Here is a 576716-nt window from a genome sequence, read left to right on the forward strand (position 1 = left end):
ACGTGTTTGTGTCAGAGTATTTCTGGCCTCAGCTTATGCAGGCTGGCTAGCTTGTGTGTGGAGCGCACTTTGGGGGTTACACCACCCTTTAACAGACAAGCCAGCCGGCCCTTTACTTATGACACAGGTGCACGCTTGGCGCTGCTCCTTTGTTGATGCACGTGCGGCGACAGCTATTGTTGAAAGCAAAATGCCAGGTGCCACGGTCCCTCAATCTGCATATAGTCATTTCCTTTACATGTAGTTACTCTCAATAGGGAGACTGTATAGTTTCTTGTGACTCCCTCTGCTGTAAACCTGATTATACGGGATCTGTCATGGTTACGTCTATATTTGCCTGTCCTAGATTGGCATAGCTCTCCACTTCTATGCTGGGAATCACGGTGTCACAAACAGTGCCTGCACCCTTGTGCCCAACTAAGCAGCCATAAGCTATTGATACCTGCTCTTTGGCTGCTCAGTGCAGGGGCAGAACTATGGGAGACAATGGAGGCACCTGCCGCCAGGTGCTAGCACCAAAGGGGCACCTTCTCCGTTGCCCACAATATATTCTGCCCACTTAGGGCTGTAAATATGTACACGGAGTATACCGTCACGGCCGCCCAATACATTGCACCTCTTTCCGGCACATGAGAAGCCACCATACAATATACTAGTGGAGGGCTCCGTGTCAGACCATCAGCTGCCGCTTCCGTCTATCTATAGCCTGTCCCCGCTCATTGGTGTCACTGCCCCTCAGCAGCTTCTTATGCCAGTGTGACACATACGGCGCCCCCCTCACCCACAACTGCCGGTCCCACGTTCCCCTGGCGGCAGTCCTAGCCATGAACCTGTGCAACAGTCCCAGCACCCCCCTCACCCACAACTCCTTGTCCCACTCCTCCCTGGTGGCAGCTCTAGCCACAGACCTGTGCGGAGGGCCCGAGCATAAGCGCGGCTGCAGATCTTCCAGGACCTGGATGTTAAGAAGGATGCACCAGATAGAGCTGCGAGTAAGAGGGCATGGAAGGCGGGGGCCTGGGGCACCAGTGAGTGAATATGGGGGCAGATCTTTGGTGAAGTAATCTTCCCGGCATGTGAAGTAGGCGGCAGTAGACTGGGAATTTTGTGATTTGTAGTCCCACCACAGTGGCAGTCTTATGGTGCATACACACGGTCAGACGAACAACAAACGATGAACGATGAACTACGAACGATAAACGACGAACGATTTGGACGATTTTACCAACGATTTCATGAACTACGAACGATTTTTGACAGTATTAAAATGAATGAAAATCGGCCAAATCTGACTGAAAACATATCAGATGTCAGATATCGTTATCTGACAAACGGGAACGCACATCGTTCATCGTTGCAGGGACACATGTCAGATGTTGATCGACAGCTCACCCCGTTTTGTAGGCGGGTAGGAGGGGTGGCTGCACAAACGGAGGTGTTCCCGAAGGAACGCCTGCCGATTGGGGGTGGCCTGTTGACATCACACATGATATCAGTAGTGGACTTCCTGCTCTATTAGAGCAGGAAGTCCACTTGGGCTTGCGGGAGCTGATACCCTACCACAGGGTCTCGTCGCAAGCCCGATGGTCATGATAATCGCGACCATCGCCAGGCCGCTCGCACAAGCTGTGGGTGGTCAATCACAGCTTTACGAGCGGCGTGGAGGCGGATTTAAAAAATATATAAATCTGCCCTGATTCAGAGCGAGTGCTCGCAAATAGTGAGCACCTCTGAATCAGGCCCTCAGTTATTTAGGTAATCTAATGCTAGTGAAAAGAGGGCCTGAGTCAGTAAGGAATGCACATGAGAATTCGCACACTGATTTTTGCATCCTGCACATGTGTGTGCATCGCAGTGCACATGTGCGAACCAGTCGCTGCGATGAGCAAGCAATCGCAGTAAGCGCACAGTCTCAGCATAAAGTGATTGGCAGGAAGTGGCCATTTGGGGATGGTGAAACGCAGGTGTGCCAGTACGTTTCAATGCCGTTACAGGGGCATGCAGAAAATTAGCCAATGTGATGGCATACGCAACCTGAGCTCTCACTGCGTGCAGGAAGTTTAGCTGTTTGTGAGTGAGGTCAGGTCATCCACAACTATGCGTATATGTCCGATGGTTCTCGATGTTACCGATGTTTTTGCTGTATTGTGGCTGTGAGTAAAGGTAAGGGGGCGGCTTTGTGTAGTGCTGGTCATCTGCATCTTGTGCTGTGGCAGCAGTGCAATCGCATTAATTTACATAATTGCGCAGCGGCCGGGTGCGTGCGTGTGCAAGCTTGTGATCCGCGCTGAATCAGGCCCAGAGCCTTGAAGAATCCATAATCAGCTCTAGAATGTAGCAACTAATAAGCTGTAAAGTAGCGCAGAACATAATGGGCCTGATTCCGTATAAATTGCTAATGCGATCGCAGCTCCGTAATCACATGCAGTGCTGCTGCGATAATATGCTAATGTTTGCAATCGCACAGCCGGCATAGAGACGCCCACTACCGCTTTCTCACATCTACAATACCTCGCAGCCCTGCGCACACATCAGTAACATCGAGTAACATCGCCCCTCATGCACAATTACAGCAGCTCTGACCAAGAAATTACAAGTCTCAGTAAGTACACAAACTGCGTATGCCATCGCAGTGGCTAATTTATGCACGGCCATGTAACGGCGTTCATACAAACTGGCACACCTGCGTTTCTCTGACCACTCCCCCGTCACCACCCCGAAACGCTGACATCCCGTCACTAACTCTGCGATGGCGTTCTTTCTGTGTGTGTGATCGCAGTGTGACCGCAATGCTATCATGCGCACTGTGGTGCATATGCATGCGCAGTACGCACCATAGACCGATATGTGTACGCGGTTACATTTGCGATCCATGCTGGATCAGGCCCAATAGTCAGTAGCTGATATAAGTAACCACACATTCAAGTATGTGCAATTAGAATATTCATAAATGCATGAGGACTATGGGGCCTATTCATCACACAATAAATGGCCAGTAACCATGAGGAAACACTATTATTCCGCATATTTAGGTTACCGGGCCATTCATCATCAGGGGCCCGAATAGGAACACCTGATATTCAGCAATCTTCCAATACTGAAAGTTTTCGGAGTTTGCTTGCAGGAAAAAGCGCCAACTCCAGGGATGCGAAGAGAGATCCGAGCAGATCCCTCTGCCCCCCCCCTCGCTACCTCCCCAGTGGCACCATTATCATACGCAGCGAGTTTTGTCACTCATTGTGAATGATAAAACTCATTGATAAATAAGGTCCTTTATCTTTCCATAATATAGCAGACAATGTAATCACAGAGATCCGGGTCACTATCACTAATACGCTTCTGTGGAACATTGCATTTATGTGCCTATCGCCTAATTTGGAGATAGTATTCGCTTATACCCCCTTCCCCCTAGATGCCAATTCGGACATCACTGGTAATGCATTTGGATCCATTGCTCTACTCCTTTAGCATTGCCTGGGCCTCTCACCTCTGGGCCCCATAGCAGCCAAACCATTTGCTGATGTGTCAGGGGCCTAAGACAGGCTAACTGCAAGTTTTCTCAGTAGACCTAAAAACAAGAAAACTGATATGCATATGACAAAGTCTTCCACCACTATTACTGCCTCATGTAATTGTAAATGTTACTATTAGTTCCTTTATGTAATGCAGCATTTTAGCCTCAGTGGCCCTTTAAGTCATGTTGTATCCATGACAACAGCACTAAAACATTAGTCATCAAAGGTTGTCATTGTGACATCACTTGTGATTGTTCAACCTGGCTGAGAGCTCTGGAGTCTTATGACATAACAGCCAGACCACTGAGGAGCATAAGACTTTAGTTGCATTACTTTATTTCTTTATTGATTTAATTAGTTAGTTATTTATACTTATATTTATATTATTTTATATTATACTTAGCATTAGATATAGGCATTAGGATAAGTTGTATTTATATTTCTTTATATTTATATATATTTCATTTCATTTATTATATTATACTTAGAATTAGATATAGGCAGTAGGATAAGTTTTATTTATAGTTTGTTATATTTTATATTTTTATATTTATATTATTTTCTACTTAGAATTAGTTAGTATTAGTTAGTATTTTATTATATTTTCTATATTTTTTACTTTCTAGATAGATTTTAGTTTTATTTAGTTTATTTAGGACTTATACTCTTCAGTCTTTGTTGGTTTAGAGTGACAAGCAGAACTATGGACAGTGGGTAAGTACCATAAGCAAGTCACCACAATAATAACCTATAGGGTGATTAGTAATGGGGGTCACGCTGGTAAGGGGATATAAATAATGTATATGTGACTGTGCACATAGTAGAGTCAGATATTATGCAGACATACAATACCACTGATGTCTGCAGGCCAGTATAGAGGGTACAGATTTGTAACTAAGGGGTCTGTTTACTAAGCCTTGGGTGGAGATAAAGTGTATGGAGATAAAGTACCAGCCAACAAGCTCCTAACTGTCATTTTTCAAACAGAGCCTGTGACATGGCAGTTAGGAGCTGATTGCTGGTACTTTATCTCCGTCCACTTTATCCCCATCCAAGGCTTAGTAACTAACTTTGTTATAGTTTTAGATCTAATATTCTCTTTAAAAAAATAAATATAACAAATGTACTCAGTCAAGGAGCCAATATGATCCTCACAATTATTCCACATGCAAATCGTCATCTTCTGGGACAAAGTATATAAATAAGATTAAAGCACATTTACAGAGGAATTACCTGCTTTGTGGGGGGCTGCAGAGTTTCTTTCCACCTGCAAAACTATTTGGATTACTATTGGCACTTAGGAGAGGCCACTAATTGGGGATTGCTATTATACTATCAGTAGGATGACATTATAACCTCACATTATAACAGTTATCACTATGCACATATTAGCCAGAACTACAAACCTGCAAAAGTAGCTGCATCCCAATTTTATGGCATTTTCCAAAAGCGGTATGTTACCCTCATGTGCTGGGCGCATACAAAATACAGCAAACAATGAAGTGCAGAGGTGCATTTAAGGATGCTACACAGTATCCATTATCTTTCATTTGAAAATACTGTAATTGATCATTATTATCATATATAATAGAGAAAACTTTCTAATCACAGGACACCAGCCGAGTTACATCCTGCTAAGAGGAGGAGAGTAGACAGCAGCCAAAATTCCCTGTCTACTTTCCTCGGACAGGAGAGAGAGGCTTTCTGTGAATTACTGGGTAAGGCTTATTCTCTTATTATTTATTATCACTTACATATAATGTCGCAGGGTGCAATTCACTATTGATGCTAAATGATCAGTATTTACTGATAAACTCTACTTAGACCTAATAGTTTGTAGAATCCAATCTTTCCATTTTTGGGTGATGGATGAATTTTACCAACTATTGGTTCTTCCAAGTGGAGTTTATCAGTGACTACTGGGCCTGATACAGGGAAGGACAGAAGTGCAGAGCGGCCCACAAGCGGCTGTGCACATCCCTCCATCTCTGATACATGTGTCAGGCAGAGTAAGCTCAATGGGTGCAAAGCACTCAGCAAACCCCTATAAAGCATGGTGACAGAGTAAGCTCATCCCAGCACAATGGGTACAAAGCATTCAGCAAACCCCTATAAAGCATGGTTGTAGAGTAATCTCCTCCCAGCACAATGGGTGCAAAACATTCAGCAAACCCCTATAAAGCATGGTGGCAGAGTAAGCTCATCCCAGCACAATGTGTACAAAGCATTCAGCATACCCCTATAAAGCATGGTGGCAGAGGAAGCTCATCCCAGCACAATGGGTACAAAGCATTCAGCAAACCCCTATAAAGCATGCTGGCAGAGTAATCTCCTCCCAGCACAATGGGTGCAAAACATTCAGCAAACCCCTATAAAGCATGGTGGCAGAGTAAGCTCATCCCAGCACAATGTGTGCAAAGCATTCAGCATACCCCTATAAAGCATGGTGGCAGAGTAATCTCCTCCCAGCACAATGGGCACAAAGCATTCAGCAAACCCCTATAAAGCATGGTGGCAGAGTAAGCTCATCCCAGCACAATGGGTACAAAGCACTCGTCCAAACCACAATAAAGCATGGTGGCAGAGTAATATCCTCCCAGCACAATGGGCACAAAGAATTCAGCAAACCCCTATAAAGCATGGTGGCAGAGTAAGCTCCTCCCAGCACAATGCGTACAAAGCATTCAGCAAAACCCCCATAAAGCATGGTGACAGAGTAAGCTCATCCCAGCACAATGGGTACAAAGCATTCAGCAAACCCCTATAAAGCATGGTGGCAGAGTAATCTCCTCCCAGCACAATGGGTGCAAAACATTCAGCAAACCCCTATAAAGCATGGTGGCAGAGTAAGCTCATCCCAGCACAATGTGTACAAAGCATTCAGCATACCCCTATAAAGCATGGTGGCAGAGGAAGCTCATCCCAGCACAATGGGTATAAAGCATTCAGCAAACCCCTATAAAGCATGCTGGCAGAGTAATCTCCTCCCAGCACAATGGGTGCAAAACATTCAGCAAACCCCTATAAAGCATGGTGGCAGAGTAAGCTCATCCCAGCACAATGTGTGCAAAGCATTCAGTATACCCCTATAAAGCATGGTGGCAGAGTAATCTCCTCCCAGCACAATGGGCACAAAGCATTCAGCAAACCCCTATAAAGCATGGTGGCAGAGTAAGCTCATCCCAGCACAATGGGTACAAAGCACTCGTCCAAACCACAATAAAGCATGGTGGCAGAGTAAGCTCCTCCCAGCACAATGCGTACAAAGCATTCAGCAAAACCCCCATAAAGCATGGAGGCAGAGTAAGCTCATCCCAGCACAATGGGTGCAAAGCATTCAGCGAAACCCCTATAAAGCATGGTGGCAGAGTAAGCTTATCCCAGCACAATGCGTACAAAGCATTCAGCAAACCCCTATAAAGCATAGTGGCAGAGTATGCTCCTCCCAGCACAATGCATAAAAGCATTCAGCAAACCCCTATAAAACATGGTGGCATAGTAAGCTCATCCCAGCACAATTGGTGCAAAGCATCAGCAAACCCCTATAAAGCATGGAGGCAGAGTAAGCTTATCCCAGCACAATGGGTACAAAGCACTCACCAAACCCCAATAAAGCATGGTGGCAGAGTAATCTCCTCCCAGCACAATGGGCACAAAGCATTCAGCAAACCCCTATAAAGCATGGTGGCAGAGTAAGCTCCTCCCAGCACAATGCGTACAAAACATTCAGCAAAACCCCCATAAAGCATGGAGGCAGAGTAAGCTCATCCCAGCACAATGGGTGCAAAGCATTCAGTGAAAGCCCTATAAAGCATGGAGGCAGAGTAAGCTTATCCCAGCACAATGGGTACAAAGCATTCAGCAAACCCCTATAAAGCATGGTAGCAGAGTAAGCTCCTCCCAGCACAATGGGTGAAAAGCATTCAGCAAACCCCTATAAAGCATGGTAGCAGAGTAAGCTCATCCCAGCATAATGGGTGCAAAGCATTCAGCAAACCCCTATAAAGCATGGTGGCAGAGTAAGATCATCCCAGCACAATGGGTGCAAAGCATTCAGCAAACCCATATAAAGCATGGTGGCAGAGTAAGATCATCCCAGCACAATGTGTGCAAAGCATTCAGCAAACCCCTATAAAGCATGGCGACAGAGTAAGCTCATCCCAGCACAATGGGTACAAAGCATTCAGCAAACCCATAAAAAAGCATGGTGGCAGAGTAAGCTCCTCCCAGCACAATGGGTATAATGTAAAGCACTCAGCAAACCCCTATGAAGCATGGTGGCAGAGTAAGCTCCTCCCAGCACAATGTGTGCAAAGCATTCAGCAAACCCCTATAAAGCATGGTGGCAGAGTAAGATCATCCCAGCACAATGGGTACAAAGCACTCACCAAACGCCTATAAAGCATGGTGGCAGAGTAATCTCCTCCCAGCACAATGGGTGCAAAGCATTCAGCAAATCTATATGAAGCATGGTGGCAGAGTAAGCTCCTCCCAGCACAATGCGTACAAAGCATTCAGCAAAACCCCCATAAAGCATGGAGGCAGAGTAAGCTCATCCCAGCACAATGGGTGCAAAGCATTCAGCAAACTCCTTTAAAGCATGGTGGCAGAGTAAGCTTATCCCAGCATAATGCGTACAAAGCATTCAGCAAACCCCTATAAAGCATGGTGGCAGAGTAAGCTTATCCCAGCACAATGGGTACAAAGTAGGGGTGTGCACCGGCCACTTTTCGTGTTTTGTGTTTTGGATCTGGATCTGTCTTCGTATTTTGGATCTGGATTGGTTTTGCCAAAACCACCCTTCCGTGTTTTGGGTTCTGGGTTTTGTGTTTTGGATTTGTATTTTTTTGAAAAAAAGCATAAAAACAGCTAAAATCACAGAATTTGTAGGTTTTTCTGCCCCTATGCTATTATTAACCTCAATAACCTTAATTTCCACTCATTTCCAGTCTATTCTGAACACCTCACACCTCACAATAGTGTTTTTATGTCCAAAAGGTTGCACCACGGTAGCTGGATGACTATGCTAAGCGACACGAGTGGGCGGCACAAACACGTGACCCATCTAGGCGTGATACTGCAGTGGCAGACAGGATGGCAGTTTGAAAAACTAGGCCCCAAACTGTACATAATGCAAAGAAAAAAAAGAGGTGCAAGATGGAATTGTCCTTGGGCCCTCCCACCCACCCTTATGTTGTATAAACAGGACATGCACACTTTAACAAACCAATCATTTCAGCGCCAGGGTCTGCCACATGACTGTGGCTGAAATGATTGGTTCGTTTGGGCCCCCACAAAACAAGCTGGCAATTAATCTGTCCCTGCACAAACTGGCTCTACGGAGGCAAGATGTCATCCTCATCCTCCTCATCCACCGATTCCTCACCCTCTTCAGTGTTTACATCCTCATCCTCACAAAGTATTAACTCGTCCCCACTTGAATCCACCACCACAGGTCCCTCTGTACGTTCTGGAGGCTGGTCTCCCTGGAAGAGCTGATAATTCATTTTGATGAACATCATCTTCTCCACATTCTGTGGAAGCAACCTCCTATGCCTTTCGCTGACAAGGTTCCCGGCTGCACTAAACACTCTTTCAGAGTACACACTGGAGGGGGGGCAACTCAGGTAAAATAGAGCCAGTTTGTACAGGGGCCTCCAAATTGCCTCTTTTTCCTGCCAGTACAGGTATGGACTGTCTGACATGCCTACTTGGATGCTGTCACCGATGTAATCCTCCACCATTCTGTCAATGGTGACAGTATCATATGCAGTGACAGTAGACATGTCAGAAATTGTTGCCAGGTCCTTCAGTCCGGACCAGATGTCCAAACTTGGTCCTGCCTGCCCTGCATCACCGCCAGCGGGTTGCTTAGGATACCTAAGTTTTTTCCTGGCAGCCCCAGTTGCGGGAGAAAATGAAGAAGGAGCTGTTGACGTGTCACGTTCCGCTTCAGCTGACAGTGTGTTCACCAGCAGGTCTTTGCACCTCTGCAGGCTTGTGTCGGCCGGAAAGAGAGACACCACATAAGCTTTAAACCTAGGATCGAGCACGGTGGCCAAAATGTAGTGGTCTGATTTCAACAGATTGACCACCCTGGAATCCTGGCAAAGCGAATGAAGGGCTTCATCCACAAGACCCGCATGCCGAGCGGAATCGCTCCGTCTTAGCTCCTCCTTCACTTTCTCCAGCTGCTTCCGCAAGTGCATACCCCCTCCTTTGCCTATGTCATAGGTGGATGTATAGGCTTGAATGGCCTTTTGCTGCTCCTCCATCCTCTGAAGCATATAGAGGGTTGAGTTCCACCGCGTCACAACCTCTTGCTTCAGGTGATGGCGGGGCAGGTTCAAGAGTGTTTGCTGGCGCTCCAGTCTTCGGCACGCAGTCGCTGAATGGCGAAAGTGGCCAGAAATTTTTCGGGCCACCCAAAGCGTCTCCAGCACGCCCCTGTCGCTTTTCAGAAAATTCTGCACCACCAAGTTTATTGTGTGAGCAAAACATGGGACGTGCTGGAATTTGCCCAGATGTAATGCCCGCACAATATTGGTGGCGTTGTCAGATATCACAAATCCCCAGGAGAGTCTAAGTGGGGTAAGCCACTGGGCGATGATTTCCCTCAGTTTCTCTAAGAGGTTGTCAGCGGTGTGCCTCTTACTGAAACCGGTGATACACAGCGTAGCCTGCCTTGGAACGAGCTGGCGTTTCTGAGATGCTGCGACTGGTGACGCTGCTGCTGTTGCTGCGTAAGGTGATACATCTACCCAGTGGGCTGTCACAGTCATATAGTCCTTAGTCTGCCCTGTTCCACTTGTCCACATGTCCGTGGTTAAGTGGACATTGGGTACAACGGCATTTTTCAGGACACTGAGGACACTTTTTCTGACGTTTCTGTACAGTCTCGGTATCGCCTGCCTAGTGAAGTGGAATCTAGACGGGATTTGGAACCGGGGACACACTACCTCCATCAATTGTCTAAATCCCACTGCACTAATGGCGGATACCGGACGCACGTCTAACACCAACATAGCAGTCAAGGCCTCAGTTATACGTTTTGCTTCAGGATGACTGCTGTCGTACTTCATCCTCCTCGCTAAGGACTGTTGGAGGGTCAATTGTTTAGTAAAAGTAGTGGTGTTCCTACTTCCTCTCTGGGATGATGAACGACTCCCAGCAGCAGCAACAGCAGCAGCGGCAGCAGGAGGCGTAGCAATGCAGGATCCTCCGGAGGAATCCGGGATAGGAGAGTCAGTCATGCCAGTGACATGGCCTGCAGGACTACTTCCGATCCTGACTAAGGAGGAAATTGACGAGGAGGGAGTTGACGGTGTGGTTTGCAGGCGCTTGGATACAACAGGACAATGGGATTTAGGTGTCCCTGGACTGCTTACGGTCTTAGCCAAAGTTTCTGAACTTGACAGTAACTTATTATGAACGTGCTGCAGGTGCCATATAAGGGAGGATGTTCCTAGGTGGTTAACGTCCCTACCCCTACTTATTCCACCTTTACATAAGGTACATATGGCAAGACAGTTGTTGTCCGGATTTGGATAGAAATATTGCCAGACCAAAGAGGTGGAATGTTTGGTCTTCTGCCCAGGCATGACCGTGATGGGCTTTTTCATCCCACGGACAACAACTGTCTCCCCCGGAGCCTGATTTAAACTAACCACATCACCATCAGAATCCTCCTCGCCAACTTCCTCCTCAGCGCCAGTTACACCAGTATCCTCATCCTGTTGTACTTCAACAGTGACATCTTCAATTTGCATATCAGCAAGTGGACTGTGGGTGCTCCTTTCAGCACTTGCAGGGGGCGTGCAAATGGTGGAAAGAGCCACCTCTTCCCGTCCAGTGCTGGGAAGGTCAGGCATCGCAACCACCACCACACTTGGACTCTCCTTGGGGATTTGTGATATCTTCTTAGAAAGCACAGTTCTTCGCTGTGCTTTTGCCAGCTTAACTCTTTTGATTTTTTTAGTGGGAGGAGGGCTTCCATCGTCATGTGAAGCTGAACCACTAGTCATGAACATACTAGGGATCGACCTTAGCCGTTCCTTGCCACTCCATGTCGTAAATGGCATATTGGCAAGTTTACGTTTCTCTTCAGCTGATTTAAATGTTTTTTTCAAGGTCATTTTCCTGAACTTTGTCATTTGGGATTGTATGTGCCCTCTATTATGACATTGGGCATCGGCCTTGGCAGACGACGTTGATGGCATGTTATCGTCTATGTCATGACTAGTGGCAGCAGCTTCAGCACTAGGAGGAAGTGGTTCTTGATCTTTCTCTATTTTATTTTTATCGGAGAAAGTTTGGTCCTCCATTTATGTTATATCGATTTGATATATACGTGCGGCTAAACACAGAAAATATTTTTTTATTTTTGCTGGAGAGTAGAGCACTTTATGGGTTACACCAGCCTTTAAGAAATGAGCCAGCCGGCTCTTTACTTATGGGACACAGGCGCACGCTTGGCGCTGCTCCTTTGTTGATGCACGTGCAGCTACTGCGCACACAATTCACAAACACAGAAAATATATATTTTTTTGGTTTGGAGTGTATTTTGGGGGTTACAGCACCCTTTAACGGTCAAGCCAGCTGGCCCTTTACTTATGACACAGGCGCACGCTTGGCACTACTTTGTTGATGCACGTGCGGCTACTGCGCACACAATTCACAAACACAGAAAATAATTTTTTTTTTGGTTTGGACTGGAGTGTACTTTGGGGGTTACAGCACCCTTTAACGGTCAAGCCAGCCGGCCCTTTACTTATGACACAGGCGCACGCTTGGCACTACTTTGTTGATGCACGTGCGGCTACTGCGCACACAATTCACAAACACAGAATATAATTTTTTTTTTGGTTTGGACTGGAGTGTACTTTGGGGGTTACAGCACCCTTTAACGGTCAAGCCAGCCGGCCCTTTACTTATGACACAGGCGCACGCCTGGCACTACTTTGTTGATGCACGTGCGGCTACTGCGCACACAATTCACAACAGAAAATAATTTTTTTTTTGGTTTGGACTGGAGTGTACTTTGGGGGTTACAGCACCCTTTAACGGTCAAGCCAGCCGGCCCTTTACTTATGACACAGGCGCACGCTTGGCACTACTTTGTTGATGCACGTGCGGCTACTGTGCACACAATTCACAAACACAGAAAATAATTTTTTTTTTGGTTTGGACTGGAGTGTACTTTGGGGGTTACAGCACCCTTTAACGGTCAAGCCAGCCAGCCCTTTACTTATGACACAGGCGCACGCTTGGCACTACTTTGTTGATGCACGTGCGGCTACTGCGCACACAATTCACAAACACAGAAAATATATTTTTTTTTGGTTTGGACTGGAGTGTACTTTGGGGGTTACAGCACCCTTTAACGGTCAAGCCAGCCGGCCCTTTACTTATGACACAGGCGCACGCTTGGCACTACTTTGTTGATGCACGTGCGGCTACTGCGCACACAATTCACAAACACACAAAAAATATTATTTTTTTAGCACTTGGGGGGAGCACCCCTGATGGACAGAGCACTCCCTGGACAGAGCACCCCATTAGGACTGGGACACTGCACAGGACTTTGGAGTGGACACAGCCCCTATGGAGAACTGACTGCACAACACAGTCCAGCCAGCCCCTATGGACTTTGAAGTAGTGGACACAGCCCCTATTAACAACTGCAGCACAGCACAACACAGCCAGCCCCTATGGACTTTGAAGTAGTGGACAACAGCAGCACAGCGCAGCACAGCACAGCACAGCACAGCACAGCACAACACTACTCTGCACTACACTACACAGCCCAGCCAGCCCTAACTCCCACCCTCCCTCTTCACTGTCCACAGCCGAGTGAGAAAATGGCACCGACGCGGGTACCTTATATAGGTTCCAAAACCCGCGAGACTCGGAAGGCGGGATGATGACGTTTTGCCTCGATTTCAGATCCGAGTCAGGCGGGAAAAGTCGAACCTGACTCGGATCTGCCTCGGATCGGGGGGGCTCGGGGGGGTTTGGATTTCAGAAATCCAAACCCGGTCACCCCTAGTACAAAGCATTCAGCAAACCCCTATAAAGCATGGTGGCATAGTAAGCTCATCCCAACACAATGCGTACAAAGCATTCAGCAAACCCCTATAAAGCATGGTGGCAGAGTAAGCTCATCCCAGCACAATAGTTGCAAAGCATCAGCAAACCCCTATAAAGCATGGAGGCAGAGTAAGCTTATCCCAGCACAATGGGTACAAAGCATTCAGCAAACCCCTATAAAGCATGGTGACAGAGTAAGCTCATCCCAGCACAATGGGTGCAAAGCGTTCAGCAAACCCCTATAAAGCATGGTGGCAGAGTAAGCTCATCCCAGCACAATAGTTGCAAAGCATCAGCAAACCCCTATAAAGCATGGAGGCAGAGTAAGCTTATCCCAGCACAATGGGTACAAAGCATTCAGCAAACCGCTATAAAGCATGGTGGCAGAGTAAGCTCATCCCAGCACAATGGGTGCAAAGCGTTCAGCAAACCCCTATAAAGCATGGTGGCAGAGTAAGATCATCCCAGCACAATGGGTACAAAGCACTCACCAAACGCCTATAAAGCATGGTGGCAGAGTAAGCTCATCCCAGCACAATGGGTACAAAGCATTCAGCAAACCCATATAAAGCATGGTGGCAGAGTAAGCTCATCCCAGCACAATGGGTGCAAAGCATTCAGCAAACCCCTATAAAGCATGGTGGCAGAGTAAGCTCATCCCAGCACAATGGGTGCAAAGCATTCAGCAAACCCATATAAAGCATGGTGGCAGAGTAAGCTCATCCCAGCGCAATGGGTACAAAGCATTCAGCAAACCCCTATAAAGCATGGTGGCAGAGTAATCTCCTCCCAGCACAATGGGTGCAAAGCATTCAGCAAACCCATATAAAGCATGGTGGCAGAGTAAGCTCATCCCAGCACAATGTGTACAAAGCATTCAGCAAACCCCTATAAAGCATGGTGGCAGAGTAAGCTCATCCCAGCACAATGGGTACAAAGCATTCAGCAAACCCCTATAAAGCATGGTGGCAGAGTAATCTCCTCCCAGCACAATGGGTGCAAAACATTCAGCAAACCCCTATAACGCATGGTGGCAGAGTAAGCTCATCCCAGCACAATGTGTGCAAAGCATTCAGCATACCCCTATAAAGCATGGTGGCAGAGTAAGCTCATCCCAGCACAATGGGTACAAAGCACTCACCAAACCCCTATAAAGCATGGTGGCAGAGTAATCTCCTCCCAGCACAATGGGCACAGAGCATTCAGCAAACCCCTATAAAGCATGGTGGCAGAGTAAGCTCATCCCAGCACAATGGGTACAAAGCACTCACCAAACCCCTATAAAGCATGGTGGCAGAGTAATCTCCTCCCAGCACAATCGGCACAAAGCATTCAGCAAAGCCGTATAAAGCATGGTGGCAAAGTAAGCTCATCCCAGCACAATGGGTTTAAAGCATTCAGCAAACCCCTATAAGGCATGGTGGCAGAGTAAGCTACTCCCAGCACAATGGGTATAATGTAAAGCACTCAGCAAACCCATATAAAGCATGGTGGCAGAGTAATCTCCTCCCAGCACAATGGGTACAAAGCATTCAGCAAACCCCTATGAAGCATGGTAGCAGAGTAATCTCCTCCCATCACAATGGGTACAAAACATTCAGCAAACCCCTATAAAGCAAGGTGGCAGAGTAATCTCCTCCCAACACAATGGGTACAAAGCATTCAGCAAACCCCTATAAAGCATGGTGGAAAAATAAGCTCCTCCCAGCACAATGGGTACAAAGCATTCAGCAAACCCATATAAAGCATGGTGGCAGAGTAAGCTCATCCCAGCACAATGGGTGCAAAGCATTCAGCAAACCCCTATAAAGCATGGTGGCAGAGTAAGCTCATCCCAGCACAATGGGTGCAAAGCATTCAGCAAACCCATATAAAGCATGGTGGCAGAGTAAGCTCATCCCAGCGCAATGGGTACAAAGCATTCAGCAAACCCCTATAAAGCATGGTGGCAGAGTAATCTCCTCCCAGCACAATGGGTGCAAAGCATTCAGCAAACCCATATAAAGCATGGTGGCAGAGTAAGCTCATCCCAGCACAATGTGTACAAAGCATTCAGCAAACCCCTATAAAGCATGGTGGCAGAGTAAGCTCATCCCAGCACAATGGGTACAAAGCATTCAGCAAACCCCTATAAAGCATGGTGGCAGAGTAATCTCCTCCCAGCACAATGGGTGCAAAACATTCAGCAAACCCCTATAACGCATGGTGGCAGAGTAAGCTCATCCCAGCACAATGTGTGCAAAGCATTCAGCATACCCCTATAAAGCATGGTGGCAGAGTAAGCTCATCCCAGCACAATGGGTACAAAGCACTCACCAAACCCCTATAAAGCATGGTGGCAGAGTAATCTCCTCCCAGCACAATGGGCACAGAGCATTCAGCAAACCCCTATAAAGCATGGTGGCAGAGTAAGCTCATCCCAGCACAATGGGTACAAAGCACTCACCAAACCCCTATAAAGCATGGTGGTAGAGTAATCTCCTCCCAGCACAATGGGCACAAAGCATTCAGCAAAGCCGTATAAAGCATGGTGGCAAAGTAAGCTCATCCCAGCACAATGGGTTTAAAGCATTCAGCAAACCCCTATAAGGCATGGTGGCAGAGTAAGCTACTCCCAGCACAATGGGTATAATGTAAAGCACTCAGCAAACCCATATAAAGCATGGTGGCAGAGTAATCTCCTCCCAGCACAATGGGTACAAAGCATTCAGCAAACCCCTATGAAGCATGGTAGCAGAGTAATCTCCTCCCATCACAATGGGTACAAAACATTCAGCAAACCCCTATAAAGCAAGGTGGCAGAGTAATCTCCTCCCAACACAATGGGTACAAAGCATTCAGCAAACCCCTATAAAGCATGGTGGAAAAATAAGCTCCTCCCAGCACAATGGGTACAAAGCATTCAGCAAACCCCTATAAAGCATGGTGCCAGAGTAAGCTCATCCCAGCACAATGGGTACAAAGCATTCAGCAAATCCCTATAAAGCATGGTGGCAGAGTAAGCTCCTCCCAGCACAATGGGTATAATGTAAAGCACTCAGCAAACCCATATAAAGCATGGTGGAAGAGTAATCTCCTCCCAGCACAATGGGTACAAAGCATTCAGCAAACCCCTATGAAGCATGGTAGCAGAGTAAGCTCCTCCCATCACAATGGGTACAAAGCATTCAGGAAACCCCTATAAAGCATGGTGGCAGAGTAAGCTCCTCCCATCACAAAAAGATTTAAACTGTAATAAGACAAGAATCACTTGCAAAGTTTTGTTTAGTATGCTACATTACTTTATGTATTACATTTATAGCATAATGAATACTATTATATGGGTAGTTATGCAGAGGCATCACTTACCTTGGTTACACTTGATGCGGGTGGTCTGAGTCATCGATCCCGAAAGGGTGCGTGGCTTTGCAGAAAGGGGCGTGGTCTCACCCATGAAGCCACACCCCTCATGTGTGCCGATCTAGGGGGCGTTACTGTCTCTGCTATTTTGGTATCACCCCCTTCGGATGGTGTCACTGTCACCAAGTGCGGCCCGCACCCCTTTGTGACGCCAGTGTAGCTATGTAGAAAGGCAGTTACCTATAAACCAATAAAATTCTGTAATTTTCCCCACTAGATCCTGCAACATTATTACATTTCATGCTTTTCATTTCAGAATTACCTACAATCCAGCATTTTCTCAGGAGGAATAAAAAAATGTGGATGTCCGACAAGGTATTTCCTTATTATTATGAGCCAGTACTTTTCTCACTATACAAATAGTTTATAGGGGATTCAAACTTCATATGTTTTTTAGTGTTTGCTTTATTTCTCATTATGGAAGTTCCCCATGTCGCTTCCAGTAATGTACCTCTCAACATATACCAATGACTGTCTCTTCTGACATAAGGATCATTGTGTCTAAGGTAATCTCAGAGGCATGCGAAGAGATGAGGTGCCCTCATAGTAAAGCACCCCCCATACCAGTGCTGGCTGTGCTTGTGCCCATGTAGTGCCCCTCCCCATACTTGCTCCTCGGCTGTACGGCCATCTTTTCAGCAATGTATCTGGCACAGTGGCCGAGTCTTTGCTATCTGTTGTGAGTGCTCCTTCTTTCCTGATATGTTGCAGGAAAGATACTTCTATTGGATGACCTGTACCCATTATAGACCCGCCAATGATGTTTCTGCATCATGCTCATACACTTACTTACCCTACATTACTTCATTTGAAAGTCGTGAGTATTAATAAATGCGGATTGTGATAAAAATGCCCCATATTATGAATTGGTGGGGGCACTATTGTGTGGCATATTATGAATTGGTGGGGGCACTATTGAGTGGCATATTATGAATTGGTGGGGGCACTATTGTGTGGCATAGTATGAATTGGTGAGGGCACTATTGTGTGGTATATTATGAATTGGTGAGGGCACTATTGTGTGGCATATTATGAATTGGTGAGGGCACTATTGTGTGGCATATTATGAATTGGTGGGTGCACTATTGTGTGGCATATTATGAATTACTGAATTGAATTCAAAAGGGTATAAATAATAATCAGTGATTCTATGTACATATTTAAATGCATCTCAATAACTATGTTTCAGATTTAGCAATGCATCGCACCCAAAATGTTGCCCTTCAAAATTATAATGTGCCCTCCTTGGTGGTCAGCACCCTGCCAAACAAATCCTAGAGTGGGTACTACTAGACCACATTTAGATCCTCCAAAACTACGCTTCCAAATCCCATAGCCATGTTATAAATTTTATTCCCAACAGTGGACAATGGTACCACTGATGTATATATACACGCATTTCTCCATCTAATAATGAATCTGCTATTTCTATTCTAGTACTTACTGGCGATGGCCCTTATTTATTTCATGAGGGCCGGTCTCACTGAGGATGAATACACCGTCGGCAACTTTTACTGCGCACTGTAAGTATTTTACCTCATTGATTTATGAAATGAGACCAGAATGCAAAATGTTCCAGAAGAACTGACTAACCAAGTCAGGGGTTATTTACTCATCTAAAAATAATTTACTGTACTTCCAGACAATAAAGTTTCCTGAGTTCAAACTAAACATCCCAAATTATACCGTAGCTATCAGTGTAAGGACGTAATAATGTACTGGCCAGTCTAAAATGTTATCACTGATTATCGTGGCAATATAAATGTACGTATCACAGTGATTCAACAGCAGCACAGATGGTGTAATGGTTAGCATTACTGCCTCACAGCACTGAGGTTGTGGGTTCAATTCCCACCACGGCCCTGTGTGGAGTTTGTATATTCTCCCTGTGCTTGCGTGGGGTTTCCTCCGGGTACTCCGGTTTCCTCCCACACTCCAAAAATATACTGGTAGGTTAATTGGCTACCAACAAAATTAACCCCTAGTGTGTATGTGTGTGAGCGTGTGATAGGGAATATAGAGTGTAAGCTCCACTGGGGCAGGGACTGATGTGAATGGCCAAATACTCTCTGTAAAGCGCTGCGGAATATGTGTACGCTATATAAATAACTGGTAATAATAATAATAATAACAACAGTGATTTATCACCTTGGCAGGTGAGCAAGAATACTCAGCTGCCATGGAGAAAACAATCCAGAGCTGTAAAAGTTAGTTATCACTCTAGAGACCTCCAGGTCATCAGTATACCTGAAAGCATAATGTAAAAATACAACATTATCCCCAAAAAATACTATTTATTTCTGGGGGAGGAACGATATGCCCATTCTTTTAAAAAGATCAAGGTGATTCTTTCTGTTACTGCCATCCTGAGATGGCGCTAACAAAATAGGAATAATTTTGGATAGTTGATAAATGATAGCTGAAGAAGAAATGATCTATGGAAATCTCATTACTAAATTGTGTTCAGTAAAGAAAGGCCCTTTACACCATTATGCCCAGAAAGGCTCTACCCTTCCACACCACAGTCTATCCATAGTCTTGTACTTGGCATAAAAGGACGTGTGGAAAACATGGTAGGTCCTGTGTAATACTGGTAATTTAAACATGTTTGCAGATGTGATGCTTATTATTACTGTATTCTTCTGTTTCTGTAGCTTTCTGGCCAATCAAACCGAAGAAGATGAACTGTTTTACAAAAGAATGTACGATGACATCGCTAAGGTGTATCCACGAAGGTTCTTCCTGAAGAAAAAAGATGCATTTTGGGCCAGGATCCAGCGCCGCACATACGTGGCTCCAGAACAGCTGTAAGAGGTGTGTAATGTAGTAGATTAAGTTCATGGGTGAGAATGTCATGGACCACACTGGGAGTAATGTTACCTACACACTATACAATACATTGGGGCGATTTGTCAATAATCGGGTGATCGTCCTGATTTATGATATAGTGTGTATGAACGATCGTTTTAGCGTTTTACAGATAAAATAGTTAGAAAACATCCAGAAACGCATTCCTTCCATTATCCGATCTGTCAGTCAAGAACGAAAATCTCAGCCTCATTTTCCCAATATTACCACCATTGATAATTATGTAATGATGACTAAACCCCTATGTCCCTGACAAGTTGAATTATAATTTTATTTTTGTATGTTTTTAGGTGACGAGAGGGGACGATCACTGGGCATGGAAAAGGGAAAGAAATATCCACCTAGAAGGGGCCATAAGGTACTATCTGCCCCGGAACGCCATACCTGAGGTCCCCAGGAATAGTATCACAGGACCACCTCCTGTGAGAGCAGAGGGACGCCCAGCTGCCAGCGTCCGCCTTGCCGAGGTGCCACAGAGGAGGTGGAGTGGAGGCTGCCACTGCGCATAAAGGACCACACTGGCGAGCAGAGGCGGATTTAAACATCATGGGGCCCTAAGCAAGACACCGATTTGGGGCCCCACTTCCTCAAACAATCCGTCTTGCAAAGGATCCGGTGTGGTCTGAAACGCGTTAAGCCTGGCGTATTATTTATCTGACTCCGGGGGACAATTGCTGGTACCGCACATCATCGCAGGTGGCAGGGACAGAGTCCAGAACTACACCCACACCACCATTCCCTATTATCAGCTGCGGGACTGTAAGATGGGGACTGACGTGCTCCTGTGTTACCACTAAGGAGTATTTTATACTGTACAAAACGTCTTTATATTGTAAGTGCACTGTGTGAGTAAATGTGATATTTATGTCTCTGCACTGTGGTTTGTTTCTGTTCTTTTTTTTTCCATCAATACATTTTTATTGAATATATTGCAAAATATTATGGGGGTACAAAAAAGAGAAAAGGGAAAACATACATAAAATAAATTATAAAGTGGGGGTGGGGTTACAGTACATCCATAGACATTAGACAAAAACTTAAAACCATAAATACAAACAATAAGTATTATGGTCCGTCTGTGGGGGCTCATTCAAACCAAAAGGAGGACTCCGAGGATTTAGAGAAGGCCAGGATAGGGGTGCACCTCTTCCATCTGTAACATGCCAGGGGTGCCTTTTCACAGTGGGAGATGAAGTGGCAGGGGTAGAACTATGGGAGACAATGGAGGCGCCTGCTGCCGGGCTCCAGCTTTGAAGGGGGCACCTCCTCCATTGTCCACAAAATAGTCACCCCACTTAGGGCTGTAACTATGTACCCAGAGTGTACCGTCACGGCTGCCCAATACATGGCACCTCTTCCCAGCACCCGAGAAGCCACCATACACTAGTGGAGAGCTCTATGTCAGACCATCAGCTGCTGCCTTCATCTATCTATAGCCTGTCTGCATGCAAATTGCTACATTACAGTGTCAGCGGCTGTGACGGGGGGGGGCACCACATTATAACTTGCCCCCGGACGTCTGGGATGAACTTACGCCACTGTGAAGTGGCTATAGAATAATCAACCTCTCTCGTTTCCATTTCAAAATGGAATTGTGTTTTTGTTACAACTTTGGCAAATGGGGGAGGAGAAGGGGATTTCCAGGGCTGAGCTATAGTAGCCTTAGCAGATATCACAATATGACCGAGAACATAACGGTCAGATTTAGGGACAGAGGCAGAATACCAGTGGAGAAGAGCGAGGGAGGGGTTCAGAGTTAGGGTTAGACCCAGAACATCTTTAATAAGAGTAAAAACGGGCATTCTCCAACTAAACACCGCGCACAATTGAATAGCTCCGGGAGCTATCTCCCGGCGCTATTCACATCGCATAGAATAGAATCGTGCCCTATAAAAGGTTGTGTTCAGCATTGTGAATTAGTTACAACTAAATACATATATGCTTTAATGGACTTTATGCAAATTCAACTGCTTTGCTTTCCCGACTTTGTTACACAGGCTTGTCTTTAAAATCCAGCATGTACGTTCCTACTTCATTCAGCAATCCCACAAAAACAATATACAATTTCCACACAAGCGCATTTACCAGAATGGAAAAGGACATTTACTTGGCACATCATCCAAAATAAACAAAAAAAAACCATTCTACTGCTACTACCAATATTGTTTAATCAAATTCGTTTTTGCAACAGATTTCCATAACAGTGCAGCCTTTCAATTCACTAGGAACTAGCATCATTGATGAGAGCCATAAAAATAAGCTTGCTTAAACAGCAATGATATGTGGTTATATATTCAAGTACCTCAGCTATGCCACTGTCCGCTCTTGAATGTATAGCACCAGAGAGAATATACAGGAGACATTATTATAACACAATGTCAGCTAGCTCTTGTACTCAATAGCCAGCACTTGCACAAAGACTATAAAATAGATTACGTAGATCTGTCCGGGAATATACTGTTGTTGGGTCACACAAGATTCAGCTGTACAGCAAGCATCCTCCATCAATAGATTAATTGGTGATACTATGGCTAATTCTCAGAAATACAGTACAGGGTATTTAAAATCCTGAAGCTTAAATTGCTAATTCATTGAAAACGGTTAGTAAGTGCACAAAATGCTGGAGTACCTCCAGCAGCTGGCTGGAGGCTGACCACAAAAGTGCTGTAGTCACAGCAGTTCCGCCTTTGCTTGTCTGTGTCTCGCCCCCGGCAGCCTGCGTACACACCTCAGGGCCGGATTAATTGGGTGGGTGGAGCTGTATACAGGAAAAAAAAATGCCTGTCAGTTGTCTACTGAGGCCCCGCCCCTAACCATAGGCTTCACTCCTCCCGTGGGACGCGACCCCCCCTCCGCTTTCTTCTTCCCCCACAGGGATCATTGGCAAGTTAGGAGCCTTAGGTCCCCCTGTCACCTGCATGTCCATCTTCTCAGATCCCCCACCAGAGAAGCTCTGCCTCTACAGCTTCTCGCCCCCAGGCTCCAGCTCTCCTCTCCTGCTCCCATTGGCCGGGCTGCGTGCAACTGTGACTGTACTGCACAGAAGATTACAAGCAATGTGAGTGAGACAGCGCTGCCCTACTCAGGTGCCTCAGCCCTTCCTCCTGTAATTTGTCCCACCGTCCTCTTTACCATCTTTCCTATACCCCCTTTCCCATATATGTGCCTCTACCCCTTCCTATATGTTGCTGTGCTCTTTGCCATCTTTCCTGTGCCCCTTCCCCATATATGTGCCTCTGCTGCCTCCCAATATCTGTGCCTCGCTTAGACTAATATTTTTGCCCCCTCTTTATATGTCCTCCTGCCTTTTCCCATATTTCCTATGTCTGTGGAAATAACTGGGCATTTGCCCTTTCCCCACATTTGTGCCTCTGATCCCCTCATATATGTGCCTCTGTCCCCTCCCTATCTATGCTCCTGTCCTCTTATACCCTGTGTGCCTCTCCCCACATTTGTGCCTCTGCCCCCTCCCTCCATATCTATACTCCTGTCCTCTTATACCTCTCCCCATTTGAGCCTCTGCCCCCTCCCTCCATATCTATACTCCTGTCCTCTTATACCCTGTGTGCCTCTCCCCATTTGTGCCTCTGCCCCCTCCCTCCATATCTATACTCCTGTCCTCTTATACCCTGTGTTCCTCTCCCCATTTGTGCCTCTGCCCTCTCCCTATCTATACTCCTGTCCTCTTTTACCATGTGTGCCTCTCCCCATTTGTGTCTATGCCCCCTCCCTCCATATCTATACTCCTGTCCTCTTATACCCTGTGTGCCTCTCCCCATATGAGCCTCTGCCCCCTTTATCCACGTGTGCCTCTGCTCCCTCATTCAATGGCTGCTGATCAGAAGAGACTGAACGGAGGAGCGACCATCAGGTAAGCACAGCTTTCATTTATTAAGCCATTATGGATTTTTCTCCAATTATTCAAAATTTTCAAATATTTTTTTTTAACCACTTGCCTGGATTGGTCACATCAGATGCAACCACACCAGCTTGACTTTCCCTGAGATGGTCACATCTAATGTGACCATTCAGAAATGCTCACTGGGCACTGTTGGATGTTAATGTTCCAGCAGCTGCCAATCTCAGAGGGACTTCCCGGCCCCTCTGCACCCACAGCTCAACCCCAAATTTATCCAGATCACTACTGACCACAGTAATCGGGCAATTCAAACACACTCCCCACCTGGTGCTGGGGCTGATTCAGACCCGCTTGCGAGCGCAGGACGCTTGCAAGCGGGTCGATGGTGCCGAATTGCGCATGCGCACGATGGAGGGAGTTCCGTCGTGCGCATGCGTGAGACCCGAATAACGACGGCCAAGCCGTCGTTATGGGTCTCGCACCAAAGGGGGCGTGCTGTCGATGGTGAGTGACAGCACGCCCCCTTTGGTGGGCGTGCCGGGGGCGTGGCTGCCAGACGGAGGCATTCCCATGGGAACGCCTACCGTCTGAGTCCGGCCCCACTGACATCACTAGTGATGTCAGTGGGAGTGATTTGGCTCTGATAGAGCCAAAATCACTCCAGGGCTTGCGGTCACCGAGACCCTACCGCAGGGTCTCGTCGCAAGCTTGATGGTCGCGATGGTCTTGACCATCGCGACCATCATCATGGACGCTCGCTATAGCTGTGGGTGGTAACCCACAGCTATGCGAGCGTCCATGAGGCCGCTCCGAGTTGAGGGAGGAGGGCCCTGATTCAGAGCGAGCGCTCTGGTCAGAGCGTTCGGCTCTGAATCAGGCCCACTGGCCACAGTGATCAAGCAGGGTTGGCTGTATTTCCCCTTCGTGCTAGGGACCTGGAAGTGACGTGAGTGAGGGCGGAAGTGCAGTTCCTGCCCATGACAGCCAGCTAAAGAAGTACTTTGTTCCCACTTACACAAGTTTGTTGTCCCCTCGCAGGCTCGCTGCGCTCGCCACATGGTTATATTCCCCCTCTGTGCCCACTTGGATGGCAGGGAATGACGCTGGACACTGGCTGATGACGTCAGGGTCCTCTCCGTGAAGCTGATTTAGACATTACTGATCAAGCAGCCCAGCATCTCCCAGCAGCTGCAGTGTAGCCGCAGCTCCACTCTGCCCCCAGTGTCCCAATGTGACCATGCAGCTAGCCCAGTGTAACTCTCACCAAGCAGCTCCTCTCCCATATGTGTGTGTGTACTGTATACAGTATATGTGTATGCAGACTGCTGCCCTCCAGCCCCCACACACACATACTTGGGCTGACAGTGACGGGCTGTTGTGTTATGTGTGACGGTCAGTCCGCACATGTGCATTACACTTTCACCTGCCCGGTGCACAGAAATGCCTGCAAGGCTTAACTGAAGCTGGAAAGACTGTTGCTAGGTCCTCAATGCCTGCTATGGGGACCGCATCACTATTGCCATGTATAGATGGCTCAGGCGATGCAGCGATACGCTAAGCTTACCGCTGTTTGTTAAATACTAAAAAGAGACCATAACCCTGTTAGTAAATGCTAAAGGGATTATGTTTTGTTGTTAAATGGGGCCCTATAATGTCTCTTTTTCTGAGAAATGTCCAACATTTTATTTTCCTCTTATAATGTTTTGTTTATTTTAGTGTATGTACTGAGACTGACATCCCTATTAGGACACTAATTGTTCATCTGTGCTGGTCGGTCTGTGCGCGAGATCTCGCAATCTCTATTTAAGGATAAGCCGTAGCTTATGGGCCAGTGCTCTGGACTTGCCCCCCATACTAACAGTTGCCAGCCAGCCCCTGCTCCAGCTTATTGCATTATGGGCCGGATGCACTGTACTCAAAAATGCTGTGGAACCACCAAAAATGCCACTTTCGGAGGTTTGACCACATTCCCCATATGTACCAAGCTCCGGAAAGCAAACCTCTCCAAAGCTTGTACCCGATAGGGAATGATATCTATAGATGGCGTAGCCTAATGGAAGCCTATGGGATTCTTACCGGAGACTTCCCCGAGTGCGATCCAATAGGATCCTTCCCAGTGTCCCCCATGGCTCACGCATGCGCTGGCCAATGGGCCCACATGCGCAGCAGGACTCCTGGGTCAAAAACCTGCATATCCCCACACCGCAAAGGACAGCTGTGCTTTGCGGTTTTAATCTCAAATCTTCATGCATACCATACGTCGGTAATAGAGATATGAGGGTCCGGTTCTCGGAGAACCGACAACAACCAAATTTAGAGGTTTCTAGTCAAACTGAGTCCGAGTTCAGAATCACTTTGCGGTACCGATCCGAACCGAGTCCCGATTCAGATCTTCCAGCGGCTCAGAACTCAGATTTAGAAACGGAACTCTGGTTTTGGATTGCTTGCTAACAGGTCAAAATTACGTCATTTTAGTTTTTTTTTTATATTTTTTATTTAAAAAAAAAAATACAGATCCAAAACTAAAACACGTGAGGGCTGTTTTGCACAACCAAAACACAATGATCTGGATCCAAATCCAAAACACGGGGTTGGCGCACATCTCTAGCCGTTAATAAACGCCACTATGCATGCGATTAGTGGTGAGATGCTTGATGCATCCCATCCTATATAATAAATAGGCCCCCTAAGACTGAACAGGCTTATCTGTAATACTACCTCAAATTAATCCTCCCTCTTATGTATGTTTCCATGCTAGCTACTCAACGGCAGTCTCCCCACAGCCTCTACAGAAGAACAAATATTAATATTTAAAGTGTGCTGTGAAGATTTGTGCAGGAAAATGGATGACTGAAAGCTGTTTCCCTGACAGCAAGGGGGAGCCTGGGAGCGACACCGTTGATCAACAGCCCCTGCACAATGCAATTATGTATTTTGCATATTTTTCATACGGACGGGCCAAATTGCTCTGCGCTGTTAATGCACGAACATATATTATGCCGTCAATGAAGCAAATCAAGATGACAAACCTCGCTTGTTTTATATCTATGCAGCTAGAGAAACCCATGGCATAGTGATATACTGATATTTCATGGGATTTCTTTACACTAACCTCAGGCATTATCCCAAAACATATCACAGAGGGTTTATGTTCCCGTCACATTAGCTAGGCCATTTTAGTGGAAAATTAAATTGATTTGTATTTTCCTCAACATCAGTAGTGAAAAAATTTATAAATTGTCAAGTTGATTTACATTTTTTACTCAGGGCCTTCGGTGGAGCCAATTTCACTGGGTTCACATCCTAAATTAAAATGGCTTCATTTGAAAAAAGAAAACTTTATATCGTCATGATTTGAACAACACAAAGCACAGTGCTACTCTCTGCAGTTTGCATATCACCTTAGGCACCTCACGATAATTATAGCACCGTGTGCTTTAAAAGCACGTAAAAAATAATAGTGTTATAAATAACAATAAACAGGTGCTGGCTGAATGGGTATAATTAAATATATCTTGTACATGCCAATATATTAATTAGTTCACCTATTACTATGTAGAATAAAATGCTTCAGAGTTCAGTAACGTCCCTGCAATCCTCTCTCTGGTACTGAAATTCCCCAGCGTAATTTAACAATGCAATATTCTTAGCATTTTTGTGCACTTATGTGAGGATGCAAGAAAATTAAACCCAAGTTCTTACAAAGACATCAGAGCTTGGGAATACTGGAAATCAATTAACTGTAATCCCCTGTTGGTGAAACTGTCTTTCCATCCAAGATTGAAAAGGTACTTTATTTAGTATATGAGAATAAGGGAGACAGATGAAGAGAGATGAGAGATGGCAAATGGAGGATTAAATCATGGATGGCCAGAAAAGGTATTCTGTGTAAAAAAAAAATTAAAAAGTACCTTAGGACACCCGAAAAAAGTACTAGTTTTGGGGGCGAAAAAAAAAACATAGTTGGGGGACAAACTTCTAAACTAGTGAAATAGACTCAGGGGGGTCCCCAAGTATGCCCCAGGTGTTTTTTTTGATTGCAGGTAGTTGACGCAGGTGGATTTTTCAAGTTTTTTAAAACTTCATATTAGGAACTTTAAAATATGCTAGTACCCATTTTCATGTACCCCAAATTTGATGGGACACCTTATTTTTCCCCAAAATAGTTGCTAAATGCTATTCTTCACCACTTACCAAAGAAGCTATATAGCACCTATTGAGACCGTTTAAAGACCCCACATACCTTTTGCAGGGTTATTCGGGGGTACCCATAGTGATCCCCCATGTCAGTGCATCTTTTGGGGGTGTCAGGCTGATTTCCCCAAAACTGAGAGAACTTTTTGCCGGTTTCAGATTCGCCGGGTCCCATTTTCTCCAATTTGGAATCGAATACGGGATAAGCGGAGACGAGCGCGATACTTTTTCACACCCAAAACCGGCAACGGACTTTTCGCTTCTAATTGAATATGGCCCTTAATCTTTAAAGCTTCATATTATACATTTTCCCATTACTGTTTATAGAGAAAACCATTTAAGTACACTACCCACTTCAGGTTATCAGGCCATAGGTTACATGACCCCTCTGACAATGCGATAGATAGATAGATGTGCGTTTTAAGAGAGGAAGGGGCCCGTGTGCAGACTCAGTGCTGGCCCCCTCCTCTCTCCGGCAGTCCCACGGTGCACTATAGATTCTGGTTTAGTGCGAGGTCTCCGGGAAAATGTCGCCCACGCCGTGTTCCTGGGGACAGTAGCACTGCACATGCGCAGGTCACTGGGAAAATGGCCGCCGCCAGCTCGGCACTGCAAAGCAGCACTACGGAGAGGTACGTATAAGACTATGGGTGCAGGGTGTGCGGTTTGGGTCCCCTGGACCCAGGGGCCCGTGTGCACCCATTATAGATACACCCCTGGATAGATAGTGAAATGAATAGATTTATAGGTAGATAATAGATAATAAGATATGTACTAGCATACTAGCTGACATTTTACCTGGGCGATGCCAAAATTGGAGGGGTCATAGTGTCATAAATTGCATCATCACCACACTGCCCCCACTATGATCACACAATTCATCAAGAATTATGTCACCCGTATCTCCTGCTTACAGCGGATCCTGGAGGCTGTTCTACTCTCTCTAGAATCCGGGAGAGTTTCCAGAAATTAGATAGATAGATAGATAGATAGATAGATGGATCGATCATGAGTTGCGACTTATGGGAGTGTGGAATGTTGTGGACGTGTCGCTACAAGCGGTTGCAGCAGGGCGCTGTTGGATTGCTGTGTAGTGTGGACCGCACATAAGTGCAGTCCGCACTACACTAGTAGTATAACAAATACACAGGCGCCGGCAGCTGTGTGTTTGTTTTAGTAGCCGATGAGAGTCTGGCAGACTCTCATCGGCTGCTGCACCAACTGCCGGAGCCGGGCTGGAGCTCACTCATGAGCTCCATCTTCCGGCTCCCGTAGTGGGTGATGGGAGAGATGTCATGATGTCTCTCCCATAATGCAGAACGGCCCGGCGCAGGAGGTCGCTGGATGGAGGAGCAGATGCCGCAGCGGGGATCAAGGTAAGTGGAGTTTGATTTTTTTGTGTGTGTGTATCTGGGCGGGGGGGACTACTACTGGGGGCACTGTTGGGGGGGACTACTACTGGGGCCATGGGCTACATGACCCCCATGACAATGCGATAGATAGACAGACAGATAGATAGATAGGTAGGTAGTCATGACGTCTCTCCCATCATGGAGAGCGGGCCAGCCCGGGAGGACGCCGGACGGAGGAGCAGATGCCGGCGAGGGGATTAAGGTAAGTGGAGGTTGTTTTTTTTGTGTGTGTGTCTGGCCGGGGGGGGGGGGCTACTACTGGGGGTACTGCTTGGGGGACTACTCTATTGGGGGCACTGCACACTGGTGGGACCACTACTGGGGGACACTGCAGAGAGGGGGAACTACTAGGGGTACTGCTTGTGGGACTGCTGCTGGGGGGGGACTGCTACTGGGGGCACTGCTGGGGGGGACTGCTACTGAGGGCACTACATAGGGGGAGGGATTACTGCTAGGGGCACTGCTAGGGGGGCTACTACTAGGGCCACTGCTGGGGGGACTACTAATGGGGCACTACATAGAGGGGGGATTACTGCTGGGGGGCTACTACTAGGGGCACTACATAGGGGGGATTACTACTGGGGGCACTGTATAAGTGGGACCACTACTGCTGGCACTACTGCAGACACTGCATAGGGGGCCACTACTGGGGGCACTGAATAAGGGCTCGTGTAGCTAACGAGGGTGGGGGGGGGACGTAAGGCTGAAAAAATGCCTAGGGTACCAAGAAACCTTGCACCGGCCCTGGGTTGCAGTGTAGAGATGCTGAACCACTCACATAGGAGTCTATGGTCAGACAGAGAAACTGCTCCTGCCATAGAGCTGGTGCAAGTTTCAATTGTGTGATCAATGGTGAAGCCTAAAGACACACCAAGCGGTATTTCAGGGTCTTCTGTCAATGACAGTGGGTGTCTCAGTCCTTGCAAATTCAGATGCACTGATGTACACCGGGGAGGGACATAGTAGTGACATTAGCGTAATGATGCAGACGTGTGACTGGCAAGAAAAGATACATGTGACTCAGAACCAGCCCCTTGGTGTATTGCACTGTATATTGTGTTTCATGTTAATGTGCATGTGAGGATCGTCATACAGTAGATGGATGAAGTTGGGAGGTAGGGATTCTCTGTAGAGTAATATACAGTAACTTGGTGCAGAACCCTAACAAATACAAGGATCAAAATAGAGATACTACTGACCTAGGGCCTGATTCAGCAGCGTACGCAACTGCAACTACTTACGCATATCGGCCGATTGTTCAGTACTGCGCATGCATATGCACCACACTGCGTGTGCACTGCGATTACGCACGCACATTGTAATCCATCGCAAAGTGAGTGACAGATTGTGAGCATTTGGGGGTGGTGACAGGGGAGTGCTTGGAGTAACGCAGGCCTGTCTGTCCATTTGCATGGGCGTGCATAAATGAGCTACTGCGATTGCATATGCAGCTTGTGTACTCACTGCGTGCGATGAGACTTGCAGTTTCTGCTGCTGCAAAAAAAGACAGATCACAGGGGCACAACTCCACATGACTATATATAAATACATTTTGCAATGAAATTTTGCAATGAATAGAGGTTTTTAGCATAATCTTGGACAAGGTTATGGGCCTACCCACCATATCCAGGTAACCTCTGTAGAGTAGGTCCCTAACATACTGGGGTTCAAATCCAGAGCGCAGGACACCCCCAAACCAGCTCAGCCGAGCCACCCCAGGCATCACTCTAATGAGAAAGGTGAGGTGTACAGTAAGATAGATAAGAGCAGCTACGGCTGCATATATAGAGTAGAAAAGTGAAAATACATATATAATAAACAAACAGTAAAAGTGTTTCAAATGTGTAAAAAAGGAAAAAAGTGTTATAATACGATGCCCTGAAGCAGACCAACCAAAGCAATCCATGGTACCCACGCCCCAAAAATCAACCCAAAGCTGCACTACACTTTATAATTTAAAGGACTTACCTATATTGTGCCTTGTACTAGTGTGCAAAACAATGCCAGACTCCATGCTTTAAACTAGAGATGAGCGGTTCGGATTCTGTGGAATCCGAACTGCTCCGAATATTGGGGATCCGAGTCCACCCGAACCCTGTTCGGGTGTTCCCCGCCTGACTCGGATCCCCGTTCGGGGCCGAACGGCGGCCGCCTGATGTCGGATTCTCACTAGAGAATCCGACATCAGGGCTCCTATTGTGTAGGGCAGAGCGCTGTGATAGCGCTCTGCCCTACACAGATACAAACACACAGCCGCCAGCAGCAGCTGTGTGTTTGTTACAGCAGCCAATGAGAGTCACACAGACTCTCATTGGCTGCTGCACGGAGGGAGCAGGCTGGAGCTCACACATGAGCTCCGTCTTCCGGCTCCCTCCTCAGCGTGTGACAGAGCGGACGGCGCGGGAGCGGGGATACAGGTAAGTTTTTTTTTTTGTTTTTTTTACTTGTGCAAGGGCCGGGGGCGCTACTGCTGCTACTGGGGGTCCATAATACTGGGGGGCTATACTACTGGGGGGGTCTGGTACTGGGGGTGGCTATACTACTGGAGGGGGCTATACTACTGGGGGGGGTCTGCTACTAGGGGGGGTCTGCTACTGGGGGTCCATACTACTGAGGGGCTATACTACTGGGGGGGGCTTACTACTGGGGGGTGGTCTGCTACTGGGGGGGCCATACTACTGAGGGGCCATACTACTGGGGGGGCCATACTGGGGGGGCATACTACTGGGGGGGCTTAGTACTACTGGGGGGGCATACTACTGGGGGGGCTTACTACTACAGGGGGGGGCATACTACAGGGGGGGCTAATACTGGGGCAGCCTACTACTGGGGGGGGCCTGCTACTGGGGCAGCCTACTACTGGGGGGGCCATACTACTTGGGGGCATACTACTGGGGGGGCCTGCTAATGGGGGGCATACTACTGGGTGGCATGCTAATGGGGGGCCTGCTAATGGGGGGCATACTACTGGGTGGCATGCTAATGGGGGGCATACTACTGGGGGGGCCTGCTAATGGGCATACTACTGGGGGCACTGCATAGGGGACCCTACTACTAAGGGGACTGCATAGGGGGCACCACTGCTGGGGGCATTGTGTAAGGGACACCGCTACTGTGGGCATTGTGTAAAAGGGGCACTACTGTGGGCATTGTGTAAAAGGGGCACTACTGTGGGCATTGTGTAAAAGGGGCACTACTGTGTGTCGTAACATAAATAAGAGACACTACTTTATGGTGTAATGTGAATCAGGCCCTATGTGCGGTGTAATGTGAATAAGATTGTGCACTGTGACTCCTTGGGCCGTAGCCCACTATGTAAACAAGTACTGTGACTCTGCTGGCCGTTCCCACTGGGTGGGTGCACTACTTTTCATTTCTGCCACTGCTGTGTGGCAATGTGTCATAGATGTGCTTTATACTGTGGTGTCTGTGTCGTTGTGCCGCTGCTTTGTCGCTTAGTATCCAGTCAGCTCACTGCAACCTTTGGCCAATAATGTTGAAAACAATATTATAAGCTGTGATATGGTCTAAATTGACTGGAAATTAATGTTATTGAGGTTAATAATACTCTAGGAAGAAAAAAAAGACCAATTTATGTGATTTTAGCTTTTTTGTCAATTTTTGTAAAAAAATCCAAATCCAAATCCAAAGCCAGTCACCGCAGTTTGGCAAATCCAAATCCAAAGCCGGACAACGAATTAGAACCAAATCCAAATCCGGCAAAAATGGTCCAGCGCACATCCCTACTTTAAACCATTGGGGCAGGGGTGCTATCCAGGGAAGCAATCGGGAAGCCAACTGCCTATATACCGGCAGCCGGCTTCCCAACTGCCTTATTCTGGCATGGGTGAAATGCCGGGCGTCTAGATGTAGACGCCCGCATTTGCCGGGAGACCGGCGCCCGGCATCACGATCGTAGTGATGCCAGGCGCCGCGAGCGGACAGCCGCGGGGGGGAGGGTTAGGTTTAGGGCTCCCGGGGGGGACTTAGGGTTAGGCACCCCCCCGGGAGGGTTAGGGTCAGGCTAGGGGGAGGGAGGGTTAGGGTTAGGCACCCCTGGGAGGGACTTAGGTTTAGGTAGCGGGGAAGGGGGTGGTTAGGCACTTAGAGGGGGGATTAGGGTTAGGCACTTGGGGGGGAAGTTAGGGTTAGGCACCCCTAAGGAGGGTTAGGGTCAGGGGGGTTAGGTTAGGTTAGTGGATACTTACCTATCCATGATCGGGATTTCCAGCGCTGTCGGGCTTCCGCTGCGTCGCACTCTGCTCCTGTCGGGCTGCCGCTGACGGGAATCGAATGGCCATGCGGCCGGCGGTATTTCATACCCATTCCGCTATCCAGGCTGAAGGTGTCTCATGCCTTCAGGAGTGCAAAGAAGCACACTGATTAGAGTATATGGGAATAAGTCCTACACTGCACACCCTGAATATATATAATAGGAGGTACTACCTGTTGAGACTACTAATGCAGACACAAAAAAGACAGATCACAGGTGCACAACTCCAAATTACTAATTATATATAAATACATTTTGCAATAAAATTTGCAATCAGTAGAGGTTTTTAGCATAATCATGGCCAAGGTTATGGGTCTACAAAACCATATCCAGGTAACCTCTGTAGGGTAGGTCCCTAACATACTAGGGTTCAAATCCAGGGCGCAGGACACTCCCAAACCAGCTTAGCCAAGCCACCCCAGGGCATCGGTCTAATGAGAAATGAATTTATATATAATTAGTAATTGGAGTTGAGCACCTGTGATCTGTCTGTTTTTGTGTCTGCATTAATAGTCTCAACAGGTAGCACCTCCTATTATATATATTCAGGGTGTGCAGTCTAGGTCTTTTTCCCATAGTTTCTGCGACATGTCAGACCTGCTGTAATTGTGGGTGCGGGCCAATGTGCTTTGATGTTACCGTTGTATACGCAGGACTGTGAGGTGTTACGAATGTGAGAAAGCAGCATAGGGGGTCTCTATGCTGACTGAGCAGTAGCAGTCATTGCATATTTTTGCAGCTTCATTGCGTGCAATTATGCAGCTGTGATCGCATTTGCGATCCATTCTGAATCAGGCCCCTAGTCCATTTAAATCTTTGAAGTTTAGGGTAGACCATGGTGCTGCAGGTCTGAGCTTTTATGAGAGATGGATTCATGACCAGTTACCACCCACAGCTTAACGACCGACCAGGTTGATGGTCGTGATGGTGATCACCATCGCGACCATCGGGGCTTACGACCAGACCCTAGGGTCTGGGCACTCGTAAGCCCCAGAGAGCTTTCTGCTCTGATGGAGCAGGAAGCTCCCCACTAACATCACTGATGATGTCAGTGCGGCCGCCCACAAAACGGTAGGTGTTCGTAAAGGAACGCCTCTGTTTTAGAAACCACCCCCCCGGCCCGCCTACCAAACGGTGGCAGATGTCGATCAACATCGACAGCCGCCCCTTTGGTCACGAGCTCCGGAGCGACAGAGTTTCTCTGTCGCTCCGGGGCTTGCGCACGCGCAGTGCGGCCGCTGCGCTTGCGCAGGCCAAACCATCGAGTCGGTTACGAGCGCATTACATTACACGAGTTACATAGCATGTACATATGATGGCGCGGGCCCATGGGTTGTTCAATGCATCATCCCATCTGCTATGCAATGACCGACGCCATGTTGCTAAATGAAGCGTGAAACGAGACATCGCACCATTGTCCACCGCATCATGCCGTGTGTATGGACTGCATAATGGCTGGGTACACAATGGCATAGTGTGTACCCAGCTTTAGGCTTATGAGTAGGGGTGAGCGGGTTCAGATTTCTGAAATCCGAACCCCCCCAAGCCCCCCCGATCCGAGGCAGATCCGAGTCAGGCTCGACTTTTCCCGCCTGACTCGTATCTGAAATCGAAGCAAAACGTCATCATCCCGCCTTCCGAGTCTCGCGGGTTTTGGAACCTATATAAGGTACCCGCGTCGGCGCCATTTTCTCACTCGGCTGTGGACAGTGAAGAGGGAGGGTGGGAGTTAGGGCTGGCTGGGCTGTGTAGTGTAGTGCAGAGTAGTGTTGTGCTGTGCTGCGCTGTGCTGCTGTTGTCCACTACTTCAAAGTCCATAGGGGCTGGCTGTGTTGTGCTGTGCTGCTGTTGTTAATAGGGGCTGTGTCCACTACTTCAAAGTCCATAGGGGCTGGCTGGACTGTGTTGTGCAGTCAGTTCTCCATAGGGGCTGTGTCCACTCCAAAGTCCTGTGCAGTGTCCCAGTCCTAAAGGGGTGCTGTAGTGTTGTCCAGGGGGTGCTCTGTCCATCAGGGGTGCTCCCCCCAAGTGCTAAAAAAATTATATTTTTTGTGTGTTTGTGAATTGTGTGCGCAGTAGCCGCACGTGCATCAACAAAGTAGTGCCAAGCGTGCGCCTGTGTCATAAGTAAAGGGCCGGCTGGCTTGACCGTTAAAGGGTGCTGTAACCCCCAAAGTACACTCCAGTCCAAACCAAAAAAAAAATTATTTTCTGTGTTTGTGAATTGTGTGCGCAGTAGCCGCACGTGCATCAACAGAGTAGTGCCAAGCGTGCGCCTGTGTCATAAGTAAAGGGCCGGCTGGCTTGACCGTTAAAGGGTGCTGTAACCCCCAAAGTACACTCCAGTCCAAACCAAAAAAAAAAATATTTTCTGTGTTTGTGAATTGTGTGCGCAGTAGCCGCACGTGCATCAACAAAGTAGTGCCAAGCGTGCGCCTGTGTCATAAGTAAAGGGCCGGCTGGCTTGACCGTTAAAGGGTGCTGTAACCCCCAAAGTACACTCCAGTCCAAACCAAAAAAAAATTATTTTCTGTGTTTGTGAATTGTGTGCGCAGTAGCCGCACGTGCATCATCAAAGGAGCAGCGCCAAGCGTGCGCCTGTGTCCCATAAGTAAAGAGCCGGCTGGCTCATTTCTTAAAGGCTGGTGTAACCCACAAAGTGCACTACTCTCCAGCAAAAATAAAAAAAAAATTCTGTGCTTAGCCGCGCGTATATATCAAATCGATATAACATAAATGGAGGACCAAACTTTCTCCGATAAAAATAAAATAGAGAAAGATCAAGAACCACTTCCTCCTAGTGCTGAAGCTGCTGCCACTAGTCATGACATAGACGATAACATGCCATCAACGTCGTCTGCCAAGGCCGATGCCCAATGTCATAATAGAGGGCACATGCAATCCCAAATGACAAAGTTCAGGAAAATGACCTTGAAAAAAACATTTAAATCAGCTGAAGAGAAACGTAAACTTGCCAATATGCCATTTACGACACGGAGTGGCAAGGAACGGCTAAGGTCGATCCCTAGTATGTTCATGACTAGTGGTTCAGCTTCACATGACGATGGAAGCCCTCCTCCCTCTAAAAAAATCAAAAGAGTTAAGCTGGCAAAAGCACAGAGAAGAACTGTGCTTTCTAAGAAGATATCACAAATCCCCAAGGAGAGTCCAAGTGTGGTGGTGGTTGCGATGCCTGACCTTCCCAGCACTGGACGGGAAGAGGTGGCTCTTTCCACCATTTGCACGCCCCCTGCAAGTGCTGAAAGGAGCACCCACAGTCCACTTGCTGATATGCAAATTGAAGATGTCACTGTTGAAGTACAACAGGATGAGAATACTGGTGTGGCTGGCGCTGAGGAGGAAGTTGGCGAGGAGGATTCTGATGGTGATGTGGTTTGTTTAAATCAGGCTCCGGGGGAGACAGTTGTTGTCCGTGGGATGAAAAAGCCCATCACGGTCATGCCTGGGCAGAAGACCAAACATTCCACCTCTTTGGTCTGGCAATATTTCTATCCAAATCCGGACAACAACTGTCTTGCCATATGTACCTTATGTAAAGGTGGAATAAGTAGGGGTAGGGACGTTAACCACCTAGGAACATCCTCCCTTATACGGCACCTGCAGCGCGTTCATAATAAGTTACTGTCAAGTTCAGAAACTTTGGCTAAGACCGTAAGCAGTCCAGGGACACCTAAATCCCGTTGTCCTGTTGTATCCACGCGCCTGCAAACCACACCGTCAACTCCCTCCTCGTCAATTTCCTCCTTAGTCAGGATCGGAAGTAGTCCTGCAGGCCATGTCACTGGCATGACTGACTCTCCTATCGGGGATTCCTCCGGAGGATCCTGCATTGCTACGCCTCCTGCTGCCGCTGCTGCTGTTGCTGCTGCTGGGAGTCGTTCATCATCCCAGAGAGGAAGTAGGAACACCACTACTTTTACTAAACAAATGACCCTCCAACAGTCCTTAGCGAGGAGGATGAAGTACGACAGCAGTCATCCTGAAGCAAAACGTGTAACTGAGGCCTTGACTGCTATGTTGGTGTTAGATGTGCGTCCGGTATCCGCCATTAGTGCAGTGGGATTTAGACAATTGATGGAGGTAGTGTGTCCCCGGTTCCAAATCCCGCCTAGATTCCACTTCACTAGGCAGGCGATACCGAGACTGTACAGAAACGTCAGAAAAAGTGTCCTCAGTGTCCTGAAAAATGCCGTTGTACCCAATGTCCACTTAACCACGGACATGTGGACAAGTGGAACAGGGCAGACTAAGGACTATATGACTGTGACAGCCCACTGGGTAGATGTATCATCTTACGCAGCAACAGCAGCAGCGTCACCAGTAGCAGCATCTCAGAAACGCCAGCTTGTTCCAAGGCAGGCTACGCTGTGTATCACCGGTTTCAGTAAGAGGCACACCGCCGACAACCTCTTAGAGAAACTGAGGGAAATCATCGCCCAGTGGCTTACCCCACTTAGACTCTCCTGGGGATTTGTGATATCTGACAACGCCACCAATATTGTGCGGGCATTACATCTGGGCAAATTCCAGCACGTCCCATGTTTTGCTCACACAATAAACTTGGTGGTGCAGAATTTTCTGAAAAGCGACAGGGGCGTGCTGGAGACGCTTTGGGTGGGCCGAAAAATTTCTGGCCACTTTCGCCATTCAGCGACTGCGTGCCGAAGACTGGAGCGCCAGCAAACACTCTTGAACCTGCCCCACCATCACCTGAAGCAAGAGGTTGTGACGCAGTGGAACTCAACCCTCTATATGCTTCAGAGGATGGAGGAGCAGCAAAAGGCCATTCAAGCCTATACATCCACCTATGACATAGGCAAAGGAGGGGGTATGCACTTGCAGAAGCAGCTGGAGAAAGTGAAGGAGGAGCTAAGACGGAGCGATTCCGCTCGGCATGCGGGTCTTGTGGATGAAGCCCTTCATTCGCTTTGCCAGGATTCCAGGGTGGTCAATCTGTTGAAATCAGATCTCTACATTTTGGCCACCGTGCTCGATCCTAGGTTTAAAGCCTATGTGGTGTCTCTCTTTCCGGCCGACACAAGCCTGCAGAGGTGCAAAGACCTGCTGGTGAACACACTGTCAGCTGAAGCGGAACGTGACACGTCAACAGCTCCTTCTTCATTTTCTCCCGCAACTGGGGCTGCCAGGAAAAAACTTAGGTATCCTAAGCAACCCGCTGGCGATGATGCAGGGCAGGCAGGACCAAGTTTGGACATCTGGTCCTGACTGAAGGACTTGGCAACAATTTCTGACATGTCTACTGTCACTGCATATGATACTGTCACCATTGACAGAATGATGGAGGATTACATCGGTGACAGCATCCAAGTAGGCATGTCAGACAGTCCATACCTGTACTGGCAGGAAAAAGAGGCAATTTGGAGGCCCCTGTACAAACTGGCTCTATTTTACCTGAGTTGCCCCCCCTCCAGTGTGTACTCCGAAAGAGTGTTTAGTGCAGCCGGGAACCTTGTCAGCGAAAGGCGTAGGAGGTTGCTTCCACAGAATGTGGAGAAGATGATGTTCATCAAAATTAATTATCAGCTCTTCCAGGGAGACCAGCCTCCAGAACGTACAGAGGGACCTGTGGTGGTGGATTCAAGTGGGGACGAGTTAATACTTTGTGAGGATGAGGATGTACACACTGAAGAGGGTGAGGAATCGGTGGATGAGGAGGATGAGGATGACATCTTGCCTCCGTAGAGCCAGTTTGTGCAGGGACAGATTAATTGCCAGCTTGTTTTGAGGGGGCCCAAACGAACCAATCATTTCAGCCACAGTCGTGTGGCAGACCCTGGCGCTGAAATGATTGGTTTGTTAAAGTGTGCATGTCCTGTTTATACAACATAAGGGTGGGTGGGAGGGCCCAAGGACAATTCCATCTTGCACCTCTTATTTTCTTTGCATTATGTACAGTTTGGGGCCTAGTTTTTCAAACTGCCATCCTGTCTGTCACTGCAGTGTCACTCCTAGATGGGTCACGTGTTTGTGCCGCCCACTCGTGTCGCTTAGCATAGTCATCCAGCTACCTCGGTGCAACCTTTTGGACATAAAAACACTATTGTGAGGTGTTCAGAATAGACTGGAAATTAGTGGAAATTAAGGTTATTGAGGTTAATAATAGCATAGGAGCCGAAAAACCAACACATTCTGTGATTTTAGCTGTTTTTATGCTTTTTTTAAAATAAATACAGATCCAAAACACAAAACCCAGAACCCAAAACACGGAAGGGTGGTTTTGGCAAAACCAATCCAGATCCAAAACACGAAGAAAGATCCAAAACCAAAACACAAAACACGAAAAGGGGCCGGTGCACACCCCTACTTATGAGTAAAGTTGACAACACCCCCTTGAGGGGAATAAGGCACGCCCACTGGGCAGGGCAATATACACTCCTTTTGGCAAGGTAGACACACCTTTCTGGGTTGGTTAAGCATCTCCCTGAAATGATTTTGTCAAAAATTGGTACATTTGAGGATCTCTCTACACATAAAACCAGCGATCTCCCTTTATACATAAGTCTTGGAGAAGGGGCAGAGTGTGTGAGTGCAGTAAGGAACGTAGCCTGTCCTTGGGCCACAACCACTAGTAGCTTTGCTGCTGTCAGTGTTATCAAGCTTGCTGCCTTACACCACTAACACCCAGTGGGAACCCTCTCATTTTCTCAGTAGGCTGTGTGCTGCAAAATCAGAATGCTAGAAATGAATTATATACTCTTCACTTACAGACAATATTAAGGTATATTTTTAAAATAGTATTTGCCTTGCAACACTTGCCCCAAGGCATCCTACAGTGTTTGCATGAGGTTTCTATGCTTACTTAACTGTAATTGAATGGGGAACATGAAGTCATAATTTGCTGCCTGCAGTCAAATGTCATTTCACCTGTCACTGTTCTCCTGTCACAAGCACACAGCTCCGGCACTGTTTCTGACAGTAAACTGCATGATCCCCAGGTCTATTTTAGGAAATGTTACACAGTGGGTTAACATAAAGGGGAAGCGTCAGATTATATTCATTTTCATTATAATCATCAAAGATACGTATCAGGTATCTTGAGTCTACATATGAAACTTGAGTGGAATTTTTACTTACGGTTTGCAATTTCTTTCTGAGAGGTCAGGGATTTGAAATACATCCATTCTTGTGTTTGATGTAGCTACAATTGTGCAGCATTGTAAAAATGGTAGGGCCCACTCCAAATGCTGGGCCGGCACCCTCTGCCCTTGGCACACATGATGTCATGGCATCAGATGACTGGTGCCACTTTAGGTAAGAGGGTACCTCTCCAGGTAACAGCAAGCAACAAAAGGGTACCATTAGGGCAGTGACTGTGCTGTCCCTTTGGCCTTGCGCCTCGGGCACCGGCAACAGTTGAACACCCTTTATTACGGGTTGGGTACGTGATTCCGACATTGATAATGCAGGTCAGAATCCCAACATCTTAATCCCGTTGGTGGAAATCCAGATGCATAACCCTAATCCACCTTTCCCGCAGCCTAACCCTAACCGTCCTCCCCCGCAGCCTAATCCTCTGCTCCTGCAGCCTAACCCTCCCCCTAGTGCCTATCCCTAACTCTCCCCTCCTGCAGCCTAACCCTCTCCCTAGTACCTAACCCTCCCTCCCGTAGCCTAACCCGAACCGTCCTCCCCCGCAGCCTAACCCTCCCCCTAGTGCCTATCCCTAACTCCCCTCCTGCAGCCTAACCCTCCCCCTAGTACCTAACCCTCCTGCAGCTTAATCCTCCCTCCCGCAGCCTAACCCTAACTGTCCTCCCCGCAGCCTAACTCTTCCCCTAGTGTCTATCCCTAACCCTCCCCTCCGCAGCCTAATCCTCCCCCTAGTACCTAACCCTCCCATAGCCTAACCCTCCCCCTAGTGCCTAACCCTCCCCTCCCGCAGCCTTCCCCTAGTGCCTTACCCTAAACCTAACCGTAAGGATCGCAGCCGTCAGGATTCTGGAGCCGGGATTCTGACTGCTGTTGGAATTCCAGCACCGTTATTCTGTCCGCCAGCATTGTCTGCTCCGGGATGGTGACTACATCCCGTCATTACAGCCCTGGCTGTATATCACTTACATATCCTGCTCACAGGTACACTTAATCATTTCCAAAGGGTAACTTGCAAATGTAATTGAGAAGTAGACTATGGGGACCATTTATCAAATGGTTTCTATCTTTAAAACATGCGGCTGTTTCTGCACATTTAAGTAAAAAGTAAGAACCTCCCCTGTTTAAGAATACAGTTTCTCCTGTCTTCACTGCAAATATGCTGTAGACCCTGGTCCCATTTACACTGCAGCATTGCAGAACAGGGTAACTGTGCTCCCTGCCACTCAGTCCCGACTACCGGCAATGGCGCAGCAAGTTCCCCCCACTCAACTCCACTGCACACGACTCCTGCCCATGTTACGGGCGGATGTGACCATGCCCAGCTGCTGGGTGCTGCTACATGTGTGGGAGCAAAATAAAAACACTTATAGGAGTCATTATATTATTACCCTGACAGCATGATGAATTTGTAGTATATGTACAGTAAATGAAGAAATATGACTTTTTTGGCTAAACACATAGTTGTCACCCCATCAAAATTCCACACTTGTGGGTTTGGCTGCCGATAGCTTCACCATACAAAGCAAAACATCTCTAAACACCAGCCTTATAGAAACTTCTTCAACATTGAGACTGGGAAAATTTGAATAATACACATGGGGATGGCAGATGCACAAGTGTTTTCTACAAACACTTTCTGCTGCATTGGCATTTTAGATGGACAGAGGGCCTGATTGAGCAAGGATCACAACTGTTAATACGCACGCTATTGGGCGATTGTTGCGTACTGCGCATGCGTATGCATGGGCGTGCATAAATTATCCACTGCGATGCCATACCCAGCATGAGGCCTCATTGCGTGCGATGAAGTTAGCAATTCCTGAGTAAGATCAGAGCTTGTGCAAGTGTGTGTGAGGCTGCGTGCGATGGTACTCGATTGTAACGATGGTTTCGTAGTCTTGCTAAACATTACAGATGTGTGTAAGGTAAAGGGGCCGTCCTTATGTAGTGCAGCGGCGACATAGTAATCGCAATGAATAAGCATACTATCACAGTGAGACTGCGTGCATAATCGCTATTGCAATCGCAGTTGCGATCGCTAGTGAATCAGGCCCACAACTGCAGAGCCGCTGTGTGCAGCTCTGCAATTCATCCACCTCTGAATCTGGCCACAAATCCATATTGTTTCTCCCCTCCTTAATAGGTATTCAGCTAACAGAATATCAGGTGATTCCCTGGGTGTCTGCTGCTACGTCTTGCAATGTACTTTCTTTCAAATTTAAAAGCTACATGCAGGTCTTAACCCGGATAAAAGCATAGGTAAATAATCATGCTAATACAGTATAACATAGAGAAGTGTGTTTATACCCTGCATTGGAGCGGACAGAAAGAGAGGACTATGGGACAGTTTCAGAGGGGGACACGTTTTTGAATTGGTAGCAATTGACTGATGATGTTTGATGCGCGCATACGAGTGGCTCTGATTTGTTTTTGTTAATACAATGTGTTCACAGCATCTTGTATCCCAGTTTTTCAGTTCTTTACATCAGTAGACTGCCATTCTCTTTGTCTATGTCTCACAACCCCCCTGTCTTTTCCCAGGGCGTCTTCCTAGCCCTCTTGCCCATAGCCCCACTATTTTGAAGTTTTTGTTCAGTTCTGGACTGATCAGTACATAAAACAAAGGCTATTACACTTTATTTCACATATTCTTTTTATTACTTTTTTTTGTATTTTATATTGTTTGGTATGGCTTTACAGTCAACGACTGTTCAGAAATGAACATTTTCTCACACACTATAAACAGACAAATGTTATTTTTTTTTTTTCGTCAACAAAATACACACGTGCATTTGGTTTTATTTTTATTTTTTATTGAATGGTTTGTTTTGTATGAGTCAAGGTTATTTTCTTCTGTTTCATTTTTTTTTTCCTCTTTAAAACAAAAAGAAAATGGATGGGCCTCTCAAATAGCGGCTGTGTTCCTCTTGTAACTGTTAAAATTTTTTGAGCATGCTATGAAGTCCATGCAATCCTTAATAAATCCAATTGAAGTACAGAATTTTGGTGGAAGAGTGCCAACACTGAAAGCAGGGCCACCACCCATGAGGAATTTATAATATAGGTCAAGCTTTTTTTTATTATTATTATTCCCCTGCAAGTAGTCAAAATTGAAAGCACATAATCATGGACTATAGCTCATACAAAGAGAATCTCATAATGAAATTCAAAATTTTCACATCTTTATTTGTTCATATCAAGATGATATGACATGTACACGTAACCCTTCAACTTCCTTAATGCTTGTGAGCTCAGGTTGTGAGGTATCTAATCTATACCTCTATATTTGCTTTCAGAAGCCATTGAATAGACAAAGGGCAAAGGGCATTGGTCTTTTTTAAGCGAGATGATGGGTAGAATTCACTCCAAATTCAAACATCTGGAAGCACTCAACAAGTTGGAAATGATGAAGACATCAAGATAATTTTCATTGACTTGTGGATATTGCACACCCTCCCTTAAACAATGGTCACGTTAATGCATTAGTAGGAAATATACCTTTGGATGTGTCTACACATAATCTGGTGCATGATTACTAAACTATGGTCATCTTTACACACATTTGTGGATTTTGCCTATCCACATTTGTTTCCCAGGGATCTTGAATGACTATGTGTATTCTACTTGAATACGCACATCTACAGTTTTGGGAATAAGTACATTTTGTCATTGTAGTTTGAGAATAACAATAATCAGTTTCTAACAAGAAATGGTAATAATAGACCTGCTTCTATCATCAAAGCCATTAGGCCACAATGTTTCTTATTAGGCCACAAAGTTTATGAAAAGGCCCGAAGGCGTTTAGCTGGCATTTCTGTTCTGTTTTTGTTGAATGCGTTTTATATTTTGCCGAAATATCTTGTTGGCCTTTGTACCATAGCATTTGTTCAAACTGTAACGATACACTGGAAATAGTATAACCCACCTTTGTTCAGGGATGGAAGACAAAACCTTCGCAAAAACTGTGATCACCACCACAAACATAGGACAGTCGACCAAAATCAGGAGTCTCGCTCACCATAATAACAGGAGTTGCCGCTTTTTATAGAAAGGAAAAAGCCACCAAATACCACTCAACTTGACATTGTTATCAGTCTCATACACACATAATGCACATTATTACACGGATCAATAGAAAGACAGTCAACAGAAAAGTGCTTACATCTCACAACAAGAGTCCGAGAAGTTCTCCTGATGCCTCATTGTCACCACCATTTCGGAGTAAGAACTCTTCACCATTACAACCGCTCTCACCATAATGATGGTGAAATAAATGAGGGCTGCACACAATGATCTTCCGGGAATCTTTCTCCAGTTCTCATGAGAGGATCCAGAAGTTTTGTGGTGTCCGCGTGAGAGATACTCAAGGGATGACGAGGCAAGCGTTGTAACCAAGACGATAGCTTTAAAACCAGGAAACAAGTCAAAAGACCATAGTGGCATTGCTTTGGAAGTCAAGCACTGTATCCTCCACTCGGGGAGGCAAAATGAGGCCGAGAGGAGAGGCTTTTCCTTTACATGCAGATCACTCTGACTTAATGCTACTGAATGTTGCTTGATGTAAAAGATTGATCACTGTTCTGTATATCCTTCTTCATTATCACCCATGCTGTATGTAGTGCATTGCTGGAGTTGGAAATGGGGAGTAAGAGTCAGGCAACGTCCTCTGTCATAGTCCTACTGACCTTGACATCAGATAGGCCTTTCAAAGTTCACCATGGCTCGGCGTACCTTCAACCAAAATGATTACTCTATGGCTTTAAGGAAATCTACATTGTAATTTTCTGGTGCATGTTTGACAGCCTTTTGTCTTCCTTTTGTCCTTCCCAGGAGTCTTGTGCCCTCCTCATTAAAACAGGTGTGATGAAGAGGAAACAGACAGAGCGAAGCCTATGGCTCAGATACCTGAGGAACAATACATTCATGTCAATAGTCTTGTTATATAGAAGTTGCAACATTACAGCATCTGACAATCAGAATGGGTCTAGTGGCTATAACTTATAAGGTAGCAGACAGTCATTTTAAACTGATCCAATTTTACCCAATAATAGTGTAATTATTATATATTCATATTATCTTTTATTTTTAAGCACTAACATTTTCTGCTGCGCTGTACAGTAGGGAGATAGTCTGGTTATTTTACATGAACATGACGTAAAATAAAACAGCTTACAATCTAGTACAGTATGCTGCAGAAATGATCTGGTGACTCTATAGTAATACTAAAAGCATAGGTTATATAAATATCAATTATTTATTGCTTGCTTTTAAGTTGCCCCTTCCTCTTATTTGCTGTCAGACTAATGAATCTAGCATTGTTTCCAAATTAAAAAAATTAAGCAGATACAACAACAATATAAAGTAGCTGTGGGGAAAAGGAACTCATCGGTAACTAGTATTTTTGACCCGTCACCAGCTATAATGTCCGGCGTTGCGGGGATTTTTCCCACCTCATCTCTTCCTTGTCCTCACTTCCCCCTTCCTGGGTTTGGAAGATCAGTTTGAAGGCTCTAGACAGAGTCATCAAGACATATTGTGCACCCCGATAATACAGGGGAGCGTGGCCAAATCTGGGAAGTATGGCTATGCCTGTTCTGTAAAGAATAAATTAAAAACTATGCATGCATATATCTGCTAACAAACTCAGGGAACAATCCTGTGTATCAAAACAGTGCTAGGGGAAGAAGAGAGTACGTGTTTGGAGTCACAACAAGCAGCCAGTGAGAGCTTTGAACAAAGGGGCGGGAGAGGGGCGTCCCTTCAGCTCTCACTGCAATTGTGCAAGACAGACATTTAGCAGGAATATATGATAGATTACATATATTCTACTGACTAATGTGCAATTAGTGTAACTTTGCTAATTATAGCCTGATCATCTATTACTCAACCTAAACTCCCACCTCGGGCTCTAAAGGGCTCAGAGTGGGAAGGGGTCCCAAGCATACTGTAGTTTGTTGAGTCTAAGGGGGTCCAGCTCTGTTGCCGATAGTGCAGGATGTCATTTATTAGTCTGCTGTCATGTATTCACTCATAAAGGTGGTTATTCAAAGATCTTTATTTACAACACCCCACAACAACATAAGCTTAATAGCAATGGCTTCACTTGTGGAAAGTGATAGCTCCATGGTTAAAGTTCATGATTTTTTGAGCATCGCAAAATACATTGTTACTACTCTAGGCGCTAAGCCAATTTGTGTTAGAGCTCTGCCCCACACATGTTATAACAAGCAGAGCCTGGTGCAGTGGCGTATCTATAATGGGTGCAGTGTGTGCGGGGCACACGGGACCCCAGGTCCAGGGGGGCCCCGCACCGCACACCCTGCACCCATATTATTTGAAACTTACCTGTCCGTGGTCCCGCAGCGGGTGTCAGCACTGCTAAGAACACCGGAAAACGGCCGCCGCGGCCATTATCCCAGTGTTCTGCGCATGCGCAGTAGACTCCGGGCACACTCTAGTGCCCGGAGTCTACTAATGCTCCGGTGGCTGCCAGCCGCATCGGCTGCCGGCCACCGAGAAGAGAGGAGGGGGCCCCGCACGGGGAATGCACACGGGTCCCTTCCTCCCTTAAGACGCCCCTTGCCTGGTGGTAAGTCGTTTTTACCACTTTGGATATGCACAGACCACCCATCATGGCCATACCCCATTGCCATTGCATATGTCATCAGTTATGTCTGTGGCCTATGCAGCTGTTTAGTAATAGCCAAAATGCTAAACATAAAACCCATAACAGCAAAAATACATCCTTTTCAGTTATAGTGATTTTGTGCTACATAATAAATTTCCATTTATTTAGTTCATAATGTAATGGAATTCTACTATATTAAGCTGTGCATGCATTTTCTGCTGTGGTTGCCATAACAACTAGGGTAATGCAAAGTATTTATTACTTAAGTACCATAATATATGTGCATTGTTATTCTGTTTATTGTTTCTTGTATATTTTCTGTAAAAAAAAAAAAAGCTAATGGATTTTCATCAACAGCTCCCATATATGTGGTATATATCCTACATAGCATTTCTGAAGATATATACCATTTGATTTAACCTCTGACCCTACCTGTTTATTGAGGCACACATTTATCATTGTTTATTATGTCTCATACTTAAAGCAGTTTATTGCATTATGGTCCTTCCAGCGTTTGCAGAGACAGCCATGGATATAGTTACAATGATCTATTGACTTGCCAATTGCTGGTGCTAAAGGGCCAATGGGACTGTTTACTGCATTTTAGGTGTCACCATTGTACATTTTAATGTTTTTATGATTTAAAAAATGTGCTCTCCTGTATAAAGTGTCCCAGAAAGGTGATGCGTCAATCATCGCAGCTAACGCTGATCAGTGTGTTGGATGTAAATGGGTGTTATGTCACACTGTGGAGCTTAGACGTCCACCTCCAACCCTCTAAAAACTAGAGATGAGCGGTTCGGTTTTGCTTAAACCGAACACACCTAAACTTTGGGGCTTCAAATTCGAACAGAGTCTTAGGTCAGGTCGAGTCCTAACTTCTCACCAAGTTTGGAACCTGGATTTAAAAAACGGATCTTACATATTTTCGATTGTTTTTAAGTCCCTCCTTCGTGATTTCAGGTGCTGTGAGGTGGTCAAAATTGACGGGAAATGAAAGTTATTGGTGTTAATAATACTATAGGAACAAAAACAGGTCCAAGTTATACGATTTTAGCTGCATTTATCAATTTTTAAAGAAATCCGAAAACCGAACCAAAACACTTCCGATTTCCTGCCATGGCAGAGGAGTTCCGGCGGCCATTCTGAGTAAGCTTAAACTTACTCAGATGGGCGATGACATGATGGCGGTCCGATGATGCGTCTTTGGGTGCAGCAATCGCATCTGCAATGCCGGCAGTGAGCGTCTTTTGCCTTCAGACGCCTCCTGCGGCATTACCATATTTTCGCATATTGCTGCATCCAATGACGAAGCAGCGATGCAAACCATGTATGACTCTGAATCAGGCCCTAAGTTCACAGGCAGGTGGGGGAAATAATGATTGGGGATCTGTTTTAAGAAAATTATCCTGTAATGTGAACATTTCCTACATAGGTCATAGGTCGTCATAGGTAGTGTCCAGAATTTAAGGGATAGGGGCAGTAACGTGTGTATTGATGGAAATGCTTTAAATGTTTTCTTCTCTGCCTTGGTGGATGGAAGACACCTGTATCATTGGTGACTTGTTATTAAGTTGCGGTCAAGAAAATGTTTCACCTCATTTTGTAGAGATCCGAAAACAAAAGTTATAAAAAAAACAAAACTACAAATAATTACTTTACATAGATTTAAACCCCCAGTGGAAATCATTCAACGCAATAAATGTAAATTGAAAACTGGGGACCAATTATTCATACCATGTATAAAGGCAAATCAATCAGTAGCTGATCAGCTGGATGGCTTCTAATTATTGGGCAAAGAAAATCCATACTTTCGCAAAAGGCCTGTAAATTAAACTGTAGATTTTCTATAATACCTTTTGCAATTGAGTAAAGTAATTCTCCTCTCAGTGCATCTGATATTAAATGATTTATGCCCCATCACAAACACCCAACCTAACAATGGTCTTTTTATTTTCCATGACAAGGCTTTGTGGCTAGTAGCTACTACTGGAACAGGAGACTATGCGCTCCACCAGATGTGTCCTTACCTAACTATATACAAATGTGGTGGCGGGGTAATATTCTTCATATACTGGTAGGTTAATTGGTTCCCAACAAAAATGAACCCTAGTGTGTAAGTATGTGCGTGTACATGATGTAGGGAGTATAGATTGTAAGTTCCATTAGGGGCAGGAACTGATGTGAATGGACAAATATTCTCTGTACAGCGCTGTGAAATATGTGTGCACTATATAAATAACTGGTAATAATAATAAATAAATAGTTGTGGTAACACCGAGTATTTTTCCAAAATGTTTTTTTTCCAACAGTTAACATAAAATATGGTCAACCACACTACAATTATGCACATATCCCCATCCCCATGAACTGCAAAGAAATCAATGTTCTTTTGTTATTTGTATCACTAAAAATAACAAAAGTTAATCATGCCAAATAATAACATTAGTGTTACGTTCTGGGTTATTTGTGGACCCGGGGTGGTAGGAGGAGCGATCACAGAAGCAGATTTGTAAATAAAACTAGGATTTTTAATAAGTGCTCGAGTGGACATATAATGTGGCAGTAAATAAAAGTCCAGGAAAATATAAATGTGCACAAGAGTTCTGTGGTGGGAGCAAAAGGGTTAATGTCCAGGTAGAAACAATTAGAGCAGTCCAGGTGTGCAGGTAGTGAAACTGAAAATAAACAAGCCAGGTTTGCAGATAGTGAACTGAAGTGCAGGATGTCAGCAGGCTCAGGCACTCAGGTATGGGCAAGGGTGATGGAGGTAGCGGGGTAGTCCAGTGGGAACTAGGAGCTGACAGGCAGACTGGCAGACAGCGAATTCACAGGAACAGGAAAGCACAGAGAACTCCCTCTCAGCTAGGCTGAGATACACGTTGCACTGGCAAAGAAGGAAGGCACTGACCCTTCCTAAATACCCCATGCCGTGCTGTTACTGGCCGGAGGGAACATGTGACTCACCAGGATTGGCCAGCTGCATCACATGGCCAGAAGGCAAGATGGCAGCGCCCATGCCAAACGGAATGGAGACGCCGCCAGGCCTTACCAGCGCAGAGTGACAACAGGCCCGCACAACAACGCGTGCAGCCAAAGCCCCCCGCCAGACACCAGCTCCGCCACCAGACAGCCCGCGCCACAATGACCTCACAGGTAACACTCGCCTAGTGCCATGCTGAAATACCCTGGCCATACCCTGGCCGTGACAGTACCCCCCCCTTTTGGGGTGGCCTCAGGACACTCACCAGGCTTCTCCGGATGGGCAGAATGGAATCTCCTGATGAGCGTGGACATCACGAGCATCGGTCCAGCAACGTTCCTCTGGACCGTAACCTTTCCAGTCCAGCAAATACTGTAGATGACCTCTGCGTAGACGAGAGTCCAAGATCTGGGCGACCTCAAACTCAACTCCTCTCTCCGTCTGGACTCGAGGAGAAGCAGGTAGAGCACTATGGAATTTATTCAGGACCAGGGGCTTCAATAAGGAAATATGGAAGGAATTAGGGATTTTTAGGTATGGGGGTAACTGTAGACGATAGGCCACTGGATTAATGACTTCTGTTATGGAGAAGGGACCCTCAGACGAAGATTCCGGGTGGATAGCCGGACCTGGCTTCCAACTTGCATGCGTGGAACTATTCTACGCTTCTTATCGGCCTGGGTCTTATAGCGAGAGGATGCCTTCAACAAATCAGACCGTACTTGAGTCCAGATGGCAGCAAAATTCCGCACCGTGTCCTCCACGGCCGGAACATCGAAAACAGGCAGGCTTCGGAATTCGGGAACACGAGGATGAAGGCCATATACAACCTGAAATGGCGTTTGGTTAGTTGACGAGTGGTAGGAAGCATTATGTGCAAACTCAGCCCACGGCAGCAAGGCAGCCCAATTGTCCTGGGAAGATGACATAAAAATTCTTAAGAAAGTCTCTAGATCTTGATTAACTCTCTCGGTGGAGCCGTTGCATTGCGGATGGTAGGCCGTGGAAAAGTTTAACTTCACTTGAAGAACAGAACACAAAGCCCTCCAGAATTTTGCAGTAAACTGCACACCACAGTCAGAGACAATTTCAGCAGGAAGGCCGTGTAGACGAAATATGTGTTGGACAAACAACTGTGCCAGGTCAGGGGCAGAAGGTAACTTCTTCAACGGTATATAGTGGACCATCTTAGAAAATCGGTCTATTACAACCCAGATAGTGTTGAAACCTTGAGAGACTGGCAGGTCTGTGACGAAATCCATGGAGAGATGCGTCCATGGACGTGATGGAGTAGGTAATGGAAGCAATTCCCCAGCTGGAGCTTGTCGTGATGATTTATGCTGGGCACAGGAGGAGCAGGAAGAGATAAACTCCATTATGTCTGCCTTCATAGAAGGCCACCAATAGTGTCTTTTCAGGAACTCCAAGGTCTTCCGAGTGCCTGAGTGCCCTGCGAAGCGAGAGGAATGTGCCCAAGTGAGAAGCTGCTTCCTTAATTCTGGGGCCACAAATGATTTTCCCGTCGGAGGCTGAAGTTGTAATGCGGCGAAAACTCTTGATTCCAAGACAGGGGTATTGCTTTGATTTTCAGATTGATCATCACAGAGGAGAGATCTCGATAGGGCATCAGCCTTCTGATTAAGTGCTCCAGACCGAAAGGTCAGGGTGAACTGAAACCTGGCAAAGAATATTGCCCAGCGGGCCAAACGAGGACTCACACATTGGAGGTTTTTGAGAAATAGGAGATTTCTATGGTCCGTAAATACAGTAAATGGAAACTTGGCGCCTTCTAGCAAATATCTCCATTCTTTCAACGCCAACTTTACAGCTAGTAGTTCTTGCTCACCTATGGCGTAGTTCCTTTCGGCAGGAGAGAATTTTTTAGAAAAGAACCCACACGGATGGACTCGGTTATCCTCATAACGTTGAGACAAGACTGCTCCCACAGCTTCAGATGATGCATCTACTTCCAACAAAAAAAGCCTGTCCAGATCTGGTTGTCGAAGGACTGGTGCTGAGATGAAGGCCTGTTTTAGAAGATGAAAGGCAGACTCTGCCTCAGGTGACCATTGGGCAGGATTAGCACCTTTGCGGGTCAAGGCTGTAATGGGAGCCAGCAGTGTAGAAAATCCCTTAATGAAGCGTCTATAATAATTGGCGAAACCCAACAATCTCTGAATGGCCTTCAGTGTCTGAGGTCGGGTCCAATCCAGAATTGCTTGTACCTTCTTGGGGTCCATTTCTAAACTGGAGCCAGATATTACATAACCGAGAAAAGGTACACTGGGCACTCCAAAGACGCACTTCTCCAGTTTGCAGTAAAGGTGGTTTTCTCTCAAACGGGTCAGGACCTCCTTAACATGTTCTTGATGTTTAGCCACAGAGGGTGAAAAAATCAGTATGTCATCCAGATAGACAACAACCGAAACATATAACAGATCCCGGAAAATCTCATTAACGAAACTTTGAAAGACAGCAGGGGCGTTACATAATCCAAAAGGCATTACTAAATACTCTAAATGTCCATCTCTAGTATTAAAAGCGGTCTTCCATTCATCGCCAGCTCGGATACGAATGAGGTTGTAAGCCCCTCTTAGATCTAATTTAGAAAAAATGACAGAGCCCTTGACCCTATCAAACAACTCAGTAATTAGGGGAAGAGGGTATCGATTTTTTACAGTAATGTCATTAAGGCCTCGATAATCGATACATGGTCTTAGACCACCGTCCTTCTTGCCAACGAAGAAAAACCCAGCTCCCGCAGGTGAAGTGGAGGGGCGGATGAACCCCTTTGCCAGGTTGTCCCGGATGTACTCGGTCATGGCTTGAGTCTCAGGCAAGGACAGCGGATAGGTACGACCACGAGGTGGCATCTTATCAGGTATCAATTCAATTGGACAGTCCCATTCCCTATGAGGAGGTAAGATATTTGCTTGTTGTTCAGAAAAAAACGTCGGCAAACATCTGATATTCCTTGGGAATGGCAGAAGAAACTAATGAAACTGTCTCACAGGTCGAATTTTTGGAAGACAGGATTTCTGACAGTCCATACCCCATGACAGAATCTGCATAGAACTCCAATCAATCCTGGGATTATGTTTACGTAACCAGGGTAGACCAAGAACAATTTCTTGAGAGGCCTCTGATATCACCAGGAATTTTAAGGACTCAGAATGAAGTGCCCCAATTCGGACCAATACAGGTTGAGTCTCTTTGGTGACTATCCCGTTAGTCAGAGGGCGTCCGTCTATCGAGGTCAGAGAGATAGCATGGTTGAGAGTCAAACAAGGTATCTGAAATTTATCAATGAAACTAGACGTTATGAAATTTCCGGCTGCTCCTGAGTCGAGTAGAGCAGTAGCAAAGACAGGTTTGGGTTTAAGATCCAAGGCTAGGGTAATCGTGAAATCTTTAATTTTTGGAGACGGGTTCATAACTCCTAACTTGATGTCTCCAGGATCAGTTAGGATTTGGCATTTCCCGGTTTACGGAAACATTAGATCAGCAGGTGACCAGACTCTCCGCAGTACAGACAGAGGTTCTTTTGCATTCTTCTCTGACGTTCTTCTTTGGAGAGGTGTGTATGATTCACCTGCATAGGCTCCTCTTCAGTGGGAGAAGGAATGGGACGGGTAGAAATGGAGGGGGTAAATGACCTTTGCCGGTCAGTTCTGTTTTTTTCAGCCTGACGTTCCCTGAAGCGTAGGTCAACTTTGATACACAATGAAATCATGTCGTTCAGATTAGTAGGAAGCTCTCGAGTGACTAGATCATCCTTTAGTCGGTCTGACAACCCATGCCAGAAGACCGAGGTGAGGGCTTCCTCATTCCATTTGAGCTCTGATGCTAAAATTTTAAATTGCACGGCATATTGACTGACAGGACGGACCCCTTGCCTCAGTGTCATGATGTTTGATGATGCTGATACAGTACACCCAGGTTCATCGAAAATCCTCCTGAAGGATGACACAAAGCCTGCGTAATTATCCAGTAGAGGATCTGAGCGCTCCCAGAGTGGGGAAGCCCATTCCAAGGCCTGGCCGGATAACAGAGAGACTATATAAGCCACTTTAGTTCTTGCAGTTGGAAAGTTGTCAGGCTGTATGTCACACTGATTTAGGATATGTCACACAGAGTTTAGGATTGCCGTCAAATTTATTAGGTAAAGGAAGACGTAAGCGGGAAGATGATCTGCCTCCTGTATTCCCAGACGCTGATGCGGATGTAGTTGCTGGTACTTCAGGGGTAGAAAAGGAAGTTTGCAAACTATCCTGTCGCTTGGACATCTCTTGCAGAAATTTAGCCATCTGATGCTGCATGTTTTCCAGATTTTCTAATCGACCAGAAATGCACCTGAACAAATCCACTCCTGACTCCTGATCCGTGGCCGGCTCCATGTGGCCAGTGCAAACTGTTACGTTCTGGGTTATTTGTGGACCCGGGGTGGTAGCAGGAGCGATCACAGAAGCAGATTTGTAAATAAAACTAGGATTTTTAATAAGTGCTCGAGTGGACATATAATGTGGCAGTAAATAAAAGTCCAGGAAAATATAAATGTGCACAAGAGTTCTGTGGTGGGAGCAAAAGGGTTAATGTCCAGGTAGAAACAATTAGAGCAGTCCAGGTGTGCAGGTAGTGAAACTGAAAATAAACAAGCCAGGTTTGCAGATAGTGAACTGAAGTGCAGGATGTCAGCAGGCTCAGGCACTCAGGTATGGGCAAGGGTGATGGAGGTAGCGGGGTAGTCCAGTGGGAACTAGGAGCTGACAGGCAGACTAGCAGACAGCGAATTCACAGGAACAGGAAAGCACAGAGAACTCCCTCTCAGCTAGGCTGAGATACACGTTGCACTGGCAAAGAAGGAAGGCACTGACCCTTCCTAAATACCCCATGCCGTGCTGTTACTGGCCGGAGGGAACATGTGACTCACCAGGATTGGCCAGCTGCATCACATGGCCAGAAGGCAAGATGGCAGCACCCATGCCAAACGGAATGGAGACGCCGCCAGGCCTTACTAGCGCAGAGTGACAACAGGCCCGCACAACAACGCGTGCAGCCAAAGCCCCCCGCCAGACACCAGCCCCGCCACCAGACAGCCCGCGCCACAATGACCTCACAGGTAACACTCGCCTAGCGCCATGCTGAAATACCCTGGCCGTGACAATTAGATGTTATGTAATGTGTATTGACTTCTTCCTACAACAAATGCACTTTGATCATTTTCCTTCTGCAATGCCTTTTCCTTACATCCAGGCGTGCAAGGAGATGTACCGACCCAACCTGAACTTATAAAGTCATACTCGGGTCAGATTCAGAATTTGGCACGATAGGCTTATGCCTATAGGTGACAGGGGGTAAGTGGCAAGGAGGGACAGTTGGGGGCATGGCCTATAAACAAGGGGCGTGGCCTCACGGGAAATGCTAGGGAGTTTAATGTTTAATTATTATATTTCCATTGAGAATGAGATGAACTATGCAGGGCAATGAAACTATATTATACTTGCTGACTTCTGCACTGTTCCCTTTTGGAAATCCTGGAGGTGTTAAATCGCAGCCTCGCCCCTCTGGTGCACAGTGCAGTGACATTGTGCATTGACGGGGGCAGGGCCCCGTTGACGCGACTCACCATGAATCATGTCATCACCTCCTGGACCTTACACTTCACTTGGGAAGTGGACCGGATCCGAACGGCTGGTATACTCTCACAGGGAGTCCAGCAGAGCTCCTTGAAAATCGGGAGTCTCCCATGAGTGGGCAGATGTGAGCTATACCATTATCAGTACCAGTGCCAGCAATACGCGAAGGAATGCTCTAACCAAAAAACAGCTATAGCTACCTGTAGTGGATAAGGTGGGGCATAGGATACCAAAGATAATCTGGCTGCAATTATGTAAGTCTGGCCCTGCTTATGAAATAGAGACTCTCGTTTTGTAGAAAGTCATTTTACTTCATATATACGGGCCTGATTCAGAGTTGTACACTATGCCGATGTTTTTGAGCGCTTCATTTGCCACAGAGCATGCGTCTGAGTCGCACTGTGCATGCATCAAGGTACATTACCATAACCGCACGCTGCGAGTATTTAATCACAGTGTGACTGACAGTCAGGGGGCATTTGGGGGAGGCAACGGGAATGTTGCCTAAAAACACAGATGTGTGTTCACCATTTCTCGTCTGCGATCCTGTATGCAGTAAACATAACTCCGGCGTCTTAGTTACGGCGCCCATTCTGAGTGACCATAGGACTCACTCAGGAAGTCAGTGTTTGCCGGATCTGCGTCTGATGGTGCGTATTGTACACAGCTGCGATGGCTGAGGTGGGCGTCTCAGTAAAAGTCCCGACCACTGGAGCATTAGCATATCGCAGCAGTAATAGAGTACAACTCTGAATCAGGCCCATTGTATCGGATATAGTAATTGTATTCTACAGAGGCCATCAAATTCAAAAAAATAAAACTGCCCAATCACCTGGAAAACTGTGTACAGACAGCAAGGTCATGATACCATAGGGGGAGTCAGATAGGACCTCAGAGTGCACAGGATGTGCCTGAGAATTGCTTTGGTTTATCACGAGTGTCCACTAAGGGCCTGATTCAGAGATGGACGGAAATGCAGAGCGCACACAAGTGGCTGTGCAATTCCTCCATTTAAAATGGTGTCAGCCTGGGATCACCATAGGAGCAATCGCGACCATCAGTAGCGATTGTTGTACCTGTGGCCAGGCTGCGGTAGCTGAAGCTTACCGCAGCCTGACTGAATCCTGATGGCTTGCGAGGCCAGGAAGTCTGCGTCCACTGACTCAGACCATGGCCTCATCCCTCCCAGAAAATGGGGACGACACGCTCCCTTTTCCGTGGAAACGCTGCACAGGAACGCCCCCGAGCCGCCTCCCAAACGCTGCAGCCTTTCAGTCAGGCTGCGGCTGGGAGGCACTGCAAGCAAACTTGCAGATGGAGGGCAGCACATGCGCCATACACATCCTGTCCATGCACCATCCTCCCACCATCAGAGATGTGCGCTAACCATCGTCTTAGCGTACATCTATGAATCAGGCCCTAAGATCCCTCTTCAGCTTTTGATGATATCTCTGCTAACTAGGCTTGTGAGGAGGTGGGGGGCCTGATATTGCCTCAATGGCCTCCCTAATGGTGCGTACACACTGGGCGATTAAAGTGGACGACTGAACGATAACGATATCGTTATCGTTCAGTCGTCCACTTTATCGTCCATTTTTAACACAAAAAAGATGAACGATGACGACGACGCGCGTTCCCGCGGGTCGTTCGTCATCCTCGTTCATCGGGCTGACATGCAGGCCAACCTGACGACCTCGTCAGGTTGCTGCATGTCAGGGAATGGGTGAGAGAGCCCGGCGCTGAACGATATCGCTAATGATATCGTTCAGCGGCTGTGCTCAATGTCATGAACGACATTGAGCACAGCCTGCCGGGGACATACTAGACGATATCGCTCAGGGAGCATATCGTCTAGTGTGTATGTACCTTAACTGTGGAAGGTAGTTCTGCCACTATGCATTCTGGAAGATAACATCTCCACAAAGGGTTCTGCACTGCACCTCCACTGTAGATTACCTTTCTAGGGCTTGGTGCTGCTATTGGATACATGCATGTAATGAATGGTAAGAGTTGCAGTTTAATGCCGCTATCATTGTACAGAGCAGTGGTATCACTGCAGACTTCACTTCTCTCACTAGACCGGCATTTTGAAATGAAACAATATAACTGTTACTGTGATTCACAGGAGGTATTTCTGGGGGACACAATAATAAAACAACCATAACAGTCCTTGAGCAAATATTATTTTGCTGTATCTATTATTTAAGGATGGAACTATCCCTTAAGGCCACCTAGTTTCTCTCTGATGAACTGCTTGCATGGATGACCTCACCCCACCTTCTCTATCAAAACAGCCGTCCTGCTCTAGTCTAGTCTCCTTTCTCTGCAGTACAGCTTGGATAGCTAGGCATAATACAGACACACACACAATCTTTCACTTAATTCAGAAATATTTATAATCTGACTAGATCAGCCTACGCTGCACATTTCATAGTACTAATCATACAGAATATATCTGATTCTGCAACAAATTAGCTTGACTTTAATTATACAGTACATTTCAATTAATCATTGACATATAGCAGCAGATCCTGTGGTGGGATTAGCATGATCTTCCACAGAAGATAACAGTCATAGCCATGTGGACAATACTATACATGCTTCTAGACTGTAAGCTCTTACGGGCAATGATGTAGCAATGACCCATGACACCCGGAGTGCCCCATCCATCACTGCTGACAGACACATACATACATACATAAACACATCAAATCAACCCCACATGATGTTGCTGTACCTTGAAATGGGCTGCGGAGCGAGGCGCTGGAGACAGAGTCCGCCCCTGTACCTGATGCTGCATTTCCCGGTCACTGAGAGGCTGTGATCGCAGTGACCTCAGCACAGTACTTCCTGCCTGGGAGCTGCGTGCATGTAGCAGGGGAGTGAAGGGTCAGTGCGCAAATGAGTGCGCTGAGTGCCACTGCTACAGTATATCTGCTCAGCTGTGATTCACAGCTGAGCGGTAACTAGGGGGCCTCTTCATGTAGCAGTGGAAAAGCCCTTTATTAGTGATAACAGGGCATTTCACTTCGTCCTATTCAAAGAATACCGTGGAGATATCTCAGAATCCTCTAGCAGTGCCCCTAACTAGTGTACATATTGCATCCCCATACATCAGCTTCGCTTCTCAAAAAGATTTTGCCATCTCAGGATGGCGTACTGAGCCTCCTGTTCTTCCCACCCCCTTCACTAACAGCTGGCCGATCAGAGGTGCCCAGACTACTCGGCACAAAGAAGCAGTGAAGATGTACAGTATATGCTTCTGGGACCTGGGTCACCACAGACCACCGTTTGCCCACCCCTGCCGACTTGCTCTGCCCCCATGCTAATCAAGACTACACACTGCACCCCACCCCCTTGCCGACCTGCTTGCCCCCAAGCTCATCTAGACCGGCGATGCACCCCTCCCCACACGCAGTGTCCTAGTCTGCCCGTCTGCTGACCCAGAATGCCAACTACTTCACCCTCCTACCTCTGCTGACCAGGTCTGCTCAGACGCTGATCCAGACTGCGGACTGCTGCACCCACTGACCCAGTCTACCCCCACTGCTAATCCAGACTGCCCTCCGACTGAGTTATTAACTGCTCCTCTGATCATGGCACTGCCGGTGCAGGTGCAGTAAGATGACGACATATCGGACATTGATATGATGTGATATATAGGGGTCTATTTACTAAGCAGTGTTAGGAGACAGTGAAAGGAGATAAGGTATCAGCCAATAAGCTCCTAACTCTAACTTTTCAAACAGCCTGTGAGATGTCAGTTGGGAGCTGATTGGCTGGCACCTTATCACTTTTCACTCTGTCTCCTAACACTGGGCCTGATTCAGAGCCGGACGCTCTGACAAGAGCGCTCGCTCTGAATCAGGGCCCTCCTACCTAAAATTGGAGCGGCCTCCTGGCCGCTCGCATAGCTGTGGGTGACCACCCACAGCTTATGCGAGCGGCCAAAAAGATGGTCGCGATGGTCAAGACCATCGCGACCATTGGGCTTGCGACGAGACCATGCGGTAGGGTCTCGCTGCCGCAAGCCCAGGAGTGCTTTTGGCTCTATCAGAGCCAAAAGCACTCCCACTGACATCACTAGTGATGTCAGTGGGGCAGGCCCCAGACGGTAGGCGTTCCCATGGGAACGCCTCGGTCTGGGCAGCAACGCCCCCAGCACGCCCACCAAAGGGGGTGTGCTGTCACTCACCATCGACAGCACGCCCCCTTTGGTGCAAGACCCATAGTGATGGCTTGGCCGTCGCTATGCGGGTCTCGCGCATGCGCACGACGGAGCTCCCTCCGTCGTGTGCATGCGCACTAGGGCACCATCGACCCACTTGCGAGTGCTCAGGGCTCGCGAGCGGGTCTGAATCAGGCCCTCTGCTTAGTAAATAGACCCCTTAGTTCAAATTACTGGTAGCCATTTCAGTTTCTACATGAATAGACCCCTATGCCTTTCCCCTACCCTATGTCTCATGTGTGTCCACTTGCTGCAGTCCTTGTTTGTCACTGTCAAGTTTTAAGCTGAATTTTTTCTGTCTTCGTTACAAATTATTTTGTAAATTGCGTCCATGCATTTCTTAATCTTCTCTGTAACTGTGCATACAGTACCTGGTATTATGTTTAGGGCTGTATTCATTATGTTAATTATCGGGGTCTGGACAAATCTTTTCACTGCTCCTTTCAGAGCAGTGAGCCAAGTGCGCATGCGTGACCTATAGGCCACGCATGCCCACAAGAGCCCCGACGTCCAGCGGAAGGAGCCGAACAGGGGCGGAGGAATCTGTAAGGATCCTTCTTCGCAACCCGGGAAGTGGCGAGTACGGGAGCATTCGCCATCTGGCGAATGCTCCTGCAGTCAAGGTCCAAAAATATTGAATTCTGTCCCCATATTAGTGTATGGGGACAGCGGGCAATTCTGGGAGAGGAAAGTAAGCAGGAGATATCTGTGATACTAGTGTATGAGGACAGCGGGCCATTCTGGGAGAGGAAAGTAAGCAGGAGAAATCTGTGATAATAGTGTATGGGGACAGCGGGCCATTCCACCAGAGGAAGGTAAGCAGGAGATATCTGTGATACTAGTGTATGAGGACAGCGGGCCATTCCTCCAGGGAAAGGTAAGCAGGAGATATCTGTGATACTAGTGTATGAGGACAGCGGGCCTTTCCGCCAGGGGAAGGTAAGCAGGAGATATCTGTGATACTAGTGTATGAGGACAGCGGGCCATTCCGCCAGAGGAAGGTAAGCAGGAGATATCTGTGATACTAGTGTATGGGGACAGCGGGCTATTCTGCCAGAGGAAGGTAAGCAGGAGATATCTGTGATACTAGTGTATGGGGACAGCGGGCCATTCCGCCAGAGGAAGGTAAGCAGAAGATATCTGTGATAGTAGTTTTTGGGGACAGCGGGCCATTCCGCCAGAGGAAGGTAAGCAGGAGATATCTGTGATACTAGTGTATGAGGACAGCGGGTTATTCCGCCAGGGGAAGGTAAGCAGGAGATATCTGTGATACTAGTGTATGAGAACAGCGGGTTATTCCGCCAGAGGAAGGTGAGCAGGAGATATCTGTGATACTAGTGTATGGGGACAGCGGGCCATTCTGGCAGAGGAAGGTAAGTAGGAGCTATCTGTGATAATAGTGTATGGGGACAGCGTGCCATTCCGTCAGAGGAAGCTAAGCAGGAGATATCTGTGATATATCCTGCTTTACCTGATGAATGGCATTTTCACCTGCATTTGTAGAAATTAAGTGATGATGAATAGATCCATTAGTGTTTTCATGTATGACTCTCGGGCACTACAGAATCTATGGCACCATACAAAGAAACGGCTGCAGGGGAGAAAGTGTGCTGCCTGGCCACGCCTCTACACTAGACTGGAGTCAATTTTTTTTTGCCGGCTGGTGGTGCCGGGCACCCAGCACAGCAATTCAATTGTTGATAATTTGGGCACGAACAGCCTGAGGAGGTGAGCAGAAATGTGTGACAAGTCCTGGTTTTGGGAGCCCTAACCTGGACTTTATACAGGTTTAGCTGATGTACACAGCTAAGCCCAGTCTAATTTCCCACGAAGAGCATGATAATTAATGTGCACCAAAAACAATTGCATTACACCCATTAACTACTGCAACATAAAAAAACAATCGAATCGCCCCCTGTGAGCGCAGATTGGTGGAGCAGTAAGGCATATGATAAGGAGGAAAAGGGTAGACATCGCAAAATATACATCGGTAGTGAGGAAACATTGCAAGCTCACTATCAATGGCATAAACATTGATATCAGAACCAACAAATTGATGGTTCCAATATTTTAGCTTTCAATTCCAATCCTTATCGGGCACTGTCCCGAAGGAGAGAAAGTAAAAGTTGGCAAGTATGAATAAAGTCAGTCCTAATACCATTCTTCTATATCAAAAACAGAAAAGTTGACTGTAATGACGACAGTAGTCTCATAACATACTGAAATTTCCAATCGTTTTTGGAGGACCTACAAATGATTGCGCTGAACAGATAGATACACTAAAATTTGGATATGACCCTCGTAATCCTTGAAATCTGCTGAAAATTTGGTTCATAAAGCCACCAATATTTGATGGCCCTGGTAATCCCAGCATAACCATGGCATGTCTATATTGGGCGCAGGGAGTGTGCTGCACCCATTCCATATACTTTCCTGCTGCAATGGCTGTTTCTGCCTCAGAAGAAACCTCTGGGAAAATGGTGGTGGCACCATTTTGCCAGAGATATGTGCTGCACATGCGTGAAGAAGGAGGACCTGATCTGACACTGCACACAGGCCACCTCCCCTCATAAGACACGCCTGTTTCCAGGTTCAATCACCCACCCAATAAAACACATCTGTGTTGCATGTCGGGATTCTTTTTGGGTATATATTGATAGATAAATCATAGCAGCAAATATAAAGTGTCGAAGCTGAATAATTGGCTAAGACAAGTTCAGGTAAAAATTTTATCGCAACGACGTCATCTCACGACTGGCGGCAAGACGCCATCTTGAAAATGAGATCGCAAGACGCCATTTTGCGAATGGCAGCCTAAGTGCCATTTTAGATAAACTCACATTTTAGTACATGTGGCGATAATACTAATAGCACCATGCGTTTGCATCTATCACCATTTCTCATACACACATTAATACACACAATTGCGCTGTTAACTAGTCGCATATTAGCGAATGCATAGGACTTTGTATGAAACCGCTGTTTTATTAGCTTTATGCGCACACATCTGCCCCAAGTTAACTAGCGTCCTTATTTCAAACCCTGAATACCCACACATTACATATTCACACATAACGTTCAATAAGCTCTAAAGTATATGATTTAAGTTGGTTCAGTTAGTTTAAATGCTGAGAAATAAAGATATTTGATAACTAAGGTATTATACATGCTAAACAAGTCATGTTTGGAGTTGTACTGATGCGTATCCTTTTTACAGTATTCCGGTGGGGAGATCGCATCATGCATTCCCGAGTTATGGATCACAGAGCCTAAAAGCAACAAAATGTATATTTTAGAAACAACTGTTAGGATGCTACGAGAGGCGTGAAGAGGAAGACCCCCAGCTGTTAGAGGCAGGGAGAGTCTGTTTGAACCAGCCTATTAAATGTGCTGTAACAGATGCTTCACCCCTGAGAACCAATGATATCAGCAACAGACTTCCCTATTGTCCTGTTTATTCTGGGGGGGTATAAATATGAGTGCACGAACGCTGGTTCTGAGTCTTCGTGCTGAATGATGAGGGGTCTCTTGCTGATGCCTATCTCTGGGTCCGGAAGCACCTGCGTATGTATACTGTACTTGGGTCTGTATAATTTCCTTTTGCGCCTAAATTGTGTCTTGATCAATTGCGTGTAACTGTCTGAACTTTTACCTGAATATAACTTGTGCTTTGAAACCACAGATTCCACATCTAAGTCTTTATTTATGGTGTGACTGCGTACGCAATTAGCGTCATCCTTAGAAGGTATAGGCAGGACATTAGAAGGTATAGGAAGGACATTAGAAGGTATAGGAAGGTGTGTATAGAGGTTCTGATCCAGTATCGTTAAAAGGTTTCTCCTATTGGTAAATCCATCTCATCCTGCATCATGCAGTATGTAACACTGTTTAAATAGAATTTTATTTCAAAGAGACAAAAATACACCATTACCTGTATAGATAAACATATAAAATAATCCTGTATTTTGATTCTCAGGAGGTGTATTAGTGTATAATACTAAATAAAGGCAGCTGACAAGTGAATAGTAAATACTGTATGAAACCAGAGATATACAAGCTGCACATTGCAGGGCCCGATGTGAACGTAAGCTGTGTTTATTCATACATGAAAACTAATCAAGGCATTTGCAGCAGCAGAATTTGTAATTAGCAGTGCTCATTAGAGGAGACAGACAGGGCCATTAATAAAGCTTTGAACAGATTTTTGAAAGCATCAGTATGTTAGGGAAGATGAAAAAAGTGGTATTTGCGGTGATACACATTGTACAAGTGTCACTGAACAGCAGATAAATGTTCCTAATTTGTTTATGGCTCCCTTACTGCCATCATCTGTAACAGGGACCTCAGTCTGCTGAATGCTCATAGAGGGCCTGATTAGGTGCAGGCTATCACAGTCGCCACTGTGTCTTTTGTTGCAGAGCGACTGCGTCTTTATGCTAATTCTGTAGCTAATAGGATTTGTACAGAGACGCCCCCGCGGCTGCGGCTCTAATCCATCGCTATGCGCATTAAGACAATCACGTCAGTCGCACCATGAGAAATTGCACCAGCCCATCGGAGGAGCAGATTCTCTGTCTTAACATGGCTCTAGAATTAGTGCAACGGCAGCAAACGAGGCAGTCACTGACCGTGACACGAAGACATCTGACTAGCCACCCACAGAAGCCCACTGACATTGTCTCTCTCTGCGTCCAAATGCGTTCTGTGACTCCCAGTGGTACCCATCAGGATGCATGAGCAGAGCGATTCAGACACATGTGCAGACGGAAAACATTGGGCGCTGGCATGCAGCATCGACACTTCATGCACCTCTAAACCAGGCCCAAAATGTTCTGTTTTAAGATAGAGTGGCAATACGTTGCCACTGGCCAACTGGTGCTCTGGGCAAGATTGTAGCTGGAGTCCATCTCACTGGTGCTGGCATGGGGGAGAGATGCACAGAGGAGCCGTCACCAGACATGACCTCTGCCAGCACCGGCCTTACAGTCAGTCCTTTTTCTGCATTGTGACAATAAGTGATAGCGTCTGCTGGCGGCTCCTGCTGTCAACTTGCGGGTAGGTCCCCTTATTTACTTGGCACCCCAGTGGAGTGATGGCACCCTAGGTATTTGCCCATATGTCCTATGCCCAAGTTCACTCTGGTGCAATCAGGACTAGAAATGAAACTCATTTGGACTGTGAAGAATATTGTACAGAGATATTCCTAGTTCATTCGGCACAAATAACAGAGACGTTTTGGATGGACTGAACCCATCAGGATACTGGTGATTTTTTATGATCTGGGCAATGACATAATACAATGTACAGAGTGGTCCAAAAGTCTCCATACATAGAGGAGCCGGATCCTTATCTTGGCATAATGCTAAGTCCATAAAGAGGTGGTAGGGCTGAGATGACTCGATTCCCAGAGAAGACAAGTATGCATGTACTGTAGTATAGAAACAACTCAAATCTATAAAAGTCCAAAAAAGCAGCCCCAGAACACATACTGATGTAAAGGCTGCATATTTTATGCAAAGCTCATAGAGTTTACATTACAAAATGGCAGCAGTTGGGATATATTGTAGTGGAGGTAGACAAGTAAACGCGTTTTACAAAATAAAATGTGCTGCACCTTCACAGATTTTCTTGTTCAATTAGCTCCCCTATTGCTTGAGAGACTAGGCCAGAGTTTCCCAGATGTGGTCCTCAGGGCTTCCCAACAGTTCAGGTTTTAGAACAAGCCATGGTTGAGCACAGGTGACTTAATTAATACCTTAGTCAATTTGATTTAACCACCTGTGCTTAACTGTGTATATATGAACTGTTGGGGAGCCTTAAAGATCGTGTTTGGGAACCTCTGGTCTAGGCTGTTATAAATGTATAGCTTATTGGTTGCTATGGGTTGCAGCACATAATTTCTGTACAATATACCGTAAATACCAGCAATGTAAATATTTTAATTTTGTAACCCATAAAGCCTTTCAAAATAAGCCTACATTATATGAAAGAGTCAATAATTAATTCCCATATCTACAATGTTGTATTTAATTTACAGTATAGGGAGCAATTTATGTCACTTGCATTTTTATTTGACAGCTTTGTATTTAACATCCACCTACTCTCCCCAACAAATATAATAGAGGTAGCAGGTGTTGGATAGTTCACAGTTGGATTTCTTCCCATCCTCATGTGGCCATTATCCAAGAACTTACACACACTTAACCCCTTTCTAATGAAGGAAACCTTACAAAACTGTACAAACATAGCTTAGCCCGTAATCTAGCTCAGATGGAGAAAAAGTAAAATATGCCCTCAAAATAGTGCATTCACCACCCTTAGGTCTCTAGGTAGGCCTAGCTACTTTGTATTGGGCCTAATGCATCACTGTTTGAAATACAGAGATTCCCTTCTTTCGAGGGTGCCTCTATGTCTGTATGAGCAAGGATGAGGAAGTTTGAGGCTAGTATATTTGGGAATGCTGTCACTTACTCTGACTACTTCCTTCGTCATCAGTCTGGTGTTTTGTGATCAGCGAGTATTTTCTTTCTCCCCTGTGTATTGCTGAGGACAAGTGAAGCTGGCCCTTAGCAATGAAGTGTTTTAACATAGCATTACAAATTAAATCTTATCATATTAAAATTATGTGTCTACTTTGGGACATCCAATCATCCTTAATGCCCTATCCCCCTCCCCCCTCCTGTAACAAACAACAGAGAGAGGAGGGACCTTGTCCTGTCGCAAGGCGGCTCACAACACAATAAAACTCAACTCATCCAGTCCTTTTTAGTAGATTAAACTAGACATTACTGTGTACGCTTCCTGGTTTGCAGGGTGCTCACTTAAAGTGATAAAGGTTGACAAGTATTTTACTAGGCTGCTATAGAGAACAGGTAATTTAACCAAACTACCTTCCATTTAATTACATTTCAGACTCAAGACACCTTGTGGCAAACTCCAATGGACTGTGCTGACTATTTTAATAAAGAGCTCAGCAACAGATAGATCTGATGGGTTTGATATTAATCACGTATTAAAGCATATACTCAATCTACATCCATCCTATCTAGTTCCCACAGCCCTCAATAGCCTCACTCCTTGGTGGTGCCCAGACACGTTCATTATCATAGGTCTACAGGCCACCAGTGCTAAACATTAATGCCCTCTGACCAATGTGTTATTATTTAACCCTAAATTTGATATTTCTGAACAAATTCAGATAATTAGACTTTGTGATTTACCTACAAGGAATATTCAGTCACTTCTACTGCTAGTAACATGAATTCCCAAAACTCTGTACATCATGCCTTAATGAGTTCCCTCTATAAAATGTACTATAACAGGCAATTTCCACAGCTTGAAATTAGTTTACAGCACATTCAATCACAGGAATAGACCAGAAGCTGTATAACCAAGGTGTGGAAAGACAAATGTGTTTCTCAGTGCTGTAACAGCGATCACCATTGCCCAGACAGTGCTGGGCCTGCTAAGGATATATGTGATAGCTAAAGTACTTAGGATGTCATGTTAGACCGATTTGGGTCATATGTTAACATAATTGCTCCATACTTTATAAAGGGTTTGTGTTTATTAACATTTACTTAGCAGGAAACCTGTCCATCCTACAGGCTCTTTGCCTTAGAATAAATTAATTACCCAGAGTCCTTTAGGGATTTCATTAAGGAAAAAACCTATATCTCATTCACGTATCACTATGTTATAAAGCTCATTGCTGTGGGAAATAAGTGTCAGCTTAGTGTTTTTCTGACATAATGATTACTGATAACATTTAGGGGTAAATTTACTAAAGTGAGAGTTTTTAGAAGTGAGTTTTAAAAGTGATGTTTCCCATAGCAACCAATCAGATTCTAGTTATTATCTTCTAGGAGGTGCTAGTTAAATGTTAAGTAGAATCTGATTGGTTGCTATGGGCAACATCACTTCTACAACTCACTTCTAAAAACTCTCACTTTAGAAAATTTACCCCTAAGAATGTAGTACTACAGTATGTATTTATAGGGTTTAATAACTTTTAGAAAAATCCTCCTTACATTGACAAGCCTCCTCCCCTCCTAATTTCCTGAAGCCAGGAGCTGGACAGTACTGAATTGAGCAGTTCTTCCATTCAGATCAGCATTTGACTATATACGAGGGTTGATTGGAAAGTAACGAGACTGATTTTTTCATTCGGAATCAGATGACTCCACAGGATCTGAACATTTTTATTTTTCAAAGTAGCATCCTTCACATTCAATACGTTTTTTGCAGCGTTTCAACAATGATTCAAAGACAATAAAAAAGATGGGGGAAGGGTTACCCGAATGGCGCTAAAACATAGCAGGCATACACAAAAAATTTAATGAACTTATACATCCCTTAGCCTCGATGAGAGCCCTTTTTGAATTTTTCTTTTATATTTTGTCCACGGTGTCACTATCTTTTCTCTCGTCACAATGATAGACATATTCTCTGTCTATCAGTTATCCATAATATAGCTTTGTGCATCCAGAAATTCTGATTACAACCAACACCACATCTCTGAGTGTACCCCACTCACAGGATATAAACCGTGTGTTTTCGTGTAAAGGTATCTTTAAACTACAATCCCCACCAAATGTGAAGTAGTGGCTTAATTTCTATAAATTTAAATTTTCACCTGCTTTTATAGAAATTAAGTGATGATGAATAGACCCCAATGTGAGAAGATGATGAAACAAGGTCCAAGGTCACACTCCTACTGTTCACCTCTTCCCCATACTGGGCCTCATTCAGAGGCGGTCGGAGGATGCAAGCGGTCGCTCAGAAACTGGGCGGCCACTTGTATCCTGACCGCCCGCTTCTGTTGCGGTCGTTAGGCTGTGGGTTAACATCTCTAACGACCGCTCGGGTGATGGTCGCGATGGTCAGAGACCATCGGGGCTTACGACGAGACCCTAGGGTAGGGTCTCACTTGTCGTAAGCCCCGGAGAGCTTCTGGCTCTCAGAGCCGGAAGCTCTCCACTGACATCACTAGTGATGTCAGTGGGGCCTCCCCCAAACGGCAGCCGTTCCCATAGGAAAGCCTCCGTTTGGGCTGCCACCCCCCCGGCCCGCCTTCCAAACCTTTGGAAAGAGACCCGCTACGACCAGCGCGTGCGCACTGGCAAAACATCGAGGCGGCCGTGCGGTCGTAGACCGTACGGCCGCCTCTGAATAAGGTCCCCTATGTAAGCTTTCGGGGCAGGGCCCTCCTCTCTCCTGTTCTTCCCTTGCATGATCCTTGTCACTAGTGCTCCTCTCCTCTTCAGTGACACTATTTGCTTGCCCATATATTGAAATACAGGGTCATTGAGTCATTCTTACTCTCCCGTAACCTGCAGGAGGCTCCCGATTTTTAGGGTAGTCTCCCAGCATCCATCCTGAAACCTGCAGGAGGCTCACGATTTTTATGGTAGTCTCCCAGCATCCATCCTGAAACCTGCAGGAGGCTCCCAATTTTTTGGGTACTCCTCCAGCATCCCGCCCACTTCCTAGTGAATTGGGTAGAATGGAGAGAATAATACCGGGAATCTAATACCGGGATCCGCGGTCTGTGAGGTGGGGTGGCGGGGACTAGTGATGCGACTCTATGCTAATTTAAATATGCACGATTTGTGACACTTTACAGTGAGGGGAGGGGCCTAATGAATCATTAGTAATGATGCAAATAGCCCAGCCACGCCCCCGTCACCACCCATCTGCATCTCCTCTCCGGGCTTCTCCTGTAGAGGATACTACAGAAGTAGACAAGTATGCATTGAGTGCTGTATTGATTCCCACCAGAAATTTGTTACGGCTTGCTCCTGACTTCGGGTACATACCGCGGTTCATACATAAAAAGGTGCACCTCTTAGAAGAAGGTCTTTATTATATAGCAATTTGTACCCCTTCCATAGCGCTTCTGTAGTGTCACCTGGTGTCATGTGATACAAAATTTCACTGTTATGAGCATTTGCTCTTATACTTTAAAGGCAGTGGTGATACACAGACACTAAAAGTTGGTTTGAAGTCATATGTACATTCTAAATTGCCACCTATAATATATTTATATTTCATCTTGATGAGTACTTGCTCTAAAACCTTAAAGACAGTGGTGATACATAGACATCACTAAATTGGTTTGAGGGTATATGTATATTAGAGATGTGCAGTTCGGTTTTCCTGAAATACAAACAAACCCAAACGTAGGGGTTCCTTGTCGAATCGAGTCCCAGTTCAGAATCACTTTGGGGACCGAGTAGTACTGAGTCCTGGCTCGGGTCTGCTGTCAGTTCAGACCTCGGATTTAAAAAAACGTAACTCAGGTTTTGGATTACATGTAAACTGGTCGAAATTACATGATTTTAGCCATTTTTATTGATTTTTATGTAATCCAAAACCGAATCTGAACCAAAACACATGAGGGTACTTTTGCCAAAATTAAAACCAAAACACGATGATGAATTAAATTTAAAACTAAAACCAAAACACATCCGGGGAGTCCGCACACATCTCTAATGTACATACAGAATTGCCACTTATAAAATAAACAAAATCATAAGCGAAAATATTTGAAGCAGAACATAGCATCATACATATACTGAGTACATTTCTGAATTGCACATGCTATAAGTGATGCTAATACTACACAGTCACTGGGAGCAGCTCTTACAGAAGATTATAGGAGTTTAGTAGTAGCACGTTTTGGACATCATCTCAGTCATTGCAATGGGCCTGATTCAGACCCGCTCTCGAGCGCTGAGCGCTCGCAAGCAGGTCGATGTTGTCCAAGTGCGCATGCGCACGACGTAGGCGGCTCCGTCGTGCGCATGCGCGAGACCCGAATAACGACGGCCAAGCCGTCATTATGGGTCTCGCACCAAAGGGGGCGTGCTGTCGATGGTGATTGACAGCACGCCCCTGTTGGTGGGCATGCCGGGGGCGTGGCTGCCCAGACGGAGGCGTTCCCATGGGAATACCTACCGTCTGGGGCCGGCCCCACTGACATCACTAGTGATGTCAGTGGGAGTGCTTTTGGCTCTGATAGAGCCAAAAGCACTCCAGGGCTTGCGGCAACGAGACCCTACCACAAGGGTCTCGTCGCAAGCCCGATGGTCGTGATGGTCTTGACCATCGCGACCATCATGGCCGCTCACTATAGCTGTGGGTGGTCACTCACAGCTATGCGAGCGGCCAGGAGGCAGCTCCAAACACTAAGGGACGGCCCTGATTCAGAGCGAGCTCTCTGTCAGAGCGTCAGGCTCTGAATCAGGGCCAATGTGTCCTAAAATCCAATGCGATTATAGCACAGTTCACAACAGGAATAAATTAAGCCAGTATATCCATAAGACACAAGTGCCTCTCAATGTTCCAGGTCTGGTGAAGTGAAAGGGAAGATACAATTGGAATTGGAGACACGTGATACTTACAGCTCTCCTGATCTGCTTCTCCTTTCCTAGGTAGTGGAAGCAACTAGTCAGACTGTGAATTGTCCACTACTATGTTCGGCTTCTCCCGAGGAGGGGAAGATTTTGTCACAAAACTGGTCAGTGCCTTCTCCTGTGAAGATCAGAAACAGTTGATTACTTAACATCCATGAATTAGGCTCAAATGTGACAAGTTAGAAAGTCCTGTGCAAAAATTGGGCTCAGTGTAAAGCAAGTAAATAAAGAGCTATGGTATTGTGTGGCTGCCTGCTCGAACTTACTTCTGTTCAAAAGGTACTGTATGTTTTAACACTTCATTGCTCCAAATTCTACTAAGCCATCTCATAATCTATGACTCAATGTCCTCTCATGGTGGCACTGTGATTGGAAGCAGATTCCACATATAAAGGTGGACGGCCTGTTGTAGTCATGTTCTAAACAGGGTGCATTTACCTCAACCAACTGATGCCAATGTTCAATTGGTTTTCTAGGGTTTGCCAGCATTTCATTCCAGTGTTCTCTGCCAGGCATGTCCGCATCACTGCCAACTCGGCACATTCCAATGACTTCATTGTGACCTATACTGTACAAACACAATTACAATTGTATTACTGCAAAATTGTGACCAATAAGCTCTTTTGGCTTCATTTTGCGTCTTTGTCCTCTGTGACCATACAGATGTGCACACCCCCATTCCAAGACTGAAAGAGCAATGATGGACCGCTCTGATGGACCATATTAAGGATGTGGTTGCAGCGAACATTAAAATGACACTCCAAAAACATTGGTTGTACCTTACTCTTTTACAGCCTCCTCCCCTTTGACCAAATGATTTAGTTGGCATGAATTTACTACAGATGGGGACAACGCTCCTTCTCGATACCTCTAAATTTCCTAATAAGGTTGATCTTCCGTAATACTACTGTGCTGATATTTTTGTTATTATCTGTATTTATGACATGTAATCTATTTGTCTCTTTTTCTGTTTCTTTAAGTGCATTGATGGAATTATTGTGATTGTCTTTGATTCCCTCCATACCCTTCCTTTTTTGTCCTTTCTGTATCCCTTCCCGTACATGGTTCACGGACTAAGGGCCTGATTCAGAGCTGAACGCTCTGACCAGAGCGCTCGCTCTGAATCAGGGCCCTCCTCCATGAAAATGGAGCGGCCTCCTGGCCGCTCGTATAGCTGTGGGTGACCATCGGACTTGCGACGGAGACCCTGCGGTAGGGTCTCCCTGCCACAAGCCCTGGAGTGATTTTGGCTCTATCAGAGCCAAAATCACTCCCACTGACATCACTAGTGATGTCAGTGGGGCCGGCTTCAGACGGTAGGCGTTCCCATGGGAACGTCTCCGTCTGGCAGGCACACCCACCAAAGGGGGTGTGCTGTCAATCAACATCGACAGCACGCCCCCTTTGGTGCATGACCCGGAGCGATGGAAAGCCCGACGCTCCCCGGGTCTCGCGCATGCGCACGATGGAGCTCCCTCCGTCGTGCGCATGCGCAGTGGGGAACATCGACCCGCTTGCGAGCGTCCTGACGCTCACGAGCGGGTCTGAATGACCCCCACAGGCCCTCACTCAGAGGCGGTCGGAGGATGCAAGCGGTCGCTCAGAAACTGGGCGGCCGCTTGCATCCTGACCGGCCGCCTCTGTTTCGGTCGTTAGGCTGTGGGTTTACACCCACAGCTCTAATGACCGCTAGGGTGATGGTCACGATGGTCATAGAGTAGGGTCTCATTTGTCGTAAGCCCCGTAGAGCTTCTGGCTCTGTCAGAGCTGGAAGCTCTCCACTGACATCACTAGTGATGTCAGTGGGGCCTCCCCCAAATGGCAGGCGTTCCCATGGGAACGCCTCCGTTTGGGCTGCCACCCCCCCCCGGCCCGCCTTCCAAACGGGGCGAGCTGTCAATCAACATCAACAGCTCAACCCCTTTGGAAAGAGACCTGCTACAACCGGCGCTGTCGGTCATAGCGGGTCTCACGCATGCGCACGAAGGAGCCGGCTCCCTCGTGCGCATGCGCACTGGACAAACATCGAGGCGGTCGTAGACCGTACGGCCGCCTCTGAATGAAGCCCTAAATCTCTAATAAACATTATTGATAAAAAAATAAATAAATAAATGACACTCCAAAATAAGTTCCTGTCGTTGGGCACACAATCTGCCATTTTGTCTTCAGCTGGCTGCGAGAGGGGTGGATTATGGCCAGGTGAGGGTTACAATTCTAACCTAAGTCTGTCTGGATTTTGAATGTTGGAATGCCGCTGTCGGTATTCTGAACGTTTGCAAGCTGACCTTTCATTAGCATTCCATACTCAACCCTCAGAGAGTGTGAGTCTTCCCTGGCATTGGCTTGTTATTAGAAGTGCTTTCTGTTAATCAAACGCCAGACAGGCAATAACAGGGAGAGGTGCTTTCTCCTGCTGTGACTGCCAGTCCAGTCCGCGTATAGCAGAATGAGCTCTTCCAAAGGGAAGCTCCCCTGCCTTTCAGTCAGCCCTACCTGGTATCTAAGGGCTGCAGCTGATGCAGTCCCTAGAAGACGGTATTTGTGTTGGTTCACGGTGCCTGCCAGACCCATGGCGCATGCACAATGCACCTGGATGGCGCCATAACCAAACAGTCCGGACCACTGGTACCGACCAGACTGCAACACGGGCAGCCCCCTTACCCAAAAGGGTAGGAGCCAACTCTGCCAGTTAGCAATGTAGACCTTATGCTGGTATTTTAAACATTGTAGATTCAGATACACCCTTGAAACTGAAAATACGTCCCACTTTAAAATCTAAGCAGGAGCTGCAATATGAAGAGTAGATTGAGTCGGGGTGCCCCAGGGGAGGAAATTACAAGTGGGCTGCAATTCTTCTTGTGATTGCAGTACTGTCAGTGTCTGAAGCTGCCTTGCACAGTGAGGGCAATGCTCTACTGGCTTATCACTGCCCAACTTTTCATGGGCTGCCACCCCCAGCATGTCATGGCAGGTAGAACTTGTCAGAGATTGCTAAGATACTTATCTCCAACTCTGTTTATCTGCACAAATAATTTATAAGAAGAAACACATTGAAACCTTACCAATCATAATCCATGACCGCGATCGTGAGGCTCACATGGTCGATGTTTTCATTAGGAATGTCAAACACAAGGGCCTCGTTATAGGTTGGGTTCAGCGTGTTCTTTTTTATAGATGTTTTCCTCTTTTTCAGCCTCCGACCCTCACAGATGAGAGATGCCTTCACGTATGGGTCTTGTAGAGAGAGAAAACAGTTAAAGAGCCTTAAAATGAAGAGTGTGCTAAAGTTGAAAGTCAATGATTTCAAGCATACTGTATCTGGTCTGCAGTCATCAACACAACCACCATGTTTCATTGTAAGGGGCCTGGCAACGGGAGCCAAGAAACATTTACCATTTGGGAAAAGTGCGAGTGAATCGATTTTCTAAATATCAAATTTATAAAAATTGGTGGCAGAGTAACAACAAATATCATAATCACTTATCTGCAAAAGTTTATAAAAGGTGAAGGTACAGGGAATTAAGTTGGGATAAGTATTCCTTTGTTGTGTTTTTTTTGGAACAGGATATGGTCTAAAATTGTAAATGTATACTAACTACTGCTGGATGATAAGTGCTCGGCGCTGCCTCTATTCATAAAGCAGGTCTCTAGGACCTGCCGCGACTCTGTCAGGAGGCCTAACATCCGCAATGAGCTACTGCGCATGTGCGGCTCCTCTGCGCGTCCTTTTTAGCTGGACGTGTCCTGAGACCCTCCCCGGCATTTCTGCCATACAAGGCCACACTGGTGCCCCAGACACCCTGTACCGCCACTGTTTGTCTGGTGAAGCACAGCTCCACACACCACTAGGGTGTATGCTCCGATTGCACCTGGAGCACTACAATGCCCAGTTTACCCAACCACTCCAGGCTGCATTCAATACCCAGTTATGTTGCACCTGCTTTGTCCCTGAGTCTACAGCACCTGGTTAATAAACCTAAGAACTGGTTAAAGTTTCAACAGAGAGATACCAGTTGTGTACACGACCCGGCTTGGGTGAAGCTATGGTGATAATGGAAGGACACTGTTATCACTGGGAGCATTCTAACAATGACCTTCACCATTACACACATAGCCGCCCTCCACTATAATATGATTATAAGACAATCACAGAAGATGGAGAAGAGGACCCTGCAGACCCTCTTGCATCTCCAACAAAAGGATGACATTGAAGGGATATTGATTCATTTCCAACTTATCCAAAAAGACCAGTTTATTTCCAAAGATTCCAAAGATACATTATGTGCTTAATTAATTGGTTTCACTACAAATATGTAGCTTTTAATCTGACAAATAACTCTTTGGAGTCCTGGAAAGAGGCCAGAAGCAGCCCACAATTCACTTGCATAATTCTTAGTTCTCCTTATTGCAATAACAATGAAGCTCGCCATCCCTTCTGTTCTGCTGTCTAGATCACCGCAGAGCACATCCCAACACCCACTTTTCCGTTATCAGATTTGCCTTTGAATCCACACAATTTGCTTATATCTTACTGAGTGATGGTGCAAATTTCACCTGAAAACACAAGGATTGCGTAGAATGTACAGCAAGGTAAAACAGGGAATAAATAGTAGCTATACAATCCACACCCGTTTCTCCGGAACACCTCTGGGGCCTGAGGAAGAGTGCAGCATAGGGGTGTACGTATTTCAAGTGCATCGGAAAAGGTGTAACGGTGTGATCCGGGCAGATGGTCAACAGTAACCATGTTAACATCCATAATGTCGACAACACAATGTAGACATGCACCATAAATATAATAATTATTGTGGGGGAGATGAACTAAGCCTTAGGGCCTGATTCAATTAGAGAGTTGAAAATTGCCATTTGGAGATAAGTTTCCGCGGATTTGGACTTTCCACCTGTTTTAAAAGTATCTCCATATTTAATTCCAGGAAAGTCAATGCATTGTAATAGGCGGAAAAGTATCTCCTATGAATAGCAGGTGAAAAAAAGTGCAAAATCGTTATTTTGGGGTGCAAACTGGGGGAAACGACTCAGAACTCTTGGGACAGCCCCCCCAAAGGACAAATCAACAACAACAAATTACCTCAGAACACCCCAAAAAAAGTACTTTCGTTTTGGGGGCGAAAAAGTAAAAAGTGGGGTGATAACTTAAAAAACTAGCAAAATAGACTTCTTGGGGTGCTGTAAGGAGGGGCCAAGTGTTTTAGGGATTGCAGGTGCATGTATGAGGGTGGTTTTTCATGTTTTTTAAAAGTTCACTTTACAGACATGAAAATATGCTAGCACCCATTTTCATGTACCCCAAATTTGACCGGACTACTTATTTTCACCAATAAATACTGCTTTATGCCATTCTTCACCACTTTTGCAAAGACGCTAATAAGAAGTAATTTAAGCTACTTAAGTACCCCAAACACTTTTATTAGGGCTATTAGTACACATCTACATTGATTCCCTATGTTAGTGCATCTTTTTTGGGGGTACAGACTGATTTCCCCACTTCTGACAGTACTTTCCGCCTGTTCCGCATTCGCTGTTTTCCGTTTTTGCCTGTTTAGGAATAGAATATGGAGAGAAGCGGGGAGGCACGCGTAAACTTTCCGCCTCTGAAACAGGCGAAGGAGGCGGAAAGTCCGACTGTCTAAACTTTTCCGACTTTTCACCTCTAATTGAATACGGGCTTAGAGATAGATAAAGTACTAACACATCAGCTTCTATCTGTTAGGAGCTGATGTGTTACTTCTTTATCTTTCTCCACTTTATCTCTCCCCAAGGCCTGATAAATACCCCTTGTATGTTTTACTATGATTGTGTACTTTTTTTATATTCTCCTTTTTTATAGTCTCCTATATATACATTGTGGGTGTCTGTTTCATTAGGATCCCCCTGCCGTACAAGTCCAGCTGACCATGCACTGGAATGGAAGCAGCCTGTCTGGATGGAATACAAGTGCTGTGGGGGCCAGGCAATGGTGCCTGTGAGATCCAGAAGTGCAGCCATGCCTACACCGTGGAACACAGACAGTTGGCCCTGGAGGAATTGAAGCCAGTGGTCTCCTGGCACCGGTAGCCGCGGGACCCGGAAGTACAGCGGCATGTGGCATCCAGTGGACGGGGCCTGATGAAACAGTGGGGAGGGGAGTTTGGGTAGTGGATATATCCCCTGCAGTTTTTGTACCCTGACGTCATCAGTTACTGTCCAATGTCATTTCCTACTATCCACATAGAGGGGAAATATAAACCTGTGGCGAGCGAGCAAGATTCTTTTTTCGGTGGACTTTATGGGCCTGGAAACGCACTTCCTCCCTCACTGTACGTCACTTCCAGGTACTAATAATGAAGGGGAAATATACCTTTACGAGGAGTTTGTGGCGGCATATGGGGGTATTTAAATGTGGTGATAAGTGATTTTCCTTATTGTTTATGCTGTACTTGTGATCCTGAAGAACGGGCTGTTGCCCTGAAACATTGACTACGCTAATACATGTTATTTTGCTCATCCATATGGACCCTGAGTGCCGTTTCTTTATGCAATTGGAATGTGTCTGTATCCTAATTCGGGCCATTGGGGCAAGATGTATTTTAAGTTTACAGATTGCCGGCATGGACTGATTATATTATCTATCTATCTATCTATCTATCTATCTATCTATCTATCTATCTATCTATCTATCTCTCTCTCTCTCTCTCTCATATCTATCTATCTATCTATCTATCTATCTATCTATCTATCTATCTATCTATCTATCTATCTATCTATCTAGTAGACCAGAGCCTGCACTCTTTCCCAAACAGCATCTAATTGCCTGGGTGTCTTCGGCAAAGAATAGTATAATGTCTCAAAAGTAGCCGCAGCACTCATATGACTTGTATATGCAGCAATAACTTCAGGTGGGAAACACTTTAATTATTGTCAATGTTTCAGTTTGCAGGTGTACAGGAGGTGGTGGAGCCAAAATGACACTTGTGAATCATAGCAATACACCATGAGGGGGCAGGGCTCCGATTGTGCTCAAACAAGGGCAGGAGGTTCGATGGTACTCAGAAACCCCCCCCCTGCGTGCACCACTGGGAGCATATACAGTCGATTTGCATGCAGCTCTGCGTCAGGACCCAGTTGTATAAGACTGACATCAGGTTGGAGAGATCTGCCACAGCAATCCATTTAATCACTATATGCTCTTAGAATCCTGACTTATTTTCCAGTTGTAACAACACTGGCAGAATTTGGTTACAGGTTTAAGGAAGTAAAACTATTTAACCTACTGTATACAGCCAAATTCTTGCAAATGCAAAATTGGTTAAAAACAGGAAAAGTGTATTAATCAACACCAAAAATCCGGACAGTAAATATGCAAAGTATCAATCTCTGAATCCGATGTAATAACAGAAGTAATATTTTTCTTCAGTGAGGGAAATAAATTATTTATCACAACAGTCTGAACCTATGGTAGAGTCCACAAAGGTTCTTCCCGATTCCTACACTGCTTGCTCAAATTATTTTGGACATTAAATATTAAGCATGGGTAAATAAAAATAACCTGAAAAAATACCATTCTGCTTCATACTGTATTTTATCACGGAACAGTTATAGAGATGTTCATATATTTTATTTTTTAAAAGATCAATGTTACAGAAGAATTAGCAGGAGAATACAATGTGCTTAATATTATTAGTTCTCAAATTGCCCTCTGTGATGTCACTGGCTCCCAGACTGGCGCCCCCTCAGACAATGCCACGCCCACTTTTTTATCGGCACACACTACTAGCTACCCAGGAGGAGTCCGCACCGGGTGTCCCACAGGTAAGTGATGCAACTGGTCACTACTGGGACATATGGGACATTACTGTGGGAGCATTTTGAGCACTATTGTGAGGGCATATGGAGCACTATTGTGGAGGCATATGGGGCCCTAGTGTAGGAGCTTATGGGGCACTACTAGTGGCATATAGTGATCTATTGTTGGGACATAGGGCTTGATTCAGAGCCGAACGCTCTGACCAGAGCGCTCGCTCTGAATCAGGGCCCTCCTCCATGAAAATGGAGCGGCCCCCTGGCCGCTCGCATAGCTGTGGGTGACCACCCACAGCATATGCGAGCGTCCATAATGATGGTCGCGATGGTCTTGACCATCGCGACCAGCGGGCTTGCGACGGAGACCCTGCGGTAGGGTCTCTCTGCCGCAAGCCCTGGAGTGATTTTGGCTCTATCAGAGCCAAAATCACTCCCACTGACATCACTAGTGATATCAGTGGGGCCGGCTTCAGACGGTGGGGCCGGCTGGCAGCCACGTCCCCGGCACACCCACCAAAGGGGGCGTGCTGTCAATCAACATCGACAGCACGCCCCCTTCGGTGCGAGACCCGGAGCGATGGAGAGCCCGTCGCTCGCCGGGTCTCGCGCATGCGCACGACGGAGCTCCCTCCGTCATGCGCATGCGCAGTGGGGGAACATCGACCCGCTTGCGAGCGTCCTGCGCTCGCGAGCGGATCTGAATGACCCCCATAGAGCACAACTGTTGGACATTTGGAGCACTATTATTAGCTCTGCTCTGGGGCACTGGTGTTGGTGCATGTTATTAACTGGAGCACTATTGTTGGGGTGGAGGCACCCCAACAATTGTGAGGTAATAGTAACCGGGGCACTGCTGTAATATTTAGTTTATACTTGAGAGGCCTTCATATTTCTTGTTTCTCTTATGTAAAACATTTATTTCTCCTGATTGGGCTGGAAAGTTGGGAGGTGTCCTACTTACCACTGCTCCACATGGCTGCTCTGCTGAGTTGGATAGCTTGTGCGCAGTTTTCATAAGGTGTTTTTACAGGAGGAAAATGAGTCAGGGTTTGGTCCAACTTGGCCACTCCCCCTTCTCATGTATGCACCATGCGCACAAGGTTATGCCCGGATCAGGGCCGGCTCCAGGGGTCGGAGCACCCTGTGCCGACTGAGTGCACCCCAACATCGCGCACGGCTTCGCCAGAAAATGGGGGCGTGACCTAATTACCATAGGCCACGCCCCCTATGTGGCTGTACTGTCCTGCTGAAATCGGGATGTTGGCGAGGGGTGCGCTCTCTACGGGTGACGCCCCTGTTCGACCGCACTGGTCGAACACCCCTAGAGCCGGCCCTGGCCCGGATTAACCACCCTAAAAAGTTGAACAGTATAGCCAGCACTCTTCACAATTTAGATTTGGGCTTATTCTGCACTTTGACCAGCAGGCAAACATAACAGAATAATAATCAGGTTTTAGCTGTTTCGCTCTGGAGGAAGAACACTACAATAACCAAAGGATGCATTACTAGTATTTACATTTGCAATGATTACATGTTAATAATATTCACAATTTTCTCTCTAACTAGCAATTACACTTTCACAGAATGATAGAGTTTTGAAAGGACAGCACAAAAGGAAAATATGATGAGCAGTTAGTGATTGAAATGATAAATTATGCATTTCATGGAGCTAAAACACTCTCAGCCCACACATAAAGTAATAAGCTTGTGAAAAAAAATATATTTTTTTGTTTACTTCAGTCATAAATGATAATTCTGAAAGTCTACTTGAAAATTTCCATCACAATGCATCTGAATGGTAGCAAGGCGTTATGTCACTTTAGATATCACTACTCTACCTGGAGGTGGGATGTTTGGAGGCAAAACACAAGGAGCAAACACTTTTGTGTGTAAACACCTACCAGAAGCAGCTATGGCCGATAGCAGTAAAGCAACAGTACAGAAATTTGCTATGTACCCAATATATCATGGTTGTTTTAAGAAATTGCTATGTGAAGGCATATTGTTGTTGATACACTTTGAGCAGACTCTCAGGGTGTGCAGCTTAGTACATTTTCATACTTCTTGCTGTTTTCTATAGACATTAAGAGGCCTATGTATCAAAGCTTGATGAGAGATAAAATTGTGTGAGAAAAAGTATTTACCAATGAGCTCCTAACCACGGGCGTATCTATAATGGGTGCAGGGTGTGCGGGGAACACAGGCTCCTGGGTCCAGGGGGGCCCCGCACCGCACACCCTGCAGCCATAATATTACTTACCTCTGCGGAGTCCCACGTTGGCACGGGGGTCCAGCGCTGTAAAATGACTGGGAAATGGCCACGGCGGCCATTTTCCCGTCGTTTGCACATGCGCAGTACAGGGAAAATGGCCGCCGCGGCCAATTTCCCGGTAACCTGTGCATACACTATAGACTCTGGGCACACTCTAGTGCCCAGAGTCTATAACTCCGGCGCTGGCCACACACAGCTCAGTGCGCTGCCGGCCGCCGAGGATGGGGCCTGTGTCGGAGACTGCACACAGGCCCCCTCCTCTATAGAAACGCCCCTGCTCCTAACTGTTATTTTTTTAAACACAGCCTATAAAATATAAGTTAGGAGCTGATTGTTTGGTGATTTATCTCTCACAATTTTATCTCTCATCAAGCTTTGATACATAGGCCCCTAAGGGCAGTAAAAGGCTGTCCTGGCGAGGAGATAGCAAAACATCTTTCGCATTTGCGACGATCAGCATTGGTAATGTCAGTCTGACACTGATCGGGAAGCCAGCTGGGGAGAGCGGCAGCGGAAAATGTGGAGCCGGCCAGGGCAGCGGAGGAAAGCAGGGAATGAAAGCCTTTCTGCAGGTAAGAAGTCACATATCGCCATCTAGAGGTGTTTCTGCATAGCCCCCATTATATCCATTGGGGGCTGCAGGAATGATTAAGGAGAAATGAAAAGGTGGATCAGTGATTTCTCCGCACTTTTCATGTAACTAAATAGAGAGAAAACGTATGGTGTTCTCCATCTAAAGTGCTGGAGAAAAACAATTTTTTGTTTAGTAAATAGACCCCTAAACCTGCTGCCACAAATATAGTTGTCTCACTTCTCTGACATGAGATTTAAGCATGAGAAGGTCTTTAACCCCTCTGGTATAAAAGCAAGACTGCTCTCTATAACAAATAATACAAAAAGTTTAAAGTATTTTGCAGCACACTGTTTGAGTCTGTTTCCTCCAACCTGCAGAATGGCCATTCCTGCTCTGCAGTTATAATTTCTCTGTTTCACAGACTATAGGGTCTATTTACTAAGCTGTGTTAGGATACAGAGTGAACAGTGATAAGGCACCAGCCAATCAGCTCCTAACTGACATTTTTCAAACACAGCCTGTGACATGGCAGTTAGGAGCTGATTGGCTGGTACCTTATCACCGTTCACTCTATCTCCTAACACAGCTTAGTAAATATACCCCTTTATAGTCACTACATACTGTAGTGCTGGGATGAAAACGCTGTCAATTCGTTCTTCTCCGTGGTGTTGTTAGGTAGCAGAAGGCTCCCGGCATATCCGCATACAGTAGGATGCCGCCAAAAAGGGGTACAATGTTGGACCTGATCGGAAACGGTAAGTAATCTTAAATACCAGTGTCATATTTGTTAGTACCACAGTAATACTATACTAAATATGCCGCAATAGTTCCGTTCATAAATGGAGCCCTAAGTATGTGCTGAAAGCTCTGTGACTGCTATCAACTGAATTTGGAAAGAAACTGGTCTGTGTTTGGACATCCGCCCCCATTTCCCTTTTCCTATTTGCTACAATGGACCTGGGCAGATACAGTACCATTGAGACCTGCCGATAGCTGGTGCACGTAAGGAACATCAATAACTGTGTGGAATCCCCTTTAAGAAAACGAACTGAGAACCACATGCAGACACATTGCTCCCTCCCTTTCATTCATCCCATCCATTTTATTTCGGTGTTAATAGGAAAATCTACACATTTTCTATTTATAATTCATATTGAGATAATTTGTCAACCATAATTATTTTCCTCCTCCGACGTGTGGAAAAGGAATAATATGTAAATCTTTTAGCAAACCGATCTACTTGTGAGCTGGAGATTGCAGCTGAAAATATAACAGAGGTTTGGGCTAGAACCGAGGGCACATAAACTTCTAGTCAGGGATAGAAGGGGTTAATAAAGTTAAAGATGTTTGTGCTTGTTTAACAGTGGGTCGGCAGATTTGATAGGGCGAGAGGTTAGGGGGCGTGTTATGTGAGAGGGTGTGGGGAATCTGCTGTGGTAAATCTGCCTCTTTGAATTTGATCTCCCTCCCTCCTCTATTGTGTCTTGTGTCGGCTTTATTTCATAGCAGGGAAAGTCCGGCAATATTGAAGCGTCCATCTTGCGGCAGTATGAGCGGTGCGCACCCCTTCATTGCACTGATTAGGCTGATGTCACCCTATTGGGGTCAGCGGCAGCTCTCGACCGAGCAGGATAAATGGTGCATTGGCATGGGTGTCGGAGGCCGCATCACTTGCTTTGAAAGGGATAGTTGGCCCTTGCAAGTTTTAAGATCACACTGGCCCTTGTCTGGGATAGTTGGCCCTCACAAGTTGTGATATCCTTTTGGCCTAAGACAAGTGGACGCTGGTTGTTTGCCGTTCTTTCTTCTGTCACCATACCTACCATTGTAACTAAATAAAGCTGACCACTTATTTTTAATTTATAACTTGGTCTCATGTGTATATTTTAGTTAAGTTTAAGTTTATGGGTCACATCTATCATCTGACGATAGAAAGTTTATGCATCCAATCAGTTAAAAAGGATGTCAGCCTGAGCCCTCACCTACCCTTTGCACCAGCTCCCTAAAACAGAACTTGGCTGACAGTCGGGAACACTTTTTCATTTGTCATTGTTGTGACAATGTTACAGCTCCTTAAAAAACAACAGTTAAAGGTGAATGGAGCAGGGAAGCTATCTTTGAAATGTTGTTTTCTCATGATTGGGCAGCAGAATAATGAATAAATAATTAAGTTGCCGATACATCTCATCAGTTGGTTAAGAAGTAGCAATGATTGTTTAACTCACCTGAGAAGCCAGTCAAATCCATCGCCTTCAGGTTGGATGCTTTAATGATGGTGACAGTAAGGCGGCCGGCAGTCGGGAGGTAACACAGCGAGAAGTTAATTTCACCCAAGTCGGCTTTCTCCTTAAAATGCAAAACAGTTTATGAGTGTTTCCTGTTTTTGCAGCAATATTACCATCAGAAGCTAGTCAATTAGGACATGCTAAGATTCTGCAATTACACCAATTAAAGGGAGAACCACTACATAAGGTGAAGGCACTTCACCAGGCGATTCAGATGTTTAATCAACACAAGAGAGCAACTCCTACAGTGAGTGGGTGTTTCCCAGTGTTTGGTGTGAGAGAGAGCTACATTGCATTAATACCAAAAAAAAAGAGGAAATTACATGACCTTCAAGGGCAAATAGGCCAAATATCACAAACATCGGCACCTTGATCCACTGACCGAAACACACAGGTGTTTATAAAGAGCAAACATTGATTGGTTGAAGAGTATGTTACTCAAGCTGTGAGATATGTACAATCCAACAAGCAATAATTTCCTGTAAGATAAATTGATGTAAGATCAGTACAGGGCTCGTAACATTGGACTGGGCAAATAGCCCATTCTACAGCAGAACCACCACCTCACAGCTTACATTAAAATGCTATTGCAGCAGTACGGAGGCTGAGCCAGAGGCCTTGTCTACCTGGAAAATAATAAAAATAGATTCACCAATTCCATATCATAAGGCTTGGGAAAATCTGTGGTATGAAACCATTTCTATGTTAGAAGACCCTGTAGACATCTGCTTGGTGCAATGATTCTCAACTACAGTCCTCAAGTACCACAACAGGTCAGGTTTTGTGGCTTTCTTTAATCACGCACAGGTGAGTTCACCTATCTTGCTGGGTCAGTAGTTATCCACCTGCTTCCACAAACAGAAATCCTGAAAACATGATCTTTTGGGGATACTTGAGGGCTGAGGTCAAGAACCACTGGCTTAATGCATTAATTGCAGTACCAGAAGAAGCTCTCAGCCGACCCACATCTATAAGAACACACGTAGTCTGGTTGGGAATTGTCCTCTGTTGATCATACATCTTTATTTAAATGCTGGTTCTTTATCTTGTATCGGTCTATGGGAACACAAACAAAGTACCTGCTACCATAACAGGTGTTTATAAATACTTAAACACTGAATTTAGATATTTAACCACATACCGTTTTGGTTCCCAGTATACTGGGCAGTTATTTGCCTCTCTACTGTGTTTTACATAAGTACTCTCAGCTGGTTTAGAGGGTACTGTAGCAGAGCCGAATGAGGATGGGGATTAGAGACCCTTCCTAGTGCAGCGACTGGACCAGCTCTTAGCATGCTAGTGATTCTATATACTGGACCATCCTTTGGGCAAACAGTTGAAAAAAAGAGAAAGAACCCCCAAAAAATTAATTGTCATGGAGATAAATCTCTTTAATGGTTCTAGGCTACGTCAGTTTAGCAAACCAGCTAGTCATTCCTTGGCATGGAAGATGTACTGTTGTCACTGCTGCAGAAGAACATGCATTGAATCTTTTTGTTTTCCCTGTCTGTTTTCTGTATCTGTAGCCAGTGTTTTTGTCTGCATTCAGCCATGTACCAATTCCAACCTGATAAATATGTATGGCTTGTCAGAGCCAGTGATCTGTGGCGCTACAAATCCATTTGTAATGAGAAACAAAAGCCGCAGAAACAGTCTAGTCTCACTAGGCACATGCTCGCAACAAAACTTACCGACACATAAAAAGAAACACAAACCCACAAAAACATCTAAGGCTGCACTGGAACACTCACACACATGCACTTATGCCTTCGGGAACCTGAGAGAGACGAACTTCCAGGCCAATTTTCTTTTAATGAAAGAGCTTATCAATTTTACTTTATAACACCGGGAGGAGAAGAGGGGAAAGAGTGAAATGAAAAGCGGAAAATACAAATTGAAAGAGGTTAAGGTCAAAAGATATAATTGTACAGCAGCCAAGGAAACGAAAGCAATTGACTAATTTACTACTGTAGGGAACAAAAGTAATTACACTATAAACTCTCTGAGTAAAAGCTTTAGCACAACAGGCTGCGTCTTCTATTTGATTATTTTGATACCAAAGCACTGGTTTGGAAACTGAAACTTATACTGATGTTTATGGTAAAAGCTACAACTAACCAAGGGCCTGATTCAACAAGGATCGCTATTGCGATTACATACGCAATCGGCCGATTGTTGCTTTCTGCGCATGCATCACAGTGCACAAAGATTCCACTGCGATCGGGACTGCAATCGCAATGACTTTGCAGACCCATTGCAGAGTGATTGACAGGAAGTACCTTTTGGGGATGGTGATGGGGGGTGGTCAGCAAAACGCAGGCGTGCCAGTGCGTTTACTTTGAACACCATTGCTGGGACGTGCATAAATTAGCCCACTGCGATGCCATACACAGCTTGGCCTTTCACTGCATGCAATGAGGTTAGCAATTCCTGAGTAAGGTCAGACCTTGTGCAAGTGTGCGTGAGGCTGCGATGGTACTCGATGTTACCGATGGTTTCGCAGTCTTGCTAAGTGTTACGGATGTGTGGTAAAGTGAGCGTTATTATGTTATGCTGCATATGGCATTACATATCTTCGCAGTGAGACTGCGTGCATAATCGCTATTGCGATCGCAATAATGATCCTTACTGAATCAGGCCCCAAGTGTTTTGTATATACGTATCAAATTTTTTACATTTCTCCTCTCAGGACTGGGTTAACTAGGCTAATTGGGACGCAAGGGGGCCTATTCATCATCACTTAATTTTTACAAAAGCAGGTAAAAATGAACATTTTCACCTGCAATTGTATAAATTAAGTATTCGGGCCATTCATCACAAAGGTAAAGCAGGAGATATCACAGATACTAGGGGGTTTATTTAGTAAGCAGTGTTAGGAGACAGAGTGAAAAGTGATAAGAAAGTGATAAGGTGCCAGCCAGTCAGCTCCCAACTGTCATCTCACAGCCTGTGTTTGAAAAATGACAGTTGCGAGCTGATTGGCTGGCACGTTATCACTTTCTTATCACTTTTCACTCTGTCTCCTAACACTGCTTAGTAAATAGACCCCTGTATCTCCTACTTGCCTTCCTCTGGCGGAATGGCCCGCTGTTCCCATACACTAGTATCACAGATATCTCCTGCTTACCTTCCTCTGGCGGAATGGCCCACTGTACCCATACACTAGTATCACAGATATCTCCTGCTTACCTTCCTCTGGCAGAATGGCCCACTGTCCCCATACACTAGTATCACAGATATCTCCTACTTACCTTCCTCTGGCGGAATGGCCCGCTATCCCCATACACTAGTATCACAGATATCTCCTGCATACCTTCCTCTGGCAGAATGGCCCACTGTCCCCATACACTAGTATCACAGATATCTCCTACTTACCTTCCTCTGGCGGAATGGCCCGCTGTCCCCATACACTAGTATCACAGATATCTTCTACTTACCTTCCTCTGACGGAATGGCCCGCTGTCCCCATACACTAGTATGGGGTCAGAATTCATCAAGCTCCAAAAATATAATATTTTCGGAACTTGAGTGCAGGAGCATTCGCCATATTCAGATGGCGAATGCACCCGATACTCACTCCCTCTCTTTGGGAAGGAGTCCGGGGTAGCGAAGAGGGATTCTTTCAGCGGACGTCGGGGCTCTTGTGCGAAAAGGAGCAGTGAAGCCGCTTGCGGGACAGCTGATTTTCGCATCAGCTGTCACCTCGCCGGAGCAATGATGAATTGCTCCAGAATCTGCGCCGAGTTAGAATGCTAATTATCGGGGTTTGGACCCTGATAATTAACATTACGAATAGGCTCCTAAAGATCTTAAAGCCATGACAACATCAAAAAACGGTTTGGGTACGGGATGCCGGTGCTCGGATCCCAGCGGTCAGAGGGCCTGATTCAGACCCAGTCGCAAGTGCTGAGCGCTCGCAACCGGGTCGATGGTGGCCCAGAGCACATGCGTACGATGGAGCCGGCTCCGCATGCGCATGCGCGAGACCCGGGCACTCCATCGCTCCGGGTCTCGTACCAAAGGGGGCGTGCTGTCGATGTTGAGTGACAGCACGCTCCCTTTGGTGGGCGGGCCGGGGGGGTGGCTGCCCAAAGGGAGGCATTCCCATGTGAACGCCTCCGTTTGGGGCCGGCCCCACTGACATCACGAGTGATGTCAGTGGGAGAAATTTCGGCTCTGTTAGAGCCTAAATCTCTCTGGGGCTTGCGGCAATGAGACCCAACCACAAGAGTCTCGTCAGAGGCCCGATGATCGCGATGGTCTTGACCATCGCGACCATCTTCCTGGCCGCTCGCTATAGCTGTGGGTGGTCAAAAAAAGAACGGCCCTGATTCAGAGCGAACGCTCTGTCAGAGCGTCTGGCTTTGAATCAGGGCCAGAATCCCAACGCCGGTATCCTGACAGTGTTAGGATACCAGCACCTGTCGGTCGGTATCCTAACCCTCCCCCTCCTCCTACCCCTAACCCTCCCTTCTGGTGACTGCATTCTGAGCGCCAGAATCCCCGTGGTCGGTATTATGACCGCATCTCCAAAAAACATACTTTGCCTAAGTGTGCCTAGTACAGAGCAATTTATATAACAACATACTTTTATCTCTCTGATAAAACTTAAGCTTGGTACACACTATAGCACGGCTCGACAAATTTTGGAAAATCTAGGAACCATCTTATAAATTTAGGAGCCAGACCATCGTCCATTACCAAGATATATGAACGCTTTTATAGACCATCACACATGCCCTGTCAGTGTCCCTCAACCTCCCCGCATGCCATCAAATCACCACACATGTCTCTTTAATGGTCATCAGATTCTGCAACATGCCCATACCAGCCCCTGTAATAGTGCCCCCAAAAGTAATGCTGCCTGTATTAGTGCCCCCAGTAGTAGTGCCCCTGTAAAATTTCCCCAGTAGTAAGGCCCCTTTAATAGACCCCCAGTAGTAGTGCCCCTTGTAAAAATGCCCCCAGTAGTAAGCCCCCTGTAAAATTGACCCTTGTAAAAGTGCCCCCAGTAGTAAGTCCCCTGTAAAAGTGACCCCAGTAGTAAGCCCCCTTTAAAAATGCACCCTTGTAAAAGTGACCCCAGTAGTAAGCCCCCTGTAAAAATGCACCCTTGTAAAAGTGACCCAGTAAGCCCCCTGTAAAAATGCACCCTTGTAAAAGTGCCCCCAGTAGTAAGCCCCCTGTAAAAGTGACCCCAGTAGTAAGCCCCCTTTAAAAATGCACCCTTGTAAAAGTGACCCCAGTAGTAAGCCCCCTGTAAAAATGCACCCTTGTAAAAGTGACCCCAGTAGTAAGCCCCCTGTAAAAATGCACCCTTGTAAAAGTGACCCCAGTAGTAAGCCCCCTGTAAAAATGCACCCTTTTAAAAGTGCCCCCAGTAGTAAGCCCCCTGTAAAATTGCCCCTAGTAGTAAGCTCCCTGTAAAAGTGCCCCCAGTGGTAAGCCTCTTGTAAAATTGCCCCCAAGTTGTAAGCCCCATGTAAAATTGCCCCCAGTAGTAAGCCCCCGTAAAAGTACCCCCAGTAGTAAGCCTCCTGTAAAAGTGCCCCCAGTAGTAAGCCCCTTGTAAAAGTGTCCCTTGTAAAACAAAACAAAACAACAGACTACTTACCTTAAGCCCCGATCCTGCGTCCGCTGCCGTCCACTGCTCCTCGTAACTATGGGAGAGATGTCATGACGTCTCTCCAATAATTCCCGTGGGGGGAGCCGGATGCCGGAGCTCAGGAGTGAGCTCCGGCTGCCACTGCGGTGAGTCGGGCGCCCGCTGGTAAAATCTCAGCGGGCGCCCGGCAACTAGAGTTTCCCTGCGGCGGGCGGGGAAGGAGTGTGGTGGCAGAGGCGACCCTTGGAAAACTTGGTCGCCAGGACTAAGATGTTAGTCGCCATGGTGACCTAGCGACCGGGATTTCTTGAGCCCTGCACTATAGGATGTGTGTACTAAATGACGTTGCAGTGCGATATTTCGATACACTATGTGCACCGAACACACTGCACGATCTGGTATATGACGGTGCAATGTGTCGTTACATGTTGCATGTAACGGCACCACGTTGTTCATTGCATCGTCCCATATGACGTGAAGAACAGCCTGGGGCGATGCGATGAACGATCTTCGTGAACAAAGGATCGGGCATACACAAGATATATTATTCTGATCTGCGTCAGGATGATATATCGTACGATCTATCATATAGTGTTTACCTAAATGTAGAGAGTCATGTCTGCCTAGTTGACATCAGTCACCGCCCCAGTGGACTTTACCATCTATATTCCTCACCACATGGACACGCACTAGGTTTAATCACAGGGAGACATACAAACTCCACAAACAGAGAGGCCTGATTGGAATTAAGCCCATGACCCCAGCACAGTGGCACTGACACAGGACGCCATGTGCAGACAGAGAAATTGCATGTGCCGTAGGTCTGGTTGAAGTTTCTATGTTGCAACCGATGCTGCACAGATGATGCATTTAAAAGCAAGCCACAACAGATTAGCGCTGCTGCTGCTGGGTGTCTCAGTAGGACGATTATCGGTCATGGCAATAGCATGAAGACGCAGGCCATTCAGTCTCCTGAGAGTTGGGAGACTTTCTACAGTTTAAATATGTGACAAAGTTTCTCAGAAGCTCAGTGGGTATGCTCATGTCAGCATATGGGCTGTACACGCTCTCATTATACTCATCATTAATACCTGCCTGATGGCTAACTACTGTATTCCGCTGTAACTCATGAGACATGTTTATTTACAAGTTTTGATCCCACTATTTTTTGATATTGCTTAGGCTCTTTTTTTTTAATCTATTTGAGAAGCCTCCACCCTAACTGGATTCCCGGGAGCAGCGAGGTGAGTAGAGGGTTTTCTTCTTTTTCCATCCTTTTGAGCCTTAAGGAATAGAGTTGAACACACCCTATCAGACCTACAGGAGTTACTTTGGAGTACTATTCTATACCAGTTTATATATTTTTAATCCTTTTTTGTACTGGTTTTTATGTGGGACAAATTTGTGTGTGGATTTCTTTTCTTGTGAGAATAAATGTTTTTTTATGAACTATTTGGAGACTCCAGAATCCTGTCTTGAATCGTGGTGATCTTAAAGGCATATCTGTTACGGAGGTGTTATTGGGGCCCATTTATCAATGATCGCTTTTGCAACGCGATCAGAGCATGCCAATAACGCCCATGATGTTCAGATGGCATTAGCTGCGGGGGCCAATATCTGGAATGCATCCCATTCCAGATATTGGTAAATTTGGCAGCTTCGCATCCCCCATAGAAGGTAATGGAGGGATCACAGCAGGTATAAGTACCTGTTGCGGTCCCTCCTTAATATATACGGGGGATACTAAATATTTGAGGTAAGCCCCCCCACTGGGAAGGAAAAACAAGGGGAATGAAAGAAACCTTTACGTGAATGCATTTCGCTTAGTTGAGGTGAGTCCGGAGGTTCCTTCCATCGTAGTAAAGAAATGATGCATACTACTGGATAATACAATCCCCTTGTTGTTCTTCATTTTGTTCAAAGTATACAGGACGTGTAATCGAGACATCCACATCGAATCTAGCTGCGCTGGTGGTCTACTTTTATTGTTATATGTATATGTTTATTTACAGGTCATCTGTATTGCGTCATCGTGGCCCCGCCCCTGGCTACACAATGCCTGTAATCTTCGCGTTGTGTAGCGGGGGCAGGGCAGCAATGACGCGGCCGCGCCCCCTGTCTCACCCTCGAAATAGAGTCACGTCCCCTTCTCCCCCCACCGATGTGCCGAGCTGGCTGCCTCCTCCCGGGAGAGGCAGCCAGATTGTCGGCAAGGTAGGTAGGTAGGTGTGTGTGTGTCCTGCAGGTGATACGCAGCTTGGGGCTTATTGGACCTATACTGTGCTAAAGTGGGTTGGCCCCGCAGGTGAAGCTTCCTGGAGGCTGGCCCCTCTCCCCAGGGCTTGCCACCAATGCATCTGCTGAGAATTAAAGACACTGTACAAAACTGGCCCACAACACTCCCATGACAATCCCACAAAACAGAACAGCTCCATGCTATAGCATTGACTCGAGACAGTTTTTGTCCCAAAACACCTATTTCACGTAAAGAGGCGAACGGCATGGAAGAGAGCACAGAGGACAACCAGGAACCACTTACTGCTGACTGCTATGTGTAAACAAACTCACTCTCTTCCACAGGGATGTCTTAGCCCAAAGACAGATAATAGAAACAGGCATTTTCCCATTTGTGCCGTTGTGCACATTCTGTTTATTTAAAGGGAACATAAATGCTACTAAATTTCCTGTTTAGACTTTTTGAAATCTTCATATGCATTGTACAGCCCCGTACTCTTAACAGACATGTTCCAACTGAGAGTAACAAAACAGAAACCCAGGTTAAGTGATTTATTATACATGACTATACTATAAATATTTCAACACTCGCTAACCTTAGATAGATGAACATAATGAATTAAAATAGAACCGAAGATAAATGGGCGATAGTACGCACCACACGTGTCTGGCAGCCTGATTCGTTTTCTAGTCGGACACATATTGATTATCTACAGTCTATATTATATTTTTATTGGTTGTGTGCAATGTTCGGATGGATTTTATATTCCTGTTCTTTCAATCTTATTTTTCTTCCTAATGAGAGATCCAGCTGAAAGGCTCATTTCAGAAGTAGATCCACACACAGCCTTTAGGGAAATCACCACTATATATCTCATGTAAACATCAAAGACATGAAATACAGACCCATGTGTTCAAATATTAAACGCCTCCCTAACAAAACAAAGATGCAATGCGGCACAGTAAAATAAGCAGACTCGCCAGAAGACATCATCTCGTCTTTATAATTGTAAGATATGTTTATTCTTCTCTGCTTTTGTCTACGGGGCTGATATGGAGGCAGCAAATCTCCTTGAGCACGATAACGCAGACATGTACCAACAGTGAAACTCCCTACGACAGTCGCAGAGATAAAAAAGTTTTCGTCCTTTGCAAAAAAAATCGCAGCATACTAATTAGTTACTGAGTAACCAAGCATTTTGCTGCTTCTTCCACAGGAACAAGTATTCCCACTGAGATAGCGGGTGAAAAAAGCCTTGAAGCAAAGTAAAGCTCTATTAACCCTTGAACCTTCCAATCCAAAGTATGCATTTCCTAGTATTAAAGGTAATATCCCATTCCATTTTTGTTTGTTAGCAATAGCAACTTTGGTACTTTTGTAAGACGGAGCTCACTTTTCCAGGATGATCAGCAAAACTCAGTTGTAAGATTGCAAAAACGATCTGAACGGCAGATTTTGACGGTTTCCAAAGCAAAAAATCTGTATCACACATGGAAGCATTGGTTTCTGATTCTTCCTAGAATGTAACCTGATCTCTGAGTGAGTGAGGGGTCTATGTACTAAGCCTTGGAGAAAGGTGGATGAAGATAAAGTACCAACCAATCAGCTCCTAACCAGGGGCGTACCTATAATGGGTGCAGGGTGTGTGGGGCGCAGGGGCCCCTGGATCCAGGTGGGCCCACACTGCACACCCTGCACCCATACTTCCAAATACTTACCTCTCCGTCCCACGTCAGCTGGAGAGGCACGACACAGAACGCCGGGAAAGTGGCCACTGGAAAGTGGCCGCAGTGGGCACTTTCCCCGCATTCTGCGCATGCGCACTAGGGAAATCACCAAGAAAATGGCTGCCGCACCATTTCCTCGGTGTTCTGCACATGCGCAGTAGACTGCGGGTACAGACTAGTGCCCGGAGTCTACTGAATGTGTCAGTACGCCGCGGCCACCGGATAGAGAGGAGGGGGCCCCTGTTGGTGAGTGAGCACGGGCCCCCTCCTCTTTAAATATGCACCTGTTTCTAACTGTCACGTTCTAGGCTGTGTTTGAATAATGACAGTTAGGAGCTGATTGGTTGGTACTTTATTTCTCTCCACTTTATCTCTATCCAAGGCTTAGTACATAGACACCTCAGTCAGTGAAAGTCAGTCGTGGTCCTCAGTAGTCATGACAGCAGATGAAGAGGAAGGGGAATGCCCAGAAGCATGGCTGAATAGTAGATAATTTGTATACTACATAGCTGTGGTTTCCATGGTAATTGCATGACACTGAACAAACTGTAAATCGACAATAGCAACTTAAATGACTACTCTAATTACAAATAAACACAATGTTAGAAGAATATGTGTCTTCCTACAGGTAAAGAAACACCAATTTTTTAATGGATTGTGCTTTTAAAGTGGTTTCACATGTTCTACACATATTTACATTAGGGGTGAGCGGGTTCGGATTTCTGAAATCCTAACCCCCCCGAGCCCCCCCGATCCGAGTCAGGCTCGACTTTTCCCGCCTGACTCGGATCTGAAATCGAGGCAAAACGTCATCATTCCGCCTTCCGGGTCTCGCGGGTTTTGGATCCTATATAAGGTACCCGCGTCTGCGCCATTTTCTCACTCGGCTGTGGACAGTGAAGAGGGAGGGTGGGAGTTAGGGCTGGCTGGGCTGTGTAGTGTAGTGTAGTGTAGTGCAGACTAGTGTTGTGCTGTGCTGTGCTGCGCTGTGCTGCTGTTGTCCACTACTTCAAAGTCCATAGGGACTGGCTGTGTTGTGCTGTGCTGCTGTTGTTAATAGGGGCTGTGTCCACTACTTCAAAGTCCATAGGGGCTGGCTGGACTGTGTTGTGCAGTCAGTTCTCCATAGGGGCTGTGTCCACTCCAAAGTCCTGTGCAGTGTCCCAGTCCTAAAGGGGTGCTGTAGTGTTGTCCACAGGGTGCTCTGTCCATCAGGGGTGCTCCCCCCAAGTGCTAAAAAAATAATATTTTTTCTGTGTTTGTGAATTGTGTGCGCAGTAGCCGCACGTGCATCAACAAAGTAGTGCCAAGCATGCGCCTGTGTCATAAGTAAAGGGCCGGCTGGCTTGACCGTTAAAGGGTGATGTAACCCCCAAAGTACACTCCAGTCCAAACCAAAAAAAAAAATATTTTCTGTGTTTGTGAATTGTGTGCGCAGTAGCCGCACGTGCATCAACAAAGTAGTGCCAAGCGTGCGCCTGTGTCATAAGTAAAGGGCTGGCTGGCTTGACCGTTAAGGGTGCTGTAACCCCCGAAAGTACACTCCAGTCCAAACCAAAAAAAAAATTATTTTCTGTGTTTGTGAATTGTGTGCGCAGTAGCCGCACGTGCATCAACAAAGTAGTGCCAAGCGTGCGCCTGTGTCATAAGTAAAGGGCCGGCTGGCTTGACCGTTAAAGGGTGCTGTAACCCCCAAAGTACACTCCAGTCCAAACCAAAAAAATATATATTTTCTGTGTTTGTGAATTGTGTGCGCAGTAGCTGCACGTGCATCAACAAAGTAGTGCCAAGCGTGCGCCTGTGTCATAAGTAAAGGGCCGGCTGGCTTGACCGTTAAAGGGTGCTGTAACCCCAAAGTACACTCTAAACCAAATAACAAAATATTTTCTGTGTTTGTGAATTGTGTGCGCAGTAGCCGCACGTGCATCAACAAAGTAGTGCCAAGCGTGCGCCTGTGTCATAAGTAAAGGGCCGGCTGGCTTGACCGTTAAAGGGTGCTGTAACCCCCAAAGTACACTCCAGTCCAAACCAAAAAAAAAATTATTTTCTGTGTTTGTGAATTGTGTGCACTGTGGCTGCACGTGCATCAACAAAGGAGCAGCGCCAAGCGTGCGCCTGTGTCCCATAAGTAAAGAGCCGGCTGGCTCATTTCTTAAAGGGTGGTGTAACCCACAAAGTGCACTACTCTCCAGCAAAAATAAAAAAATATTTTCTGTGTTTGTGTGCGCTTTAGCCGCACGTATATATCAATATAACATAAATGGAGGACCAAACTTTCTCCGATAAAAATAAAATAGGGAAAGATCAAGAACCACTTCCTCCTAGTGCTGTTGCTGCTGCTGAGAGTTGTTCATCGTCCCAGAGAGGAAGTAGGAACACCACCACTTTTACTAAACAATTGACCCTCCAACAGTCCCTAGCGATGAGGATGAAGTACGACAGCAGTCACCCTGAAGCAAAACGTATAACTGAGGCCTTGACTGCTATGTTGGTGTTAGACGTGGGTCCGGTATCCGCCATTAGTGCAGTGGGATTTAGATAATTGATGGAGGTAGTGTGTCCCCGGTTCCAAATCCCATCTAGATTCCACCTGCATCCTCAAAGCAGCAGCGACAAGCGTGCCTCTGTTTGTTAAAGGGTGGTGTAACCCTCAAAGTGCGCTCCACAAACAATAAAAAAATTCTTCTTTTTTTTTCTGTCTTTGTGAATTGTGTGGGCTGTAGCCGCACTTGCATCCTCAAAGCAGCAGCGACAAGCATGCGTCTGTCTGTTAAAGGGTGGTGTAACCCTCAAAGTTCTCCAAAAAATAAAAAATATTTTTTTTATGTGCTTGTGACTTGTGTGCGATGTAGCCGCACGTGCAGCAACACAGTAGCAGCGCCAAGCGTGCGCCTGTGTCATAAGTCAAGGGCCGGTTTGGACATCTGGTCCGGACTGAAGGACGTGCCAACAATTTCTGACAAGTCTACTGTCACTGCATATGATACTGTCCTCAAAGCAGCAGCGACAAGCGTGCGTCTGTCTGTTAAAGGGTGGCGTAACACTCAAAGTGCGCTCCACAAACAATTAAAAAATTCTTTTTTTTTTTCTGTCTTTGTGAAATGTGTGGGCTGTAGCCGCACCTGCATCCTTAAAGCAGCAGCGACAAGCGTGCGTCTATCTGTTAAAGGGTGGTGTAACCCTCAAAGTGCGCTCCACTAACAATAAAAATATTCTTTTTTTTTCTGTCTTTGTGAATTGTGTGGGCTGTAGCCGCACTTGCATCCTCAAAGCAGCAGCCACAAGCATGCGTCTGTCTGTTAAAGGGTGGTGTAACCCTCAAAGTGTGCTCCACAAACAATAAAAAAATTCTTATTTTTTTTTCTGTCTTTGTGAAATGTGTGGGCTGTAGCCGCACCTGCATCCTTAAAGCAGCAGCGACAAGCATGCGTCTGTCTGTTAAAGGGTGGTGTAACCCTCAAAGTGCGCTCCACAAACAATAAAAAAATTCTTATTTTTTTTTCTGTCTTTGTGAAATGTGTGGGCTGTAGCCGCACCTGCATCCTTAAAGCAGCAGCGACAAGCGTGCGTCTGTCTGTTAAAGGGTGGTGTAACCCTCAAAGTGCGCTCCACAAACAATAAAAAAATTCTTTTTTTTTTTTCTGTCTTTGTGAAATGTGTGGGCTGTAGCCGCACGTGCATCCTTAAAGCAGCAGCGACAAGCGTGCGTCTGTCTGTTAAAGGATTACATCGGTGACAGCATCCAAGTAGTCATGTCAGATAGTCCGTACCTGTACTGGCAGGAAAAAGAAGCAATTTGGAGGTCCCTGTACAAACTGGCTCTATTTTACCTGAGTTGCCCCCCCCTCCAGTGTGTACTCCGAAAGAGTGTTTAGTGCAGCCGGGAACCTTGTCAGCAAAAGGCGTAGGAGGTTGCTTCCACAAAATGTGGAGAAGATGATGTTCATAAAATGAATTATCAACTCTTCCAGGGAGACCAGCCTCCAGAACGTACAGAGGGACCTGTGGTTGTGGATTCCAGCGGGGACGAATTAATACTCTGTGAGGATGAGGATGTACACAACACTGAAGAGGGTGAGGAATCGGAGGATGAGGACAACATCTTGCCTCCGTAGAGCCAGTTTGTGCAGGGACAGATTAATTGCCAGCTTGTTTTGTGCGGGCCCAAACGAACTGATCATTGCAGCCACAGTCGTGTGGCAGACCCTGGCGCTGAAATGTTTGGTTTGTTAAAGTGTGCATGTCCTGTTTATACAACATAAGGGTGGGTGGGAGGACAATTCCATCTTGCACCTCTTTTTTTTCTTTGAATTATGTACTGTTTGGGCCTAGTTTTTCAAACTGCCATCCTGTCTGCCACTGCAGTGTCACTCCTAGATGGACCACGTGTTTGTGCCGCCCACTCGTATCTCTTAGCATAGTCATCCAGCTACCTCGGTGCAACCTTTTGGATATAAAAACACTTGTGAGGTGTGAGGTGTTCAGAATAGACTGGAAATGAGTGGAAATTAAGGTTATTGAGGTTAATAATAGCATAGGAGCAGAAAAACACACAAATTCTGTGATTTTAGCTGTTTTTATGCTTTTTAAAAAAAAAATACAGATCCAAAACACAAAACCCAGAACCCAAAACACGGAAGGGTGGTTTTGGCAAAACCAATCCAGATCCAAAACACGAAGAAAGATCCAGATCCAAAACCAAAACACAAAACACGAAAAGTGGCCGGTGCACACCCCTAATTTACATGTTCAAAATTTTGAAACAAAACAGAAAAGAAATATACCCACGCTCGGTTCTACCCATATCATACATGGTACCAGCAGCGTGGCAATATTAAAGCCATAAATATATACAAAACGGAAATTAAACCAAGGGGACTTTGTCATGATTTGATCAAAGCATATACAGTAAGCCTGCAGCCCAGCATCAAGGGACCCCTTCATTTTCTACTAATATACTGCAAATCTATATGTGTGACAAAATCCCCTTTGTTTTATTTGCTGAACACATATAGATTTGCAGTATATTATTGTTAGTGCCGATAGTAAAAGTTTTCCTGTTTTGTATACATTTATGGCATTAATATTGCCTCGCTGCTGGTACCATACTGTATTTCTTTTCTGTTTTCTCATCACAAGAGTTGACCAAAAAATATTGCAAAATACTAGGATACAACAGAAATGACAGCTACTTAGAAAACAGATTTTTCCCCAGAACAGGGGAGAAAACTCCATAGAAGGTTTTGCATGGTGAGTAACCTACGGTAAAACAAATCAGATTTTGTGGGTGCAAAGTATTAGAGAAATGAGGCCTGCTACAAAACTGAGCAGTGGCAATGATTCTTGTTGGATACAATGAGATTGCCTTAGACAGGGCCGGCTCCAGGGGTCGGAGCACCCTGTGCCGGCTCAGTTAATAGCGCCCAATACTCGCGGGTGGTTGAAAATGGGGCTGTGGCCTAATCACCATAGACCACGCCCCTAAGTGACGTTATTTGGAGGCGTGCTCACATGACACGCCTCCAATTAACGTCAGGCTGGGGTTAAACCCAGCACTCCGTCACTAGCTGGGCTTCACCCAGCCCTCTATCGGCACTGAACGGATGCCGCACGCATGCGCGCAGCATCCATTCAGCTACTCCGGGGTCCAGCACCGTCGCACAGCTGCGTCAGTGGGAGTCCCCAAACTCCCGATTTCACCACCCGCGGGCCACTTCGGCCCAAAGGTGGAACTGTCCCACTGAAATCGGGATGTTAGGGAGGGGTGTGCCCTCTTTGGGGTGGTGCCCCTGTTCGACCGCACTGGTCGAACACTCCAAGAGCTGGCCCTGGCCATAGAGTACAGGACCTTCAAACCAAAAACAGGCATGGTGACTATCACCGACAGCGTGAGTTTTATTGAAGTCCTAAAGATGATGAGGTGAGATTTAAATACCAAGAGGTATGTTTACTAAAGTGCGGGTTTATAGAAGTGGAGATGTTGCCCATAGCAACTAATCAGGTTTTGGCTATTATCTTCTAGAACAGGGGTAGGCAACAAGCGGCCCTCCAGCTGTTGTTGAACTACAAATCCCAGCATGCCTTGCAACAGTTTTAGCATGGCCAAATAGCAAAACTGTTGCAGGGCATGCTGGGATGCTGGTGGGGCGCTTACTGCCCACCCCTATTCTAGAAGGTGTTAGATAAATGATAAGTAGAATCTGATTGGTTGCTATGGGCAACACCACTTCTGTAAAACCACACTTTGGTAAATATACCCCCGAGGCGTAAGACATCGCCAAAATCGCAGAACCAGGAAAGTCACCGCTAGGCCACCAGAGACATTTTATCAACATTGTATCATGTCAACATTTCATCAGTGTCAATATGATGAATCTCGGCCTGGTCCATGTTGGTATTGCAAACATGTCAACACGCTCATGTCGGCGTTATGAATGGCGACATGATGAAAGTCAACAACATACTGTATATCACCAATACATCTTTTGAACAAATGATGAATACAGTGTACGGTCGAGAACCATGGATGAGAGTCCACAGTCAGAAACAAGAGGACAAAGCAAGATGTCCAGCAAGGGGAAACTAGGGTAAACTACCCATACACTTCTCATACTAATCAAGTGCAATGAGCAAACGCGAACCCTTCTACCAAGCCTTGTGCTGACCATGAGTTTGCTGCAATCCTTGTCTGTGCCTTGCATGCAGATATACGTAACCCATGTTCCAAACGCAGCTGCTGGCCACAGCTCACTACTATCCTTGTCTGTACTTAGCCAGGAGATCAACTGAGAAGCAATCCTGCTGCCGACAATGTGACTCAGCTAGATTCTGTCTGTTTGAACCGCTCAGGTACCGTCCATAGGAATCCAAACCCTGACAACTAGCAAGAACTTCCAAATCTTTGTGACAGTCGCTGTCACCAGAAATAATATGACAACAGCAATGGGAATCAGTTTCAAAGCTGAGTCAAATGGATTGGAATACTGCAAAAAGGTTTATACATGATTTAAAAGGAACTATGGTAGACGAAATCTGTATAGGATTGAGGATAGATAAGATTGATGGTTTCTGCAAGGTGTTTTTGTATATGACAGCCTGGTTGGCTGAGTGAAGGGTTTGTGTCAGGTGGCCAGATCATCCTATAGGCAGAGGGATAGGAGGAGTTAAATGGAGGATATATAAGGAAGGGTTAGAGGGCAGCTCAGCCTCTTTTGCAGTGGAATTTCGGAAAGGCTGAGTATCTCTGGCATATTTATCCTATTTACTTTGTTACCACTGTCTTTTTTCACCATGTCTCGTCCTCGTCGCGTTGCCCCCCCTCCCCGCCGGCTGGCTGAATTTTCGTGCCCTCTGCGCTCTGTCCCCGCCCGCTTATCTCCCCCAACCTCCCCTTCCCAGTTTCAATCATCCACCCCGAGCGGCTCTGCCCCCCTTGTCATCGGCCCCCCAGCGGCTGCTGGGTCCGCTCCCTCCTCTGCCTGCACTCTTTCCCCGCGTGCTTCTGCAGCTTGCGCGCCTACATCCCCACCTCGCCCCGGCGCCAGCTCTTCTGGCAGCATCGCGGCCCCTGCTTCTCCAGCGCGCGACGGGTCTGCGCATCCCTGTCCGCTCACCCTCTCTCCGGTCAGCGTCGCGTCTCCTTTGGCGCCGCTGGGGTCCCCTTGCACACCTGCTTTGCCTGCGGCTCCGGCGGGGGCTCTCGGCGGCGTCAGTGACGTGCGCGCCGCATTTTCCGCGGGTCTCCCCCATTCAAGCAGCGGAGGTCACCTGACCTCAGCCCCGTCCTGGCCTCATGTTGGGTCCGGTGGTGTCGTGGCCACCGCGGCTGCGACCTCTGCCGCTTGATTTCCGGTGGCCCAGCCGGCCTGGCCCATGCGGCGGGCCCGGCGGCCATCTTGCCTCAGGCGGCCATTTTAGGTGCGGGGTCTCCCTATTTCCCAGGCACCTTTCCACATTTTTCGGGGGGTTTGGCGCAGCGTTTAAGCTCCCCAACTTTGCCCGCTACTCCATTTGCTGGAGTATCATTTGGGCACGTAGTGCCGGTTTCTATTCAACCCCCATGGTACACCCCAGCCGGCAGCCAGGCACCCTCCTTTAATGCACCACCCCCCCTTTCTATGGCAGGCCCTTCTTGGGGTCGGACTTCTTGGAGCTCAGGCGTAGCTCCTCCGATTTTGTCATCTTCTGTTGCCGTTCCTCCTGCCCACTTTTATTCTCCCCATTTCGCGGCCCCTCCTTCGGCATATCCTCCTGCTTTTCAGCATGCGCAGTTTCAGTACCCGTACCTGCCAGCTTGGCAAGTTTACCCACCTGCAGCGGCTGCGCCACCGCCTTTGCCCCCAGTTTCCTCTTTCAGCACACACTCCGGCCAAACTGCCTCTGTTTTTCCCCCGCCCAGTTTGTCGCCTCCTCCGCGGGCGCCAGCCATTCCGCCTCCTAAGCCGGTCACCCTGTCCCTTCCCACCCCGGAGGTTTCCGGGTCCGTTTCTGTGGTGGCTCACACGTCTTCCTTAGTTCCAGGCCTTGAAGTATCTGATGGTCCAAGTGGTGAGGTGTCCGCAGTTCTTTCATTGCCTGCTTCGGGACAGGAAGATTCGGCACCGGTATCTGAAGCTGTGGCGCCGTCAAGGGAGAAGTCTGCTGAAGCGGGTCCGCTTCCATCTGGTTCTGGTGAGTATGAAACTCCTTTGTCTTCTTCTGACTCTTCTTCTTCTTCATCTCACTCTTCTGGTTCCCCCGCTCGCCCCCGTAAAATTGCTAGACTGGTTGCGCGGCGGCTGGCGAAAAAGTCAGGTGGCGAGACTAGGAAGTCTGGTGAGTCAGGGGCAAAAGCGCAGGAAGCAGGGGCAGATACAGTGCATTGCGCGAATACTGCGGTGCTACGAGGCTTACGGAAAAGTGTAAAAGGCAAAATTCGTAAAGGGAAATTTGTAGACCTGTTTTCACTCACAGATGACATGAGGAAAGGTTTGGTGCAGGCTAAAAAATCGTGAGGCATAGGAGAAGATGCTTTTTGCAACTTTAATACGTGGTTGAAAGGCATGCTCATATTTGCGACATGTTATTTGGAGACCAGGGCGCAGGAGCACGTTAACATTCTCAGGTATCTATTTTTAGTGCTCGACATGTTCGTCAGGTCTCGTAACTTGGCATGGCGTGAATATGATTCACAATTTAGGAAAAAACATGACGGTTCTTTAGTTATTCCTTTCGGGGTTAAGGATGTTGAAGTCTGGTTAGAGGTCTCTCAACAGCGTCGGCCTCCGTTGGACGGTGCGCCTCCTCGGAAAAGCTATGCTGCCAACAGACAGGGGTCGACAGGAGTGGGGAGAGGGAAATGCTTTGCCTACAACGACTCCAAATGTACTAGGGGGTCGGGGTGTCGCTTTCGCCACTCCTGTCGTCTCTGCGGAGGTGAGCATCCGGCCAAGGACTGTCGACGTGGGGCAGGAGGTATTTCCCAGGACCGTGCTGAGGGCCCCAAGAGTGCTAGTTAAGGCTTGTTCTCCAGTCCGTTTAGATTCTCTTATTAGATGGTTACATTTATACCCATGTAGAGAGGATGCACTTTTTCTTTACGAAGGTTTTTCAGTAGGTTTTCGTTTACCCATTGACAGGCAGTTGATTGTTAGGGCATCCCAGAATTTGCGCTCTGCCAGGGATTTTCCCGGGGAATTGAGGGTTAAGGTGTGTGCGGAGGTTTTGCTGGGGAGGATGGAGGGTCCATTTCCTTGTCCTCCCTTGCATAATCTCTGTATTTCTCCAGTTGGCGTAGTTCCTAAAAAAGTGCCGGGCAAGTTTTGGTTGATTCAGCATCTTTCATATCCGCAGGGAGGTTCTGTTAATGATGCCATACCAGAGAATTGTCGTAGGGTCGTTTACCAATCATTTGATGATACCTTGAATTTAGTTCGTAGTTTTGGACATGGCGCCTTGTTGGCTAAATTAGATATAGAATCAGCTTTTCGTTTATTACCAATGCATCCTGAGGCCATGAGATTTCTGGGTTTTAGGTTAGATTCGGGCTATTTTGTAGATAAGTGTTTACCTATGGGCTGCGCGGTTTCCTGTGCCTATTTTGAGAAATTCAGCTCCTTTCTTCAGTGGTGTCTCCATGCCGGGACCGGACAAACGGGCATAGCACACTATTTAGATGATTTTCTCTTTATGGGTCCAGGAAGAAGTGACGTTTGTGCTGACCTCCTTTTTTCTGCGCAGTCCTTATTTAGAGTTTTAGGTGTTCCCGTTGCTAACGAGAAGACAGAGGGTCCGTCTGTTTGTTTATCTTATTTGGGAATTGAGATAGATACGATAGAGGGCTGTTGTAGACTTCCCATTGATAAGGTTGAGAAGCTGCGTGGTCTTATTGAGGTCTGCTTAGCAGAGGATTCAGTAAGGTTACGTAGAGTTCAGTCTCTCCTCGGCTCTTTAAATTTTGCTTGCCGTATTATTCCTGTGGGTAGGGTCTTTTATAGAATATTGGAGAGGGCAACAGCTGGCGTGGTTCGGCCGCATCACTACATTCGCCTGTCCGCGGAGATAAAGGAGGATCTTCGCATGTGGAATAGATTTTTGATACACTTTAATGGTGAACGCATTTGGCCTTCGCCTCCATTAGCGAACAGTTCGTCGCAACTTTTTACGGATGCGGCCGGATCATCCAGTTTTGGGGCCTTTTTCAATGGGGAATGGTGCGCGGCTCCGTGGCCGATAGCTTGGCGTAAAGAGGGTTTGACGGATAACTTGTTGCTGCTGGAACTTTTTCCAATTGTCGTATCAGTTGAACTTTGGTCCGTGCGACTGAGCAACTGTCATGTAGTATTTTGGTGCGACAATTTGGGTGTGGTTCATGCCATCAACAATCAGCGTTCGTCTTCGCATTTTGTTTTGCGTTTGCTCCGACATTTAGTTTTGCGCTGCTTGGAGTTTAATATTAGATTCAGGGCGAAGCATGTGCCAGGGGTGTGTAATGACATTGCAGACGCGCTGTCCCGATTTCAATTTGATCGCTTCCGGGCGCTTGTGCCGTCGGCTTCTAACGTTGGTTTGGTCTGCCCCTCGTTTGTGTGGCAGATTATCAGGCCGGCTTAGAAGGTTTGGCGTTAAAGTCGCTTGCTCCATCGACTTTACGGGCTTACTCAGCCGCTTGGCGGGATTGGTGCACGCATTGTGCTCTCCCAGACGTGGAGGGTAAGTCTCCGGAACAGTTGATTTCATCTTTTGTTTGGTTTCGTTATCAGCAGGGCAGATCTAGAGCGTTTATAGGTTCCGCGCTTGCTGGTATCTCCTTTTTCTGCAAATTAAAAGGTTTGCATGACCCCACCAAGGCTTTCGTGTTAGTGAAGGCTTTGAGGGGTTGGGCTAAGGGGTCGCCAGCTCGTTCAGACTCTCGCCGGCCAGTCGATTTGCAGCTTTTGTCTGGCTTGTTGACTTCAATGGGAAAGATAGCGGTTAATTTGTATGAAACTTTTCTTTTTAGGCTTGCTTTTGCGGTAGCATTTTTTGGGGCGTTTCGTGTTAGCGAGGTAGTGTCTACCAATAAAACTTCCACAGTTTCTGGTCTTTTGTTAAAAGACATTGTTTTTCGTGACTCAGCGATACTTTGCAAGCTGCGTTTCTCCAAAACAGATCAAACAGGCAGGGGGAAATGGGTTACTCTGCATAAGAATAGGGATTTAGACATCTGTCCAGTTCAGTTAGCTGCCAGGTTTATGGAGTTACGTCCTAGTGGGGGTGTGCAGTGGCTAATTCATGCGGATGGCACTCCTCTGACCAAGTTTCAATTTGCAGCGGTTTTTAAGAAATGTTTGTTAGAATTGGGTTTGAATCCTTCAGAGTATGGCACGCATTCTTTTCGTATTGGCGCTGCTACTTGTGCGGCCCTCTCAGGGGCGTCTGTGCATGACATTCAGAAGGTGGGGCGCTGGAAGTCAGCTGCATATAAAAAGTACGTGCGCTGCGATAAGGTATAGGGGCGCACCCTGCGTTAACCCGAAAACGTTGCTTACCCGCCAATTGGTCAACGGTTAGTGTTGAGCAATTGGGGGTGTGAAGGGATTTTTAATTTTTCCTCCCGTTAGCCATGATTTGACCCATTTGGTTCACGGGCAGGTTTTTTGGTTTTTCTTCTTCACTCGGGTTCCTGTTTTCCCCAGTTCTGCATCCCTGCTAGTCAGTTGCTATGTGTTACTAAAGTTGTGTCCGTTGGAATTGGGTTTGGTGCGGTTCTCACGGTTAGGTTCTCTCTTTTTCCACAGCAATGACGGAAGAAGAGGGGCAGGTGTGGCTTCTTGGTCACTCATATATTTTTTGGGCGGAAAAATATGTGTTGTCCCAAAAACAGGTTTTGTGGCCTCGCAGGTTTAGAGTGCGTTGGATTGGTGTAAGGGGCTTGCATGTGGCATCTGTTTTGGTACTGATAGTTTCATCGGTGGTTAAGTGGGGAGTTCCGAATATATTGGTTTTACATGTTGGTGGCAATGATGTGGGCCAGTTGAAAGGTGTGGAGCTGATTGTCAGGATTCGTGAAGTGATGGACGAGATACGTTTGCAGTGGCCCAATATTCGGATTGTATGGTCTGAAATGATGCCTCGTTTGACATGGAGGGGAGTGCGCAAGTATGGTGCTTTGGAGAGAGCACGTAAGAAAGCGAATGTTGCGATTGCCAAGCATGTGGAAAAAATTGGAGGAATTTTGGTGAGTCATGGCTTTTTGGTTGGTGATATTGGGAAGTTCCTTCGTCATGATGGTGTGCATTTGAATGCTGTGGGGACCAGTTTGTTTGTGAAGGATTTATTCTCATTTTTGGTGTAGTTTTTGGGTGGCGGGCCAGTCTTTCCTTAGGGCCTGGCTTTGGCGGGAGTTCGCTGCAACTCAGTGGCTTTAGGTGGCGTAAGACAACTTTGTGGGGGCACTGTCCCTCATTGCCCCTGGCGAATTTGTCCTTCTCTTTGCGGGGGGACCCGGGTGCTGTTTTAGTGCGAAAGCACCTCGGATTGGCCCAGGAGGGAAGTGAGACTCTCGCATCGTTAGTACGTCTTGAAGGGGGGTCGTTTAGTCGTCCTCCGAGTATTGAGCAAGGTGAAAGCTAGAACTGAGTTGCAGCGTCTCTTGGCCACTCTGGTTAGGTTGATTGAATTTAATTTATAAATAAAAAGCTGTGACCTTTTTTAGCCAAGCTCTGGTGTCCGTGTCTTTATTTATTTGTAACTTAAGTTAAGTAAGCTAATCAGGTGTTAAAGTATTGTAAAGCAGTAAACCAATACAGATCTTATGGTAGACGAAATCTGTATAGGATTGAGGATAGATAAGATTGATGGTTTCTGCAAGGTGTTTTTGTATATGACAGCCTGGTTGGCTGAGTGAAGGGTTTGTGTCAGGTGGCCAGATCATCCTATAGGCAGAGGGATAGGAGGAGTTAAATGGAGGATATATAAGGAAGGGTTAGAGGGCAGCTCAGCCTCTTTTGCAGTGGAATTTCGGAACCCACCATCCCACCCACATTTAAGTTGTGTTCACTAATCTGCTTTTTTCCAATTTAGGTGAGGCACAGCATGGCGGGAGTTCGCTGCAACTCAGTGGCTTTAGGTGGCGTAAGACAACTTTGTGGGGGCACTGTCCCTCATTGCCCCTGGCGAATTTGTCCTTCTCTTTGCGGGGGGACCCGGGTGCTGTTTTAGTGCGAAAGCACCTCGGATTGGCCCAGGAGGGAAGTGAGACTCTCGCATCGTTAGTACGTCTTGAAGGGGGGTCGTTTAGTCGTCCTCCGAGTATTGAGCAAGGTGAAAGCTAGAACTGAGTTGCAGCGTCTCTTGGCCACTCTGGTTAGGTTGATTGAATTTAATTTATAAATAAAAAGTTGTGACCTTTTTTAGCCAAGCTCTGGTGTCCGTGTCTTTATTTATTTGTAACTTAAGTTAAGTAAGCTAATCAGGTGTTAAAGTATTGTAAAGCAGTAAACCAATACAGATCTTATGAACTTTCTATTAGGACTTCCAACAATTGACAAATGCAATATGACTGTATATGTGGGAGCTATCAAAAGATGTAGGTAACAGTTGGAGATGGATTCTAGTGGCAGGAGGCAGACATATTTGGGAATAGAGAACTCATGGTCAGAGGAATGGTACACAATAGGGGTACACCAGGAATAACAACACACCAGGGAAATCTGGGGAAACTGGTCTAGGTTACATCGAAGGTGAGAACACAGGAGGTCAGAATCAGTCATCTAAATTCTTGCGGCTCAAGAAACAATTTATAATAAGGAATTGCTCACAGCAACAGTGTGACCTCAGGTTCTCTATTTTGCAGTGTTGATGGAAGGATAGAGCCACTTCTATACCTGCCTGCAGTATGGGGATATATACTTCACAGGAGATACTGTTTAATCATATCCGGATTATAGTGTACATAAAGTGAAGGTAGTCTATAACCAAAGTACATGAAAATGTACAGTAAACTAAGAAGTCATATGGAAGAAGTTACACATATGAGGTACGAGGTTATTTGTGCCTCATACCTCACAACTGTTCCAATTTTGGTGGGACAGCCATTTATTGCAATTATCGTGAAACTCTTGTCAGGACAAAACATCGGATAAGACAATGGGCCTGATTCAGACCCGCTCCCTAAGATGCATACTCTCACTGCTGCCGATGGTATGCAGTGTGTATGCAGTGTGTATGCATTGTGTATGCATTGTGCGTATGCATCGCAGTGCGCATGTGCATACCTTAGCGAAAGTTCACAATGCGTTCTCTCGCTGCGCATAGACAGCCCAGCAGAGTGAGTGACAGGAGAAGCCGTTCGTAGGTGGTAACGGGATGGCCATTAAAAACGGGGGGAGTGGAGGTGCAAACGCAGGCGTGCCTGAGCATCTCAACAGCGTTTTAGAGGTGTGCATAATTATAAGACAGCATCATAGTACACGTCACCTGGCTTGTTCTTACACTGAAGTGCTCGCAGTGCTTGCGGAAGGGTATGGTCAACCTCAAGCGCTACAATAGCATCCGATGTTACCCGACGTACCGATGGTTGCATACACTTCCTGGACATGACGTGCACAAGTGGGCATCTTAAAACAGGCTGGTGAGTGTCTGCATACACTATGTGATCGCTCTCTGAAGCTGCATACACACACAACGATTTTTTTTGACCGATTATCGTTAAACTATATCGTTTAACGATAATCGTTTGAAAAAATCGTTCCCTTTCTGAGTCAAATGATGAACGATTATCGTTCATTCACGTTTGTAGTTTGTAGTTCAGTCAGACTTGTCAACTGAACGATTTTCATTAAGGGAATATGCAAAAATCGTTTGTAGTTCATAAAAATCATTCATTACACTACAAAATATCTGACAGATAATCTGACACAAAATCGTTCATAAAAATCGTTCATAAAATCGTTGGTAACAAAATCGTTGTGTGTGTACGCAGCTTGAGAAATACTGGGCTTGCTAATGCATTGCTGGGCGGTAGCACTGTCTACGTAATTTGCATACACATCATGCGAGCGATTGCACCTAGCGAGCGGCTCTGAATCAGGCCCACTGTCCCAGCGAAGAGATAATGATCGCATACTAAGAGGCCCATTTATCAACGAATTTTACCATACACAGCGAGTTTTATCATACACAACAAGTTTTATCATACACAACAAGTTTTATCATACACAGCGAGTTTTATCATACACAGCGAGTTTTATCATACACAACAAGTTTTATCATACACAACAAGTTTTATCATACACAGCGAGTTTTATCATACACAGCGAGTTTTATCATACACAGCGAGTTTTATCATACACAACAAGTTTTATCATACACAACAAGTTTTATCATACACAGCGAGTTTTATCATACACAGCGAGTTTTATCATACACAGCGAGTTTTAAAACTTGTTGTGTATGATAATGATGCTCCAGCCAATCAGCTCCCAAATGTCATCCGCTAAACCCTACACCATCCCTAATACCCCAACTCAAACACCTAACGTGACCCTAATACCCTAACCCAAACTGATACACCAACCCTAATACCTTATCCCTAATGCCATAACCCAAACTAAACCTAATACCCTAAGGTTTTACTCCTCATTATCCATTAAATACATCACATAAGCCTGAGAAGTGCTAAAGCTGCATACACACACAACGATTTTTTTAATGAACGATTTTAGTAAACGATTTTTTCCCTTGAAAAAATGAACTAAAATCATTTACTAAAGTTGTTCATTTACTAAATGTAATGAACGATTTTTATGAACTACAAACGATTTTTGCATATTAACTTAATGAAAATCGTTGAGTTGACTAGTCTGACTAAACTACAAACTACAAACGTGAACGCGCATGAACAATAATCGTTCATCGTTTGACTCAGAAAGTGAACGATTTTTTCAAACAATTATCGTTAAACGATATCGTTTAACGATAATCAATCAAAAAATTGTTGTGTGTGTATGCACCTTAAGGATTAGAAGGTAGCTGCAAGGTGGCATCTGCAGCGGGGGTTGTGGTGTGGCCATGCCCAGTATTGTGTGTGACTGTGCTCAGCTGAGTACAATGATGGGGATGAGTCATCACCATTACACCCCCCCCCCCTCTTTTTTTTTTTAAGTGCACTATAGGATTTATTTTTGTAATGGTAGGTGGGGAGTGGACAGGACTGCATTATAGTATAGTATATTACAAGTACCTAACATGAAAATACCATCATCCTGGATCGATGTACTAATAATACTAATAATATCATGATCATCATAATGTATATTACTATATGCTTGTAATATAAGGCAGTCCTGTCCACTTCCCAGACCCCATCTGCCATAAAAAATAAATCCTACATAATTCAATCTATATTAGAGTAGTTGAGAATAGCACAGTACTTGACCCTACCTGCCTGGCTGCTGTGATTCCCTGAGATCTGGATCCTTGGTCACTGTCTCAGTCAGCCAGACTCTGCCTTGGTGTGTCCCTGTGCTCCTCGCTGGGTGCCACCGATGTGTGCTGCTGGCGGCAAGCTGCAAGCCTGGCAGTCAGTGGCAGAGGCTGCTGTGCCGGAGGTGGGCTGGAGCTAGATGGGGCTGGTCGGAGGACCCTCCTCCTCCCTCTTATGCACAGTCACTCTGTGACAATACAGACAGCGGTGCTGCAGCGGGACTCTATAAGCGGGTCCTCGTGACATCATGATGTCACACGGTACTCGTACAGTGCTCCTCTGGGAGCATTTTGACTGGCCAGATTCCTTGGGAAAAAGGGTCCCGTCTAGGGCCCCGCGAGTCAAAAGGGTCCCATCCACGGGCCCCTTGGGACTCGCGGGGCCCTAGGCGAGCGCCTAGGTTGCATTGTGGGAAATCCGGGCCTGCTTGCTCAGACTGTGAGGTTAAAATTATACTTTTGTAGGTTTCTCACAGGTTTTTGGGGGATGTAGTCTGGAACCCGATGGTTTAAATGCCGACTGCCGGCTTCCAGACTGCTTTATCCCGACTAGGGACGAATGACAGGCATCTAAATGCAGACGCCTGTAATTTGTCCAACGTCGCGAGACCGGCGCCCGGCAAACCGATCGAGCGGATGCCGGGTGCCGCAGCGGACAGCCGCGGGGGGGTGGGGTGGGTTAGGTTTAGGGCTCCCGGGGGGGACTTAGGGTTAGGCACCCCCCCGGGAGGTTAGGGTTAGGCTAGGGGGAGGGAGGGTTAGGGTTAGGCACCCCCGGGGGGGAGGTTAGGCTTAGGCACCCCCCCCAGGGGACTTAGGTTTAGGCAGTGGGAAAGGGGGGGGTTAGGTTTAGTCACTTAGAGGGGGGTTAGGGTTAGGCACAGGTGGGAGGTTAGGGTTAGGCACCCCTAAGGAGGGTTAGGGGGGTTAGGTTAGGTTAGTAAATACTTACCTTTAGGACGATCAGGATTTCCTCCATTGTTGGGCAGCCCATGCGGCCGGCGGTAATACATATCACACCTATTTTTGGCAGACTGACACTTTCCACTTGAGCCAGCCCCGGAACCTGTGTAATTTAAGAGTGTCCCCATTTTTAGGAACTTCGTGACAGTTTGTGGCCCTGACGAAGAGCAAACCTTGACAAAAACCTAATCCTGGTAAAACTACACCACTGTGCCAAATTTGGTGGAGGTAGGTCCAAAACTCTGACTGTGCATAAAGGACAAACAGACAGACAGACGCGCTTTCTCGCTTATTATATAAATAAATAGCTGTGATACTTAAATATGCAAAAATGTCATTTATGTCTTAATAAATAGGGACCTAAGTCCTAGTGAAGTGATAGAATGCACTCTTATTATTAATTATTGTTTGTTCAGCCTACAAAACAGCTGCTTTTACTGTGTAGGCTGGAGGTCTATTTAATATACAGTGTGTAAACTACAGTCTAGAGTAGATTGTCTCATTTGTCTCAGGATAAGGAAGTTGCTTAAACGTATAATTTAGTAGCATCAGACATTTCTCTTCCTCTTTCCAGCTTTCAATGATTAGAGAGATGTGTTTGACACTTTAAAATCCTTACAAAGTTTTCTGAATCGTTGAGTGATTTTCAGAAGTAATTGAATTGAAAGTGTTACGAGTGTACAGAAAATAATTTGCACATGAATTATCTCTTGTAATTTATGTGCAACCTGATATTTTAAAGTCAGAGATTGATAGCAGAATGTCTGCACATTCACTGTACTGTTTAGATGTAGGTAATGAGGAGACAAAAAGGTCCTCTGTGTCTGTCTGGGTGAAAGAATACTTTGGCTAAGAGCATTTGTATTGATTTGCATACCATTTGCATTTAATTATTGTTGTTTGTATTCTGCATTATTAAAGTTTACCATGACAGTAAGATCAGGTTAATTCATACTTGCTGACTCTCCCAGAATTTCCAGAAGACTCCTGAATTTCGGTGAGCTCTCCAGGACTACCGAGAGTGTAGATCAGCTTTCCTGGTCAGCCCCCGTTCCCAGAGAATTGTGTGGTGGTCAGGAGGTTCTATGACACAATTCTTGGTGAATTGAGTTATAGTGGTTCCACTGCGGAATGCCACAAATTGTCGGGCCGCAATTGGTGGCACCATGCTCCTTGTACCTCGCACATTGGGCCTCCCCGTCAGCATCTCCCATTATACGTGGGTAAAAGGTCAGCAAGTATGGTTTACTTCACCTTCACACAGTGAGAAAACTAAAACTTTTGTTATCTAAAACAATTAAAAATATTATTTGCCCTCAATCCAAAATCCACACAGCTAGGCAAGAAAAGGAAACCGATAACACAGGAGCAACGAGTGTGGTATATAGGGTCAACATTCACAATATCGACATGGTCTAAATGCCGATGTGCTTAGCATGTCGACTTTAACCATGTCGATATTCGTCATGTGGACACTGCAGAAATGTCAACATTATAGAATGCTGACAGACTGTCCCTGGTGGGCTAGTGGTGACTTACCTGCTCCCGGTAGCAGTGGTGTATCCAGCTGCGGCTTCCAGGTTCCAGCGGTAGTGGAGTAACTAAGGGGGGATCGAGCAGGGCGTGTGCCCTGGGCGCCATAGGACCGGCAGCATGGGGGCCATGGTACCAGCCCACCCTAGTTAGGCAGTGTAGCACCGACCGCAATGAGTGCGGTCAGCGCTACACATTTACACAGAACCGGCGCTAGGCTTCCAAGCGCCAGTCCTGTGCTGCACAGCCAAGCCCCTTCCCTCCCCCTGAGCGCTTACCCAATAGCACCAGGAGGAGGGTGGGAGGCGGGCTCAGGCTGTGCTAACACACAAATTGCCGCCAGCGCGGCAGCGATGTGTTTGTTTACCAGCAGCCAATGAGAGTCAGACAGACTCTCATTGGCTGCAGCTGCTGCACACACATCACCGCCGAGCGGCGGCGATGTGTGTGTGAATCAGCAGCCAATGAGAGTCAGACAGACTCTCATTGGCTGCAGCGCCCACTGCACGAGCCGGGCTGGAGCTCACTCATGAGCTCCACCTTCCGGCTCATGCAGTGGGTAATGGGAGAGACGTCATGACGTATGTCCCATAATGCTGAGCGCACCAGACCAGGAGGACTGACGTGCGGCGGCTGCGGGAGGGAGGAACGGTGTCCAGAGCCGGAGTGTGGATTCAGGTAAGTGAATTTTTTATTTTATTTTATTTAACGTGTCTGTACTACTGGGGGCACAACGGGGGAGGGGGTGGCTACTACTGGCAGCACCATTACTGGGGGGGACCTCTACTGGAGGTGGGGCCCTACTGATGTCTACTACTGGGGGGGCTACTACTGGGGGCACTTCATCAGGAGGGGGAACCTCTACTGGGGACTACTACTGGGGGGGAACTACTACTGGGGGCACTATATAAGGGGCTTACTACTAGGGGCACTGCACTGGGGGGACCACTACTGGGGGCAATATTAGGAAGGACCACTACAGGGGTCACTGTATAGGCGGGATCACTACTGGGGGTCTGCATAAGGGGGACCACTACTGGGGGCACTGCATGGGGGGGAACTACTGCTGGGAGCACCACTATATAAGGGGCTTACTGCTAGGGGCACTGCACTGGGGGACCACTACAGGGGGCACTGTATAAGGGGCACTGGATAGGGGGTATCACTACTGGGGGCCTGCATAAGGGGGGGACTACTACTGGGGGCACTATATAAAGGGCACTGCATAAGGGGGTACCACTACTGGGGGCACTGCATTGTGGGGACTGCTACTGGGGGCAATATATAAGGGGCACTGCATAAGGGGGAACACTAATGGGGGCACTGCATAGGGGAGACCACTACATGGGGCACTGCATTGGGGGGGACCACTACTGGAGGCACTAAATAGGGAGGACCACTACAGGGGGCACTGGATAGGGGGGTCACTACTGGGGCACTGCATAGGGGGGGGATTACTGCGGGGGGCACTGCATGGGGGGACTACTGCTGGAGGCACCAATATATAATGGGCTTAATGCTAGGGGCACTGCACTGAGGGGACCACTACTGGGGGCACTAAATAGAAAGGACCACTACAGGGGCCACTGGATAGGGGGGATCACTACTGTGGGCTTGCATAAGGGGAACTACTGCTGGGGGCACCACTATATAAGGGGTTTTCTGCTAGGGGCACTGCACTGGGGGGACCACTACTGGGGGCACTAAATAGGGAGGACCAATACAGTGGGCACTGGATAGGGGGGATCACTACTGGGGTCTTGCATAAGGAGGACCACTACTGGGGGCACTGCATAGGGGGGCTACTACTGGGGGTCCTATATAAAGGGCACTGCATAAGGGGGTACCTCTACAGGGGGCACAGCATTGTAGGGACTGCTACTGGGGGCACTATATAAGGGGCACTGCATAAGAGGGAACACTACTGGGGACACTTCATAGGGGGGACCACTACATGGGGCACTGCATTGGGGGGGACCACTACTGGAGGCACTAAATAGGGAGGACCACTACAGGGGACACTGGATAGGGAGGATCACTACTGGGGGCACTTCATGGGGGGACTGCTGCTGGGGGCACTGCATGGGGGGGACTACTGCTGGGGGCACCACTATATAAGGGGCTTACTGCTGGGGCACTGCTCTGGGGGGACCACTACTGGGAGGACCACTACAAGGGGCACTGGATAGGGGGGATCACTACTGGGGGCTTACATAAGGGGGACCACTACTGGGGGCACTGCATAGGGGGAAACTACCACTGGGGGCACTATATAAAAGGCACTGCATAAGGAGGGTACCACTACTGGGGGCACTGCATTGTAGGGACTGCTACTGGGGGCACTATATAAGGGGCACTGCATAAGGGGGAACACTACTGGGGGCACTTCATAGGAGGGACCACTACATGAGGCACTGCATTGGGGGGGATCACTACTGGGGGCACTGAATATGGGGAACTAATGGGGGGCTGTATAAGGGGGACCACTACTGGAGGTACTGTATAAGGGGCACTACTATGGGCCTGCATAAGATGGACCACAACTGGGGACATTGCATACTGGGGGTACTGTATAAGGGGCACTACTGGGGTTAAGGTGCATATGGATAGGAATGTTCTGAGTGACGATAAAGGGGTGTGTCATGTTGACACACCTCATTTTTAAGTGACCACGCCCATCTTTCGCTGTGCCTTCGAAGCGCGCACACGGGGGGGGCTCCATTTTCAAATTTGCCCTGGGCTCCAAATACCCTAGTTACGCCACTGTCCAGCGGTCACGATAGAGCAGTTCTAGCACAGACATCTGATGGAATGGCTGTACCGGTAAGTATTCTTCCCCAACCCTTTCCCTAGTGCTTAAGGCTGGGAACACATTAAGCGATCCATAGCACGATATATATAGTGCTATGGATTGCAGAAGTCTACCTTTTATCAGGTGTTCCATTGTTGCATATAGTAATAAAGTCCAATCGAGTATACTTAAGAATTTGTAATTTTATTAATTAATTAAATAAATAAATAGATCAAGCCCTCTTAACTGGGAGAATATGTCTCTCAGGGTTGATGCAGCAAAACCCACACCCATTGACATTGTTAAATAGTACTTATACCCTCTATTACAGTTTTCAGGTAATACGCCCCCTGTACACCCACTGACATTATCAGATAGACAAAGGCCCTGATTCAGACCCACTCGCAAGCGGCTGTCCGCTCGCAAGTGGGTCGATGTTGTGCACCGCATGCGCACGACGGCGGGAGCTCCGTCGTGCGCATGCGCCAGACGCAACGAGCGAAGGAATTTCCTTCGCTCGTTGTGTCTGATGAAAGGGGGCGTGCTGTCGATGTTGATTGACAGCACGCCCCCTTTGGTGGGCGTGCCGGGGGCGTGCCTCCCTGACGGAGGCGTTCCCAAGGGAACGCCTACCGTCAGAAGCCAGCCCACTGACATCACTAGTGATGTCAGTGGGAGTGATTTTGGCTCTGATAGAGCCAAAATCACTCCGGGCCTTGCGGTTGAAAACCTCAACCGCAGGCTCCGGCTCGCAGTGGCGATGGTCGCGATGATCAAGACCATCGCGGCCATCAAACTGCACGCTCGTATAGGCTGTGGGTGGTGACCCACAGCTATACGAGCGTCCAGGAGGACGCTCCATAATTATGGAGGGCGGCCCTCATTCAGAGCGTGCGCTCTGCTCAGAGCGTACGGCTCTGAATGAGGGCCAAAGTTTGCTCTTATGGTCTTATTTCCTTCGGCAATGAAAATGAAACTAAATTTCTTTAAGAGATGCTCATGTTGTGCTGCATCCCTATATTTGGTCAGAGTGTTTCTATTATACATAAATGGACAAGCTCTTGTACACTTAGATAAACAGTTTCCCATGGGAGCGGCTTTAAAGGCACCTTACCTAATGTCTCCATTTAAATGTGAGTTTAAAATGGATGTGCAAAGGCATATTGAATTTCATGACCTGTTTCATTATAAAGCATACAGCATATGTAAATATGTTTCTTGCAAATTAGTCTTCAACAGGATCGTCGTGGATAAGAATGATATATTGTGCAGATTGCATAGGGTGCAGATTGCATGTGCCCACGAGTCCTTCATTGCATCGACCCATCTGCTGTACTGCATGGAATGACACATTGCGCCGTCCTCCACTGCATCGTGCAATGTGTACAGTTGTCATTATGAATCGCTCCATTCTGTCATCCCGTCACTGAGTACACACATCGTGTAGTGTGTAGCCAGCCTAACTCTAACCCCCACCTTCTCAGATACCTAACCTTACCGGAATTGGTATGAAATACTGTCGGCCGCATGGCCGGCGGTTCGATTCCCGTCAGCGGCAGCCCGACAGAAGCAGAGTTCGACGCAGCGGAAGCCCGACAGCGCTGGAAATCCCGATCGTGTCTAGGTAAGTATCCACTAACCTAACCTAACCCCCCTAACCCTAACCCTCCTTAGGGGTGCCTAACCCTAACTTCCCCCCCAAGTGCCTAACCCTAATCCCCCCTCTAAATGCCTAACCCTAACCACCCCCTTCCCCGCTGCCTAAACCTAAGTCCCCCGGGGGGTGCCTAACTTTAAGTCCCCCCCGGGGGTGCCTAACCCTAACCCTCCCTCCCCCTAGCCTAACCCTAACCCTCCCGGGGGTGTGCCTAACCCTAAGTCCCCCCCAGGAGCCCTAAACCTAACCCTCCCCCCCCGCGGCTGTCCGCTCGCGGCGCCCGGCATCACTACGATCGTGATGCCGGGCGCCGGTCTCCCGGCGTCGGGGAAATGCGGGCGTCTACATCTAGACGCCCGGCATTTCACCCTTGCCGGGATAAGACAGTCGGGAAGCCGGCTGCCGGTATTTAGGCAGTCGGCTTCCCGATTGCCTCCCACCTTACCCTCCCCCTAGTCCCTAACCCTCCCGTCCCACAGCCTAACCCTAAAGTCACCACTGTGACCATATCGACATTCTGAGGATGCTCTACATTATTACTGCCGACATTGTGAATGTTTTCCTTATGACTGCATTCCAGAGAAACCAGTCTATGACGCTAACACAATATGTGCTGCACTGTATATTATCAATTTGTGATAGCAAAAATATAGAAGTCATTTTTGGCATTCGACATGGCGGCTGGAGGGATTTCGGCATCGGGGCTAAAGATAGGCATTGGGGCTAAAGATAGGTGTTGAGATTTAAACGCCTATCTTTAGTCCCAAGCCAGGCTTTCCACGTCGGAATTATGGCGGCCAGCATTCCAGACGCCGGTAACTTAACTACATCCCAGTCAAAAGGTCACCAATTACAATGTCGACAATCAGAATGTCAACACCTGAATGCCCACAGTTATGGTTCTGACATTATTGAAATGTCGACAGGCAACATGTTTACATTCTCAGAAGGACAGCGTAAGGCATGTGCAATCTGACTGAGCCAGTTTAAACCCCGTGGTTGTGGTAGCAGTATACCTTTAAGAACTTTGATGTTGGTGTCAATCATTAGTGTTAGCCTATAAGGTTCCTTGGAGGTTTGGCCTTGCTGGTATATTAGATCTGTTATCCAAAGACTCCGCCTCTTTGTTTTTGGAAGTCCCACTCTCCCTCCCTGTTTGTGGTGTGTTATTTGCTAGGTGTGTTGTGGTGGAAAGAACGGTAATGTGTTTTTAGTTATACAAATTAGATGGGTGCGCTCTCCTTGATCAATGATAGGCCAGAAACGTCACTACCGGGAAATGACACAGCCTGTCCGGGCGTGCTTTTTGCTGGAAAGTTGAACACCAACGGTGATGTGTTTGATCTGCGTGTGTTTTGTGGGTGTGTCCGTTCTTTGTTGTCCGCCACCAGGGCCGTAGCTAGGGTAGTGCGGCCGGTGCCATCGCACAGGGCACCACAGGTCAGGGGTAGCTGTCAAATTTCTGTTTATTATAATTCTTGCTTGTAGCTTCCTCTTATTTCATCCCCAGCATGTCCTGGCCTCTCCTATCTCTTCCCTGGCCCTTCCCCATGAAGCCATGGCCCTTTTTTGGGTGCATTATGTCCCTTTGAAAAATGAGGGGGCGCCAATGCTCTTTCTCGCACAGGGCACCAAAAAGTCTAGTTACGGCTCTGTCCGCCACCATACTAACTTTAAGCTCACAATCAATTTCAATTGACAACTTCTAATTATTTAATTAGCCCAAATTCAATATTATATTAATTATTAATAATCTAATGTCAAATACATTTGACCTTTAATTTTAAATCAATCTTCTGTTGTCCGTGTGTTAATTTTTAGATAAGTTTTTAGTTGTGTTGTCTGAAAGGTATAGTGCACCTATCAACCATAGGGAGTTTATGTGGACATGTGAAATGTTGACATTGTCAGAATGTCGACATTGAGGTTAGGCTGTGGGCAGATGGGGGGTTAGGCAGCGGGTAAGGTAAGTCACTGCTGGGCCACCATGAATGATATGTTGACATTCTAACATGTCAACACTTCATCACTGTCTTCATGAAGAATATTGACATGGTCAACATCGACATCATGACCATTTCGGCATTCTTGTGTTGACATGGTAAATGTCAACATTATGACTGTGGAGTGTCGACATACTGTATCATACCACACCTCAGAAATGGGATGGGTATGGGATGCCGGCGCTCGGAATCCCAGCGGTCAGAATCCCGACACCGGCATCTCAACAGGGTTAGAATACAGACACTTGTCAGTCAGTATTCTAAACCTCCCCCTCTCCCTACCCCTATCCCTAACCCTCCCTCCCTGATGTCTGACCCTAACCTCCCCCCCAGTACCTAAACCTAACCTCCCCGTGCCCTAAACCTAACCCTCCCCCTAGTGCCCAACCCTATCCCTGTACGTGTTTTTGTTTAAATATTTTAAATTTGTTATGTAAAATGCATCTATCTCTCCATGAGACCCTGAGAGAGTGCAGGTTCTGGACACAACCTACTGCCTGGACGGAGACATCTGCAGCCTGTTATCTATGCCATCTGCTCAAAACACGGATGTACAGTAGGCGTCTGCTATTCTGTACCAGGGACCTTCCTAGATAATACAACAACAATTTCAAGGAGCTTGCATAGGACAGAAACATATTTTGAAAGAGATATTTCTTCCTTGCAGCACTTTATCAGCTCAATGATAAACAGAACCCTGCAGAGGTCATAGTACCTGTTGGTGTTTATGAGACTGGTTACATCTACAGCATGTACTGTAGATAGAAACATTGTTTTCCTGCCAAATCTTGTCATGTTTGTATTTATAGATTGAATGATTAATTTTTCTGGCTATTGTACCTCATTTATAGAATGTTTAGCCAAAGGTAAGGACGGAGTTCATCACTGACATAGTACAAAGAAAATCTTTCCGTCATCATAGTTAACATGAAAACAAACAATAGGTTGAATCCTCTATGTCTTTCAATCCATATTGCATAGGTTAATGTCACAAGACTTTTAGCAGTCACTGGAGTTACACTAATTGGTACATTGAGCAATAGCTACAGTTAATGGTGGAAACAGGCTTACGACAGGGTTGCCAACATTCAGGCTACCCCTTCCAGAAGGGGGCAGTCAGATAGGCATAGCAGAGGGGCGTGTCTGGCATTAAAGGGCGGAGCTAGGGTGTGACTATGTGATTGCGTCATTTTGGCCTCGACCTTGATAGACAATGCCGAGATTACTTGTGAAGCAGGGGACGGGGCCAATATGATGCGATTCAGCCCCCCCTCCCACTGCAGGGGATTTTCCTGTAACCGCAGGAAAGGGGGACTGCAGGGGTCGGCTGCTTACCTGCTTTTTTGGGGGGGCTGGGAGTGGCACACGATTTTCGGAAGGGTAGGCAAATATGGCTTAGGACCTGATTCAGAGATGGGCCAATGCAGATGTTTACGCAGGTGAGCGCTTGTTGGTAATGTGCACATGTGTCTGAGGCACTCTGCGCAGGCGTCAAGTTTAATTTTTGGTGTCGCTTGCAGTGAGGATTTATCCGCAAAATGATTGACAGGCAGGGACAGTTTGTGGGCGGCAGAAACGCAAGCATGTCATGACCATTTTCGGGGCATGTCTCAGCCTGCAACTGCGATCCTGTACATAGTAAAAATGGCTCTATCGTCTCAGGGCCTGATTCAGCAGTTGGTTATACACACGCAATCGGTTGATTGTTGCATACTGCGCATGCGTATGTAGCGCAGTGCGCGTGCGCGAACTAGCCACTGCAACCAGAACATTGATCGCAGAGGATATGCAGACCCATAACAGAGTGATTGACAGGAAGTGCCGTGGGTGGTGATGGGGGGGGTGGGAGGGAGAATGCAGGAGTGCCAGTGCGTTTCAATGCCGTTGCAGGGGCGTGCATAAATTAGCCACTGCGATACCAGACGCTGCCTGAGGCCTCATAATGTGCACTGAAGTAAGCAATTCATTCCTGAGTAAGGTCAGGGCTTCATCAACTGTCCGATGTTACTCGATGTTACCGATTGTTTCACTATGTTGCCCTAGTATACGGATGAGAGTAAGGGGAAGTGGATATCCTAATGTCAGGCTGCGATTGCAATGCGAATGCAGATATATACATATCACCGCTGATTTTTGGAACTGCAGTGTGTGCATATAAGCAGAATAGCGATCCGTAGTGAATCAGGCATTGTGTCCACCCATTCTTTACAACCATAGAGTTACTCAGAAGGCCGATAATTGATTGATCTGCAACAGATGCTGCGTCTTTCTACGCAGCCACTTATACACGTATTTGCGGAGCCGCCTGTGGCCGCTTCAATACAAATTCAGACGGCTGTGACATTTGCATATTTTCGCACTGCTGCGTACAAATTAGCAGCGACATCAGTGTGCATCTCTGAATCAGGTCCTTTGTTGGGAAACGCATTTAATGATACTGCCATGGAACTTTCACAGCAGGAGTAGTACAGGTCTTGTTACTGAGAGGGTGTGGCCAAAGCTGGGTATGGCCATGTGACCTAAAAAAAAAAGTAAACATAGTAGTAGTTTCCGCTGTTTCACTGTCCGATGTGCTGCTGCGGTTATGCTGCTATACAGGCGGGGCCAGCAGTGATGGGCAAAGCTGTGGGGGCAGTCGCTGACCCAGGCTCCTTCAACCGACACAGACCCGGCTAAGTAGTACACGCTCCCTCTACCTCTCAGCGCCCCTGGCCACTATACAGCAGCATAGAGGCACAAAAGTCAGGGAGAGAGCAGCCTCTCACATATAACTTGTAGATCCGTCTGCTGTTCATAAATAAAAGAATGTTATCTGGCTACATACCAAATGAGAAATTATATAAATACTTGGTGTGGGGTGTCCCGTGCTGCCACTGCCGACGTGCATTTCACCTGGAGACTTGCTCACGGTGGATCAGCTAAAAAATTCTGAATTCAGGATTGCACTAATTGTCGTTGAGAGACAGCCACGGTGAGCACCACCTGAAAAGTGGGCACTCCCACCGGATCGAAGCCCTGACGTCAGTAACATAACTATAAATTTAGCTCCACCCTGCCAAAAAAGTTTCAGGCGCCCCTTCCCCCGTCCAAAAAACAAACACACCCAAAGACGACATTTAAGGTGTGTGGTTTCATGATACAGTAATGTCCCTTACACATTATGACACACCAAGTAATGCCCCTTATAACTCATGCCACACCATAATGCCCTTATAATAAATTATGCCACAGCTTAATGCCCCTATACCACATTATGCCACACCCAAAATGCCCTTATAACAAATCATGCCACACAGTAATGCCCCTTGCACATTATGACACACTAAGTAATGCCCCATACACATTATGACACACTAAGTAATGCACCTTACACATTATGCCACACAGTAATGCCCCTTACACATTATGACACACTAAATAATGCCCCTTATAACACATTATGCCACACCGTAATGCCCCTATAACACATTACACCACACCATAATTCCTTTTATAACACATTATGCCACACTGTAATGCCCCTTATACATTATGCCACACCTCAATGCCCTTATAACACATTATGCTGTACTGTAATGCCCTATAACAAATTATGCCACACCTTAATGCCCCTATAACACATGCCACACCGTAATGCCCTTATAACAAATTATGCCACACCGTAATACCCCTAAACCACATTATGCCACACCTTAATGCACCTATAATACATTATGCCACACAGTAATGCACCTTACACATTATGCCACACCTTAATGCCCCTTACACATTATACCATACGATAATGCCATGTATAGCACACTATGCCACACTAAGTGATACCCCTAATAGCACATTATGCCACACAGTAATGCCCCTTACACATTATGCCACACAATAATACCATGTATAACACATTATGCCACACTAATACCCCTAACAGCACATTCTGCCACACAGTAATGCCCCTTACACATTATGCCACACAGTAATGCCCATTACATCCCACCCTGACAGATCTACTTCATCAACCCTCCTCTCCGCTCCTGACAGTTTGCACCTCAGCTCAAGACAGGTTGCACAGATTCTATGTCCATGTACAACCCGATTATTGAGAACATAGCTTATAACCTGTAAACTGCGTGTATCAAGTTAGTGCCCCTTAAACAGTGCTCTCTTAGAAGTCCCCCTGTAGATGTGCCCCTTATGCAATGCCCCCTGTAGTAGTGCCCCTTATGCAATGCCCCCTGTAGCTGTGCCCCTTATGGAATTCCCCCTGTAACAGTGCCCCTTATGCAGTGCCCCTTATGCAATGCTCCCTGTAGCAGTACCCCTTATGCAATACCCCCTGTAGCAGTGCCCCTTATGCAATGTCCCCTGTAGCAGCGCCCCTTATGCAATGCCCCCTGTAGTAGTGCCTATTATCCAGGGCCTTCTGCAGCTGTGCCCATATGCAGTGCCCCTGTAACTGCCCATATGCAGTGCCCCCTGTAGTTGTGCCCATATGCAGTGCCCCCTGTAGTTGTGCCCATATGCAGTGCTCCTGTAGTTGTGCCCATATGCAGTGCTCCTGTAGTTGTGCCCATATGCCAAACCCCCACTTTTAAAAACCTGCACTTTAGTAAATATACCCCTCATACTCAATGCATTCAGATGATCACAAGGGATAGTTTTGGTTACAGCAAGTTGTAGAATTCATGAGGACAACTATATTTTAGGTAGCGTTAGCCTATAGTCAGTATGTTAACTGTCAGTAAACAGTAGTACATTTTCTTTTCAGTTGTCAGTAAGAAAAAGGTAGTGGTCACTAATAGTTGACATCATTCCTAATGCTCCAAAAACATACACAGAAGGATGTCAGTGATGTGTACAGTATAGAGCCATCAGTAAATCCATTACAAAATCAGAAAAAATACTCTAAGCGTTATCAACCCTGGTTGCTGCTGATGCTGAATAAAATGAGAGAGCTCAAGCTTACTTCCGACCTTTCCCTCTGAAAAAGCACTGATGCTTTGTATAATGGGTGCTATATTCTCTCCTGTATGACATACTGTACTTCTGTCTGGCTTGAGAATTTTATTATTATTATACTCTATAGTCTATACACAATTGCACAAAGAGTGACGGCTGTACAGCAACAAAGTGCCATTACTGAATGTGTTTACACAGAAGATGCAAAACAGATCGTCCTGCCTTCCAATAAAGGTTATTTTGATTAGAGAATTGATTGGACTGCAGCCACTCAAGAAGATGAAGTTAGTAGAAAAAAAAGGCAAATAAACAAATTAATGGTTTGGGAATGGGTGATCATTGAACCCAGAAAGACTCATTTATGTATTAGTTTAGAAGGAAAGAGATTATCTGCTAAACAAAGGAGCTCAGGATTAACTGAGATATAGATATTCCAGGGGTATCCGGTCATTAGGTCTACATTGTCTCGATAGACAATGTTTGGGTAAGATAGACAGGCAATACGTCGACAGGTACTGAAGGTCGACAGGGTCTGAAGGTCGACACACTAAAGGTCAACTAGTAACAAGGTTGACAGTTAGTGAAGGGCGACATGGTCATTAGGTCGACAGTCATATGGTCGACATGCAAATAGTCCTTGGTTTAATCATTCATATACATTGTGTATACAATACACGTTATAGTGGCTTACGCTCGCTAACTCCACAATCAAGATTCTGCTCACAGTCTATGGAGGTGTGACCAGAATCTACCATAACTGGCAGATAAATGCGCAATGATAAGTCGTACATATCACAGAATATTTATAGATTATGCCCCTATATAAGAAATAACACCATACTGCACATAACTATGCAAAAAAAGAAAACGTTTTATTATACGCAATAAGTGATAGAACTTATGCGTATGATAATGGTGCTCTAGCCAATCAGCTCCCAACTGTCATTTTTCAAAGAGTTGGCAGTTGGGAGCTGATTGGCTCATTGTGAATGATAAAACTCGTTGATAAATGAGGCCCACAGTGAGGAACATCTGAGTTTATACCACCTCTGGGGGAAAGGGTATAAAAATCTTGCCTGTTTGCATTTTGTAAAATTTCTAGCTCCTCAGCAAATTACATCTGTTTTAGTTCAGCCAACACTCTTATTTTTAAATAACAAGTTTGCAAAGCCTTCATCATCACTTCTTATGATGTACTAGTCACAATGTACAGTATGCAAAACTATGTCTCCTCAGGGGTTGGGTATGAAATTCCGGCTGTCTGGATGCCGCTGGTCAGAACACAGACAGCGGCATCTCGACAGCCAGAATCCCGATACCCATACTGTAGGAAGTAACGGTGAGTATTTTTCTAACCCCTACCCTGACCCTAAACCTAACCTTCCCCTCCCCGCACCCTAATCCTAACACTCCCTACCTGGTGCCTATCCAGTGCCAGATTAAGGTCTGCATGGGCCTGGAGCTGAACTTCATGAAGGGCCTATTGTGTGCCGCTGCAGGTATGACCAGCATTGGCAACTGTCTAGAACCACTTTATAGTGGAGCTCCTAAATAAATTGATGGAGGTTTTTTTGTAAAATGGTGAAAACTGTATGGTATGCTTTTTCTTAACCCCCTAGAATAGTTTAGATCAGGGCTCGACAAATCCCGGGGGCCAGGTCGCCATGGCTACCAGATTTTGCTGCCTGGCTACTAGATTTTGCAGTGAGGGAGAAAGCAGATCCTCATCAACTCTGGCGGAGATTAGTATTGCGGTGTTCATATCATGCACAGGAGTGCATGTGCTGAGTGTCGCCTGCGGTGACTGCTGTGCCTCTGTCCGTCCCGGCCTGCGCTGATGACTCCTCTCCATCTTGGCCTGCTCTGATCCCTGCTGTCTGTCCCAGTCTATGCTGATCTTCCTGTACGTCCCGGCTGTCTACTGTCTCCTTTCTCCGGCTGCATAGAGCTCTCCGGTAGTAGGGTCTACGGTGTGACCACGATGGGAAGGGGGTTTTGTTGTACTTTCTGGCACCATTATTTTATGTGAAATGTGGTGTGTTATTACTGGAGGGTGGGGGGGGTGGAGCAGGGGAGCTGTGCAGAGCAATGAGGGGGCCTCCATTTTACTGCATCCATTCAACTGTGACCATTTTGTGGACTAGTATAGAGTGTATAACAATTGCATAGCACACAGAGCTGTGCTCCTCACTCGTGTAATTTTTTTTGAGGGGACTGTGGTCTGGCTCCTACACTTTCATACTGGCTCCTAGATTTTAGAAAAATTTGTCAAGCCCTGCTTTAGATTAATAAGAAAAGAACAAAAAAATCTTAAAATTGTTCACTGCAAATTGCCATATTTATGTACGTTTTCATCCCACATTCGTAACCACTGTAGTAAAATAATTATTGAACTGCCTTCTTAGGTGTTGCCTTTTAATAAAAAAAAACAATGGCAATACTGGACCAGGACAGTAAGGGTTAACTTTGACAGAGGACGATTTGGTGCATCCCCACTCTGGCAAGAAACTTAAATCAATTACATCCTTATCTGCAGTAGTAGTTACATGATCTATTTTATTAGCTATCCAAAAGGATTCCTCTACATCGGTGTGTGTAAATATACAGAGAATATATATATATATATATATATATATATATATATATATATAGTTAGATAGATAATGCAAATAACAGTGCAGTGACTGCCATATAATATAGAGAGCATCGCAGTGGTCACAGATAATACTGAGAACATCTCAGTTACTGACATATAAAACAGAGAACATTGCAGAGGGCCATATAGTACAGAGGACATCACATTGACCTCCATATAATGCAGAGGACACGACAGTGACTCTCATAGAGTACAGAGAACATCACAGTGACCTCCATATAATGCAGAGAACATCACATTGACTGCCATATAATATAGAAAGCATTGCAGTGACCAACATAATATGTAGAAAACATTGTCGTGACTGCCATATAATACATAGAGCATTGCAGTAACTGACATATAAGATCGTGACTGCCATACAATACAGAGCATCGGTGCCTGCCATAATACACCAAGCATTCAAGTGACCACTACAAAGAACATAGCAGTGACCACAATATAACATAAAGAGCATTGCAGTGAGTGCCATATAATACAGCGAACATTGCAGTGAGTGCCATATAATACAGAGAACATTGCAGTGAGTGCCATATAATACAGAGAACATTGCAGTGAGTTCCATATAATACAGAGAACATTGCAGTGACTGCCATATAATACAGAGAACATTGCAAAGAGTGCCATATGAAACAGAGAGCGTCTCAGTGACCAACAGATAATACAGAGATCATTACAGTGACGTCATATTATACAGAGAGCACCACAGTAAGTGCCATATAATACAGGGGGATGTCTCAACCCTAACACTGTAATCCCGGTAAGGGATTTAACATAGGGCGTCAAATTACCAACGCCTATGTTAGTCCCAATGCCGGAACGCCGAGAGGACGCTGGACCGATCGTTCTCTGCCGGGGGTAAGTATACACGTAGCCGGGGATGGGGGGGTTAGGTTTAGGGACTCCCGGGGGAACTTAGGGCTAGGCACGCCCCCCCCGGAGAAGGCTAGGGTTAGGGGCCAGGGGAAGGGAGGGTCAGGTTTAGGCACTGGGGGAAGGTTAGGGTTAGACACCCCCAAGTGAGGGTTAGGGTGCGGGGAGGGGGGCTAGGTTTAGGCACTGGGAGGGAGGTTAGGGTTAGGCACCCCTAAGGGAGGGTTAGGGGAGGGAGAGGGGTAGAGATAGTATACTTACCTGCGCTGTTGGAATCTTCACCCATCGGGCTGCCGGTGTTGGGATTTGAACCGCCGGGCTCATACTTGTTCCAATACAGGGCATCATGATAGATATACTACACTAAGCATAAGTGACCGCCATACACTTTACAAAAAAAAACATTGCAGTGAGTGCCATATAATACAGAGAACTCCAACGGCCACCACAAAATACAGAGGACACCACAGCCACAGACTATGGCCCCTGAAATATGGGATAAACCAGATAACAAGTTGTTGGCAGATAGAGGTCTATAATACAGCACAGCCCCACAGCTGCCTAACGCCTCCATCCGTCACTACTGCCGCCCTCTATACTGTGTGCACCGCAGCTAGTGTGTCAACACAGACACACTGAGCCTGCGGCTGTGCTGTAGTAAAGCAGAGCCAAGGCAGGAGGCCGACATAGATACACATACAAACACACATATATATATTATATATATATATATATATCAGAGCCGTAACTAGACATTTTGGAGCCCTGTGCCAAAAGGAGCAGTGCCGCCCACATCCCCTAATTTTTCAAATAGGGACGTAAGATAATGTCCCTGAAAAAGGGCCATGGCCTCATGGGGAAAGGCCAGGGAAGAGATAGGGGAGGCCAGCAGATGCTGGGGGTAAAAGAAGAGGAGGCTAAAAGTAAGAATTATAATAAACAGGAAAATTGATAGGCCCAAACAGCACCCCCTGCCCTGCAGTGCCCTGTACCCTGCGTTGTACTACCCTAGTTACGGCCCCGAGAGAATATATATATAAATATATGTATCTATATAAACACACACACAAACCACTCGGACCAGCACTCAATACTTCTCAATTGTGACAATGACATGGGTGCTCACACTTTTGTTATCCTGACGAAGGGGCCGCAGGGGCCTTGAAATATTGAAACAGAAATATTACTTTGTACCAAATCCTGGAGTGACGCACTGTGTTCTGCCACATACCGTGGCTCTGCATACTAACCGAATATATATTATATATATATATATATTAGGGGTGAGCGGGTTCGGATTTCTGAAATCCGAACCCCCCCGAGCCCCCCCGATCCGAGTCCGATCCGAGTCAGGCTCGACTTTTCCCGCCTGACTCGGATCTGAAATCGAGGCAAAACGTCATCATCCCGCCTTCCGAGTCTCGCGGGTTTTGGATCCTATATAAGGTACCCGCGTCGGCGCCATTTTCTCACTCGGCTGTGGACAGTGAAGAGGGAGGGTGGGAGTTAGGGCTGTGTAGTGTAGTGTAGTGTAGTGTAGTGCTGCTGTTGTCCACTACTTCAAAGTCCATAGGGGCTGGCTGTGTTGTGCTGTGCTGCTGTTGTTAATAGGGGCTGTGTCCACTCCTTCAAAGTCCATAGGGGCTGGCTGGACTGTGTTGTGCAGTCAGTTCTCCATAGGGGCTGTGTCCACTCCAAAGTCCTGTGCAGTGTCCCAGTCCTAAAGGAGTGCTGTAGTGTTGTCCAGGGGGTGCTCTGTCCATCAGGGGTGCTCCCCCCAAGTGCTAAAAAAATAATATATTTTCTGTGTTTGTGAATTGTGTGCGCAGTAGCCGCACGTGCATCAACAAAGTAGTGCCAAGCGTGCGCCTGTGTCATAAGTAAAGGGCCGGCTGGCTTGACCGTTAAAGGGTGCTGTAACCCCCGAAAAAGTACACTCCAGTCCAAACCCAAAAAAAATTATTTTCTGTGTTTGTGAATTGTGTGCGCAGTAGCCGCACGTGCATCAACAAAGTAGTGCCAAGCGTGCGCCTGTGTCATAAGTAAAGGGCCGGCTGGCTTGACCGTTAAGGGTGCTGTAACCCCCGAAAGTACACTCCAGTCCAAACCAAAAAAAAAATTATTTTCTGTGTTTGTGAATTGTGTGCGCAGTAGCCGCACGTGCATCAACAAAGTAGTGCCAAGCGTGCGCCTGTGTCATAAGTAAAGGGCCGACTGGCTTGACCGTTAAGGGTGCTGTAACCCCCGAAAGTACACTCCAGTCCAAACCAAAAAAAAAATTATTTTCTGTGTTTGTGAATTGTGTGCGCAGTAGCCGCACGTGCATCAACAAAGTAGTGCCAAGCGTGCACCTGTGTCATAAGTAAAGGGCCGGCTGGCTTGACCGTTAAGGGTGCTGTAACCCCCGAAAGTACACTCCAGTCCAAACCAAAAAAATAATTATTTTCTGTGTTTGTGAATTGTGTGCGCAGTAGCCGCACGTGCATCAACAAAGTAGTGCCAAGCGTGCGCCTGTGTCATAAGTAAAGGGCCGGCTGGCTTGACCGTTAAGGGTGCTGTAACCCCCGAAAGTACACTCCAGTCCAAACCAAAAAAAAATTATTTTCTGTGTTTGTGAATTGTGTGCGCAGTAGCCGCACGTGCATCAACAAAGTAGTGCCAAGCGTGCGCCTGTGTCATAAGTAAAGGGCCGGCTGGCTTGACCGTTAAGGGTGCTGTAACCCCCGAAAGTACACTCCAGTCCAAACCAAAAAAAAAATTATTTTCTGTGTTTGTGAATTGTGTGCGCAGTAGCCGCACGTGCATCAACAAAGTAGTGCCAAGCGTGCACCTGTGTCATAAGTAAAGGGCCGGCTGGCTTGACCGTTAAGGGTGCTGTAACCCCCGAAAGTACACTCCAGTCCAAACCAAAAAAAAAATTATTTTCTGTGTTTGTGAATTGTGTGCGCAGTAGCCGCACGTGCATCAACAAAGTAGTGCCAAGCGTGCGCCTGTGTCATAAGTAAAGGGCCGGCTGGCTTGACCGTTAAAGGGTGCTGTAACCCCCAAAGTACACTCCAGTCCAAACCAAAAAAAAAATTATTTTCTGTGTTTGTGAATTGTGTGCGCAGTAGCCGCACGTGCATCAACAAAGTAGTGCCAAGCGTGCGCCTGTGTCATAAGTAAAGGGCCGGCTGGCTTGACCGTTAAAGGGTGCTGTAACCCCCGAAAGTACACTCCAGTCCAAACCAAAAAAAAATTATTTTCTGTGTTTGTGAATTGTGTGCGCAGTAGCCGCACGTGCATCAACAAAGTAGTGCCAAGCGTGCGCCTGTGTCATAAGTAAAGGGCCGGCTGGCTTGACCGTTAAGGGTGCTGTAACCCCCGAAAGTACACTCCAGTCCAAACCCCAAAAAAAATTATTTTCTGTGTTTAGCCGCACGTATATATCAAATCGATATAACATAAATGGAGGACCAAACTTTCTCCGATAAAAATAAAATAGAGAAAGATCAAGAACCACTTCCTCCTAGTGCTGAAGCTGCTGCCACTAGTCATGACATAGACGATAACATGCCATCAACGTCGTCTGCCAAGGCCGATGCCCAATGTCATAGTAGAGGGCACATACAATCCCAAATGGCAAAGTTCAGGAAAATGACCTTGAAAAAGACATTTAAATCAGCTGAAGAGAAACGTAAACTTGCCAATATGCCATTTACGACACGGAGTGGCAAGGAACGGCTAAGGTCGATCCCTAGTATGTTCATGACTAGTGGTTCAGCTTCACATGACGATGGAAGCCCTCCTCCCACTAAAAAAATCAAAAGAGTTAAGCTGGCAAAAGCACAGCGAAGAACTGTGCTTTCTAAGAAGATATCACAAATCCCCAAGGAGAGTCCAAGTGTGGTGGTGGTTGCGATGCCTGACCTTCCCAGCACTGGACGGGAAGAGGTGGCTCTTTCCACCATTTGCACGCCCCCTGCAAGTGCTGAAAGGAGCACCCACAGTCCACTTGCTGATATGCAAATTGAAGATGTCACTGTTGAAGTACAACAGGATGAGGATACTGGTGTAGCTGGCGCTGAGGAGGAAGTTGGCGAGGAGGATTCTGATGGTGATGTGGTTTGTTTAAATCAGGCTCCGGGGGAGACAGTTGTTGTCCGTGGGATGAAAAAGCCCATCACGGTCATGCCTGGGCAGAAGACCAAACATTCCACCTCTTTGGTCTGGCAATATTTCTATCCAAATCCGGACAACAACTGTCTTGCCATATGTACCATATGTAAAGGTGAAATAAGTAGGGGTAGGGACGTCAACCACCTAGGAACATCCTCCCTTATACGGCACCTGCAGCGCGTTCATAAAAAGTTACTGTCAAGTTCAGAAACTTTGGCTAAGACCGTAAGCAGTCCAGGGACACCTAAATCCCGTTGTCCTGTTGTATCCAAGCGCCTGCAAACCACACCGTCAACTCCCTCCTCGTCAATTTCCTCCTTAGTTAGGATCGGAAGTAGTCCTGCAGGCCATGTCACTGGCATGACTGACTCTCCTATCCGGGATTCCTCCGGAGGATCCTGCATTGCTACGCCTACTGCTGCCGCTGCTGCTGTTGCTGCTGCTGGGAGTCGTTCATCATCCCAGAGAGGAAGTAGGAACACCACTACTTTTACTAAACAATTGACCCTCCAACAGTCCTTAGCGAGGAGGATGAAGTACGACAGCAGTCATCCTGAAGCAAAACGTATAACTGAGGCCTTGACTGCTATGTTGGTGTTAGACGTGCGTCCGGTATCCGCCATTAGTGCAGTGGGATTTAGACAATTGATGGAGGTAGTGTGTCCCCGGTTCCAAATCCCGTCTAGATTCCACTTCACTAGGCAGGCGATACCGAGACTGTACAGAAACGTCAGAAAAAGTGTCCTCAGTGTCCTGAAAAATGCCGTTGTACACAATGTCCACTTAACCACGGACATGTGGACAAGTGGAACAGGGCAGACTAAGGACTATATGACTGTGACAGCCCACTGGGTAGATGTATCACCTTACGCAGCAACAGCAGCAGCGTCACCAGTAGCAGCATCTCAGAAATGCCAGCTCGTTACAAGGCAGGCTACGCTGTGTATCACCGGTTTCAGTAAGAGGCACACCGCCGACAACCTCTTAGAGAAACTGAGGGAAATCATCGCCCAGTGGCTTACCCCACTTAGACTCTCCTGGGGATTTGTGATATCTGACAACGCCACCAATATTGTGCGGGCATTACATCTGGGCAAATTCCAGCACGTCCCATGTTTTGCTCACACAATAAACTTGGTGGTGCAGAATTTTCTGAAAAGCGACAGGGGCGTGCAGGAGACGCTTTGGGTGGCCCGAAAAATTTCTGGCCACTTTCGCCATTCAGCGACTGCGTGCCGAAGACTGGAGCGCCAGCAAACACTCTTGAACCTGCCCCGCCATCACCTGAAGCAAGAGGTTGTGACGCGGTGGAACTCAACCCTCTATATGCTTCAGAGGATGGAGGAGCAGCAAAAGGCCATACAAGCCTATACATCCACCTATGACATAGGCAAAGGAGGGGGTATGCACCTGACTCAAGCGCAGTGGACAATGATTTCCGTGTTGTGCAAGGTTCTCCAGCCCTTCGAACTTGCCACACGTGAAGTCAGTTCAGACACTGCCAGCTTGAGTCAGGTCATTCCCCTCATCAGGCTTTTGCAGAAGCAGCTGGAGAAAGTGAAGGAGGAGCTAAGACGGAGCGATTCCGCTCGGCATGTGGGACTTGTGGATGAAGCCCTTCATTCGCTTTGCCAGGATTCCAGGGTGGTCAATCTGTTGAAATCAGACCACTACGTTTTGGCCACCGTGCTCGATCCTAGGTTTAAAGCCTATGTGGTGTCTCTCTTTCCGGCCGACACAAGCCTGCAGAGGTGCAAAGACCTGCTGGTGAACACACTGTCAGCTGAAGCGGAACGTGACACGTCAACGGCTCCTTCTTCATTTTCTCCTGCAACTGGGGCTGCCAGGAAAAAACTTAGGTATCCTAAGCAACCCGCTGGCGGTGATGCAGGGCAGGCAGGACCAAGTTTGGACATCTGGTCCGGACTGAAGGACCTGGCAACAATTTCTGACATGTCTACTGTCACTGCATATGATACTGTCACCATTGACAGAATGGTGGAGGATTACATCGGTGACAGCATCCAAGTAGGCATGGCAGACAGTCCATACCTGTACTGGCAGGAAAAAGAGGCAATTTGGAGGCCCCTGTACAAACTGGCTCTATTTTACCTGAGTTGCCCCCCCTCCAGTGTGTACTCCGAAAGAGTGTTTAGTGCAGCCGGGAACCTTGTCAGCGAAAGGCGTAGGAGGTTGCTTCCACAGAATGTGGAGAAGATGATGTTCATCAAAATGAATTATCAGCTCTTCCAGGGAGACCAGCCTCCAGAAGGTACAGAGGGACCTGTGGTGGTGGATTCAAGTGGGGACGAGTTAATACTTTGTGAGGATGAGGATGTACACACTGAAGAGGGTGAGGAATCGGTGGATGAGGAGGATGAGGATGACATCTTGCCTCCATAGAGCCAGTTTGTGCAGGGACACATTAATTGCCAGCTTGTTTTGTGGGGGCCCAAACGAACCAATCATTTCAGCCACAGTTGTGTGGCAGACCCTGGCGCTGAAATGATTGGTTTGTTAAAGTGTGCATGTCCTGTTTATACAACATAAGGGTGGGTGGGAGGGCCCAAGGACAATTCCATCTTGCACCTCTTTTTTTTCTTTGCATTATGTACAGTTTGGGGCCTAGTTTTTCAAACTGCCATCCTGTCTGCCACTGCAGTTTCACGCCTAGATGGGTCACGTGTTTGTGCCGCCCACTCGTGTCGCTTAGCATAGTCATCCAGCTACCTCGGTGCAACGTTTTGGACATAAAAACACTATTGTGAGGTGTGAGGTGTTCAGAATAGACTGGAAATGTGTGGAAATTAAATTAATTGAGGTTAATAATAGCATAGGAGCAGAAAAACCTACAAATTCTGTGATTTTAGCTGTTTTTATGCTTTTTTAAAAAAAAATACAGATCCAAAACACAAAACCCAGAACCCAAAACACGGAAGGGTGGTTTTGGCAAAACCAATCCAGATCCAAAACACGAAGAAAGATCCAGATCCAAAACCAAAACACAAAACACGAAAAGTGGCCGGTGCACACCCCTAATATATATATATATACAGAGAGAGAGAGAGGCATATAATTACTCTATATATACACATTATCTCTCTTTCTCTCTCTATACAGAGCAGAGGTGTGGCACTCTTAAGGTGCCCATACACGGTGCGATATAGCAGCCGACCCGAATGATTGGTTTGATATCGCTGCTATATCGTACCATGTGTGGGTATGATATCGGCCAGAGCGCGCTCTCGTGGGGTCGTACATCGCACCCCCAGATCTTACTGCAAGTTCAATTGATCTGGAGATGCGATGTACGATCCCACACAGCGCTATGCGGGTGGGGGAGGGGGGTGCTGGAATATGGGGCGGTCAGCAACCCGATCACAGCGTGTGTGGGGACCATCCAATATGTCGGACGTCGGATCCCCCATCGCATCGCAAGGTGCATATTGCACCGTTTATGGGGGCCTTTAGCTTAAACATTTTCTGAGACTGGATGCAGTATCAGTGTGACTCAATGACTGAAATGTTGATAATGCATTCAGTCTCAGAAAATGTTTATTTAAGCTAAAGGCTGGTACACACTAGACGATGCCAGGAGCATTCGACAGCATGGGCCCCGCTAACAATATTGACAAGCAATGTCGCTGACAACGCACGGGAGCGCACGTCATCAACGACATAGCTGGTACACGCTGGTTGATGCGGACGATATGTTGGCCCGATCCGCCGGATCGGGCAAAATATCGTCTAGTGTGCACCAGGCATTAGAGTGCCCCAACTCTGCTATGTAGATTTTTCTGACTGTGAGGACTAGGGGGGGCATTCAGACCCACTCGCAAGCGGCAGTACGCTCGCAAGTGGGTCGATGTTCCCCACTGCGCATGCGCACGACGGAGGGAGCTCCGTCGTGCGCATGCGCGAGACCCGGACTGCGACAGCCAAGCTGTCGCTCTGGGTCTCGCACCAAAGGGGGCGTGCTGTCGATGGTGACTGACAGCACGCCCCCTTTGGTGGGCATGCCTGCCAGACGGAGGCGTTCCCATGGGAACGCCTACAGTCTGAAGCCGGCCCCACTGACATCACTAGTGATGTCAGTGGGAGTGATTTTGGCTCTGATAGAGCCAAAATCACTCCAGGGCTTGTGGCTGGGAAACCCTACCGCAGAGTTTCCGTCGCAAGTCCGATGGTCGCGATGGTCAAGACCATCGCGACCATCTTTTTGAACACTCGTATATGCTGTGGGCGGTGACCCACAGCTATACAAGCGTCCTGGAGGACGCTCCATTTTAATGGAGGAGGGCCCTGATTCAGAGCGAGCGCTCTGGTCAGAGCGTCCGGCTCTGAATCAGGGCCTAGGTTCTTTATTGTTGGTAGTGCCAGACAATGGGAAAAAAATAAAAAAATATTATATATATATATATATATAAATAATTATATATACACATAATTATATATACACACATACATAGGTGCCAGCCAGTATACCTACCTGTGGGTTGCTTGCTCCTAATGGCTGGCGACAGCTCCCTCCCTCCTGTGCAGGGCTGACATCTCATAATTTCTATGCCAGCAGTCAGCTCAATCAATGGAGGTGGGTGGGGATGAATGGACCGTGTTTCATATGAAAGGGGACATAACTGCAGATGCAGATGGGACCCCTAGCACGAATTGGGGGCGGAGCTTCGGACAGTATGGGGGCGGAGCTTCGGCTGGTATGGGGGCGGAGCTTAACACTGCAAGGAGACCCTGCAAGGAGAGGATACTCGGATAACATAGGGGCGGGGCTTCAGACAGTCTGGGGGTGGAGCCTCGAATGACGGAGCTTCGGATTGCCGATGTGGGGTGGGTAGAGAGGGGGCGACTGGCCGGGGGTAGAGAGGGGGTGACTGGCCGGGGCCTGAGGCTTCCCTCCACTGCAGTGCAGACAGCGGTGACAGGGATTTTTTTTTTTAATTCCCTTTCAAAAATGCCTGCACTGCAATGGATCCTGTGGGCCTATTTTCAAGGTGGGCCTGGAGCTGTAGCTCCACCCGCCCCATTAGTAATCCGGCCCTGTGCCTATCCCTCCCCCTAGTGCCTAACCCTAATCCCGCTACCCAACCCTAACCTCCCCCTAACACCTCGATACTTACCTTCGGGATGTCGGTGGTCGAGATACTGGTGCCGGGATCCTGGCCTGTCAGGATTTTGCGCTGGTATTCAGACCGTCGGCATCCCATACACCGGGATGCCGACTACATCCTCTTCTCAGATATGCAGACCTTTCTCCTCAATAATTAAATGTCTACAAGTATTCAAATAAAAAGGTTAACTACGTTAAAGTGCTTGTCTCATGATGGAGTCTCAAAATGATATAAAATCTAATATTGCCTAGCATCAGTGCGAGAATTATCATTTCTTATCACCACAAAAAATGTACTTATGGATTTGTCAAATATTAGGCTTGACTCTGAGTCACACCCAATATGTCCACGATGCCTATGGTGATGTAGCTGAGCGATTATTTACAACTGCGCATGCGTGAACATATCTGAAAGCCCTTGCGGTGCATGCGGTACACAGAGTGTACACACATAGGTGCTGTTTTGATCAAGTCAGACGGTATCAGAAAGGTGGAGGAACAGTGATAGGAGTTCCAGGGTGGTGTCTGGGAGGTGACTAGTAGATCACGCAAAAATGTTCCGTTCAGTGGGCATGTTATGGGAGTGTAGGATGTGTGTCAATGCAAGAGGCTGCGTTCCCAGACGCCCAGACGCAAGCATAGGAGGCCATGGTCAGATGAAGAAACTGCACCTGCGAGCGATGGTGGAGTATAAGGGTGCACCAATCAGTATTACAGTATTACAGTGGGCGTATCAGTCCTTACACATTCGGCCACACAGATGTACACAAGGGAAGGAGTTTGTAAGCCATTTAGACAAGCTTGCAGACAAGTGACCGCCAATACACACTGCTCAGTGCTCTTTTGCGTTTGACTCAGAACCAGGCCCATTGAGAGGAAATACCAGCAAGAATTGTAAGTACCTAAGTACATGCATAGGCAAATGCAGGGGGGGTTTCCGTCTGCCTGGAAACCCCCCTCCCTAGCCCACACCATGACCACAATAGAAATAGTAATATAATAGATTGTTACTAGTGCTGCATGTCCTTCTCAGTATCACAAATGAAATAATTAGCACCACCTGTGGATCTTTTAACATGTATCAGCCAGTAATAAATAACCTGTGTACCAACTAGGAGATCTGGAAAAGATACACTGTTAGAGATGCACTGCTATAGAGCCCAATATGTACATATACAGTATGTCCAGGGCAGTGCTAGGTTCTTCTGCTGCTCCTCCAGGCTCCCGGACTTGCTTGGAATGTGCCCACATCTAAAATAAATACGTTCAGCTCAGGCAGGATGGCCTACTGGCGCATCTAATAGCTTACTGTGATCACTGGTCCTGTATATGCTGGAATTATGACACACAATACACTTTGACGCTTACCAGGGGCAGAAGTATGGGAGACAATGGAGGCGCCTGCCGCCAGCACTGAAGGGGCACCTCCTCCATCACCCACAATATATTCACCCCATTTAGGGCTGTAAATATGGGGGAAAGGGGGGCAATAAATGATAACTTGCCTCCGGGCGTCTGGGATGAACTTACGCCACTGACGCTTATTAAAGCTGGTTAAGTACTAATTCTACCCTCTTCATTGACAGGCCACAATCGCTCTAAAATTAAGCCTTTGGAAACCCCCCTCTGGAAATCCTGCGTTTGCCACTGACCTGTCTCCTGACCAGTCTCTGTAAGCATCAACTACAGTAGCACACACACACATAGACAATATTACATAACTTACATACATAATATTGTTTTTAATACATTTTTAAATATTATTTCATTTATTGTAATAATTTAATGAATAATATTTAAACCTTACTTTACTGAAAGAATAAAATATATTTTTAATGCTTTTGTTCTGTTAATGTCAGCCCTTGTGCCCATTAATGTGCATGCTTCCTCTCCGCACCCCGTTTCTATATTTTGTTAGTAACAAACAGCACATACTTACTGTATGTACAGATTATCCTTCTCATTTTACACTGGAAGAATTATAATTAGAGAAATAAATGCATGACAAAAATGTAAAAATAAAAAAGTACATAAAGTAAATAAAATACATTAAACTTGCAAAACAAAAAATATTATAATATATATATATATATATATAATATATATAATTATATATATATACAATAATATGAAAATAGTATTGTAACATATTCCTGTTGGACACTTACAGAGCTAGCTTCCAGGATGTCTCTCCAGATGGGACTCTCTTCCGCAGGATTAGAGAACTCCAGCAGATTATCCAACACCACCTGCCCAATGAGGTCATGTCGGGAAAATCGGTCAAAGTCATAGATACTGAAGTGCAATTTGCGGTTTTGGAGCTCATTAAAGGGCACATTAAAATGGAATGTCTCATTAAAGATTGGGTTAAGAGTCTTGCGGTGTACTTTAGTTTGGAACTTTTTCTTACGGTCAGGTAGAAGATACATCTTCACGTACGGGTCTGAGAACCCATTCGCATCCTTTGCTGGTAGGTCTAGAGCCTTCAGTATCTTTACCACCAGTTGCTCTGTGTTATAGGCGTAGCGTAGGATGAAGCTAATGCGCCCACAGCTGGTGGCTTCCAGCTTCTTCATCTCAGCATCAGCCGATCGTTGCTTATACAGCTCTGGCTTAATCTGACCGATGCTGGTGGCCTGCTCTGGTTTCTCATCCACATGACCTGAAAAATCAGGACTGGACAACTGCTGTGTCATGGGTCTGGGCAATGTGTTGTATCTGGAAGATAAAAGAAAATAATGGCAAATATTAATTTCTATTATCATTTTATGTATTTTTTTTAATATATATTTTAGGTTTTAAGGCTAATGGTTAAATTCTACAAAACAATGACAAAGATAACTCAAACCTCCTCTAAATTGCTCTTGATTTTTTAGCTATATTGCCTTAAAATTAATTTACGGAAACAACAGGACAGTCTAAAGTTGGGGTTGTTACAGTCCCAAGCTTGTAAGAATTGGAGCTCAGTCTGTCAATAAGGGCAGTTAACCTTTGGCGTTAATCATCAGGTATTTACCAGCACTCTGTAAGGCTAGTAACTAAAAACATCTAAATAGGTGAGGATGGAAGTATCCAAAAAAAACAGTTCCGTTTGTGCCTGCAGTCAGGATGATATGTAGACTAAAGCTGGGTACACACCTTATGATGGTACGATCCAGTAATGCAGCAAGCGATGTAACGATACATCTCTCACACCGTACACACTACACGATCCGCCGAATGACGGTGCAATGTATTGTTATATGCTTGAAGTAACAACGCCACGTCATTCATTGACTTGTCCTATACCAGGGGTCTTCAACCTTGGCCCTCCAGCTGCTGTGGAACTACACATCCCAGCATGCACTGCCATAGTTTTAGCATGCTGTTATATCAAAAAGGTGGCAGTGCATGCTGAGATGTGTAGTTCCACAGCAGCTGCAGGGTCAAGGTTGAAGACCCCTGTCCTATACAATGGGACATTTCACTGAATGACGGGTGGGGACGACGGATCGGGCATACACAGTATACCATGTGTACGATAAATTGTTCTGATCCGCGTCGTGCTGATATATCCAACAATATATTGTATGATGTACACCCATCTTAACAGATAAAGTGCACCAGCCAGTTAGGGCATGGGGTTAATCTGCATCCCTCTGATGGTCTGGCTAGCTTCCCTCCTGCTCTTTCCTTCACCCTCCCCTCTGTTTCTTAACTTCCCTCCACTCTTCTGCCCTTCCCTTCTTCTTCCCTCTTCGAGTCGAACCAAGTCCTGGCTTGGTTTGCCAAACTCGGGTTTTGGATTGCATGTAAACAGGTCCAAAATACATGATTTTAACAGTTTTTTCTATATTTAAAAAATAAATAAAATTAGGGGTGAGCGGGTTCGGATTTCTGAAATCCGAACCCCCCCGAGCCCCCCCGATCCGAGTCCGATCCGAGTCAGGCTCGACTTTTCCCACCTGACTCGGATCTGAAATCGAGGCAAAACGTCATCATCCCGCCTTCCGAGTCTCGCGGGTTTTGGATCCTATATAAGGTACCCGCGTCGGCGCCATTTTCTCACTCGGCTGTGGACAGTGAAGAGGGAGGGTGGGAGTTTGGGCTGTGTAGTGTAGTGTAGTGTAGTGCTGCTGTTGTCCACTACTTCAAAGTCCATAGGGGCTGGCTGGACTGTGTTGTGCAGTCAGTTCTCCATAGGGGCTGTGTCCACTCCAAAGTTCTGTGCAGTGTCCCAGTCCTAAAGGGGTGCTGTAGTGTTGTCCAGGGGGTGCTCTGTCCATCAGGGGTGCTCCCCCCAAGTGCTAAAAAAATAATATATTTTCTGTGTTTGTGAATTGTGTGCGCAGTAGCCGCACGTGCATCAACAAAGTAGTGCCAAGCGTGCACCTGTGTCATAAGTAAAGGGCCGGCTGGCTTGACCGTTAAAGGGTGCTGTAACCCCCAAAGTACACTCCTGTCCAAACCAAAAAAAAATTATTTTCTGTGTTTGTGAATTGTGTGCGCAGTAGCCGCACGTGCATCAACAAAGTAGTGCCAAGCGTGCGCCTGTGTCATAAGTAAAGGGCCGGCTGGCTTGACCGTTAAGGGTGCTGTAACCCCCGAAAGTACACTCCAGTCCAAACCAAAAAAAAAATAACTTTCTGTGTTTGTGAATTGTGTGCGCAGTAGCCGCACGTGCATCAACAAAGTAGTGCCAAGCGTGCGCCTGTGTCATAAGTAAAGGGCCGGCTGGCTTGACCGTTAAAGGGTGCTGTAACCCCCAAAGTACACTCCAGTCCAAACCAAAAAAAAAATTATTTTCTGTGTTTGTGAATTGTGTGCGCAGTAGCCGCACGTGCATCAACAAAGTAGTGCCAAGCGTGCGCCTGTGTCATAAGTAAAGGGCCGGCTGGCTTGACCGTTAAAGGGTGCTGTAACCCCCAAAGTACACTCCAGTCCAAACCCAAAAAAAAATAATTTTCTGTGTTTGTGAATTGTGTGCGCAGTAGCCGCACATGCATCAACAAAGTAGTGCCAAGCGTGCGCCTGTGTCATAAGTAAAGGGCCGGCTGGCTTGACCGTTAAGGGTGCTGTAACCCCCGAAAGTACACTCCAGTCCAAACCAAAAAAAAAATAATTTTCTGTGTTTGTGAATTGTGTGCGCAGTAGCCGCACGTGCATCAACAAAGTAGTGCCAAGCGTGCGCCTGTGTCATAAGTAAAGGGCCGGCTGGCTTGACCGTTAAGGGTGCTGTAACCCCCGAAAGTACACTCCAGTCCAAACCAAAAAAAAAATTATTTTCTGTGTTTGTGAATTGTGTGCGCAGTAGCCGCACGTGCATCAACAAAGTAGTGCCAAGCGTGCGCCTGTGTCATAAGTAAAGGGCCGGCTGGCTTGACCGTTAAGGGTGCTGTAACCCTCGAAAGTACACTCCAGTCCAAACCAAAAAAAAAATTATTTTCTGTGTTTGTGAATTGTGTGCGCAGTAGCCGCACGTGCATCAACAAAGTAGTGCCAAGCGTGCGCCTGTGTCATAAGTAAAGGGCCGGCTGGCTTGACCGTTAAGGGTGCTGTAACCCCCGAAAGTACACTCCAGTCCAAACCAAAAAAAAAATTATTTTCTGTGTTTGTGAATTGTGTGCGCAGTAGCCGCACGTGCATCAACAAAGTAGTGCCAAGCGTGCGCCTGTGTCATAAGTAAAGGGCCGGCTGGCTTGACCACACACTCCAAAACAAAAAAATATATATTTTCTGTGTTTGTGACTTGTGTGCACTGTGGCTGCACGTCCATCAACAAAGGAGCAGCGCCAAGCGTGCATCTGTCTGTTAAAGGGTGGTGACACCCTCAAAGTGTGCTACACAAACAATAAAAATATTCTTCTTCTTTCTGTCTTTGTGAATTGTGTGGGCTGTAGCCGCACTTGCATCCTCAAAGCAGCAGCGACAAGCGTGCGTCTGTCTGTTAGAGGGTGTTGTAACTCTCAAAGTGCTCCAAAAAATAAAAATTTTTTTTGAATGTGTTTGTGACTTGTGTGCGATGTAGCCGCACTTGCATCCTCAAAGCAGCAGCGACAAGCGTGCGTCTGTCTGTTAAAGGGTGGTGACACCCTCAAAGTGTGCTACACAAACAATAAAAATATTCTTCTTCTTTCTGTCTTTGTGAATTGTCTGGGCTGTAGCCGCACCTGCATCCTTAAAGCAGCAGTGACAAGCGTGCGTCTGTCTGTTAAAGGGTGGTGTCACCCTCAAAGTGTGCTACACAAACAATAAAAATATTCTTCTTTTTTCTGTCTTTGTGAATTGTGTGGGCTGTAGCCGCACCTGCATCCTTAAAGCAGCAGCGACAAGCGTGCGTCTGTCTGTTAAAGGGTGGTGACACCCTCAAAGTGTGCTACACAAACAATTAAAATATTGTTCTTTTTTTTTCGGTCTTTGTGAAATGTGTGGGCTGTAGCCGCACCTGCATCCTTAAAGCAGCAGCGACAAGCGTGCGTCTGTCTGTTAAAGGGTGGTGACACCCTCAAAGTGTGCTACACAAACAATAAAAATATTCTTCTTCTTTTTTCTGTCTTTGTGAATTGTGTGGGCTGTAGCCGCACTTGCATCCTCAAAGCAGCAGCGACAAGCGTGCGTCTGTCTGTTAAAGGATTACATCGGTGACAGCATCCAAGTAGGCATGTCAGACAGTCCGTACCTGTACTGGCAGGAAAAAGAAGCAATTTGGAGGTCCCTGTACAAACTGGCTCTATTTTACCAGAGTTGCCCCCCCTCTAGTGTGTACTCCGAAAGAGTGTTTAGTGCAGCCGGGAACCTTGTCAGCGAAAGGCGTAGGAGGTTGCTTCCACAAAATGTGGAGAAGATGATGTTCATAAAATGAATTATCAACTCTTCCAGGGAGACCAGCCTCCAGAAGGTACAGAGGGACCTGTGGTTCCAGCAGGGACAAATTAATACTCTGTGAGGATGAGGATGTACACACTGAAGAGGGTGAGGAGTCGGTGGATGAGGAGGATGAGGATGACATCTTGCCTCCGTAGAGCCAGTTTGTGCAGGGACAGATTAATTGCCAGCTTGTTTTGTGGGGGCCCAAACGAACCAATCATTTCAGCCACAGTTGTGGGGCAGACCCTGGCGCTGAAATGATTGGTTTGTTAAAGTGTGCATGTCCTGTTTATACAACATAAGGGTGGGTGGGAGAGCCCAAGGACAATTCCATCTTGCACCTCTTTTTTTTCTTTGCATTATGTACAGTTTGGGGCCTAGTTTTTCTAACTGCCATCCTGTCTGCCACTGCAGTTTCACGCCTAGATGGGTCACGTGTTTGTGCCGCCCACTCGTGTCGCTTGGCATAGTCATCCAGCTACCTCGGTGCAACCTTTTGGACATAAAAACACTATTATGAGGTGTGAGGTGTTCAGAATAGACTGGAAATGAGTGGAAATTAAGGTTATTGAGGTTAATAATAGCATAGGAGCAGAAAAACCTACAAATTCTGTGATTTTAGCTGTTTTTATGCTTTTTTTCAAAAAAATACAGACCCAAAACACAAAACCCAGAACCCAAAACACGGAAGGGTGGTTTTGGCAAAACCAATCCAGATCCAAAACACGAAGAAAGATCCAGATCCAAAACCAAAACACAAAACACGAAAGTGGCCGGTGCACACCCCTAAATAAAATACAGATCCCAAACCAAAACACATAGGGGTTGTTTTGCAAAACCAAAACAAGAAAATGAATCCGGATCCAAAACCAAAACACGAGGTCCCGCGCACATCTCTAATTATAAATAATAGTCCCAGTCTTAATGTAAATAGCCTCTGGCGGCGATTCAAATGTTTTTAATGACGTGATAATTAATTAACAATTCAATTGTTCAGGGCACTCATTAATTATCGCTCTCTTTGGCCCCTTTGAGACCGGGTTTAGCCGTTTTACACGGCTAAACCCGTCTAAAGTTCTGGTTAGGGCGCGCTAATTGCAGTTAGCGCGCCCTAACCAGGGGGTTTCTCACTCATTCTGCTCGCACCCTCCTGAGGGCGCGTGCAGAAATGCCGGCGCCTGCGGCTATCACGCCCTGACACAGCAACAATTAAATTAACTGCGGTATGCATGCCATAAGGGGCGGGATTTATCACATCCAAAATGCAATGCTTGATACATCCCGCCTAATATCTTTTTATAAGTAACAGAATTTTTTTTTTCTATTTACAAGTTTCCCACACACTATTCCCACACACTATTCAATATTGGAGCTAAAAGTCCGTGCTGGACTTTTCGCTCTACATCGGAGGTTTTGCAGGGATAAAGTATTCAATTTAAAAGCTGCGAAAAAGGGACCCGGCGGAACGGTATCGGAAAAAATTTGTGAATTTTCGGGAAAGCATCCAGGGACCCCCCAAATGATGTCCTGACATGGGGGATCATTATATGGGTACCCCTGTTTTGGCCCGCGGAAGGCAAGTATGGTTTTTAAATAGCAGCGGCTGGTGTTTTTTTTCCGATAGGGAAGAAGTGGTGGAGAAGAGCACTTAGCTTTTAGCTTTTTTTTTTTACAAAAAAAAACTAGGTGCATCAAATTTGGGGTACATGAAAATGGGTGCAAGCATATTTTTAAGTCCCTAAGGTGCATTTTTAAAATTCTTCAAAAATGCACCTGCCACTACTACCCCGTATGAAGAAAATACCTGCCGCATACTTGGGAACCCCCCCCCCCCTGAATTAATTTCATTAGTTTCAAACTTGTTCCCCATATTTATTTTATTTTTCACCCCAAATTTAAACTTTCTTTTCTGGGGTGTCCCGATTTTTTTTAAAACTTTTTTTTTGGCACAGATCCTATTTAGGGGACTCTCCGAGTGGTGCAGGCTTTTTTTTTTAAACCTGCACCCTTAAACCCCAAAGTTATCCTCGTTATTTTTCAAAGACTTTTCGCACCAGCGAAAAATCTTTGAAATTGAGAACGGGGATAATGAAAATAGGCGAAAATTACATCATCGGCGATAAATTATCGCCGATAACGGCCCTTTCGCTTCAAATTGAATATGGCTCTAAAATGTCATCTGAATGAAAAAAAAAATCCTTCAAAATACATTTTTTCTCATGGAATAGACTCATTATCCCGACCATTACAGGGAATCCACTATAAGAACAGCAATTATTTCTTACAAGTAAGAAAAAAAAAACAAACGTCAATAGAAAGCAATGATATTTTTAGCCCAGGGAGTCTGGTGGCTGCACCTCAACTCAATTCTTACATAAGATGGCTGGAACAGGCAGCCTAGCCGATAAGCACAGGTGACAGCTGTGATCTGAGGTAATCCTTCCTGACAGCATCTTCCCTCACAGTGACAGATAAGTAGGAAAATCTCACAGGGAGAACTCACTGGTTCAATAAGAGACAACAGATAAAAGCCTAGCATCAGTTTGCTGCCTGTACATGTTAAATGTTTTGCCGTTCTGAGCCCATGAATTCTTATTGTAAAATAAAAAAAATTAAAAACACAGCAAAAATACTTAATTATTTAATGATCAACAGTTCTCATCTCACGGGCATTGATTGGGGAATATTTTAGAGGTAATTTGTTGAGATTTAACAGCCTGTTTTTAGTCACACTAATTTAATGTACCGAAATATACCAGTGGTCAAAGAGAATTGATTAATTGCATTTTTCTAATAACTAACAAGGGCTCGCTTTACTAAAGGGCAGATTTAATTGTATGTTTTATATGCACAGTGTGAAATGTTCTGTTTAGCCAAAAGCGGTTCCCTTCTGGAATCGTAATGATTAATGAACAGTATTTTTTTTTTAGCCAGTGTAATACATGGGAAAAGGTTATGCAAGTGTGAGAATAACATTATTACTAATTTTTAAGAGCATGACCTAGAATTTCAGAGTTAAAGAGCACCAGTTGCCTAGATGTTGTACAGTGGGAGCAGCCATTTTGTGGGCAGAACAAACAGCCTATCATTGCATTAGGAACTAGTGATATAACTGAGACAGGGACAATTGCCTGTTACTATTGGTAAAAGGATTATAGCGTCACCCCCAATTAACTCTTGCTCTTCTAGCTCTCTCTCAACTAAATACGTGGGCCTTATTATTCCCTGTACAAAGTATGAAACAGGTGCAAAAAAGTCAGTCATAGCAAGTGGAACTTTCTCATGTCTGCAGCATATTTGCCAACTTTATGTTTCACCTCCTTGAGAGAAGCCTGGAGAGGAGATGGGGCTGACCACTTCGTGAGTCGTTGAGAAGGGGCGGGGCTAAATGTCACCATTTTAACTCTGCCCCCTCCATATGGACCAGCGATTCCTGGTATTATCGCCCTATCCTGCCCATTTCATTATGAAGTGGGCAGGATGGGGGAGATCCACCCACTCTTTTGGGGTTTCTAGGGGTTACCAGAAAAATCAGTTGTCTCCTGCACCTTCCCAGAGCGTAGTTACAGTAAGTATGGTCTGCAGTGATTTTTTTTGATTGATGGCGTATAGCAACAGCTACAAGCTAAGTATTCATTGAGAACAATACTAGAGGGACAGTAGGTGTTTTTCTATCTTAAGTTGCCTCTTCTAAAATCTTCTTGGTACTCCATGTTATAAAGTTTACATGTACTGGTCACAGTCAAGTTAATCCAACAATCTTTTTCAGAGTGTTTGCTGCTTGAACAGAGAATCATATTCTGCAAAGGTGGAGAAATCTCCATATGAACTTTGACACCGGGTGAAACCTAACATAAAAAAATCAGTTTTTGGTTTGAAAGCATCTGTCTAGTTTCATGAAGAAACTGTGGAAAATGGGATGTAGTGTGCATGTCCGCAATCATTATGGGACCCCAAAGGCAGGCATCGCGCTGTCGGCAAGTGGAAAATGCTACTTACAGCAAATTACACCAGCCGGCAGTACAGCTGTAAACATAGTCAATTACCATCATGTTCACAGTTGTACTGCAGTGTGCATACAATGCTGTAATTAGCCTGTTACACTTACAACACAGTGCCTGCCTTCCATGGTACCCATAACGCTTGTCACCATTCTGATTGCTGACAAGCTGTACTGTAAGTATCCCATGGCAAACTACAAATCTGTGGAAGGGATTCTTGTTGGATATAGTGGGAGTTCCAAAGAATGCAGAAAGTAGATCTAAATAAGAAAAAACAAATTGACTTTCAGCAACAGATTTTGTTGACGACCTAAAGGGTGATTTAATCACCTCACTAGACTTAGGTACTAGGAAAATTTCAACACTAAACAGATCAACAATACATCTTCTGAACAAATAATTGAGTTCAGTGTAGGGTCGGGAAGCATGGATGAGAGCACACAGTTAAGAACAGAGGAGATGAAGTAAGGAATTCAACAAGGGAAAACAAGGGTAAAGCACCAATACACCTCTCATACAAAGTAAGTGAAATTCGTATAAGTGACCCCACAACCAGGAAAGTCATATCTCATCTTTTAGAAGAAGTAACTGACAAAGGGGTTTATTTACTAAACCTTGGATGAAGATGATGTGAACGTAGATAAAATGCCATCCAACCAGCTCCTAGCTGTAATTTTTCAAACACAGGCTGTGACATGGCAGTTAGGAGCTGATTGGCTGGTACTTTATCTCCAAGGCTTAGTAAATAGACCACCTACTAAGTTGAAGAGGAAATCAAGTCTATGCACGATGATGCATAAAGCCATGATGTTGAAAATATAATCATGTGATATGTATCTACATCATTTGTGGTATAGAAGCTTGTGTGACAATCTTAGGTTGTGGGAGTCATCCCTGCATGCATTAATTTGTATCTGCAGATCATCTAAATATAAACTTTACTTTTGCACTTCAACAAGATATTTGTGGATATTTATAATTGGATCAAAAGATGTTTCTGTATCAAGTTAGCCAAGCCTGGATAATCACGAGATGCTAGCAAGAAGAAAAGCCATAGGCTATAAAAAAGAGACAGTCAAAGTGAAGAGTTAAACACATGCCAAAGTTAAAATGTACAAAGCAGGACTAGTGGCCAAAGGTTATTCCCAAATAACAATAATAGTTAGGGATCAATTCAACATCAACATTTTCACCTATTTTTGTATTAATTAAGTGTCAGGGCCAGTGGTGGCTCCAGAGGTGAGGCTGCAGCGCAGGCCAAAATTCAAATAGGGGAACCACTGCCATTTCAAACTCTGCCAAACATCACCGGCCGGGACTCACAGGCAGTTGGTGTGACTCCCCTATTTGAATCTTGGACTGTACTGCAGCCCCACCTCTGGAGCCCCCACTGGTCAGGGCTATTTATCATTAGGTAATGCAGTTGATATTACAGATATCTACTGCTTACCTTTCAGCCCCAGTCTTTCCTGCTGTCCCCATAAACTAGTATGTTGACCTAAATTCATCAAACTCCAAAAATACAACATTTATGGAGCTTGACTGCGGGAGCATTCGCCATCCTCAGATGGCGTTTGTTCCCACACCCCCAATGCTTGCCTATTGGAAGGAGGCCCGGTCCCCTCTGCCACTGCTCGTCTCCTTCCGCCGGAAGCCGCGCATGAATGAACACAAGTTCATGGATGCGCAGTAGCACTGTTGAGTCAGACTTGGTGGTGTTAAGTTTCACCGATAAGGTGAAAGGATTCGCGTGGACAGCTGATCTTCGAATCGGCTGTCTCTGCGCCAGAGCAGTAATGAATTGCTCCGGCGCTCGCAGTGAGTTGGAATGTTAATTACCAGGGCCTGCCTAGCCACCATTTAACATAATGAATAGGCCCCATACTCTAGAGCAGTGGCTTAACGTGGGGGGGTCGAGCAGGGCATGTCCCTGGGTGCCGCGGTTCAGGACACTGGTTTCAAGTTAGTGCAATGCCGTGCGGTCCGCACTACACAGTAACAAACACCGCCACCGGACCCGGGTAGTACACTCGTGTGTTTGTTTTAGCAGCCAATGAGAGTCAGACAAACTCTCATTGGCTGCTGTGCCCACTGCCAGTGCCGGGCTGGAGCTCACTCATGAGCTCCGCCTTCCGGGTCCTGCAGTGGGTGATGGGAGAGATGTCATGACGTCTCCCCCATAGTGCCGAGTGGGAGGACGGAGAAGGGGACGGCAGGGGGCACAGGAGCAGGGATTCTGGTAAGTGTTGTGGGGTTTTTGTGTGTGTGGCTTTCTTCTATATATGTAAGGGGCACTGCATAGGGGGGACCACTACTGGGGGCACTGTATAATGGACATTGCATAGGGGGGACCACTACTGGGGGCACTGTATAAGGGGCACTACTAGGGGCACTGCATAGGGGGGACCACTACTGGGGGCCCTGTATAAGGGGCACTGCTGGGGGCACTGCAGAGGGGGGACCACTACTGGGTGAACTGTATAAGTGGCAGTACTGGGGGCTCTGTATAAGGGGCACTACTACAAGGGTCACTGCATAAGGGGCACTGCTACTGGGGACATTGTATAAGGGGCACTACTACAGTGGGCATTGCAAGAGGGGCACTACTTCTGGGGGCATTAAGGTGCATATGGAATGGAAAGGAATGTTCCCAGAGTGACAAGAAATGGTGGTGTGTCATGTCGACACGCCCCCATTTTCGCTGGTCACGTCCCTTTGTGACATGTAACCACATCCACTTTTTGGGTGCACGCACATACTTGGGGGGGGCTCAATTTTTTTACTTGCCCTGGGCTCCAAATACCCTAGTTACGCCACTGCGCTAGAGTCTAATAGATAAGCACGCTACACTTTACTTACAGTGGCAGCTGAAAGAAAATACATATTAAACATTTTGATGCAATTTTAATGTTCCTGCATGGTGAGCTGCAGGGGCGGATTGGGCCGTCGGGACACCGGGCTGGTCCCTGTGTGGCCGCCCTTCATTCACTCCTACTCGTTACTGCCCAGTGCCTGTAGTTAGAGAAAAATGGCTGACTGGGGAGCTGCTGCGCATGCAGCTCCTCCCATAAGCCTTTGCGGAGCCATCAGTCACCAGCGACGGCTGCGCCTCCAACCCTTCCGCAGCCCGCCTTAATCACCCTCTACGTCTGTAGCCTTCACAATGTGCACGCTAGCGCCGTTTCATATACTAGAGGCGCACTTAAGGCTGCCGCTAACTGCACCCTTGACTAGAGGAGCCCCAGTTCGGATCTGCTGGAGATTGCTGCTGAGGGCTATACCCCCCCCCCGGTTCTCCAACTTCCCAGTTCCCTGCAAGTAACTGTAGCCCCCCTCCCACCACCGGAGACTCCTTCCCCGCCTCGACTTCTCCCTGGGGATGCTGCCTTGGAGACAACCACTGCAGCAGCCGTGGTGAATATGTCCTCTGTTAGTAATGGTCAGCGGGGGGGGGGGGAGAGGGAGTGGATAGTAGTTCTAGGATGAATGGTTGGGTGGGGGGAGGTCCTCTGCCCGGTATAGCTAGGGGTACATACATTATGCATAGCTGGGGGCACATATAGCTGAGGGTGGGATGTGTATAGTGCATGGGCATTGCTGTGGGTACATGGGACAGCTGATATGTGTGATCAGTGAAATGCTTGGGTATAGCTGAGGGCACATTCATAGGTATCTGATGTGTTTATCTCCAGTCCTTGCACCATGTATCCACTTACCACCCCTCACCCAATCCCATTGCTACCCCAGATGCTGCCTTCAGACTGCTTTATTGCCCTTCATGGGAGCATGGCCCTGATTCTGAAACCGCTCGCTGACCCGGAGGCAGCTCGCAGGTCTGAAGGGCATTTTTTTTTTTTTAGAGACCGGCCTCTGGGCGAGCGGCAAGGTGATGGTCGCAATGGTCGCGACCATCGGGGCTTGCGATGAGACCCTTGTGGTAGGGTCTCGTCTGCCGCAAGTCCCAGTGAGCTTCCGGCTCTAATAGAGCCGGAAGCTCACCACTGACATCACTCGTGATGTCAGTGGGGCCGCCCCCAATCGGCAGGCGTTCCTTCGGGATCGCCTCCGTTTGGCCAGCACCCCCCCGGCCCACCTACCAAACGGGGCGAGCTGTCGATCAACATCAACAGCTGCCCCTTTTTTCATGTGTAGGCCAATGTGTGTGCATTTCCCCTGTAGGGGCTGTGTGTTTTTTTTTCCCGTGTGGGACAACTTTTTTCCTGTCGGGAGCCAATGTGTTTTATTTGTTCCTGTCGGGAGCCAATGTGTTTTATTTTTTCCTGTGGGGGCCATTGTGTTGGTTTACATATTCTGTGTGTGTTTGTGTTCCTGTAGGGGCCAGAGGGCCCGATTCAATTCAGCGCAATGCAGAATAGCGCCGGCAGGGAGCTCACAGCGATGTTTGGTCCGACAGTTGCCAGTTGTCTGAGAATGTCATCTCCTGTGACTTAATTTGGGTGTTTAGTCGTGAGAACCAGATTCTCCGACTAAAGTGATGGCCGTGAGACTATTAGCGCCACGCTAAGCCAGAAAACACAATTTTGGCCAGCACTTTTGTCATATTTCTCCTCGCACCCCCAATGTTGTTTGTACAGAGTTGCTGTACTGATTCAGATGCACGCACCAAGTAGTGTATTCTTAATGTGCTGAGCATTCTTAGGAGACTGGACACTGGATGCGTGATAGTTAATGACCACCCAGTGTTGAAATTCAATTGTTTTGAGGCTCATTCATTATCGCCCTCTTCGCCACGGGTTTAGCCGTTTAAAATGGCTAAACCCGTCTAAAGTTCTGGTTAGGGCCCGTTAACTGCGGTTAAACAATTGAATTCCCCCCACTGTATTGGTCACATCGGAGGCCATACACAGGTGGATGATCTGCACCTAGCATAGGGCTGGTGAAAGTTTCTAAAGACACACAAAGCATGATTGCAGCATCTGTAGACACTGACTGTGATCGTCTCAGTCCTTACATATTTGAATGCACGGGTGTATACTAGGGGTGAGCAGGTTCGGATTTCTGAAATCCGAACCCCCCCGAGCCCCCCCGATCCGAGTCCGATCCGAGTCAGGCTCGACTTTTCCCGCCTGACTCGGATCTGAAATCGAGGCAAAACGTCATCATCCCGCCTTCCGAGTCACGCGGGTTTTGGATCCTATATAAGGTACCCGCGTCGGCGCCATTTTCTCACTCGGCTGTGGACAGTGAAGAGGGAGGGTGGGAGTTAGGGCTGTGTAGTGTAGTGTAGTGTAGTGCTGCTGTTGTCCACTACTTCAAAGTCCATAGGGGCTGGCTGTGTTGTGCTGTGCTGCTGTTGTTAATAGGGGCTGTGTCCACTACTTCAAAGTCCATAGGGGCTGGCTGGACTGTGTTGTGCAGTCAGTTCTCCATAGGGGCTGTGTCCACTCCAAAGTCCTGTGCAGTGTCCCAGTCCTAAAGGGGTGCTGTAGTGTTGTCCAGGGGGTGCACTGTCCATCAGGGGTGCTCCCCCCAAGTGCTAAAAAAATAATATATTTTCTGTGTTTGTGAATTGTGTGCGCAGTAGCCGCACGTGCATCAACAAAGTAGTGACAAGCGTGCGCCTGTGTCATAAGTAAAGGGCCGGCTGGCTTGACCGTTAAAGGGTGCTGTAACCCCCGAAAGTACACTCCAGTCCAAACCAAAAAAAAAATTATATTCTGTGTTTGTGAATTGTGTGCGCAGTAGCCGCACGTGCATCAACAAAGTAGTGCCAAGCGTGCACCTGTGTCATAAGTAAAGGGCCGACTGGCTTGACCGTTAAGGGTGCTGTAACCCCCGAAAGTACACTCCAGTCCAAACCAAAAAAAAAAAAAATTTCTGTGTTTGTGAATTGTGTGCGCAGTAGCCGCACGTGCATCAACAAAGTAGTGCCAAGCGTGCGCCTGTGTCATAAGTAAAGGGCCGGCTGGCTTGACTGTTAAAGGGTGCTGTAACCCCCGAAAGTACACTCCAGTCCAAACCAAAAAAAAAATTATTTTCTGTGTTTGTGAATTGTGTGCGCAGTAGCCGCACGTGCATCAACAAAGTAGTGCCAAGCGTGCGCCTGTGTCATAAGTAAAGGGCCGGCTGGCTTGACCGTTAAGGGTGCTGTAACCCCCGAAAGTACACTCCAGTCCAAACCAAAAAAAAAATTATTTTCTGTGTTTGTAAATTGTGTGCGCAGTAGCCGCACGTGCATCAACAAAGTAGTGCCAAGCGTGCGCCTGTGTCATAAGTAAAGGGCCGGCTGGCTTGACCGTTAAAGGGTGCTGTAACCCCCAAAGTACACTCCAGTCCAAACCAGAAAAAAAATTATTTTCTGTGTTTGTGAATTGTGTGCGCAGTAGCCGCACGTGCATCAACAAAGTAGTGCCAAGCGTGCGCCTGTGTCATAAGTAAAGGGCCGGCTGGCTTGACCGTTAAAAGGTGCTGTAACCCCCAAAGTACACTCCAGTCCAAACCAAAAAAAAAATTATTTTCTGTGTTTGTGAATTGTGTGCGCAGTAGCCGCACGTGCATCAACAAAGTAGTGCCAAGCGTGCGCCTGTGTCATAAGTAAAGGGCCGGCTGGCTTGACCGTTAAGGGTGCTGTAACCCCCGAAAGTACACTCCAGTCCAAACCAAAAAAAAAATTATTTTCTGTGTTTGTGAATTGTGTGCGCAGTAGCCGCACGTGCATCAACAAAGTAGTGCCAAGCGTGCACCTGTGTCATAAGTAAAGGGCCGGCTGGCTTGACCATTAAGGGTGCTGTAACCCCCGAAAGTACACTCCAGTCCAAACCAAAAAAAAAATTATTTTCTGTGTTTGTGAATTGTGTGCGCAGTAGCCGCACGTGCATCAACAAAGTAGTGCCAAGCGTGCGCCTGTGTGATAAGTAAAGGGCCGGCTGGCTTGACCGTTAAAGGGTGCTGTAACCCCCAAAGTACACTCCAGTCCAAACCAAAAAAAAATTATTTTCTGTGTTTGTGAATTGTGTGCGCAGTAGCCGCACGTGCATCAACAAAGTAGTGCCAAGCGTGTGCCTGTGTCATAAGTAAAGGGCCGGCTGGCTTGACCGTTAAAGGGTGCTGTAACTTCCAAAGTACACTCCAGTCCAAACCAAAAAAAAAATTATTTTCTGTGTTTGTGAATTGTGTGCGCAGTAGCCGCACGTGCATCAACAAAGTAGTGCCAAGCGTGCGCCTGTGTCATAAGTAAAGGGCCGGCTGGCTTGACCGTTAAGGGTACTGTAACCCCCGAAAGTACACTCCAGTCCAAACCAAAAAAAAAATTATTTTCTGTGTTTGTGAATTGTGTGCGCAGTAGCCGCACGTGCATCAACAAAGTAGTGCCAAGCGTGCGCCTGTGTCATAAGTAAAGGTCCGGCTGGCTTGACCGTTAAGGGTGCTGTAACCCCCGAAAGTACACTCCAGTCCAAACCAAAAAAAAAATTATTTTCTGTGTTTGTGAATTGTGTGCGCAGTAGCCGCACGTGCATCAACAAAGTAGTGCCAAGCGTGCGCCTGTGTCATAAGTAAAGGGCCGGCTGGCTTGACCGTTAAAGGGTGCTGTAACCCCCAAAGTACACTCCAGTCCAAACCAAAAAAAAAATTATTTTCTGTGTTTGTGAATTGTGTGCGCAGTAGCCGCACGTGCATCAACAAAGTAGTGCCAAGCGTGCGCCTGTGTCATAAGTAAAGGGCCGGCTGGCTTGACCGTTAAAGGGTGCTGTAACCCCCGAAAGTACACTCCAGTCCAAACCAAAAAAAAAATTATTTTCTGTGTTTGTGAATTGTGTGCGCAGTAGCCGCACGTGCATCAACAAAGTAGTGCCAAGCGTGCGCCTGTGTCATAAGTAAAGGGCCGGCTGGCTTGACCGTTAAAGGGTGCTGTAACCCCCAAAGTACACTCCAGTCCAAACCAAAAAAAAAATTATTTTCTGTGTTTGTGAATTGTGTGCGCAGTAGCCGCACGTGCATCAACAAAGTAGTGCCAAGCGTGCGCCTGTGTCATAAGTAAAGGGCCGGCTGGCTTGACCGTTAAAGGGTGCTGTAACCCCCGAAAGTACACTCCAGTCCAAACCAAAAAAAAAATTATTTTCTGTGTTTGTGAATTGTGTGCGCAGTAGCCGCACGTGCATCAACAAAGTAGTGCCAAGCGTGCGCCTGTGTCATAAGTAAAGGGCCGGCTGGCTTGACCGTTAAGGGTGCTGTAACCCCCGAAAGTACACTCCAGTCCAAACCAAAAAAAAAATTATTTTCTGTGTTTAGCCGCACGTATATATCAAATTGATATAACATAAATGGAGGACCAAACTTTCTCCGATAAAAATAAAATAGAGAAAGATCAAGAACCACTTCCTCCTAGTGCTGAAGCTGCTGCCACTAGTCATGACATAGACAATAACATGCCATCAACGTCGTCTGCCAAGGCCGATGCCCAATGTCATAGTAGAGGGCACATACAATCCCAAATGACAAAGTTCAGGAAAATGACCTTGAAAAAGACATTTAAATCAGCTGAAGAGAAACGTAAACTTGCCAATATGCCATTTACGACACGGAGTGGCAAGGAACGGCTAAGGTCAATCCCTAGTATGTTCATGACTAGTGGTTCAGCTTCACATGACGATGGAAGCCCTCCTCCCACTAAAAAAATCAAAAGAGTTAAGCTGGCAAAAGCACAGCGAAGAACTGTGCTTTCTAAGAAGATATCACAAATCCCCAAGGAGAGTCCAAGTGTGGTGGTGGTTGCGATGCCTGACCTTCCCAGCACTGGACGGGAAGAGGTGGCTCTTTCCACCATTTGCATGCCCCCTGCAAGTGCTGAAAGGAGCAAACACAGTCCACTTGCTGATATGCAAATTGAAGATGTCACTGTTGAAGTACAACAGGATGAGGATACTGGTGTAGCTGGCGCTGAGGAGGAAGTTGGCGAGGAGGATTCTGATGGTGATGTGGTTTGTTTAAATCAGGCTCCGGGGGAGACAGTTGTTGTCCGTGGGATGAAAAAGCCCATCACGGTCATGCCTGGGCAGAAGACCAAACATTCCACCTCTTTGGTCTGGCAATATTTCTATCCAAATCCGGACAACAACTGTCTTGCCATATGTACCATATGTAAAGGTGAAATAAGTAGGGGTAGGGACGTCAACCACCTAGGAACATCCTCCCTTATACGGCACCTTCAGCGCGTTCATAAAAAGTTACTGTCAAGTTCAGAAACTTTGGCTAAGACCGTAAGCAGTCCAGGGACACCTAAATCCCGTTGTCCTGTTGTATCCAAGCGCCTGCAAACCACACTGTCAACTCCCTCCTCGTCAATTTCCTCCTTAGTCAGGATCGGAAGTAGTCCTGCAGGCCATGTCACTGGCATGACTGACTCTCCTATCCGGGATTCCTCCGGAGGATCCTGTATTGCTACGCCTACTGCTGCCGCTGCTGCTGTTGCTGCTGCTGGGAGTCGTTCATCATCCCAGAGAGGAAGTAGGAACACCACTACTTTTACTAAACAATTGACCCTCCAACAGTCCTTAGCGAGGAGGATGAAGTACGACAGCAGTCATCCTGAAGCAAAACGTATAACTGAGGCCTTGACTGCTATGTTGGTGTAAGACGTGCGTCCGGTATCCGCCATTAGTGCAGTGGGATTTAGACAATTGATGGAGGTAGTGTGTCCCCGGTTCCAAATCCCGTCTAGATTCCACTTCACTAGGCAGGCGATACCGAGACTGTACAGAAACGTCAGAAAAAGTGTCCTCAGTGTCCTGAAAAATGCCGTTGTACACAATGTCCACTTAACCACGGACATGTGGACAAGTGGAACAGGGCAGACTAAGGACTATATGACTGTGACAGCCCACTGGGTAGATGTATCACCTTACGCAGCAACAGCAGCAGCGTCACCAGTAGCAGCATCTCAGAAACGCCAGCTCGTTACAAGGCAGGCTACGCTGTGTATCACCGGTTTCAGTAAGAGGCACACCGCCGACAACCTCTTAGAGAAACTGAGGGAAATCATCGCCCAGTGGCTTACCCCACTTAGACTCTCCTGGGGATTTGTGATATCTGACAACGCCACCAATATTGTGCGGGCATTACATCTGGGCAAATTCCAGCACGTCCCATGTTTTGCTCACACAATAAACTTGGTGGTGCAGAATTTTCTGAAAAGCGACAGGGGCATTCAGGAGACGCTTTGGGTGGCCCGAAAAATTTCTGGCCACTTTCGCCATTCAGCGACTGCGTGCCGAAGACTGGAGCGCCAGCAAACACTCTTGAACCTGCCCCGCCATCACCTGAAGCAAGAGGTTGTGACACGGTGGAACTCAACCCTCTATATGCTTCAGAGGATGGAGGAGCAGCAAAAGGCCATACAAGCCTATACATCCACCTATGACATAGGCAAAGGAGGGGGTATGCACCTGACTCAAGCGCAGTGGAGAATGATTTCCGTGTTGTGCAAGGTTCTCCAGCCCTTCGAACTTGCCACACGTGAAGTCAGTTCAGACACTGCCAACTTGAGTCAGGTCATTCCCCTCATCAGGCTTTTGCAGAAGCAGCTGGAGAAAGTGAAGGAGGAGCTAAGACGGAGCGATTCCGCTCGGCATGTGGGACTTGTGGATGAAGCCCTTCATTCGCTTTGCCAGGATTCCAGGGTGGTCAATCTGTTGAAATCAGACCACTACATTTTGGCCACCGTGCTCCATCCTAGGTTTAAAGCCTATGTGGTGTCTCTCTTTCCGGCCGACACAAGCCTGCAGAGGTGCAAAGACCTGCTGGTGAACACACTGTCAGCTGAAGCGGAACGTGACACGTCAACGGCTCCTTCTTCATTTTCTCCCGCAACTGGGGCTGCCAGGAAAAAACTTAGGTACCCTAAGCAACCCGCTGGCGGTGATGCAGGGCAGGCAGGACCAAGTTTGGACATCTGGTCCGGACTGAAGGACCTGGCAACAATTTCTGACATGTCTACTGTCACTGCATATGATACTGTCACCATTGACAGAATGGTGGAGGATTACATCGGTGACAGCATCCAAGTAGGCATGTCCATGCCTGTACTGGCAGGAAAAAGAGGCAATTTGGAGGCCCCTGTACAAACTGGCTCTATTTTACCTGAGTTGCCCCCCCTCCAGTGTGTACTCCGAAAGAGTGTTTAGTGCAGCCGGGAACCTTGTCAGCGAAAGGCGTAGGAGGTTGCTTCCACAGAATGTGGAGAAGATGATGTTCATCAAAATGAATTATCAGCTCTTCCAGGAAGACCAGCCTCCAGAAGGTACAGAGGGACCTGTGGTGGTGGATTCAAGTGGGGACGAGTTAATACTTTGTGAGGATGAGGATGTACACACTGAAGAGGGTGAGGAATCGGTGGATGAGGAGGATGACATCTTGCCTCCGTAGAGCCAGTTTGTGCAGGGACACATTAATTGCCAGCTTGTTTTGTGGGGGCCCAAACGAACCAATCATTTCAGCCACAGTTGTGTGGCAGACCCTGGCGCTGAAATGATTGATTTGTTAAAGTGTGCATGTCCTGTTTATACAACATAAGGGTGGGTGGGAGGGCCCAAGGACAATTCCATCTTGCACCTCTTTTTTTTCTTTGCATTATGTACAGTTTGGGGCCTAGTTTTTCTAACTGCCATCCTGTCTGCCACTGCAGTGTCACTCCTAGATGGGTCACGTGTTTGTGCCGCCCACTCGTGTCGCTTAGTATAGTCATCCAGCTACCTCAGTGCAACCTTTTGGACATAAAAACACTATTGTGAGGTGTGAGGTGTTCAGAATAGACTGGAAATGAGTGGAAATTAAGGTTATTGAGGTTAATAATAGCATAGGAGCAGAAAAACCTACAAATTCTGTGATTTTAGCTGTTTTTATGCTTTTTTTCAAAAAAATACAGATCCAAAACACAAAACCCAGAACCCAAAACACGGAAGGGTGGTTTTGGCAAAACCAATCCAGATCCAAAACACGAAGAAAGATCCAGATCCAAAACCAAAACACAAAACACGAAAAGTGGCCGGTGCACACCCCTAGTGTATACCAGAGAAGGGCACTGTAGCTGCATTAGCATAAAGTCACAGACGCAACTGCATCAAAAGGAGCAAAGAAGGCCGCGACTGCCTCCGACTCAGAATCAGGCCCTATGAGGAGGAAGTATTCCGCCCCTCTTGACAGACCCCACCCCCATTAGGTCTGCTTCCATAAACTTCACGGGCTGATTTTCCATCCCAATCTGCCCCTGGTGAGCTGGCAGAGGATATTTACATGAAACAATTGCTAGAACTTATAGACTTGCAAAGGCCAAACCCTGGGGCTCATTATGAATGCATCTGCAACTTTATGCTAATGGTAGACGAAATCTGTATAGGATTGAGGATAGATAAGATTGATGATTTCTGCAAGGTGTTTTGATATATGACAGCCTGTTGGCTGAGTTAAGGGTTTGTGTCAGGTGGTCAGTTCATCCTATAGGCAGAGGGATAGGAGGAGTTAAATGGAGGATATATAAGGCAGGGTTTGAGGGCAGCTCAGCCTCTTTTGCAGTGGAATTTCGGAAAGGCTGAGTATCAATTGCATATTTATCCTATCTATTTATTACCAACTGTCTCTTTCACCATGTCCCGTCCTCGTCGCGATGCCCCCCCTCCCCGCAGGCTGGCTGATTTTGCGTGTCCTCTGCGCTCTGTGCCAGCCCGCTTATCTCCCCCATCCTCCCCTTCCCAGTTGCATATATCTTCCCCGAGCGGCTCTGCCCCGCTTGCCGTCGGCTCCCCAGTGGCTGCTGGGTCCGCTCCCTCCTCTGCCTGCACCCTTTCCCCGGGCGCGTCAGTATCTGGCCCGGCTGCATCCCCACCACGCCCCGGTGCCAGCTCTTCTGGCAGCGTCACGGCCCCTGCTTCTCCGCCGCGCATCGCGCCCGGACATCCCCTTCCACTCACCCTCACTCCGGTCGGCGTCGCGTCTCCTTTGGCGCCGCTGGGGTCCCCTACCATTCCGGCTTTAGCCGCGGCTCCTGCGGGGGCTCTCGGCGGCGTCGGGGACGTGCGCGCGGCGTTTGCCGCGGGTCTGCCCCATGCAGTCAGCGGGGGTCACCTGACCTCAGCCCCGTCCTGGCCTTATGTTGGGTCCGGTGGGGGTGTATACACCCCGGCTGCGACCTCCGCCACTTTGATTTCCAGTGGCCCAGCCGGCCTGGCCCATGCGGCGGGCCCGGCGACCATCTTGCCTCAGGCGGCCATTTTAGGTGCGGGGTCTCCCTATTTCCCAGGCACCTTTTCACATTTTTCGGGGGGTTCAGTGCAGCGTTTAAGCTCCCCAACTTTGCCCGCGACTCCATTCGCTGGAGTATCATTTGGGCACATGGTGCCAGTTTCGATTCAACCCCCATGGTACACTCAGGCCGGCAGCCAGGCACCCTCCTTTAATGTGCCGCCCCCCCTTTCTATGGCAGGCCCTTCTTGGGGTCAGACTTCTTGGAGCTCAGGCGGAGCTCCTCCGATCTTTACATCTTCTGTTGCTGTTCCTCCTGCCCCCTTTTATTCTCCCCATTTCGCGGCCACTCCTTCGGCATATCCTCCTGCTTTTCAGCATGCGCAATTTCAGTACCCTTACATGCCAGCTTGGCATGTTTACCCACCTGCCTCGGCCGCGCCCCCGCCTTTGCCTTCAGTTTCATCTTTCAGCACGCACTCTGGCCAAACCACCTTTTCTTTGCCCACGCCCAGTTTGTCGCCTCTACCACGGGCTACAGCCATTCCTCCTCCTAAGCCGGTCACCATGTCTCTCCCCACGTCGGAGGTTTCCAGGTCTGTTTCTGCGGTGGCTCACACATCTTCCTTAGTTCCAGGCCTAGAAGTATCTGATGGTCCAGGTGGTGAGGTGTCCGCGGTTCTTTCGTTGCCTGCTTCGGGACAGGAAGATTCGGCACCGGTATCCGAAGCTGTGGCTTCGTCAAGGGAGAAGTCTGCTGAAGCGGATCCGCTTCCATCTGGTTCCGGTGAGTATGAAACTCCTTTGTCTTCTTCTGGCTCTTCTTCTTCTTCATCTCACTCTTCTGGTTCCCCCGCTCGCCCCCGTAAAATTGCTAGACTGGTTGCGCGACGGCTGGCGAAAAAGTCAGGTAGCGAGACTAAGAAGTCTGATGAGTCAGGGGCAAAAGCGCAGGAGGCAGGGGCTGATACAGTGTATTGCGCGAATACCGCGGTGCTACGAGGCTTGCGGAAAAGTGTAAAAGGCAAAATTCGTAAAGGGAAATTTGTAGACCATTTTGCGCTCACAGATGACATGAAGAAAGGCTTGGCGCAGGCTAAAAAATCGGGAGGCATAGGGGAAGATGCTTTTTGCAGCTTTAATACGTGGTTGAAAGGCATGCTCATATTTGCGACATGTTATTTGGAGACCAGGGCGCAGGAGCACGTTAACATTCTCAGGTATCTATTTTTAGTGCTCGACATGTTCGTCAGGTCTCGTAACTTGGCATGGCGTGAATATGATTCACAATTTAGGAAAAAACATGACGGTTCTTCAGTCATTCCTTTCGGGGTTAAGGATGTTGAGGTATGGTTAGAGGTCTCTCAACAGCGTCGGCCTCCCTTGGACGGGGCGCCTCCTCGGAAAAGCTATGCTGCCAACAGATAGGGGTCGACAGGAGGGGGGAGAGGGAAATGCTTCGCCTATAACGACTCCAAATGTACTAGGGGGTCGGGGTGTCGCTTTCGCCACTCCTGTCGTCTCTGCGGAGGTGAGCATCCGGCCAAGGACTGTCGACGTGGGGCAGGAGGTATTTCCCAGGACCGTGCCGAGGGGAACAAGAGTGCTAGTTAAGGCTTGTTCTCCAGTTCATTTAGATTCTCTTATTAGATGGTTACATTTATACCCATGTAGAGAGGATGCACTTTTTCTTTACGAAGGTTTTTCAGTAGGTTTTCGTTTGCCCATAGACAGGCAGTTGATAGTTAGGGCATCCCAGAATTTGCGCTCTGCCAGGGATTTTCCCGAGGAATTGAGGGTTAAGGTGCGTGCGGAGGTTTTGCTGGAGAGGATGGAGGGTCCTTTTCCTTTTCCTCCCTTGCATAATCTCTGTATTTCTCCAGTGGGAGTAGTTCCTAAAAAAGTGCCGGGCAAGTTTCGTTTGATTCAACATCTCTCATATCCGCAGGGAGGTTCTGTTAATGATGGCATACCAGAGAATTGTCGTAGGGTCGTTTACCAATCATTTGACGATACCTTGAACTTAGTTCGTAGTTTTGGGCATGGCGCTTTGTTGGCAAAATTAGATATAGAATCAGCGTTTCGTTTATTACCAATGCATCCTGAGGCCATGAGATTTCTGGGTTTTAGGTTAGATTCGGGTTATTTTGTAGATAAGTGTTTACCTATGGGCTGCGCGGTTTCCTGTGCCTATTTTTAGAAATTCAGCTCCTTTCTGCAGTGGTGTCTACATGCCGGGACCGGACAAACGGGCATAGCACACTATTTAGATGATTTTCTCTTTATTGGTCCAGGAAGAAGTGACGTTTGTTCTGACCTCCTTTTTTCTGCGCAGTCCTTATTTAGAGTTTTAGGTGTTCCCGTTGCTAATGAGAAGACAGAGGGTCCGTCTGTTTGTTTATCTTATTTGGGAATTGAGATAGATACGTTGGAGGGCTGTTGTAGACTTCCCATTGATAAGGTTGAGAAACTGCGGGGTCTTATTGAGGTCTGCTTAGCAGAGGATTCGGTTAGGTTACGTAGAGTTCAGTCTCTCCTCGGCTCCTTAAATTTTGCTTGCCGTATTATTCCAGTGGGTAGGGTTTTTTGTAGAATATTGGAGAGGGCAACAGCTGGCGTGGTTCGGCCGCATCACTACATTCGCCTGTCCGCGGAGATAAAGGAGGATCTTCGTATGTGGAATAGGTTTTTGATACACTTTAATGGCGAACGCATTTGGCCTTCGCCTCCGTTAGCGAACAGTTCGTTGCAACTTTTTACGGAAGCGGCCAGATCGTCCGGTTTAGGGGCCTTTTTCAATGGGGAATGGTGCTCGGCTCCGTGGCCGATAGCTTGGCGCGAGGAGGGTTTGACGGACAACTTGTTGCTGCTGGAACTTTTTCCAATTGTCGCATCAGTTGAACTTTGGTCCGTGCGACTGAGCAACTGTCATGTAGTATTTTGGTGCGACAATTTGGGTGTGGTTCATGCCATCAACAACCAGCGTTCGTCTTCACATTTTGTTTTGCGTTTGCTTCGGCATTTAGTTTTGCGCTGCTTGGAGTTTAATATTAGATTCAGGGCGAAGCATGTACCAGGGGTGTGTAATGACATTGCAGACGCGCTGTCCCGTTTTCAATTTGATCGCTTCCGGGCGCTTGTGCCGTCGGCTTCTAACGTTGGTTTGGTATGCCCCTCGTTTGTGTGGCAGATTATCAGGCCGGCTTAGAAGGTTTGGCATTAAAGTCGCTTGCTCCATCGACTTTCCGGGCTTACTCAGCCGCTTGGCGGGATTGGTGCACGCATTGTGCTCTCCCAGACGTGGAGGGTAAGTCTCCGGAACAGTTGATTTCATCTTTTGTTTGGTTTAGATATCAGCAGGGCAGATCTAGAGCGTTTATAGGTTCTGCGCTTGCTGGTATCTCCTTTTTCTGCAAATTAAAAGGTTTACATGATCCCACCAAGGCTTTCGTGTTAGTAAAGGCTTTGAGGGGTTGGGCTAAGGGGTCGCCAGCACGTTCAGACTCTCGCCGGCCAATTGATTTGCAGCTTTTGTCTGGCTTGTTGACTTCAATGGGAAAGATAGCGGTTGATTCTTATGAAATTTTTCTTTTTAGGCTTGCTTTTGCGGTAGCATTTTTTGGGGCGTTTCGTGTTAGCGAGGTAGTGTCTAGCAATAGAACTTCCACAGTTTCTGGTCTTTTGTTAAAAGACATTGTTTTTCGTGACTGAGCGATACTTTGCAAGCTGCGTTTCTCCAAAACAGATCAAACAGGCAGGGGGAAATGGGTTACTCTTCATAAGAATAGGGATTTAGACATCTGTCCAGTTCAGTTAGCTGCAAGGTTTATGGAGTTACGTCCTAGTGGGGGTGCGCAGTGGCTAATTCATGCGGATGGCACTCCTCTGACCAAGTTTCAATTTGCAGCGGTTTTTAAAAAAGGTTTGTTAGAGTTGGGTTTGAATCCTTCAGAGTATGGCACGCATTTTTTTCGTATTGGCGCTGCTACTTGTGCGGCCCTTTCAGGGGCATCTGTGCAGGACATTCAGAAGGTGGGGCGCTGGAAGTCAGCTGCATATAAAAAGTACGTGCGTTGCGATAAGGTATAGGGGCGCACCCTGCGTTAGCCCGAAAACGTTGCTTACCCGCCAATTGGTCAACGGTTAGCGTTGAGCAATTGGGGGTGTGAAGGGATTTTTAATTTTTCCTCCCGTTAGCCATGATTTGACCCATTTGGTTCACGGGCAGGTTTTTTGGTTTTTCTTCTTCACTCGGGTTCCTGTTTTCCCCAGTTCTGCATCCCTGCTAGTCAGTGGCTATGTGTTACTAAAGTTGTGTCCGTTGAAATTGGGTTTGGTGCGGTTCTCACGGTTAGGTTCTCTCTTTTTCCACAGCATTGGCGGAGGAAGAGGGGCAGGTGTGGCTTCTTGGTCACTCATATATTTTTTGGGCGGAAAAATATGTGTTGTCCCAAAAACAGGTTTTGTGGCCTCGCAGGTTTAGAGTGCGTTGGATTGGTGTAAGGGGCTTGCATGTGGCATCTGTTTTGGCACTGATAGTTTCATCGGTGGCTAAGTGGGGAGTTCCAAAAATATTGGTTTTACATGTTGGTGGCAATGATGTGGGCCAGTTGAAAGGTGTGGAGTTGATTGTCAGGATTCGTGAAGTGATGGACGAGATACGTTTGCGGTGGCCCACTATTCGGATTGTATGGTCTGAAATGATGCCTCGTTTGACATGGAGGGGAGTGCGCAAGTATGGTGCTTTGGAGAGAGCGCGTAAGAAAGCCAATGTTGCGATTGCCAAGCATGTGGAAAAAATTGGAGGAATTTTGGTGAGTTATGGCTTTTTGGTTGGTGATATTGGGAAGTTCCTTCGTCATGATGATGTGCATTTGAATGCTTTGGGGACCAGTTTGTTTGTGAAGGATTTATTCTCATTTTTGGTGTAGTTTTTGGGTGGCGGGCCAGTCTTTCCTTAGGGCCTGGCTTTGGCGGGAGTTCGCTGCAACTCAGTGGCTTTAGGTGGCGTAAGACAACTTTGTGGGGGCACTGTCCCTCATTGCCCCTGGCGAATTTGTCCTTCTCTTTGCGGGGGGACCCGGGTGCTGTTTTAGTGCGAAAGCACCTCGGATTGGCCCAGGAGGGAAGTGAGACTCTTGCATCGTTAGTATGTCTTGAAGGGGGGTCGTTTAGTCGTCCTCCGAGTATTGATCAAGGTGAAAGCTAGAACTGAGTTGCAGCGTCTCTTGGCCACCCTGGTTAGGTTGATTGAATTTAATTTATAAATAAAAAGCTGTGACCTTTTTTAGCCAAGCTCTGGTGTCCGTGTCTTTATTTATTTGTAACTTAAGTTAAGTAAGCTAATCAGGTGTTAAGGTATTGTGAAGCAGTAAACCAATACAGATCTTATGCTAGTATCAGCTATTACCCTGATGTACAATCTGCAAGGACAGGGATGTCCACTTTGGGTTGCTGCAGTAGGCTTGATGCAAGAATGTCCATCAGAGTATGGACCTCAATGTATGCGATTAAGCATCTGAGTCCAAAACCACTCCTGCGACGCGTCTGCTACACTCCAATCAGAAGGAATACCTTTGTGCACTTGTATAGCCACATCCCAGTCACCACCCAGGAACGCCAATGCATTCCAGAGTCAGTGTGGTTCAACCGGCCCTCTGACTCTGTGCGCAGACACAGAACATCTCCAACTTACGTGATCATGGGCATTGTGTCAAATGCAGAATAAGCCCCCTAGTATGCAAGCTCTAGAAAAGTATTTATGGTCTGAAGCCGGCTAGGGGAGCATGGAATATCAAAATAAGTGACGTTGTATTTGGTGAGGAGCCCCCAGTTTATATATGTATAGAATAATTGACAGATGGATCTATCTTGGCATTTATGGAATCGTCAGGTCGTCTATTTTAAGTGAGAAGCAGTGAAATTGAAAAACTGCAATTATTACATCAGGATTTCGAGACAAAAGACCGTGGAACAGAAAACATTACCTGGGAGAGAGGAGAGGGCGGTAGTTTTCTTCTTAATCAAAGACTTTTTTTTGGAATGCAAGATGCAAAACTAACCAGTAAGCACCCCCACGGAAACTTACTACACAAAGAATATAAATAGCCAATGTATGTCACTACCATATAATCATCAAGCAGTAGGAAACTGTCTCTACATTGCCAATGTCAGCAGACCTGACATTACAACAGCAGTGGAACACTTATGTACAAAGAGCCAAGCCAAGTGGGTTGGATTTTAGTGAGAAGGCTGATGCTCTACGTAAAGGGAACCATGAAATTTCAAAAAAGACTTTCAGCAGCTGACAACACACAATCTGACTGGATATGTAAAAGCGGATTAAGCTGGAGATTCTAATTCAGGTATATGGAACCTCAGGCCCGGGGGCCGTATAAGGCCCCCGGAATCATTTGGTCTGGCTCTCTGAGCTTTTTTCTGCTACCCTCATCTTGATAGCAGGATGCCTAGAATGGCACCATGCAGCCAGAATCTATGCAGCAGTGATGCCTGGAGCTTCCTTAGGACGCTTCAGACGATCACACTGCTGCCCTTACAGCTCCCCGAAGCATCCTCAGGATGCTCTGGGCATTGCTGTAATCACCGGCGACTGTGGCCCCACCCCCGTGTAACAATGCAGAGGGGGCGTGGCCTGCACCAGGCCCGCAAATAATGTTATTTATATCAAAATGGCCCTAGGCAGAAAAAACGTTCCCCACCCCAGTTCTACTTGATAGAAAGTATACAAGTGGCTACTTGATTTAATTTAGTGGAGGACCAGTGTGTTGGACTAGCAGAAATCAATAATCTGTAATGCTTTATTCAACAGAGGCAGAATATGTTACAGCAGCACATGCAAGCTAAGAGGCGGTATGGTGAAGACAGGTGTTAGCCGATTTGGGACAACAGCAGGCAGAACTTACAGCCAACGATGTCTTGCTCTGGCACCGACAGAAACATTGAGTTAAACCGAGAACCAAGCACATTGATGTGAAGTATGATTTTTTTTGAGATACAGTATCTACAAGAACAAGGTCTTTTTAATTTCCATTATTATTTAACAGAGGTCACAATCTTAGACATCTTTAGTGGACTAAGGGGTATATTGGTTTGTTTTGGGTATTTGGACATTTTTATGTTGGTGTTTCAAAACCAACCATTTACTAAAGTCAAAACCGACGGCAAAACTATTAAAACCCGACATTAGAACACTTTAGACCAGTGATTTTCAACCTTTTTCAACTTGAGACACAGTACGCAAGATTTTAAAATTGCCAAGGCACACCATCTGGCGATACGGCATGCACGACCTATGAAAAAACATACATATTGGCTCCCACATAAAAAAAAACACACCCATTGACCTCCACAGGAATAAAACACACTACATTGGCCTCCACAGGAACAAAACACACTACACAACACTCCCCACAAAAAATAAAATCATTGCTGGCCCCCAAAGAAAAAACCCCCACATTGATCCCCCCAAAATAATTTTTCTGCCCCTACCTGTTCCTCATCGGCCGGGGGTGCACACAGTGCAGAGCTGTCAGTAGCGTCCAGGCGGACGGGAGGGCTGGCACGCTGACTGGCAGGGCGGCCAGGCTGGCAACGCGGCGTGCGTGACCTATGATATCATGCCACAGCGTCTAAGAGATCAGTGGCAGCGCTACCCGGTCTGCAGCACACTAATCTGACCAGCGGCTCTGACCCTGAGTCACATATGACAACCGCTCGCGGCACACCAGTGTGCTGCGGCACAGCAGTTCAAAAACTATGCTTTAGAACATCGGACCAACAATCGATTTTTCCACATAGAGACCAAAAACCACCTGCAAAACAATGGGAAACTCACCCAAACATTAGACCTGCCTGTGGCCAGTTACTATTAACCCTGCATTCTGCCACCATGGAGGAGGGACCACATTTTTTTTCTAGGGTCCACACTTTGTGAGGAATTCCAGCTGTGGGCTAACCAGTTTGGGGCTGGTTAATGTGATGCAGGGGGACCCCATGCCCCCCCTTCCTATGGCATTACCACCCTGGCTGGTTCAGCACAGTGTTAGTTATTGGAAAATCGGAGGAACCCCATATTGTTTTCACCCTATTTTTCCCCCTATTTTTCAATACCAGCCAGACTGAGAGGTCCTGGTTAATCAGTAACTGGGCTGGTTACTGATTTTGTGAAGGGGGGCACTTTAGAACATCAGACCAACTATCAATTTTTCCATGTAGAGAAGAATAGGATCCAAAGATTTTGAAATGAAAATTCAAAACCAACAGACTAAAGTTCAAAACCAACGGACTTTAGAGCTGCAACAAACGACTGACATTGACATCAGGTTTCAGAAGCTAAAACCTGATGGATGATAAAATAGTTGTTTTTCTAAACACATCAATACCCATTGGTTTTGGTTTAGAACCAAAATGGATCTTAGTAAATATACCCCTAAGCCTCAGTTGTTGAGAACCTGTGTTGGAATATAGTAACAGCCTCAGAGACTATACTAGAAGAACAGAAAGTGATGCTGGATCTTAAACTGTCTGAGTAGTCTGTCTTTGTTGTGATAGTTTATTCTCTTCTAGATTTTTCTTGTTTATCCTGCATGTGATGATGTTTATATGTAGTGATTACACATGAACAAGTAGGAAATGAAGTGGATGGGGCTAGTTAAAATTAAGTATATATTTAGCATGCATCGTTTGTCTCCTAGCAATAATTTTCTCCTTTTCAAAATCTCTCTGGAAGGGAGTCCAGTATGGTTGCCAGTCACAGAAGCCCCTGTGACTGGCAAGTCCCAATAGTGCTACCAGGTCCGACTGACAGTGGCATCCCTTGTCCCTGCACATTCAGATGCATGGCTGTACACCAGAGGAAGAGCTAATAACAGCATTATCATAAAGTCATAGATGTGACTATAGCGAAATGATGTAAACATGGTTGATCCATAAATATTGGGTCTAAAACCCGATAATTGATAAATATGCCCCTTAATTTTATAATATTATGACTTGTCAGTGATTATAGGTCATTCTTGTCCATTCCATTTCATCTCCTGCTTGTCCGCATACAACCAGTATTAAGAATGAATGTTAAATTTGTGTTGACCATAATTAAAGTACACATTAATAGGAAAAACAACAACATTCTTTCTTCATAGAGAACGAGAGAGAGAGAGATTTTTGACAAGTACACGAAAGGAGTAAATGCCACATGTTCATGTAGCCAGAAGAACCACTGTGGTTTTCAAAAGAAATCAAGACATTGTTCTGCCAGAGGTTGCTGTCTATCCTGTGCCTGACAGTGAATGGGAGAAAAATAAACATATTAAAACAACTGTCACACGTGGTTGTTTGGGGTAAGGTCCTTGCTAGCAGTGAACCGTTACAGACGCAGCAAGACAGATGAGGCGTGGAGATTGCGGTGCAGCCAGGTGTATGCGTGTGGGCGGCTTTCTGACACTCACCATAATATTTATAGCACAATGTCATTTCTCTAATTGAATGGGATTTTATTCTAAAGGCTTTAACTGGAGACACTTCTCACATAGGGGTCTATTTACTAAGCAGTGTTAGGAGACAGAGTGAAAAGTGATAAGGTACCAGCCAATCAGCTCCTAACTGCCATCTCACAGGCTGTGTTTGAAAAGTGACAGTTGGGAGCTGATTGGCTGGCACCTTATCACTTTTCACTCTGTCTCCTAACACTGCTTAGTAAATAAACCCCATTGTATTTAAATAATCCAACTTTTATGGAGGCTATTTGTTCCTATCCTAGGATGGATGTTTCATATATTTGTCCCACAATGGTTATTAATATTGCCGTTTATTACTTTTCCCACAGAAGGTGATGCTCAAATTTGTTTTTCATCAGATAACTGTAATAAAATGAATGTGTATCTTCTCTGCTTCATATGAGGAAGAGGTGACGTGCGTTTCCTACAATTTAATCTGAAGAGTGAGCGGGCAGTCAACCCCTGTATCTAATGTCAGACTGGTAAATTCATCATTCTCTTTTTTTTTAATTTCAACTACATACACTATACAATACAGATCTGAGTCTCAGGGACATTTCCCCTTTTTGTTGTGTCTTTTAAAAATTGCACCCCCCACTTGCTCTATCTGTGTAGTAGGGCATCGGAGCTTGAGCACCCCCTATGTTTGTACTGCTTCTGACATTAGCCATCTCTAAAGTCAGCAAGTATGAGCATAGGCATATGTGTCCATTGTAGTTCTGTGTGATGCTGCCACTAAGGTTTCCTTGCACCTGGCTAGGCAGGAAGGATATAGGGCCGAGTATAGGGAGTGCCCTATATCCTTAGGGCACTAAGGATATAAGGATAGGAAAGGCAAACACATGCACACAAATCATTATTATTATCAATATTATAATTTGCACGTGGTCAAGTGGTGGTGTAAATAGCTGATGAGGACATCAGCAGCATGAGTGAACTGCTTGTGATTGGCTGTTTGTGAATATTCCGTTCACATTGATTGACGATTTTTGTTACTCGAGCATATATTATGCTTTTGTGTGCATGCTTTAAGGCTACACAGCCTTAAACAGGAGGATGGAGGGTCCGATAAACAAAGGCTACTTCCAATAATCTACAGAAGCGAGGGCAAGTACATGGCTTATGCCGACGTGGATGGACAGCTTGTTTTTCTAAAACTGCGGTTGCTTCATTGGAAGTGGGTGTACACACCAGGCTTTCAACAGTGGACGGGACATTTTATATATATATATATATATATATATATATATATATATATATACAGATTGAGTCTCCCATATCCAAATATTCCGAAATATGGAATATTTTTAGCATGACTGAGATAGTGAAACTTTTGATTTTTGCTGGTTCAATGTACACAAACTTTATTAAGGCACACAATTATTACAAATAAAGTATAAAATTACCTATAGGCTGTGTGTATAAGGTGTATATGAAACATAAATTAATTTAATGCATATACACAACCTTTGTTTGAGCTACAAATTTATTGAAAATATTGTATAAAATTACCTTCAGGCTGTGTGTATAATATGTATATGAATCATAAATGCATTCTGTGTTTAGATTTGGGCCCTATTCCTAATACATTTCAATATGGTATGCAATTATTCCAAACTACGGAATATTCTGATATTCAAAATACCCTTGGTCCCAAGCATTTTGGATATGGGAGACTCAACCGGTACATATGTTGGAGTATACTGTACATATCCAACTATAAAATCCACTTCCTACTAAACCTGTTGGATTATCCCTTATTGTAACTTAAGACCTCAGAAGTCTTCCTCATTCATATTCCGTTTTCTATTTCATTGCATGTTTTCAGGATTACCTTGGCCACTTTCTGTGATATTTTATTATTGTTGTAGCGTATGTGTGGTGCTACAGTGAACTCTCTCTATGGTATTATATATCTGTATGTATTAGAAGGATCTTCAGTCTGGAACTCTGCTTCTACATATTGCAACATTGTTGTTATATTGTGTTTTACGTTCCTCTCTTCCACTATTGGAATAATAATACCGATGTAATTGTGCACACAATCAAACATATCCTTTTTTATTAAAGTATTAATGTGATATTAGTATATATGTTTATGCAATTTATTTTTGTTTTGCTACAATTGTTCTGTTATTTCTAAAGACCTTCAGCGCAGTTCATATATAGTCAAATGTTTTAGGGATGGACACCAACCATTGATTAATCTGTTAATTGTCTACAAACGATGGCAAGTGTTTCTTTTGCAATCAGTTATGGAGGCCGATGTCCGATGGCATGCGCATCACTCAACCATTGATGGCTAAACAATCGATTTAAAACCATCGACCATCAATGTGACAACCTTTAATGGCCATCACAAACACGTTTTAGCAATCCTTTTTTGTGTGTGTTTGTGATGGGGAGCTGTTTTTGCTGTATTACAGATTTTTTGGTTAAAGTAAATATATTTGTTGCCCGTAATTGTCTGTAATACTGCATATGTCAGGCATAAATCAGGTACATAAGCTATAGTTGCCGACTGATAGCTATCTTAAGAAAGTATATGATAGTATAGACTTTATTAGTGCAATTTGCTATTTGTGATTTGGAGCATAATTGTAGAACTCTCCATCGACTCCTTTAAGGCAATCTTTTGGACTCAAATGCGTTCACGGTCAGCACCAGCCCATTAGCGTCTACTATATTTTATTGCTGGTGTGACCGTCATCTTCCATCTCAATATCATTGGAGATATCCATCCAGAACTGCACATACAGGACCTCATTCAGAGCCGGTCGCACAGAGCGTGCGGTCGGACTGAATGAGGGGAGGACGTCTTGACACCCACAGCCTTACAATCGCCTAAGGTGATGGTCGCGATGGTCAAGACCATCGCGGCTTACGACGAGACCCTAGGGTAGGGTCTCCCTTGTCGTAAGCCCCGAAGAGCTTTCGGCTCTGTCTGAGCCGGAAGCTCTCCACTGACATCACTAGTGATGTCAGTGGGGCCGCCCCCAATTGGTAGGCTTTCCCATGGGAACACCCACATTTGGGCTGCCACCCCCCCGGCCCGCCTTCCAAACGGGGCGAGCTGTCAATCAACATTGACAGCTCGCCCCCTTTGGATCGAGACCCGCTACAACCGGCGCTGTCGGTCATAGTGGGTCTCACGCATGCGCACGACGGCGCTGGCGCCGTTGTGCGCATGCTCTGTGGGGGGCAATCGACCCGGTTCGAGCGCATCGGCGCTAACGACCGGGTCTGAATGACCCCCACAGAGCCTGTACTTCCATCAATATGGAGATAGGGAATAATGCTTTTCTTCAGTCAGATAAAACCCCAAGTGGATTTCTATTTGTATGTGTTCATTTGACTGGCATGAAACTAATTGTGTATGATATTTATGATTTGCATATTTAAACTTTTTGAGTGCTCAGGGGGCATATCTCAGTCCTACCATTTAGGCTATCAGTGTACTGTGGCTAAAAGCAAATGATATCTCCAGAGCCACAGTCCTGGTGATGACTAAATCATAGCTCTGTCGTGTATTAAGTGCTTCCTAACAATTAAGAACAACCGATGCGCGATACGTTACTTAATCCTCAAGTATTTAGTAGACAAACAAAACTGCAGTCTGGTAATCAGGATAGCTTGTTAATGGTTTATTTACTATATATGATGAGTGTAGAAGGATGATGCAAAGTTCAATGCAAGTCAGCTGTAATTGCTTCTACAGAACTAAATGTGAATATTCACCAGTATGCAGAGCTGCACTCAGTTATGTGGTCGGACCGCCCATATCTCCTAAGGTTGCTTTCATATCTCTTACCATTATCAGTCGGACCCTGGTGCATAAAATCCTTCTGAACACGGGTATATTTACGGGTTATGCACAACGCTACCTGCAGATCCGTCAATAGGCCCCAACTGAGCTTAGCCTGTATGCAAGTTGCCCTCTTACAGCATTGTTAAGCCCTTCCAGTCGCAAATGGACATAAGTTTAGCTTGCCCATAACTCTGTATCAATCATATGTATGGTTCCAGAGCATGTGCAGAGCGAACACACGCATGACAATCTCAATATATGGATTTGCGTTCAAATCTGCGTCAGCCCGTGTGTCTGAGAAAGTGTAGAAAGTCCACTTTAAAAAGATGCATAGATATGACTAGAGACGTGCGGTTTGGTTCTCCAGAAATCCGAATCCACCTGAATTTTGTGAATCTGGAGTTGCAGTTGCGGATCTTCCAGCAGTTCGGAATTCGGATTTGAAATCTGAATTTCGGGTTTTGGATTGCAAAAATTGCATGATTTAAAAAACTTTTTACAATTTTTTTTTTTTTTTTTTTAAACCCAGATCCAAAGCCAAAACCAAAACACTTGAGGGTGGTTTTGCAAAAACAAAAAAAAACACGAAGATGAATCCAGTTCCAGAACCAAAACAAGAAGATGAATCCAGATCCAAAACAAAACCAAAACACTTGAGGGTGCATTTGCAAAACAAAAACCAAACCATGATGATGAATCCAGATCCAAAACCAAAACAAAGGGGTCAGCGCACATCTCTAGAATTGACCCCTATTACAGTATGTTTGTCTGGAGGGCAGGAGTCAATCTTGCCTCAATTTGTACTAAGCTGCTACCAGGTTATCCTCTGTCCCTTTATTGTTTTACTACATGAGGACTCTCCAGTGGCCCTGTTTGCCAGATGTGGAGCATTTAATTTAATGTGCTCTCTATGCAAGATTACACTGTCTCTCCTCCAACAGTTCAGCAGTGATGTGAGGTTTCTATCAAACTATTGCAACCCAGGGCCTGGTAAGTCTCCCATATATTTCAGGAGTCTCCTGCATTTTAACTTCTGTCTCCTGGTCTCATGATTTTATCTTTAAATCACCAGAAATTCAGGAATGCCAGAGACAGGATGAAGCAGTTTCCACTGTGTCAAGAAGCTGCCACACACAGATTTCACTGCACACCTGAATAGTAAATGGCCAGCAATATCGACCAATCAGAATGCTGGATGCTATCTAATGGGTATGAGAGTTTTCATGCAACCTTCTACTAAGAGTCAGTGTAGGACTGCATAACTAATATTGGGGTATTTATTGTATTAACACCAGCGATCTGGGACCTGTATTTGTTTGCCATCAGAGATTTGAGGGTCTGGATTTTAAACTAACCACAGATTTGGGCCATCAAATTATAAAAACCACAATGAATGGTCATTGGAGGGTTAACCATCGATGGTCCCTAGTAGGAGAATCGTGGATTAGTGGCGTGTCGAGGCTAAGCTCCGTGCCCCCTGCAATGGTTAATAAAAATTCCATTGTTTCTGCCATTGATGGAGGAAAACCATCACATCACTACCTTCAATGGGAAAACTATCAACCATCGGTGGCAAACAATTTCTGGTTGCTAACCATCAATGGTCGTTGGCCATGCCTAAAAGCCAGAGATGTGGGGAAGTCTGTATTGTTAAGCCACTAGAGATTTGGCTGAGGCCCACGCTGTAAAGCCACTGAAAATTTGGAGCTCTACATCTATGCACAAAGAGGGTCTAAAGAGTATTCATTGGTATTGGCAGAACACAGGTATAAATGGGTGATGGCACTGTGATGCTTTCACACCTGGGCACAACTATTGCTTCACTGCATGGCCGTTGGAAAGTAGGGGTGGGAGCTTGCCCCCTCTCCCCCAAACATTTGACAGGCAGGGTGGCTGTGCTATATAGCCATAGGCTGCATGACCCCTGCACTTCACAGAGGAGGAGATGTAATATGCGGTCTTTGAGTAAAATGACTGCATAGTACAACTCCTCCTCCAAACAATGCAATGGCCGTGCAGTCTATTGCTATTATACACAGTCCCTGACCATCTGCGGCCGCCGTTCCAGTCCCAGCATGCCCAGCAACAGGTAAGTTGGAGGGAGGGGGGCCTCATTGCATGAAGTCAGGGGCATCAAAACAATTTTATGTTGCCCTACCCAACAAAAAATCGTTCCAACGTCCCTGCTTCCCTGGATGTACAATAGGGATATTAGGAGTGGCTGCTTTGATAAGTTTTAGAGTGACCACAATAAATACTTAGCACATCCATTTTGTAATCAAGCAACAAAAAGGTCAATAAGTGTAATACAAGCATCAGAAAATTTGTGGCATGTAAGTTTGAGGCCTGGCCTAGCTGTTAGGGGGCATGGCTAGTATATATGGGGTGTTGCCTAAAAAGTGCAGTATTTAAAATCAGGAACTTTGAGATATACTAACAACTACAGATGTTGCGGACCCCCGTGTCTTGGTTCAGGTTCCAATTCATCATCGTATTTTAGTTTTGGTTTTGGCAAAACCACCCTCAAGTGTTTTGCTTCGGATTCAATTTTGGCTCAGTTTTAGAATACTTAAAAATCGATAAAAGAAAATTGCTAAAAACCCCTAAAACCATGTAATTTGGACCTGTTTACATACTATCCAGAACCCGAGTTTAGTTTTATATCAGTGTTCTGAACTGACAGCAAAGCCGAGCCGGGACTCTGGGCCTGATTCAGACCCGCTCGCGAGGATATGCACTCGCAAGCGGGTTGATGGTGGCCCAGTGCACATGACGGAGCCGGCTCTGTCGTGTGCATGCGCGAGACCTGGATAGCGACGGGCAAACCGTCAGTCCGGGTCTCGTACTAAAGGGGGCGTGCTGTCGATGTTGAGTGACAGCACACCCCCTTTGGTGGGCGGGCCAGAGGCGTGGCTGCCCAGACAGAGGCGTTCCCATGGGAACGCCTACCGTCTGGGGCTGGCCCCACTGACATCACAAGTGATGTCAGTGGGAGTGCTGTCGGCTCTGTTAGAGCCAAAAGCACTATGGGGCTTGCGGCAACGAGACACTACCACAAGGGTCTCGTCGCAAGCCCGATGGTCGCGATGGTTTTGACCATCGCGACCATCATCCTGGCCGCTCGCTATAGCTGTGGGTGGTCACCCACAGCTCTGCGAGCGGCCAGGAGGCCCGCTCTAAAAAAACAGAAGGACGGCCATGATTCAGAGCGAGCGCTCTGTCAGAGCGTCCGGCTCTGAATCAGACCCTCTGTTCCACTTGGAACCGCAAAGTGATTATGATCTGCGACTTAATTTGCCCCGGAACCCCTAAGTTCAGGTGTATTCGTATTTCAGGAAAACCGAACTGTACATCTTTACAAACAATTGACTGATATGTATATTGTTTTCATAGTGATGATGTAAAAATAATAACATGTTAAGTGACATTTACACTCCCCTTCCCTGGATGCAGTCCGGCAAGTTACCCCCCTAGGACTAAGGTTATCTCTAGCTATTCTGTTGCATGAGGCAGTAACAGAAATGTTGTACTCTTCATCCCTTATACATATTTCCATATATATTCCTATATGATTTACTGTCATTGCTAAGCATCACTAGATCGTACAAGAAGGAAAATATCACTAACTAGCTGAAGTACCTGGTGTTGTCCGGGTTTAAATCTTCAAGTTATTAAGTTTTATTATGTGTTATCGTCCAAATCCATCCAGTGGAAGGCCCAAAACAGGGTCCCTGGGTCAAAGTTCTGCCTTGGTGCACTCTGCAGTGAGGTCCTGTTACAAGTCCAGTCCAGGACTTGTACATGTCTCAAGATTCTCCTGCTCCTGATCCTGTTCCCACTGGACCTGCCCCCAGGCGATCCGGACGTCTGAGACCTGGGCTGGGTTCCTCTCATGTCACCTGATGAGTCCTTCCTCTATTTAAACTTACTGAACTTTTGCTGCCTCGCCGGCTATAGCGTTTACTTCAGAGCTCGGCTCTGCTGCATGGTCAGCATTACTTACTTGCTACTAGTCCTCTGTGTCGCTCCAATGGCTAAAAAATAAACGTACAAGATGTATGACAAAAAAAGGCTTATCTGTCCATAAAAGGTACTCAGGTACTGTAGACCCAACGCATTTCGTCTATCATCTATCAGACTTCATCATCCCTTTTTTTGTCATACATCTTGTACATTTGTTTTTTAGCCATTGTCTGTTTTCTGTGTAATTAAATGTCTTTTCATCTTCATATATTGTGAAGTGGATGTTCTTTTGGGACTGATATGTTCCTAATGAAGCTGTGTCCAGCAATATTTATGAATTACTGAAAACAGTATACACTATGTTGCATTTTTTCTTTCTTCTACATATTATTTATTCCCATGGTGGTCATGCGACCGAAGCTTTCACTACCAGGTAAGTAGTGTCGATCTTTTCTCTAATACTGCAAGTGTTACCACATCACTAATTAATTTGATACAGTTAGGCGCTTATGTTACACTCCACGTTGTCTATATATATATATATATATATATATATATATATATTTATTTATTTTTTAAACTTTACTGTGTTCTGCCGGGAGAACAACAGTTGGAGCAGCAGCTGGAGCTGGAGGAGGGACCAGAGAGCGCCGGATGGAGCCGAGGACGACCTGCCTAGCTGACAGTATCACCCGCTACACGCCACCTGAGAGTGGTGTATAGTAACACCGTCAAATTCCGAAAATACATAATTTTCGGAATTTTGATGAATATCCTAATTTCTACATCCCCATAATAATGTATGGTGAGTGTGAAAATTAATGAAGGCGGACTTAACCAGGAAATATCAGTGATATCTCCTGTGGTAAGTGTGTTCATGAATACTAAAATAACGGTAATTAAGGAAAATGTCCTTAAAACCGTTATTTTAGTGTTGATGAATAGGCCCCTTGGAACCTTCCTATTTAAATGATATATTTGTCTTTGGAAATTAAACTAACATATTTTCAGGATTGTAGGGTGAATTACAGTTACAAGAGATTTGAACTCCATTATAACTGCAAAAATGGTAATTAAATGTAATATCAATTTCATTAACACTGAATGATGATTAATTTTTATTTTTTTTGCTTTCTAAATGTAACACATTTAACAATCATAGAGTGAAATGTACCCGAGCTGGCTAAAATTATACCTTGGGAAGAGAGTGTTTTTATATTTAGTAGGTCTTAATGAGCAATGGATGAATAGTTAATGTCTATCAGCAAGCTACACACTTGTAATAACAATGCCCGCTGCACATTCAGAGAAGTACACTTATGTGTATAATTATATAACATATATTCTTCCTTTGAATGAGTTAATATTTTATGAAAACACACTGTTCAACAAAAGTTAACATTGTATTCAGAAGACGGATAACGCTAATGAAAATTAATAAGATGCAGTCGGTGGACAGATAATTATCCAGTCGTGGAATTACATCTAACGTTTTATGAAAGAAGAGTCAATGGAACTCTTGAAATTAAGAGAGACGTTCTAAAGTCTCCCAGAGGTATAGTAATGAGAGTGCTGTATATTTCATCTTATATGTGTGCGGTAAACTTTAAATAGTGCCAAAGTGGTGGAGCAGCCAAAAGGTCTAACAAACACAATGAGAAAACAAGTCCTGATGTATACAATCCAAGAATATACTGCTCCACTGGGATAAATATCAGTACATATTATAGAAAAAGATGTGCGGTAGCTGCAAATAAATGAAATCCTCTTTATTTTCCTTTTATTAAATTGTTCAACTACAACCACATACATCAGTGACTTGTACCAAAAGTCTGTACATGCCATTTAATTCTTAGGGGTATATTTACTAAAGGTTGATTTTAATCAATTTAAAATTGATAAAAATCGTTCAATATCGATGTTGTGTATCTGAGGCTAAATTACGCCTTTACTAATACTTTAAAAAAAAAAATCAAAAATTGTCTGTTAGTATAGGAGTGATTTAGCCCCAGAAACACAACATCGCTTTTAATCAATTTTTATATCAATCAAAATTGATTGAAATCGATATTTAGTAAATGTGCCCCTTACACTCAACTGATTACAGCACCGAGATCCCTGAATGATGCTGAGGGTCAGGTAAATGAAAGTGGGAAGTGGAGCTCTAGTGGATATTTGCATGTGCATTTAGTCTACTAAATGCACATGCAAATGTGAGTGGGAATTGTTGCAGAATATGAGTGGGAATTGTTGCAGAATATGCTTCTTTGATTAAGCATTAAGGGGCATATGTATCAAACTTGATGTGAGATAAAATTGTGAGATATATATCACCAACCAATCAGCTTCTAACTTACATTTTGAAGGCTGTGTTTCAGAAATGATAGTTTGGAGCTGATTGGCTGGTGATATTTCTTTCACAATTTTATCTCACATCAAGCTTTATTTATAAATCTTACAGTAACTAATCTATATAAACTACATAATGTGGAGGATCAACAAGAAGCTTTTACAAGATAGTATAGCAATAATCACAGAGAGACTACACAGTGATAGATGAAGACACAGTGCCGCCTACTGTTTCTCCAGTATAGGTTCTAAACAACATTTATACCCCTTTTACACCAAAATCCCGGGTCCGACCCTGGAACTTGAACACTGGTCAATCCCGGGTCGAACTCGGCTTCAGACCCTGTTTACACTGCAACTCGACCCGAGTTATTCCCGGGTTTGCCCCGTTTACACTGAACCCGGGTAATCCCTGCTTTTCCCTATAGATGTCATTAAAAATGGTCTTTTTTGAGGGCTGACAAAGAAGAGGTCACAAAAGGCAACAAAAGAGGGGTAGGAACAGGCTGTGGGTCAGGCTGCTGTTATGGCTGTGTGCAGGCTGTGTATCAGCCTGCGTTTGTAGCTGCTGGTCAGGCTGTGGTGTAGGCTGCAGTTCTGACTGTGGCAGGCTGTGTATCAGCCTGCGTTTTGTGGCTGCTGGTCAGGCTGCTGTGGTGCAGGAGGTTAGGCAGGCAATTGATGGCTGCGTGTGCGTCTTTCTGCAGGGCACTGACAAATGACATCATCTGCCAGCGCCCCAGAAGCTCCAATCAGCTAATAGCAGAATGTAGCCAGGTCAAATAATCCGGGTAGCACCCGTTCACACTGCCGCATGACCCGGGAACAACCCGTTTTCAACCCTGCTCTCAAACCGAGTAAGATTGCCGGGTAAATCGTCTCGGGTTATTTTTCTGGGAGCCGTTCACACAGAGCCTCGACCCGGATCGACCCGGCATTAACCCAGGTTATTCGGTTGGTGTAAAAGGGGTATTAGCCTGTAGCCCAACAGCCCTGATTTGTATAGTAAGCCCTGTTTGCATAGAGCTCCTGCCTGAAGAGGAAACTGCTTTGGCTGATGTTAAGACATACCCCTTTTACACCAGAGCAAAAACCTGGGTTTTTGCTGGGTCTACCCGGGTCGCAGCTCAGTGTAAAAGGGTCCCTGAAAAATAACACAGGTCAAGTGAACCAGCAATCCAACCCAGGTAGCTACCAGGGTTGGACCCAGGATGGACCCGGGTAATGTTGCAGTGTAAATAGTGCAACCCGGGTTATCTGACCTGGGTCATACCTAAAATGAGCTGATTGGTGGTTGTGGGGCATTCACCTCCCACTTTTTATGATCTCACAGGTTTAGCAGGGCAGACCTGAGTTCAGTGTGAACAGGGCTGACCTGGGAGTAACCCAGATCGAAGGTGCAGTGTAAATGGGTCTGACCTGGGTCTGACCAGGGTTGGGACCATGTCCAAAAACCCAGGTCAGACCTGGGTTTTTGGTGGAAAAAAGGTATAAGTAATGTGAAGCAGAGACAGAAATGACCACACTTTGTTCTGCTTCTGGGTTACAACAAACAATACTGAGGGATGCATTTGACACCTTACCAGCAGGGCAGAGCAGACCCTGGTTTGGTTACCACGGAATTTCTAAGCTACATACTGTACGTGGGAAAAGGCTACATGTGTATGTGTGAAGCCAGAGGGGGTATATGAAACTTGCCATCTTTGAATTGAGTGCCAAAACAACTTGCCACATAGATACATTTATTTTGGCAATAAAACATAATGGTTATTGTCAGGGCATGGTTTATCCATTCGGGAGTGGTAGTGGGCAGATTATGGGCCCAGTCTAGGTGTATCTAGAGTTTTTCCTTAAATGTTGAGAGGTATGGCAGGATTTGGGCAATAGGTGTAGATGTATGGATGGCAGAATATCTGCATATGATACCACAATCCCACCAGACCAGGTTGACAAATGGCTAACGTTCATGCTCTGTGCTGCTGGGGAAACCCTGCTCCTTCCACTATCTATTTTTATTCTGTGGCTTTTTCCATTTGCTTACGAACATAATCACACGTGAACAGGCTACAGCCTCCCACATCAGCGCCCTCATCTCTTGCTGCTGTGACCATTCTGATGTGACTGGCCACAATACCTTTACCAGGCATCATTAAAGTAATGGACACAGCTTTAAGAAAGGAGCAACGCAATTATATGCACTGCTGTCAATGTGCCATCAGATCGGTGAGGGAAGGCTCATAACTGTGGTGAGCTTGCCCACACATTGCATCCTGACATTGCATTTATTTGAATATGCCCTAAAAATGATAACAAAATCTTATACCCTTTTTTAAATGAATATAAATAGATACATAAATAAATATATAAATCAAAAAATAATTTATCTTGCAACAGGGTGACCTAGGTGACATTTATGGCATATGGTTCATGGCGCAGCCTTTGCAGGACATCTGGAAACACCATACTGGAAATACCACGAAATTTTGTTGTATCCACCAACAGTAAGTTTATATAGTAATAGTAACAGTTATTCAATATAAACCAATCAAAATTGTTCTCTATCTTTTAGATTTATTTACTAAGTTGTAGATACTCTTCAGCTCAGGGCTGTAACTAAGGGTGTAAGACGTGCTCATGGCTCCTGCATCTGGCTGGTAGGGTGCCTGGAACACCACCCTGCAGCCAGTATTTCTACTATAAAGCTGCACTTACCGTTGTTGGTGGCCCCACCCACACTGGGTTATGATGTCATGTGCTCAGGGGGGTGGAGCCAGCACAGGGTGCCTGACCAGCTTGTTATGCCGCTGCTTCAACTATTGTTACTCAATACATTATTTTGTCTTCCAGAGTGTCCTGTGCTTTTCTGTTATTTCTTTATATAACGAGGCAGAGTTGTTCATTTCTTCTGCCTTAGTCATTATTATTACTATCTTTAATTTATAAGATGCCACACAGTGTATACAGCGCTGCACTGGGAGTCAACAAATTTATGTCATACAGTAGCTCTAAAAGCTGCATCATAATGATCAGATACATTACCTGGTGCACCCAATACATGTCCTTTCTGATTAAAAAATAGCAGTTATCTGATTAGTTAATTAATATTGTTCAGTTTGCTGCAATAGGAAATGGGCATTGTAATGGGTTTTATTGGCGGGTCAGTCATATTTACGGAGCAAATTTGTATTGCATTGCTTCCTTGGGCAGGGAAAAAAAAAAACTCTCATACAAAGACTGACACAATAGCAGAACAAATAAATCAATATAATTCGTAAAAATTGCAGGATGGCGAGTACAAGCCAGCAAACAAGATGTCTGATGGTGGCAAAATGGAAATTGATTAGACTATATTATATAGATTACATTAGATCTAGAAATAAGCATTTGTAAATTGCAGACCATTATATTGAGAATTGAATCAACACAAGTACTATACAGTATGTCTAATGTTGGGTACACACTAGAGATTAACGACTTGCCCGATTCCGACAGATCGGAACGACAAATTGTCAAAATTGTCAAGTGTGTACCCAAAATGTTGTCAGTCGCATTGTCAGGTCAGCCCTACATGCAGCTCAATCTGACAATGCGACTGACCTTATGCAGCGGGATGTGGCAGGGCCGACATACCGGGCGGTCGGGCAACAGATCGTCTAATGTGTGCCAGCCACCCGATGTGTCAGCCCGTAAACAGGGAGGTCGTCAGTCACATTTCTGGCTACACACATCTCTTAGTGTGTACCCAGCTTAACAGAGCACAAGAGTCACCTACTGTAATGTTACGGTAGTGGCTGGAATCTTACCTTGTGGTAGGAGCGATATTTGCCACTTGCTGATGTGACTGTGCATAAGGTATCTGGGACTCCTTGGCCACAGCCTGGCTGTCCACTGGTATATCAGGGGATGTCTGACTAATTTTAATGTTGACTTCAGGGTAAGAGTCCATATCTAAATAAGAACGTTCAGGCATCTCAGGTCCAAGCTCCACACGATCCACCAACAAGTCCCCATAGTGGGAATGGTGGAGATGGCCATGATGTCCATGATCTTTCCGCTGAGTTTGAGAAGAACCTTTGTCCCTCCATGGAATCCAACACAACTTCCAGGAGACGAAAAGTAAGACTCCAAGGAGAACAATTCCGCAGAAGGTGACAATGACGGATAGCAGGCTTACCGAGATATCTAGAAGGGAAATATAAATACAGTAATAGGCATTAGCAGGGAAGATGTACACTATTGACTCTATCAAGTGTTGGAAGGGCATAGGCCACATTAATGATCCTTGTCATATCAGTTTCACTTCACTAGCTTATGTGAGTAGACTTTTATATGATGAGGAGTACAGAGAATGCAATGGATGTTAACCCTACACTTATGCTCTCATGTAGGATAATTATGGCTGTACTGTATTTGGTAGTTTAGGGATTCTTCTCTTAAAGACCTAAACTTCCAAGACTGTATGTACTATATTATACAGTAGGGTTCATTTTTGAAAAAACATCTTGGACACACTACATCTGTGTATGTACAATTGCATTTATTTATATGGACAAGAGTATACATAAGTGCTTGTCCACAAACAGAATTATGTTCAGATGCTTTGCATAACGTGTGTAATTTAATGTCTACTGTCCCCGCCATCATTCCCATAAGACACCATGTAAATTTCAGACGAATGTGTGTGACTAACAAGCTGTGTTGAGTACTTCTTTAGGAGTGCATTAAGCCCTTCCTCTTCATTTTAATTTTTCATGGGCTATGAAACCATTTTTTATTTTTTTACATGTATATATTTTTTGAATAAAAAAAGTTTTGGAATTGCTCATAAATCGGGATGCAGTCAGAAAGCCGATGGTCGAAATGCCGACTGCCGGCTTCCCGACTGTCAAATCCCAGTAGGGTACTAATGGCAGGCGTCGAAATTCCGACGCCTGTCATTATACCTAAGGCTAGGGAAAGGGGGGGTTAGGGTTAGGCACCCCCGGGGGGAGGTTAGAGTAAGGCACGCCCCTGGGAGACCAAGGTTTAGGCTGCAGGGATGGGGGGTTAGGCACTTAGGGGGGTTTAGGGTTAGGCACTAGGGGGGGAGGTTAGGGTTAGGCACCCCTTCAGGAGGGTTAGGGTTAGGAAGACCAGCAGCAGTGAAGATCCTGACAGCTAAAAAGGTATAAACTAACCCTACTCCCCCCCCCTAACCATAACCCTCCTTTAGGGGTGCCTAACCCTAACCTCCCCTATTTCATACCGATCCCCATAAATCATATTATCATTGTAATGTATATAGCCTACAATCATATGAAGACAGTGCAATTTCCTGGTGCTTGCACATCTTTGCTTCAGTCGTGCCAAACAGCCCCTCTCTGCGCACCAGTTCCCACGAGACTCTGCCAGTGTCGGGCTTCTTTTTTTGATTCTTTTTTTGCCAAAAATGCGTTAATTCGATATGCTACACTTGTATATCTGTGTGCGCAACTGAGTCTCTGAATCAGCATGCGAAGTGCTACGATGCAGCGGCGCGGCTTTTTTCCATGCCAAGTACCAATTACAGACTCAGTGGCACACAGATATACAAGTGTCACGTACCAAATTAATCAGCACAGACTCTTGATGCGTCCTAGTCACATCCCATTGCAACTAAGATGCATATTTGGCAAAAATAGAAGCCAGACGCTAGCATAGTTGCAAGGGACCTGGTGGCTCATTCACGCCAGGCATGTCGCGCTGTGTCGCCTATTGAGGGTAGATGTAGGAGGACACATCTGTAGATCTTTCCACACTTATTGGTGTGCAATTCCTAAAACAGGACAACAGCAAGCTCTGTGGACTTGTGAGCCTTATACAATGCTGCAACACTAATTTATTAATGACCTCCAGTAACTTCTCTGTACATTAACAAAGAGGCCCTTGCCAGCCCTCCAGTACCTGCACAGACGACGCTGTATCATTGTGCTTTACAGAATGACCCTCACATTGATGATCAACCCTAAGAAACCATGATCACAAAAAAGCACATATTTTTAGACAATCCCTAACACTTTTCTGATTGCAAATTCAAGTACCCTCCGCTGAGAGCAGAAAAAATATCATATCAATAATACAAAGGAACAAAAAAAATATTAACATTTATACAGCTCATAAAAATCTTTCATTACTCGGATTTCATTTAAAAGTCGCTCTTCAGACTGCAGTCCTAGGTGGAAACTATTGTTTTCATCTGAATGGAATATTAAACCCTGTCTATTTACCAGGAGCTTGTGATATGGACCAGCAGAATACCTCGTATCTGATTAAAAACATGTTAGCACTAACCAATGTTCAGGTACAATGTCTGTCTTATATATTGTATTTCAGCAACATCAAAGTTCTGTATGCTAGCAAAACACAGGTACTTTTCATAATAATTCAGGAATTATGTCACTCCTTTAAAAAATACTTCAGTTGTAGGCCTATTTTTTTTTACCCAGAAAGCCCAGGAGATGTCAGAGGATGAGGTACTGGTGGGAGGTGTGTGTGTGTAAGTGGGGAGTTGTTATGACGGTTCTGGCCCCCAAATTGCATTGAGAGGGCAGGGTCGAATTCAATACAAAGAAGTGAGTGGATCCGGATCTCTTGGGAGTCAGGACAGCTCTCCAAATTTTGTCATTCTCCTGTACATTGCAGGAGAATAGGCAAATATGTGTGATACCCCTGAACACTGCTTGCCATTGAAATCGATAGACTCTGTAGTACTGGAGGCCTGCCTGTGATGGCGCTGTGGAGCTCAGGAGAGACATTCAGGCAATGAAATAAAGCACTGGTGTTGTGACATGCTTAGTTGGAGGAGACCAAGGAGCGGAGCTGGCAGGTGTGTGCAAGAGAGGAGTGCTGGTGGTCTGCGTGAGACTGGAGCGAGCGACATCGCTGAGGTGGTGCCACTGAGTAACCACTGTGTGTGAAGCACTGAGGGCCCAGCTGAGTCTCAGCAGTGTAAATGGTTGAGACAGTTCAGCGTTCCAGTTCAAGGTCTTGCATCAGAGCAGTACCAGAGTTGCAGCTTCCTCAAGTTGTACTCTAACTACATAAGACTCCGATTCCTGTGTTGAGTTCTGAGTTCCTATCTACCTTTACTATATTGTTCTGAACCCTGGAGTGTATCCCTGGTCTTCCTGGCCTTCACAGGTCACTAGATGAGGGGTCGCCCAGTGAACCTGGTCTGTTCACTCCAGTTCCAGTTCAGTATCCATGCATATCACAAGTCTGTGGTTCCTACACTGTCACTAGTGTACCTACAGGATACTCCTGGTTATACTCATGCGCAAGAGTTACATTAAGCCTCCTCGTATCATCTGCACCTCCGTTCAGTCCAAGGGTCCCATACCGGATCTACAGAATACCCAGACCGTGACATAACCACTAGGTGAGGAGCTGAAGATTCATGTGCCTACAGGATGAAATTATATAATTGTTAGAGAGCTTAAGATTCAGTCTTCTAGCTGCAGTGAGCTGGCTGGCTAAACTAAGTGACAGAGCAGCGGCACAAACACGTGGCAGTTTAATAAGAATATAGCACATCTTTGAAAAACAATTGTAAGAGTAGCTCCCTTCAAGTTCACGTCTAACAAACATACACAAGAGACTATTTGCACTGGATTGCAGGTGCTACTCGTTACCCCAAAGTTCAGGTGTGTTCGACATTTCAGCATAAACTAATCTCTACTCTCTATGGGGTCTATTTACTAAGCAGTGTTAGGAGATAGAGTGAAAAGTGATAACAAAGTGGTAAGATGCCAGCCAATCAGCTCCCAACTGTCATTTTTCAAACACAGCCTGTGAGATTACAGTTGGGAGCTGATTGGCTGGCATCTTATCACTTTCTTATCACTTGTCACTATATCTCTTAACACTGCTTAGTAAATAGACCCCTATGTCATATACTGTACAAGTATCCTGTATATTGGGAGTCATAAGCGACAATGAAAGGGAAGGTGGAGGTCATATGAGATGTGGGAGTGAGGGCATATGCATACTTGCCGAGAATCAGCTCCCTTCTTCTGTGAGGGAGCTGATTGTCGGCTAACAGCGGGGGGCGTGCCCGTTCATTGATGTCACGTCGGGGGCAGAGCCGTGGGTGGGCCCTTGTGATTGCGTGATCGTGGCCCCACCCCCTCTTCACAATGCCGTTATTTTCAGCATTGTGAAGTAGGGGGCGGGGTCACAATGCCGCGATTCAGCGCAAATCGTGTCACCGCCCCCCCCCCGATGCGGAGGTATGTAGTTTATTCTGGAGGGAGATTGGGAGGGTTGCTGGCTGACGGAAGGCTAGCCTGCCTTTCCGGGAGGCCGGGAGCGGCACCTGATAATCGGGAGGCTCACAGCCAAATCGGGAGGGTAAGCAAGCCTGGGCATATGTAATAAGAGAATAGTGTGAGGCACATTTGATAAGGTGATAGAGAGTTGGGAGTGATAAAGTGTAATAAACAGATCTATTTAGCTCATATCTCCAGCAAAAGCATCCAGCCGAGCAGAGGTGAAAGGATGCCGTGAGCATAGTGTTGTAACAAGACTGCATATCGCCCTGTGCCAGCCTCACACCCTGAGTGCATGACAACATGACGTAGCGCAGAGGGGGTGAGGCCGACATTACCAGGAAGTTCAGCACTGCCCAGAGCGTCCTGAGGACGCTGCATACGGATGCCCATCTGCAGGGTGCCTGCCTGAAGTGTTCCACGCACTCTGCTAGCCAGAAGCAAGGGCCGCAAGGCAGCAACAGAGCCCTGCGCTCGTTGACGGCACCGCTCCCAAGCCCCTAGTTACGGCCTTGCGTGTGTGCACAGTTTCCATACACCATTGATAGGGACTGGGGGCAGCCCAGCAGCTTGGAAAGCGCTGTGCATGCCCCTTACGTGATAAAAAATGTGGCATGCCGCACGGCCATACCCCCAGACCGCGAGGCCATTCACAATATCCTGATCTCAACCTCCGCAATGTTAGGAGGTATGCATGTCACCCATGCACAAGACTGGCATGGCAAAGCAGTAAATTAAGCTCTACCCCTCTGGGCGAGTATCACTCAGCTGAACCAGCTACCATATATTTTATTGATAAATTATGCGATGGGTGTGATTTTTATTTATCACCACCAGGATAAGCAACATTTTTTAAAAAAAGAGCCACATACATAGATCCCGCAGCCTGTATAGGGAGGGCTAACATGTGACTTCTGATATGTATGAAGGGTACAACAGCCAGGCACATGGATGACATGAGGATAACAGGAAGTGTTTACTGTGAGTGATAACCTATTGATTACCAACAAATTGCACAGAGGAACACAATGCATGCATCACATAGCCCAGGGGACGCTCATAAGTGGCCAGCTGGAAGTAAAGGATCATCGCTTTGTATGTGAACAAGGAACATACTTTTTTTGTGTCTCCTGAGAATTTACAAGTGATAGCTAAAACAATTACCTAAAGTACTTTTTCTTACTGTCTAAAAATAATGTGGATTTTAAGAGCTCTTAATGTGAGCTCTAGTTATCTTGTGACTGAGAATGGTTTTCTGGGGCAATTAAACAAAAAATGTGATTGCCCCACGTAAACTATCATTTCTTATAGCCAAATATCAAAGATAAATAATCTTAAGTGTGTATTTAATGAAAACCTCTTGCGGCTCCGATAGGAGGAGAGATCTGCATTCCCGGCGAAAAGGTCTGCAGTAGAGTAATTGCCATTGCTGCCAGATCGGACCATGGCAAGGAATAAAATTGTGATAACTGGGAGGAGGTGTGAATGGAGGCCGCCATGTAGGGAACAGATCCCTCTTCGGTGATGATCTCCTCAATTGGATACAGCTTTAGTATCCGCATGGTGTTAGATAAAATAGAACCCAATACTTTAGAACAGGGTACACTTACTGATGGCCTCAATTTGGCATACGAGGACCCATGTGATACAAGCATGAATGATAGATAATAAGCTTATGCTCTCAGTTTACTACTAGTATACACCACCATACATATTTATTTCAAGGACGTCCTATATATCCAACTGTCCATGATTCCTTCAACCTGAGTTAGGTGGATGGTTTGTTTTAACCTGACGTGAACTCTGATCTGGGAGCCTGGTCTGAGAATCTGCTGTTCGTTCTCTAACCCATACACATTTATATTTAACAATGTCATTTTGGCAGAAATTAGGAGTCTATTTATTAAACTGCAATGATAAGGCCAAGTTTCTATTGCAGGCAGCAGAATAATCACCTAGGGGTATACAGTATATACTAGAGATAAGCGGGTTCGGATCTCAGAGAACCGAACCCATCCGAACTTAGGGAATACAAGTCAGATCCGAGTCGGCTCGGGTTTTCCCGCCTGATTCGGATCTCAAAACGAGGCAAAACGTCATCATCCCTCTGTCGGATTCTTGCAGGTTTTGGATTCTATAAAGGTCCCGCGATCTTCACCATTTTTAATTCCAGCTGTGGAGAGTGAAGAGGGAGGGAGCTGGGAGCTGTGCAGCTGTTGTGCATTATCACTTGTGAGGTTGTGCTGGGAGCTGTGCTGCACTGCTGTTGTGCATAATTGAGGTTGTCCTGTTCATAGGGGCTGGCTGTTATCCATAGGGGCTGGCTGTTATCCATAGTGGCTGGCTGGCTGGTGCTAGCTGTTGTCCTGTCCATAGGGGCTGGCTGGCTGTAGTCCATATGGGGCAGGCTGACTGTTGTCCATAGGGGCTGGCTGTTCTGCTGTCCACGGGGTGCTCTGTCCATCATGGGTGCTCTACACCCCCAGTGTAAAAAAAATAAAAACATTTTTTTTGTGTGTGTGTTAGCCTGCTACACCACCAGTGTGAAAATAAAAACTATTTTTTTGTGTGTGCGTGTTAGCCTGCCACACCACCAGTGTGAAAAGAAAAACAACTTTTTGTTGTGTGCATGTTAGCCTGCCACACCACCAGTGTGAAAAGAAAAACATTTTTTTGTGTGTACGCGTTAGCCACATTTATCAGCAGGGGTGTCGTTTATCAAGAGGCTGCTGCCTTGGTCGGATGCTCTCCCTCCCAGGTGCCCCAAAAAATTAATTAATTCAATCAATCAACCTTTTTTTGTGTGTGTATCAGGGGTGCTGCCGCTGCCTGTGTCGTTTATCAAGAGGCTGCTGCCTCGTTCAGGTGCTCTCCCTCCCAAGTGCCCCCCAAAAATTAATTAAATCAATCTTTTTTTGTGTGTGTCAGGGGTGCTGCCTGTGTCGTTTATCAAGAGGCTGCTGCCTCGTTCGGGTGCTCTCCCTCCCAAGTGCCCCACAAAAATGAATTCAATCAATCAATCAATCTTTTTTTGTGTGTGTGCATCAGGGGTGCTGCCTGTATTGTTTATCAAGAGGCTGCTGCCTCATTCGGGTGCTCTCCCTCCCAAGTGCCCCACCAAAATTAATTAAATCAATCAACCTTTTTCTTGTGTGTGTTTCAGGGGTGCTGCCTGTGTCATTTATCAAGAGGCTGCTGCTTCGTTCGGGTGCTCTCCCTCCCAAGTGCCCCCCAAAAATAATTTCAATCAATCAATCAATCAATCTGATTTGTGTGTGTGTACGCGTTAGCCATGACATCACAAAATGCCTCTGCTGATATTTGCATAAACATTTTCAAAGGTGAAATTAGAGGATATGGTTTAAAAAATGGAATAAAGCAGCTAAAACTGCAGTCTCTGATTATAGTGTCCCTACTCCCAGTCCCTACCCATTGTCCCTCTACCTGAATTTCAGTGAGGCAGAGGGACAACTTCATGCAACCGTATTCCAGAGTGCAACTGCTCCTCCTGTAGCCCAGGTCAGAAGATGTGTAAGGGGTGTGGTGATGATATGGACTAAAATGGAGCTCACATCCACTAAAGTGGACAATGAATCATCAATCTAACAAGGAGCGCAGCTGTAATTTATACACAACACAGGATGGGATAACGATATAGGCTTGGGTGAAGGTATAATCTGGGGCGATGTATACATCATCCTCTTCACACAATATTAATTTGTCCCCTCTGGAATCCACCATTACAGGTGCCTCTGTTATTTTTGCACGTAATTGACGGTAAATGTCTTCCTCGTAGAATTTGTATTTAATTTTTATGGGCATCATCTTTTCCACATTTTGGGGAAGTAGTCTCAGGCCGATCACTGACAAGGTTCCCGGCTGTGCTGAAAACTCTATCTGGGTACACACTGGAAGGTGGGCAGCTCAAGTAAAGCAAAGGCAGTTTGTGTAAGGGCCTCCATATTGCCTCTTTTTCCTGCCAGTAGTTCTTTACATCTCTTCAGATCTGTGTCCGTTGGGAAGAACAAACAATGTCTTCATCCCTTCTGGGATGAAAATCAACTCCCAGCAGTAGGCATGGTGCTCAAGACACAACGTAAGACTTTAACCATGAATCTTAAATGTTGCATTTGCTACTCTGTTCCACTTGTCCACAATATCTGCTCCGGTTAAGTGGACAGTGGGTACACCGGCAGTTTGAACTGAAGGCCACTGACTAACTATGTTTTTTTTAATGTCCCTCTACAGGTTGGGAAATGCTTTTTCGGAAGGTTTGCAAAGGATTATTTAACAGTCAATTGTTTTTGGAAAGCAGTCTTCCTGGTCCCCTTCTGGGATGAAAATCCACTCCTAGCCGCAGAAGCAGGCGCAGGATTCTCAAGAAAGACACAACGCAAGGCCTTAAATCAGGGGTAGCCAACCTCGGTCCTCGAGAGCTACTAACAGTTTACGTTTTACAGACCATCTAGCTGGTGCACAGGTGTATTCATTACTCAGTACCACATTTGAAAAGATCCACAAGTGGAGTTAATTATTACAGTTGTGATTCTGTGAGATCTGGAAAACATGCACTATTGGTAGCTCTCGAGGAATAGTGTTGGCTACCCCTGCCTTATCATAGATCTTACGCTTGTCCACATATCTGTGCTGGTTAAGTGGCACTTTGAGGCCACTAACTAACTATGGGCCTCATTCAGACCCACTCGCAAGCGGCTCCGCTCGCAAGTGGGTCGATGGTGTGCACTGCTCATGCGCACGACGGAGGGAGCTCCGTCGTTCGCATGCGCCAGACGCGACGAGCGAAGGACTTTCCTTCGCTCGTTGTGTCTGATCAAAGGGGGCGTGCTGTCGATGTTGATTGACAGCACGCCCCCTTTGGTGGGCGTGCCGGGGGCGTGCCTCCCAGACGGAGGCGTTCCCAAGGGAACGCCTACCGTCAGAAGCCGGCCCCACTGACATCACTAGTGATGTCAGTGGGAGTGATTTTGGCTCTGATAGAGCCAAAATCACTCCAGGGCTTGTGGTCGAAAACCCCGACCACAGGCTTCTGGTCGCACTGGCGATGGTCGCGATGGTCAAGACCATCGCGACCATCATCCTGCACGCTCGTATGTGCTGTGGGTGGTGACCCACAGCTATGCGAGCGTCCAGGAGGATGCTCCATTTTTATGGAGGACGGCCCTCATTCAGAGCGAGCGCTCTGCTCAGAGCGTCCGGCTCTGAATGAGGGCCTATGTTTTTTTTTAATATTCCTGTACAGATTGGGAAATGTTCAATGTGGAAGCTTTGCAAAGGATTATATTACAGTCAATTGTTTTGGAAAGCAGTCTTCCTGGTCCCCTTCTGGGATGAAAATCCACTCCTAGCCGCAGAAGCTAGCGCAGGATTCTCAAGAAAGACACAATGTAAGACTTTAAAGGGTAAATTTAATTTACTAAAGTGAGAGTTTTTAGAAGTGAGTTTTAGAAGTGATGTTGCTTGCCCATAGAAAATAATCAGATTCTAGCTATTATCTTCTACAAAGTGATGTTAAGTAGAATCTGATTGGTTGTTATGGGCAACATCACTTCTAAAACACACTATGTTTTTTTTAATGTCCCTGTACAGGTTGGGAAATGCTTTTTCATGTGGAAAGCACTACTAGAAGTCTTCCTGGTCCCCTTCTGGGATGAGAAAATCCACTCTGAGCAGCAGGCATGGCGCTCAAGGATTCTTCTGGGGCAAGAACTGATGTGAATGAGTAAAATATTTTTTAGTAAATGCCTCCTCCCCTCCCCTTCTCCCTTATGAATTTACTTCAGAATAAAAAAATTAAATTTACTACCAAATCCTTCCTGTCCCTGCCTTCAACTACATATATACTCCAACTCTGTCAGGCCTCTCTTGAATAATAAAAACATTTGTTTCCTGATGTGCCATGTTGGCAGTTGAACTGCCACATTTTTGTGCCGCCCACTGCTGCCACATAGCTTAGTCAGCCAGCTAGCTTGGTGCAAATATTGGGCCTAAACTGGATGAAAATAATATAGTGAGCTGTGAGGTGATCAAAATTGACTGAAAACAAGTGGAAATAAATGTTATTGAGGTTAATAATACTGTAGGAACAAAAACAGGCCTATTTTATGTGATTTTAGCTGTTTTTATATTTTAAGAAAAATCCAGATCCAAAACCAAAATCGAAAAACAAAACACGGAGCTGAGGTTTTGGCAAAACCAATCCACATCCAAAACCAGGGGAGATCCAGATCCAAAACAAAAACACGGGGGTCGGTGCACATCTCTAATATATACTAAAGTGCAGGTTTTTAGAAGTGGAGTTATTGCCCATAGCAACCAAACAGATTCTAGCTATTATCTTCTAGAAGGTGCTAGATAAATAATAAGTAGAATATGATTGGTTGCTAAGTAGAATATGAAAGGTTGCTATGGGCAACAACAGGGCCGAAACTAGGATATCTGTCACCTGGTGCAAGTCAGTAATTTTGCGCCCCCTCCCTTCCCGTACCTGGATTTTGTCCTTGCTCCTCCATAAGGCAGTGCACTACTCAGACGTCCCTGGTATAGTGACTTACATTATTCCACACACCATAATCCCCATTACACATTATGCCACACACTGTAATGCCTATTACCAAAGTGCCACTTACATATTAACCCGACACCAGTCCAGTAAGGACCTCTAGCATCTGTCTCCTCCTTGGCGGGGGCTAATTTTGGATGGCCATTTTCTGAATCTGTAGCCCCCAAGCCACCGCGAGTCAGCCCTTTTTCACCCCCTGCATTCCGGCACCTGGTGCATGTGCACCTCTAGCCCCCCCCCCCCTAGTTGCGGCCCTGGCAACAACTCCACTTCTAAAAACCCACACTTTAGTAAATATACCCTGATACTATCAATGCAATTTACCATTAAAATTTCATAGAGGCAGCTGAGCAGTACGAATCTGTCTCGACAAAACTGGCACAGAGAAGTATGGGCTAACTTACCTGTGTGGTGGGCGAGTCTAAAGGGGTGAGTGCACATTTCCTCGTCAAAGCATGGAACCCGGCTAATCTTATGGCCAGCAGGGATTGATGGACATGGCTTTTACTTGTATATTAAATACAGCCCGTGGGCACCAATTAACTCACCTGAGGATCTGGAAAACATGAACCGCCAGCAGCTATTGAGGACCGGAATTCAGAATCCATTATATAGACAGCCTGACAAATAGGTAAATAGGTCTTTATGTGTTTATTTATTAATTTAATTTCAACTGATTAAAACATGTCTTCGTAACCTCTCTCTCTCTCTCTCTCTCTCTCCTCAATGTCTGTTTATTAGCTTGATGTACGAAATCAGCTTGCGAGTTAGGAGAGAATCCGGTTATCTCTGCTCTCTTGCTTGAGATCATTAATGAAGGTTCATGACCCCTTTCTGCTTCCTGCACTTAAAACTGAACTATTATTTACCCTTTCATCTTAACTACCCTTTGGCTAATTTCTGATATAGATATATTTCTATTAAAAGATACAGACATAGCACGCTACATCTGAATATACCCCGGGAATGTCATTTTTATTATTTCTGTTACAATGTTTTAGGAGATTTTAAAGGACATTTTCTAAAACCCAAAACTGAAACATTCAGATGAGAGCTATAAAGGTAAACTAACATTGTCAAGGGTATGGTATGATAAGTCGACAGTCATGTCGACATTCATCATCTCAACATGAGAATGTTGACATGGTCATAATATCGAGGTTGACCAGATCAACATTCAACATGTAGAGTTGTAGACAGTGTTGAAATGTCGATATGGTAGGACAGGGGCAAACGCAGGAATTTTAAAGAGGGGTTTCCAAACAGTTGATTTAAAAAAATAAAATAAATAAATAAATAAAAGCAACTACATATATATATATATATATAAGGAGTTTTTTAGGGGTGCACTCGCCAGACTTCAAGTAAAGATTTGACTCCCCATCGCAGTACCAGAGAGTAACATCGCCCCTGCATACACAAATATCTATATGGATGAGTACGAGAAGCGATATATCTACCCGAGGTTTGGAGGTAGCATCGTATACTATAAACGCTACATAGATGATATATTCATCCTGTGGCGTGGTGATATATGTTCTGTGCAAGAAATGCTTAATTACTTAAACAGCTTAGAGACACCTATTCACTTTACCATGTTATACGATAAATGTCAGATTAATTATTTGGATGTGACTGTGTTCGCTACCAACTCAGGTTATGGGCACCGATTGTTTAGGAAGGCCACTGATCGTAATACTCTTTTAGATTATAATAGTTATCATCCAAAGCCCCTTAAGGAAAGTTTGCCTATATCACAATTTATCAGAGTTATGAGGAATAATTCAGACCCCAAAACAATGGAGGTACAGCTTTCTGAAATGCAGAAAAGATTTTTTGATAGAGGCTACCATCCGAATGTCATCAATAGATGCCTCCTAAGAGCTCGCAACCTCTTTAAAGATGGTAATTTACGTAAGACCGTTAAAAAAATCCAGTATCGACTTTCGATACTGGAAGCTATGCCACTAGGACAGCGATTCAGAAAAATTGGGAACTGGTTAAGACTGATCCTACCTTGAATAAAGTTTTGCCAAAAAGACCTTTCATTGCATATAGGAGGGGACCCAACCTGAGGGATATGTAATGCGTTCCAACATGTTGATGGACAAGACTAAGGAAAGTTGGCTGAATGCCACTAAAGTCAGATGTTTTCGATGCTTGAATTGTATCACATGTAGGAGCATGAATGCTGGTGCATATTTTACACATCCCCATAATGGACAGAAAATCATGATCAAACATCGATTGTCATTTACATCGGATTTCGTGATATATCTACTGATTTGCCCATGCTCCTTGGTGTATGTTGGCAAAACTATCCGTCCGTTCAGAGAACGATTTGCAAACCATCGGTCCACTATAAGATTGGCATTGGACTCCGATAAACCAGTTGCCCGTCATTTTTCCCAATGTAAACATCAACTTTCCTCCCTACGATGTATGGTTATCGATAGAATACCACCGTTACAAAGGGGAGGTGATAGAGCAAAGTTACTTCTACGTAAAGAAGCTATGTGGATATTTAAACTTGATACCATCTGGCCCAGAGGGTTGAATGAATCAATTCATTATAACATCTTTCTATAAGGGGTGCACTCTGAAAATCATCATGTGTAGTGCTATTGATTTCAAATAATTAGAGAGAGTGGAATGAACATCGATACTCAAATAATTAAAGAGAGTGGATTGAACATCGATATTTTGATAATATGGATATTTTTCAATATTTTAAATTTTTATATGTTTTATTATTTTTTGTATTTTCTATATTCTTCAGTGGCTCTTCGATAGTTGGTGCCCATGATAAACAATATTGATAAGTGCTGAGGTCTATGCATGTATGTATATGTATCTGTATTGCTATAGGATCTGGCTTGTTGCAGTTATGGTTTGAAAAAATATGGTGATCGACAGCTAGACATACCCTGTGTATACTCTGTTTTATTAGGTCTGCTTTATGTATCCACGAGAAGGTGGGATTGTTTAATGACACGGTGGGTTGCTAGGTTACATGATCTCTATATGGATCCACACACTGTGCTGGGTGATATGCTGCGTATGTTGTTGTGATTGCCAGTGGGTGTCACATGCTCGGAGTCGCGGGATGTGACGTCAGCGCTATGCGCAAACCACGTGGGCTATGTAGATGTCGCCCGCAGCTGTCAGCTGCCGGCTATGGCTAATTGGGCTGGTCTCGGAGAGACACAAGCTACGGTGTTATATGCCGTGGATAAGTAGACAATTAGTATGGTGATGCTGCTGGATGTTATGTGTTAAATGTGTCCATGTCTTGTTTTATGTATATGTTTGTGTATTGCTCTTGGGGGAGGGTTTAGGGGTATTTAAGGATGCTGTATGTAATTGATTATTACTCCTTGACAAAGGTCCTAAGAGGACCGAAACGTTGGATTAGCGTTGGTTGGAATAAAGCTGATTTTTTTCAAATCTTTACTTGAAGTCTGGTGAGTGCACCCCTAAAAAACTCCTTATCTATTGGTGGCTACTTGGATTTTCCGGAACCACGATTTGAAGTTGCACCCCAGCAGTTGTCTGCTTTAAGTGAGTGCGGAATTGACAAATAATATATATATATATATATATATATATTAAACCTTCTATCGGATGAGGTGTTGTCATGTGTGCAAACCACTTATCATACTAACATAAAATAAAGACACTGAGACGTGGATTTGGCAGATAACTTGATGGCGATTTATTGGAGCAATAATAATTATTATTTATTTAAGGATGTATGGTGGCAAAGAAAGGACGGCCAGAAATCAGCCAGATCTGCTATGCCCACACACAAACAACAAAAGGCATAGCAGGCGTAGATCGCCCAGAGTGCATACACATAACCATGTAACTCATATCATCAACAAAAGGTAACGCTCACCCCCATCTTGACTTCCCACCCGTTTAGGTGGTGATACTGCCCCCCGTTAGGTTGGTACAGCCAACTACCAGTCAACGAAGGGAGCGCCCTTAAATCATAATTGCACCCGGACTGGCGACCTGCCGTTCTTTCCCGCCACCCAAAACCAAACCCACAACATACCAAAATTTATAGGGGAGGGAGGGTGGGGAATCTGGAACAAAGAGGCTTTGGCCCACACTTTTATCCCACTATATAATGTTCCTGTTACAAACCCGCCCCTGCTTGCCATAGGCTAACTCCCACAAGTAATTTGCATACATGCCTGCCCCCATCCTAGAGGTTTAAAACACCTCTTTTCTTATGCAATCTTTCGGTTTCTCTAAACCTTCTATCGAATGAGGTGTTGTCATGTGTGCAAACCACTTATCATACTAACATAAAATAAAGACACTGAGACGTGGATTTGGCAGATAACTTGATGGCGATTTATTGGAGCAATAATAATTATTATTTATTTAAGGATGTATGGTGGCAAAGAAAGGACGGCCAGAAATCAGCCAGATCTGCTATGCCCACACACAAACAACAAAAGGCATAGCAGGCGTAGATCGCCCAGAGTGCATACACATAACCATGTAACTCATATCATCAACAAAAGGTAACGCTCACCCCCATCTTGACTTCCCACCCGTTTAGGTGGTGATACTGCCCCCCGTTAGGTTGGTACAGCCAACTACCAGTCAACGAAGGGAGCGCCCTTAAATCATAATTGCACCCGGACTGGCGACCTGCCGTTCTTTCCCGCCACAGCAAGGTTCAGCTTATAGAACCGCCGCACCGCCACCATACCAAGTACTACCCCAATAACGCCAACTCCTCAAAAAGATCCCCAATAAACAATGACACACCCTCCTCTGTTAAATGAACTCCATCAGGTCTATACATATAACTAAATCGAAATTGAATGTTATTATGGTAAATGAAACGGCCATAATTGGCCATCACAAATTTGGCAACTGCGAAATTAAGTTTCTTCCTAGCTTCGTCATTAGCAGGAAAACTCCTAACCCCACGCCAGACCTGTCGAGGTACAATGCAAGACCAAATTAATTTACACAAGGGCCAGGCCGATAGCACCCTCGCCAAATCGTTGACAATATCAACTCGTAATTCTACAGTGGACCTCTGCCCTAAGTCGTTGCCTCCTAAATAAGCCACCAAAATACGTGGCCTACCAAAAAGCCTTGCATACTCTAACAGTTTAGGACAAAAGGAATGCCATCTCATACCTCTGGAACCTATCCAACGGACCCTAGCTGAATATTCAAAAATTGGAGCTTGATCTGAACTCAAACCTAGCAGCCCAGAAAATATATGAGTGGCCTATAACCCAAATGTCCTGCGTGTCAAAGAGCAATCCTAAAGGTGGAGGAAAGCAGTAAATAAAAAATTAGTAATTGTCATAAAACAATAAAATTTTATGGTGTATTAGTGGGATCTGATAGAACATAAGTGAGTATCTGCCAAAAAGAAAAATTTTCTATTGGTCGCCGACTTTACTATTTGAAGTGGCTGAGACAAACAGAAGACACAAAGGGGAAGAATGGGTGGGGGGGAATTGGGAAAAAACAGGTGAACTCGGCAAGAGGTAAAATAAAAACCTGCTGAGGGATGGACTATGGCCTAATTAAATGATTGAGAATAGCCGAATTGAATCCGTCAGTTCAGGTAAAAATTGTAAAATCCCTCAAGACTCCCATTGCCAGCAATGGCGAGTAGCTAATCCCGAGTAGGACGGACAGGGGTAACAGACAAGACAGGACAGTACATGAGACAAGACAAAAACCAGGCAAGCATAAAATATAAACGTAACCGGAACAGACTGTGAAATGACTTTAAACAAAGGGCCTTCATGCCTAGGTCGAATGTAACCTTTATAACTATCCGATTTCCAATGTCCTAGGGCCTTAATTTCTGATGCCGAAAAACCCGCAGCTGCCGCCGAAGTTGCGGCTCCGATCAGAAACGAGTGTGTACCAAAATCTTGAGGCGGGAGGCCTAAAACTGATACACACCTCTTCAAAAACCAACCAAACTGGTATTTGGTAAGCGGAGTCCTGTCCATATGCATGAGTCATGAACCAGGAACATCCGGCCGCAATAACTCATACCGCATAGCTAGTGCCACGGGGCAGATCTGTTCATCCCTAGATGGACCCAACGAGATCCACCTACCCCTACCAGTCTGGTCGGTCTTCGACTGCCGAATCCTACAGAGAACAGACCTCTCACTGACCAGGATATCCGAGAGGAGCATGGCGGCATCAACCCATTTGGATGATGCCACCAGCTCCGATACCCTCAAGGTGCCGTGAAAAGCCTCCGAAAACACCACTTGAATCAGGACCGCCTCATACGCAGTAAGAGCCACTCCGAGAACCGCCCCTAATACTGCCGGAAGCAGATGAGCGTCCACAGGTCTCCTACGGTCAGCTACTGGCCGGGAGACCCGTGCCAAACCCTTTAAAGCCTTCACTATCAGAAAACTTTTAGTAAAGTCAGGTTGGCCCTTCAATTTACAATAAAATGCAATGCCCCCCAAAGAGCGCGCAACAGAAGCCCTGGATCTGCCAGCCAAACGGAGACTCCAAATAAAAGAAAGCATCGAACGATGCTGACTCTTACCTGCCTGTTTGCTGCTACGGGAATAATCTTCCCATTCATTCCATGCCTGCCAATATGCTCGCAACGTGGAGGGGGCTAAAGACTGTTCTGCTTAGCCCTCCATGCCGGCTCGATCACCTGCCAAACATAAGAGGGGCAAAGCACAACGTCAGCACCAGGGGCCACAGATCGGGACCTAGCCCACTGGAAACGTGATAACGCATCGTCTATCTCATTCTCCACCCCAGGAATGTGTCTTGCCTTAAACATGATGTTACAGCGCAAACATGTGAGCACAGCTGCGCTAGCAAGCGCAAAACCAGCAGGGAAGCCGCATGTTGCTGATTGTATCGCATGGACCATGCCCAGGTTGTCACACCTGATAATGATGCTGCGATTGCGTAACCATTCCCCCCAGATTTCCAAGGAAACCATTATGGGAAAGAGTTTGAGAAGGAGTAAGTCCTTAGTCAAACCCTTTCCCACCCATTCTTCCAGCCAACGGCCAACGCACCAGGAGCCATCAAGGTAACATCCGAACCCCGTGGTGCCTGCTGCGTCGGTGAACAGCTGCAGCTGCAAATTGTCAGCGGCTGGAGACATCCACAACCGAACGCCATTAAAATCCCGAAGAAACGAGACCCAGACAGAGAGGTCCTGCTTAATCTCTGAGGATAAACGTAGCAAATGTCTCGGTTAGTGACACCAGCCGTGGCCCTTTCCAATTTACGTGAAAAAGCTCTGCCCATTGGAATTACTTTACAGGCCCAGGAGGGATTGCGCCTGCCGCAGGGTAATTCTACTGGAAGCCGTGCATTCCGCTATGGCATTACTTGACAGGCTTATCGAGAGGAATGCGACAAGAACCCACCGAGGTACAGATCTCGATACCCAGGAATGACAAGGGGAAGGGCCCTCCGTTTTGTCCACAGCAACGGGAACTCCAAATGAAAAAACAGCGCTCGTAAAGAAAACAAAAGATAACTGCATCTGCCTGAACCGGAAGGGCCGACACACAGAAAGTCATCGAGATAGTGGGCTATTCCATGACTACCGCAAAAATTAAATAAATAAATTCCGCGCACCAGTGTAGGAAGGTGCTAAAATGCTCGAAAAACGCACAGGACACAGAACACCCCATAGGCAAGCATTTGTCTATGCAATATCCGTTGTCCAAGCTAAAAACTAGGGGTGAGCGGGTTCGGATTTCTGAAATCCGAACCCCCCCGAGCCCCCCCGATCCGAGTCCGATCCGAGTCAGGCTCGACTTTTCCCGCCTGACTCGGATCTGAAATCGAGGCAAAACGTCATCTTCCCGCCTTCCGAGTCTCGCGGGTTTTGGATCCTATATAAGGTACACACGTCGGCGCCATTTTCTCACTCGGCTGTGGACAGTGAAGAGGGAGGGTGGGAGTTAGGGCTGTGTAGTGTAGTGTAGTGTAGTGCTGCTGTTGTCCACTACTTCAAAGTCCATAGGGGCTGGCTGTGTTGTGCTGTGCTGCTGTTGTTAATAGGGGCTGTGTCCACTACTTCAAAGTCCATAGGGGCTGGCTGGACTGTGTTGTGCAGTCAGTTCTCCATAGGGGCTGTGTCCACTCCAAAGTCCTGTGCAGTGTCCCAGTCCTAAAGGAGTGCTGTAGTGTTGTCCAGGGGGTGCTCTGTCCATCAGGGGTGCTCCCCCCAAGTGCTAAAAAAATAATATATTTTCTGTGTTTGTGAATTGTGTGCGCAGTAGCCGCACGTGCATCAACAAAGTAGTGCCAAGCGTGCGCCTGTGTCATAAGTAAAGGGCCGGCTGGCTTGACCGTTAAGGGTGCTGTAACCCCCGAAAGTACACTCCAGTCCAAACCAAAAAAAAAATTATTTTCTGTGTTTGTGAATTGTGTGCGCAGTAGCCGCACGTGCATCAACAAAGTAGTGCCAAGCGTGCGCCTGTGTCATAAGTAAAGGGCCGGCTGGCTTGACCGTTAAGGGTGCTGTAACCCCCGAAAGTACACTCCAGTCCAAACCAAAAAAAAAATTATTTTCTGTGTTTGTGAATTGTGTGCGCAGTAGCCGCACGTGCATCAACAAAGTAGTGCCAAGCGTGCGCCTGTGTCATAAGTAAAGGGCCGGCTGGCTTGACCGTTAAGGGTGCTGTAACCCCCGAAAGTACACTCCAGTCCAAACCAAAAAAAATATTATTTTCTGTGTTTGTGAATTGTGTGCGCAGTAGTCGCACGTGCATCAACAAAGTAGTGCCAAGCGTGCGCCTGTGTCATAAGTAAAGGGCCGGCTGGCTTGACCGTTAAGGGTGCTGTAACCCCCGAAAGTACACTCCAGTCCAAACCAAAAAAAAAATTATTTTCTGTGTTTGTGAATTGTGTGCGCAGTAGCCGCACGTGCATCAACAAAGTAGTGCCAAGCGTGCGCCTGTGTCATAAGTAAAGGGCCGGCTGGCTTGACCGTTAAGGGTGCTGTAACCCCCGAAAGTACACTCCAGTCCAAACCAAAAAAAATATTATTTTCTGTGTTTGTGAATTGTGTGCGCAGTAGCCACACGTGCATCAACAAAGTAGTGCCAAGCGTGCGCCTGTGTCATAAGTAAAGGGCCGGCTGGCTTGACCGTTAAGGGTGCTGTAACCCCCGAAAGTACACTCCAGTCCAAACCAAAAAAAAAATTATTTTCTGTGTTTGTGAATTGTGTGCGCAGTAGCCACACGTGCATCAACAAAGTAGTGCCAAGCGTGCGCCTGTGTCATAAGTAAAGGGCCGGCTGGCTTGACCGTTAAGGGTGCTGTAACCCCCGAAAGTACACTCCAGTCCTAACCAAAAAAAAATTATTTTCTGTGTTTGTGAATTGTGTGCGCAGTAGCCGCACGTGCATCAACAAAGTAGTGCCAAGAGTGCGCCTGTGTCATAAGTAAAGGGCCGGCTGGCTTGACCGTTAAGGGTGCTGTAACCCCCGAAAGTACACTCCAGTCCAAACCAAAAAAAAAAATATTTTCTGTGTTTGTGAATTGTGTGCGCAGTAGCCACACGTGCATCAACAAAGTAGTGCCAAGCGTGCGCCTGTGTCATAAGTAAAGGGCCGGCTGGCTTGACCGTTAAGGGTGCTGTAACCCCCGAAAGTACACTCCAGTCCAAACCAAAAAAAAATTATTTTCTGTGTTTGTGAATTGTGTGCGCAGTAGCCGCACGTGCATCAACAAAGTAGTGCCAAGCGTGCGCCTGTGTCATAAGTAAAGGGCCGGCTGGCTTGACCGTTAAAGGGTGCTGTAACCCCCGAAAGTACACTCCAGTCCAAACCAAAAAAAAATTATTTTCTGTGTTTGTGAATTGTGTGCGCAGTAGCCGCACGTGCATCAACAAAGTAGTGCCAAGAGTGCGCCTGTGTCATAAGTAAAGGGCCGGCTGGCTTGACCGTTAAAGGGTGCTGTAACCCACAAAGTACACTCCAGTCCAAACCAAAAAAAAAATTATTTTCTGTGTTTAGCCGCACGTATATATCAAATCGATATAACATAAATGGAGGACCAAACTTTCTCCGATAAAAATAAAATAGAGAAAGATCAAGAACCACTTCCTCCTAGTGCTGAAGCTGCTGCCACTAGTCATGACATAGACGATAACATGCCATCAACGTCGTCTGCCAAGGCCGATGCCCAATGTCATAGTAGAGGGCACATACAATCCCAAATGGCAAAGTTCAGGAAAATGACCTTGAAAAAGACATTTAAATCAGCTGAAGAGAAACGTAAACTTGCCAATATGCCATTTACGACACGGAGTGGCAAGGAACGGCTAAGGTCGATCCCTAGTATGTTCATGACTAGTGGTTCAGCTTCACATGACGATGGAAGCCCTCCTCCCACTAAAAAAATCAAAAGAGTTAAGCTGGCAAAAGCACAGCGAAGAACTGTGCTTTCTAAGAAGATATCACAAATCCCCAAGGAGAGTCCAAGTGTGGTGGTGGTTGCGATGCCTGACCTTCCCAGCACTGGACGGGAAGAGGTGGCTCTTTCCACCATTTGCATGCCCCCTGCAAGTGCTGAAAGGAGCACCCACAGTCCACTTGCTGATATGCAAATTGAAGATGTCACTGTTGAAGTACAACAGGATGAGGATACTGGTGTAGCTGGCGCTGAGGAGGAAGTTGGCGAGGAGGATTCTGATGGTGATGTGGTTTGTTTAAATCAGGCTCCGGGGGAGACAGTTGTTGTCCGTGGGATGAAAAAGCCCATCACGGTCATGCCTGGGCAGAAGACCAAACATTCCACCTCTTTGGTCTGGCAATATTTCTATCCAAATCCGGACAACAACTGTCTTGCCATATGTACCATATGTAAAGGTGAAATAAGTAGGGGTAGGGACGTCAACCACCTAGGAACATCCTCCCTTATACGGCACCTGCAGCGCGTTCATAAAAAGTTACTGTCAAGTTCAGAAACTTTGGCTAAGACCGTAAGCAGTCCAGGGACACCTAAATCCCGTTGTCCTGTTGTATCCAAGCGCCTGCAAACCACACCGTCAACTCCCTCCTCGTCAATTTCCTCCTTAGTCAGGATCGGAAGTAGTCCTGCAGGCCATGTCACTGGCATGACTGACTCTCCTATCCGGGATTCCTCTGGAGGATCCTGCATTGCTACGCCTACTGCTGCCGCTGCTGCTGTTGCTGCTGCTGGGAGTCGTTCATCATCCCAGAGAGGAAGTAGGAACACCACTACTTTTACTAAACAATTGACCCTCCAACAGTCCTTAGCGAGGAGGATGAAGTACGACAGCAGTCATCCTGAAGCAAAACGTATAACTGAGGCCTTGACTGCTATGTTGGTGTTAGACGTGCGTCCGGTATCCGCCATTAGTGCAGTGGGATTTAGACAATTGATGGAGGTAGTGTGTCCCCGGTTCCAAATACCGTCTAGATTCCACTTCACTAGGCAGGCGATACCGAGACTGTACAGAAACGTCAGAAAAAGTGTCCTCAGTGTCCTGAAAAATGCCGTTGTACACAATGTCCACTTAACCACGGACATGTGGACAAGTGGAACAGGGCAGACTAAGGACTATATGACTGTGACAGCCCACTGGGTAGATGTATCACCTTACGCAGCAACAGCAGCAGCGTCACCAGTAGCAGCATCTCAGAAACGCCAGCTCGTTACAAGGCAGGCTACGCTGTGTATCACCGGTTTCAGTAAGAGGCACACCGCCGACAACCTCTTAGAGAAACTGAGGGAAATCATCGCCCAGTGGCTTACCCCACTTAGACTCTCCTGGGGATTTGTGATATCTGACAACGCCACCAATATTGTGCGGGCATTACATCTGGGCAAATTCCAGCACGTCCCATGTTTTGCTCACACAATAAACTTGGTGGTGCAGAATTTTCTGAAAAGCGACAGGGGCGTGCAGGAGACGCTTTGGGTGGCCCGAAAAATTTCTGGCCACTTTCGCCATTCAGCGACTGCGTGCCGAAGACTGGAGCGCCAGCAAACACTCTTGAACCTGCCCCGCCATCACCTGAAGCAAGAGGTTGTGACACGGTGGAACTCAACCCTCTATATGCTTCAGAGGATGGAGGAGCAGCAAAAGGCCATACAAGCCTATACATCCACCTATGACATAGGCAAAGGAGGGGGTATGCACCTGACTCAAGCGCAGTGGAGAATGATTTCCGTGTTGTGCAAGGTTCTCCAGCCCTTCGAACTTGCCACACGTGAAGTCAGTTCAGACACTGCCAGCTTGAGTCAGGTCATTCCCCTCATCAGGCTTTTGCAGAAGCAGCTGGAGAAAGTGAAGGAGGAGCTAAGACGGAGCGATTCCGCTCGGCATGTGGGACTTGTGGATGAAGCCCTTCATTCGCTTTGCCAGGATTCCAGGGTGGTCAATCTGTTGAAATCAGACCACTACATTTTGGCCACCGTGCTCGATCCTAGGTTTAAAGCCTATGTGGTGTCTCTCTTTCCGGCCGACACAAGCCTGCAGAGGTGCAAAGACCTGCTGGTGAACACACTGTCAGCTGAAGCGGAACGTGACACGTCAACAGCTCCTTCTTCATTTTCTCCTGCAACTGGGGCTGCCAGGAAAAAACTTAGGTATCCTAAGCAACCCGCTGGCGGTGATGCAGGACAGGCAGGACCAAGTTTGGACATCTGGTCCGGACTGAAGGACCTGGCAACAATTTCTGACATGTCTACTGTCACTGCATATGATACTGTCACCATTGACAGAATGGTGGAGGATTACATCGGTGACAGCATCCAAGTAGGCATGGCAGACAGTCCATACCTGTACTGGCAGGAAAAAGAGGCAATTTGGAGGCCCCTGTACAAACTGGCTCTATTTTACCTGAGTTGCCCCCCCTCCAGTGTGTACTCCGAAAGAGTGTTTAGTGCAGCCGGGAACCTTGTCAGCGAAAGGCGTAGGAGGTTGCTTCCACAGAATGTGGAGAAGATGATGTTCATCAAAATGAATTATCAGCTCTTCCAGGGAGACCAGCCTCCAGAAGGTACAGAGGGACCTGTGGTGGTGGATTCAAGTGGGGACGAGTTAATACTTTGTGAGGATGAGGATGTACACACTGAAGAGGGTGAGGAATCGGTGGATGAGGAGGATGAGGATGACATCTTGCCTCCATAGAGCCAGTTTGTGCAGGGACACATTAATTGCCAGCTTGTTTTGTGGGGGCCCAAACGAACCAATCATTTCAGCCACAGTTGTGTGGCAGACCCTGGCGCTGAAATGATTGGTTTGTTAAAGTGTGCATGTCCTGTTTATACAACATAAGGGTGGGTGGGAGGGCCCAAGGACAATTCCATCTTGCACCTCTTTTTTTTCTTTGCATTATGTACAGTTTGGGGCCTAGTTTTTCAAACTGCCATCCTGTCTGCCACTGCAGTTTCACGCCTAGATGGGTCACGTGTTTGTGCCGCCCACTCGTGTCGCTTAGCATAGTCATCCAGCTACCTCGGTGCAACGTTTTGGACATAAAAACACTATTGTGAGGTGTGAGGTGTTCAGAATAGACTGGAAATGAGTGGAAATTAAGGTTATTGAGGTTAATAATAGCATAGGAGCAGAAAAACCTACAAATTCTGTGATTTTAGCTGTTTTTATGCTTTTTTAAAAAAAAATACAGATCCAAAACACAAAACCCAGAACCCAAAACACGGAAGGGTGGTTTTGGCAAAACCAATCCAGATCCAAAACACGAAGAAAGATCCAGATCCAAAACCAAAACACAAAACACGAAAAGTGGCCGGTGCACACCCCTACTAAAAACCCATAAACTGGAATGACTCTGGGTGCAAAGGAAGTAGACGAAAAGCTGACTCAACATCTATCTTAGCCATCAGTGCGCCCGGACCATAACACCTAATGACGTCCAAAGCATCGTCAAAAGACTGGTACACCACCGAGGAAACCTCAACTGGTATGGCATAATTTACTGACGAGCCTGGCGGATAAGACAGATGTTGCATGAGCCCTTATTTTCCTGGAATTTTCTTGGGAACCACTCCCACCGGGGAATTCACAAGATCCCTAATGGGGGTTCTGCAAAAGGCCCAGCAATGCGCCTGCGCTAACCTCGCCAGCCACTTTTTCCCTAAGAATGTGAGGCAATTCAAAGGCAGACTTCAAATTTCTAGGCGGATATGTGTCGACATCCCTGCAAATAGGTAAACGAAAACCAAAACTGAAGCCTTTTAACGAAAATTCTGCGTCCTGCAGAACCGGGTACCAACTCAACCATTTTGCTATCGCTGTGACACGGACAGGGGATGGAACTTTACTTAACACTTGTGCCTTTTGCTGGCTGTGCAGGCTGCTGCTGGGCACCCCCCTTGAAACACTTGGCAACTGGGTGATTGCCACCACATCGCAAGCAGAGGTGACGAAAACGACATTTTAATGTGGAATTATTAAAGGCGAAGCATTTTCCCCAGACGCCTGCTGTTAGCCCTGACGAACTGAACTAGCTGCTTTGCATGCGTTGTACCCCTCATAGGCAGGACGCGAAGGCTGCGTGACCTCCAGCAATGTATATTTGTCGAAGTAGGAGCATAGCTGAGAATGGAGCTTCCCGGTGATAGCTGCTTGGGGCAGTGATTGCAATAATAAGCTGTGCACCCTGTAGAAATTCACTGTAGCACATGTATTCTGTCTATTTTGTAAGTTAAATGCTCAGAATACAGTATATAATACAATCTCCTCTATTGGCTGATAATAATGATTCAAAGGAGATAAAAGCTAGATCTTAGGTGCTATAGATAAATAAAGCAGAGTCAAAGCCATTACCCCTTACTGTCATATAACGCATCACTAAAGCATTCTATTCCCCCAATGATACCTCAATGCCCAGCATAATACTGACACTGTTTGCTGCAACTGTTTTCTACCATTAAGAGGGCATAATCAGCACTTAGACCATCTATAAAATACATCATACGAATGTACTGAATGATATAATTCTGGCATATACAGGACCAGCAAACACAGTAAGTAATTATATGTAGAAGTAGGGCCATCCTGTCTGAGCTGAATCTTTTTATTTCATGTGCCGGCTCCTTTACAGATCATATGAGCAAGTTGGGGAATCTGGGAGAGGGCAGAAAAAGAAACCATGCACTGTCCTGGACACAGATGCACAGACTGGTCCCCCTATGTACTGGATGGTGTATTATCCAGTATTAATAATTGATCCAATAGGTGATCCATATCAGTGCACCCCGTACAGTGCATGTTTTCCAGATCTAGTTGGTGCACAACAATATTCATTACTGGCTTTTTAACTTTTTCTACTGGCTGACACATTTAAAAGATCAACAGGGACTGTAGTGCTAGTTATTTCATTTGTGACACTGAGGGGATCCTAAAAAACATGCAACTTTAGTATTATATGCTATTTCTATTGTAGTCATCATGGTGTGGGCTGAGGGGGGGTTCAGGTAAGGCACTCATAAACCCCTCCTGCATTTGCCTATGGTGCTGGCCATTGCAGCCACAAAGATAATATTGACCAGGGGCATTAAGGACTAAAGGGAAGCACCCCTCCCCCGCACTGGCACACCTTCCACAAAGCTGCTGCAGCCTGAGGGGGGATAGAACTATCAATAGGGGAACCACACCTGCAGCTCCTAATAACATGGGGACACTGTGGAGCCAGGGACCAGGGTCTGGGGAGGCTCATTACTAGGCAGGACATAGCTACACCCACCCCCAGCAGAACAAGAAATCAGAAAAGACACTGATTGAGGACAGAAAGGAAAAGTAAAAGCAATGATATGAAGTAAATGAAAAGAGACTAAATACAATAAGGAAAAGGAGGAGAGAAGAAGAGAAGAAGGAGAAGCACTAAGAGAGTTTTATTAAGGAAAATGACAACTGACAAAATGCACTTCCCTGTCCTGGAGGAATCTGGAACAAAGAGGCTTTGGCCCACACTTTTATCCCACTATATAATGTTCCTGTTACAAACCCGCCCCTGCTTGCCATAGGCTAACTCCCACAAGTAATTTGCATACATGCCTGCCCCCATCCTAGAGGTTTAAAACACCTCTTTTCTTATGCAATCTTTCGGTTTCTCATACATACACATATTAGTGATGAGCGGTTCGGATTCTGAGGAATCCGAACCGCTCCGAACAGGTGGAATCCGAGTCCACCCGAACGCAAGTTCGGGTGTTCCCGCCTGACTCGGATTCCACCTCGAGGCCGAACGTCACCCGTCCGGCGTCGGATTCTCGCGAGAGCCGAGTGACGTTCGGCCTCTATAAAAAGGCGCGGCGCCCGGCAGTCGGCGCCATTTCTCGCGTGACGCTTAGTAAGGTAGTTAGCTAGTGCGCTGTCTGTTCTAGTGTTAGATAGATTAGAGTAGGCAGTGTTCTGTGACTTTACTGGGCATAAGCCCTTGTGTGTGCTCCGTGACTGGGCATAATAAGCCCACTGTGTATGTGTACTCTACTACTCACTGTATTATACAAGCTCCGTGACAACTGACAGGGCATAGCCCACTGAGTGTATTATACAAGCTCCGTGACTGGGCTTAGCCCACTGAGTGTATACAAGCTCCGTGACAGGGCATAGCCCACTGAGTGTTTTGTACAAGCTCCGTGACAGGGCATAAGCCCACTGTGTCTATTATACAAGCTCTGTGACAGGGCATAAGCCCACTGTGTCTGTTATACAAGCTCCGTGACAGGGCATAGCCCACTGAGACTATTATACAAGCTCCGTGACAGGGCATAAGCCCACTTAGTATTATACAAGCTTCGTGACAGGGCATAGCCCACTGAGTGTATTATGCAAGCTCCGTGACAGGGCATAGCCCACTGTGTCTATTATACAAGCTCCGTGACAGGGCATAAGCCCACTGAGTATTATACAAGCTCCGTGACAGGGCATAGCCCACTGAGTGTATTATACAAGCTCCGTGACAGGGCATAGCCCACTGTGTCTATTATACAAGCTCCGTGACAGGGCATAAGCCCACTGAGTATTATACAAGCTCCGTGACAGGGCATAGCCTACTGTGTCTATTATACAAGCTCCGTGACAGGGCACAGCCCACTGTGTCTATTATACAAGCTCCGTGACAGGGCATAGCCCACTGTGTCTATTATACAAGCTCCGTGACAGGGCATAGCCCACTGAGTGTATTATACAAGCTCCGTGACAGGGCATAGCCCACTGTGTCTATTATACAAGCTCCGTGACAGGGCATAGCCCACTGAGTGTATTATACAAGCTCCGTGACAGGGCATAAGCCCACTGAGTATTATACAAGCTCCGTGACAGGGCATAAGCCCACTGTGTCTATTATACAAGCTCTGTGACAGGGCATAAGCCCACTGTGTCTATTATACAAGCTCCGTGACAGGGCACAGCCCACTGTGTCTATTATACAAGCTCCGTGACAGGGCATAGCCCACTGTGTCTATTATACAAGCTCCGTGACAGGGCATAGCCCACTGAGTGTATTATACAAGCTCCGTGACAGGGCATAAGCCCACTGAGTATTATACAAGCTCCGTGACAGGGCATAGCCCACTGAGTGTATTATACAAGCTACGTGACAGGGCATAGCCCACTGAGTATTATACAAGCTCCGTGACAGGGCATAAGCCCACTGAGTATTATACAAGCTCCGTGACAGGGCATAGCCTACTGTGTCTATTATACAAGCTCCGTGACAGGGCATAGCCCACTGAGTCTATTATACAAGCTCCGTGACAGGGCATAAGCCCACTGAGTATTATACAAGCTCCGTGACAGGGCATAAGCCCACTGAGTATTATACAAGCTCCATGACAGGGCATAAGCCCACTGAGTATTATACAAGCTTCGTGACAGGGCATAGCCCACTGAGTGTATTATACAAGCTCTGTGACAGGGCATAGCCCACTGTGTCTATTATACAAGCTCCGTGACAGGGCATAAGCCCACTGAGTATTATACAAGCTCCGTGACAGGGCATGGCCCACTGAGTGTATTATACAAGCTCCGTGACAGGGCATAGCCCACTGAGTGTATTATACAAGCTCCATGACAGGGCATAGCCCACTGAGTATTATACAAGCTCCGTGACAGGGCATAAGCCCACTGTGTCTATTATACAAGCTCTGTGACAGGGCATAAGCCCACTGTGTCTATTATACAAGCTCCGTGACAGGGCATAGCCCACTGAGGCTATTATACAAGCTCCGTGACAGGGCATAGCCCACTGTGTCTATTATACAAGCTCCGTGACAGGGCATAGCCCACTGAGTGTATTATACAAGCTCCGTGACAGGGCATAAGCCCACTGAGTATTATACAAGCTCCGTGACAGGGCATAAGCCCACTGAGTATTATACAAGCTCCGTGACAGGGCATAGCCCACTGAGTGTATTATACAAGCTCCGTGACAGGGCATAAGCCCACTGAGTATTATACAAGCTCCGTGACAGGGCATAGCCTACTGTGTCTATTATACAAGCTCCGTGACAGGGCATAGCCCACTGAGTCTATTATACAAGCTCCGTGACAGGGCATAAGCCCACTGAGTATTATACAAGCTCCGTGACAGGGCATAAGCCCACTGAGTATTATACAAGCTCCGTGACAGGGCATTGCCCACTGAGTATTATACAAGCTCGTGACAGGGCATAGCCCACTGAGTGTATTATACAAGCTCCGTGACAGGGCATAGCCCACTGTGTCTATTATACAAGCTCCGTGACAGGGCACAGCCCACTGTGTCTATTATACAAGCTCCGTGACAGGGCATAGCCCACTGTGTCTATTATACAAGCTCCGTGACAGGGCATAGCCCACTGAGTGTATTATACAAGCTCCGTGACAGGGCATAGCCTACTGTGTCTATTATACAAGCTCCGTGACAGGGCATAGCCCACTGAGTGTATTATACAAGCTCCGTGACAGGGCATAAGCCCACTGAGTATTATACAAGCTCCGTGACAGGGCATAAGCCCACTGTGTCTATTATACAAGCTCTGTGACAGGGCATAAGCCCACTGTGTCTATTATACAAGCTCCGTGACAGGGCATAGCCCACTGAGTCTATTATACAAGCTCCGTGACAGGGCATAGCCCACTGTGTCTATTATACAAGCTCCGTGACAGGGCATAGCCCACTGAGTGTATTATACAAGCTCCGTGACAGGGCATAAGCCCACTGAGTATTATACAAGCTCCGTGACAGGGCATAAGCCCACTGAGTATTATACAAGCTCCGTGACAGGGCATAGCCCACTGAGTGTATTATACAAGCTACGTGACAGGGCATAAGCCCACTGAGTATTATACAAGCTCCGTGACAGGGCATAAGCCCACTGAGTATTATACAAGCTCCGTGACAGGGCATAGCCTACTGTGTCTATTATACAAGCTCCGTGACAGGGCATAGCCCACTGAGTCTATTATACAAGCTCCGTGACAGGGCATAAGCCCACTGAGTATTATACAAGCTCCGTGACAGGGCATAAGCCCACTGAGTGTATTATACAAGCTCCGTGACAGGGCATAGCCCACTGAGTATTATACAAGCTCCGTGACAGGGCATAAGCCCACTGAGTATTATACAAGCTCCGTGACAGGGCATAGCCCACTGAGTGTATTATACAAGCTCCGTGACAGGGCATAAGCCCACTGAGTATTATACAAGCTCCGTGACAGGGCATAGCCTACTGTGTCTATTATACAAGCTCCGTGACAGGGCATAGCCCACTGAGTCTATTATACAAGCTCCGTGACAGGGCATAAGCCCACTGAGTATTATACAAGCTCCGTGACAGGGCATAAGCCCACTGAGTATTATACAAGCTCCGTGACAGGGCATAAGCCCACTGAGTATTATACAAGCTTCGTGACAGGGCATAGCCCACTGAGTGTATTATACAAGCTCCGTGACAGGGCATAGCCCACTGTGTCTATTATACAAGCTCCGTGACATGGCATAAGCCCACTGAGTATTATACAAGCTCCGTGACAGGGCATAGCCCACTGAGTGTATTATACAAGCTCCATGACAGGGCATAGCCCACTGAGTATTATACAAGCTCCGTGACAGGGCATAGCCCACTGTGTCTATTATACAAGCTCCGTGAAAGGGCATTGCCCACTGTGTGTATACAAGCTCTGTGACTCCAGGTTCATAGTGATAAAGTAATATGGATCACGAGAATGAACTGAGAGGAGAGCAGAAACAACATGTAAATGCTAGCATTGCAGCGGCTGGAAGTCCATCACTTTTATCTAAAGCTGATGCTCAAGGGCGTAGAGGCTTTAAAACCTTAGGGAACCTGAAATCAAAAAATGTTGATTTTACAGGGGTAAAGACAAAAAAAAAACCTCTAAAGACTACTACTATTGCAGAGAAACAGAAAATTGGCAACATACCATTCACCACACGCAGCGGCAAGGAAAGACTCAGGCTTTGCCCTTTATTTCTGAGTGGTGGTTCTGCAGCTGTCAGTGAGGCATCTTGTGCCTCTCGTGATGATAAAAGACCTTTTCAATCAGACTATAGAAGTGTGAAAAAATTTAAAACCAATAAGGCAGTCGAACAAACTGTGTTTTTTGAAAAAACAAATGTCAGAAATCCCTGAGGAGAGTCTAAGTGGGTCCACAAGTGGCATTTCTATGTGTAAGCCTGACCTTTCAGAGAAGCCGCCCTCCACAGTTTCTTTTCCATCTGTAGTTGTGGGGATGAGCAGTATTGCCGAGGACATAGAAATTGAGGATGCCACCGTGGAATTGCAAGAGGATGAGAGGAATATATGTGCAGCTGACGCTGGCACTAATGAGGATGTTGAGGATGAGGATATTATTTGTATAAGTCAGGCATCAGTGGAAGCAGCTCTTGGCCAAGATAAGAGGGCCATTGCCATGCCTGGGCATAGAACCAACAAATCCACATCTTTTGTGTGGAATTACTTTTACCCAAACCCTGACAACGTTTGTCAAGCCATTTGTAGCCTCTGTGAGACCACAGTTAGTAGAGGTAGGGACGTTAAACATCTAGGAACCTCTACGCTATTACGTCATCTGCAGCGAGCTCATGACAGGTGTTTGATAACAGAAACTACTGCAAAAAACATAACAAGAAGCAGTCCAGCATTAGCTAGATGCCTTCTCTCTACTAAATCCCAGCACCTGCAATCTCCGCCGACAACACCTTCCTCCTCAATATCCTCAGGAATGATCAGTGGTAGTACAACATCCAATTTGTTAGTGCTAAGTCACGGTGACTCCTCCAATTTCCAGGACACCTCAGAAGAAACTGAATCTTTGAGCGCTAGGCCTGCTGCTGCTGCTGCTGGTGGATCTTCATCCCAGAAGTGGACCAAGAAGACTACTAGTAGTATACCAAAAAAACAATTGACTGTTAAAGAATCTCTTGCAAGGGGAAGCAAGTATGACAGCTCTCACCCTGTCGCACAGCGGATCACTGACGCCATGACAGCTATGCTAATATTAGATCTGCGTCCAATATCCTCAATTAATGCAGTGGGATTTACACAGCAAGTTGAGGTCATGTGTCCCCAGTACCAAATTCCATCTCGGTTTCATTTTACCCGAAAAGCCATTCCTCGGCTGTACCAGGACGTTAAACAGAACCTAATTATTGGTCTGCAAAATGCTATTGTACCCACTGTCCACTTAACCACAGATATGTGGACAAGCGGTAGTGGACAAACTAAAGATTACATGACTGTGACGGCCCACTGGGTGGGTGAATCGCCTTCAGCAGCAGCAGTATCTAACAAACAACACCAGCTCATTCAGAGGCAGGCAACTCTGTGCATCACCGGATTCAATAAGAGGCATACCGCTGACAACCTCTTAGAAAAACTAAGAGATGTCATAGAAACATGGCTTACCCCACTTGGACTCTCCTCAGGATTTGTGATTTCTGACAATGCTACAAATATAGTGAAAGCATTACAGCTGGGTGAATTCCAACACATCCCCTGTTTTGCTCACACAATAAACTTAGTGGTCCAGGGTTTTTTAAAAAACGACAGGGGCGTGCAGGAGATGCTGTCTGTGGCCCGAAAAATTTCGGGACATTTTCGGCATTCAGCAACAGCGTGCAGGAGATTGCAGCACCTGCAAGAGCAGTTTAATTTGCCCTGCCATCAACTGAAGCAAGAAGTGGTAACGAGGTGGAACTCAACCCTGTATATGCTTCAGCGGATGGAGGAGCAGCAAAAAGCCATCCATAGCTATACGACAAGCCATGACATTGGGAGAGGAGGGGGAATGTACCTTACCCCAGCACAGTGGAGAGTACTTTCTGTCTTGTGCAAGGTGCTCAAACCATTTGAAGTTGCCACTTGTGAAGTGAGTGCTGACACTGCTAGCTTGAGTAAGGTGATTCCCCTGATTTCGCTTTTGGAAAAGCAGCTGGAGAAATTGAAGGATGATATTAAACAAAGTGATTCCGCAAAGTATGCTGGACTGATAGATCAAGTCCTTTGTTCGCTTCGCCAGGATCCACGGGTGGCCAAGATCTTGAAATCTGATCATTATATTTTAGCAACCATTCTTGATCCTAGGTTCAAGTCATATGCTGTGTCTTTCTTTACAACTGACCCAGATCTTAAAAAAACCAAAGCGTTCCTGGTGAGCAAGTTGGCAGCTGAAGTGACACATGGCACTACGATGACGTCTCCTCCTTCGGTTTCTCCAGCAGCAGCCAGAAAAAAATGCACCTTTTCCAAAAGACCCAGTGGTGATGCAGATAAGTCAAGTCAACATTTTGACATCTGGTCGGGTCTAAAAGATTTGCCCAACACCAGTGACACCTCTACCGCAACTCCATCTAATACGATTACCATCCAAAGAATGGTGGAGGATTATTTTCAGGACACCGTACACGTAGACATGTCACAGAGTCCCTTCAAATATTGGAAGAAAAAAAAGGCAATTTGGAGACCCTTGTATAAACTGGCTTTGCATTATTTAAGCTGCCCACCCTCCAGTGTGTACTCGGAGAGAGTTTTCAGTACAGCCGGGAACCTTGTGAGTGAACGACGAAGGAGGCTACTTCCACAAAATGTAGAAAAAATGATGTTCATTAAAATGAACTAGAAATTTCACGAGGAAAACCTTTCCCACCAATCACGTCACAGTACAGATACTTCTGTAATGGTAGATTCCAGCGGGGATGAACTGATATTGTGTGAGGAATCGGATGATGTACACACTGATGAGGGTGAGGATGGCAATGATGGTGACATCATGCCACTGTAGACCTGTTGCCTTTAGTAGATTGGAAGATTTTTTTGTGGGGGCCCATACAAACCAAGCACTTCAGCCACAAAGTGGCAGTACCTGTCGCTGAAATGCTTTGTTTGTTAAAGTGTGCATGTCCTTTTTAAGATCCAACATAAAGGGTGGGTGGGAGGGCCCAAGGACAATTCCATCTAGCACTACCTTTCATTTCTGCCACTGCTGTGTGGCATAGTTTCATAGATGTGCTTTAAACTGTGGTGTCTGTGCCACTGCGCCGCTGCTCTGACGCTTGGTCACCAGTCAGCTCACTGCAACCTTTGGCCAATAATGGTGAAAACAATCATTTAAGCTGTGAGGTGGTCTAAATTGACTGTAAATGACTGGAAATTAATGTTATTGAGGTAAATAACACTCTAGGAAGAAAAAAAAGCCCAATTTATGTAAGTTTAGCTTTTTTTGCCAATTTTGGCAAAAAATCCAAATCCAAATCCAAATCCAAAGCCAGTCACCGCAGTTTGGCAAATCCAAATCCAAATCCAAAGCCGGACGACGAATTAGAACCAAATCCAAATCAGGCAAAAATGGTCCGGCGCACATCCCTAACACATATATATGTATACATACAGCAGCACACACACCCGTCACATAGAGCAGCATCACACACACCCTGTCACACACAGCAGCAGCACACACACCCTGTCACACACAGCAGCAGCACACACACCCTGTCACACAGCAGCAGCACACACACCCTGTCACACACAGCAGCAGCACACACCCTGTCACGCACAGCAGCAGCACACACACCCTGTCACACACAGCATGCAGCACAAACCCTGTCACACACAGCACACACCCTGTCACACACCTCTCTGTAAAAATGACTTACTTCCTGCATCCAAGGAGTTAATCATCACGAGTCAGCTTGCCGGGCTGAACGGGACTGCCGGGCAGTGACAGTGTAGAGGTGAGGAATGCAGGCTGCCTGTGTTACTGAATCAGTCACATCACAGGAACACATACTCTACTTTTTGAATTTGCCACGTTTAGCTTCCCCAGCAGTGAATTCTCTGGCACCACACGCATGGACCCGATTACACTTATTATAAAGAGCGGTGCCAGGATTTTTAATCTGTCAGTGTTCCCCCTCAAGCCCCAAAACACCCCTGTACCTTTTGTTGGCACTTAGCTGCTGTCATCCCTTTACACCTTTCCGGCTATATATGCTGCCTGTCACTCTGCCATTTTAGACCACCCCTTTTGGAAGGTGATGCTCTGGTTCAGAAAATCATTAAGTGCCTATGACATCCGAGGTGAAGTGCACCTTCCTCGAGGCTACTCCACTGCATCCCCGGAGGTGGCACAGTTCTCAATCAGAGTGTCCACCTCTACTCTGCTGTGGACCTCCTTCTAGGTGCCGGACTGCTGGGTAATTCTCCTTCTCCCACACTCCCTCTGGGAGCACTGTAAGGCAGTGCCCGTGCAGCTCCAATCGTGAGGGGGTTGCATGCAAAGGTGCAGAGACGGAGACAAGGATGTCTCCGTCTCTGTAAAAAAAAATTTGGTGCGTCAGGGGGGGTTTCTAGGTACTCAGAAACCCCCCCTGCGTGCGCTACTGTAGGATGCCGACATATCATCCCTGGTGCAGCGAGTCCAGCGTGGCTGCGATGTCCCGACAGTCATGTGACAGTGACTTCCGGGTCAGAGATCCGATCCTCAGGCGTTTGGCTGAGTATTTGTTCCCTATCTTTAACCCTAATCCCTAACACTAATCCTCCCTCTAGTGCCTAACTCACCTCTCCACACAGCTTAACCATACACTGTAACTACCATTGCAACCAAACCCTAACCCTCCCTCTGCAGTCTAACCTTAACCCTCATACCTGCAACCTATACCTAACCATGCCACCCACAGCCTAACCATGCATGCCTACTCTCCCGATTCGGCCTCTCCTGCCCCCTCGGAAATGCAGGCAAGCCTCCTGGCAGCTCTCCCCCCGCAGTTATAAGAAAATCCCCCGCAGCAGGTGGGGGAGCAGTGACGCAATTCTCGCCGAATAGTGCCATTTTGGCCCCGCCCCCTGCCGGTAATCTCACGCCCCCTTGATTTGCCCATCTGACTGCCACCTCCCAGAAGGGGCAGCCAGAATGTCGGCAACCCTGAGCCTAACCCTAACCCTTCCACCCGCAGCCTAACCCTAACCCTCCCACCCACAGCCTATCCCTAACCCTTCCACCTGCAGTCTATCCCTAACCCTCCCACCTGCAGCCTAACCCTCCCACCCGCAGTCTATACCTAACCCTTCCACCCGCAGCCTAACCCTAACCATCCCACCCGTAGTCTATCCCTAACCCTCCCACCTGCAGCCTAACCCTCCCACCCGCAGCCTATCCCTAACCCTTCCAACCACAGCCTAACCCTAAACCTCCCACCCGCAGCGTAACCCTAACCCTCCCACCTGCAGCCTATCCTGAGAAAGTTGACACATTGCCTGTTAAAATTGTAAAAATATTGACATAATAACTGTTGACATTGTGGTGTCGACATTATAAATATCCACATTGTCAACCTTTTGACTATATCCCATTTGCAGTACATTTCACAGTACAGTAGCTATGTTAAAATGTAAAGTAGGATCTCCACACATTATAGACAGGTAAATCATGATAACCAACTGTCCCATCATAGGTGACGCAGTCCTGAAATGAGGGAACTGTACCACCATTCCAACAGGCAGAACCTATGTTCCGATTGATTGCACTTCCTGGAGGTAGCAGGTGTCACGTGCACACCTGCCACTACTGCGTGTTACCGTGTAGGACTGGGGTCAGGGAACTTTTTTACCTTTTACTCCAAAATATATTTAGATACGCCGACGTTACCCCCTTGATTTGAAAGGAAGAAAATCATATAGTAGTGCCCCCATATAATGCCCCTGTAGTAGTGCCCCCATAGTTATGCCCCTGTAGTAGTGCCCCCATATAGTGCCCCTGTAGTAGTGCCCCCATATAATGCCCCTGTAGTAGTGCCCCCATATAGTGCCCCTGTAGTGCCGCTTGTACAAAAAAAAAACTTACCTTAATCCCCGCTCCTGCATCCTCCGCCATCCTGTCCGCATGGCTGCTCCTCGGAACTATGGGAGAGACGTCATGATGTCTCTTCCATAGTGCGCATGGAGAGAGACGGAAGCTGGAGTTCAGAAGAGAACTCCAGCCTCCGGCTAACGCGGCGCTGCAGGGAAGGAGCCGGGTACCCGCTGGTAATAACATCTTAGCGGGCTTCCAGCTTAGAGACTCCCTAGGCACAGCCGGGCATGCATATGAATCATTCTATATTATAGAATGATTCATATGCATGCCCGGATGTCCGTCGATTACCCCAGGAATTTCATTTTTACCCCATGTGGGGTAATTTACCCCTGTTCCCTGACCACTGGTATAGGAGCAGGGAGGGGGTTGCACTGAGACAATGTTGGGAGCTGTGCTTGAGGATAGTGTACTAATGTGATTAGATTTAAGTCCAAATACATTTGTGGACATGTACTGACAAGTCAAAACTTAAAAATTTATTTTTTTTCCCATGGCAACATTCATTGTGCTGCCTAAATCATCACCGCCGAGTAGCCCTAATTTTAACTATATCTCACAGTATAAAAGAAAGCAATGCCTTTTCAACTCGAGACACACTACACACGATTTCAACATCTATAAAGCACACCATACGGCGATGCGGTGTCCGTGACCAATGAAAAAAACATACACATTGGCTTCCATAGGAATAAAACACACTACATTGTCCTCCACAGGAATAAAACACTACTTTGGCCTCCACAGGAATTATATTCACTACATTGTCCTCCACAGGAATAAAACACACTACTTTGGCCTCCACAGGAATTATATTCACTACATTGTCCTCCACAGATATTATATTCACTACATTGTCCTCCACAGGAATTATATTCACTACATTGTCCTCCACAGATATTATATTCACTACATTGGCCTCCACAGGAATAAAACACACTACTTTGGCCTCCACAGGAATTATATTCACTACATTGTCCTCCACAGGAATTATATTCACTACATTGTCCTCCACAGATATTATGGCCCTCATTCAGAGCCACTCGCTAGCGGCAGTACGCTCGTTCCGAGCGATGTTCGCACATCTGCGCATGCGTACGGTTTTTAGTACGCATGCGCGAACCAGTCAGTGCGGCCGAAAATCATTTGTACGCAATATAGCGAGTGCCTGCTATTTTGAGTGACAGAATGAGGCGTATGTGGGTGGTAACAGGGGAAGGTGCTTGAAAACGGGGAGTGGAAATCAGAACGCAGGCGTGCTTAAAGGTCAAAACGGGCGTTTTATGGGTGTGCATATTTAAAACAGCAGCGTCATTGACCACGTCACTGGGGTTTTTTTAAGCCAGAACTGTTCGCAAAATTGTGGTAGCAAAAACCAACCACAAGAATAGCGAGCAGTTCATACGCTGGTCGATGTACTCGATTAATCTAATAAATAGCGGACATGACGTATGGTGCGAGCGGCCAGGGGGCGTTTTTAACAAATAAACGAGCGTATGTTTTGCTCGCTCGTTCAGACTTAGAGGTGTGAACAGACTGCAATTTGCGAACGGATCATTTGAATAGCCACCCCTTGTTTTTGAACGAACGACCGCAAATAGCGAACGGCTCTGAATCAGGCCCTATATTCACTACATTGGCCTCCACAGGAATAAAACACACTACATTGTCCTCCACAGGAATTATATTCACTACATTGTCCTCCACAGGAATTAAACACACTACATTGTCCTCCACAGGAATAAAACACTACTTTGGCCTCCACAGGAATTATATTCACTACATTGTCCTCCACAGGAATTATATTCACTACATTGTCCTCCACAGATATTATATTCACTACATTGGCCTCCACAGGAATAAAACACACTACTTTGGCCTCCACAGGAATTATATTCACTACATTGTCCTCCACAGGAATTATATTCACTACATTGTCCTCCACAGATATTATATTCACTACATTGGCCTCCACAGGAATAAAACACACTACATTGTCCTCCACAGGAATTATATTCACTACATTGTCCTCCACAGGAATTATATTCACTACATTGTCCTCCACAGATATTATATTCACTACATTGGCCTCCACAGGAATAAAACACACTACATTGGCCTCCACAGATATTATATTCATTATATTGGCCTCCACAAATTTTATATTTACCACATTGGCCTCCACAGGAATTATATTCACTACATTGTCCTCCACAGCTATTATATTCACTACATTGGCCTCCACAGGAATAACACACACTACATTGGTCTCCACAGGAATTATATTCACTACATTGTCCCCCACAGAAATTATATTCACTACATTGGCCTCCACAGGAATAAAACACACTACATTGGCTTCCACAGGAATTATGGGCCTGATTCAGACCCAGTCGCAAGCGCTGAGCGCTCGCAACCGGGTCGATGGTGGCCCAGAGCACATGCGCACGACGGAACCGGCTTCGTTGTGCGCATGCGCGAGACTCGGATAGCGACGGGTCTCACCAGAGGGGGCGTGCTGTCGCTGTTGAGTGACAGCACGCCCCCTTTGGTGGGTGGGCCGGGGGGGTGGCTGCCCAGACGGAGATGTTCCCATGAAAACGCCTACCGTCTGGGGGCGGCCCCACTGGCATCACAAGTGATATCAGTGGGAGAGCTTTCGGCTCTGTTTGAGCCGAAAGCTCTCCTGGGCTTGCGGCCGTGAGACTCTAACACAAGGGTCTCGTCGCAAGCCCGATGGTCGCGATGGTCTTGACCATCGCGACCATCATCCTGGCGAGCGCTCTGTCAGAGTGTCCGGTTCTGAATCAGGGCCTATATTCACTACATTGGCCTCCACAGGAATTATATTCACTACATTGGCCTCCACAGGAATAAAGTACACTACATTGGCTTCCATAGGAATAAAACACACTACATTGGCCTCCACAGGAATTATATTCACTACATTGGCCTCCACAGGAATAAAATACACTACATTGGCTTCCTTAGGAATAAAACACACTACATTGCCTCCACAGGAATAAAATACACTACATTGGCCCCCTCAGGAACAAAACACAAACAGTTTGCGTCACAGTGGTTGAAAAACGCTGCTGTACAGTATGAACAACCTGCCACCCTTGGAAATCTGTCAGGTCAAGTCAGTACAAAAACCCCCAATAAATCTGAAGAGCTCCAACTGACCTGATTCCCAAAATAAATTGAGCATTATTAATGTTCTTTTACTACACTTAACAACCGAGATGTGCTCTAAGATGACAGTGGGTCCACAAATAGAGTATAACATTGAGTGACACACATATATTTAATTATTACTACATAAATACAATATAATTAATATCTTATATGTAAGACTCTAAGGAACTGTTCTCGTGGTTGGCACCTTACTGGCATTTACTTATTTGTACACTGCATTATTGAGAGGGAATTTGACTTTTAATGTAATTGCAATACTTTGACGTAATGTCTTCTAGCTGGGGATTTACGCCTCCAGCAGGAATGGTACCCATCTAAATTCATTAATTTATTACTAACATTTCACTGCGGCTGCCACTCTAAGCCAACTGTACTTTGTGCTACACGTTTCCGTAAATGCCGTAACAAGTGTGTATTATTTCATCTCCAATCTTAAAGGATAACACCACTCAAAACTACATTTTGTTATAGGTGATATAAAATAAAGACTACCTGCGCTACTATGATCCTTCTATCCAGAGGGTCCCACAATACCTGTAACTAGAGATGTGCGGTTCGGTTGTCCAGAAATCCGAATCCACCTGAATTTCGTGAATCCGAGTGGCGGTTCTAATCTCCTGAGGAGATCCGGACAGATCCGAGTCAGGGTTCTGATCTTCCCGCAGTTTGGAATTCTGAATTTGAAACTGAATTTCGGGTTTTAGATTGCAAAATTACATGATTTTAGCTGTTTTTATAAACTTTTTATCATTTGATAAAAAAAAAAACTAGATCCAAAACCAAAACACAAAGATGAATCCAGATTCAAAACCAAAACAAGGGGGCTAGTGCACATCTCTATGTGTAACGGTGCAAATAGTACATCCTTTTACCAGCTTGGGGCTTTCTGTTTTTTTTTTTTTTTTTTTAAAGTGGTTGCTATGGGCAACTTTTACGCTTGTGCTCTGTAGAAGGTTTGATATTGTATATCCTCCCCATAATTCTTTTAATCATTATTATTATTCAGTACTTTATAAAATGACAACATGTAGCATTGTAAAATAGGAACACATACAGTCCATACTAAAACAAAGTAAAACAAAAGGATGAAGACGGTACTGTGCCAGATCTAACAATTAAAAAGGAAAACGGAACAGGGAAACAGCTTGGCTTTTTCTCAACATCACAGACAAAGGGATAATGAAATGTTCCTCGAACTGCACCATTAATTTGCACATCATAGCTGGGGAGGCACTGGCTAGTATCAGCCAGATTTAGACATACATAAATGAACCCGAGGACTCATGTGGGCCTTATATAAAATAAATGTGCAGCAGTATATAGTGCTGGAAATTGGGTGTGTTTTGATCAGGGATGTGTGGAAAAGGGAGACAGGGGAGGCAGTGCCTCAGCTGCCATAAACATTTTACTCCAGATTTGAACTCTAAAAATGATTCGAATATTACAAAGAAGATATTTATAACATTTTCTTTACATTTTTCTTATAATTTTTTATAGTAAAAACTGTGGAGTATACCTAAGTATGACAGGAGAGGCTCTGCCTCACCTGATCGCACATCTCTGCCTCACCAGACCACACATCACTGCTGTCTACCATAAATTGGACGAGATTTGTAGCCTAGATCATTTGACAGTGGCAGGTGGGGAGTTGGCTGGGGCGATACACCTGTCAAACCGTAAGGCAGATGTCGTAAGGCGAGCTCAGGGAGGACAGAAACCTCCAGAGAAGCAGAAGGTCGAAAGTTCTACGGTTGCTCTGATTATGGGCCTCATTTATCAACATGTTTTACCATTCACAATGAGTGATAAAACTTGTTGCGTATGGTAACGGTGCTCCAGCCAATCAGCTCCTAACTGTCATCTGGTTGAAAAATGACAGTTGGGAGCTGATTGGCTGCAGCACCATTTATCATACACAACAAGTTTTATCACTCGTTGCGTATGATAAAACTCATTGATAAATGAGGCTCTATGGGGCCTATTCATTAAAACTAAAAATTCTCTGGAGATAATTAGCTTTAGAACTCTCATGGAGTTCTAGCTAATTATTGGTGGAATTCATCATTCCACCTCTCCATAAGTATCTATTCCGAAAAGCTGTCATTTTTGTGATGACAGCTTTTCGGGAAATAGATACTTTTCCCTGCCTACACTACCTTATCGCATCTGGAAACAGTGCTGCGCATGTGCTGTTACATCTGTAAAACCAGCGCATGCGCAGCACTGCATAGAGATGCGTTAAGTTTCGTACCCCCCCCGATCCCCCCCACCCCCCTCCTCCCTCCGCTCACCTTCCCCCCCCCCGACTTACCTGTCCGCGCAGCAGCCTTCGGCTCTGTCCTGCTGGTCTGTCATGTGGTTTCCCAGCAGACCACATGACAGATTAGAAAAAAAAAAACAACGTATTTTTTTTGTCTAAACTTTCTTGTGCTCTGCTGGGGAGCACACATGTCCGACCAGCCTCCGGAGCCTGAGGACGGAGCAGAGCGCCGGAGGGACTCGTCAGGGGACCTGCACCCGTGGATACAGGTAAGTCGATTCTGCTATTCGCCACCTCACAGTGGAGAATAGTAACTGCATCAAATTCCGAAAATTTATAATTTTCAGGAATTTGATGAATACCATAATTTCCACATCCCCATACTAATGTATGGGGAGTGTGGAAATTAACGCAGGGGAACTTAGCAAGGAGATATCTGTGATATCTCCTGTACTAAGTGGCTACATGAATACCAAAATAACGTTATTTAAGGAAAATGTCCTTAAAAACTTTATTTTAGTGTTGATGAATAGGCCCCTATGTTTGCTAAGATTCCTGCAACATCGTTCTGCATCTTGCACTAAAGAGCTCTAATAAGATAGGGACAGCTACAGTACATGACATGCAATTTGCTACAGTATATGGATCTGCCTAGTATTTTTAGATTTTTTTTCCTGTCTCCTGAGCTGATCTATGATCAGATGTTTCAGTAACATATCCAAACAACATACATGGGAGGGACGATACACTGGGTGCTTGTGCTGTTGCTTACACTTAGTGCATCATTAAGCAGAGACATCTTCAAAGAGAAATAATTCATACCCCAAGAATGCACAGTTTTATAAACAATTTTATCACAAAAGAATGAGTGATTTATTGTTCCCCTGAGGAGGCATCACAGGGAATGAGCTCATCCCAGCTAAATCAGTTGAACAAATGGAACTCTCTATAGCATTTATGATACCACTTAAAAACGCAACAGCACGGTACAAACAACAAAGGCTGGGAAAATTACTGTCTTAATGCTATGGATGAAAAATACTAATGACTTCTTAAAAACACATTTAACTATGAAGATATTTTGTAATTATAGTAATATTATTAATGGGGCTCTCCACCTTTAGCAAATCTTAAAGTAACTAGTCACGGCTTTGCTGCACATCAGTATGGTTACAAGCCGATCGCCTCTCCATGGTGAGCCACCTGAATCATATAGAGAAGTCATGGGCAACAGGCAGCACTATTGAAGGGCAACAGGCAGCACTAGTGATGGGCAACAGGCGGCACTAGGGCAACATATGGCCCTCCAAACCTCCCGATTATCATTTGCTCCCATACATTACCAGGTTTTTCAATCCAACCAGCCAGACTGGACAGATGTCTGACAGATAATTGTATAGTACATGCCCAGCATTAACATTGCAGAGATCCGGCACAGTCCTGTCATTTAAGTATTTTAGATTGTATATTTTTCTGGGATGCTCAGTATTGTATCCTCATCATATTAATAGTCATTGTTTTCTACTATACTGTGCAGCATTCAGACTTGCCTAGGTCACTATTGCTCCAGAGGGAGGCACTCACCATTCCCACCGGCCCATTAGAATGTAATCTAAGGAGCACCAGGTAAAGTTGTGCCTAGGACGGCAAATTGGGCAGGGACGACTTTGGCATCAGGAAAGATTATTTGACTCTACCAATGTATGTAACAGAGCTGTAACTAGAGGTGTTGGAGCACTGCAGTGCCGTCACACAAGTCGCAGGGCCCTGGGGGCGGCACCATCCCTGCCCTATGACCCCTGCATCTGGCTAGCAGGGTGCCTGGAGTGGCACCCTGCAGCCAGTATCGCTGCTCCAGTGCCACCAGGGCCAGATTAACAATGGGGTGGATGGAGCTCCAGCTCCAGGCCTCCACATAAAAATAGGCCCATTGTCATGACAACACGATGTTGACTGGCCATCTGCTCTCCACACGGTTAGCCATAAATCATAAGTAGTAAAATTGTATCTCTATTTGCCTCACAAAATGAAGCATTTTTTTTCTTTTAGATATTTAGGGAGACATTAGAGCTAAGAGTATAGGGATGTACACACCCACATGGCACTGGCCACACCCACACAGCACTGATCACACCTCCTCTGCTTTTCATAATAGGCCCTTAGTCATTTTCAGCTCCAGGCCCATGTGGTCCTCAAACCGGCTCTGAGTGCCGCCCAAAGCTTAGTTTGAATGATCTGGGCACACACCCTGCAGTCTATGCAGTTGCTCTTCTCAATGCTCGTGGCCCTGCCCCCTCGGGGCAACATTATGATGTAATGCGCTCAGGAGACGAGACCAGCACAGGGTACACTGCAGCCCTGTTACGACGCTGGTTTGTAAGACACAGAAACACTTAAGAGATATTTGCAAGTGGTTACAACAATCCTCTTCTTTTTTAAAGGAAGCATATAACATCTAAAAGTATAAAAATAAATATTATAGAGCATTCTGGCCCAGTCACGTCTTCTAGATACTGTAGCTCCACTCAGTACATCATTTTCAGTATCAGACAATGACAGTAAATTGCTGATTTAAGCATGCTCAGATATAGAATACACTTTAGGTTAGCAAAACAGTACAATTGATATCTTTTAAGATAATGACAGGAACATTTATAATTAAAACAATGGGCCTGATTCAGAATTGTACGTCATGCTAATATTATCGCAATTGCGCATGTGTCTGCAGTAGAGCACGCAGGGGGGGTTTCTGAGTATCCAGAAACCCCCCTGACAGGCTCGAGAGCAGGCACCATGTTTTTAAGACCCATCCACCTCACAGCAAAATGCCGTGATTTGCGGGCCAATCGAGCGGAGATGGAACCAAAACGACTTGATTCCATTCGAATTGCGTAATTTGGCTCTGCCCCCCTGATTGACCCACGAATCGTGGCATTTTGCCGCTAGGGGGAGGAGCCTAATGACATGGTGCAAGGGAAGTGTGTGTGTGTGTGTGTGTGCAATGCATGTGTGACATGTGTGTGTATATATTAGGGGTGTGCACCGGCCACTTTTTGTGTTTTGGTTTTGGATCTGGATCTTTCTTCGTGCTTTGGATCTGGATTGGTTTTGCCAAAACCACCCTTCCGTGTTTTGGGTTCTGGGTTTTGTGTTTTGGATCTGTATTTTTTTTTTTAAAAGCATAAAAACAGCTAAAATCACAGAATGTGTTGGTTTTTCTGCTCCTATGCTATTATTAACCTCAATAACCTTAATTTCCACTAATTTCCAGTCTATTCTGAACACCTCACACCTCACAATAGTGTTTTTATGTCCAAAAGGCTGCACCGAGGTAGCTGGATGACTATGCTAAGCGACACGAGTGGGCGGCACAAACACGTGACCCATCTAGGAGTGACACTGCAGTGGCAGACAGGATGGCAGTTTGAAAAACTAGGCCCCAAACTGTACATAATGCAAAGAAAAAAAAGAGGTGCAAGATGGAATTGTCCTTGGGCCCTCCCACCCACCCTTATGTTGTATAAACAGGACATGCACACTTTAACAAACCAATCATTTCAGCGCCAGGGTCTGCCACACAACTGTGGCTGAAATGATTGGTTCGTTTGGGCCCCCACAAAACAAGCTGGCAATTAATCTGTCCCTGCACAAACTGGCTCTACGGAGGCAAGATGTCGTCCTCATCCTCCTCATCCACCGATTCCTCACCCTCTTCAGTGTTGTGTACATCCTCATCCTCACAGAGTATTAACTCGTCCCCACTGGAATCCACCACCACAGGTCCCTCTGTACGTTCTGTAGGCTGGTCTCCCTGGAAGAGTTGATAATTCATTTTGATGAACATCATCTTCTCCACATTTTGTGGAAGCAACCTCCTACGCCTTTCGCTGACAAGGTTCCCGGCTGCACTAAACACTCTTTCGGAGTACACACTAGAGGGGGGCAACTCAGGTAAAATAGAGCCAGTTTGTACAGGGGCCTCCAAATTGCATCTTTTTCCTGCCAGTACAGGTATGGACTGTCTGACATGCCTACTTGGATGCTGTCACCGATGTAATCCTCCACCATTCTGTCAATGGTGACAGTATCATATGTAGTGACAGTAGACATGTCAGAAATTGTTGCCAGGTCCTTCAGTCCGGACCAGATGTCCAAACAGATGTCCTGCCTGCCCTGCATCACCGCCAGCGGGTTGCTTAGGATACCTAAGTTTTTTCCTGGCAGCCCCAGTTGCGGGAGAAAATGAATAAGGAGCTGTTGACATGTCACGTTCCGCTTCAGCTGACAGTGTGTTCACCAGCAGGTCTTTGCACCTCTGCAGGCTTGTGTCGGCCGGAAAGAGAGACACCACATAGGCTTTAAACCTAGGATCGAGCACGGCGGCCAAAATGTAGTGGTCTGATTTCAACAGATTGACCACCCTGGAATCCTGACAAAGCGAATGAAGGGCTTCATCCACAAGTCCCACATGCCAAGCGGAATCGCTCCGTCTTAGCTCCTCCTTCACTTTCTCCAGCTGCTTCTGCAAAAGCCTGATGAGGGGAATGACCTGACTCAAGCTGGCAGTGTCTGAACTGACTTCACGTGTGGCAAGTTCGAAGGGCTGGAGAACCTTGCACAACACGGAAATCATTCTCCACTGCGCTTGAGTCAGGTGCATACCCCCTCCTTTGCCTATGTCATAGGTGGATGTATAGGCTTGTATGGCCTTTTGCTGCTCCTCCATCCTCTGAAGCATATAGAGGGTTGAGTTCCACCGCGTCACAACCTCTTGCTTCAGGTGATGGCGGGGCAGGTTCAAGAGTGTTTGCTGGCGCTCCAGTCTTCGGCACGCAGTCGCTGAATGGCGAAAGTGGCCAGAAATTTTTCGGCCCACCCAAAGCGTCTCCTGCACGCCCCTGTCGCTTTTCAGAAAATTCTGCACCACCAAGTTTATTGTGTGAGCAAAACATGGGACGTGCTGGAATTTGCCCAGATGTAATGCCCGCACAATATTGGTGGCGTTGTCAGATATCACAAATCCCCAGGAGAGTCTAAGTGGGGTAAGCCACTGGGCGATGATTTCCCTCAGTTTCACTAAGAGGTTGTCAGCGGTGTGCCTCTTACTGAAACCGGTGATACACAGCGTAGCCTGCCTTGGAACGAGCTGGCGTTTCTGAGATGCTGCTACTGGTGACGCTGCTGCTGTTGCTGTGTAAGGTGATACATCTACCCAGTGGGCTGTCACAGTCATATAGTCCTTAGTCTGCCCTGTTCCACTTGTCCACATGTCCGTGGTTAAGTGGACATTGGGTACAACGGCATTTTTCAGGACACTGAGGACACTTTTTCTGACGTTTCTGTACAGTCTCGGTATCACCTGCCTAGTGAAGTGGAATCTAGACGGGATTTGGAACCGGGGACACACTACCTCCATCAATTGTCTAAATCCCACTGCACTAATGGCGGATACCGGACGCACGTCTAACACCAACATAGCAGTCAAGGCCTCAGTTACACGTTTTGCTTCAGGATGACTGCTGTCGTACTTCATCCTCCTCGCTAAGGACTGTTGGAGGGTCAATTGTTTAGTAAAAGTAGTGGTGTTCCTACTTCCTCTCTGGGATGATGAACGACTCCCAGCAGCAGCAACAGCAGCAGCAGCAGCAGTAGGCGTAGCAATGCAGGATCCTCCGGAGGAATCCCGGATAGGAGAGTCAGTCAAGCCAGTGACATGGCCTGCAGGACTACTTCCGATCCTGACTAAGGAGGATATTGACGAGGAGGGAGTTGACGGTGTGGTTTGCAGGCGCTTGGATACAACAGGACAACGGGATTTAGGTGTCCCTGGACTGCTTACGGTCTTAGCCAAAGTTTCTGAACTTGACAGTAACTTTTTATGAACGCGCTGCAGGTGCCGTATAAGGGAGGATGTTCCTAGGTGGTTGACGTCCCTACCCCTACTTATTTCACCTTTACATATGGTACATATGGCAAGAAAGTTGTTGTCTGGATTTGGATAGAAATATTGCCAGACCAAAGAGGTGGAATGTTTGGTCTTCTGCCCAGGCATGACCGTGATGGGCTTTTTCATCCCACGGACAACAACTGTCTCCCCTGGAGCCTGATTTAAACAAACCACATCACCATCAGAATCCTCCTCGCCAACTTCCTCCTCAGCACCAGCTACACCAGTATCCTCATCCTGTTGTACTTCAACAGTGACATCTTCAATTTGCATATCAGCAAGTGCACTGTGGGTGCTCCTTTCAGCACTTGCAGGGGGCGTGCAAATGGTGGAAAGAGCCACCTCTTCCCTTCCAGTGCTGGGAAGGTCAGGCATCGCAACCACCACCACACTTGGACTCTCCTTGGGGATTTGTGATATCTTCTTAGAACGCACAGTTCTTCGCTGTGCTTTTGCCAGCTTAACTCGTTTGATTTTTTTAGTGGGAGGAGGGCTTCCATCGTCATGTGAAGCTGAACCACTAGTCATGAACATAAGGAAAGACCTTAGCCATTCCTTGCCACTCCGTGTCGTAAATGGCATATTGGCAAGTTTATGTTTCTCTTCAGATGATTTAAATGTTTTTTTCAAGGTCATTTTCCTGAACTTTGCCATTTGGGATTGTATGTGCCCTCTACTATGACATTGGGCATCGGCCTTGGCAGACGACGTTGATGGCATGTTATCGTCTATGTCATGACTAGTGGCAGCAGCTTCAGCACTAGGAGGAAGTGGTTCTTGATCTTTCTCTATTTTATTTTTATCGGAGAAAGTTTGGTCCTCCATTTATGTTATATCGATTTGATATATACGTGCGGCTAAGGCGCACACAAACAGAAAATATTTTTTTATTTTTGCTGGAGAGTAGTGCACTTTGTGGGTTACACCACCCTTTAAGAAATGAGCCAGCCGGCTCTTTACTTATGGGACACAGGCGCACGCTTGGCGCTGCTCCTTTGTTGATGCACGTGTGGCTGCTGCGTACACAATTCACAAACACAGAAAAAAATTTTTTATTTGGTTTGGAGTGCACTTTGGGGGTTACAGCACCCTTTAACGGTCAAGCCAGCCGGCGCTTTACTTATGACACAGGCGCACGCTTGGCACTACTTTGTTGATGCACGTGCGGCTACTGCGCACACAATTCACAAACACAGAAAAAATATTATTTTTTAGCACTTGGGGGGAGCACCCCTGATGGACAGAGCACCCCCTGGACAACACTACAGCACCCCTTTAGGACTGGGACACTGCACAGGACTTTGGAGTGGACACAGCCCCTATGGAGAACTGACTGCACAACACAGTCCAGCCAGCCCCTATGGACTTTGAAGTAGTGGACACAGCCCCTATTAACAACAGCAGCACAGCACAACACAGCCAGCCCCTATGGACTTTGAAGTAGTGGACACAGCCCCTATGGACAACAGCAGCACAGCGCAGCACAGCACAGCACAACACTACTCTGCACTACACTACACAGCCCAGCCAGCCCTAACTCCCACCCTCCCTCTTCACTGTCCACAGCCGAGTGAGAAAATGGCGCCGACGCGGGTACCTTATATAGGATCCAAAACGCGCGAGACCCGGAAGGTGGGATGATGACGTTTTGCCTCGATTTCAGATCCGAGTCAGACGGGCTAAACAGGAAACATCAATGTATTTATTAACACCAATGCGATTGATAGCAGAAGGCCCCTGTAAAGGAATAGTGGATGGGCCACCATTTACCAATGATGAACTGGGAGGTGACTTATCTCAGCACTTAGAAACACAGGGCCTGATTCAGAGTCGCTCGCAAAAAGCGAGCACTCGCTCTGAATCAGGGTGGCCGCATATTTTTTTTAGTTCGGCCTCCTGGCTGCTCGCTAAGCTGTGGGTGACCACCCACAGCTTTAGCAAGTGGCCAGATGATGGTCGCGATGGTGGCAACCATCGGGCTTGCGACAGGACCCTTGTGGTAGGGTCTCGTCCATCACAAACCCCAGTGAGCTTCTGGCTCTACCAAACGCCTACCAAACGAGGTGAGCTATCGATCAACATCGACAGCCGCCATTTTGGTTGCGAGCGCCGGAGCAAGTGATTTCTCGTTCGCTCCGGGGCTCGCGCGCGCACACTGCCCGGCCATCGACCCGCTTGTGAGCACATAACGCTTGCAAGCTGGTCTGAATCAGGCCCACGGTGCATTGCTATTGCAGAGTTAGATTATAAGGGGGTACACTGGGCACGTGTCCTTGGCCTTGTCCTAGTAACAAAACTGCTGCACCATTTGCATAATTGCTTATCTAGGGGCCGCTGCTTTCTGTGCACAATGCACATGCCCTGACCTCTACTGCTCTGCTGGGTACCCCTGTTTCTGGTCAGCTTTCCTCCACCCCCTGCTTCCTTCATTGTTCTTCTGTCTGCAGTGCACCCCCCTCAGCAGCCACAGTGTGTGCCTGTTTGATTCTGCCATCACTTCCTGCCTCTGTCTCCTCTGTACAGTATTTGACTACCCATCTCCAGTTATCTGTGTGGGCTGCGCTGTCCCATCATCGTTTATATGTCTAGGCATTTTTGAAAAAAAAATCAAGATCATTGCATTCCAACATGTCCACAATGAGCGCAGCCGCCATCAAAGCACGTGGAGACGCTGATGCTGCAAAAGCACGTGCCGCTTATGCAAAAATGGAGATCACATTAAAATTAGAAAAAGTGCCTCTGGAAACCAGTTTAGATGCACTGCGTCAAAAAAGAAGCAGCTGCTGCTGTGGCACAGGCTGACCCTCTAGAAGCAGCCATAAACCGAGATAGCAGAGATGATCTAAGTAGCCAAATTATGTCAGAAGACCCTGATAAATGCACCCGAGAATATGTACTAAGTCATACCAACTTACCCTGCTCTGACAATGAGGAACCATTTGTAAATGCTGAACCTTTAAATATACAATCCGACAGGCACATTGGCAGTCTCCACAGTGATTTACAAACCTTCTCACATGCAAATTCAATTCATCAGACTCACATACCAAGTGTAGATCAGCTGAAGGACAGGGGCACCGAGAGGGGGGGGGAGTGGGTACAGATTGCCCGGGCTTTCTAAGGGGCCCGGGTCCGGCGCCGCCCCCCCCCCTCACAGCAGCCCAGCAAACAGCGTGTGCTGAGCTGCAGTTGGAGACTGCTCGTGGCTGCTGAGCAGCAGCCACAGCAGTCTCCTATGCCTGTGCGGGGAAGCGATCACACTGATCGCGCCCCCCCTGGCTTTGCGCCGGGCAGAGGGGGCTTCGCGGCGCTGCAAATCTTTTTTTTTTATATCGGCAAGGGGGCGTGGCCACGCCTCCCACTATTAGGCCACGCCCCCCTATTACAGGGGCCCGCCACGGCTCTTGGTGGGCCTGCTGAAGGATACACTATTTTGCTTTCCAGAACTAAAACCTTCATACAGACTACAAATGCCTGATCAGCAGAAACTTGCCCCCCTCATCAGACAAAATAAACAGTGTGATACATTGAATCACAACATCCTAAATACACCTCATCAAATCAGAGAGGACAGACTTTGTTAAATTCATGGTTCGCCGTGAGCTAGTTAACACAGGACTTACAAAGTTTGATGACCATCCAGAAAACTACAGATCGTGGAGATCCAGATTTAAGAACTCAATCAATGACCTAAACATCACTGCTAGTGAAGAACTTGATCTCTTAGCAAAATGGTTGGGGAGCAAGTCTTCAGAATACATGAGGACACTCAGGTCAGTCAATGTGAATAACCCCTCAATAGGACTCAAACTAGTATGGAAACGACTTGAAGAGTTTTACGGTAACCCATCAGTTATTGTAGAAGCCCTTCTCAACAAAGTTAAAAACTTTCCCAAAATGTCAAACACAGATAATCAGATATTACGAGAAATTGGAGATCTGTTGTTAGAATTAGAGTCAGCAAAAACTGATCCATTTTTACCAGGACTAAGCTATCTATATACTGCTCAAGGGGTGAAATCCATTGTTGAGAAACTTTAATTTTGCATACAAGAAAAATTGACTTTCCAAGGTTCAAGGTACAAGGAAGAAAATAAAGTGGCATTTCCTCCATTTTTTTTCTTTTCTAAATTCATTCGGAACTTAACTCCTTAACAACAGCTAGCCTAGGTTATCCAAAATGTGAAAACTACAAAAAGGTACGATAACTCCAAAATACCTATTTCAGTACACAAGACAGAGGTGAAAACACTTGCGACTTCTCCTTTCACAAAGGATAAAAAAGTAGAGGATCCAGATAGACAATGCCCTCTGCACAAGAAGCCACACCCTCTTAAGAAATGTCGTACTTTCAGAGAAAAACCTTTAGAGGAGAGAAAGAATTTACTTATAAACTTTGGCATCTGTTTCCGATGCTGTTCTTCTACAAATCACCTCTCTAGAGACTGCAAATCTACAATTAAATGTTTGGAGAGTGACAGTGAGAAACATGTAACTGCTTTACACCCAGACACCTTTAACCCAAATTCTGTCAACACCCTCGGCCCTGTGTCAAAGGACGGTGGCGAGAAGGAGGGTGAAAAGATGGAAACCATTAGTCACATCTACATGTACTGAGGTCTGCAAAGAAGGTGATAGCAGTCCTGTTCAAAAATATGCCTGGTATCTCAAAGGACATTCAAAAAGATCCGTCAGAATGTATTTTATTATGGATGAGCAAAGTAATAGATCTTTAGCTGAGTCAGATTTCTTTGACCTATTCAACATAGGGGAGAACCCTACTCCAGACACACTAAACACATGTGCCAGGACGAAAGATACATTAGGAAGAAGAGCAGGTGGATACAAAATAGAGACTGTGGGTGGAAGCCTAAAACTTCCTCTTCCTACAGTTATAGAGTGTGATCAATTGCCAAACAACAGGAGTGAGATCCCTACCCATGACATTGCACATTGCACTATTGCTAATCACATCCCACCATTGGATAATGCCGCAAAAATTCTACTTCTGCTTGGCAGAGACATACTGAAGGTACACAAAGTTTGTCAACAACGCAACAGCCCTCACAATGCCACCCTATGCCCAAAGACTTGACTTAGGATGGGTTATAGTGGGTGACGTTTGCATTAACAAGGTGCGCAGAACAGACAACGTCAATGCCTTCTAAACAAACGTGCTGGAAAATGGTTGTGTAACCCTATTTGAACCATGTCCTAATTACTTCTTTAGAAAAGAGTCTCACCAGAACAAGGAATTTCTAAAAATTATAGATAAAGAATTCTTCAAAGATTAATCAAATAGTTGGGTTGCTCCACTCCCTTTTTGTACAGCTAGATGTTGTCTTCCCAACAATACAGGGCAAGTTCTTGCAAGATTCAACTCACTGAGGCGTAACTTATAAAAGAATTCAGAAATGAAAGAGCATTTTGTAGCCTTTATGAAAAACATATTTGACAACGGCCATGCAGAACAAGCTCCTCCACTTGAAAAGAGTGAAGAATGTTGGTATCTTCTAATCTTTGGAGTGTACCAACCATGAAAGTCAGGTCAAATTAGGATGGAATTCAACTCAAGTGCTACATTTCAAGGTACAGTACTTCATTGAACAATGTCCTCCTCACTGGACCAGATCTTACAAACAACCTCCTGGGAGTGTTAATTAGCTTCAGAAAAGATCATGTCGCTATAACAGCAGATATCCAACAGATGTTTTTTCTGCTTTGTTGTTAGAGAAGAAAATAGAAACTATTTAAGGTTCCTGTGATACCTCAACAATGATGTGCATGATGAAATCTTTGAATACTGAATGAAAGTGCATGTGTTTGGTAATAGTCCTTCACCTACAGTGGCTACCTGTGGACTTGGAAAACTTAAATATGGCAATGATACAAGGCAATTCATTGAAATGGACTTTTATGTGGATGATGGACTTAAATCCCTGCCTACTGAAGATGAAGCTATACATCTACTCAAAAAAGCTCAAGCGATGTTAAATATTGCTATTTTGAGACTTCACAAGATAGTTTTGAACAGTACCCGAGTTATGAAGGCGTTCAACTCGGAAGATTATGCAAAGGATTTATAGAATTTAGATATAGGAGTTGATACTCCTCCAATTCAGCACAATTGGGATATAAAGACAGACACCCTTACATTCCAAGTGTCAATGGAAGAAAGACCATACACTCGAAGAGGTATCCTGTCTACAGTCTCTATGACCCAGTTGGTTTTGCAGCTCCAGTACAATACAGGGGAAGTCTTTACTGAGGGAGCTTTCAGCAGATTCGCAGGACTGGGACGCACTACTACCTTCAGGAAGGAAATAAGAGTGGGAGATGTGGAGAGATACCTTACATTCCCTAGAACAAATTTAAGTTCCACATTGCTACACCCCTGTGTCACTTATTGCAGCAAAACGCAAGAAGATTTATATTTTCTCAGATTCTTCAACAAAGGCCATAGCTGCAGTTGCTTATCTAAAGGTGACAGATCCTAAGGGAGCTTGCCAGGTTGGATTCATTCTAGGCAAGGCTAAGTTGGCACCACAACCTCAACACACTATTCCGAGACTCTAAGTGTGTGGAGCTGTACTAGCAGCAGAAATAGCTGAGCTAATATTTGCAAAATTAGACTTCAAACTGAATGCGTTAAATTCTACACTCACAGTAAGGTAGTTTTAGGTTACATATATAACCAAACAAGAAGATTCCATGTGCATGTTGGTGACTATAAATTTTGCTCCCCATACCAAAAAAGTTTCAGACGACCCCCCCCCAAAAAAAAATCAATCACACCCAAAGACGACGTTTAAGGTGTGTGATTACATGATACAGTAATGTGCCTTACACATTATGACACACTAAGTAATGCCACTTATAACACAGTATGCCACACCGGAATGCCCCTTTAACACATTATGCCACACCGTAATGCCCCTTACAACACATTATGCCACACAGCAATGCCCCTTACACATGCCACACAATAATGCCATGTATAACACATAATGTCATACAGTAATGCCCTTATAACAATTTATGCCATGCCATAATGCGCCTATTTCACATTATTCCACACCGTAATGCCACATACAACACATTATGCCACACAGTAGCGCCCCTTACACATTGTGCCACACAGTAATGCCCCTAATAGCTCATTGTGCACACAGTAATCCCAAATACACATTATGCCAAGCAGTAATGCCCATTACCCATTAATCCCACCCTGACAGATCTACTTCACCAACCCTCCTCTCTGCTCCTGCCAGTCTGTCACTTCAGCTCAAGATAGGTAGCACAGTTTTTATGTCTGTGTAGAACCAGATTATTGGGAACATAGTTTATAACCTGTAAACTGTGTGTATCAAGTTAGTGCCCCTTATACAGTGCCCCCTGTAATTGTGCCCCATATGCAATGCCCCCTATAGTAATGCCCATTATGCAGGGCACCCTGTAGCTGTGCCCATTAAAGTAGTGCCACCTGTAGTTGTGCCCATATGCAGTGCCCCCTGTAGCTGTGCCCATATGCAGTGTGCCCTGTAGTTGTGCCCCATGTAGTTGTGCCCCTTCAAGTAGTGCCCTCTGTAGTTGTGCCCCCTCAAGTAGTGCCCCCAGTAGTTGTGCTCCTTCAAGTAGTGCCCCCTATAGTTGTGCCCCTTCAAGTAGTGCCCCCTGTAGTTGTGCCCCTCAAGTAGTGCCCACTGTAGTTGTGCCACTTCAAGTAGTGCCCCCTGTAGCTGTGCCCCCTGTAGTTGTGCCCCTTCAAGTAGTGCCCGCTGTAGTTGTGCCCCTCAAGTAGTGCCCCCTGTAGTTGTGGCCTCTCCTGTAGTCATACAACCCCCAAACCTCTCCCCCCTGTACTTACCTGACTGCGCGGCTGTCATCTGGGCTGTCTCTCCTGCTGTCACGCTGACTGGATCTAAATTGATCCAGCAGACGCGGCTGCTCAGGTTCCTCACGTTGCGGGTGACGTCATGACGTCACCCGCCCAAATTGCCTCTGAAGTGATCGGAGGCTTCCTTAGCCTCCGATCACTTCAGGGGCCAGCACTCACAGTTGCAGTGGCGAAGCTATGGCCCTCGGCGCCCCCAAGCCACCCGGCGCCTCCAAGCCACCGCGGGAGCTGCGGGGGTAGTAGTTACGCCACTGGGTGACAGGGTGGAAAAGATCAGAAGATCTTTCTTTCCGGAACAATGGAACCATGGGCCAAATGTAATAGGGTGAGAGTTTAGAAAATGTGAGAGTTTAGCAGTAAACGCTCACACTTTTTAAACTTGGCCAATGAAATAGAGTCCAAGAACATGCAAACTCGATGTTTTTAGACTCAAAAACTCTCACGATTTAAACCCTCATCCAGATGTTTTCCCATTTTGAAGATAAAACTTGACCAATGTTAGAGTTTACTGCTAAACTCTTGCATTTTCCAAGCTCCCAACCTATTACATTTGGCCCTATGTGCCTACAAATACAAACCTTGCAGACCATGCCACTAGGTCAGTTCCTGCAACAATTCTGATGAGTACCACCAGGTCCAACATTCTTGTATTGTCCAGATGATGAATTACTCATTGCCAGAGACTTCTGTTGAATATATAAACCCTGAATCTGATGCAGAGCTTTGCCTGCAAGTAACTGCATTGTTTGTAATTACTGTTACAAGGACCAGCTAGATCTGCATCATTTTGAACATTTTCCAAAGTGGATGATGCTCATTAGAGCTATAGCACGACTCATTCATATTGCGCAGTGTCTTGCTGATACCTTTTGGAATCGTTGGAAGCGTGAGTACCTGACTACTCTACAAAATCTAAAAGACAAACAATAGAACTCTGCGTTAATGAAAATAGACACAGTATTTGAGATGGCAGATGGAGATGTAAGAATTGTTAGGACTCGATCAAATATGCATAAATATGAATTTTTTATTAAAATCTATATAAAAAACATTTTACCTAAAAAGTATCATACATTGAATAATTGTGACGTCACAATATCTCTGTATACTTGTCAATCAACTGAGATAAATGCAACAACATAAGAAACAATGTATCTATATATATATATATATATATATATATATATATATTGACTGAGATAAATGGAGCTCTCAAATCATTTGTACTGATAAAAAGTCCATGATTAATGGCCTGATGTCGTCCACATGTAATGTATTGTGTGACTTCCGCATGTAACATATACTGCATGATGCCAGAATCAATTGAGTGAATGGCCAGATAATCACCGTCTTCAGCAATGTGGTTTAAGTCCTGTGAGGTTGATAAGCAGTATATGGCCTGGAATGTCCCAGATTCTGGGATAATGCTCCCCCCGTTGGCTTGATCTGTGTCTTGGAGGCATTTGCCGCGGCTCAGCTGAAAATGCCTTATGTAAGTAGATAGGTGTCAGCCAACGGTGAGCTTAGACAGTGTCTCACAGCACTGTATCTGAAGTCGCTGCCACCTGTATAATGCATCTGCATCCTGGATAGTCAAGTCTCAGTAGACAGCGTCTTGACCATATAAATGAAGACTGGGGGATCCCCCTGACGCTTTCGCCCCTAAAAATAGCGGGGGCTTTCTCAAAGAGAAAGTAGATTAATTACTCTACAAAATCATTGCAAATGGCAATCTAATTGTACCAACTTACAAGAAAATGTCTGTGTGCTACTTAACGACAAGCAGGTCAATCGAAATTATTGGCCACTGGGACTAATTGTTACAACCTTTCCTAGCGGAGATGGAAAGATTCGGAAAGTAGCAAAGTAATTAAAGATGGAACTGCTAAGACATTTGTCAGACCAATTACATAGACTGTGCTTCTTATGTCGCATAAGGATCTTGTGTAATTGTTGTCATTGCATTACTATGATATTGTTATTTTCCTTATGTGTTTGCATAGGTATATAGTGATATCTACAGATATCAGATGAGGAGTGTACTGTATCCACAGCATTTCTAATATTGTTTCATATAGTCTTGCCAGTGATTTTAGTGAAAAGCTTGTGTTTTGCACTCTTCTAGTTCAGTCTACTCTACTCTGTGCAGATCTGCATTAGTTTGCCTATGCCTAGCTATCTTTTATCATGTGACAGGTCAAAGGGTAGAATCCTCCATTTTATCTTACTGCAGAAATCTGTGTATGAGAAGCTGACCCAAGCTGCATGAGTCTCCTGTACCCCACAAGGCTTATGGTAAGGTATTTTTCCCCTTCAGATTCTGTACCTGGAAGTGATGTAAGTGAGGGCAGAAGTGCAGTTTTCTGCCCATACTGTCCACCAAAAGAAGAAAGTTGTCCCCTTTGAGCTTCAGGCTCGCCACAAGATTATATTCCCACTCTGTGCACACATGGATGGTAGGGAATGATGTTATACAGTAACTGATGAGATCAGGGTCAATCTACGGAAGGGGATCTAGCTGTAACCAAAGGCTTATATTTTCTTGCATTGTTTGTTCTCAAATTTTATTTTGTTACCACAAGTATAGTGATCTACTCTGCAGAAGCACACCTGTATTATAGAGACAATCATTCCAGTATGTATTAATAAAAGTACAAAGTTCCAGAAACTCATTGTCTGTGGATTAAGAGATGAACTTGGTTTAGCTATCTGAATAGTTACACACTGCTTACGTGTAATGAGGGTCAAAATAGTGTATGTGCACCTCTGTCTCCCCCATCCATCTCTCTTTGCCCTCCTCCCCTTTGTCTTTAAGGGTCTCTTTTTCTGTATTGCGGGCAACTGCTCTTTATTTCTCCCCATTCACATTTAACAAGTATTATACTTGTACAGCCACAATGCCTAATCTGGTTAGCGCCATCTCAGTGGATGGATTTCTCCATTGGTGAGATTTATATAACTGATAGTATAGGGGCACAACCTTTGGCTTTAGCCCCAGCCCATTCTGGTGTGGCACTTTGTAACCTTGTCAGAGCACTACTTAGTTCCATCTCAATCCAACTTTGTTGGTAAAATCTGAAATGAGTTCTTAATATCTATCACCTGTAGCCAAAGGCCTAGTGCACCTATTGCTTATAAACCACAGTCATCTATTCTCATGGAATGTCCGGCATACAACCAGATTAGGGCGTCTGGTCACTTGATGACACAAATGGTATGGCAGTTGGGAGTGCCTTGATGACGCGAATAGCAGTAGTAAGACAGTGACTTTAGACCCTCATATGAGTCATCACGTCACTCCCAACACTTCTTCTCAAATCTCCTGGAAGCAAAGGTATGAAAAGTAGGCTAGTAAGTTATAAGAAAAAGAGGAAGTGCCCAAAAGTGTTACGTCAGTTGCATCCCATACAGCTGCCATGGGATCTGGCAGTGAAGTGGGTCCCAGCGATGAATGTTCACCATTCTGCTCTGTGATAGAACTGAAAGCCCAAATAGGTCTCGATTATGCAAGCACCAACCCCAGTGCATGCTGGAAAGAGCAGAATGGTGCCCCCTAGAGAGGTTAGCAGATACAAATCACCAGACAACACCCTGTAATAACATTTTACAATGGGGCTTTGCTTAATTACACCACTGGGAGTATCTGTTTAATTCAAACAATCTATATTTCTATTAGAGATGAGCGGTTGGCTTTTCCTGAAATACAAACACCCCTGAAGTTAGGGGTTCAGAGTCAAATCAAGTCCTAGTTTGGTTCTGCCAGAATTGTAAAGAGGTCCAAAATACCTGTTTTATCGATTTTATATTGAATTTTAATGAATTTTCAGTGATTTTTAAGGAATCAAAAACTGAACCAAAACCGAATCCGAACCAAAACACTTGAGGGTGGATTTGCCAAAAGAAAACATGATGATAAATTAGAACCAAAACCAAAATACTGGGGTCCGTTCACATCTCTAATTTCTATAGTTTCTTAATTTAGAGCCACTAATACAAGAAAGTGATATTTCTCTTCAAATCAATATATGTCTATTGATTGCTTCATATCTTGGCGTCAGCTTGTTTACAAAATTCTGTGCTATTTTTACATTATTACTTTAGCCTAGCGTTTTTTTTTGTCATGTGCACTAGAAACTCAATACAATGTCTTATAACAAATAATACAGAATGCAACAAATCGCTGAGAAGGGGCAAAATAAATAATGTACAGATCTCAAGTCGATCATCCTAATGATTGCTTATAGAAGTATACCGTGACATCACAACCACTAATCACTGTCATGTGTATACTCATTCTCCCAGTAACCAAATGCAAAACTTGAAATAAATAATTCATGCAGACATTTGCATGGCAGTGAATGATATAAGAGCCAGAATAAGTGCTTGTATTCAGGAAGCTTGTTTTATGTTGCATCATATTTTTAAATATTAAATATTCAGTTAGCATGAATAATTAGAGTTTAAGTAATCTTTCATCAAAATATATTAAGTATGGAAAAAGGTATTAAAAATTTTTTATTTCCATGATAGCACTGGACAGTTCCGCGTAATATTATTAGTTCCTAAATTCTAATAATAATAATAATTGTATTATTATTATTATTACACTGCACTATTTTAGTCCAGTACTCCTTTTAGGATTGGGACACTTAAGTCAAGTTTGAAGTAATAATACTATTTTGAATTACTTTACCAATGACTGCAATGTGATTGTGTAAGTAATGCGGGCTATACATCAGTGCCTCAATTGCCTGATCAAAACCGCAGATCGCGGGCATTGGGGAAAATTCTGTTAAAAATCCCTTACTCACCAATCCCGATAATTTTTCGTTTGGGATTGACAAATCAGGGAAATTCAACATGTTGGATTTCCCTGATCCCCTGACCCAAGCATCGGGGAATCTGGGAATTGTGACAGTCAGTTGCAGATGTATGGGCCCATTTAACATAACTGCGAGAATATTATCAAAATACTATTAAAATATAAAAAAATAATTGTTCTGCATGGATATACAGTTATGTTGATAAAGAGATATAGGTCCATCTGGTACAACCTTCTATTAATTTTTGCCTAATAGTTGCCAAAGGGGCAGATTTACCAATATTTCTAAAAGGAAAGGGTGGATATAGTGCCCATAGCAACCAATCAGATTTTATTTATAACTAGCATTTGCCTGCAGCTTCGCTTGCGTAGATGTCTGTTATTGCTCAGTGAAACTCATTTTACAAAGTAGGTAGTGGCATCTAATATTGTGATGTATATTTTATATTGTAGACACTGATCACAAAATGTCTTTGTAAACAATATTTGCAGTTTTTCCTTCAGGGATTAACACAAAAAGATGCTTAGGGCTACTGACTCATGAGCAAACCACGTAAAGCTGCCCATGGGAGAAGCAGTTGGTCCTGAAATCTGCGCCTGCAGTCCTGAGCCTTTGTCTCTGTGACTTGTTGATTGTCATAGAGAAGCAGGCACTTACAGGAAACCTCAGGCACTTGAATTGAAAAGGAAAATTGTTGGGGATAAGTGGTATACGTTGTATAGACACAGTCTCATCTGTGCCAGATCCCATTAGAATCTGAGCCTCAATTAGGTTCCTCTGTAGGGCAGTGAATTTAAGTCGGGATCCATTGCATAACTTGGTTCTGCTAAAGCATGATCGGAACACCAACTTTCATTGCAATCCTGTGCATCTTGCAGTCTAGCTGCACTATCTTGTAGATCCCAAATCTGTTGCTACTTAACCTACAGTAACACTGAAAGGTCGCAAGTAACATGGTAGCAACTCTATGATTTGAAGTGTCACAGTCCTGTGGTCCGACCATCACGATACGCCAATCTGAGAATCACCGCCCATGATTTTTACAGGTTACCTCAGCACATGTGGTTCACTAAACCTGGTAAATGCCAAAGGAGCAGAAGAAAAATGTAATACTAAAACATAATGTGAGCTTCTGCTCTCACCTGCATACACGATTATAAATACAGAACTAGAATTAAAGTTTAATTCAAGGATATCTTCAAAGCTTATGTACAAAAAGTTACAAAGAATATAATAATGTTAAAGAAAATCCCACCATTATTTACAATTTCCAGAAAATAAAATAACAAATTGGAGAAACAAAACGACAATGTTGGATTAAATGGTTCTGGGATGAGGCCTTCCCAGTAACGAATTAGGGATCATCTGTATTCTTCGATAGCACATTGCAGAATGAACAATGGGCCAGGGTTGAGTCACATATTTATGCCTGCTTTTCCAGGCACCCCCTCAACCTCCTCCCTGGGGTGATTTTAACCCTTTTCAGCTCAGAGTGGATTGTCCAGCTGGCTGAAACTCAATGTTTCCTGGCCACATGAGCAGGGGTTCTTTAATCACACATTCAGCTCTCTTTGAAGTTGGGAAGCAGGCCGAGGTAGAAATTCACACCTGCTGAGACTGAGTGTCTTCCTGTGTAAACAACTATTCTTTGATCACTGTCCCCAAACAGAACACAGGGCTCTTAATGACTGTTTAAGCAAGGGCCTGGCCAGCTGTCCTATAATTTCCACAGACATGTTTCTTTTATGCCCTATGCAGCGAGATAGGTTTATAGCTGACTCAGGAAGACAACCTTCCTATAACCTCTTTTGTCCAGCTTCAAAAGGCTTGTCATCTTTCCACACACAAAGGACATGTTTTTACCAATGCAATATCATGTGCAGTTATGCCCATGCTGATGTGTAATGAGCTTTTCCGTTACATGAAGTATTTGTCTTGGTGCGCCATCCACTGGATTGACATGCGGACTGCATTTTCATGAATCGAGATTAGTGATTAGTGCTTTATATATAGTTGGATTTTAAGCAACATAAATCTTGAGATATATATATATCTATGTATTTATATATGCATACATATATAACTGTTTATGTTCAGGGTGTGCAATATATTTATATTTTTTATATATATATATATATATATATATTTATATATATTTATATACATATAGGCATTTTGGGCTTAAGGTGTCACAATCGTGGGATTTAAAGACTGTGTTCCCGGACTGGGCCTTGGACCTGTATCACTTGGCGCAGACGCTCGCAGGAGGAGACTAGGTTTAATAAAGTTCCTCTGCATGAGAGGAAGCAGTGAACTAATAGGGAATTTGAGTACTGTTAGAAGTGGTGTGGTAGCTTGGAAGCCACTTGGAAAGACTGGATAGCCTTGTGTGGACGTTGAGCTGAGAAGCTACGTGGAGCGGCTGGATAGCCGTGGTTAGACGTTGGCAGCTGGGTGGCTACGTGGAGTGGCTGGATAGCCATGGGGAGATGTCGGTAGCTGGGAAGCTACGTGGAGCGACTGGAGCACAGTGGGAAAGCTCACTAGGAAACTAGTTGCACTGGCAACTTGTGTCAGCATTGGGGAACCTTATATAGTGGACGCTGGGAGCTGACAGGCTGAGAGAGAGGGAGAAGACTCCTCATTGTAAAAAAACTGTAAAAAATGGAGTTGAGTTGGTGGACGTGTGATAATGATTATTGTGAGCAAATTCAGCCCAAGGAAGAAGTTCAATCCAGTCATCTTGGGAGGAGGAGACAAAAGTGCGCAGGAACTGTTCCAGGTCTTGATTGACCCTTTCGGTCTGACCATTGGTCTGGGGGTGATAAGCGGTAGAATATTTTTGTTTTATTTGAAGGGCTGAGCAGAGTGACCTCCAGAACTTCGCTATGAACTGTACTCCCCTGTCTGAGATGATCTCTTGAGGAAGGCCGTGGAGCTTGAAGATCTCTTTTATAAAACTCTGGGCGAGTAGAGGTGCAGACGGGAGCCCAGTAAGAGGTACAAAATGAGCCATTTTAGAAAAGCAATCCACGATAACCCAAATGGTGTTGTGGCCCCGAGATGGAGGAAGCTCAGAGATGAAATCCATAGAGAGGTGAGTCCATGGCTTAGATGGAATTGCTAGAGGCTGGAGTTGACCGTGTGGAACCCGCCGGGGAATTTTTTGTTGAGCACATTTGATGCACGACGATACATAAGACCTGACGTCCTTTTTCATCGAAGGCCACCAATAGGACCGCTGGTTGAATTCAAGGGTTTTATCCATACCCAAGTGTCCAGAGAACCGGGAAGCATGGGCCCAATGCAGCAACTTCTTGCGGAGTTCTGGAGCGATGAAGGTCTTCCCAACCGGGGGTATAGAAGATAATTTGGTGGAGGCGAAGAAAGCTGGATTCAGGATTGGTTGGGGCTGTTCCATGGGTAGATCAGGGTCGCTTGTCATGGAACGGGAGAGTGCGTCGGCTTTGAGGTTTTGCGAGCCAGGGCGATAGGAGAGTTTGAAGTTAAACCTGGAGAAAAACATTGCCCACCGGGCTTGACGAGGGTTCAAGCAATTTGCGGATTTAAGATAAAGCAGGTTCTTGTGGTCTGTGAAAATGGTAATGGGGTAATGGGCTCCTTCTAGAAGATATTCTTCGAGGGCTAGTTTCATGGCGAATAACTCTTGATCCCCGATGGTGTAGTTTTTTTCTGCAGGCAAAAACTTCCGGGAAAAGAAACCACAGGGATGAAGTTTTTCATCTTCAAACCGCTGGGAAAGCACAGCACCGACACCTTCGGAGGATGCGTCCACCTCCAGGATAAATGGCCGGGTGGAATCCGGTTGCTTTAAGATGGGAGCGGAGATGAAGGCTTGCTTAAGGAGTTGAAATGCCGAGGTTGCTTCGACGGGCCACTTAGTTGGATCTGCTCCCTTACGGGTGAGAGCTGTAATAGGAGCTACCAGTGTTGAAAAACCTTTCACAAACTTGCGATAATAGTTGGCAAATCCTAGGAACCTTTGTACGGATTTTAAGGAAGAAGGAAGAGACCAATCAAGAATGGCTTGTAGTTTTGAAGAATCCATTTGAAGGCCGGTTCCGGAGATGATGTACCCCAGGAATGGTACACTTGAGACTTCAAACAGACACTTCTCTAATTTGCAAAAAAGTTGATTGGACCGCAACCTCAGAAGGACTTCCTTCATCTGGTCTCGATGAGTTTGGAGGTCTTGTGAAAAAATCAAAATGTCCTCCAAGTACACAACCACACTCTTGTACAAAAGATCCCGGAAGATTTCGTTGACGAAAAACTGGAAGACGGCTGGAGCATTACAGAGGCCGAAGGGCATAACGAGATATTCGTGCCCATCCCTGGTGTTGAAGGCCGTTTTCCATTCATCGCCTGGACGGATACGAATTAAATTATAGGCCCCTCTTAGGTTGAGTTTGGTAAAAACTGTGGCTTCCTTGACTCTATCGAACAACTCTGTTATGAGAGGAAGAGGGTAGCGATTCTTAATAGTTATTTCATTAAGACCCCGGTAGTCAATACACGGGCGCAGCCCACCGTCTTTCTTTTTTATGAAGAAAAATCCAGCCCCGGCTGGAGACGTGGAGGGTCGAATGAAGCCTTTACTTAAGTTTTCTTTAATGTACTCCGAGATAGCTTGAGTCTCAGGGAGAGATAGAGGGTAGGTTTGGCCTCTAGGAGGATTCTTCCCGGGAATCAGATCTATGGGACAGTCCCAATCACGATGGGGAGGTAATAGGTCTGCATTCTGTTTGCTGAAGACATCCAAAAACCCACCATAAGCTTTGTGCAGGTCAGTAGAATCCTGTATGACAGAAGATTGGACAGGTACTACCCGCTGAAGGCAGCTTTTGAAGCAATTGGAACCCCAAGAGGTTATTTGCATGGTGGTAAAATCAATTTGTGGTTAATGTCTCTGTAGCCAGGGTAGTCCAAGGACTAAAGAATGAGAGGCTTTGGGAATCACTAGAAAGGACAGTTGTTTGGTATGGAGCACCCCAATGGTAAGTCTAAGTGGTGCTGTACGATGGGTGATGGTTCCACTAGTAATGCGACTACCATCGATGGCGGTTAAAGTGATGACCCGAGGCAACGCTTCTATGGGGATTTGATGTTTCTGGGCAAAGTCCGTAGTGACAAAGTTCTCTGCTGCTCCAGAATCCAGAAGAGCTAATACAGCTTTGGAACCTCGGGGAAGCTTTAAGTGAGCCTGGATGGTGGAATCAGACTTCCTATGTGGTTCAATGGCAACTCCTAACTTAACCTCTCTGTCATAAGTTAGGAGGAGATGTTTCCCGGATGAATTGGACGGATGGGATAGGATCTAACTAAGTGTTGAGGAGATCTGCAGTACATACAGAGGTTCTGTCTCTGCCTTTTCTGTCGTTCCTCAGCCGATAGACGAGAGCGGTTGACCTGCATGGGTTCTTCGCCCGTAGGAGAAGAGGGTAAACGGGAAGCTGGACGTGGCCTTCCGCTGTCAAGTTTGCCTCTTTCCAAGGCACCCTCCCTGTGACAAAAATCCACCTTGTTGCGAAGGGAAATTAAATCATCCAAATTGGTTGGAAGGTCACGGGAAGCTAGGTCGTCTTTGAGTCTTTCTGAAAGACCACTCCAGAAGGCAGCGATGCGAGCGTCCTCGTTCCAATTGGGTTCTGAGGCCAGAGTTTGGAACTGGACTACATATTGACCGACGGTCCTGCTACCCTGACTGAGGCGTAGAATATCAGCTGATGCGGAAGTGGTTCTTCCAGGTTCGTCAAAGATCTTGCGAAACGTGGAAATAAATTCAGGGTAGTTGGAGAGCAAAGGATCCGATTTCTCCTAAAGGGGTGAGACCCAGTCGAGTGCTTAGCCAGAGAGCAGAGAGATGATATATGCCACCCTGGTTCTGGCTGTTGGAAAATTGGCAGATTGTAGCTCGAACTGGATTTCGCATTGGTTTAAAAAACCCCTGCATAATTTGGGGTTGCCATCAAACTTGCTCGGAGGGGAAAGCTGAAGACTAGCAGGAAGTAGAAGCGGGGGAGCAGGTGACAACACAGGAGGAGAGGCGGCTTGGGAGCCAGCGGGAGCGGGATGAGCCAATAAGGACTGAATGTTGTCCAAGCGTGACGACATATCTTGGATGAACTGGATCAACCGGGCCTGAGAGGTCTCCTGTCTTTCCAGACGAGATAGTACATCCTGCGAGGGATCTACCCCAGATCCTTGACCACTTGCCGAGTCCATCTGGACAGTGCAAACTGTCACAATCGTGGGATTTAAAGACTGTGTTCCCGGACTGGGCCTTGGACCTGTATCACTTGGTGCAGACGCTCGCAGGAGGAGACTAGGTTTAATAAAGTTCCTCCGCATGAGAGGATGCAGTGAACTAATAGGGAATTTGAGTACTGTTAGAAGTGGTGTGGTAGCTTGGAAGCCACTTGGAAAGACTGGATAGCCTTGTGTGGACGTTAGCAGCTGAGAAGCTACGTGGAGCGGCTGGATAGCCGTGGGTAGACGTTGGTAGCTGGGTGACTACGTGGAGCGGCTGGATAGCCGTGGGTAGACGTTGGTAGCTGGGTGGCTACGTGGAGCAGCAGGATAGCCGTGGGTAGACGTTGGTAGCTGGGTGGCTACGTGGAGCGGCTGGATAACCGTGGGTAGACGTTGGTAGCTGGATGGCTACATGGAGCGGCTGGATAGCCGTGGGTAGACGTTGGTAGCTGGGTGGCTACGTGGAGCGGCTGGATAGCCGTGGGTAGACGTTGGTAGCTAGGTGGCTACGTGGAGTGGCTAGATAGCCTTTGGTAGACGTTGGTAGCTGGGTGGCTACGTGGAGCGGCTGGATAGCCATGGGTAGACGTTGGTAGCTGGGTGGCTACGTGGAGCGGCTGGATAGCCGTTGGTAGACGTTGGTAGCTGGGTGGCTACGTGGAGCGGCTGGGTAGCCGTGGGTAGATGTTGGTAGCTGGGTGGCTACGTGGAGTGGCTGGATAGCCGTGGGTAGACGTTGATAGCTGGGTGGCTACGTGGAGCGGCTGGATAGCCGTGGGGAGACGTCGGTAGCTGGGAAGCTATACGGAGCGGCTGGATAGCCGTGGGTAGACGTTGGTAGCTGGGTGGCTACATGGAGCGGCTGGATAGCCGTGGGGAGACGTCGGTAGCTGGGAAGCTACGTGGAGCGACTGGAGCACAGTGGGAAAGCTCACTAGGAAACTAGTTGCACTGGCAACTTGTGTCAGCATTGGGGAACCTTATATATAGTGGACGCTGGGAGCTGACAGGCTGAGAGAGAAGGAGAAGACTCCTCATTGGTGGTAGTGTGTCACATGGGCAATCCAAGATGGCCGTGGTCATGGATCGGAGGACAGCGCTGCTCAGAAGAAGTCAGCGGGGACCAGCGACCAGCAGGAGCCAGCGTGGGAGCAGCAGAGCAGCGGGACCCTCCAGAGGACAGCGGAGACCGGCCAGAGATAGCGGGAAGCAGCGCACAGCGCGGGAGCTGGAAGACAGCACGGGTCAGCACCCGCAAAGGTAGGCGACGGGGTCTGTTTCTGCGGTCTCCAGGGCGGCGTGTGACATAAGGAGCCTGTGCAAATTCCGATAGAATTGCTTTATCTCCATAGTTTCATAAACGGTTCCTAAAAGTATATTTGTCCCAAAAAAAATTTGTTTACACACATATAGTAATTTTTGGTTTGAGGAACCCGCACACTGCATGTGCCGAGTGTCAAGCGTCTGTTTTTTCCTTTAAAATTCAGATTTTTTTTTGTCTCCATGGTTCATATACAGTCCCAAGGAGAACATTTCTCCAAAAAAAAATTCTATGAACAGACACAACTGTTCTAACTTTATTATTAGTATAGATTTATCTACTGCATTCTAGAAAATGATATCTAGAATCTGATTAGTTGTTATAGGTATTACCTCTCACTCCTGCTTTTAAGAAGTTTTAGTAGATTCCCCAAAAACTCCATTAATGCAATCGCTAGTGTAAAAAAATTCTTCCTGATACCATAAATACTAAATTTTTGAGTCATCCCCAGAAAATACAGTGAATTGTAGCTACGGTTACCATTTCCTGTAGGAAAGACAATTCTAAAACATAATTAAAGTCAGTAATTAAGTTGCCAGCCCCACATATATAGTCAGGTATTCCAATGCAGGCAAAGAAGGCAGCATATGTGGGGGTTCAAACGTTTTAATTGGCCAATGCTAGGAGTAGAGCACATTACTAAGGGGGAGAGTTATCAAACCTAAAGAGAATAAGTGTAAGTGTTGACCATAGCAACCAATTACATTCTTCCAATCATTTTATAGAATATAGTACATAATCGATAGCTAGAGTCTGGTTGCCACTGACTACACCTCCATTTGTCCTCTTTAAAAGAGTTGATACATCTCCCCCTATAATAACACTTCTATGTGTGTTATAAATGTAAAATTTTGCATGATTACTGTAGTTTCTACTCTTTAAAACTAGGTGCAGATTGCTGTTCTAGGTCCATTCCAAGGCCAGTGACGTGGTTGAACCCCTTAGTGTTGACCTGCTGGACAAGACAGTATACTTGCGCATATAAAGAAGCATGGTCAGCTGATATATGACCGATTCCTCTGCCTCTTATAATGTAGTTGTAATAATTAAAATGTTCTCTTACTTTCATTATAGCCTCTAATACAGTACTTTGTTATTTAACCACATTATCATTCATGAGTGCTTGCAAGCTGACTCACAGATATATGGGGGTATTTACTCTAAAATAAAAGCAATGAGGATTAATTAACTGGAACTAATGAATGCAACTCGTGTTTGAGAAAGTACTAGAGAAAGATCTAAATTACTTTTAAATAAAAATTGATTAAAGCAGATTACAATATAGTTGTTAATAGTGTTTAAGTACACACTTGCCTACCCTCCCGATTCCCCGAGAACCTCCCGAAAATCGGGTGCAGCTCCCGGCCCCCCGGAAAGGCAGGCGAGCCTCCCGGCGGCTGCTAATCCCCCCCGACCCCCCTGCGATTAACAGTTAAACCCCCGCAGCGGAGGGGGCCGGTAACGCGATTCACGCTGAATCACGTCATTTTGGCCCGGGCCCCTGCTTCACAATGCCTGTATTATCGGCATTGTGTAGTGGGGGCGGGCCAAAATGATGTGATTGCATGGCCCCGTCCCCGTCATGCCCACAAATGCCAGTCACCCACCCGGCCATGCCCCCTTGTATCAGCCACCCCCATGCCCTGCCGATCTGGCTGTTCCCCCCCGGAAGGAGCAGCCAGAAAGTCGGCAAGTATGTTTAAGTATTGCAACTCTTTCTTTAAGATGTGTGCTAACCCCCGTGTTTTGGTTTTGGATCTGGGGTGGTTGTTTTTTTTTTAATTGCTCAAAAGTTGAAATCATGTAAATTTTGCAATCCAAAACCTGAAATTCAGATTTAAAATCCGAATTCCGACCCGCAGGAAGATCAGAATTGCGACTCAGATCTGTACAGGATCACAAAATTCGGGTGAATACGGATTTCAGGAGAACTGAACCACACATCACTATTTAATAGTTTTAATACTGTACCATAGGCCAGAATTTGTAGCATTCAACTACTAATAGATTATATTATATTTCATTTAAAACATTGTAAGCATTTCAGAAAATGTGTAAACGGAAACTACAGTACTACTTCACAGTATACAGAGACCTATAGCAAGAGAGAATGTGAAACTACAGTATACTGTACCTGCGTTTGTCTATTTTCTTCCATCAAACTATGCATTTACAGTATGAAGAAGATACAAGGAAAACCTATGACACTCAGTGTCAGATTTATAATGGCTGCAGGCTATGCAGTGCACACAGGCCCCTCGGTCAGGTGTCCTACACCGCACACCCTGCACATATGTTCTTAAATACTTACCTCTCCGGAGTCCGGCAGCACTGCACTTTGGATCAAATGGTGCCGTGGCCATTTTCCCGATGATTTGCGCATGGACAATAGAAAAATTGCTAGGAAAATGGAGATCTGCGCAGGCGCAGTAGACTATGGTACAGAGGGGGCACAGACGGAGACTGCACATGGGATACCTCCTTTTTTAATTCACCTCTGTTGACGTTACAGGTGTGAAAAAGGAAGACACCTCATTTCCATCTCTACTGGAGGAGGCAGAATAAATATATGCCCATGGGATCTTCAAAGGAGGCGATAAGATCTTGTGTATATGTATGCTTCATAGTCGAACACACGCATTCACAAGCGATGCAAAGTGAAATCTCAACTTGTGGCTGAATGGGCATAACTGGGTGGTTATTGGCCTTCTACTGGGGCGCCGTGTGGGGGGTACTAATTACCCAGGTTTTCTGTGGGGTCTGGGACAGCCATGGAGGGGGAAGAATGCTCCCATGGTATTTTCAGTCCAAGTTTTAACAAGAGGAAATGGACACACCCCCATGTTTGGCCATGCCCCTCATATGGCACCCAGGCCAGACGGGTGCTAGAGGAGGCTAACTTTAGGGAGAGACTGTAGACATTTGCTGGCCATGCTGAGTTGTGCTTAGGCAGAGAGATTTATTGTTAGGTGGCCTCGCACGTCACAAAATATGCTGGAAAAGTTTTCCAATATAAATATGAGCCACCATGAGGAGTAGTATACAGAAGTTTTACAGGTGAGGGCAGCACAGACGGTGTAATGGTTAGCATTACTGCCTCACAAGCACTTAGGTCATGGGTTCGATTTCCACCACGGCCCTACCTGTGCGGAGTTTGTATATTGTCCATGTGCCTGCGTGGGTTTCCCCCGGGTACTCCGGTTTCTTCCCACACTCCAAAAATATACTGGTAGGTTAATTGGCTCCCAACACAAATTAACCCTAGTGTGTATGTGTGTGCGCATGTGATAGGGAATATAGAGCGTAAGCTCCACTGTGGCAGGGACGTATGTGAATGGCCAAATATTCTCTGTAAGCGCTGCGGAATATGTGTGCGCTATATAAATAACTGGTAATTAATAAATAAATAAAGGTGATCTAAACTTAAATACCATGGGACACTGTTCTTGGATTGTAAACTCACAGGCTGGTCTAGTGTATGCTTTAATTAATAAAAGGTCTACACTCTCTTTCTCAAATAAATGGAGCATAGCAACACTGATTTTTTTTTAGTACACCTAAATATTGCACTAGTCACTATGTAAAACAAGTATCAAATATCACATAAAAATCGCAATATATACTGTAGTTATCAACACCCATACACATTACATTTTTCTGAAATGTAACTATAACAACTCTCCCCTGTTATTTTCTTTATGCTGTAATTCTGTAGGCATTATTTTGTTTAGATGTTGGTGTGGGCTGGTCTGTGGACAGAAGATGGTTATATAAACACGCTGGAGCCTATGAAAGTTGCCAGATTTCCTACAGTTTCATGATGTTACAGGATGTCCCTCAGGAGCACAGTGAGCATGCGGCTGCCAGCACGTCGGATGTTTACTCTCTCAATAACACTCATCAATTTTATACCTGCCCATAAGACGGTTCGCATAGTGATGTAAAGTGGTGAATTTACAAGACTAGGAGGTTTATTTACGAAGTGTCGGGTTGTAAAATCCGACACTTCTGTTCATGTTTACGCCCGATATTTGAAAGGGCAGTGCTTTTACTAGCAATATCAGGCATGAACAGAAGGGACGGGTTTTACAACCCGACACTTTGTAAATAAACAACCATGGGTTGATTTATTAAAGGCATGTAATGTATTTTTTTCAACTAAGAACAGGTGTTCATGGCAGTGAAATGCGTTGGGTTCATTTTGCTTTCAATAGTCTCTATTTTGTCAAAGCCTATTTATCAGGTACTGCGACTGTTTGTGCTACAGTACCTTGATGCCTACTCTGATAAAGTCATCTGAAGATGCATTTTAAAGAAAACTTTGCTCTTCTAGAATAAAGCTGTCATGGCTGCTGACACTTGAGACTCCTGGGAGGAGGCAGGTCTACTAGGCACAATAAACTGGGGTGGCTTTAGGAATGACCTTTTCATGAAATCTCGATAGCACAGAATGAAAGTAAATAGAATTTATTCACAGGAGAAATATAATAGCAATGTCTCACATAAAGTCTCAACAACACTGAGGTTCACATAAGCAATAATGAGTATAGGAGAAAACCCCCCATATAGTCTTTAACACAGAAAAGTTAATATGGTAGGGAAACCCCGAGTCCAGTATGAGGCTGGCACCTCAGGATGGTATAGAGGAGCTTCACCTGGGTGGAACCCTGTAGTGATGGAGATGCGGAGCAGAGTGAGCCCTGTGATGTGGTGAAAGATGGAGCAGGGTTGAGCCCTGTGATGCTGTGAGGTTGAAGCAGGGTTGAGCCCTGTGATACGGTGAGGTCGGAGCAGAGTTGAGCCCTGTGATGCAATGAGGTCAGAGCAGGGTTGAGCCCTGTGATGCGGTGAGGTCAGAGCAGGGTTGAGCCCTGTGATGCGGTGAGATCAGAGCAGGGTTGAGCCCCGTGATGCAATGAGGTTGAAGTAGGGTTAAACCCTGTGAAGCTGTGTGTTTCCGGAACAGGGTTGAGCCCTGTGGTGTGACTAGAATCCGCGATGCAGTGATGATAACTGTAATGGTGCAGTTGACAACTGTAACGAAGATGGATTTGATGTCCACAGGAGTGAGAGGCAACAGGCAAAGTAAATAGTGTAGCAAAAGGTGAAACCACAGCAGTGGGGCAGAAAGCAATACTTAGGCAATGGCTATGCTGAGCTCTGTAGTGCAGCTAGTAACTGACATCAGAAGTTAAGCTGGAACATGAGCGGAGATATAGCAAAGTCCACAGCAACCCACAGGCACAGCAGGGATCTGGCAGGAGTGCAAGAAACACCTGAAAGTAACGTTGCACAGACTCTGAGACACAGTTAGTAACAGGCTTTATACTAGAGGTCTGTGATCCATAGGAAGTTCAGTACATGTGACCCAAATGGAATCAGGTTTGAAATAATGAGCAATCTAGGAATCCCACAACCTGACAACACCTTGGAAACAGATGATCACTTTAACTCTCTATCCCCTGTATGTGAAGAACGCCAGCAAGCAGGATAGCTCCTCCAACGACCACAAAGGAACTTTGGAAAAAGTAATCTATCTTTATGTACTGAAATAGTCGCAGTCCTGACAAAAGCATGTTTAATACACTACTTTATAAAGCATTCCTATGTATAAAACGTGAAAAGAGTTCTTTCATTCACATACTGTAAGTTGGGGAAAAAAACAATATAAATTATGTATTAAATATGTTGTTTATTGGTGTTTCATTTTTACTTAATATTTTTTTTTAATCATTTTCAATTGTGGAACTTTTAATAAACATGCCCCCAACTGTTTTATATATTTTTTATAATAAGCACATTCACTGGATCAGTAAGGGGATGGAGTAGCACATACCCAGCACGGTTTGGTAATTTTCTCTTATTCAAAAATACAGGATGAACCAGTGCGTCATCCCTTTATAAAACAATTGGAAAGAGGTATGAACCAAATTAATTTCTACTTTATACAAATCCATTGTTAGGTAATTTTATATCTCATTAATCATATTGGGGGTCATGTGACATTTCACGTCCGGAAATAACTGCTACTCTCCCAAGCACAATGACATGACGTATTCTGCCTCCAAGAAAAGTGTTTCTTTATATCCCATGAGCAGTTTTGGAAATCCAATCTGGTGTGATAAATGCACATCTATACATGTATTAAGAACCTGCCAAATAGTAGCTACATCTAGCTTGTAAGAATCAAGTATAAAAGCAATCAATAAAGGGCTAAAACATTTTATAAGAAGGACACACCAGTGAATACAAATAAAAGAGCTCACTGTATAGCTGAAAATATAATGTATGTATCATACCTATTTTGACCATAAAAAAAACCCTTGAATCATGGCTCTATGAAGAAGGGTGGAGCCAAAATGACGCAATTATCATAGAATAATGTCATAGTGGCTCCATCCCCTCCCCCGCAGACCTGTTATTTATGGTATTATTCTCTCCATCCTGCCCATTTCACTAGGAAGGGGACAGGATGGCAGAGGACCACCCACTCTTCCAGGAGCCCAGGGGACTCCCCGGAAATTGCAGAGTCTCCAGGAGGATATGGGGGAGTAAGTATGTATGAATCTCTTTTCCTGCCTGGGCTATTGCAACCTATTTCTCTCTGGTCCTCCTCTAACCAGCCTCTCAATTATTATATGTGTCCTGAATGCTGCTGCTCATCTCATCTTTGTGTCTCATACTGTAGCTCTGGCAGAACTTCTCATCTTAATAAACTGCTCATCTGGCTCCCCTTACCCTACAGAGTTCAGAATAAGCTCCTCACTCTTACTTTCAAAGTGCTCGTTCACCCCTCCGCTCCTACATCTCCAACCTTATCTTGATCCACACTCCCTCTCACCCTCTCCACTCTTCCTCTGACTGTCCTCCATGCTGATTACTTCCTCCCAATCCTGCACCAAGGCTTTTCCTGTGCTGCTTCCCTCCTCTAGAACTCACTCCCCCACCCTAAAAGACTCTCTACTAGCCTTCTGGGCTTCAATTGTGCCCTGAAAATGCACCTATTCAACAAAGTCTACCACTCCTCCTATCAACATTAACTCAAGCCGTCTATTCTCCCTCCTTATCTCTTCCAAGTAAGCCTCCCAGTTAAACCCCTCTCACCTACACTTTAAGCTCTCCCAGGCAGGGTATCCTAATCTCCAGGGTTCACATACATAGGCTCGCTTATTTAAATCCATCACTTGGAGTTGATCATATACTGTACTATATACACATTCGAGTCACATTATTATGACCACCAGGTAATAGCCATAGTAACCACCGTGTGCAGCACGGACAGCAGCTAGACGGGCTGGGAGTGACTCATTAAAGTGCTGGTAGGTTGGCACAGGTACCTGGAGCCATGCTGACTGCAGTGCATCCCACAGCTGCTGGAGGGTGCATGGTGGAGTATCCATACAGCAAACACAACAATGGCTGAAGGGTGTTTGTTCTCCGATGTTCCTCGCCTGCCATACCAACGTCCATCCGTTCGATGAAGCAGAAAACGTGACTCATCAGAGAAGGCAACCCTTCGCCAATCAGCAGAGGTCCAATTCCGATACAGGTGTGAAAATTATAGCCTTTTCCGCCGATGCACATTCGTTAGCAAAGGTGCAGTGACCATCCATTTGCTCAGAGCCCCATACGCAGCAGGGTTTGCTGAACTGTTGGTTTAGACTAGAGATGTGCGCCGACCCCTGTGTTTTGGTTTTGATCTGGATCTCCACTGGTTTTGGATCTGGATTGGTTTACCAAAACCCCACCTCCGTGTTTTGTTTTCGTGTTTTGGTTTGGATCTGGATTTTTCTTAAAAAATTAAATAAAACAGCTAAAATCACATAAAATGTGCCTTTTTTTGCTCCTACAGTATTAATAATCTCAATAACATTTATTTCCACTCGTTTCCAGTCAATTTTGGTTACCTCACAGCTCACAGTATTGATTTTTTTCATCTAGTTAAAGGGCCAAAAGGTTGCATCCAGCTTGCTGTCTCAAAACTGATTGATATAATTATTAATAGAGTTGAGGACTGTGTAAAGATGATGGTTGGGATACCCTTGAGGATTGAAGGCGTGGGCCTTCATAGAGGACAAGGAAGTTGACGGCCTTGCATTATCATGATGATTGCTGGCGGCAGCTACAACATGTGGTTCTTGGTCTTGCTCTCCTATCATGTGACAGCCCTCCATATGTTCTGCGGTCTTTAAGCAGTGTCACAAGCACCAATAGTATAGCCAAGGTGCAGTTACAAAATTCACACACGTGCAGTCGTGCACACACAGAAAAAAAATAAACAAAAGACACTATTTTTTTTTTTTTCGGGTCCAGAACTTGGGCCCAGAGCACAGATTGGTGATGACTGGAGTTGGGCAGCACTAGGTTGCGTTGCCGTATCTTATGTGGCTAAACCTAACACGCACACACACACACACACAGAAAATAAATAGACAAAAGACACAGTTTTTTTGTTGGTTTTTTTCACGTCCAGAATTTGGGCCCAGAGCACAAATTGATGACGACTGGAGTCGGGCAGCACTAGGTTGCGTTGCCGATTGCTAGAACTTGTGCAGCTAAGCCTAACACGCACAGACACACAGACAAAAAAAGAAAATTTGTTAAAAAAAAATTTCAACTTCAAAACTAGGTTGCTTTGCTGTATCTTGTGTGGCTAAGCCTAACACGCACACACAGAAATTAAATAGACAAAAGACACAATTTTTTTGTGTTTTTTTTCGCGTCCAGAATTTGGGCCCAGAGCATAGATTGATGACGACTGGAGTCGGGCAGCACTAGGTTGCGTTGCCGATTGCTAGAACTTGTGCGGCTAAGCCTAACACGCACAGACAATTAGACAAAAAAAGAAAATTTTTTCAGCTCCAGAACTTGGGCCTAGAGCACAGATTGATGACGACTGGAGTCGGGCAGCAATAGGTTGCGTTGCCGACTTGCTAGATCTTGTGCGGCTAAGCCTAAAATGCACAGACACACAGATAATTATTTATTAGACAAAAAATTTAAAAAAAAAATTTAAAATTTTCAGCTCCAGAACTTGGCCCCAGAGCACAGATTGATAACGACTGGAGTCGGGCAGCACTAGGTTGCGTTGCCGACTTGCTAGATCTTGTGCGGCTAAGCCTAACACACACTGGCCCTGATTCAGTGCCGGATGCTCTGACAGAGCGCTCACTCTGAATCAGGGCTGGTCTTTTTTTTTTTTAGAACGGCCTCCTGGCCGCTCGCATAGCTGTGGGTGACCACCCACAGCTATAGTGAGCGGCCAGGAAGATGGTCGCGATGGTCAAGACCATCGCGACCATCGGGCTTGCGACAAGACCCTTGTGGTAGGGTCTCGTTGCCGCAAGCCCCAGAGAGATTTCGGCTCTAACAGAGCCGAAATCTCTCCCACTGACATCACTCGTTCACATGGGAATGCCTCCGTTTGGGCAGTCACTCCCCTGGCCCGCCCACCAAGGGGGCGAGCTGTCACTCAACATCTTTGTTGCGGAGTGCCCGACGCTATCCGGGTCTCGCGCATGCGCACGATGGAGCCGGCTCCGTCGTGCGCATGCGCACTGGCCCACCATCGACCCGGTTGCGAGCGTACAGTGCTTGTGACGGGGTCTGAATCAGGCCCACAGACACACAGACAATTATTAGAAGAAAAAGACAAGTTTTTTTATTTTTTTTTAGCTCCAGAACTTGGGCCCAGAGCACAGACTGATGACGACTGGAGTCAGGCAGCACTAGCTTGCGTTGCTGACTTGCTGTAATTTGTGCGGTTAAGCCTAACACGCACACAGACAAATATATATTACACAAAGAAATACACTTTATTTGGGTCCAGAACTTGGGCCCAGATGGATCAGCAACAGCACAGCATCGGCCCTGATGGATCAGCAGCAACAGCCCAGATGGACGCAGCAGGCAGCACAGCACCAGCCCTGAATGGATCAGCACCAGCCCAGGACACAGCAGACAGCACAGCACCAGCCCAGATGGATCAGTAACAGCCCAGATGGACACAGCAGACAGCACCAGCCCAGAATGGATCAGCACCAGCCCAGGACACAGCAGACAGAACAGCACCTCTCCCCAGCCCTACACTACCCACCCTCTCTGTTCAGTATCCACAGCTGGAGTGAAATGGCGCCGCCTCCCTTATATATATAAAGACGAAAGCTTGCGAGCCGCGAGATTTCGTCTCTGGTTTTGCCTCGATGTCAGAGATCCGAGTAAGGCGGGAACATCTGAGCCGGCTTGGATCCGACTCTGATCCCCTTAGTTCGGGTGGGTTCGGATCTCTTAGATCCGAACCCGCTCATCTCTACTTTAGACACACGTCTGGTGACCCCCAGGTTCATTTTGACAATGAGCTGCTCCACTGTAGCGTGTCGGTCGGCCCCACGCACCTTCATAGCCGACGTTCATCTCTCACATCAATAGCACGTGGTGCTCCGCAGTTATTCGCAATGGTGCCATTTGTCCTGTCACGATACACCTTCACCACAGCAGCACCTGAACAGTTCACAAACTGCGCTGTGTCAGAAATACTGCCACCCTTTGCCCAATAGCCAATAAGCATCCCTTTTTGGAACTCGGATAAATCGCCCCTTTTACCCATGACAGTAATGAGTGATATGTGTGCAGACAGCCTATCGCACACCTTATATACCCACCAAGCCAACGCACGGCATGTGATGTACTTCATGGGCTACGCGCTGCCGAAGTCAAATGTAGGAGGTGGTCATAATAATGTGACTCAACCATGTAATATCTGATAATATTCCTCACTCTGGATAGCTATAAGGCAAGCTAGGCAAGTGTCCGCTACATAATATGAAGTTGTTTGATCACTGCAGTTGCTGGTGATACCTAAAAAGATTACAAAAAGCATTTTTCACATTGTTTTACCTAGGCCACTGAAGCAAAATAGATTTATTTTTTAATTACAACTGGTCAACACCAAATATTCTGAAAGTAGGACTGAAAGAATAATTGTCAAACTTGATCTAAGCAAACATTGACTCTTTATTGGCTAAGTATTTACAGTCTCTCTTTTGTTAAGATATACTTGAATTAACCCTGATGTCCTCAGATTTCATAATTTTTTGCTTGGACCTCACATATGTAATATTAACGTGTTCCAATTGAAATAAAAAATAAGAACAACTTTCTATAAGAGGTTCCGTAATTGGCTAGCATATTTCCAAACTATGGCTTCTTCATGAAGATCAAAGAACATACAAAACACATTACAGATCATTTAAAGAACTTGTTATATAGGGAATGATGCCAAATGTAGTCTGTGGATAAAAAGACCCAGTTACTTCCACAGGAGGTTTCCCCAGTTTTGAACAAGGTGGATTAACAAAATTGGGCCTCACAAGGTACAGCATATTTAACATAAAAAAGGATAATTAATACAAATCATAGGATTCATGACACAAACCAAAGGATTATCAATGCTTCTGTAACACGTAACTCTGTTTATCTTTCAGGAACATTCATGAGCTGATCAGCTAATCCTGCAGGTGCAGCATTTAAATTAGGTCTGTCACTAGGAATTAACATTTTATTACTTATTAGTAATTTAAGGGATAATTACACTCCATAAATTATTATGAATATGAATTATCTATGTTTGTGGGAAAAAAACACAGAGAGTGATACGGGTTAGATTATATACTGTATATATTGCTAAACTCTGCGATGAGCTTCTTGGAAGATGACTTTATCTCTGTCTGTTGTAGATCTCATTTCCTCGCACCACAGTTCTCCCCTAACAGTACTGTACATCAGAAGTAAATTATGCCAGACATTTATTCCGCATTCACTTTGTTTAATTATTTATCATTTCATCTGTCTCCTGCATTTCCATTCATGATAATGTATGGGTCCCTGGCCTAACATCAACCTTCACTGCCAAGCCTATGTTGTGTTCACGGCACTTAGCTGCCATATCTGAAGGATACAACGCAAGTATTTCCTAAAAGGATAAATAACATTTAAAATATTTGGATTCAAAAATAGTATCTATAAAATATGATGTTATCTATAGTTTTCTACAGATTAACAAATGATCTAAACTGGAATCTTTGTGATTTAAGGCAGTGTTGAATTTTAGTGGCTGAGGCCAGTGTAGAACTGGTAACTGGGATATTAGGAAAACATAACATGGACCCCCACATTCTAAGGGCCCACAACACCTACCTTACAGTATGTCTCTCTCTTTGTACTGAATATATACAGCTGGGCTTAACCAAAAATTGGAACATGCGGCATATAATGGAGGGGGCATTGGAAGGTGGATAAAATTGGCGTTAGTCACACCCACCACATGCTGGCAATACCCCGTCCATGAATTGTCCTTGGTTGGCACCAGTAGTGCACTATTGCTATCCCAATTGAACCCTTCATATGCCAGTCTGACACTATTTTCGAGTCTCGCTCTAACTCAATAAAGAAGTGACTGGCAGTTACACACACCAATCATCTCAATCTTTTCCTTCCAAGTGATTTACCCCCATGTCTTAATGATATGGCAGCTGGACAATCAAGAGACTAATACTAGAGATAAATAGCATCATTAATGGTCCTGTGGTCATTTATTGACTGGAATATATGTTATTTATGTTTACATTCTATAGGACAAGTGCAGGGTTATTTAATAACCCCTTACTATCCAGATAATATCTCTGCACTTTTTTGTTTACTTAAGTTAATAAGCAGTATCTCTATTGAACTTCAATGGTCTATAAAACATGTAGTCAATTAGCTACTGGATACGTCTTCCAACTAAATAAATACCATAATGATAACATGACTATGCACATCAAAAGGAATGGAGGTTTTTATGAAAGAGACATCCCTAAGACTTTATCCAGGTACTGCCTTATAATCACACGACTGCCTTCTTGTGATGTCGTGATCTTGCTTATCGCCTAGTCCTTATAGATTAGAGTTTTAAAGAATACTACAGTTCTATTCACTGTTGAGTATAAAATCAAATGTTATGTTCCATCCCCAAAGTTCCATGGGTTGAAGTTACCTTGGGTTCCACTGTTGGAGAAGCTAGACAACTGGTGCACCCAAGGCTAAAGAATTGAACTTTGGGTATGTGGTGAAATCTTCATCGAAAAGCTGATTTCTACATATTTGGCGGAAATATCTATTAACTTTATTTCTAGTTTTCTAAAACTACTTCCACGTTTTCATATGGAAAACATTGCTGAATATGTCCCCTCTCTTCCCTACCACTCCCACAAGGAAATGCATCACTATTGTACTGTCAAAGCACTGGTTAGTAAATCCTTACCAATGTAAGCTAGTCTATACATATATAAAATCAGTGGAGCCGGCACTCCACAAGAAACAAAAAATACTTGCCCAGGTGCCATCCGAGGTGGGGAGACCTGATGTGTAGAAATGAAAAAGACAGCGGCACTCACGGGACTAAGTAAAAAAAGACTCAGGTACGCAATTTGTGTAAGTGATTCGACGTTTCAGTCGGTGAGGACTTTTATCAACGTTCTTGATAAAAGTTCTCACTGACTGAAACGTCGAATCACTTACACTACTTGTGTACCTGAGTCTTTTTTTACTTAGTCCCGTGAGTGCCGCTGTCTTTTTCATTTCTACACATCAGGTCTCCCCCACCTCGGATGGCACCTGGGCAAGTAATTTTTGTTTCTTGTGGAGTGCCGGCTCCACTGATTTTATATGTATATATATATATATATATCTACCAACCCAGGAAATAGTAAACAGCCCCTTTCTTTCCTAAATAGGACTGTCAAGGGAAAATATTTAGTGAATAAATTATTTTTTCCATTGCTTCCCCGAGATGGTGTAAACAGAATACACATCACTGTGGCAAGGGATCCTCTATTGGCACCGCTCTGGCTGACCATCTTATCAACTGAAAAGAGTTCATTTGGTTATGTAGCTGCCAATACGATCCAGTTACAATATCAGTGTGTAGACTTGACTTTTTGGAAAATGTACAAGGCTGTGAGCATCAATAAAGATTAAGAGCAAACTATGGTTCCTCAGGTGCTGTGGAACTACAAGTCTCAGAACCTTGCCTACGTCAACAATAGAGGATCTGTGTATCTGTGATTATTATATATTTGTGCCATGCTCCTACCACTGGCAGCTGTTACACTTTGTATCTGGTAAATAATTCAGTGTCTTCAGACAGTAACTTTTCTCCAGTCTATTTGTTAAAAACAAGTTACATGCACGCTCTATTGATTTCCCTTCTCGGCTGCTTGTCTCTACTTTCTGCCAGATTCTACAACTACAATCTCTGTGCAAATGTCATTGGTTTCAGAGCAGTACACTGGCACACACAGGATCTGTTGCTGATTATTCTATGAATGCAAGGGGTCAAGGTCTCTGCTAATCAAATACTTCCAAATACATCCCCGCTTACTGCCAGGAAACTTCAGCTTTAACATATAGTGTGACGGTTTCAATCTTAACTTCTCTGCAAAGTTGCTAATATTTCAGATTCTCTGTTATAATGGTGTAGTGGTTAACACAGGTGGTAGAGCCTAATGCAGAAAGTGTGAACATGCATGATATAAACCTAAGGGTGGGTACACACCTAAACGACCCGCAATCGTGCCGATGTTCAGGGCGATTTGCCTTCACATGATTGCCGGTACACACTGCACGATTTAATAAACGACGGAACGATCACTGTCCTTCATTAATATGTATGACTCCGCATGCGATAACGTGTGATTGGCTATGCAGCATGGCCAATCACACGATATCGCTTGCAAATCAGCGTGCAAATCAGGCGTACACTGTACGATATGCCAGATTTGTCGTTCCGATTTGGCTGGCGATATCGTGCCGGTGTGTACCCTACATCTAAAAAAAAGGTTATAATCAAATAGAGTCTTATCAGGGATGAAAAAAGCAGACTAGGGGGTAAATTTACTAAAGTGAGAGTTTTCAGAAGTGAGTTTTAAAAGTGATGTTGTCCATAGCAACCAATCAGACTCTACTTAACATTTAACTAGCACCTTCTAGAACAGGGATGGGGAACCTCAGGCCCGGGGGCCATATAAGGCCCTCGGAATCATTTGGTCTGGCCCTCTGAGCGTTTTTCTGCTAACCTCATCTGGATAGCAGGGTGCCTAAACTGGCACCCTGTAGCCAGAATCTATGCACATTGCCACCTGGAGAGTCCTTAGGACGCTTCAGACGGTCACACTGCTGCCCTTACAGCTCCCTGGAGCATCCCAATCATTAGCTATTGTGGCCCCGCCCCCATGTGTGATCACACAGAGGAGGCGTGGCCTGCATCAGGCCCACGAATAATGTTATATATATCAAAATGGCCCTCGGCAGATAAAAGGTTCACCACACCTTTTCTAGAAGATAATAGCTAGAATCTGATTGGTTGCTATTGGCAATATCACTTTAAAACTCACTTCTAAAAACTCTCACTTTAGTAAATTTACCCCTAGGAGTCCCATGTATCAAGCCAGAACATAACCCTGCATATTGCATTATTTCCTTAGATCAGTAGTGCCCAAATTAGGTGCCGTGACTCGCTGGGGTGCCAATGCGCACTTGCAGGGGTGCCACGGGTTGATGGTGGTCCAGAATCAAATCAAATTATTTATGGTTAATGTGATAGGCAAAATCAATGCTGGTGGCTTCCAATCATAAAAAGTGGACAAACAGAAGTGGAACCCTGTCCACCACCACATAATTGAACAGGTACTGTAAGCACAAGTTACTTAATTTAATAATTTTTACTCAATTTCTCAAAAAGAATCTTTTGGACTATGGGTGAAAAAAATGCTGATACCAAAAAGTTTGGGATCCACTGAGTTAGATATATATTTGTTGTCCAACCTTAAGTTGCATTCATTCATTTTCTTATTTCTTAAACTATATTAAGAAACAGAACATTAAAGTAAGTTTTTTGCCTCAGCAGCCTGTGGTTCAGGGTAACTGAGAGAGTTGGAGTGGGTACAGAGCGCCCAGGCCTGTCCCAGGGTCAGGGCTGCAGAGTAGACACAGTCAAGTCTCCAAGATAGCATTGCCAGGCCTCTTTTAGAGGGAGGCGCAGTAGTCAGTGCAGGGATTGGTCACACACCTGGATGCATGGTCACGCCCCCTAATGGGTGGCATGCCTGCAATGCCCAATGTTATTCTGTATATGACACATCTAAACCGCAGAAGTTCCTTATCTATAGTACATTCTGATAATCATTGTGCTAAGGCAGGGATGGGGAAGCTCAGGCCCTTGGGCCATATAAGGCCCGGGAAATAATTTGGTCTGGCTCTCAGAGCTTTTTTCTGCTAGCCTCATCTGGCTAGCAGGGTGCCCAGAATGGCACCCTGCGTCCAGAATCTATGAAGCAGTGCCACCTGGAGCATCCTTAGGATCCTTTTGACGGTACACTGCCCTTTCATCTCCCCGGTGCATCCTCAGGATGCTCTGGGTATTGGTGTAATCAACGGCGATTGTGGCCCCGCCCAGTGTGACGTCACAGTGAGAGACCGCAGCCTGCACTGGGCCCGCGAATGATGTGATATATATCAAAATGGCCCTCGACAGAGAAAAAAGGTTCCCCACCCCTGTGATAAGGAAAAAGCTTTCCTCCTACCCCTTTAACAAGGAAGAAAGCCAGAGAGTGGCAGCCTAATTCATAATTGTATACAATTTCCTATTTTGAACTTGTGTTGACATTTTTATCTTTGCTTCATATTTATCAGGCTTTCGGCGCGATTAACCTCCATAAATGCCAAGGGCGTCATATTTCCCGGCACCTTCAATCTCCTGGAAAGCACAGTGCAAGGAAAAAAAAATCATTGGTAAAATTACCCTGATTATTAAATGAGTCGGTAGAGATATAATATATAGGTTTGAGATGCTGTAAGGATATAAAATTAGACAGGTCAATATGTCATTTCTTGACATATTGCTCCATGTGTTGTTATTTGTGTGTGGGCAGTAATCTACTGAATGGAAATTACATGAAACAGGGCACCAGCGATCACAGGCGTAATTTGCTCACATAGCTAAAAACCCATGTCAGTGGCAATGTCACCATTTATAGTAATAGAGCTCTGGGAATGACAAACCTTCTAAATGTTGGATGAGAAGCTCTCTGCGCTGACTCCCTCCGTTAGTTTGAGCCGGCGGTCTCTAAGACCGTTACTGGTTCTGTCGGGCGGCCTGATCTTTCTCAGCTAATTTTTCTCCTTGGCGTCCATGTTAGACAGACGTGCCCTGATACTCTCCCCTGCATTTTTGTCATACAAAGCTACACAGGTGCCCCAGACACTCTGTACTACTACCACTTGTATAGTGGAGCACAGCGCCAAACACCACTAGGGTGTACGCTTCGATCCCACCTGGCGCACTACATTGCCCAACATACCAAAAGTCAGCAATGACCTCCTTGCTGCCAAATCCAAGGGTCACTACTCTCTGCTTATTCTCCTTGACCTCTCTGCTGCATTTGACACTGTTGACCACCCTCTCTTGCTGCAAATCCTTCACTCCCTTGGTTTACATGACACTGCTCTCTCCTGGCTGTCCTACCTCTCAGACCGGTCCTTCTCTGTCTCTTCTCATGACTCCTTCTCCCCACCACAGCCTCTTACAGTAGGTGTTCCCCAAGGTTCCGTTCTTGGACCTCTACTATTCTCCCTCTATACGTCCCTCTCTAGGTGAACTCATCAGCTCTTTTGACCTCCATTATCACCTCTATGGTGATGATACTCAGATCTACCTTTCCTCCCCTGACCTCTCCCCCTCTCTCCTCACTCGTATCTCCAACTGTCTCTCTGCTATTTCTTCCTGGATGTCCCAGCGATTTCTTAAACTTAACATGTCTAAGACTGAGCTGATCATCTTTCCACCCTCCAACATAACCTCACTTCCCACTATTTCTTTAACAATTGATGGCACAACTATCTCTTCTAGCCCCAAGGTGCGCTGTCTTGGAGTTATCCTGGACTCCTCCCTCCTACAAACCACATATCCAGAGCCTCTCACAGTCCTGTCACTTCCATCTCAAAAATATTTTCAAGATTAGACCCTTTCTCACCCAGGATGCCACCAAAACCCTCATACACTCACTGGTCATATCCAGATTGGACTACTGTAACCTCCTATCTGGCCTCCCCAACTCCCATCTCTCTCCTCTCCAGTCTGTCCTCAATGCTGCTGCTCGACTCATCTTCCTCTCCAAATGCTCTACATCTGCCTCCCCTCTCCTACAAGCCCTCCACTGGCTCCCCTTCCCTTTTAGAACCCAATTCAAGGTTCTCACACTTGCTTACAAAGCCCTCACCCTTTCCTCTCCCATTTACATCTCTGACCTCATCTCCCTCCACTCTCCTGGCCGTCCGTTTTTGTTTATGTACTTTGTAAGGCGCTGCGGAACACTTGTGGCGCCATATAAATAAACGATAATAATAATAATAATAATACCTAATCACTCCAGGCCGCATTCCAATACCCAGTTCTATTGTACCTGCTTAATCTCTGTGTCTAAAGTAGGGAGGAGCGGGTTTGGATTTCCGAAATCCGAACTCCCCCGAGCCGGGAACCGAGCCCGACTTTTCCCGCCAGACTCGGTTCCCGGAACGAGGCAAAATGTCATCATCCCGCTGTCGGATTCTCGCAGGTTTTGGATTCTATAAAGGTCCCGCGATCGCCGCCATTTTTCATTCCAGCTGTGGAGCGTGCAGTGGGAGGGAGCTGGGAGCTGTTGGCTACTACTAGTACTGTGTGATACATATATAATACATTCAATACTGGGCTGGCTGGCTATTGTGAAGAGGGAGGGAGCTGGAACCTGTTGCTGACACTGGCTGGCTGGCTACTGTTGTCCATATACATAGGGGCTGGCTGGCTACTGTTGTCCATATAGGGGCTGGCTGTTGTCATGTCCATAGGGGCTGGCTGGCTGTAGTGCTGTGTTCAGGGGGTGCTTGTCCTTCAGGGGTGCTCTCTTCACGTACCACATGTGTTAAAAAAATAAATACTGTATATTTTATTTCTGTGTGCGTGCCGTATTAGCCACACCTGTCATTGGTGTAGGTAGGTGCGCAGGGGTGCTATGCTCCTGTCAAGGGACTGCTGCCAAAAAATAAAAATTATTTTTACAGGGGCTGTCCTGTGTGTTGTACGCTGCCCTTCATCAAAGTAATTTTTACAGGGGCTGTCCTGTGGGTTGTACGCTGCCCTTCATCAAAGTCATTTTTACAGGGGCTGTCCTGTGGGTTGTACGCTGCCCTTCATCAAACAAATTTTTACAGGGGCTGTCCTGTGGGTTGTACGCTGCCCTTCATCAAACAAATTTTTACAGGGGCTGTCCTGTGGGTTGTACGCTGCCCTTCATCAAACACATTTTTGCAGGGGCTGTCCTGTGGGTTGTACGCTGCCCTTCATCATCAAACTAAATTTTACAGGGGCTGTCCTGTGTGTTGTATGCTGCCCTTCGTCATCAAAATTATTTTTACAGGGGCTGTCCTGTGTGTTGTAGGCTGCCTGTCATCAGAGTAATTTTTACAGGGGCTGTTCTGTGTGTTGTACGCCGCCCTTCATCAAACACATTTTTACAGGGGTGATTCACTCCATAAAAATAATGCACTCCATAAAAATAATGGAGGACAAAAATTGGAGGATAAATTATGGGAAGATCAAGAACCACTTCCTCCTAGTGCTGAAGCTGCTGCCACTAGTCATGACATAGACGATGAAATGCCATCAACGTCATCTGCCAAGGCCGATGCCCAATGTCATAGTAGAGGGCATGTAAAATCCAAAAAGCCACAGTTCAGTAAAATGACCACCCAAAAAAACATTGAAATCATCTGAGGAGAAACGTAAACTTGCCAATATGCCATTTGCGACACGGAGTGGCAAGGAACGGCTAAGGTCCTTCCCTATGTTCATGACTAGTGGTTCAGCTTCACATGATGATAGAAGCCCTCCTCCTCCTGCTAGAAAAATGAAACGAGTTAAGTTGGCAAAAGCACAGCAAAGAACTGTGGATTCTAAGAAGATATCACAAATCCCCAAGGAGAGTCCAAGTGTATAGGCGGTTGCGTTGCCTGACCTTCCCAACACTGGACGGGAAGAGGTGGCTCCTTCCACCATTTGCATGCCCTCTGCAAGTGCTGGAAGGAGCACCCACAGTCCACTTGCTGATATTCAACTGAAGAAGTCACTGTTGAGGTACAACAGGATGAGGATATTAGTGTAGCTGGCGCTGAGGAGGAAGTTTACGAGGAGGATTCTGATGGTGATGTGGTTTGTTTAAATCAGGCACCGAGGGAAAGAGTTGTTGTCCTTGTGATGAAAAAGCCCATAATGGTCATACCTTTGCAGAAGACCAAACATTCCACCTCTTTGGTCTGGAAATAATTTTATCTAAATCCAGACAACAACTGTCTTGCCATATGTTGCATATGTAAAGGTGTATTAAGTAGGGGTAAGGACATTAACCACCTAGGAATATCCTCCCTTATACGTCACTTGCAACGCGTTCATAAAAAGTTACTGCCAAGTTCAGAAACTTTGGCTAAGACAGTAAGCAGTCCAGGGACACCTAAATCCCTTTGTCCTGTTGTATCCAAGCACCTGCAAATCACACGGTCAACTCCCTCCTCGTCAATTTCCTTCTCAGTCAGGTTCGGAAGTAGTCCTGCAGGCCATGTCACTGGCATGTCTGACTCCTCTCCTATACAGGATTCCTCCGGAGGATCCTGCACTGCTACGCATACTGCTGCCGCTGCTGCTGTTGCTGCTGGGAGTCGTTCATCACCCCAGAGAGGAAGTTGGAACACCACTACTTCTTTTCCTAAGCAACTGACCCACCAACAGTCCTTAGCGAGGAGGATGAAGTACGACAACAGTCATCCTGTTGCAAAGCGGATAAATGAGGCCTTGACAGCTATGTTGGTGTTAGATGTGCGTCCGGTATCCACCATTAGTGCAGTGGGATTTAGACAACTGATGGAGGTAGTGTGTCCCCGGTACCAAATCCCATCTAGATTCCACTTCACTAGGCAGGCAATATTGTGAGGTGTTCAGAATAGACTGGGAATGAGTGGAAATGAATGTTATTGAGGTTAATAATAGCGTAGGAACGAAAAAAAACAAATACTGTGATTTTAGCTGTTTTTATGCTTTTTTCCAAAAAATACAGATCCAAAACACAAAACCAGAGATGAGCGGGTTCGGTTCTCAGAGAACCGAGCCCACTCGAAATTTGCAGAACCGAGTCGGATCAAAGCAGTGGGATCTCAAAACCGAGGCAAAACCATATAGTCATCGGGATTAGTCCTGCTGCATCTAATGTTGGTATTTGAAGCATGATTGACTCCTCTCCTATCCATGATTCCTCAGAAGGATCCTTGATGACTACGCCTGCTGCTGTTGCTGTCAGTGGATCTTCATCCCAGGAAGAAGACTACTTTTAGCGTATACTCAAAAAAACAATTAACTGACAGCAATCACCCATTTGCACAGCAGATTACTGATGCCATAACAGCTATGCTGGTATTAGATGTGCATCCAGTATTCGCCATTACTGCAGTAGGTTTTCAACAGTTAATTAAGGTCCTGTGTCCTCGCTACCAGATCCCTTCTAGATTCCACTTCGCTAGAACAGCAATTCCAAGTCTGTACAAGGACATTAAAAAAAACCTTATTAATGTCCTCAGAAATGCCGTTGTACCCACTGTCCACTTGACCACTGATATATGGACAAGTGGGACAGGGCAAACTAAGGATTACATGACTGTGACAGCCCACTGGGTAGGTGTATCGCCTGCAACAGCAGCAGCACCATCTACCAAAAGACAGCTGATATAGAGGCAGGCTACTCTTTGTATAACTAGTTTCACTAAGAGGCATACCACTGAGAACCTTTTAGAAAAACTAAGGGAAATCATTGCTAAATGGCCTACCCCACTTGGACTCTCCTCGGGATTTGTGATTTCGGACAATGCCATGAATATTGTGAGAGCCTTACATCTGGGCGAATTCCAACACGTCCCATGTTTTGCTCACACAATTCATTTGGTGGTGCAACATTTTTTAAAAACTGACACAGTCGTGCAGGAGATGCTCTCGGTGGCCTGCAAAATATCCAGATATTTTAGACATTCGGCGACCGCTTGTCGAAGATTGCATGACCAGCAGGTACTGTTAAATTTGCCCTTCCATCAGCTGAAGCAAGAGGTAGTAACTCGGTGGAATTCTACCCTCTATATGCTTCAGCGGATGGAGGAACAGCAAAATGCCATCCAGGCCTATACAACGGACTATGACATAGGCCGTGGAGGGGGAATGCACCTTACTCAAGTGCAGAGGAGAATAATTTCCATGTTGTGCAAGGTTCTCAAACCCTTTCAACTTGCCACACGTGAATTAGTTCAGACACTGCCAGCTTGAGTCAGGTCATTCCCCTCATTAGACTTTTGCAAAAACAGCTGGAGAAACTGAAGGAGGAGGTGAAACGGAGCGATTGCGCAAAGTATGTCGGACTGGCGGATCTAGCCCTTGATTCACTTCACCAGGATCCAAGAATCGTCAATCTATTGAAATCTGAAAAATATATTTTGGCAACCATTCTGGATCCTAGGTTTAAGTCCTACCTTGTGAGTTTTTTTTAACAGACAAAAATCTAAAACTGTGCAAAGAGATGTTGGTAAAAAAATTGTCAGCTGCAACTGCATGTGAAATGCCATCATCTCCTCCTTCAGTTTCTACAGCTGCCAGGAAAAGACTCAATTTTCCTTACAGAATGCCTGCTGGTCATGCAGATCGTTCACCAAAAAATGACATCTGGTCGGACCTGAGAGAACTGCCTACTAGTGACATGTCTTCTACCATGACTATATGTGTGATACAGTCTCCATTCACAGAATGGTGGAGGACTATTTCAGAGATAACATCCTAATAGGCATGTCAGACAGTCCCTTTCAGTACTGGCATGAAAAAGAGGCAATTTGGAGGCCCATATACAAACTGGCTTTGCATTACTTAAATTGCCCACCCTCCAGTGTGTACTCTGAAAGAGTTTTCAGTGCAGCTGGCAACCTTGTCAGTGATCGGCGTAGGAGGTTACTTCCTCAAAATGTGGAAAAGATGATGTTCATTAAAATGAATTACAAATTCCACAGGGAAGACCTCTACCAACAATTACATGAAAAAATTACAGAGGCGCCTATGGTGGATTCCAGCGTGGACAAATTAATATTGTGTGAAGAAGAGGATGTACACACTGATGGGGAGGACGAGGACAACGACAACTAGTAATGTAAAACCAGTTTGTGTATGGGATCATTTTCATTTCCATGTCCATATCACATTGGCATCTTGCTTTATGCGGGTCCAAACAAACCAATCATTTAAGCCACAATTGGCAATCCTTGTCACTGAAATGATTGGTGTGTTAAACTCTCCTGTTTCGTATACAACATAAGGGTGGGTGGGAGGGCCCAAGGACTATTCCATCTTGCACCTTTTTCCTTTCCATTATGTGCTGGTTGGGGCATTGCTGCCTGACATTTTAAATTAATGTTATGGTTGGTTTAGGAACCAATGATTTATTTTTAAATTCATTTATTATCAATTTTACAGCCAGGGGCTGTACCAATGAATTGCTTTTTATTAATTTTTCAGCCAGGGGCTGCACCCAATGAATTGTTTTTTAATGAATTTATTATCAATTTTACAGCCAGGGGCTGCACCCAATGAATTGTTTTTAATTAATTTATTATCAATTTTACAGCCAGGGGCTGCACCAATGAATTTCTTTTTATTAATTATTCAGCCAGGGGCTGCACCCAATGAATTGTTTTTAAATTAATTTATTATCAATTGTACAGCCAGAGGCTGCACCCAATGAATTGTTTTTTTTATTAATTTATTATCAATTTAACAGCCAGGGCTGTACCAATGAATTGCTTTTTATTAATTATTCAGGCGGGGGCTGCACCAAATGAATTGTTTTTTAATTAATTTATCAATTTTACAGCCAGGGGCTGCACCAACTATCAACTATCAATTCTTCAATCCTCAAGGGCACAGGTTTTCAGACTCGGTCCTCAGGACCCCAAACAGTGCATGTTTTGCAGGTATCCTCACAGAATCACAAGTGAAATAATTAGCTCCACCTGCAGATCTTTAAATGTGTCAGTGAGTAATAAATACACCTGTGCACTGGCTGGGTGACCTGTAAAATGTGACTGTGTGGGGTCCCGAGGACCGAGTTTGAGAACCACTGCTCCCAAACAAACATCATCTTTGCACAGTTCTCAACTGTATTAATAATTATATCAATCAGTTTTGAGCCAGCAAGCTAGATACAACCTTTTGGCCCTATAACTAGATGAAAAAAATCAATATTGTGAGCTGGGAGGTGATCAAAATTGACTGGAAATGAGTGGAAATAAATGTTATTGAGGTTATTAATGCTGTAGGAACAAAAAAAGGCCCATTTTATGTGATTTTAGCTGTGTTTTTGATTTTTTAAGAAAAAAATCCAGATCCAAAACCAAAACACGAAAACAAAACACGGAGGTGAGGTTTTGGCAAAACCAATCCAGAGCCAAAACCAGAGGAGATCCAGATCCAAAACCAAAGCACAGGGGTCGGCGCACATCTCTACACAAAACCCGGAAAGGTGGTTTTGGCAAAACCAATCCAGATCCAAAACACGAAGAAAGATCCAGATCCAAAACACAAAACACGAAAAGTGGCCAGTGCACACCCCTAGTCAAAAGCCACCTGTATTTATGCCTAACAATGCTATATCAGTACTCCTAGGGCTCAGAGTATTGTTAAGAGCTAGAAGCTGATTGGTTGTTATTGTCAGTCTCTCCATTTGTTCTCTGAGTATTTCATGACTTTGCCCCTAAGATACTCAATAGGAGATTACAAAACTCATTGACCGGGCTCTGTGATATATGCATTTTCATGGGATTGTTGGTTTATTTAACATAGGTAAAGAAAAAAATACAACAATAGAATATATGAAGCAAACAGAAGACTTAACATACACCATAATAACCATAGAAAAGTACAGTAAGTTTATATGCTTCTGCTCTGCTGTAGGTGTTGCTTACAGTACTTAGGATCATGCATTGCCCTAAGCTCAAAGGTCACAGAGGACGCCATTGGTAGAGGGATGCTTCCCTTCTCTTGCTGATTTCAAAGTGTCACTTGTGTTGATAATGAAACATTGACCACACCTATGTATGTTGGAAAATAGGTTGCCCTAGTAGGATAGAGAAGTGCAGTTCGGGACCACTGGGGCCCTCTAGGGACTAATCGATCTGGGGGTATATCTGGATCTCGGGTAAGTAGCATTATGGCATAGATGTTTGAATTCTAGCTAAAACAAAAGTTTCATACTCAATAGTTGCAGTTCTCAAATAGGATGAGAAAGTAAAGAAGGTGATCAATGGTGAGGGGAATTAGAGGACATCTGGGATGGATAAGAAGTGTCTGAACAATTATACTGTAGTTGTTTGAAAAACATCTATTTTTCCCCAGCTCCATCACAGATGTTTAGAATATGGAGGGTTTTGCATTCACTAAAGAGATTCATTCTGATTAAAACAAATCCAACACCCACGCTCAGTAGTGTGCCAAAAAAGAGGCAATGAGAGGCAGCGGCATCAGGCTCCGTTTGTGAAGGACGGCAAAATGTTATTATTTTCAAAAATGTCATTTTAGTACCGTGAATGTATAAATTACAGGTTTCTACCTTGTCAGTAAATCTAATAAGGATTAAAATGGAAATATTAGTTTTTTTAAAATGTACACTACATACTTTATATAGAATTGTTTATGGTATGTTCAATAAAAGATGAAAGGGGTACCATTCATTTTCTGTCTCAAGCAGCAGAAGTGCTAGTATCACTCTACTGCCATTCTGTATTCAGCACCATGACATATTGTACAACCGACAAAAGTTCAATCTGATCAGTCAAAGTAGTTAGTATTGGAAGTACAATGCAACAATTACCTGCATCTCCAGTATAGCGTGTCAGCCCCTGGTTTCGCTGTAACTCATAAAATTCCAGACATTTTTCATCCTGCTCATTTCTATAGCACAGTTCTCTCATCAGCGTCATAGTGCTGCGACAAAAATCCTCTTCATAGTCCCCGGACATCTCGCAATACCATCTCTCAGCACTGGGGGCATAACAGACATGTTGTTTATCACATCACCATATGGCTAGTCATCTCATTTTTCTTTTTAATACTTATTTACCTGACTGCTAAAATAGAAGTGGTATCAATCTGAGAATACGCAGAAAAGGAATATCTATATATTACAATTCATATTTTATAATGTTATAAATATTGTGATTTTATTTTACCTTAAAAGACAGGAATTACAGTATTTTGATCTCTGTTGAAATAATCATACTAAGGAAGCAAACACCAGATGGTTAGTTATAAATGTATATCTAGTTATATACATGCATATTAATTGCCTCTGTCTACTGTATGTCACCGGTTTAGGCACTTTACACATCTGGTGGGAATATCCTCAAGTTAAGAAGCAATAAATTGACATTTAGGGGTCTATTTATCAAACCCCACATTGAAAAACACGCAAAAATGGGAGTTTTAAGATATCAGAGATATTTCCTGTATTAGGCTAATTAACGCTGCAGATCAAACACAACCCATTCGTAATGGAGACTGCAATCTTGCACGATTTACCAAACTCTGAAAATCTAATCTTCTCAGAGCTTGGCTCCATTATCCATTATAATTATCATTATTTGTAAATATGCAAATGAAACAGGAGGTGTCTGACATCCCTTGCTGCATTTGCGATCCCAGCACTGCGACCAAGGTCACAGGCTGGGATCACCATTATGACTGCGCTGGGCCACCAGCCAGCTGAGTAAGAGTCAGCTTACTCAGGCTGGCCTGCTTGCGAGGCCAGAAACTGCCTCCCCGGCCCCCTCACCGCCCCATAAATGCCTCTGCCTGTCAATGAGGCAGAGGCATAGAGGGAGCTGTGTGAGATCACGCAGGACACATTCTGCACATTCGGAGAACAGGTCGTGCGCACGCACAGATTCCCAATATACTTATCCACAAAAAAGTATCTTCTGATACCTCCCCAGCCTCGCTACGGTGCTGCACCTTACTTGCCTACACAATCAAAATTCCTCTCCAGGAGGTCCTCGGGGAGAGGTCCAAGGGGCAAGTGTGCCTAGTGTGACAATGTGACTCACTATGGCTCTGCCCCCTGCGTCGCAATGTAGTGAATCATGTCATACAGTAAATGCCCCGCACACTGCCTTAGGGAAGTGTTCAGGATCAGAGAGGATGGCCTAATGTGCTGGGAGTCTGGAAGAACTTCCCTAAATTAGGGAGTCTTCCAGACATTCTCTAGATAGGTATGATTAACGTATAATTAAAATCTTTACTGTACTATAGAATAATTTTACCGTTACGAATCTCACATATGCTCAGGTGTGCTGTACTTCTAATTATATTTCCCATATTAAATTCGTTTTTATCATTTCGTCCCTACAGCAGTTCTCATATGTTCCAAATACTCTGTTTTGTTTTTTGTTTTTGCTTAGGGTTATTAAAATATATTTTGTTATACTTCATTATATACAGCTATGTCTTGTTTCAGAAAACCATGTGCCACCCATCTACTGTACCTCAGCACCATAACTCACTGACTCAGCAATCATCCCCATGCACCACACATCTACCTCTACACCAGGAATCACTGACTCAGCAATCATCACCATGCGCCACCTATCTACTTCAGCACCATAACTCACTGACTCAGCAATCATCCCCATGCACCACACATCTACCTCTACACCAGGAATCACTGACTCAGCAATCATTACCATGCGCCACCTATCTACCTCAGCATCATAACTCACTGACTCAGCAATCAGCACCATGCACCACCTATCTACCTCACCACCAGGAATCACTGACTCAGCAATCATTACCATGCACAAACCATCTACCTCAGCACCAGGAAACACTGACTCAGCAATCATTACCATGCACCACCTTTCTACCTCAGCACCAGGAATCACTGACTCAGCAATTATCACCATGTGCTACCTATCTACCTCAGCACCTGGAATCAATGACTCAGCAATCATCACCATGCGCCACCTATCTACTTCAGCACCATAACTCACTGACTTAGCAATCAGCACCATGCACCACCTATCTACCTCAGAACCCTAACTCACTGACTCAGCAATCATTATCATGCGCCACCTATTTAACTCAGCACCATAACTCAATGACTCAGCAATCAGCACCATGCACCACCCTTCTACCTCTGCACCAGGAATCACTGACTCAGCAATCATTACCATGCGCCACCCATCTACCTCAGAACCCTAACTCACTGGCTCAGCAATCAGGACCATGTGCCACCTATCTACCTCAGCACCATACTCACTGACTCAGCAATAATTTCAATGCGCCATCAATCTGCCTCAGCAATCAGCACCATGCACCACCCATCTACCTCCGCACAATACTCACTGACTCAGCAATCACCATGCGCCACTTATCTACCTCAGTACCATAACTCATTGACTAAGCAATTAGCAGCATGCATCACCTATCTACCTCAGCACCATAACTCACTGACTCAGTAATCATCACCATGTGCCACCCATCTACCTCAGCACCATACTCACTGACTCAGCAATCAGCACCATGCACCACCAATCTACCTCAGCACCATAACTCACTGACTCAGTAATCATCACCATGTGCCACCCATCTACCTCAGCACCATACTCACTGACTCAGCAATCAGCACCATGCACCACCTATCTACCTCAGCACCATAACTCACTGACTCAGCAATAATTTCAATGCACCATCAATTTGCCTCAACAGTCAGCACCATGCGCCACCCATCTACCTCCGCACCATACTCACTGACTCAGCAATCACCATGCGCCACTTATCTACCTCAGTACCATAACTCATTGACTCAGCAATCAGCAGCATGCACCACCTATCTACCTCAGCACCATAACTCACTGACTCAGTAATCATCACCATGTGCCACCCATCTACCTCATCACCATACTCACTGACTCAGCAATCAGCACCATGCACCACCTATCTAACTCAGCACCATAACTCACTGACTCAGCAATCATCACCATGCTACACCCATCTACCTATCTACCTCAGCACCATAACTCACTGACTCAGCAATCAGCACCATTCGCCACCCATCTACCTCTGCACCATACTCACTGACTCAGCAATCATCACCATGCGCCACCCATCTACCTCTGCACCATACTCACTGACTCAGCAATCATCACCATGTGCCACCAATCTACCTCAGCACCATACTCACTGACTCAGCAATCATCACCATGTGCCACCCATCTACCTCAGCACCATACTCACTGACTCAGCAATCATCACCATGCGCCACCCTTCTACCTCTGCACCATACTCACTGACTCAGCAATCATCCCCATGCACCACACATCTACCTCTACACCAGGAATCACTGACTCAGCAATCATCACCATGCGCCACCTATCTACTTCAGCACCATAACTCACTGACTCAGCAATCATCCCCATGCACCACACATCTACCTCTACACCAGGAATCACTGACTCAGCAATCATTACCATGCTCCACCTATCTACAACAGCATCATAACTCACTGACTCAGCAATCAGCACCATGCACCACCTATCTACCTCACCACCAGGAATCACTGACTCAGCAATCATTACCATGCACAAACCATCTACCTCAGCACCAGGAAACACTGACTCAGCAATCATTACCATGCACCACCTTTCTACCTCAGCACCAGGAATCACTGACTCAGCAATTATCACCATGTGCTACCTATCTACCTCAGCACCTGGAATCAATGACTCAGCAATCATCACCATGCGCCACCTATCTACTTCAGCACCATAACTCACTGACTTAGCAATCAGCACCATGCACCACCTATCTACCTCAGAACCCTAACTCACTGACTCAGCAATCATTATCATGCGCCACCTATTTAACTCAGCACCATAACTCAATGACTCAGCAATCAGCACCATGCACCACCCTTCTACCTCTGCACCAGGAATCACTGACTCAGCAATCATTACCATGCGCCACCCATCTACCTCAGAACCCTAACTCACTGGCTCAGCAATCAGGACCATGTGCCACCTATCTACCTCAGCACCATACTCACTGACTCAGCAATAATTTCAATGCGCCATCAATCTGCCTCAGCAATCAGCACCATGCACCACCCATCTACCTCCGCACAATACTCACTGACTCAGCAATCACCATGCGCCACTTATCTACCTCAGTACCATAACTCATTGACTAAGCAATTAGCAGCATGCATCACCTATCTACCTCAGCACCATAACTCACTGACTCAGTAATCATCACCATGTGCCACCCATCTACCTCAGCACCATACTCACTGACTCAGCAATCAGCACCATGCACCACCAATCTACCTCAGCACCATAACTCACTGACTCAGTAATCATCACCATGTGCCACCCATCTACCTCAGCACCATACTCACTGACTCAGCAATCAGCACCATGCACCACCTATCTACCTCAGCACCATAACTCACTGACTCAGCAATAATTTCAATGCACCATCAATTTGCCTCAACAGTCAGCACCATGCGCCACCCATCTACCTCCGCACCATACTCACTGACTCAGCAATCACCATGCGCCACTTATCTACCTCAGTACCATAACTCATTGACTCAGCAATCAGCAGCATGCACCACCTATCTACCTCAGCACCATAACTCACTGACTCAGTAATCATCACCATGTGCCACCCATCTACCTCATCACCATACTCACTGACTCAGCAATCAGCACCATGCACCACCTATCTACCTCAGCACCATAACTCACTGACTCAGCAATCATCACCATGCTACACCCATCTACCTATCTACCTCAGCACCATAACTCACTGACTCAGCAATCAGCACCATTCGCCACCCATCTACCTCTGCACCATACTCACTGACTCAGCAATCATCACCATGCGCCACCCATCTACCTCTGCACCATACTCACTGACTCAGCAATCATCACCATGTGCCACCAATCTACCTCAGCACCATACTCACTGACTCAGCAATCATCACCATGTGCCACCCATCTACCTCAGCACCATACTCACTGACTCAGCAATCATCACCATGCGCCACCCTTCTACCTCTGCACCATACTCACTGACTCAGCAATCATCACCATGCGCCACCCATCTACTTCTGCACCATGACTCACTGACTCAGCAATCATCACCATGTGCCACCCTTCTACCTCTGCACCATGACTCACTGACTCAGCAATCATCACCATGTGCCACCCATCTACCTCTGCACCATGACTCACTGACTCAGAAATCATCACCATGTGCCACCCATCTACCTCTGCACCATACTCACTGACTCAGCAATCATTACCATTGTATAACATCCAAAGCATATCATATTGACAAATTTATTGGTAGGGGTTCCCATAAGTTAGTTGCAGGATATTCCCTGAAAACACTAATTTTCTGTGGGTACCCGCAAGTATTTAGTCTATCCCGAATGTAAAATAGAGGGACAGCAACAAATATCAGCATATCTGCCACGGCCAGCCCTTTTCTAACAGCAGCCGCAGCCTTCTATGGGGCTGTGAAGCTGATCAGATTTAGCAAGCACTATAATGCGATGCATTCTGGAGTTTGGCCCCCACAGATGAAGATGGCGTTAAGTCGCTGTAGCCTACGGGCCTACATTTTGCCAACATTACCTGGAGAGTGTTCCTTCTGAATTCTTCCGAGCATTGGCTCCGCACATGCATGGTCAGCAGACCACTTATGTGCAGTAGTGTACAGGAGTCCCGATAGAGGAGAGAAGTGACTGCGGATGTGATCACTTCACTTTGAACACATTGCAGGGGCTCTCCTGTCCCTGTGTGTGAGTTTTGATGCATCTGGTCAAAACTTAATTTCCTAATTCCGCGAATAGCAGCAATAAGAAATGATAGGGTCCAAGATTGGATCATTTATAAATATACCCCTAAATTTAACAGTGAGCCTTAATCTACTGGCTATAATATAACTAGATTGTCAATGCCTCCAAATATATGTAATGTCCACCATGCCTTTCCATTATCATATGTAACCCAGCAAAACATGCATGCATGTTACTGCATAATCTACAGTACTACATGCTCTTATCTAGTATTCTACAGGGAAAACCCCAATCCTCCCACTTAAAACACATCCTGGAATAGAAGAGATGTCATTTGTCAGGACAAGGCATGACAGTAATTCATAAATCAGGTGCTAATAGCTTCTGTGTTGGAAGGTTGCACTTTGCACTGATTCTACCATTATTATGCTTTTATTTATGTTCCTGGCTATTCTTTCAGTTTTTTTAATATATATATTTATTTTTATTTTTTATGTTGGTGACTTTGATATATAACCCATAGTATTCAAAGGAAATATTTATTATAAGAAAGAACTTGGCCAAATTGGGACAATGAAGATACCAAGTGAACCTTTGATTAGAAGAGCTAGGTATATGACTATTTTTGAAAGGGGGTGTAGTTAGCGGACCAGTGGACGGGATACCGCCGGTCTAAATCCCGATGGTGGAAGCCCGACACGGGACTTAAGATAGGCGTCGATATACCGACGCCTAGCCTAATCCCGACGCCAAAATACAGACAGATGCCAGCCCGAACGAGGTAAGCCGGGGGCGTATAAGCTGTTAGCCGTGGGGGGGGGGAGTGTTAGGTTTAGGCAGCATAGCAGGGTTAGGTTTTGGGTGGGGAGGGGGGAGGTTAGAGTTAGGCACCCCTGGGGGGGGTTAGGCACCACTGGGAGGGGTTAGGGTTAAGGGGGGAGGGTTAGGTTTAGGCACAAAGGGGGGAGGGTTAGGTTTAGGTACTAACGGGGAGGGTTGGGGTGCGGGTGGGGAGGTTTAGTGTTAGGCTACAAGAAGGGAGGGTTAGGGGGAGAACGGGGTGGGTTAGTATACTTACCCGACCCCTGTCGGGATACCGACCATTGGGATGCCGCTGTCGGTATTTTGACAGGAGGCATCCTGACTGCCGATATTACATACCCATTCCGTTGAAAGACATCACTTTATGCAGACTATAATACATACTGTACATAATAGTAAATGTTTTTCTTTACAAATCTATACAATAATGCTCTATGAACCGTCCCTTCATTGTCAAGCACATTGGGAGCGGGAGAAACCCTGGCACAGGGTAAGTATAGAGAGTGGGACAGGCGTGATCTGGCATATTACTAGTGCATAAATACACCAAAACGTCATAGAAAACCATAGATAAGTATTAAACAGCAGAAGTATTTTTCACAAGAATAATCCACCAACATACTGCTGCAGCAATCTTTACTAGTTAATTGGTATCAAGAGGAAAATATTCACAAAGCAGCTGCTGTTCTATTACTTATAGTGCCGATTCTCATGCTTACTGTAGGACTAATAAAGGAATTAATTGAGGCGTATCCACATAACAACGTAGGAGTTGATGCAGAGTCAGACCTATGCCAGTTTGCATAGAATAAAATACATAAATTGCTCTGCCCTTGCCATGTGGCTATGGGCTTAAGCATATGGGGTTAAGCAGGTGTGGGTGAATCGAACACTTAAGCCCACTTGCATCTGGAGGTGCGGGGCTGGGGAAGGAAGGACCAAACTACTGTAGTGTAGGCCAAGTACAGTCAGAGTGTGTGTAATTGTGGTCAGATGCAGAACAACAGCGGTGCACATATGCCTGTCCAAGCTACAGTACAGGTTGAGTCTCCCATATCCACAATGTTTGGGACCAGGGGTATTTTGGGTATCGGAATATTCCGTATTTTGGAATATGTGCATACCATATTAAAATGTCTTAGGAATGGGACCCAAATCTAAACACAGAATGCATTTATGATTTATATACACCATATACACTGCAGGTGTATATGGTGTATACACTTCCATACACCATATACACACAGTCTGCAGGTAATTTTATACAATATTTTCAATAATTTTGTGGAGGTAAGTGGCTCAAAGAAAGTTTGTGTACATACAGTACATGAAATTAATTTATGTTTCATATACACCTTATACACACAGCCTATAGGTCATTTTTTTTCTGCAAGTAGTTTTTATTAAAGAATTTTCACATAAGAGTTACATAGGCATAATAACATGTGAAAAGGTACATAGTACATAACATTGTTCGAAATAATGTAGCCCAAATATTACAAAGTAAACACCATACAGACTCAGCGTCTATAATCAAATAGTATGGCCATTTAGTAAACCATCACATAAAAATTGTCAAATTTAATTAATCTACTAATATAATATAACAAAACAAATACATAGATAATAATAATACTTATGCTGGGCATACACTGCCAGATAAAATGTCTGTCAGACCAACAGACATTTTATCTGGCTGCCTGCCAGCCGCAGATGTCGCCGGCATACACTGTGAGAGAAATCTCACAGTGTATAGCCCGACATCCGCGCTCCGCCCCCGGGGGAGGAGACATTTCCCTGTTCCTTCAGTAGGAAGGAACACAGGAAATGTCTGTCTGTCGGCAGCGCTGGGCATACACTGCCCGATGCGGCCGACAGTTTCCCGGGTAAATATCGCATCGGACGGGCATGCTGGACAATCCAGCATGCCCGACCGAGCAATATTTTACCCTCGGTCGCCCGCATACACGCTGCAATTATCGCGGCGGTCCGCCGATATCGGGCGGATCGTCCCGATAATTGCAGAGTGTATGGCCAGCATAAGTAATAATAAATTATAAAAAATAATCACAAAATAAAAGAGAGGGAGGGGGGGGATGTTTCCACCGGGAACCTAACAACCTGAGTGAAAATCTATAATCCAGTAATCTAGAGTGCATAGGATATATATTTACTTATAATAGACCCATAAGGGATTTATAACGGGTCGAATCACAAAAGACTATCCATGGAGACCAAATTTTCAAGTAGTTTTTGGATTGGTCAGTTGAAGACTGTACTATATCGTCATATTGAGTGATATAGTTCAATTCTTTTGAACCAATCTATTAGGGTCGGAGGGGAATTAGTTCTCCATCTCACAGGAATGACCGCCTTAGCAGCACTATTGAGGTACTTAAGAAGGGATTTTTTATAGACCGGTAGAGGCATGGAAATTAAGTTCAGGAGCCAAAATTCAGGTCCAACCGGTACCTCCTGGCACATAATCTCCCTGCTAACCGAAGGTCTAAGATCCGGACACAACCACCAAATATGAAGAGGATTACCATATTCCCTACTACATCTCCAACAATAGGCCGACACACCCTGATACATTTTAGTTAATACTGATGGACAACGATGCCAGCGAGAAATCACCTTAAAATGAGTCTCAATAGTTAGTATGTTGGTAGAACTACTCCAGGATTTCTCAAAAATGGAAGTCCATTGAATATCACTAATATCCATGCCAAGATCCGTTTCCCACTTTTTAGTAAAGTTAGGCAATGAGGAAAAGCGATACTCAATCAGTATTGTGTATAAGGTGGACACCACATGGGACGGGAGAGTTGGTGACAATACCAAAAGGGAGGGGCCTACGGGATCCTGAAGAATAAGGATTCTGTGTTTGTATAAAATGTTTAATCTGGAGATATCTCCAAATCTTGTTATTGGATAAATGCCATTGGTTTTGAACATCCTGAAAAGACATAATTCCCGAAATATCAAATAATTGACCTATCCTGGATATCCCTGCACCTGACCAGCCTTGAAAAGTCTGGATCGACATCCCAGGAGGGAAAGAAGGATTTTCTAACAGTGGGACGAGGGGACCGTGGAAATACAATCTAATCCCCTAAGTCTTTTCCAAATTCTTAATGTAGGTTCTATTGTTAGATGTGAAATATTAGGTAATCGCAACATCCAAGGTACTACCTTTAGGGGTATCTGCATAAAAGAGCCCTCAATAGTTACCCACTGCTTGGCCGAATCAACCCTGGACCATTCCAGTATTCTACTGAGTATGACCGCATCATAATAAGAATTAAAATGCAGGAGCTGGAGACCACCCACATTTCGTCGACTGAATAGAATATTATGTTTGAACCGGGGGGTTCTCCCGCCCCATACAAAGTTTTTAATCACCCGATAGAGATCCGTAAACCAACCGTGAGGGATCAGCACTGGCAAAGTTTGCTAAATATAGAGCACTCGAGGTAAGATGTTCATTTTTCCTCCCAATCCATGAGATGCCTTTACATGTCCAAGTAGTAAGCTCATGTCGGATCTTTGCAAGTAGTGGGACATAATTTAGTGAATGAATCTTAGAGAGATCCCTGGGGAGAAGAACTCCCAAGTATTTTAAATGGGAAGGATGCCATTGAAAGGGAAAGGCCTGTTGTAAACCCACAAGAGCCGATGCACTAATCGTAAGATTCATTGCAATCGATTTGGAATAGTTAATTTAAAAAAAGGAAAGATCGCTAAATGTTTTGAATTCTTTCATCAAGTTAGGGAGGGAGATCATGGGGTTTGAAATAGTCGCCAACTGGTCGCCAGCAGAGAGGGCTAGCTTATATTCTGATCCACCCACCCTCAGACCTGAAATATTTGGATTGGCTCTTATGGCTCGCGCAAGAGACTCCATGCATAGCACGAATATCAATGGAGACAGCGGGCACCACTGCCTCGTCCAGTTAGATATTTGAACTGGGTCGGAAAAATCCCCATTAATTTTTATTCTAGCAGTAGGTCCCCTGTAAAGTGCTAAAATTCTATGTAAGGACATCGGACCAAATCCCATATGTTCCAACAAACCCTGCATAAACGACCAACCAATGCGGTCGAACGCTTTCTCCGCATCAGTGGATAAAAGCATTGAAGCCTCCGGAGACCGGGTTGCCAGGTGAATCAAGCTAAGCATTTTGGTTGTGTTGTCCCGGGCCTCGCGACCCAGAACAAAACCCACCAGATCTGAATGAATTACTGAAGGCAAGAGTAATTTTATCCTATTTGCAATCAGTTTTGCATAAAGTTTTATGTCCACATTTAAAAGGGATATGGGTCTATAGCTAGGGCAGCGTGAGGGGTCCTTCCCCTCCTTAGGGATAATGGTAATATGGGCCTTTAATGATTGCGTTGAAAAATGATGGTCATCAGAAATTGTATTAAAGGCCTGGAGCATCATAGGTGATAAGATATCTTGAAAAGCTTTATAATATGAAATCGGGAGACCATCTGGACCCGGACTTTTCCCCGATGGAGCCGTTTTAATCGCTTCTCTCAATTCCTCTATTGAAAAAGGCCTATCTAAAGCAAGAGCTTCATCTGCTGACAACGTGGGGAAATTAATGTCTAAGAGATAGGCCCGTATCTTTTCAATCCCAACTTCGCCTATAGTCTGAGTGGGACTTTTAGACAGATTGTAAAGTTCAGAATAGTATGAATGAAACACTGCAGCAATCTCCGATGTTAACCGACAGTCCCGACCCGAGTCGTCTACTATCGACTGGATATGCACAGAGGCCCTCTGTGCTCGCAAAGCTCTGGCCAACATCCTGCCAGGTTTATTTCCCCATTGAAAAAAGTGGCTTCTACATTTACGGTAATCCAATTTAATTTTATCCGCCATGAGCTTGTTCAGGGACCGCCTAGCATCTGTGAGTTTTGTCAGAACATCACCCGACTGGGAAGATTTATGAACCGTCTCCAGCTCCTGAATCTGCTTCAATAAATTCTCCTTTTGAGCCTCCCTCTGCTTTTTCATGTAGGAGCCTAGCTGAATCAGCTTACCTATGGTTACACATTTATGCGCTTCCCAAAGGGAGATTTTGGATATGTCGGGAGTGTCATTAAAAGAGATATAGGGCCTCATTCAGAGGCAGTCGGAGGATGCAAGCGGTCACTCAGAAACTGGGCGGCCGCTTGCATCCTGACCGCCCACCTCTGTTGCGGTCGTTAGGCTGTGGGTTAACACCCACAGCTCTAACGACCGCTCCGGTGATGGTCGCGATGGTCAGAGACCATCGCGACCATCGGGGCTTACGACGAGACCCTAGGGTAGGGTCTCCCTTGTCGTAAGCCCCGGAGAGCTTCTGGCTCTGTCTGATCCGGAAGCTCTCCACTGACATCACTAGTGATGTCAGTGGGGCCTCCCCCAAATGGTAGGTGTTCCCATGGGAATGCCTCCGTTTGGGCTGCCACCCCCCCGGCACACCTTCCAAACGGGGCGAGCTGTCAATCAACATCGACAGCTCACCCCCTTTGGATCGAGACCCGCTACGACCGGCGCTGTTGGTCGTAGCGGGTCTCACCATGCGCACGCCGGCGCCGTCGTGCGCATGCTCTGTGGGGGGCCATCGACCCGGTCCGAGCGCATCGGCGCTAACGACCGGGTCTGAATGACCCCCATAGTCTTCAATGCATTTCTTCAGCTGGCTCCTACAATAGGAGTCTTGTAGAAGAAGATCATTGAGTCTCCAAGAACGAACAGAGGGAGGCGAACGGCAAATCGATACTTTAAGGGAAACAGGTGCATGATCAGACCAAGTTATAGAGCCGATCTTCGCATCATTGATCGTATGCAAGTGTTGGTGTTCTAAAAATAGATAGTCTATTCGGGTGTATAAAGTATGTGGGTGCGAGTAAAAGGTATAGTCACGTTCTGTGGGGTGACGCAGCCTCCAAACATCCACTAGTTGGTGCTTGTGGCGTAAACGTCTCACTCTATGGTGCTGTGAGTCAGGTCGATTGGAATCACATTGGAATGGTAGGTGTTCCCATGGAATCGCCACCCCTAATGTTTTGCCCAAACTATTGTTACTAAAATAGGAGTGTGGGTAATCGCGATTGCTTAATTTTGGGGCTTTCCCCTCCTTAAAGTGAGTCTCCTGAATAAATGCCACATCCGCTCTGTCCGCCCAGAGCTCCCTTAGAAGTCTAGACCTTTTTTCTGGGATGTTCAGACCCTTTGCGTTTATAAAAATGAGATTTAGCTTAAGAGTCATTATGATAAACAGGGAGGAGAGCTCTCACAAATAACCCCGGCAATAAAATAAGATATAGAGACCTCAGCACACAAAACTGGTCATATTTGTTAATTCCCGGTGGAAGGGAGTGAGGGAAAAAATTTACAAAAAAGAAATAAGAGAAAATATAAGAAAAAATTATATTAGAAAATAAAGGAACAATAATATTAGAAATGAGCAAATGAAATGAGTAGAAACCAGTAAATAGAATACCGCTCCCAATAAGGAAGGAAAGAAAAAATCTCCCTATTAGGAAAAATATTGGCGGTATAGGGGCACTGGGGAAAAAGTGCCAGTAGCAGTAACATATATGCAAATGGGAAACCTTGCTCAGCACATGAATATACACATTAATAAATGTCGGAGAATAAAGAAGCAGAGGTATAAAATATTACATAACCTAAACAGTCTATAACATTAAATAATAATTATTGACTAAAGAGAAGAAAATGTTCAGTACGTTAGTACCCTAGCAGACAAGAGGAAAGAAGTCTCAGAGTAGGGAAAATTAATCTAAATTTATAAAATATCTAGGACATTCACTAAGAATACCTAAGAAACATTATAACATGAGACTTATAGTTAAGTGAACGTTACATGTTAACAAGAAATCTATATAATAGGAGGATATGATGATATATCACAGAGAACATAGACAACCATATAAGATAAAGTAAGTAAGACAAATCAAGTGGCGTCAGGGATAGCTACCGATTGTCTTCGCCTCTGTTGACGTCTGGGAGCTCTCACCAAATGGAAAGCCCCATCACAAGATGAATTTCTCGAAGGTTGAGGAAATATATAGGTTTCAGACCATTCTGGGAGATCAGGAGCAGTTAAGTCCAAAACTGAACAGAACGTGACGAGATCAGATGGGTCACGGAACACAGCAAATTTGCCATTATGTGATGATTGAAGGCCAAAAGGAAAAAGCCATTTATATTTCCTGTTGTTTGAACGTAGCACTTCAGTTAACGGCCTCAGTAGACGCCGCTGTTGAAGGGTATGCCAAGAAAGGTCCTGAAAGATCTGGACTCGGTGGCCGTTGAAATCCACTCCTTCCACAGAGCGCATTTTCCGTAGGATCTCCTCTTTCTGGGCATAATAGTGCAGCCTACAGATAACATCCCTTGGTTTATCATTGGAATCATCCCTCGGTTTTAAAGCTCTATGTGCTCTATCAAACGTGATATCAGCATCAGGGTCGTTACCCAGAATTTCGTTAAAAATCTTGGTCAAGACATCTAGTAGACCCTGTGTCAGAATATCTTCAGGGATACCACGAACACGAAGGTTGTTTCGGCGGCCTCTATTGTCGAGATCATCTACTTTATGTTGCAGAAGAAGAAGACCTCTGGCGTGGTTGTTGACTGAGTCTCGCAAACACTGGAAATCCTCATTCATGGCCTCCTTCCCTTCCTCCAAAGCCACCAACCTGGTTGTCAAATGAAAGATGTCAGCTTGAAGAATTTCTACTTCTTTACGAACTGTTTCTTGGAGTTTAACTTCAAGCAATTCAAAATCTCTTTTAGATGGAAGTTCTTGTTTTGTCGGTAGAGATTTAAGAAGTTTCATTATGGCTGAAAGGTCATGGGAATCTGATGAGGCGGTACTACTAGAATTTTCCTTGTGAGGGAGTTCCAGTGAAGGAGATGTGGCTGGGGAGGAGGGTGGGGATGGAACTTCCATATTAGCTGAGGAAGCCCCGGGAGGGTTTAGGAATTTACGTAGATCAGGTTGAAGAGTGGACCTCTGAGGCTTAGGAGTGTCGACCCTTGAGGAAATCTTCTTATTCTTGCCCATGGAAAGTGGTGGCTATATAGTGGTTTTCAAAATGGACAGATGTCTGGGCAACTATATTGAAACATAGACTGATGGTATAAGCAGCGACCGTAATGAAACATAGACGGAGGGTAGAATCAGCGGCCGTGATGTAACATAGACTGTAGGTATAATCTGCTACCGCATTGAAACATAGGCCCTCATTCAGAGCCGGACGCTCTGAGCAGAGCACTCGCTCTGAATGAGGGCCGTCCTCCAGAAAAATGGAGCGTCCTCCTGGACGCTCGTATAGCTGTGGGTCACCACCCACAGCACATACGAGCGTGCAGGATGATGGTCGCGATGGTCTTGACCATTGCGACCATCGCCAGTGCGACCAGAAGCCTGTGGTCGGGGTTTTCGACCACAAGCCCTGGAGTGATTTTGGCTCTATCAGAGCCAAAATCACTCCCACTGACATCACTAGTGATGTCAGTGGGGCCGGCTTCTGACGGTAGGCATTCCCTTGGGAACGCCTCCGTCTGGCAGGCATGCCCCCGGCACGCCCACCAAAGGGGGCGTGCTGTCAATCAACATCGACAGCACGCCCCCTTTGATCAGACACAACGAGTGGAGGAAAGTCCTTCGCTCGTCGCGTCTGGCGCATGCGCACGACGGAGCTCCCTCCGTCGTGCGCATGCGCAGTGCACACCATCGACCCACTTGCGAGCGGACAGCCGCTTGCGAGTGGGTCTGAATGAGGCCCATAGACTGTGGGTATAATCAGCAACTGACTTGAAACATAGACTGTAGGCATAAGCAGGAACAATTGCACTGCCACTGGTCACATTTCCCAGAAAAATTGGCCTAGGCAATCATACTCTGGAGCAACATTAGGGTGTGCCGAAGAGCCACATCTTCAAAAATAAAGGCAGCAGCTTCCCCGTTCTCCCAACCCAGCCAGCTGGACAAAATTGAGTTGAGTGAGACCAACAAGCTCTCACCAGGCTGCAGTGAAGAGCACCGGGAGTGGGCTGATAGGAAAATGGCCGCCCAGGGAGCAATGACCAGAGGCCTCACCCCTCTCAGCAGAGACAGCCGACCACCAGCAGGAGAGAAAGTCCAGGTCGCGGAAAAGGCTCCAACATCCCCCCTAAGCTCCAATGCGCAGGATCAGTTTTGGACACAAGGCTAGTAGTGGTGAGGAGGAAGAAGACAGACAGGTGCACGTGGCCTGAATTCCTGGACAGCCTCCGGGTCCCCTACCAGCGCTGTGGAGTAGGTGAGAGAGCTGCAGAGAGGGTCACTGGGCTGAGAAAGGTGCGGGAAAATGGCCACCTCCCGCGACTCGTGAGTGCGTCCACGGGTATGTCCAGGGGCCCCCTGGGGTAATGAGTGGCCTCACCCTAAGCCCCAGCAGCCGGCGAGGGTCCGGTGAGTGCTAAGAGGCCGCGAATCCGTCCTGCGGCAGCTGCGACTGCTCCGGACCGTGGAGCTCCAAAATCCAGGCCGGGGCCTCTGGAGGTGATGTAGGCCCCGAACACCCCGGGGCCTCAAAACTCTCCCAGGATCCGGGCAAGAGGACAGGAGGGCTGCAGGAAGTCCAGCACAGCAGAGAGGACCAACAAAAGCAGCGGAATCCAGCAAAAGGCAGGTATGGCAGAGATAATTAGAGGAGCTGCAGAGATGCACGTCTGCTCCGTTCAGCCAGCAGGCCACGTCCCCCAGCCTATAGGTCATTTTATACTTTATTTGTAATAATTTATGCCTTAAACAAAGTTTGTGTACATTGAACCATCATAAAACAAAGGCTTCACTATCTCAGCCATGCTAAAAATATTCCGTATTTCGGAGTAGTTGGATATGGGAGACTCAATCTGTGTATTATTTGCAGGTGCTTGAGGGTGGTTGCAAATTTACGATGATAAAGATAACGATGTCAGTCACCATCACTAGCAGACCGCTTCTAATTGGCTGGTTGCAAAAACTGATAGGTGCCCTCACCATAGCTAGTGTACAGATTTTTTGGGGTGCGTGTTTTACCAATTTTCTTGGGTGCCTGAGATGTACTGTAGAGAGATGTCTAACTTTTAATAACGCCTCATAGCAAATGCAAATAGCAAATGCATATTTCAAATAAACAAAGAAACATGGATATATGTGCAGGGGTGTTTCTAGAGACGAGGGGGCCAGTGTGCAGTCTCTGACATGGCCCCCTACTCTCCACCTGGCGGCCGGCAGCGCACTGAGCTGTGCGCAGCCAGCGCCGGAATTATAGACTCTGGGCACGAGAGTGTGCCCAGAGTCTATAGTGTCTGCACAGGTGACCGGGAAAATGGTCGTGGTGGCCATTTTCCCTTTACTGCGCATGCGCAAACAACGGGAAAATGGCCACCGCGGCCATTTTTCAATCGTCTTACAGCGCCGGACACCCGCGCCAACGTAGGACTCCGAAGGTAAGTAATATTATGGGTGCAGTGTTTGCAGTGCGGGGCCCCCCTGGACCCAGGGGCCCGTGTACCCCTCACACCCTGCACCCATTATAGATATGCCCCTGTATATGTGTATGTGTTGTATGTCGGATGTATAGTAAGCATGGCGATAATGCTGCTGGTGCACATTCGCTTGTAATAGTCGCCACTTTGCATATGCCCTTAATTGAGGCTTTTTAGTGGGGCATATTTATTAATTATCAGGACTTGTTCTCAATATTATAACTTCTTATGACCACTTATGGCAGCAATAAGAAATTAAATAATGCTGGCATGTATTATTAATCACATGCAGGAATAGGGACTCCAATAGGAATATGTCCTACAGATCCCTCTTCTGTTACTGGTAAATTTTTAGAAGTGAAGCTAATAGGCAACAACAACTACTGTAGCTCTATCTGAAGATGGCAGCAGCTACTGGGGCCAAGCTTGGGAAGTTTAGTAAATTCGGCATTTTAGCAGACCCTGTAGAAACCAATGGGTGCTGCTTTTGCGATTGAATTTGGGGGATCACAACAGTAATCTCCAACATCTGCTGCATTCCCTGGTACATACACGCAAATTGTGCTTAATATTTATCCCACAAATATTTTTGCCTTATGTCTTTTTAAAAACAAAACATATATACAGTACAGTATACATATTTGTGTGTACTTCCCATATAAGAAAGGAGAAATAATCGCCATCAACAACTAGAGGAGTAGAGGCAAAAAGAAGCATGTGTATGTTTGTGTGTGTGTAATATGCAATCTAATGCTTCAATGGTGTAACATCATTGTCAGCTCATAGTCAGTCATTCGAGTTTTCACATAGCCATTGCCCAAAAAGAATCTAATGTTGCTGGGACTCAAACTGAGAACTGAGAATTCCCAACAGTGCAGCCTCTACATAGTTAGGCACAGGCGCAGCTAATGACTTACTGTACCCTTTACATTATCGCTTCATCTGTTCAGACTTTTATAGGATAATGGCCAAATCACCCACTGCTAGTAATGAATTACCAGCACCAGAGTCTTATTTCTAGTTCCAGATCTGTTCATTTAAATAACACATTACCAATTTATTGAGCTTGTCTCTGTGAGCCAACACTCTTTTTCTCATATCTTACTGGCAGTCTTCCTGTGCTATGAACTCTAGCTCTAATGACGACTAACTCTCTGGCTCTTAACCCCTAGCTCTCAGACGACAAATCCCTGGCTAGTCTCTCTGTTTACTATTATGTGAAATCTCAGACCTATATTATAGGGATGTAGGCAGGATCACGGCGGTGGCCATCTTAATGGTCACAATACCGGCTCTGACATTCCTAACGGTCATCATCATACCGGCTCTGGAATTCTGGCGGTCAGAATCCCGACGACGATTAGTAGGGGTAGGTTTAGAGTTAGGCACTAGCGGGAGGGTTAGAGTTAAGCTGCGGGAGGGGACAGTTAGGGTTAGACTGAGTAAGGGGTGGGTTAGTGTTAGGCTGCAAAAGGGGACAGTTAGGGTTAGGCTGCGCGAGGGGTGGGTTAGGACAAGGGTTAGAGTTAGAATTAGGGATGTGCGCCGGACCATTTTTGCCGGATTTGGATTTGGTTCTAATTCGTCGTCCAGCTTTGGATTTGGATTTGGATTTGCCAAACTGCGGTGACTGGCTTTGGATTTGGATTTGGATTTGGATTTTTTTACAAAAATTGACAAAAAAAGCTAAAATCACATAAATTGGTCTTTTTTTTCTTCCTAGAGTATTATTAACCTCAATAACATTAATTTCCAGTCAATTTAGACCATATCACAGCTTATAATATTGTTTTCAACATTATTGGCCAAAGGTTGCAGTGAGCTGACTGGTTACTAAGCGACAAAGCAGCGGCACAACGACACAGACACCACAGTATAAAGCACATCTATGACACATTGCCACACAGCAGTGGCAGAAATGAAAAGTAGTGCACCCACCCAGTGGGGTACGGCCAGCAGAGTCACAGTACTTGTTTACAAAGTGGGCTACAGCCCTAGGAGTCACAGTGCACAATCTTATTCGCATTACACCGCACATAGGGACTGATTCACATTACACCATAAAGTAGTGTCTCTTATTTATGTTACGACACACAGTAGTGCCCCTTTTACACAATGCCCACAGTAGTGACCCTTTTACACAATGCCCACAGTAGCGGTGTCCCTTACACAATGTCCCCCAGCAGTGGTGCCCCCTATGCAGTCCCCTTAGTAGTAGGGTCCACTGTGCAGTGCCCCCAGTAGAATGCCCCCCAGTAGTATGCCCCCCATTAGCAGGCCCCCCCAGTAGTATGCCCCCCATTAGCATGCCACCCAGTAGTATGCCCCCCATTAGCAGGCCCCCCCAGTAGTATGCCCCCCATTAGCATGCCACCCAGTAGTATGCCCCCCAGTAGTATGGCCCCCCCAGTAGTAGGCTGCCCCAGTAGCAGGCCCCCCCAGTAGTAGGCTGCCCCAGTAGTAGCCCCCCCTGTAGTATGGGCCCCCCCTGTAGTATGGCCCCCCCTGTAGTAGGCTGCCCCAGTAGCAGCCCCCCCCAGTAGTAGTAAGCCCCCCAGTAGTATGCCCCCCACAGTAGCAGGCCCCTCAGTAGTATGGCCCCCCCAGTAGCAGACCCCCCCCAGTAGTATAGCCCCCCCCAGTAGCAGGCCCCTCTGTAGTATGGCCACCCCAGTAGTAAAGACCCCCCAGTAGCAGACCCCCCCAGTAGTGCAGACCCCCCCCAGTAGTGCCCCCGGCCCTTGCACAAATAAAAAAATAAAAACTTACCTGTATCCCCGCTCCCGCGCCGTCCGCTCTGTCACACGTTGAGGAGGGAGCCGGAAGACGGAGCTCATGTGTGAGCTCCAGCCGGCTCCCTCCGTGCAGCAGCCAATGAGAGTCTGTGTGACTCTCATTGGCTGCTGTAACAAACACACAGCTGCCGCTGGCGGCTGTGTGTCTGTGTCTGTGTAGGGCAGAGCGCTATCACTGCGCTCTGCCCTACACGCGAGGAGACCTGATGTCGGATTCTCTAGTGAGAATCCGACATCAGGCGGCCGCCGTTCGGCCCCGAACGGGGATCCGAGTCAGGCGGTGAACACCCGAACAGGGTTCGGGTGGACTCGGATCCCCAATGTTCGGAGCGGTTCGGATTCCACAGAATCCGAACCGCTCATCTCTAGTTAGAATACTCACTAACGTTTGTCAGGATGTTGACCATAGGGATTTTCGCCTCCAGGATTCCACACCCAAACCAGCCTTTGTCCCTAATAGGAACAATACACCTAGGCCCTCATTCAGAGGCGCTCGCAAGAAGCGAGCGCTCGTTCTGAATGAGGGTGGCCACTTATATTTTTTAGTGCGGCCTCCTGGTCGCTAGCTAAGCTGTGGGTTACAACCCACAGCTTAGCGACTGACCAGGGTGATGGTAACGATGGTCAAGACCATCGCGACCATCAGGGCTTGCAACGAGACCCTAAGGTTGGGTCTCGGCAGCCGCAAGCACCAGGGAGCTTCCTGCTCTGATCGAGCAGGAAGCTCCCTTCTGACATCACTGCTGATGTCAGTGCGGCCGCCCACAAAATGGTCGGCGTTACTTCAGGAATGCCTCCGTTTGTGAAACCACCCCCCCGCCACACCTACAAAACGGGCCAAGCTGTCGATCAACATCGACAGCCGGCCCTTTTGTAGTCAGCTCCGGAGCGAGAGAGTTTCTCTCTCGCTCCGGGGCTAGCGCACGCACAGTGAGGCCGCTGCACGTGCCAGGACCAAAACATCGACACGGTTGCAAGCGCGCAGCGCTTGCGACCGGGTCTGAATGAGGTCCATTGTTCACTAAAGATTGTTCCTGCCATTAGAATCCACAAACCTAGTTTTCACAATACAAATACCATAATTACTGACAAGAGCAAAAACAACATACATTAAAAGAAAGGAAATAGTTATTAATAGCTACAGCATAAATAACCTAAATAAAACCAGTTCATACATGATTCTCTACATCTTCTCAAGGACAGAGGTCTATCTGCTTTCCATGCAATATACAGCTATTTTCCCATTTTATTTTTGCTCCAAATATTAAATGTGTACAGACCTGTATTAGAGAAAGCTGGGGAGTAGACAATTTTCTCCCGCCATTCAAATGATGAGACTTAAGGGCTCAATGTTGTTGTCCTCAGCGTGGTGAGAAGAAGTTGGGCTGTATATGGAGTCCCGCTCGGTGGCTTGTTTCTGGCTAGAGAAAATATATGTAGAGAAGGCTGTAGACCAGGATAAATCTGTACTGCTACAGGCACCATAATTATAGTTACACTACATTTTATAATTTACGGTAGTTTAGTAGTGGGTTCTCCACATGCAAAATGAAGTGGTAGGTTAATTGGCTGCTGACATACAAGAATCCTAGGGTGTGTGGTTGAGAATTTAGAGTTTAAACTCCAATGGGTCATGGACTGATGTGAATGAGTTAATATTCTCTGTGAAACGTTGCATAATATAATGATGCTATATAAGCAGTGCTGTTTTCCAGGGGAATGGCACAGGAATGCTGTACTTCAAATACTCTAATGATGACACAGGGGCTGATTCAGTTGTACGCATATAGCAAAGCATATTATACGCAGCGTCTGTGCGGAAATGTTCAAATGCCGCAGGACCGTCTTGTGTAAATTAAATAGACGTCTCCTGCCAGCTTCTCTGATCCGCTGCTGCATCCGAGGATCAGCTGTGGGAACATTGGACATCTGATTAACCCTCAGGTTACTCAAGATGTCTGGTGAAATCATGCTGCCTTGGCCAGAGAGGATGCATTCGAGGATGCCCTGGGCTTTGACCTTTGACGTGCTCAGAAAACGGGGCCAACACGTCTCCGTTTTCTGGAATGCTGCTCTTCACTGCCACCAAATGCCAGCAGCATGTAAATGCTGTGGCATTTGGGGAACTGCGAGTGACATTGCAGGACCTAATCTGCACATGCGCAGTGCGGCTCCTGCCCTTGCGCAGATCAGAAAGAAACTGGAAAATATTGCGCCAGAGTACAACTATGAATCAGCCCCACCATCCGCAGTGGCGCTACCGAGCCTTACTCCAGACAGTCCAGGAATCAGAAAGTCTCACAGGAGTCAAAAGGTGACCTAGTTCTGAACCTAGAAGTTATATTTCTGGCGGGAGACTGAAAAGCTGGGTACACACTATATGATGTATCATACGATATATCGTTCCGACGCAGATCCCAAAAATATATATCGTACTCATTGTATAGTGTGTATGCCCAATCCGTAGTCATTGCATTGTCCCATTTGCTGTCCTGCAGAAAATGGGACGATGCAATGAATGTTCAGCGCATGCAATGTTTCGTTACATCTCTCGCAGCATCACTGGGTCGCACCATCGAATAATCTGTACCCAGCTTAAGACATCTGCTGTAGGTGAGCAGCTCTCATGGAGAGACTTGTTGCTGTGGAAAGGATTGAAGACCTGTTGGACAGTGAAGCTTATCTGAATTCTTAAAGCACCAACAACAACAAAACATAAGTTCAAAGAATAAAACAAAGTTTTAAAAACTGACTACCACAGGAAAATTATATATATATATATATTTATACTCTTTTTATTGAGCGAACCACAATAGGAAAATTAAATATTTTAATAGGAAATAATTATCCTGCTCAGACAGCTGGATAAAGCAGCCACATAAGGTTATTTTAAGCAACAGTAAGAAAAAAAATATTCACGAACAAAACATGTTCTCTCTGAATTTGCATGAACTAGATGTCATTGATTAAGTATAAGATAATAATTATGGATCGTTTTAGTTTCATCTTTTTGAATAGTATAATTGGTCTATTTGCTACAACCTGTTATTATATAATGCAATGTTCCCTGAGAAAAGATTGATTAATTCTTTGAACATAAATAGTTTTTGTCTAGTTATGGAATTCTATATTATACAGTTGTTAGATAAGAAGGTTCAGCTATAGAATTATACAAAATGTTATCTCAGTATGATAGGTATTATTTTGTATAATTTGTAATACAGTATGTATCAGTGCTTCTTACTGAAACCTTTGGAAGGTTGGGAGTTTGACTGGGGCAGTACACCTGTCAAACCTATCGCAGGTGTCCTAAGGCGAGTTCAGGGAGGACAGAAACCTCCCGTGGAGCAGAAGGGCATATGAGGTACCCTGCCTCATAGAACAATCAAGGGAACATACTGTATATTTTAAAGGTTGTGCACAGGTAAACACTTATTATACCTTCTCTTGCATAATGGCTGCACTCTTGCACTTTTGCAGTGTAATAACAACTAATAATTGTTACTCAATGTACAGTTCTGTGTAATCATACTTGCCGATGTGATGGAGAGTGGGGTTGTGCGGGGACGGGGGCGTGGTGCTACAATTACGTTATCGTGGCCCTGTTCTCCACTATACAAAGACTCTATTCATTCCTTTGTAAAGACGGGGCAGGCCTACGATGATGTGATCCAACACAAATCGTGTTATCAAGCTTCCGGACTGCCCACTTCACTCCACACTTTCAGACTTTAAGTATCTCCTCTCAGGGAGAAGCCTGGAGGGGAGATGCAGCTGACAGCTGCGGGGGCAGGGCTGGGCTCTCCATATCATTAGGCAATTTGTGTTATTTTAGCCCCGCCTCTAGATACGGACCTGAGATTCCTATATTATCTCCCCATCCTGGCCACTTCCCTAGGAAGTGGGCGGAATGTGGGTGATTCTCCTACTCTTCTGGGGTGTGGAGAACTACCCAAAAAATCGGGAGACTCCCGAAGCTTCCGGAAGAGTAGGCAAGTACTGTATACTTCACTTAGGAAGTGGGTAGCATAGGGGTACTTGGCCTTCTCTCCTTAGAGTTCAGGATAGACACCCATATTTTGGGATTCTTCTGGACATTACAAGAGAGTATGTCATTATGTTAAAAAATAAAGATTATTATAATTATTCATAACCAATAGTAATAATAATACTAGTAATAATGATGACTTCATAGTAGCCTGATCCCTGGAGTAAAAGACAGCTATTTGCCACCTTCCTACAACCGCAGCTGGGGAGTATAGGGCTTGTCTGTTACATATCCCTTTATTATATTAGCCTGTTATCAGGCTAGGTAGTTTAAAGACATATAGGAAGCTACAATACAATGGAAAAAAAATGTATTTAGTAAATAATGCAGAAGGAAATGTACAAACCAATATTAAACTAAAGTAAACAGATGTCTCACATTACAGAAGCAGCAGTCAGCATAAGGGAACAAAATAATGGCTCAAGTGGATTCTCATCTATAAAGCTTGATCATCCGGTCTCTAAGGCACATGCATATTTATCCCCATGTCCAGATCTTGAGCTGTAGTTCTAATAATGTATTTGGTATATTATACGTTTTATCCCACTCTACTGGTAGCACATTAATCAATATAAAGTCTCTACTTTTCTACTTTTGCATTTTAAACTAAAAGACTGCTGGCCTGATTCATTACAGATCGCAATTGCTACAGCGTACGCAGATTGGACGATGGTGCATACTGTGGATGCGTATGCACCACTGTGCACTGTGTGAGTTAGCATTGCGATCACACTGTGATCACTTACGCAGATACAAAGCCATCGCAGATCGAGGGAGGGGACAGCAGCGTTTGAGGGGAGTGGTTGGAGAAACGCAGGCGTGCCTGTCCATTTGAATGTCGTTTCCTGGGCGTGCATAAATTAGCCACTGCGGCGGCATATGCAGCTTTAGTACTCACTCCGTGTGACAGCAGTTGCAATTTCTGAGACAGGTCAGAGCTGCTGTAATAATGCGTGAGGGGCCGATGTTAATCGATGGTACCAATGTATACGCAGGTCTGTGAGGTATTACGGATGTGAGATAGCGGTAGTGGGCATCTCTATGCTGGCTTTGCGATTGCGTAATCGCAGCTGCGATCGCAATAGCGGTCTGTAGTGAATCAGGCCCTATATTTGGTATTTGGAAAAAACAGTATAATATGTTGTGTGTTCTTCGGCTCTGCAGGATTTATTTTTCTGCTATTCTTTACCCATATACTTAGATTTGGTTTGATGAGTAAATAAATAAACAGTTTATTGCTTTGTTGTTTTTAAATTCTTACTGAAATGTTAATTTGTGCTTCACCCTCTGAGCACGATCGCAGCATGATAAACTCTCTGTTTAATAACAGTGGATCTGGACGCAAGAGAATTTTCTAAATAAATTAAACTGTTCACAGATATATATATATATATATATATATATATATATTACATTGTTCTTTTTCTCTCACTCACCTTTGAGAGAGTTTCACATCCTTCTCAGGCTTTTGTCTTCCAGTTGTATCGGCTCCTTTGAACTGAGGAACATTGCCAGTGGCTTTGTAGTCCTCTCATGAGATCGTCTCAACTTCCTACACTTCTGGCTAGCGACCGTAGCTGGTTCATTGACTGATAGGTAGCCAAGATTTACATAGTTAAACCACTGTTTCCTTGCAGACGGCCCCTGAAGATTCCAGCTGCAAGAAAGATCAAATACAATTGTTGTTCTGAAATGAACACAGAAATCCAAGTAAATAATACGGGATACATTCATTATGATAGACAGTGTCTGACAGAATCTGAAAAATTGAGAATAATTGGAGCTATGATAAAGATATCTGTTCTATGGAAGACTATGGGACGGATTTAGAGGTGGACTTTGGTTGCAGCCACTACTGCAAATTTATTCTACGGCTGCAGCCAATGGGCTTTCTAATGCTGCAGCCAATGGGCTGCGGAACTAATCTAATCAAAGTCGCACCATCAAACAGACATCGGACGAACCATCGGAAATTAGAGCAACCCTATGGTTGCTCAAGATGTCCGATAGAATATGGCGTCAGCTGTCTGTGCCAGTGGAAAGCGCCTTTTGACGCAGTCCCTGATACCGGCATGTCCCTGGTACCGTCACACTCGCCGTTGAAAGGATCTTCAAGCAATTACAATTTGTGTCCGCTGGCAGTAACCATAGGGACACATACACAATGTGCACAATTGTATCTTGGAGTTATGCACGGATTTTATGTTCTAAATCCATCCACCTCTGAATCAGGCTATATGGGGGCAATTCAATTCAGCGGGAATTGAATAGCGCTGGCAGGGAGCTATTCAAACATTGGTTTGTTTATTTGTCTGTCTGTCCGGTTATGCATTCGGACACCCCTGCACCGATTGGGATGAAACCAACCCAGTTGCATCCTGGCAAAGGTTTTAGGGGGTTAGGGTTCCGGTTGGACCTCCCGTTGGTGTACGCTGGGCAGAATTTGAGCCCAGGGAGCCTTTTCTGTGCCTACCACTGGATGAATTTGGATGAAAACTTCACAGAGGGGTGGCAATTGGTCTGGGATGCCTAATGGAGTGGTTGAAGTCACGGTCAGACCTCATGGTGGAGTGCGCTGGGCAGAACTTTGACCCATAGAGCCTGTTCTGGGTCTTCCATTGGATAGCTTTGGAAGACATCACATAATTTGGACAAAAACTTCACAGTGTGGTAACTTTGGATTTCAGAAGGCATACTAAGGGGTTGAGGTCCCGGTCGGTCCTCCCATTGGTGTATGCTGGTCAGAACCTTGACCCAAGGATGTACCAGCCAATGCTCCTAACTGCCATGTCACAGGCTGTGTTTGAAAAATGGCCGTTAGGAGCTGATTGGCTGGTACCTTATCACGTTCACTTTATCTCCTAACACAGCTTAGTAAATAGACCCCAGAGTCACTAAATGACCCATGATTGAGTCTGTATCCCCACTGTAATATTTTCAGAAAATACTAAATAACCATTGGACAGTGGATGAGATAGCAGCAGGGTCACTATCCTGGGTAGACTTAAATTTAGTCATGTTTGTCCTACTGCCTCTCAACTGTCAACTCAATGCCATGCTTGGGCATGAAGACCCTCCGCGCCAACCTTTGTCCGATCTCCCCAAAAAGATACCGGACATGCAAGGATACAGTACAATCTACTAGTATTGATGGAGCCAGAGGTTAGTTTAGACTCAGAGCATCCATGGATGTATTAAAGAACTAACCATTGACTTCCTGCCCAGGACCCGACCTCAGCTGGTACCCAAGTATTTTCATTATTAATTTATTTAATATAAAAATTATGTGGCGACCAGATCAACCTCATCTTTTATACTGCACCCACGGGTGGCCACCCTGTCAGGCCCGCCAAGAGCCGTGGTGGGCCCTGATAATAGGGAGCGTGGCCTAATAGCGGGAGACGTGGCCACACCCCCTTGCTGATAGAAAGAAAAAAAACGATTTGTAGCGCCGCGAGGCGGCGCTGCGCACTTGGGAGGGGGGGCGCTCCGAGCCCCCTCAGCCCGGCGCAAAGCCAGGGGGGCGCGAACAGTGTGATCGCTCTCCCGCACAGGCATAGGACACTGCTGTGGCTGCTCCTCAGCAGCCACGAGCAGTCTCCAACTGCAGCTCAGCTGGACTGCAGTGAGGGGGGGGGGGGGGCGCCGCCGGGCCCCTCAGAAAGCCTGGGCCCGGGTAATCTGTACCCGCTCCCCCCCTTCTCGACGCCCCTGCACCCTGTTAGGCCGCACACTGGGCCATCGCTGATTAACAGAAGTTGCTATTAAGACAGAGCTGTCTATTAAGGCATATTTTATGATTTATATTACATGTAAGAAACTGTTGACAGAACAAGCTAGTAGTAAACATATCCTATAGCATGAATTATAGAACGATCGTTAATGAACAAGGCATTCTCGTAATTATCAGTTTGATGCTCCTTTCCGGCATATGGAAAGTAGGACTCTTACTTGAATCCTGTCTGTTTGCATAAATGACCCTGATATCCGTTGTACATTATTGTGAGAGTCAGTGACAAAGGAATGAGAATGTTATAGAAAATAATCAGACACAGACAGACATCTGCAGGCAGCAGGTATAGCAGTGAGTTTTAAATCTTCATAATACAGTATGTCAGTATGCAACATTCTGAAATATCACTTAACGTTGATTAGATATGACCATCATGCTTGTTACATACGGGGGCTCTGAGAGAAGGAAGGGGGGGAGCGGGTACTAATTACCTGAGCCTGGGCCTATTGGAGAGGCCTAGTGAGTTGCCAGGCCTCTCCAATACTGTAGGCCCAGGCCCCCTTTGCAGCAAGCACATAGTATATTTCAAGGTTTGTATTGGTGAGGGGCTATGGCCACAACTCCCAGATTTGACTACGCCCCCAGTACTTGATGACCTCTCAATGGCCCTGGTTACATATGTGGATTTTGGGGAAATAATGATTACATTATGAATGAGAAAATTACCTGTAAACACCTTTGATGACTGATAGCTAACGCATACTTGCCTACTTTTGAAACAGCATTTCAGGGAGATTGTGAAAGCGACACCTATGAGTCCAGCAGTAAAGTGGGCATGTTCTTCTACATCTGAGAGACTTGTCATATAATTGACTTGCATCCAAATGTCAATGAGCCTCAAAACAGTTAGTAAAATCTACATGTATTGTGTTTTACTCATAAGTGGCCACAAGAAACCTTATACGTAGCCATTGGGAGTATGGTGTCTTATAACCAATGTATATGTTTCTGATTTCTTTCTTTCCACATGTATATAACAGCAACATAATAGGTGTATGGTGCAATGAGGGAGATTGCTAGACTCTTCAGGGAGTCGGGGAGATTGCTGCTATTTCAGGGAGTCTCTCTGACAATCAGGGAGAGTTGGCAATTCTGAGTTAACGAAATCTGGTAACTGTAGAATTTGGGCATCTGTATATCAGCTGCCGATTATCTGCATTCCTATGTGTGTTCATTATAATTTACAATAGCAGCATGTATTTATTTTTAACAACTTGTTCAATAAATCAGCTAACAGAGGGCCTGATTCAGACCCACTCGCGAGCGGCTGTCCGCTCGCAAGTGGGTCGATGGTCTGCACTGAGCATGCGCACGACGGAGGGAGCTCCGTCGTGCGCATGCGCCAGACACGACGAGCGAAGGACTTTCCTTCGCTCGTTGTGTCCGATCAAAGGGGGCGTGCTGTCAATGTTGATTGACAGCACGCCCCCTTTGGTGGGCGTGCCGGGGGCGTGCCTCCCTGACGGGGGCGTTCCCACGGGAACGCCTCCCGTCAGAAGCCGGCCCACTGACATCACTAGTGATGTCAGTGGGAGTGATTTTGGCTCTGATAGAGCCAAAATCACTCCGGAGTTTGCGGTTGAAAACCTCAACCGCAGGCTCTGGCTCGCAATTTCGATGGTCGCGATGGTCACGACCATCGCGACCATCAAACTGCACGCTCGTATAGCCTGTGGGTGGTGACCCACAGCTATACGAGCGTCCAGGAGGACGCTCCATGAAAATGGAGCCCGGCCCTCATTCAGAGCGTGCGCTCTGCTCAGAGCGTGCGGCTCTGAATGAGGGCCAGAATCAGCTGCAGATTGCAGTGAGCTGCAAAACAAAGGGATGAGATATGTTTCTATACTACTAATTTGTAGTTTGTGAAAATTGGCAAAACCGAAAACACATTCAGAAGATACAAGATGCCTATATTTTCTGCAGCTTTTGACTGAACGACTGTAATGTCACAAGAGGAATTAGTATTGCTTTTACAGTTAGCAGCTTTGTATACTCGATATTTACCTGTCTAGCCACACAGTTACAGATGGAGCAGATTCTATTTCAGCGTTTGTCTCATATTGCTCACTTTGGTTCACCCGATAAATGACATTAGTATCATGCTGTCCCCATTTAGAACAAAGGGCCTGATTCAGAGCCGGACGCAAGTGGCTGCTCGTTCGCTTCGAGCGATGTTTGCCCAACTGCGCATGCGTACGGATCATTATACGCAATGCGCGAACCAGTCAGTGCGGCCGACATTCATGTGCTCGCAAAATAGCGATTGCCTGATAATTTGAGTGACAGAATGAGGCGTATGTGGGTGGTAACAGGGGAAGGTGCTTGAAAACAGGGAGTGGAGATCCGATCGCAGGCGTGCTTAAAGGTCAAAACGGGCGTTTTATGGGTGTGCATATTAAAACATCAGCGTCATTGACCACGTCACTGGGTTATTTTTAAACCAGAACTGCTCGCAAAATTGTGGTAGCAAAAACCAACCACAAGAATAGCGAGCAGTTCATACGTTGGTCGATGTACTCGATTAATCTAATAAATAGCGGACATGACGTATGGTGCGAGCGGCCAGGGGGCGTATTTTTCCAAAAAACGACCGCAAGTTTTGTTCGCTCGTTCAGACATAGAGGCGTGAACAGACCGCAAACAGCGAACGGTTCATTTGAATAGCCACCCCTATTTTCTGGACGAGCGAGCGCAAACAGCGACCGGCTCTGAATCAGGCCCAATGTTTGTAGCATCTTGTGACTTTCTGTGAAAAGCAAAGCTACGTAAGCAACAATCTAAGAATCCCAGGAGCATGTTCAGACTCTCTTCTCAGTAAAGTAGGCTGCATCACAGACAGAGTTAGCGTTAAGGAATCACAACCAGTGGCGGCTCCAGAGGTGGGGCTGCAGCACAGTCCAAAATTCAAATAGGGGAGTCACACCAACTGCCAGTGAGTCCCAGCCAGTGATGTTTGGCAGAATTTGAAATGGCAGTTGGTGTGGTTCCCCTATTTGAATCTTGGACTGCGCCATGGAGCTGCCACTGATCACAACCACCACCAAGTTGTAGTATGAGTGCTCTGGTGCTGCCTTCATCCTTGTTGACCCCACCCCCTATTTCAATTTGAGACACTAGCGAGGGGGCAAGTTAATAGGCTCTGGATCCCCATACACCTACCAATACTCTGGTAATACAAGTGACCCATTTTTTCATGGGGCAGGCCAGTGATTTGGGATTGCAGGCAGGCGAATACAAGGTGTGACCTGGTGGTATGTAGGTGTAACTCGGAGAATTTGCTTACATAATTTTTGAAGTATTTTACACAGTTTATCTCTTTACTATACTTTTACAGTATATAATGTATGCTTATGTAATACCGGACCCAGTGCACATACTGCCATACTGTATGACCTCAACAATCTAAAGACTCAGACTACAACTGGACTCCCTGTACAATCACGGCAGGAACACTTCTATTGCTATTCATAATGCTGGCCTTCTGATTCTCGCATACAATTCAATGCTTATCGTACTTTTTGCCATGTCAGTTTACATCTATCTACTTTGAAACACTGTCCTTTATCTCAGCTCTCTTGCATAGCCTCACATCCTCTATCTGCTTACATTCTGCATTAATTTTCATTTTCTGCACACATTTGAACCCCACTTTTAATCCTCCCTATAACAATCTTGTTAATCTGCATACATATTGATACACTGTTTTTTGATACATCACTGTATTTTTTTTTTTCACTTGCATTCCTACAAATCTCTTGCACTCATACCTCATTTACATTTCCAAATTTCATTCCTCTTGTTTACCTATAAACACCATGACAAGGTTTTCGTCAACTCCCTCCTTCACTCAGTCTCTACCTAATCCTCTATTCTGCCCCCTGCTTCCACCTTTATCCTTTCCTCCTTATCTCTTCCACCTCCTCCTCCCCTTCTCCCCCCTCCTCTGTCTGCCTACTCTTCACTCCTCTCCCTTTACTCCACTTTCTTCCTGTTCTACCCCCCCTCTGTCCTACTACCCCACCACCAAACCCTCCTCCTGCACTCCTCTGCCTGTCACTTCACCCCACTGCCATCCACATCTCTCTCCCTACCCACCTCCTACATATTCCCTTTCTAGCTCAGGTGCCCGCACCATCACTAAACTCGCTTCATATCAGTCCTCCAAATTAAGCTTACTTCCACGTTACAGCAACCCGGATAATCTTATTCACATTTCCCCCACAAATGCTATCTCTCTATCCTGTGCCCTCTGGAATGCCAGGTCAGTCTGTAATAAACTGGTCCCCACCCATGACCTTTTTATCTCCAACTCTCTGAATCTCCTAGCCATCACTGAAACTTGGATCTCACCCTCTGACACCACTTCTCCTGCTGCTCTATCCTCTGGGGGCCTCTCCTTCTCCCACACCCCCCGGCCTGAGGGTCGCCATGGTGGTGGTGTTGGGGTCCTTCTAGCCACCAGTTACTCCTACCAGCTAATACCCTCTGAACCATCCCTTACATTCCCCACATTTGAGGTTCATGCTATACGCCTCTTCCAACCAGTAAACCTCAGAGTAGCTGTCATTTACCGTCCCCCTGGCTCTCCCTCCAAATTCCTTGACAACTTCGCTTCCTGGCTCCCTCACTTTCTCTCCTCAGACCTTCCCTCCATTATCCTAGGTGACTTTAATATTCCTATTGACATTCCCACAGAATCCTCTGCAGCTAAACTCCTTACCCTCACCTCTTCATTTGGTCTCGCCCAATGGACCTCCTCACCCTCCCATTTGAGTGGGCACTCACTTGACCTGGTCTTTACGCACCGTTGTGATATTTCTGATTACTCCAATTGCCCATTCCCCCTCTCTGACCATCACCTTCTCTCTTTTAACCTATCCCTCTCTCCTTCCCCTCCTCTAACTCCTAAAGCTACAATTACTAAGCGTAATATTGAGGCTATTGACACTGTTGCCTTTTCCTCCCTGCTGGACTCTCTTCTCTCCCCTATCATTTCTCTCTCCTGTCCTGAACAAGCTACTTCCCTGTACAATTCCTCCCTTACTTCTGCTCTTGATTCTGTTGCTCCAGCAATAACCACTCACCCTCGCAGATCCACACCACAACCCTGGCATTCCAAATGCACCAGATACCTACAAAAGTGTTCAAGAATTGCAGAGCGTCAGTGGAGAAAGTCACGCTCTAAGGCTGACTTCCTCCATTTCAAATTTATTCTCTCTTCCTACAGTGCTGCCTTGTCTCTCTCCAAACAAACATATTTCAAGAACCTCATCTCCTCCCAGTCCTCAAACCCCCGGCGTCTCTTTGCCACTTTCAACTCCCTACTCTGCCCTTCCCCTCCTTGCCTTCCCTCCTCGCTCTCTGCCCTCGACTTTGCCACCTACTTTACATCTAAAATTGACTCCATACGTGAGGACATCATATCCCATCTGACCCTCAGCACTCCTCCCCCTCCTTGCCCTTACCACCCCTCCCCTTCTGTCTCACCAACTCTGACATCCTTCTCCCCTGCTTCTGGAGAGGAAGTCATGGCCCTCATCCGGTCCTCACCCCCGTCCACCTCCACTCTTGACCCTATCCCTTCCCGTCTCCTCTCCCACCTGTCTCCTTCTGCCTGTTCCCATCTGGCTCACCTCCTTAATCTCTCCCTATCATCTGGCACTGTCCCTTCTGCATTCAAACATGCTCTTGTCTCCCCCATTCTTAGAAAACCTACCCTTGATCCTAACATACTTTCCAACTATCGACCCAGCTCTCTTCTCCCTTTTGCTTCCAAACTCCTTGAGCGTATTGTCTACAACCGCCTTACCACCTTTCTTTCTTCCCACTCCCTCCTTGACTCATTTCAATCTGGCTTCCGATCTCTCCACTCCACTGAAACTGCCCTCACGAAAGTCAGCAACGACCTCCTTGCTGCCAAATCCAAGGGCCACTACTCTCTGCTCATTCTCCTTGACCTCTCTGCTGCATTTGACACTGTAGACCACCCTCTCCTCCTGCAAATCCTTTACTCTCTCGGTCTACGTGACACTGCCCTCTCCTGGCTTTCCTCCTACCTCTCTGATCGTTCCTTCACTGTGTCCTCTCATGACTCCTCTTCCCCTCCACTTCCACTAAAGGTAGGAGTTCCCCAAGGTTCTGTTCTTGGACCTCTCCTTTTCTCCCTATATACATCCTCTTTGGGTGAACTCATTAACTCCTTTGACCTCCAATATCATCTCTATGCAGATGATACTCAAATTTACCTTTCCACCCCTGAGCTCACCCCTGAGCTCCTTAACCGTATCTCCAACTGTCTCTCTGCTGTCTCTTTGTGGATGTCCCAGCGCTTTCTTAAACTTAACATGTCTAAGACTGAGCTGATCATCTTCCCACCCTCTTCCACTACATCACTTTCCACAATTTCATTATCTATTGATGGCACAACTATCTCCTCTAGCCCCAAAGTGCGCTGTCTTGGAGTTATCCTAGACTCCTCCCTCTCGTTTAAACCGCACATTCAGCACCTCTCGCAGTCCTGCCATTTTCACCTAAAAAATATCTCCAGGATTAGACCCTTCCTCACCCAGGATGCCACTAAAACCCTCATCCACTCACTGGTCATATCCAGATTGGACTACTGTAACCTTCTCCTAGCTGGCCTCCCAGTCTCTCACTTCTCTCCACTAGAATCGGTTCTTAATGCTGCTGCTCGGCTCATCTTCCTCTCCAGATGTTCTACATCTGCTTCCCCTCTCCTTCAAGCCCTACACTGGCTCCCCTTCCCCTTCAGATGCCAATTCAAGGTTCTTACATTTGCCTACAAAGCCCTCACCAAATCCTCTCCCGCATACATTTCTGACCTTCTCTCCCTTCACACTCCCGCCCGCCCACTTCGCTCAACTAATGCATGCCGCCTCTCTTGCCAACTGATTACTTCCTCCCACTCACGCATCCGAGATTTTGCCTGTGCTGCTCCCTACCTTTGGAATGCTCTCCCTCTCCCCATCAGACTCTCCACCTCTCTACAAATCTTCAAACGGGCTCTCAAGACCCACTACTTCATCAAGCCTTCCAGCACTCATCCTAACCCACCTCATGCTCTTTCCTTCCCATCTTCCCCTTCTGTGTCACGCCTGTCTGTCTGCCCCTCCCCTTAGAATGTAAGCTCTCATGAGCAGGGACCTCTTCCTTCATGTGCTTCTCTTTACATTTTCTTCTACTCTCTACTCCCCATTAGGGCACCTAACACGGGACCGCCAATTCCCGGCAGCTTATTGTGAGTGCTTTAATCACTATTTCAGCAATGTATATAAGTTGTGTCCTTGTCCTGTACTGTAATGTACTGTATGTTACTTGTTTCTTGTTCATCCATTAGTTGTATGTACTATGTAAGGCGCTTGTGGCGCCATATAAATAAAGGATAATAATAATAATAATAATAATTCACTGTAGGACTATTCACATTCAGAGAATCCTACAATTTTACAGTGTTGGCCATTTTCCTTTACCTGCTTATCTCTGTACCACACACAGAGCTGGATTAAAGCTTTGGGGGGTCTGAGGCATTTAAGACTGGGGGCCCTAAAATCTACAGTACAAGTAATAGTGTAATACAGGGGTGAATTAACTCCTGAGGGAGCCTGTGTGCAGTGGCTTCTCCCATCCCTCCACCTTACGTTGCTCTAGGCACATCCTCTCAAAGGTGTCACTGAGAAGATGGTGCCGTGGTAGAGTAGGTCTGCATTCCGTAGCAAGGTGTATACTTGGGGTGCAGGGTGTGTTCAATTCAGGCCCCCCTGGACCCAGGAGCCCATGTGCACCACATTATAAATATGGCGTCATCTATCACTATAGAGAGAATTACAATTAGGTGGTAAATAAAATATTTTTTGAACCCTTGGCTTGAGAAAGGACTTGAGGTTTTGAAATACTGCTGAATATAAAATACCCACACTCCTGGTCACCTCCCATTTAACTTAATTGATAACAAAAAAAAGTTCACTACTGTCTTACTTTTTCCACTGAGTGTCTGTGTGTAGACTCTGAAGATGATCCCTGTATGATGCTGACACTGCCTGTCTGCACTGCAAATTCCTCTCCTCACATCATCCCCCGGATTGTCCCGCCCTAATCCTTCCCTGCAGCCTGTCAGTCAGTTTGATTACACTGAGAACCTGTGCAGCCACAGGGTGCTACTTCGTATTCCATTAGATGGCCGCTGCTCTGCGGTGCGGTCAGTATTATGGCTGTCAGTCACTGCCGGTGCAGCGCTAAGGATTGGATAAGTGATGAAGTAGCGGTATGCCTTCTCACAGAGGGACCCTTTGGCACTTGCCCCTGGTGCCTCCCCCTTAATCCGGCCCTAAACACACCCAGTTATTTGCCCATGGGATAGTCTGTTTGAGACAGAGATACTGGCTGCTTTGTATTGTACTACCACTGCTTGACCACTTCCTATCACACATAAGTTGTAACTAACCAATTAGGGGACTACTACACCTCTTTTCCACTACTTTTTTATACATTTTTATCTGTAGCGATACTTTGCATCTGTAGTGGTACTGTGCATCTGTAGTGGTACTGTGCATCATTACTAGAGATCTTGCTGAAAACCGAAGAAACCTGAAAATTAAGGCTTCCGAGTCAAATCGAATCCCGGCTCTGATCTGTTCCCAGTAGAACCGAGTTCCGTCTTGGGTCTGCTGTAAGTTTGGAATTCGGATTTAAAAAACAAATCATGGTTTTTGGATTGCATGTAAAAACAGGTCCTAATTACATGATTTTAGCTGTTTTTATAAATTTTCAAAATATCCAAAACCAAAACAGAAAATTATAAAAACACTTGGCAGTGGTTTGCCAAAATCAAAATCATATTATTGAGGATGATTTTGCCAAAACTAGAACTCGAGTGTCCGCGCACATCTCGAATTATTACGTCTCCCTGAATCTCCCGCTACCTTGTACTTTGAGCACAGTGCTCGATGTTACAATAACTTCCCCCACACCAGGTGGATATTGCAACTATCACCCTTATTATTATTGCTTCCTCTATTTCTTAATAGCAAAGACCTTTTTTAAAAAATATTGCACTGTTTGCCTGATAAGTGTGTTTTATTACCATGACATTTCATTTGTATCAGTATCACTACATTATTGTGCACATGTATTGTGATTGCATTATCACCTTACTAGTACTGAATATTGGACCCAGACAGAAGATGTTGGGGCATATTTATCATAGTAGACATAGTAGACAATTAATACAATAACTTGGAGTCAAAATAATTATTTCCAATGATGTTCATTGTCACAGAGTATACACCAAGGGACATATATGCTGGTATTTCCTTCATTGTCTGGGGACTGCCACATTCTGTGTTGTGTTATTTGTATAAAGGTTTTAATGAGATAAGCCTGTCCCCTATTTTTAGGGCATTCTCAAGATATGGGCCCTGATTCAGAGCCGGACGCTCTGACCAGAGCGCTCGCTCTGAATCAGGGCCCACCTCCATAAATATGGAGCGTCCTCCCGGACGCTCGAATAGCTGTGGGTCACCACCCACAGCATATACGAGCGTGCAGGATGATGGTCGCGATGGTCTTGACCATGGCTACCATCGCCACTGCGAGCAGAAGCCTGCGGTTGAGTTTCTCAACCGCAAGGCCCGGAGTGATTTTGGCTCTATCAGAGCCAAAATCACTCCCACTGACATCACTAGTGATGTCAGTGGGGCCGGCTTCTGACAGTAGGCGTTCCCTTGGGAACGCCTCCATCTGGGAGGCACGCCCCCGGCACGCCCACCAAAGGGGGCGTGCTGTCAATCAACATCGACAGCACGCCCCCTTTGATCAGACACTACGAGCGAAGGAAAGTCCTTCACTCGTCGCGTCTGGCGCATGCGCACGACGGAGCTCCCTCCGTCGTGCGCATGCGCAGTGCAGACCATCGACCCACTTGCGAGTGGACAGCCGCTCACGAGTGGGTCTGAATCAGGCCCATGGTTCCTTCAAGGGAATCAGGCTCTCTCCCAGGTGTTCATAAATTTATATAAGGAAACTCAAAAACATCAAAACCACACCCTTTCTAAGCCACATGTTTTAGCACGTATATACTAAAAAAGGAGAATTAGCTACATAAAAAATAACTATTACCCTGTTAGGGAATACAGTGAAACAATATACTGTATGTATCGTTCGTCAGGCATTTATATTTCATAATGCTGTTTCATATGTATCAGTGTGGAAAGTCCTACTATGTTGATTGTAGGTAATATTATATTTCTAGCATGTGCCAAAAGATAAATAGTTTATTGAATATAGTGTGTTGGAGCAAAAGGGTTGTATAAACCAGTAAGCATGCATACACACACACACACTACTTTAGTGACCTCACAACAAAGGCGATTGGAGAGCAGACAGTAAATGTTTAAGATGCCAGCACAATATGAGAAATTGAAAAGGACTGTGGGCCTGATTCAGACCCGCTCACTAAGATGCATACTCTTGCTCCTGCCGACGGTATGCAGTGTGTATGTATTGTGCGCATGTGTATGTATTGTGCGCATGTGCATACCTTAGCGAAAGTTCACAATGCATTCGCTCGCTGCACATAGACAGCCCAGCAGAGTGAGTGACAGGAGAAGCCGTTTGTAGGAGGTAGCAGGGGCTGTCCATTAAAAACGTGGGGGAGTGGAGGTACAAACGAAGGCGTGCCCGAGCATCTCAACGGTGTTTTAGAGGTGTGCAAAATTAAAAGACAGCATCATAGTTCACGTCACCTGGCTTGTTCTTACACTGAAGTGCTCGCAGTGCTTGCAGAGGCTTATGGTCAACCTCAAGCGCTGTGATAGCATCAGATGTTACCCGATGTACAGATGGTTGCATACACTTCCTGGACATGACGTGCACAAGTGGGCGTCTTAAGACAGACTGGTGGGTGTCTGTATACACAATGTGATCGCTCTCAAAGAAATACTGGTCAAGCTAATGCTTTGCTGTGTGATAGCACTGCCTACGCAACTTGCATACACATCGTGCGAGCGATCGCATTTAGCAAGCGGCTGCTCATTGCAGACAATGTTTGCTATTGTGCGCATGCGTGTAGTTCGCAGTGCGCGTGAGCAAACTAGTACGAGTGATTGGAATGTGCTCACTCGCCCTGTAAAGACAGCCCAGTGGAGTGAGTGACAGGAGAGGCCGTTTGTGGGTGGTAACAGGGGCAGGCCAGTAGTAACGGGGGAGTGGAGTTGCAGGCGCAGGCGTGCCAGAGTGTTTTCACGCCATTTCTGGGGCGTGCATGATTAATAGACAGCGTCATAGTACACGTCACCTGGTTGATTTTTACACTGAACTGCTCGCAGTGCTTGCGATAGGGTACAGTCAACCGCAAGCGCTGCAGTTTGATCCGATGGTTCCCGATGTACCGATGGTTGTATATACTTCCTGGAGATGACGTACGCTAGTGGGAGGCTAAAGACAGGCTGGTGGGCATCTATAAACACAAAGTGATCGCTTGCCAAGACATAGTGGGCATGCTTATGCCTTGCCGTATGAGCGGCTGCCTTGACGTCACTTAGTTGAATTTCCATACGCTGGGAGCGAGCGGCCGCATCTAGCAAGCGGATCTGAATCAGGCCCCTAGTCCGAGTTTAGAATCACCTTGGGGTTAAAACCGAACTCGGATTTTGGATTGAATGTAAACATGTCTAAACATGTCCAAATTATATGATTTTAACTGTTTTTTTTTTTTTAATACAGATACAAAGCCAAAACCAAAACATGTGAGGGTGGTTTTGCAAAACCAAAACATTAAGATGAATCCGGATCATAAACCAAAACCAAAACACGGGGGTCTGCTCACATCTCAAAAACTGTTGTTAATTTGTGCTATTTTGCCTACATGCTCAGCCTTTCACTGGAACAAAGGAGACTCCTGATTCATGAGACTGCAACCTGAATAGTCGCAGACTTAGAGACATGTTATTATACAGTAGCTGGGCCGTATATCCCAAGGGAGAAATGTATCAAACCTTCTGTAGTATGGAGAAGTGGAGACGTTGCCATTAGCAGCAAAACAGCTTCTACCTATCATTTATCTAGTACATTGTATAAAATAATAGGTAGAGGCCAATTGCTTGCTATGGATAACTTCTCCACTTTGTCCTCTTTAGAAGGTCTGATACTTCACCCTCCAATATGAGATTAAATAGAACAGTTTAACGTGCAGCAACACATTGGGGGGATGAAACTACACCTCATTGCCATGTCAGCAATAGCATCTCTCTGTGGCTCAATTAGCTGTTAAATAGGATTGTGATGTATGACAAAGGATATAGCTTCAAATTACCCAGATTATATGTGGGACTCTTAATTGGCTAGTTAAGATATTAAAAAGTCATAACATTAATAACAATAAAGTCATATAACAGTTATAATGCAATAAAATATTTATACAAAACAGTAGTAAACAAATATATGTATTTGGGGCCTGATTCAGAGCCGCTCGTAAGCGGCCGCTCGGTCACACTGAGCGATGTTCGCACAACTGCGCTTGCGTACGGATTGTAATTGCGTGAACCAGTCAGTGCGGCCGAAATCGTTTGGTCGCAAAATAGCGAATGTCTGCTATTTTGAGTGACAGGAGGAGGCGTATGTGGGTGGTAACAGGGGAAGGTGCTTGAAAACGGGGAGTGGAATTCAGAACGCAGGCGTGCTTAAAGGTCAAAAAGGGGCGTTTTATGGGTGTGCATAATTAATACAGCAGCGTCAGCGACCACGTCACTTGGTTTTTGTTTAGTCAGAACTACTCGCAAAATAGCGGTTGAAAAAACCAACCACAAGAATAGCGAGCAGTTCATACGCTGTTCGATGTACTCGATTAATCTAATAAATAGCGGACATGACGTATGAGGCGAGCGGCCAGGGGGAGTATTTTTCAAAATTTCGACCGCAAGTTTTGTTCGCTCGTTCAGACATAGAGGCGTGAACAGACCGCAAAGTGCGAACGGTTCATTTGAATAGCCACCCCTTTTTTTTAAATGAACGACCGCAAATAGCGAGCGGCTCTGAATCAGGCCCTTGGTGTTCTGAGTGTTGAAGGGTTCATACAATGACTAGAAATGTGCACCGACCCCGTGTTTTGGTTTTGGATCTGGATTTATCTTCGTGTTTTGTTGTGGTTTTGCAAAACCACTCTCACGTGTTTTGGTTTTGGATCTGTATTTTGTTTTTTCAAAAAATAATCAAAAAACATCTTAAAAGATGTCATTTTGACCTGTTTACAAACTTTACATGCAATCCAAAACCCGAGTTTGGTTTTGAAATCCGAGTCCTGAACTGCATGAAGATCCGAACCGAGTCCGACCGTGTGCAGGAGCGTTTTAAGACCTTTATCGGCATACACACCTGTACAACTATCAGGCTGATTAGCCGATATCGGTTAATTGGCCCGATTATTGCATAGGTGTCTACCTAACTTTTCACTGTCAAGGAGTTCCAAAAAGTCATTAAAAAATTAACTAAAAAAATAAATAAATAAAATCAATTGTTTCATTAACCACATGAAAACGTAGACCCTTATTTACAGATCCAGCTTTGTTCTCATTTAAGCTCCTCTTTATCTATATCACTATGGGCTCTATTTACTACAATCTGCTTTGGTAATGCAGATTGTAGTGTGATATTACCGAGTGAATTTACTACAAATCCCTTGCAGGGACAGAGCTTGCGATAAAGCTTTGTCCCTGCTAATCCCCTTCGGAGCCTTATCACGGTATTTTCGCAAAAAATACCGTGATTAAGTGCCCGCGCATGCGCCGACCGGTCGCCGCTGCTACCCCCTCCGGCGCTAAGCCCCGCACCCGGTGCTAAGCCCCGCCCCCGCGGACCCGTCCCCCCCCCTCGCGACCCCCCTCTCCCTTACTTACACTTACCTGCATGCTGCAGGCCTCCGGTGATGGTCTCCATTCCTCCGGTCAGGTGATCTCCCATACTGCACTGCTGCCCGATCACCTGATGACCGGGCAGCAGTGCACTGTGGGAGACCAGCTGACCGGGGGGGATTCATCACTATTACTATTTTTTTTTCTTTTTTTTTACAGTAATCAGCTTGCGGTCTGTTTAGACCACACAGCTGATTACAGGGACTGACTCCCGGCTCTGCTCTCCCCGTTAGAGCAGGGAAGGAGGCCGGTAACCGGTGGAGACCCTGGATAACGTCACGTCCAGGTGGCGTTATTATCAAAGGGCTTTCCCCGGTATTTTTTTCACATTTATTTTTAGTAACTATGGTCAGATCACATTTCCCATTACAGTTATGGGAAATGCGATCTGCTTTACTAAAAATAAGTGATACTTAGGGGTTGGAGTAGAATTTTACGAATTCTACTCCAATTGCCCTGTAATAACTATAGGTGATACTAAAATAATGTGAAAGGGTGTGAAAACACCCTTTTTCACATTATTTTAGTAAAAATAATGTTGATAAATAGAGCCCTATGTCTTCAAAGGAGTTTAACACATTCAATAAATTAATTCAATATTGACCTTTAAATTAGGGGTGTGCACCGGCCACTTTTCGTGTTTTGTGTTTTGGTTTTGGATCTGGATCTTTCTTTGTGTTTTGGATCTGGATTGGTTTTGCCAAAACCACCCTTCCGTGTTTTGGGTTCTGGGTTTTGTGTTTTGGATCTGTATTTTTTTGAAAAAAAGCATAAAAACAGCTTAAATCACAGAATTTGTGGGTTTTTCTGCTCCTATGCAATTATTAACCTCAATAACCTTCATTTCCACTCATTCCAGTCTATTCTGAACACCTCACACCTCACAATAGTGTTTTTATGGCCAAAAGATTGCACCGAGGTAGCTGGATGACTATGCTAAGCGACACGAGTGGGCGGCACAAACACGTGGCCCATCTAGGAGTGACACTGCAGTGGCAGACAGGGTGGCAGTTTGAAAAACTAGGCCCCAAACAGTACATACTGCAAAGAAAAAAAAGAGGTGCAAGATGGAATTGTTCTTGGGCCCTCCCACCCACCCTTATGTTGTATAAATAGGACATGCACACTTTAGCAAACCAATCATTTCAGCGCCAGGGTCTGCCACATGACTGTGGCTGAAATGATTGGTTCGTTTGGGCCCCCACAAAACAAGCTGGCAATTAATGTGTCCCTGCACAAACTGGCTCTACGGAGGCAAGATGTCGTCATCATCCTCCTCATCCACCGATTCCTTGGATAAAACAGGAAAAAGGGATTTAGGTGTCCCTGGACTGCTTACGGTCTTAGCCAAAGTTTCTGAACTTGACAGTAACTTTTTATGAACGCGCTGCAGGTGCCGTATAAGGGAGGATGTTCCTAGGTGGTTAACGTCCCTACCCCTACTTATTTCACCTTTACATATGGTACATATGGCAAGACAGTTGTTGTCCGGATTTGGATAGAAATATTGCCAGACCAAAGAGGTGGAATGTTTGGTCTTCTGCCCAGGCTTGACCATTATGGGCTTTTTCATCCCACAGACAACAACTGTCTCCTCCGGAGCCTGATTTAAACAAACCACATCACCATCAGAATCCTCCTCGCCAACTTCCTCCTCAGTGCCAGCTACACCAGTATCCTCATCCTGTTGTACTTCAACAGTGACATCTTCAATTTGCATATCAGCAAGTGGACTGTGGGTGCTCCTGTCAGCACTTGCAGGGGGCGTGCAAATGGTGGAAAGAGCCACCTCTTCCCGTCCAGTGCTGGGAAGGTCAGGCATCGCAACCGCCACCACACTTGGACTCTCCTTGGGGATTTGTGATATCTTCTTAGAACGCACAGTTCTTCGCTGTGCTTTTGCCAGCTTAACGCATTTGATTTTTTTAGCGGGAGGAGGGCTTCCATCGTCATGTGAAGCTGAACCACTAGTCATGAACATAGGGAAAGACCTTAGCCGTTCCTTGCCACTCTGTGTCGTAAATGGCATATTGGCAAGTTTACGTTTCTCTTCAGATGATTTAAATGTTTTTTTCAAGGTCATTTTCCTGAACTTTGTCATTTGGGATTGTATGTGCCCTCTACTATGACATTGGGCATCGGCCTTGGCAGACGACGTTGAGGGCATGTTATCGTCTATGTCATGACTAGTGACAGCAGCTTCAGCACTAGGAGGAAGTGGTTCTTGATCTTTCCCTATTTTATTTTTATCTGAGAAAGTTTGGTCCTCCATTTATGTTATATTGATATATACGTGCGGCTAAGGCGCACACAAACAAAGAAAATAATTTTTTATTTTTGTTGGAGACTAGTGCACTTTGTGAGTTACACGGACCTTTAAGAAATGAGCCAGCCGGCCCTTTACTTATGGGACACAGGTGCACGCTTGGCGCTGCTCCTTTGTTGATTCACGTGCGGCTACAGTGCACATAATTCACAAACACAGAAAATATATATTTTTTTTGTTTGGAGTGTACTTTGGGGGTTACAGCACCCTTTAATGGACAAGCCAGCCGGCCCTTTACTAATGGGACACAGGCGCACGCTTGGCGCTGCTCCTTTGTTGATGCACGTGCAGCCAGTGCACACAATTCACAAACACAGAAAATATTTTTTTATTTTGTTTGGAGTGTACTTTGGGGGTTACAGCACCCTTTAACGGACAAGCCAGCTGGCCCTTTACTAATGGGACACAGGTGTATGCTTGGCGCTGCTCCTTTGTTGATGCACGTGCAGCCACAGTGCACACAATTCACAAACACAGAAAATATGTTTTATTTTGTTTGGAGTGCACTTTGGGGGTTACAGCACCCTTTAACGGTCAAGCCAGATGGCCCTTTACTTATGACACAGGCGCACGCTTGGCACTACTTTGTTGATGCACGTGCGGCTACAGTGCACACAATTTACAAACACAGAAAATATATTTTTTTGTTTTGGAGTGTACTTTGGGGGTTACAGCACCCTTTAACGGACAAGCCAGCCGGCCCTTTACTAATGGGACACAGGAGCACGCTTGGCGCTGCTCCTTTGTTAATACACGTGCAGCCACAGTGCACACAATTCACAAACACAGAAAATATTTTTTTATTTTGTTTGTAGTGTACTTTGGGGGTTACAGCACCCTTTAATGGACAAGCCAGCCGGCCCTTTACTAATGGGACACAGGCGCACGCTTGGTGCTGCTCCTTTGTTGATGCACGTGCAGCCACAGTGCACACAATTCACAAACACAGAAAATAATTTTTTATTTTGTTTGGAGTGCACTTTGGGGGTTACAGCACCCTTTAATGGTCAAGCCAGCCGGCCCTTTACTTATGACACAGGCGCACGCTTGGCACTACTTTGTTGATGCACATGCGGCTACTGTGCACACAATTCACAAACACAGAAATTTTTTATTTTTTTTTGCACTTGGGGGGAGCACCCCTGATGGACAGAGCACCCCCTGGACAACACTACAGCACCCCTTTAGGACTGAAACACTGCACAGGACTTTGGAGTGGACACAGCCCCTATGGACAACTGACAGCATAACACAGTCCAGCCAGTCCCCATGGGCTTTGGAGGAGTGGACACAGCCCCTATGGACAACAGCAGCACAGCGCAGCACAGCACAGCACAACACTACACTGCACTACACTACACTACACAGCCCAGCCAGCCCTAACTCCCACCCTCCCTCTTCACTGTCCACAGCCGAGTGAGAAAATGGCGCCAACGCGGGTACCTTATATAGGATCCAAAACCCGCGAGACCCGGAAGGTGGGATGATGACGTTTTGCCTCGATTTCAGATCCGAGTCAGGTGGGAAAAGTCGAGGCAGACTCGCATCGGCGCCTCGGACCGGGGGTCTCGGGGGGGTTCGGATTTCAGAAATCCGAACCCGCTCACCCCTACTTTAAATACACAGGCTTCAATACCTTCATTCAGTACCTTAATCCAACACATTAATGTAGATTCGGGATTACAATAAGAGATGTGTGCTGACCCCCGTGTTTTGGTTTTGGATCTGGATTCATGTTCATGTTTTGGTTTTGGTTTGCAAAACCACCCTCAAGTGTTTTGGTTTGGGACCTGTTTTTTTATTTTTTAAATTGATAAAAAGTTGTTAAAAACAGCTAAAATCATGTAAGTTTTGCAATACAAAACCCGAAATTCAGATTTAAAATCCGATTTCCAAACTGCCAGGAACATCAGAACCGTGACACGGATCTAATGAAAAAAATATTTATGCAGAATCACAACAATAAGTCATAAGCAGCAGATTGAACTAAAACAATTAATCGCCAAATCAAAAACATACATATAATAAAAAGGTTCAGTATATAATCATGCACCAGACTTAAATCCAAACATGAGAGAAAAAAAAAAACTTTTAGAGATCTCAGTCTAAACTGTTTGGTCTCATCCACAAATTTGCGAGAGATGTGATGTATTTCCTCCAATAAATTCCAATATCATAAGGGAAAAAAAGGGGAAAGAGACCAACAATAGTTTCCAAGAGGTATTGCAAAGATAACACCACATTTTAAAAGCTAAAATGAGAAAGTAAAATGGTAACATATATATATGCAATGAGGTGCTTCATTGCACATGTATCTGGACCTGCATACTCAGGTCACTCTGCTTGAAAAAGATGCCTGGAGTGTGTCGAAACGGGTAGAATGAGTGATTACAAACAGTGGGCCTGATTCAGACCCCCTCACGAGCGCACAGTGCTCACAAGCGGGTCGATAGTCCCTCACTGTGCATGCACATGCCGGAGCCGGCTCCGGCGTGCGCATGCGCGAGACCCGGCCAGCGACGGGCGCTCTGTCGCTGCAGGTCTAGCACCAAACCGGGGCGGCTGACGATTTTGATTGACAGCTCACCCCGTTTTGGAAGCGGGCAGGGTGGTGGCTGGCCAAATGGAGGCGTTCCCGAAGGAACTCCTGCCGTTTGGGGGCGGCCTCAGTAGTGAGCTTCCTGCTGTATTAGAGCCGGAAGCTCACTGGGGCTTGCGATGGACGAGGCACTACCACAAGGGTCTCGTCGCAAGCCCGATGGTCGCGACCATCACCTGGCCGCTCGCAAAAGCTGTGGGTGGTCACCCACAGCTTAGCGAGCGGCCAGGGGGCCGGCTCGCAAAAAAATAAATGCCGCCCTGATTCAGAGCGAGCGCTCTGAAAGAGCGTCCGGCTCTGAATCAGGCCCAGTGTCTCAAAAGGTGCATTATTTATCCCGCCCAGTCCTGTTTGATGTTCCAGTATTGAACACTCGGGTTTCATATTTTGGAGCTCCCTCCATCTTCCGGGTCCCGCAGGGCACTATGGGTGTGATGCCATGATGTCACTCCCATAGTGTCGAGGAGCAGACGCCGGGGTATGGACGGCAGCAGCACTGGAGCGGGGATAAAGGTAAGTGTTTTTTTTTTGCGTGTGTGTGTGTGCTTGCGGAGGGTGGAGCAACTACAGGGGGCTAACTACTGAGGGCAACTACAGGGGGCTTACTACTGGGGGCAACTACAGGGGGCTCACTATTGGGATCAACTAGGGGCAACTACTGGGAACAACTGCAGGGGGCTCACTACTGGGGGCAACTACAGGGGGCAACTACAAGGGGCAACTACTGGGTGCAACTACAGGGGGCTAACTACAGGGGTCAACTACTGGGCACAACTACATGGGGCACTACTAAAATGGGCACAACTAGAGGGGGCACTACTAGAAGGGGCACAACTACAGGGGGCACTTCTTGAAGGGGCACAACTACAAGGGGCACTACATACGGGCACAACTACAGGGGGCACTACTTTAATGGGCACAATTCCTCAGGCCCTGCATAATGGGCACTACTACAGGGGGCATTACATAAGGGGCACTATTACAGGGGGCATTGCATAAGGGGCACTAGTATAGAAGGCATTGCATATGGGGCACAACTACAGGGGGCACTACTTTAATGGGCACAACTACAGGGGGCCCTGCATAATGAGCACTACTACAGGGGACATTGTATAAGGGGCACTATTACAGGGGGCATTGCATAAGGGGCACTAGTATAGGGGGCATTGCATTTTGGGGCACAACTACAGGGGGCACTGTATAAGGGGCACTAATTTGATAAACACAGTTTACAGGTTATAAACTATGTTCCCAATAATCTGGTTCTACATGGACATAAAAACTGTGCAACCTGTCTTGAGCTGAGGTGACAGACTGGCAGGAGCGGAGGGTTGGTGAAGTAGATCTGTCAGGGTGGGATGTAATGGGCATTACTGTTCGGCATAATGTGTATTTGGCATTACTGTGTGCACAATGTACTATTAGGGGCATTATGGTGTGGCATAATGTGTAAGGGGCATTACTGTATGGCATAATGTACTGTATGTGGCATTACAGTGTGGCATAATGTGAAATAGGGGCATTACAGCGTGGCATAAATTTGTTATAAGGGCTTTAGTGTATGTCATTATGTGTTATACGTGGCATTATTGTGTGGCATGTGTAAGGGGCATTGCTGTGTGGCCTAATGTGTTGTAAGGGGCATTCCGGTGTGGCACACTGTTTATAAGTGGCATTACTTAGTGTGTCATAATGTGTAAGGCATGTTGCTGTATCATGTAACCACACACCTTAAACGTCATCTTTGGGTGTGTTTGATCTTTATGGGAGGGGGCCTGAAACTTTTTTGGCATGGGGGAGCAAAATTTATAGTTACGCCACTTAAAGAAACCTTTATGTGCCTGCTGACAACCATATATATGTAAGCATACAAGTGAGCACCTGTATATTTACATTACACACATAGGGTGTATATTTTACAACTCCAAGTGCACCCTGGCTCTTTACTATGGAGAGAAGCTTCTGCCTGGAACACTCCATTTCGAACTTTTAACGCTGAGGTGTTATCTTTACAATACCTCTTGGAAACTGATACAATATTGTTTGTCTCTTTCCCCCTTTTACCCTATGATATCGGAATTTATCGTGACACGGATCTGTCCGGGTTCATGAAATTCAGGTGGATTCGGATATCTGAAGAACTGAACCGCACATCTCTAGTTACTGTACAATCAATATTCCCCTTACACTGAGCAATCCATAAATGAAAGAGTTAAAAGATGAATGACTAACGAGTACCCCACCTGAAGGGCAGCATGCACAATATGCAGAATTGTCAGTAGCCGGCTCAATTTTTAACACTTTTTATCAGCTTAAGGAGAATGGTGATAATAATTATGACATTTCTGAAATGCTTCTGTAAATGAGTACAACACTGAGAGCTGGTAAAGCTTTCTGCTGCCAGACAAAATTCCATTAGGCAGCAGTTAATAAAGAATGCATTTGAGGCTATATAAAGCTGTTGTGGACAACGGGGAGAATGAAATGTCACTTTCTAGTCACAAACTGTAATCTGTTGTTAAATTACCCTTCCCCTGAATCACTTAGAGTGTGTTTCTCTATATTTATATCTCTTACCCTTAATGGTTTGTCTAGAGGTTGTGCTGTTAACAGGCAGTGATCGGGCTGCCTACAGAAGATAAACATGGGTCATAGCCCTGTTTCCCGAAGATTGAAATTCCTCATGCATTTATACATGGTATATAATATATAGAACAGTCTAAAATACAGCACTGGAATTCTGTAATCACAATCTGTATATGGAAAAATTTTACACAATGTAATGTAAAAATATTTACTGTAGTTCTTTCATATTTGCCTTCTCTCCCGTAACCTGTGGGAGGCTCACAATTTTTCGGATAGCCGCCTGCAACTACAGAAGAGTAGGTACTTTTCCCACATCTTACCCACTTCCTAGTAAAGTGGGCAGAATTGGAAGAGTCTTACCAGGAATCAGCGGTCCATGAGAAGGGGGTTGTGCCTAATGACGCGATTCTATGAAAATGACGTCATTTGGCCTCATCGCACATTCAAAATCAAATATGTGCGATTCACTGCATTTTGGCGTGAGAGGGTGGGGACTAATGACGCGGATAGATTGTCCACGCCCCCATCGCCACCCACCTGCATCTCTTCTCCGGGCTTCTCCCAGAGACAAAATATCTGCAAGTCTGCAAGTTACTTAACCCCATACTAAATCTCCAAGACCCTCTCCCATACTAAATCTTCATGCATACCTTGCTGAGATCAGTACCCCAAACCTACTCCTTGACTGGCTGCAAGTCCTCACTGGTAATCTGGATTTAAAGTCCATCCCCCCCAAACATTCATCTGCAATGGTAGGTTATTTAATTTTTTGGTTTGTTTGTGGTGGACACCCCTTGAAGCAAATGATGAGTGGGATTCGTCATCCACAGTCTTGAACACTCGTCTTCTGAGACGTAAGGGCCGGGTAAATGTTCTCAAAAATGACACATTTTAGAGGTTTTTGGAAATATTTATGAATTTTCCGGATTTTGGCTTATTAAATAACATCTATGTCCCTGCTATTCAGATGTTGCTTTTGGGCAAAATATCAAGATTTTTTTACAATGACAGACAATACAATAAGTCACTGCCCCGTTAGACATCTTTGGGATTCTTCAACCGCATGTAGAAGATTTCAGTGGCTGTGGCAGTGCAACTTCCAACATGGCACATCTAGGAAACAAGAGTGGCACTGCAGTAGCAAACAGGATGGCAGTTTAATAAACTTTCAAAATGTTTGTTGTCTACACAAAAAGACAGTCAGCAGTGCCCCAAAAAGTGCACAGTACTTATATGGATATACTGGGGTACGGCCTGCAGTGTCACAGTGCTTATAGCATACTTGCCAACAATCAGCTCCAGCCTTCCGGGAGGGAGCTGATTGTCGGCTATTAGCGGGGGTCGGGGCCGGCCATTGGGGGTGGAGCAGGGGGCGTGGTGGCCATTTTGTGCCATACTGGGGGCGGAGCCGGGGGCGTTGCCGCACGATCGCGTCATCGTGACTCCGCCCCCTCTTCACAATGCCGTGATTTTCGGCATTGTGAAGCAGGGGGCGGGGCCACGATGACGCGATTCTGCGCAAATCGCGTCACCGGGCCCCCCGCTGCGGGGATTTCTGTGTTTTTCAGGGAGGGAGGTGGGGAGGGCCGGACACTTCCGGGAGGCTTGCCTGCCTTTCCGGGGGGCCGGGAGCGGAACCCGAAAATCGGGAGGCTCCCGGCCAAATCGTGAGGGTAGGCTAGCCTGGCTTATAGGGATACACTGGGGTACAGAAGCATACACTGGGGTACTGCCTGCAGCATCACAGTGCTTATATGGATGCAGTGTTCTCCCCAGAAAATTTTTCCAGCCGGGTGGCATTAAGAAGTAGCCGGGTGGGGCCTTTGCAATAATAAAATGTTTTAAACCCTGACCTTATAATGATTTGAAATAACATTTTATATATTAATCCTCCTCTTCTCCTCCTCACAGTCGTCTGATTATGAAAAAGCTGTAAAGTCTGTAGGATCTGGTCCTTTTTATACAGCTCCCAGATACTGTCCCCACTTGGAGGCTTCCAAAGTTCCGGGTGGTAGGCTGTTTCTTGCTGGGTGGTGCACCCGCCAAAAACAGCCTGGGGAGAACACTGTGGATGGATACACTAGGGTACGGCCTGCAGCGTCACAGTACTTATATGGATACACTGGGGTACTGCCTGCAGCGTCACAGTGCTTATATGGATACACTGGGGTACGGCCTGCAGCGTCACAGGGCTTATATGGATGGATACACTGGGGTATGGCCTGCAGCGTCACAGGGCTTATACGGATACACTGGGGTACGAAAGCTTACAATGGGGTATGGCCTGCAGTATCACAGTACTTATATGGATACACTTGGGGGTATGGCCTGCAGCATCACAGTGCTTATATGGATACACTGGGATACGGCCTGCAGTGTCACAGTGCTTATATGGATACACTGGGGTATGGAAGCATACACTGTGTATGGCCTGCAGCGTCACAGTGCTTATATGGATACACTGGGGTACAACACGAAAAAAGGTACTTTTAGTTTTTAACTTTTTTTTTACTTATTATTATTAATTTTTTAAAAGCTTTTTTTAACTTTTTTTTTAGAGATGAGTGGGTTCGAATTTACTCAGATTTACTCGGTTCTCAAAACAGCATTTTATTGGCTATCGGCTATCACGTGTTTTGGATAGCCAATAAAATAAATCCAAACTATTCGGAACTTGCGGTAAAGTGGCGAAAAGAACCGAGTAAATCCGAACCTGCTCATCCGTACTTTTTTACAGTCCCTGGACGGACAGCACAGCCCCTGGATGGACAGCACACTGGATGAACAGCACAACCCTGGATGGACAGCACACCTCTGGATGGACAGCACAGCACACTGGATGGACAACACATCCCTGGATGGACAGCACACCTCTGGATGGACAGCATAGCACACTGGATGGACAACACATCCCTGGATGGACAGCACACCTCTGGATGGACAGCATAGCACACTGGATGGACAACACATCCCTGGATGGACAGCACACCCAGGATGGACAGCTGAGCACACTGCTGGACGGACAACACACCCCTCGATGGATAGCACAGCACACCCCTGGATGTACAGAACAGCACACCCTTTGATGGACAATCACCACAGGGAGGGACTTACATACAATCCAACGCAGAATTGATGACGTTTTGCTTCATTATCACATCCGAGTCAGGCGGGAAAACCCGAGCCTGACTCAGATCCGTCTCTGAATCGCGATGTTCGGATGGGTCCGGTTCTCAAAGAACAGGACACGCTCATCTCTAATATATATATATATATATATATATATATAAAAATCCTTGTGGATTTGGCGCCAGAATTAAGAAATACCAACTTGGTTATAAGTTGCGGATAGGCCCAATGTTATTAGGTGGGCGTCAGCTCCCTGTCAATAATGAGTAGTATTGGTGATGTACTACTTTGTAGCTAGAGAGGAAAGGGGTGAATTGACTGCGAGAGACAGTTCCGCTTGGTAAGTGCAAAATTACTATATTGTGCAAATAATTGCATGTAAAGTGCTGTTGTTTTAAATCTCTGGAATAAATTGTATGTCTTTTTAACTTTATATATTGGCATTATCCTGATATGTTTATTTATTTACACGGGTCTTGTACTTAGCACAGCTGTGCACTTTAACTAATCAAGCACTTTATACATTGGTATTTTTCTGATAATTGTATTCATTTACACGAGTCTTTTATTCAGCACAGCTATGCACTTTAACTGATTAGCACTTTACATGCAATTATTTGCACAATATTGTAATATATATATATATATATATATATATATATATATACATACAGAGGGTAATTCAAAATGATGTTCCCGGTTTCAAAGATATTTTACTCAAGTTTATTGTAACGCAGGTAAACAAAACAAGTACTAATGAAAGAAAAGTTATCAAGTTTCATTCAGACAAATTACAAATGTTCAATGTGCTCCACGCATAGCACCCGACACATCAAGCCAGTAATCAAGTTCCTCCCAAACCCTTTGTAGCATATGGGGGTCAAGTTCTGTTATGGCTGTACAATACCTTCCAACTGTCCCGCATACAGCGGGATAGTCCCATTTTTCTTGACTGTCCCGCTGTCCCACCCGCGGGCCGCAGTGTCACGCGTTGCGGGGGAAGTTGGGGGAAGCATACGAGGTATGCATATGGGGAATGCAGAGCGAGTATAGATACTGTGCGCATGTGCACAGCATATATTCACAGTACGGGGGGAAGCCCAGGGCAGCCCAGCATCTCAGAGATGCTGTGCACGCCCTTTAGTGATGCAAATGGGGGCACGCCATCAGGCCATGCCCACTTTGCTGTCAGGTCACGCCCCCTTTTTGGACATGCATGCCTCCGGCGCAGAAGTCCCGAATCCTCTGGGACAAATGTTGCGAGGTATGCTGTACTGATGCGCGCGTGCAGATCATCCAGCATCATTGCAAGTGGTGGTACAAACACACGATCCTTGATGAAACTCCACAAGAAGAAATCACACGTGGTGAGATCTGGGGATGGTTGTGACCAACACAGCAGTCCTTGAACCGTCTCAGCTGCACGGCCAAACCATCTTAGTGGCAAGTGGTCATTGAGGTGGCCCCAAATGTCGTTATGGTAATGAGGAGGGGCACCATCCTGTTGAAATATGAAGTCAGCTCTATCTTCTGCGGGAGGAGCCATAGTTCCAGCTTGTCAAGTGATGTAGTTCCTGTCACAGTGACTTCATCGAAGAAAAAGGGCCCATAAATATTTCAAGTAGCTGAGCAATTCCATCCCTCTCCGTGCTGCAACTGCGATCCCAGTGCTGAGGTCGCAGTCTGGGATCACCATCACGACCAATGTGACAGACGGTTGCGATGGTTGCACCTCTGGCCAGGTTGCGGTAGCTGAAGCTTACCGCAACCCGGCTGAGTTCTGGCAGCTGGGAACCCTGGAAATCTGTGTCAACTGACGCAGACCCTGGCCTCGTTTCCCGATTCCGGGAAAGGTGACCTGCCATGCCCTCGCTCCGCCCCCCCAAACACATGCTGCGGCTTGGGGGGGTCTGCGAGCGAGATCGCAGTACCGGTTCTGCATGCATGCACAGACTCTAAACAAACAAAGATATACATTAACCATCGGGTTAGCGTACATCTCTAAATCAGGCCCTACAGTATCTCTCTTCAAGGCTTGTTGCTCTCTCCCTGAAAAGTGAAGAGTGAAAAGTGATAAGGTGCCAGCCATTCAGCTCCCAACTGTCATTTTTCAAACACAGCCTGTGAGATGACAGTTAGGAGCTGATTGGCTGGCACTTTATCACTTTTCACTTCTCCTAAAACTGCTTAGTAAATAGACCCCTAAATCTTGTTTTTGCATGTGAGTCATTCCGCGCAACAATGCACAATTTTATTCCTCTGTAGCCACCACCCACCTGGTCGCTGAGTTCAATATTGATCACCGTAAAAAACAGATGCATCCACAGAAAATAAATAAAGGAATTGCTCACTCTCATCAATATTATTGCCATTACCCACTCAACTAAATTCCTCAAATCTCCAATTACAGGTTTAGGAATTGGTCCCTCCTCCATTAACCTGCTTAGCTAACTCCTATATAAAGACTGCTCTGCTTTTATTCAATTGCAAAAGAAGTTGCAGTAAATATAAATCAGTTGGGAAGAGTATAAATGATCAGATGAAGCTGTGTATTATATCAGCCGAAAGATAGCTGAGATTGTCGGGGACTTTTCCAATCAGAAATGACAACAACTAATTTTAAGGGCTTACCTAAATTTACTAAGAGGCTGATTCAGAGGGTGGACGATAAATTCATTTTCACGCAATCTGACGATGGTTGCAGATCTGCGCATGCACAGGAGCCACACTGTACATGTGCAGATCTGGTCCTGCGATTTAGGGCCGTATTCAATTAGGTGCGAAAAGCCGTTTTCGGCTAAACAGTTTCGCTGGTGATGTCATTTCACCAGGCGAAAACTTATCCCCGTATTCAATTGTGGCGTCTTTTTTCGCCAGTATGGAAACTCAATGTATTGGTATAGTCGAAAAAGATTTGCCTATGAAAAAGTGCAGAATTGCAGTTTTGGGGTGCAAAGGTGGGGAAACCACCCTGCACCCTTAGGACAGGTCCCTAAAAGTAAACTGCGTCCAAAAAATCCAAAAAATTTTTTAAAGAACACTTCAAAAAATGACTTTGAAAAAGGGGGCAAAATAGTACAAAGTTGGGGTACAAACTTAAAAACTAGTGAAATAGACTTTGGGGGGTCTGCAAGTACAGGGGAGGTGTTTTTTTGATTGCAGGTGCTTGCTGAAGGTGCGTTTTTCAAGTTTTTTAAAACCTCACTGTTGTGATTTTTAACCATGCTTGCACCCATTTTCATGTACCCCAAATTTGCTGGGACTAGTTATATACACCAAAGAAAACTGCTAAATGCGATTCTTCACCACTTGTGCAAAGACGCTACTTAGCAGCTAATGAGAGCATTTAAGTACCCCAAATAGCTTCAGAAGGGCAATTCGGGGGCATCTGCCATGATCCCCAATGTTAGTGCATCTTTAGGGGGGTGTCAGGCTGATTTCCCCAAATCTGACAGCACTTTTCGCCTGTTTGCGTTTCGCCATGTGCCGTTTTTCACCGCTTTGTAATTGAATACGGGGATAAGCGGGGACGTACGAAATACTTTTTTGCATGGAAAACCAGCGATGATGGCAAAAAGTCTGGCATGCGAAAAGTACTCGACTTTTCGCACCTAATTGAATATGCCCCTTGGTCGCAATGCCCCAAAAGCTGCAGCATGACTGATATGCTAGTGCCATTTGGGGGCAAAGACAGGGAGCATTTCAGAAAATGGGAGGGGGGTTTCTAGGCATGCCAAAGCCAGTGGCTTAGGGCCTGATTCAGAGATGTACGCAATGCAGCTGCGAAAATATGCTAATGCATTCCAAAGCACAGCCGGCATAGAGACACCCACTGCTGCCGTCTTACATGCATATGACGTCGCTTACCTGCGTAAATATCTGTCACCTTGACGCAAATCGAGCGGCCATCTTGCCCTTGTGGCAGGCCCGACCTGCCGCAGACTCGGCTGCTCTCCTGACACGCAGAGCGCTCTCATGATGCGTAGGAGATCTCAAGGGTTAATTTATGCACGCCCATGTAATGGCGATTAAACGGTCAGATATGCCTGCGTTTTTCAGACCACTCCCTGTCACCACCTCCAAACGCTGACAGCCTGTCACTCAATGTGCGATGGATTCCAATGTGCGTCTGTAATTGCAATGCGATCGCTACGCACGCGCAGTGCCGCTTATACGCATGCACAATGGCAAACAAACGCTCAATCTATGTACGTAATCGCCATTGCATTCATCTCTGAATGAGGCCCTGAGTCCTTAGCTTCACTGGCTACAGCGTCTTTGGGCGCAGCATCAGATAAGAGAAGCCGCCAGCAGGTGTCTTTTTACTTAGGCGTCCATCTCTGATTTTGCCTCTAAAGCTGGCCACACATCTAAAGATTATCTGTCCAACCAGCCAACTAGTTGATTAGTTGGAATGAAAATCTGGTAAGGTATGAAAGCAAATGACAATCAGCAATTTGCTCCCAAACGCCGGAAAATGGACAAAAACTCTTGTTTGAACAAATTGTTTGGATCAAATATTTAACAAACTTGTCTGACCGACCATTTTCATCTGTTTTCTGGCATTTAGGAGCAAATTGCTGATAATCAGTTACTCCCATACGTTACCAGATTTTCATTCCAACCAATCAACAAGTTGGTCTAGTGTGTGGCCAGCTTAAGCCCGGTGTAAATGACTGCAGCCTTTCAAGGTGAACAGGTTAACAAGTCTGTCAGATTTTCAGATAAAGAGTAACAGGTATTCTGCCCTAGGACGGAACCTTCAGATGACCACAGAAGGGCCAATCTACCTAATAACATTTACACTGCATAGAAACATGTCCATATAGATCTATCAGGAGTGGCTGGAAGATGACCAAGCACCCATTGAATTACAGTCATCACCAACCACATCTGCTACCAGTCATGATCTCGTATTGATCAGGATCCCAAGTCATTTTGTTTAAATACTGGTAACAAATTAAGCAAAAACTGCAGTGCGAATGTACAGTATTCACAAGGTGAATTTAAATATAGTTAACTAATACAGGTAAAAAAAAAAATATATTTGTGAACATTCTCTAATAATTCTATTAATCTGAAGAAAAACAGAGGAGTGGGCAAAGAATAAAGAGTTGGGTCACGTGCTCTTCCGATTAGAGAGTCGTTATCTTAACCTGAATACCAAGACAGCCCGCAGAGTGATTAAGTTGTGGACATGAGCTAGTTCGAAACACAAGTACAGTAATAACAATTGGTTGATACACATACAGTATATCTATAACTGCACCCTGCTATATATCTATTGATAAATTTAAGGCCATGCAAACCATTCCAATAAGCCTGTTGCGCTTTTTTAAAAAACTCCCCTTAATTCTTTTATCCTACTCTATAAAGGGATTCTACACACCTGGGAAGCATCTCCTCTTTATTTAATTACATTTAAAAAAAAGAAAATCATTCTACAGTAGATAATTTGAACAATATTTTCCCAAACACACCTAAAGCCTTTGCTCCCGTGGTCTATTGTCAATATAAACAACGTTAGTGTTTCTAATTAAACAGGAACCTGATCCTCGCATTATACACGGCAGAGTGATTCACACGATTCAAATGAGCAGCAAGGTTGAAGGGTTTCTCTTATTAAAAATTGCTAAATGCTGAAACTCTGACTCACAATCAAGGCCAATTAAAGCTGGCGGTTAAAGAATATTTAAAAAAAATAGAAGCAGACAGCAGCTCAGAGACTGAGTGAATAGTCTTCACTCAGGTGTTGTTATTTTACAAGGTAAGGATTTATGCTTTTCCCTGTTTTCACGGCTGTTTGGCGTATTGGCTCGGTTGAACCTGAATTATTATGTCAGTACACAATTATAAGTTGAGTCGATTTTCTGTCCAGCTCTAATTTCCTGCCACTTTCCTCCTGATTTACTAAGGTGAGCTGGAGCCAGAGAGGGATCTGGTGCTAGAGAAGACCACTTGTGTCAAAGAAAAGTTGCACAAAGCAACCAATGGCATCGCTGCTTTTATCAGTCTGATTTGAAATTGTCAGATGAAAGCAGCTATCAGACTCGAAGCTACACAAATATTAAGACATTCGCTAACACTTTGACCAAGGTTTTCCCCAAATCACATCAGAATACCTACTAAATGAGATTGCAGTTCAAATATACCCTCAATTTTACTATCCTGCAACTGCAACCATTCTTATTAGCCACTGGTTGACCATATACAGATTATATGCAGGTCCATCTGACCACAGTAATCTCCCCTATTTAAAGATAACCCAGGTTTTTAACCAAAAGGCCTAGTGGGCAATGAGGGGCCATATTACACTTACAGCATTTTCTGTTTTGAGAAACAGAGGGTTGAGAAGGAGTGAAAGAGTTACAATGTCTTGCCTAGGATCCCATGGGCATAGAAAAGGGACATAGTCTGGTGGCACAAATTTGTGATGCCGCACGCTGGAGGCATGCCTAGCATTGCCCTAGCCGTTGGTCTACCTTAGGTCTTTCTTTCTCCACTGTTTGGATGCGTGCGGCATCCATTCACCATGAGAGTCCTCCCATTTTTTTCCCCTGCATGAAACTGCAGTCTGCGGGTGGGAGCGGGTGACAGTGCCCAAAAAAAGCATGACTGTCCCCCCAAAGCAGGTCGCTTGTGAAGTCTGTATGAGCCTTTTTTAGGTGCAGGCTGCCTTAAACCACTCACTAAATGGAAATATCTGACAGTGGAGAGGCAGATAGAAGATCCTGCCCAACTGCTTTGATTGTGTTTTAAAAACAAGAAATCAACCTGGGCCTATGCTAAATCCTTCCCCCTTATTGCCCCCTCTAGATTCACCACCGATTCCTTCTTTGATCATCTTACAAGTGTTACACAGTTTATGAAACCGGTTCACTAAATAGTGAAAGCGTATTTGGGAACTTTGAATATAATCTTCAGAGAATCAAGTAGGATGATGCACTAAACCATAAATCATATTAACAAATTCATACAATACAAAACTTTACAGTACACAATTAACCTGTCTTGAAATGTGCAAAGTATAAATACAAAACAAATACTAAAAGCGTACTGGGCGGCCAATAGAAAAATTGGGGCCACTGACAATTTTTGGTCCACTGTTCATGTTTACCTAAGAGATGAATTTGACAAATGATTTTAGTGGTAGGCAAAGCAAATAACCGGTGAGTTATGTTAGGATGTACGCTGCTTTATTAAAAGCATGGTGGAAATTATGTGTGTGCAGGTGTTGAGTTATGTACAGTAGGCACACACCAGCAGATGACTCAAACTCTGATCAGCCCAGTTACTTTAACAGTGCTTTTGGTTTATTGATAGATAGCAGGTACAGCCGTACTCACTGTTACATGCACACTGCTGATGGAGCAGAGCTTGAGCATAGCAGGGTTTCATACAGCTCACCAGCCAGTGAGTGTATGCTGCTTGTGGGCAGTCCCATCGAGAGGGGGGGGTACTCTTTACCCGAGCCCAGGCCTGTTGGAGGGGCCCAGTGGGGGCCTGGATCCTGCAGCCCCGTCCACGTAACAAAATGTGGCAAGCCACTTTGGGCAGGGAGAGAGAAACGATTGCTACTGCAGCAGCTTCTCTCCCCAGCCTAGCACACACTGCTGGGCTGGGGTCAGGCATGCAGAATTGTCCAGTAATGACTGTAGCTTCTCTCCCCAGCCCAGCACACACTGCTGTGTTCTGGGCTGGGGAGCGAGGCAGCTGCAGTCATTAATCTCTATTCCTCTGTAATGTGCGAGTAGGAGAGGGCGATCACACTTGCGCATCCCACCGGATCTGACACTGTTTTCTTTTTGTAAAGAGGTGGTCTGGCCACACCACCATGAGTTGGCTACGACCCCACCCAGTACCGGGGCCCGCTGGTGGTGTCGGCAGCCCTGCTTGTGGGTAGTGGTGCAGGATGCTGGAAAAGCTTTATAGCAGGTATTCCCAGGTTCTCTATAGAAGCTACTGTCTCCCACCATGTTAGTATTACACAGCACAGACAAGATGACCTCTACACATGCTCAGTAGTGACCTGGGTGGTCAACTTGGAAAAGGGCATAAAGCCCTGGAGGGACAGGAAGACTAGAGTCTGTGCAGTAGGGACAGGAAGACTAGTCGTCTTTCAATATTTCCAGAATTAAAGTTCTTGCCATAATAGCCACATTTTCCCCACCATTATTTAACCCCAACGTGCAAAATTTACTAAGCAGCGGGTTCTAAACCCCGGCGGATTGATGGCGATTTGACGGCGGGTTTTAAACCCCAGGGATTTGGTGACGGTTTCTAAATGACAGCCCTGTTCTATTCTAAGGGCAAAATTTACTAAGCGGTGAGTTCTAAACCTCGGCGGTTTGGCAGCGGTTTTGGTATCCGCAGATTTACTAAGGCCAAAACCGATGCAAATCCGCTGTCAACATTTTTTTTAGAATAGAATAGAACAGGCTTGTCATTTAGAAACTGCCGCCAAACCGCCACTAAACCCCCAGGGCTTAGAACCTGCCATAAAACCGCCACCAAAACGTTGGGGTTTAGAACCCGATGCTTAGTAAATTTTGCCCAACATCTCTGATGAAAGCTGGAAACTGTTGCTTGCCACAAATCAATCGCAACTAGAAGATATTTATGACATTCATATTGCTGGTTAGAGACTGGCCAAAAGATAATAGTGGCAATATTATTATTATTATTATTATTGTTGTTATTATTGTATTCATTTTATTTATAGAGATTTTCCCAGTAAAGCTGGCCATACACGCTACAATTATTGGGACGATCCGCCTGATATCGGCGGATCGCCCCTATAATCGTAGCGTGTGGGGGGGGCAACCGAGGGTTAAATATTGCTCAGTCGGGCATGCCGGATTGTCCAGCATGCCCGTCCGATGCAATATTTACCGGTAAACTGTCGGCCACATCGGGCAGTGTATGCCCAGCCGCGGCCGACAGACAGACATTTCCTGTGTTCCTTCCTACGGAAGGAACAGGAAATGTCTCCTCCCCCGGGGGCGGAGCGCGGATGTCGGGCTGATACACTGTGAGAGAAATCTCAGTGTATGCCGGCGACATCTGCGGCTGGCAGGCTGCCAGATAAAATGTCTGTCGGTCTGACAGACATTTTATCTGGCCGTGTATGCCCAACATGACACATTAGAAAGGTGACACCATAAGGTTTATTTGTGTTGCATTTGTATGCATAAAGAATATAAAAGTGTTGGCAAAAGGCACCAATGGATGCCATCCCCTCTATAAATATGCAGTATTTTCCTTTAGGCTTAGTGGCATGCTTCTCTACTGATACTTACTATGACTATTGATTTTTGCAGCATTTACACATCTGCATCGTGTACAAGCAAATTTCATAGTGTCAGACCACAAAGCCAATTTAGCATTCTTTTCAGAGCCAGTATTATTCAGATTATGATAAATGACTCCTCATTTATCTTACTTACTCAAACGAAATAGAAATGCATTTTAGCTGAAATGAACACAAATAAGAAAAACAACAGGCAGCTTCTAGGTTCATCCAGCCATTTACTAGATTCAACTGCAGTGTTGTAATTACTTGTATTACACATTAATGCAGCTATTGTGAAATAAAAAAACTGTCTTAACTTTCCTAAAAAATGACCGAAGATCAGTACTTTCCCCAATCACACAATAAAGATTGGGGCTTACTATAATCAATATAATAGCATCTTTGTTCTATAGAAGTGCAGTTCGGTTTTCCTGAAAAATTAACACACCTAAACTTAGGGGTTCCTAGTCGAATGAAATGCCAGTTCAGAATCACTTTGGTGTTTCGTGTAGAACCGAGTCCCATCACATGTCTGCTGTAAGTTCGGAACTTGGTTTTGAAAACCAAACTCTGGTTTTGTATTGCATGTAACCAGGTCCAAGTGACATGATCTTTGCTGTTTTTATTGATTTTTTATTGATTTTAAAAGAATTCAAAACCGAACCAAAACCTAATCTATTCTAAACCAAAACACTTGCCAAAACTAAAACAAGTTGATTAATTAGATCCAAAAGCAAAACAGGGGAGGTCTGCGCACATCTCTAGTTCTATACAGTCAGACATGCTGCACTAAATAAATGTACACAATATTGTAGCTGAAGAAAGAATTTGTAAGACTTGTCTATTTCGGTCCATTTGCCTCTCTATCTAGTACAGATGGGGCCACATACACCAATCATCAAACCACGCCAAATAGCCCTGTTTGATGCGCCACAGACTTTGAGACTAAGCCATATCATGCATCCTGCTAAACAGTTTTATATTGAATGTGCATCAAATTCGCATCACTCATGCGCCAAAAATACAATGGATTCTAGAGCTGGGTTTGCATGCAGCTGCTCTGTGCGACTCGGACACTATCCTGGATTAAAAATGCAACAGACTGAAAACCAATACAAGTTGAGCCTCACCAAGCATTGAGCCATGCATCATTGTGCTTAATCTGTGACTTTATACACACTCCATTGCAACAAAATAGCTAATACTAAGTGCCCAGGACTCTATACGCGACTTTGGATGCAGCTGTGATGCGACACAGATGCTAAATTCAGAAATGGGTATGAGGACCAGGAATCTCTACCCGTGGTGGAACACCTAAGTCACACCATATGGTGCAAAAAAGAAAAGGTGTATGAGGACACATCTGTAATTAGAGTAAATTTTTATTGCGCAACATTTCCCTTTGCAATAACAGTGCATTACAGCACATCAATGGTATACACCAATCAGCCATAACATTTAAAACCATCTGCCTAATACTATATAGGTCCACCTCATGCCGCCAATACATATTTGACCCATCGAGGTATGGGCTCCACAAGACCTCTGAAGGTGTCCAACATGTTAGCAGCAGATCCTTTAAGTCCTATAAGTTGCGAGGTTGGGTCTCCATGGCTTGGACTTGTTTAACAGCACAACCAATAGATGGTTAATCAGATTGAGGTCTGGAGAATTTGGAGGCCAAGTCAACACCTTACACAAACCATGCTTGAACAATGTTTGCAGTGTAGCAGGGCATATTATCCTGCTGAAAGAGGCCACTGCCATCAGGAAATACCGCTGCCATGAAGGGGTGTACTTGGTCTGCAACAACATTTAGGTAGATGGTACATGTCAAAGTAACATCCACATGAATGGCAGGACCCAAGAACATTGCCCAGTGCATCCTGGTTCCATCTCTTACCCAGGTAAATTATGCACACGCACCCGACTTTCCAGATAATGTAAAAGAAAATGTGGTTCACCAAACCAGGCCACCTTCTTCCATTGCTCCATGGTCCAGTTCTGATGCTCACCTGCCCATTGTAGGCAATTTCGGCAGTGGATACGAGCCAGAATGGGCACCCTGACCAATCTATGCAGCCCCATACGCACTGTATGTTCTGTCACCTTCCTATCATAGCCAGCATTATTTTTGAAGCAATTTGTGCTACAGTAGCTCTTCTGTGGGACCGGATCAGACGGGCTAGCCTTCCCTCCCCGTTTGCATCAATGAGCCTTGGGCAACCATAACCCTGTCGCCCGTTCACCAGTTCTCTTTCCATGGACCACTTTGCTTAGGATCTAACCCTGCATACCAGGACACCACACAAGACCTGCCACTTTGGAGATGCTCTGACTCAGTGATCGCGGTTAATTAAATTCCTACATTATTTGTGTGTTAAAAATTTTAAATTTTGCATAATTAGTTTCTACTTCTTTTGTGCTTTTATCAATGTTTAACTACTGTAAAACCAATTTCTTTGTACCATGCACAATTTTAAGTTTATAATTTAAAGCAAATTTCTGTCCACTTACATTATAACTAGCATCATCTATTCCAGACTAAGGGGGAGATATATCAAACCTTGGAGAGAGATCAAGTGGTCATGTTGCCCATAGCAACCAATCAGCTTATAACGGTCATTTCATAGACTGTGCTAGATAAATGGCTGCTAGGAGCCGACTGGTTGCTATGGGCAACTTCTCCACTTTATCTCTCTTGTACGATATGATCACAGTCCTGTCTCTCGTAAGGTCCCTACCCTTGACAAAAACACTGCAAATTTTAATCTCTATCTTTTCTAGTTTCGTCCTTTACTAGATTTTCTACTTACTGTAAACATCTTAATGATTTATTTACTCTTGGACATTCCCAGTCATTTGCCAGAGTTTCCTTGCCCATGTTGTCCTTTGGTGTTAATCCACCTATGCCCCTCCAGGACTCCGACCATAACTAACATTCAAATCCAGGCATTAGACTCAAAATCCAGGTTCCGGGGAAATTTAAAGGAATTTATATTATACATCAGCGGATTGGACACAGATAATCCAAACAGCTGCCGCGTATAATGAATGGCCGTATGTTAGTTGCTTGAATAGCTGAGACAGGTTCACTGCTCTGCATTTGACAGTAGCCCCACATTATTTTACTTTCACATAAATTTATCAAAAGCCTTTTGGAGGAGATTTAGTAAAAATCTCCTCCATGCCGTAAAATTCACCTCAGTTCTGCCTCTACATGCGGATCGCATTTCCTATACCTTGATGGGATATGCAATTAGCCCAGATTTAACAAACTTCAATTGCTAAATATTTTCAGGCCAAGCAGTTCGAAAATAACGCCACCTTCTGATGGCGTTATTAGAGGCTTTTGTCCGTTTCCAAAAATAAATAAAACTTGAAAAAACAAAAAGTGAGGGAGCTCACAAATGGCTGCTAATTTGAAAATGCATAATTGTTTTACACTTTCTTAAAAATAACAACATGCCAATGCTATGAATCATCACGTTCAGGCCATGCAGGATCTTCTAGACCAGTATTAAAGCTACTTATTGACTCACACATATGGTGTGCAATATATTTTCTCTGAATATAGCTGAATTGTTTTCTTTTTGTATATCTGTGGCCACAGAATGGATTTATATTTTGAATATTTTATACTGATCTACAATACGTGATGTTATATTTATAACTAGCTGGGATACCCTGTGTTGCCCGGGTTGAAGACTGGATCCTGAAGTACACCTGCAGCCTTTATTTGTTTACCTTGTCCTTGCCTATAACCCTATTCCATTGATCCTAAAAAGGAATGTCCAACAGTTTTACATGACAAGGTTAGTGTGGAAGTCTCCCTGGGTCGCATGGCTGGCCCATTTGATCGAACCCCCATTCCGGATCTAGTGCTTTCCCCAGTGGGGGTTGTACCTAAAAAAGCTCCGGGAAAGTTCAGGCTGATACAGCACCTATCTTGCCCTTCTGGGTCCTCGGTTAACGATGCTATATCTGCATCACATAGCTGGGTGGTCTACCAGTCCTTTGACTCTGCCTTGGAGTTAGTGCGTTCGTTCGGTCCTGGGGCCCTGTTGTGCAAGTTGGATGTGGAATCGGCCTTTCACTTGTTACCGCTTCACCCGTCTTGTTTTAAATTCATGGGTTTTAAATAAAAAGGGTCAATATTATATAGACAAATACTTACCTATGGGGTGCTCGGTATCTTGTGCGTACTTTGAGCGATTTAGCGTTTTTCTCCATTGGTGCTTAGACAGAGCCACAGGTGAAGAAGGCGTGGCGCATTACTTGGACAACTTTCTTATGGTCGGTTCGGCAGATCCTTCATGGTGCGCTAATTTGTTAGACAAGGCTATTGCGCTGTTTAATAGTTTTGGAGTTCCAATAGCGCATGACAAGACAGAAGGTCCGGAAATTGTTATAATTTATCTGGGGATCGAAATAGACACTGTCAAGGGTTTGTGTCGGCTCCCCATGGAGAAGGTGGTTCGTTTGCGTGATGGCATCCTGTTAGCTTTGGCGATAAGTAAGGTCTCCCTCAAGCAGGCTCAGTCGCTACTGGGTCTGTTTCACTTTGCATGTCGGGTTGTCCCCGTCGCCTAGTTTTCTGTAGAAAGCTGGAAAGAGCTACCTCAGGGGTCCGGCAAGCTCACCATTTCATTAGGTTATCTAGGGAGATACGCAGAGACCTTTTGATTTGGGAATCCATTTTACAGGATTTTAATGGTGTGAGGATTTGGTTGGCTTGGCCAGTCACCACTCCGAGTCTTCAGCTCACGGACGCTGCGGGGGGCCTCAGGTTTTGGAGCTTATTTCGAAGGGAAGTGGTGCACAGCCCCATGGCCCATTTTGCTTTTGGAGTTGTTCCCGATAATGGTTGCGCTAGAATTGTGGTGTGCGGGGTTGGAAAACCGGTCAGTCGTCCTCTGGTGTGATAATCTTGGCGTAGTCCATGCAGTTAATAAACAAAAATCTGCTTCATTACCGGTGATTCGATTGCTTGCACAGATACTTTTGCGTTGCCTGCAGCATAACATTTTAAGTAGGGCTAGACATGTGCCTGGGACTAACAATGGGGTTGCAGACGGACTATCTCGTTTCGATCAGGCTAGGTTTCGCCGGTTAGCTCCGGACACTGATGCCATTGGTGAATCTTGTCCCTCTTTTTGTGTGGCAGGTGATCTGGCCGGCATGGAGGGACTAGCGCATAGATCCCTGTCTGTGGCAACCCTCCGGGCTTATCGGCATGCTTGGGAACAATGGAACCACTTCTTGCAACGTGATGACAACAGAGGTAAGAGTGCGGATGCTCTTATTCTTACCTTTGTTTGGGGCTTTTATTCCGCTGAGAGGTCGAGATCGTATACGAGAAAAGTATTGGCAGAGATATCCTATTTCCTTCGCTTGCAAGGGCAGTGGGATGTTACGAAATCTTTCTTTCTGTCACGCGTATTAAAATGATGGGCTAGAGTTGCACCCACTCGGCCCGTTTCGCAGCGCCCGATAGACAGGTCATTACAAATTTTACAGGCGGTTAAACGGGTTTGTTTTTCGGGGTACGAAGTCTGTCTATTTCGCCTCGCTTTTGCCATGGGGCCTTCAGGGTTGGCAAATTGGTTGCTCCTTCCAGGACGGCTGTTTCACCTATGCTGTTGTCTCACGTGGTTGTTGGTACTGATGCTATTCACTGTAAGGTACAGTGTTCTAAGACCGACCAGGCAGGTAGGGGGCAATGGGTTTCGATGGGTCGTTGCGGGGATCGCAGGATTTGTCCGGTGGTCTTGGCTTCATCCTATTTGAGCCCACGTCCCACGTCGACGGGTGCTTGGCTGATGCACATGGATACGTCTCCAGTGTCTCGTTATCAATTCGCTTGGGTTTTGAGATGCTGTATCTTGAAGTTCGGCCTATCCCTGGTTGACTATGGTACCCACTCGTTCTGCATAGGCGCCACCACGGCTGCCACTGCGGCGGGTTGGTCCATAGATGAGATCCGAGCACTTGGCAGGTGGAGGTCTGGTGTATTCAAGAAATATATCAGAGTTTAGCTTGTCAACGGCACCATAACTTGAGGACTAGCTACTCGCTGCCTTTTGGGCAGGGGTCTTGAGGAATTTTTGTTTTATCACTGGTTTTAATTATGGCTGCTGCCGGCAGGTGGAGGTTTTGTGTTTTTGCCTCAGGTCAAGTTAGGTTTTTTCTGTCCAAAGTTTTCACTGTACCCCATAAGTTGGAGTTTTTTCTACTGGCCGTTACTTACGGTAATTTAGCCATAATTAACATCTTGTTCATTTTCTTTTAACAGGCTTACGATTGGATGCTCAGTGTATTTGGGTGGTTGGGCATTCATTTGTTCATTGGGCCTCCCGTTCGCCTTTGGCGAGTGATCATTCTAGGTTCCCAGAGAGCTGTTTGATACGCTGGATAGGTCACAGGGGTATGAAGTGGGAATCGTTTAGCCAGGTCATTGCAGAATCTGTTGCAGTTTTTGGGTGTCCACTCTTTTTAATTGTACATCTAGGAGGTAATGACATTACAACTAGGTCATCCCTGGATTTGCAATGTGAAATAAGGCGTGATTTATTGGATTTGATGGGGCTCTGGCCCTTTTGCAAAATCTTTTGGTCAGAGATCATACAAAGGAGAGTGTGGAGTGGTGCTCTGAGACCAGGGGCTGTTGAGCAAAGTCGAAGAACAGTAAACACAGTGGTTGGTAGAGCTGTTGAAGAACGTGGTGGTGCGATCATTAGGCATCCTGGCATTTCTTTTCAGTTGGGGAATTTGTTTTTGAGAGACGGAGTACACCTTTCTGCAAGGGGCATGGCTATATTTTTGGATGATTTATTTTTGAGTTTGAGGTCCGTTTAATAGTTAGAGTATGGCGGCGGCTGCGGTTCTTGTAACCTTGGTTTGGCCGGTCTCAGAACGGCTGTTAGTTGCTGTTGTTTATGCTTGCTTTTGCCTTGGGGGCAGATCTAATCACGGCGGGCTTAGGGGTGGATGTCAGTTTTCGTTCAAGGGTTACCACTAGGCCTGGTGGGCCCTTGGTCTTCGCTGTGGTTGGACTGCTTTCAGTTGGGTAAAGATGATGTGAGCAGATGGCAAAACAACACTGGATCGTCCCCGCAGGGGTTGGGCAGTTGGTCCTTCCCTTGCGAGTCGTTGAGGCGCGGATGGAGGCAGGAGGCTGCATCCCTGCTTGAGTGGGCAGTTGGGCCTGTGTAAGTTATGCATAAAGTAGCATTAGCTAGGCCGTTTTTTACCCCGCCACCATACTTTAGTTTAACATGAGTTCTAAAATTAAATAAATAAATAGGCAAAATCCCTTCAATAAAAAGCTGACCCATTTCACCGCAATTCAGTTCTCCGTGTATTTATTTCTTAAGATAAGTGTTTGAATGAATGTGGATGTATCGGCCGATAGAGAGTTTAATAAAAATTTCTTCCTCATGAAGACATAGGCCCTTAGTAAAATTGGTTTCCTATCACTGACTGTAATAAGCCGAACTAAGAAGTGCTGCAACTTAAAATGAAACCTTAAAATCTCTTTCCAATTAGTCTGCTTAAATGTTCATGGTACCTTCACTCTATAAAAATCCAGTAATCTTTTCTCTACAGCAGCACAAATAAAGCTCGTCTCCCAAGTGTGAATAAGTAAAAATAAATATGTGAAACGATGAAAAGCTTAGTGAGAGAATTTCCATTAGACAGATAGTCTTCTGCTGTCTCTGCTCAGGAAATGCAATTTTTCTAGCTTTATTGAAAAGAGGTTTCAATAATCCATTGATGGTTCTTAGGCGGCTTTGCCCAAAAGGCATACGCTCCCAATGTACGAAGGATCAAGGGAAATCTGTCAGTCTGCAATATATTAAAATATCCATCACTATTATCGGTGAAATCAAGCGGATAAGAAGGCTAGCGTATAAAAGGGAGTGTGATGCTGTGAATAATGAATTTTAAAAAGAACAATGGCCGTACAAATCTAAACGCAGCTGCTACCGTATTGTTTACTGTGTTCTAGTTTCAGTCCGCTTTCTGAAAATGGCCTGTAAAAATCTAATTATTTCCCCCCCAAAAAAATCAATCCTTCTATGTGGGAAGAAGGAGCCACATAATAAGGTAACTTGAAGTAATACATATTTTATATAAACACTACTAGCAGAAGGGCTGTGGATCAGATTATATTACTTTTCATTCAGGGAAACCATTTTGTCTTGGGTGTGGTATGAATAGTCGACATTCAGAATGTCGACAGCAGAATGTCGACAGTTTCTGAATGTTATATATACAAGAACTAGCGCTAAAAAGATGGACAGTGTTATATAAAAAGCACATTCATTTATTGAAAAACAACGGATATATATCTCAAGAATGACAAGATAAAAAGTTCACAATAAGAACCTGAAGAAGCTGGGTGGTCTGTTTTACCCAGTGAAACGCGTTGAGCCTCCCTCTGTACTCCTGTACAACCACTGGACTGTCATTTGGACTTTACTACACTCCTCCTTGGACCCTTTGGCAAATACTAGACCTATTCCATGTGGATTCCCTTTACAGCCTATAAAGTGTTGTGTCTAGGATGCTAAGGATTGTGCTGGTGACAGTGATACCACTTCATGGTAAATAAGTGTTGCCTTCAAAATTTCACTTTATCAATTTGGGACGTATAGGAGGTTGTCCTAGGTAAAGCTGTTTATTATACAGGAGCATTTTGGTTCTTATTGCAAACTTTTTATCTTGTCATTCTTGAGATATATATCCATTGTTTCTTAATAAATTAATCTGCTTTTTATATAACACCGTCCATCTTTTTAGCGCTGGTTTTCTATTTATCTATTACCAGTTATTTATATGGCACACACATATTACGCAGCGCTTTACAGAGAATATCTTACCACTCACATCAGTCCCTGCTCCAGTGGACCTTACACTCTATATTCCCTATCACATGCTGACAAACATACACACTATGGTCAATTTTGTTGGGAGCCAATTAACCTACTAGTATATTTTTGGAGTGTGGGAGGAAATCGGTGTACTCGGAGGAAACCCACGCAAGCACAGGGAGAATATACAAACTCCTTGTATATATATACTGTATATGCTTCTTTCTATTTAGGGACTGACTATCCCTTCTATACCAACTGCCTTATGGCAGCGCGTACACACCCTATTGATATTACGTTCTGAATGTTGACAACATGGACATTAGGTTGACAATCAATATGTCAAATGTCAACGTGTTTATAATGACGACATTTAACATTTGCATATTTTAGTCTAACCATAAACCTTACCTTAAACCTAACACCTAACCCTAATCATAAAAATAACAAAAAAAATGTAATGTCGACATGTTAAATTCCAACATCATGAACATGTCGGCATTGTAACCAATGTCAAAACTTTTCTTGACGACCTTATGTCTATGTCGGCATGGACAACTAGTGAACAGTCTGGTGTCGACATTCTGACTAGATCCCCTTATCTTGCACAAAGAATACCCATATAGCAGTTGAGTGTAAAACATACTTGCCGACATTTGGCCAACCCCCTCTAGGAGGGGGCTGCCAGGTCGGTGCAACGGGGCGGGTGGGGGCAGTTTAGGCAGACGGAGCAGGGGTGCGCCGACGCGATCGTGTCATCGCGCCCCCGCTTTAAAATGCTGATATTACCTGCATTATAAATCAGGGGGCAGGGCTAAAATTATGCGATTCAGCATATATCGCGTCATCGCACCCCCGGGCGACCACTTTCTGGGTCCAGGGAGGACCCACACCGCACACCCTGCACTCATAAAACTTACCTCTCCGGAGTCCCACGTCGGCTCCGGTGTCTCTGTCTGTAAAAATGGCTGGAAGATAGCCGCCGTGCTCATTTTCCCGTTGTTTGCGCATGCACAGTACAGGGAAAATAGCCGCTGTGGCCATTTTCCCGGTGACCTGTGCGTGCACTATAGACTCTGGGTACACTCTAGTGCCCAGTGTCTATAAGAGCGGTTCTGGACGCGCACCGCTCAGTACACAGCCGGCCGCCGGACGGAAAAGAGGGGGGCCCGTGTCGGAGACTGCACATGGGCCCCCTCCTCTCTAGAAATGCCCCTGAGCTAATGTCATCATAAAATGACATTTGCTGATTTATGCCTATAGGAAGACTATAGCATTATCATACAAGATCCTGTCCCCAGCAGCCTACATGCTCCTCTCTGACATGTTACCACAGCAGCACAATCGCAGTGTCAGACTCAGGACAACCTGTAAAGTGATAGCTATCACTTTCCTACAACCTCTTCACCGGCACAGTCTCCTGACGGAGAACTACTTGTTAAATAGCCTCAAAAGAGGAATATGCAGCAATAAGGATTTATACTTTTCAGTACCTCTCTGCCACCAATGATAAATAGGCTGCATACATAGAAACAGCTGTAGAACTGTCCCTGACGGGGTTCAGTGATTTACACTGCAGAATATAATTGTCTTGTAAACTTTGCAGGTGATGTGAATAAAGAAATATTCTGTACAGCTCTTCTATGGTTATTACAGAATAGCCCAGAAATGGGTGTCCAAAGATTTGGAGAAGTGTCCAAAAAGTCTTCTCACATTACTTCATTTTCCACAGCTTATTGCTACCATAAGATTGTATTCCCCACCAGTGTGTTTTCATTAGTCTGAAAAGTACTGTAACCCAATCATTTAGTCATACCCTTATTCAAGTGTAAGGTTAGAAGGCATATCCCATTCATGGTGGGTGCGGTATTCAAATGGTGATGTTAGTGGAAGGGAAACGGACAGGGAAAGGCCCACCTCAGCTGAAGTGCTGGTCATCGCCATGTCACATATGACCAGCAGCCCCCCCTCACTTGCATGCACATTTTCCTTTGAAACCCCTACGTAAAAATATGTAAGGTATGGTTCAGTTACATGGACGTACCAGTGAGAGGATGACGAACAGTATCCAGATGTTTCAATCAGAAATGTTTGGAGGATGCTGTCATACAGTAGGGGCAGCATTGAGCTATCACACTATTGTGTATTGCTAGCCACAAAATGACCCAAATTTACTGTGTGTTTTTGGTCCACTTCGTAAAACTATTTTGTCTATAATTCATTACAAATAACTAGTACATAATGGATCCAGCATATGCCTGGTCACCTCAGTCTGACCACTGCTCTTCCCCGTCCCATGGCTCCACCCCAAGCTCTGTCCCACATCCTCCTCACACTATATTCCGGCTCCCACTGTACATGTATGCTGGAGACGGGATTTCCATAGGAAGATTATTATATAGATATTTTAATTCTAATAGATACAGATAAAAAGTATACTTCTTTTTCCTAAAAATGAAGGAAATATATAAATCCTTAAAACTAGATTATGGACACAGCTGGGAATCTAGCTGAACATTTTTGAAAACTCTGGAATTACAAATAGTTATTTCACGGAGTCTGTTTTAACTCATGCAGTGACTGGCAGAGAATGGGAGAGTTGTAGTTTACAAGCAAGAGCGATGCTACTGTTTTACAACTCCAGATTTAACTATCTGAACCAGCGAATCCTTCTCTTATCTTACAAACAAAGCCTTGGCTGGTGTTCCTCTTCTCATTTATTCATTATGTATTAATAATTTTTTTTTCAAGCGTGCAAGTTTTCACAGCGTGAGGTTTGTATTACAAATTGTGAGTTTAAGAAGGAAACCTCCAGTACTCTGTGGGAATAAATGGCTTCTTGCAGAAGGATATTCCACAGGGAGAATGGGAGAAGCATAGTGCATAGGAAGATTGTGTGTTGTTGTTTTTTGCATCTATTATTAAGATAGTCATCGAAATGCAATCACATAGCCACTCCGTGATATCACTGAGTGCCATTTTGTGCCTCATGTCTCAATGATGACTAATACAGTATGCTAAAGGTGGTATTATCATAAATGGTCTCAGTCACAAAATGGCTGCCTCTGTGTGGAGATGACAGATGACAGGATAACAAAAAAAAGATAGCTGCCTAGTTTTTTGGACCTCTCATATAGGAGATCTTGGAGGAGTAGTCCAAGATGAATGTGCGAGGGGAGGACGTGAACAAGCAATTTGCATCATCAGGGTGGTCTCATATCCTAGGAGTCTGAGAAAAGTCTCAGAGATTCAGGAGTTTCTTGGACATTCCAGGAGTGCACAAAATTGCACCAGAAATTTTCGTGTGAACGACCCTGATAAAGTGTTATGCCAAATACTGCTTGATAGGTGTTTACTTTTTTCCAGAGATCTTCAAGATGCCACTTCATTTCATTTCTTTATTTGTATATCTGATTAATCAAATGCAATAAGATCTCCATTGTCTTATTGCTAATTAAATACCTTAAATATCCTTACTTAACTTAGCACGTAACTTATCTATTAAATAAAGAGACGGACACCATAACAGCTTGGATAAAAGGTCAGAGCTTTTATTTTCAAATTAATTAATTCACCTAACCGAGGTGGCCAGGAGACGCTGCATACTCGGTTCTAGCTTTCAAGCTGGAGGCATACACGGGGAGCGACTGAAACGCTCCCCCTAAAGACGCACTTACGCTGCGAAGGTCTCGCCTCCCTCCTGGGCCAGTCTACTCCGAGCGCTTCCGTACAAAAGCGCTCGGGTACCCTTGTATGAGAAGGACAAACTCGCCATGTTACATCGAGGTCCAGCGCCCTCACAACGCTCTCTTGTGCCACAATAAAGCCACTGAGATGCAGCGTTCTCCCGCCATGTTGCGCCTTCCCTGAATAAGGAAAAAATAACACAACAAAATACAAACAGGAAAACTTTGGGTGGGAGGGTGGGCTCCAGAATCAGCAAAGAGGCAGATCACATGCACACCACCTCTTTTATACCCCTAATCACAGGCACACCCACAATTCACAGCATTGGTCAGCTAACAACCACCTGACCCCTTAAACACACTTAATCTGCCTAGTAACTAGGCTGCCAAGACAGCCAATCAGCAAGAATCCCCAGAATCTTATTTACACTCACGTCTATGCAACCTTCGCTTTCTATAAACGTTCTACTTCTAGGGTGCGCAGGGTCTTCAGAAAATAATAATAATCTGTGGTTCAACTTCTGTATTTACTGACATGTTGCGATAGTAACATGAACCTCAATCACTGTTATGCGTGAACCTATCACATTGTCAGGTTGCTTCTAGATAAGTGTGTTAGGTTGCAGAACCTCTCACACATGACAGCTGTCGGCTTCGTCATTGTTTAATCTGTCACTGGCGGGCTGTACATGTCTTTCCTTCAGATGTACATCATACACAGCTCCACATTCAGTGTATGCAATGTGAACTGAGCCACTGTACAACACTCCCCCTGGGTGATGGGGGGAAGGGGAGAGAGAGAGAGAGAAAGAGAGAGAGAGAGAGAGAGAGAGAGAGAGAGAGAGAGAGAGAGAGAGTCTAATAAAAGATGATACTGTGAGAGCACATGGGATTAAAGTGCATAGCTGAGATATTTTTGGTCTTATAATACTGGTTAGATATGGACTAATATTTTATACTCCATAACTATCAATCAGACAATTGCTATCATTTTGTAACCTCTACTAAAGATGACAGATAGAATGTGACTGCCTGCCATGGATTATTATAGCACATTTTGTGCACAGTGCACCATTATAAAATTGCCACCTCTGTTTCTCTTAAAAAAACATCTGCACAATGTGGTGAGGGCCAATTACTATAGTTCTTCCAGTGTCCCTGTTCTTTCACTTAAGCTTTGTTATATAGTTATAGTTATAGATAGTCTCACTGTTGTATTGATATAATAAACACATACTGTACCTAACAACTGTCCTGATTTTGAATGCACAGTCCCGATTTGAAGCATTTTATGCTGGGTGGTGTGTCACAGGTAATCACACTTTTATTGTTGCACATACCAATGGCAAGTATGTATGGCCTTAAAGGGGTGTTTGTGTGTGTGTGTCAATGATCCAATGGGACATGACTATTTATTTGCCTGATTAAAAATATCTTATCGTCTGGAAGTACTATTATTATTAGAGATGTGCACCGACCCCCATGTTTTGGTTTTGGATCGGAATTCATCATCATGTTTTTCAGGTTTTGGCTCTTCAAAACCACCCTCACGCGTTTTGGTTTTGGACCTGTACTTAAAAAATAAAACAGCTAAAATGACTTCATTCTGACCTGTTAGCATGCAATCCAAAACCTGATTTCGGTTTTTAAGATCCGAACCGTGACTCGGTTCAACTCGGTACCCCAAAGTGATTCCAAACTTGGACTTAGTTCGACTCGGAAGTCCTAAATTCATTTGTCGTCGGTTCTCTGTCCCGCACATCTCTAATTATTGTTATTATTATTATTATCAACTAGCTGGGATACCCGGCATTACCTGGGCTGAAGACTGGACCTGAAGTACACCTGCAGCCTTTATTTGTTTACATTGTCCTCACCTATAAACCCATTCCATTGATCCTTAAAAGGACCCCACTGTTTGCTAACATGCATCCAAACTAGGGATGTCCAGGCTCGGATAGGTTCGAATTTGCACGCCGAGTTTGGATTTTTCCCTCCAAAAAAACGGAACTCAAAAAGAGGCAAAACGTCATCTTGCATGGACAATCATCTTCATTCCTGGACATAAGTAAAGGGCCGGCTGGCTCGTCTGTTAAAGGGTGCTGTAACCCCCAAAGTGCACTCCAAAAAAAATTAAAATATATATTTTTTTGTGTTTGTGAATTGTGTGCACAGTAGCCTCATGTGCATCAACAAAGGAGCAGAGCCAAGCGTGCAGGTGTGTCCCATAAGTCTGTTAAAGGGTGGTGTAACCCCCAAAGTGCACTCCACAAAAAATAAACAATTTTTTTTTCTGCGTTTGTGTGCGAAATGTATGCGCTGTAGCCGCACGTGCATCAACGCAGCAGCGCCAAGCGTGCGCCTGTGTCATAAGTCAAGGGCCAGTTTGGACATCTGGTCCGGACTGAAGGACGTACCAACAATGTCAATTTCTGACATGTCTACTGTCACTGCCTATGATACTGTCACCACTGACAGAATGGTGGAGGAATTATTTTCTGTGTTTGTGAATTGTGTGCACTGTGGCTGTACGTGCATCAACAAAGGAGCAGCGCCAAGCGTGCGCCTGTATCATAAGTAAAGGGCCAGATGGCTTGTCGTTAAAGGGTGCTGTAGCCCCCAAAGTGGGCTCCACAAAAAATTTAAAATTCTTCTATTTTTTCTGTCTTTGTGAATTGTGTGGGTTGTAGCTGCACCTGCATCCTCAAAGCAGCAGCGACAAGCGTGCGTCTGTATGTTTAAGGGTGGTGTAACCCCCAAAGTGCGCTCCAACCAAAATAAAATAATCTTATTTTTTTCTGTTTGTGTGTTAAATATATGCGCAGAAGCCGCACCTGCATCCTCAAAGCAGCAGCGACAAGCATGCATCTCTCTGTTAAAGGGTGGTGTAACCCTCAAAGCGCGCTCCACAAAAAATTAAAAAATCCTTTTTTTTCTGTCTTTGTGAATTGTGTGGGCTGTAGCCGCACCTGCATCCTCAAAGCAGCATCGACAAGCGTGCGTCTGTCTGTTAAAGGGTGGTGTAACCCCCAAAGTGCGCTCCAACCAAAATAAAATAATCTTCTTTTTTTCTGTGTTTGTGTGTGAAATGTATTCGCAGTAGCCGCACCTGCATCCTCAAAGCAGCAGCGACAAGCATGCGTCTGTCTGTTAAAGGGTGGTGTAACCCTCAAAGTGCACTCCACAAAAAATAAAAAATTCTTCCTTTTTTTTCTGTCTTTGTGAATTGTGTGGGCTGTAGCCGCACCTGCATCCTCAAAGCAGCAGCGACAAGCGTGCATCTGTCTGTTTAAAGGGTGGTGTAACCCTCAAAGTGCACTCCACAAAAAATAAAAAATTCTTCTTTTTTTTCTGTCTTTGTGAATTGTGTGGGCTGTAGCCGCACCTGCTTCCACAAAGCAGCAGTGACAAGCGTACGTCTGTCTGTTAAAGGATTACATCCGTGACAGCATCCAAGTAGGCATGTCAGACAGTCCGTACCTGTACTGGCAGGAAAAAGAGGCAATTTGGAGGCCCCTGTACAAACTGGCTCTATTTTACCTGAGTTGCCCCCCCTCCAGTGTGTACTCCGAAAGAGTGTTTAATGCAGCCGGGAACCTAGTCAGCGAAAGGCGTAGGAGGTTGCTTCCACAAAATGTGGAGAAGATGATGTTCATAAAAATGAATTATCAACTCTTCCAGGGAGACCAGCCTCCAGAACGTACAGAGGGACCTGTGGTGATGGATTCCAGCAGGGACAAATTAATACTCTGTGAGGATGAGGATGTACACAACACTTAAGAGGGTGAGGAATCGGTGGATGAGGAGGATGAGGATGACATCTTGCCTGCGTAGAGCCAGTTTGTGCAGGGACAGATTAATTGCCAGCTTGTTTTGTGGGGGCCCAAACAAACCAATCATTTCAGCCACAGTCATGTGGCAAACCCTGGCCCTGAAATGATGGGTTTGTTAAAGTGTGCATGTCCTGTTTATACAACATAAGGGTGGGTGGGAGGGCCCAAGGACAATTCCATCTTGCACCTCTTTTTTTTCTTTGCATTATGTACTGTTTGGAGCCTAGATTTTCAAACTGCCATCTTGTCTGTCACTGCAGTGTCACTCCTAGATGGGCCACGTGTTTGTGCCGCCCACTCGTGTCGTTTAGCATAGTCATCCAGCTACCTCGGTGCAACCTTTTGGACATAAAAACACTATTGTGAGGTGTGAGGTGTTCAGAATAGACTGGAAATGAGTGGAAATTAAGGTTATTGAGGTTAATAATAACCTAGGAGCAGAAAAACCCACAAATTCTGTGATTGTAGCTGTTTTTATGCTTTTTAAAAAAAAAATACAGATCCAAAACACAAAACCCAGAACCCAAAACACGGAAGGGTGGTTTTGGCAAAACCAATCCAGATCCAAAACCAAAATACAAAACACGAAAAAGTGGCCGGTGCACACCCCTAATCCAAACAGTGGCGTAACTACCATGGGTACAAAGGGTGCAGCTGCTATGGTGCCTGAGCTGCCTCTGTGGCCCTCCACTCCCAGACCCTCCAGCATGACCCGTTCCATTAGGTAAAAAAATATTATATTCCTGGACTTCCCTCTTAATTTATGATTGCAGCCACTTGATGAACTAGTTAGTTGATGAGAAGGGTGTTTCACCACAGGTGGCTGCAATCATAAATTAAGAGGGAAGTCCAGGAATGAAGCATTTTGTACCTAATGGAACGGGTCAAGTTGGAGGGTCTGTACTCCCCCTGTACCCAGTCACGCACACAAGGTGGGCCGATCAAGTCGGGGCAGTCGAATGGGGCCCAGGTGTCAGCAATGTTTTGGTGATGGCCTGTCAGCTGATTACAGCTGGTGCACTGGCAGGCAGTCATGGAGAGACAGCGCTGCTGGTCTTGAGGCAATCAAAGCTCGCAGACTGGCAGCCAATCAGCAATGGCGGCTCCTGATTGGCTCACGACCGGTGCCAGAGTCAAAGTGTTCTGGCGCTGTCTGTCCATGTCTGCCGCTGCCCACAGCCTATCAGTGCGACGCTGGCCGCGCTGCGCTCAGTGCGCTGCCGGCCACTGGACTAAGATTAGGGGGCCCGTGACAGAGACTGCACACGGGCTCCGTCCTCTCTTGAAACGCCCCTGAGGAGGGCAGATTTATAATCTAAATACAGCATGGTGCAGGCACTCACTCAATGGCAGTCTCTCACAGCCCATGCTGGTACAAGACATCTCTTCAGTCATATCAGTAAGGTCCTTTCAAAGATTTGCTTTCCACTAAACAAATTTTACTAGAGTCCTGCACATACCACAATTGTGGGCATTGCAATGACAAACACTCTCAGTAACAAACACTGGTGTTTAAGCGCTGTGTCTGACAGGCATATTTAGTTCAAGTGTGAAACATGCATCTAACTATAAAACATGTAAAACAAAAATAAAACCCATTCTATTGCATGTGTTCATAGCGATTTATGTAGGTGACTTATTTTTGTACTGCAATTATTTTTGGATGCTGTTTTCTACATTTCATTGTTTTCAAAGTATATAAATAAAGTCCATTGATCCCTGAATACAGTCAGTCCATTGATTCCTATGGGAAACCATCATGTGTATACCCATGCAGGGGTGACATAACCAGTTTAACCAGCATTTTGTTGCATTTTTCAGATTTATGTAAATGGCCCATCCATTCCAATTGCCCATTTATTTTCTCTAGCAGTAGGGATATTCAACCTTTGATTCGAGCCAGATAAAGGGGGGGAGGGGGCTTTATCAGACTGGTGGCGGTATATCAGACTAGGGGGCCTATTCATCAACACTAAAATAACGTTTTTAAGGACATTTTCCTTAAATAACGTTATTTTGGTATTCATGTAGCCACTTAGCACAGGAGATATCACAGATATCTCCTTGCTAAGTTCCCCTGCGTTAATTTCCACACTCCCCATACATTAGTATGGGGATGTGGAAATTATGGTATTCATCAAATTCCGAAAATTATCAATTTTCGGAATTTGATGCAGTTACTATTCGCCACTGTGAGGTGGCGAATAGCAGGTGAAACTTACCTGTATCCGTGTGTGCAGGTCCCCCGACGAGTCCCTCCGGCGCTCTGCTCCGTCTTCAGGCTACGGAGGCTGGTCGGACATGTGTGCTCCCCAGCAGAGCACAAGAAAGTTTAGTCAAAAAAAAAAAGTTTAGTTTTTTTTCCTAATCTGTCATGTGGTCTGCTGGGAAACCACATGACAGACCAGCAGGACGGAGACGGAGGCTGCTGCGTGGACAGGTAAGTCGGGGGGGTGAAGGTGAGCGGAGGGGGGTGGGGTGGTCGGGGGGGGTACGTAACTTAACGCATCTGTAGGCAGTGCTGCGCATGCGCTGGTTTTACAGATGTAACAGCGCATGCGCAGCACTGTTTCCAGATGCGATAAGTTAGTGTAGGCAGGGAAAAGTATCTATTTCCCGAAAAGCTGTCATCGCAAAAATGACAGCTTTTCGGAATAGATACTTATGGAGAGGTGGAATGATGAATTCCACCTATAATTAGCTAGAACTCCATGAGAGTTCTAAAGCTAATTATCTCCAGAGATTTTTAATGTTTAATGAATAGGCCCCTGGCACAGTAAATACAGGCAAGCATGTATTTACTGTTCCAGTCTGTTGTTTCAGCTACTTCCCATCCTTTGTGGACTATCTATACATTTATATCCCCTCTACCAGTTTACTCTCTCTTACACAAAAGACTATACCAGACTCTGAAAACCCAGTACATGAAGAGTAACAGGAACTGAAGCAAATAAACTATTATACAAATCACTGAAAAATAGTAACTGTAAATATACATTTCATAATTCATTATTACCCCTCTTACATGTATATAATATGCAAAAAATATTCAACTGCACAAGTTATACCACACCTCCGGTAACAATCACCTTTCAGCTCTGCAGGACTGTTTTTCATAAGTTAATTGTTGCAGACAACATTATGCCTCCTCCAAGCCAGCTGCCATAATGAGATAGCTCCATGCCGCATTGTATGTTGTGAGACAGTTGCCAACATTGGAAAACAATTTCCAGAGACGCCATGCTGCTGAACGGATGCATCCATGCACATCCTTCACAATACAGACAGACCTCTGTGTGCTACAATCTCATCATGTCATGTTTAATGAATTTCATTATAATGAACTTTATACTCTTCTTTACAAAACATTATCTTATGGGGCCTAGAGGATAAGAACATATTATAAGATTTGCTCAATACCGAAAAAAACAGAAACTTCTCAGGCTTTTAGAAGGAACAAGTTAATAAAAAATGTAGGCCTATTTATTTATTTTAATTGTGGTTATAACCTTGTTTAATTGCCAAGGACTACTCCATAACATAATAATATGTTGTATTATATAAATTAGTTATAAAGGTTGAGTCTCCCATATCCAAAATGCTTGGGACCAGGGGTATGTTGGATATCGGAATATTCTGTATATTGGAATATTTGCATAACATAATGAGATATCTTGGGAATGGGACCCAAATCTAAACACAGAACGCATTTATGTGTTATATACACCTTATACACACAGCCTGCAGGTAATTTTATACAATATTTTCAATAATTTTGTGGCTCAAACCAAGTTTGTGTATATACATGAAATCCATTTGTTTCATATACACCTTATGCACAAATCCTGAAGGTAATTTAATACAATATATTTACTAATTTTGCCTAAAACAAAGTTTGTGTACATTGAACCATCAAAAAGCAAAGGTTTCACTATCTCAGTCATGCTAAAAATATTCCGTATTTCGGAATATTTGGATATGGCAGACTCAATCTGTATAAACTTTGTTTCTATAGGGGTACATCTAACATAAAAATCTTCCTGCACTAGGGGCTTATTTATCAATCTTTGTTTTCCAGTAAAAAACTGTGTAAAAAGCCTTTTTCGGATCAATTTCGGGTAATGTATGTATCGTGGCGATGTATTAAAGTGTTCACGCAGTAGTAATACAGTATATCCCACATTACTTACAGTACGTGGCTAACGGACCTATATCTTCTGTACACCACAATTTCCATGCAATGTACTGCAATTTATTAAGCTTTGAAAAGTTTTTTTTTCTCGGAGTTTGAACTCCATAGCTAACGACATCTTCAGATGGAGATAGCAGCCACTTTTGTGTAGATTATAGCATAGAGAGGGATCTATTCAGGTCCCTCTGCATTGTCTCGGCAGCTCTTCCTGTCCTGCCTTTCCCAACAGTGCCGAGAGATAGTACCCGGAACACGGAGCTTGCAATGCAGCTGTAAGCCACCAGACTGGTCACTGTATTATTATGCTGGCAGACGGGTTGCCGACAGTCGAAATACAGACGCCCCAATCCCGCCTCACGGGCACAATGCCAACGCAGATATCACGATGGACATCAGAATACCGGCGTCGGCATCCCGACCGCCAGAATCCCGAATGTCCAGACAGCGGGTACGTATGAAGGTAAGCCGGGGGGATGGGGGTGGTTAGGATTAGGCACCCACGGGGGGTTTTAGGGTTAGGAACCCCCTCGGGAGTGTTAGTGTTAGCGTGCGGGGAGGGCGTGTTAGGGTTATAGGGTTAGGCACCCCTGGGGGACGGTTAGGGTTAGGCACCCCCCCCGGGAGACATTTTTTGGAGGCCAGAAGGGGGGGTTAGGGATAGGCCCCACTGGGGGATTTAGGGTTAGGTAATCCCCAGGAAGATTAGGTTTAGGCACAATTAAGGGTGGGTTAGTGGGGATGGGGGGCAGGGTAGGGTTAGATTACTTACCTAGTTGAGTCAAGATCTCCTGCTGTTGGGCTTCCGGAGGTGGTATTTCAATACCATTCCCCCAGGAACAATCTTTCTGGCTTTAATGAAGCCTTACAGGCATTGGCGATCCCCACCGGGTGAAAGTGTCATGCGCATGACTCAGGAGCCCATCGCTGCCAGCAACCGAACGGAGGATGCCGCTGAGGAGGGGGACATTGCTGGACCTCACCAGACCTGTAAGTAATGTTAAATACCAACAGCATATTAATTAGTATCACTGTAATTCTAAATGAAATATGCCACTGGTAATAAGTAGAGAGGTGCGGGTTCGCTTTACTGAAACTAAAACACCCGAACATGGGGGTTCTGGGTTGATTTGAATCCCACTTCGGAGTCATTTTGGGGTTCCGAGTAGAACCAAGTCCCGACTCGAGTCTTCTCACAATTTGTAATTTAGATTTAAAAATCGGATCTCGCGTAAGTTGGATTGCATTTAAGTCCCGCTCTCATGATTTCAGGTGCTGTGAGGTGATCAAAATTGACTGGAAATTAATGTTATGGATGTAAATATTACTAAAGGAACATAAACAGGTCCATATTACATGTTTTTGGCTGTTTTTATGCATTTTTAAAGAAATCTAAAACCGAATCTGTACCAAAACACTTGAGGGTGGTTTTGCCAAAACTAAAAACCAAAAGACGATGATGAATTAGAACCAAAACCAAAACACAGGGGTCTGCGCACATCTCTAGTAATAAAGATCATTGTCAATTGCGGCCCCATGTCTGATAGCAGCTTTACATCCCTACTCTGCACTGTTGAAGGACCCAGCTTCTTCCACTATCTATTATCAATCTAAGGGGCCTATTCATCATAACTAAAAAAATCGATAGAGGTAATTAGGTTTAGAACTCGCATGGAGTTCTACCTAATTACCGGTGGAATTCATCATTCCTCCTCTCCATAAGTATCTATTCCGAAAAGCTGTCATTTTTGCGATGACAGCTTTTCAGGAAATAGATACTTTTTCCTATACTCTACCTTACTGCAGCTGTAATCTGTGCTGCGCATGCGCTGTTACAATCACAAAATCGGAGCATGCGCAGCACTGCCTACAGCTGCGGTAATTCTGTGTCCCCCCTAATCCCCCCTCCGCTCACCTCCCTGTACCCCACCTACCTGGCCGCTGCAGCCACAGACCTAGACCTCCCGTCTGAAGAGGAGAAAACAGTAAAGTTAAATATATATATATATATATATATATATATTTTAACTTTACTGTGTTCTGCCGGGAGAACACAGTCAGAGCAGCAGCCGGAGCCGAAGGAGGGACGAGGGAGTGACGGAGGGAGCCGGAGGACAACCTGCCCAGATGAAAGCCGGTAAGTATCACCTGCTATACGCCACCATCAAATTACGAAAATACATAATTTTCGGAAATTGAGGAATAACCTAATTTCTACATTCCCATAATAATGTATGGTGAGTGTGGAAAGTAATACATGCGGACTGAACCAGGAGATATCAGTGATAACTCCTATGTCAAGTGTGTTAATGAATACTAAAATAACGGTAATTAAGGAATATGTCCTTAAAACCGTTATTTTAGTGTTGATGAATAGGCCCCTCAGACTTTTTGCTTGCCTACATTGCCCTTAATATTCACTTGAGTGGGAAGTATGTATATGAACTTGAAGCCAGTTGAGAACTGAGGCCAGTAGAGATGCTCTTTAACTAAAATGCATTGTTGGAAGGTGAAATGAAACTGATTTTCCCTTTCTCCAGAACGTGATCGGGTTAGCTTGGAAACCAGAGTAAGGAATAGTAGCATCAATAATCACAATGGAGTTTTTTTTTTTTTTGCCTGCAACTGCTTGATTTACGTCAACATTAGCATATGATTGGATCTATTGTGTAAAGCAAAGTTCACAGATCTGCAATCTCCAGCAAAACAATGTGTCAATTACCAGAGGAAAATTGTAAACCAGCCTTCTATAGAATCCTTTGTGAAGTCGAAACAACTGAAAAAGAAAAAAAAAGTCAAAAAGAGCACCGGCACCTACCGGCAAATCCAAAATGACTTCCATTATATTTGACGTTCCCTGTGTTACAGCTTCATGAATTGGGATCATGACAATGACTCAACCTCTGAAATGTAAGGATCGTTACAATTCTTCTCATCCATATCTATGGCCATACAGCCGCTACCATATTTGATGCTATTCTATTGTATTGGGTTCTCCTTATAAGTCAGCAAATGGGAAATGGAGACAAGAAAACTAGTGAAATCACGTAACAGCAATAAGAGGCTGCCTGGCTCAAGATCATATCTGTGCCATGAAAGGGTTACTCACCCTGGGCGCCAGTGCCTGTCGCTCTTTTCATTATGTAAAGCACTAATCAAGTTTTCATTTGCTAAATACCTCTCTGTTTGATTCTCAGTAAGCGATGCCTGCTGAATGCTAAACGGCATCTTGACAAGAAGGTTCTGCTAGGAGAGACAACTGTACACCGTGGAACATCAAGTCCTCTGAGGCTTGCAAAGGTCACCATTTACAGCTACAGTATCTTGTCTTAAAACAAACATTATGATATTTCACTTAGGTCAACATGAAACAAAACGTAGGATCTCCCTCTGCTAAAACTAATCTACAGTATGTGTAGAAACAGCCTAAAAAACAAAAAATAAATACATATATCTAGATATAAACAGATAATTGGATGAATCCTCATTCAGTTGAACGCTTTAAAGACATTTATAGCAAAAGAACTGATCGTGGGTGAAAATTGAACGACAGAGAGAGAATCGTCTCAGTAAATCTCCTGCAGCTCAGTGCGCAGGAATAGGTTCGACATTAGGACGCTAGTTATATTTTCATTTATACAATTCACAAATCTTTTATCACTGGTTCAAAAAAAAAGAAGTTGTTTTAATGTAAAAAAATGTACGTAAGTTTATTTATATTATTTGCTCTATAGCAATAGAATATGTTGATAAAAATATATATTTTTTTTAATGACATACACTGAGGTGCCAAAAGTCATGGGATAGCAGTATGTAAAGGTAATGGTAGGTGGTGTCAACGTACTGTGACACCTTGAAAATGCCCAGACCTGTATAACTTGTAATTTGACATATCGTAAATCAGTTTGTACACCGGCTAGGCTGCTTATGGCAAGGTGACATGAATTTTCAAAGTTGGGCAGACATTCAAGAAGTCTCAATCTATGGTGTCACGTGTGTACCGGGAATACCTCATGGAAGGCGTTATCACCCACCGTGGACAGCGCAGGGGCCGACCATGGGTGCTTAATGATCGTGACCAGTGGCGTCTGGCCAGGATTGTCCGTGGTAGCAGGCAAGTGACACTGGCTCAAATCACATCCACATTCAATGCAGGAGGTACCAAAGGCATATCCAGCAAGTCAGTGCAGCGTTCTTTAGCTTCCATGGGTTATGGTAGTAGAACACCTACCAAAGTTCCCCTGTTAACACTAAAACACCGGACACAGAACCTGGGCTCGTGTCATCGCTAATTGGACCCTGGAGGGCTACCAACATGTGTGGTCCGATGAGTCACGGTTCCAGTCAACATCTCTACAGAGGTCTTCCGCCCACTTGTGGAACCGATGCCACATCAAGTTGCTACACAAGTTGCAAGAGGGTGTGCTACACAATACTAGGTATCTATCCCATGACTTTTGGCACTTCAGTGTACAGTATGTGCAAAGTCAATTTTTAATTTCTATTGTAACAGAAAGAGTATCAATAGCCTCTGACTGAAAATACTTGCACTGTGTTCATGGTGGCGGATAACCTGTCTTTAGGTCTAGTGAAGGACACAAAGAACAGGAATAAATGGAAACGGATGTGGGTGATAACAGAGAACAGTAGCTTATATGTATAAATACAGTGTTAAAGACTGCATGCTACAAGATGTATTTATCATATTGAGAGTAAGTCCAAGGTGGGTCGTTATCTTATCACAATCCAACTGCCTGCTGTGCAATAACATGAATGTGACCAATGCCCGGCAGGGGGTGAGCCTTGATGACACAACTTCTGTCAAATTGCATCATCAAGGCTCTGCACGCTGCTGTAAGTCAGGGCGGACTCTCCTGAAGTTTATGAGTCTACCAGACATCCCTGGAGAGTGCTCAAGTATCCTTTTAACCCTTTGAATGCTGAGCACACATGTATATTACTGCTCATGTGCTGAATGTGCCTGAGCCACAAAACGCAGCTTTCGCAATTCTCTTGATGCAGTTCAGCACAGGGATATGAAGAAATGTGGTAACCTGGAGGAAGGAAGGGGCTGACACTATGAGGTTATGAAGATAAGCAGTGCACAAGTCCAAGGTCACACTGATATATTCAATGGCTGCTGGACAAACAGAAAGCCTAGAGTAATTGGAAGCCTTTCAGCAAGGACAAATAAGGCTGTATTTGTAATTTAATTCCTTGCAATATACAGATGGCAGTGTGAGGTGCTACAGTATTACCCATTCAGCTACAAAGTTAGGACTTTGTTGAAGATTTATTAATCGCAAAGAAGACAATCACTACAGAGGACTATTATAGACTAAGAGCATTATCACCAGTGTATCTAGCTATCTCTGGGGCTTCTCTACAGTGAGCTAGAACTAGAACAGTAAAATAAGTGCGATAGCAAATATCGTCATCCCTGAGTGTCCAAGGGCCCTTGTCACTCTGTTGACAGTCTGTCAAACTGGACTACATCACTGGCTGACATCAAGCTGCTGTACGCCAACTTACATTAAACCGGCCTGCATTACACGTCCAGCCGCTGACACAATAGACTGCAGTCATTTCCTTCACTGCACTGCAGCTCTCCCTTCCTTTCGAGGGCCGAGTGGACAAGGGACATGGACGAGTGGAGTAAAGTCTGTACTGAGCAAACTTTGTAAGAAGATGCCCAACTAGTCTGTACTGACCCACAATACAATGTGCGGAAAGAGGTCAACTGGACTATTAACCCTTTATAGAATCGTAAAGAATCACAAGTGCTCATTTCTGTTAAAAGTCTTTGGTGTAGAGTGGCAAGAAAGTCACAATCGATGTTCATGCATGCACTAGGCCTTCAGCACATTATATTAACTCCTCTTTTGAAAAAAAAAAATCCCGCTGCAGCATGTATCTACAGCGAAACAATATTGTCCACCCAGGTAGAGGCCTATTAGTGTGATTAGCCCTTACACTGGCAAATTGCGGTTATTGGTTGATCAAATTTTGCACCTGTCCCAAAATATACTTTAGCTCTTGAGGTTGCATGGATTATTACCAAAAAAGCTATCAAAGGCCGTGTGCTTGTGCAGCTACAGACTGGATGGACTGTCATCAAAAGCCTAAAAAAATTACACGAGGGTATTTGTTAGGATCTGTGGTTAGCAGATCATCTTGGTTACAGTTCCCAGTCTTAGCTGCTACTAGAACTTTGCATTTAATCCTGTCTGTCTGTGTGCTGATCACATGTGTTCATTAATTAATTGTCTGCCTGTGTGCAGTATCAGCTGCACACTAGTTAATTGTCTTGTCAGTGTGCACAGGCCAGCTGCACACTGGTCTGTCATTAGGGAGGCTTACAGGGCTTCTTCTTATTGGACCCTCTATGTGTTAAATTACAGCCAGCCCTTCACTCCATGCCGGTGACAGAGTATTCGTGTTTACGGTTCTGGCTTAGTCTCCAGTCCCCCAGTCGAGCTCCAGTTCTCCTGTCTTTTATATTGTGTTATTCTGCCGTTTGTGTCATCCAGGTGGCACGGTTCACTTATCATCTACCTGCCGTTAGTGTCATCTTCGCGGCACGGTTCGCATACCTGTCCTCTGCCGTTCGTGTCAACCAGGACAGTACTCTGTGTCCAGAGTTCGCAGCCTAGCATGCGCTGCTTGTGTCAACCCGGCGGCACAGGCAGCATTACAGCATCAGCTGCTTGTGTCAACCCGGTGGCACAGGCCGCACTACAGTATCAGCTGCTTGTGTTAACCCGGCGGCAAAGGCCACACTCCAGCATGTTCGGTGCGCCATCCGACGTACCAATGCCAGTGACTATATTATTGCACAGATCTTCATCTGCCACATCTTGCCAAACCTATTCAGCCCTCAAGGCTCCTGCACACGGCCCAAAGGCCACACCATATCCTATGACCCAAAGGCCGCTACTGGCTAAGTTTACCAGCCCTCAAGGCTTCTACACAGCCCAGAGGCTGCAACCCATCCCACAGGCTGCTACACGGCCCAAAGGCCGCAACCCCCCTAGTTACTCCAGCCTTCAAGGCTGCTACACAGCCCAGAGGCTGCTACCAGGCCCATAGACTGCTACACAGCCCAAAGGCCGCTACTGGCCAAGTTTAGCAGCCCTCAAGGCTGCTGCACTGCCCAAAGGCAGCTTCATCACCTAAGCCTTCAGGCCCACCTAGCCAAGTTGTCTGCCAGCTCTCAAGGCTGTTGCAGGACTAATTTAAATTTGCACCAATCGCAGCAATTTACCACGAGGGGGCAGGGCTTAATGATGCAGACCGTCACCACGGATCCCATCGCCACCCACATGTTTCTCCTCCCCGGGCTTCTCCCTGGAAGGAAAAAACAAAAGTTGGCAAGTATGAGGTGACCACTCAGTACACTCAAGTTGCAATTACCATGGACCTTGCATTCTGAGGGAATAATTGAACCCAAACAATGCCACGAAAATTGTTACCCAGAATGTTACAAAACCACCAGAACCCTTCAATATATTTCCCAATCGTCTCAATCTCAGCTGGACGGTCCAGTTTTTTCAGGCACTCTCCCGCTGTCCAACCCGTGGGCTGTAGTGTCCCGTGGGCAGAAAGGAGGTTCGGGGGCACTCTGCAGAGCAGTCAGCAGTGGGGTTTAGTGCCAAGAGAGGCTAGGAGACAGCCCAGCTGCCGGAGTGCTGAGCTTGCCCCCATTGTGATGAGTAATGGAGGCGTACTATATGGTCACACTCTCAAAATGTCATACATCAGGGAGCATTGACTAGTGGGCATGAGGTAATGCCCCCTTCGCTTGTGCAAGAAGTTCCACTGCAGACTTTAGCAATGTTGGAAGGTATGCATAGGCTTGCAGACTTTCTGACTGCCCCCTCCGGCAGTGGGGAGCCAGGTCGGCACTACAGGGGATGCAGGAGCAGCAATTGTGTGCGGTGTGGGGGCGTGGCGATCACATTATCGCGGCCCCGTCCCCCGATGTGCAGTGCCGATATTTACGGAATGGTGAAGCAGGGTGCAGGGCTATAATGATGAGATACAGTGCAAATTGCGTCATTGGACCCCTACGGACCGCCTATATTCTTCAACTAAGTGTGAGGAGATGCGGGGGGAATCAGATTTTCTTGAGCCTCCCGGCCATTGCGGGAGAGTCGGCAAGTATTGGTTTGCCTTCACTGCTGGGAAATCATTTAGGGATATATAGCACATTATTAAATACAAAATTATTTGGAGTCAAGAAAATCCTGGATTTAAGTGGTGGAGACTGGGTGGCGGTGGGGGACTTGGATTTCTCCTGACTGAACAGTACAGTGTGAGTTTGTAACCCTGGTGGCTATAGAGACAATGCAATAGGAGATATAGTACTGTGCACTCTCTAATCTCTCAGCCATAGTAAAATGAGCAGGACCATAATCTTCATACCAGAGAACTACTGTAAAATGAGGTTTGATAAGTGGTCTAGTAAGGTAGTGCAGAATTTAAAGCATTAATAGTCATCAAATCCAGACTGCTCCAAAGCAGTTATGGGTAAACTATCTGGCACCCAAATGTGCTTTTACTTTTTTTTTAATTACTAAAGTAATCTAATTAGTAGTAATCAGTAGTAGTAATCAGTAGTCTGGCATTTTCCAAGCATTAAATTTTGTGTGACACTTACACAAGTCTGATTGCCTTGTTCCAAACACAAATATAAAATGCAGCTTGGCTTTATAATGGCTCGATATAATGAATTACATTGAAAAGGCATTTTGGCAGCGATGATTAGAGGAGGAGGAGGAAGCCTCTAACCAGTATCTTACCTAGGGCCCTGATGGGGTCTTAATCAGGCTCCATTGGCTTATGTACTAAAACTAGACAATCATATCCTGCTATGTCAAAGCTCTGCTGATGATGCCTTTCCCACAGAGCCCCATGCTAACTTTTACCGTAGACACCTCTGCTCTTATAACATAAGTAAGTTCAGCTACACTGGCCACATAGACAAAAAAGGAAATAAATATAGCGCTATCGGTCAAAATTAAAGTCACCCTTCATATATGTGTAATCCACAATAAAAATTCAACTGGACCACAAATCACTGCAACATGTACAAATTCATTACCAACAAAAATAAGTAAATCTAAAAAATAACATTTGTTGAAAATAAAGCTATTCTGTACCAATTAAACACTGGAAGATAAAAGTGGGACTCTTAAGCTTAAGAAGTCCTTATACATGTAAAAAATAAAATACATTATGGGGCATATTTATCACAATCCACATTTTAAATGCGGATGAGATGTGATAAATTTGCTATGCCATATTTGAATACATAGCAGGTACAGAGCTTGTGAGAATGCTCTGTCCCTGCGAATCCCCTCCAAGCACTTCTCAGGGCATTTTCCTCCAAAATTTCCTAAGAATGTGCCTGCGCATGTTCCGCCGGCTACCTTTCAGCTGTGCCCCAATCAACCCCTTGCCCACCCCTCTCAGATCTCTCTCCTGACTCCCATTACAAAATAAATCAAATAAAACTTACCTGCAGCAGGATCGGTGTCTCTTTCTGTGTGACCCGGTCAGCTGATCTGTGCAGTAGGCAGCTGAGATGCTATACAAGTTCCAGCTGGCATCTCAGATGAGTTCACACAGATCAATTGCTTGGGTTACATATAAGGAGAAACCAATAACTGGTCCATGGGTGCAGGTAAGTTTTTTTTGTGTTATTATTTATTTTCTTTTTTAACTATTTATTTTAGCTGTGATCACCCTGTGGTCTATTAGACACACATGGCTGATCACAGAAGCCTACTTCGAGCTGTGCTCTCCCTGTCAGCAGGCAAGGAAGGCTGAGAAGGAGTTGGGATATGGAAGGAAGCCTGCATAATGCCATCTTCAGGTAGCGTTATTATTGCAGGGCTCCCTCTGGTATTTTTTTACAATTTTATTTTAGTAAATTTGAGCAAATCGCATTTCCCATTGCAAGTATGGTAAATGTGATCTACTTACTAAAGTAATACAAATTGAAGGTCTTGGAGGAGAATTTTGTGAATTCTCCTCCAATTGCCCTTTCACACATTTCTATGATACTAAAATAATGTAAAAAGGGTGTGAAAAAAAAGATTTATAAATATGCCTAAATATCATTAATCCAATCACAGAGAACAGACTCTCAACAATGGAGTTAGGGCCTGATTCAGAGCCGTTCGCTATTTGTGGTCGTTCGTTCAAAAACAAGGGGTGGCTATTCAAATGATCCGTTCGCAAATTGCAGTCTGTTCCCACCTCTAAGTCTGAACGAGCGAGCAAAACATATGCTCGTTTTTTTGATAAAAACGCCCCCTGGCCGCACGCACCATACGTCATGTCCGCTATTTATTAGATTAATCGAGTACATCGTACAGCGTATGAACTGCTCGCTATTCTTGTGGTTGGTGTTTTCAACCGCTATTTTGCGAGCAGTTCTGAGTTAAAACAAACCAAGTGACGTGGTCAATGACGCTGCTGTATTAATTATGCACTCCCTTAAAACGCCCGTTTTGACCTTTAAGCACGCCTGCGTTCGGATCTCCACTCCCCGTTTTCAAGCACCTTCCCCTGTTACCACCCACATACGCCTCATTCTGTCACTCAAAATAGCAGGCCCTCGCTATATTGCGTACCAACAATTTTCGGCCGCACTGACTGCTTCGCGCATGCGTACTAAAAACCGTACGCATGCGCAGATGTGCGAACATCGCTCGGAACGAGCGTACTGCCGCTAGCGAGTGGCTCTGAATGAGGGCCTTAGATCACTCTGTTATTAGAGTCCAATGAGGTCCACAAATGTTCCAATAACAAAAGATATAGGCCCTCATTCAGAGCCGCTCGTTAGCGGCAGTACGCTCGTTCCGAGCGATGTTTGCACATCTGCGCATGCGTAAGGTTTTTAGTACGCATGCGCGAACCAGTCAGTGCGGCCAAAAATCGTTTGTACGCTATATAGCGAGTGCCTGCTATTTTGAGTGACAGAATGAGGCGTATGTGGGTGGTAACAGGGGAAGGTGTTTGAAAATGGGGAGTGGAGATCCGAACGCAGGCGTGCTTAAAGGTCAAAACAGGCGTATTATGGGTGTGCATAATTAATACAGCAGCGTCATTGACCACGTCACTGGGTTATTTTATAGCCAGAACTGCTCGCAAATTTGTGGTAGCAAACACCAACCACAAGAATAGCGAGCAGTTCATACGCTGGTCGATGTACTCGATTAATCTAATAAATAGCGGACATGACGTAGGATGCGAGCGGCCAGGGGGCGTTTTTAACAAATAAACGAGCGTATGTTTTGCTCGCTCGTTCAGACTTAGAGGCGTGAACAGACTACAATTTGCGAACGGATCATTTGAATAGCCACCCCTTGTTTTTGAACGAACGACCGCAAATAGCGAACGGCTCTGAATCAGGCCCATAGTTTATAGAGCAGCAATATTATCTACTATGGAACATTTGACTGTATGTTACAACATGAAAAAAGAGTGTAAAATGTAAATACTTAGGGGAGTCCCTGTGCTTTTTCAAGATTAGGCAATACTTGACTTCTAGTGTAAAAGCTGATAAATGAAAAAAAAATCTGTAACGCGTTCCATTGCAGTGCAGTGCAACATCTTCAGAGGAAACAGAATATAGTGGAGATTTATGATACTTATTTATTTAGTCACCTAATTATTAGCAGAGTTCATATTGTATGACATAAACAAAGTACAAAAAAGTGTGTAAGTCTATAAGTAAATAAAAATAATAAACCCAGAGACAGTCATATTTCACAGGTAAAAGATAAACATAAATAATGTCATACAGACTGCAAATGAAATAACAACCACCTTTCTGCAGTGGTCACATAATTATATGTCAATACAACAAGCTCATACACATACCAATAAACAGTGTGCAGTGCTGTATCCTGCATCATATCTAAATGGCACCAAATAACTTTTCATTAGCAACCCATAGGAAATTTCATTACACAAAACTGTGTGATTCTGAATCAATAAACAATTGTCACATGAAAAGAGGCAATAATCTGATGCTCATACGTAGCTCATACTGTATAACAAAGTGGAAATGATAAACACATTGATGATTTCTGATCTATACTTAGTGTATAACAAAATAAAGGGAAGTCAAACAGATAGAACACTCCAATAAGACGTCTAACTTCCACCATAATATTTACACAAGTGGCTCATCGATAATACTATGTCTGTTAAAAACTTTATAGAATTAACCCTGATGTATAGCAGAAATATGCTACTGATACAAACTCTTGGAAGAATATGAGAAGAAAATGCTACTGTTACTATTCTAATCTCTTGCCTTAACTTGAAACAGCCATGTACGGAACTCCCCATTAAAGCAACCTAGTTGAAAATGAAGAATTAGTTAGGATGAGAACCTTACAACTTTGGAGGCTGATTCATATCGAAAAACGTAAAAAAAATTTGTGGCGCAAATAGCATTGGTTTTGCACTAGTGCGCCTAACTTTACTACCAGGCGCAAATCAAGGATTCCTATCTTTGGAGATAGCTCCACAAACTAGTGCACCTGGGTTTGCGCACAGGAGGAAAAGAAGATGCACTATATGCATAACTTAAGCTGTTCCTCCATCAAGTTATGGTCTTGGGTGAGATAAAACCATTGATATTCATACAATAGCAGCTACCATTTTGTGGGACAGACACTACTGCTTTAAAGTCTATGTATTTAACAACAAGGCGACATACTGTACACTGTAAGGGCCCAAAACTTGTCCACACAAAGATCCAAATTCAACCTGAGAATATCAATGTTCCGTCAAGTGAGGCAGATCCTTTCCTGAAAAGTGAAATTATTAATTAAATTATTTTTGTTGAGCCCTTAAGCAATGTGCCCCATCTTACCACTTGTGAGGAACGCTTAGTAATAAATACAAAACCTCTTGCATAAACAGATAGTAAACCAGACCAGGGTTTATGCAAGAGGTTTTGTATTTATTACTAAAGGTGCATACACACACAACGATTTTTTGAATGATTATCAATAACGATATCGTTTATCGTTCAATCGTTGAAAAAATCGTTCGCTTTCTAAGTTAAAACGATGAACGATTATCGTTCATGCACGTTCACGTTTGTAGTTTGTAGTTCAGTCAGACTGACCAACTCAACGATTTTCAGTAAGGGAATATGCAAAAATCGTTTGTAGTTCAAAAAAATCGTTCATTACATTTAGTAAATGAACGATTTTAGTAAACGATTTTCGTTAATTTTTCCTTTGAAAAAATTAACAAAAATTGTTTACTAAACTCGTTCACTTACTAAATCGTTGTGTGTGTATGCAGCTTAAGAGATCCTCACATGTGGTAAAGTGGGGCACATTGCTTAAGGGCTCAACAAAAATAATGTTTGGTGGATATTGCATATAGCACAAGTATAACTAACAAATCTGTCACACTTACAGTTATAGACACTTTAAACTGGATAGCTGATTGGCTTTGCCTCTCTAGAGTGGTTACCACCAAAGGCAGTAGGGTGTCATTGCAAGTGTCGTGCATCAGCACGATTGGCTAACAATCCTACCTGTATGTATGCGTTCCAAGGGATCAGCTGATACTGCTTGGAATGCAAGGCAGTAATGGCAGTGGAACGTATGATAGGAAATCCTTTGAGCTTTGTTGAATGCTGGGTAATTAGCGTTATTTTCTAACTAAACGATTTTTACCTTCACTATTACGGTTATACACTAGTAACTTAAAGAGGGATGTTTATTATCATTTGGCTTAAGCGCTCATTTCATTTTTATTACTAGTATTTTGCTTAAAGGCATATTTTGCACTCTGGCATTAGAATTGGATAGAGGAAGCGATGTCACGATTAGACTGGTATAAGAAGGGATCATTGGAAGGATTCCTCAGTTCAGCTTTGCACTGGGAGTGAGCTACAGCCCATTGGTGATTGATGCTAACAGACATAGGGGTCTATTTATTAAGCAGTGTTAGGAGACAGAGTGAAAAGTGATAAGAAAGTGATAAGGTGCCAGCCAATCAGCTCCCAACTGTCATTTTTCAAACACAGCCTGTGAGATGGCAGTTGGGAGCTGATTGGCTGGCACCTTATCACTTTCTTATCACTTTTCACTCTGTCTCCTAACACTGCTTAGTAAATAGACCCCTTAGTAAGTACTATGGAATCTTTTATTATAGTTTTTGTTGGTGGTCTTTTACCATGAGTTCTTGTTTACCCTATATTATGTGTCATATTAGAATCACAATTATGCGTAAAATGTATTAAAAGCACGATTTGAGCTACGATTAGGATATCTTATGGTTGATGTCTTACTTTGGTGAATATTATTCACATTAAGTTTGAGCTGCATTGTAGTATATATATATATATATATATATATATATGCACTTCAAGGGTTCTGTACACTTAGCATTATTATGTAACTATTACAAGTAATTTATGATAATGTTATGATCATATGATGATATACAGTGATCATTCTGTGACTTGTAGGTTCTCATCTGATCTAAGGATTTTGTTCTACCTTATTGTAACCATATTTATAACATCAATAATCTTGGTATGTACTGTTTTATTAGTATATTTTGTATTGAGCCCTCACCTAATGGCAAATTATTTTAAGCCATTATTCACCTTTACGATATATTGTAATTAATATCTGTTTCTATTTAAAGAATCATATACCCCCGATGAAGTCCTCCTGGCTGAAATGCATAGGGTGTTATATCTATGTTATGAATCCTTGTGTCTTCAGTGAAGAACCTGCCAAATGGTTATAGACCCTGAAGGGCTATGAGCAGGATCAAATTATTTTTCTTGATTGAGGCAATGGAAAATTGAATCACTAATGATTGATGTAAGAATTTTTATTGTGTATAAATTTGTCGACTAACATATGTGTTTTAATAAATTTTACTATTGAAATGTATCTAATGTTAGGCCTTTAGGCACTTCTTTCGGGCGTTTTTGGTGAGAGGGTCCTCCCTTTTCAGAGTCACTGAGTATTCCAACATCCTAATTGGAGGAGCATTAAAGATATTAAGAAGATCTACACATCAAGTTCTACATTGAAGTTGCATAAGGACACTCATATGGACATTTGTTATTTGTCCTAATTATTAAGGTTCTCCTGAAAATTGAGTTATCGGTCATCCTGAATACATACAGACACTTATAGTGACATTGACAAATTGCCTTAAAATTTTCTTCTTGGAATTTAGTCATATAAGTCGATTTGAACACTATTTTGCGCCCTCTAGTTGTTTTGTATGTTATAATGTTTTTTTTGGTTCTTGCTAACAGGGAATCTACTGTGAGATGCAGCAACATTATATAGCAACATTTTTATTGGGTTTGCAGGTTCTCGTGGTTTAAAAGAGTGGGAAAACCTCAATTACAAAGTTGTATCTATAATGGGTGCAGGGTTTGCAGTGACCTCTGGATTTAGAGGGGCCCACAGTATACACCCTGCACTCACGTTCTGTAAAACGTACCTCTCCGTAGTTCCGCAGTGGCAGCAGCACTGCACAAATCACCTAGAAAATGGAGCCGAGGCCATTTTCCCGTTTGTCTGCGAATGCACAGTAGAAAAATCGCTGGGAAAATGGATATTGTGCCATTTTCCTGGAGACCTTCACATGCGCAGTAGACTTTGGCACAGCACCAAATTCTACTCACTTGTGCTGCCTGCTCGAGAGGAGGGGGCCCAAATGGAGATGGCAAACGGGCCCCTCCTTACTTAATATGCCCCTGCCCAGTTATCTGTGGCTCATTGTATATTTTATTGATCTTGTGAGTGATAGTTTTTTCTACAATCAGCTATACAGATTAAAGTGTCTACAACTGTAATTGTGACAGATTTGTTAGATATATTTGTGCTACAGTATATGCAATATCCACCAAACATTATTTTTGTTGAGCCCTTAAGCAATGTGCCCCACATTTCCACTTGTGAGAAACTCTTAGTAATAAATACAAAACCTCTTGCATAAACCCTGGTCTGGTTTACTGTCTGAGTCTGGGGTAAGTGTCTTGCCTCTCTAAAGTGGTGTGAAGGAAGGAAGAAGCAAGAGTACTACCGAGGGAGTAGAACTGGAGCAAGAGCTGATTCCTGCAGATGCACTATGATAAGGTAACATCAGGTCTGTAACAATTCCAATTGTATACTAGTACTAATTTATTTGGGGAACCACAGCTGCACAGTAGTCTGCGCTACTAATAGTCACAGATAATGGGGTACATTTTTAAGGGATGTAATCAGCATCCCGGCGTGCGGGATGCTGACGGTCAAAATACTGGCACTGAAATCCCGACAGCTTCGGGAACCCGGCACCAGAATCCCGACTGGAGGCATCCCAAAGGTAAGTAACGGGCCCTGGGGGAGGGTTAGGCTTAGACACCGGGTAAGGGGAGGTTAGGGTTAGGCACTAAAACGGGAGGTTAGGGTTAGGCACTAAGGAGGGAGAGTTAGGCTTAGACACCGACGAGGGAGAGGTTAGGGTTAGACACTAAGGGGGGAGATTAGGGTTAGGCACCGGGGAGGGAGGGTTAGGGATGGGGTAAGGGTTAGTCTTACCTTACTTCCTTAAAGGAGCATACACACTAGACGATATGCTCCCTGAGCAATATCGTCTAGTGTTTCCCTGGCAGGGTGTGCTCAATGTTGTTCAATAATGATATCGTTCAGCGCCGGGCTCTCTCCCCCATATCCCAATATTGTCAGGTTGGCCTGCATGTTTACCCGATGAACGATAAAGATGAACGACCTGCGGGAACGCGCATCATCGTTATCGTTCATCGCTTTGGTGTAAAAAATGGACGATAAAGTGAACGACTGACTGATAACGATATCGTTATCGTTATCGTTCACTCGTCCACCTTAATCGCCCAGTGTGTACGCACCTTAAGGGTGTCGGTATTCTGACCAGCGGCATCCCGACTGCCAGGAATCCATACCCAACCCATTTTTGAAGAGCAAGCCAATCATAGATCAGTACTTTCATACTGTATATTCACAACTACTGTATAGCTTCTGTTGGATGTCAGAGCATACACAGGTGCACTCTCCCACTGAGCCAGTTCATGGCCCATCTGAGCAATCATTTATCACAATCACTACACTTTTGAAACATATAGAGATGACAATAACTGCAAAGCTATATCTGCAAGTTGAAGGTACTGTAGCAATTCCTTGAGGTAATACACTGATATGACTTCAAACAGCTAGAATTTTTATAAAATTTTTAAATTCACTTATTTTACTTTTTCTTTACAATTGAGGGTATACTGTACTAGCAGTTATTCTGCAGATATGGATTTGCTGCCAATGTTCAGCAAGCAATCTCTAATTGGTGGTCGCCATGGTGATTAGCCATGGGAAGTTAGCATGTAACCATCAGCAACAGTGTCTACTATTTTCAAAATGATCAAGATAAAAGTAACAAAAGGGAATTAGAGTATTAATAAATAAAACTAATAATAAAAATATGTAAAGAAGAAACTTAGGGGTATATTTACTAAAGTGCGGGTTTTTAGAAGTGGAGATGTTGCACATAGCAACCAATCAGATTCTAGCTATTATCTTCTACAAGGTGTTAGATAAAGGTTAATAAGAATCCGATTGGTTGCTATGGGCAACATCTCCATTTCTAAAAACCTGCACTTTAGTAAATATACCCCTAATTCTATTTCCCAAAACAGAATAGTACATAAGAGTATTGCATTGGGACTAATTTAAATAAATAAGTGGTAATTGGTGTTAGATAAAGGTTAATAAGAATCCGATTGGTTGCTATGGGCAACATCTCCATTTCTAAAAACCTGCACTTTAGTAAATATACCCCTAATTCTATTTCCCAAAACAGAATAGTACATAAGAGTATTGCATTGGGACTAATTTAAATAAATAAGTGGTAATTGGTAATAATGTTGAGATGCATGCAACTGACAGCACAGGCACAGAAACATAATTTTGCCGTCAGATTTAGGTGTGTGGTGAAGGTGGGCCCTTCATACATTTCTTTATAGGGACAACACTATGTCCACCTCACGTGCGACAATACAAAAGCGTAACAGATCAAAGATGTTTTAAAACTACCCATTTGCAAATACAGTATTTAAACTATCCCAGTAGTATTAAATGCTGATCACGGTGTATAAATAGACCCTTTTGGAAAAAGACTTGTCATACATTCAACTTAAATATATAGAATTGCAAAAAGAGGGGTTGCAACTGGTGCCTGTGCCTATAGCCTTACGGTATATATATATTAATAGTCCACAATTATTAGTCCTTTAGTTGTAGTAATTGTCCATCAATACTGTACATTCCCACAATTTCAAGAGGTTGTCTTTCTTTTTAAGAGCTTGTTATTCAAGAAAGTAACAATAGAATCTATGGATAGAGGGGGAAGGATAAAAGCGCCCAATAGTTTAGTAGTTAAAAATACACTTGAAATGTAAAATTAATTGTAAAATAATTGTACCAATTTCAAAAAGTCAGTGTGTGCTAATACTCATCTGAAAATAACCTGGATATCATATAGACCTTGTCTCCATCAAACATAACAAGAATTATAATAGAGTAATAAATCAAAGCACCAAACACCCGTGTGACAAGTGCCTGTGTGACCTAGGGGCATATTTATTAAAACCCTTTTTGCCTTTTCAAATGATTTCCGCATTAATTAAATATCTCCCTATAGACTACAACATCGCAACTTTCTTCTCTTGGAGCGGGGCGGCCGCACATGGGATCACTTTATTAGAGCTCATGTCCCTGTATGAAAATGGTGATGAATAGTCCCAATAATTAATTTCTTATTGCTGAAATATGAGCTGAAAAGAAAATATACTTATCTGGGCTTAATTATTAAAGATGTCCCATAACACACATTTCATGACCTAAATGCTGTCAGACGTTCTTGGGAGTGGGGGTGTGTAGTTCATTTCAGATTGTTTTCTACTCCTAAGGTTAGTGAAATAACTTATTGAGTATGGAGTAAGGAATTAGGAATTGATTTTTAAGTTGTATTTTGTTTACCTTCTGTAGAGAGTCCTTAAATGAGAGATATTTTGGAATGGTGTACGAGGCATATTTCTGTCTGGAAACACAATTTTTAATTAATCATGTACTACCTTTTAATTGTTTTACTGTTGGCACAACATGAATAATACCATTCCTAAACATATAATGGATGGAGGAGGGGAGAGTTAGAAAAATAATAAAATAACGATATAAGTAATAATTTGTTTAATAATAACTGATAATACACAATAGGTTTAGAACAATAGAATCATGAGGACTGACTCTAATTAAGTTGCATGGTTGCCATGGGTCTAACTCACAGATAATAGACCTCGGTAAGCTGTAATTTATGTGTATTACATTGATTAATGATTTCTCATTTCTGCGTAAAGTTTGACTTTTGTGCAATTGACAATAACGGTAACATTATCGCCTCATCAAGCTACTGTGAACAAACATAATTTGAGACTTGTCCATTGACTACAGTTGTTCCATGATCAGCCTTTCCCAGTGGCAGCTCCAGAGGTGGGGCTGCAGCACGGTCCAAAATTCAAATAAGGGAGTCACACCAACTGCCACCCCCAACTGCTGCCAAACATCACTGGCAGTTGGTGTGGCTTCCCTATTTGAATTATGGACTGTGCTGCAGCCCCACCTCTGGAGCCAACACTGGCCTTTCCTATGTATTATTGAAATGTATTTTGTACAGCTTCCATTGCAACTGCTAAACTTGAAACCGAAAGTAAGTTTGGTCTACAGTATGTAGTAAATAGCACAACTCCACTACCTCACTAATGAGTGCCTCATCTTCCTCTCTGCTATTATCTTTCCTCCTCCCCTCCCCCTCCTCTTCACTTTCCTCCTCCCCATCCTCTTCACCCTCCTCCTCCCCCTAATCTCCCTTCTTCCCCCTCCCACTCTGTCTTCTCCTCTCTTCCCCACTACTCCTCCATCTCCGACCCCTTCTCTCCTCTCTTCCTTCTCCTACTCTGTCTTCTCCACCTCCTCTCCTCTCTTCCCCCCTACTCCGCCATCTCCAACCCCTTCTCTCCTCTCTTCCCCCTCCTCCTTCCCTCCCCCTCCTATTCACCTACCCCCCCTCCTTTTCACCCTCGTCCTTTCCTCCCACTCCGCCTCATATTTAAATTTATTACAAATGTGTACTAATAAAAATAATTTCTTGAAACATGTGAATGACTGGCAGCAATAAGATGGAGAAGAGAGACTGCTTAATCTTTACACGCGGGAACAAAATATTTAGAATGCCGAGTTACTCATTATACAGTAAAATAAAGGAAAAATGTTACTTGTCTCAATCAGCACATACAATGATATAGCGTTCAATTAAATTGCTAACAATAAATGGTTACATAATTATTTTCCCTTTGTGTTGTTTACAGAAAAGTGTGACTATGATTAGTTTTATGTTCTGTCTATGGGTAAAGGCATTTCTCTATGAGGGAGTGAGTTTGTTTACATACAGCTGATGCCAGGAGTGATCCTCATTGGTCCCTTATGTCCAGGGCTACTGTCCTCTCCTCCTCTCTCTGCCATCCTCCTCCCATCTAAACTGTCTAATAAGAAAGTACAGTAACTCTACCTTACAGTTGATAAGGAGAGTGGTGCAGATAGAGGTGGGGGGAAGTCTTAGCGAATTGCATAATTTTAGTCCCGCCCCTTACCCACAGACCCGTGATTTGCAGAATTTTAATGACGTGAGAGTCCTCTCCTCTCCTGCCCCCGAAGCGCTCAGCTGCATCCTCTCCCAGGGAGTCCGTACATCCATCCATTGAAATTATACTCAATTTATTTCTACATGAAGTCATACAGCTGAAACATGTTGCTTTATGACTAATACTGGCCAGACACAGGGACACACACATTTACAGACAATATAATTTATATTGTCTGTAAATGTGTGTGTCCCTGTGTCTGGCCAGTATTAGCCATAAAGCAACATGTTCCAGCTGTATGGCTGCACAGACTTTCTACTTGGTTTATTTTATATTATATAAAGGATCAACTAATAAGTACTGTAGAAATCATCAACACAAAGAAATGCTGTACAGATCCCACTATGTACTTTAGAATAGCAGCAGTCAACATAATAAATCAAATATTTTATATAAACTTTCATGATTCAGTAAAGAATGCTTCCTTCGGTGAATTGCAGATAAAAGCCAAGAGAACAACACAGTTTTATTAGACCCACACAGCTCCAATTTAGTCATCATAGATTGTTCTCACACAGAACATTCCAAAAGGTTGATAAAGGTTAGACTGCCTACACACGGTGCCAGTGGCAGAGCTAGCAAGTGGTGGGGCTAGGTAAAAAAACACGCTTTGCGCCCCATCCCCACTCTAAAGAATAACACGAGGCTTTTAGTATCTTGTTGCAATGAGTGCCTGTGCCTGGGCCACCTCCACATCGTTTTCCCAACATGCCCCCTTGTGTGCCCCGAATGTCTCCACTGTCTCTCTCACATATCCCCTCCACAGTAGTTTGTTCTCCACAAGCTCCCCTGTGTGCCCCACAAATCCCCAGCGTCCACCTGACATGCCCTCTCCACAGCAGTGTGTTCCACACATGCTTCCCTGTGCCCAAATGCTTCCAGCATCTCCATCACGTGTTCTACCCAGCAGTGTGTTCCCCATATCCCCCTCCCCCCGTGTGTACCATATGCCCCGTGGATCTCCCTGACATATCCCCTCCAAAGCATCATGCTCCCCACATGTCCTCCTGCACTTCCAATGGCCGTCTAGCTAGCTCTGGGTGAGAGGAGTGGAGGGGAGAGGTGTAGAGGGGAGCGGCACCCTTCCTCTCCTCCGGCCAGACCGCCCTCCCCTTCATTACAATCCTCAGTGACTGGCCGGCCAGTGTACTATAATGAGTCACTCAGGCTCATTATTAGTACTGCTAATGTTGCCGCCTGCATGACTTTTCATTGCCGCGGGCCCCAGTGCAATGCACAGGCTAATAGTTCCGCTCCTGCACGGTGCAAGCAGCTGAGCCACTTTGTGCCGCAACAATATATGGACCCTAGTAAATTGTTAGATTGCATTTTTATGAATATTGATTTAACCCACAAGTGGGAGGAGATGTACTAAGCCTTGAAGAGTGGAGGGAGATAAAGTACCTCCCAATCAGCTCCTAACTGTCATTTTTCAAACACAGCCTGTAACATAACAGGAGCTGATTGGAAGATATTTTTTATTATCTCACTCCACTTCATCCCTCTCCCAGGCTTAGTACGACTCCCCCATAAGGTCTAACCTTCCATAACCTTCATTTCTCCAACATCTGATCAGACAGCTGAGCCACTTTGTGCCTCATGCCTCATAGATGCTATTGTTTCCTAGTAAATGGATTAGCTGCCTTTTTATGAATATTGATTTAACCCACAAATAGGACCTGTCTCCACTGTGACAGGTTAACTGTAACAGGAAACAAACATTTTTGATGTTTTATGCCCACAAATCTTTGTAGCTAAAGAAATAATGAATCTTGGCTACCCAGGGAGCTACTTTTACTTAGTGATCATACTGTGGTAGCAGAAGACACACTCCTCCAGACACGTACAGAGCTGGGGGAAGAAAAAAGCCTTGTCTTTGCAGAAATAAATACAGCAGTATGAGTCAGCCAAGGTATTTCTAAATACCTTTATACCTCTTGTGTCTATACTGGGATAACGTAAAGGTTCAACTTCTTGACATATGTGGGATTTCCTCCTCCACTGAGTGAATCACTGCTAGGAAGCTTTTCAGCTATAAGTTTCTAATTGCTCAATTGATTCCAACGCAGAGAGCACTTGTTAACTCATTCCCGACTGCCAACGGTGTGATAATGTTGCAGCAGGTGGTCCATTTCTAGGCATCTCAAAGCAGCCCTGGATTCCTGTAAACAGGCAAGTTACATAGGACGGGATGTACTAAAGGTAAAAATGCGGTAAAACCCCCCAAAATGCAGTTTTTGGGGGTTTTACCGCATTCCACAAATATACTAAGCACCTCTTATCGGGAGAGCTGTCCTTTGCGAAATTCTTGGTACATACCGCAGTAATGAACCGCGGTATGTACCCGAAGTCATGGGGAATGTACCGCATCGCTAATGCTATGCTTAGTACATCCCACCCTTATACCCCTTTCACACTGCCAGCAATAACCCAGGTTATTCACGTGAACGCGCAGCAACCCATGATATTGCTCAGTGTGAAAGGGCCCAGTTGATATTTGGCATTTCAACCCAGCTTGCAGTGCAGTGTCAACTGGTAACCCGGGTCGATGCGACCCGGGACCCGTTCACAGTATATGAAGAGCCGACGCGTGGAGATGATCTCATCTCCAAGCGCCGGCTCGGCATGTGATGGCGGTGACTTTATCGACCCGGCTTATTGCCGGGTCGGGCCGCCAGTCTGGAAGGGGTTTCAGCCAGTTCGCACCCGGGATGGAGCCGTGTATAAGATCCCAGGTCGTTTCCTCACTTGCTGAAAACTGTAGATAGTGGTTAAAGACAATGATCTCAACAGCTCAATATGGAAACCTGGGGTTCCCTACTGAGCACATGGAATCCTGAGATGTCACAATGGTGTATGCAATGCACTGACAGCTATGTGCAACATCTGACTGATATATACAGTGTAGTCTACAGTACATCTAATAGTGGCTGACATGTCAGCTGCTGTGACTTGTACAGTTCACACAATATATCAGTGTTAATTATAGGGATAACATGAGGCTCCAAATAAAAAAAGAAAAAGAATAATGTTTAAGCATAAAAATAATAAAAAAAAAAGTAAAAATAAAATGATGCAAAAAAGGTTCATCTTTCTTTTACTCTATATTTATCTGTTATATGTTATACATATTTTGTATCCTTAAACTAGATCAATAATTTTGGGGTAGGTTTCTAGGTTTGTAAAAGTCATATTGGAAGAATCCTGGATTTTGTTCTAATTTTTCTTATTTACTTTATGGTAACAAGATAAAGCCATATTTATCCTGGGGAAAACAAATGTCAAATGTAGTCTGATTACAAAGCTATGAAATAACTCCAGTCATGAAGGGGTCTAGTAATAGTTCAGTAAGTAAAGGTGTTTAGTGTGTGAGCTTTGACTTATTACTTATTAGTTTATAAATAAAAACAGATATCACTTTTTATGAATGCATATTTGCAAAGCAATTAAAGCTAAATAAAATCAGGGTGCTTCATTGTGAGGCATATTTCATTCAAAACATTAGAAATGGATTTCACGTTCTGCTCATTTGTTGGTTCTGCTGACCAAACATCAGGATTGGAATGATGGCTAATTTGGAGTTTCCTCCAATCCACACAGCCATACAGTACCACCATTCTGCATTGATGAATTTTGCCTTTCTCTTCCAATGTTTCCAGCTGTGTAGAGTTTGCATCTCTTATCCATATATATCACACTTATGGGTCTATTTTGCCAGAAGCCAACTAAACTACCAGTACATTTCTAGAGTTTGGTAGGAAACTGTAGCACCAACTCAAACGTGGGTAGAACATACACTACACAGACACATAGGGGCATAACCAATTGGGTGCGAGGTTTAGCAAGGTAAAAAACCTTGCGCCAAATTTTGGATTACTGTCTACTATCAGGAGAACTAATACAATTGAAAAAAAGTGATTTCAGAACAAAAAATCCAGTGGCTAAAAAATCAAATGATACCTATCTCTGGGTCTCCGCGGCTCCCGGTGGCCTCCCCTCCATCTTGTCACCAAGGAGGGGGCTGCTGGGAGGCTCTGGGGGCTGGTGGGAGATGCAAGGGCTGCTGGGAGATGTAGTTCTCACAGTGCCAGCTATACACACACAAGGGGGGAGGGTCACTCACACTGGAGTCACTCACACACACTCATGCACACACACACACACACACTCACTCATACACTCTTGCAAACACCACAAACACTCACACACGCATACTCACCCTGCTGCAGAAGACCCGGCTTCCGATGCTGGATGCAGAAGACATTGCTTTGGAAGGTGAGTAATTAAGGACTAATTAAGCTAATTGGAAACCTCCATTTGCCTAATTAGTCTTCAGGGGGCAGGGGTGCTGCCAGGGTCCCAGAGCAAGACCCACTGATTTTTCCTAAAATTAACGATTTTAGGAAAAATCAGACTTGTTCTGGAGGTGTGAAAAATAAGATGAAGTGATTTCTATATTTACAGTGATTTGTAATCGGCAAGGCCGTAGGGAGGCCGGTGCTCGGGTCATGGTGTTCCTGCCCATCCACTCCCTGGAACGCAACCTTATGACTCCTTATGGCAGCTTAACGGTAGGAGGCAACAGCGCATAGGGTGCTCTGAAGCCCTATTGCAGGGATTGTAATTGGAGCCCATGTTTTTCAGTATACGGAATAAGAGGCTTAACAAACACTGCTGACCAGCAACTATAGTTTTCCAAAATGATTTAATAATCCTCATATAAATAGCTGAATATTATCAAGTGAAGGTTATGCAGTACATATTGGCTGCAATACTGCAGTGATAGACCGAACCTGGCAGACGTCCTATTAGGTAACATAATTCCCAGTGAAAATCCTTTTCCAAATAATTAGATGATACATTATTTAAGAAACAAATATGGTCTGACAATTAAGATTAGAGGTGTCTTTGCTGATGAAGCCACAGAGCACTTTAATTTATTCTTTCTATTAATTAAAAAGACTCAAAGCCAATCAGCAGCAAAGGAGCTGCCCGTAACCATAATTAGTAACTAATAAAGCACACAGTGCATCAGCTAGAACCAGACTAGGAATTTAAAGTGACCCTGGACATTTTTTGAAAATGACATCCTGTGACCAACCTCAAAAACCCCAGATGCTGAGAGCATTCCAGAGGCTGATATACAATAAAGAGAGAATGTGAGTGATTGCCATATAATGAGATACAGAGAGCATCCAATTCAACACCCTACAATACAGAGAGCTTTTAAATGATCACCACACAATCCAGAAATAATCATAGTGACTCCCGTACAATACCAAGACCATGCTTATGACTGATATAGATAGTAGAGAGCATTCTAGTGACTGTATTATAATACAGAAAACATTCTGGTGACTCATATAAAATACAGAGAGCCTCCTAGTCCTAGTGACCATCATGTAATACAGAGCATCCAGTAACCAATATAGGATGCAGTGACCCTTATAGTGTTTCCCAAACAACACAGACTGCATCATTATGACTGCCATACAATACACAGAGGGTCCTTACAATGCATATAACATCCTAGTGATCACCACACACCACAGAGAGCATCCTAATGACAGACATATAAAACACAGAGCATGCTAGTGAACACTATACAATACAGAGAACATGCTAGTGGCCACTATACAATACAGAACATTCCAATGTCCGACATATGACACAAAGAGCACTATAGTGACCACTGTACAATACAGAGAGCATCCCAGTGACAAATATTCAGTACAGAGAGGAACCCAGTGGACAGCAAACAATGCAGACAGCATCCCAGTGGCCTGCATACAATTCAGAGAGCATCCAAGTGATCCCTTACAAAACATTTAATATATACACTAGGTAATAGGACAGTGACTAAAATGTGTATACAGTATATTAGTGTATACACTGAGAAGTTTCTTGGTCATTGAAATGTCTATAGGTGTTAGTGACATAGACATCAGAAACATTCTCACCAGGGGAGCTCAGGAAGATGCTGTTCTTCCCTCAAATACTTATACTTTAAAAACATTTCTGATGAAATTTAGAGAATGTGGATTGTATCCTCTACTGTACCAGGGACTGATGTAAATAATTACATATTCTGCATAATACCTAGGTCCTAAATAAAATAAACATTATTAGTAACAGTAAAATAAAAATAAATAATCAACAAAAATTTCCCCATTTGCCCCAATGTTTACTTAAGATTGGATTAACACAATGACCAGCATTTGGGGGGAAATTGAGCAAAGTCCCAGGCCTAAAACTGTAGCTTTTTGATTCTTTATTCCTTTTTTTATTCTTCCATCACCTACCAGCGAGACACACGAAAAGAAAAGCACTGGAGTGTATCTTTAAATATTCATATGTGTGTGTGAATCAAGAAAGATTGTATCATTGTAATTAAAACTGTATTAATTAAAAAGTAATGAAATTAAGATCTAATAGCAGAGTTTAGTAACACAAAGAATTATCTTATAATAAATAAAGTTCCATCTTCAAACTTCCCTTAAATGACATATAGAATGTGCATATTCATTAAATATCATAAATTTCATAAAATAATGAAAACAATATAAAAATATGCAGTGCACACATGCAAAGGCAGATGTAGGAAAGGATTGGATAAGTGCCCTTATGCTACCGTACTAAAGAAAACAAACGATGCTGGTAACTTCATGCCGTACTATAGCTGTGAAATTAGGAGTTGATCTGCTCCCAAAACAGCTGGTAATGTTCTAAATCTCATATAACAGTCACTGTAACCACAAAATACGGTATGTAATTTGATATCTGTATTCCAAGTAAGGTCATTGTATCATATAAAGTGCTCTTTCAATTTAGAAGAGAGCGTTACTTTACCATATGGTGGGCGTCTTCAATGACTGAACACCCTTCTATAGCATTCTCGTGACTTACAGTAGTTCCAGTAGCTTTCTGGAGCTGTACTATTGATTTAAGCATAGGGGAGGGAGGGTGAAGCAGAGTGAGTACTACTCCAATAAGTGTGGCGTAACTTGCAGGAAATTGCTCTGTGCATGCACAGAGCAAACACAAATACATGTAGACCTCCAAAGAGATGGATAAATGCCTGGGAAAGCCATATAGCTTGCAGGTGGTCAGGGATAGGTGCACATACCTGATGATGATGATGGTGATGATTGGTCTTTTCTTCCTTGCTCTGGCATCGGAAAAGGCTTTTGTGACAGTGTTTAAGCAATCTTAATTATTTTTATTATTTTTTGGGACAGGGTTAATGTGCACAAAATTGGGAGGTTCCAGCAGTTAAAATTATGTTAAATTAACAAAATAGTTTGTTGCACAGAAAATAAATGGTTTACAACATGTTCGTATGTGAAGCTGCTGCTGACCAGAGAGCATCTTGATCACAGCTCAAACTCTGAACTTGAATAAGCATAATAATGATCTTTACCAATATGTCCCTTGCTGATTTGTGCACATATGAATATTTAACAATACTCTCCAGCACTAATTTTTGCTTGTGTATCATAGTTACCTAATTAACAATATTCCTCTCAACAACAGCATAGATCTAGTGCCTTATATTACTCTTAATCTATCAGCAACTCTCCATCCTGCTCTGCTAATTTCTGGCATCCATATACCTACAGTATGAGCAAGCCCTGGTTGGAAGCTCTCTAGGTTCTTGCCCTATCTTTTGAGGTCTATTCACTAAGCCTTGGATGGAGATAGTGGATGGAGATCAAGTCCCAACCAATCAACTCCTAACTCTATTTGAAAAATGACAGTAAGCAGCTGATTGGTTGGTACTTTATCTCCATCCAAGGCATATTGTCTTAGTCCAAAGTAAACAGAGGGTCTGATTCAGACCCGCTCACAAGCTGTGTGCTCGCAAGCGGGTCGATGTTTGCCCCCGGCACATGCGCCATGTCCGACATGCGCATGCGCGAGCCCCAGCTCGCTACAAGACGGGGCGGCTGTCGATGTTGATTGACAGCTCGCCCCATTTTGTAGGCAGGTGGGGGGAGGTGGTTGAGCAAATGCAGGCGCTCTCAAAGGAATGCCTGGCGTTTGTGGGCGGCCCTACTATTATCATGCGTGATGTCAGTAGTGGACTTCCTGCTCTGTTAGAGCAGGAAGTCCACTCAGGCTTGCGGGAGCCGAGACCATACTATAGGGTCTCGTTGCAAACCCGATGTTCGCGATAATAGCGACCATCTCCAGGCCACTCGCACAAGCTGTGGGTGGTCACCCACAGCTTTGCGAGCGGGCCGGAGGCGGAAAAAAAACAGCAAAAAACGCCCTGATTTAGAGCGAGCATTCGCCAGCAGCGAGCGGCTCTGAATCAGGCCCAGATGTTGCTTTTATGTTTTGGTGATGGGTCCACTTTAAAACAATTACTCTCACAGACTATGTAAATTGATAATGTATCATCAAAGCCATATTTGGTGCCAGGCTTAGTATGAAGAATCAGATTTAGTGCTGTGGCTGATATAAAGACCTATAACTTTTGTCAAGAGTTATATGAAAAGCCATACCAGGTGCTTGGTTTAATACATAGGGCTAAATGTAATAGGTTGTTTTGCAAGATCAAACTCGCACCTGCTTGCATTGCTTGTAGGTGCGAGTTTGTTCCGCAACTCGCACAATGTAATAGGTTGCGAGTTTGCAGGGGAGGGTTTGACTAGCATGCGAGTTCATGCAAGTTAAACTGCGGGTAAACTCACACCTTGTAATGCGAGTTTCATTACAAGGTGCAAGTTTGACAGAAGCATTCACAGATCAGTGAAAACCGTGCATGTTTCTGTGAGTAAAATTTTAAAAGAAAGAGTTAAAAATCAGGGACAAGGTGAGTATGTGTAAGTGTGTGTAGTGAATTAAAGTTTTACTGTCATGGTGTGTGTGTCCTGTGTTTATTTTAGTGATTCTTTTACAGGGGGACTATAGGTACCAGTGGACCCTTCATGTCCTGCATGCTGGTAGTTGTAGTTCTTCAAACACCAGCATGCAAGGGAGGCTTGCTGGGACTTGTAGTCCTTCTGTAAAAGACAATATTTTATTTATTTATTATTACCAGTTATTTATATAGTGCACACATTTTCCACAGCGCTTTACAGAGATTATTCTACAACATTATTCTGATTATGCTGATTGCTATCAACTCGGCCCCCAACAGACCAGGGGTGCCAGGGATAGCCTTGGGCTTCAGCCCAGGCCTTGGGTGCCCTGGAGAGGGGGTACACATTTATTGGGGTGGCCCCCACTTCCTCAGGAATCCCCGACCTAGGCTGACTAGTTAGGGGGGATGTATGTTACGGCCGAGGGTACCCCATTAAATGTGCCCCCTGACTGTAGCAGTACCCCCCTGTTAGTGGAGTTCTAAAACTATGAGGGACCCTACTCATTTTGTTCCCCGTATTTTTAGAACCAGGAGCGGTCCAAGAGCCCGGTGCTGGTTCGTTAAATACAGGGGAACCCTGCACATTTTTTCCCCTGTATTGTTTGAACTAGGACCAACTCAGAGACCCTGGGGATGGTTATGATTTTTTTGGGGGGAGGACCCAAGTAGATTTTTTTTCTGATTTTTAGCTCTTTTTATTAACTTTTACACACAGAAGCATGCACAGTTCTCGACCAGTCAAATGCTGGTCTATTGTTTTGCAAATTTTGGTTGAGTTTATAACTCTCACCCTATTACATTGGATGAGTTGTATGTTTTCCATGAGAAAACATGTGGATGCGAGTTCGCATTGTGAGTTATGGAAATGCAAGAAACATGCAAGTCTGCATGTTCTCGCAGCCTATTACATGTGCGAGTTGTAAAAAAGTGTGAGTTTAGCGCTAGACTCCCACTTTTTTACAACTTGCACCCTATAACATATAGCCCATAGAGTCATATTAATTTCTAAGACAATTCGCAGACTGTTGCCTGGTGCCAAGATTAATATACAGAACCATACCAGGTACCGAGTTTAATATGCAGAACAAAAACAAGTTCAAATACAATATGCAGACTGCTTCCTGGTACTATTACTGATATACTGAGCCATGGCAAGTACCATGCCTAAGACCTAAAAGCAGACCAATAACTTATTCCAAGAGTTATGGTAAAAGTCATACCAGGTATCAAGATAAACATGCAAAGTCATAGCAAGTTCCAAGACAATAAGCAGAATAAATTAACAGAGCCACCCCAGATCCCAAGACTAATAAGACTAATATGCACAGCCACCCCAGATACCAAGACTAATAAGACTAATATGCAGAGCCACCCCAGATACCAAGACTAAAAAGTCTAATATGCAGAGCCACCCCAGATACCAAGACTAATAAGACTAATATGCAGAGCCACCCCAGATACCAAGACTAATAAGACTAATATGCAGAGCCACTCCAGATACCAAGACTAATAAGACTAATATGCAGAGCCACCCCAGATACCAAGACTAATAAGTCTAATATGCAGAGCCACCCCAGATACCAAGACTAATAAGACTAATATGCAGAGCCACTCCAGATACCAAGACTAATAAGACTAATATGCAGAGCCACCCCAGATACCAAGACTAATAAGACTAATATGCAGAGCCACCCCAGATACCAAGACTAATAAGACTAATATGCAGAGCCACCCCAGATACCAAGACTAATAAGACTTATATGCAGAGCCACCCAAGATACCAAGACTAATAAGACTAATATGCAGAGCTAATTCCAGATACCAAGACTAATAAGACTAATATGCAGAGCCATCCAAGATACCAATACTAATATGCAGAGCCATACCAGATACCAAGACTAATAAGACTAATATGCAGAGCCACCCCAGATACCAAGACTCATAAGGCTAATATGCAGAGCCACCCCAGACACCAAGACTAATAAGACTAATATTCAGAGCTAATTTCAGATACCAAGACTAATAAGACTAATATGCAGAGCTAATTCCAGATACCAAGACTAATAAGACTAATATGCAGAGCCACTCCAGACACCAAGACTAATAAGACTTATATGCAGAGCCACCCAAGATACCAAGACTAATAAGACTAATATTCAGAGCCACCCCAGATACCAAGACTAATAAGACTAATATGCAGAGCCACCCCAGACACCAAGACTAATAAGACTTATATGCAGAGCCACCCAAGATACCAAGACTAATAAGACTAATATGCAGAGCCATTCAAGATACCAATACTAATATGCAGAGCCATACCAAATACCAATACTAATAAGACTTATATGCATAGCACCCCAGATACAAAGACTAATAAGACTAATATGCAGAGCCACCCAAGATACCAAGACTAATAAGACTAATATTCAGAGCCTTCCAAGATACCAATACTAATATGCAGAGCCATACCAGATACCAAGACTAATAAGACTTATACACAGAGTCATCCCAGATACCAATACTAATATGCAGAGCCATACCAGATACCAAGACTAATATGCAGAGCCATACCAGATACCAAGACTAATAAGACATATACAGAGCCATCCCAGATACCAATACTAATATGCAGAGCCATACCAGATACCAAGACTAATAAAAGACTTATATGCAGAGCCATGCAAGATACAAGGAAAAATAAGTGAAGAAAACTTATGAGAATGAAAAAAGGTCCAATGGACGTTAGGAGTATGCAGCTCAAACTTTTAGAACACAACCAATAAGCTCCTAGAAGATAGCAAGATCAAATGGGGTGTTCCACAGCTTCTTTAACCTTTGGTCTCAATAAGTGTGGCTTATTTTACAAAAAAATTAGAAAAACAAATATAGTTTACACTGTGTTAGTCCAAAAACATACACTTGTTATGATATATGCTCACCAATTCTTGCATGTAATCAAGCCTTGGGTAATATTGCACTGTTTTCTGCCGGTAGTTGCAGATTGGACTGGTGATTTTCAAACCTTCTGGTAGGTGTTCCTCAGGATAACTATATAAATGTGCTATTCGCCTTACACATTCATTTATAATCCAGATGTCTGTTGGTTTAATACAGTCAAATAAAGTCCTGTTATCTCATTACAGAGAAGTGTAAGGACTTAATTAATCTAGAGTACTAGGGTGCTCCTAGAAACAATATTGTTTACTTAGGGATAGTTCTCCCAATTTACAAATACAAATTATATACTGTATAAAAAATGTAAGTACGGTACTTATTCAAAGGTTAAGATACTTCAATCTTAAAATAATTGCAATTGAAATTAATATATAAGTAGTAAAATAAACAATAACTAATAAAATATTAAGAGATAGAAGAAATGCAGGGGCGAATGGGAAATAGTAACCTCAAAATAGCTGCAACGCGTTTTGCAGATCTCTGTCTGCTGTCAGGCAAGTGTATGGGTTGACCAAACCAATATTGAACTCTGAAAATTTTATTATATTGTTTATATCTTGGGAATTACCTTTTATATGTATTTATGCGAAAATAGATATTAAAACTGTTTTATGCTATTGGTCATTAACTATTTATCTGCTATACATTGTTAATTGAGTTTTTATGTATTTAGCACTGCTTCACGTATTTATTTATTTATTATCAGCACTTACCCCAACCCAATGCAACCTCTTGGTGCAAAAGATGACGCACTGAAAGTAATATGCAATGCCCAATCATCACCATCTCAGAAATCAGAGGCTCAGAAGACACCAGATAAAGTAGGAACACCCCCCTCCCCCCCCTAAATGCACAATCTCAAACACTTACATTTCAGTACATTATTTTACTCTGCAAAGAGAAATTTCATTGTTGCATTTTGGCGTCCATTTACGACCCTTACTGTTGATAGACATAGACTCCATTCATCCATGCACACCCCATGTCCCCCAGCTTTAATTATTAGAAAGACCCAAACTGAGCGCTCTGTCATGCAAGCGAGGAATAAAAGTCATTTACCTGCATATCTTTCATAATTAGCAGTATTCATAGCCCATTATCATGATGGTAGGGGACAATGACCCTCATTCAGAGGCGCTCGCAAGAAGCGAGTGCTCGTTCTGAATGAGGGCGGCCGCTTGTATTTTTAAGTTTAGCCTCCTGGTTGCTAGCACAGCTTTAGCGACCGACCAGGTTGATGGTCGCGATGGTCAAGACCATCGCAACCATCGGTGCTTGAAACGAGACCCTAAGGTTGGGTTTCAGCAACCACAAGCCCCAGGGAGCTTCCTGCTCTGATCGAGCAGGAAGCTCCCCACTGACATCACTGATGATGTCAGTGCGGTCGCCCACAAAACGGCAGGCGCCTCCGTTTGTGAAACCACCCCCCGCCACGCCTACAAAATGGGCTGAGCTGTCGATCAACATCGACAGCCGGCCCTTTTGTAGTGAGCTCCGGAGCGAGAGAATTTCTCTCTCGCTCCGGGGCTTGCGCGTGTGCAGTGCGGCCGCTGCGTGTGCGCAGGGCCTAAACATCGACCCGGGTGCGGGCGCTGAGCGCTTGTGACCGGGTCTGAATGAGGGCCAATGTTTTTTAAGAAGATAAACCCTATATAGTATCACTGAGAGGTACATAAAATAAAATAATTGATTTTATTTTTGTCAGTAAGTAGGGATTTAAAACTTAGAACTGTATTCTCAACTGAATTATTGTATATTTTTTCTCATCACATTCCTGACATATTTATAGCAATACCATTACCCATAATTGACCATCTTACCACCTTGACACTTGAGTTCTGAAAGAGGCGAAATAGAGAAGATGTAGCCATTTAGCAAATATGTATTTTATGCAGCAAACACTCACATGTAATGGCAATAGCTATCTATTAGTACGCTTATAATATTCACTCGTATGTACTGTACCACACAATCTAAAAAAAATGTGTCTAAACATCCCATAGAATGGGAGATTTACAGAAGAAATATAGTCTACTTATATTGACCATATAGAGTAATTTGTACAATTAATCTGGCTTTAAAACAATTAGTGTTGAAATCACTGGGTGGATCAGGATTGATCAGATGTCGATTAGGTCTGGTTAAATATCCATTAGACAGACATCCACAGTCTGCCAGTCATCAACATACCTCAATAAGGGGTCTCTTCATTATGTTAATTATCAGGGTCTGAACAGACCCCAATAATTAACAATCCATCTTGACGCGAGTGCCGGAGCAATTCATCATTGCACCGGTGCGAAGACAGCTGATGTGAAAATCCTTTCGGAGCAGTGAGATAAGTGCGCATGCGTGACCTACAGGCAGGGCCGGCACTTCCATTAGGCAGCTTTAGGCAGCTGCCTAAGGACGCCGAGATCTGAGGGGCGGTCCACTGAGGCTGTCTGGGAGAAAAATGAAGGATGTCTCTAAAAGAGACATCCTTCTTCTAGAGCAGGGGTTGGCAAGCTATGGCCACTAGCAGGGGCACCGAGAGGGGGTGGGTGGGTACTGTTTACCCGGGCCCGGGCTTCCTGAGGGGCCCGGCACCGTCCCTCCCTCCCTTCTGTCTCCCACACAGCAGCCCAGCACACAGCGTGTGCTGAGCTGCAGTGGGAGACTGCTCGTGGCTGCTGAGCAGCAGCCACAGCAGTGAGGGGGAGCTATAACACTGATTGCACCCCCAATGGCTTTGCGCCGGGCTGAGGGGCTCACAGCGCCCCCCTCCCAGGCGCTGCAAAAGTGTTTATTTGACTTTTTTTTTTGTTTAAGGGGGCGTGGCCACGTGTCCCGCGATTAGGCCAAGCCCCCCTCTGTAACTGGGCCCGGCAGAGCGCTCTACGGCCCTGCCCACTAGCACCAAGAGGGGAATGGATCATGTACTTGTTGGAGGCCCTGGGTGCTGAGGGGGACAATGGCAGTGAGCTGAGGGGGGACAATGGCAGTGCCTTCTCCTCAGGAAGGACTGCGACCATCGCTACAACATTAGCAGCATAAGCCAGCTCTACGCTCCATGTGTGTTGTGTTCACCGGCACCCGCATAGGATCCTGCAGTGGTCACAAAATCCAGGGCGCGGCGCCGTGGGAAACCACTCATCAGCAGGAGTGGAGATTTTCTCTCCGCAGCACAGGATAGTGGCAAGCAGCCAAATTACACCTGTGACACACTGATTGCAGCCAGCAATGTGTATGGCGCTACAGCAACCACTCACCAGTGGGAGCAGAGAAAGTCTTTCTACACCACTGGACTGTGACCAGCGGCATTATATATATCCTGCCTTTGTCATCGCCCCTCTACACTACAGGCCTTGGGGTCTCCGTAAATGTTATGCACAGTGTTTTTTTACATATTATTGTTTGGGGGGGGGGGTTGTCTGTCTGTTTGACAGCAGTGGTTGTGGAACTGGGTACACACTGGCCGACATATGTATCGGCCGTTCAATGATTGCATTGCTGCCAATTTAAAGACCAATAAAATAGTTTCTGGGACTTGAGATTCTGACCCAGCAAAATAATCATTGGCAATTTAGTCTGTTTAAATGGTTAGTTGGTTTTGAATGCACCTGGACAGTATATACAAGTATTAAACAATACATTTATGTCCTCATATTAAAATCTGAACATACAGTATTTTTCCAGGGGTGCGGGTCAGAACATATTTTGATTCTTGAAGGATTGGCACTTGACAAAATGTCTAAAGGCCCCCATACATCAGAGATGGATTGTAGCAATCGTGCAATTTGCAATCGATTGTGTATAAAAATCTGCAATGTATGGGCTTCACAGATCGCAGATTGCAACCAAAAAGTGATTGGAATTGTTTAATCAGATTGTCCAACATGATGGATTTCACAGATGATTGGGGCTGTAGATTGCTAGTGTATGGACATGATCAACAGATTTGCAGACCGTTTCTAGCAAAATGATGGGCCTTTCAAGATTGCCAGATTTGTGTTTGCTGCAATCGATCTGCAAATCACTGAAAAAGATCTGCAGTGTATGGGCGCAGATTGCTCGATTGGGAAATCCTAAAATCGGGCAATAAATCTTCAAATTGTTCAATTGTGGTTTTCAGATTGCTGATGTATGGGGGCCTTAAGAAACACCAAATTATTGTATTATCTCAATTAGTGAACCATGATCTGCGTGTATGCAGTTTATTCTTTGGGATAAAAAGTATTACAAAGAGAAATTATTGTTTTTTTCACTCCTAATTAATTGAGTGTATCTTTCTGCTTCCTATTGTTGCTAGTTTGCATAAACTCTTCAATTTATAAATACTGTATACTAACAATTTCTCCATGCATTTGCACTTTCTATATTTATCCTCACTGTGGTCCCTTAGTAAAAGCTCTACCTACAGTTTATTAGCTTTCTGCAAGGCATTTGCAGCATGTAAAATTCCTGATATGATCTTGTTATTGATAAAAGCTCATTTTAGTGATGAGCAGAGATTTACCAATGATGTATAGCAGCTTAGCTTAGCCACCAATATATTTTTTCCTGTTACATTATGGCTTATATTCTGATATGCAGCAGTAAATGTTCGAGAGGGTATTTACAAACTGGCAACACAGTAGCAAGGCCTCAAAATGCTACTGTAATGTATTTAGAGCTGGACATAAGTCCTCATATATCAGTGGGTGGTTTAAGAGACGGGAGTGTGGGCCCTCCCCTCTCCTCTATGCAGTAAACTCTGGCTTGGTGCCAGAATCTACTGGGCATGCGCCGGTCTCTGGGAAAAGTGAGCCTGCACCTTATTTCCAGGGATATCGGTACTGTGCAATGTGCTAGTCACCAGGAAAATGGCAGCCGCTCCATTTTCCCTGTGATTTTTGCTGCTTTGCAATGCTGGGCTTCCAGTAGAGCAGTACTCTGGAGAGGTAAGTACAACTATATATGGGTGCAGGGGTGTGCGGTGTGGCCCCCCCTGGACCCTGGGGTCCTTGTGCAATGCACACAATACACCCATTATAGATATGCTATTGTCATATATACAGTTATCTTTAACTTACAGCCACTTGGAAAGAAGATTCCTTGGTGTCCACTTGTAAGTAGAGAACCTTAAGGGCGTGCAAAATCAAGCAAGACCCTTATAGCACTTTCACCCTCCAAAGCCGACTCAAGGACCAGAGAAAAACCAGAGTTGTGTGCAGTGGTGGATTTTACCTAGGGGCTGCAGCCCCCCCCCCCCCAGTAAAATCCTCCACTTCACTGAGCCACTGGCTATAATGTGACTGGAAGTGGCTTTCCATTGGAAGTGCCACCTGCCAGTCATGCACAGGACAGGCAGCCCCAAGGGGACTGCAATTAGCAGAGATCCCTTCCATTGGAAGTTGCTACTCTGCCTTTTGGCCAGCCCTACAGGGCTTCTCGAGGCTACAAACAATGCAGTCCCCAGAAGCCGGTGTTATGTGCGGCGCCAAAGCCGAACGAAACATGCGCTCGCTATTTTGTAAGGACGCCCCCTGGCCGCTCGCATCCTACGTCATCTCCGCTATTTATTAGATTAATCGAGTACATCGAAAGGCGTCTAAACTGCTTGCAGTGCTTGTGGTTGGATTTTCCTACCGCAATCATGCGAACAGTTCAGGCTAAGAGACAACCAAGTGACGTGGTCGATGACGCTGTTTTATTAATTATGCACACCCTTAAAACGCCCGTTTTGACCGTTTGGCACGCCTGCGTTCGGATCTCCACTCCCCGTTTTCAAGCACCTTCCCCTGTTACCACCCACAAACGCCTCATCCTGTCACTCAAATTAGCAGGCACTCGCTATTTTGCGAGCGCTCGATTTCCGACCGCACTGACTGGTTGGCGCATGCGCATTACGACCTGTATGCATGCGCAGATGTGCGAACATCGCTTGGAGCGAACGAGCGGCCGCTTACGAGCGGCTCTGAATCAGGCCCCGTGTTCGGTATCCTATGTCAGTACCGGGATTTGTGTGAGAAAAGGGTATTAGAGATGTGTCCATTTTTAGGGTTGCAAATATCTTTGGATGCGCCTTCTTGCAGGCATATATGTTCATACGGGATGTAGTTATGAGATACTGACATCCGAATCCCAAATAGGGACTTAAGACAGGCATCAAAATTCCGACGCCTATCTTAATCCCGATGCTGGAATGCCAAAGGACGCCAGCCTGAACAAGGTAAGTCCGGGTCGCCCTTAGTGTTTCCTGCGGGGGATGTGGGGGGGTTAGTTTAGGGAACATAGTGGGGTTAGGGTTAGGTTTTGGGGGGGTTAGGGTTAGGCACCCCAAGGGGGGAGGGTTGGGGTGAGGCACCCCTGCGGGGAGGTTATGGTTTGGCAATCCCCCGGGAGGGTTAGGTTTAGGGTGCGGAAGGAGGCGTTAGGGTTAGGCACCACTAAGGGAGGGTTAGGGGAGAGGGGTAGAGATAGGATACTTATCTACCCTGTCGGGATCTTCCCCTTTTGAGCTGCCGGTGTCGGGATATGAACCGGCGGCTAGTCAGCCACCTAGACTTCATACCCATTCCGTTCATACACAGTTTAGGCAGTTTAAGATGGTGATTTGCATATTTCCACTACCATCGGGAAAACAAGTGTACGGTCCTCCTACTAAAGTGTAAACTAACATCATGCTCAGAGGCATAGCGAGGAATGTGCAGCAGGTACAGCCACCCAGGGTGCAAGTCAGAGGGAGCAGCAAGGTCACTACCCCAAAAGCACCTTGGGGTGGCAGCATGCCACCCTTTTTCACCTTGTGGTGTGCCTGGTGGGGCACCACGCTATGTAGAAGGGCACAGGGCCTGATTCAGCGCACTGCTGACCGCAGATTACCGATGTTTGGAAATCCGCGCAGACGCCAGACCCGTTCTGCGCATGTGCAGAACGGGTCTGCGAGGCCGCACGCAAACTGTCAGCAGACTGTCAGTGATTGACAGTGTCGTCGCTGTTGTGGAGGAGGGAAGAAGCCAGGATCTCCATCAGCTGACAGAGATTTCCTGGCCTCTTCCTCTAAACTGCGGTGGCCGGCTGTGGGACCCCATGAGGCACCACAGCCTGCCGATGGTACGCAGATTAACCGATACTGTGTTGGACAACGCAGTTCGGTTAAGTAATGCACAGAAGGCGTGATGCCTCCTGCTGCATTACCATATCTGCAAGGATTGTAGTTACAAAGCTGCCTGCGTGCATACATCATATCTATAGCCTGCGTGCAGCTTTGCAATTACGATCCTTACAGAATCAGGCCCACAGTGCGCTACCTTCGGATGCACCCAGCACCCATTTACCTGCTACCAGGATTACCTTATTGTGTTACATCATGATGTCTTGTATGCAGGGGGCTGCCGGCCCAGGGCAGAGAGCTAGGCAGATGCTAAGATGCTAGGCAGGCTGGAAAGGTCACACTATAAAAGGCAGTCCCATAGTGTGATGTCCTCCTGGAACTAACACTGGCATGGTCAGCCCAATGTGGGAGGGCCCAGAAAAACTGTAAATGTTAACAACACATACTAGTTTGATAGGGGATTACCATTATACGGGGATCACTAAGCAAAACATTTCCAATATCTAGGCACCCACAGAACAGGAATGAGGGGATAGACCCACAGAACAGGAATGAGGTGTAGACCCACAGAACATGAATGAGGGGTAGACCCACAAAACAGGTATGAGGGGTAGACTCACAGAACAGGAATGAGGGCTAGACCCACAGAACAGGAATGAGGGGTAGATCCACAGAACAGGAATGAGGTGTAGACCCACAGAACATGAATGAGGGGTAGACCCACAAAACAGGTATGAGGGGTAGACCCACAAAACAGGTATGAGGGGTAGACCCACAGAACAGGAATGAGGGCTAGACCCGCAGAACAGGAATGAGGGGTAGATGAACAGAACAGGAATGAAGGGTAGATCCACAGAACAGGAATGAGTGGTAGACCACACAACAGGAATAAAGGGTAGCGCCTCAGCTGGGCTGGTACTTTTTAGTAGGAAAGCCATTTTAATTTGAGTGTACCCATACTGTTCTCCCATTAGCAGGAGGCTCATCCCAGGCTAGGGTTGGTGCTTGATATAGATTTTTAAAGAGGGCCATTGTCTTTTTTTTAATAATGAATAATGAAAAATATGAAAGTCATCATTGCATCTTCCCTGGACCATTGAATTAGCAGACGTTAATAATCATGACTATGGTGTGTCTTTGCTTCAGACATATCTGTGTCCAAGACATCAGTTCAGCATTTGCTCTAGATTTTAAGTTGGACAAATCTAAAGGTGTGGACAACTCAAATTACAGAAGTAAAACCACAAATTTGCAAACATATTTTTGAGACTACGTTCTCAGCACAGACAGTACGTATTGTACGGGATGATAGGTGGACCTGAACAGATCAAGGGAGGTCAATAGAGATACAATAACAATAACATACCAGACTAAACTCTCCATTCACAAAAAACAAGATTCAACCTTGACTGATATATTTAAATGACCAAGAAGTGCTGAGTACTTTGTGTACATGAATATGTTCTTGATTCTGTGGTTGATTTTATTGGTGTGACTGGATTTGAAACTTCTAAAGCAACTACTGTAGTTAAATGACAGTATCTTGCTTCAGCCTTGTGCAAACAGAGCACTGTAGATATAAATGTGCACACATAAATGAATAAAAAGGGGATTAAAATGATTGTCATTTGAAACAAAGGCCATCCCGTGTTCCCTCACATTCGGGAATTATATGAAAATTAGCTGACAATCAAATAAGCAGTGTATTTTAGGAGAACAAAAATAAAGTGACTGAGGGAATCAGTGAAACATGATCATAGCCTGTGCTTTGCGTCCTGCCTGAGTCTTACCTTTAAACTAGAGATGAGCGGTTTGGTTTTACTCGGTTCTTTTCTCTAAATTAGAGCAAATTTGGATTTATGATATTTGCTATCCAAAACATGTAAGACCCGGATACCAATGATATACAGTTTTCAGATCCCAATGTAACCGAGTTAAATCCGAACCAACCATCTCTACATTAAACATACAAATGTTACGCTAATCAACCTATAGATGGATCATTAATAGGGGCCTGATTCAGATACGTTTGCAACTGACGTTGCAGCTGCGATCCCTTGCGAAAATATGCAAATGGGGCATTCTCTGGGATTTGTATTGAGAAGCCCACAGTTAGACTCTCAGATTTGCCTCTTGTGCACTATCGGACCATCAGATGCACATCTCTCGATCATCAAACTGCTGAGTAACCCTATTGTCGTACAGAATAATTGATGCAAGCATTTTCTTAATACTAATACGCCCACTTGCAGCAGTTCAAATCTGAAACTTGAGATTGCTTGAGTTATCAGGAGAACATCGGCCAGCTGTGTGCGCCATCGACACTGTGTCTGCCTCTGAATCAGGCCTTATGGGCATCTTGACCCATACACAGCTGTAGACATGTAGATATGTATAGAGCAGTGGTTCTCAAACTCGGTCCTCAGGACCCCACACAGGTCATGTTTTCCAGGTCACTCAGCAGGAGCACAGGTGTATTCATTACTCACTGACACATTTTGAAAGATCCACAGGTGAAGCTAATGATTTCACTTGTGATTGTGAGGAGACCTGGAAAACAGGCACCGTGTGGGGTCCTGAGGACCGAGTTTGAGAACCTGTGGTATAGAGAATTCAGCACCACTACCTCAGCTTGAGGTCACTGAAAGGTTTCTAGAGCACCGTCTGCCTTGTGCAATTATGATCTCACTTGTCCCATACACAGCTGGAAGTGTATCTGCTTCACCTATCAGACACATTGGGTGATTTGTCATGTCATACATGACCAAGGAATTGTTTCTGCACCAAAATGAAATATATCACTAATGTTATAACTTACAATCACTAACCAGTATAGCTATATTCCCCAAAATACGCATATATATTAGGGATGAGCGGGTTCGGATTTACTCGGTTCTTATCGCCACATTACCGCAAGTTCGGATTAGTTCGGATTTATTTTATTGGCTATCCAAAACACGTGATAGCCAATAGTGAATAATATGCCATTTTGAGAACCGAGTAAATCCGAGTAAATACGAACCCGCTCATCTCTAATATATATGATGAGCTACCACTAAACTCTTACACAACAGAGAAAGAAGTGAGTTCCCAAAGAGCGATGGACAAGGAGCCAATAACTAAATTATTGAAACATCAAATTTTATTAATAACCTTTGAAACACTGCAGATCGTTCTAGTAGGATTTTTAGTCATAAGCAAAATTATAAAAACAAAACCAGGAAAATTAGTTTAAATAACATTACGGCAATGATTCAGAGATGGGCGCAGACGTGGAAATGACTTTGTCTTTTGGCAGTCGCCCATCTGCGACTCTAAGCAAATGCCACTACCAGTCCCATGCTAGTCTAAAATGACACACATGACATCTGCATGTAGGTATGGCCGAGCGTCTATCGCAATGACATGCATATTTGTTTGGATACCATTATTTGTAAGCCTGACAAAAAGAGATGGCTTCCCTCAAAACATGACTTCTCTGCATGAACCTAGGTTTGGACATTGACCATTGATTGTTAGCAACCATTGATGGGCTGATGGTGATGCTGAGTGTTTTCACCATCAAAGGGGACCCACCGATGGTGAACATCAGTGGGGAGCCTCCAATGTTTAGTGGCGGGTGCGGTTAGTGCCGGCTGCGAATGCCATCTGCTTATGCGCAGAACTAAACCATCTATAGCTTAACCATCAATGCTTTCTTTCTATCTGATGGTTAAAAACCATCGACTATTGGTGGCAGGTGGTCGATGGTCATCCCTGCATTTACCAGAATAAGTTGTGAGCATGTCATACCTAAAGAGCCTATTGAAATGCTATGCTAGTTTCTCCTGCAGAGTATAGAACATTGTTTTAACAAAGTACAAGGGTAACAGTATTTGCAGCTTCCAGCTAAGTTCTGTTGTAGTGAACATGGTGGGGAGGTGGATATGAGAGAACAGACTACATTCTTTTAAAACTCACTAAGTGCAGGTTGGCTGGATTATCCAACATACCTGTAAAATATGCTATTAATTTAATAGTTAATTCAGTTTAATGAAGGTGGTTTGAACAGTTCTTAGGAAAACATCAAGAACCACTTACCTACCGGAAAGTAGGCTGCACTTTTATGTGACTTTTCAACTGTTCACTTCTGAGCAGATAGGACCAGGAGCAAAGTACAAAATGATTTGGGCAACTAGACACACCAACAACACTGATTTGCTTCCTAAAGCACAAAGGCCCTGATTCAGACCCACTCACGAGCGGCTGTCCGCTCGCAAGTGGGTCGATGGTCTGCACTACGCATGCGCACGACGGAGGGAGCTCCATCGTGCGCATGCGCGAGACGCGACGAGCGAAGGACTTTCCTTTGCTCGTAGTGTCTGATCAAAGGGGGCGTGCTGTCGATGTTGATTGACAGCACGCCCCCTTTGGTGGGCGTGCCAGGGGCGTGCCTGCCAGACGGAGGCGTTCCCAAGAGAACGCCTACCGTCAGAAGCCGGCCCCACTGACATCACTATTGATGTCAGTGGGAATGATTTTGACTCTGATACAGCCTAAATCACTCCTGGCCTTGCGGTTGAGAAACTCAACCGCAGGCTTCTGCTCGCAGTGGCGATGGTCGCGATGGTCAAGACCATCGCGACCATCATCCTGCACGCTCGTATATGCTGTGGGTGGTGACCCACAGCTATACGAGCATCCAGGAGGACGCTCCATATTTATGGAGGTGGGCCCTGATTCAGAGCGAGCGCTCTGGTCAGAGCGTCCGGCTCTGAATCAGGGCCAAAGTGCCTAATACCGGACACATGACGCTGAATGTAATGCTGCAGGCTGTGCTCAGACGCAAGGGGACAATCGTTGCATCTCGATTTGTCCTCTTGCGCCCCTTGCATCACCCAAATGCACTTGGGTCCAACTGTAAATCAGACCTGAAGAAGACACATTAGTAAAACATGAGAAGCTGAACTTTTCGCCATAATACCTTAAATGCCCTTTTATGTGTGGAGATGTATGGCGAATTCTCTTCCGTATGGATGTATATTGTATGTTAACTCCAATTTTGCCTTCAAGCAACATAGTGAATGATTCAGAGATGTACTCTATCAGATATTTACGCAGTTGAGCGATCATCGGTTGACTGCGCATGTGTTATGGTCGCACAGCATATGTGCCAAGGTACCTTTGTCATGCCGCTCGCAGTAAGGATTACATTGCAAAGTGATTGACGGTCAGGGACTTTTTGGGGGAGGTTAAAGGGAGTGGCGGCAAAAAACTGTCCCGGATGTTTTTTTGGGGACGTGTTGCAGCCTGCATCTGCGATCCCGTATGCAGATAAAGTGATTCATGCGTCTCAGTTCGGGCGGCCAAATCTGCATGACCACAGGGCTCTTCAGATGGCCGATTATCGAATGAACTGCGATGGCGACTACATGTTTGTACGCACTTCCTTGGATTTGCAAATCCGCCAGTGGGCGTCTCAATGCATTTCCATTCGGCTACAGCATTAGCATAGCAGCTTGGTGCTGGGACGCAGCTGCGAATGCATTAGCGTACAACTCAGAATCAGGGCCCATTGCTAGTACTCTTCATGGGATGTAGTCAGGATGCCGGCGGTCGAAAAGCCGACCGCCAGAATCTCGACACTGGAAGCCCGGCATGGGACTAAAGATAGGCATCTAAATACAGACACCTATCATTAGCCCCATGCTGAAATCCCGACGCCTGGCATACCAAAACGTAGGCTAGCCGGGCGTAGCAACGTGTTAACTGTGGGGGGGGGGTTAGGTTTAGGCACCCGCAGGGGGACTTAGGGCTAGACACCTCCCCGGGAGAGTTAGGTTTAGGCTAGGGGAAGGGGGGGTTAGGGTCAGGCACCACCGGGGTGGTAGGTCAGGGTTAGGCACCCCCCGGGAGGGTTAGGTTTAAGGTGCGGGGAGGGGGGGTTAGGGTTAGGCACCATGGGGGGGACTTAGGGTTAGGCTCCACCATCTGACTCTTAGGGTTGGGCACCCCCAAGGGAGGGTTAGGGGGGGGAGAGGGGAGGGTTAAATACACTTACCAACCGGCTTCGGGATTATGATGTGTCGGGCTTCCAGGGTCGGGATTTGAACCAACATCTTTTAAGCCGTCAGTATTTCATACCCAACCCCAAGATCTACTGCAGCCAATAGGAGAGAAGGAGCTGGTAAACCTCAGATTGCTATTTTTCCAACATTGTTTTATACAGGTTAATGAATGCTCCAGCACACTGTATATGTGTTTAAATCAGAAGAAGAACTAGGTCATATTATTGCCCCCTGGAAGGCAGAAGAAATAATCATCTTCAATTGGAGGGGCAATTAAATACAAAGGAAAAAAGTCCCCTTTTATCTCTAACATTTTTATTTGAAAAGAAAATTTGTTCTCTTTTAAGTAAATGGAAGCCCTGTGAGAGACAGATGTAATGATGAGAAAATGTTACAGGAGCTACAGACTGTGGTTAAATCACAGGCTCAGCAGGAGAAGAAAGACATCAGTGTCGGCCTCATAATGTGCACCAATGTTAAAGGTTAGCGGATACCACCTACTGCTACCTATTGTACAATACATGCAGTATATGAGCCACACTGTCTGTGCTGCTTCCGTGTTCACTATATACAAACAAATGAGCTACAGTAAGTTCTGAATACGCAATAAACTTTAGTATACTGGCAAGTAAGAAAACTAAGGGGGCATTGTATAATATCCATTAGTATCATGTAGTGTGCAGAAAGAACTAAAGCATCATGACAAATGCGTATAAATATAACGCTAACATGTTCAAAAACAGCAAAAATGCATCTGTAGTGAATGCTTAACTGGGAAAAACACCATCTGGTTTTCAAATAAGTTTATGGGCAAAATATATGTGAAGGGGGACGAAGGATGGGCAGCAAACAGGGCACTTCGAGAGGGATGAGCATGTAATACCTGGGCCCAGGCCTGTCTGGGGCCCCGGAAAGGAATCATACTCAGGAACACGTAAACATGCCCACTTCTGCAGAGGGACCTGGTATTGACAACAGGGCATTGTGACACCCCTACATTCTTGGCCACACCCCCCAGTACTGACAGATTTCTTGAGGGCCCTGGTAGCAAAAAGGAGCAGAAGGGCAATTAATTGTCCAAGGCTAGTCTTGTTGTTATAGATGAGGTCTGGCTCTGGAGTAAGGCCTGGAATTCAACATCCAATGTATACTGTATAATACCTATATGTCTACAGTTATTTACCAGGACTCAATATACAGAAAATATCCCCTTAAGGTTCTGAAAGAGGATTGTTAATGTGTTATATGATGGATCAGCTACAAAATAGCCCACAGACTTTGCTTGCCTCATGATCAACTTTGCTGGTCCTAACTTCCATATTGTATGTCTCCTCTAAGTAGGAAACCATTTCTACGCAAGACAGCAAAAATACATGACAGTCATATGAGTTAAATATAAAATATGTTGCTGGAGCACAACTGTCTCCACTAAAATAGAGACGAGGGAGCGAAGTTATTGCAGCATAATGCAGTCACCCCATCACACTTTGAGTTTTGAGGTATTATTCTTAAATAAACACCTCACATCTGTATACAAGATAATAAAAAAAATTGGTGATACAACAGAGATTTTAAGGTATTCAGAGGTCTATGTACTTAGCCTTGGAGAGAGATAAAGCTGACAGAGATAAAGTACCACCCAATGAGCTCCTAACTGTCATTTTTCAAACACAGGCTGTAACATGACAGCTAGGAGTTGATTGGTTGGTACTTTATCTCTGTCCACTTTATCTCTCACTAAGGCTTAGTGAGAGAAACCCCATAATATTCCATGTGATGCTTTCCATATGTGTGTGTGTGTGAATATATTTAGAAGGCATGAAATAGCTTTGTGTATTTCTTGTAACAAGTCCGTTTGAGTGCCACTTGCGTCCTGTAACATACATATATATATATATATATATATATATATATATACTGTGTATACTATATATATATATATTATATAATTTACCATAGACATTATTCCCTGCTAATTGAATGACATTTGTCTGCATCTCTGTACTATGCCAGCTTCCTCTAGTAAGTATGAGGCAGAGGCACGCAGCACAATGTGTCACAATGAATCATACCCTCTGCATTTCAAATGCTGTGACTGATTGCAAATTTAATGCAGTTATAACGATGGGAGACTGTAATATGTGCAACAGTCAGAAGAAGAAAAGCATATGTAATACTGCCAGATATGAGCCAGTGTATTTGGTCTCCATAAATATAGCAATGTATTTATTTTAAAATTGGTGACAGCATTACTTGTAAATCCAACATGCTAAAGCAGTTTTCAAGCTAAATGTACCATGTAAACTAGGGCACACAACTGAATAAACATGTATATGACTTTATAAACTTTAGAAACTTAACTAGCACATCTACTTTGGACATAAGACATACTCTAGCATTATATTAACACTGACCCTACAGGGTATGCAGTCGGGAAGCCGGCGGACCTAATCCCAACAGCCGGCTTCCCGACTGCTTTATCCCGGCGAGGGTTAAATGACAGGTATCTAAATCTAGACGCCTGTCATTTTACCGATGCCAGGAGTCCGGTGCCCGGCATCCCGATCGAAGAGATGCCGGGCGCCACTGCGGACAGCCGCGCGGGGGGGGTTTAGGTTTAGGGCTCCCAGGGGGGACTTAGGGTTAGGCACCGCCCCGGGAGGTTAAGGTTAGGCCAGGCGGAGGGAGGGTTAGGGTTAGGCACCCCCGGGGGGGACTTAAGGTTAGGCACCCCCCAGGGGACTTAGGTTTAGGCGGCGGTGAAGGGGGGGTTAGGTTTAGGCACTTAGAGGGGGATTAGGGTTAGGCACTGGGAGGGTAGGTTAGGGTTAGGCACCCTAAAGGTGGGTTAGGGTTAGCTAATACTTACCTTCGACGATCGGGATTTCCTCCACTGCCAGCCTCCTGGTGTCGGGATTCCAACCGCCGGGCAGGGGTCCGGTGGTAAATCATACTGTTTCCCACTATAGAGTTGTGGCATGGTTAGGAGTGAACAGCAGAACTGACGCACTATGCAACAGGCACTTGTTCACATCATGTTTTTATAACTAAAGCTCTCCAGCTTTTAATGTATGGGCTGGTGCCTATTTAAGGTAGGTGGAGTTAGAGCATTAACTCTAGAACTGATGGCCACTTTAGGCAAGAAGTTTAAAAAGCAGCTGTCATCCACAAATAGGGGAGGTAGCCATTTTGTTGGATGAAGCAATGCTGTTGAGCACAAAAGCTTTGACTTCACAAGTGACATCATGGCTACTGTTCATGAGGCATAAGTACAACAGCTTCTGAACTGGAGAAGCTTCATTGTCATGATTGTTGGTTCCAGCAATAAAATGGCTGCATTCAGTGGAGTAAAGTGAAACACACCCGCTCCACAGTGTGCTGCTATTTACACAAATGCACCTAGATTTCTGCTAAAGCGCTTAGGCTTGCGAAGTAGGATGGTGGCATGTGCAGAGGAGCAGAGGTCTCTAAGAGGCAGAGTTAGTCACAGTGAGGACGCCTCTTGGGAAGTACTGAGCAGGTGGCAGTAGTGCTCCACATTGACTTATTTTTTGCAGATTGTGAGTTTTGAAATGGGATAATTGTTTTTAAGGACCGTTTCCTGTTGTGTGGCGGAGAGCACCAGAGCAGAATTAAGATGCATGGGGCTCTAGGCAGCATATTAGTTTGGGCATCTTTCTTCTCTAGGCAAGGTTGGCTAATGAATGATCCAGCAATAGGGAGCACGTCACTTAACGTCTATGAAAGAATGTGAATTTTGCACCATCAAGAGGTGGCCGTCTTCCATCTTATATTATTTACCAGGAGCCATTTTGTGCCTTAATGTGGCATTTAAAAGCAATCCAAGCAATGTAATATAAAGCTTCACGGACACAGCCAGACCACATCAGGGCCGCCATCAGGTGGGGACTGGCGGGACTGTAGTCCCGGGCCCGAACACTCTGTTGGCCCCCCCGCTCCTACCCTGCTGCCGCACAATAGCCGTGACTCCAGTGAGTAGCTGACAGACCCAGCCCAGGGACACCCTCCGGCTCCAGCTACTACCGATACTGTTGCCACTGCCGGACACTCGGGGGGTGCCTGCCTGCCTGCTTGCTCATACTACTGTCCGCCGCACGCTTCTGCTGTCAGTGGCATAACAAGGGTGGGATGAAAGCTGCACAGGAGCCCAGTGCTCCTTCCTAAAAACAGCCGGCGCCGATGATCTGTGCAGTGTTCACTGCAGACCAGGCGCTGCACCTAGCTCTCGGCAGTCGGCAGTGTTGCGCTCATGATGTAGTCATGACGCAACGACAATACCTCAGAGAAGCCACCCGGGTTTTTACAGAATGAACAGGAATGCTTGACAGGTAAGTAGGCTCCAGTCCTGAACCCTGGGGAAGCATGATACGAATCGCGGGTGGAGGAAGGAGAGCCCTATCCAGAACATACAGGTGGAGGGGAGCAGAGTACACATTGTGGCAGTTACAGACGGGGGGGTGTAAGTGCGTGTGTGTGCGAGGTAACTAAGGAATGTGTCTGGTGTTGTGGTGGGGCCGGGGCTCGGGGGGCCCTGCCCATTTTGTTTGTCCCAGGCCCCATATTTTCTGATGGCAGCCCTGACCACATGTAATAAAAAACAGGCCCAAAGTCCCGTCAAGTGTTAATTATTGTTCGGTTGAACTAATACTACATCTCTCAGGAGATTCCTGTTTTTATAATTTTTTTGGTTTTTCACTGTAATCTGCAACTTGAAATCTTCATTGTACCAGAATTCCGACTGCTTATATATTTATCTATATATTTCTAATAAGATAAATATAGATTATATCTAGTGTATAGTCTGTATTGCATTAAAGGAAGGAAGGGCGGCTTTAATGGTCTCAGCACAATCCAAATTTTGTTGCATGAGTGTCCTGATTTCCAGGCTCAAAAATATGTGATCCCTATTTATAAGCACCACATAACGTTAGTAGTGCAGTCATTTTATTAAGACCAATCATGGTAATTTGTGCCATCTATAAATGGTATATATATATATATATATATATATATATATAATTCTATCTATAGAACATGGGATCATTAACACGGTAAACCAAATAGCCGTACTGGTTGTAGCGCTGTTTTATAACTAGCATTTAGAATTGTGAGACAGACATTCTTCATATGTATATTTCATGTGTATTTGATATATTTTAGCATTTCGTAATCTTTTTGGCATCCTGGTGAGCTCAGGATCTTTTTCAATGGTCTCTGTTGATTATAAGTAGTATCGCTGTGATAATCCTTCAGCTATTGATAAAAACCTTGATGTTGACAACTACTGTTGCTCTTATCTAAAGAAATAACCTATTATATTTATTTAAAGACTGGTTGATATAATTTAGCAAATACGGTTTTTCACTATTAAACATGCAAATATTTATATAAGATGAAGTGTTTTTAATAGTATAAAAGTGTAATATAATCAAAAAATGTTCTCAGCTAGGACTGTCTTCAAACACTTCTTATATTAATTATAGTATAGATTTTTGAGAAACAAAATAATATATATGTTATATTATTAACACTATCTTCCACCATAGGCATTAGATAATTGCTTTGGTGGTTCATTTCTGAGTCTACAGTATATTGACTCAATATATTTGCTATTGAATAGTTGTACAGTTACTCTTGTCTTCGTGTCTCATATCCAGCCATTTCTTCCTTCTCAGTATTAAACACCATAAACACACATACAAAACTGTATTTTCCATCGTACCCAGTATAAATAAACAACAAAAATACTGTACACACTCAACAAATACATTAAAACCTTCTTAATTACTTGTGCTGCTGTGTCTTCTACTGCAGTAAGTGGTTAATGACTACAAATGTTTCACAGAGAGTTGAAACTAAAACATAAAATAGCACAATTAGAAAAATAAAAATAAATAAATTTCTAAAGCAAGAACATAGTAAGTCAATGAGGAATCTCCAAACAAAAGGCATGTAATATAAAATAAAGAACTACACACTGACTGAAATAAAACACCTGTCCAAATTTTCCTGGAACAATAATTCCTCAGTGTGTTCATTCAGTATTCCAGAATCCTAAACATCATTACTCATTCAGATTAACCTTGCTGACATGACTAAAAAATGCATTATATATATATATACAGTACCATTCGCTTCCGATGACAAACATAAGAATAGGAATATTATGGGTAAGTTATATTCTTAAAAAACACACATTATTTTGCTGGTGGGGTATGGAGTAATGTTAAATTATTGACATCTACTACTGATATTTTTAACAGCAGCCATTCAATGGTTATATCTAAAAAGTAAACCATAATACATTATATTCAAAAAGAGTAACCATCATTGTTGGCTAACGGTGGTGCAAGAAAGATAGCTGATTGACCGTATTTGTCAATTTAGACAATATGATAACATGTCCCGAAAAAGCAGCCAAAATGGTCTTCTTTTATTGGCTTTTAGATAAAAATGGTAAGTAATGGCAAGAACAAGAGGCTATTAAGAGTGGCTAGGATTATGTCAGGCTACAAGTTGTGGAGATATGCAGACTAGATGAAAACATGCTCACTGACACAATCCTACAGGTGATATCAGCTATGTCTGTTGCAAAACATTCCAAGCAGAAGCAGTAAGCCAGCTGTGGTATCCTGCAGTGATTTGGGCTATAGTGCATGCCTAGTCTGGCTACAGTAACTAACATGTCAGCACCATGGACAGCAATCTGCTATGACAGTAATCAGATCAGCACAAATACTAGTAAAAGCAGGAGCAAAATACACACACTAAACACCGTATATACTGTAGTACGTAAAAGTCTAAGCACTAAGATACTCTTATAACTCATACTGTACTTTATTGGCAGAATATTAGCAGATGGCAAAAAGACTGCAATCACTGCACCAAAATATGAAATGCTGAAACGGGTTAGTCTGAGTGGAGAGAATACACAATATTTTAGATCTAAGTTTATAGTTTCTAATAATATAAGCAAACAAATAACAAGACACAACAAATATTTACAGCACAATGTTATTTAGATAGTCAATGCACATATGCAATTTGTATTTATTGATTGTGCTTAAATTACATTGTCATTTTTATTTTATTTTTCTTATACTGTTCTACCACAGAAATGAACAATTGCAAATTGCATTTGATACGACATCCTGAGTATATTGCATAATAAGATGAATAAATAACTAAAGTCAGTGATCAGGTATCAGAATGCTAAAAAGCCTATTTGCCAATGTTCTCTGTAGTAAATAGACATAACAGCCACACAGATTTACACCCCTTTCCTATGTCCAGCCAGCATTAATAGGTCAATAGTGGCATAACCTTACCTGCTCTATTGGGCATATTAAGACCATATACACCCCCCACCCCCCTCAACACTGACACAGTCTACAGCTTCTGTGCCATGTGTTATAGTGCAGTGTCAGATGAACAAGGTCTGAAATATTTCTGCATCGTGTCTATTCCAGCCTTATTCTAGGGCAACAGGCTCTTAAAATTTAGGTCACATCATTACATATGACTTCATCCACAGACATGTTCTCTTGCAGGAATAGATCTTTAAATGGGGAATATACTGTAGGTGGTCTCCTAATCAGCATGGGTAGGATGCAGCACAGATGTCCCCCCTGTAATGCCCCTTCAGTAAGAACAATACCAAAATAAACAGCTTGCTGTCAGTGATATGGTAATTCCCATTGACCTGCCAAGCATAACCTTTATCCTGTTGTACCTCTCTCAGTGGAAGTAAGGATTATTCCTCTCCTAGGTCTCCCAGACGCTGGGGAGGAAAAAGCAGGCAGCTCCTGCACCTGAAAGGCAGCTTGGAGTGTGTGCTGGAGAGAGGATTTGCAGATTGCATGGATACACAGCTGGGATGCCAGCTCCTTGTACACATGTATTGTCTGTGGGCTCCTGCTTTGATTTACATCCTAATTGAATTAGACCACTGTTGGCACAGCATGCAATTGCTGTTCTATTATTATCAAAATCAATGCAATGTAAAAAAAAAGAAAAGAAAAAAAAAAAGAAAAAATAAATTCTTACTTATATCCTCTCTAGATAGTAAGCTTGTTGGGCTATGGGCATGGCTGTGCCAGCATCTCTAATTACAGACTGTGTCTCCTACTTAAACCCCCCACAGGCATCTTCCCCTGAAAGGGGGGTGGGAGCTTTGTGCCCTACCTCTACCAAGAACTGGATACCCTGGCTATAGGCAGAGATAAACATAACATGACATCAGACATTGACAGTGTTTGCGGTAGATTCTTACCTGCCTGAGCTTGCATTCTTTCAATGAGGCAGGACTCTAGCAGATCTGGGTGAAGGGAAAAAAAAATCATTCATCCCCTTCCTGTTACAATTCGCCGAGTCACAGCCCTTCCAGCCTCACTGTCCCTCCCTCTCTGTCATACTCTAGTTGTGGATCTAGACGAGCTTTTGGGTCACAAGCCTCTGGATCCTATTCCTGGATGGATGTGCTAGCTCCCAGTCTTGGCTTTGCAAAGCTTGTGTAAATCTGTCTCTCTCTCTCTCTTTCTCTCTCTCTCTTTCTCCCCCTCTCTCTCTCTCTCTCTCTCTCTCTCCTCGCTTCCCTGCCTCTCATTACTACTGCATGCTGAGAGGGAGCGAAGCCTGTCCTGGAATTCACTTACATTTCTGTATGCTATACAGCAGATAGATGGCAGCCAGGATCCTTCTGAAACTGACTGTCAGGAATAGGAAAATACTCAGACATAATCCAGGAGGCAATAGCACCTGCTTAGCTACACTATTCAATTTATATTAAAATAACCTATCAGCACTTGTATGGGCTGTGCGGAGAATAGAGTAACATTGCTGAGTATGGCTACATTACAGACTACCATTGTTACAAAAAAAAACCCTCTTTGTATATTAAAATGTCTAAAATCTGTGGTAGGCTCGGTGGATATAACTCGATTGTACTGTGCTACATTATGCTCCACGATGCAGGTCAGAAAACTGTATGCCCAATGTGGAGTTAATTGACTATAGCACCTTGTTGCAAATAAAACTACCACGGCTATTGCACCAAACTCTAGAATACAAATTGCTATCAGGGCCATAACTAGGGATGTTTGAGCAGTGCCATGGCTCAGGGTGCAGGGCCATAGAAGCGGTACCATTGTTTCCCCATGGCACCTACATGTTGAAACAACACCCTGCAGCCAGTAGCGCTACTGCAGAGCTGCCCAGAGCATCCAAGGCAGTCTGTGGAGCTTCCTTTGGATGTTCCAGGCAGTGCTCTACTTCCCAGAGCCAGCAGCCCCGCCCCTTAATTTTGCGTCATGGCATCACAAGCTTACAAGGCTCGGTCGGCACAGGGCACACTACCGCCATGTTATAGTGCTGATTGCTATTGGTATAGATAAGGCCTGTGTGAAGTAGTAGTGTGGGCCCTAGTTGGTGGCAAGTGCGCACAAATAAATTACGAATGTGTGCCGACCACCATGTTTTGGTTTTGGATCTGTATCTCCTTGTGTTTTGGATCTGGATTTGGTTTTGCAAAAACTGGCCCTTGTGTGTTTTATTTTTTAATCTGTTTTTTGTTTTTCAAAAATGTATAAAATCTGCTAAAATCACATTATTTGTTTTTTTTTGTTCCTACAGTATTATTAACCTCAATAACATTAATTTCCAGTTGTTTCCAGTCAATTTTGATTACCTCACAGCTCACAATATTGTTTTCATCTGGTTTAGGCCCAAAATTTGCACCAAGCTAGCTGGCTGACTAAGCTAAGCTGCAGCAGTGGGCGGCACAAACACGTGGCAGTTCAACTTCCAACAGGAAACAAATGTTTTCATTATTCAAGAGGCCAGAGGGAGTTGGAGTATGTTATGTAGTTGAAGACAGGGACAGGAAGGGTTGATTGGTAGTATATTTAATTAAATTTTTTGATTCCGAAGCAAAGTTATGAGGGAGGGGAGGAAGGGAGGCATTCACAAAAAATGTTTTACTTATTCACATCATTCCTTGCCCCAGAAGAATCCTTGAGTGCTATGCTTGCTGCTGCTAGGAGTGGATTTTCATCCCAGAAACTGACCAGGAAGTCTACTAGTGCTTTCAAAAACTTGAGTGTTAAACAATCCTTTTCAAAGATTCCACTTCACTACAAAAGCATTTCCCAACATGTACAGGGACATAAAAAAAAACGTAATTAGTAGCCTCCAAAATGCCGTTGAACCCACTGTCCACTTAACCACAGATATGTGGACAAGCCGAGCAGAGCAAATGCAAGATTTAAGATTCAAGGTTTAAGTCTTATGTTGTGTCTTTCTTGAGAATCCTTGAGCGCTATGGCTGCTGCTGCTGGGATTGGTTTTTCATCCCAGAAGGGATGACGACATTGTGCAAAGAGCTGTTGGTAAGCAAATTGTCAGCTCAAGTGGCACGTGATGCAGCGATGGCTTCTCCTTCAGTATCTCCACCAAGTGCATCTGCAGAGAAAAAACTAAACTTTCCCAAAAAAAACCCAGTGGTGATGCAGATGAGTCAACACAACCAAGTTTTCTTTGTCTTGTGCCCAGGCATGTCAATTGGATTTTCCTTATCATGGGCAACAACTGTTTCATCCACTGGTGCCTAATTTACACAAACAACATCCTCCTCAACAACATCCTCATCATCAACATCCTCATTAGCGTCAGCTACACAAATATCCTGCTCATCCTGGTGCACTTCCACCAAAGCATCCTCAATTTCTATGTCAGCATGTTCACTTGTGCTTACATCATCATAAGAGGCAGAACCACCAGTCATAAATAAAGGCCAAGGTCTTAGCCTTTCTTTGCCACTTCATGTGGTGAAACTGGCATATTGCCAACTTTATGTCTTTCCGCAGCTAACTTTCCCTTTGATGTTTTCTTCTTTTACCACTGTGAAAGATTGGTTCTTGATTTTAGATGCCCTGACTTAAGCCCTGTATGCCCTTGGGCACCGGCTTTAGTAGATGATGTAGATGGACTAGTATTGTAATGACTGGTGGCACTGGCAGCAGCTCCAGCGCTAGTATGTGGTTCCTGCTCTCCTCTCAATTGATCGTTCTCCATATCAACAAACACGAATGAAGTGAGGTACAGCACACACGTCAATTTGTACCAATTTTAAATATTACACTGCTGTATCAATGACCTACAGTGTCACAAGATTTTTATGAATAAGAAAAGAATAACACACTGCGCTGCCACTTATAGTGTCACAAGATTAATTATTTCTGAATAAGAATAACACACTGCGCTAACACTTAGTGTCACAAGATTAATTATTTATGAATAAGAATAACACACTGCGCTACGACTTACAGTGTCACAATACGTGGACGATAAACTCCGCTCTGGCCGGCAGTGTCACCAAACAATAATAACGCAGCTAAGTTGCTCACACACAAAAAAATATTTTTTTTTTGTGGATTGATATGTCGATATTATTAATTTAATTTCACTTTAATTTTTTTCATACTGGGGAAGAGCACCCCTAAATGAGGCAGCAGCCCCTTGATGAACAACACAGACAGCACCTCTTTTTGATTGACAACAAAGCACCCCTGCCGAGTGCGGACAGACCACCTGTAGAGTCACAAATACGTGGATGATAAACTGCGGCACTGTCACCATACAATAATAGCAGCTAAGTTGCTAACGCACACAGACACACAAAAAAGCAATTTTTTAAAACTGGGGAAGAGCACCCCTAATTGACAGAGCACCCCCCCCTGGACAACACAGAACCCCTTTATGGACTGCAGCCCTAGCCTGATGGCCAGGACAAAAACACAGCAGCAGCCACAGTTAATTGACAGGACAAGTGACACAGCAGCTGCAGCACCGACTGAAGTAAGCCCCCCTTTATATACTGCAACCTAAGCCCCTTTATGGACAACACAGCAGCAGCCTTTAGGCCAAGACCTCGACTGGACACACACACTGAGTGACTGACAGTGACTGACTACGTCTGCTAGCTTCTCTCTCCACAGCCAGAGTGAAAATGGCGCCTATCGCAGGGACCTTTATGTAATCCAAAACCATAGAGAATCCGACAGCGGGAGGATGAAGTTTTGCCTCATTTTGAGATCCGAGTCAGACAGGAAATCTCAAGCCTAGCTCGGTTCTTGCCTCGGATCTGGAAGTTCGGGTGGGTCTGGTTCTCATTGTACCGGACCTGCTCATCTCTAAAATAAATGTGTCTCTTTGTCGATATGCAGTGATGCAAGCATCTATGCCTCTATCCATCTACATGCTGAAGTAGCCGCCATCAGTAGTAGCTGACCATTTCTATACCCGGTAAAATAGATCTGTCTGAAATCAGACCAATCTCTGTCTGCATGCATTGGACTCAGCATAGCCTGCAATTCTGTTATACGCCTTTAGATCACTTAGCGTATAGGTGAACCCCCAGTTGCCCCCATTCAGCTGCAAATGAAGACATGACTGAGATGCATATGACTGTGAATCACTCGTGCCCAGTACATTAGGCCACGGAGCACGTGCAGTACTAATAATCACAAGATCCATTCGCAAAATGGAGTTGCATGTAACTCTGAATCAGCCCCTGATTATTTGCTACAAATAATCTGTTTGCAGACTGGCATATGCGCGAGATCTGTGTCTGCGATGACGGTCGCAGTTCCCACTAAGCCACAGCATAATTGAATGCTGCAGCCGTTTGGGGGTCGGAAGGGTGTGCCGAGGCCAATGGCTGGTGGCTGCATCGTCATAGGGTTACTCAATGTTCACGCAGAGGGATACGATGCTGCATCTTTGGACGCAGCCCTCAGACCTGCAATGCTGGCAGGAGGCATCTCTATACACTAGACACCTCCAGCGTCATTAGCATATTATCACACAAAGCAGCTACTGTATGTGATCTGCGTACAACTCTGAATGAGGCCCAATGAAAATATTGGAAACATTATGGCGAGAAAAACGATATTTCCTGCATTAATTTGGTATTGAGCACTGTAATTTTCTGGCATTATTTGGGTACAGATATTGATATCTATGGTTACATAACAAATACTAACCACTGTTAATAATTCGATACAGTTAAATAAAATAATTTCCAGCGAGCTCAGTTGATCAAAGCATTAAGACAATGACAACCTACATTATAACTATAGATGAGCGGTTCGGTTTTGCTGAAAACTGAACACACCCGAACTTTGGGGTTCTGATTCGAACTAAGGGCCCGATTCAGACCCGCTCGCTAGATGCGTTCGCACGCTGCCAAAGTATGCAAATCCGGCAATCGCACAGCAAGGCATTAGCACGCCCACTATGTCTTGGCGTGCGATTGCTGTGTGTATGCAGATGCCCACCAGCCTGTCTTAAGATGCCCAATTTCCCTTCGCAATACACGTCATCTCCAGGATGTGTATGCAACAATCGGTAACATTGAGAACCATCGGATGCATACGCAGCACTTGTGGTAGACCATAGCCTACCGCAAGCACTGCGAGTTCTTCAGTGTAAAAATCAGCTAAGTGACATGTACTATGACGCTGCGTCTTAATTATGCACGCCTCTGAAATGGCGATAAGACGCTCAGGTATGCCTGTGTTCACACCACCACACCCCCTGTTTCCAGCTACCAACCCCTGTCACCACCCACAAACGCTTCGTCCTGTCACTCAAGCTAGCGAGGCATCGTTACACAATGGGCGAGCGCTTCATGATCACACAGACTGGTTCGCGCATTGTGATGCTTACGCATGCGCAGAATGCAAACATTATCAGGCTGCGTGTGTACGCATCCTAGTGGACGGGTCTGAATCGGGCCCTAAGTCCCGGGTTCCGAGTAGCAACGGATTTGTGTATTTTGGATTGCATTTACATTCCTATCTCATGATTTCAGGTGCTGTGAGGTGGTTGAAATTGACTATAAATTGGAATTGTTGTTAATATACCTACAGGAAAAAACAGGTCCAAGTTACATGATTTTATGTTTTTATCAATTTTTAAAGAAATCCAAAACCAAAATCAAAACTGAACCAAAATATTTGAAAGTAGTTTTGCATACGCGCACGCAGGGGGGGTTTCCGAGCACCAAGAAACCCCCCCTGTACGCCACTCCATCGCAGCACAGCTTAAATTTATTTTTATTTTTTTAAAGAACCTGAACTGTTGCTGGCTGAGCTCTCTGTAGGGGGAGCTGCAGTGGTAGCGCGCAGCTCTTCCCGGGCAGTTCCCATGGTACCCTTATCATTGTGGGAGGCTGAGAGATCGGAGCCTGCTGGGTGAGTCACACAGTGACCGGCACTCTCTCCCAGAGCAGCACCGCAGGTGGGTTTAATGCATTACACGTGGGGGAAGCTGGTGGGGGCGGAGAGGTGATCTATAATTAGCCATGCCTCTGTCAATGTGTGTGTGTGTGTGTGTCTAGGCTTTCTCAGTGTGTGTGTGTATGGGCTTTGCCAGTGCAGTGTGTGTGTCTCTGTCAATGTGTATGTGTGTGTGTAGGCTTTCTCAGTGTGTGTGTGTCTGTCTCTGTGTCAGTGTGTCTACGCTTTGTCAGTGTGTGCGTCTAGGCTTTGTCAGTGTGTGTGTCGGCTTTCTCAGTGTGTCTGTGTCAGTGTGCGTGTGTATGTTTGCGGTGCCGCCTTTTTATTTCTTGGAGAATCTGAAAAGCTCCACATAAATATAGTCAAGTAGACCGGCACTCCAAATAAAAAATCTCAACGGCCGGGGTGCAGATCTTAAAAACCAAGCAGACCGCTCAGTCTTGAACATATAATCAGATACAGGCAGCGCTCCTCGGGTACTCAATAATCCAAGCTTGTTAATCCATTACTCTGCAACGTTTCAGATGCAATTGTTACATATTTCGTCATTGACTAAATATGTAATAAATTAATCTGAAACGTTGCACATTAATGGATTAACAAGCCTGGATTATTGAGTACCCGAGGAGCGCTGCCTGTATCTACTGAGATTCTTTGCCATTGGTTTTGTACCCAAGTATTGGAAACCCCCCTTTCAAAATCCTGCGTTTGCCACTGGTTTTGCCTAAACCAAAACATGGGGGTACATGCGTTGGTTGATACTTCAAGGTAAATCATATTTCTATATATCAGAAAGAAGCGCAGAAAACATTTCTACTTTTAGAAAATTGGACAAATGCTCTTTAAATATTTCACTATTGAGCCCAAACTTATGAGCAGAAATTCACCATTCAGCCACAGAATAAACTGCTATATAGGCTGTGTGACCGTAGAGAGGTCATTCTGTAACATCCCCATCCAGTCACAGACTAACCTGCTACATAGATTGTGTGACTGTACTGAGGTCATTCTATAACATCTCCATCCAGTCACAGATTAATGGTGGGTACACACTGGGCGATATTACTGAGCGACTGCATGATTACGACATCGTAGTTGTGCAATCGCTCAGTAATCGTGCACAAATCGTGCACTTTTATGTCGGAAACGACCAGCGATGCGCGCTCCCGCTGGTCATTTCCAACATTGTCCATCGCCTGAACAAGCAGCACAACCTGACGACCTCGTCAGGTTGCTGCATGTCGGGGAATGGGGGAGAGAGCCTGGCGCCCAACGATATCGTTAATGATATCGTTCAGCGGCTGTGCTCAATGTCATGAACGACATTGAGCACAGCCTGCCGGGGACACTACACGATATCGCTCAGGGAGCATATCGTGTAGTGTGTACGCACCATAACCTGTTACATAGATTGTGTGACTGTACCGAGGTCATTCTATAACATCCCCATCCAGTCACAGACTAACCTGCTACATAGATTGTGTGACTGTACCGAGGTCATTCTATAACAGGGGTGGGCTGGGCCAGGTGGCAGCGGGGCATGTGCCCACTGGCCTCACCCACATGCTGTGTTTTGGGCTGGCAGTGTTTTGGGCTGGTTTATTTTTAAAGCAGTGAAAAACTTAGTGAAGCGGACAGTGGAGAAGTTGCCCATGGCAACCAATCAGCTCCTACCTATTATTTTATAAAAGGTACTTAATAAATGTTACTTCAAAGCTGATTGGTTGCCATGGGCAACTTCTTCACTGGTCCGCTTCACTAAGTTTTTCACTTAAATACTGTAAAGTAATATAAAGATAAATAAACCCAGTCGGCTATGAAGCAGTTCATGTGGGCATGGGCTGCCTATGTGCGTTCTATGAGGCCTTGTAATCATATACAAACAGAGGCTGGTGCAGAAAACTGAAGCTAGTATCATATTTAATGATGGCACATGTCGTTGCCATCCAGCTGTCCTGTCATCTGAGCTATCATCTAGGATGCTCACCTCACAGCTACTCATGCCCCACCCCTGGAACCTTATCGCGACCTGTAACAGGAGAGCCAGTCAGGCAACAGCAGCCCTGTGATCTCTACTGGAATGTTGGGTGAAACAAGGTAAGTATTATATAAAGGAGGGTTTGGCCTGGGCATTAATACCCCTTTTACACCAACATAATAATTCTGGCTTGATGCACGTGAACGTTCATCAACCCGGGAATTTTGTCAGTATAAATGGTTCTACCCGGGTCTAGGATCCCCAAGTTAGGTAGTTTGCAGGGTGGCCACGGGTCGCTCCTGTGGCACCATGCAGTGTAAATGTCGCAAAACGGGTTACGTTGACCCGGAACATGTCGCATGCCGTCCAATTGGCCGGCTTCAGTGGCACTTGGAGATTACGTATTCTCCAAGCGTCCTCTGCAGCGCCGGAAATGCCGGGTCACTGCAGACCTGGCTCCGGTGTGAACGATGCCGACTCGAGAATATCCTGGGTTGGTGCAGTAATATGAAAGGGTTCTCTGCCAAGTCTGATCTGGTTTGGAACAGTGTTCCAACTCCCGGATCAGACCCGGCACTTTGGTGTAAAATTGGTATTATTTACTTAATAGTGCGGTCAGTGCCTGTTTAACCATCAGGCTAACTAGGCTGCAGCCTAGGGCGCTAAGACTTGGGGGGAAGCTTCGCAGTTGGCAACCTGTATATAAAATGAGGACCTAGGCCCTCATTCAGAGCCGCTCGTTAACAGCAGTACGCTCGTTGCGTTCCGATGTTGAGAAACCGCGCATGCGTCGGTGTAACACTGCGCATGTGCGTACGGCAGATTGCGAGTTTTTTTTCACTCGTTCGGCAAATTGCGAACAGGAAGTGACATGTCAAATGTGATTGATAGAACAGGGCGTTTTTGGGCGTTGACGGGGGTGGAGATGGAAAAACGCAGGCGTGGCGAGGCGTTTTTGGGGCGTACATAAATTAGCTCATGCGAACGTCCAATGTGTTCGTACCAACTCATACGTCACTGGCTGATCCTCTTTCCGTTCAAACTGCTTGCACAGCTTAGGGTCTAGATTACTCGACCACAATGGCGATGGCCTTGTCCTTTGGCCCGGGCCTCCTCGATGTTTCATCGATTTATCACGGCTTGTCAGATAAACAATCAACTTTGGATTGAAAACCAGCTTGTAATGTTTTGGTTTTTTTTTCCCTTTGTAATAGCACAAAACCGTATGCAGCTGACAATCTCGGCTGCTAATTTCAGGATTACACAATCACTTAGCGTTTTTTTGTAGGAATGTATTTTACAATTTGGTTAGTATTTTTGCATTTTGTAACAATATTGTAATCATGTTTGTGTGTATTGTAACCTTTTGCATTGGGCTGTTTTTTTTTTTTCCAAAGTGTTCCTTAAAGTAACATTTTGTTTTACCCCTTGATTTTTGGAAAGTCCCAAACTCAGATTTTGTTTTTTCCTTGTGGGACAGAATTAACTATAAACCAATTTTCAATTAATGCCACAATACAGTTGCGAACAATTTGTAGGTTTTATTTTCAAAACACATTTTAAAACAAATCATGTGCATTGTCACGTACATTTTTGGGGTCATTGTTACCCACTAATATTTTGCACATTTTTTTTTGTAAAATGATATTTTTGGAACAAAAAAGGCAAAATTAAAAAAAACAATTCACAAGAAAGGAGAGGGAAGTTTTGGCCAGAAAGCAATATGGGGCAAGCACAGGAGTGTGGGCAAAGTAGCCAGTGCTGTCATCGTTTCTTTCCCGTTTGGCTGGGGTAGGGTGGGCGCCAGACCGGCTCCGGGATGTCCTCTGGCTGGCTTGTCCAGAGGCAGATGTTGTGGCCTCTGGACTAGGCACAGGGCTAGGCACATTTGGAGGAATGGCTGTTGTTGTGCCAGAGGTGGAGGATCCTGATGTTCCAGCAGGAAGGGAGGTCAGCTCCACCATGTGCTTGCGAACGAGCTGCTCCAGGGCATTGGCGATTCTGATGTTGGCCCTGGTATTTTCAGCCAGGGCCTGACCAATGGTCACGTTGGCCGCCGCATTTTGCTCCAGGGCCTCAGCCACCCATAGCAGACTGGCGTCCATCCTCTGCAGAATCTCCGTATGGGAATCCGATTTAAAATTGAGTTCTGTGAGGAGTGCCACTGCCTGCGAGGGGGATTGCCCAGGACTGGCTTCTGCAGGGTCCTCAGCCGGATGTACTGGTTCCTCCCCTGCAGAGCCAGCAGAAATTCTGCGGCCAAGGCTCCCCTCTGGAGCAGACTCATCCACCTGTGTCTCTGTGAGAAAAAAGAGAAAAGAGGAACATTACAATCTACATATTGTCACATTAACATTTCAGAGTTGGTTACATCACAACATTTACCTGGGACAACATTAGGAGCCGCAAAGTCTGGCATGTCCGTATCCTTGTTGGACACGCCAAACACCTCCACATCCTGCACACACCCCTGTGCCAGCTCTTCCAAATCATTAAACTCCAATGACACAGGGGTGGGACCCCCACCTGTCCCCCTTGCATGCCTAGCCCGGTCAGCCATTTTTTGTTTCAGGCGATATTTGAAGTCTTGCCATCTGTGGGTGAAAAAGTAGCCATTATTCCTGCATTATTTCACCCTGTTTTTTTTGGGTGGTCAAGTTTTTACTTACCGCCGTTGACATCCCGGGCTAGATGGACATAATCACCCACCCTATTGACAGCACTGGATATCTCCTCCCACATTCTCCACTTCTGGCTTGCACCCATATTCCTGTCTGCCTGTGGCAGGATGTCCACACACTTCTGAACCAAAACCTCCATCTCCTTTCTTGTGAATTGTGGCTGCCTTTTCTTTTTCCCTGCTTTGCCCAGAATACTGGGCCCAGCAGCCTCTTCCATGTCATCCTCCACACCTATTTTCAATAAAATTGTGAAATTTTAGCTGGCCAACTTTCACTATATGCTGCCTCAAAATAATCCTTGTTTGGAAATGCTAGAAAAACTTACCGGCCGCCTCTTGGCCATTGTTTGGCTGGTCTGTAGCCATTTCTCATACCAAAACAAGAAATACACCAGACCGTTTTTTTTTGGTCGTGACGTATTTATACATGCGTCCTTATTATTCGTCCGCATCATTGATTGTGCATTCCTATGATCCCTCCTTAATTTGAGCGGGAAAATAAACACTATTTATGGCTTTGGCCGTCTCGAGTCTAGGTGGCGGGTGTTGGTTGTTGGAGGTTACGTTGGTCGGAGTGGATTGTTGGCGGGAATTGTATTTGGCGGTGTTTGGTGATTTTTTCAGTGCGTTTTTTTTTAGTTTATCTTTCCGTTCGCTTTTTTTGGTGTGGTTCTTTTAGTTGTGGTGTATTTTTTTGGTAAGTTGTTTTCCGTCTTCCTTTTGTTAAATTTGGCTTTCCTTCTTTTATTTAGTTTTGGCTCCATACATTTTTCTAAATTCTCCTTTTGTAGGTTTCTTTTGGCTCTGCCCCAACGACCTTTTTGTTCGGTGACTTCTATATCCTGTATTGGTAAGTTTGGCTTTTCACTTGTTTGTTAAATGTTCATGTCTTTTTTTATGCATCTTTTGTGCACCTTACTGGTTTTTTCTTTGTTTTTGTGTTTCCTAAATGTCTGAACTAATTAGCGCATTTTTGTCTGCTTATTTTCTGTAGTTAAATTGCGAACTGATTAGCGCATTTTTGTCTGCTTATTTTCTGTACTTAAATTGCGAACTAATTAGCGGATTTTTGTCTGCTTATTTTCTGTAGTTAAATTGCGAACTAATTAGCGCATTTTTGTCTGCTTATTTTCTGTAGTTAAATTGCGAACTAATTAGCGCATTTTTGTCTGCTTATTTTCTGTACTTAAATTGCGAACTAATTAGCGCATTTTTGTCTGCTTATTTTCTGTAGTTAAATTGCGAACTACTTAGCGCATTTTTGTCTGCTTATTTTCTGTAGTTAAATTGGGTGATATTTACCGTTCCCAATCTTGGTTGTTGTTTGGGCCCCAAATTGTGGAAGTCTGCGCACTGTCGGTTTGCTCTTTGGAGAAATGTGTGTTTATCCCCTTTTATGTTTTGTCTTTTACCCAATTAAGAATCCTAAATGGCCAACAAACATTTTGTCCTTGTTCTGGTATTTTGATTTTTAGGCTTTGTAAATCATGATAATACCCCGGCATGTAAGCATCATTGGATTGTATCGTAAAGATAAGTATTTTTCCTTCTTTTTTGGGGCAAACAAACCTTAAATTCAATTCTTGCCATTTCAGGTTGATCTTGGTCGGATTGATGTGGCCATGCTCCCAGAAGCCGACCAACCTCAATCTCGTCCCAGGCGTAGGCATTGTAGGCGTGCAAGGCCCCAGATATATAGAACACATGTCACCCTTTTTGGAATGCCCGATGATGTGTTAAGACGCTACCGTCTTCCGCCCCAACTCATCATAGACACTTTCTGATTAATAGAGAGTGATCTTGAGCGGCAAATTGACAGTCCTACAGCAATACTACCACTTACGCAATTTATGGCGGTGTTACATTTCTGTGCCTCAGGATAATTTCAAACCACGGTGGGAATAGTTGCGAGAATATCCCAATCCTCCTTTTCCAGGATCCTGAGGGCAGTGATGGAGGCCCTTTTCAAGCACCTCCATCATTTTATTAAAATGCCTTTGGATATGGGTGCCCTTAGTGTGGCCAAGGCCAATTTTTACCAAATAGCTGGCTTCCCATACGTCATAGGGGTTGTGGATGGTACTCACATACCACTTCAGCCTCCAGCACGGCTGGAGGCCATTTTTAGGAACCGCAAACACTATCACTCCCTGAATGTAATGGTGGTATGTGATGCCTCCCTCCAGATCCTGTCCCTGAATGCAAAATTACCCGGGAGTGCACATGACTCATTCGTCATCCGGCAATCAGGGATATGGCAAAAATTAGACAACCTACAAGCTGGTGATGCATGGCTTCTGGGTAAGTGGAGACCTTTAGTACATACCAATGCTAAGCTTGATACACAGTGTTCCTGATGTTGTCACTTCTTTTTCACAGGAGACAGTGGCTACCCTTGCACGCCCTGGCTGCTCACTCCTTATTTGGCTCCCACACCAGGGCCACAAAGTAATTTTAATTCCACACTTACAGCCACCAGGCAAGTGGTGGAGTGCTGTATCGGCCTTTTAAAAGGCCGATTCAGATGCCTCCACTGCTCTGGTGGCGAACTCATGTATTTGCCGGATATGGTTTCGAAAATTGTGGTCCTGTGTGGGATATTTCACAACATCGCCATAAGGAGTGGTGTCCCAATGCAGCCAGAGGATGCCTTGCCTGAGGATGGCCCCCCCGAGGTTGGTCGGCGGTCAGTATGTGGGGGGGCCATACGTGATGATGTGGTGGCCAGATATTTTAGGTAATTATTGGCACAAAAGAAGTTATTTGACACAATGTCGTAAGGGATTTTTTGGACCATCAAATTAATTGTTTTTTTTTCATAATCTTTTGGACTGAAACGATGACTACTTCCTGCTCCCAAAAAATGACTTCATGGGGACACATTGGATATATATTCTGGACCCAATTTTGAAACGCAACATTTGTGGAATCATGTTGGCATGCTCATTCATCAACCAGTTCTTGATTTTTATTGTAATTTTTCTTATGGTGTTTGCTGGTTTTTACATTTTGTTATCACTGTGTGTATTGTTTGTGAACCAACACTTTGTTTTTTTTTATGTGGTGAATACATTTTTTGTTTTTGTAATCCTAAAAATTTTATTGTACATTACAAGCAAGTGTAAGCAGGTTCACCCACGTTAAATTTGCTTAAGGGTTAATCCTGTAATGTGGCAATTTGCACATTATTTAACTATGCTTTGTGAGTCCAAACCAACACCAAAAGGTATTATGTAGAATCACTATGCTTTGGAATCTCGGCCTAAGCAGGTTTCCCACAAAATTGTAACATGTACATTTTTTAATTTAAAAAAAAAAACATCTGTAAACTCGCAAAACCTATTGTTAGTGTTAGCTGTTTCATGTGCCTGCTTTAAAAAAAAAACATAACACAATCTTAGTGACATTAGTTGCAAATACTTGCTGCAAGAGTCTACTTATGTAAGTTTAAACAATCTAAGATTTTGAGACAAGGAATGAGACTGAAATCAAAATGTAACTATTTATTTAGGAAAAATTATTTGCGGGTTAAAACAAAAAAATTAGGGACGCAGGATCCCTGCCATACAATCCAGGACCACCAGCAGGCCGATCACGTGCCCCCGCATAACTTGGACGCACCCGGCTAGGTCTGCCAAACGCCTCTGGTCCTCTGTGGGTTAGAAAATTGTGGTGCTTACTACAATGAATCCATAATTTATGAATGTCAAAAAAAACACAAGCAAAAGAGAGTTAACAAAAAGTGACAATAGTGTTGCAAAAACCACATTTTAACAAAAACCCAGAAGCCCAAAAAAATGGACAAACAAAAAACCATAAAAAAATAACAACCGTAAGCCAGACATACAAGTTTGACTGTTTTGCCATGTGGGATATGTGTATGGGGAAATCAGCTGTGAAATGTAAATACAAACAGATATATAACCAAACTTTTTGAAAACAAAAAAAACGAAAAGGCACAGACAAAGGATTAGATCAACACATTTTCAACAACAAAAAAGGATAAAAGGGAAACATACCGTTATGAATGACGGCTGGCCCCGAAACCACTCCCTCGTCCTCCTCGGAGGTGGTCAAATTTCCCAAGGAGGTGGGAGGGGTGATCACCGATTCAGGAGATGGGGTGGTCAAGAGAGGGGTGGGTTGAGGGGAGGGGGAATTGGGATGGAGGGGAACTAGCAAAGAGGGATGGGCGACAGGGTCTGGGCAGGCTGGGGAGGAGGGGGAATTTTGGGTATTTTGGAGAGAGGAGGTTTGGCTGGGGGTTGGGGAGAGGGGACGAGAGCGCCGTCTTTGCCGGCGATGACACCGTAGTCTTCGCTCGGCCCCTAAATGATGGAAAACAAATTGAGGGTAGTTTAGAACATCACCTTGTTAAACGCTAATTGTTTAACCCCAAAAGATGAAAACATGCACATGCAGATATGAGTGCAAAGAATAAACAGGCCATACAAGAAAACATGCACACGCAGATATGAGTGCAAATAATAAACAGGCCAAACAAGAAAACATGCACACGCAGATATGAGTGCAAAGAATAAACAGGCCAAACAAGAAAACATGCACATGCAGATATGAGTGCAAAGAATAAACAGGCCATACAAGAACACATGCACACGCAGATATGAGTGCAAAGAATAAACAGGCCATACAAGAAAACATGCACATGCAGATATGAGTGCAAAGAATAAACAGGCCATACAAGAAAACATGCACACGCAGATAGGGCCACAAAGATAAACATGAAGACCAAAGACAAAAAAACGTACTTTCCGCTATACGCATGCGAAAGCATGCCAGCAAGCGGGGCGTCCGCCGTTGAAGGTCGGACCACCTGCGCTCCAGCTGGCCGATCTGGCGGCGTGAGCCGAAGGAACGCAGGCGTCCGCAAACCTCCGCATAGGCGGCACGCTTTTCACGATTGGTGATGGGGGAGGCTGGCTGGTGATCCGCCTGTCCATCACCTCTGTTAAAACCAGGAGCTCTCGCTTGGTGAATGCAGAGGCTCTCATGATGGCAATGGTGTATTTTTAAAAAAACAGTTTTAATAAAGACCAGAAAATAATTTTGATTGGCTAATGTAGTTGGGAAATTAACAGGAACCATTCTATTGGTTAGTGTATGAGTCATGTGTTCGACAGGGCCAAAAATCTATTGAGAGTTATGATAGGCTTGATGCAGTGACATGCGTAAGCTAATTTAAATAAAGAAATTAACCCAGTAAAATATGCGTGGGTAAAAACACGGAAAACAAATGGATAATTGGCTCAAACATGTATTTTGGCAAAAGAAAGCCATTGTTTAAACCGTACGTATTCTGCGGGTAAACACAAACACGGACAAGAGTAAAGTTTATTGCAATTCCCCCAAAAAAAAACACATATGAAGAGCAATTAAGCTAATTGATATATTGATTGGCATGATACGATTGAAGGAGGTATGCAGAATAAACGAGCAGGTAATCGGAATCTGACAGGCCCACTTCCGGTTTGTACTTGTGCGTGCGTTCCCTGCAAGCCACATTGTGGATGTACGCTCGCTATTTGGCTCGCTCGTTAGCTAGAGGAGGGGTCAGTAGACTTTGGGGTGGAATTTTAGGTGCGTTCGAAATTACGTGCGAGCGCTTAAATTTACATATTTCGGCACGTACGCCGAACGTACGATCGGCCACTTGCGTCCGGGTCTGAATCAGGCCCCTAATTCATTCCATGTTGGCAGTGGCCACACAGAATAAATAAAAGAGCTTGTTATTTATCCAGCCGTTCTGAGGTGGCAATGTGGAAGGTTCTTAAAGTAGGTAGAAGCAGTATTACTACTGACAGAGCGCTAATAGTGGGTGTGTAGTATAAAAAAGAGCAGCTGTAAATAAGAGGATGGTCAGTCCTCAATGGTACAAATAGAAACAAGTAGAAATAAACAGCGCTCTATATTAAAAGTATTCACTAATTTAATGGTAGTACCGGGTCATAACCCGAAACACACAGTAAATAACAACAGTAATAAAAATATATATTAAAAGAATAATGAATAATTGCACAATTCTGTGTATATCTGAGTCCGCAACTTCTGGTCACAACTTAATGAATGTCCTTATGCTGAATGATAGTAAAGATGAGTCAATGTCCAGCCATAAATTACCCAGTCCAAACGCCGGACAGATAAAGGGTCCGCTTGAAGAAAATTGATGTATGAGCAGATGCGGTTCCTCAAAGCGCAGACTTGTATAGGACTTAATGGGGCAGATCCGGTGTCCAAATATTAGGGGTCCAATTAGCGATATAGCAGTTCGCACAATAATGTCCCCAGGGCACAGGTCCAATGGTGGATAGGTATAGCACTCCTCATAGATATGCACAGCAAAGGATGATATCGAGCATACCGTTGGACCAGAAGAATGTCACAGAATGTAACAGCCGATTCGCTGACGCGTTTCGCTGTGTATAACTCACAGCTTTATCAATTATTTGGCTGGACATTGACTCATCTTTACTATCATTCAGCATAAGGACATTCATTAAGTTGTGACCAAAAGTTGCGGACTGAGATATACACAGAATTGTGCAATTATTCATTATTCTTTTAATATATATTTTTATTAACTGTTGTTATTTACTGTTTGTTTCGGGTTATGACCCGGTACTACCATTAAATTAGTGAATACTTTTAATATAGAGCGCTGTTTAATTCTACTTGTTTCTAAGGTTCTTAAAGTGACTATCAGATGGCTGCGACGATGTGACCGTGTAACTTACTGCTAAAACCTTCCAGCATTGTGCTACAGCGCATTCCCCATAAGCAAAAGTCTCCTTTAAGGTGGGTACACACAGTACAATTTAGCTAATGATCCAATCTCGATAGCGATCTCCCTTGAACTCTCCTCGGCAGCTCCAGTGAACGATGTGCAGCAAAAACTGCACGATGTACACCAGATCTATCTTCCATGATCTAATGATTTGCATATTATATTTTTTTTATTTTTTACAAAGGTTTTCATTTTTTTAACACAGAAGCACAGACGGATCTCACTGATCCGTCCGTGCATCTGGCATGTAGTCAGGAAGCCAATGGTCTAAATGCCGACTGCCGGCTTCCCAACTGTCTAATCCCGGCAAGGTACTAATGACAGGCGTCGAAATCCCGATGCCTGTCATTAGACCTACGCCGGGAGCCCAACGCCCGGCATGCTGAACGAAGGTAAGCTGTGCTCCGGTGGCAGACAGCCACGTTTTAGGTTTTAGGGCTCCCGGGGAGACTTAGGGTTAGGCACCCCCACGGGTGGGCTAGGTTTAGGCTAGGGGAAGGGGGGGTTAGGGTTAGGCACCCCTGGGGGGAGGTTAGGGTTAGGCACCCCCACCGGGAGACTTAGGGTTAGGCTGCAGGGAAGGGGGGGTTAGGTTCAGGCACTTAGAGGGGGGTTATAGTGGCAAATGCAGGATTTCTAGAAGGAGGTTTCCAAATGCTTGATTTTAGAGCGAGTGTGGCCAGTCCATGAAGAGGGCAGAATTAGTACTTATCCAGCTTTAATATGTTACATACAAAGTATATTGTGTGTCATAATTCCAGCATATACAGGACCAGTGATCACAGTCAGTGGCGGGCTGGGCCGGGGGGCAGGGTGCCATATGCCCCCCGGGCCACAGCGTCATGCGGGCCGCGCGCAGTCTGTGTCACTGTGACACAGACTGCACCGCGTGTGTAGCGCTGACCGGACGGAGTTCAGTCAGCACTACACAAGTGACAAACACACAGCCGCCGGCTTCGGCAGCTGTGTGTTTGTTGTAAGCAGCAGCCAATGAGAGTCTGTCAGACTCTCATTAGCTGCTGCTGCGCCCACTGCAGGAGCCGCTCCATCTTCTGGCTCCCGCAGTGGGCAATGGGAGAGGCATCATGACATCACATGACGTCTCTCCCATAATGCCCAGGAAGGACAGACGGAGGAGCGGATGGCGACGGCGGGAGCGGGGATTCAGGTAAGTGTTTTTTGTTTTGTTTTTTACTACGTGTGTCTACTGGGGAGGAGGCTGCCACTACAAGGGGGAGACCACTACTGGGGGCACCACAAGGGGGGAACCACTACTGGAGGCACTGCAAGGGGGGGACTATTACTAATGGGGGCAATACAAGGGGGGGACTACTACTACTGGGGGCACTACAAGGGGGGGACTACTGGTGGCACTACAAAGGGGGAACCACTACTGGACTGGGGGCACTACAAGAGGGAGGGATTACTACTGGGGGCACTACAAGAGGGAGACCACTGCTGGGGGTACTACAAGGGGGAGATCACTACTGGGGGCACTACAGGGGGGGCACTACAAGGGGGGACCACTACTGGGGATTATAACTGGGGGCACTTCAAGGGGGAGACTACAACTGGGGGCACTACAAGGGGGGACTACTATTACAAGGGGGGACTACTACTACAAGGGGCACTACAAGGCGAGGGGACAACTACTAGGGGCACTGCATAGGGGGGAGGGGACTACTACTAGGGGCACTACATAGGGGGAGGGGACTACCACTGGGGGCACTGCATCGAGGGACCACTGCTGGGGGCTCTATAAAAGGGCAATACTGGGGGTACTGCATAGGGGGTAGACTACAACTGGGGTCACTATTTAAGGGGCACTGCATAAGGGTTATCACTATTGGGGACACTGCATGGGGTGTGGATTGCTACTGGGGGCACTATATAAGGAGCACTGCATAGGGGGTACCACTAATGGGGGGACTATATAAGGGGCTTACTACTGGGGGCACAAGGGGCACTGCACAGAGGGGAACACTACTGGGGGCACTGTATAAGGGGCACTGCATAGGCGGATCACTACTGGGGGCACTACTGGAGGCCTGCATAAGGGGATCCTCTCCTGGGGTACAGGGGGACACTGCATATGGGCACCACGACGGGGCTGTTCCTAATCTTTATTTTTACTTTACATTAATCCCATATGGACCCGCCTCCTCCATGGTACACTTGAGGGGGGGCGCCGTAGCACGAATGTTCTCCGGGCACCCTTGCTACACGCTACCCATCTGCCAGGGCCGTCTGCATGCATTTGCCCCCCAGGCTAAAAGTTGCCAGCCAGCCCCTGATCACAGTATGCCATTAGATGCGGCAGTAGGTCCATCCTGTCTGAGCAGAATGTTTTTCTTCAGATGTGGGCATCATTCCAGAGCATGGGAGCAAGTCTAGGAGTCTGGGGGAGCGGCAGAAGAACCTAGCACTGCCCTGGACATATATATGTACATATTGGTCTCCTAATGTACTGGATAGTGCATTATTATACAGTATTAATAATTAACCCTATTGATGGTCTATAGCAGTGCACCCCTAACAGTGCATGTTTTCCACATGTCCTAGTTGGTGCACAGGTATATTTATTACTAGCTGACACATTTTAAAATTCCACAGGTGGTGCTAATCATTTCATTTGTGATACTGAGAAGAACATGCAGCGCTGGTAACATTCTATTAGATTACTATTTCTGTTGTGGTCTGTGCTGGAAAGGGGGGTTTCCATGCAGATGGAAACCCTCCCTGCGTTTGCCTATGGGTTAGGCACTAGGGGGAGGGGTTAGGGTTAGGCACCCCTAAAGGAGGGTTAGGGTAGGGAATTAGGTTAGCGGTACTTACCTTAATTAGCGATCGGGATCTTCACCCCTGCCGGGCTTCCGCTTTCGGGATTTGCCATGCGGCCGGCGGTAATACCTACTACACCCGTGCATCTGTGTCACTGACACACACATGCATGTAGCACGGATCTCCCTGATTTGTGCATGCATCCTTTGTTGGTCATCACATCATTCAGTGTGCATACACACGGAACGATGTGTGTAAAAGACAGGTCGCTGATCTTTCTGCATGTTGAAGAAATCAGCGACCACGATCAACGACCAGCGGGAGCGCGCATCAGCATCGTTATCATGCCCACACACATGGCACTTTTTAAGTGATTTGTCGTTCCAATCGACAGAAAACAGACAAATCTTTTTAAAAAATTGCACCGTGCGTGGGGTCTGTACACTCCACAAACATCATTAGATCATTAGATGCCAAAATCAAACAGCTGTATAACCTTTGTTACTGGTAAATGTGCAGTGTGAATTGGGTCTTCCTGAGCATATAGTACACACTGTGCTCTGTGTTTATCAGTATTACAGGGGGCGATGCAAGTGTATTAGCCTAGGACGTCCGGAACCATTAATCGAGCCCTGAGTGGGTGGAGGGACTAATCATTACCCGTAATGGAGGTGTGGGCTGGGCTATTTAATGGGGTGGTGGGATTTAATCATTTAATAATCATTTAATAGTGGGTGGGAACTATGAATTGTAGAGGGCTATTTCATATATTTGAGGCATTTTGGCAGTGCCTATTAATTTAAGGTGGGGAGAAGGAGGGCTATTTATTAAATAAGAATACTTCTTTTTATGTCAGGTCTGTTTGGGATAGAAAATTATTTATTTATGAAATGTGTATACTATTAATTTAAATATGGGATTGTTAGGAAGTAAGTATATTTTTAAAATTAAATATGAGTACAATTAATTTAATATGCTAGTTGCTGGGCACCAGGCCATATCAAATACAGGTGTTATTCATTCTTGCCTATTCTTCGGTGGTTTTCCCGGCCGCTGGGAAGAGTATTGAATCCTCATGATCCACAACTGCTGCTGCCTGCGTCCACCATGTGCCGCCCACTTCCCAATTGAAGTAGGGGTTAGGAAAACACTTACTGTTCCTATGGGTGTCGGGATTCTGGCTGTCGGGATGCCACTGTCGGTATTCTGACCAGCCCATCCCGACAGCCGGGATTTCATACCCAACCCGTGTTATTGAATTAATGTAGGGCTGGTTAGTGAGAAGCCAAGACGATTAATTTTTTTGCTCTCCATATTTTATTCACCTATTCTTTTTCCAAACACTGTCCTGACAATCCAGACAAGTAGCAACTGAGCATAAAGCTGGGTACACACTGAGAGGACCGGCAATCATGACGAAGTTCAGGGTGATTTGCCTTCACCCTGGACATCGTATGATTGCTGGTACACATTGCAGTGATTAATGAATGACGGAATGATCGTTCCATCCTTCATTAACACCTCACATCTCACAATAGTGTTTTTATGTCCAAAAGGATGCACCGAGGTAGCTGGATGACTATGCTAAGCGAAACGAGTGGGGGCACAAACATGTGGCCCATCTAGGAGTGACACTGCAGTGGCAGACAGGATGGCAGTTTGAAAACCTAGGCCCCAAACAGTACATAATACAAAGAAAAAAAAGAGGTGCAAGATGGAATTGTCCTTGGGCCCTCCCACCCACCCTTATGTTGTATAAACAGGACATGCACACTTTAACAAACCAATAATTTCAGCGCCAGGGTCTGCCACACGACTGTGGCTGAAATGATTGGTTCATTTGGGCCCCCACAAAACAAGCTGGCAATTAATCTGTCCCTGCACAAACTGGCACTACGGAGACAAGATGTCGTCCTCATCCTCCTCATTCACCGATTCCTCACCCTCTTCAGTGTTGTGTACATCCTCATCCTCACAGAGTATTAATTCATCCCCGCTGGAATCCACCACCACAGGTCCCTCTGTACGTTCTGGAGGCTGGTCTCCCTGGAAGAGTTGATAATTAATTTTTATGAATATCATCTCCACATTTTGTGGAAGCAACCTCCTACGCCTTTCGCTGACAAGGTTCCCGGCTGCACTAAACACTGTTTCGGAGTACACACTGGAGGGGGGCAACTCAGGTAAAATAGAGCCAGTTCGTACAGGGGCCTCAAAATTGCCTCTTTTTACTGCCAGTACAGGTACGGACTGACATGCCTACTTGGATGCTGTCACCGATGTAATCCTTTAACAGACAGACGCACGCTTGTTGATGCTGCTTTGAGGATGCAGGTGTGGCTACAGCCCACACAATTCAGAAAGACAGAAAAAAAAAGAATTTTTTATTTTTGTGGAGCGCACTTTGAGGGTTACACCACCCTTTAACAGACAGATGCACGCTTGTCGCTGCTGCTTTGAGGATGCAGGTGCGGCTACTGTGCATACATTTCACACACAAACACAGAAAAAAAGAAGAATATTTTATTTTGGTTGGAGCGCACTTTGGGGGTTACACCACCCTTTAACAGACAGACGCACGCTTGTCGCTGCTGCTTTGAGGATGCAGGTGCGGTTATAGCCCACACAATTCACAAAGACAGAAAAAAAAATATATATATTTTTTGTGGAGTGCACTTTGAGGGTTACACCACCGTTTAACAGACAGACGCACACTTGTCGCTACTGCTTTAAGGATGCAGGTGCGGCTACTGCCCACACAATGCACAAAGACAGAAAAAAAAGGAGAATTGTTTATTTTTTGTGGAGCACACTTTGAGGGTTACACCACCCTTTAACAGACAGACGCACGCTTGTCGCTGCTGCTTTGAGGATGCAGGTGCGGCTATAGCCCACACATTTCACAAAGACAGAAAAAAAGAAGAATTTTTTATTTTTTATAGAGCGCACTTTGGGGGTTACACTACCCTTTAACAGACAGACGCACGCTTGTAGCTGCTTTGTTTTGAGGATGCAGGTGCGGCTACAGCCCACACAATTCACAAAGACAGAAAAAAAAATATTTTTTATTTTTTATGGAGTGCACTTTGAGGGTTACACCACCCTTTAACGGACAAGCCAGCCAGCCCTTTACTTATGACACAGGCGCACGCTTGGCGATGCTCCTTTGTTGATGCACGTGCAACCACAGTGCACACAATTCACAAACACAGAAAATAATTCCTCCTGTCAGTGGTGACAGTATCATATGCAGTGATAGTAGACATGTCAGAAATTGTTGGCACGTCCTTCAGTCCGGACCAGATGTCCAAACCGGCCCTTGACCTATGACACAGGAGCACGCTTGGCGCTGCTGCTGTGTTGATGCACATGCGGCTACTGCGCATGCATTTCGCACACAAACAGAAAAAAAAAATTGTTTATTTTTTGTGGAGTGCACTTTGGGGGTTACATCATCCTTTAACAGACTTATGGGACACAGGCGCACGCTTGGTGCTGCTCCTTTGTTGATGCACGTGCACCCACAGTGCACACAGGGGGTCATTCAGACCCGCTCGCGAGCGCAGGACGCTCGCAAGCGGGTCGATGTTGCCCCACTGCGCATGCGCACGACGCAGGGAGCTCTGTCGTGCGCATCCGCGAGACCCGGATAGCGATGGGCTCTCCATCACTCTGGGTCTCGCACCAAAGGGGGCGTGCTGTCGATGTTGATTGACAGCGCGCCCCCTTTGGTGGGCGTGCCGGGGGGCGTGGCTGCAAGACGAAGGCGTTCCCATGGGAACGCCTGCCGTCTGAAACCGGCCCCACTGACATCACTAGTGATGTCAGTGGGAGTGATTTTGGCTCTGATAGAGCCAAAATCACTCCATGGCTTGCGGCAGCGAGACCCTACCGCAGGGTCTCCGTCGCAAGCTCAATGGTCGCGATGGTCTTGACCATCGCGACCATCATCATGGACGCTCGCATAAGCTGTGGGTGGTAACCCACAGCTATGCGAGCGTCCGTAAGGCCGCTCCATTTTCATGTAGGAGGGCCCTGATTCAGAGCGAGCGCTCTGCTCAGAGCGTCCGGCTCTGAATCAGGCCCACAATTCACAAACACAGAATATATTTTTTGATTTTGTTTGGAGTGCACTTTGGGGGTTACAACACCCTTTAACGGTCAAGCCAGCCAGCCCTTTACTTATGACACAGGCGCACGCTTGGCGCTACTTTGTTGATGCACGTGTGGCTACTGCGCACACAATTCACAAACACTGAATTTTTTTTTTTTTTTTTTGCACTTGGGGGGAGCACTCTGATGGACAGAGCACCCCCTGGACAACACTACAGCACCCCTTTAGGACTGGTACACTGCACAGGACTTTGGAGTGGACATAGCCCCTATGGACAACTGACTGCACAACACAGTCCAGCCAGCCCCTATGGACTTTGGAGGAGTGGACACAGCCCCTATGGACAACAGCAGCACAGCACAACACAGCCAGCCCCTATGGACTTTGGAGGAGTGGACACAGCCCCTATGGACAACAGCAGCACAGCACAACACAGCCAGCCCCTATGGACTTTGGTGGAGTGGACACAGCCCCTATGGACAACAACAGCAGAGCGCAGCACAGCACAACACTACACTGCACTACACTACACTACACAGCCCAGCCAGCCCTAACTCCCACCCTCCCTCTTCACTGTCCACAACCGAGTGAGAAAATGGCGCCGACGCGGGTACCTTATATAGGGTCCAAAACCCGCGAGACCCGGAAGGCGGGATGATGACGTTTTGCCTCGATTTCAGATCCGAGTCAGGCGGGTAAAGTCGAGCCTGACTCGGATCGGCCTCGGATCGGGTGGGCTCGGGGGGGTTCGGATTTCAGAAATCCGAACCCACTCACCCCTAATATACAGGGCGAGTAATCACAGTAAGCGGTTCAATTCGGCAGTAGGGCTAGCCATACATAGTGCAGTGTATGTAATACATCAGACATATACAGGGCCAGCGATCACAGTAAGCTGTTAGATGCGGCAGTAGGGCTAGCCATACATAGTGCAGTGTATGTAATACATCTGACATATACAGGGCCAGCGATAACAGTAAGCGGTTAGATGCGGCAGTACGGCCAGCTATACAAAGTGCTGTGTACAGTATGTAATAAATCAGACATATACATGGCCAGCGCTAACAGTAAGCCGTTATATGTGGCAGTAGGGCCAGCCCATATGAGTTGACCGTTTTGGGTTTTTTCCCATATGTGAGTACCAATCCCAAATCTGGTGACTGGATACAGTTTTCACCAGAAAACAATTGCTTTTATCATCAAACTTCAGTGAGCATAATATCACGAGGTCCAAACCTCAGAGGCTGTGTGTGCATCGCTAGAGGCGGTTGATAGATTTGGGACTGAATGAGAAGTGTATCCAGTCGCTAATTTAGGACTGAATGTTATTTTATATCGTATTTGTGGTGTTTTCTGGTGTGAGGGTATATTTCAGGAAAAATTAAATCCCTGTGGAAGTTGCTTTGTCAGTACTCATTCCCACAAAAATCATATTTTAATGATTTGTTATTTGATATTCTATGTATCTGGATGTTTTCTGTAAACAATATATGTGATCCTTGGAATTAAGGTTAAGCGCCCTCTCTTCTTATATACATAAATATATAGACGCACATGTCACATATGTATTACAAACAAACTTACCTTGCAGCAGATCTGATGGGGACAGGACCTGGCAGGCTGGCACCACCACGTAATTAGGCCTCTCCCCCTCACGGCAAAATGCTGCGACTCGCGGGTCAATCGGGAGGCGGGCAGGGCCAAATTACACAATTCACGTCATATTGGCTCTGTCTCCTACACACTGACCCGTGAATCGCGGTAATTTGCCACGAGGGAGGTGGTGCTTAAGAACATTGGCCCTGATTCAGAGCCGGACGCTCTGACCAGAGCGCTCGCTCTGAATCAGGGCCCTCCTCCATTAATATGGAGCGTCTTCCTGGACGCTCGTATAGCTGTGGGTGACCACCCACAGCATATATACGTGCGTCCAACAAGATGGTCACGATGGTCTTGACCATCGCGACCATCGGACTTGCGAGTGAAACCCTGTGGTCGGGTTTCTCAACCACAAGCCCAGGAGTGATTTTGGCTCTATCAGAGCCAAAATCACTCCCACTGACATCACTAGTGATGTCAGTGGGGCCGGCTTCAGACGGTAGGCGTTCCCATGGGAATGCCTCCGTCTGGCAGGCACGCCCACCAAAGGGGGCGTGCTGTCAATCAACATCGACAGCACGCCCCCTTTGGTGCGAGACCCGGAGCGATGGAAAGTCCTTCGCTCACCGGGTCTCGCGCATGCGCACGACGGAGCTCCCTCCGTCGTGCGCATACGCTGTGGGGACCATCGACCCACTTGCGAGCGTACTGCAGCTCGCGAGTGGGTCTGAATGACTCCCATAGTGCTGGCCTGCACTCCAGTCTGTCAGGGGGGGGTTTTCAGGCATTTTGGTGTCATCCCCTTGGAGGGTGACACCCGCTGCGGCTTGCATCCTGCTAGTGACGCCACTGATGCTGGTTCAAATAAATATACTTTTATTTAAAAATAAAAGCCTGAATTAGTCTACAACCAATAAGGTTATATAACATGCTATCAAAGGTTCTTCAACAAAGAAATCACATCATATTAGATCAAGGGTGCACTATCAGAAAGGCAACCCTACCACATGACAGAGGTACAGATGTGTTCTCATACACCTAGCATCTATACGCCATACAAGGGTCCCTGGTGAACACCAACATCAAAATAAACTCCTTGAATTTGTGTGGGTAGTGCCAAGCCAGATTCACCATAGTTGATCTATTTTTCCATTGTGTCCCCGAGGGTGACCTAGAATCATGGGCGCCGAGATTTACTAATTACCTGGGCCCGGGCTTGTTGAGCAGCAGTAGCAGCAGTCTCCTCTTCTCTGCCTGTGGTGGGAGCGACCACACAGATCGCCCCCACCCCCATGGATTTGTGCTGGGCTGAGTGGCTCACAGTGGCCCCCTGTTTTTTTTCTCTCTTCCCCGAAGGGGGCACGACCAAGCCTCCCGCAATTAGGCCACGCCCCTTCCTCCCCCAGACCGGCTCTCTACACCCCTGCCTAGAATTGAGGTTTAGAGAAGGGAGTCAATCATTTATAGAACAAAGGACGGACACATGACGCATTGCATTCGGGATGCGATGCATCCCGCCGCTCTTCACATGTATGCTGGTGCTGGTAACGCTGGTATGCATGAAGGAATGCACAAAGGACCGCTCTCTCGGTAAGAGAAGCCCTTTGCGAATGAGGGACTTCCAGGTCTAAGACCCAGAAGCCCCTCTGGCATCATTCTGCGCATGCTCAGAAAGGACTCACGCACTGCAGGAGGTGCTGGTAGGGATCTGATTGGATCTCTTTCTCAGCACTCTCCCGATAGATGCCCATAGGCTTCTATAGGGTACCACCGTCAGGAAGATGGCGTTACCCACCGGAACTAAGCCCCGGAGTGCATCGCATTCCGAGGCTTGGTGCGTATGAGAAATGCAGTCAAACCCACATTTTTTGGGGTTTGACCGTATTTATCCCCTTGCTGTTTCTGCATCCTGCCCAAAATGTAAAGTACATAATAATATTCATTCTGATGCTGTGGGCTGCAGTAATTTATATTGTAACACTGACTAGTGTAGCTTGCACACCTTCCTGTCTAACAAATCTGCAATATTTTCCAATTATTGCCACCTACATAACTACTAACAGTGATTATGTGAGCTCAAAGTGTAAGCTGATGCTTATATTAAATCACTGGCTGTTTAATGTATTGTTGGTTTATGCAACTACAGTATTCATTATTGTTACAAGCTTAGACTGGCTGCAGCCAAGTTGTTAATTAAATTATTAGCAACACGTATCTGAATAAATAATAAAGCCTAAGTGTTTATTGGTTAATACCTCTACATTAAAATACTGAAAAGAGGAAGAACATTAAAACAATAAGCGTAACAACAGTGGTATTTTAAGCTCCAATAAAATACAATATATTGTTCTCCAATATTTACTGTGTCCAACATCATATAATACTATGTATTTTACTAACAGTTTTCTCTTTATGGTGCCTATTCATCATCACTAATGGACCTGTTACACATGCGGAAACGTTGGTTTTGAGACTTTTTTTTTATATGGCGCTCCTTCATTATTAGGGGCTGATGGGGCCACCTAGTATTCAGCAGTTAGAAAACTGCAAGTTTTCAGAGTTTACATGCGGGAACCAATACCATTTTCAGATGGTGTTGATTCCTGGAGCCAGGCACCTTCCTATGGGAAGGAGGTTCGGGTTGTGAAGAGGGATCTGAGAGGATCCCTCTGCCACCTCCTCCCTGCGAGACCGACGGCCATGCCCTCAACAGTATGTCCAGTTGCATGGCCTGCATACAATATATGATACATTGTTAAGCTGAGTATCGTTTGAGGATTTTTATCATTTGCAATAATGTCTTACACTTACTGTATACTAATAATCATTTAACCTCAAACACATAAAGACTTGTATTTGGTGAAAATTTGTTCAAATTTTTTTTAAGTAAATTGGAAAAAGGGGCTGAAGAGTAAAAGGTGACATCAAAATGGGATCGGTATGAAATACCGCCTGACGCTGGAAGACCGGCAGTGAAGATCCCGACAGGTAAGTATTTTAACTATAACTAACCTAACCTAACCCTAACCCCCCCAACTGCCTAACCCTAACCTAACCTCCCCTTCCCCGCAGCCTAAATCTAAAGGTGCATTCACACTGGATGATCTGTAACACCAACGACATGAAAGATATCTTTCAAAGATCTCTTTCAAAGAGATCTTTGAAAGATATCTTTCAAAGATATCTTTCAGTGAGTCATCCTGCCACATCTCTGAACATGCAAAGTTGACAATATCGTCCAGATTGGCCTCCATGTACGGACGATCATAGATATCGTTATCGTTCATACGGGAACGCGCAACGGTGGTCGTTCCCTGAATTAATATGAACGATATATCGTTGAATGATATGAACGATATATCATTGAACGATATCATTATCGTTCATATCGTAACAATATATCTGTCTGTGTGTATGCACCTTAAGTCTCCTGGGGGGGTACCTAACCCTAACCTCTCCCCCAAGTGCCTAAACCTAAACCCCTGTTCCCCGCAGCCTAAACCTAAGTCTCCCGGGGGGGTGCATAACCCTAAGTCCTCCCCGGGAGTCCCTATCCCCCCCCGCGCGGCTGTCCGCGCCCGCCGTCCGGCTTACCTTCGTTCGGTATGCCGGGTGTTGGGCTCCCAGCGTAGGTAAAATGACAGGCGTTGGGATTTCGACGCCTGTCATGGACCCCTGCCAGGATTAGACAGTTGGGAAGCCAGCAGTCGGCATTTCGACCGTCGGCTTCCTGACTGCATCCCATCAAAATCCTACCTCTGACATCTGTGCTGATACTGTAAGTGACACAAGACACAGGGGCCTATTCATCATATCTAAAGTCACCTGTTACCTCCAATATATGTGATACAAATGTATCTAAAAAGAAACATTGATGCATTGGTGAATAAATGTACAGTATGTTGCAATATTATGGAAGTAATTGCTCACTTTTGAGCATCCGCCATCTTCATTTCGTCCCCCATGTAACAATTAGGATGGGGAGGGCCCTGGGACACCCATCAATAACTGTAGCCTGCAGCCAGACTGCAGTATTTATAACAAGGCTGACAGAACAGGAGGACTTCAATTATCCATGCAGGTCCCTTATTCCTATTCTTATTCTGATCTGGTCTATCAAACTGCATTGTTAGATTGAATCCTCCGGCCCTGTGACTGACTTTTTACATGGTGCCGTATTTGCTCCTTAGTTCAGGTGACCACAAGGTCCCAGTATGCTCCATGTTGATTTATATTTCCTAGGGTTTTAGTATGGATTTTATCAGCTTTTATGTTTCATTGCTCTCTATATTTTGTATCGAGGGCCTGATTCAGAGCCGCTCATAAGTGATGAGCGATGTTCGCACAACTGCGCATGCGTATGGGTTGTAATACGCATGCGCGAACCAGTCATTGTGGTCGGAAATTGTGTGCTCGCAAAATAGCGAATGCCTGCTAATTTGAGTGACAGAATGAGGCGATTGTGGGTGGTTACAGGGGAAGGTGCTTGAAAACGGGTAGTGGAGATCCGAACGCAGGCGTGCCAAAAGGTCAAAACGGGCGTTTTAAGGGTGTGCATAATTAACAAAGCAGCGTCATCGGCCACGTCACTTGGTTGTTTCTTAGCCTGAACTGTTCGCATGATTGCGGTAGGAAAATTTTACCACAAGCACTGCGAGCAGTTCAGATGCCTTTCGATGTACTCGATTAATCAAATAAATAGCGGAGATGACGTAGGATGCGAGCGGCCAGGGGGCGTCTTTACAAAATAGCGAGCGCATATTTTGTTCACTCGCTCAGACATAGAGGCGTCAACAGACCGCAAAGAGCGAGCGCTCAATTTAAATAGCCGGCCCCTTTTTCTGAACGACCGTTCGCAAATAGCGTCCGGCTCTGAATCAGGCCCTGAGTCCATGTTACTGGTTTTTAATGGTTTGTGAGACTCTTTTACTTTTGTTATGGGTTTGTTGTTGATGAATGGTCATCAAAGTCCTTTTTTTTACTTTTTTCTTACTTGTATTTTTAATGTCTTTTATTGGCAGAAAACTACAGGTGTCGATATAGGTGCCAGCGATGTGTGATGAAGGTCTGTCCAAATCTATGTAATAAGCGAGAATGCGTGTCTGTCTGTTTGTCCTTTATGCATGGCCAGAGTTTTGGACCTAACTGCACCAAATTTGGCAGGGTGGTGTAGTTTGACCAGGATTAGTTATTTGCCTAGGTATGAACTTTGTCAGGGCCACACACTGTCACACAATCCCTAAAAATGGAGACACTATTAAATTACACAGATTCCAGGGCTGGCTCAAGAGGAAACTGGCAGTCTACCAAAAACTTGTGTGAAAGCTACAAAAGTATCATTTTAACCTCACAGTCTGAGCAAGTGTCAAACTTTAAGACTCATGCAAGTTCATATTAAATCCAGTTAGTCTTTTTTAAAGAGACCATACATATTAGTTAGCTCTCTGTGTTTGCATGCAAGGGTCGTAACTAGAACTTTGTGGGTCACATAGCAAAATCTTACAAAGTCCCCCCAGAGATAAAAAACACATATATTTGCCCCCACACAGAGCTCATTAATGCTATGCCACACAGAGCCCATTTAGGTTATGCCACACAGTAGTATCCCTTATACACATTATGTCATTCAGTAGTAGTGCCTCTTATACATTATGCCACACAGTAATGACCCTTACACTACAAAGTATTGCCCCTTACACATTATACCACACAGTGATGTCCTTTACAGGTTATGCCACATAGTTGTTGTGTCCCATATAATACATTATTTCACACAATAGTAGTGCCCCTTACACATTATGCCACACAGTAATGCCCCTTATAACATTTTGCCACACAGTAATGTCCCTTATAACATTATGTCACACAGTAATGTCCCTTACACGTTATCCCCCCCACCAGCAACTCACCTCCCCGTGCGCCTCCAGCAGCCTCTTGCCTCCCCATTTGCCCTCAGCAGACAGCATGTGTGGTTTTGGTGCCAGGCCGACAGCTAGTTACAGCTGGCACACCGGCAGGCTGTGTCAGACATGGCTAGACAGCGCCGGAGCAATTTGAATCTGGTGCCAGTTACAAGCCAATCAGAGCTTGCAGATCGTTAGCCAATCAGGAGCCACCACTGCTGATTGGCTCTGATTGCCTGGCAACCGGCTGCGCTGTTTCTCCATGTCTACATTCCGGTGTGCCAGCTGTAATTAGCGCTGCCATCCGGGCCCTCCTCGGTGGCCCTGACTGGACTGGGAAACAAACAGTTTAAACAACATACACCTTTTCCTAGTCGCACATATGCAGTGGATGGTGTCACAGTCTCGTATAATTACCACTACGGTCCAACCAGCTGGGGTATTTAGCAGAAAGCAATCCTTCAAGATGATAGTCCTTCAAGATGATAGTCCCTTGTTGTGGACGGGCCTTGTGAATGAGATTGCTGCATTGAAAAAGTTGATAGTTCGCTGTAAATGAAGCGTGATAGCCAGAGAGATGTTGGAGGCTTGGTCCAGGTGTATAGAGATATGACAAAAGTCCCAGTGCAATGAAGAAGTAGAGAAATGGTGCTGACGCGTTTCCCTGTATGTCCCACAGCTTTATCAAAGGATAATGGTCTGTACTGTTGTAGGGGTTTATATACCCTGTTTAAAATGGCTGCTAATCACAACCACCTGTAGTGCACAATCCGTTCAATTTAACATCAATATATATCTTAGTATGTTCTGTTCAGGTAATCACAAAACTTATCTGTAGAAGACAGACCCATCTGGTGTTGCTTACTCAGAAATAATCATCATTATTTCAATAAACAAAAATATAATTAGATGATTTACCTCACTTTTCTGCTTAGGAACAAGCTTCTCGATAGAAAGTAAACATTAGGTCATGTGACCGGGCAATGTCTCACATGGAGCTTAGCTGGGAGTGGTTAAGTCCCGCTCCATTACGTCATCGGAGCTCAGTCACGTTACCTATTTGTTTATCAGTAGCACATTTAGTCACGTGACCACGTCTGCCAAAATTTCAAAGGGAATTAATTTATCCCCACATGCGGACTCTCCGTGGCAGATGACACAGTGCCATCCTAGCCTTACAATACACATCTCGAGGGGGCATGGAGATTACATGCATAGACAATTTGAATAGAATCCAACCCATAGATACCTAATATCACATGATCATGTGGGCCTGGCTTAATTCATAGGGTGCCCACATATCTAAGTAACAGATGACAGTGGTCATATGACCGAAAACTTTGTTATTTGTTACAATGTTTGGTTGTTAATTAGACTATCTGATTTATCAGCATAGTATCTAATAGACTTATGCTACATAATTTATATATAAGTATACTTATTATTTTCATATCATCTTGAAAAAACGTTAGCTAAAACCAACATGACATGAGCTGATAATACCTAATTGATACACATGTAATACGGTAAAGGTAAGTAGACATATTCTTTGTATATTATTATTTGGCTGACGTCTTATAAGTGCAACCTATTTTATTACCAATGGGAGAAGCCCATCACCAGGGCCGTAGCTAGGGTAGTGCGGCCGGTGCCATCGCACAGGGCACCACAGGTCAGTGGGCGCTGTTTGGGCCTGTCAAATTTCTGTTTATTATCATTCTTGCTTGTAGTTTCCTCTTATTTCATCCCCAGCATCTCATGGCCTCTCCTATCTCTTCCCTGGCCCTTCCCCATGAAGCCATGGCCCTTTTTTGGGTGCATTATGTCCCTTTGAAAAATGAGGGAGGAGCCAATGCTCTTTCTGGCACAGGGCACCAAAAAGTCTAGTTATGGCTCTGCCCATCACAAAGCTCTGCTTGAATAGTAATTTTTATTCTTATAATTCATGATAGAGATACATAGCATAACCTAAAGGAATAGAGTCTTCGTACAGTTCTTATTATAACATCTTGGTTTGATGGTCCCAAGATGTACACTGATCATATAGATGACAAACCAGTTGGATAGAGACATTGAATATAACCATAAAATTATACATGTTTAATAAAATATAGGTACGAGATAAAGAGCAAATAGTGTTAATAATTAAAAAAATATTCTTTTTCACATCATGTAGAATATAGTATCTAAGCACTACCTGTGAGAATATACTAGCAAGAAAAGTCCCTTGGATGTAATCTAGTGTCAGGTGGAATTTAGTATACAAAGATTAGTCTAGGGGAAATCATCCTTACATACTAGACCCTCAGATTCAAATGAAATCTATAATGCTATGTTTAATTCCATAGCTTCATTTGGCCCCTTGGGATGTACTGTATCTAGTTTAAACATCCAGAATATTTCTTGTCTACACAATATTTTAAACCTGCCTCCTCCTCTAACAGTGGCTGGAATTCTTTCTATACCTGTTATTTTCAGAGATTTGGGATCTCCTTTATGGAAGTCATGAAAGTGTTTGGACACACTATGTGTCAACACATGGTTAAGAACATTTCTACGATGTTCCATAAATCTTACTTTAAGTGTTCTTGTTGTTCTTCCAATGTAATGTATAACGTAGGTTGCAACTACAGGTAAGAAGATATATAATATAGGAAGAGTTGCAATTTATAAAGTTTTGTATTTCATATGGATTATCACTATTAGTTCCAACAATGTGGGTAGTTTTTCTATCCATGTGATTACAGGTAGTGCATTTTGCACCTCCACACTTAGATGAACCTTTAGGTTTAGGTTGTAACAATAATAGTTCTTTTTTCTGTGGTTCATTTGATGGTACATTTTATAAGTGAGTTGAGGCCAGCATAGTTTTTAAAGATTTATTTTTTCTAAAAATAAATCTCGGTGTTGAAGGTATCTGTGAATTCAGGACATTGTCCTGTTTAAGGATATTGTAATTTCTCTTAACAATAGTCTTAATATATTGACATTGACTATTAAAGGTGGAAATAAAGGCTAGTTCTTGATCTGTAGAAGGTTTTATTTTTTCAGTTGTTCAATTTTTACTCAGAAGGTGTTCCCTGTCCAGAAGTCTTACTTCCCTGAAGGAGTGCTGTATCAGTGATTCTGGGTACCCTTGCTCTAAAAATGATTCCATCATTTTTGTGGCCTGATCGTCAAATGTATTTAAGTTGCTACAATTTCTCCTGAGTGTGAGAAATTGTCCCTTTGGGGTGTTTTTCTACCAGAGAGGGTAATGTGCACTCCTAAAATGTAAGTAGGAATCTCATCCACAAGGCCCATCCACAACAAGGGACTATCATCTTGCAGGATTGCTTTCTGCTAAATACCCCAGCTGCTTGGACCGTAGTGGTAATTATACGAGACTGTGACACCATCCACTGCATATGTACGACATTCTTATCATCATTTGCCAATACAGAGAGGCTATTACTAGGAAAAGGTGTATGTTGTTTAAACTGATTATTTCCCAGATGCTAATTATTATACAGCAATAATTCCTATCTGTGTTATTCTACATACGATGACATAGAAATTATCTAGCTTCCTATTTAGGAAACTATCTTATAATTTTATTCTATTGCAAGAATTTTTATCAGCTGTGTAAATCAGCTTTATAAATGTGCTTTTTTTCACCTAACACAATCCTATCCATCATTAATACTTATATGATATACATCCATATATTTCAGCGCTGTATCTCGATCTTTTTTATATTTATTTATTTGAGGTTTGATAAGCCACCCTTTTTACAGCTGCTTCAGAAAAACTATCCTCCGTAGCGCCTGCACTAGAACCACTTGTTAGTTCTTCCATCTTGCATGTACTTCTGTAATATACACAGCCTCCGTTCAGGAGAAACTCAGGGGCATGTCCTGTCCTGTGTAGGACAGAAAAGGAAGAACACATGGACAGCAGAGCATTCAGTCAGGGTCGGAGGTCGCGCACCTCCATCTCTAAAGAACGGAACCTGGGACCGGAGGTAGCAGAGCACACTCCCCTCTCCCCTTGATCCCTGTTAACAGACTCCAATGTAATTACTTGACTATGACAAGGACAAAAATTAGACATTAAGGGTATATTTAGTAAAGTGCAGGTTTTTAGAAGTGGAGATGTTGCCCATAGCAACCAATCAGATTCTAGCTATTATCTTCTAAAGGTGCTAAATAAATGATAAGTAGAATTTGATTGGTTGCTATGGGCAACATTTCCACTTGTAAAAACCTGCACTTTAGTAAATATACCCCTTAAGAGGTTTATTTACAAAGGTTGGGTTGTAAAACTTCTGTTCGAGTATATGCCCAATATTTAAAAGGGCAGTGCTTTTACATGCATATCTTGCCAGTAAAAGCACTAACCTTTTAAATATCTGGCATAAACACGAGCAGAACTGAGACTTTGTAAATAAACCATTGATATTAGGATATTAAACTCTACTTTGGGATTTTGGGTCTGATTCTGAGTGGGATGCAAGTCCACATGCAAACAGATCGCATGGATTTCTGCAAACTGTGCGTGTGCTGTAGCATACATATATGCACACAGGGACGGAGATTGAAACTGCAGATAGAGTGATCCATCCATTGTCAGTACACTCTTTGAGTGAAATTGGGCAGCAACTGGACGGTTAACGTGCAGGCGTCTGGCACAGATCCTACTTGTGGGAGTGTCATATGAGGCTGCCATGGCCGGACCCAGGGGCGTGTCTAGAGAGGAGGGGCTTCCTCCTCTCCGCCTGGCGGCAGGCAGTGCACTGAGCTGTGCGCGGCCAGCACCGGAGTTATAGACTCTGGGCACTAGAGTGTGCCCAGAGTCTATAGTGTATGCACAGATCACCGGGAAAATGCTGCGACGTCCATTTTCCCTGTACTGCGCATGCACAAACGGCGGGAAAATTGCTGCCGCGGCCATTTTCCAGTCATTTTACAGCGTCGGACGCCAGCGCCGACGTGGGACTCCGGAGAGGTAAGTAATATTATGGGTGCAGGCTGTGCGATACGGGGCCCCCCTGGACCCAGGGGCCCATGTTCCCCGCACACCTTGCACCCATTATAGATACGCCCCTGGCCGGACCGAAGAGTGGCTGCAGATGTGTCCAACTGAGAATCAGGCCCTCTGAATAAGGCAGAAGGTAGCAGTTAAAGGATATCTCAGACTAGAAATATCAGGTGTGGTATATGTTGACAGCCATAATGTAGACACCAATGAAATATCAACATATTGTCCCTGTCCCCCATGGCTGCAGCTGCTCCATTGGTGACTTCCGGGTCCCAGCGGTCATGTGATCGTCAGTTCCGGAGCAGACCCCTGATCTTTCAGCATTTTGGTTTGTATGCTTCTCCTAACCCTTAGCCTAAACCCTCCCCCAAACCTTCTGTCTAGTGCCTAAGCTTACCCCTCCCACAGCCTAGCACTAACCTGCCCCCAGGTCCTATCCTTAACCCTCCCTTCACAAAGCCTAACCCTAATGTCAACCTTGCGCATGTCAACATTCTGAGAATATCGACATGTTGCCTTTCGGCATTTTAACAATGTCAACATAACTGTCAACATTTGTTGATGTTGACATTTTTAATGTCAACATTCTAAATGTCAACCTATTGACTACATCTTGCAATATACATAATAGTTTGCAATAATTTACCTAGTGAACACTAAAATGATGATATCTGAGCCCTAATGACACGTAATGACATCAGAACTCACTATTTATACAGCTATTATTTACAGGAGTATATACATATGTTAGCATCACTTCAGGGGCCTGTTAAGCAATCAGGGGACCTGTGTGCAAGTTGTTTGTAAATCCCCCCCCCCTGCCAGACCCAGATATATGGCGCCAGCGCTGAGCCTGACATCATAGCTGTCTGCACCATATTTCCAACAAAAACTTTGGAAATATGCAACTTGTAGTCCGTGGGTCAGACCCTGCTGTGGATGCAGGTTGGATGGAGCTGGGGCCCAGGTCCCCAGTTAACTAAGGGACCGTGTGCACTGCATACCCTGCTGCACCCATTATAGATAAGCCACTGCATCTCTTTTTTATTAATAAATACATAGCACAAATATTTCAACAATAAATGAATATGGCAGTATATATGAATCACACATGAGGATCATCTGGATGATATAACTGTATAAATCAATATGCTTAATTCCTGTACAAGAAAAAGAGAATTGAATTGCTCCCCTGGAAATCTCATTTCAGTGTACATGTGCTGACTGCTAAGGATTGTTCAAAGCGTATACAGAAGAACACTTCCAGGGACGGGAAATCATATACCAGTGCTCACCACTACAGGTTATAGTTGAGGTCAAGCATAATTTGGTAATATTGTCATAAATCATGTACGGTTAATTAAACAAACAGCAACAAGGAGAACAGGAGAGGCAATGCTTTAAAACTAACTGTCTGTAATCCAATGAATGTATCACATATACATACTGTATAGCATATATATATATATATATATATATATACACACACACATATATATATATATATATATATATACACAGCAGGTAAAATACGTATTGAGCACATCAACATTTTTCTCAGTGAATATATATATTTGTAATGGGGCTGTTGTAATGAAATTTTCACCAAATGTCAGCAACAACCCATGCTATCCACACATGCAAAGATATCAAACCATAGATGTCCATAAATTAAGTTATGTGTAATAGTGTGAAATGACACAGGGAAAAAGTATTGAACACATGAAGAAAGGGAGGTGCAAAAAGGCATGGAAAGCCAAGGCCCCAGCTGAAATCTATCAGGAATTAGAAAGCAATACTGCCCCTTGTCAGTGCAAATTAATATAAACTGGTTCAGTCCCAACTGATGGCCTATAAGAAAAGGTGTCTCATTACGAAGGTGTCACACAAAAAAACATCTCATGATGGGTAAAAGCAAAGATCTCTTTCAAGACCTTCGCAACCTTACTGTTGCAAAACATACTGATGGCATTGGTTACAGAAATATTTCTAAACTTCTGAATGTTCCAGTGAGCACTGTTGGAGCCATAATCTGGAAGTGGAAAGAACATAATTTCACTATAAACCAGCTACGACCAGGTGCTCCTCGCAAGATTTCTGACAGAGGATTGAAAAGAATTATCAGAAGAGTTGTCCAAGAGCCAAGGACCACTTGTGGAGAGCTTCAGAAAGACCTGGAATTAGCGGGTACAATCGTTTCAAAGAAAACAATACGTAATACACTCAACCGGCTTGGCCTGTATGCACGCTCACTACGCAAGACTATATTGCTGAACAAAAAGCATGTTAAAGCTCATTTAAAGTTTGCTGCACAACATTTGGACAAGCCTGTGAAATACTGGGAGAATATAAGGGGGTATTCAATTTGGATGCGAAAAGTCGGAATGACGTCATTTTCGCATGTTTTAATTATCTCCATATTCAATTACAAAAACTTTTAGCCGGTTCGAAAAGTCTTTGTTGAAAAACGGGGATAAGTTTTCACCATATTTTACATGGCGAAAAAAAGTGCAGAATTGGGGTTTAGGGGTGCAGGCTTAAAAACAGTGTTTAAAAATAGCGCAATAGGTTCAGGGGTATTCTGTAAGTATGCTGCAGGTGTTTTCTAGAATAGCCTATTAGCGGCAGGTGCATTTTTGCAGAATAAAAAAAAGAAATAGGTTTAGGGACTTAAAAATATGCTAGTACTCATTTTCATGTACCCCAAATTTGATGGGACCACTTTTTAAAACGAAAATAAAAACCTAAGTGCTCTTCTGCATCACTTCTTTAATGTCGGAAAAAAACACCTGCTGCGGCTATTTAAAAATGCAGAACACATTCTGCAGTGCTAAACGGGGGCACCCACAGTGATCCCCCATGTCTGGACATCTTTAGGGGGGTCCCAAGATTAATTCCCAAAAATTCCCCTATTTTTCCCGATACTTACCTTTCCGCAGGCTCCTGTTTTCGACGGCTCCAAATTGAATACGGGGATAAAGCGGGCACGCGCCCGTTACTTTATCCCCAGAAAAGCTCAGATGTGGAGCGAAAAGTCCAGCATGGACTTTTCGCTCCCTAATTGAAATGGGCCATATGAGACCAAAATTGATCTCTTTGGATGCCATAATACACACCATGTTTAGAGGAGAAATTACCCTAAAAACACCATATCAACAGTGAAGTTTGGAGGTGGTAACATTATGTTGTGGGGCTGTTTTTCAGCATATGGTACTGGCATACTTCATATCAGTTTAGAATGTAAGCCCTTTCGAGTGGGGCCCTCTACCCTCTTGTGCTTCTCCCTACTGTATTTTCATTTATCTCTTACACCCCACTAGAGCAACTAACACTTGGCTGCTTATGTGGGTGTAAAGGTCACTAATATAGCTATGTTTATTATCCATGTCCTGCATTGTATTGTATTGTAAGTTGTTAGTTACTTATTTGTAAGGTGCTGCGGAACACTTGTGGCGGCATATAAATAAATTATAATAATAATAATTATTGAAGGAAGGATGAATGGAAAAATGTACCGAGACATTCTTGATAAAAGTCTGCTGCCATCTACCAGGCTGCTGAAGATGAAACGAGAGTGGACATTTCAGCAAAACAATGATCCCAAACATACAGCCAAGGACACACTCAATTGGTTCTAGAGAAAGAAAATAAAGCTGCTAGAATGGCCCAGCCATTCACCTGACTTGAATCCAATTGAAAATCTATGTAAAGAACTAAAGATCAGAGGCCCTGATTCAGAGGCGGACCCTCTGACAGAGCGCTCGCTCTGAATCAGGGCCGTCCCTTCTCCTTTTTGGAGCGGCCTCCTGGCCGCTCGCATAGCTGTGGGTGACCACCCACAGCTATAGCGAGCGGCCAAAATGATGGTCGTGATGGTCAAGACCATCGCGACCATCGGGCTTGCGACGAGACCCTGCGGCAGGGTCTCGCTGCCGCAAGCCCTGGAGTGCTTTTGGCTCTATCAGAGCCAAAAGCACTCCCACTGACATCACTAGTGATGTCAGTCGGGCCGGCCCAAGACGGTAGGCATTCCCATGAGAACGCCTCCATCTGGGCAGCCACGCCCCGGCACGCCCACCAAAGGGGGCGTGCTGTCAATCACCATCGACAGCACGCCCCCTTTGGGGCGAGACCCATAACGACGGCTTGGCCATCGTTTTTCGGGTCTCGCGCATGCGCACGACAGAGCCGGCTCCCTCGTGCGCATGCGCACTTGGTCAACATCGACCCGCTTGCGAGCGTTCGGCGCTCGCGAGCGGGTCTGAATCAGGACCAGAGTTCATAGACTGTTTGTGTGGAAGAATGGCCAAAATCACACCTGAGCACTGCATGCAATTAGTTTCTCCATACAGGAGGCATCTTGAAGCTGTCATTACCAACAAAGGCTTTTGTACGAAGTATTAACTAAATTTCAGTAAGCATGTTCAATACTTTTTCCCTCTGTCATTTCACATTATTACACCTACTGTAACTTAATTAATGGACATATATGGTTGGATATATTTGCATGTGTGGATTGCATGGGTTGTTGCTGACATTTGGTGAAAATTTCATTACAATAGCCCCATTACAAATATATTCACTGAGAAAAATGTTGATGGGTTCAATACTTATTTTACCCGCTGTACACATAAATTATATATACACACACACACATATATATATATATATATATATATTAATGCAGCAATGATCCGGCACAAATGCTTGCTCCGGTGCCCTCCTTACAGGGAACAGCGTCCCCACCATATATTGCTCATAGAGGTGGCACTCAGAGAACTTCCAATCAGGTAAAGAAGAAAAATGCAATAATGTAATGCAGGTACATCAAGGTTTTCGGGGCTACACACCCCTTCCTCCGGATGCAAAGTACTTGATGTACCTGCATTCAATTATTCAGTTTTTCTTACCTGAGTGGAAGTTCTCTGAGTGCCGCCTCTATGAGCAATATATATATTTATATTTAAAATACATTCATTGGAAATAAATGTTTTGTGTTACATGCTCAATATGAGACTTGATCACATTTCCATTAAGCTGCGTATAGAATATTTAATCACATCAGAACTTGTCCCATTTGAGTCTAGATTCTATTCCTCACTAACACATGCTCATACACAGGAAGTCTGGGTCCCACGGCACGTGGCCGGACCTACAGTCCAACACTGGGGCAAAGAATATCCCGGATACTCTTTCACCAGCTTGTTTAAAAAAGGTTTTTCATGCATAAAAGCAACACTTCCTGTTTCAGTGGCGTTCAACAGGAAGTGAACCTTCTGCTGTGTATTTAAGCACCATTTTGTCACTGTATGCATTGAGGAAGTCCCACAGGACGGTTGATTCATGTATTGGGGCCCACTTCTCCATCCCTTTGATTCCAGGGTCCGGTTGTAAAAGAGTCCAAGTGCTTACCATGCTGGTATGAACTTCTTTCACATAACCATTCTGGGGTTTTACTATTTATGATATATATTTCCCTTATATAATGGTAACATAAATTACCTCTGCATTGTTGTTTGAATAAAATCTATCTGTATTTTAAAACATAACAGCTATATGTCTATATTTTAGGTAAATCACCTAAATATCCAGTTATATCATTGTAAGGACACTTTGAGCCGTATTCAATTTGAGCCGAGCTATGATACTTTTTCGCATCCCGGACTTTTCGCCTACTTTGCCTGTTTTGTAGGCGGAAAAGTATCGCGTTCCCACTTTACCCAGTATTCAATTTGAAAGTACGCGAAAACGGAACCCGCCGAAACTCGAACAGGCGGAAAGTACTGTCAGATTTGGGGAAATCAGCCTGACACCCCCCAAAAGATGCTCTGACATGGGGGTTCACTATGGCACCCCCCGATTTGGCTTGCTGAAGGTATTTGGTGTTATTAAACGGGCTCAATAGCTGCTAAATAGCGTTTTACTATACGTGGTGCAGAATAGTATTCAGGAGTATTTTTTCCAGAAAATAACTTATCCCAGCAAATTTGGGGTACTTGAAAATGGGAGCCAGCATATTTAAAAGTTGCTAAAGTGAACTTGAAAAAATCATGAAAAATCCACCTGCTGCAAGCACCTGCAAAAACACTTGGGGCATACTTGGGGACCCCCCCAGAGTCAAGTTCGCTAGTTTTTAACTTTGTACCCCAATGTTTTTTTTTTTTTGCTCCCTTTTTCAATGTCATTTTTTGGGGTGTCCTTAAGTGTTTTTTTAAATTTTTTGGATACAGTTTACATTTGGGGGACTGTGTGAAGGCTGCAGGGGGGTTCCCCCAATGTTGCACCCCAAAACCCCAATTCTACACTTTTTTCTGCCTGCTATTCATAGGCAAAACTTTTTCGCCTAGTACATTGCATTGACTTTCCGCCTAGGCAGAAAGTCTTTCAAACTGAATACGAGGTGAAAGCAAATCAGGCGAAAATGACATCATCGTCGAAAAAGTATCGTGGATCCAGACTTTTCGCCTCAAATTGAATATGGGCCTTTGTATATTTTTAATGGGTGTTGGCACCCAAGGAGATACCCAACCTTCCTTTGCTTACCTGTATTTGTTTGGTCCGTATTGGAGATAGAACATAGGGTTCACTTAGGCTGCCCTTCACACCCTTGTTGTGCCAAAAGAGTCCAAACCTACTATAGCATGACACAGCTCAGGGCCATACTGGCGATCCCAGAGCAAGTTTCACAACATACGGCATGTTTGTAGGTATTGGTTGCACAATGGCCCTGATTCAGCAAGGATCGCAATTGCAAAGCTACATGCAGGCAGCTTTGCAGTTGCGATCCTTGCAATAATGCAAATGCAGCAGAAGGTGTATGACACCCCCTGCTGCATCTGCAATCCCAGAACTGTGACAGAGGCCGCAGGCTGGGATCACCATCGCGACCATCAGTGGTTGATAGCCGCGATGGTGGACGGTGCCAGGTAGCCAGCCAGCTGAGTAAGCCACAGCTTACTAAGGCTGGCTGGATTGCGAGCCAAGCAGACTGCATACGTCCATGCAGTCCCTGTGCTGGCCACTCCCGGAAAATGGGACGAGCCTGCCCCGCCCCGCCTCCTAAATGCCTTTGCCTGTCAATCAGGCAGAGGCATTCAAGGGCTTGCGTGCGTCTTAGCAGGACCCATTCTGCACACTCACAGAATGGGTCCTGCGCACACGCAGATTCTTGATAATCGGGAATCTGTGTTCAGCAGTGCACTTGCATGCCCTGCTGAATCAGGCCCAAAGTCACGGGGGGCTTTGACCTCATTAGCCCTATATAAGCGTAGGTTTTGCATATATTTCTCTAGTTTTAAAAGGAGTTTCATAACATACGGCATTTTTGTATAGAGGGCCTGATTCAGCAAGGATCGCAACTGCGATTACGCACGCAATCGGCCAATTATTGCATTCTGTACATGCGCGAACCAGCCACTGTCATCGCAGAGACTACGCACACCCGTTGCAGAGTGATTGACAGGAAGTACCGTTGGGGGGAGGTGACAGTGGGGTGATCATCGAAACGCAGGCGTGCCAGTCCCTTTGAATGCCATTGCAGGAGCTTGCATAAATTAGGCACTGTGATGCCATACGCAGCTTGGGCTTTCACTGCGTAAGATGAGGTTAGCAATCCCTGAGTAAGGTCAGACTTTGTGCAAGTGTGCGTGAGGCTGTGATTGTATTCGATGTTACCGATGGTTTTGCAGTCTTGCTAAGTATTTCAGATGTATGTAAGGTAAGGTGGGCGTCCTTATGTTGTGCTGGGACAGCATGAGGATTAGCATGTCTTCCCAGTGAGACTGCATGCGCAATTGCTATTGCAATATCAGGCCCAGAAACCATTGTAGGTATTGGTTTCACAAAGTCACTGGAGGCTTTGATCTCATTAGCCCCATATAAGCATAGGTTTTGCATATATTTCTCTGGTTTTGAAACAAGGTTTTTTTCAGTGTTAAGTGCACAGTTGTTGACCTTTGGATGCCTTCTCCGGGAGGAGGCAGCCAGGTCGGCACTGTGGGGGGCGGCGGGTCTGGAGGCGGTCGAGGTTGCCGGCTCTGTCTGTGGGCAGGTCATCGTAGCCCCTCCCCGTTATGCAATTCCAAAGTTACTGTCATCAGCCGCCTGTGCTGCCCACTTCTCTGTGTAAGAGGGTAGCTGTGCTATGTGTTTCCATCATATCTCCCATTAATCCCAACAACTTCATCATTTCACTTACCTATAGTATGACAATATTATGTACACTGTAGTGCCCCCAATTCATATTAAGCCAAATAGAACTGGACGGTGTATTTTATACTGTACAACTTACTGCACTGCTCTGTCCACCAGTGGTGGAGAAAATAAGAGGGCGAAGGGCACTTCTGCACTGCTATATCCTGTTAGTCATTGAGTATGCCCTGGACCCTATACGTGCTCATATATATAATGTTTCAATGTAATATATTATTTCCTTCAGGACGATGATGAAAATTGTATAATACATGAAAAGGTTGAGTTTATGTGCACAGACGTTGTCTTTCTTTCAATCCCTGAGTGCCGCTGCCATGTGTCTGCTTAAATTGTCACATTGTTTGCACAATGTGTCATGCAAAGGGCAACCGGAGGCGCCAGAAAGCGTTCTTGAAATCAGGCGCGATTTGCTGTATTTAGCCCTCACGGACCGGCGAATTGTGGACTTTTCCAAGGAAAGAGACGGAGCCTAATTACGCCCCTACCCCCGAATCGGCCTGCGGCAGCATTTCTCCCAGCTACTCCCACAAAAGAGGACTGGCACTGGCAAAGTGAAAAGACTGGCATCTAGAGGGTTACTCAGGTGGCCGATGTTTTCACAGATAATCCGGTGGCTGCATTCTCGGACGCAGCAGCGGATCACAGAAGCATGCAGTAGCCATTTATTTACCCAAGACGCCTCCTGCCGCATTAGCTAATTTTATAATCGCTGCTGCGCCCCAAAGACGCAGCAGCGATGCTATTAGTGTACAACTCTGAATCATGCCTCTAAGTCAGGACAAATACAACCACAAGCAAGCAATAACAATGTTTGATGATGTTTTTACTAGAGATGTGCGGTTCGGTTCTCCAGAAATCCGAATTCATTCGAATTTCGTGAATCCGGGTAAACCCGAGTAGCGGTTCTAATCTCCTGAGGAAATCCGGGTAAATCCGGGTCTGGTTCTAATCTCCTGAGGAGATCTGGGTAAATACGGGTCGCGGTTCTGATTTTTTTTGCAATTTGGAATTCGGATTTTAAATCCAAATTTCGGGTTTTGGATTGCATAAATTACATGATTTTAGCTGTTTTTAAAACTTTTTATCTTTTTTTTATTTAAAAAATCCAGATTCAAAACCAAAAGACTTGAGGGTGGTTTGCAAAACCAAATCTAGATCCAAAACCTTGAAGGAGATAGAGATCCAAAACCAAAACCAAAACACGGGGGTCGGCGCACATCCCCAGTTCTTACTTTTAAGTTTTAACGTGTTATATAGCGCATCTCCTGTGGTCAGTGCCGGAAATGCAGTAATTATCCTTAATGACCAGACTTTAGTAATTGTGTCCTGTGCCTCTGGCCAGAGCTAGGAAATAAAGGGAACATTCATTTAGTACAACATTTTAGCTAACATCTGATAAATTATTTGGCATTCAAAACAGAAATAAAGGTTACACATTGTCAATAATTGCTTATAGGTTATAGACCTCTGTAATTATTTCTGTAATCATTAGCTTGTAAGCGGTGCTAGAGGCTCTTGTAATAGGGGGTTTCCACAGTGCATGTTATGTTAGTGGAGGCAGCGTTCAGCAAGTAACATCCGGCAGCAGGGCCGGATTAAGGTCTGTGGGGGCCCCTGGGCAACAAACTTGACCGGGGGCCCTATCAGTGATCCAAATTATATATATATATATATATATATATACACACACACGTTATACACACATATATACAGTATATACATACACTGTATATATATATATATATATATATATATATATACACAACACATACACAGTGGGTGTATATTATATATATATGTATATATTTCATTTAATATTGTGCCTCCCTAACCCCGCAACCAGTAGCACCACTGCACATATAGAAAAAACATTATTTGACTCACCTTCCAGGCTCCACGCCGGGGCAACCACACAGTAGCAGACCCGGGGCAGCAGCTGCAGGTCCTGTATTTTCACATCCGCGGTCTTCAGATGCAGCTGGCGTGGGGCTGCGCAGCGCGACCTTTGACGTCACGCCTGCAGTGCCGCACAGCCTCACCGCGCAGCCTGCCCGCTTTCTGAAGCAGCGCTGTGCTCTGATCCAAAGTGGTCAGTGATCGCTGCCCGCCTGCAGTCACCGGTGACTGCCGAGGAGGACCTGGGTGGAGACAGCTAAATGCTGTACTCCGCCGGTCTTAGGATTGGAAGGGCAGTAGTGGCAGGGGACAGGGTGTGGGGGCCCTCTATGTGTGGGGGAACCTGGACGACTGCCCCTGTCGCCCTGCCTTTAATCCGGCCCTGTCCGGCAGGATTGCATCCTGCTGATTTGCTGGAGCCCAAGTCATCAAAAACCTACAGAGAATCCAGATTTTAGAATACAATAGAACATCAATGTACCATCAATGTATTTCCCACCATCAATGTATTTCCCACTAGAAATTTTGAAACCCCAGATTTACTAAGCGGCGGGCTCCCAAACTTGCAGACAAGCCTGCTGAAAAGAATGAGGTGGTTTTGACAAGCGAGAGAGCACAAAAAACATGCTGTTTGAGCTGGTGGTGAAATAAAAGGAGAGGAATCACAATAAACTTATAGGGATCTATTCATGATGTTAATTATCGGGGTCCGAAGGGACCCCAGTAATTAACATTCTAACTTGCTGCGGTGTGGAGTCAGCTGATCCAAAAATCAGCTGTCCCCGCGAGCGGCTACACTGCTCTTTTCGAAGCAGTGAGACAAGTGCGCATGCGTGACCTACAGGTCACGCATGCGCACAAGAGCCCCGATGTCTGGTGGAAGGAGCCGGGCAGGGACAGAGGGATCCAATAGGATCCTTCTTCGCAATCTGGGACTCCTTCCCATTTGGGAAGGAGGAGGTAGTGAGAGCACTTGCCATCTGAAGATAGTGAATGCTCCCACAATCAAGCTCCAAAAATATTGTATTTTCAGAGCTTGATGAATTCTGTCCCCATACTAGTGTAGCGGGCCATACAGCGAGAGGAAGGTAAGTGAGGTCATTCATTATGTGTTGAATAAGGCAGATAACATTGATAATTCTCTTATGGGGAAAATACTATATGATTAGCATGTTATTAGGAAAATTATTTAATTAAAAGAGCAATATTATTTATGTATTTATTAATTATATTAAAGGGGCAATATTAATGAATTGTTAATTTATATTGAACATTTTTTTATGACTCGTGAAGCATTTATTATTATTGCCTACATAAATGGTGCCCACATCTTAAAATAATAATTGTTGCCCTCATCATAAAAACATTTTTAAAGACCAATTAAATAATACAACTCAGTTAATCAAATAATATTCCCAGTAATACATTAATAAAATAGTATAGTAGCAAAATTATTTATTATTTATATTAAATGGGCAATATTCATTAATTGATAATTAGTATTTAAAAATGATGAGGGCAACATTTATTATTTTATGATGTTATGATGTGGGTATCATTTATATAGGCATAACATTATAAATGTTTTCCTTGTCATAAAAACATTTTGAAACACCAATTAACAATTAACTTATATTGCCCCAATAATATAATGAACAAATAAATAAAATTGCTCTCTTAATAAAATTAAACAATATTTTTCTCACTAATATATTAATAAAATAGTATTTCCTCCATAATATAAAAATGTGATAACTTTCTGATTGGCCAGGTAGATGCTGTGGTTTTGCAGTGATATTGGTCAAAACACCAGAAAAAAACACACACACACAAAGCCGCTGTAAAGCAGATGGAGATTGACGGCAGTAAATTTAGTGATTTGGTCCATTAATCTGCCAGCGATGTGCAGAGGTTTCAAAACCCCAACAAAACTACCACTTAGTAAATTTACCCCCATGTCACTAATTCCCTTCCCTGAATATATGTGCATGGTATCACATTTGCATTTGTGCAGATTCATAAATAACCATTAATAACAGCAATGACATTTGTACATTTGAAAATCATCTCTGCAATTTGTTGCCTTGAATCTTTCTGCCTTAATTTGCCCAATTAAACATGGGTGTGAAAAAGTTTGTGAACTCTAGAATTAGATGTGTACCGGCATTAATTAGGTCTACTGTATTAATTGGATCTGATGAAAGTCGTAATAGTGAATAAAAATAAGCTGATAACAAGAAAAAAAATCCCAGACCTATCTTTGGCATACAGCTCGGTGTCAGTGGTGAATCAGGCTTCAGTCACTGAAAAATAGTTGTTGCTGTTTAAAAAGACTAAAAAGAATTACAATCCATTACTGAAGACTTTAGCCGGGTCAGGTAGGTAGTGTACAAATGGATACATTACAACAGTATTGCTATTCTTCTTAGGAGTAATTATCTAGTACTGTACTGTACATGCAAATACGGTTTAATGTCAATATCCATGTGTCTGCCATTAGGAAAAGAATGGACAACAATGGTGTGCACAGGAGAATATTAGCCATGAGTTTATTGGCAGCTGAATTTTGAGCTTTAGCAGAAGCATGAAGTTCCAGTGCTACAATCTTCTAGGAATTCCATTGCTTATTATATCTACTGTGTGAAATTTCTGTTGCGCATTGTGCAGAGCCGGAGCTACAACTGTTTTAATTAATTCTGTTTTGTGGTGTGGTTGGGGCAGGGGCTGTCTGGCAACTTTTCAACTGAGGAACAGGAAATCAGACTGGCTCACAGGGGTATTGCTGGGATCTGCTGTTAGTCCATGTATGCCAAGACAATGTTTAGAGGCACCCAGCTCTCTGCGCCCACACATATAATCGGCACTGCTGATGTCACAACCAGTCAGCGATGCTGATTGTAGGTGCGAGTGCAGAGAGCCAGGTGCCTGTAAACATTAATACCCCGGTGAGCCAGTCTGATTGTGGAGGAGCATCTCAGTAAACAATAGAAGTAATCAGGGGTGTAGCCAGAACTTTGTGGATCACATAGCAACATTTTGAAGGGGCTCCAGCTCCAATGCTTCTAGAGAGACACCTCTCTCCACAGTGGTTGTTCATTTTATGCCCCATAGTAGTGCCCAAGTAATTTTCGAACCATAGTAGTGACTAGTTCACATTGTACCACACAGTGCCTCCAGTTCACATTATGCCACATTGTAGTGCTGCCATTTCCCATTATGCCACATTGTGGTTCCCCCAGCTCATATTATGCAACACTTTAGTGCCCCCAGTTTATATTATGCCACACTGTAGTACTCCAATTTCATATTTATGTCACACTGTATTGCCTCCAGTTCATACTGTGCTACATTACAGCGCCCTAGTTCATTTTCTGCCACATTACAGTCACCCCCAGTTCATATTATTACATATTACTGTGCCCACAGTTCACATTGTGCCACATTACAGTGCCCCACAGTAGTGTCACCAGTTCATACTGTGCAACATTACAGTGCACCTAGTTTATTTCATGCCAAATTACTGCTCTCCCAGTTCATATCAAGTAACATTACAATGTCTTCCTGGTTCATTTCAGTGTGGATCTTCACTGAGAGGGAGGCACAGAGATTGCTATCTATATAAGCACTGACAAGTCTTCCTTTTCGGTTCGGGCAATGAGCAGGACTCAGTTGCTTAGCAGGCAATTCCAGTAACTTGGTAGACAACTATATTACCTGGGTCCAGGGCCCCCTAAGCCTGTGGGCCCCTGTAGTGGGTAAATTCAGATGACCAATGGGAGACTGAGGTGTTGCAAAAAAGTAAGCTTTTTATTCCAGGTTTGAAAAGGCAGAGCCAGTGCAATGCTTCTTACATAAGGCAAACAATGTTCAGGGACAACTATTCAGCTACATGAGACAGCAGTTCAAATGAGCAGAGTATTCCCAGCACAGTCATGGTTCAGATTGTCCAGCATAGAGAGATCTGCTGAAGGTGCAACCTCTCCCTCACATTTCCACTGACTAACTAAACTTATCAGGTTTTTATTTTATACCTTAGCTGGTCTTAATTGAGGTAAGGGTGTGGTTCCTCCCTGGCTACAGGAGGTTAACCCTTTCCTCCGAATGTGGGAGAGACCCACTCTGTCATAGCCCCATAGCAGTGGCACCTCCTGCACCCACTATATCTATGCCAATAGAAGAATCATTATATTGACCACTAAGAGCATATACTGTATGTGACCTTGATACAATAATAGTAACCGAAATAAAATTCAGATAGTATTCAATTTCTAATAAAGAAGTTGTGCACATGTGCTCCAGCAATGCATGCGCAAAAAATGAATGCATATGCATTCGCTTGGTTTGCTACTAGTCATTATTATCATTAGCATGCACTTGCATCGGACTAAACATGGTGCACATAATATGCTTGGAAACAGACATATTAATTCTTCCATCCAACTCTGCATAGCTCAGTCCCGCATCTTCATCATAGGTGGAGATGCGATTACTTACCTATAACTCTGCAATGCCCATACTTGCAAACGCTTGGCTTTGAAGCATACGGAGTGCGAAAACACACAAGACGCTATCAGGGACGGCTCCAGGGGTAGCTGCACTCTGTGCAGCATGGGTAGTAAACGCCTCCTAGATGCACGTGGCTAAGACTAAGAACAATAGGTAACACCCACTAAAGACATCATTTGTGCCTGACCACCAGCGGGACACTTCGGCCCACGGGTGGGACAGTGCTCGAAAAATGGGGCTGTCCCGCTGAAATCGTGATGTCTATGGGATTACTTTACAGACCCCAGGGGGTATATTTACTAAAGGTAGATTTTGGTCGATATTGGCTTTTTGATTTAGTTTTGTATTTTTGATTTTCTGTGTGGGGATTTACTGAAGGCAAACTTGACTATAAAATCAACTATAAATCCAAATCCTGACCAAAATTGACCATCGGCCAAACATTGATACTTTCACATAGACCAATATTAGGATACTCTAATTTACTAACAGTCGGATTGAAAATCAATGACAAAATCAACAGAAAAATCCCCAAATAAATAAACTGTTAAAAAGCAGGTGACTTTAGCGTCTAAACACCATTCAATTGGTAGGAACTTACTTATGATACCTATAAAAGGAAACACAAGCATTAGAGATGTGCGCGGACCTCTGTGTTTTGGTTTTGGTTCTAATTCATCATCGTGCTCTCATTTTGGCAAAACGACCCTCAAGTGTTTTGATTACAGTTCGGTTTTAGTTCGGTTTTGGACTCCTTAAACATCTATAAAAAAATCGATAAACCAGCTAAAAGCATGAAATTTGTACATGTTTACATGCAATCCAAAACCCGAGTTCGGTTTTTAAACCCGAGTTCTGAGCTGACTACAGATCCGAACCGGGACTCCCCAAAGTGATTCAGGGACATGGTACGACTTAGAACCCCTAAATACAGGTATGTTCATATTTCAGGAAAACCGAAACGCATATCTCTATGTGGCATGAACGTTAACTGCTGACACCAGTTCCCTATGGCATACTTCCCTTGAACTGTTCCTCATGCGCATTATAATCCACCTTCACAGGTGACTCTCCTCCAGTGCTGCCTTTCCAGGGCCATCTTTAAATTGATGCAGATGTCTGATAAACACTTCACACACTGACGCTTGTCACCTTTTAAAAGCCCAATACAATTCACCACATCAACTGCTGCCTGCCACAGGAGCTGATCAGTTGGTAATTTATCTCAATCCACTTTATCTCTCTTCAAGTCTTAGTCCATAGACCCCTTAGTTTTGCCAGGTTGAGGCTCTTCCCCGACTCAGAGTCCTGGTCTTCTGCCTCCTCCAGGAATCGGTATGATTTACCACCGGAATCGAGTCCGGCGGTTGGAATCCCGACAGCGGCTGCCCGACATGGGTAAAAATCCCGATCGTCCTTAAGGTAAGTATTCACTAACCCTCCCTCCCCTAACCCTCCTTAGGGGTGCCTAACTCTAACCTCCCCTAGTGCCTAACCCTAATCCCCCTTCTAAGTGCCTAAACCTAACCTCCCCTTCCCCGCCACCTAAACCTAAGTCCCCCAGGGGGGGCCTAACCCTAACCTCCCCCTGGGGGTGCCTAACCCTAACCCTCCCTTAGCCTAGCCTAACCCTAAACTCCCAGGGGGGTGCCTAACCTTAAGTTCCCCCCGGGGGTGCCTAACCCTCCCTCCCCCTAACCTAACCACCCTAACCTCCCGGGGGGGTGTCTAACCCTAAGCCCCCCCCCCCCAGGGAGCCCAAAACCTAAAACGACTGTCCACGCTCGGCGCCCGGCATCACTTAGATCGGGATGCCGGGTGTCAGTCTCCCGGAGTTGGTAAAATGACAGGCGTCTAGATTTATACCGACTGCTTTATCCCTCGCCGGGAATAGGAAAAGGAAAATAAATACACAAACTGCACTTAAAAACTAACATAAAACTTAAACACACACACTTCCCAGACATACACACAGAAACACTGACATAGACTAAATAAAAAAATTTAGACAAGACAAAAAATAAGACAAACTTCATAATGACAATAACAATACAGAAATTGACAGGACAAAGCTCTCAGAAATCACTTTTAAGCACCTACTGTATATAAAATCACCACTCACCTGCAAAACACTCCTCACTCCTCTCTCCACAAAACACCCTTTCAATTTGCCTTTTTATAATGTGCTTCTGTAGCTTACAGTGCATGTGGTATGTTTTGGCCAATAAGAGTACAGTGTTTGTTGATTTTGTAAATGATTTTGTCAGTGATTTGTAGATGATTTTGAAGTGCACATTACATGTCGACCATTTTTACACATTTGAAAATCGACCCACATCTCATTCGTTTTCTAAATCGATTTCAAAATCGAATGTTAACAAATGAGAGATTTGGTCAGTGATTTTTACAGTCAAATTTGATTTGGTTTCAGTCGATCAAAATTGACATAAAAATTGACCTTTAGTAAATATACTCCTAAATCTTTAGTGTCTTAAAATGCATCATAATCTCATCAATTATCCTGTTCCTGGACTTGTGGTGGCTCATCTAATCAGACCCCAGATCTTTGGTATAATACAGATCATACCCCTTCTCTCCACAATCTCTGTTGGTGACAAAACCAGACAGCAGTTGTTTGGTTACGACACAAATTAATAATTGAACTCTCTTACAGCCCTTGTCATGCTGCAGAACAATTTGGCCTGTGCAGCTGATATCACTGAGGCATGTAGAGGATTCTGGAGAACTTGGAAAAATCCAGCTCAGACGAACACAGAAAAATATGGAAAGAAATATAATGTATTCTGTATTCTACCAGGAAATTAAATAGTTACTTTTACAAGCAAATGTGACCAGTCTTTAGTGAAAGGCTGAAGAAGTACCTTTGGAATGGCCTCCTTAAAGTTGTAACATTAAAATAACTGAGAAAATGGTTTCTGCAACACAGTCACAGATTGTATTATTCATTTTCAGGATCCTAATATTGTCCATTATCCTAATTAAAATAATAAGTACCCAGAATCATTGTATATCGTGGTGTGAATATCAATCTATGAGCTCTAAGGAAAGTCAGCCAATTTAATATATTTTCAATATCTTCTCTTAAAGTACCAAACATACATTATATGCAAACCTTTCCTAAGCTGATGACTTAGGACCTCATTCAGAGCCATTCGCAAAAAGCGAGAGCTCTCTCTGACTGAGGGCGGACGCTTTTTTTTTCGCGACCATCGGGCGTGCAACGAGACCCTTGTGGTAGGGTCTCACCCAGTGAGCTTCCGGCTCTAATAGGTGATGTCAGTAGGGCTGCCCACAAATGGCAGGCGTTCCTTCAGGAACGCCTGAGTTTTTGTCCAGCCACCCCCCCCTTCGAAACGAGGCGAGCTGTCGATCAACATCGACAGCCGCCCCGTTTGTAGCGAGCCCCGGAGCGAGTGAATTTCTCATGCGTACACAATGCACAACCATCGACTCGCTTGCGAGTGCATAGCGCTTTGCGAGCAGGTCTTAATCAGGCCCTTAGTTATAACTGCTCATTAATTTAGTGTTAGGGTTTTTTTTGTGCTGAGTAACAAGTTAATGTGTGTGCATTACCAATGGTGTTTTAGCATAAGAAAATGGCTTGCAATCAGGGGCGTATTTATAATGGGTGCAGGGTGTGCGGTGCACACAGGCTCCTGGGGCCAGGGGGGCCCACACTGCACACCCTGCACCCATTTTTTTTTTTATACTTACCTCTCTGAAGTAGCGCTACACAAAATGCTTGGTAAATGACCACCGCTGCATGTTCCCGGTGAGCTGCGCATGGAGTCTACTGCTGTTGTCAGTTCACTGACAGCAGCCAGGGAGATAGGAGGGGGCCCCTGGATGGGGAGTGAACACCAGCCCCCTCCTCTCTTAATTAGGGGTGTGCACCGCCCACTTTTCGTGTTTTGTGTTTTGGTTTTGGATCTGGATCTTTCTTCGTGTTTTGGATCTGGATTGGTTTTGCCAAAACCACCCTTCCGTGTTTTGGGTTCTGGGTTTTGTGTTTTGGATCTGTATTTTTTTGAAAAAAAGCATAAAAACAACTAAAATCACAGAATTTGTAGGTTTTTCTGCTCCTATGCTATTATTAACCTCAATAACCTTAATTTCCACTCATTTCCAGTCTATTCTGAACACCTCACACCTCACAATAGTGTTTTTATGTCCAAAAGGTTGCACCGAGGTAGCTGGATGACTATGCTAAGCGACACGAGTGGGCGGCACAAACACGTGACCCATCTAGGCGTGATACTGCAGTGGCAGACAGGATGGCAGTTTGAAAAACTAGGCCCCAAACTGTACATAATGCAAAGAAAAAAAAGAGGTGCAAGATGGAATTGTCCTTGGGCCCTCCCACCCACCCTTAAGTTGTATAAACAGGACATGCACACTTTAACAAACCAATCATTTCAGCGCCAGGGTCTGCCACACAACTGTGGCTGAAATGATTGGTTCATTTGGGCCCCCACAAAACAAGCTGGCAATTAATCTGTCCCTGCACAAACTGACTCTACGGAGACAAGATGTCATCCTCATCCTCCTCATCCACCGATTCCTCACCCTCTTCAGTGTGTACATCCTCATCCTCACAAAGTATTAGCTCGTCCCCACTTGAATCCACCACCACAGGTCCCTCTGTACGTTCTGGAGGCTGGTCTCCCTGGAAGAGCTGATAATTCATTTTGATGAACATCATCTTCTCCACATTCTGTGGAAGCAACCTCCTATGCCTTTCGCTGACAAGGTTCCCGGCTGCACTAAACACTCTTTCGGAGTACACACTTTAGGGGGGGCAACTCAGGTAAAATAGAGCCAGTTTGTACAGGGGCCTCCAAATTGCCTCTTTTTCCTGCCAGTACAGGTATGGACTGTCTGACATGCCTACTTGGATGCTGTCACCGATGTAATCCTCCACCATTCTGTCAATGGTGACAGTATCATATGCAGTGACAGTAGACATGTCAGAAATTGTTGCCAGGTCCTTCAGTCCGGACCAGATGTCCAAACTTGGTCCTGCCTGCCCTGCATCACCGCCAGCGGGTTGCTTAGGATACCTAAGTTTTTTCCTGGCAGCCCCAGTTGCGGGAGAAAATGAAGAAGGAGCTGTTGACATGTCACGTTCCGCTTCAGCTGACAGTGTGTTCACCAGCAGGTCTTTGCACCTCTGCAGGCTTGTGTCGACCGGAAAGAGAGACACCACATAGGCTTTAAACCTAGGATCGAGCACGGTGGCCAAAATGTAGTGGTCTGATTTCAACAGATTGACAACCCTGGAATCCTGGCAAAGCGAATGAAGGGCTTCATCCACAAGTCCCACATGCCTATGTCATAGATGGATGTATAGGCTTGAATGGCCTTTTGCTGCTCCTCCATCCTCTGAAGCATATAGAGGGTTGAGTTCCACCGCGTCACAACCTCTTGCTTCAGGTGATGGCAGGGCAGGTTCAAGAGTGTTTGCTGGCGCTCCAGTCTTCGGCACGCAGTCGCTGAATGGCGAAAGTGGCCAGAAATTTTTCGGGCCACCCAAAGCGTCTCCTGCACGCCCCTGTCGCTTTTCAGAAAATTCTGCACCACCAAGTTTATTGTGTGAGCAAAACATAGGATGTGCTGGAATTTGCCCAGATGTAATGCCCGCACAATATTGGTGGCGTTGTCAGATATCACAAATCCCCTGGAGAGTCTAAGTGGGGTAAGCCACTGGGCGATGATTTCCCTCAGTTTCTCTAAGAGGTTGTCGGCGGTGTGCCTCTTACTGAAACCGGTGATACACAGCGTAGCCTGCCTTGGAACGAGCTGGAGTTTCTGAGATGCTGCGACTGGTGATGCTGCTGCTGTTGCTGCGTAAGGTGATACATCTACCCAGTGGGCTGTCACAGTCATATAGTCCTTAGTCTGCCCTGTTCCACTTGTCCACATGTCCGTGGTTAAGTGGACATTGGGTACAACGGCATTTTTCAGGACACTGAGGACACTTTTTCTGACGTTTCTGTACAGTCTCGGTATCGCCTGCCTAGTGAAGTGGAATCTAGACGGGATTTGGAACCGGGGACACACTACCTCCATCAATTGTCTAAATCCCACTGCACTAATGGCGGATACCAGACGCACGTCTAACACCAACATAGCAGTCAAGGCCTCAGTTATACGTTTTGCTTTAGGATGACTGCTGTCGTACTTCATCCTCCTCGCTAAGGACTGTTGGAGGGTCAATTGTTTAGTAAAAGTAGTGGTGTTCCTACTTCCTCTCTGGGATGATGAACGACTCCCAGCAGCAGCAACAGCAGCAGCGGCAGCAGGAGGCGTAGCAATGCAGGATCCTCCGGAGGAATCCCGGATAGGAGAGTCAGTCATGCCAGTGACATGGCCTGCAGGACTACTTCCGATCCTGACTAAGGAGGAAATTGACGAGGAGGGAGTTGACGGTGTGGTTTGCAGGTGCTTGGATACAACAGGGCAACGGGATTTAGGTGTCCCTGGACTGCTTACGGTCTTAGCCAAAGTTTCTGAACTTGACAGTAACTTATTATGAACGCGCTGCAGGTGCCATATAAGGGAGGATGTTCCTTGGTGGTTAACGTCCCTACCCCTACTTATTCCACCTTTACATAAGGTACATATGGCAAGACAGTTGTTGTCCGGATTTGGATAGAAATATTGCCAGACCAAAGAGGTGGAATGTTTGGTCTTCTGCCCAGGCATGACCATGATGGGCTTTTTCATCCCACGGACAACAACTGTCTCCCCCGAAGCCTGATTTAAACAAACCACATCACCATCAGAATCCTCCTCGCCAACTTCCTCCTCAGCGCCAGCTACACCAGTATCCTCATCCTGTTGTACTTCAACAGTGACATCTTCAATTTGCATATCAGCAAGTGGACTGTGGGTGCTCCTTTCAGCACTTGCAGGGGGCGTGCAAATGGTGGAAAGAGCCACCTCTTCCCGTCCAGTGCTGGGAAGGTCAGGCATCGCAACCGCCACCACACTTGGACTCTCCTTGGGGATTTGTGATATCTTCTTAGAACGCACAGTTCTTCGCTGTGCTTTTGCCAGCTTAACTCGTTTGATTTTTTTAGTGGGAGGAGGGCTTCCATCGTCATGTGAAGCTGAACCACTAGTCATGAACATAGGGAAAGACCTTAGCCGTTCCTTGCCAGTCCGTGTCATAAATGGCATATTGGCAAGTTTACGTTTCTCTTCAGATGATTTAAATGTTTTTTTTAAGGTCATTTTGCTGAACTTTGTCATTTGGGATTGTATGTGCCCTCTCCTATGACATTGGGCATCGGACCTTGGCAGACGACGTTGATGGCATGTTATCGTCTATGTCATGACTAGTGGAAGCAGCTTCAGCACTAAGAGGAAGTGGTTCTTGATCTTTCTCTATTTTATTTTTATCGGAGAAAGTTTGGTCCTCCATTTATGTTATATCGATTTGATATATACGTGTGGCTAAGGCGCACACAAACACAGAAAATATTTTTTTATTTTTGCTGGAGAGTAGTGCACTTTGTGGGTTACACCACCCTTTAAGAAATGAGCCAGCCGGCTCTTTACTTATGGGACACAGGCGCACGCTTGGCACTGCTCCTTTGTTGATGCACGTGCGGCTACTGCGCACACAATTCACAAACACAGAAAATATTTTTTTATTTGGTTTGGAGTGTACTTTGGGGGTTACAGCACCCTTTAATTGTCAAGCCAGCCGGCCCTTTACTTATGACACAGGCGCATGCTTGGCACTACTTTGTTGATGCACGTGCGGCTACTGCGCACACAATTCACAAACACAGAAAATATTTTTTTATTTGGTTTGGAGTGCACTTTGGGGGTTACAGCACCCTTTAAAGGTCAAGCCAGCCGGCCCTTTACTTATGACACAGGCGCACGCTTGGCACTACTTTGTTGATGCACGTGCGGCTACTGCGCACACAATTCACAAACACAGAAAAAATATTTGGTTATTTGGTTTGGAGTGTACTTTGGGGGTTACAGCACCCTTTAATGGTCAAGCCAGCCGGCCCTTTACTTATGACACAGGCGCACGCTTGGCACTACTTTGTTGATGCACGTGCGGCTACTGCGCACACAATTCACAAACACAGAAATATTTTTTTTTTTGGTTTGGACTGGAGTGTACTTTGGGGGTTACAGCACCCTTTAACGGTCAAGCCAGCCGGCCCTTTACTTATGACACAGGCGCACGCTTGGCACTACTTTGTTGATGCACGTGCGGCTACTGCGCACACAATTCACAAACACAGAAAAAATATTTTGTTATTTGGTTTGGAGTGTACTTTGGGGGTTACAGCACCCTTTAACGGTCAAGCCAGCCGGCCCTTTACTTATGACACAGGCGCACGCTTGGCACTACTTTGTTGATGCACGTGCGGCTACTGCGCACACAATTCACAAACACAGAAAATAATTTTTTTTTTGGTTTGGACTGGAGTGTACTTTGGGGGTTACAGCACCCTTTAACGGTCAAGCCAGCCGGCCCTTTACTTATGACACAGGCGCACACTTGGCACTACTTTGTTGATGTACGTGCGTCTACAGCGCACACAATTCACAAACACAGAAAATATATATTTTTTTGGTTTGGAGTGTACTTTGGGGGTTACAGCACCCTTTAACGGTCACGCCAGCCGGCCCTTTACTTATGACACAGGCGCACGCTTGGCACTACTTTGTTGATGCACGTGCGGCTACTGCGCACACAATTCACAAACACAGAAAACATATTTTGTTATTTGGTTTGGAGTGTACTTTGGGGGTTACAGCACCCTTTAACGGTCAAGCCAGCCGGCCCTTTACTTATGACACAGGCGCACGCTTGGCACTACTTTGTTGATGCACGTGCGGCTACTGCGCACACAATTCACAAACACAGAAAATAATTTTTTTTTGGGTTTGGACTGGAGTGTACTTTGGAGGTTACAGCACCCTTTAACGGTCAAGCCAGCTGGCCCTTTACTTATGACACAGGCGCACGTTTGGCACTACTTTGTTGATGCACGTGCGGCTACTGCGCACACAATTCACAAACACAGAAAATAATTTTTTTTTGGGTTTGGACTGGAGTGTACTTTGGGGGTTACAGCACCCTTTAACGGTCAAGCCAGCTGGCCCTTTACTTATGACACAGGCGCACGCTTGGCACTACTTTGTTGATGCACGTGCGGCTACTGCGCACACAATTCACAAACACACAAAAAATATTATTTTTTTAGCACTTGGGGGGAGCACCCCTGATGGACAGAGCACCCCCTGGACAACACTACAGCACCCCTTTAGGACTGGGACACTGCACAGGACTTTGGAGTGGACACAGCCCCTATGGAGAACTGACTGCACAACACAGTCCAGCCAGCCCCTATGGACTTTGAAGAAGTGGACACAGCCCCTATTAACAACAGCAGCACAGCACAACACAGCCAGCCCCTATGGACTTTGAAGTAGTGGACAACAGCAGCACAGCGCAGCACAACACTACTCTGCACTACACTACACTTCACTACACAGCCCAGCCAGTTCCTAACTCCCACCCTCCCTCTTCACTGTCCACAGCCGAGTGAGAAAATGGCGCCGACGCGGGTACCTTATATAGGATCCAAAACCCGCGAGACCCGGAAGGTGGGATGATGACGTTTTGCCTCGATTTCAGATCCGAGTCAGGCGGGAAAAGTCGAGCCTGACTCGGATCTGACTCGGATCGGGGGGGCTCGGGGGGTTTCGGATTTCAGAATTCTGAACCCGCTCACCCCTACTCTTAATACACCCCTGCTTGCAATCACTCACTCATTTGGAGTGACAGGCCAGTAGATCTCACTGCTTAAAGTATCGCCTATTGACTGACTGATGGATTGATTGATTTATACCAAGATAAACCTCATATTGTTTATTCAATTCTTAAAACTTACGTGTAAGATGAATGAATGGAATAAGAACTAGAGATAAGCGGGTCCGGTTCTCTGAAAACTGGACCCATCCGAACTTTACGAGCAGGGCCAGGATCCGGGTCCGGCTCGGGTTTTCCCGCCTAACTCGGATCCCAAAACGAGGCAAAACGTCATCCTCCTGCTGTTGGATTCTCGCGGGTGTTGGATTCTATAAAGGTCCCGGTGATTGGCGCCATTTTCACTCTGGCTGAGGAGAGTGTACAGAACAGACGTGCTCTGTTCTTCTCTGTTGTTCAAGGGTGCAGTGTTGTCGGGCTGGGGCTGCAGTACATAAAGTGGTGGGTGCTGCTGTGTCACTGTTGTCCTGTCAATCAAGGGGCTCTGTTCTTCTCTGTTGTTCAAGGATGCAGTGTTGTAGTTGTTCAAGGGTGCAGTGTTGTCAGGCTGGGGCTGCAGTACATAAAGTGGGTAGTGCTGCTGTGTCAATGTTGTCATGTCAATCAAGGGGCTAGGGCTGCAGTTTATAAAGGGGTGCTGTGTCAATCCAGGGGTGCTCTTCCCCAGTGTATAAAAAATAAAAGTTAAAATTAATAATTATCATTCCACAAAGAATAAAAAAAAAATATATATATTTTTTTTTCTTTTTTTTGTGTGTGCTAGCTACGCTATTATTGTTCGGTGATACTGCCAGCCAGACCGCAGTTTATCATCCACGTATTTGTGACACTGCAGGTGGTCCGTCCACACTCCGCAGGGGTGCTTTGTTGTCCATAAACGGGTGCTGTGTTGTTCATCAAGGGCTGCTGCCTTGTCCAGGGGTGCTCTTCCTCTGTGCAAAAAAAATGATTGTTCGGTGACACTGCCGGCCAGACCACAGTTTATCATCCATGTATTTGTGACTCTGCAGATGGTCCGTCCGCACTCTGCAGGTGTGCTTTGTTGTCCATAAAGGGGAGCTGTGTTGTTCATCAAGGGGCTGCTGCCTTGTCCAGGGGTGCTTTTCCCCAGTGTAAAAAAAACTAAAGTTGTATAAAATTATCATTCCACAAAAAATAAAAGCTATTTTTTTTCAGTTTTTTTGTGTGTGCTACAGTAGCTATGCTATTATTGTTCAGTGACACTGCCAGCCAAACCGCAGTCTATAATCCACGTATTGTGACACTATAAGTCATAGCGCAGTGTGTTTTTCTTATTCATAAAAAAATATTGTGACACTGTAAGTGGTAGCGAAGTGTGTTATTCTTTTGTTCTTATTCATAAAAAATATCGTGACACTAAGCGGTAGCGCAGTGTATTATTCTTATTCATAAAAAGTATTGTGACACTGTAAGTGGCAGTGCAGAGTGTTATTCTTTACTTATTCATAAAAAAATCTTGTGACACTGTAAGTGGTGGAGCAGTGTTTTACTCATAAAAAATCTTGTGACACTGTAAGTGGTAGTGCAGTGTATTATTATTTTCTTATTCATAAAAAATATTGTGACACTGTAAGTGGTAGAGGATGTTGATATTAAAATGAACCTCTATATACCCCTGCCTGTACCTTCTAAAACCCTTCCTATAAACCTCTAAGGATGATGCTAATTTGCGTATGCAGTCATACCATAAATAAAGACTTAGACGTGGAATCTGTGATTCCAAAGCACAAGTGATATTCAGGTAAAAGTTCAGACAGTTACACGCAATTGATCAAGACACAATTTAGGCGCAAAAGGAAAATTATACAGACCCAAGTACAGTATACATACGCAGGCGCTTCCGGACCCGGAGATAGGCATCAGCAAGAGACCCCTAGTCATACAGCATTCAGCACAAAGACTCAGAACCAGCGTTCGTGCACTCATATTTATACTCCCCCAGAATAAACAGGACAATAGGGAAGTCTGTTGCTGATATCATTGGTTCCCAGGGGAGAAGCATCTGTTACAGCACATTTAACAGGCTGGTTCAAACAGACTCTCCCTGCCTCTAACAGCTGGGGATCTTCCTCTTCACGCCCCCTGCAACATCCTAACAGCTGTTCCTAAAATATAAATTTCGTTGCTTGTAGGCTCTGCGATCCATAACTCGAGAATGCATGATGCGATCTCCTCACCGATAACACCGGAATACTGTAAAAAGAATACGCATCAGTACAACTCCAAACACGACTTGTTTAGCATATATAATACCTTAGTTATCAAATATCTTTATTTCTCAGCATTTAACTAACTGAACCAACTTAAATCATACACTTTAGAGCTTATTGAACCTTATGTGTGAATATGTAATGTGTGGGTATTCGGGGTTTGATATAAGGACGCTAGTTATTAATGGGTGAGATTTAAGTGCACAATTTCTCATACACGAAGTGAACATCCAGCAGTGTGGATTGCTGAGCATTGTAGTTCCACCTGCCCTCTGTCAGCAGGCCCCCACCTGTCCTGTGTTCAAAGGAAAAAAAACTATTTTGTTCTCCCAGACTCTTGTGTGAACTGTGAATCAAGCTGTGAAGTTGGGGCCATCCTGTCTGTGTGTGGGGCTAAGACCTGTTTAGGATTCAGACAAATCCAATTGTGTAGATCAATGCCTGGATTATATTACAATTGCCACAACTATACTTTATCTGCATCCAGGGATTCCCAATTTGTATGTAAAAATACCCATTGTCTATTCTATTTACTCAGAAAGCTTGTTCTTCCAGTTGCCCTTGGTAGATTAACAAAAACATTGCCATCTGTTCTTAGCTCCTGAGTTGTAACTTGAAATGACACTGGTCACAAAATGGCGTCTTGCAGATTCTTGTTTCTAAAATGGAGTCTAGCTGCCATTTGCAAGATGGCGTCGCGCACGCTTCAATTTTAAACTGATCTTGTCTCAGCCAATTATCAGCTTCGACAAGGAGCGTGTTAATCTTTTTTTGTTGTTTTAAAGTAACACTGTAAGTGGTAGCGAACTGTGTTATTCTTTTCTTTTTCATAAAAAGTATTGTGACACTGTAAGTGGTAGCGCAGTGTGCTATTCTTTTCTTATTCATAAAAATATTGTGGCACTGTAGGTCATTCATACCGCAGTGTAATATTTAAAATTGGTACAAATTGATGTATGTGCTGTACTTCACTTCATTCATGTTATTTGATATGGAGAATGATAAGTTGAGAGGAGAGCAGGAACCAATTACTAGTGTTGGAGTGGCTGCCAGTGCCACCAGTCATGACGATACTAGTCCATGTACACCGATGATGATGAAAATCGTTAAGGCACAGGAACCAACTGTGCGCCCAGAAGTGTCACAAATCCCTGAGGAGAGTCTAAGTGTGTCGGCAGGTGCCATGTTTGAGCCTGACTTTTCTAAAAATGTACTCGAAGAGGAGCCTACTTTCACCACTTGTGCGTCCTCTGCACATGTGGGGATAAGTAGCAGAAGTCAACATGCTGACAGAAATCGAGGATGCTTCTGTGGCAGTGCACCAGGATGAGCAAGATATTTGTGTAGCTGATGCTAATAAGGATGTTGATGATGAGGATAAGGATGTTGTTGATAAGGATGTTGTTTGTGTAAATCAGGCCCCAGTGGAAACAGTTGTTGCCCATTATAAGGAAAAGCCCATTGTCATGCCTGGGCATAAAACAAAAAAAAATCCACTTCTTATATTTGGAATAATTTCTACCCAAAACCGGACAACAATTGTCAAGCCATCTGTATACATTGTCATGCCAGAGTAAGTAGAGGTAGGGACCTTAACCATCTAGGGGGTTTGCAAAATTCAGAAACTTTGGCTAAAAAAGTAACAACAAGCAGTCCAGTGTCAGCTAGCTCCATTCTCTCTGCTAGATCCATGAACTTGGCAACTTCATCACCAACACCTTCATCAACAATATCCTCAATCATGATTGGAACTAGTCCTACATCCAATTTGAGAAGGCTAACTCAGTCCTCCACTATCCTGGATTCCTCAGAAGATTCCTTGAGCGCAACTCCTGCTGCTGCTGCTGGGAGTGGATCTTCATCCCTGAAGGGGACCAGGAAGACTACTAGTAGTAGTTCAAAAAAAATAAATGACAGTTAAACAATCCTTTGCAAGGGGGAGCAAGTATGACAGCAGTCACCCAGTTGTACAGCGGATCACTGACGCCATAACATCTATGCTGGTATTAGATGTGCGTCCAATATCCGCCATTAGTGCAGTGGGTTTTAGACAGTTAATTGAGGTCCTGTGTCCCCGTTACCAAATCCCATCTAGATTTCACTTCACTAGAAAAGCAATTCCCAATGATTTGTGTATGTTTCTGACCATCTCACAGCTCAGGTTGTTGAGAGTTTGAAAAGTGATTTTGTCAGAGAGTTTGCCTCTATCTCACCCGAGCTTGTCATCCCGATTTTTGGTAAATTTGAGAGATGTATGTTTTAGGTTAAAAGTACTTCCGATTTGGCCCGATAGTGATTTGATTCGAGCTTGCTATCTCACCCGAGTTTTATGAGTGAGATGAGAGAAATCTCTCTGTAACTCACCCAACTTTGCAAGCATGTAAAAAATCAATAAATCACCCGAGATGGTCATCTCCACCTATCTCGATTGTTAGTAAATTTACCCCCTGGTCTACGAGGACACATCAGTAGTCGCATTAGCATTCGGAAAGCAAAATATCCGCGTTCCTATAGTGGCCGCATTTGGAGCTGTGTGCTACTTCAGAATCGGGCCCATAATGAGAACAATCACTTAATCAAACAGTTTAATGCACACGATCCCTGGCACTTAAACTAAATTATTTACCATGAAACTATGAGCGAGAATGACCGTGGGGCTCTGGAAGCTCTGGAAAGTGATAAGTGCAGAGTGATAAATGACTAACCAATCAGCTCCCAACTGTCATGCTACAGGCTGTGTTTGAAAAATGACAGTTGGGAGCTGATTGGTTGGTTGTTTATCACTCTGCATTTTCCATTTCTGACCTGCTTGCGGATATTACTATCTTTGACTGAAACTCCCAACCACCTCTCCACCAACCTCCTTTGATGCTTGGGGGTCTATTCATTATGTTAATTATCGGGGTCTGAACGGACCCCGATAATTAACATTAATCTCGCTGTGAGTGCCAGAGCAATTGATCATTGCTCCGGCACGGAGACAGCTGGTCCGAAAATCAGCTGTCTCCCTAAACGCTTTCACTGCTTCTTTCGGAGCAGTGAGACAAGTGTGCATGTGTGACCTACAGGTCACACATACGCACAAGAGCCCCAATGTCCGGTGGAAGGAGCCGGACAGAAGCGGAGGAATTGGATCCCTCTTTGCAACCCGGTCCTCCTTCCCATAGGGAAGAAATGGGTTGCTTGCAGCGAGCGGGAGTAAACGCCATCTGAAGATGGCAAATGTTCCCGCAGTCAAGCTCCAAAAATATTATATTTTTGGAGCTTGGTGAATTATGTCCCCATACTAGTGTAAGGGGATAGCGGGCGATTCCAGGTGAGGAAGGTAAGCAGGAGATATCTGTGATACTAGTGTAAAGGGATAGCGGGCGATTCCAGGTGAGGAAGGTAAGCAGGAGATATCTGTGATACTAGTGTAAGGGGATAGCGGGCGATTCCAGGTGAGGAAGGTAAGCAGGAGATATCTGTAATACTAGTGTATGGGGACAGCGGGCGATTCCGGGTGAGGAAGGTAAGCAGGAGATATCTGTGATAAGTTAAATGTGCATGTCTTTTATTTCTATTTGTTACAATTAGAGATGTGCGGTTTGGTTCTCCAGATATTCCGAATCCACCCGAATTTCGTGAATCCGGGTAAATCCGAGTCGCGGTTCTAATCTCCTGAGGAGATCCGGGTAAATCCAGGTCGCGGTTCTGATCTCCTGAGAAGATCCGGGTATATCCGGGTCGCGGTTCTGATCTTTTTGTGGTTCGGAATTCAGATTTTAAATCCAAATTTCGGGTTTTGGATTGCATAAATTACATGATTTTAGCCGTTTTTAAAACTTTTTAACTATTTTTTATTTAAAAAATTCAGATCCAAAACCAAAATACTTGAGGGTGGTTTGCAAAACCAAATCCAGATCCAAAACCTTGGAGGAGATACAGATCCAAAACCAAACCCAAAACAGTGCTGCAGGAAAGGTGGTGCAGACGGTGCCGCTGCCCAGGGCACAGTGCCAGGGGACAGTGTGGATGCTTCCCCAGCCAGTTATGCTCAGCCAGCTACTACCAGCTGGTTAGCTGTGTGCCCACTGCGATACATGATATGGTGGCAGCGCCCGCTCCCTTGTTTTTATCCCTGGCCTTGCCTCCCACACTATGTGGGGAGAGCTGTCATCTGTCTGTGTGAGAAGAGAGCATAGAGGAGCCATCTGAAGAAATCGGCCCCTAGACACAGTCATCTTTTAAACTAAAGAAAATAAAAACAGAGTAACATTGTAAGTTAAGAGTAGAGGGTGGCAGCATAAAATATAGTATAAAAGGGGTAGAGGGGGTGATGGGTATTAATATATTATATAATGGGTCAGAGGACTGATGGGCTTAAAATATGCAAGTGTGGGGGTGGTGGGGTGACGGGCAAAAAATATATAAGGGGGGTGATGGGCATAAAGTATATAAGGAGTGGGGGTGGTGATAGTCATAAAATATATGAGGGGGATTCTCTCTCGCACAAAGCGCCAAAATGTCTACTTATTGCTCTACAGGAGCTCACTATTATTAATGAAGACAGAATAATAAGGGAAGGGGAAGGGGGGGAGTGTACTAAGCTTCGGAAAGTGATACATTGAAAAGTGATAATCTACCAGCCACTCAGCTCCTAACTGGCATGTTACAGGCTGTTTGAAAAATGACAGTTAGGAGCTGATTGGTTGGTAGTTTATCACTTTCCAATTTATCACTTTCCAAAGTCCAGAGCTTAGTACATTTGCCCCTAAGGGCTCTATTTATTAACATTATTTTGACTAAAATAAAGTGAAAAAGGGTGTTTTCACACCCTTTTCACATTATTTTAGTATCACCTATAGTTATTACAGGGCAATTGGATTAGAATTCGTAAAATTCTACTCCAACCCCTAAGTATCACATATTTTTAGTAAGCAGATAACATTTCCCATAATTGTAATGGGAAATGTGATCCGACCAAAGTTACTAAAAATAAATGTGAAAAAAATATCGGGGAAAGCCCTGTGATAATAATGCCACCTGGAGGTGGCGTTATCCAGGGTCTCCCCCGTGTACCAGACTCCTGCCCTGCTCTAACGGGGAGAGCAGAGCCGGGAGTCGGTCCCAGTAATCAGCTGTGTGGTCTAAACAGACCGCAAGCTGATTACTGTAAAAAAAAAAAGAAAAAAAAAAGTTAAAAAAAAAATTCACTTACCTGACTCCAGGGACCGGTGATCGGGCCTCCGGTGATGACTCCCCTCCGGTCAGCTGATCTCCCATAGTGCACTGCTGCCTGGTCATGAGGTAATCGGGTCCCAGTGCAGTATGGGAGATCACCTGACCGGAGGCACGGAGAACATCACCGGAGGCCTGGAGCATGCAGGTAAGTGTAATTAAGGCAGGGGGGGAGAGGGGGCCGCAGTGGGTCCGCGATCGCGGGCAGCAGGGTTTAGCGCCGGGGGGGTAGCAGCAGTGCGCGAGCACTTTGTCACGGTATTTTTTGCGAAAATTCCGTGATAAGGCTCCGAAGGGGATTCGCAGGGACAGAGCTTTATCGCAAGCACTGTCACTGCAAGGGATTTGTAGTAAATCCCTGTGATATTGCCTGAATTCGCAATGCGAATTCAGTCGTTAATATCACACTACAATCTGCATTCAATATGCGGATTGTAGTAAATAGAGCCCTAAGAGAGTTCTTACAGGTGCTTAGACAATTGTGCCTAAGGTTCTGTATCAACCCAAGAGACGCTTTGGCAGAGTCTCATCTTCTTATTCCTAAACCCTAAATATGTAAGCAACAAGCAAGCAGCCTAGGTTCGGTAGAATCTTTTTTTTTTTAAATACGTTTTTGCTTTTGAGAAAACTTAAACATGTTTCTGTCAGTACTACTGATGTAGTAGCTGAGCCTTCCATTGTTTATATGTACACAACAATCCAGACCAACCCATTTACTTGACAGCACTTACCAAGAACTCTTTTCAGGATAAAGTGCATAACTAAACCACTAATGGAATTTCCTGAAATTAACCTATTCCGGGCTGAAGTGGAGCCTAGTGCACAGTTGTTTTTGGTCCTGCACAGGGGTTTTCACTTAAGCTGATTGCTGTGTACCATACACTTCACTTATAATTACCCCTTCATCACTTACCCTTGTTATTACATTGTACTCTGCCATTCAACTAATCCCATATTTCATTCTGGTAAACGTGGACTATAACAATCACGTATACCCAGGAATAAATATTACTGTGACTTGGTATTCTGTGCAGCTCAGATCTGTCAAGCCTTTGTTTATTAACCTAAAATGCAGTGGTGATTTCTCCACTTTCATGTTTCATTAGACAAAGATATTAAAGTGAATCTGTAATCGAAATTGTAGTATACATAGAGAATAACACCTAAAGAACCATCAGGAGAATCATTTGTAAGATATGTGGCTTGCCTTCGTCTTGAGATAATTTGGAAAATGTTTTGGCAATATTGACAGTAAATAAATGAATTCACCCTTCTTACTGAGCTCTTATGATGAACAATGAATGAAAGTGAGCTCATAGCTCTGGCGGTTATACATATCCAAACAGACTGCTAGGAGTCTTATTGAGGGATTACCATTATAAGAATATGAATGGAGAACTAAATCCACTTATTGCTCTTTTTTTTATTTATGGAGATAAAACCACCACTGAGCAAAATGAAGATGACCTTCAATTTGGAATGGCTCAGTGAGTGACTTATGTCTACTGTACCTGGCATTGCCTAGCCAGACACAGCATAAACAGATCTCAGAATGATGATCAACATACCTCACAGAAGTGGTACTGATAGCACCTACAGTCAGAGCTGGATGGGACCCTAGACAGGATACTGGTTTGAAGCCCCTAGGTGATCAGTCAATACCAAATCTTAGGGGCATATTTATTAATTATCTGTTTAGACCCAATAATTATAATTTGTTATGTACCGCCTGAATGTGTTAAAAATCACATCCAAAGGGAGCCCATCCCTGCAATGTGCTAGAAGTTAAGTGATCACTATTATGATGCCAGCTAGATAAAGAGCTGGCATCATTGGATGGCAACAATACATGGACTGTTGTTAACAGGCTGAGTCACCGGAAAACAGTGAAGAACGGATTCAGTATGATTTACCGCCGGCCCACAGCGGCATCCCGGCAGCAGTGAAAATCCCGATCATCGATAGGTAAGTATTGACTAACCAATTCTCCCCCCTAACCCTCCCTTAGGGGTGCCTAACCCTAACCTCCCCCCAAGTGCCTAACCCTATTCCCCCCTCTAAGTGCCTAAACCTAACCTCCCCTTCCCCGCTGCCTAAACCTAAGTCCCCCAGGGGGGCCTAACCCTAACCTCCCCCCCGGGGGTGCCTAACCCTAACCATCCCTTAGCCTAGCCTAACCCTAAACTCCCGGGGGGTGCCTAACCCTAAGTCCCCCCCGGGAACCCTAAATCTAACCCTCCCCCCCGCGGCTGTCCGCGCCCGGCACCCGGCTTACCTTCGATCGGTAAGCCGGGTGTCGGGTTCCTGGCCTAGGTAAAATGACAGGCGTCGGGATGTCGATGCCTGTCATTTAGCCCTTGCCGGGATTAGACAGTCGGGAAGCCGACGGTCGGGATTCCATCCATCAGCTTCCCGACTGCTTCCCGTGAAGAACAAGTGGGTCTTTTGTAAAAAGCTAAATACAGACAGAACTGTGGGCCATTATAAAGCCAGCCTTGTCACTAATGGATATAAACAAATATCCAGGATTGACTATGAGGAAATGTTCACATCTGTTCTAAAGTACAGTACATTACATTTAGTCATTGCCATATCTGCCATGCATGATTTACTGTTGTACCAGTTAAGCTGGCCATACACAGTGCGATATGCACTGTGGGACACGATGGGGAATCCGACGTTCTACATATCGGGCAGTCCCCACACATGGTGCGATCGGGTGGCCTACCAGCAGATATGCCGGCTCCCCCCTCCCCCACCTGCATAGCACTGAATGGGATCGCAGTATCTCCTGATTGACTGAACCTGCAGTAAGATCTGGGGGTGCGATGTACGACCCTACAGTTGCGCGCTCTATCTGATATCATGCCCATACACAGTACGATAGATCAGCCAAATCGTACCTATCCGTCGGAACGCCTGCTCATCGCACCGTGTATGGGCACCTTTAGACTTTGATTTAGTGTTCCTAAATGGAGAACTGGTTGAGGAAGTTGAGGAAGTTTATATGGAACCTCTTGAGCATTACAATGAGGACATGTTCCAAGAAAGAAAAGTCTGTCTGTTGAAAAAGGCATTGTATTATTTAAATCAGAGTGGTCATTGTTGATACATTAGGCTAGATGTTGTACTTTTATAGATGGACTTTGTGCATTCACTGTTCATAAGACATGATCAAAAAATGTTAATCATAGTTGTTTACGTGGATGATTTGTTGCTAGCAGGTCTGGAGAAACACATACTGTAGCCCAGTGTCAAGCATCTGCTAGTACATAAATTCAATTTAATAGACCTATGGCCTCCACATCACCTTAGGCTTGAGGATCTTATAAAGGAACTGTTACAATCGATCAGCAGGGATACAGTATGTTGAGACAATACTGTTAGCAATGACAGACACAAAACCAGCCAGTACCATCGACAAAGGTACAAAAATAAAAAAATCTAGGTCAACAACAAATGAGACAGAGACAGAGAAAATGAAGAATGTTCCTTATCAGAGCACTATTGGAAATGTAATTTTTGCAAGCATTGGGACTCATCCAGACATCACAAACGCTGTGAGCAGGGTAAGCCAATTTGCAATTAACCCTGGGAAATATTTCTGTGATGCAGACTGGGGATCAGATGAGGCTGTTTGTCCTTCATATATGGGATACCTGTTTGTAATAGCAGACGCAGCTTTTAGCAAGGCAGAAAGCAACCCACTGTTGCCCTATCCACCACTGAGGCAGAGTATATGGCACTTGCAGAAACCGCTAAGGAAGCCTTGTCCTGTAGCACCAAGCACCATGAACGGTCCAAACACATTGCCATTAGATATTACTTTATCCGTGAATTAGTGGAGAAAAGGTCTATCAGCATAACCCATGTAGCAAGCAAAGATAATGCCGCTGATATGCTAATGAAGGGACTGACCTCATAATTGCAAAATGTGTTCTTGAGAAAGTGTGCACTGGAGTATATTTACAAAGTTGATATGTTTCACTGTTTATTGTTTATTGCATAAAACCAAATGTCTTTGGTTACAGGTGGACTTTGCTGACAAATGCTTAAGTTGAGTGTAATATTTTTATGTAAGCAGAGATGGCCCTGAGAGAGGGGGTGTTTGAGAATAGTTCGCCCCCTCACCGTCTCCTCCTGTACAGTGATGCGCCATGGCATGATGTCACTGCCATGTTAGTGAGCATGCACAAACTGTTTGCGCCACTCTGTGGAGAGCTGCAGTACTGCACGGATGTGCAGTACTTAGCTCCTCTGTAGAGACCTGCTGCTGTTACCACTGCTACCACTATTACCTGTTCACCGCTGTTAGCTCTGCTAATATTGCTGTCACCTCTGTTATCTCTGTGTACACCACTGTTACCGGACTGGTTAAGGACATCTGTGTGGACTAACATCCATCACATTCCGCTGACACCTTTTGTAACCAAACAGGATCAACCAATAATTATAACTGTGTTTATAAGTGTCAACATTATAACCATGTTAAAATTATAACAGTTGACCCATGGTGTCAACCTTTTGATTGTCAACGTTGTGAATGTCGACAAATTGACTGCATAACCTTAGCCTATAGCTGTTGTACTGCAGCACTGACCTTAAGGGGGCCATGGATAGAGCTTGTTTCATCTTTGGTCCATACAGCTATTCCCATCAGTTCTGTGAGTACTGACACTGGTTCTCATACTGAATAATGAAAGCCATATTCTGAGCTACATTAATACTTTATTCATGTACTGTATAAGTGAACACAGCGAGGGACACCATGTTCAGCAATATAAGTTTGTACATATAGGGACACAAATTCTGTTCTGTAACTTGTTTTTATTGTTATAGCAACAATACAAAAAGTATGTTACCTTCAGTATTTCCAATAATAATATAAAGTGATGATAATAATAGTGTAAAACAAATATATATGAAAATTAGTATAATGAGCATTTAAAATGCATTTTTTTGTGGCTGATAGATTTTTACACTTTTTCTATTTATTTAGTTCTAACTACAGTACTTAGCACCCTCATTACAATTACACATTAAAAGCTCACAGGAAAGCCAGCAAATCGCTTATGCTATAGGTCTTTGGGATGATTCCTAAGACAAGGTCATAAAACTGTTACTTAGTTTGTAAAGAAATATTGTCCTTTTCAGAGACTTTATCAATCATTGGTTTAACTGTTATAGACAGAAAAGAACAACACATAAACAAAGCGCTAATCAAACCAAAACGGTGTTGGAAATTGCCACTTTTCTGGCTCTGTAGAGACAGAAGATGGCCGGGAACATTACTGGGGATATGTAATATTAATATTATTATTATCCTTTATTTATATGGCGCCACAAGGGGTCCGCAGTCTATTACACAGTACAAAAACAGAAAAGCGTGAACAAAAACAGGAACACAAGTTACAATACAGAACATTGCAGAACATGGACACTGTTTATAAACATTGCGGCATCAGCACTCATAATATCCAAATACGCGCAGGGAGGGAGAGCCGAAAGGTTGGGTGCCATTGTAGGCAGTAGTGAGGATGGTGGTAGAAGCAAGGAAAGGAAAAGCATATGAGGCAAGAGGGCCCTGGTCATGAGAGCTTACAGTCTATACTTATATATTTATGTAATGCTCTTGGGTACTCAGCAATTTAAGGAAAAAGTACAGAACAGGGAACAACACACAATACTGGGAGATAGAATGTAGTATATGCTAAATATAATGAGGTTTTTCTTTCAATTATTTAACTGTCCTAAGGCCCCCATACAGCACATCTCCGAATAATTGGGGCAAATCGGCATTTTCCATAAGCTAAAAATTATTGGCAATGTATGGGGTTCACCCATTGCTGATTCTGATCAAAAGTGATTGGATTTGGTAAATCAGGTTGTCCAACATCAAATGCACAGAGAAAAATAGAGTGATCCAAAAGCGCGATCTTCTATTAATTGATTCTGTCGAAGTGGAAGGAGAGATACACAAGAAATTAAATCCAAAGTACATGGACCCCTTTTAGGGCTTCAAAATCCTCCACCTCCGACTCACCTCCAAATGGAGAAATATGTTCACATAAAGATATCTGTCTTGCGTCAGTTTACAGTGGAAATACAGGTATTCATATATTCCCAATTGGACCTCCCCTATGTAAAAACACTCACCTGGGACCAGGTATAAACGTTCCCATCAGGGTTTCTTTAGGTCCAACAGAGCACTCCTCATTCCAAAAGCTGGAAGCAATCCTTTCAATACAATGATCCAAAAATCATATAAAAGTCCAAAGTTTATTGGTACAATACAGGAACAAATAAAAAATAAAAAATAAATAAAATCCAAGCATAGAGTCCTCTTTCCTTATTACAGGTAAGTAATAGAAATTATCTCCTGAAACCCCAAATGAATGAGTATGGAGAACCAACCAGTAAAAGAATAAAAAAATAGCAGCAACAAGAAAACTTGCCACAGTACCACCAACGCGTTTCTGACCATAGGTCCTTCCTCAGGGTGTAAATTCTGACTGAACAGCCAGGGTATACATACCCTAACTCACACTAATTGATTAACCTCAATATTGGGTAATCCACAAACTCCGGATAAGTAAAAAATGGCATTAATCCTTAAAAAGCCCTTAATAAATTACACATTCTATTAATATGTATTTTGGATTTAATTTCTTGTGTATCTCTCCTTCCACTTCGACAGAAGCAATTTATAGAAGATCGCGCTTTTGGATCACTCTATTTTTCTCTGTGCATTTGACTTGGAGACGTGGTGCCCCTAAGAGTGGACTAAGCAGCGGTTTGTGGGGCGCTGGTTGCCTTTATATTTTTTTGTAGGTTGTCCAACATGTTGGATTTCGCCAACCAATCGGGGCTGTAGATTGCTAGTGCATGGTAACAATCAGACCATTTGCCGACCATTACTAGTAAAATGATGAGCCTTTTACAATTGCCAGGTCTGCTATTTGCTGAAAATGATTTACAAATCACTGAAAAATACACTATATAAACAAAAATGACTGGACACTGGGTCTCATTCAGACCTGCTCGCAAGCGCTGAACGCTTGCAAGCGGGTCGATGGTGCCCATGTGCGCATGCGTACGACAGAGGGAGCTCCGTTGTGCGCATGCGCGAGACCCGGCGAGCGACGGGGAAGCCATCGCTCCAGGTCTCACACCAATGGAGGCGTGCTGTCGATGGTGAGTGACAGCACGCCCCCTTTGGAGGGCGTGCCGGGGGCGCTGCTGCCCAGACGGAGGCGTTCCCATGGGAACACCTACCGTCTGGGTCCGGCCCCACTGACATCACTAGTGATGTCAGTGGGAGTGATTTTGGCTCTGATAGAGCCAAAATCACTCCAGGGCTTGCAGCAACGAGACCCTACTGCAAGGGTCTCGTCGCAAGCCCGATGGTCGCGATGGTCTTGACCATCGCGACCATCATCATGGACGCTCGCATAAGCTGTGGGTGGTAACCCACATCTATGCGAGCGTCCAGGAGGACGCACAAAAAAAAAACGCCCTGCTTCAGAGCGGGCGCTCGTTCAGAGCGTCCGGCTCTGAATCAGGCCCACTGTGAGCAAATAGATCAACAAGAATTTATTGATGTCAGTACTTTGTAGGTCGACCACGTGCAGTGATTACTGCAGACACCGTTCTTGGCAAACTGTCCACAAGTTCCTGGACAACAGCAGGCGGTATGTTTTGCCATTCCACCTTAATTACAGTGACCAACTGTGACACTGAAGAAGGTTGAGTCGACCTAGAATGCACCCGTCGTTCCAATTTATCCCAGAGGTTCTCAGTGGGGTTAAGATCTGGACTCTGAGTTGGCCAGTCCATCCCGGTTACTGAATTTTCTGTATACCAGTCCAGCGTCACCCTGGCAACATGACAGGTGGCATTGTTGTCCTGATAAAAACATTAGTTGTTACTGTAGAGCTGCCAGAATGCAGGGAGCACAGAGTCATCGAGAACATCGCTATACTTCTCGTTTTATACCTTCATGAACACGTGTCTGCTGCAGGAGCAACCACTTCACTTGTGCGGGGGGTGTGGCCAATCACTTTTGTCCACATTGTGTATCTGTAATGTATGGGCGCAGTTTGGTGGATTGGGGAATCTTCAAATTGGGGGGAATAAAATCATAGTATAGATTAATAGTTGTTGTTTTTTTTTTATTTAAATTGCTGATATATTGACCCTTTACTCAATAAATGGTGCTAGGCTAGAGATTTGAAGGTGTGAGGGGAGGATGGTAGCAGCATATTTAAAAGTAGGAAGTTTGAGATTTGCAGACGTGCATAGGAAAATGGTTTTAAATACGAAAGTACTTTTTGCATGTGGAGTAGAAAGTACAGTAGAGCAGCCACATAAATGCATAGGGAGTAGCTGGTGATTGAGGGGTCTATTTACTAAGCAGTGTTAGGAATGAAAAGTGATAAGGTGCCAGCCAATCAGCTCCCAACTGTCATCTCACAGGCTGTGTTTGAAAAATGACAGTTGAAAGCTGATTGGCTGACACCTTATCACTTTTCACTCTGTCTCCTAACACTGCTTATTAAGTAGACCCCTTAGACAGAGATGTAAATGAAACGAGAAGCATGCACTTAGGATTTTTCATTGAATAAGGAATATGGGGCCTCATTCAGAGGCGGTCGGAGGATGCAAGCGGTCGCTCAGAAACTGGGCGGCCACTTGCATCCTGACTGCCCGCCTCTGTTGCGGTCATTAGGCTGTGGGTTAACACCCACAGCTCTAACGACTGCTCGGGTGATGGTCGCGATGGTCAAAACCATTGCGACCATCGGGGCTTACGACGAGACCCTAGGGTAGGGTCTCCCTTGTCGTAAGCCCCGGAGAGCTTCTGGCTCTGTTTGAGCCGGAAGCTCTCCACTGACATCACTAGTGATGTCAGTGGGGCTGCACCCAAATGGTAGGCGTTCCCATGGGAATGCCCCCGTTTGGGCTGCCACCCCCCCGGCCCGCCTTCCAAACGGGGCGAGCTGTCAATCAACATCGACAGCTCGCCCCCTTTGGATCGAGACCCGCTACGACCGGTGCTGTCGGTCGTAGAGGGTCTCACGCAGAGGGTCTCACGCATGCGCACGATGGCGCCGGCGCCATCGTGTGCATGCGTGAGACCCTCTACGACCGACAGCGCCTGTCGTAGCGGGTCTCGATCCAAAGGGGGTGAGCTGTCGATGTTGATTGACATGCGCATGCTCTGTGGGGGGCCATCGACCCGGTCTGAGCGCATCAGCGCTAACGACCGGCTCTGAATGACCCCCATGGTGCTCCGCCCTGGCCCTATCAGTCAGACTCACAGACAAGTTGTCGAGGCAGCAGCAACCGCTGCCCTGTGCTCACCGGTGCTGCTCCTTCCTCCCAGAGCTGGATTTAGACCTCATGGGGCCCTAGGCAAGATACCGATTTTGGGGCCCCTCTCCCTCAAACAATCCATATCACTATACTTTCAATCCTAATTCATGAACCCCTCTCCCATCACAGCACCCCTCTACTCACAGCACAGACCCCTTTCCCCTCTGGGCACCCCTCTCTACTCACAGCACAAACAGCTGTCCTCTCACAGCACAGAAGCCCTCTCTCCTCAAAGCACAGACCCCACTCAGCACACAACCCTCCTCCCACACAGCACAGACCCCTTTCTCCTCTGAGCAACCCTCTCTCCTCACAGCACAAACAGCTTTCCCCTTTCAGCACAGACCCCTCTCCCCTCTCAGCAATGACCCCTCTCTTCTCCCAGCACAGATCCCCCCTCTCAGCACAGATCCCATTCAGTTATAGGCAGCTCATCAGCGTAAGAACTTACCTGCCTGGCCTTGCTGGGTGCTGCTGCTGGTGTGCGGCAGGGTGGCAGAGTTGCGGGCTCTGGCTGGAGCTAGGTGGAGCAGCTGGGATAGAGCGGTGGTGGGTGAGTCAGTGCGCTGCGTGGGTGTCACTTGTTTCTGCACAGATGGTTGCAGCGGCTGCACACACCTTCCAGAGAGTACTGTGCAGAAAGCCGCGCGGGACTCTCTGGGAGTGGAGGCGGGACTGCGTGATGTCATGACGTCACGCAGTACTCGCGCAGTGCTCCTCTGGGAGCACTTTAATTGTGCAGAATTCTTTGGGCAAAGGGGCCTGTCCATGGGCCCCTCGGGACCCGCCGGGCCCTGGGCGAACGCCTAGGTTGCCTAGCGGGAAATCCATGTCTGCTTCCTCCGGTCTCTCCCTGTTCATTCCCGCCTACTCACCGCATGACGCGGCTGCATCGTGACGTTATGACGAGCTGCCGTGCAGAGGAGCAGCCTATTTAAGGCACATCTGGATGCTGAGGAGCCTAGATGGGTGCCATTTCATTAGGAGTCGGGACACAGGAATGGGTGCGGACGTGGGAGCACGGACTGGTCTGGAGACTTCACCGCCGGGCATGGACCACTGCATACAGGACCTGATTCAGAGCCGCTCGCTCTGTTTTAAATAACCTGGCCTCCTGGCCGCTCGCTATGCTGTGGTGATGGTCGTGATCATCGCGACTGTCAGGCTTGCGACGAGACCCTTGTGGTAGGGTCTCACCTGCCGCAAGCCCCAGTGAGCTTCCGGCTCTAATAGAGCAGGAAGCTCACTACTGACATCACTCGTGATGTCCGTAGGGCCGCCCTCAAACGGCAGGCGTTCCTTCAGGAATGTCTCCGTTTGTCCAGCCATCCCCCCACCCCATCTACAAAATGGGGCGAGCTGTCGATCAACTTCGACAGCCGCCCCATTTGTTGTGAGCTCCGGAGCGAGAGAATTTCTCTCTCGCTCCGGGGCTTGTGCATTGCGCACGCCACGCGTGCACAATGCCCCACCATCGACCCACTTGCAAGTGCATAGCGCTTTGTGAGCGGGTCTGAATCAGGGCCACAGTACGCAGGCAGCAGAGAGACTCCAGAGAGAAAAAGGAAAAGGGACAAATTGGGCAAGTATGTATGTGTATAATGTATTAAGGATCCTGGATAAGAAAATATGAGATATTGGCAGGCTAGTAGGTTACTGTGCTCAAAAACCCTTAGGTCTGCAGCTTTCCATCATCTAGCTATTTTGTAATAAACATGTCTGGAGACATGTCCTCCTCAGTATATAAATATACAAATATCCTGCTCATCCTTGTGCACTTCCACAGTGCTTACATCATCATAAGAGGCTGAACCACCAGTCATAAATAAAGGCCAAGGCCTTAGCCTTTCCTTGCCACTTTATGTGGTGAAAGGCATATTGCCAATTTTATGTCTTTCTGCAGCTAACTTTCCCTGATGTTTTCTTCTTTTACCACTGTAAAAGATTGGTTCTTGATTTTAGATGCCCTTGGGCATCAGCTTTAGTAGATGATGTAGATGGACTAGTATCGTCATGACTGGTGGCACTGGCAGCCGCTCCAGCACTAGTATGTTGGTCCTGCTCTCCTCTCAACTGATCATTCTCCATATCAACAAATACGAATGAAGTGGGGTACAACACCCACGTCAGTTTGTACCAATTTTAAATATTACACTGCTGTATCAATGACCTACAGTGTCACAAGATTTTTTATGAATAAGAAAAGAATAACACACTACGCTGCCACTTAGTGTCACAAGATTATTTATGAATAATAATAACACACTGTGATACCACTTACAGTGTCACAATATTTTTTATGAATAAGAACAGAACACACTGCGCAGCGCAGCCACTTATGTCATTATATTTTATATATAAGGCATGCTATTTTGCACTTTGTTGTGGTCTTGTAGTCGGCGTGTAGACTAATAATTTATTCACGATTGAGGAAAGAAGTGGAAAGTTAAATATTAGACTGCGCTACCACTTACAGTGTCACAAGATTTTTTATGAATAAGAATAACACACTGCGTTATGACTTATAGTGTCACAATACATGGATAATAAACTGCGATCTGGCCGGCAGTGTCACCAAGCAATAATAGGACCCCTGAATGAGGCAGCAGTCCCTTGATGAACAATACAGACAGCACCCCTTTTTATGAACAACAAAGCACCCCTGCCGAGTGCGGACAGACCACCTGCAGAGTCACAAATACGTGGATGATAAACTTCAGCAGTGTCACTGAACAATAATAGAGCAGCTAAGTTGCTAATGCACACACACAAAAAAAGTACTTTTATTTTTTTGCCACTGGGGAAGAGCACCCCTAATTGACAGAGCACCCCCCCTGGATAACACAGCACCCCTTTATGGACTGCAGCCCTAGCCTGATGGACAAGACAAAAACACAGCAACAGCCACAGTTAATTGACAGGACAAGTGACACAGCAGCTGCAGCACCCACTGAAGGAAGCCTCCCTTTATATACTGCAGCTTAAGCCTTTTTATGGACAACACAGCATCAGCCTTCAGCCAAAGACCCTGACTGGACACACACACTGAGTGACTGACAGCGACTGACTACATCTACTAGCTTCTCTCTCCACAGCTGGAGTGAAACTGGCGTAGATCGCGGGGACCTTTATGTAATCCAAAATCCGCGAGAATCCAATTACGTTTTGCCTCATTTTGAGACCCGAGTCACGCGGGAAACCTTGAGCCGCGTTCTGATCTCAGTCTGGATCTCAAAGTTCGTGTGGGTCCGGTTCTCGGAGAACCGGACCCGTCATTTCTACCCAATTCACATTATTATAAGACACAGCACCTGAGTCAGAGATATGCTAGTGTTGCAGCCAAAGGGATTTGTACAGAGACGCACCATCAGTCGGACCTTCAGTCCTCTGAGCAACCCTATGGTTGCTCAGAATGATTATTGGAAGTCAGCTTCCAGAGTCTCTGAAACTGCATACACAGATGCAGACTGACACATGCCCCTGGATCAGCTGCAACTTACTGACTGTTAATCACTGTGTCCAAATTCTCACTGCGACTGCCATCTGTAATCCATGTTGGCAGAGCCGTAACTAGACTTTTTTGGTGCCCTGTGCCAGAAAGAGCATTGGCGCCCCCCTCATTTTTCAAAGGGACATAATGCACCCAAAAAAGGGCTATGGCTTCATGGGGAAGGGCCAGGGAAGAGATAGGAGAGGCCAGAAGATGCTGGGGATTAAATAAGAGGACGCTACAAGCAAGAACGATAATAAACAGACAAGCCCAAACAGCACCCCCTGCCCTGTGGTGCCCTGTGCGATGGCACCGGCCACACTACCCTAGCTATGGCCCTGCATGTTGGTGTGCACATGCAGTGCTACAGTGATGCAGGCACAGAACAAAAAAAATTGCTCAACTCTGCAAACATTGGCATTGCATCCACCTCTGAATCAGGCCCGCAGTGCCCCCAGTTCACATGATTACACAACAAAATGCCCCAGTTCACAATGCTATGCCACACTGTGTGACCAGATCACATTATTATGCCACACAGTGTCGCAGTTCACATTATGCCACACAGTACCCCACTTTACATTATTCCACACAGTGCCCCTGGATCATATCATGACAACAGTGTCCCTGGATCACATTATCATGCCAAACAGTGCCACAGTCCACATTATTATGCCACACAGTGATTAAGTTCACATTATGCTACAAAGTCCCCTCAGTTCATTTTATGCCACACAGTGCCCCCAGTTCACATTATTATGCCACAGTGACCCACTTCATATTGTTATGAGACACACTGCCCCCATGTTCAATTATTATGTCATGCAGTTCCCACAGTGCATATTACTATGGCACACAGTGCCCCCAGCTCACTTTTTTTTTTAGATGCGGTTGTACTTTAATAAATGAGGATAAGTTGTAAGATGCAGTAGCACTATAGGTTCTCAGAGGCAAACCAGAAGTGTGTTTCCTTTGATGCCAATAGCATGCAGTGACTGAGTGAACTTCTTCATCTCCACTGACAACATGGGGCTTAGAATTTAGTCATTCATTAGTATTTTTTAGGGGTAGTTGCAGCAGAATGGACATAGGTGGTCAAAGTTTAGCTGGATACACACTAGGTCGACCTATTGGACAATTTGGTAAGTGTATTTACAATACAATTACCATAATATCTGCCCGATGTGTGGGGCCTGATTTCACAACTGGGTAGGCATTTAAAATTGTCCGACCAGTTGAGCTGTCACTCACTGTCAGGTCCCTACAGCATGTGTACGGGCGATCGGCTGGTCGCCCGTACACACTAGCAGATGCACCGATATATCTGAAGATATATCAGCCATCTACTGTGCCGCATACGCGATGCGATAAGTCTGTGAACGACGTTGTTCACAGACATATTGGAGATGCACATCTGCCTAAGTTCTCGCGATATAGCGGCTGTTCAATCGCCCAGTGTGTACCAGCTTTAAGGAAATAGACAAAACAGGAGCACAGAAAGATCCAGCTAATATCCGGCTGACTTATAATTGGATGGAGATGAGCAAAAATGCATAAATTTGCATCTGCGAATGTGCTGGATGCTGAAATGCTGAGTCTGACTCAGAATAAGCCCCTCTGACTTTAAATGGACAACCAGAGCTATCTGCCCAGTGAAGCAGCCTCTGTGTCCCCACTGGAGAATACCTTGGTTCGGGAAGCCCCATGTGCTCAGGATCATTTACCGTGGTGAATTGAGCAGTACAATACTTAAAACTCAATTACAGATTGCAAGTAATCTAAAGATAAATGGAAGTAATCATCTGGCCAATTTTTTAGAGAGTGGCTTTTATCCTAGAAATTGCTTTGACGAAATGAAGGTATTTCAGAGAATTAAGACTGTTCCTCAGAAAACGTCTTGTGAACGGTTCAGACTAATGATTTTCTGCACTTTATAAAACTTGAGTTCTAATAAAATACAGAACACAATGAAACTTCTGTAAGAGAAGCATATTTTATGAATAACTAAAACTACAGTTGGCAATAACTGTACCTGTCAACTAAAGTGCTTTAATAACAGGAAAAGAGACTTTGGCACTCAAAATCCCAAACAGTCCCCATCTCCATTATGCCACCACCAATCATTTATAATATTTAAATAATAAAATTTTTCTTGAAGCAATAACACACCTCCCAACCATTTCAATTTTGATGGGATAGTCACGCTTTTCAGACACTGTCCCACCGCCCCACCCGCAGGCGCAGTGTACTGTGGTGGTGGTGGGGGGGGGGTTGGGAGGCCCCAATTCCCCCGCTGCTTGGCATTTCCTGCAAATCCATGCCCCTTTTTACGACCACTCCCTTTTGGCACACACCATTTGCAACTGGTGCCATCTTGTGGCTGGACAGGCAGGATAGGAAAGAGAAATCACAGAGCAGTACCTGCGAACAGATGCAGACTCACATGAAGACACTGATACTGTACACTTGTCAGTAGCTGTATATAAACATGGGTGGGTGTCTGTGGGCTGGTAACAGTCTTATAATGGCATTCGCCAGCGCTTGCTAACCGGTCCTGATTGACTTACTGCACAATTCATCCCTAATGCTGATAGGTGCTTTCTTTATTAATCTCCAGAAATCGAATTTCGTGAATCCGTGTTGTGGTTCTGATCTCCTGAGTAAATCTGAGTCACGGTACTGATTTTTTCGTGGTTTGGATTGCATAAATTACATGATTTTAGCTGTTTTTAAAAACTCTTTATCTGGTTTTTAAAAAAAAATCCAGATCCAAAACCAAAACACGAAGATGAATCCAGATCCAAAACCAAAACATGGGGGTCAGCGCACATCTCCAGTATAAAATTAGATTAATGAAGCATACAGTAAGCTGCTTGGATCAAAACACTTCTGCAGTCTTGCTGCTGGCAATTTGAAAAAAGTTGGTCTAGTTGCAAAAGAAAGAAGTAAATAATAAAAGTAGTGCTGTCCATAGACTGTCAGATTCTGTCAGACCGATATCTGCATACACAGTGGCCATACACTGAGATATTCCACGATATCTGTGTTGAAACTCCTGGAGCTCTATTTAGTAACATAATTTTTACTAAAATAAAGTGAAAAAGAGTGTTTTGACACCCTTTTCACATTATTTTTGTTTCACCTACAGTTACTATAGGGCAACTGTAGTAGAATTCGTAAAATTCTACTCCAACCCCTAAGTATCACTTATTTTTAGTAAGCAGATCGCATTTCCCATAATTGTAATGGGAAATGTGATCTGCCTGGTAGTTACTAAAAATAAATAGTGAAAAAAATACCAGGGAAAGCCCTGTGATAATAACGCCACCTGGAGGCGGCGTTATACAGGGTCTTCCCCAGTTACCGGACACCTGCTCTGCTCTAAAAGGCAGAGCAGAGCCGGGAGCCGGCCCCAGTGATCAGCTGTGTGGCCTAAACAGACCGCAAGCTGATCACTGCAAAAAAATAAAAAATAAATAAATAGTAAAAAGAAAAATTAACCTACCTGACTCCATGGACTGGTGGTCGGGGCTCCGGAGATGTCTCCCCTCCGGTCAGCTGGTCTCCCATGCTGCACTGCGGCCCGGTCATGAGGTGATCGGGTCCCAGTGCAGTATGGGATATCACCTGACGGGAGGACATGGAAGACATTACCGGAGGCCCGGATCATGTAGGTAAGTGTAATTAAGGGAGGGGGGGGTCGCGGGGGTGGGGCTTAGTGCCGGGGGTGGGGCTTAGCACCAGGGGTAGCAGCGGCTGCCGGTCGGCGCATGCGCGGGCACTTTGTCACGGTATTTTTTCCGAAAATACTGTGACTAGTGTGCGGAAGGGATTCGCAGGGACAGAGCTTTATCGCAAGCTCTGTCCCTGCAAGGGATTTGTAGTGAATCCCTGTGATATTGCCTGAATTAGTAATGCGAATTCAGTCGGTAATATCACACTACAATCTGCATTACAAATGCGGATTGTAGTAAATAGAGCCCCTGTAGAGGAAACATTTCCCTGTGCCTCCCCTGTGAAGGAACAGGAGATATGTTGGGAGGGCGGCAGCAGCAGTGCATACACTTCCCAATGTGACCAATACTTAGATAAGTCGGACGTGTTGGAAGATATTTCATGCTCTACTGATTGCTCATCGCTGAATGGTCACGGTCTTACACTATGCAATTATCGCCTAGATCCGCTGATAATCTGCGGATCAGGACGATAATTACAAAATGTTTTCCTGACTTAACTAGCGCTAAAGAAATGAGACAGTTGAATTGTGAGACATAAGTAACAAGCTACAAATACACGTTTTTCCAACAAATCTACAGTATAAAAAAAAATTAGTAATATAGTATTCCTCGAAAATATGTAAAATGTTGCTATAAACAACTCATAAACTGCACTGGCTCAGATACTGTATAGCAAGGTCTATTGGCAATCAAAAAACCATAAATAACAACTACATTGTACCTGATGCTGTTTTAATATCACCTAAGGCAGGGATAGCCAACCCTGGTCCTCAAGAGCTGACAACAGTGCATGTTTTCCAGGTCTCCTCACAGAATCACAAGTGAAATAATTAGCTCCACCTGTGGATCTTTTCAAATTTGTGAGTAATGTATACACCTGTGCGCCAGCTAGGTGGTCTGGAAAATGTGAACTGTTAGTAGTTCTCGAGGACCAAGGTTGGCTACCCCTGACGTAAGGTGATTATCAGGTGCAAAGTTACGTACATTTAAGGTTTTGCTCAACTTTCTGTGACAGCGGAAGACTCTATAGTGTAACGGGAGTCTCCAGCAGGGTGCAGGAGAGCAGGCAACTATGTAGTGTACATCAACGTTCCTCCAGTGAGTTAATAATAGCTGTGGTCTAGATGTGTTTTAGTACCGATACTCCAAGACCTATTGGCAAGTTCAAATACCAGGCAACTTTACTAGCTGTAAAGTGGCAGAATCTTTGTTGTGCTTCATTGCTAGCGCATTTTCATCAGCATCTTACAAGTATAAACTTTTATACTTGTCCTCTTCTGATGAAAATGCATTGAAACAGGTTGGGTACAGGATCCTGGCAGTCGGGATGCCGGCAGTCAGTATACCGACAGCGGCATCCCGGCGGTCAGAATCCCGATGCCTGAAGGTAAGTATGCTAACCCTAACCCCTAAACCTCCCCTCCCACAGCCTAACCCTAATCCTCACTCCCCACAGTCTAACCCGAACCCTTGCTCCCCACAGCCTAATCCTAAATCTCCGCCCCGCAGCCTAACCCTAACCCTCCCCCTAGTGTCTAAACCTAAACTTAACCCTCCCCCTAACACTAATACTTACCGTCGGGATGCCAGCGGTCGGGATTCTGGTGCCGGTATTATGAATGCCAGAATTCCAACCGCAGGGATGGTAACTACATCCCAATTGAAACGCATCAAATTTTCTGCCAATTTACAGCTAATAATGTTACCTGGCATTTGAACATTGCAAAGAGATCCTGGAGCAGCCTGCCTATTGTTATACCATTCATATGTGTAAATTTGCATGTGATATTTGTTGAGATGTGTGTACTATCTTCTGGTGGACACACTTTATATAGAGTAGACACAAGTGGAAATAATATAGTGCCAGGCACAACATGCGGATATAAGTTAACCATGAGCTTTGATTTATTGCCGTGTAAGAGATATTGTACAGCTGTACTCACTGTCACACACACAGGCAGCGTAGAAAAGGCCTGATTCATAACCGCTCACTAGATGCGACCGCTCACTCCCAGCGTATGGAAACTCAGCTAGGTGACGTCAAGGCAGCTGCTCGAATGGCAAGGCATAAGCACGCCCACTATGTCTTTGCGAGCGATCACTTTGTGTTTACAGATGCCCACCAGCCTGTCTTTAGCCGCCCACTAGCGTACGTCATCTCCAGGAAGTATATACAACCATCGGTACATCGGGTTCCATCGGATCTGACCGCAGCACTTGCGGTTGACTGTACCCTACCGCAAGCACTGCGATCACTTAAGTGTATTTTTCAACCAGGTGACGTGTACTATGACGCTGCCTGTTAATTATGCACGTCCCAGAAACGGCGTGAACACATTCTGGCACGCCTGTGTCCACATCTCCATTCCCCCTTTACTACTGGCCTGCCCCTGTTACCACCCACAAACGGCCTCTCCTGTCACTAATTCCACTGGGCTGTCTTTGCAGGGCGAGCGAGCACATTCCGATCGCTCGTACTAGTTTGCGCATGAGCACTGCGAACTACATGCATGTGCACATTAGCGGACATCATTCTGCAACGAGCGGCCGCTTGCTAGTGAGCTGGTCTGAATCAGGTCCAAAGAGCGGAGCATAGAGAGAACCAGCCGGTCATGTACTGTGTGTAGGCAGGTATAGCCGGGATTTAGGAGGTCCCCATGGAAATGAGTAGTACACAGCCGTGTACTGATGTGGTGCTCAAATGCAGTGATCCAAGATGGCACAGCGCATGCACATAGTACCTAATGGCGGCCATCTTGGTAAAGGAGATGCTTCACTTATGGAGTATCATGGCGGTAGCACAGTTGCGCACTCCATATACCAACAATAATCACCGCACCTAATATTGGAACAGCATCAGGATCATTGTGTTTGCTACTTTTGCTTCTCTAAGTGATTTGTCAATAGACCTCGTTATATCAGTGACACTGTGGTTTATGAGTTGTTCATTATTATTATTATCCTTTATTTATATGGCGCCACAAGTGTTCCGCAGCGCCTTACACAGTACATAAACAAATAGGTTGACCAGCGACTTACAGTACAGTACAATAAAGGACATGGATAATATACATTGCTATATTAGCGACCTTAACACCCAGATATGCAGCAGAGCATAAGCAACCAAGTGTTAGGTGCCCTAGTGGGGAGTAAGAAGTAGATGAAAGTAAAGTAAGGAGAAGCACAAGAGGGTAGAGGGCCCTGCTCATGAGAGCTTACATTCTAAAGGGGAGGGGCAGACAAATATGTGTGTCACAGATGGGGTAGACAGGTAGGAAGGAGCAGCAAGTTAAGATGGTAGCTGGAAGGCTTTGATGATGTAGTGGGTCTTGAGAGCCCGTTTGAAGGATTGTAGAGAGGTGGAGAGTCAAATGGGGTGAGGGAGAGAGTTCCTAAGGTGGGGAGCAGCAAGGGCATAATCTTGAAGTTGGCAGTGGAAGGAAGTAATCAGTTGGCATGAGAGGCGGCGTGCGTTTGTTGAACGAAGAGGGCGGACAGGAGAGTGAAGGGAGATGAGGCCAGAGATGTAAATGTGAGAGGAATGGGTGAGGGCTTTGTAAGCGAGTGTGAGAACCTTGAATTTGGTTTTAAAAGGGAAGGGGAGCCAGTGGAGGGCTTGTAGGAGAGGGGAGGTAGATGTAGAGTGTTTGGAGAGGAATCAGCAGCATGACAACTTTTTACATGTTTTACAGAATACTATATTAATTATATTTCTATACTATAAATTTGTTGGATAAATGTGTGTTTGAGTCTCGTTACCTGTGTGTCACAGTGTAACTGCCTCATCTCATTAGTGGAAAAGCTCTGGTTACTTTTTCCTACGCTGTAAACTGTCTATGGCCCTCATTCAGAGCCGTACGCTCTGAGCAGAGCGCACGCTCTGAATGAGGGCCGCCCTCCATGAAAATGGAGCGTCCTCCTGGACGCTCGTATAGCTGTGGGTCACCACCCACAGGCTATACGAGCGTGCAGTTTGATGGTCGCGATGGTCTTGACCATCGCGACCATCGAAACTGCGAGCCGGAGCCTGCGGTTGAGGTTTTCAACCGCAAGCTCCGGAGTGATTTTGGCTCTATCAGAGCCAAAATCACTCCCACTGACATCACTAGTGATGTCAGTGGGCCGGCTTCTGACGGGAGGCGTTCCCGTGGGAACGCCCCCGTCAGGGAGGCACGCCCCCGGCACGCCCACCAAAGGGGGCGTGCTGTCAATCAACATCGACAGCACGCCCCCTTTGATCAGACACAACGAGCGAAGGACTTTCCTTCGCTCGTCGCGTCTGGCGCATGCGCACGATGGAGCTCCCTCCGTCGTGCGCATGCTCAGTGCAGAACATCGACCCACTTGCGAGCGGACAGCCGCTCGCGAGTGGGTCTGAATCAGGGCCTATGACTCATAATACAGATTAGGCATAAATAGTCACTACCGTATTTTTAGTGCAGCTTTTTAAGTTTACTTATCTAACGCCTTTCTGTACCGCCCACTTAGCAGTGATGAAAGGAGCAGCCTTGTGCTATAGTGCGTACAATAATGCCAATGACGCAGATATGTATTATGTCACCTGGTTGTATGTGACAATATTTGGAAATTACTAACAACCATATTGATATACAGTACTGTAATTTTTCTGTCTACCGACCTGTATGATGGCACAAGGGATTATATTCTGTAAAGTCTTCTACTACCTGCTGTAGTGTTTCTGGCTGCTCAACAAGGCTGCTCTTTTCATCACTGGCTGCTCAACAAGGCTGCTCCTTTCATCACTGGCTGCGCAAAGGGCCATAGCAACAAGCATTGATGCAGAGATGGCCGCAAATACCATCATGACTGCAATTCCTTGCACAGCGTACTTGCCAAAATATGGTAATGATCTAGCTAATGTCTTGTGCACAGAGACGCCCACCTCCGGGATCTCACATCTGCAGCTTGCGCACAAAATTGGGAACATCGGAAACATCGATCGCACATCAAACTTCTGAGTAAGCCTATACTGTCTCACACAGAGCGATTCTCCTAAGGCACCGGGGGCCTCTGCAGTTGCAAACTAATTTGCAGAGTCTCATCAGGACATGCCCAGAAAATGGTGACGACTCGCCTGCGTTTTTATAACCACCCCCCTTCATCTCTCCAAACGCTGACAACCTGTCACTCACTTTGCAAAAACAAAATCCTCTTTGTGACCACCGTCACCAACCTATCACAACACGTGCATGAACAGTGGCAATAAATTAGCCCACTGCGTCCAACATCAACATTGCATCCATCTCCGAATCAGGCCCTACTGTATGCCATATACAGTAAGTTTAGTCAGCCTATAGAGGCGCTCAACCATGGAACTCTTTTGTAGTAAACTCAGAGTGGCCTTTCCCAATAAACAGCTGCTGTACATGAGCCTGTTCAACATTGCAGGGATTAGGTGATGTTTGCTACATGCAAGAAAGTATTTCATAGTAATAGTACTAATAGTGTTTCATAGTAATACTAGGGATGTGCGCTGACCCCCGTGTTTTGGTTTTGGTTTTGGATCTGGATCTCCCCTGGTTTTGGATCTGGATTGGTTTTTCCAAAACCTCATCTCCGTGTTTTGTTTTCGGGCTTTGGTTTTGGATCTGCTAAAATCACATAAAATGGGCCTTTTTTGTTCCTACAGTATTAATAACATCAATAACATTTATTTCCACTTGTTTCCAGTAAATTTTGACCACCTCACAGTTCACAATATTGATTTTTTTCATCTAGTTAAAGGGCCAAAAGGTTGCATCCAGCTAGCTGGCTCAAAACTGATATAATTATTAATAGAGTTGAGGACTGTGCAAAGATGATGGTTGGGATACCCTTGAGAGTTAAAGAATTGATAATTGATAGTTGGTGCAGCCTCTGGCTGTAAAATTGATAATAAATTAATTTAAAAACAAATCATTGGTTCCTAAACCAACTATAACATTAATTTAAAATGTCAGGCAGCAATGCCCCAACCAGCACATAATGGAAAGGAAAAAGGTGCAAGATGGAATAGTCCTTGGGCCCTCCCACCCACCCTTATGTTGTTTACGAAACAGGACTTTCACAGTTTAACAAACCAATAATTTCAGCGACAAGAACTGCCAATTGTGAATGAAATGATTGGTTTGTTTGGACCCCCATAAACAAGCTGCCAATGTGATATGGACATGGAAATGAAAATGATCCCATACACAAACTGGCTTTACATTACAAGATGTTGTCGTCCTCGTCCTCGTCATCCCCATCAGTGTGTACATCCTCTCCTTCACACAATATTAATTCGTCCCCGCTGGAATCCACCATAGGCGCCTCTGTAATTTTTTAATGTAATTGTTGATAGAGATCTTCCTCGTGGAATTTGTAATTCATTTTAATGAACATCATCTTTTCCACATTTTGAGGAAGTAACTTCCTACGCCAATCATTGACAAGGTTGCCAGCTGCACTGAAAACTCTTTTGGAGTACACTCTGGAGGGTGGGCAACTTAAGTAACGCAAAGCCAGTTTGTGTATGGGACTCCAAATTGCCTCTTTTCCTACCAGTACTGAAAGGGACTGTCTGACATGTCTATTAGGATGTTATCTCTGAAATAGTCCTCCACCATTCTGTGAATGGAGACATAGTCACGGTAGACATGTCACTAGTAGGCAGTTCTCTCAGACCCGACCAGATGTCATTTTTTGGTGAACGATCTGCATGACCAGCAGGCATTCTGTAAGGAAAATTGAGTTTTTTCCTGGCCGCTGCAGAAACTAAAGGAGGAGATGATGGCGTTTCACGTGCAGCTGCAGCTGACAATTTTTTTACCAACAGCTCTTTGCATAGTTTTAGATTTCGGTCTGTTGGAAAAAAAATCACAAGGTAGGACTTAAACCTAGGATCCAGAATGGTTGCCAAAATATATTTTTCAGATTTCAATAGATTGACGACTCTTGGATCCTGGTGAAATGAATCAAGGGCTTGATCCACCAGTCCGACATACCTTGCGCAATCATTCCATTTCAGCTCCTCCTTCAGTTTCTCCAGCTGTTTTTACAAAAGTCTGATGAGGGGAATGACATGACTCAAGTTGGCAGTGTCTGAATAAACTTCACGTGTGGCAAGTTCAAAGGGTTTGAGAATCTTGCACAACACGGAAATTATTCTCAACTACGCTTGAGTAAGGTGCATTCCCCCTCCACGGCCTATGTCATGAGCCGTTGTATAGCCCTGGATGGCCTTTTACTGTTCCTCCATCCGCTGAAGCATATAGAGGGTAGAATTCCACCGATTTACTACCTCTTGCTTCAGCTGATGGCAGGGCAAATTTAACAGTACCTGCTGGTCATGCAATCTTCGACAAGCGGTTGCCGAATGTCTAAAATGTCCAGATATTTTGCGTGCCACCGAGAGCATCTCCTGCACGCCCCTGTCATTTTAAAAAAATGTTGCACCACCAAATTAATTGTGTGAGCAAAACATGGGAAGTGTTGGAATTCACCCACATGTAATGCTCTCACAATATTGGTGGCATTGTCCGAAATCTCAAATCCCGAGAAGAGTCCAAGTGGGGTAAGCCATTTAGCAATGATTTCCCTAAGTTGATCTAAGAGGTTCTCAGCAGTATGCCTCTTAGTGAAACCAGTTATACAAAGAGTAGCCTGCCTCTGTATCAGCTGTCTTTTGGTAGATTTTGCTGCTGCTGTTGCTGTTGTAGGCAATACACCTACCCAGTTGGCTGTCACAGTCATGTAATCCTTAGTTTGCCCTGTACGACTTGTCCACATATCTGTGGTCAAGTGGACAGTGGGTACAATGGCATTTCTGAAGACATTAATAAGGTTTTTTTTAATGTCCTTGTACAGACTTGGAATTGCTGTTCTAGCGAAGTGGAATCTAGAAGGGATCTGGTAGCGAGGACACTGTTGAAAACCCACTGCAGTAATGGCGGATACTGGATGCACATTTAATACCAGCATAGCAGTAATCCGCTGTGCATCTGGTTGATTGCTGTCATACTTGTTTGCCCTTGCAACCGATCGTTTGACAGTTAATTGTTTTTTGGAGGATACACTACAAGTAGTATTCGTCCTGGTCCCCTTCTGGGATGAAGATCCACTCACGGCAACAGCAGCAGCAACAGGCGTAGTCATCAAGGATTCTTCTGAGGAATCACGGATAGGAGAGGAGTCAATCATGCTTTGAATAACAACATTGGATGCAGCAGGACTACTGATGACAAATGAGGATGTTGATGATGCAGGTGTGGGCGGTGGAGATCGAAGGCACTTGGATTCCACAGAGAGGGAGCAGATAGGTGACACTGGACTTATTACATTTTGAGTTTTGGAACTTGGCGACATACACTTTGATATTTGATGAATGCACTCCAAGTGACGTAACAAGGAGGAGGTTCCTAGGTGGTTTAGGTCCCTCTCTCTACTCACTCTTGCTTGGCGATGGTTACATATGGCTTGACAACTGTTGTCCGGATTGGGGTGGAAATAATTCCACATGTGAGAAGTGGATATTTTTGTTTTTTGCCCCGGCATGACAACGGGCTTTGGCTTTTTCAATCCAACAGATGTTGCCTTGCTTACATGAATACATCCTCGGCATCAACATCCTCATCACCAACATCTTCATCATCAACATCCTCGTCATCTTTAGCACCTTCAACTACCAAAATATCCTCATCCTCCATTTGCAATTCCACAGAAGCATCCTCACTGACTACGTCTGCAAGATGTTGACTGCCCTTCCCCACATTTACAGAGGGCACACAAATGTTGGAACTTGGAGGTCTGGCTCACACATGGCAACCGCGGACACACTTGCACTCTCCTCGGGGATTTGTAATTTCGATTTCTCAGGGCACACAGTTGGTTTTTCCGGAGCTGTCTTACTCTTCGTAACAACTTTCAATTTTTTAATGGTACCGCCACCACTACTACTACAAGCAGAAGGGCTATCAGAACCAGCAGTCTTCATAAATAAAGGCCAAGGCCTTATCCTTTCCTTGCCACTTCGTGTAGTGAATGGCATATTGGCAATTTTTGGTTTATCTAAAGGCAACTTGCCTTTCGATTTTTTTTCTTTACTACAGTAAAAGTAGCTTTACCATATCCATGGCGTGACTTAAGCCCTGGGGCATGGGCCTCCATAGAGGATGAGGAAGTTGACGGCCTTGCATCATCATCATGACTGCTGGTGGCAGCTACAACATGTGGTTCTTGGCCTTGCTCTCCTGTCATGTGACAGCCCTCCATATTTTCTGCGGTCTTGAAGCAGTGTCACAATCTCCAATAGTGTAGCCAAGGTGCAGTTATAAAATTCACACACGTGCAGTCGTGCGCACACAGAAAAAAAATAGACAAAAGACACTATTTGTTTTTTTTCGGGTCCAGAACTTGGGCCCAAAGCAAAGATTGATGATGACTGGAGTCGGGCAGCACTTGGTTGCAACCTGCGTTGCTGGCTGTATCTTGTTCTTGTGCGGCTAAGCCTAACACACACACACAGAAAATAATTAGACAAAAAAAGATACTATTTGTTTTATTTTTTTTTCGGGTCCAGAATTTGGGCCCAGAGCACAGATTGATGACGACTGGAGTCAGGCAGCACTAGGTTGCGTTGCTGTATCTTGTGCGGCTAAGCCTAACACGCACACACAGAAAAACAATAAAAATACAATATATATTTATTTATTTTTTTCGGGTCCAGAACTTGGGCCCAGATGGAGGCAGCAGATGGCACAGCACAAGCCCAGATAGATCAGCCCCAGCCCAGATGGATGCAGCAAACAGCACAGCACCAGCCCAGATGGATCAGCAATAGCACCAGTCCAGATTGACACAGCAGACAGCACAGCAGTGACAGCACCAGGTGGATCCGCAATAGCACCAGCCCAGGACACAGCAGACAGCACAGCACCAGCACAGGAAAGTACTACCTCTCCCAGCCCTACACTACCCGCCCTCCCTGTTCAGTCTCCACAGCCGGAATGAAATGGCGGCCGCCGCGTGGTCCCTTATATACATAGAGTCGAAAGCTAGCGAGCCGCAAGATTTTGTCTCTATAGTTTTGCTTCGGTTTGAGATCCAGGGCCAGTGGGGGAACCGAACGCACGTTCGGTTCTCGCCCCGAATCTCAAAATTTTGGTGCGTTTGGATCTCTGAGATCCGAACCCGCTCATCTCTACTACTAATGTGCATTTGTAGAGGTGCATTGTGTGGCAACCCCAAGGATCTCCTTTGAAAGGCCATCCCACATCAGGAACATATATAAGCTACAACAAATTATAATAAAATAAAAACAAGTGTGAAGTGTATGTACTCTCTCGATATAGGAAAGAATAGGAAAGTCTCCAATGGGTCATGCACATTTATTAATAATAAAAAACTGAAATGCAAAGATTACCCTCACAAGAGAGCTTGTACATCTATCATACAGAATTGGGAAGTGCGGATCTGGGTTGGGTTAGGCAATAGGAGGGATGGTTATGGGTTTGGCTCTTACTGGAGGGTTGGCAATAGGATGGATGGTTAGGGTTAGACACCAAGGGGAGGGTTAGGGTTAGGGCAAAGATTAGGGTTACAAAAAATACCAATGTGTCAACCTTTTTGGTGTTTACCATTGCCATGTTGACCTTTTATCCTTGTTGGCCTTTTGTACCTGTTGACCTACATCCATGTCAACCTTTTGTGTGCCAACCGTTGACCTATTGACTGTCGACAGTGCCATAACTAGGATGGTGCGACATGTGTCACACCTCTCCTATCTGGCCACCTCCTCAAGCACCTTCAGTCACAACCTCTTTAATATACACACACATTTCAAAATACTGGCATACCCCGAACTCAAACCTATCACCTCTCACATGGCAGTCAGACACCTTATACATGGAGCTACAGTATCTGCATCACAATTTCTGATGGCAGCCCATGAGACCACACCCCCTTTTGGCACACGTCTTATGTCCCTAATTAAAAAGGGGGAGGGGGGAACTACAATGTTTTTCTGGCCGAGGGCATCAAAAAGTCTAGATATGGCTCTGACTGTCGACCAACTGGTGTCGACTTATTGCTTGTCAACCTTTTTACTGTTGATCCAATATCCAATAATCCACACCCATAGATCTGAACACTTATACACCTATCCTCCTCCAGCAGTCAGCAATACAGTACCTGATGGTCATTGATCCTATCTGTCCAATACAGCTGTTTAGGATCAATACCAAACACAAAACAACAGCCAAGTATATTGATCCTGGTCAATTCTACTTGTTATACTAGCTAGAAGTCTGTTTATTGTTTGTATTATATATTTATTGTTAATTTTATTTCAGCAAAACCGAACTGCTCTAGTACGCGGTCATCTAGGGCGACACTCACTATGTGTACTGTACAATGAGTATGCGGAAACTCACAATGCTGGTATTTTTAAAGTTATAATACCCTCATGGGTAAAATGTTGAAAAGAGCATTAAACTCATGTTTGGACTTTGGCACCGTCATTATGAATCAACATACTCACTGTACACATAGTAAGTGTCCACCTCCCATACCCAACCTTTCTGCGATGACTATATGCTAAGTGCCTGTGTTCAAGGACTACTTACATATGCAACCCTATGTCATAATAAGATACTTTTTGCTTTATTAATTTAATTAACTCAAGGGGAAGATATGGTGCATTTGGGAAAGGGGGGTTGGAAGGGTATGCAATCGGGAAGCCGACTGCCTAAATACCGGCAGCCGGCTTCCCGACTGTCATGTCCCGGCAAGGGTGAAATGCCGGGCATCTAGATGTAGACGCCCGCATTTCCCCGACTCCGGGAGACCGGCGCCCGGCATCATGATCGTAGTGATGCCGGGCGCCGCGAGCGGACAGCCGCGGGGGGGAGGGTTAGGTTTAGGGCTCCCGGGGGGGACTTAGGGTTAGGCACCCCCCCAGGAGGGTTAGGGTTAGGCTAGGGGGAGGGAGGGTTAGGGTTAGGCACCCCCGGGGGGGACTTAGGGTCAGGCACCCCCCGGGGGACTTAGGTTTAGGCAGCGGGGAAGGGGGTGGTTAGGGTTAGGCACTTAGAGGGGGGATTAGGGTTAGGCACTTGGGGGGAAGTTAGGGTTAGGCACCCCTAAGGAGGGTTAGGGTTAGGGGGGTTAGGTTAGGTTAGTAGATACTCACCTATCCACGATCGGGATTTCCAGCGCTGTCGGGCTTCCGCTGCTTTGAACTCTGCCCATTCCGTTGGGAGGCATCAAACTGTATTTTTAGAGGGATGCCTATTGCCCCATAAAAGTGATTTTTTAGAGGAGACTGTTGGGGAGATGTACTAAGTCTTGCAGAGTGACAACGTGGAGAGAGATAAAGTACCAACCAATCAGCTTCTAACTGTCACTTTACAGACTGTGTTTGAAAAATGGCACTTAGGAGCTGATTGGTTGGTACTTTATCACTCTCCGAAGCTTAGTACATCTCCCCCTGTATCTCTGAGAATTCTTCACTCAGTGTAATAAAACAACCACCCCCTAGGAGGCGGATGAGGCACAGATGATAACCCATGGATGAGGCATTATTTTACGGAAATAAAGAGACAACTTGAATGAATGACGTAGGGTCGTAGAGTGGTACTAAGCAGGACTTTACTATTTCCACCAGGCACATTTCCTATGAATGTGAATTGTGGAGAATTCGGTGTATGTGTGCATGTAGGAATGCTACACCAGTTATTCCTAAACTATTTCCGGTCGCCATCGCCTTGGTTCCATAAATTTATTTCCCAATGATTGAGGCCATAGTTAAATCATATTATTGAAAATTCCAATTAAAGTATTTACATTACAATACCTACCAATAAAATTGCATTTATTGTGTATTCCGCACACATGTACAATACTGCTGGCAGGATAAAAGTCTTCCCACAGTACAGGGGAAGAGCACCCTATCCCTTGGCACCCCTGAGCCTATCTATAGATCAGTAGCACTTAGCACTTATCTGCGCTTCTCAATGCATCTGCTATCTTATCACAAGAGAGAAAATGAAGCGATTGGAATATATATATATATATATATATATATATACGCAAACATATATGTGGCGTAAATATTTAACACACATATTGTACACATTTGAGAACAACACCATGAATATATCAAATGTAAACAGCATCTGTGTCACCCATAATGGGTTGGAGATAGAGTTGGCTTGTGTGGTAGGTATTTATCTTCATTTTATATTGCTTTATTGATTTGTTTTAACATTTAATTTAACTTTAACTTATATTGATGCAGGACTCGGGAGGGATTGTGTCTGTTTCTCCCCTGACCCTCTGCAATATTAAATCAACTGTAATAGTGATCTGATGCTGTATTAAGGTCCTGAAATCAGGAAATTATGATAGTGCTATTCATGGATTTTTGGGATGTAATTATGACACCGGCAGCCGCGATGCCGCCGGTCTGAATACCGACAGGGGATCCCGACAAGAGGCTTAAGATAAGTGTCGAAATACTGGCGCCTATCTTAATCCCGACGCTGGAACGCCGAAGGACGCCAGGTAAGTCTGGGGCACTAGGCCTAACGAGGTTAGTGTTAGCCGTGTTTAGGTTTAGGGAGTGTAGCGGGCTTGGGGTTAGGTTTTGGGAGGAGAGGTTAGGGTTACGCATCACTAGGGTATACACCTGACTATGATCCTACAAAACCACTGACTTTGTGCAAGTGTACCTAGAAGAATTTATGCTGTTTTGAAGGCAAAGGGTGCTCACACCAAATATTGATTTGATTTAGATTTGCCTTCTGTTCATTCACTTTGCATTTTGTTAATTGTTAAAAATAAACTATTAACACTTCTATTTTTGAAAGCATTTTTTCCACACCTGCCTAAAATTTTTGCAGTTTATATATATATATATATATATATATATATATATAGTCAGGTGCATAAATATTGGGACATTTACAGAATTTTCATATTTTGGCCTCTATTCACCACCACAATGGCTTTGAAATGAAACAAACAAGATGTGCTTTAACTCCAGACTTTCAGATTTAATTTGAGGGTAATTACATCCAAATCAGGTGAACGGTGAAGGAATTACAATGGTTTCTAAATGTGCCTCCCACTTTTTAAGGGGCCAAAAGTAATGGGACTATCAACTCAAAAGCTATTTCATGGACAGGTGTGGGCTATTCCCTCCTTATTTCATTATTAATTAAGCAGGTAAAAGGTCTGGAGTTGATTCTAGGTGTGACATTTGCATTTGGAATCAGTTGCTGTCGACTCTCAATATGAGTGAAGCAAGCCATCATTAGGCTGAAAAATCAAACAAACCCATCAGAGAGATAGCATAAACATTAGGTGTGGCCAAATCAACTGTTTGGAACATTCTTAAAAAGAAAGAACGCACCGGAGAGCTCAGCAACACCAAAAGACCTGGAAGACCACGGAAAACAACTGTGGTGGATGACAGAAGAATTATTTCCCTGGTGAAGAAAAACCCCTTCACAACAGTTGGCCAAATCAAGAACACTCTCCAGGAGGTAGGTGTATATGTGTCAAAGTCAACAATCAAGAGAATACTTCACAAGAGTGAATATAGAGGGTTCACCACAAGATGTAAACCATTGGTGAGCCACAAAAACAGGAATACCAGATTAGAGTTTGTCAAACAACTGCTAAAAAAGCCATTACAGTTCTGGAACAACATCCTATGGACAGATGAGACAAAGATCAACTTGTACCAGAGTGATGGGAAGAGAAGAGTATGGAGAAGGAAAGGAACTGCTCATGATCCAAAACATACCACCTCATCAGTGAAGCATGGTGGTGGTAGTGTCATGGCGTGGGCATGTATGGCTGCCAATGGAACTGGTTCCCTTGTATTTATTGATGATGTGACTGCTGACAAAAGCAGCAGAATGAATTCTGAAGTGTTTCGGGCAATATTATATGCTCGTATTCAGTCAAATGCTTCAGAACTCATTGGACGGCGCTTCACAGTGCACATGGACAATGACCCGAAGCATACTGCAAAAGCAACCAAAGAGTTTTTTAAGGCTAGAAAGTGGAATGTTATGCAATGGCCAAGTCAATCCCCTGACCTGAATCCGATTGAGCATGCATTTCACTTGATGAAGACAAAACTGAAGGGAAAATGCCCCAAGAACAAGCAGGAACTGGACATTTGCAGTAGAGGCCTGGCAGAGCATCACCAGGGATGAAACCCAGCATCTGGTGATGTCTATGCGTTCCAGACTTCAGGCTGTAACTGTCTGCAAAGGATTTGCAACAAAGCATTAATAAGTGAAAGTTAGATTTAGGATTGTTTAGTTTGTCCCATTACTTTTGGCCCCTTAAAAAGTGGAAGGCACATATAGAAACCGCTGTAATTCCTACACAGTTCACCTGATTTGGATGTAATTACCCTCAAATTAAATCTGAAAGTCTGCAGTTAAAGCACATCTTGTTTGTTTCATTTCAAAGCCATTGTGGTGGTTAATAGAGGCCAAAATATAAAAATTCTGTCAATGTCCCAATATTTATGCACCTGACTGTATATATATATGCGAGATGTGCTCCGACCCCCGTGTTTTGGATCTCCCCTGGTTTTGGATCTGAATCTGGTTTTGGATTTTTTTCCTCCGTGTTTTGGTTTTGGATCTGGATTTTTTATTAAAAAATCATAAAAACAGCTAAAACCACATCATTTGGGCCTGTTTTTGTTCCTACAGTATTATTAACCTTAATAACAATGATTTGCAGGCATTTCTAGGCATTTTAAACCACCTCACAGCTCACAATATTGATATCACTATTTTTCACCAATATAGGCCAAAGACTGCAGCGAGCTGGTTAAAGTAAGCAACAGAGCAGCGGCACAAACGCACGGCAGTTTAAAAAAATATCAGACATCTATGAAACATTGCCACACAGCAGTGGCAGACAGGATGGCAGTTTAATAAACTATAATAATGTCAGTCGGCAATGCCCCAAATTGTGCCAAATGTAAAGGAAAGAGGTGCAAGATGGAATTGTCCTTCCCACCCACTCTTATGTGGGATATTATAAAGGACATGCACAGTTTAACAAACCAAGCACTTTAGCCACTAGGACTGACACTTTCGTGGCTGAACTCCTTGGATTGTTTGGGCCCCACAAACATTTTTTGGAAGGACTACCTTCAATTATTAAGGAGGAGGTTGATGATGAGGGTGTTGGTGGTGGAGATTGCATGTTATGGTCCAAACTGCTGGTAGCTGATACTGGACTGCTTGTTATTAATCTACAAGTTATAATTTTGTTAAACAAATTGCATGAACTTGCTGCAAAGGACGTAACAGGGAGGAGGTGCCTAGATGGTTAACGTCCCTTCCTCTGCTAACTTTGGCTTTACAAATAGAACAGATGCCTTCACATAATTCCACACCCAAGACATTGTTTTTCTGGCTATCTTTTTATCATTAGCAAGAACTGCTGCCACTGGTGGCTGATTTATGCAAACCACATCCTTATCATCAACATCCACATTAGCGTCAGATAGAACACAAATTTCCCCCTCATCCTCCTTTTGCACTTCCTCCACACTATCATCCTCATATTTTATTATTTCACAATCTAATACTAGCACAGCTGTCATGGCGTCAGTGATCCGCTGTGAAACTGGGTGACAGCTGTTATACTTACTTCCTCTATCAAAGGACTGTTTAATATTCAATTGTTTTTTTAAATTACTTCCAATCATGAATGAGGATGTTGATGATGATGCAGGTGTTGGTGTTGCAGATCGAAGGCGCTTGAATCCCACAGAGAGGGAGCAGGTAGGTGACACTGGACTTGTTACGTTTTGAGTTTTGGAACTTGGCGACATACACTTTGATATTTGATGAATGCGCTCCAAGTGATGTAACAAGGAGGAGGTTCCTAGGTGGTTTAGGTCCCTCCCTCTACTCACTCTTGCATGGCAACGGGTACATATGGCTTGACAACTGTTGTCCGGATCAGGATGGAAATAATTCCACACGTGAGAAGTAGATTTTTTTGTCTTTTGTCCTGGCATGACAACAATGGGCTTTGGCTTTTTCAAACCATGGGCAACAGCTGTTGCCTTACTTACACAAAGGACATCCTCGGCATCAATATCCTCATCACCAACATCTTCATCATCCTTAGCGCCTTCAACTACCAAAATATCCTCATCCTCCATGTGCAATTCCACAGAAGCATCCTCAATGACTACGTGTGCAAGATGTTGACTGCCCTTCCCCACATTTACAGAGGGCACACAAATGTTGGAACTTGGAGGTCTGGCTCACACATGGCAACGGCGGACACACTTGTGATTTGGGATTTGTGATTTCCATTACTCAGGGCACACAGTTGGTTTTCCCGCAGCTGTCTTAAAAACTTTCACATTTTTAATTGGACCACCACTACTACTACAAGCAGAAAGGCTATCAGCAGTCTTCATAAAGAAAGGCCAAGGCCTTATCCTTTCCTTTCCACTTTGTGTAGTGAATGGCATATTGCCAATTTTTTGTTTATCTAAAGGCAAATATCCTTTCAATTTTTTTTCTTAATTTCAGTAAAACTTGCTTTACTATATCGATGGCGTGACCTAAGCCCTGGGGCATGGGCCTTCCTAGAAATCGAGGAATTTGACGGCCTTGCACTGCTGGTGGCAGCTACAACATGTGGTTCTTGGCCTTGCTCTCCTGTCATATGACAGCCCTCCATATTTTTTCTTCAGTCTAGAAGCAGTGTCACAATCCCCAATAGTGTAGCCAAGGTGCGGTTACAAAATTCACACACGTGCAGTCGTGCGCACACACAAAAATATTAGAAAAAAAGACAAATGATGATTTTTATTTTTTGTCAGCTCCAGAAGAACTTGGCCCCAGAGTATTTTTTGGAGCACGACTGTAGTCGGGCAGCACAAGGTTGCAACTTGCGTTGCTGGCTGGCTCTTGTGCGCTACTGCGGTTAAGCCTAACACCCACGAGCACACACAGAAAATTATAATAAAGACACTTTGATTTTTTATTTTTTTTTTGGAGTCCAGAACTTGGGCCCAGAGATGAACACAGCACCAGCCCAGGACGCAGCAGACAGCCCTGATGTACCAGCAGACAGCACAGTGACAGTGACAGCACCGTGACCAGAATGGATCAGCAGACAGCACAGTGATAGTGACAGCACCGTGACCAGGGACCAGAATGGATCAGGATTCAGGAGACAGCACAGTGACAGTGAAAGCACCATGACCAGAGACCAGAATGGATCAGCACCAGCCCAGGACACAGCAGATAGCACCAGCATCTCTCCCAGCCCTACACTAATCACCCTCTCTGCTCAGTCTCCACAGCCAGAGTGAAATGGCATCTGTCGCGTGGTCCCTATATACTGCATTGATCGTAGAGATGAAAGCTCGCGAACCGCGAGATTTCCGTCTCTATGGTTTTGCCTCAGTTTCGAGAACCAAGTAAGGCGCGAACCTCCGAGCCTGCTTGGATCCGACTCGGATATGCTAAATTCGGGTGGGTTCGGTTTTCTGGGAACCGAACCCGCTCATCTCTAATATATATACTGCTCCATAAAGGACGATCAACGTTTTGGAGTTACCGCCCTATCATCAGGACTATACGACATGGGGTAGCTCTGAAACATTGATTGTTTACAATACAATGTTTTGTTGTACTATCGACAGTGTCCTAGTGCCATTCTTTCTGGAGTAGTATTGATTTTGATTCATGCACAGCACCAATATGGAGCTTTTTGCCTAGGGTGCCAGCAGAACTGTGGATCTATATATATTAGGGGTGTGCACCGGCCACTTTTCGTGTTTTGTGTTTTGGTTTTGGATCTGGATCTTTCTTCGTGTTTTGGATCTGGATTGGTTTAGCCAAAACCACTCTTCCGTGTTTTGGGTTCTGGGTTTTGTGTTTTGGATCTGCATTTTTTTTGGGAAAAAAGCATAAAAACAGCTAAAATCTCAGAATTTGTGGGTTTTCTGTTCCTATGCTATTATTAACCTCAATAACATTAATTTCCACTCATCACCAGTCTATTCTGAACACCTCACAATATTGTTTTTAGGCCAAAAGGTTGCACCGAGGTAGCTACTTCTTTTACTAAGGAATTGACCCTCCAACAGTCCTTAGTGAGGAGGATGAAGTACAGCAGTCATCCTGAAGCAAAGCGGATAACTGAGACCTTGACAGCTATGTTAGTGTTAGACGTGCATCCGGTATCCGCCAGTAGTGCAATGGGATTTAGACAATTGATGTAGGTAGTGTGTTCCCGGCACCAAATACCATCTAGATTCCACTTTACTAGGCAGGCGATACCGAGAATGTACAGAGACGTCAGAAAAAGTGTCCTCAGTGTACTAAAAAATGCGGTTGTACCCAATGTCCACTTAACCACGGACATGTGTAAAAGTGGAACAGGGCAGACTAAGGACTAAGACTGGGATGATGAACGACTCCCAGCAGCAACAGCAGCAGCAGTTGACATAGCAATGCAGGATCCTCCTGAGTAATCCCAGATAGAAGAGTCAGTCATGCCAGTGATATGGCCAGCAGGACTACTTCCAATCCTGACTGAGGAGGAAATTGATGAGGAGGGAGTTGACGGTGTTGTTTGCAGGCACTTCGATACAACAAGACAAAGGGATTTAGGTGTCCCTGGACTGCTTACGGTCTTAGCCAAAGTTTCTGAACTTGACAGTAACTCTTTATGAACACGCTGCAGGTGACGTGTAAGAGAGGATGTTCCTAGGTGGTTAATATCCCTACCCCTACTTATTCCACCTTTACATATGGTACATATGGCAAGACAGTTGTCCGGATTTGGATAGAAATATTTCCAGACCAAAGAGGTGGAATGTTTGGTCTTCTGCCTAAGCATGACCGTGATGGGCTTTTTCATCCCACGGACAACAACTGTCTCCCCTGGTGCCTGATTTAAACAAACCACCTCACCATCAGAATCCTCCTTGTCAACTTCCTCCTCAGCGCCAGTTACACCAATATCCTCATCTTGTTGTACTTCAACAGTGACATCTTCAATTTGCATATCAGCAAGTGGACTGTGGGTGCTCCTTCCAGCACTTGCAGAGGGCGTGCAAATGGTGGAAGGAGCCAACTCTTCCTGCACAGTGTTGGGAAGGTCAGGCATTGCAACCGTCGCCACGCTTGGACTCTCCATGGGGATTTGTGATATCGTCTTACAATTAGAAACCACAGTTCTTTGCTGTGCTTTTGCCAGCTTAACTCGTTTGATTTTTGTAGCGGGAGGAGGGCTTCCATCGTCATGTGAAGCTGAACCACTAGTCATGAACATAGGGGAGGACCTTAGCCGTTCCTTGCCACTCCGTGTCGTAAATGGCATTTTGGCAAGTTTACGTTTCTCCTCCTACAGGGCACACAATTCACAAACAGAAAAAAGTGCACTTTTGGGGTTACACCACCCTTTAACAGACGAGCCAGCCGGCCCTTGATTTATGATACAGGCGCACGCTTGGCGCTACTTTGTTGATGCACGTGCGGCTACAGCCCACACAATTCACAAACAGAAAAAAAAAATGGTTTTCTTTTTTTTGGAGTGCACTTTGGGGGTTACAGCACCCTTTAATGGACGAGCCAGCCGGCCCTTGATTTATGACACAGGTGCACGCTTGGCACTACTTTGTTGATGCATGTGCGGCTACAGCGCACACAATTCACAAACACTGAAAAAAATATTTTTTTTATGTTTTTTGGAGTGCACTTTGGGGGTTATAGCACCCTTTAATGGACGAGCCAGCCGGCCCTTGATTTATGACACAGGCGCACGCTTGGCGCTACTTTGTGGATGCAGGTGCGGCTACAGCGCACACAATTCACAAACACAGAAAAACATTTTTTTTTATTTTTTTTGGAGTGCACTTTGGGGGTTACTGCACCCTTTAATGGACGAGCCAGCCGGCCCTTGATTTATGACACAGGCGCACGCTTGGCGCTACTTTGCTGATGCACGTGCGGCTACAGCGCACACAATTCACAAACAGAAAAAAATATTTTTTTATTTTTTGGGGGACTGCACTTTGGGGGTTACAGCACCCTTTAATGGATGAGCCAGCCGGCCCTTGATTTATGACACAGGCGCACGCTTGGCGCTACTTTGTTGATGCACATGCGGCTACAGCGCACACAATTCACAAACAGAAAAAAATATTATTTCATTTTTTTGGGGAATGCACATTGGGGGTTACACCACCCTTTAACGGATGAGCCAGCCAGCCCTTGATTTATGACACAGGCGCATGCTTAGCGCTACTTTGTTGATGCACGTGCGGCTACAGCGCACACATTTCACAAACATATTTTTTTTTGGAGTGCACTTTGGGGGTTACACCACCCTTTAACAGACAAGCCAGTGGGCCCTTGATTTATGTCACAGGCGCATGCTTGGCACTATTTTGTTGATGCACGTGCGGCTACAGCGCACACAATTCACAAACACAGAAAAAAATCTTTTTTTATTTTTTTTGGAGTGCACTTTGAGGGTTACAGCACCCTTTAATAGACTAGCCAGTCGGCCCTTAATTTATGACACAGGTGCACTGTTGGCGCAACTTTGTTGATGCACGTGCGGCTACAGCGCACACAACTCACAAACACAGAAAAAAATATTTTTTAATTTTTTTTAGAGTGCACTTTGGGGGTTACACCACCCTTTAACAGGCAAGCCAGCCGGCCCTTGCTTTATGACACAGGCACACGTTTGGCGCTACTTTGTTGATACACGTGCGGCTACAGCACACACAATTCACAAACACAGAAAAAAATAATTGTTTTTTTGCACTTGGGGGGAGCACCCTAATGGACAGATCACCCCCTGGACAACACTACAGCACCCCTTTAGGAGTACAGCCTTTATGGGACACTGCACAACACAGCCCAGCCAGCCCCTATAAACTTTGGAGTGGACACAGCCCCTATGGACAACTGACTGCACAACACAGCCCAGCCAGCCCCTATGGACAACAGCAGCACAACACAGCCCAGCCAGCCCCTATGGACTGAGTGGGCACAGCCCCTATGGAAAATAGCAGCACAACACAACACAGCCCAGCCAGCCCTAACTCCCACCCTCCCTCTTCACTGTCCACAGCCGGAGTGAAAGATGGCGCCGATGCGGGGACCTTTTATAGAATCCAAAACCCACGAGATCCGACAGCAGGATGATGACGTTTTGCCTCGATTTCAGATCCGAGTCAGGTGGGAAAACTTGAGCCTGACTCGTATCCAACTCGGATCGGGGGGGCTTGGGGGGGGTTCAGATTTCAGAAATCCGAACCCGCTCTTCCCTAATATATATATATATATATATATATATATATATATATATATGTATATATATATATATAAATAATAAAAATGAATTAGATAGAAATACTCTAGTGTATTTTATTAGTGTAATGTTTTGTACAAACAGCATTTACAATGCTTACGAATATCTTTCTAAATGACCATTTACAGTTATCAACTTAACAAATTAATATTCTCCAGTTACACAATTTATATTCTTTGTTTATCTTTAAATAAGCTGCTCTAATAATTTATACTAGCTGACCATAACAAAGTCCATGAAAAATAATAATATAAAAAAAAATTAACATATTTAGAGTTAAATTCCAGTATCAAGTTTACAAGGTTGACTCTTCCCTTAAAGCTAGAGAAAGGCCCCATGGCTACCTCACCTGTCTATCATCTCTGAATATTAATGTGTAAATCGTATTTTCGGATGCTGTGGAAAGTTAAGGGTCTGCCACTGGATGATTCGGGAAAAGAGAACAATACGATTAGCTATGAATACATAAGCAGCTACTTCTCTGCTCTATTAATTCCTCCATTTAGCTCCTGCTGCAGGGCAAGAATCAGGAAATGAAGCATCAGGCAGTCCATTTGTATGTTTGGGAGCATTATATCATTATATATATAAGACTTATGTGCATCAGAAATATTTTAATCCATAAGTACCATTTCGTAAGATGATCAGTTAAGAGCTGCCGATTTGGATCTCAACCGTCCCAATTTCAGATACTACAGTCTCGCTTTTAGGGCACTGCCCCCCTGTCCCACTCCTGGGCCATGGTGTCCCGCGTGCGACAGGGGGGATTGGCGAGGGGGCATAACCATCACTACTACAGTAGAGCAGTGGTGGTGAATGGAGCATCCATTTAGTGTCTGTAGAGAGGCTGGGGGCAGCCAAGCAGCTGCCAGAGTGCTCTGCTTGCCCCATGTGCCGAAAAATGGGGGCGTGCCAAGCCCCCCAAATGTCTCAAAATGGGGTGCAGCCAAGCGAGCACAAGTTCACACCCCTTTTGAGAGCACACACTTTCAGCGCTCACAAGCAGCTCCACATCAGGACTTTTAAAAGTTTGTAGGTATGCCTTAATCATGACAGATAACACCCCAAAAATTTAAGTGAGCAGCATGTCCTAAACCTGAGCAGGTTTAAATAGCATAACTCTAATCCTGATCACTAGCACCTATGTCACGCTAACATGTGCTGCAAGCTAACAAACCAAAGGGTCTGATAAACTGCATACCTAGGCTTGCCATATCTTCCCTTACTTCGGGACACGTATTAATGATACAGGTTCTGTGGCTGGCTGGCTGGCTTCAAGTCTCCATTTCACCTGGTTTTAATTAGAGATGAGCAGTTTGGTTCTACTTTGTTCTTTTCGACCAAATTAGTGCAAGTTCGGATTTATCTTATTTGTTATCCAAAACATGTGAGACTCAGATATCCGAACATAACCGAGTAGAACCAAACCGCTCATCTCTGGTATGTGTAATTCACATGTGTCCCAAATGAAAGTGATGATATGGCAAGCCTATACAAACATAACCAGTATGAAGAGTGAAATTTAATATATTGGGACACAAAATCTTGTGGAGCTGATTCTGTGATTCTGATTTGGAAGCAAAGCAAAAACAAAAGCAAGTAACTTTGCACCTTGGTAAAATGGCACTCAGGTGAGGCAGATGTAAAATTGTGCAGAGAGATTGGAATTTGAAAGGGGCGTGTCCAAAGTCAAATATAAATTGCAGTGTAAAAATTAAGCTGTCCGGCATTTGTGGGCTTAGTAAATTTAAACCAATTTAGAGAACTACCTCATTGTATTTCTGATGTTCCTTCTTCTCATTCTAGGAATGCCACAATTATTCTATTTCACTAAGCAGATGTCCTGTCTGTCTCCTACACTTCAGGACTTGTAGGTCCTCTCACCTGCAGATAACACAACCCCTCAATGGCCTATCTTCTGTGCTCCCTCCACCAAACGTTCTCCTCAGCGCCTCTCTGAGTGGCCTTCTCAGACTTCCTGGCTTTTGTAGGGCACGCAGCCTCTCTAAGGGACCTCTCTGAGCTTCTGTCTAGCAGATTAATGTCCTACGACAGATGCCTCGTCTGTCTCAAACTGATCCTCTCTGCTTTTCTAGGGGAGATGTATCAAGTCCAAAGCAACCAATCAGCTTCTAGCTGTCATTTATCTATGAATTAACAGAGGCTGATTGGTTGCTATGGTCAACTTCTCCATTTTATCTCTCTCCAAGGTTTGCTCCTTCTCCCCCTCTGCCTCCTTCAGGTTACGCATCTCCTTACTGAGCCCTACACTGAGCGATGTGATCCAAAATACCAAGGTCTGAACAGGCGGCAAACTAGTGCCATGTATCCGACATCCAACACAGCACCACTTTACTACTGGACAGGTACATCATGTGAATTGCAGTGTGGGTACAATATATTTATATTATATCATTCCTATATAAATATACACACTACTATTGATAAATATTGACTTGCACAACATTTACCATAAGACTGAGAATTGTTGCAGCTAGGATACAGAAGAGAACACATGATACAGCGTACTTGATTAATTTACAGTACTTGACTAATTCGGAAAAATGGGGACAAGACTATAAATGTATAATTGTTGTTTAAGGAAACTTATCATGGAGGGCTTTAATTATGCCTACATAAAGTCAGCAATTGCTAATGCTGGCCATACACTCTGCAATTATCGGGACGATCCGCCCGATATCGGCGGATCGCCGCGATAATTGCAGCGTGTATGCGTGCGACCGAGGGTTAAATATTGCTCGGTCGGGCATGCTGGATTGTCCAGCATGCCCGTCCGATGCGATATTTACCCGGGAAACTGTCGGCCGCATCGGGCAGTGTATGCCCAGCGCGGCCGACAGACAGACATTTCCTGTGTTCCTTCCTACGGAAGGAACAGGGAAATGTCTCCTCCCCCGGGGGTGGAGCGTCGATGTCGGGCTATACACTGTGAGATCTCTCTCACAGTGTATGCCGGCGACATCTCCGGCTGGCAGGCAGCCAGATAAAATGTCTGTCGGTCTGACAGACATTTTATCTGGCAGTGTATGCCCAGCATAAGCAACTAAATATAGTAGCTTGCTAGATGAGTGTAACAGCAACAATTCGGTCGCTAGATTTTAAGCAACAATTTGTTTGATGGCAAAATCAAGGTGTTTAAATGCGTGCAACAGCAACATTTCAGCAATGTAATTGTAAGATTTAAAGCAGCAATTAGTTTTGAGGAAAACCATGTTGATTGTGCCTTTAGAAAAAAATTGCCACTTTAAATCTAACAGCTTCATTGCCAAAATCTTGCCGCTGCCTGCATGTCCCAGGCTATTGCATTTGGGTATAAAGTTAATTACCAAGCCTGCCACTTCGATTCATCTGGAAAAACATACATTAGCACATTTTCATGAGATTGCTGCTTTAAGTGGCCATTTAATACAACAAAAAAGTAGAATAGCAAACAAAAACACCCACTTAATTTCATAAAGTTACATGTGATAGGCAATGCTGGGTGATTACTTAGCACATTTATCAATGACAATTTCCCCTACTTGTCTGGCATAATGCACTGTATGTGGTGAACCAATACTGACAGGTGACTAAATTGGTTATTTGATTTCATCACTGTATTTTCCCTTGATTCAAACAAAATAGGCTTCTCTTTTAACTTGTCTCTGAATTGTGTTCAGTCAACAATTGACTTTGATCAAGTGCTTGTCACCGAAACACTAAGAGCAAATCAGAGACTAGCTTATTGTAGGGAAACAATTCCAGGGCAGTCAGACAAATTGATGATTTCATTGTCTACCAGACAAATAGCTAACACGCATACACAAAGAGAAAATAAAAAAAAAAATCTGTTACATTACACTTGTTATTGCAAAGAAATGATCTTCCTCGTTCCTGCATCATTGCTTACAGAACTGTTGGTTCGTTTTCCAGTTTGTAATACTTTAATACATACTGAAAGCTTAAAAAATGAAAGCCACGATAAATTATACAATGTTCTGCCAGTGACACTGACAGCGCTGACCCAACCAGCAAATCTTAAGACATACTAGTTAGAAGAGAATTCAATTCAGCGAGATGTGGAGCGCGGGAACATAAGCGATGCTATTAGTCACAAAGTGACTTTTCCCAACTGTCCTGGAGGCACTTTACGGCCATTGAGTTGAACTGAATATGCGCCTTAGAATGTTGATTACAATCATGCAGTTTGAAGACTATTGAGAGATGTTGAATTTGAATTCTGATTCCCGAAATCCAGCTAAACTGGCCTACCTTTGCAGGATTTAGGGTTCTTCTCTCTTTTTTCTTTTACCAGTTATTTATATAGAGCACACATATTCCGTACCACTTTTAGAGAGGTACGGGCCATTCACATCAGTACCTGCCCAAGTGAAGCTTACACTCTATATTCCCTATCACATGCTCACACACTAGGGTTAATTTTTGTTGGGAGTCAATTAACCTGCCAGTTTATATTTGGAGTGTGAGAGGAAACCGGAGCACCCGGAGGAAACCCACGCAAGCACAGTGAGAATATACAAACTCCGCACAGTTAGGGCCGTGCTGGGAATCAAACCTACGACCTCAGTGCTGTGAGGCAGTAATGCTAACCATTACACTGCTCTCTTTGATAAATGTGGACACTTAAACATCTAGCCAGGGGTCAATCTTATCATTAGACTGCGGTGGCTGTTTAATATCTCTTTGATTTATAGGAGGTGGTCAGGTCATACAGTATGTACACTGCATTGTGCCCAAATAAAACAGCCCAGCAGCAGGGGTGTTGAGAGCTGTGCCAGGCCTGGGGGAAGGGAGGTGTGGCCACACCCATTTAGGATTAAAAAAATAATTTTTGCAGCTCCGCGTAGTGACACTGCGCCTGGCCCCTCCAGCAAGTAATTAGTACCCACCCCCTCTCTGTGCCCCTGCCCAGCAGTAGTACTGTATGTTTACCATGGCTTTTTTATTATTGGCCGCATTATTGCACATTGCAGTAATGCCGAATCAGTGAATCCCATCGGTGCTCCGAGACCTGATGGGCATGCCCCCTGCACCTCTGTCCCGTGAATAGACACGGGCATCTATTCTCCACTTGCTCTGCTAATCAGTGCAGCGGGTGATAATAAATAAATTAAACCCCATTCTCCTGGTGATAGCTGGAATTTGCTCATTAAACCCCACATATACAAGGGTGGAACCAAAAGTCTGCGTTCTGACGTAGTAGTAGTTTTAGATATTTGCCCCATATTGATTTCGGTATGTATGTATGTATGTACTATGTATGTACTAGAGGTCTTAGTAGGGGATGTAGTTAGGAGACCTGTGGACAAGATGCCACCAGTCGAAATCCCAGCGTCGCAAGCCCGACACAGGACTAAAGATAGTCTTCAAAATATTGATGCCTATCCTAATCCCGACGCAGGAATCTAGACAGACGCCATCACGAGCGAGGTAAGCCGGGGCGTCAAGGCTGTTAGCCGCAGGGGGGGGTGTTAGGTTTAGACAGCACAGTGTGGTTAGGGTTGTTTTTTTTGGGGGGGTATAGTTAGGCACTCCTAGGGGGAGATAGGGTTAGGCACGACTGGGGGGGGGGGTTAGGCACTAAGGAGGGAGGGTTAGGGTGCGGGTTGGGGAGGGTTAGGGTTAGGCTACAAGAAGAGAGGGTTAGGGGGAGAAGGGGGTAGGGTTAGTATACTTACCCGACCCTTGTCGGGATACCAACCATCGGGCTGCCGCTGTCGGTATTTTGACAAGAGGCATCCCGACTGCCGGTATTTCATACCCATTCCCTTAGTAGAACACTATGAAAAACTACAGCACAATTCTTCTTTCATTTTTGCAGTTATTCAATAATAAACGGAACAATATCACTAAAAGTTGGGAACAACATCACTAAAGTTGAAAAATGGAGAATACTGAAACTTGAGCCGTCATTAAATATCTGCAAATGAAAAAGATGATACCTACTGACATTCACACTAACGCTCTTTGTGTGAAGAACTTCGCGTCTGATGACGATGACATGATTGCTGTACAGGACTGGTTTGACTACCAATCACCGGACTTTTTCTTGTACAGAATCAAGAGGTTGGTTCATCGATGGGAGAAGTGTATTGAAAGGAAATGTAATCTATAAAGACTGATCAACTCTGCTCTAACACACTAGGGCGTGCAAGCCTCACCGGGTGACACCATCAAAGCTCTGCTATTTTGTTGTCACCCCCTTGGATGGTGTCACCGAGCAGCAGTGAGATCAGGGAGAGGCTGGGGGCTGCCCAGCAGTTCCCGGAGCGATATGCAAGACCCCAGTTTGCCAAGACGCTGGGCATGACACGTGGTCACTCCCCCAAAAAGGCATACACCAGGGGGAGTGGCTTCACAGGCGTGCGCAAGGAGTCCAGAACGGGGGGTGACAGCAGGTGAGTAGATGCATCCCAGTGACGCCATTGCACTTACAGTTCCTTAAAAAATCTGAATAATTCCTTGTAATCAGAAACTCATTGAGCTTGCATCCTGAACGACCGCCTCCTTGTCGATCGCTAAGCTGTGGGTTAACACCCACAGCTCTAGCGACCGACATGGGATCGGGGCTTACGACCAGACCCTAAGGTTGGGTCTGGGCACTCGTAAGCCCCAGGGAGCTTCCTGCTCTGATCGACATCAGCAATTATGTCAGTGGATCCGCCCCCAAATGGCAAGCATTCCGTCGGGAACGCCTCCATTTGGGCAGGCATGCCCCCTGCCCGCCTCCCAAACGGGGCGAGCTGTCACTTACCATCGAAAGCTCGCCCCTTTGGTGCAAGACCACTAGCGACGGAGCGTCCGTCGCTATCCGGGTCTCGCGCATGCGCACGACGGAGCCGCCTCCGTCATGCGCATGCCCAGTGGGGCAACATCGAGTCAGTTGCGAGCGCTCAGCGCTTGCGACCGACTCTGAATGACCCCCTGAATCCCCACACTGGAAAGTACTAATAACACCATCAACAATCTGACAGACCCTAAACTACATACACGTTCCTTTTATTCTGAGAAGTGGAATCTCAGATCAGCCAACTCCTGGGACGCTTACAGTATGTCACTAACAGCATTGCCTGCAGGGCTGTATCTTACTGCTGCTATATATTCAGTGTATAATCTCTCTATCTGTAAAGTGATGCATAACTTGTAGAAGAACATAAACAAAATTGAGGGAAGAGAAGCAAAAAGAAAATGTTAACAGTTTTCTACACAGCTCAGTTTAGACAGAAACATGAGAAACTATCTCTAAATCAAATAGAATAACTGTATGAGTATATACATTTTTGGGACTTTCAGAAACAATTGTTTTGAAGGCAATGTAGCAACGACAGCAAAACTGCTTTCAGCAAATATTAAACAATGCAAATAGAAATCAGATAAAGGGCCTGATGCAATGGTGGCCGCTGTGGCGATGTCAGACGCAAGCGCCTGATGTTTTCAGTCTGCACGTGTGTCCGAGTTGCTTCGATCATGTGTCACAATTTAATACCGCTCCGAAACGCAGACCGAAATTGTGCGCAGATCCATGTAACTTTGCTGGGCATCTCTGGTAGATAACAGAGGGATGGCTAGCCAGACGAGGGCGAGTCACAGTCACTGACCCCGTAGGTCATGTTCAGACGGAGAAATTGCACCATCCATGGGGTAGGTGCAATCTCTGATGGTGCGACCGATGCATTCGATGGTGTGTCTTGATTTGTGCAGCAGCGGATTAGTGCTACAGCCGGTGGGCATCTCAGTAGTAAGCCCATCGGCTGTGGCATTAGCATAAAGACTCAGTAAAAAAGACATCGGTGGCTGCAATAGCGTCCTCCTCTGAAGGAGGCCCAAGTTGAATAAAGTGAAATCCTAACCTCCACATTATGTAGCATAAGATCCTTCATCCAGCAATACATAGTTTGATGCTAAATAGGATGCATCTACTGCCATTGTTCCGTATTGTCCGTGGCAGCCAGTACACTACCTTATGCTAATAAGAATATACACCCGTCTATGCCGATTATCCGTCTATCTTCATGGGGAAGGCCAGGTCTCCCACCTGTTTTTCTGGCAACATTAGTATCGTGACATACCCCCACCCCATACACCCACCCCATGATGGGTACAAAGGATCCATTAGAAACCAGCATCCTATCTTCGGCCGTATGACACAGAAGAGCACACGTACAGTAACTCTGGTCCAAGACATTCCTATGAGACGGATCAGTAGCCTGAACACATGCGTAGTAACCGCCCAGGGCCTCCCAGAAATCCCCATTTGATGGAGAGAGTGACCTATCAACAGATAGAACAATCTGTCCGCACTTTCTAACTCCGTCTGAGCGCGCATACATGGTACGGCGCATTCACAGTCTGCGTTTGCTTTCTATGGTGCATGTGCCGTCTGCAGATATCTGTGGGATCTGTCGGCATTTGGACTTTGTCAGACTCACAATCAGCCCCACAATCTGCAAGTTCCGTGCTGCGCTGACACAAAGTGGGGCTAATTTTTCAATGGACTTTCTCCAGTTTGTGCAGCATGAAATAAGCACATTGGTTCTGCGTATGGCCAGAAAACAGGATGTACGTAGAGGAGTATATGCACATTTACTCTAATCTGTCACCTGCACCCACTTGTGACAGGAGAGGCATTTTAATGTTCTTGTAATTGCAAGCAGATTATTAACAATTATTTATATAGCGCACACATACTGTATTACTGATGAGATTTACAGAGAATATTTAATTAATTTATTCTAGTGGAGCTTACAATCTATGGGCCTGATTCATTACGGATCACTATTGCTAAAGCGAAGGCACCACTGTGATCGTACTGCGGCCATGGAGAGCCATCACAGAGTGATTGACAGGCAGTGAGCATTTGGGGGTGCTGACACCGGGCAAGGGGTGGCGGTGAAATGCAGGTGAGTCTGTCTGTGTGAACGTCGTTGCATGGGCATGCATAAATTAGCCAGTGCGATTTTTTAATAAGGTCAGGGCTGCTGTAATTCTGCATAAGGGCTGATGGTACTCAAGTTATTACTGATGCGAGATAGCGGTAGTGAGCGACAGTGGGCGTCTCTATGCTGGCAGTGCGACGACATGGCTATAGCATTCATTGCCACATTTTTACAGCAGACCTGCGTGCGAATACGCAGCTGTGATCGCAGTAGTGATCCTTACTGAATCCCTAATGTGTTCCCTATCAAAAGGACACACATACACACTAGGATTATTTTTTTTTGTCAAAAGCCAATTAACCTAGCAGTATGTTTTTGTACTGTGGAACCGATTAAAAACGAAATAAATATCAAATTAAAAAAAATCGACCTTTAGTAAATATAACCCCATGACGTCAGGACTGTGAGACTAATAGAATTCCCTCTATGGATAGAGATAAAGCAAGAGCAGTCTATCCATTCCTCTATTTGGAGCAGTTGGGGGAGCAGTAGAAACAGTTAAGCACATGTTCTATCTGCACAACGTTAAAGCCAAATGTGAAATCAGGTGAAGTCTTTTCTGAACACTTTTGAAAATTGTAGCCACTGAGTGCAGTGTACTGAAATATCTTACAGTGTAAGGTCACGACATCTCATGGGTTTCAGCATGTCAGATAAAATGTCTGTCGGCCTGACAAACAGCCGTGCAGGGGGCTAGGGTTAGGCACCCCCCCCCCAAGAGGTTAGGGTTAGGCTAGGGGGGGGGAAGTTAGGGTTAGGCACCCCCCCGGGGGACTTAGGTTTAGGCGGCGGGGAAGGGGGGGTTACGTGTAGGCACTTAAAGGGGGGATTAGGATTAGGCACTGGGGGGAGGTTAGGGTTGGGCTAGGGGGAGGGAGATTTAGGGTTAGGCACCCCGGGGGGGGGTTAGGGTTAGGCACCCCCCCCCCGTGGGACTTAGGTTTAGGCGGCGGGGAAGGGGGGTGTAGGCACTTAAAGGGGGCATTAGGATTAGGCACTGGGGGGAGGTTAGGGTTAGGCACCCCTAAGGGAGGGTTAGGGGCAGGGGCTGGCTGGCAACTTTAGGCCTGGGGGGCAAACAGTAGCATGTGGCCCTCAATAGTCTACTAAATAGCTGCGACTGAAAAAATAGCATAATAATCTTCTCGTCGGCGTGCTATATCTAATGTGGGTGTGCTTTAAATAATCATAGTAATTTCTTGTTATGCCAAAGAGCTAAAAACAAACACATAACCTACCAGCCGTATCTAACAAAGCAAAAACACAGACGTATAATGGTTAGCGTTACTGCCTCACAGCACTGAGGTCGTGGTTTCGATTCCCGCTATGACCCTAACTGTGTAGAGTTTGTATATTCTCCCTGTGCTTGCGTGGGTTTCCGCCGGGTGCTCCAGTTTCTTCCCATACTCCAAAAATATACTAGTAGGTTAATTGACTCCCATCAAAAATTAACCCTAGTGTGTATGTGTGTGTGTGTGAGCATGTAGTAGGGAACTTAGGGCCTGATTCAGAGCCACTCGTAAGCGGCAGCTCGTTCGCTCTGAGCGATGTTTGCCCAACTGCGCATGCATACGGATCGTTATACGCATGCGCGAACCAGTCAGTGCGGCCGAAATTCATGTGCTCGCAAAATAGCGAATGCCTGCTAATTTGAGTGACAGAATGAGGCGTATGTGGGTGGTAACAGGGGAAGGTGCTTGAAAACGGGGAGTGGAGATCCGATTGCAGGCGTGCTTAAAGGTCAAAACGGGCGTTTTATGGGTGTGCATATTAAAACAGCAGTGTCATTGACCACGTCACTGGGTTTTTTTTAAGCCAGAACTGCTCGCAAAATTGTGGTAGCAAAAACCAACCACAAGAATAGCGAGCAGCTCATACCCTGTTCGATGTACTCGATTAATCTAATAAATAGCGGACATGACGTAGGATGCGAGCGGCCAGGGGGCGTAGTTTCCCAAAAAACGACCGCAAGTTTTGTTCGCTCGTTCAGACCTAGAGGCGTGAACAGACCGCAAACAGCGAACGGTTGATTTGAATAACCACCCCTATTTTCAGGACGAGCGAGCGCTATTTGCGTCCGGCTCTGAATCAGGCCCTTAGATTGTAAGCTCCACTGGGGCAGGGACAGATGTGAATGGCTAACTATTCTCTGTACAGCGCTGCGGAATATGTGTGCGCTATATAAATAACTGGTAATAAATAAAAAACTATACTAGTTGAATACAGTGACCAATATAGAATAATTAGACTTAAAATTAGATCCACAATATGACCGCCTCTCCTTGCTCAATAAAAATCAGATGCCAGATCTTCCCCCCCTTTTTAAATTAGACCCCAGATTTTACAGACTCCAACCTACTTTCTTAAAAATCGTATTCAATACACTCGCACACCTATCTTATTGAAAATAGTACCGCATATCTGAAGCACTCTCACTAAATAAAACAGACCCAACTTCTGTCTCTTCTTTCACATTAAAAATCATACTCCAAAATTGACACCCCCTTTTTATTAAAGATGATACCACAAATCTGTATTTCCTCCCAACCTCATAGTACATAATGCTGATATAGACAGGAACACAAAGAGGAGAATGATTAAGAAAAAGGTTCAGGAAGATACTTTTTTCCTTCAGTTCTTATTATTCTTGCAGGAGGGAGGAGAAGCAGGGAACATCACAGGCTGGTGGAGGAGTAGATGATAAGAGATCAGGGGCAGGTATTAAATTATGAGGTGACCCCCTTCCCCTTCTCCATATTAAATATGCTAGAATTCTGGTGTGGTACTTGAGTGGATTATTGCAAAACCACTTCAGTGCCTAGTTCGGTTTCTTTTAAACGTATAAAAAAAAAGAAATATATATATATATATATATATATACTGCCCCCGATTACAGCCCCGCCCCCGAGTCATCATCTGATAGATTTTGCCCTCCGAGTTATTCCAGCAGTGCTCACATGGGACACTGGGAGCAGCTGCTGCATGTAAGTGACATGCACCATGCTGAGCTGTGCAGAACGTGGGGTCACATGCTTGGGACAGGATGGGAGAGGTACATGCATGCAGGAAGTGTGCAGCGCTCCTGCCAGTAGTTGAATAAAATAAGTCCAAAAACAACGTGCCCCAGTCACGACCCCATCCCCACCAACCCCCACTGTGACCGACAGCCGGGGGAGACTCATACACTATGCCCGCAGATGCCCGCAGACAATGACTCTGCCCAGTCACTCTTACCTGCGTAGCCCTCCTGCAGCCTTCTGAATTCTGATTGGTGGATAGGTCCAGCCATCCACCAATCAATGTGGAAATACATCCCACCACTGTGATTGGTAGATGGACTAGAGCCATCCACCAATCAGCATTCTGACAAATACAGACGGACACAGTGCGGCTGCATGACAGGTATGTGACACAGGCGGCCGGGAGACAGAGAGAAGATGCTCCCTGGCCGCTCTGACTGTGTGAATAACATAAATGGAGCGGTCGGGGAGCATCTTCTCTCTGTCTCCCGGCCGCAGAGTATGTGATGCAGCGTGCAGCTGCAGCCACCCGGCGGCCCCTTAACTTTAAAATTGTAGCGGCCCGGGGGGCAAATGTCACCCTGCCCCCTGGCCCAGCCCGCCCCTGGTTAGGGGGGGGGGGATTAGATTAGTTTATACTTACCTCTCTAGACGTTCGGGATTTCCTCCTATGTCGGGCTGCCTTCCCTACTCTCCTTGAATGTCCAGGAGACTCAGTTACGCAGTGATTGGACCTCTCTCCTGATTCCCACCCTGTCCCCAGTGAAATGGGCAGGAATGGGGCCAGCCCCCACTGCATGATGCCACAAATTGTGCCAGTTGGCAGCAGAGTAAGGGCACTGATTAGGCAAATTGCGTCACTATGACCCCCAACTGCCACCTGGACCTCTCCAGGATTTTTTCACAGGTAATTATGTTATAGGTATATCTGATTCTTTAGGATGACCATGATTATAGCTTCCGTCTTATCATGAACAATATCTATATATCTATTTTTTATTTTGATATTTTTTACTTGTCTTTTTATTCTCTCAAGGTCCATTCCATGCACATTACAGTCCACACTCCTGACCTGTTTGTTTCCTATGCTGGGCATACACTGAGCAGCAGCCACAGCTTTCTCCTTTGCCTGTGGGGGGTAGCGATCACACAGATCGCGCCTCCCCCTGACTTTGCGCCGGGCTGAGGGGCTTACAGCGTCCCCCTCCCCAGCGCGCAGCAACAGTGTTTTTTATTTTGCTCGAGAGGGCATGGCCACACCTCCTGCGATTAGGCCATGCCCCCCTCTGTACCTGGGCCCGCCAGGGCTCTCTACGGCTCTGGGTCTATTCATGTAGAATTGTGGTACTGAATTACTACTTTTCACTATAGATCACATCAGTTTGTTGCGATCCATACCTTTGATAAGTGGCAATTCAAGTACACTTACCCCTCCTGCGGAATGAAACAAACAAACGGGTCCCGAGCGAAGCACTAAGCTAACTGAATGATAAGAAGAAGTGCATTGTATCCGGTGAAGCTGAACGGAGAGGGGGCTTCTCCTGTCTCATGTCCTCCAGCGCTGAAGAAGTCTGATGCTGCTGCTCTGGTCCCTTATGCCCGGCAATTTGGCTGCTTTTAATCCGGCTCTCTCCCCTCCTTGGATTGTAGCCGATGTGTCCTGTGCCCCAGCGTCGCTCGGTTTCTCTAGCCTGCCTCTGCTGCCCGGTATAATTCCTGCTCTCGCTCCTGTGCCTACATTACAGTCTAACTTAGGCTGTGCATGTAGCCCGGGATTTAAAAGTTGAATGTTGGCGGTCAATTGTTCTGTTCCGGCAGGGAGCCTACACCACAACCCGCCGGAGAGATGTTCACAAGGAAAAGTAAACTTAAATGTATTTTATTTATTATTGTATTCAAATTTTACTTTGTCACCCTGGCATCAGGCATCAGGAGGAGGGTCGGCAGTGTAATACCATTGGCTGCTGTACACTGAAGGGGAGGAGTTAGTAGGTGATGCAGGGGAGGAAGCAGGAAGAAATGGCTCTTCTTGAATTTTCTCCTCCGTGAGACTGTTTTATGCCATCTCAGGTTGGCGTTATTATTTTTTCAAAGAGATCGATAAACTGAGTTTACCATTGCTATATGAATTGCAGGCAGATCGCTTTCCCCATACTTGTGTATGGGGAAGCGAAATTTGTTGAAAATAAGGAAACTGCAGAAGAAATCTGTGCAGGGGCATTTCTAGAGAGGAGGGGGCCTGTGTGCAGTCTCCATCACGGGCCCCCTCCTCTCTGTCCGGTGGCCGGTAGCACACTGAGCGGTGCGCAGCTAGCGTCGCACTTATAGATTCGGGGCACTAGAGTGTGCCCAGAGTCTATAGCACATATGCAGGTCACTGGGAAAATGGCCACGGCAGTCATTTTCCTTGTACTGCTTATGCGCAGTGGCCATTTTCGAGCCGTTTATAGCATAGACACCGGCGCTGACGTGGGACTCCGGAGAGGTAAGTATAATATGAGTGCAGGGTGTGCGGTGCGATTTCTCTGCGGTAACACTGTACATGAATAGCCCGAAGCTGAAGAATGAAAAAGGGCTTTTCACTGGTTTATGAATAGACCCCTATATGTGTCAAGTTGCTACACCAGAGGTGTCTATGAGGGTAACGTAACATCTATGATATTAAGGATAGAGGCACTCTAAAGGAGCCGGCAAACTTTCCTACTGTAACAACCACTCCCAATCATGGGATTATAGATGTAGTTTTGTTTAATCGCCAGAGCATTGTGAGTCCTACACAAATAAACAGCAACCCACATTTGTGTCTATTGTCATCCCTTGTAGTAGATATAGTAGAGATGTGCACTGACCCTCGTGTTTTGGTTTTGGATCTGGATCTCTACTGGTTTTGGATCTGGATTGGACTTGCCAAAAACTCACCTCCGTGTTTTGTTTTTCGGTTTTGGTTTTGGATCTGGATCTTTTCTTAAAAAATCATAAAAACAGCTAAAATCACATAAAATGGGCTTTTTTTGTTCCACCAGTATTATTAACCTCAATAACATTTATTTTCACTCGTTTCCAGTCAATTTTGACAACCTCACAGCTCACAATATTGATTTTTTTCATCTAGTTTAGGCCCAAAATTTGCACCAAGATAGCTGGCTGACTGCAGCAGTGGGCGGCACAAACACATGGCAGCTCAACTTCAAACATGGCACACCAGGAAACACTTTTATTATTCAACAGAGGCCTGAGGGAGTTGGAGTATGTTTGTAGTTGAAGGCAGGGACAGGGAGGGTTGATTGGTAGTAAATTTAATTTAGTTTTTTGATTCCGATGATGGCATTTCCCAACCTGTCCAGGCACATAAAAAAAAACATAACCAACCCTGGTCCTCGAGAGCTACCAACAGTGCATGTTTTCCAGGTCTTCTCACAGAATCACAACTATAATAATTAACTACACCTGTGGATCTTTCTAACTGTTTTGGTGAGTAATGAATACACCTGTGCACCAGCTAGGTCATCTGGAAAACGTGAGCTCTCGAGGACCGAGGTTGGCTAGCCCTGATTTAAGGCCTTACGTTGTGTCTTTCTTGAGAATCCTGCGCCTGCTTCTGCAGCTAGAAGTGGTTTTTCATCCCAGAAGGGGACCATGAAGAGTGCTTCCAAAAAAACAATTGACTTAAATAATCCTTTGCAAACATTCTGTAAAGGCATTTTCCAACCTGTACAGGGACATTAACAAAAACAGATATAGTTAGTGGCCTTCAAACTGCTGTTGTTCCCACTATCCACTTAACCATATCAGATATGTGAACAAGCGGAACAGAGCATTAAATGCAACATTTCAGATTTAAGGTTTAAGTCTTACGTTGTGTCTTTCTTGGGAATTCTTTCTTGAGCGCCATGCCTGCTTGCTGGGAGTGGATTTTTTTCATCCTAGAAGGGGACCAGGAACAGGAAGTTTGCTTTCCAAAAATAGATAAACAATTGCCTTAAATAATCCTTTGCAAACCTTCTGTTCTGTAAAGGAATTTCCCAACCTGTACAGGGACATAAAAAAAAAAGTTAGTTAGTGGCCTTCAAATTGCCGTTGTTCCCACTGTCCACTTAACCATATTACTTAGATATGTGAACAAGCGGAACAGAGCATTAAATGCAATATTTCAGTTTAATGTTTAAGTTTTACGTTGTGTCTGGAGATCATTTAGAAAGCAGAAAAAGAGCTCCACCACAAGTGGCAGATGACTAAACTCACACACAAAGGTTTAATAGAAATAGATACAACACCAGATCAGATATTTACCCTGGAGGATCTGTCTGGTTCATCATGGTGTCCCCAAGACCAAGATTGTGTAAATTCTGCCAAAAATTAGACTGACACCGCGGCTAAACATAAGAGTCACCTTCTGGATGTGAATTGTCTCATTTGCATGGGGAAAACTCAACCGTCAGATGAGATGGATCTCAGTCAGTGGACAACATTGAAATCACCTTTGAAAAATCACAATGGAAGACTACAGTGTGGAGACTCTTTCTTAACAGTCAGGAGAGGCCTCATAGAACATGAATAAAGATGCTCTAGGTGCTGAACTTCAAGGGATTTCTCCATCATGTTCTGCAGTGTGGAAAGGTTTAATTCACATGTTTTCTATAATTCAGTTCAAAGTTACAGCCTTCAAAGTGTCTGGCTATAACACCCACCATTGCCAGGAATTACCAAAGATTATCACAAGCAAAGGATTCATCTGTCCGGAATCTGTCTGGGAATTCATGGATCGTATCTGGCCTGAATGCACTAAGACATCCAGTGATTCTGTGTTCTGTAGCTGACTTTATTCTTACCTGAATCGCAAACTGAAATATGGAATAGTGAGCACATACAACATGGAGGCCTTTGTTATTCTGCAGCCTGCATGCCAACCAATACCTCCCAGACTACTCCCACTGGGGGGACCAGGTCTTGATAATGACCATCCCCATCTGTTGCTAGGCCTTCTTCTTCCAAACCATCCATGCTGGACTTCCAGTCCAAAAAGGGTAAGCAGGGTATAGAAAGAGGAGCTAGATGTCCCCGATGACATTTTTTTTCATCTATAATAGATGATGTGGAGAGAGAAGAGCTTCAAATGTTGAAACAGGGGTTCCCACCTATTTGGCTTCCCTCCAGAGAACAGAGCTTTGTGCCTCAGGAAGTGTCTATGTCTGAGCTGATAGGTAGTCTCTGTCTGTTGGTAAACACCCTTTAGGAGATAGCAACCCAAAATAACAACAACTATAATAAATAATGTGTCCACTGATAACCAGCCTTATCCCTTAACAGCAACATACCCCATATGGCCAACTCATAACATGACACCCAGTTTGCAGCCTCCTCTTCATTATGACACTAATCCAGTCACCATGGTTGAGCAATCCACCCAATTTTTGGCCTTCTACATTCTAATATCATAATAACACACTATAACACACTAGACTTATAATCTTTGCTTTTGTTTACATTTTTGAGTAGAACAGTTTTAGAATTTAGGATGTCTACTCTATATACAGTAGGTTTGTAAATAAATATAGGCTTTAGTTTTTTAGAGCATATAACTTTATATGCTGTTAGGATAACATTGCTGCTATGTTTAAGATTAAAAAAAACAACTTTTTGTAACCCAATAACTTAAAAAAAGCTTCATTGCAATATTCATGCAACCCTGTGACAGACAGCAGCACAGCATCCCTGCGCAGCTACGCCGATGACAGGTGTGGCTAACATGCACACAACAACTGTTGTTTATTTTTTGGGCAGCAGCCCTTTGACAGACAGGAGCACAGCACCCCTGCACAGCTGCGCCAATGACAGTGACAGCCAAGTGTGGCTGACATGCACACAAAAAAATTAGTTTATTTATTTTTTGGGCAGCAGCCCCTCGACAGACAGGAGCACAGCACCCCTGCACAGCTACGCTGATGACAGTGACAGCCAGGTATGACTGACACACACACACAAAAAAATGTTTATTTATTTTTTGGGCAGCAGCCCCTCGACAGACTGGAGCACAGCACCCCTTCGCAGCTACGCCGATGACAGTGACAGCCAGGTGTTGCTTACACACACAATAAATTAGTTTATTTATTTTTTGGACAGCAGCCCCTCAACAGACAGCAGCACAGCACCCCTGCGCAGCTACGCCGATGACAGCCAGGTGTGGCTGACACGCACACACAAAAAAATTGTTTATTTATTATTTTGGGCAGCAGCCCCTCGACAGACAGCAACAAGGCACCCCTGCGCAGCTACGCCGATGACAGTGACAGCCCGGTGTGGCTGACACGCACACAAAAAAAATTGTTTATTTATTTTTTGAGCAGCAGCCCCTCAACAGACAGGAGCACAGCAACCCTGTGCACCTACGCTGATGACAGGTGTGGCTAACACGCCGCACAAAAAAATTGTTTTTTTGTTTTTTTTAACACTGGGGTGGACCTCCGAAAAGATGCAGCAGCCCCTTAACAGACAGCAGCACAGCACCCCTGCACTGATGACAAGTGTGGCTAACACTAATTTTTTTATTTATTTTCACGCCTGGGGGTGGGTGAAGAGCACCCCTGAAGGACAGAGCACCCCCCGGACAACACAGCACTACTGCCAGCCAGCCCCTATGGACAGGACAAGTACAACAGCCATCCCCTATGGACAGGATAACGACAGGCAGCCAGCCCCTATGGACAGGAAAACGACTGTTGCTAGCCCCTATGGACACTACAAGAGCCAGCCAGCCCCTCTATAGAAGACAACAGCCAGCCAGCACTTATGGACAACAGTAGCCAGCCCCTAAAACAACAGCACAGCACAGCTCCCAGCTCCCTCCCTCTTTACTCTCCACATTTGGAATGAAAAATGGCGGTGAATCGCAGGACCTTTATAGAATCCAAAACCCATGAGAATCCGACAGCGGGATGATGACGTTTTGCCTCGTTTTCAGATCCGAAAACCTGAACCAACACGTATCTGGGTGGGTTCCATTCTCTGGGAACCCAACCCGCTCATCTCTAAAATATAGACACATTTTTTTCCACATTGTCACACACACACCAACCCTATAGGCAGGCCCCCTGAGAGCTACGGCGGGCCCGGCTAATAGGGGGCATGGCCTAATCGTGGGAGGCGTGGCCATGACCCCTTCCCGAAAAAAAAAAAGATATGCAGCGGCGCTGCGCGCTGGGGAGAGGTGGTGCTCTGAGCCCCCTCAGCCCGGCGCAAAGCCAGGGGGGGTGCGATCAGTGTGATCGCTCCCCCCACAGGCTTAGGAGACTGCTGTGGCTGCTGCCCCTCAACAGTAATCTGTACCCGCTCCCCCCCCCTCTCGGTGCCCCTGCCTATAGGTGAGCGCTTATTGCATCAATCCTAATAGAAATCTAATTTAACGGAGCTAGGACAGCTCCATCATTCAGCTTCTCCCGACACCAGGGTCACCCCAGTTGAGCGCGGAGCTCAACATATTTGCTTTCTAAATATCATAGCTAGCAGGTTACTAATTCTTCTTAGGTGTTTAAAGTTGTACCTTAAATAACTGCTTCATTTTCTGTACACAGCATTAAAATATCCTTGCAAATAAGGTTACCAGTGTTTCTGGTAAGGGTTAGGAATGGTAACAAACAACTTTCCATGGGCGAGATGCATTAATGATTGTCTTTATAATGTGATCATTAATGGACATCATCGCCTACTTAGGGATAAACAGCTGTCCCGGAGATATCTTCACTTCTGGGTTTATGACCTGGGTGAAGTAATGCGCATTTGTGGCCATCTGGTTGCACATGCGCTAGTGATCACTATCGGGAAGGGATCCTTCAAATGCCTCTGCAGATCACTTTGCGAAAAGAAACCCATAGCCTTCTATAGCCAACGCCTGCCAGGTACAAGCTCTGGAAAGTTACGCTTTCCAGAGCACCGGCACATCGGAGCCCCATAACATTCATATTAAGAATGGGGCAGTTTTCAGAGGTTTGACCACATTTTTGAGGACAGTGCATCCTGCCCCATGTGAGAAGGTATCCCATACACCCTGAGGGACCGGCACTGAGTTATGTTTATGATGATGCAAAACTGAGCTTGAACAGTAGGCCTTTGAACTTAAAGGGTTCAAAGGCCTACTGAGTATGAGTGGTGTGCTTGTTATGAAGGCACACTGGGGTATATGTACTAAATGGCGAGTGCTTTGTGATGTTTTGATATCACCACACATCGCCGGTTGTTTTGACCTCAGCAGCTGAGATGCATATGACTCTAAATTGCCAGTAGTTTCTCAAAGTTGTGTATGCAGATATGCAAACTGTTAGCCAATATTGGAAGTACTGCGCATGCATTAGAGTCTTACTGTGCATGCGTCCCAATGGTTACCACATGGAGACACAGGACCTGATTTAGAGATGTATAATCTGCCGCTGTGTCTTTGTATGCGGCAGCTGTGTGAAAATATATAATAGCAGCAATGCGGCAACTTAAGTAAGAAGACGCCCACTGCCGTCTTCTCTTATACTCTGATGCGTCCGAAGGCGAAAGATTAGATCAACTGCGTGAACATTGGACATTTGAGTAACCCTCCGTCAAAATCACATTGCTGGGGCCAGCGATGTAACAGGGCTTAACAGCTCCCTATGCCGGCCCCGCCCCCTTAGCGCATGATGGCATGACATTGTGCATAGGGGACAGAGCCGCCAGCACCCGGAAGTGCAGTAGTGCCTTCAAGACTCTACGGCGCTAGGGACGGCACTGCAGCATCGATACTCTGAATCAGGCCCATGGAATGAATTTGAAAACAAGAACTGTGGATGTCAATGGGCGTTACAGGGTGGTAACAGGGGGTGGCTAGTTAGCCAGGCACACGTGTGATGCGGACATCCCGCTCCAAAGACGCAGTAGTGCTGGCACAGGATGCCCTGTTCAGATGGGGAAATTGCTCTCGGCATAAGGCTGCTGCAAGCTTGGACAGTGCAACCAATTTATACACCAATGGTGCATTTAAAGACAGATTAGTGTCCCTGCAAGAGGGCATCTCAGTATGCTCAGAATCGGTGGCGGCACCGGTCACGCAGTATCGGTCAATGTGCATCTCAGAATCAGGCCCCTTGTCTTGTATTGCTCGCTTGAGAAAACGTTCTACTCCTGCATTTTGGGAATTGGACCACCCGTGTATTCTTTGCCCCAGAGAGTCACAAATCATAAAAGCACAATAATTTGTATGAAATTTAGACAAGCGTATAATAAACACTGTGGGAAACAGTAATTAAGTCTAACAATGTGACAGTTTCCCTCATATGATGATGGCGTTAAAATATTTTCAAAAGTATCCCAAATGTGTGAACAATGTTATTTTTTTCAAACTGAAAATGACTTGTATATATTTATTAAAATGAAGTTATTTAATCTCAGATTTACATAATATAAAATACTTTTACCTTAGGCTATGTGTTGTCATATCTAGATCTACAGTAGCAGACACAGGAATAACCAGCGAATATCCTGTATATACTGTACGCACTTCCTCACAGGCAGCTCATCACTGACTGTTCTGTGCCCAAAACTGATCTTTATATATAGACTAATGGGGAGATGTATCCAACCTTGGAGAGAGATATTGTGGAGAGAGATAAAGTACCAACCAATCAGCTCCTAACTGTAAATTTTCAAACACAGCCTGTAACAGGACAGTAAAGGTGGGTACACACTAGACGATATGTCGTCCGGTCCCGCAGATAGGAGAAACATATTGGGTACTTTGTCTAGTGTGTAACCATGATATGCGCGCTCCTCCGGGTCGTTAGCAACATCGTCTATCGGCCCTACTGCAGGGCCGGTGGGGGATATTACTAATGATGTCATGCTCTAGTATGCAGCATGACACGTCCCTTCCCCCTGTCGGACCTGGCATTGCCAAGTGTGTATGCACTTGCCGCATGCCATGTACAGTCACCAGCAATATTGCGTTGGGTACACAACGGCTAATGTGACCCAGATTTAAGAGTTAATTGTTTGGTACTTTATCTCTCTCCATTTTATCTCTCTCCAATGTTAGGTACATCTCCCCCTTAGTGACATCACAAAAGCTGTTTTTGATGTACGTTAGTAACATGATCAGCCTGTTCTAAGCTGCAACATTTCATCTTGCTACATTCATTACTGTAGTATAATGGTTCCCATTACATAACCAGCCCCGGGCTTGTCTACCAGTCCTGATTCCAAGAATTACATTAAATTTATTTTATTACATACCTACATATTACAGTTCCCACGTGGGCTGGTCAGTGAGTGAGGAGCCGGAGCCAATCAGCATCCGCTCTACAGTTAGCGGCCGCTGATTGGCTGGTGGCTCCTGGCAGTTTTCACTGAGCAATCAGGAGCCGGTTAGCGGTGTATGTGGTCACACACATACATCGCTAATGGTAAGTATATGGATCGGGTGCCGGTTTGTTTTTTGCAAAGACCCCCCTGGATGCTACGGAGACCAGCGCGAGGATGGAGGTGAGTATAGGATCTTTTTTGCAGGTACATCCAAATGGATTTCTACATGGGACAAGTAGATGTGAACATCTGGCAGCAGGTAAGTATGTGTGAATGGGATAGGTAGGTATGTAATAAAATTTTACTGTATACGGTGTGTGTGTTGTGTCTTTATTTAACTATTTATTTTACAGTGGATGTACAGGTGCCGGCCATCTGCTGGCACTTGTAGTTCCACAAGTGCCAAAGGGCAGGCATGCTGGCACCTGTAGTTCCATTGTAAAATACAATAGTTTACTACTATTTAACATTTTATTACCCCCGTACCCACAGCCCAGGGGTGCGGGGAAGAGCCCCGGGCTTCAGACCAAGCCTGGGGTTTCGGTAGAGGGGGGAACCCTTCTTGGGGGCGTCCCCACCTCCCCTGAGATCCCCAGCTTGACCTGACTGGCTTGGGGTCTTAATGCTTTGGCCATGGAGCCCCGGTGATAGGATCTCCAGGCTGTGGCTTTACACCCCGTTCAGTTTGGGTCTGGTGCTGGTTTTAAATATAGGGCGACCCCTAAACAATTTTTGCCCCCCTATATTTAAAACCAGCACTGGCCCTGCAGCCAGGTACTGGTTCCTTAATTACTGTGAAACCCTACTCGTTTTGTTCCCCATCATTTTTGGAACCAGGACTGGTAGACAAGTCCGGGGCTGGTTATGCTTTTGTGGGGGGACTCTGCATCATTTTTTTTAAAGTAACCCTATTTTTAATATTTACAAGCAGAAACATACACAAATCACACTGATCTGTGTATGTTTCTGGCAAACTCGCAGCTCCAGAGGTGAGTGTTTAAAACTTCAATTTGGCAGAGAGTTTGCTGTCATGTCACCCGTGACTGTCATCTCGATTCTTTGTAAATTTGCGAGCTGTATATTCTAGGTGGAAAGTACTTCCGAGCTTGCCCGATGGTGATAAGATTCGAGTTTGCGATCTCACCCGAGTTTTATGAGTGAGAAGAGAGAACTCTCTCCCAAACTCACCAGAGTTTGCCTTTAGTAAATGTGCGAGATGATAAACATGCCTAAACTCACCAGAGATTGTCATCTCAATCAGACTCGATTCTTTGTAAATTTACCCCCTATAGTGGTGCTGAAATAACTAGCCTTGGCCTAGCTATTACTGTCATTTCAATATATAAACATCCTAACAGTATTTACCCTGTATATATACAGTGGTAACAATAATGACTACTTCCATATGAGGGTGGGTAGGGGTGGTGCAGTCACATAGATTTGTGTAGTGATGCAGTGTGAATGCAGTTCTGTCCGATTTGCAAAAATCTCTGAATCAGCCCTTTAGGGGCCTCCTCATCATTACTTCATTTATACAAAAGCAGGTGAAAAATAACAATTTCACCTAATTTTGTATAATTTAAGTGTCAGCCCCATTCATCAATCATGTGACACAGGAGATATCACAGATATCTCCTGGTTACAATTCTGCCTCGATAATTTCCACAGTCCCCATATTTTAGAATGGGGATGTGGAAACTGTAATTCATCAAGTTTCAAAAATGCATTTTTTTCAGAACTTGTGAGTGATACTGTACGCCACCCTGAGATGGCAAACAGCATCCAAACCATGCACACGCTGCTATTTACATGGCAGCTTGTGCAGCAGGGGGATCTATTTACCTTTGGCGTCTCAGGCTGTCACTGACGCCCTCCTGTGCTCTTCAGCCGGTGGGAGCTTGTGCTGCTGGGGGGCCAGGGGGGAGGTTAGAAGCAGCGGTGGTAAAGCTAGGAAAGGGGTTGGGGGGTCAGACTGCAGCGGCAGGTTACGGGGTGGGGATGTTAGGCTACAGACACCGGCAGCCGCGGGGAGCCAGGACTGAAACCAGCAGCCACGGGGGAAGGGGGGGCCAGCGGCTGACAACGGTGGCAGTGGGGAGAGGGAGGGGGACCGACCGGCACTGACTCTAGCGGTAGCGTGGGGAGGGGGAGATTGGCCGGCACTGACACCAGTGACAGCGGTGGGAGGGAGGGGGGGTTTGGCCAGCACTGACACCAGCGGCAGCGGGGGAGGGAGGGGGAATTGGCTGGCTGACACAAGTGGCAGTGGGGGAGAGGAGCCGATGCTAATACTGGCGGCCGCAGGGGGAGCAGGGCTGCACCAGAGACAGATATAGACATCATGGAGCCCTAGGCAAGATACCGGTTTGGGGCCCACCCTCACTCATACAATTCATATACGTTAGGCTTTGTGGAAACCTTGTGGAAATGAAGGATAATATATATAAATTTCACAATATGTCCCATGGCGTTGGGTGACAGGGGGAGGTAGAGGGTGACGGGGGAGGCATAGTGTGACAGGGAGAGGGTGATGGGGAGAGAGGGTGACAAAGAGAGGGTAACAGAGAGGCAGAGAGTGATGGAGAGAGGGTGACAAGCAGAGGGAGATAGAGAGAAGCAGTGGGTGACAAGGAGAGAATGACAAGCAGAGGGAGATAGAGAGAAACAGTGGGTAACAGAGAGATAGTAAGGGTGACTGAGAGTATATGAAAGAAAGAGCGTGACGGGGAGAGGGTGATCGGAGAGGGTGACAAGGAGAAGCAGTGGGTAATGGAGAGGGGGACAGGTAGAGGAAGAGGGTGATGGGGAGAGGGGCACAGGGAGAGGGTGGCAGGTAGAGGCAGAGGTTGACGTGAAAAGGGTGACAAGAGAGGGTGATATTGAGAAGCAGTGGGTGATGAGGAGAGAATGACAAGCAGAGGGCGATAGGGAGAAACAGTGGGTGACAGAGAGATAGTAAGGGTGACTGCTGTAATTGAAAGAAAGAGGGTGAGGGGCAGTGGGTGACGGGGAGAAGGTAATGGGAGAAGGTGACAAGGAGAAGCAATGGGTAATGGAGAGGGGGACAGGTAGAGGCAGAGGGTGACGGGGAAAGGGGGAGAGAGAGAGAGAGAGAGAGATAGAGAGAGAGAGAGAAAAAATCAGGAGTTAACTGTGAGTGAAGAACTGACCTTTCATGCAGTCCTTGTGCAGAGAAGCTACAGCAGGTATTTTCCCCTGGCCAACACAGCAAAAGCCTTAAGAGAGACGGAGGGGATTCGGACAGCGCATGCCTGACTTCAGACCTAACCCTGAATGTACTATAGGGTAGTTGCTGTAGTGCTCCTCTCCTCTGGTTATCACGCCAGGGCCAGTCACTAGATTGTGCCGTCGGACCCCTGGGTGGTATGGGCGGCGGCGGGAGAGGAGGAATGGGAATGAACATTTACAGATGGGGCAGTGGTGGCAGAGGCATGGGTGGCATGTCCAACTACCGTGGTCAGGGGGGTTACATGGACTCAAATCGCAGGCCAGCTGGCCATTAGCACCAGCAGCACAAACTGCAGCAGCCGTCTCTGGCTCAGCAGCACAAACCACAATAAAAGCAGCAGGAGTAGCCCGCACCACAGAAGCCCCAGCAACAGCCCGCACCGGAGACAAAGCCCGCCGCTTAGGAGCCACCTAAGCATGCTCAGACCCCACAGCCCCCGGCCTCTAAAGCCCCCACCTCTCAGACACCGGCCGCCTCAACGCAGAGAGGATGAGGTAAGAGGAGGGGAGGAGAGGAGACGATAGGGGAGAAGAGGTGTGCCAGACCGCCTCCTCCTTCTTTGTTATGGCCGACCACAGTGTACTGTAATTAGTCAGTGTTACTCATTATCACTGCTGTCAATGCTGCTGTCTGGCCCTCTTCATTGCAGCGGGCAATTTAGGATTCAATTTAACAATGAACTTGTGGTGAGTTCAAAACCAAAATATCACTCATGATTTTATTATCATTATGAATAGACCCCTATGTATTAATGTGTTAAATATTGCACTTCACTTCATTAATGGAAAGTATTTTCCTATTATTCCAGTGACATTAGAAACTATTTCCAACTCGCAATATTCAATTAGCAAACTAAAGGTACTTTGGTTGTGAAAGCCTGTCCTCTGGTTACTTCCTGCAAAACAGATAAGTAAGGCAGTGGCAATAATAGGTTGTCGGCACTGTGCCGAACCACTAAGGTCAAAGAATCCATATACAGTGCCTGCTAAGGACATCTCTTGTGAGAACAAAATGTGATGTAGGATAAACTCACCAAAGTGTGAGTACTGCATGATGCATTATTGCTCATCTAGCCATACAGCAGGGGCAGAACTATGGGAGACAATGGAGGCACCTGCTGCTGGGCGAAAGCACTGAAGGGGCACCTCCTCTATCGCCCACAATTTATTCACCCCACTTAGGTCTTTAAATATGTACCCGAAGTGTACCGTCATGGCTGCTCAATACATGGAACCTTTTCCCGGCACCTGAGAAGCTACCATAACCATATACTAGTGGGGGGCTCTGTGTCAGACCATCAGTTGCAGCTTCCATCTATCTATATAGCCTGTCCCTGGTCATTGGTGTAGCTGCTCCTTAGCAGCATCTTATGCCAATGAGACACGTCCGCAAAAAAGGGTGTTTTTGGGGGGATATCCTGCAAATTTACTTTAGCAAATATGCCTACTAAAAACATAGTCACATATTCGAAGGTTGGCACCAAATGAAAACTTGCCTCCGGGCATCTGGGATGAACTTACGCCACTGCCATACAGTAGATGACGTGTTGTAGCTGGTTCCTGGGCTCCATGTAGTCTGTGTAGGATAGGAGTATTTTGTAGTTCTTCATATTCAGCAAATCAGCCACAAGCACTCGTTCAGGCCCTCGGGAGGCCACTGCTTACACTGTTTTCTGTTTATTTCTAAGCAGGCAAATACAGCCTGTGTATGTTCTTTGATCAATTGAATTCAACATTATTGACTTTTTGTCTTTTAGCAAGGCTATCCAGAATAGCAATATAAAACTAGATATATGACAAACATTTTACTAATTTCTTCTGTAACGTGAGATTCTATTGTTTTTTGGGGCACTGTAAGTAATGGGTACCTAACTGAGCAATGCAATTGTTGCTCTGATCGGGAGCGACTTCTGTGGACTCTCATTACTTATTGCCTTGTTGTGCCCTAAAGCACCAGGTTTAGCTGCATAAAGCGGCTAAACCCTTCTAAAGTACTGATTTGGGCACCCAAAACATGGACTTTTTGCACATTTCTGCTAGCCACCTCAGGAGTGTTTCTCCATCAGGCACCCAGTTCTGCTGGCCACCTCAGGACGGTTACTCCATTAGGTGCCCATTCTGCTGGCCACCTCAGGAGGGTTGCTCCATCAGGCACTCATTTCTGCTGGCCACCTCACGAGGGTTACTCCATTAGTTGCCAATTCTGCTGGCCACCTCAGGAGGGTTGCTCCATCAGGCATGAATTTCTGCTAGCCACCTCAGGAGGGTTGCTCCATCAGGTGCCCATTTCTGCTGGCCAACTCTGGAGGGTTGCTCCATCAGGCATGCATTATTGCTCGCCACCTCAGTAGGGTTTCTCAAACAAGCATCCATTTCTGCTTGCCACCTCCGGAGGGTTGCTCCATCAGGCATGCATTTCTGCTGGCCACCTCCGGAAGGTTGCTCCATCAGGCATGCATTTCTGCTGGCCACCTCAGGAGGGTTGCTCCATCAGGCATGCATATCTGCTGGCCTTCTTAGAAAGGTTGCTCTGTTGGGCGCCCATTATCTAAAATGCTGAAAAATACAATTGAATCTCCCCCCATATAGTTAATATTGGTTCACAGAGCAGTAGTCACCAAACACTTTTATTTGCAATAATTAATTAGAAAGATTCCTTTGATTGACAACTACAGTAGATGCGTCCCTGCACAATGGCTCTTGGTCAGCTTACATACATATAGTTTACATGGCTAAATAAAAAAAACACAGTTACAGAAATGACATAGTGGCATCTCTTGTAGAAATCTGAGTTTCCATAAACTCAGGGTTCACACACTGGCTCTCGCTATTTGCCAACCCTAAATTATGTCTGAACTGCTTGAATGGTTATAAGTATGGGTACATTGAATACTATTGTATATGTGTTGTCATTTCATCACTGACATCTTTCCAATTGCTTGACAGGCTAGTTACGTAACTTATTCTATTTCTGGTCCGTCAAGCCTTTGGAAAAGTGTCATGGCGTACTGACACAGTCTGCTATATTCCTATTTTTACAGCCACTGGATCCAATTTTAGTTTAGTTCCAGTAGAATGTACACATGTAGTATTAGCAATCCCTAGAAATTCTAAACTGATTTATCAGCATATCCAGGATGCTTATGTCTGAAGGTAATTGTTAACCTCTATTCCCACTGTATATTAGAATAAGATGGCTCAGCATAAACTGAAATCCTAAGGGATAACTCATGATGTGTTTTGTTCTAGGCAGAACATAGCAAGCACCTCTGTCTACTGTATGACCCTTCCAGTTTTATTTTGAGATAAAGGTAGTAAATTGTGGAAGGAAATCTGTAGCCTTAGGGGCTGATGCAGTGTTGAATGTACTGTACAACTGTTTGTGGAGTGTATCTTGCGTGATATGGGCGCACGTACTGTACAACTGTTTGTGGAGTGTATCTTGCGTGATATGGGCGCACGTATCTACAATTGTGACCAAAAATCTGGAAGGGGCGTTCTTACTTAGACAGTGTTCAGTAAGGGAGAGTTTATGCAAATTCTGCCTGTGCAGACCTGGCCTTTCGTCAAGCATGCCTGCCTGTAGGAGTATATTTTGTTCCTAGTATAGGAGAGGTGCAAGTACTCACTGAAGCTCATAACTTGTTGGAGACCAGGTGCAAATGCTCTTACACATTTGCACCCAGTCGCATCTCTAGATGAGTACAGATCTGCAATTGAGCAAAAGATAACCGAGGTTCGGATAGATCAGAGGGCACATAAACCCATAGGCAGGGATGCGTGGGGTTAATAAAGTTAGGTAGGGGAGTGTTTTTATGGTCAGATTGACATTAGGTTAGGAGGATTGGTGGAGTGTTATGTAAGGGGTGTGGTTATTAGGAGTGTGGGTAGGTCAGCACTGTTACTCTGTCTCTTTGGAATCTGATCTCCAAGCTGTACAGTCACAAGGTTGTAATACTCTGGTCTTTGTTTTTGGTATTTTTCCCCCTTTTTCTTCTCATACATGTCTTTCTTGCTTTCATCCTTATCTCTTATTCTTCTTATTCTGATCTGTTCTTTCCTGCTTTGCTGTTTCTATATCCTATCCATTCCTCTCTACAGTATACCTTGCCCCTGGCACGCCCGTTTTTTCTCCCTGGATGATGCTGCAGATCTGGGTTTCATAGTCCCCCTCCCCTTCCCTCCTCACTGTGTGAGCTATAACTGCTTGATATATCTTTAGATGAGCTATTACTGCATGGGCTATCTCTGTGTGAGCTATAACTGCCTGATCTATCTTTAGATGAGCTATTACTGCATGGGTTATCTCAGCTTGATCTATCTCTGTGTGAGCTATGTTTATGTGAGCTATTACAGCCCTGTACCCCTCACAGCACAACAGTACAGCAAGGCATGAGTGCTGCCATGGGTTTCCCATTGCCTTCAATTGTAATATAGTTCCATCTGGTCGCGCTGGTGCTGCCGCACTGGATTCTGGGTCTATTGCCGGACAGCTGGTGGCAGTGGGGGTGCTCTGACACCCCTACGGTCTTTGCAGTCTGGGGGTGTGGGGGTAAGATTTAGCACCTTGGCTGCACCTGCGGCATAAGTCACACGGGCTCAGCAGTTAAAAGATGTGTGCGGCCTCTCACTACTTTTCTTTTATACAAAGCAAAAAACTATTAGCAGTGCATGCATATTCAGTAATAACAGGCTGAATGATACGCACAGTGGTAAGGGCACTATTAAGTTGGTCCTTTCGGGCATTAGGTATATGGTTACGATTGTGGTATGTTATGTATCGATAAGCCAACAGTTTGATATATTAAAAAATGACTGTAGGTAGGCAGCTGTATTCATATCTGGTTGCAGGCAAAAAGCAGTTCTCCAGCGCTCATGTCAGCCGCAGCTCCTGGGCCAGGCTGTGGGAATATGTAATGTACAGGGCTGGGAGGTTTCCTCGCTGCTCTGTGTCAGGAGACGGCGGTCTTATGCTCGCTTGTTGTTTGTGTTATTGTGAGGGCTCATTTCATACATAACCCACGACTACAAGGCCGTGGCGTATCTCGTTTATCGGCCATATGCCGTTTCCTCAGAAGCTTACCAGCCCACCTCCGCACATCTTTTTATTTGGTCTATTCACAGCGGCTGGTCATTGTCAACAAACCAGTTTTTATTCATCTAGTCATACAAAACAGTTTTATTAATTTTTTATACATGTTAAATGCGTTACAGCACGTTATCATTATTACCAGTTATTATTATTACCAGTTATTTATATAGCGCACACATATTCCGCAGCGCTTTACAGCCAGTGGAGCTTACACTCTATGATCCCTACCACATGCTCACACACATACACACTAGGGTTAATTTATGTTTGGAGCCAATTAACCTACCAGTATATTTTTGGAGTGTGGGAAGAAACCAGAGTGCCCGGAGTAGGCCCACGCGGGCACAGGGAGATTGTACGGACTCCACACATGTAGGGCCGTAAGCCAGCATGTCAGAAACCACGGTGCCTTTGGCCCTTTGTTCTGCGGTTCTTCTGCATGGTTCCTTATTAGATTATTTTGTTAAGATTTTGTCATGTGACCTTCATTTATTACAGCAAACATTCATGTTATAGTCATGCACATGGTTGACTTTCGAAAATTATAAGTCAGTACGCACAATGAAGTTATATTGATTTAATATTAATACAAGCAATTCATTACCTCAATCTTAATAAGACCGTATCGTCCATTAAACTCATTTATTACAGCAAAACATTCATGTTTAGTCATGCACAGAGATAAGAAAATAAGTGCGGCAGAGAAGTGTGGATAAGGAAAATATGTATCATGGACTATTCATCAGCTAATCGATCACAAATGTGTTCTTGCACACTATTATTAATATCACGCTATTACATACTTTTTATTTCATAAATGTACTAAATTACATTACATGGGTATCCCTAAGTTTCATAGAGTTTGGGAGTGTCTTGGGACCCTATGACCATGTAGGGACTTGAAGCGTGTGCCGCTCCCCCTCCCACCATGCACTCAAGTTGGAGTCAGCTTGTGAATGGTATCACTGGCTCATAGTCTAAAATCAAGTATTAGGAGCCTATCATCTCCTATTCTGTTATTCTTCACTTGTTTACTCTCTTTCTCTGTTGTAAACTGTTTGGACCACCCCTTTTGGTCATAAGTGCATGCATAGGAACACCACGTGTCGGTGCGTTATTTTTCTTTTGCCCATATGATTTACCCTTATACTTTCTGTAGCTGAATTGTATTAATCCCTGTACAGTAATTTATGCTCTTTACCTGTAGCTGGTGCTCGTGCATGCATAGGACCACTTCATTCTGGGGTAATTTTTCTTTTGTCCGTATAATTTTCCCTTATACTTTCGGTAGTTGATTGCATTTTATTCACCTAGGGTTTTCTGGCCCTTTCCCTATAGCCGGCGCCTGCGGTTGTTTTTTCTTACCCATGAGTGGGTGCTTTTCCATACCATTTTAATTTGAGCGCTTTGTCTAATACATTGTGAGGTCATACATAAGGTACATTTATGCGATAACTGCTGGTGTGATTTCAATTATCCCCTCGGTGGTCCAGTTACTCCTCAGACTCAGTATCTGGCCTTTGGGAATATTTGTTTTATACTTTACATTTTGGTGTTGAAAATGTTTTTTATGCCAAATATGGTTCATAGGATTTAGGCGAGCTACACATTTTTGCATGGTAGTCTCATCCCTATTCCAATTGAGACCTAATCATATATATTTATTTTATATACAGATACAGGTTCGACCCGAGTCCACCCCCACATGCAACGCTCTTCAAAGTACACCATATCTTATACACGCACACCCCCCTTTTTATTTTACAAATACATGTTCATAGGATTTAGGTGAGCTACACAGCTTACATTGCATCTGATCCCCATTCATATATACCTAATCATATATTTATATATAAATCTTATATAGGGAAACAGGTTTGACCCGAGTCCACCACACCCACATACAACGTTCTTCTAAGCACATCAGGGGCCGAGTGTGATAGGGTGAGAGTTTGGAAAGTGTGAGAGTTTAGCAGTGAGCTCTCACATTGGTTGAGTTTTATCTTCAAAATGGGAAAACACCTGAATGAGATTTTAAATCGTGAGAGTTTTTCTAAGTCTAAAAAAAACATGCAAGTTCACTCTGTTACTTTGTTTTTGGACTCTATTACATTGACAAAAAAGTGTCAGAAGCTCTCGCTTCTCTGGGCTCTCGCCCTGTTACATTTGGCCCCATATCTTATGCACAGCCCTATGTAATAACGGGACACGCCCCTGGCTTGGGTTTCCCCGGGCCGTGGGTTGTGGTCTCCTAATGGCTTGTAGAAGCTCGGTCAGTGTTTATGTGGGGTTGCATATATCGGGGACTACTACATCCCTGGATTCAGGAGCCATCGCTGTGTTGCTGTGTCAGTGGGGGTGTTTTTGAGGCCCCTGCTGTTATAACAGTCGGGGGCTCTGTTTACAACAAGGGTTGGCATTGTTTGCTCCCCCAGCATCCGATATGTCGGCGTGCTGAGTCCACTAATTAAGCAGCTAGGTATGATTTGAGGCTGTTGTTCCTTGTGTCTCGTTTGCTCTTTACACTGCTGCACCTGCGCATACGCTTCATTGCCTAATGCAAAGGACCCTGAATTTCGATACTGCCCCTGTTTTCTTTTGTTTCAGGCATCGATGTGGCCGGATCCCCTCCTACCGCCACCCCAGGGATCGATATTGTCGCTTCTGTTGTTGCCAGGAATGGAGTCATCAGCGCAGATGATACCCTGTTCAATTCTCAAGCCGCCATGGAGAGTTTTCGCATGCTGGTCCTTGGGTTCTCAGTCCTTTGATTGCCTATCAGACTTTGTGGCAGCATTGAGAGTCTTTCTGGCAGTCTCAGCTCGGCAGGAGATACAGGCTCTATGATGATGGAAGTCCTATGCCTATGTTCATGTGGACTAATGATGTGTAATGTTTGTTTGTGGACTTGAGTGCTCCGGCCAACTTGCCACCTTTCCGGTGGGGGTCTCGAGGGATTTTGCCCTATTTTTTGCCCTGCGCAGGACAACGTTTGGCTAATACCAATAGTTAAACTGAATGACAAATAACAACATGAATATGAGAATGACATTACTAACGAAAATAAAAAGATCCAGCAGGTTTTTTCTAGGTTTTTACCTCGGGTCAAGTCCTCCTTCCCCCCCTTTCCCTCCCCCCCCCCATCACCTCCCTCTGCAATATGCCATAGTCACGGTACTCTTGTGTATTTCAGTTATTGCAGGTGGTTTACAGGATTATTGCTCATTTGTTTATCGGACACTTGTTTATATTTTGGGCAGGTCATCCCGCTTTGCTAGTATGGGTTGGGAGGCATTAGTGCCCTGTATACGGATGTCAGGGGAGGACTTTGGTTTCTCCTTTGGTCTTAGCAATTCACCTGGGTGAGAATGATTTGTGCCAGTAATTGTCGCTTTACTTGCAGCACGCTATTTGTCATGATTTGGGTGGGTTGCTTGGCTTTGGACAGATGTCGTGATATTTTGTCCGATATAATGCTAGTTTTTTTCCTGGTGATGTAGGTGCATGGTTGGGGGGGGTAGATTTGTGGAGCATCACCCTTTAATGGGGTACAAAATGCCTAGCAGGGACAAATTTCATTTATAGAGTGTTTTTTGTTCATTGTGGGGAGGTTTTTAGAGAGTAGGTTGTATGGTGGCGGGCACGTTCCATTATTGGGAACATGCGTGGCGGGAAAGAACGGCAGTATCTATAAAGCGTCCACCTTGCTGCAGTATGAGCGGTGCGCCTCCTTCTATGCACTGGTTAGGCTGATTTTACCCTACTGGGGTCAGCGGCACCTCTCGTCGGAGAGGCCTAAAATAGTGCATTGGGATGGGGCTGGATACCGTCTCACTTGCCAGAGAGGGATATCGGCCCTTGCAAGTTTTATATCACTATTACACTTGAATTGGGATATTGGCCCGTTCAGTGAGTGTTTTTACATCCTTGCATAAGTCAAGTGTGGGGCGTCAGATTACTGCCCGTTCTTTCTTATGCCACCAGACTCTGATTGTAAAATAAATAAAGCTGACCATATATTTTTGATCGCATATATACTTGGTCTGTCTCTTTATTTTATTTAAGCTTGGTTTAATAACTTTGTGGTTGCACGCATTATCTGCCGATAGGGAGTTTAAGATAACCGAGGTTCGGATAGATCAGAGGGCACATAAACCCCTAGGCAGGGATGCGTGGGGTTAATAAAGTTAGGTAGGGGAGTGCTAGTTTTTATGGTCAGATTGACATTAGGTTAGGATTGGTGGAGTGTTATGTAAGGGGTGTGGTTATTAGGAGTGTGGGTAGGTCAGCACTGTTACTCTGTCTCTTTGGAATCTGATCTCCCACCCTCCCTCCCACTTTTTTCCTCTTGTGTCGGCTTTATTTCAAGGGCGGGAAAGAACGGCAGTATCTATAAAGCGTCCACCTTGCTGCAGTATGAGCGGTGCGCCTCCTTCTATGCACTGGTTAGGCTGATTTTACCCTACTGGGGTCAGCGGCACCTCTCGTCGGAGAGGCCTAAAATAGTGCATTGGGATGGGGCTGGATACCGTCTCACTTGCCAGAGAGGGATATCGGCCCTTGCAAGTTTTATATCACTATTACACTTGAATTGGGATATTGGCCCGTTCAGTGAGTGTTTTTACATCCTTGCATAAGTCAAGTGTGGGGCGTCAGATTACTGCCCGTTCTTTCTTATGCCACCATACTCTGATTGTAAAATAAATAAAGCTGACCATATATTTTTGATCGCATATATACTTGGTCTGTCTCTTTATTTTATTTAAGCTTGGTTTAATAACTTTGTGGTTGCACGCATTATCTGCCGATAGGCAGTTTATAAATATTACACTGCATTTCCACTTAGTGTCATAATATTTTTTATGAATATTACACTGGGTGTCCTCTTACAGTGTAACAATAATTTTTATGAATAATACACTGCGCTACCACTTACAGTGTCACAATATTTTTTATGAATAATACACTGCGCTACCACTTACAGTGTCATAATATTTTTATGAATACACTGCGCTACTACTTACAGTGTCACAATATTGTTTGTGAATATATTACACTGCGATATTACTGACCAACAGTGTCACAATACTTGTATGAATAATATTACACTGCGGTATGATGAACCTACAGCATCACTCACAATATAGCCAGCAGCGTCACAATGTACCTTCCGTATGGCATACAGCGTCACAATGTAGGGTACAGCACAAAACAAATATTTGTAACTTTTTTTTACTTATTATTTTTTTAAACTTTTAGTAACTATTTTTTTTTTTACAGCCTGTGGACGGACAGCACACTGGATGGACAGCACACTAGATGGACAGCACAACCCTGGACAGCACACCTCTTGATAGACAGCACGGCACACCCCTGGATTAGCAAAGCAATTATAAATACCACAGCCCCCTGGACAGAGCACAGCACACCCTGCCTGGATTGGACAACACAGCCCAGCACAGCAAACCTCTTGATGGGCAATGCAGCCCCCTGGACAGAGCTCAGCACAGCACACCCTGCCTGGATTGGACAATACAGCCCAGCACAGCACACCCCTGTATTGGACAACACAGCCCAGCACACCCCTGTATTGGACAACACAGCCCCCCTTGTACGAAGCACAGCCTGACAACCCTGGAGCAAATGGCGCCGATGACCATGGGGAGGGACTTATATATGATCCAAAACCCTTGAGAATCCGACAGCGGGATGATGACGTTTTGCCTCGTTTTGGGATCCAAGTCAGGTGGGAAAACCCAAGCCGGACTCCGATCCTGTCCCGGATTGTGAAATTCGAGTGGGTCCAGTTCTGAGAACCGGACCTGCTCATCTCTGATTTTAACTATGCACATTTCTGCATTGTAACCTGAATGTGTTTATCCTAATAAGTATTCACCAATGCAGAACAGACTCTGCGCTTAAACATTACCCATGGTGCACCCTACTTACCTACTTTCCCGCAACTGCCAGGAGACTCCTGAATTTGTGGGAAGTCCTCTGTAAAGGTGCCCACACACATACCGACTTTTCATCCAATTTGGCCGATTTTGATGAATCGTGACAACAGATCATGTAAAAAATGGCCAAATAGTGAGTTTCTACTCTTGATCACGATGCCGATGCGCATCCACGCTCGTCGTACCTCGCATCTTCAGCATCTTCAGATCTGCCGTGCTGTAGGGCAGATTAGCCAATCTGGGATACAATGCACTGGCTGCAAGATAGATCTTAAGTCAGATTGGACATTTTTACCTCCAAATCGTGACCACGACTGCCTGGGGAGAGTTCAAGGAGAGTTCAGGGGAAATCGTGTACATCGGCTGATTGGGAGCCAGTTGTTATGTGTGTGGGTACCTTTAGAGTACAGCACATGGTCCTCCCGCATCCTACTAACTTACTAGTGATGTGGGCAGGACGGGAAGAGTATAAAGTTGGGAAACACGGGTCCATGGGCAGGGGGCGAGACAAGATGACATGAAGCGCCCAACCCTGCCACCATCATATGTCATCTGAATCTCCCCTCTGGGTTTCTTCCAGACAGGTGACAAGAAAAGTAGACAAGTACAGTATGTGGTGCACCATTTACTAGCAATAATACTACTAGGTAAATGCAGTATATCCACTTTGTGGTAAATGTGCATCAGAAATATAAAATGCAGGTTTTTTTTAAATAGGCGTCCATGTAAAAGTAAGATTTGGACACATACCAGTCTGAATTACAAATAAAACATAAATATGGAATCAAAAGGAAACTTGTCATCATGCTGTTCCTATACATACAGCATTAAATAAAATCCTGAAAAGAAAATATAATAAAAATAATACTACTACTAATAATAATAACAACAATAATAATAATCTGAGACTGAAGAGTTTGCTCCTCTCATACATCACCACTAAACATTGTTATCAACCATTGTAAATATTAACTTTGAACAACTGTATTCAATACATGGATGGAGAAAAGCCAAAATGTGTTTTATGAATCAGTTTATGGAAGAGAATGAAGTGTTAATCAAGTATTCAAATTCACTTTCCCCACTTGAATCCACTGTAGCAGATAAGAGATATCTGAAGACTGACACACAGCTTCTAGATTTATAGTCATTTTCTGAAAAACCATAAGCAAATACAGTCTTGTTATAGAATGGGTTTGTATAATTGTAACTGTGATGTGTGGGGTGAATGGCTACAAGGTTAAATTGTAGCCATCAATTAAGATAAATGCCGATCCTAGAGGGTAACATCTCTGAATGGACATTTAATAAAGTATTTCAAATTCACTGGCTGTGCATTCTGGACACCTGGAAATCAAGAAAAAATGTATTAAATAATTGGACTGTTATTTTGCTATTTGCTAAACTTTATTATGGCAGTAAGCTGCTATGTTCTTGGCATAGGGAAATCTATGATTGTAAGAGGCTATGGAGGGCAGGAAGCTATTTTGCTACCCATGTGCTATCTTGAGTTCTTGACATCCTGCTACAAGTGTGCAATCCCAATTTCCTGACACCCTGATAAAAGTGTGCAATTGTGAGTTCCTGAATCTTCTATCCATGCACTCCTGACACTCTACTACCTGTGCAATCCTGAATTCATGTAACTCTGCTGTGTGTGTTCTGTACACCTTGCTACCCATGTGCAATCTTGTGTTTGTGATACTCTGCTACCCTAGTGCAATCCTAAATTTCAAACACTCTGTTACTCAGGTGTGATCCTGAGTTCCTGACAGTTTGCTACCAGAGTGGAGTCGCGAGTTCCTAACACTGCTATCTTTGTGTAATTGGGAGTTCCTGGCACTAGTCTATGTGCACACATGAGGCTCTGACACTCTACTAGCAGAGTGCAATCTTGAGTTCATGACACTCTGCTTCATATGTACAATTCAAATATATTTGTCTGCCCTAAGAACTCTGAAACCATTGTCAACTGCTACAGTCTATGGTTTTAAGAATAATGAAGATTTCTGCACTTTCACAAAATCTCTGACTTCACTTGTGACATAATTTGACATTCCTGACACCAACTATAACATGCTGCACCCCACCCCTTCCCTCATCTGTGGACACTAAAGGAGACACACATTTCAGTCCTTCATAGCCCCCATAGCATATTCCTCTACTGTTATTCACAACAGCTTCTGCTTCTTAGATGTTGATGAGAGGGAGTGAGTGGTAACTGCTTGTGATTATTATTCCCTTTTCACTGTTATTGTAAGAGAAAGAATACACTGACAGGGAAAAGCAAACAATGATTGTATTACTTACTGACCAATACTGCCAGCTCCCTCACATCAGTTTACAAAAAATCGTAAGCAATGGTGACTGACAGCAGTAAAACATATCATGGAGAGTGGCAAAGTGGGATGCAGATTTGTTTCACCCATCTATTTCTTATTTCTTGCCTCATGTCATGGCAGGAACACCACTGTCTAGCCTTCCACACTTTCTGACTAATATCTGGGGAAAAATGGTTTCTGTTTATGTGCAAAAATGTGTCTTCTTGCACAAATAATATACAATATACCCTAAAAACTGCAGCACCCAGGAGGCCAAATAAAACTGATATACTGTATGCCTAAATACCTGCACACACTATACTTAAATGTTTCACTATTTGTAGCAATATATAATTTTTTTTTATTTTTTAAGGTTAGATCATACTTGAGTGTACATTTTTGATTCAGACATGAGTTCATCACCACAAGACTCATCAAGGACATGTAAAAAGTTCCACGGTGTATATACTGTACTGAATACATGACATTTACATGCATGACATGAGCAGTAAAATGATTTTGTTTTTTTAATTTAACAAAAATAAATAAATCAGGCAAAAATAGTGACCAAATGACAAGAAGCATATACAGGTTGAGTCTTCCATATGCAAAATGCTTGGGACCAGTAGTTTGGATATCAGAATATTCCGTATATTGGAATATCTGCATACCATAATGAGATATCTTGGGAATCTGACCCAAATCTATATACATAATGCATTTATGTTTTATATACACCTTATACGCACAGCCTGCAGGTGATTTTATACAATATTTTCAAGAATTTTGTGACTCTAACAAAGCATGTGTACATGCATGAAATTTATTTATGTTTCATATACACCTTATACACACAGTCTGAAAGTGATTTTATACAATATTTGTAATAATTTTGTTCTTTAAACAAAGTTTGTGTACATTGAATTTTCAAAAAAATAAAGGTTTTACTATCTCAGTCAATATAAAAATATTCCGTATTTCGGAATATTCCGTATTTCGGAATATTTGGGTATGGGAAACTCAAACTGTAATAAAAAAGTATGAAAAATGATCAAATTGGAAAAAAACTTATAAAATACTCTTCTGTTGTACATCATAAATGTATTACAAAAAAAATTAAATAAAAATGTAATAACATTTTTTAAATTACTTGTGTATTTACTTAAGTAACATCTCCCACCTCCTAGAAGAGTTTAGAGATTTCTGTAATTAACAGGTAATTAATCAATTAATTTTCTTCTTTATGACTAAGCTAAATGTTTAAGTGTGTATTATGCTGAAAACGTCTCTGTCAAAGGTCCTCAAGTAAGCAAATTCTGCTTGTCTGCTGCAAAGATTCCTTTGAGTATTTTTATCAGTTCCCAGCCGTATCATCAGGACAGGGACAGCGCAGCACTCATCACAGGGACTGCTTCTTACTGAAGGTAATTGTACTTTTTTTTTCATTGAGCAAGCAGTTGTAGCTGGTGATGAATACACGAACCAACATTCAATAATGGCTCTGCAATAGGTTATTCTTGCCTGGTGAAGTGTGCACAATTCAGCAAGCGCTTACACTAACAAATACACTTCATAGTGGATCTGTCATTCCCATACGGGGATCTATTTATCAAACAGCCAATTTTCCCCAGATCCACATTAACGTTTTATTGCACCTTCCGCCTCGCAATATTGTAAGAAAAACTTCACCTGTTTGTTACTGTAGTGAAATGTGAACTAGTGAAATAAACAAAAAGCAATTAAAAACTCTCAGAAATTTGGGAAAATACTGGCTTCAAAAAAATGCCATTCTTTGTGGAATAGAAATATTACATATATACACATATCTTATATATAAAATTAGTTGGTCTGTTTGTTTGTCTGTTCGTTTATGCATTCAGATACCCCTGCACTGATTGGGATGAAACTAACGTGAGGTGGTCCAGTGGGATCCTGGATAGCTTTTAAAAGGGTAGGGGTAATGGTCGGACCTCCCGTTGGTGTACGCTGAGCAGAAAATTAATCCGGGGAGTTTGTTCTGAGCCTTCCACTGGATGGATTTGAATGAAAACTTCCCAGAGTGGTAATATTGGATCCCAGAAGACATACTAGGGGTTTGAGGTCCCAGTCGGACCTCCCGTTTGTGTTAGCTTGGCAGCACTTTGACCCGGGGAACCTGTTCTGGGCCTTCCAGTGCATGGATTTTGAAGAAAACTTCACAGAGTGGTAACACTGCATCCCAGAAGACATACTGGGGGTTGAGGTTCCAGTCGTCCATCCTGTTGGTGTACGCCGGGCAGAAATTTGACCCAGGGAGCCTGTTCTGGGATGTATGGAATTGTTCCACCTAGTGGGAGTGTCGTGGGAGTGTCCTGGGCATGTACGCCAGCTTCAGTAGTGTGCGGACAGGGATAGAAAGCTCTTCTGCACCCAGCATGGACAAGGTGCATGTCCAGATAGTAATGATGATGGGCACAGCTGCAGATGGAAAAGTGGGCGGGACAATATTCCACATGCGGATGTTCGGCATAAACAGGTGGATTTTCACATTAACATGGGCTAGCAAGTAGGCTGGCACGGCCGTACGGAAAAGCAGCAGCAGATGCATCTAATTCAGAATCAGCCCTTACTGCCAGCTGTTTTGCATTTTGATTAGAGATGTGCGCCGACCCCTGTGTTTTGGTTTTGGATCTGGATCTACCCTTGTTCTGGATCTGGATTGGTTTTGCCAAAACCTCACCTCCATGTTTTGTTTTCATGTTTTTGTTTTGGATCTGGATTTTTTCTTAAAAAATCATAAAAATAGCTAAAATCACATAAAATGGGCCTGTTTTTGTTCCTACAGTATAATTAACCTCAATAACATTTATTTCCAGTAATTTCCAATCAATTTAGACCACCCCACAATATTATTTGCTTAATCTAGTTAAGGCCAAAAGGTTGCATCCAGCTAGCTGTCTGACTAAGCTAAGTGACACAGTGGGCGGCACTAACACATGTTGCAGTTCAGTTTCTAATTTCCAACACGGATACAGTGTGTTATACAGTGTGGGTTGGATACACCAATAGTGCACTTACTGTGACAGCAGTGTCGGCAGAGCGAGGTTGCTAACGGTGTCCTCAGTACATGGAATGGCAGTGCTGCGGTACTGGCAGTGTCCTCAGTGAAGGGTAACGGTGATGTCAGCAGTGCGGGGGTGCCAGCGGTGTCTTTAGTGCAGGTTTGCTGGCTGTGTCAGCAGCGCGGTGGTGCCAGCGGTGTCTTTAGTGCAGGTTTGCTGGCTATGTCAGCAGTGCGGTGGTGCCAGCGGTGTCTTTAGTGCAGGTTTGCTGGCTGTGTTGACAGTGCGGGGGTGCCAGCTGTGTCTTTAGTGCAGGTTTGCTGGCTGTGTCGGCAGTGCGGGGGTGCCCTCAGTGCAGGTTTGCTGACTGTCAGCATTGCAGTGGTGCTGGTGGTGTTCTCATTGTGGAAGTGTCGGCAGTGTGGGGGTCACTGACGTTGTCCTCAGTACTTTGGGAAGCAGTGCAGGAGTGTCAGCAGTGGCGGTGTCAGCAGTGGGGGATCGCCCCAGATCCCTGAAATTCTTTACCTACTCTTATTCCTTATGTATGAAGGACGGGTTAGTACATCTACCCCGCTGTGTATGTTAGATGTTATTCTCATTAAATATCCTGTGTCATTTCTCCTGTAGTGTAGGCTCGATGGAATAGTATATATATATATATATATATCCACCAAAAGAATGGACGGCACTCAGAGATTTGCAAAAAATATAAAGTTGTATTCCATAAAGGCCAACGGGCCATTGATGATATGTACAGGACAGGCACCGGAGCTGATCATATACTATTAGTGAGTACTGGCATAACGTGGAATATATATATATATATATACTGTATATATATATTAGGGGTGTGCACCGGCCACTTTTCGTGTTTTGGTTTTGGATCTGGATCTTTCTTTGTGTTTTCGATCTGGATTGGTTTTGCCAAAACCACCCTTCCGTGTTTTGGGTTCTGGGTTTTGTGTTTTGGATCTGTATTTTTTTGAAAAAAAGCATTAAAACAGCTAAAATCACAGAATGTGTGGGTTTTTCTGCTCCTATGCTATTATTAACCTCAATAACCTTAATTTCTACTAATTTCCAGTCTATTCTGAACACCTCACAATAGTGTTTTTATGTCCAAAAGGATGCACCAAGGTAGCTGGATGACTATGCTAAGCGACACGAGTGGGCGGCACAAACACGTGGTCCATCTAGGAGTGACACTGCAGTGGCAGACAGGATGGCAGTTTGAAAAACTAGGCCCCAAACAGTACATAATGCAAAGAAAAAAAAGAGGTGCAAGATGGAATTGTCCTTGGGCCCTCCCACCCACCCTTATGTTGTATAAACAGGACATGCACACTTTAGCAAACCAATCATTTCAGCGCCAGGGTCTGCCACACAACTGTGGCTGAAATGATTGGTTCGTTTGGGCCCCCACAAAACAAGCTGGCAATTAATCTGTCCCTGCACAAACTGGCTCTACGGAGGCAAGATGTCGTCCTCATCCTCCTCATCCACCGATTCCTCACCCTCTTCAGTGTTGTGTACATCCTCATCCTCACAGAGTATTAATTCGTCTCCGCTGGAATCCACCACCACAGGTCCCTCTGTACGTTCTGGAGGCTGGTCTCCCTGGAAGAGTTGATAATTCATTTTTATGAACATCATCTTCTCCACATTTTGTGGAAGCAACCTCCTACGCCTTTCGCTGACAAGGTTCCCGGCTGCACTAAACACTCTTTTTCGGAGTACACACTGGAGGGGGGACAACTCAGGTAAAATAGAGCCAGTTTGTACAGGGGCCTCCAAATTGCCTCTTTTTCCTGACAGTACAGGTACGGACTGTCTGATGAGGGGAATGACCTGACTCAAGCTGGCAGTGTCTGAACTGACTTCACGTGTGGCAAGTTCGAAGGGCTCCACTGTGCTTGAGTCAGGTGCATACCCCCTCCTTTGCCTATGTCATAGGTGGATGTATAGGCTTGAATGGCCTTTTGCTGCTCCTCCATCCTCTGAAGCACATAGAGAGTTGAGTTCCACTGCATCACAACCTCTTGCTTCAGGTGATGGCGGGGCAGGTTCAAGAGTGTTTGATAGCGCTCCAGTCTTCGGAACGCAGTCGCTGAATGGCGGAGGTGGGCAGAAATTTTTCGGGCCACCCAAAGCGTCTCCTGCACGCCCCTGTCACTTTTCAGAAAATTCTGCACCACCAAGTTTATTGTGTGAGCAAAACATGGGACGTGCTGGAATTTGCCCAGATGTAATGCCTGCACAATATTGGTGGCGTTGTCAGATATCACAAATCCCCAGGAGATTCTAAGTGGGGTAAGCCACTGGGCGATCATTTCCCTCAGTTTCACTAAGAGGTTGTCGGCAGTGTGCCTCTTACTGAAACCGGTGATACACAGCGTAGTCTGCCTTGGAACAAGCTGGCGTTTCTGAGATGCTGCTACTGGTGACGCTGCTGCTGTTGCTGCGTAAGGTGATACATCTACCCAGTGGGCTGTCACAGTCATATAGTCCTTAGTTTGCCCTGTTCCACTTGTCCACATGTCCGTGGTTAAGTGGGCATTGGGTACAACCACATTTTTCAGGACACTGAGGACACTTTTTCTGACATTTCTGTACAGTTTTGGTATCGCCTGCCTAGTGAAGTGGAATCTAGACGGGATTTGGAACCGGGGACACACTACCTCCATCAATTGTCTAAATCCCACTGCACTAATGGCGGATACCGGATGCACGTCTAACACCAACATAGCAGTCAAGGCCTCAGTTATACGTTTTGCTTCAGGATGACTGCTGTTGTACTTCATCCTCCTCGCTAAGGACTGTTGGAGGGTAAATTGTTTAGTAAAAGTAGTGGTGTTCCTACTTCCTCTCTGGGATGATGAACGACTCCCAGCAACAGCAGCAGTGGCAGCAGTAGGCGTAGCAATGCAGGAACCTCCGGAGGAATCCCGGATAGGAGAGTCAGTCATGCCAGTGACATGGCCTGCAGGACTACTTCCGATCCTGACTAAGGAGGAAATTGACGAGGAGGGAGTTGACGGTGTGGTTTGCAGGCGCTTGGATACAACAGGACAACGGGATTTAGGTGTCCCTGGACTGCTTACGGTCTTAGCCAAAGTTTCTGAACTTGACAGTAACTTTTTATGAACGCGCTGCAAGTGCCGTATAAGGGAGCATGTTCCTAGGTGGTTAACATCTCTACCCCTACTTATTTCACCTTTACATATGGTACATATGGCAAGACAGTTGTTGTCCGATTTTGGATAGAAATATTGCCAGACCAAAGAGGTGGAATGTTTGGTCTTCTACCCAGGCATGACCGTGATCGGCTTTTTCAACCCACAGACAACAACTGTCTCCCCCGGAGCCAGATTTAAACAAACCACATCACCATCAGAATCCTCCTCGCAAACTTCCTCCTCAGTGCCAGCTGCACCAAGATCCTCATCCTGTTGTACTTCAACAGTGACATCTTCAATTTGCATATCAGCAAGTGGACTGTGGATGCTCCTTTCAGCACTTGCAGGGGGCATGCAAATGGTGGAAAGAGCCACCTCTTCCCGTCCAGTGCTGGGAAGGTCAGGCATCACAACCGCCACCACACTTGGACTCTCCTTGGGGATTTGTGATATCTTCTTAGAACGCACAGTTCTTCGCTGTGCTTTTGCCAGCTTAACTCATTTGATTTTTTTAGCGGGAGGAGGGCTTCCATCGTCATGTGAAGCTGAACCACTAGTGATGAACATAGGGAAAGACCTTAGCCGTTCCTTGCCACTCCGTGTCATAAATGGCATATTGGCAAGTTTACGTTTCTCCTCAGATGATTTAAATGTTTTTTTTAAGGTCATTTTCCTGAACTTTGTCATTTGGGATTGGGCATCGGCCTTGGCAGACGACGTTGATGGCATGTTATCGTCTATGTCATGACTAGTGGCAGCAGCTTCAGCACTAGGAGGAAGTGGTTCTTGATCTTTCCCTATTTTATTTTTATCGGAGAAAGTTTGGTCCTCCATTTATGTTATATTGATATATATGTGCGGCTAAGGGCACACAAACACAGAAAATAATTTTTTATTTTTGTTGGAGACTAGTGCACTTTGTGGGTTACACCACCCTTTAAGAAATGAGCCAGCCAGCTCTTTACTTATGGGACACAGGTGCATGCTTGGCACTGCTCCTTTGTTGATGCACGTGCAGCTACAGTGCACGCAATTCACAAAGACAGAAAAAAAATATTTTTTTATTTTTTGTGGAGTGCACTTTGAGGGTTACACCACCCTTTAACAGACAAACGCACGCTTGGAACTACTGCTTTGAGGATGCAGGTGCGGCTATAGCCCACACAATTCACAAAGACAGAAAAAAAAAGAATTTTTTATTCTTTGTGGAGCGCACTTTGAGAGTTACACCACCCTTTAACAGACAAACGCACGCTTGTCGCTGCTGCTTTGAGGATGCACGTACAATGCAGACAATTCACAAACACAGAAGAAAATGTTTTATTTTTGTTGGAGTGCACTTTGGGGGTTACACCACCCTTTAACAGACAGATGCACGCTTGTCGCTGCTGCTTTGAGGATGCACGTACAGTGCAGACAATTCACAAACACTGAAGAAAATGTTATATTTTTGTTGGAGTGCACTTTGGGGGTTACACCACCCTTTAACAGACAGATGCACGCTTGTCGCTGCTGCTTTGAGGATGCACGTACAGTGCAGACAATTCACAAACACTGAAGAAAATGTTATATTTTTGTTGGAGTGCACTTTTGGGGTTACACCACCCTTTAACAGATAGACGCACGCTTGGCGCTGCTGCTTTGAGGATGCAGGTGCGGCTACTGTGCATACATTTCACACACAAACCCAGAAAAAAAGTAGATTATTTTATTTTTGTTGGAGCCCACTTTGGGAGTTACACCACCCTTTAACAGACAGGCGCACGCTTGTCGCTGCTGCTTTGAGGATGCAGATGTGGCTATAGCCCACACAATTCACAAAGACAGAAAAAAAAAGAAGAATTTTTTATTCTTTGTGGAGCGCACTTTGAGGGTTACACCACCCCTTAACAGACAGACGCATGCTTGGCGCTGCTGCTTTGAGGATGCACGTACAGTGCAGACAATTCACAAACACAGAAGAAAATGTTTTATTTTTGTTGGAGTGCTCTTTGGGGGTTACACCACCCTTTAACAGACATACGCACGCTTGTCGCTGCTGCTTTGAGGATGCACGTGCAGCTACAGCCCACACAATTCACAAAGACAGAAAAAAAAAGGAGAATTTTTTATTTTTTGTGGAGCGCATTTTGGGGGTTACAGCACCCATTAACGGACAAGCCAGCTGGTCCTTTACTTATGGGACACAGGCGCACGCTTGGTGCTGCTCCTTTGTTGATGCACATGCAGCCACAGTGCACACAATTCACAAACACATAAAATATTTTTTTATTTTGTCTGGAGTGCACTTTGGGGGTTACAGCACCCTTTAACGGACAAGCCAGCTGGCCCTTTACTTATGGGACACAGGCGCACGCTTGGCGCTGCTCCTTTGTTGATGCTCGTGTAGCCACAGTGCACACAATTCACAAACACAGAAAATATTTTTTTATTTTGTTTGGAGTGCTCTTTGGGAGTTACAGCACCCTCTAACGGAGAAGCCAGCTGGCCCTTTACTTATGGGACACAGGCGCACGCTTGGTGCTGCTCCTTTGTTGATGCACGTGCAGCCACAGTGCACACAATTCACAAAAACAGAAAATATTTTTTTATTTTGTTTGGAGTGCACTTTGGGGGTTACAGCACCCTTTAACGGTCAAACCAATCGGCCCTTTACTTATGACACAGGCGCACGCTTGGCGCTACTTTGTTGATGCACGTGCGGCTACTGCGCACACAATTCACAAACACAGAAAAAATATTTATTTTTTTGCACTTGGGGGGAGCACCCCTGATGTACAGAGCACCCCCTGGACAACACTACAGCACCCCTTTAGGACTGGGACACTGCACAGGACATTGGAGTGGACACAGCCCCTATGGACAACTGACTGCACAACACAGTACAGCCAGCCCCTATGGACTTTGGAGGAGTGGACACAGCCCCTATGGACAACAGCAGCACAACACAGCCAGCCCCTATGGACTTTGGAGGAGTGGACACAGCCCCTATGGACAACAGCAGCACAGCGCAGCACAGCACAGCACAACACTACACTGCACTACACTACACTACACAGCCCAGCCAGCCCTAACTCCCACCCTCCCTCTTCACTGTCCACAGCGAGTGAAAAAATGGCGCCGACGTGGGTACCTTACATAGAATCCTATACCCGTGAGACCCGGAAGGCGGGATGATGACGTTTTGCCTCGATTTCAGATCCGAGTTAGGCGGGAAAAGTCGAGCCTGACTCGGATCGGCCTCGGATCGGGGGTGCTCGGGGGGGCTCGAACCCGCTCACCCCTAATATATATATTTATATATATATATATATATATATATATATATATATATATATATATATATATATGTATATATTGTACATATTCTGTTTTCTTTCTCAGCTGAATTTTATTGGAGGTGGTTTTGTAAAAGCTCAGTATAATAATAATATTCAGCGGTCAGGTCATTCTGAAACTTCCATGGTCCTTTATCCTTTAATGTAATAGGGTGTCTGAAAAGTGTAGATTCTCATACCGAGCAATGTCCCAGGGAATTACTGCTGGCTTATATTATAGGAGTTCTTCTAACACAATGCATTGGCAAACAGAACCACTGCTCCTTCTAGTCTTTCATTTTACCTTTAAATGTCCTTGGATATATTAAAGTGATACCTCATACCTTCTTGTAATTATCATAAGTATACCATAACTGAAAACAATCCTGAAGATTAAAGTTCACACATCCAAAGCTAGCTTTAAATTATACTACTTTATATTCCAATTACTGGAAATTGGAGACCATTATACTTGTACTACCTATCCTGTATTCATGTACATGTAATGAAAGACCGTACAGGCCAGCTCAGCTACAGTAAGGACTACTGCTATCTCCACTGTATAGGGGGTTTCAGTTATCATGGAAGGTGATGGTTTGCACAATGCAGCAATGTGTCACAGATATCATTCAAGTCTATCTAAATTTTAGGGCTTATGTAGAGTTGGAACTGAATTGGGCTAATGTACAGTAGCTCTACAGATGAAAGAATAGAAAAAATGCATATAATAGCCAGTATGGTAAGGTCTACGTATCTCAAGATGCAACTGAACCTATGTGTATGACTGGTAGGGATGGCCATTGACCATTGAACTATCTATGGTTTGCCATAGCTTTGCCATCGATGGTGGAGATCCAATGGTGCTACACCATCGATGGTGGAGATACAATGGTTTTACACCATCGATGGCAGAGACTCAGCAATGTTTGTTTTTTACACAGCACGGTGTGAATACAGCATAGCCCCAGCTCGACATGTCGCTAAGTCCCGCCCCTGTTCCCTGATTGGCCCGCCCCCAGGACTAGCAGGGATGTCCGTCAGTGGGTGAAATCATCAATGGCTTAATGTTGATAGTTTAATGCTGTCTGTGCTAAGTACAGATGTCGCTATCAATGGAGACTATCGATTTTTAACCTTCCGATGGCCTTCCCTGCCTGTTTTTTTAACTAGTGGTCATGATCAGTGCATACTTCAATATACTCTATAATAGGTGCAAAATATATTCCCGGAAACAGGCGGATTACACTTCCGTCCAACTCTGCATAGTCCGCAGTTGCGCCAGTACAGGAACAAACGTACCTTCAACTGTGAGTTGAGCCACATTGTGCACAAAATCTGTTATATGGTGAAACATTGGGCAAGACTCTGAAGTGTCGATGTCGCACGCAAGCGGCCGATGTTTTATGTATGCGCCTGCATCTGAGTCACAATACACATGTGTTCCGTGCATTACCTCCAGGAGACGCAGATGGAAATTGCACACAGAAAGATTGATTTTCAGCGATCATCCCTGGAAGGAAGCAGGGAAGTGGCTAGCCAGATGATGGCGTTCGCGGGTGTGTGTCGCCAACAGCGGCTGAAGCAAAACCTTTGCATCAGGCCCATTGTTTGGAATTACGGAGCAAACCACGAATACCAGCGATGAAGACATACCAGAAATTGATTTTAATACAGCATATTTATTAAGAAAATTACAATATTTGGGGTTTGGTGCAGTAACTGGACTGGACACAGAGGGCCTGAGGCTGCACGGCACGCCAGTGGCAGATATTCTCAGACTGCGTATGCGTCCAAGCCTCACTGTGCATGTGTCCTGAATCTGATGGTTACCGCCAAAAGATCCAGAGAGGCAATTTCAGTGGGCGCTCTGAGTGGTAACAGGGGATCGGATAGCCAGGCGCAGGCGTGTTACGGCCAGGGGCGCCGAGAGGCGGGAGGAGCGGGGACAAATTACACGGGCACGTGCTTGCTGGAAGGTCCGGCGGGGGCCCGGGTTCAGCATCGCTCCCCCCCCCTCTTACATCACAGCAGCCTAGCACACGCTGCTGTGTGCTGGGCTGCACTGGGAGACTGCTTGCGGATGCCAAGAAGCAGCCACAGCAGTCTCCTATGCCTGCGGGGGGAGCGATCAAGCTGATCACGCCCCCCCACTGGTTATGCGCCGGGCTGAGAGCAGCGATGCAAAACCTTTTTTTTTTACCTAAGGGGGCGTGGTCATGCTTCTCGCGATTAGGCCATGCCCCTTTTTACGGGTGCCCGGCGCGGCTCTCGACGGGCCTGGTGACGGCCAATGACTGTGTCTTTTACCATAGTTGCACTGACACCGACGGCCATGTTCAGACAAAGATTCTGCATCTCCATAGGGCTGGTGCAATCTCCGATAGTACATATTAATACGTACAGCAGCAGATTAGTGCCGCTACAGCTGCCAGTGCCCGTCTCTGTTTCAAGTCAATCAGCCGCGGCATTGACATAAAGACGAAGTCGTGCTGCGGCAATAGACGTAATGGTGGCTGTAATAACGTGCACCTCTAAATCAGACCCGTGATCATTATCATAGTACTGATTATTGCAGCGAGAAGTGGATTTTTCTTTATATCCACTTAATGCTGTAATTTGTATTTCATTGTAATATCTAGGGTGATATGGCTTACTTATCTGTCTATAGGTCCCCATTCAGGTCTGTAGAGCGCGTGTGAGTCTGGGAATGGAAGTCTCCAATTATTCCTTGTACTTTAATGATTAGGTGCCTCTTGCATGGAGTTTTAAAATGAGTTTTTCCATTTTTACAGTTTATTATATTAGCACTTGATACTAGTATCCAGTACTTCATCCTGACAGTGTGCAGTAAGCTTATCTGGTTACGTGCAGCACGTCAGTTCTCACTCTGGGGGTCATTCAGACCCACTCGCGAGAGGCAGTACGCTCGCAAGTGGGTCGATGTTCCCCACTGCGCATGCGCACGACGGAGGGAGCTCCGTCGTGCGCATGCGCGAGACCCGGCGAGCGACGGGCTTCCCATCGCTCCGGGTCTCGCACCAAAGGGGGCGTGCTGTCGATGTTGATTGACAGCACGCCCCCTTTGGTGGGCGTGCCGGAGGCGTGCCTGCCAGACGGAAGCGTTCCCATGGGAACGCCTACCGTCTGAAGCCGGCCCCACTGACATCACTAGTGATGTCAGTGGGAGTGATTTTGGCTCTGATAGAGCCAAAATCACTCCAGGGCTTGTGGCTGGGAAACCCGACCGCAGGGTTTCCTTCGCAAGTCCGATGGTCGCGATGGTCAAGACCATCGCGACCATCTTGTTGGATGCTCGTATATGCTGTGGGTGGTGACCCACAGCTATACGAGCGTCCAGGAGGACGCTCCATTTTAATGGAGGAGGGCCCTGATTCAGAGCGAGCACTCTGGTCAGAGCGTCCGGCTCTGAATCAGGCCCTCTGTTTGCTTTTCATCTAGAACATTTTAGTTGTATTGGCAACTTTATTATCGCATTGCCTTCAGTGTATGCAGGTGGACAGCGTTTGCTACTATTATGCCTGATTTATTTATTTATAAAACAAATGTAAACCTCTGAGCAGGGCCCTCTCTAATCGTCTAATCGTATTCTCTCTACGCAATAATGTAATTATGTATCCA

At 45.1% G+C, this 576716-nt stretch overlaps 1 protein-coding gene and 1 pseudogene across 5 annotated transcripts; one reads left to right on the plus strand and one right to left on the minus strand.

Annotated features, from left to right (window-relative positions):
* Positions 1–43432: 43432 nt before the first annotated feature.
* On the minus strand, positions 43433–417114 carry SYT3 (synaptotagmin 3). 5 transcript variants are annotated; one of them, XM_088482947.1, is made up of 11 exons: positions 416858–417114; positions 306042–306262; positions 301838–301974; positions 280410–280579; positions 185264–185642; positions 139953–140502; positions 84507–84627; positions 74698–74869; positions 72074–72203; positions 71624–71753; positions 43433–45648 (listed from the first exon to the last, which is right to left on the minus strand). In XM_088482947.1, exons 4-10 carry the CDS (start codon positions 280555–280557, stop codon positions 71667–71669), a joined length of 1587 nt encoding a protein of 528 aa, XP_088339073.1. In that variant the 5' UTR covers positions 280558–280579; positions 301838–301974; positions 306042–306262; positions 416858–417114; the 3' UTR covers positions 43433–45648; positions 71624–71666. The 5 variants fall into 5 exon arrangements, with proteins under 5 accessions (XP_088339073.1, XP_088339070.1, XP_088339071.1 ...); XM_088482944.1 differs by having other exon boundaries at positions 301838–301978; XM_088482945.1 differs by lacking the exon at positions 416858–417114 and adding an exon at positions 416318–416373 and having other exon boundaries at positions 301838–301978.
* LOC148511636 (uncharacterized) lies at positions 347116–348290 on the plus strand (annotated as a pseudogene).
* Positions 417115–576716: the final 159602 nt, after the last annotated feature.

Source organism: Taudactylus pleione, unplaced genomic scaffold (assembly GCF_031769625.1).
Source record: "Taudactylus pleione unplaced genomic scaffold, aTauple2 ptg000301l, whole genome shotgun sequence".
Lineage (NCBI taxonomy): Eukaryota > Metazoa > Chordata > Amphibia > Anura > Myobatrachidae > Taudactylus > Taudactylus pleione.

What these genes read in the sequence shown, in the direction of transcription:
- SYT3 (XM_088482948.1), bottom strand. Translation starts at nt 280,557, where the DNA reads ATGTCCGGGGACTATGAAGAGGATTTTTGTCGCAGCACTATGACGCTG. An exon ending in GCGGTCATGGATTATGATTG is followed by an intron (nt 72,204 to 74,697) that starts GTAAGGTTTCAA and finishes GTGTTTGTACAG; the next exon opens with TATAGGTCACAATGAAGTCA. An exon ending in ATTGGCATCAGTTGGTTGAG is followed by an intron (nt 71,754 to 72,073) that starts GTAAATGCACCC and finishes TGATCTTCACAG; the next exon opens with GAGAAGGCACTGACCAGTTT.